At 49.1% G+C, this 550,178-nt stretch overlaps 14 protein-coding genes and 4 long non-coding RNA genes across 48 annotated transcripts; 8 read left to right on the plus strand and 10 right to left on the minus strand.

Moving 5' to 3' along the window:
• The first annotated feature begins 18,238 nt into the window (after nt 1-18,238).
• LOC136022800 (uncharacterized) lies at nt 18,239-23,489 on the plus strand. Of its 2 annotated transcripts, XR_010616336.1 has the most exons (5): nt 18,239-18,269; nt 18,843-18,969; nt 19,767-19,872; nt 22,024-22,614; nt 23,271-23,489. It is a non-coding gene; the product is annotated as an uncharacterized LOC136022800 (long non-coding RNA). The 2 variants fall into 2 exon arrangements; XR_010616335.1 differs by having other exon boundaries at nt 22,024-23,489.
• Nucleotides 23,490-30,695: 7,206 nt separating this feature from the next.
• Nucleotides 30,696-36,435, plus strand: C16H1orf174 (chromosome 16 C1orf174 homolog). Of its 2 annotated transcripts, XM_065696596.1 has the most exons (4): nt 30,696-31,033; nt 31,562-32,053; nt 32,472-32,585; nt 35,560-36,435. In XM_065696596.1, exons 1-3 carry the CDS (start codon nt 30,794-30,796, stop codon nt 32,574-32,576), a joined length of 837 nt encoding a protein of 278 aa, XP_065552668.1. In that variant the 5' UTR covers nt 30,696-30,793; the 3' UTR covers nt 32,577-32,585; nt 35,560-36,435. The 2 variants fall into 2 exon arrangements, with proteins under 2 accessions (XP_065552668.1, XP_065552667.1); XM_065696595.1 differs by lacking the exon at nt 35,560-36,435 and having other exon boundaries at nt 32,472-33,626.
• On the minus strand, nt 33,523-37,963 carry DFFB (DNA fragmentation factor subunit beta). 4 transcript variants are annotated; one of them, XM_065696594.1, is made up of 7 exons: nt 37,752-37,901; nt 37,561-37,687; nt 37,294-37,482; nt 36,565-36,644; nt 36,231-36,404; nt 35,948-36,048; nt 33,523-35,480 (listed from the first exon to the last, which is right to left on the minus strand). In XM_065696594.1, exons 1-7 carry the CDS (start codon nt 37,863-37,865, stop codon nt 35,267-35,269), a joined length of 999 nt encoding a protein of 332 aa, XP_065552666.1. In that variant the 5' UTR covers nt 37,866-37,901; the 3' UTR covers nt 33,523-35,266. The 4 variants fall into 4 exon arrangements, with proteins under 4 accessions (XP_065552666.1, XP_065552662.1, XP_065552664.1 ...); XM_065696590.1 differs by having other exon boundaries at nt 37,561-37,963; XM_065696592.1 differs by having other exon boundaries at nt 37,294-37,687; nt 37,752-37,902.
• CEP104 (centrosomal protein 104) lies at nt 37,888-52,603 on the plus strand. 6 transcript variants are annotated; one of them, XM_065696580.1, is made up of 23 exons: nt 37,888-37,990; nt 38,548-38,712; nt 39,213-39,386; nt 39,668-39,806; nt 40,479-40,544; nt 40,926-41,002; nt 41,169-41,337; nt 41,529-41,687; nt 42,290-42,538; nt 43,394-43,597; nt 44,374-44,541; nt 45,191-45,364; nt 45,898-46,074; nt 46,377-46,583; nt 46,923-47,039; nt 47,229-47,265; nt 47,786-47,867; nt 48,278-48,386; nt 48,688-48,826; nt 49,074-49,141; nt 49,560-49,641; nt 50,739-50,906; nt 52,524-52,603. In XM_065696580.1, exons 2-22 carry the CDS (start codon nt 38,600-38,602, stop codon nt 50,873-50,875), a joined length of 2,847 nt encoding a protein of 948 aa, XP_065552652.1. In that variant the 5' UTR covers nt 37,888-37,990; nt 38,548-38,599; the 3' UTR covers nt 50,876-50,906; nt 52,524-52,603. The 6 variants fall into 6 exon arrangements, 5 of the variants coding, with proteins under 5 accessions (XP_065552652.1, XP_065552650.1, XP_065552653.1 ...); XM_065696578.1 differs by lacking the exon at nt 52,524-52,603 and having other exon boundaries at nt 50,739-52,071; XM_065696581.1 differs by lacking the exon at nt 52,524-52,603 and having other exon boundaries at nt 46,929-47,039; nt 50,739-52,071.
• A 384-nt stretch (nt 52,604-52,987) lies between these two features.
• LRRC47 (leucine rich repeat containing 47) lies at nt 52,988-58,216 on the plus strand. The gene is made up of 7 exons (XM_065696589.1): nt 52,988-53,647; nt 54,179-54,625; nt 55,262-55,378; nt 55,592-55,707; nt 55,906-56,008; nt 56,420-56,509; nt 56,910-58,216. Exons 1-7 carry the CDS (start codon nt 53,003-53,005, stop codon nt 57,135-57,137), a joined length of 1,746 nt encoding a protein of 581 aa, XP_065552661.1. The 5' UTR covers nt 52,988-53,002; the 3' UTR covers nt 57,138-58,216.
• On the minus strand, nt 55,169-61,006 carry CCDC27 (coiled-coil domain containing 27). Its single transcript, XM_065696597.1, has 6 exons — nt 60,784-61,006; nt 60,196-60,326; nt 59,999-60,073; nt 59,528-59,740; nt 58,824-58,928; nt 55,169-58,708 (listed from the first exon to the last, which is right to left on the minus strand). Exons 1-6 carry the CDS (start codon nt 60,914-60,916, stop codon nt 58,553-58,555), a joined length of 813 nt encoding a protein of 270 aa, XP_065552669.1. The 5' UTR covers nt 60,917-61,006; the 3' UTR covers nt 55,169-58,552.
• Nucleotides 61,007-64,311: 3,305 nt separating this feature from the next.
• Nucleotides 64,312-87,248, minus strand: TP73 (tumor protein p73). 5 transcript variants are annotated; one of them, XM_065696584.1, is made up of 14 exons: nt 87,098-87,247; nt 86,485-86,580; nt 85,984-86,107; nt 80,438-80,683; nt 69,807-69,993; nt 69,621-69,736; nt 69,112-69,221; nt 68,548-68,690; nt 68,025-68,113; nt 67,635-67,759; nt 67,285-67,439; nt 67,072-67,204; nt 66,145-66,238; nt 64,312-64,729 (listed from the first exon to the last, which is right to left on the minus strand). In XM_065696584.1, the coding sequence occupies exons 1-14, from the start codon at nt 87,106-87,108 to the stop codon at nt 64,409-64,411; spliced, it is 1,950 nt and encodes a 649-aa protein (XP_065552656.1). In that variant the 5' UTR covers nt 87,109-87,247; the 3' UTR covers nt 64,312-64,408. The 5 variants fall into 5 exon arrangements, with proteins under 5 accessions (XP_065552656.1, XP_065552660.1, XP_065552657.1 ...); XM_065696588.1 differs by lacking the exon at nt 87,098-87,247 and adding an exon at nt 86,728-86,835; XM_065696585.1 differs by lacking the exons at nt 86,485-86,580; nt 87,098-87,247 and adding an exon at nt 86,192-86,263.
• A 3,690-nt stretch (nt 87,249-90,938) lies between these two features.
• Nucleotides 90,939-104,649, plus strand: WRAP73 (WD repeat containing, antisense to TP73). 3 transcript variants are annotated; one of them, XM_065696602.1, is made up of 13 exons: nt 90,939-91,097; nt 91,592-91,744; nt 92,283-92,399; nt 98,357-98,429; nt 99,287-99,390; nt 99,991-100,077; nt 100,923-101,057; nt 101,149-101,226; nt 102,542-102,647; nt 103,204-103,329; nt 103,931-104,127; nt 104,208-104,308; nt 104,423-104,649. In XM_065696602.1, exons 1-12 carry the CDS (start codon nt 91,029-91,031, stop codon nt 104,265-104,267), a joined length of 1,305 nt encoding a protein of 434 aa, XP_065552674.1. In that variant the 5' UTR covers nt 90,939-91,028; the 3' UTR covers nt 104,268-104,308; nt 104,423-104,649. The 3 variants fall into 3 exon arrangements, with proteins under 3 accessions (XP_065552674.1, XP_065552672.1, XP_065552673.1); XM_065696600.1 differs by having other exon boundaries at nt 103,931-104,122; XM_065696601.1 differs by having other exon boundaries at nt 104,208-104,649.
• A 601-nt stretch (nt 104,650-105,250) lies between these two features.
• On the minus strand, nt 105,251-109,358 carry TPRG1L (tumor protein p63 regulated 1 like). The gene is made up of 5 exons (XM_065696609.1): nt 109,141-109,358; nt 108,956-109,047; nt 108,009-108,185; nt 107,143-107,296; nt 105,251-106,583 (listed from the first exon to the last, which is right to left on the minus strand). The coding sequence occupies exons 1-5, from the start codon at nt 109,327-109,329 to the stop codon at nt 106,389-106,391; spliced, it is 807 nt and encodes a 268-aa protein (XP_065552681.1). The 5' UTR covers nt 109,330-109,358; the 3' UTR covers nt 105,251-106,388.
• A 113-nt stretch (nt 109,359-109,471) lies between these two features.
• LOC136022891 (multiple epidermal growth factor-like domains protein 6) lies at nt 109,472-127,573 on the plus strand. The gene is made up of 8 exons (XM_065696794.1): nt 109,472-109,851; nt 109,931-110,054; nt 110,310-110,597; nt 111,140-112,380; nt 114,280-114,414; nt 117,769-117,878; nt 124,330-124,434; nt 127,511-127,573. Exons 4-8 carry the CDS (start codon nt 112,295-112,297, stop codon nt 127,531-127,533), a joined length of 459 nt encoding a protein of 152 aa, XP_065552866.1. The 5' UTR covers nt 109,472-109,851; nt 109,931-110,054; nt 110,310-110,597; nt 111,140-112,294; the 3' UTR covers nt 127,534-127,573.
• A 23,076-nt stretch (nt 127,574-150,649) lies between these two features.
• Nucleotides 150,650-191,382, plus strand: MEGF6 (multiple EGF like domains 6). Its single transcript, XM_065696789.1, has 35 exons — nt 150,650-150,971; nt 158,385-158,507; nt 165,699-165,824; nt 166,667-166,789; nt 167,169-167,291; nt 168,467-168,604; nt 170,197-170,319; nt 171,105-171,227; nt 172,086-172,253; nt 172,579-172,710; nt 172,810-172,938; nt 174,538-174,666; nt 174,919-175,053; nt 175,403-175,537; nt 177,304-177,429; nt 178,439-178,570; nt 178,965-179,093; nt 179,511-179,642; nt 179,982-180,110; nt 180,628-180,756; nt 181,167-181,295; nt 182,031-182,159; nt 182,344-182,472; nt 184,430-184,558; nt 184,735-184,863; nt 185,499-185,630; nt 186,538-186,666; nt 186,885-187,013; nt 187,129-187,257; nt 187,423-187,551; nt 187,997-188,125; nt 188,202-188,330; nt 188,755-188,910; nt 189,167-189,214; nt 189,402-191,382. Exons 1-35 carry the CDS (start codon nt 150,821-150,823, stop codon nt 189,458-189,460), a joined length of 4,449 nt encoding a protein of 1,482 aa, XP_065552861.1. The 5' UTR covers nt 150,650-150,820; the 3' UTR covers nt 189,461-191,382.
• LOC136022892 (uncharacterized) lies at nt 161,496-171,539 on the minus strand. 4 transcript variants are annotated; one of them, XR_010616385.1, is made up of 5 exons: nt 171,439-171,539; nt 169,378-169,494; nt 164,670-168,601; nt 164,136-164,338; nt 161,496-161,803 (listed from the first exon to the last, which is right to left on the minus strand). It is a non-coding gene; the product is annotated as an uncharacterized LOC136022892 (long non-coding RNA). The 4 variants fall into 4 exon arrangements; XR_010616387.1 differs by lacking the exon at nt 161,496-161,803 and having other exon boundaries at nt 162,602-164,338; nt 164,670-164,867; nt 165,566-168,601; XR_010616386.1 differs by lacking the exon at nt 161,496-161,803 and adding an exon at nt 162,602-163,890.
• A 296-nt stretch (nt 191,383-191,678) lies between the features above and the next one.
• Nucleotides 191,679-200,978, minus strand: ARHGEF16 (Rho guanine nucleotide exchange factor 16). 4 transcript variants are annotated; one of them, XM_065696791.1, is made up of 14 exons: nt 199,387-200,325; nt 198,829-198,880; nt 198,250-198,419; nt 197,675-197,731; nt 197,058-197,218; nt 196,752-196,904; nt 196,057-196,186; nt 195,813-195,887; nt 195,067-195,159; nt 194,793-194,947; nt 194,251-194,460; nt 193,816-193,889; nt 193,342-193,443; nt 191,679-192,879 (listed from the first exon to the last, which is right to left on the minus strand). In XM_065696791.1, exons 1-14 carry the CDS (start codon nt 200,056-200,058, stop codon nt 192,740-192,742), a joined length of 2,244 nt encoding a protein of 747 aa, XP_065552863.1. In that variant the 5' UTR covers nt 200,059-200,325; the 3' UTR covers nt 191,679-192,739. The 4 variants fall into 4 exon arrangements, with proteins under 4 accessions (XP_065552863.1, XP_065552864.1, XP_065552865.1 ...); XM_065696792.1 differs by adding an exon at nt 200,902-200,978 and having other exon boundaries at nt 192,788-193,443; nt 199,387-199,938; XM_065696793.1 differs by adding an exon at nt 200,696-200,754 and having other exon boundaries at nt 192,788-193,443; nt 199,387-199,938.
• Nucleotides 200,979-202,859: 1,881 nt separating this feature from the next.
• Nucleotides 202,860-480,066, minus strand: PRDM16 (PR/SET domain 16). 9 transcript variants are annotated; one of them, XM_065696203.1, is made up of 18 exons: nt 479,946-480,066; nt 479,470-479,542; nt 367,534-367,883; nt 332,631-332,681; nt 249,789-249,923; nt 243,882-243,984; nt 237,678-237,876; nt 233,460-233,607; nt 232,843-232,996; nt 228,340-229,741; nt 224,630-224,714; nt 220,676-220,845; nt 218,768-218,845; nt 212,870-213,039; nt 212,114-212,288; nt 211,103-211,333; nt 209,978-210,152; nt 202,860-208,282 (listed from the first exon to the last, which is right to left on the minus strand). In XM_065696203.1, exons 2-18 carry the CDS (start codon nt 479,516-479,518, stop codon nt 208,148-208,150), a joined length of 3,810 nt encoding a protein of 1,269 aa, XP_065552275.1. In that variant the 5' UTR covers nt 479,519-479,542; nt 479,946-480,066; the 3' UTR covers nt 202,860-208,147. The 9 variants fall into 9 exon arrangements, with proteins under 9 accessions (XP_065552275.1, XP_065552274.1, XP_065552280.1 ...); XM_065696202.1 differs by having other exon boundaries at nt 224,630-224,717; XM_065696208.1 differs by lacking the exon at nt 479,470-479,542 and having other exon boundaries at nt 224,630-224,717.
• On the plus strand, nt 467,782-469,207 carry LOC136022639 (uncharacterized). Its single transcript, XR_010616242.1, has 2 exons — nt 467,782-468,123; nt 468,604-469,207. It is a non-coding gene; the product is annotated as an uncharacterized LOC136022639 (long non-coding RNA).
• Nucleotides 480,067-482,944: 2,878 nt separating the features above from the next.
• On the minus strand, nt 482,945-487,061 carry LOC136022938 (uncharacterized). Its single transcript, XR_010616400.1, has 2 exons — nt 486,953-487,061; nt 482,945-484,065 (listed from the first exon to the last, which is right to left on the minus strand). It is a non-coding gene; the product is annotated as an uncharacterized LOC136022938 (long non-coding RNA).
• A 2,122-nt stretch (nt 487,062-489,183) lies between these two features.
• Nucleotides 489,184-490,305, minus strand: LOC136022937 (uncharacterized). Its single transcript, XM_065696869.1, has one exon. It carries the CDS (start codon nt 490,300-490,302, stop codon nt 489,184-489,186), a length of 1,119 nt encoding a protein of 372 aa, XP_065552941.1. The 5' UTR covers nt 490,303-490,305.
• Nucleotides 490,306-491,011: 706 nt separating this feature from the next.
• On the minus strand, nt 491,012-492,145 carry LOC136022629 (uncharacterized). The gene has a single exon (XM_065696185.1). The coding sequence runs from the start codon at nt 492,143-492,145 to the stop codon at nt 491,012-491,014; it is 1,134 nt and encodes a 377-aa protein (XP_065552257.1).
• Between the last annotated feature and the right edge of the window lie 58,033 nt (nt 492,146-550,178).

Genomic DNA, 550,178 nt, shown 5'->3' on the forward strand with positions numbered 1-550,178 from the left:
AATAAGCAGGGTTTCATCAACAGCCCTCTGACAAATTATTTCTATTGTCAGCCGCTTACTGCCTGGAGCTGCGGCCACGAAAAAGCAATTCAATGAAACCATAATTGTGTCACCTATTGACCGGACCTGGCGGTGCCGGAGCCACGGATGGGCAGCTCCGCTTCTGGAGTGGAAGGAAACCACGCTTCCCTTGCCAAGGAAAACCTGGAGGTGAGGAGGGAAGAGCTGGGGAGAAGATGCAGAACCTGGATCCAGCCAGAACGGCCCCTCTGGCTGTGCCTGTGCAAAGGGAACTCCTGGCACCTCCGCAAGACTCCGCTGGGAAGAGCACTTGGCGCTACCGGCACACGCCGCTGCGATGGATGGACGCAGATTTCCATATTTATTAAAGAGTTATTAGGAATTCTGCAGAATAAAGGCACGCCTGAGCCCTCATTAATAATCCCACATTGAGAGCCGGATGTGCGGCATGCGCTGCAATTGTTGAAACAAGGAGACTTGTTTTACAATACAAACAGGATGTTCCCCGGCGATGATGCCATCCATAATTCCATATTAAAAAGTGTCACGCGAAACCCGCGCTCGTTACTCAAACTCCGTTTCTCTCCTTTGTTTGTTTGTTCTTCCAACACAAAACAATTCAACCTCCACAGTTTATTTTAAGCAAATCAGGTTTTGCACAGTTTCATTTCCATTGTATATGTCCTTGCAGGAGCTGCGGGAGGTGTGGATGCTGCCAGCAAATCAGTGCATCCTGGTTGGACTAGTTACCTAATGATATCTGCAGTGATAAATGGATAACACAACCCAACCGTGGGTCAACACGGTCAAGGTCAGGTTGGATGGGGCTTGGAGCAAGCTGCTCCAGTGGAAGGGGTCCCTGCCCGTGGCAGGGGTTGGAGCTGGAGGAGCTTTAAGGTCCCTTCAACCTAAACCAGTCTCTGGTTGTGCAACTCTCCCCTGTATGCTGAAATGGGGCAGAAGATGCGGGGAGCCCTGGCCTTAGCGCTGCTCCAGGCACGATGCTGATCGCCTCCTCAGCCCGCTTTTCTCCTCTTCCTCGTCACAGTGACTGAGAGATTAGCTAGAGGTGAAGAGAGTATTAAACCTTCAATAAAGTCCTTCAGACTGACACCACCTCTGGGCTCTGATCTTGCCTGTGCATTAACTTAGACTGCAATTCATGTTTTATCAGACTCGCAAGATCTGTAGTGGGCTGAGAGGAAAAAAGATCAGGCTCTTGTGCAGTTTCTGGCATCCCAGAACAGAGGTGCAGTGGATCAAGCAAACGGGATGCAGCCGTGTCCATCAGGGAATGCTGCCTGCAGAGCAAACCTCACCAGGAGGTACCATGCTCCATCCCAGTGCCTGCCAGCCCCTGTAAATGAACACTTTCCATCAGCTGGGGCTTCTGCTGGGCAGATCCATGGCCTGTTTCCACAAGAACAGTGGCTGAAGAAGGTGGCAGGAAGCAGCTGGTTGTTCCGCAGCACTCCAGCCCTCGCTGATCCCACTCGGCTGTGCTGGCACACGATGTGTGTGCTTAATAACAGCGGAGTGGGAGCTGATGTTCATTGATACCTCTTGACATCCCGGCTCCCGGCACCTCCGTGGTGACTCCAGTGACCACGCACCTCGTGAGAGGCATCTTGGGAACAGCACCTTGCCAGGCACCACAGCACGGAACCGTGGTCCCCACAGCCCAGCTGCCGCACCACTGGCCACCACCAGCTTCATTTAATACCACCTAGACACTCATCAAGGACTGAAAAGACAACTCATACTTGTCTATAGCGAAGCAGCACCAACAAAGGCTTCTTTGAACCCCCAAACCCTACACCTTATACCCACTGAGGAGCCTACATTTCACCCCTCTCACTCCAGCCATCCAAAATGCCCGGCTCTGGGCTGGAAGGGAGGAAGGTATGTGCCTGCCTGAGCTGCTTTTCAAAGCACTGACTCAACAGGGAACAGCATCTGCAAGGGAAATCTCAGCGGGAAACACGGAGCTGAGGCACCATCAGGGGAATTTGTTCACAGACAGGAGGAATCCAGAGCAACTCCAAACCTTCAAGTGCAAACCTGAATGACAAATACATTGGAATAACTGCCTTTAAAGAACCCCCATCTCCCAGCACATCGTTTGAGTTACCTGCTCTGCACAAACAGCTCCCTGCAAGCTCTGCCAGGACCAGCGCTGTGCCAAGTCACACGAGTGATGCCTCGGGTCTCTTGGGGTTTATTTCTGACACAAGGCAAGCTGCAATTAGCACTAACACAACGCATCCTGGTTACACCAGCCAGAGCATGGGGCACCTGTGAGCCACAGCTAAAACGGGGTCAGAGCGGGTCCCATAGGTAACTCAGTGAAGAAGGAGATAAAGAGCCCACAGTGATGGGGCTCCCTGGTGTCAGCTCACGGGGTGCAGCCGTTGCCTAAAGCCACTATCGGATGTGAAGGTGCTGCTACCCCGTTTGCACCCCAGTCAACCCAGAGACAGAGCTCTCCTCCAGCAGGCCAGGGTCACACAGGCAGGATTCAGGATGCAGCAGCTCTGGTCCCTCGAGATGCTGAACCCTGCAGCCGAACACCTTCACTAATTAATCTCCATCTCCCCGCCTGGGCCGCCCTGCGACGTTCCGGCCCGGTGATTGATCATGGTGCAGGGTTTCAAATTGCAATGAGTACAAATCGAACAACAGCTCAAAACCAACACTGGGGTCATTGACTTGAGGTATCGAAGAAACGTCTGCTTGGCTCAATAAATCCTAATTCAGGTTTATTACAGCGTTATTAGGAGGGGGGATCCACGGCTTTGCTGCTGCCTGCTTTGCCTCTTGGGGTACGCTGGGAGCAGAGCATCCTCCAGCCCTTTGGAGCATTCACAGCCTTCATCGTGTGGCCTTAAGTGGAGAATCCTTGGATTTCGCACAGAAACTTATCTTAAAATAACAGCTTGACGAGTGCACTTGGCGCTAATGAAATGAAAAATGCTTCTGTTAAGCCAAAGAAACCGTTAAGACAGCTTTAAATATTATGCTCTTCTGTTGGCTCCAAAGTGGACCAATTTTCTACCATGTTCTTCCATATATTTGTTCTTAACCTTAAGAATATCGTTGCAGGGATAATAATTCAATTTTGTGAGCAGGCGAGAGAGCAAACATAGCAAGCTGTCCTGCTGTTTGCCTTGGGAAGACAGAGCCCTCGCAGAGCCGGGAGATGAGGCCGGTTTTGCCCTGAGAGCGCATCTTCTTAACCCAGGAACAGAGACCTTCAATCACTGCGACACATAACCCTCACTGATGCCAGGGACTGGTCTGGGGACACAGAGATCCTGGAGGACGGCAGCCCCTTGCAGTGGCCCTTCTCTTCGTGTGTAGGACTCAAACTACAGCCGTTCTCGTTGCATTTGTTGTGGTGCCAAGTGAAATATCTCTTGAGAGCCCGTGAGCAAACAACCTTTCTGTGGGTCCCGGCTGCGACTGAGCACCAGCACGCAGCAAAGTCTTCTTAGGAGACACAAACACGTTTCCTGTCCTCAGGCGATGAAGGCTTTAAGCCACACACTGTCGTGGTTTAAACTGAGCCACGCAGCTCGTTCACTCACTCCCCCCCCTTTTCTCCTTCTTTCTTTCCTCCCCTTCACCCCCCGGCTCCTGGAGGGATGGGGAGAAGAATTGAGAGAATATAACTACCACGGGCTGAGATAAGAACAACCCAGTAACTAAGGTATAACACAAATCACTGCTGCTACCGCCAATGATAATATTGATAAGAGCAAATAACAAGGGAAGAGAATACGATACCACCGCCGAACGAGTTCGACCCCCCTGAAGAGAGCCCGTGCCCTTCTGGGTAACTCCCAGTTCCCTCCCTGGGCATGCCGTGCTGTGGTATGGATACCTCTTTGGCTAGCTTGGGTCAGGGGTCCTGTCTCGGCTTCCTCCCGGCCTCCCCTTGTCCCCGGCAGAGCATGAGCCTCACAAAGTCCTCGGTCAGAGTGAACATTACTCAGCACCAACTAAAACCATCGGTGTTATCAGCTCTGTTCCCAGGCTGGAAGGCAGAACACAGCGCTGCACCAGCTACTGAGAAGGGGAAAACCGACTGCTACTGCTGAACGCAGGACACACACACAGTGACAAAGTCTGACTGTAAATGAACGGAGGCTGGCTTCCAGGCAGAGCATAGCGGGGAAACTCCAGTTTCTCACGATAGAAACGACATCCTGATGCAAATCTGCTGGTTCTGTTGGCAATCTTTAATCGGCCAATATATCCAAACAGGTATAAATGCAGTTCCATTCCCGGGATACGGTGCTTCCCTCCAGCTCTCGGAAGTGGGTTTATGTGTTTTCTTAGTTGTTCCTCAGCTTTGAAGAGCCTCATGCAGCCGGAACAACGGCAGGGAAGGTCTGCAATCCATGAATCCATGCAGCATCCACCAGCACCAGGACAGCCTGGGAGGAACAGCCCAGTGTTATAAATTACCCAAATCTCTGCTTCTCTTTACTCTCTTTTTTAGCAAAATGTGAATTTATGAACACAGACTATGAATGATTATCCCAAAAGGGAACCTTAGGTATTTTACAGTAGATTTCATGTGGTTTCTCATCTAAAAAAAGGCAGACAGTCAGAAGAGCGCAAGAACAAACTGTTCCTCCCTAATAAAGTGCTGCTGAAGATAATTGGCAATTCCCTTTCACTGTACGACATGTGCATGGACTGGGTATTTATGGTTCTGTGCCTGGCCCCCGCACACCCCCGAGCCAGCCGCCACTGGCAGCATCCTCCCAGCCCACTGCACAGTGATCCGGGGGGACATCTACATCCTCCGGGGTGACAAACCCCTCTGTTAAGTCCCGCAGCAGAGCCTAAAGCCCACGATCCTCCCTGGTATGATGCTATAGCTCCAAAGAGCCCCAAATCCACCCCTGCAAAGTCCACAGGAGTAAGAGGATCAGGAGCAATGTGAAATTAAACCATGAGTAGAGGAGGTGTCCGCTGGTGCCCTTCGATGCTGAGAGATGCTGGCTGCCAAAACGTCCTTCCTTGGGCATCCCCTTCCTTCCTGCTCCTCGGTCCATCCCTCAGCCCTTCACTGAGCCTGGCCAGGTTTCTATGAGACAACCCCAGCTCTTTGCTTCGGGTGCCAGGCACAGGCTGTCCCTCTGCTATGAAGCAGCCACATTTGCCTAAAAACAGGAGGCTGAGGAGTGAATGTATCCGTCAGCTATAAAACACAATTCACTCCTTGACCCTGCGGAAGAGTTATGGCCACTCTGGGAGAGGAGAGACCTTGGGCAGATTGGTTGAGGCAAATGGTAATGAGGATTTATGGGGTCTGCCAGTGGCAAGAGTTTATTTAGGCTGCTACAAAGTGCTCCTGAGAGGGGCATGGACGTGTTACTCAATGGGATATCCCTCAGCCAAGCCTGGAAGTGGGAGCTGGACTGGCCACAAGGAGGAATTGATGATGGCACAAGACTCCCCGGTAGCTTTTCCACTGGAAAGCTGCTCTTTGAAGTTCCTTGGAAAACTGTGCCACAGACCCCATGTGCACAGGCACCGACACAGCATTCCCTTCTATTCCTGGAGGTACCTGCGGCTGGAACCTGCTGCTGCACGTGTGGCGGCTGCGGGAAGATGTGTGATTAAACCAGTGGCTGGGAATGAGGAAGAGGATTCTGTGCTGCTGCGGATGTGGAAAAGGAAACAAATGTTTTCATACAGAGGAAGTTTACACTGCATATAAATCTGCCCGCTGGGAAGTTGATAGAGTGTGGACAGAAGCTGCTCCATCATTCTGGAGCTATTAAAGTTTTTAATCAAATGCTTTCGCTATTAAACTGCCTGGGGTTGGCAAAGACTTGTTGTTAGCGCAGGCTAAAACCCAGCGTGGCCAAACAAGCACAGAATTCATTTCAGGTGCCAAAGGAACGGAGGAGTCAATATAACAACAACCTTTCCTGGGGATGGCTGTTTCCTCCCCAGCCTGGTGGAGGGCAGCCAAGCTATGGGCTCAGTATCTATCCAAAGCATCCTCCTCCTGCCATCCCACGAGCTGGGAGCATCAAGGGGTGATGCTACCCATGGCCATGGCTCTCTTCATGTTTCAGCCCAAGCATTAGGACTGTGAGGTTGCACCCAAGGAGGAAAAGAGCTCCAGGAAAGCGCCTCCGAGTCGGAGCTGCTGCTGGTGGCCGCTGCTACCCGTGAGCATCACTTGCAGCACTGGGCACCCTGCGAGCATCACTTGCAGCACTGGGCACCCTGCGAGCACCACTTGCAGCACTGGGCACTCTGCGAGCACTGACCAAAACAAGCCTTTGACAGCAGCTCCTCACACAGCTCCAGCCTCCCACAGAGCTCTCGCCAGCCCGGTGCTACAGGGAAACCTGCGCCGAGCCCCTCATCCATCACAGCAGCTCTGCCTCCAGCCGGAGGTGCTCCGCAGGAATGCTCATCCATCACTGCCCAGGAGCGGCGGGCGGGAGGGCTGACAGCCTGCGATGGCAAGAACCAACACAGAGGAAGAGGTGGGAGGAAAAGAGCTGCAGCCTGGCAGTTTAACGCTGGGTGTGAGGATGCGGAGAGCTTGGCGATGGGTGAGGAATGCAGGAGTTGGCTTTGATGAAGTCGTCTGGAAGCTGGAGGCTCCGGCAGCTGGGCTGCTCCTTTCTCATGGGATCACCCACGTCTCCTGAGCTGAAAAGATGCTGGGAACAGATCCCGCACCCTGAGCTCTGCCTCCCTGCAGGGCAGCCGAGGCTGAAGTGTGCACATCGCATCCAGTGTCTCCTCTCCAAGAATAACCCATCACTGCTGTCACAGACAAAGTGTCAGGGAAGGCAGCAGCAGGTGATTATGATTCCCTGCCTGCCCCTCAGCATCCTGCTCACATACTGATACCCTGGCAGGCTTTCCCTGGTGCAGAACTGTAGCTTTGGATTTGTTCTTTATCCCTCTAAACACATAATCCACCCTGAACCCCTCTGGTCCCTCACAGCTCATCTTGACAAGGTAGCGCTGCATGCACCTAATAGTGCCTTCTTTAAAAACACATTTGATTTGATCCCTTCTAATTGTCTTTCCCTGCAATCTAAGGAGGAAAAAACCACAGAAAGCTTCCAGGACCTGAGCCTATGGAGCTGTATCTCCACAAGCTCCCGAATTCCAGAGGTGTTTCTTTCAGAGTAGCCGTGCACCATCTCCCTGTCTCCTGCTGTCCCCCAGGGCTGGTGTTTTCCCCCACCAAAGTCAGCTGCATGCAGCATCCATCAGATCCCGGGCATTTCTTTGCTTGCGGGCCCTAAAATTTAAGTTGTTTTATGCCTTTTTACAAAGAGAAAAAAGAAAAAAAAAAGCCAAAACTTTGTGTCCTGGATTGTCAAACATTGGAATAAGCCTGGAAAAGATTAAACCCCATTTTGAGGTCTCCTGGGTGGAGGAATTACTGCCTCTGCCCTCGAGTTTTCTGTGTGTGGATGCTCAGCTGTTAAGCTTTTAAGCCCAGGGTGCTGTCACCACTTCAGCACCTGCAAGCTCCATTTCCTCAGGGAGCCAGCACATCATCTGCGACATGGGGAGCATCCGGAGCTGTGGGGACCTTCCTGGGCCATCCCGGGGTGAGGAACACCCCAGATACCTGCTGCATCACCCTATGGTGTAATTCATGGCCTAAGAGAACAGGGCGCTGCTTGACTTGCGCGTGAGGAGAGCAGTGATTTCTGCTATCAGAGATCTCGGGCTGGAGCCCAAGGGATGCACGTGCCTTTAGGGACAGCAGGAATATTCTTTTCTTTTAAATAACAGCACCTACAGGTTTAATTTAGGGAGCACAATGGCCATAAACCCTACAAAGCGCGTCTTCATTTTAATAATTCATCTCCTCAAGTTTTTACTGTGATTGATCCAAGATATTCAATTTAATAAGAGAATTTGTCAAGGTTATCTGATGTCAGCGTGAAAGAGAGTCTGGCTTTTGTCACAGGCCGGAGGTGCTCTGTGTTTGTGCTTATCCACGCTGTATATCCAGGCACCAAAACTGAGGCTGTGCTTTCCAGGAGAACCCATTAGGAATGTGATCCAGCTCCAGCCTCGCACACAGCTCCCAGCCGAGGGGGCTGAGGGGTTTCCCTTCCAACTGCAGGCTCCAGCCAGTGAGGCTGACCCCATGTGAGGCTTCCAGGCTGCCGGCAAATCCTTACGGAGCAGCTGAGGGCAGCCAGGAGCACCGCAGGAGCTCCATGAGGGCAAAGCGAGCAGGTTGGGAGGCGCTGGTGAGCCCGAGCTCCCCCCCGGGTTCACAGCCTTCGATGGCGATGGAGGAGGAGGGAGCAGGAAGCAGCGTCTCCAATTGATGTTTCTCGGCACTCGCATTGACACCGGGAATTTCCATACATCACCTAACACTGCCGGTGATTAAAATCATTTTGACTTCAGTGCCGTAGGTGTAACTCAATTACGGAAGGGAAAACCTGCTACTTTAATGCAGTTATCAATCTGAATTAAACTGAGCATTTTTAATAATGTGGCTTATTCAAGGAGGCTGGCCATGCCAGCTTCGGCATCTTTAGCCTCTCCGTGCTTGAAAAACAACCCAAAAGGAAGAGATAAGCAAGGAAAGCTCAGCACCAGCAATGGAGCAGCCCTGCTGTAGCCACTGACCCAGGCAAGAGGGGATGCGCCAGGTGATGCTGCCTTCACCCATCCAAGCCAGCCACAGGATCCTCACACTGGGCAGAGCAGTTCCATGCTGTGCTCCTGTGGGAACACCGGCACATCCAGCCCTGGGAAGGGATGAGTCTGCTCGGGAAGAGGCTGAATTCCATTTTATATTCCTTGTTAATGTTTCATCCTTCCCTCGAGCTGAAGGATAAGCTCTGTTTATGAAAGAGGTTGAATATCCATCAAGAAGTTGCTCAGAGAGGTCAAGCAGAAACTGATGGATTCAAATAATAACTGTAAGAAAGTGTCCATTATCTATGAATTAAAGCCTGTTGGGAGCCGACGGCTGCAGGGCACTAAGGACGAGACCAAAGCCTGAAACAGAGCTGGAGAGGGATGTTTTACAAAGGAATGTGGGGACAGGGCAAGGGGAATGGCTTGAACCTGCCCGAGGGGAGACTGAGCTGAGCTCTTAGGCAGAAGCTCTTCCCTGTGAGGGTGCTGAGGCGCTGGCACAGGGTGCCCAGAGAAGCTGTGGCTGCCCCATCCCTGGCAGTGCCCAAGGCCAGGTTGGACACAGGGGCTTGGAGCAAGCTGCTCCAGGGGAAGGGGTCCCTGCCTTCATTCCTCTGCTCAGGAGCAATCCTGCTTTGGAAAGTCACATTGTGCCCAGCTCCCAGCCAGAAGAACAAAACCCGACCTCTCATTTACACAGCTACAATATTGAATTACCATTATGCTGCTGAATAAATAAAGAATGCCAGTTCTGGAAATTCCCATAGATCAACAATCAACATAAAGGGCCTCATTATTGTCGCTGTGGTTTATGGCAGGGGCTATTAACAGGAAATGGAATCGATAATGAGACAACGCGCCGGGAATGCGCTGTGCAGCGGGAAGTCTATGGCAGGAAGGTGGAATAGGAGGCCAGCGAGGAGGGAATGCCCTGCATGGGGATGGCAGCGCGGGGCCAGGGGTGGGGGGTGCTGAGGGCTCCTCTCCTTTACACCCCGTCATTGAGTGCTCCATCCCTGGCAGTGTTCAAGGCCAGGTTGGACAAAGCCTTGGGTGGGATGGTTTAGTGTGAGGTGTCCCTGCCCATGGCAGGGGGTTGGAACTGGATGATCTTGAGGTCCTTTCCAACCCTGACTGTTCTATGATTCTATGATTCTGTTAAACACCCCATGGACAGCACTATGTGCTGCTGGAAAGTGTTTGGTAACAGCAGGCTCCAGGCAGAGCTGCTTTTCCAGATGCCAGACCCTGAGCATCCTTCGCTGGCATCCTTGCCTGCTCCCAGGTGGAGAAAGCAGGAGTGCTGCCTTTTGCACAGAGGTGGAGGGAGCACAATGGGATGGGTCCCAGGAATCTCCTGCAGCTTTCCATATGGGCAAACCCACTGTTTCCAACCCGGCTCTGACTTAAGCAAAAGACACCCAAGACCTCTTCCAAGGAAACAGAGAGAAATAGTTCCTTTCCAGCAGCAATGTGCATTTTGCTAATCAGGATTACAAAGAGCAGGGGGAATAAAGAAACCAGCAACAACTCTGTCCTCTAAGCGCTAAAAATTGCCCTTGGATACAAAGAGCAAATTGATAATTATTGTTCTAATTCCTTCCCCTGCAGCTCTGGCTGGGGAATTAAATGTAAGCTTTCCAGAGACTGAATACCTCCGTTTGTAATTGCCTGCTTCCCTAAGCACGGTGTCCTGCCTGCGCCGGGCACGACTCCATCAGCACCACTTGTTCACCACGCTCTCATTCCTGCCTCCAGGAATCTTCTTACGGCAGCAAAAAAGAAAATGAATTTGCTTTTCATGGTGAAGTAAAACCCCAAAGTGGGATGGAGACCGTGCTGCAAAAACCGGGAACATGAACACCGGAATCACAAGCCACACGTGACTGAGGTACAGAGAGGACAGCCCCGTAAATCTCCAGGCTTACACCTTAAAGCCTGAGCGGGGATATTAAAAGGAAGTAGATTTGGAAGATGTGCAGAGCCCAATATTCTTTAAAGCTTTGTAAGTCAGTAATAATGCTTTAAAATCCACTCTAAATCTTGCCAGGAGGCAGGGAGGGCTGGTTTGACTCCGGGAGCTGAGCTCCATCCCATGTGTTGTACAGGCAGGTTGGTACTGGGGGTCTTCATCCCTCAGCAGTGCCACACGCCCTGTCCAAAGGCAGCACCCTGCTGCTTCCCAGATCCCAAATCCCCTCGTGGCAGGACCATTGTGTCTCCAGGAGAGCATTCCTGGCTCAGTTCTCACACCGGCTGTTGCTGTTCCCTCCTGATGAGCCCTGAGTCTGTCTGATTTTCCTCTGGGCTTTGGAATGCTGCTACCGCAGGGTCCATCACCATGGTGCCAGCAGCAGACGGAGCGACCCGGCTGTTTATAGCCTGGAAAGAATGAGGAGAGACTTAGAGAGAAGGGGCATGGACACAATATAAGTGCATTATCTGCCCCCCCCAACAGCCAAACCATCTTCCCTTTAGTGACTAACACCAGTGATTCCTCACGCTGCTCCGGCCCCGGCACGCACGGATGTTGCTCCGCAGGGTGAGGACCACAGTGCAGGATGCAGCACAAAGCAGAGCCGGCGGCTGTCAGGATCCTGAGCACTGCCACTCGCTTGTCACAACGTGGGCTGGAGACGGGAGATCTGTTTTTCCTGGTTAATAAGGTTTATTTTTGTTCTGAATGAATAATACATGGTTAGTGTCAAAATACATTACAGTCCTTCCATTATAAACCACTTTGCTGCTCTGTATCTTCTCCTCTCCTTGTCTTCTTCCTTCTTTCAACTATCTTTCTTTCTCTTTGGCTTCTTCTCTCTCTTTAAAGCTCCTTCTTCCTCTTGTCACTGTCACACCATTCATTTTCACAGCAGCAGAACAGAATTTGAATTCCATGCCTTAGGGCTCAGTGAAGTTAAGAGCATGTTGCATTAGGAGGAGCACTGATTGGTCTGAATTATGTAGGAGCAAACCAAAGAGGCTGGGATTCACTCATGCCATATAAACAACAAGAACATCAAAATCTGCATGCCTGCATCCTTCCATAATCCCCCTGCACTGGGCACTGGTGAGGCCGCACCTCGAATCCTGAGTTCAGTGTTGGCCCCTCACTGCAAGAGAGACATTGAGGGGCTGGAGCGGGGCCAGAGAAGGGCAACAGGGCTGGTGCAGGGCCTGGAGCACAGCGGTGATGGGGAACGGCTGAGGGACCTGGGGGGTTCAGACGGAGAAGAGAAGGCTCAGGGGGGACCTGATGGCTCCCTACAAGTGGCTGCCAGGATGATGGAGCCAGGAGGGGCTGGGCTCTGCTCCAAGGAACAAGGGATGGGACAAGAGGAACCGGCCTCAAGCTGCACCAGGGCAGGTTTAGATGGAGCTGAGGAACAATTCCTGCCCCAGAGGGTGCTCAGCATTGGAACAGGCTGCCCAGGGCAGGGCTGCAGGCAACGGCCCTGCAAGGGTTCATACACCAGGTAGACGAGGCCTCAGTGCCATGGGGCAGGGGTGGCCTTGGCAGTGCTGGGGAGCCGTTGATCTCGAAGGTCTTTTCCCACTGAGCTGATCCCATGATTCCATGATCCTATGAAGCACGGCCCCATCTCACCAGCAGCCTCTGTGTGCCCGGGAGGGAGCTGTGGGCTGCCTGCAGCAGAACCAGGGCAGGGCAGGATTCCAACCGAGCCTGACCGAGCACCCAACAGCCTGCTCCAACATGCATCATTTAACAGGGAATGTGGGATTGCAGACTCCTTCCTGAGCTGCCTGGAGGAGCTGGCTCAGGTGAAGTGTTGCAGGTGCTGAGACTGGATGGCAGCCTTGCTTTGGGCCGCTAAAGAGCAAACTGGCTGTGCTTTTCTTTATTCCATCACTGGAAAAAGCAGCTTCATTAAATATTTGTATTCTCCTTTTAAGACCCTTGAAGTGAAACCTTCCGGTGGTGTTAGACTTGTCCAGCTCATGCTCCAAAGAGTAAACGCCATCAATAAACCAGCAGTTCCAGCCACATCAGAGGGAGGACCGATGCCTGTGTTTAACTACACAATACGGACCTTGCTCCTTGGCCCCAGATGATGGGAAATCCTCTGAATGTCCACAACAACCCAAAGTCATTCCTGCTGAGGAAAGCACATGGGGCTTTGGTGGCTCTTGGAGGGTGGGAATGAGGGAATAGCAGCGTGGAATGTGGGGGTCTGAGGGGACTGGGAGCCTCAGCCTGGCTGAAGGGACCCCTGCGATGCAGTGCTGCCTGCTGCGAGGTCCTGGCTTTCCTCTCCATCATCTCACCATGAACTTTCCATGAATGACACCTTTCCACCTTCAAGTCTGCTAAACAGAGGCTCAGCCACCCAGCGGGGTCGCTGCTCTTGTTCTTTTGTACGCTGTAGAATAAGGTGTTTGTGACCTTTCCTGAGAGAGAAAGAGGAGCTCGGCTTGATGGATTCCAGGGAACAAGGCGCATCCCATCCAGCTTTATTACCCTTGTCCTAAGGTTACAGAAATGCTCCCTCGCATTATTGCCCTTAACGCGCTGCCAGCGCAGGCAGTAAATCAGCAGCCGCTGCCCATGCACTTGGCAGGGGTTTGGGCAGCAGCTCCTTCAGAGCTCCCGAGGCCACAGGGAAAGGCACCGTGGGGCAAGCTGCTGTTGCTGTAACCTCACGTGCGGTTGATCCCAGTAAATCTCCTCCAGGACACGACCATATCACAGCCGGCAGCTTTATGGGCGCGACGCTTCTGCCTTCCCGAGGTAGGGAAATCTCTCCTGGGTTGATTTGTGCCAACAGCTGAGTCATTTAAATGGTGGGATTTATACAGGCAGGAACAAATTGGACACCTGTGTGGGGAAAGCGGAGTTAAAGCCAAAATACAAATCAGCCCCTGATTGTTCAGGGGTGGATGCTCTATTGTGCATCAAGGGCACTGTCTTGGGCAAGACAATTCATTTTCTGAGCTCTTCCTCAAGATGCCATGGGGGAAAAGCGGCATCGTCCTCCTCAAGCTCTTGTCAATGGTGCAGGGTGACGGCGTGTGCAGACAAACCCTTCACATTCCAGCGTGTTTCAGCTTCGCTGTTTAAGCATCAGGTTTTAATGATACAGGAAGGGGTAAAGGTTTAAAACCTGGGTGTTATCTAACGTAAAGCACTCGCTGCTGCGAAGCATGGCGGGCTTGCAAGGACATGGGTTTGTGTGCATGGCAGTGCTCCTGACTGGTTCTCTTTTTAGGATGCACTGGTCATGGACTGGAGGAGCACTGAGGGTGCAGGCCCTGTCTTGCCTTGGCAAGGAGAAGTTTGAGGTGTTAACACCACATCCAAGTGATGCACAAAGATCCTGCAGCAACTGTGCTGCAGCTGAACTGCAACCAACTGGAAAGGGAGTTAGACTGGACCACGGTGCTGTGAATTCCTAATTCCTCAGCGGAGCAAGGCTAATGACAGACTCTTGCTCAGAAGAAATAAAAGATGAGCGCAAAGAGCCGAGGATGCGGGCGCTGATTTCCCTGCAGCAGTGGGATGGTCTGAGCTGGATGGAGGATGCGTGTGGGGCCGGGGGTGTTGGAGCTGTGGGGAGCTGTGTGGAGCTGGTGTCTCTGTGGTCTTGTGCTTCCAACCCGCAGCAGCTTCACCCAGCTGCGCACTCCACGCTCGGATCCTCGCTTCCCTTTTAATCGTACTTCAAAACCAGGGTAATGACTTAAAACCAAGCAAAGGAAGCAGCCAACAGAGACATGAGGGCTTGTTTGATCTTCCTCTGAAAGGAGATTAGGAATCAATTCCTAATAGAAAACATTTAAGTGATAGTGCTGGAAGAAAAAGCCGGAAAAGAGCCGGGACCAGCTGCATGTAGGAAATTGATGCCCCTGGGATGCACTTGGCAAGGTCAGATAGGACGGGGCTTGGAGCAAGCTGCTCCAGTGGAAGGGGTCCCTGCCCGTGGCAGGGGTTGGAGCTGGAGGAGCTTTAAGGTCCCTTCCAACCCAAACCATTCCATGATTCTTTGATTCTCTGATGTTTCCCCCTGGACTGCATGTGCCAGCAGGCAAATCCATGAGGATAAAGCCAAGACCCCCCCAGACGCCTTCCTGAAGGTACTTCTGTAAGAGTAGAGCAGGAGGAAGGAGTAAAGCCCTTGGTTCTTGGTGTAATCACCCCTGGCCATCCAGAACACACAGTCCCCTGGAGATCTTCCCGCTGCTCTCCACCGCACACGAGCCTCAAGTGCTGCCCGGGGTTCTGCTTTGCAGTGCCAAGATTCAGAAGAATAAAACCTAAAAGCTGGCACGAGGCACGAAGTGAAGCCGCTGCCTCCGACAACAACAGCGGATTCCAGCAGCTCAATGGAATGTGACCCCTCCTATGCAGCAGGTCAGCAAATAAATCCAGGGATTAATTGCTGCTGTCGATACAGATCTCTGCAGCATCCAAACATTTACAAATGGGAGCTTGGCGCTGGCGTGTCCCAGCTTGGCACCGGCGGCTGGGCCTTGTGCTGAGCAGCGGTGGGGATGCCTCTGGGTTGTTCTGCTTTGCTTCCAGCTCCATGCTCTGTGCAGCAACTCCGGCTTCTTCCAGCACCAGCCACACTCGAGGCAGGGTGTCCCCGGGCTGGTTTTGGCTCTGGATGATGCTCGCCCAGCAGCACCCAGCACATCCCAGCTCTGTGCCCGCAGCACCATGAGGGCTGTCCCTGTGTCACCCTGCTCATAACAGCGCTTTCAGAAGGGGGTTGAAATAACCCCCCCACGCTGCTTCTCATGCTCCCTCCTGCTGGCAGACCCTGGCAGCAACCTCAGCCATGGCACAAGGAGCAATGGAAGAGCAAAACCAGCTCAGTCCTGCGCTGAGAGCAGAGGCATGGGCTGAGGGACAAGGGAGCTGTGCGGAGGGTTTCATGGGGCCATCCACATGCACTGTCTCACTCTCATTTCACTCTGCTATTTCACTCTACCTTGTATTCCACCACTAACAGAGCAAAACAGCATTGAACTGGAAATGTCATTTAATTATTGTGAAAAGAAAACTAGCTCTGGAAGGTCAGTAAGCGGAAACAGCAGTGAACACAGCCCACATTGCCCGTCTTACAGCAAGTAACGTGTCCTCTGCTCTCAGGGCAAGTCAGCTCCGACTTGATCTAGCCACTCGGCTGCACATACTTCATGTCCTCTGATGACCGTAGTCAAGAAATCACAGTCTGCTCCCGACAGAGCTTACAGATAGATGCAGCGACCTGTTTATATTCATGCATTCATCACAGAGCTTATTAATTAATACGCTTTATTGGTTTTGTTAACATCATCTGTGCTGATTTTAAGGGGGATTTTAGCAATATCGTCGTGTTCAGTGCAAATAACCTGGAACTAAGGGATTGTTCTTGTGGATGTGGATATTGATGCTTCCGTGGCAGGGAGATGGGGAGGCATTAGTGGGTTCCATTACGCTGCGTTACACAAATGGCATGTTCTGCTTGTGGAGGGCATTAAATGGCTTGGTGCAATTACAGCCTAAGAGCTGGCAGGGGTAAGATAATGGACTGTAAAAAATGTATGTTTATTGAACTTTCCCTCGTTGTTTGGGTTCCTGCGGGGCTGAATCGCCTCAGCGCTGGGTGGGAAGGTGCCTGGGTGGGAGGAGACCCTCCTCAGCATGTGGCCGTCCATGATCAATGTGCAGCAGTAGCGCTGATGTGACAAACCTCCCCCCCAGACCCATTCAGCTGTGGGGCACGCTCAGCCCCCTGCACCAGCGCATGGTGGTGCAGGGGGACCAGAGGGATGCAGAGGGATGCTCGTCATCTCCCACTGATACTGCTCCCGTGTGTGCTCAGGGGAGGTGAGGGGCTGAGAGCTGACCCCTTCTGTGAGTGCTGGTGGATGCTAGGGAGAGGCAGCCCTCAGAAACCTGTCAAATCAGTGTTCCAGCACAATGCACAGGCTTTAAACCCACACTGGGTGAGGAGAGGCTGACACCGCTGCCTGTCCCCAGGTCCTCAGAGTCATTTGATCATCCCCTTAACAAAACACCCAGCCCTCCCGGAGCCACAGTGCTGCAGGCTAAGAAATAAAATCCCCACTAAAGATGCCACAATGTGGAACTGTATCATCCCTCATTACACAACGAGACAGCACAACTTGGCCCCTGAAGCTTCAGATGCACTTGTCAGATGCATTCAGAATGTGGTTCGCTTTCGGCTCATGCCCAAGCTGGAGCCGCGGGGCTGGTCCCATGAGGTTGTGCTGGTGGCTTGTTGAGCACCAGGAGCAGCAGCAGGCAGGAACCGAGCCCAGCATAGCCTGTATGGGCTGTCCCAATGCTCTCAACACGTTTAGATGGCTTGTGAAAGCACTGGAGCAGGCAGCATGGCAGGGGTTATCTCCTAACCCATAGAGGAATCCCAACACCCCTGAGATCTAACTGCAGCCATGGGCTTGTTTGTCTTCAGCTTCTCAACATGGGGTTGCAAAGGAAAGAGGTTAGTTGTCCTCTTTCCCAAGCAGAAGCAGCAGCGCAAGGAAATGCTATTCCAGCCCCACGGATGGCAGCAGCCACAGTGGAGCACCAGGGCCACCCGGAGCTGAAAACCAGCCGAGGGCTGGGAGGTGTCTGCAGAGACCCAAGGCAGTCACTGATACAGCACTTGGGATAATTGTTCTGCTTGGAATCTCATGCTCCGGTAATTATTACTCTCCTAATTTCATTATTCACAGTTGTGATAGGTAGCTTCACCTCTCTGGGTTTCTCTCTCACACACAAACCTCTTATTAGCATTCCCTGCAATGAAATTATTCCCCATCCTACAGCTGAGACAAGCCAAGCACAGGCTGGAGCACAAGAGCACCGTGTTGTAGTCACCCCTCTGCGGCTCTTGCCTCCTGTGCTTGCTGTGACACCACAAGCAGGGCCTCCTGTTGAGCTATGGGACATGGGACCTTTCCTAGGGAGCACAGGAACCCGGGAGAGGTCCCACCCCACCTCCCCGCTCCAGACCACACGGAGCTGTCTGAGCAGGGCTGTTTGATCTGCTTCCAAAACCAAGGAAAACTTCCCCTCTTCCACTTAGCCTTTCTTATGATCCATAAAACGCTGCTGGAGGCACAGGCAGATGCTGATAGAGAAAAGTTGCAGCTGGTAAAGAGAAGTTAATGCAGTTCTGCAGGGTGGCAGTGACTGTGCAAGCACTGAGCTGCTAATGCAGGGATAAAGCACCGCTGCTGCCACCGATCCCGATCCCTGGAGTGCCATGTGCCAGCCGGGATGTGCAGCTCAAGACCATGGTGGCACCCGTGGCTTGGGGATCATAGAAGCATGGAACAGGTTGGCTCCATTGCAAAGGAAGGGCTGGCCCATGGAGCACTAAGGGAGAGACCCAACTGCTCCAGGCAGCCACATCCCAACACAGAGCAGAGCCTTTGCATCCCACCCAGTGTGCAGAAGGCAGGGCCATCAAAGAAGGCAGGAGAGGGTTAATGGAGGTACCAGAGCAGCCTGATGAACATCAGGTGTAAGGCTGCAAGGTTATAAAAGCTGCAGCTGGGAGGAAGGGCTCTGGTGAGGAGGCTGATGGAGCATGCTTCAGGCGAAGGAGGTCAGGATGGGCTGTTACATGGAGCTCAGGAAGGGAGTCCCTGCAGTTCACCCCTGGGGAAGGGAAGGTATGAGGAGGGAAGGGGGTGCATGGAAGACTAATTGCAGCTGCCCCGGGCACTGTGGGTGCTGCAGGTATTGGAGATGGGGGGGGGGGAGCCCTGGTTTTTAACAGCAAATTGGTAACTTTGCAGCTCCAGAAAACACAGCAACCTGTCGTTGCGCCTTGCCATGCGGTGCTGGGCCACAGCCAGCCAGGCAGGGAACAGCGTGAGCCCATGCAGCAGCCAGGATGGTGCCACAGCTTGAGGAGGACCCCGGGATGCCGGTGGTGGGTTTGATGTGATGTTTAACAGCAGTGTTTAAAAGGAGGAGTTGCCATGGCAACTGCTACCCGGGTTTCTTGTGCTTTGGCACAGGGAAGTGCTGGCACTGTGTGTGCCCAGCCAGGGCGCAGCGGTCCTGCTCCTTTGCCCATGGTGCCTGCTCTGCTCCAGGGCATCCAGAGGGTCCCCAAAGCCAAGCTGGCACTTAAGCTGTGGTTTCCCTTAGCAAACCCTTCCCTGCTTTCCAGGCAGCAACTGTGGGCAGGAGCTGATGCTCTGAGTTAAGCAGGTACCTGATTCTGCATCACCCAGAACAGCCCAGTGGAGGGGGCAGCCAGCATCTGCCCTGAGCACAGGACATGTGTCACCAGGGAGGTAACTCTTCATTTCCCACTTGTAATTACCTTGCATGCTGTCTTAATAGCTTAGTTGCTAACTAAGGCTAGATGTTTGGTAGTAATAAAAGCAGTCCCTTGGTGGGTGGGGTTTCTTGGCACTTCATCTCGGTTCCAGAATGAATAATTTATATAAGGCTTTATTGGAGCCCGGAGTTATACAATAAATGTTCCATGCAAACACGCTCACATATTTCAATGTTAATATCTCTCCAGTGAATTTCCCTGGCAGGCCAAGCCAGTGTGGGATTGCCACATTGCTTATTTACGTAAAATATCATAATCTCACTTTTATTTGCTTTTCTGAAGTGCCATTAGGGTGATTTGGAGCATATGAGCCCAGGCAGTTGATTGCAGCTGCAGCTCCTGGGCCAGGCTGGGAAATGACTTTCAGGGCTCCAAGGTGACAGTTGGGTGCTGTGGGGACACGGAGCCCCGGGGGTGAAGCCCTGAGCACGGAGGTGAGCACTTGGGTCTTTTCAAGGGGCTGGGTGTTTGTATGGGTGGAGCTGCTGAGCTACAGCCTGAGCCCATCCTCCGGCCCTGCTTTGGGCTGCAAAGCCTTGAAGGCAGCTTAAATCCAAGGCAGATCTTCAAGAGGAGGGTGGCAGCTTTCAGCTGGGCTACAACCCCTCCCCAAAGCACTGTGCTCCTTAGGGGTTTCTTCCCTTCTCAGTTAGGTGGAACTGTACTAAAGTGATTTGATTGCCTACATCCCAGTTGTAGCCTTCAGTGACTAATTACCTTCTTCCTGCATTTGCATGGTTTACATTCAAGTCGGTTTAAGGGCTATGTGATGTTTTGGAAGGAGATGTGAAACCGAGAGGCAAAAATCTTCTGAGAAGTAAATGGCTTGGAAGAGAGAGGCAAGAACAGATGTGTGGTGAGTGCAGCTGTTTCGAGATGGGCTTGATCCTCTTTGCCAGCAGGGTTGGGATGGGGAATGATGGGGGGGAACGGCCCTCAGGTGAGCACTTGCCCCTGTTTCACCCACAGAAGTGGAGGTTTGTGCTCCTCCACATCCCTTCACGAAGAAATGCCAGGCTCCAGCTCGGTGATGCTGTGTGTGTCTGCACCCAGCTGTCTGGTTCCCATACAGATCTGTGCTGCCTTTGCTGCTCACAGCACAGAGGCAGCTTTAAGACGGGCAGAAATGATTTCCAAGCTGCTGCTTTGTGTGCTGTCATCTTCAGCCCAGTGAAATGCTGCTGCTGGGGCTTTCTGATGTTCTCGGTGTGATCTGAGGCTCTCTTTAAAAGCTTGGGATTGTGCAGCCACAGGTCTCAGTGATGGAGAGAAGGGTATGATCTCCTTGTAGCCAGGATACCTGCTGACATGTCTTCTGCTTCACTCTGCTCCAAAACAAGATGTAGAAAGGATTTTCCAGGCATTGATGCCTGCCACTCACCCCTCAAAGTCATCATTTTGAAGCACAATTTTCAGCTGCTTTTTCTTGTGTCCCTGTGAACTCCACCTGTAGCTGACGATCCAGTTTGGAGCTTTCCTTGCTCCCAGGGCCAGGACTGATGGCTCTGCAGGCTGAAGGTGGCTGCGGTGTCCCTGTGCCTTGGCCATGCAGCCACAGCCCTCTGGGACCCAGCGGCTCCTGCTGCCAGTGGCTATAGCAGCTCTGGGGAATAGGAACTGAAAATGTCACAGGCGAGCTCAACAGGAGAGCTCCCAATGGAAAGCAGCAATGATTGTTTGAGGGAAACGAATTGAATTTCTCTGACAACTACTTGCAGATCTAGGGAGCGAGCTCATGCATACCTGGAAGAATTGCTTCAAAGAAAGCCTATTGTGATGGCTGCCACTTGTTCTGCTCCTTTTTCGGGTTATTTTGGAACTGCTATGAGCGGGGGAGCTGAGAAAGAGGAGTTCATTTCATCCCAAAGCAGGCGCAGCAGCACCCGGAGCATCCTGGAGTATCACCACAGGCCCTCATTGTCCGGCCACGCTGCTGCTTGGGCAAATTTAGCACAGAGCCAGTGGCTGCTTTAATAGGAGCGCTGTGATTTCAGGGGAGCTATAAATTTCTATTCCCCTGTAATTGCAGCAGCACACCTCGGTGCTGTTGCTGTAGCAAGAAAATGGTTCTCCCCAGTGCCCTGGGGACTTGGCAAAGATGCTGGCACAAACAGGATAATGAATGTTAGATAAGCAGCATGTTTCGCAGACTGAGCTTAAATATTGAAAGAGCAGCATCCTCGCATCAGAGAGTAGTTTAACGTTATCTTAAATCTAGGGAATGTTTTCCCCTCTGCACACCGGGATTTGAACTGGGACCTTACTTTAGCACTAATGGGATCTGGGAGTCTGGAAGCTGTCTTCATGCACTGCGTGCCTCCTAGCTCTTGTCTAAGTAAAATGAGTTTGAATTCTTCATTTTAATTGCAGGCTTGTGATCTGGAATAGACATTCTTGTACTGAAAAGCATCCGCTTTTAGATCCATCCCTTAGGATATACCATGACAAAGGCAGGTCCCAGTCCCTGCCTGTCTGTGTGTTCATGAAACACAGCTGTATTCCAGTGGTGGTTGTGTTGCAGCAGGCCCTGCAGCCAGCAAACCTCAGAAATGCCTCCATAAAGACTCCCCTAACAGACAGGGAAACTCAAGCAAGATATTATGTGCTATCATTCACTGTTTAGCTTGGAATGGTGTTTTCAGTCTGTGTTGTGGGGATGTTCAAGAGGCACCTGCCCTGCACAGCCCCAGTCTGAGTGCAGTGGGTGGCTGGTGAGGACCAGTGAGGGTGCTAAAGGCTGGGTGGTAGCAAGTGGTGGAGCTCCCCTTCCTAAGCCACTTTATACCACTTGGGACCAGGCTTCCCTGGCCTTAGCATCAATCTAAGGGTTTCCTTTGGCTGTTGCTGCTACCCTGTGAGAGTAGGAGAACCCTGAAGTTGCTGCTGTAGTGGAATAAAAAGTTATCATCTCTCACCCTGTAGGGATTTAGCAAAGATGCTGGCACAAAAATAGTTTGTAATGAGCTTTAAGACATATTAATGAAGAGAAGTATAATTATTATTACAGAGCTCAATTACAGCCCTTGGATTACAAATATGCTCCCACAATCCCTCCAGAAAGAAATGCATCTTGTCTCTGCAATTAAATAAACTGTGTATCAAGAGGAGGGAAGAGGATTAAACTACAGGAGAAAGAATTGCTTCAACTTGACTGTGGTGGCCCCTCTCATCGTCCTGACCAGCTACCAGCGCTCGGAGGAGAAGGATCCCTGCTCAGCACAGTGCCACGGCAATGAGAATATTCCTTAGGAAACTGGTGGTTGGCTTCCTTCCAAAGCGCTCGGCATCCGTAATGCAGCATTTGCCGTGTTAGGAGAATCTAATCAGCCCCTTCCTGCAATATTTATGGCAGTGCACACCTGTACGTTTCTGCTCCCCGAAGATGCAGCCTCGGCACTTCTGAAGGGTTTTTTCCTTCCCTGCTTACTGAGCACAGAGACAAAATTGAGGCATTCGCATGTTTCCCACGGGAGCGTGACTGAAAGCACGGAGCGGGGCGAGACGTGCGGCTGCACATGCAGAGCGGTGCCATGGGTCAAGTGCTGGCACGCGGAGCGAAGGGAGCTTGGCCTTGGCAATGCAGGGATGTCAAGCAGAGGTGAGAACAATGTGGTCCCGAGGGAACAGCGAGGTGTGGGGCTGGAATAGTTACTGATGAGCCTTTTAGCTCCTGGGCTGGAGAAGCTTGCCTCTGGAGAGCTCTGAGAAAAGGAGAAGCCAGTGTCTCGCTGTGTGCTGAGCCTTTCACTTGCAGGAAGAACTCAGTTTCTCAGAGGGTCACCCTGACATGGGTGCTGGGTGGCAAAGGAGCAGGGTCAGAGCAGCTCTGCTGGCTTTGGCACCACTGGGGGAGAGTCTGCTGCAGTCAGAGATGGTACAGGCAGTGCCCAGACCAGTGCCGCTGCCCTGGAACATAGTGCAGTGCAGGATGCTCCATGCGAGCCAGAGCCGGGGATAGTGTAGCTCCAACGGCTCCTCTAACCCTAAAATCTGTCCTGAAACCCTTCTGACATCCAACTGAACCAGGCCAAGCACAGGAGCAGAGGTCCTTGGGGATGCTGTGGCTGGTTTTCTGCAGGACATGAAGCAATGCCAAGCCTTGGTGAGGGTATGGACACATGCAGGGACTGTGAGCTGGTCAGGCACATTTCTGAGCACTGCCAGGAAACTTGGTGGCTTTTCCTATTAAGCAGGATGACAAAATCACAGCCATGGGTTGTAGCAGCTTCTCAAGCATTGCTATTTTCTTCACAGGACAGAACCTGCTATCCAAACACATTTCCTGTGCAGCCTGATTGTTACTGAATCCGTCCTACCCAACCTGGTTTACACACTGTTTCAGGGCTTGCTTTTGATCCCACTGGCTGTAGGACACTTGTTCATACTGTGAACCCTACTGCTTTGTTCCTGCCAGTGTGCTACCCATGGGGAAGCCTTTGTCTGAATAATCTCAGATCCCTTAAGAGCAAGAGATGCCAGCTTTGCTTTCTAGCTGGAGTGACAGCAAGGAATACTGAGAGATTCTTCTATTCATCTGTGGCTTTCTGTTCATCTATCCTCACATCAAATCAAGTGTCAAAATAACATCCCTGGTCTGCAAGCAGCAGCCTTTGGCCACTCAGGGCCATCTCAGGAGCAGATAGTTGTAAAGGATAACCAGCAAGGGTTACTTAGTGAAGAAAATGTGATGGGAAGAAACTAATGGAAAACTTAGTAGAATCTGAGAGCGCTGGAACTGCAAGAGCCACCCCTCTGAGTGCTGCAGCTCTGCCCTGTGCCAGGCATCCCCACAGCAGAGCCATTGCAAGCACTGGGAATACCTGGCCATAGACGGACACTGCTGGGACAACCACCACCTGGCTGGAGAATGCAGCCTGCATTGCCACACACCAGCCCTGGGAGCGGCGGGGGCCAAGGAGAGGGGTGGCAAGGTGTGGCAGTCGGGTTCGTAGCTATGAGTTAATAGCACGCTTCTAAGCTCTTTGCTTTCTTTCTGGGTTTAATTGAATTCCAAGTCTGTTCAAGTATTAAGCGCTATCAGTGCATGCAGAAAAGAGCCCCAGACACTCGCTGCTTGCGGAGGAGCTCTTGGCTGAAGTCTTTGCTCACTTACATGATTAATCTGTCTGTGAAGTGCAGCTATTACACTCTGGACAGTGCCTGGACAGTCGTGTGGCATCTTCCTTACAGCATGCGAGCGGTGCGGATGGCGAAGCTCCAAGCTGACCCTGTGAAGAGGTGGAAGATGACTTTGGTGCTGTGTAATGAGCGGCTCCTGGAAAACCAGCTTCCAGAGGGCCAGCAGAGAGCTCTGGATGGAGGCACGCTGCATGCTGGAAATACTTAACCAGATTGTAATGAAGATCTGGCTTCATTGCTGGAGTCTCGTAGGGCTGATAACTGAAGCATTTCTCTTGCACTGAAGTCCCCAGTTGGAACGAATGCATAAAGGCACAGCATTCTAGGACACTGGAGCAGTTGTCTTAGCGTGAATCCTGCCAACGGAACAATATTGCTTGCTGTTGCATGAACAGAACATGTCTCCTCTGATTGTTTTTCCCTGCTCTTTTGAGATAGATGCTGTCTGAGGATCCCCACTGGTGAAGGTCTCCTCTGAGGTACAGTTACAGCTCTTTACACGTAACCTCTGGCATTGGTAATGGAGGGTAAAAAACCAAATCTAACTGCTTTTTGGGTGAAGCTTCCTCTTTTCCTGGAAGGCATTTGTGACATTGGACAAGAGACTGCCCTCAGTGGCACGTTCCATGGTCCTGCTCTAGGATGCTTCAACTGTCATTATCCCTTTTTAATTTGGGGAGCTACTGAACTGTGATAACATTCCTGGAGTGGCTCCTGGGAGAGACCAGGGAGAAAGGTACCTCTGAGGAGAATGCTGATGGCTTTTTGTGCTGCTAAGAAAGTGCTGCCTGGCCCAGCCACCTTCTCCATGTCAGACTGGTGATCGCTGCTGGGGACAGCCCCCCTGCTTGGGTCAGCTCTGCCCTTGGAGGCATCATTCATTTGCCCAGCAACTGGTGACTCTTGGGAGCCAAGAATTAAATTGTTGAGGTGTTATAAGCTTTATGTATCGCATTACCCCAAGGTAGGTGATAGAAAAGGAGAGTTAATTCTGCGATAGAGAGGGAAAGTGCCACTGCGGAGCAATCATTTCAAAGGCAACAGAAATATTTATAGGCTCAGGACTGTGAAACTTGCTGCTGCACTCTGACACGAGATGTGCTACTGATGCCCGGAGCAGCACTTGAGGAGCAGGCTCTGACAGTCACGCGGGCTGCAGCTCTGCTGAAGGTAAGACTCGGCTCGCACTGGGTTCTCAAAAGCATCTGCTGATGCGGTCAGCTCAGGGAAGGTGTTGTGAAATCGGAACTGAAAAAGATTTTCAGCCCTTCAGAATTCCCTGTCTGGGCTGTTTGGTGATGATCTGTGCAGTGATGGCAGCTTGCAGAGATGCCCCTACCGCAGGACACTGCACCACACCACCAGCTCCTAGAGAGTGGGTGCCCCATATCACAGAATCCCAGACTGGTTTGTGTTGGAAGGGACCTTAAAGCTCATCCAGTTCCAACCCCTGCCACGGGCAGGGACCCCTTCCACTGGAGCAGCTTGCTCCAAGCCCCTGTGTCCAACCTGGCCTTGAGCACTGCCACGGATGGGGCAGCCACAGCTGCTTCTCTGGGATTCCCTGCAGCCCCTTTAGGCACTGGAGCTGCTCTCAGGTCTCCCCTCCAGGAGCCTTCTCTTCTCCAGGCTGCCCCAGCCCAGCTCTCTCAGCCTGGCTCCAGAGCAGAGCTGTTCCAGCCCTTGCAGCATCTCCATGGCCTCCTCTGTACTGGCTCCAACAGCTCCACAGCCCTCTTGTGTTATTGCCCCAGAGCTGGGTGCAGTTCCCACTGTTAGCAGAGACTGACCAGTTCCGATGGGAGCAGGAAGAATTTTCTATTACCTGCAGACAATAGAGGGAAGAAATTAATTCATTCCCATCCCAAAAGCAATCTCTGCAGGCAGGTTTTGAGGCAAGTTTCCAACCATTTCCCTTTGAAAGGAGACCACCAAGCAGGCTTTAAAGAATCCTTTATCTTTTTAGCAGCAACATAATGGTGGTGGAAGTTTAAACTTCACCATCAAATATTTATCCTATTACAGTGGCTTAAGTAATTTAAGCTGCTGAAATCAACACTGCAGTTTTATTTTTAATGAGCCTTGTGTAAAACAGCCCCTTCGATCATTGTCAGGTGCGTGTGGAAGAGTTGCATTTACTGAAAGAATTTTTAATCTCCCTGAAGAAACTGTTAAGTAATGCACAGCACTTAACAAAATGTTACCTGTCACCGGTGGCAAAGCGAGCTAGGGCTGCAAGCCTGGCTTTGCTGGGGGTCAACAGAGGAAGGGGGTCTTTTGGGACTGGTTGGGAGTTTCCTGGGGGAGGCGGGTTGTGTTTTAATCTACCTAATGGCAAGAGCACCTTGGGTCTAATTTTGGATGGGGCTCAGCCTCATGGAATGCAGTGCGCGATGGCAGGGTCAGGATGGGTGGTTTCGCTGCCTGAGGCCAGCGGAGAGCTCACAGCTGGGCTGGTGGAGGCGGGGAAGGGCTGTTTGCCGCCGAGGTCCCTCCGGGCAGGGCAGGACGGGCTGTCCGAGCTGCCGGACCCGGCTCGCCGGTCCCGGGGCTGCGGGCAGGGCGGCACCGCCGGGGGAACACTGACCCCCAGCGCCCGGCAGCGGGAGGAGCCGAGCCGGGCTGAATGGAGCTGAAGCATCGCGCTGCAGCAGAGCGATAGGGGGAAGAGTTTGTGTGACCGCGGCTAAAGCGGCTGCTAAATGAGGTCCGGAAAAGCTCTCTGTAAGCTGCTGCTGTGCAGCGGCGAGGCTGAGGTGCCGCAGCCCGTGTAATCAGATTCCCGGAGCAGAGGTAACGGTCCCGAGGGATGCTCTGTGCTGGCAGAGATTGACTTTCCTTTGGTGAAACGCTTGAAAAATTGATGCTGCTCAATGCAGCTCAGGTCCTCGGAAGGGAAGGAAACCTTGGGCAAAGCGGCTGCCTGATACAGAATTCCAGCCTGGTTTTGGTTGGAAGGGACCTTAAAGCTCATCCAGTCCCAACCCCTGCCACGGGCCCTGCCAGGGAGGGGGCAGCCACAGCTTCTCTGGGCACCCTGTGCCAGCGCCTCAGCACCCTCACAGGGAAGAGCTTCTGCCTAAGAGCTCATCTCAGTCTCCCCTCGGGGAGGTTAAGGCCATTCCCCTTGGCCTGTCCCTACAGGCGCTTGTAAAGCATCCCAGGGATCATTAGGAAAACTGGGATTGTGCAGCAGTAGAGGGGGTGACTCATACCAGAAGGGCCTGGCACTTCCATCTGGACCTCCTATAGGCTCTGCAGGCAAGCATCCCAACTCTGTACCCTCTGCTTCCAAGGTGTCCCTTAAGGATTTCCATTAATGACTTTCACAGTTTTCCCTCTTGCTGCTCTTTCCTGCAAAGCCTATGTACTCTGCTCAGTTGTGTTGATTAATTTCTTCAGATACTGGCTTTCCACGTTTGGTTCTTGATAAGATATTAGGAAGAGATCCAAAATAACACTCAAGGAGAGATTTCTCACATGGCAAGAAGCAAGTTTCATTATGTGTCATATGTTCCTTGCTATTCCCATATCAGGGCTCTCTAGCTCCTCAGGAATGAAAATAAAGGTCTCATTGGTGCAAAGCTGGCCAGGACAGCCACATCAGAGGGTGGCAGCCCCCCCTGAATGCTTGGGTTCCAGCTCGGCTATCAACTCATCAGAAACTGAGCCAGGAGACTTTTGGGAGCCCAAAAGTGGCCCTTTGCTGCCACTACCTGAACTGGCACCGCACCATCATGGCAGGAGAGAACAACCACTACAAACTTGTGTCCTCAGATTATCCGGCCAGCACTGGCTGTGCCGAGGAGGGAGGATGCTGCAGCGTGGTCCAGGCAGGGAGCGAGGCTCCCTGTGCCAGCCAGTAGGAAGCGGATCCTCCTCCTGCTTTCTCCCAAGTGCTGCTAATGAAGCATTCAGCCCCTTCACTAAAAATAAGGCTCCTATAGCAGGAAAAGACCAACAGGCGCTCCCGCTGGATGCCTGTTTACTTTGGTAGACCTCGCGTTCCTCAGTTAACAGCCACTCTGTTTACAGGCAGCGCGGGTTTTGGCTGCTGTCCCTGGCATGTCGCTGATAGTTATCCAAACGAACCGGGAGGATTGTAACAGACAGGGACACTGGTGCAAGTGACAGGCGCAGAGACAAGAGCTGCGAGAAGCTAATTTACACATCGAGTTTCACAGCCTGAACCTCCCTTCCTGCTCAATAAGCTCCTCAGCTGCCGCTTTGTACCCGCCAGCAGCTTTCATACAAATAAGGGAGCTCTCAAAATCTTCCTTTTTGCTGCCTGCTTAGACAAGAGATTCTAATAAAAACCCCTCTTAATATTGTTGAAAATAAGTCCTCTTTTATGTGGAAATGTGGGCTCAATGTAAATACTTTGTGCTGCTCTGATTCCCTTTAAGGGCTGCGTGGCTGGTAGCAGTCCCCATGCAGCCTTTCAAGTCGCTCAGGAGGCTCAGCCTGCTGCTGGGATGTGGGCTGGTCTCGGGGGGGATCCGCGCCCTCGCAGCCCTCTCGGCACTGTGCGACTGTTGTTTTCTCCAAGAGGGATCAGCTGGATTTGGGGAAAGGCAGCGGCATCTGCAGTGAAGGAACTGGCACCACTTTCCCCCTAAATAATGTGGTTGTAGGGGAGAATGTGGTGAAGGTAATAGAGGAGGTGTGCAAGGGAGCCCTGGCATCTTGCCTTCCCCCATGGAAGTGTCCAAGGCCACCCTGCAGCCTCAAGTGCTCGTGGTCCTTCATCTCCACTGCTATGTGCTGCCACACACTGCGTCCACACATACACGATGCTGCTGTAGGGCTCAGCCACCTCTCCCTCACCACCCGAATCGATTTTACAGAGCATAAAGAATGGGAAACGTACAGCGTTGTGGAAAGTATTTATTAAGATCTTCACCATTTAATTTTCCTTGCTATTTTGAGCTCGTGGAGGAAATTAAACAAACCACCAAGCTTTCCAGCTGCACAAACGCTGTTCTTCAGCCCCTTCTGGTCCTCTCCTCTTTATGAGACAGTATAAGTTTTCAGTGCCCAATAAAAGCAATCATCTGTATTCCGTGGCTGCAAGCAACAGCACTGGCAGGGAGCGGAGCAAGTCGAGAAGCTTTCAGAGGAGAATACGAATTATCTCGGGCAGGGAACAGTGCACAGAAGGACCCTTGAGCACCAGGAGATACTGCAGAGCAACCCATCAGGCGTTCTCCAGCGCGCCGCGGTTTAACCGGGAGACTTTCTGCTTTTGAGCAAAAACCTCTTACTCGAGTATTCCCACAGGGCTGTTCTTGCCACTTAGCTCAGCCATTTAAACGGCTGCTCATGGGTTTTTTAAGGCCAGGATGAGCGGACAAGCATTTGATCAGCTCAGCTGGCTTGAGGAGCACAGGTAATACCCTCAAACCGCTGAGGCTTGTGGCTCCGGAATGAGCAGGACCATTAAAGGCTGCTATAAAGAAACAACCTCCTGCACCCTCAGCTACATAGAATTACAAAAGTCCCCCCAGCGTCCCCAAAGCATGGAATTAACAGAGGAGAGCTGTAGTTTAATGGGACGGATGGAGCCTCCGGGGCCGCTGCGTCCCTCCTCCGTCAGGGCACGTTTCTCACAACGGGCAAGCGCTGCTTCGCCTGGTAAAATGAGTGCAGGTAATGGCACACTTAAATCCAGGTGTTGGGCTGCTTGACAGCCATGGAATCAAATGGGTTAGAAAAGCCCTTTAGGCTCATCCAGTCCAACCCTTAGCCCAGCACTGCCAAGGCCACCCCTGCCCCATGGCACTGAGGCCTCGTCTACCTGGTGCATGAACCCTTGCAGGGCCGGCGCCTGCAGCCCTGCCCTGGGCAGCCTGTTCCAATGCCTGAGCACCCTCTGGGGCAGGAATTGTTCCTCAGCTCCATCTAAACCTGCCCTGGGGCAGCTTGAGGCCGGTTCCTCTTGTCCCATCCCTTGTTCCTTGGGAGCAGAGCCCAGCCCCTCCTGGCTCCATCCTCCTGTCAGGCACTTGTAGGGAGCCATCAGGTCCCCCCTGCGCCTTCTCTTCTCCATCTGAACCCCCCAGGTCCCTCAGCTGTTCCCCATCACCGCTGTGCTCCAGGCCCTGCACCAGCCCCGTTGCCCTTCTCTGGCCCCGCTCCAGCCCCTCAATGTCTCTCTTGCAGTGAGGGCCCAGAGCTGAGCACAGGACTCGAGGTGCGGCCTCGCCCGAGGGACAGGGGACAGACACTGCGCTCATCTCATCCTCAATGCAGGTGTTTGTGCCACACGGGAACTCCTCTGCCATCGGCAGCCCTTGAAGTTACAGCGGGATCGGAGTCACCGCCGTTACTCGTCCCCTGAAGGCTGCGGAGGTGAATTGCGGCACCCCCGAGTACCAACTCCCTGGCCGCCCAGTGCGGGGCAGGCGCCAGCACGGCTCCAGACGGACGGTCGGGAACGCTCACGGCGCCTAGAGCGAGCAGGCAGAAGCCCATTAGGCACGTGTGGAGGCAACCCCCTGCTTCCAATTTGCGTATTTAACCCGCGGGGCAGCGCAGCCTCCCCGCCCTGCGCCTGTGCTCAGCCCCGCTCGCGGCCAGCGCGGACCGGGCCTCCCCTCGCCCGCCGCTTCCCCTCCGGAGCCCCGCGGCTCCACAAGATGGCGAGCGCGGGCTCCCGCGCCCTCCCCAAGATGGCGGCGGGCGGCCAGGCGCGGGGCGGGAGCCACACCGAGAGCCCCGGCTCGGCTCTCCCGGGGCGGCGGCGGCGGCTCCTGGGGCGCTGTGCGGAGGGGTCTCTGGAGGGCCGGAGCCCCGCGGCCGCCTCCGCTCCGCCCGCGGGGGAAGCGGCGCCTGCGGCGCGGCGCCAGCAGCGGGGCGGCCCCCAGCCGCCGGGCCAGGTAGGGCGGGGGGCGGCCGGGGCGGGCCGCGGGGCCGGGTGGCAGCGGGGAGCGGGGGCCGGGCTGTGGTAAGAGCTGAGGGGGCAGCGCCGTGATGCCCGCAGAGTCCGGGAGCTCGTCGCCTTTCTTCCTTCCCAGCGCTTCGCCGCGCTCCTGCGGGCACAAACACCGTGCGGGAGCTCATTCATGTGCTCCAGGGCCAGCTTCGGAGCTTGGTACTGCTTAAAAGCGGTGATGGGGTGTTAGCCTGGCAGTAGTCTGTCCCGCTACGTTAACTGCCATCTACAGCATCCCCCGGAAAACATGGAGACGGCGATTAGCCGCATACGGGGGTAGTTTATGCTTCGAGAAGTAACTTGCTCCTGGCGATGGGCTGCCTTAGTGCAAGCTATCTGCTCCTCTTTCCTACTGCTTCTCACAGTGGTGCAGCTGTGGATCAAGGTGCTGCTGAAGCCCTTCAGTTCCACGTCCAGCCTTCCAGGTGGTTCTTTCAGTTAAGCTTTAGGATCTTATCCCTTCTTCTAACAGTGCTCTTCACAGAAAGCAGCTGAGAGACGACCCTCAAAGAGGCTAAAAACTGAACACCCCAGTCCAGTAAAATCTGAGCTAGGACTTCCACGTGGAAGTGGAACCCTTGCTGCGTTGGAAACACCTCCAACAACTGCGGGGGATCAATGTTCAGAGCATCCGGGAGGCCACGCTATAATTCAACAGCAAAAAGGTGAAAGCATTCCAGAGGCTAACAGAGAGGAACAGGAAAAGGAGCATAATGCGTCTCGCAAGCCACATGCTGTGAAATCAAGTGATGCTCCATCAAAAACGGACAGTGGGGAAGATGTGCATGCTTGTGTCTGCAGTGAAGAGAGCAGCTGTGGGAGTGCGCTTTCCGATGGGTCTGGCTCGGAGGACACTGATCTCCCGACAAAGCCGATGCGAGTGGACAGCAGCACCTTCTTGGATGAAGACAGCAACCAGCCGATGCCCATGGACCGGTTCTTTGGAGATGTGGAGTTTTTGCAGGTGAGATGATGACCGACTCTGTTCCATGGTGAGGTGATGCTCAGCTCTGTTCCACTCAAGTCTTGCAGCTGCAAACTAAATAAGGCTGGACTCATAATTGTAGTTATCTGGCATCATATCCCTGTCCCCTAGGTAGAACTGCCTCGATCAGAGCTGGAAGTAACTGCCCAGCCAGATTAATTTCAGATGTAAAACCTTTCATATTAAATTCTTTAGTCCAATTCTATAAGACAGGTATTTTTACTCATAAAGACATACATAGCTGTACTATGGAGACATGGTGTTATCATCACAATGTTTTCTCACTGTGTGTTGGTGCCTTGTGTATCGGATGTGGCAGGATGTGAACCTTTGGGGAGGCGGGAGCTCTGCCATTTGCCACGACACTTTCCTCACTGCTTTTATCCTTTCTTTAAAGGATCTCCCAGCAGTTGCTCTCCCAAGCACAACGATGAGCAGGCGAGAACTCCGAAAGCTCCATTTCATTGCAAAGGAAGAGGAGGAGGAAGAGGATGTTGTCTAACAGCAAAGTGTAAATAAACTAACCCCTTTTTCTTCGCAGCCACGTGACGCTGCTTGGCTGTTGCTAACATAAGGTGTCTGCGTTTGCCTTTTCTCGGAGAGAGAAGTGGTGGGGTTTGTTTTCCTGGAGTTGGCAGATACAGGATTCTCCCACAGTTGTCTGGGGCTAAGATTGACTGAATTGTCAGTGATTTGGAAAGAAATTGTAAGTTAGCATTTTACCACTAATGTTTAGGAAAAAACCTGGGGAAAACGGAAGCCCTCAGAGCTTGCTTATGATGTTGAGGCCCTGCCTAGGGTGAACACTTGGTCTCGCTCCTTTTTCAGAAATAGCCAATTAAACCAGGTTAGAACAAGTTCCTTTTGCTATGAATTCTGTGATGTCTGCCTTTGTGGCATCCTGTTAGTAATGCAGCCAAGCTGACGCCCCAGAACCAAGAGGGACACCAACCTCTGTTGTGTGTGTTGCACTGTCTGTATCTAAACCAGAACCAGTTAAACCTCTGAAATGCTGTTCTGCTGGTAAAACTAAATACATAGATGCAGTGTGAGGGCAGGGATGGTAATCTCTGGAAGTCAAGTAGTTCTTATTGCATGTCAGTTCTCTTAATAACCACCATATGAAGCTGGCTGCCTCCCACTTCCACCAGAGCAGCTGTGAGCACTGCCTATGGCAACATAGGCAGTATTTTCAGTTGACTTCCCAGGGTTAGGAATAGGGATTTTTGTACACAAATGCATCAGTGGTGATAAAGGAGGAATAAAACTGCTCAGTGTGAGGCTTGATCTGTAGGTGAGTGAGTATTGCCTGCTAAGGATGGGGGGCAGCCCACCACGTTTGCGCTAGCCTGCATTTGTACCCAGTAATGAGTAATTTCAGATGGTTTGAGAACTGTGAACTCCCCCAGTGTTTATGATAATACATGTTTGAAAGTGTGATTACGCGATAAGCTCCCAGATCTTTATTATTACAGTTTCTTCTCCTTTTCTATAAAATATAGAGAAAATGTTATCAGCAGATGGTTTAAATAAATATTAATTTCTACAGCTACAGCCTGTTAAACATTCAAAAGTTGTAAGTCAAACAAATTGTATATGCATGACATGTTAATTTATTCACATTTCCACTCCAGCTGATGCATTGTTTCTGTCAACGATATTTCTTGGCTCCTTTTCACTCTTAATTCTTTAACACAGAAAAATCTAATTTTTTAATAGCATATTCATGGTTTTCAGCGCAACTTCAGCTTGAAGCAGCTCTCCCAGCCTTCCTTAAATGCTGTCTCTTTCTAGCAAATGCGGCTTCGCACACAGACATTTGGGGTTGTTTCAGCACTGTGCAAAACAGTGATTCTCAGTTTGTAGGAAGTGCACCATACAGATGACAACTGTTTTGTCATCAGGGTCTTAGTTGTGATGCCATCCCCAATGTCAAACCAGCACAGTGAGTGTTTGTATTTTGGGTACCAGCGATCTATAGTCAGTAAGGTGATATGGAAGGATCGATTCAGTGCATTGGTGTTAAAAATCCTGTATTTAAAATGCTCCTACTTGAATTTTATATTGAAATGTTTCAGTGGGGCTAAGTTGGTTGTTTGCAGCTTGCTACTCTCTGTAGTAAGCACCTTTATTTCCAAGACATAGTAGGTCATGGCTCACTCATCAGTAACACCTCTCCACTGTTCTGTGTAGACTAGCTTGGGTTTACTCAGGTAGTGAAGAGGACCAACAATATAGGGGGAAAGAGAGTGAAGTTACTTACAGTCAGCAGCTAGCGCTCTACTGGCAATCTCCCTGTGCTCAGCCTTTCTGTCCTGAATTGCCACGCTCTGTTAGACCTCATTAACCACTCCTGCTCCTCTGCCTCCACATAACCACACAGGCAAATGGTGTCAATTTTTTAATTTGAAAAAATTCCCATCATTTACACTGACAATCCCTCTAAGTTCAGTTGCTGTCAGCTGGTATTTAAAAAACCAAGTAAAAATTGATCCATTTGTATTTTGTTACCTGAGGTAGGAAGTGTTTTACAAAGGCAGTATTCTCTGGAGCACCAGGTAAAACTGATTATGCAGTTACTTTCCTTGTGTTGCTTCAAACAAACTCAAGCTACAGAGGCAGAAACAGAAAGGAGAGAGAAACCAGTGGGGAAGATGCTAAAGAACCAAGGTGGCAGAAGCAAAGATGTGCCATAGCCTTGCTCTTCAGGAGCGGTCATGCATGAGCGTAGGTGTTTCAGCACAGAAGAGCCAGCAGCTCTGTCACTGAATCACCCTTTAGCACATCTGAAATACAGTGGTTATCACCTGGAAAAGGCATGGCAGAATAATTATCCTAAAGTACTCTGTTTGGCTTAAAGTTCAAAGAAATGCACATCTAGTATTAGTTTTTTGGACCTATGTTTGTCATGGCTAGGGAGGCAGTAGAGCTTAATCCCTGTCAGCCTCTGGCCTCAGTTTTATATTGACTTGCATCTGTACTTTAACAGTGTGATGGAAGGCAGGCTTGAAGTGAGGAAGCAGGAGAGCAGAACTAAGCATGAGGTACCTGTATGCTTTCTGAGATGGCAGCTGAATTACTTGGCAAGTTCCTTTTGGCAGGGACTCATGAAATAAGTCCTTTAGCAAACTAGAGCTGTTCAAAACCAACATGATTTTGAAGGAAGCAGAAGTCACTTCCAGAGATGCACTATCAAATCCTGTGGTTGTGCTTTCTTCTCCTGTAAATTTTAGTTTTGTCACAGCTCAGGTTATGATTGGTTTTCTTATGGCAAGCAATATGTACAAGTTTTAAATTATCCACAGTAAACAGCAGCTGATAGAAGTATTCCCAGTTCACTTCCCTTCCATCTTGTGTTTTGACAGCTTCTGCCAGTTCTGGGACAACAGCACGTTTCTTCTCTATTCTTCAGTGCACAAAAGAGAAAACAATATTGCTGTTAAAGGCTTTTTTTCATAATAATTGAGCATCCATCTTCCTTTCAGAGGCAGGCAGCATGTGAATTCCTTCACTGTAACTAGGCTTCCCAACCCGAGGAAATTCAGCACATCCCATGTGCTTCAGGACTGCACAATGCCTGAAAACAGGTCTGAGGGTTTGCCAGAGAGGAGTCCCCATAAAGGGGGACGTGGTGAGGAGGGGTATGTTCTGTACAAGAAAAATCTGAACAGAAGCAAAGCAGCTAACGAGTGACAGCATTATCATCTGCCTTCAGGATTTTATGTCATGAGAAGCAGCTGCAGCACCCAAGCATCTTTTATCACAGTGCCTTCCTCATGGGAGAGCTAACTGCACAGTGGAGTGGGTGAGGACTCTGGCTGTTCCTTTTCTGCCTAAGATGAAGGGCAATTTGGATTAATGCTTTGTACATACATGTGATCGAGATTCCAGGTACTGAAGAGGATTCTGCTCTCCCTGTTACTGTAGGGGTTGATGGAATGCTTACACGGGCAGTCATCTCTGTCGAAGGGTCCCTATAAAACAAGAGGGTGCCCTGCTCATCACAGCTGACTCAAGGTAGATCACCCACACCATTGCCCTCCCAAGACCAATATTACATTGTGGGCACATCCAGCTAACTCCTTCCTTCCTCTACTGTAAGTCAGAGTGATGCTTGCTGGAACCAAGACTCTGCTTTAGAAAGGACTGAACTCACCTGACAAGAGAACCACCCCTCTGTGGTGCACAGGCGGGCTGCTTCCTCCTCCTCCCTTCTGTCAAAGTAGCATCCATTGTATTTCACAGATTTCAGTTTATCTGCCATCATGTCAATGATCCTTTTATACTCATCTCTTGCTGTAGGATGAACATTTGAAATAAAGCTGCTAACCTAGAGAAGGGGGAAAACCCCAAACCAATCATTCCTTGGTGCCTGTAGCAGCCTGAAGCTCTTTCCTACAATCACTATGTCATACTATAGAAGTCTTTTATATGTGATCACAGAATTAACTTGCATCTTGAAAATAAGCTACTTCAAGAGAACCTTTTACCTCTTTCATGTAGCTCCGTATTCTGCTTTCACAACTGTATCGCATGTAGCTTGACTTGTTCTTAAAGCGAGACTCCAGACCTAAAGGGAGTTAAGTGTGTTGTAACTTAGTTACTCTTAGTGCAGGGCTTCTGCCTTCCCCCTTCCTTCCAAACTCCCTACGTGCAGATGTTTTCGTTCCTATTTTTGCTTTACTGCGTCAGGACTACCCTGCTCTTAGCATTTAAAAGCCCACCCAGAGCACCAGCTCTCGGAGTTGTAGCCGATGTTATAGCTGTTACTTGCTAAAGAGATTATGAAAAGAAAGCCATTGTTCAGGAAGAACCACAACAAGGACTTGGGAAGGGCAGCTTGTGAAGGGAGTTGAAAGAAAATACAAAGGAAGGTTAGCTGGTACCTGCAATTAGCAGGATGCTAGTAGCAAATCGTTAACAGATTGTAAATGCACACCTGTACTGATGGGGAAAACAACGTATTCCATTGGATAGAGCAACAGGGAACACTGGAGAAGTTTTAACCATTTTCTGATGCTAAATATGCATATATTGTACAGAAACCTTGAAAATGTGATCACTGCTCCCTTGACAGGGTACCAAACCGCTCCAGCCAGACTTGCTCCCACATTCTTAAGCTATGATAGAATGATTCTACTTCAAGAACAGCAGGACTGGCAGAAGCGAGTGTCTCCAGCCAGAGCCCCACGGCAGCTCCCCGCAGTCACCGGACGCACCTTCAAACCACTTCTCATCCTCCTCCTTGTCCTCGGCCAGGATGTTCTCGCTCAGGTTGTGGATGAGATCCGCCAGCAGCCTCTGCCTCCTGGGAGCCCGCTCATCGCTGAGCAGCTTCCGAGCGGCCTCCACCACGGCCTCCCGCTGGGTGCAGAAGGCGGCGAGGAACTGCTCGATATCGCTGGCACCTGCGGTAAGGACGAAGCGGCGCCGGCTGAGCGGCCGGTCCCAGGCACTCCCCCACTGCCCGGCCCCGGTGCACTCACAGCCGTGCCACGTCTCCCCCGGTCCCAGCAGCACCAGCTCGGTCTGCGGCGGCAGAGCGCGGAAGTAGCTCTCGGTCAGCTCCGTCCCGTCCTCATAGAGGCAGAGGCGGCTGCCTGGCAAGGGAAGCTGCCCCGCGGGCGGGTGAGGCCGGGCGGGCCCAACGCCCCTCGCCGCGGCCCCCGGCCCGCACCTGCAGCAGCCGGCAGCTCTTCCGGAGCAGCCCGCGCAGGCTCCCGGCCGCCACCCCGACCTTCCGCGGGGCGCAGCGCCCGCGCACCCGGAAAGCGCGGAGCAGCTCCGCCATGGCCCGGTGCGGCCCCCGCCACGCAGGCGCCCTGAGCGGAGAAGACTGGTCCGGCCCGGGCGGACGCGCATGCGCGGCGCGGGGCGCGGCGTTGCCATGGGACCCGGCGGTGGGGCCGCGCTGAGGCGAGTGGGGCCTGCTCCGGCCTGGCCGCTTCCCTCGTGCTCCTGCCGCTGCCTCCGGCCGGGCAGAGGCAACCCCGAGGGCCCCGCGGCTTTGTCCGCGGTCCGGTCCCCCGAGCCGGAGGGGTGCTGCAGCGGCCGGGGGTAGCGGGGAGAGGAGGAGGAGGAGGAGGAGGGAGGGGGCCGAAATCGATGCTGTGGTAGCCCTGCGGTACCGGGGGTAGGGGTAGCGGTGCTCTCTGCTGCTTGTCTTTCCCGTTGTTCGTTCCCTGTGCCGGCCCTGTCAGCAGCCCGGGTGTGTGCGTAGCTGCGGAAAGGTGCTAAATTGACCCAGTTCTTTATTATTGCTTAATTTATAACGTTGGCAAACTGCTGCTAGTTAGCTAACCCCTCATCGTGTTAAGTGCAAGCAAAATGCTCAGCATAAGAACATGGTGTGGTTTCTGGGGCTGATATTATAAAGAAAACTTAGATTTGTCATCGTCATCTGCTGACTTGACGGCCCACGGGACTTAATTCTTTGACTGCAGCGTTTCAGTGTGCTTCTCTTGCCCTTCCAGGAATTACCTTGCGCTTGAAGCACTGTGGCTTTGACTGGCCCACGTCTGCAGGATGCCCCACAAGGTCGGGTTTATAGTTGTTAGTTCATCAGGACACGAAGATGGCTTCAGCGCGAAGGAGCTGATGGTTCACGCACCGACAGTGAATGGATGGCGGTCACCCAGGTATCTCAAGGGGCTGGGACATGCATACACTGGGTTTAAAATAAGCGGATGATGTACTGTGTCAGGGTAGTCGCAGCCTCCCAGGTCAAACTGGTGATAAACCCACCAAAAGTTACTTTAATCCCATGGAATCCTTATCTTGGAGGGAAAAAAGCACCTTAGTTATCATGTAAAGGCATCACATTGCATTTAAATAAAGTTATTTGAAAGAAGGGAAGGGAATTGTTTGTATTCTTGTCAGTTTTGGAGTTGGCAACTGCTTTGGCTTAGTATTAAAAATCCAGTCTTCTCAGCATATCCTCTAGACATGTATGGCCACCTTAACACACACATGTGTGCAGTGAAGTGAAAAGTGTTTCTCGTCCTTGGTTTATTTTCATGATATTTGCAATGCTGATGTAAGTGGTAATAACGTTGGAAAGCTTTGTAATTAAATGTTACTCAAGTTGGAAGTGAAATCGTCTGTAAAAGGATGATTCAGAAATCGTGTGTGTTTTCAGACTCTGTCAGTATCCACAGGAAATTGTTCTGCAGTTGGTGGAGAGATGTCGAATACGAAAGCTGCAGTTGCTTGCTCACCAGTACATGATTTCAAGCAAAATTGAGTTCTACATCAGCGAAAGCTTGCCTGAATACTTTGCTCCCTATCAGTCAGAGAGATTTCACAGACTAGGGTAAGTAAAACAGCTCTAAATAGTTTTATTACCTTAATCAAAAGGTCTTCAGGAGGAAGTAATGTGCAATAATATGGCTACAGCGTGCTGGAAGCAGCAAAGAGATTCTGTATTTGCTTATATGAAGATATAGGTGTAAGAGACATGAATAGGATTGTCAGGTCACAGCATATGCTTCACTTATGAGTTTTAAACCTTATCAAAGTCCCCACCTGAGGAGTAAAGATGCAGCTGTGTATTTGTACGGTTCCTGTGCTTACTTGCTACATTTTCCTTCTCAGTTATGTTCCTCTCTCGGACAATGAAAAGACTGATTTCAAAGCACGAGAGTTAAAGTCTGTGTACATGGATGCTGTTGGCCAGTACCTGAAGCTGATTTTCCATAAGAATTATGTCAATAAATACAACTTATATGGTCAGGTAAGTTGAGTTACAAGTCCTTACGTGGTAAGCTAGATGATACTTCAGTAGTACAGAGCAGGCAATGAAATCTGCTCCTTTGAATTATAGGAGCTAAAAATGTCGGTTGGATTTATATTAGGTTTGTTTTAACCAGAAAATACAAATAAGAGGTTCTAAGTGACTTGGAATCATGACCAAGTGCATGCAACTGATCCAAAACAAACAAGTCAAGTGCCCATTCCATTACTGCATTTTGTCCTAAGTTGTAGAGAGCACATGAAGCTCTGCTCTGAGGACAAAGGTTTTCCTCTGAGAACAGCTTTGTGGTCCTTACAAAGACACTCTTAGTCTGTAGGATCTGAGGTGATGTTAAGTGAAGGTATTATACAGCCACCCTGATACAGAAAAAGCAAACTACCTCAGTTCTACAGCGAGTCTCTTCCCTTTTATCCCAGAGCAGGAAAGGGAGCAACGATGGCTGTGCAATGTGGTCTGGAGACTTGGTGATAAATTTTTAATGGAGCATGAAGTACATTTGGCACTTAGTGCTGTTCTTTGCTTCCATCTCACTCTGGAGACCACCAGCTCTATTTTTTTGTCTTTTTGTTCCACTTTTTTTGTTTCAGTTTTCATAAGATATGGAAAAAGTAATGACCTTATGCATTTACATTTGCTTTAAATCTATCCCAGGTCGCCCTAGTAGCTATAAACATTATTGGAGATCCAGCAGACTACAGTAATGACAGCACTAACAGTGTAAGTGCAAAGCAGCCCTGTCTTTTTACTATTACTACACGTGTTCAGTTGCAGGGTTCCTGGGGTAATGGAGTGCATCTTTCTTCTGCTGGTTTTGTGCTGTAGCAGAGCTGCCATGTGTTAATTATTTATTTTCTTTAATGTTTTAATGATGTTCTCAAAAATGGAGCCCGATATGTGGGTGGAAAAAATGCAGTCATTTGGAACATTTGCACTTCTACCCTCTCCAAGTTCTCCTGTCTCAGGATACCCCAAAACATATAACAAGGGTTATAATTTACATTGCTTATGTCAACTGTGGCACGTCAGAATCTTTGTCCTGAACGTGCACTTGGTGTAGATGAATGCACACTAAGGTATTTCTTCTTTCCCCTTACAAAGCCTTCCAGGGAGAAGCTGATAGATCAGTACTTAGGAATTAAATCAGATGATCCTGCCTTAGATGGAACTTACCTCGGGTAAGGATGTTCTTTTGTGTATACCCTGGCAAAACATCTGCTTGGACTAAAGTAGTTCTCAGTCTCTCTGTTTTGTTAGTTCCTTGCTAGTGGAAAGAGAAGGCACGCTCAGCCTGGCTTATTCTGGATGAACTGAAAGTTTAGTTTATTCCTTTTATATCTTCAGGAAATGCGACTCCATTTCACCTCTGGATGATCTGGCTTTTGACATGTACCAGGATCCGGAAGTCGCTCAGATAATACGTAGACTGGATGAGAAGAAGCGGGAAGCTGTCCATCACGAGCGCTATGATTATGCCAAGAAACTCAAACAAGCTATTGCAGACCTGCAGAAGGTATTGTGGAAAAGCTCTTTAAGCCAAACGGTATTCCAGCAGCCTATTGGAGACCCTTGTGTTCATGTGGAATCATAATGGTTTCCAGTATATTTTCAAAGAGTTATTCTAAGAACAGATAGTTTAGTTGAATAACCTTAATATAGGTACAGTAATGTGATTCCAAACTAGCCTGCTATGCTGTCTGCTAGGTAGGGGAAAGACTTGGGAGGTACGAGGTGGAGAAGCGCTGTGCCGTGGAGAAAGAGGATTATGATCTTGCTAAAAAGAAGAAACAGCAAATGGAAGCGTATCGCCTGAAGGTGTATCAGCAGCTGGAGCTCCATGACCTTCTGGATGCAGAGCTGATGGTGGGTACTGCTATTCCTAATTCAGGAGGCTTGTGTAAAGAGAAGTGGCAGAGCAGCCTAATAGATTCAAAGAATAAGAGTTGGTACGCTGATATTTTATGACAATTAGGTGAGGATTTTAAGTTTTCTGTGTGGATTTCCCTAACCAAAGACTTGCATTTTATGAACACGTTTAACTCTCCATAAACTACATTACATTGGACTGTTGAGGTCTCAAGCAAATGACATAAGAATCCTGAATGTTTTGCAGAATTTGAGGGCTACCTGATGCAGATGAGTAAGAAACTCTCTTATATTTTGAAGGGGTGTAACAGGCTTGGGCTGGCATCAAGGCTGACCAGACAGAATTACTGTGATAAGGTACATATAGTTTTATATTGTTCTTGGAACAGGAAGCTTTATCATCTCCTGACACACATCCACACAGAATTATTTCCTGATTCAGAAAGCTGCATCCAGTGGAAATGATTACACATCTCTTGAGTGGGGTCTGACAGTTACCTGAAAGCAGGCGAATCTTGGTGACTGTCAGATCTGGGGCTGTGCCAAGTCTGATTTTAGGACATTGTCAGCCTTGCTTTGCAAAATCTTCCTTTTCTCAGATTCGAAAACCATCCGAATTGCCTTTGGAGCCTATGACTTACCCTGACAATCTTCAGCGCACCAAACCTGCAACTTCACCTCCTTGTGAGCACACAGAGCCCCCTAAAGGAGAGTCGTGGAGAGCAGAGTCTCTGCTGGAAGACAGGTCAGCAGATCCTGCTTCTGCTGAGCCTGTTGTTCCCCATCAGTCCCCTCCTTCTCCTGAGACTCATCCCACAACCTCTAGGGAAGTGTTTCCCAAAGAAAATGTGAGTAGTGTACCTCTGTTACTGCAGAAATCTGTCAGAGCAAGTGGTTGTGCATTCAGCCTTCAAAACAAGGGCTTCGTGGTTATTCTCATGGCTCATACATTACTGGAAATCAACCCTGCTAATAATTGGCATTGGTCTTCTTTGTTACTGAATTTCTTTGGAAGCTTTTGGAAATGTTAATTGAGGCAAAAAGGGATTGATTATATCTGATTTACAAACAGATGACTGGAAGCTAATAGACACTAAATGACTATTCAGGGGTTGTGTATCCAATACAGTGGAAGTTGAATTTTGCTTGCTCCATTAGTGGCTTAATAAATCTCCTTCTGAGAGATCAGGTCAGATGAATCTACAGTAGCAGGGGAATTTGTTGGAATGTGGTTGTGGAAGAAGAGTCTTGGTGTCGTGTCTAAGGAGAGGAAGAAAATCACAGTGTCTGGTTAGCTTAATCTTTAGGTTTTGCTGCTCCTACTTTTGGCAAAGCTAAGGAAGACTTGTGTTGTCTCTAGTAGCAGCAGTATTTGCTCTTACCAGGATATTGACTTAGTTAACAAATAAAGCTTTATGACTTGCTGGCTTCCTATCAGCAGGTGATTTCTTCTGTACGTGCATGCACTTCCACAAAAGACATTTTGTGTGTTATTGTACTCTGTAGCTGAGAAATAAGTTTCACACACAGGCACCAATTCCATTTCTTCATGATGTTTTATGGGAACTACAACACCTGGATGTAATTGTAAAGCAATACTGCTTTAATGAGGGGAAAAATGCATTGAAATCAAGTCAATTTGTGATGAAACAACTTCACATCTAAGTAATTTCTAGAACAGCAATTTTTATCTTCTCTCTTAGGTTCAGTTTTTACCATATGATGAGACACCTCTTCCAGCCATCCGGAAACAATCTGATGGAGCCGTCACGTACCTTGAGCCAGGGATGCCTGAAGAGTATATTGATGATACTCCAAGAAGTGGCATTACTGGGGAACCAGAACCATTAAGTGAGAAGGCACTGAGAGAGGCCAGCCCCACTGTTGAAGTGTTTGGAGAAGCTTTGGTAAAGAACACCAGAATGAGCCCATAGATTAAAACTTGAACAGGGGAAGTTTAGATCGGATATAAGCAGGAAGTTCTTTACTGTGAGGGTGACGAGGCACTGGAATGGGTTGCCCAGGGAGGTCGTGAGTGCTCCATCCCTGGCAGTGTTCAAGGCCAGGTTGGATGAAGCCTTGGGTGGGATGATTTAGTGTGAGGTGTCCCTGCCCATGGCAGGGGGGTTGAAACTGGATGATCTTAAGGTCTTTTCCAACCCTGACTATTCTATGATTCTATGATTACTGGGATCTGTGTGGAGTTGATTTGATACACACTCTGTCAGCAAACACCTACTGATGTTCACTTGTTCAGAGCTGTTACTTAAAAATCTCAGGTTGAAAGCTGACCTTGGACATATGGGTGCCTGTTTGCAGTGTTTGTATGGTGCTGTAGCTTTTATGATTGATTACTTGATGAGCTATTAAGCAGATAGTATGTGGTAGACTGCTTTTGGGTATGGACCCTATCAGAATACCCATAACTTGCCACTTCTCTTGTAGGGAGAGAAGCCATTGCTGTGCAGGAAATGAATCCTTGAGCCTGACCTGTTAATCCATTTGCCTCATAGTTTCTCAAATATCTGAGCTTTTAATAAAAGCCAGATTCCTGTTGGAAACACCTGGGGATTTCATGCTGAAGTTCATGAGGTCTTTTGAGGCAGTTTCTGTATATTAATGTTGAGTAAATATTGAAATATCAGCACTGACATTTCAAGAGATAAACTTGTTCTGTGCTCAGGTTTCAGGAGCATTTTCCAAAACCTGGTCATATCGAGAAGATGCATTGCTTGCTGTGTATAAGAAGCTGATGGAAGTGTCAGTGACCACTCCAAAGGAGGACTTAAAGAACATGCTGAGAGCTGCCATTTTCCTTGTGAGGAGAGCCATCAAAGACATAGTGCCTTCGGTACGTTGTGATATATTGGGTAAGAAATACTCCATTGCAGATCTAGCAGCCAAAATTGTAGAACCATGTGGTTAAGATGCTTTGAACAAATAGTTTGTAAAACTACTGTTGAGTAAATTTAAACTAAAACCAACAAGCAAACAAGCCCATCCAAACCCCCAAAACAAGTGGAATGTCAGTTTTTAGTTGGGCCCAAGGACTGGGCAATGTCTGTCATTCAGCAGCACAGAAAATACTGCCCTGGGCTGGGTAATGAGCTTGAGGAACTACTGCTGCTACAATAAATGTGTAGTGTGGTTGATCCTGTTTGTTTTTATCCAGTTGAAATAGAGCAATGAAATAACCTGTAGTTTCCAACCTGGGAGACTGCAGTCAGCCTAAGGAGCCTTAGGCTTCAAATAAACCTTAAACAAGAAGAAGAGAAAAAACTCGAGCTGTGTTTCTCTTCATAAGAAGCCTTTCACCTAAGCCCTAGCAACATGTTTTCTGGGAGAGAGGTACCTGAAGTAGCTTCTGTTAGGGGTGTCACTGTAATTCTAGACTCCTGTTGCTGCTGTTCTTTAGTACAGAGAAGATTCTACAATACTGTCTGAACACAGGGATCTGTGTGCTATTTTTAGTCAGTGTTTTCTTGTTCTTTTTAACTTAGGTTTTTCAAGCATCCCTGAAACTTCTAAAAATGATCATTACCCAGTATATACCAAAACATAAACTGGGAAAGCTGGAAACTTCTCATTGTGTGGAAAAAACACTGCCAAATTTGCTTTCTAGAACAGGAGACTCTTCATCCCGTCTTCGCCTTGTGGCTTCTAACTTCATTCAGGTAAGTGTTTTACTTCAAATTATGGTTTGATTTGCATTAAGAATTTCACAGGGCTCACAGGGAGGTAGGTAACATCTAACCAGGCTTGACTTTGAGACCAGTGTTTGCTGCTGTAAAGGATGATGTCAAATATGGAAGGCAAAGTGGTAGAACCAACTTGGCATCTTTGCAGTGTGTTTTCCAGCTGTTCATGTCCAGCAATGTCAGCTCAGTGTAAGATCAGCTCTTGAAACATTCTCACAGTCCAGTTCTATAACTCATCTGAGCATGTCTAAGACTTTATTGATTTCTCAGTAGCTTTCTCCCTGATGCCAAAAGTGAAACCAAACCTTGGGATAATCTTCTCTTTAAAACCTTTGCAAGCAGCTTCTTGCTGCTAAAGTAACAAATAAGCAGCTACTTCTTATGGAAGACTTATTTTATTTTACTTAACTTATTACAAGTAACTTAAAATATACCTCTATTTTGCAAAGACAGTTAACTTCCCTTGTTCAGGATTCCTACATGCACACTGCCTCTCTGCATGTTTCTAGGAAATGGCACTGTGCAGTGAGGTCAGACCTCTTCAGATTGTTCCAGTTCATTTGGTTCAACCATTAAAACCCAACTCCGCAACACATCTGGCGATGAGTCAAGTGGAATTAGTGCAATGCCTCTTGAAAGACATGGGAACTGAAAACTCCGGGTTTACCATCAGCAATGTCATGAAGGTAGGAGCCTGAGCTTACAGCACAGGGAGTTTTTTCTGTTGCTGTCTTATTGGGGCTCCCTGTTTTGGAGTGTTTGGTGGATTACTGAAGAGAATTTGAGCCTCTTGGAGGTGACAACACACAATCCTGTGAGGAAGCAAGATGGCAAGATGGGGAAAAAGAATCACTGCATCAGAAAGTGTTTGTAAAAGCCTGTTTGCTTGAAGATTTCTGCCACTGCAGTGAAATAATAGACTAATAAAGAAGTCCTTAAAAAATGAGGGGAAATAGAGCCTTATTATTATTATTATTATTCTGTTCAGTTTGCAACAGGAGCTTTGGAACACAGAGTTTATGAAGTCCGCGATGTGGCGTTGCAGATTGTCTTTGACATGTACAGGAAGCACAGGGCTGCTGTACTGGAATATCTGCCTCCAGATGATGCAACCATTCGTAAGACTGTTCTCTATAAAACACTCTTTGATGGATTCACCAAAATAGATGGCAAACTTTCTGAAGCTGAAATCGGGGTACGTAATCTGATTGCAGACCCACACAGCTATTTTAAACATTTCATCCAACTGAGCAAAATACTGATTTCACAGCTCTATTAGACACTGGATGACACACGTAGCAGAGCATCATAAGGTGTGCTGTTAACACATTGTAGTACACACTATAGTAGTAGTGCTATCTTTCAGATACGACAGAGGAATTCAGGGGAAGGAGGTGTTGCTGTAGCAACATTTAACCGTGCTAGATATTTCTTGTTGCATTGACCATTTGTTCCGCATTGATGTGTTTTTCAGTCTCTTCTATATGAGAGATGGTTCAAAATCTTTTGTAACTGAAAGACTGTTTCTTGACAGGCACAGAGAAAGGCAGCAAGAGAAGAAGCAGAGAAACAGAAGAAGGAAGAAATGAAAGTCCTGCAAGGTCAGCTGGCAGCTCTGAAGGAGATGCAAGCAGAAATTCAAGCTGGAAAGGTGAGGGTGGTTTGGTTTTGCCTCAGTACCTGAGAGATTTGCTGTAGGACCAGAAGCACAAACGTTGTAATGCATTGGCTCTGCTTCTAAGCTTTTAATGACAGAGAAAAATCAGAACATAATGTGTTCTTCCTGGCAAGCATCACAGTCATTAAGTACATTTCTGATTTAGATTTCTTTGTTCAATAGGAGAAAGACTGTGACTTGCAGAAGCTAAAGGCTCAAGGTAGGTAGTTTCAAATACCATTAAGAAACGTGCAAATGTTTCAAATAGTGTTAAGAAATGTGGAGATACTTCAAGATGTCTTTGAAACACTGCAGGTGCTTAATAGATTATTGAATTATCTTATTTAAAAACATGCCAGAGTGCTTTAGATTGGCCGAGTCTCAACCTGCCATAGAGGAAACCAGTAAGTTCATGGAAGAAAAATTGCCACCAGCTAGCCAGTTAATTTCTAATAACAATTAATATGGCTTGAAACCACTTTAGATTTCTCCCCAACCTGAGCGAGATCATCTATTACATGTAAAAATCACCACTGAAATATTTTACTGTTGTAAATGACTGAAGCAGTAGTTTCCCAATTGCCTGCAGGTACCTTGGCTTTTGGTGCTTGTTACCACGATGGTGATGGTGTGCTCCTGCTCAGTGTTTTTGCTGGGAAGATGCATAGAAACAGCATTTCTAGGCATGCATGAAAGTGAATTAAAATGTGATTTTGGTTTTAATAGTTCTCTTTTTACAGGTTATCAGGTAAAGGAAAGCCCACAGTCTGCAACAGTGGAGATTCCAGACAATCGTTCCTCTGTTGCAAATTACTTGGATAAGTAAGTTAGATGAGCAACTTCCAATCACCTTAAGCACTTGGTATAACCTGCAAGCTAATAATGTTTTTCCAGTGGATCAAAGATGTATTGTAGCTGTCATGTGTAGTGTAGGATATAAGGGCTCAGAGGAAGCATTAGAAAACTCTGGAGCCATGACAGCCAGTCTCAGTGAGCTGTTCTCAGTACTTCTGGGGAATTACGTCTTTCTATGTGAGCAAATGCTTCACAGTTGTAGTTACCATAAATTATGTGATAGTATCTATACATGTCCTAACGCATTATAAGCACTGTGTAAAGAAAATGAGGTGTACCAAGATAGTAACTGTTATTCAGAATAGCTTCTAACAGAAGTAGCAGTATTCCTCCATTTCACTCTGTGATATTACTGATGCTTGTATTTTTTTCCCTAGCTTATGTATTTTTTGTGGTGAAAGGGACGAATCCTTCACAGAGGAAGGCTTGGATCTCCATTACTGGAAACACTGCCGTATGTTAACCAGATGTGAGCACTGCAAACAGGTTAGGCATAAACTTTCTGGAGCTACTACAAGACATTAACTGTTGTTATTCTGGTTTTAAAGTGTTATAAGATATATTCAGTGCTCAGGTAGACAAATACTGAACACAAGTGTGATCTTGGGTAGCACTTTTTGAACAGAGTAGCATTATAAATTGTATTAATGGACTAAAATTTCATTTTCCCTGTGCCATTTTGGAAAGTGAGATTTAACTTCTAAAAATCACATAAGCGGAGTTTTAAATACTCCTCTTTTACTCAGCACAGCACAAGGCTTACTGGGTGCCTCTCACTCCATTGCAGGTGGTGGAAATAGCTAGCCTGACAGAGCACTTGTTGACTGACTGTGATAAAAAGGACAGCTTTGGGAAATGCCAACGGTGTGGTGAGGCCCTTCCAAAAGATGAGTTGCCCAAACATATTAAGAGCAAGACTTGCAATTGTGAGTAGCTTAAAACAGGAGGATTGAACTTCAAAGGTCAGCCCAAAGGATTAAAACCCATCCTTCCTTTTGATCTTGTTTAAATGCAGATGATTAAACATGGGACTTAGAGATCAGTTAATGATAAAAGGGGTGGAGCTGATTTAGCCATGGAGTAGTTTTACACTCTTTGTTGTGCAGCTTCTCCTCTTGTATTTGAACTTAGCCTCTCTTTGCAATTCTTGCACTATTTTTCTCATCATTTCAGCTGCCAAGCCAGAACACGTGGCAAACCATTGCCCCTTGTGCCACGACAACTTTCCTCCAGGAGAGGAGGTAAGATGCCTTCCAGACTGCTCTGATGTTATGTCACTGGGACTGAACTCTAGTCCTCTTCTAACACTGCCTTATACCAATGACTTCAGAACTTGCCTTGAAGAACTTTCTCCATGCTGTTCTCTGCTGCTGCTTAATGCTGGGAAATCTCTGGCACATCCAAAGTGTGCTTTCAGCAACTGAAAATCTCTACTGGTACCATATCAAGATTTGGATATCTTAATTTCTATTTCACTTAGTCATAAGGTGCCTAAGACGCTTTTATGAGTGAGCAGATTCAAACGCTGTCACAAAAACGTCTGTTCACAACCCTGTTTTTCCTCATGGTTTCAACATCTATGTGCATACGTAGTGACTACCTAAGAGCTTGGCTGGTTTTGCTGGTGTTGTAGTATCACTTCTTTTTGTTTGACTTCAGGGCTGGAAATCTCACTTGATGGGCTGTAAAATGAATCAGAGGAGGCTCTCCATCTTAAATAAAACTCTTCTGGTGCAGCCTGGTAAGATACTGTTTTATGATAATAATGGTTATGCTTTTTACTGTGTTCCTTCTACTTAAGAGGAGTGTTTCATCCTCGAGAGCAGACTCTTGCTACTTGTTAAAGTCAGTTTTTTACATAACCTAACCTAACTCCAGCATACTCAGGGAGCAAACTCTCAAAATCATTCCATAACAATCCTGTTTCAAACCAAGGCATTAGCTCAGTTGGTTGGGGAGCTGGTGTATTTGATCAGCTTGGGGCTTTTTCTGCATGACAGTACAACTGTGAATAGAACAATCAGTGTGATAGGAAACAGTTAACATTCTGGCAAGCTCCTGAACGCTGACACAGAGAACTGAGAGCCCAATTTAGCTTGTAATGTCCAATCAGAGGATGCTAATCTAATCCTAATTACGAGATGAATTGAATAGTTAGTGCTGTGTACTGCTTTTCCTTTGCCATTCAGACCCAGGAGCTAGGCAGAATCCATGATTGTGCAGCTTCTTCACCAACAGAGAGAAATTGATGCTGATGTCAGGTGGCTTTTTTTAACACTCGTCTCTATTTATGAAGCAAAATCCTTTTCTTTCCTGGACACAGAAGTTAAACAAGCTATTTTCCCTGCCTGCAGCACCAAAACTCTCTTGGTCAGTAACATCCAGAGCCTTTCCTCCTTCAGACTTTTCTCAGAGCTCTTTAGTCCACTGCATGTTCAGGTCATTGCTAGAGTGAACTTCTGTGTCTGGTATTTGCTTTCCTCATACCTGCATTTTACAGCTGCTCCAGCATCCTGGAGAGAACCTTCTCAGCTCTGCTAAGTGAATGTGGCTAAACTCAACAGTGTCCAGTCTCAGACTGGATATACAATCATGTCTGTCCATCTGTCTTCTATTTGCCTGGATACAGCTAAAGCTCCAGAGTGATTTCCTAGAGATAGGAAAGGAACCCTGACCATTTAGTCCTCTGAGACGCACCTCAGACCGGATGCCCGCCAACTTTTAGTTGCCAGTATCAGTCATTCAGACTTCATAGCTCTTGAGAATCAGACTGGTAAATAAAATTCAAGGCTGGGACCAGATGTCCTTGCAATAACGACCTCTATTTTCTCTTCACAGGCAAAATGGGTGGCCAGTATTTAAGGAAACCAGGTCCTCCAGGAGCAAAGGCTCGATCACCCTCTATAGGAAGCAAGATCCCAATCCCAAGAGGGAGCCCAAATAAAATCAGTGGCAAAACATACACAAAGCGATGACAGGACAAGTATTTTTTTCCTTTGGCTTATAGTAGGTATTTAAAAGGTGTGGGAAATTAATATAATCTTATTTAATTCCACGGGCCTGTTGAGCAGCACTTGCCTAGTCTGATAACCACAGCACTGTGTCAGCTGCCTGTGCAGCACAGTGGCTTTCTCCTAGAAATGCTTACACTGGAAACACACAGATATTTTGGGATGGATCCAGCCTGCCACATTCCATGATGGAACAAAGCAGGCCAGGCATTGGTCTCCGTTCTTCATAGTAAACTGTCTCCCTGATGAGAGTGGTGGTAACACACTTCGCTCTTGTTTCTAACACCAGTGTCTGTAATTTGATGAGTTCAAGCATATTGTTAATGTCAAAAATTAGCACCAAAGGAAAAAGCCAAAGGGCTGGTTGGATATTGCCATATGACCTGCCACCACATGAACACGAAGTGGCTGATCTCTGTGGCCGCTTGCTGCACACCAAGTGCCTTAGGCCTCTTGACCACAGGGTTAAGTTCATCCCTAAGTGTGCCCTTTGGTTCATGAGAGTGTCTCCACAGAGCTACTGTAGCAATCAAAGTCATTCTTTATAACCTCCCAGCTCATTCTGAAATATACCCCAAGAAATGGCCCCTCAAAGAAAAGAAAACCTTAGTGGGGCCCTGGAAAGCCTGACTTAACCATTTAGACCTTTTTTCCTGTTTGCTTTCTCGCTCGCTTCTAAATCCAACATTGTATCCAGAGAATTCTAAATGCTGAGTTTCTCCAGTTAGGTCTTGATTAAAATAAGCATCTGTAGGATACAGCATGTGACCATTTAACAGCTTTGCAGAGAACAAATTCTGCTCAGGCACAATGTGTGGAGCTTCGTCCCTAAACCAACCCTCCCAATGTTTTGGCCTGTAACACTTAGGCCAGAGCTTTCCAGGGCAGAATTCAGTGGTGGCCCATGTCACCACAGGTACAAGGATGGGTGAGGATGGTGACAGACCTTTTCAGGTTGGGGTTTTTGCTACCATGGAGTGAATTTTGTATGTTCTGCACTGATTTTGTTATTACAGTTTCTAGTTTGTGTGCAGCCTCTCTGCAAAAGAAGGGATGTCACAGGTCAATCAGTGTGCTTGTACGTCGGAAACCTTTCTATAGTTTCTTTAACTCTTCCAAATTATATATATTAATAAATACATATATACATAAGAAATACATATTAACGTATGTATGGTTTTATTTCTTCTTTAGTGACACAAGTTTCTATTTGAGAACCTCATTCCTTATGCAGACAAAACGTGTTGATCTTGCTTGGGGATCTGTGAGGATGCTTGGGGATGCTGTGCCCTAAGCACCCTCTGTTTTGGACATCAAATTGTGGGCTTTCACCTGTGTAGGTCACTGAAAAAGCCCTGTTAGCAAAGGCCTGTTGTGTGGTTTGGGTTGGCCAGGCCTGTGTATTGGGTCATGAAGCTGTGGCTGCCCCATCCGTGGCAGTGTTCAAGGCCAGGTTGGACGCAGGGGCTTGGGAGCAAGCTGCTCCAGTGGAAGGGGTCCCTGCCCGTGGCAGGGGCTGGAGCTGGATCAGCTTTAAGGTCCTTTCAACCCAAACCACTCTATGATCACCCCGTCCGTCCCAGTGCCTGCTCACTCTTTGTGTCTTCTGCAGTGGGAGAATAAACGCCGGTGTGAAACACAGAGCGATGCTTATTCCTGTGCTGCAGAGCATCCCGGAGCTGAGATGTTGAAGAGGGGCAGGCCTGGCTAGCAGGAGGAAACTTCTCCAAACTCCTGGACTGGAAAGCTTAAATCAACAACGGCAGTGACCACACCGCGGGCCCGACCTCAAGGCCTTTTCCGTGTGTGATCGCTTTCTCCTCGCCGTACCCCAGCGTCAGCCGGGTGCTTTCCACCCACCGAGGTGCAGGGACGCGTCTGGAGCAGCCGTTTCCCGTGCGCAGGAATCCGGCCGATCGCACGGCAGCAACGGCCGCAGCTCGCACGGCTCGCGGTGAGCACAGCGCTGCTCGCCCGCAGCGCTGCCCCGGTGAGCCCCGCACCTCCGCCGCCGGCTCCGGCAGCGCCGGGGGGCGGCCCCGGACCGGCCCTTTCCGGCGGAGCGGCGCTGCGGCCCCTCCCCGCGGCACCATGGCGGCGGCGTGGCCGGAGCTGGAGGCGGCGGCGCGGGAGCGGCGGCGGGAGCTGTCCCTGCCGGGCGCGGCGGTGGCGGCGCGGGTGGCGGCGGCCGGGGGGCGGCTGCCGGCGGCGCTGCTGGCGCTGCCGCTGCTGCAGTCGCTGGAGCTGAGCGGCTGCGCGGCGCTGCGGGAGCTGGGCCCGGGGCTGGCCGCGGCCCTGCCCGCCCTGCACACGCTGGTGCTGCGCGGCAACGCGCTGGGCCCCGCGGGGCTGGGCGCGGGGCTGGGCGGGGCGCTGCCGGCCCTGCGCGTCCTCGACCTCTCCGGGAACGGCCTGGAGGCGCTGCCCGCGGCGCTGGGCGGGGCGGCGGGCGCGGAGCCCCCGGGGGCGGCCGCGGCCTTCCCGCAGCTGCGCAGCCTCAACCTGAGCGCGAACCGGCTGCGGGAGCTGGGCCCGGGGCTGGCCCGCGCCGCGCCGCAGCTGCAGGCGCTGCTGCTCTCCGGGAACCGGCTGCGGGCGCTGCCCGGCGGCCTCCTGCCCCCCCCCGCCGCCGCCGCCGCCCCGGGCGGGCCCTTCCCGCTGCTCAGCCGCCTGGAGGCTGCGGACAACGAGGTGGAGGAGCTGGGCGCCGACATCGCCGCGCTGCCGGCACTGAAGGTGCGAGGGGACCCGGGTCCCATCACTGCCCCCCCCGCTGTCTGCTACAGAGCCCACCCTGGTCCCCATCACTGCCCCCCCATCGCTGTCCCTTACAGAGCCCACCCGGGTCCCATCACTGCCCCCCCATCTCTGTCCCTTACAGAGCCCCCCCGTGTCCCCATCACTGCCCCCCCATCTCTGTCCCTTACAGAGCCCACCCGGGTCCCATCACTGCCCCCCCATCTCTGTCCCTTACAGAGCCCCCCTGGGTCCCCATCACTGCCCCCCCATCACTGTCCCTTACAGAGCCCCCCCGAGTCCCATCACTGCTCCCCCATCTCTGTCCCTTACAGAGCCCACCCTGGTCCCCATCACTGCCCCTCCATCTCTGTCCCTTACAGAGCCCACCCTGGTCCACATCACTGCCCCCCTATCGCTGTCCCTTACAGAGCCCACCCAGGTGGTCCCCATCACTGCCCCCCCATCTCTGTCCCTTTCAGAGCCCACCAGGGTCCCCATCACTGACCCCCCCATCTCCGTCTCTTCCAGAGTCTGGACGTGGCCAACAACCACCTGCAGGAGCTGCCCTCTGCCCTGGCCGACTGCCCCCGTCTCAAGGAAGCCAACTTCAGGGGGAACCAGCTGAAGGACAAGCGGCTGGAGAAGATGGTCAATGGTTGCCAGACAAAAGCCATCCTGGACTACCTGCGGGCTGGGGGCCGCGGGAAGGGAAAGGCTGAGAGCACCAGAGAGGAGGCCAGGAAGAAGAAGAGGGAGAAGCAGCAGAAGAAGGATGGTGGGGACGGGGAGCAGGATGAGGTGGAAGAGGCGAGCAAGCTGCTGGTGAAGGTTCTGCACGTCTCTGAAAACCCGGCACCCTTGGTGGTCAAAGTGAGCCCGGGTATCAAGGATGTTCGACCCTTCATCGTGTGCTGCGTGCTGAGGGGAGTGAACTTAAAGCCAGGAAATGCTCTGAAGAGGTTCCTGTCTGCACAGGTCAGTGCTGCAGTCTGGTGAGCTCAGAGGGAGCTGTTCACCCCGGAGCTGGTGAGGGAGCAGCAGCTGCTGCCCAGTCCGTCTGGAATGAGCAGAACTGGTTTTCCTGAGGAGCCCAATAGGAGCTCAGGTGTTCCCATGAGAGGGAGATGAGCGCACACGCGAGTGCGTTTGCTCTGTCACAGCAGCTTGTTGGTGCTGTGGAACCTGTTGAGAGCTATTAATGAACCTACATCCACATTAGAAGTACCATGGTTTGGCTCCAGGTTCCTTGATCTGTGCTGAAACCAACAAGTATGGTAACCACAGCCTGTCACCCCTGACTTACAGCCTGCCCAGCCGTTAGGTGGCAGGGGTTAGGTGCTTTCAGATCGCAAGACTCTGTGTTTGTGATGGTTTTCTGATTTAAAACCATTTGTTTCCTAATTGAGAGATATGTCATGGGTTACGCTCACTGTCTTTGCATTTCAATTGCAAGTCAGGTAAAATTACTATGCAGAAAGGTTCTGTTTAATGTAAAAGAGTTACTTGAGTAGCTACAAACGTTAAATACAGAAGAATCCGCAAAGAGTAATTCTGAGCAATAAATCTCATGGATATTTTGGATCTGCTTTGATAGGTTTCTTTCTGTTTCAGACTAAACTGCATGAAGACATCTGCGAAAAGCGGACAGTGGCCACTATTGCCACCCATGACCTGCAGCTGATCAAAGCTCCGCTGATGTATGATGTTCAGCCTCCTGACACGCTGAAGGTGGGGCCCATAGCATCCATAGGCCTTTCCACTCGGTTCCCTTTTGTCTTCTGGAACTGTACAGAATGGAATTAGTGCTACCAAATGGTTTTCCCGTGGGTGTTGTAGCTCACGCAAAGGTTTAAACTCAGTTACTGTCTTGCTTACAGGAGTTTGAATAACCCCTGTGACTGCTCGGCTCTTAAATTGAGGTGTTTGCTCTGTACGGTGTAGGTAACACCTCTGGGTCGAAAGGAGATCAAGGCAAAGGATCTTCTCCGCCAGCTGCAGTTAGAAGCTGAGGAGCAGAGGAAGCAGAAGAAGCGTCAGAATGTCTCTGGATTGCATAGGTCAGTGTGTGACATCCTGTGGCTTTCCTCAGCTGGATCACCGTGATACAGCTTTACTGAATTTCCATGTTCTGACTCCTGGTTTTTGCTCCATGGTGGACCAGGAACACCCTAATTCAGTGTTGTCACACTCTTGTGCCACTGCATCCTGCTGCTGGTTCAATTGCTCACTCTTTGCTGCATTGCTTTTCCTGGCAGGTATCTCCAGTTACTGGATGGCAAAGACAACTACCCTTGCCTGGTGGATGCTGAAGGCGTCGTGATTTCTTTCCCACCCATAACCAATAGCGAGAAGACGAAGGTACTCTGTTAGTGGAAATGGGTTAATCAGAATTAAAGCAAGGGCTTTTTTCCACTGAGATTGAACTCCACATGCAGAGATATGCCCAAATCTGTGACAGTTGTGATTGCATTCCAAATACAGATCTCCAAACCTAGGTCTTGCCTGCTAGGTGGTCAGATTGAGCTGGATCTGGGAGTGGCATTTCCACCTTTGCCGATGTGGCAGCCTCAGGCCAGAGCTCTGTTCCAAGCAGGGATGGCCTTACTGAAGGGCAAGAGTATGGTGTTTGACTTGTAAAGCAAGGCAGCACTTTGCCTCCAGCTGCGTTGAATGAACATCTTCTATTCAGTTTGTGCATGAAGTGTTGCCAAGTGACTGTGGGTGACTGCGCTCCCATCCTCACTGGCTTTACCTGTGAAATCCTTCCAGATCAGGAAAGACACCCGGGATCTATTTCTGGAGGTGACAAGTGATACCAGCTTACAGATATGCAAGGATGTCATGGACACACTAATTCTGGTAAGTAGCTCAGGAAAATAATCCCGTCCGTTCTGGGCAGAATGCGTAGTGCCCACGTGCATTGAGGAGAACACAGAAGCTGATTTTTACTTCAGTAGTAGTAGTCTTCCCTCTCCTTCACTTGCTCTCCCATCCTTGCTTCTATGCTCGCACCCTTCCACCTCCACATCGCAAAGGGTTTTCATATTCTCATATCCTGACTTACCTGGCAGACCTCAGAACTCACCCAGGTAAATAACATTGTGTTACCACAATCAGAAGTGTAGGGTTTGTCTTTGAACACCTTCCCTTCTTAGTGCTCTTACGGCTTCAGTTGCTGCCAACAAATTCTCTTGGAAGCAGCCTGGAGTTGCTCTCAGCCACAAAATTAATCTTGTTTTCTGTATTTTGCTTTTAACAGAAAATTGCAGAACTGAACAGATCTACCTTGGAAAACAAGGAAGACTCGGGCTCGGATAACGAATCTGATGCTCTTTGTGGACCAGCAGCTTTGAACCCCAGCCAGAACACTCAGCCGATGCTTGTGGAGCAGGTTCGAGTGGTGGACACAGATGGAAACTTAAAAGTACTTTATCCTTCGAAAACTGACCTAAGCACAGTGTCCTCTCTCCTCACTGTAATACGTTAGCAGCGATCAGGGCTCACAGAATGGTTCCATTTCCTTTCTTTTTTACCATATTCAACAATGCAGCTTGTATGCAGTGAGGTGGTTTGGGTTTTTAAGGACAAGATGCAGTGCATCCCGCCTGCTACTGTGACGTTTGATAGGCTGTGGCAAGCAGGCTTGTATTCCTTCAGCCTTAATAGAAAGCCATCGGTGTTCTGACTAGGTAGGGAGAACTGAAAGGCAGAGAAGGTGCTGGAAGTCAGAATGTGTTCAGTTGTAGAGAAAAAAAACATTGTGTCTTAGCATCTGTAATGTGAATGCAGTTGTGTTTTTCTGCTGGATCTCTGCTTCTTCCTGGCGTGTTTCAGGTGAATTATTATTTTGGCAGCTAAACTGAGAAATCATTCGGTGACAGCATTGAAACAGCCACGTGCTGCATGCCAGTACCGAGGATGGGATGCCAGACGGCTTTGCTAACATCTCATTCAGCGTGATTTTCTATCCGGAGTAATTGTGACAATGTAATTGCTGTCAGAACTCAAGGAGTGAGTTTTAACGTGATGGTTTCTGTGTTCAGACATCAACGCAGCTTCCATTTCTAAGCCAAGTCAGTTGAATTGAGTGCAGGGGTTTGTGTGTCTCAGTGCACTGCAGAGCCATCGCCCATGCTTGTGGAAGCACCAGTTGTAGTGACCCTGTTGCGTACCCATTGAGTTACTGTTGATGGAGCACCGAGTTCATTCGTGCTTGTGAAGTTCATTTCCACTCAGAGGGCTGATGCTACTTAGTGGTGACACTACTAAAGCTCTTTGTCTCCCCAGAGTACAAGCACTTGAGCCCAGAGTGCTTTCTCTCACACTTCCATGTGAAGAGTGTTGGCGCACAGATAGTTGGAGTGGTTGGAAGGGGTGACAACTACATCCAGGCTACCACCTTACGAGTGCAAACCTCTTCATAAGCAATGGTGACCTAGAGATGGAGTTTTGTGCTGTTGAAAGTGATGCTGCAGAGCTCTAACTGAACTGGGAGATACTGTGTCAAATACATCCGTGTGGTGGGACTCGCATATGAATGGGAAAATAAAACGGTTCTTACAGTCATGTCACTGTCGTGTGTTTGGGCACTGATGGATTTTGGCACTGGTGAGTTTTCCAGTCATGTAACTGAACAACCTTGCCCAAGCAGCTATTGAACACTGCAAAAATGAGAACTTGGTAGCCAGGCAGACCTTGGTAGTGCTTTGAGCTTCGCTGTGAAGTTGAGCGTTTCTGCACGCCAGTGTTTTACAGTGATTTGTGCTGTGAGCTGGTTGAAACAATGAGAGATTCCTGCAGGATTTGGTTTCAGGAGGATGAGTTTAATTCATTCGTACATTGACCTCAAACCCAGGGAACAGGAGCCTGACATCGGTGATGTGTTCTGCTCAGCCATCAGGGCTACTTTTCGGGGGTGATACGCTGCTGCCTTGTGCTGCTCTTTCTCCTTCCCTTACTAGTAGGTGATGCAGCGGTGTCGGTGCTGTAGAGCGGTGGGACCCTGACACCTTTCTGTTTGAGCATCTGATGGAACTCGATCCGTTCATTAATGATCTTCTGCAAATGAAGGGTGTGTAAAGAGGTGGGAAAGCATTGGGTGGAGAGCAGCACTGCAATGGTCTCTTACCTCATCAGGCCCTTGCTGGAAGCAGAGTTCACATGAAGCACGTACCTGCATTGCCTCCAGCACCTCCTCGTCTGTGGTCTCTGCCTGCGGAGGCTTGATGCCTGCTGTGCTGAATGTAGCCTGGATTATTTTGTTTCGATACTTTTCAAACTGTTGGTAAAAGATGAGAATAGATGTGCTTAGTGTGTATATGCCGGTATTCACAGGGATTTACAGACTACGCTGTTAGACTTGGGCGCAGTGCTAGTGAAGGGTAAAATGAAAGGCCTGTTTGCATGAAATTATAGGTGGTTTGATTGGGCTTTGCTGCAAGTACCGTGATAATGATGTGTTTTGGGGCAGACTGAGTCCCTTACCCTGGTATTGGGCTCTGTGCTTGCCACCCTGTGCCTCCCTGAAATGGCTTCAAGGTGATCCCTTTTACTTTGAATCTGGAAGGCTATTAGAAACCTGGTGATGTAACTGTTCTGAACTCGGGTTTCTCAAGGGCTTCTGGTATTTGAGGCCTGTTTGCTTTGTAAGTGATGTAGGAGCTGCATGCTAGGAAGCTGGGAAGAAAATGGATGAGTTTCCTGTTCCTCTGGCCCTGTGGCTGTGGAGGGCAGCCAGGACTGCAGTGTTCTGGTGCATCCCCTGCTGTGCTTCTGCCCAGGAGTAATGCCTCTATGCTCTCATGTTCTTTGCTTGTAATGGTTGGAGCATCCCCAGGAGGGAGGGAGGGAGGATGCTGAGGCGGAGGCCGCGCTTACCTTGCTGGTGATGAGCTCCAGCGCCACACGAGTTTGCAGCTCCTTCTGCTGCAGTGCCTTAACCTCCCTTCGGGCTGCCTCCTGCTGCCGCTGCTGCTTGCAGATGTGGTACCGGTGGGAGCGCGCCTCTGTCTGCAGCTGGCTGATGGTCTCCTGCAGCTCACTGATGAGCTTGTCCTGCGCGGCCAGCTTGGATTCTTGTTCCGTGAGGACCTGAAGAGATCCAGAAACCAAGCCCGGATTGTGAGGAAGGAACAAGCAGGCTTGACTGCATCTTCCCTGTGTCTGCTCCAAACGCTGCTCCTATCTCCTAGGCAGAGTCTGCAGACTGACAGCCTTGTCAGCACTGGCGGCTGCTGTTACTTATGGATTGAGTAGGGGTTTTAAGTGGCAAACTCCCCCGAGCCTGAAACAAGCACAACTGAGCAGCTAATACAAGCATTCCCTATAGCAGCTTTGCACCGAGTTTACCTGTCGGAGGCTGCGGTTCTCCTCCTCCACTGTCACCATCATTTCTTCACATTTCTGTTCTCTCAGACTGCAAAACTGAAGAAGTTATCTTACCCTTCAGTTTCACAGCTCACGGGTGCACCTCCTGTCTATGAGGAGGGGAGCTGCAGCCTGAGGCCTGCATCCCCGAGGATGAACACTGTGCCCTCGGGTGGTACCTTGGCAGACATGTCTTGTAAGTGGCTTTCTTGCTTTCTGAGCTGCTTTTGGAGCATTTCAGTTTCAGATCTGGTTCTCTGGAGCTGGGACTCTTTGATCTCCAGTTGTCTTTGCAAGGAGGAGATGGTGCCTGTAGGGTTGGAGAAGGACTCTTAAACAAACTGAATCCCTGCCTGCAGCTCCACGGCTCACGCCTTCAGGTAAGCACACACAGAGCTGCAGCTGTGACCATCTGCGTGTGGAAAGGGTGAAGTTAATGCTGCAGCCGCGGTGATGCTGGTCGGTGATGCATTCTGCAGTACTTTGATATATATTAAACTAACCTTGTTGTGTGCTGCTCTGGGAGCTACTAGAGCTGGTAACCGGCCTGCCAGCATGCAGAAGTGCTGCTGGATGCCCCAGGATGGTGCTTGGGACCCTCTTGGCTGGGTTTTATTGTGTAAGGAAGGGGAGACAGTGGTTTTAATGCAAGTGGCCTTCAAGTCAGCTTTGTGCTCGGGAGAGCCTAACCTGGGACTTGCTCTCCGAGCAGAGTGGTGTGAGGATGGAGGGAGGGTGAGGGTGTGCTCTGGACACCTGCCCGGTACCTGTGGCCATGTTGTAGTCATCCCTTGCCCTCCGCAGCTCCTCACGGAGCTCCTGCTCGGTGGTGGGCTCAGCCGGCTCGCACCAGGCCCCGCTGCCCCTCACCGCTCCCTCGGGGGCTGCGGCCGCCTCCATCGCGAGGGGCTGGGGGCTGGGGTGCAGGGCCCGGGTGCTCTGTGGTGCCGGCACCGCCGCAGCAGCCGCCTCTCACCCCGGTGCTGCCTGGTAACGGCGGCGGGGCCGCGCCTTCCGCTTCCGGGGCTGCGCCGTGGGCAGGAGGAGAGGGCTCTGCCCGGCCGCATGGCTCAGTTCTCAGGGCTGGCACTGGAGCAGCAGGTCCAGGGAGCGGGGCTGTGGGGATGGAGGCTCCGACCTGCACATCCCTGCGGCCGCACCGCTGCCGCATCCTCGAGCATCTCTCCTCCAGCCGCTGCTATGGCAACCGCTGCCGCCTCCGGCAGCACCACGCTGCTCTGGTGAGCGCTGGGACCGTGGCACCTCTCAGTGGGGATCACGGAGCCTCATCCCAAACCCTCTTGTCTCACCCCACTACGCAGGTCCTGATGTTGCCACCCTGCAGCTCAATGCGCCCATGCTGCTTGCCCAACCGTCCTTCATCCTCACCAGCACCAGCTGCAGCATCGTTCCCTCTCTGCCTTTCTGTCACAAGCTGCTGGTTCCCCACCATCGCCTTGCCAACAGCTCCCCCATGAACATGGGCACCCCCAAAGAAGACTCAATGCCTCCCACTGGTCACCATTTGGTGCTTGCCACCCACTACATGAGGGTTGACACTGCCTCGAAGCAGGCTGGGCAAAGAGGGGCTGCACCCATGGGCCTCCATGAGACTGGACCTCAGCTGAGGTTTTGGTAGTGCTCAACCGAATGTGAACTTGTACATAGAGCTCAAGTCCATGGCATTTTCTTTACCAGTTTTCATGTTTGCTGCATTTTCCTGTTTGCTTTTAGTGTCTATGGGGACCTTTTTTATCAGTCTCAGTGCAGTTCAGAGGTGTCTGTTCACTGGGGGGGTTTAACTGTGGAGCCCTTAACACCCAGTTTTGCTTCTTCCAGGTGGAATTCTTTACAATGCTGCCATGCACAGCATGGATGCTGTCAGTTTGCTGTTCACCAGACACAGCATTTTCACTGGCGTGCAGGTAGGAATCAATCTTGTGATCGGTTATGGTGGACCTGTGCGCTTTATACTGCAGCTGGGAAGAGCGAGTGTGTAAGAGTCACGGTAGCCATGACAACTGGTCCATCATGGGCCAGTGGAAGGAGCTGCCTAGTGAAACAGCAGCCGGGTTTCTCAAGAGGTTGTAGATGGGGTCTTGGTTTCTGAACTCTCTCAATCCCCCACCATTGTTAATGGCTTCTCTGCGGAGTTACAGAGCTTGGCCCATTTATAGAAGGTTCTTTCTGAGCAGCAGCAGTGCTCAAGCCCAGGTTGGGTGGGGCTTGGAGCAAGCTGCTCCAGTGGAAGGGGTCCCTGCCCGTGGCAGGGGTTGGAACTGGATGAGCTTTAAGGTCCCTTCCAACCCAGACCATTCCATGGTTCTGTATCTCCCTGGCACTTCCCTGTTGATCTCAGCCCAGTTAAAGATGTGAATGTACTGAGCATTGTGCCAAGCTGACACGCTCCAGGTTTCCAGACTAATTTAAACCAACTGTAAACCTGGAAGCTGCTGGATTTTAAATGGAAATGCAAAGTTTTAATGAAGGTAATTGCAGCTGCTGTTAGAGGAGGTGCAGTGTGCAGTATTCTCATGTGTGGTAACGCCTTGATATGCAAGGAACAGAATGCCCCTGGGAGGATGTGGAACCGTCTGCCTCATTCCAGCTACGTGCTGGAAGTTGCCTGCTTGTGTCTCTAATAACCTCCAAAGGTAGATGTTGTGGCTGCTCCTCACACACCACTTCCCAACAGCTTTCAAAAGCTGTTTGTATTGTATTAAAATAAGGTTCTTGCCTCGAGTGTTAGTTTGTAAATGACACTTCTGGCTCTCGAGATCCTGCAGTTCAATCAGTTTCCAGCTCCTACAGGTGGAATATGTATTCCTAGAACTAGAAATAGGGGTGACATCTATAACTAAAGCCAATTCGCTCCTGGAAATTGCTTTTAACAGTGTAATTCTTCAAACTCAAAGCTGTGTCTTAAGGATGAAGATTGCTGCAGCTCCCATCTTTGTGGTTGGTTGCTGAAGCAAAGGAGGTTGAGGCCCTTTGAGGTTTACCCTGGTTTAGGAGGACTCTTTCCTTACCAGAGAAGCAAGACTTTGGTTGCCAGATGTTGTGATTCCCATGTGTGCTTTATTGTGTTACCAAACAGACAAAGAGGGAAACCACAGCTCCAGAAATAACTCATTTTCCAAAGATGCCATTCCTGCCATGGTGGGAGTGAGTGGTGGGATGCTGCTGGGAGAAGCCTCGGTTAACATGGGGAACACGAGGGATTGTTTCAAACCCCTTAAAGCATTAAAGTGCTTTAATCGGCTGTTACCACAGGACACAGGTTCCTGCTGGTTTCCTCATGATCCTCCCTTCGTGTGTGGATGGCTGCTTCGCCATGGGGAGGGGAAGATGCATCTGAGGTGAGCCCGGAATGCTGCAAGTGGAACTTGAGCTCTGTCCCTTTGCAGATTGGAGGATCCAGGGCTTTGTGAAGGGTCTCCCAGCTCCTTCCCAGCCGGGGGGAGATGGGATGGAGCTGGAGCTCTGCCTGCTGGTGGCCTCCATCACCAAGGCAGCGCAGGGAGGGGATGCTGCAGCAGGGGTGTGCTGGGCAGTGTTGTTCCTGCATGGATTCCCTCAGGGCACCCGGAATGTTGAGGGACCCGTGGTTGGGGGGGCAGATGCAGCAGCTCCTGTGCCTGTTGCAGAACATTGCATTTCAAAATGGGCAGGCAGGGAAGGAGGGAATGGGGGAACACTGTGGAATAGATGAGGCCGGAGACACGATCTTCTGCATGTTTACATGCTAGAACATGGAATTAATTTACTTGACACTCGAGTGTCTCAGGAGTAAGTATCAATTTTTATAGCTTACATGAAAATAAATCTTTTCTGCTTACAGCACGATGAGGATACGTATGTACAATTGCTTCTGTTTATATACACCAATAGTTAAGTACATGAACACATCGGGGAACAAACAGGTTTGGCTCTACAAAGAACTGAAGGGAATGGGGACTTCCTGGCAGTCCGTTGGGAAAGCAGAGCGGGTGCATCCCGCTGGCAAGTGTGCAGAACATGGGACGGGGCAGGGCTGAGTCCTTGTACAACAGTGACAACCTCTGAGTTCTGGACACCACGGCGAGCACAGAACAGGGGCAAGCAGTGCTAAAGCTGGTCTTCCAAAGAGGACAGCAGTGCCACATCCACCACCGTGGGGCTGCTCCGGTAAGACCCATGGTGCCTCCTCTCCGTGCTCCTTCCAGTGACAGCATCAGCCGCCCTCCTCATCACCTCCACCGAAGCCAGCACCGCATGGGGCCGTGCTGTGGCACAGGGATGCAGTTCCCCTGCAGACACCACCATCACACTGTTCCAGCCGCCCAAGGCTGAAAATGTCTTTCACAGCGGGGTTCATCCCCCCGCCCCGGGTCTCTTGCTCCTGGGAGCCCCTCAGTTGATCTCCCCCTCCGTGAATTCCTCCTTTATGGACTGTTTGCGGGATTTGCAGTCGGGGAGGTCGAAGCCGAAGTCTGCCCAGTCGTCGGCAGCGCCGCGGTTGGGGATGGTGATGGTGTGGCGCACGCGGAAGTGCACGGCCTCCATCACCCGCTGCCGCTGCAGCTCCCCCGAGCTGCCGATGGAGATAGTGGAGGCGTTGCTGCTGGAGCGCAGGAGCTGCTGCGCTCCGTAGTCGTGGCTCTGCTTGAGCTCCTGCAGCCCTCTCCAGATGACCATGCGGTACTGCTCCGGGATCTTCAGTGCTCCGAGGTCCTGCAAGGACAACAGCGCTGAGGCACAGCTCCGAGAGAGGGGGCTGCACCAACGGGAGTGAGGCCTGGACACCCCAGCTTGTGCTTATTGGGGTACATGGTCCCAATGCCCCCAGTGACCGTGGTGGTGGGGCTGGACCCCCCGTGGTCATGACAAGCCCATGGCACATCCCCCCAGAGGCAATTTCTCATGTAACCGGTGGCCATGGCCCAGGTACTCCAACCCAATCTTTGCATCGGAGGTGGCTTCACATCAACCTGATGTGAAATGGGAGGGATGGGACCTCTCTTTGGACCAGGCTGCAGAGCAGGATGTGAAGCATCCTGATGCCTGCTCACACAGGTTTCATTCTCCTCCGGTCCTGGACCAGGAGGCTGGAGCAGCCCCTGCCCAGGTCATGCCCCGACACAGAGTTAGAAGCCAGTGCTTGCGAGGCCATGGGCTGAGCTCGCAAAGCCAAATGAGGTCCATGGTACCCCGCACCAGAGCGGGCACTGTCAGAGCAAAGAGCTGCCAGAGATCCAGGTTAATGCCGAACACAGAGACTCAGGGGAGCGTTAACTGCAGGAGACAGTGAGTATGGGATTAGTAGCTACAAACACCGACTCGGACACGCTCTGGCACAGGCTTTGGCCATACCCAGCGTTTCCTTGCACAGCTTACAGACTCCATGGGGTTAGTTCAGAGAATGGTCCCAAACCAGGCGAAGGTCACACCACTGGCCCCAGCTACTAATGGAAAATCATTGTGTCTTGTATGGCCTCATGTCCCATTGCTCTGCCTGCTGCAGGCTGCTGGGGGCAAATGGGATGGGGCAGGAGATTTGTTCCAGCCCAAACACCAAGGCTGGGCTTATGGGGCTTCCTGTGGCTCAAGGGGTTTCAGGTTTTTGGGGGTTTTTCCCCTTCTTGTTGCCCTGATGGGGCTGTCATCACCAAGAGGCTGAGGCTGTGCAAGCTCAGGCACCTTTAGCATCCCATCTGCTATTTTCATAGCAGCTTTTGCCTGACCTGGGCAATTTCATTCCAGGGCTCCCATCATACGGATGCCCTGGGCTTGACTCCTTTATTTCAGCCCCTCTTGACTTGAAGAGGGGAAGATGCAGGATCGGATCAGATTTAAAACACGGGTGTTCCCAGCGGCTCAGTGGGCTTTGTGCTGAGCACCTCAGCCTTCTTTTGTGTTAGGGGAAGATCTACCTGGGCTCTGCTCTGGGGACCTTTCTTGCTTCTGATGGTGATGACCAAGGACTGAGCTACCACTAAACCCAAGGGATGTGTAACTGGAAGGGATAAATCCAGGGCATAAACGCTGTGAGCACATTGGTGCCCAGCTCTCCCTTTCCTTTCAAAGGGATTTCAGACCAGCAGCCGATAGAAACAAGTGGTAAGAACAGATCTCCCCGAAGCATTTACCTCTATGGATAGGTTCTGCAGGTGGTAAATGTTCTGTAAGCCCTGGGAGGTGAAATAGTCGATGCAGTTTGGACACCCCAATCCTGTTAAAAAACTGCAGAAAACAGTTGGAAGACAAAAGTGGCATTAACTCCTGAGCAGTGAAACAGAAGCTGTGCTCCCAGCCAGTGCTGCGGTGGCAAACTGGTCCTGCTGCCATCGCGGGGGTCCCCTCAGCTGCCACCAGCATCAGAGTGAAGCACGGGATTGTGTTCCTTCCTAAGGCGCCCCACGTTTTCCTCCTGATCCTCAGGTTTCAGCTCAGTAACTTCCTTGGAATGACCCGGGGGAGCTGGAGCTGCTGGGAGAGGGAGGCTGGGGCTTGGCTTTGGGCAGCGAGGCGGTGCCACATCGCACCGTGCACCTCTGGTTACCCTGCCCGTGCAGCATCCCTGGCTTCAGCAGGGCGTCCATCGGAACACCCATGGTCTGTTTAAAGACCGACACATTAAGAAGTGGCTGCAGACCTGCTGATGTGTTCCTGACGGGAAGAAGCCACGTGGAGCTGTGTCCAGGCATTGCTGGTAAGGAAGGGGAAGGGGGGAGTTCCCAAAGCTGGGGGCCAGTTTGGCGTGCAGGAAAAGAGCCTCATTCAGGTGCATTTAATTTTTGTATTAAATTGTAATTAAAATGTAATCAGATGTAATTAAGCAGGGATGGCTTTCCTAGATAGGGGTATGTGATGGCAATAGGGGTTCCTGACCGGTCAGTAGCTGGGTGTTGGTTTCTGAGCTCGGAATGGTCTATGTGGTTTCCTGAGCAGTGATTTCTCAGTTGGGACCAGTGGCCGGTTGACCAGTTACTACACAGATCCAAAGGTTAGAGTGAGGGACAACAGCCAGAAACATCAGAGGACAAGACAGACAGGACACCGGCCGCCTGCCCTACCTGACGAGGCTGGGGTCGGGGTTGTAGGGCGGCGGGGGGGTGCAGTGTGATCCGGACACCATGGACTGGGACGCGTGGCCCCCATTCATCTCTCCATTGGGCTGCATGGGGTGACTGTTCAGCATTCCGGGTCCTGGGCACAACAAGCACCCATTAGACATCACGGTGAGGGGCACCCGCTCCCGTGGTGCCGCAGCGGGATGAGGCTCTCACCCATGGGTGCGAGGCCGGGCGCGGAGCCGGTGCCGTGCTGTGCGGGCTGCCCCACCAGCTGGTTCACCGAGGGCAGCTTGTTGATGCCTCCGCCGTGGACCTTGTTCATGGGTGAAAGGACGGGGCCGTAGGAGGACGGTGTCTGCAGCTGGGTCCTGCGTGGGGAAACCGAGCGGCGGATTGGTCACTGCAGCCGCCCTGCCCCATCCTTTGTCATCTCCAAAGGGCCCTTTCCAGCCCTAATGATCCCAGAGGCGATCGGAACCCCCTGCTGAGGCTGCAGGCACCGATCGGAGCGCTCAGCACCCATGGGGTGGGTTCAGTGCCACGAGTCAGGGTCTGGTACTCACTGCCTCTGCAGGAGCTGCTGCTGCTGCTGCCGATAGGAGTCAACCAACTGCTGCGGGACCAGCTCCACCAGCTCCAGGCTCTCCTTTATCTTCATCAGGATCTCGAAGTTCTCCCGGCCTCGCACCTGCAGGAGGGAACAAGCCCAGGGATTCGCCTTGTTCCCATCCCTCCCGGCCACCTTCCCCATGGACCCTTATGTCCACCCAACCACATCTCTGTGCCCAGGGGCTATTCCGGACTGCCTCGGACAAGGATTCGTGGATGCTTTTGCTCCTGTTCTCATCACCTGTGCCTCAGGGTCCCCATCCTGCCCCACATCACATCCCCAAGGTGTTTCTCACCACCCATCCAAGCCAAGCTCTCAACCAGCGCAGTTCATCAGCACTTACAGGCACGTAATACATCTCCTCCTCCCCGTGCCGTCGCTTCTTAATGCCTGCCCCTAGTGCTGGGATGCCCTGAGGGCTCTGCTTGAACGCTGGAAAGGAGAGAGGAAGAGCATTGGCTTGCTGTCCTTGGGAGGCAGGGCACAGCTGGCACATCTGGACAGCACGCAGAGCCATGCGGGATGCTGCTCTTCACCTGGGTTCTGGTACTGGTGATGTCCCTTGGTTAGTGATAATGATGAACAAATACTTTGGGACATGAAAACCCCGCACAAACAGCTTTGCACTGGGGGCAGGAGGAAGGGGGTCCAAGTTATGAGACTTTAGATTTAGCCGAGAAGGTCAAAGCGTTGTGGCTGGGGGTTGTCTGGAGCCCAAGCTTCTGGAGCGCAGTGATTGTGGGGATGGGAAAGGGGCTGAAGCAGAAGCATCATGTGAGTAACGAAGGGGGGTGGGTGCTGGCAGGAGCCTGGGCTGCAGCACAGCAGCTACCTGGGCCCCCCTCCCTCTCCAGCAAGGGACTCACTGCGCTTGTTGGTGCTGCCGTTCTTGGCTGCGCTCTCATTCAGGGCTTGCTGCTCCCGGTAATGGTCCTCATCAGCCTTGCGGTCCCTGCCCGGGCAGGCACAGATCCGGCCCTCGAAGGATCTCCTCCCTAGGACCTGGCCGCTGCGAGGAGAGGGAAATCAGTGACCCTGTTTCTGCTTGGGAAGTGCATCACGGTGCATCCAGTGCATCACGGTCCAGCTCGAAAACCAGTGCCTGCCCATCCCTCCACGTGAACGGATTGCTCAGGGAGCAATCGAGCCCCAGGGTGCTGAGTGCGGGGAGCCCTGCAGCAGCAGCAGGCTCCTTGGGCAGAGGAAGGCTCCAGCTGCAGGGGGAAAAGCTGATGCTGGCCTGGGTTCCTGGTCCCTTTGTGCCTGGTCCCCGGTCCCTCTGTACCAGCCCTTTTCCTACCCGCTGTGTGCTGGGGCTGCCACATCCCCTTCCTCCGAGGTTGTTCCCTGGAGGGGACGATTCATCCCGAGGGTTTCCAGCCCTCCCACAGCAGTGAGGGATGCCCGTCCCTCCTCCGACAGCCACTCACTCTCGTGTCTCCAGGGTGATGATGATGAGGATGGGCCTCCTGTTCATCCCTCCCACGCAGCTGCTGTTGCACATGAAGTTGTACAGGATGGTGGTGAACTCGGTCCCCACCTGCCCGGGAGGGGAAAGCAGGTGCTGAGTGATGGGGACACAGGGAAAGGACCCCCTGCATGGGGCTGGCCCCTCACTGGGGGAAGCCAGAGGGAAGAGGGGACTGTGCAAGGGCTGCAGGGTTCCTGAGGCCCCCAAGGGCAGGACTGGGGGGGAATGTCTCTTTGCACCCCACTTCCTAGGGATGGGATGCTCTCGGATGCTTCCCATGGCCAGGAGCTGCAGATGCCCCACGACTGGTTTGGGAGGCAAGCAGGGGTGGCCTCAAACAGGCACGGACAAGTGGGATGCTCCCACCCAGCAGCCCCATCACCAGCGGGTTCACCCTCAGCACCAGCAGCATCCCGGCTGGAGGCAGGGGCTGGTCCTGGCCCCCCCCATCCCTGGGTAGCTGGGTACCTGCGGAGGCTCATAGGGCACCATCACGCTCTGCCTTCCCGTCACGGGGTCATCCACGTACTGGGAGAGGTTGTTGCCTTCCACCCGGATGAGGTGGCTGGCCGGGGCTGCCTGGCCTGCAAGGCAAAGCTCCGCGTTAGGGAACGTGGCAGCCCCGGTGCCGGTGCACGGCAGAGCCGCACTCACCATCATTGAAGTCGCGGCCGAGCTCGTGGTTGGGGCAGCGCTTCACCACCTCGGTGACGTGCTCTGCCTTCTTGTAGATGGGCATGGCCCGGATGATGGTGCCCGGCGGAGGCGGCGAGGACACCTTGATCTGGATGGGACATGTCTTGGCGATCTGACAGTAGAGCTTCTTCAGGAGGGGGGAGTACTGCGGAAGAAGAGATGCCCACCGGGCTCCATGGGGTGGTGGATGCTCCCCTGCCTGCCCTCGGCTTCCTCTGCTGCTCCCTTCTCTTTCCCCCCTGCACGGGGCTCACATCCGCCTCCGAATGATGGTCCCACTGCACCAAGGGGCATTTCCACCCCTTCGGCTGCTCTCACCCACCCACCTCCTGCTTCCTCACTGCTCCATGTGGAACACAACCATGGCACAAGAAAATCAGGATTATAAACCCCATTCCTAGCAACGGGACCGTGCCAGGGCAAGGCTGCTCCGGGTGCGTCCCCAGTGGCTCCATGATGGATGCAGCACTGCAAACTGCTGCCGCGGTTATAGGGGATGGTGACCAAAGCACGTTCAGCCTGTCTTCATGGTAACTGTTCTCTAGGATCGCTATTTGGGTTTCCCCTGGAAGTTCTTAAATATGACCACATTTGCCCATGCTGCAGCGTGTCTGCTTTCCACGTCAAGGGCTGGGAGCTGCAGACTTGGAGGAAACCTTGCTGCAAATCAGCACAAACCCCCCTCAGGCATCACTGGAAGCAGTACGCTGAGTCTGTTATAACACACAAGTCCTGGCTGAGCCAGGGGCTGCGATCACCGAGGGCACCAACGCACCACAGCCTGAGGGCATCGTGCTGAATGGCATTAACGGGATCGCAGCTCGCGATGCTCGACCTGGGAGCTCAGTTCTATGTAGCACGGGTGGCACGGGCAGGGACTGTCCTGGCCGTGGGGTGATGCTGTGCGGCTGCCGCAGCGGCCGGGCTGGCTCACAAAGGGGACGCTGCGGTTCCTGACCATTCCAACGCTCCTGGTGAGGGCTGCACCCTGCTTCCAGAGCTGGGGAATGCAGAGCTCAGCTGCCAGGAACGCCGTGTGTCAGCGCCCAGGTGTGGGGCTGTGCGATTCCCTTCCACCTCGCCGGTGCCACGCTGTTTTCCATCTCGCAAGGAATGTGTTTGCTATACAGGAGCCCACCCCTGCCGCCCAGGGAGAAGCCAGTCCCTGCATGGCAGGGCATGTTCCTGCTCAAAGGATTTTATCTCATCCCCACAGCGAGATGCCCGCTGCCAAACAAATACCACCGTGCAGGGTACTGTTGGGATGTTAAAGCTTGTCCCGAGCCACCCGAATACGGGTGGGCAGGGGATAGCGAGGCTCCTGCTGCCTGGCTCTTTGGGGTCAGGGGATGCGGGTGCAGGGCTCAGCACCTTACCGCGAGGGTGTTGCGGGGCTGACACGATGGTGCATCCCTTGTCTTCCCAATGCCATGCGCCCGGCCTGCAGGAGGGAGCTGTGCCTCCTGGCCTCGCTGCCCTTGCTGTAGGCTCCTGTGGAGCCTGCAGGGCTGGATGAGCTCCCGCTCCCCGGGGAGCAGCTGAAGGGGGAAATGAGATAGAGCATTTCCAACTGGTCTCTGTAGGGAGGATATAAGGGGAGAAGCTTCTGCCAAGGCAAACTGCAGCAGTGAGAGTGGTTGGATGCTGGCATTGTCTCCCAGAGGGACAAGGCAGTGGGCAGAGCCTGCTCAGCACTAGAGAGGGCAGGAAGATGCTGTGGTCATTAGAAGCTGCAATCAGGAGCTATACAAGAAGCACAATCTGGCAGCAAGAAATCATCCTCAGTATTGGAGGTATGTGGGCTTGCCCAGGGGGGAGGGATGCTTAGAAACATCGCATTGACTGAAATACCCATGTTTTGCCTTGGAACCTGATGACTCTATGGCCAGGTTGGGTTCCTCGGTGCCATCCTGCATCTCCAGGAGGCTTGTGCTGGAGCTGGAAGCACAGGTTCTGCTTGGGAGGCAGTTACTCCCCTCTGCCCGGCTGGAGGAGGAAGCTCTCGGCCATGGCCCATGTAAGCTGCTCACCCACAGCGCGACGGGGGCTGAACACCCTCGTTTGAGGAGCCAGCATGGCAAAACAAGGGTTATTCGGAGGGGGGCTCTTCCTTGCCAGGTGTTAAAATACTGACAACTCCTGTCAAAGGATCCTTTCATGTAGACATTCCCGGGCAGCCCTCGACATGCCTGGGAAATCTAACTGCTCTGGAAGAGCAGAGGTGCATTATGGCAAGTTCTTTGGTAACAAATTCTCTCATTATACCATGTTATGACATGGATAAATCTCTGTTAAATAGCAGAGCGATTGCCCCGCAGGGGGAAAGGCTGCCGCTCAACGCAGGCATGCCTCCACTGATAACCTTATCGTGTCTTAACAGCTCCAGGATTGCCTTCAAAGGTCCCTCCACAATAACAAACTATTCTTTTAAGGAACTCAGTGCTGATAACTTGGGCGAGCAAAGCCAGGGCTGTGCCCTGTGCGGCCGCGCTCCCGGCTCCTCAGTGTGCGGTGCTCCTGGTCCCATGGACCCAGCCTGTCCATGGCCACCAAGCAGGATGCTCTCGGGATCCCAGGAGGAGGCTCAGCATCCCCAGTTGAGGAAAAGCCATTGGCAAAGTGTGCTTTCCACAGGGGACAGCAAAATGCATGGCCTGCTCGGGCACCGAGCAGAAAGCCTCTGCTCCTATGTGCTTATCTGTATTCCTAATACCCCTCTGTGTGAGCATCTCCGAGCAGGGCTGTGCTGCACATCGTGCTTTACTGATGCTTTGCAGGCTGCTCACTCGTATCCTGCCTGTTCTGTGGTGCTTGGATGAGCTGACCTCTCAAAACCGACTGCACATGAACGCTCCCCAGCGCTGGTGCATCAGCACATCCAGACCTCGGCCCCAGGACTTGTTTCACACCTACGGAGGAGCTTGGCTACGTTCTGCCGCTGGGCACCTCCTGCCTGTGTTTTCAGTTCCTGCTCTACCCTTTGGGCCGTTAGCATCTGCGCCCCAGTTACGTTCTTGCCAAGGTCATCTCTGCTCATAGGAAAAGCCAGAGAGCGTCTGTTAATGCCCGCTTGCAGAGCACAACAGGTTCATGTGCTCATGTGGCTCGTGGGTGCTGGTTCTGTGTCAAAGAGCAGCAACAGCACTGAGCAATCTACCTGAAGCTGACATAAACTTGCAGCACATTTATTCCTCTGGGTTCCTCTGTAGTTGTGCAGCTTTCAGTGCCAGCCCTCATCTGCTGGGATGAAAGAATAACACCATCTCCATCACTGTCCCTTCCCTGCTCCTGTGATTTGTCCTGCAGCGCAAGTCCAGAGCGCTAGGAGTAACTGGAAAAGCCAGATTGTTTAAACACTAGCAGTAAATCAGCATCGACCTCTGTTTCTCTAGGATGTGGTACCCCAAAGTGTCTTTAGATGGGGCTTCTTTCCCCTCTGTGTTTGAAATGCAGCTACTTCTTGCGCGAGACAGAGTCCAAGCTGCACCAGTAATGGGAAATAAACCCGGCTGGGAGACAGAGCCCGTGGTGCAACCGACCACTGCAGGGGCTTGCCACGGTAATCCCACACCGCCACTACTGCATCCAAGGAAAGGCTTTACACATCACGAGATCCAAATGAGCTGATGCCCCACAGTGATTCACGATGACTGATGCGAGCTGCGATGCACCCTTAGCACCCACTCCTAAAGAAGCCACTGCACTATGGGCCCGTAGCTGTGGGTTTTCCCTATGGATGCTGACAGCCTCACAACCTGAATCTTCCGTGTGGGAAGACCGACTGGCAACGTCCATCTCCCCCAGCCCTCCCTGGGCAGCAGAACCGCTACGAGGATGTGTCCCAACAGATTCGGAGCTGATAAAATCTTATTTATCTTCAACTGTTGACACCGAGGCGTCCAGACTTGCCTGCTCCGGGAGGGCTGCAGCCAAGTCCTCCTTTCCCTCTTGAAGGAAATGATTTGCTCAACAATTACTTTTTCCACAAATCCTCCCCCCTCCTCCCTACCAGCCTCCTCCTCCTCTCCTACATTCCAGTCTCCTCATTAGCTCTACTCAAGACGTGTCCAGGACTGCAGTCAATGGATCCCAATAAAGCCACTAGCCTGGCAAGAGAGAGAGAAGAAAAGTGCTGCCTCCGGCTGCTAATTTCCTTGCGCTCCCCAGCAAGCAGCTGCGGAGCTGCATCCTGGGACAGGTTCGGACAGATCGGAGCTGAGAGGTGATAATAACGTGTCTGTCATCTCACTCAGACATGTAGCATCTTGCAAACCGCAAATACCGTTAACCGGCTCGGACAAATCTGTTACGACAGATCCTGAAGACATGCCGGCTGCACAGCTTGGCCTTTCTTCTCCCTAATTTCTCTTTAATAACCAGGTTTTAATCACCGGCCTCTGGAACTTCTCACTGAGCTGGAAATACTTCCCAAAGCTGCTCTGTGCCTCCTTTACTACGAGAACGGGGCCAGAGCATCACTGATGCCCAAGAGCATCCGCTGGTGCCTGAGCTCTGCAAGGGGCTGGGCAGCAGAGATGCGGCCCCAGGGCAGCTCTAAGGGATGCCCCAACCCTGGCCGCCCAGTGCTGGCAGTGCCTGCACCATGGTGGTGACACACTTGGGTGTCACCTGCAGGCAGCACAGTGGAACCACCAGTGATGCCTTGGGGCTGCCACTGAAGCAGACACAGCAAGAGAAGCCTTCTGTGCTCCAGCCTACATTCTTCTACCTTTATTATCGTGCTATTACTGCTAATTACAATCCCTTTGCTCACCCCCAAAGGAGTCCTCTCCCTTCCTTCCCCGGTGTGCACATCCTTACAATAACTGCCAGCCAGGATCGCAGCCATTCTTAGTCACCGTTCAACCAGCCAGCGCTGGCACACTCGGGGCTTGGTTTCATCTCTTCTAGTAAGTCTGACTCCTTCTGTGTGTCTGGATACTCGGGCGCTCTGACCAAGCTGGTGCTGGAGGTCCCTCTCATCCAAAAAAGCAGCTGAAAATCCAGCAAGGCAGTTATTCCATGCTGCATTATCAAGATTGGATACAGGGAGCAAGCTGTATTGGATACAAGGGAAGAAGGGGCTGAATTGGGCTTGGGAAACTAAATACAAAAGTCACAGCAGCAAGACCTGGACCTGGGGGAGACCAGCACCACCCGCAGCATCCCTGGCAAGCAGCAGGGAGCTGCTGCTGCTTCTTTGCAGCCCTGCCTGCAGTGGGCACAGGCAGAGAAAGTGGTTTGCCAAGGGCACACGCAGCATCTATCGCTCCCCATCCTTTATGCACTGGTCAGACTTCCCAGGAATGTGTGGCATGGGATGCAGCCACATCTCCTCCCAGAGGCCTTGGTGGGGCTGCTACTTGTGATAGCACAGACATGTACTTCCTCCTGCAGCCTATTTACTGTCTCAGTCCCTTCAGCAGGTCCCTCAGTCCCTATCTCCCCTGCATGGTTTGTATCGAAGTGGAGAGGAGCCATCCAGAGCAACCCCATTTCCCTGGTGCATCTTCTCCCACTTCTCCTGCAGGAGAGCGTTGCCTTCCCACTGGAGCAGCAGTTGCCAGTAAGTCGTTCCCTTGACCTGTGCATACCATACACGTTCGAGATAGTGGAGCTGATAGCGGGATCGTGTTGGAACATCGCACACCAAATTCCTTTGCCTTTTTTTTCCCTTAATTCCATTGTGTCTGGAGTTCCCGGAGCCTCATCCACACCCTGTGAAAGCTGGTGGAAAGCCTCCAGTGGGCTGGCTTCAATGGGCCTTGGAGCGAGCTGATGCTGAAGCTGCTTTCCTACTCCTGGTGCACCAAAATAGCCACACTCTTCTGCCCAGCCACCCGGGCATAAAGAAAGACGTTTGTGGCTCTGTGCTGCACTACTCATCCCCTTGCTCATCCCCAGCCTGCTGCTGTTGGATGGGTACCTCCCTAAAACATCACAAAGTGCCAGAGAGAGGGGCTTGTTTTCTGTAGATGCTGCTGAAGGTCTTGCTTTCCTGTTTACAACCCCCTTTACCCCAACAAGTGACCAAGGGAGAACCTACCTCCTGCCACACCAGTTATTCCCACCCTCCTCATTCAGTTAGCATCAGACAATGCATTTCAGCTCCCCCAGTATCCACACTCCGGCTGCAAGATCAGTGGAGCTGCTGGACCCAGCTCAGCAGGACAGTTTCTCACTGGCCAAGCACTGGGATGCAGACTGTTTGCTGTGCGTGACGGCTGCTCCATCGCAGCAGGAGCACCTCACCTCCTCTTTGAACCTCTCCATCCTTTCCTCTGCAGGCTGTTTGCTCCCACAAGCAGCAGGCAGAACCCTGGATGGGGACCCCCCTATGCTCATCCCTGGCTTCAGGGACCCGCTGTCTGCTCAGCTCAGAGGTTTGTCCCTCTCCCCCCAGCCCCAGGGTCTCTGTGCGAGCCCGGGCAGCTGCCACACGCGGGGGGCTCGATTCCCCACATCCTTTTTCAGCCGGGCCACGGGAGGCCAAAGACCCCATTAACGCTTCTGCCGGCTCCGGCACACCGAGAGCCTTTCAGAGGGGAGGGCGCCGGGATGCGCCGCGAACCCCGCTTGAGAACAGTTCTAATTACCCATCAGTTACCAGCTGGCCGGCGTGGCCAGGGGCTGCCTGCGAGGACGCAGCCGGGATGGGCTCGCCGCTCTGGCGTGCACGGGCAGCTCCGGGGACCCGGGAGTCCTGCGAGCTCCCAGCACGCAGGCAGACGCCGGCGTGCCGGGTCTTGCCGTGCCGCAGCTCCCGGTGCTCCCTCCCTCCCGCCGGCCCGGGCGCAGCAGCCGCCGGAGCACGGCCTCCGACCCACGGGGAAAACCTCATTTTCAGCGTGCCCTGCCCGTGGCTCTCTGCTGATGAGGAGGCCATTAAAAAGGAGCAGGGAGGTGGAGGCGGCCGGGGCGGGGGGGTGCTTCCTGCAGTGCTGCTGCTTTGAGTCAGGATTTGGGATAACGCGCGGTGCGCGCAGTCGGGATGCCACCCATCCCTGCAAGGGCAGACCCGGTTCTGGTGATGTGACCCCAAAGCCCTGTCGCAAAGCTTCACCTCTTCTCCGTTTTCCTATTTCCTAATGTAGAAATTCAGTGGTTTAAGGCTACAGAGAGCAGATGATGATCCTCTGGTTCCATTCCCTACGCTGCTGGTCCCTGCCTACTCGCTCTGCATGGAGCCTGCGGAGTCTGCTTGAAGTACAGCTTATCTTTCGCGAGATATGCAGGCTCTTCATTTGAATACTTCAGGAGCTGGAGAATTCGCTGCATTCCTTGGTAAATTGTTCCTATGGTTAATTATCCTCCCTGCGAAAAAAATTCCACCTTGTTTCTAGTCTGAATTTGCCTGGCTTCAGCTTCCAAGCACTGGGTCTCATTATGCTTTCTGCTATTAGACTAAAGAGCCGTCTGCTATCAGAAACCATCTCCTGTGCAGGCTGCGATCGAGCCACCCTTACTCTTGTCGTGGAGACCTTTCATGCAGAACGTTTCTGGTATCGCCCTTCATCGGTTCCAATTCTTTCGTCTTCCTCGGATCTCCCTCCCAACCCTTTTCTGTTTTGTCAGCACAGGGTTTGGAGCGTGGACACGAGGGCTGCATGTGCACAGCAGGGCAGGGAGCTCCGTGATGCCCGGCTCGCCCTGCCCAGGCACTGCAGAGCGGGCCACCACGCAGCCAGCCCATCTCCTGATGGTCTCTGGCCATGAGCCTCCTTCCCTCAGCATGGGAGAACGGATAATGCCGTGTCTCCCAGAGGGATTTGGTCAGAACCCTTCAAAACCAACACTGGGCTGCTTGCTTCTATCCACTTGGCTGCTGCCAAGTCATTTGACGACCTGCACCAAACCGTTTGGCTTGGCATTGCCTCTGCTCCAGCTGTCCACTCCTTGGCTGATTCTCCATGATCCAACCCCAGATTGCAGGAGGCCTTCGGAGCTGCCGGCCTGGCAGGGTCTTCCTCAGGGTGAAGAGCTCCTGCTGCTGCTTGGCAAGGCAGCTCCATTGAATCCCTGCCCAACACTTACAACGGTCCTGGTGCACATTGTTGGGTGCAATTCATCTTGTTCAAGAGCCATGAGGCTTCCCGAGCTATGGATGAGGCAGGCAGCGTGGATTCTTCCGAAGTGCTGAATCAAACCATGCATGTTCTTCAGCACACCAAGATGGTTAATTCTGATATCCGTGACTGGAGCATCACTGAGCTCTCAGATGTTGCTGTCCCCAGCCCTACTCACCACACATTTAACTCTCCTTCCCAAGTGCCTGCATTTCCCAACAGCTCTCCTAGTCTTACTTGTACGCTGCTACATGTCGCTTCTGTGGCATCACGCTGTGTAGGTACATCATCGTTTGTACATGGACTGGCAACACAGAACAGAGGGATTTTTGCTGAATTCCTTTCCCCATCTAACCAGGACAGGCTTCCAAGCATGGCAGTGGCAATGCAGAGCTCAAGGTAACTGGGAGGAAGGCAGCAGCCCGTCTTCCAGCACAGAACATGCAGCTGCATGGCTGACAGCCCTCAGCCAGGAGGACATGCAGTGAATCTGGCTGTCACCGAGCCGAACCACGCTTCACATGGTGAGCCGGGCGCTCTGCACCATCAGCACTCCTGCAGGAACTCCTATTGCAAGTGAAACGTCCCCTGTCCCATTCAGGGTGCAAGATGCTGCTGACCCACGTCTGTTCGCAAGGCTCAGCTCCACTGCAGTCACATGCGGGCTGGATGGTGCCGGTCCTGGGGGATGCTCCATCAGCCCTGCATTGCAGTGCAGGGTCTACACATCTCTGACTGCCTTGCCAAGCGTTAAACCTGCCTCTGGGGTACACCCCTCTGCTCTTCGGGGGATAACTGCCCAGAAGGACCTTAGTGGCTTGTTCAGTTTGCTCCCTGCAGCTGCAACATGCACCGTCTGGCAGCAGAGAAGGGTATTTCCCTACTGCTAATTACAGTGAGCACAGAGCATACCTTCAGTAGGTGTTCTCCATGTCTTTTGACATGTGTGGGTACCCCCTGTCTCGCTGTCTGAGGGTGTCCTGCCCACAGCTGTGTCTGCTCCATCCCATGGCCGTCTCCCCAGTACCAATAGCTGGAAACAGTGGCAATCACACATCAGACCTTTTCCAGTCCTCCTGCCTCCACCCTGGGAGACCTGAGACAAGACTTTGTGGGTTCCATTTCCATTTGGCTGGTTTTGTGGCACACAAAGGCCTCCTTTCCCTAGACAGGTCCCATGCAGCTTCACTGTGACCTGAAGTGAGTTACTGCTGGTAGGGATGGGATTGGGCTGGAATCACATCCGACCCTGAGCACCTATTTATTCAATACCTAAAGAAATGCATCCTTTAGCAGCATCTTCAAGGAAAGACAGAGGAAAAGAGTGAGGACAACTACTCCTCTGAGGACAAGTCATATTTAATCATAGAGCTGGTCCCAGCCGCAGGGTCAGCACAACTCAGCAGTGAAGCCGTGATGCTCCAGCCTTGGACACCGGGAAGCTGCTCCGCTGTCAAAGCCACGAACTGGGCTGCATTCAAACCCCAGCTCCCTGCTGCTTTGCCCACTCTGCCTGCCTGTGGTTGTCACAGACCCACTGCCATAGCCTGTCCCCCCTGCACCCTTCCCGTGACACCGGGCAGCCACCTGTGCTGCAGCAGCAGCAGTGAGCAGAGCAGCACCCAGCAGCCACAGCCGGGGGTCTGCCAGCATGGATTCATCCAAGGACACTTTCTGTCTACCGCAGGAAGGACCATCTTGGCAATTAAACACATCAGCTTCCAAAGCCCAAGTCGCTATCACCCCCCGGGCTCACCTTTCGGTCTGCTCTGCTTGTTTCTGTAGTGTCAAACCACAGCCCTGGAGGGAACCCCTGAGTCAGGAGCCAGGATGTGAATTTAGGACCACAAAAAGCAAAGCAGTCCCCGTTCATCCTGCCCGGATCCTGTGTCCCTGATGTGCAGGGGACTGCATGGACAGGGACCAGCCCTGTTCCGGAGGACCGCGCTGCTGCGCCCCGGTCACGATGCCGGGCACCGATCCCTCCGTGATTAAACACCTACAGTCACTGTGCCACGACTTGCAGGGCTTAAGTTACTCTTCTGATACGAGAGGAAAAAGGATTGTAAATGACAAGCAACAATTTACGGCAAAGCTGAGATTGGTGCCGGTGGATGCGAGCAAAGCTCCCTCTCACCCACTGCCGCGCCTCTGACAGCGGCAGGGAAGCACCATGTGAACGAGGCAGGTATTTCCCCACTTTGTGATTTTCAGGGATGTTCACCTTCAGTTTGGGGAGCTGCTGTGAGAAAAGTTACATTCAAACCACTGTTCGCAGCCCTTTTGGAGAACGTCGCTGAAAGCGAGCACTGATGCTAACTGCACCTTCTGCCTTCCAGGGGAGCCCGTGCAAGTGAGGTCCCCACTGGACAGTGGCTGCATCCTGCATCCAACCCATGCAACCAAACCCTCTGCATCCCACTGCAAATCACCACCAAGTCATTCAGTTGCGTGCGAGCCAAAAACGCTGTGGGCATGGCAAGCATCTCCCTAGCGAAGGCAAGAAGACATGCAACAACTTACTGTCCAGGTGGCCGACTTGGCGGTGCTGGATTGCTGGAAGGTCACCTCAAAGTGGTGGGGACCAGGGTAGTCAGTGTTGGAGGGGATGACGGGAGCTGGGGACATGGCGTCGAAGGTAGAGCTGGGCTGCGAGTAGGGCGAATGCGTTGGGACATTGGAGGTGTGCTCGGAGCTGTAGGGGCTGGTGGAGGCTGCTCTGCTGCCGATGCTCTGATCCATGCTGTTGTTCAGCAAATTGAACTGGGACTGGAGGAAGGGAAAAGGGGAGGAGGGAAAAGAGAAAACACCAGCCAGTTTGAGACATGGAACCTCACCACGGTGCTGCGCTCCGGGTGTCCTGTTACAGCCTCCTTAAAGGGACAGTGCGGGAGCCCGGTGGAACACCCCTACGGGTCGCTTGGGGCTTTGGACAGGTCACCACTTGTGCGAGGGGTGACCTCGATAAGCTTAAACCATCCCCTTCCACCCACTCCATCCTCATGGGAGGCAGCGAGGAGCTGAGACTCCCGGGCTTTAGCATGGGTTCTGCCATAGGGGACCAGGCAGGGATGCTGCGGGAGATGCCCCGCTGCTGCGGGGTGGGGGAGATGGCCCCGTCCTGCGTCCTGCACACGGGATGGGTGCTGCCATCCCAGCAGCGAGGGTCAGGGAGGATGCGGATGAGGATGACCACCCACCCTGGATGAGGCATCATTCCCACTGCGACCAACCGAGGCAGGAGCTGCCTCCATCCACCTCCCGCGTGCGCTCCCGTGTCGCGAGTGTGCACACACAGGGCACCTCTGGAAGCGTTTCCCTCCGCAGAGCCGGCTCTGAATGGTGGTTTGGGTGATGCTCCCCACATGGGATGTTTGCTGTCGGCAGCTTCCACCCAGGCAGGTCTAATTTGGGGAAAACCTCAAACCTACAAAGCGCGTCGCTGCGACGCAGGCAGGTCACCCAGCAAACGCGCCTCTTTGCGCTGGTTCTGGCTCTTACTGCAGACCTGCTGGGCCACATCCTGCCTTTTTGCTGTTTAGTTTTCCTATTCCTCTTCTGAACAGCCACTGTCCGAGTCTTCCAGTAAACTGGCAGCAGTTTTACCCGCAGGCACAGCCTAAGCTAAGGTGCTCTCTCAAAAGCCTCGTGGCTCAAGCAGCCTGAATCTCTCCTCAATCTGACAAAAAAATCACTTTTTTTCTACAGTAGGGCAATAAATTACTATAAAAAACAACAGTCACCAATGGAACTGTTTCTCAGAGCAATAGGGATAGGTTTTCCCCCAAATCTGCAGCGTTTCCAAGCAGACCCATGCAGCCTGGGCTCTGCAATGACCACGTGCAGTGGCCACTGCACTGATCCTCATCATTCCCACTCCCCGCAGCACCCAGCACTGGCAGCTCCGGGATCCGAGCGCTCCAGGGAGGCGGTTTGGGGCCGGCCATCCCACTCTGCCACCTGCCTTCCCCTGCGAAGGGCTCACGGCTCAGGAATCAAGAGACGTGTTTTAACTTGGGATCCCAACCTCACCCAAACGTCTGCGATGTCTGATGGTTTAAAGGCACTCAGCCTTCTGCAGGGAAGCTCTCCTGTTGTCTGCATCTCTCCCAAGGTCGTTGGAGCCTGTGACTAACTGGAGGAATGCTGAGCAAGATCCGGCTTGTTCTTACACAGATACAGCCATCTTCTCCCCTAAAATATGTGCGTAAACCCCTCTGTTCCTTCTCGCTGCCCTATAAATAGCCCAGCTGAAAACAAGCCACCCCCATCCAGACTATCCATAATCCCAGGTGAGAAACTCTGGCAAAATGGGTGTTCAATGCACCCATGGAAATCCCTTGTTGTCCAGCTGGGAAACTGCAGCCAAGTCACCCTCGGGAAGCGAAGCTCAGGCATGGAGCAGGGGGAGAACAGCAATGGGAAAAAGGGCTTGCTGCTCATTGGGGCTGATCCACAGTCTAGATAATCCCAGAGTATCCCAATGGAGCTGGTTTGTTCTCCTAGGAGCAGGGAAGGGCTGCGGGGACCGGGCTGCACACACACACCCTGTGCCCTGCCACGTGCCTGTGTTAGGAATGAACCGAACAGAGGGTAAATGCTCTGCACAGGATGAGCAAACAAGGGGACCTGCAGCACCATGCCCGCACATCCAAGAGCATCCCAGCCTCTGTATGGGAGCCTTCCCCTGGGAGAAACAGTGACCGCTTTGTGCATGAAGGAGATACAAGACCCAGAGCATCTCCTCGACAAGCCGGGCTGGCCACCCCAGCCGGGATCCTCACCAGCATAAAGCAAGGACCAACATCCCCAATCCCGGGTTTTGGAAATCCACCGGCACAGACACCCCCAGGCAGGTGCATGGAAAAGCAACCGGATTGTTTGAAAAATGGACCACGTTTTGGAACCATTCCCTTGAAAGAGAAAGGGAAAGTGAGAGTGTTTGTGTGTCTGTGTCAGCAAACCCAACACAGGGCTTGTGTGTCTATGCCTGTGACTACACATCCACACCCGTATGTTCATCCACACACACAGATAGATGTTCCCATGATTGCAGCAACGATCTCCCAGGCAGCAGCACTACCCTACGAAATGATCCCGATGCTTCGGACCAACAGACATAGGACAAACGGGAGGAAGGAAGGAATTCCTGGTTGGGAAGCACAGCGCTGCTCTGTTCTATCTCCCACTGTGTCTCTGCCCGTACCTAACTTCCATAATGCAGAGAGCAGACACAAACCCTTCTGCCTAGGAAAGCAACCTCAGCGCTGGAGGACAGGGCTGAAATCGCATCACCCGCAGCACGGGTACCATTTTCTCTGCCTCCCAAAGGCTCCAAAGCAGGGCAGGAAAGCCTGCCTAGGGCCACAATAATGCTGATGGCTTGGCCCAGGAGGTCCCCAGTGAAAGATAAGATAAACTGGCGCTTGTGGTGCAAGGGCACTCCTTGAGTGGATGCTCGGGCTGATGCTGCTCCTGTCCGCAGTGAAGGAGCTTGCATCCCTTCACACCAGAGCTTGAAATCACACCTTGGGCTCTGCAAGCACTGTACCGGGCAAAGCAAGAGAAGAACCCGACCAAGCTACCACGGCTGCAGCATCCCACATGGATACAGCTCATTGTTCATGACAGCCATGGGATGGGGAAAGGCTCGCACCAGGACAAGCCCTCGGTGCATCCCAGCTGGAGCATGCACTCGGCGGCAGAGGATGATTGCAATAAAGCAAGAGAAACCCCGTTAACAACAAGGAGCACCTACCGTGGTGTAATGCTGCATCGGGTCGCTAACGTACAGCATTTTAGTTGTCTCGGGGCTCACGGGGCGCTGGGAAGCGTCCTGCCACGGGAGTCATGGGGTCGGGGCAGGAAGGCAGGCGGAAGGAGGGAGCACGGGAGCAGGGCCGGAGCGGCAGTGCCAGGGATGCTGCGCCGGCCACCCAAGTGCCGCCAACTGTAGGCTCTTTTGCCTTTTTCATCTCCCTTAGTTCTGTCAACTAGCTGCATCCAACAACAAAACGGGGCCCACCCCTTCTGTCCCTCATGACTATTCATCAAAGCACAGGGCAGGCCCCAGCTTGCCCAGTGATGGACCGGGCGATACCAACCATTCCCACTGCAGGGAGAGCGGGGGTCCAGCTCCACCATCCAACCTGACTCCTCGCTGGAAAGCTGCTTCCAGCCGAGCTGGGCTGGAAACCCATTTGCCCAGAGCCTGCTACCAGCAGACAGAGGTGGCTGCACTTGCATTGACCAGATGATGCAGCGACTCTAAGACAGCTCCATATCTCAGAGATATGGAGTTATCCCTATTTAGATGCTTAGATAGGGGTAGATGAGGATAGATATGGGTACATAGGGATAGATGTTTAGATAGTTATCTAGACAGATATGGATAGATAGATGGATGGATGGATGGATGGATGGATGGAAAGAGAGAGATAGATAGATAGATAGATAGATAGATAGATAGATAGATAGATAGATAGATGATAGATAGATAGATAGATAGATAGATAGATAGATAGATAGATAGATGATAGATAGATAGATGATAGATAGATAGATAGATAGATAGATAGATAGATAGATGATAGATAGATAGATAGATAGATAGATAGATAGATAGATAGATAGATGATAGATAGATAGATAGATAGATAGATAGATAGATAGATAGATAGATGGAATGACCAGACAGATTTCCTTCCAACTCGAGGCAGACAGGGAACTATTTTCCTTTCATCCAAACCCGAGTTGGGTGGCATATTTGGGAAGATGGAACCAGTGTGCATCACCCACATACAAGTAGGTCCATGGCGGTGTCATACATAAAGCTCCGCACAAACTGCCAGCTCTGTAGTTGGCATCTCTAAGCAAAAGGGTGGCTGAGGAACTGCTCCCATCTTTAATTACAGCATCTCCTCCTGCAGGACCCTGAAGCAGGCTTTCAGGAGCAAGGCAGTACCCATGCAGGGAACATCACACAGAGCAGCTCTCGGAGCATTTGGGTGACCTGCTCATTGCCACTGGGAGCAGCGGGCTCGCCGCACGGAGCCCCCACCACCGCGCCCATCTCCTGCCTTGATTTCAGGCCGGTGGCATCGCGTTATCTCTGCTTTTCTTTGCACACACGTCAGCCAGCGAGAGCTGGCCGAGGCTCCACCGGGAACACCATGGGGACGGTGTGAATGCTTTCTCCGGCTCATTATCCCTAACAAGGACCAGGAGCTGCCTGTGCTCAGCACCCTGCGAGGCCAGCGCTGGCCTGGGCTTACTGTGGTTACAGCAGGAGCAAGCTCAGCAAGGGGCAGCTCCCAATTAGCACCACCACCTCCACCTGATCCCGCTGCCAGGCTCCTGCCCCTGCAGGCAAAGGCCGGGAAAGGGAGGGAAAACGAGGGGAAAGCGAGGGAAAAGGGACTGGGGGAGGGGATGCGAAGCTGGAGAGGAGGGAAACGGCGCCTTTCTGGAGGGAGATGCAGCCACCGGCCCGAGCTGCTTCAGGGATGCTCCAGGGAGGCAGCGCTGCCCCGGGCACTGAGCGGTGACCTCGGAGTCTCACTCATCCGCTGCGCTCGTCAGCCCCTTTGCCTCCGAGGGAGGCCCACCAGATTCCCGGAGGAAAGGGCACCGGGGAAGGGGGCTGCGGTGGGAGCAGAGCTGGGTGTCGGGAGCACAGCATGCCCCCGCAGCAGCTCTGCTTGCAAACAGCTTTCACTGCACAGCGCGTTTGTACTGGAGTGCGCTACACTCCCCTCCTGTCCCAAGCTTCACAGGGTACCCTTGCTCCCAAGGTACCAAAGCTCACTGCCATTGTAGCACAGAGCCCCTGCTGCTGCAGGCAGCTGTCTGATCTCTCAACAAGTAGCCCCTGTTTGCCCCCTGCACCATCCGGCTGCAGTCACAGGCTATCAGCCCTGCACCACCACCAGCAGCACTGCAGCTGTACTGCTTGTGTGTGGTTTGTGAACCAGCAACATCCCATTTCCTACCCCAGAGCCCCCGGCCCACTGCAGGGAAATCCAGCTTGCTTGATGCTTCTCCCTCTCATGCAGCCTGAGCACACTCACCATGACCGAGTCATTCATGCTTCTCATCTGGAAGACATCCATCGTGACCTCCGCGCGGTTGGAGACCTCATTGCCGCTGGCGTGGTTGGATGGAGGGAGGTCAAAGTAGGTGCTGTCTGGCTCCCTGCAGAAGAGGGGACGGCACAGTCAGCCCTCGGCTCACCAGCACAGCCCACACCACCACCAGCAACCTGCCATTCCCTCGAACCTCGGCCCCTTCCCAACTTCTCCTCCATCGGCTGCTTTCAGGACATACATGCTCCATGGAATTTGAGCTGCCTGTCACCACCAGCGCCCTGGCAAACGGAATGGTCTGAGCATGGAGATCAGAGTTCGGGAGGAAACTTCTCAGTGTGGAAAGATGAATGGGGAAAGTGGAGCATGATAAAGAAACTCATCTCACCTCGGGCTACAGTAATGATAGGTACTAACACGTATCGCAGAGCCAAGGCCACTTCTGCTCTGAATACACCTCAAGGCAAACAATCGGCCATCACTTACAGCGTGCTCCAGAGGTGCTCAAACGTCGAGCCTTCATCAGCGGGCGAGGACTGGGACATCTTCCCGGAGGGGGAGTCTGACAGAGGATAAACCACTCTAGGAGCAAGGAGACACAGCGAGGTTAGCGCTGAGCCTCACGTCAGCACAGGCAGGAGCTTCCCACCTCGCACATGGCTCGGAGCCATCTTGACCCTGCGCTGCCTTCCTCTGCCCCGCCATGCAACCATCCTCCTCCTCCCTTACCCACTCCCTGGGAGCAGCAGGATCGCTTCCCTGCCCCGGCTGATGTGGATGCGTGCACTGAGGCTGCTCCTCTTCCCCAGGCCAGCGTGAGCATCTCGTTTCAACTCGGTCCCGACATCTAATAGTGAAAGCCTGAGGACTTCCTGCTTTTGGAGCTCGAGCCACGGAGCGCAAGGGCAGCGCTTTCTGCCTGAGTGGTGCTCGGGTCCTTCTGAATCAGATGGGGACCGGGTGGCCACAAGGGCTGAAATAGCTACAGTGAAAGCCTGGTGTCCTCCCACACCTCCCCGTCCCATGTGTGACAGAGAAAGGACCTGCACATCCGCTATGGGAAAAAGAAGAGCGTAGAGCTGCCTGCGGGTGGCCTTACCCTGCTTCCATGCTGCTTTCCCTGCCCCAAGGCAGCAGGAGCTTCACGAAGGAGCCAGGCCTTTCCCTTCAGCACAGAGAGCAGCTCTGTGCCGCCCCGGCTGCGTGGTCACGATGGGTGACACCAGCTCTAACCACGCAGCCGCCCTCCTTGTCGAAAGGAAAAAGATCTGACTATTTTAAGGGCGTTTTGGAGGTTCCCTTTCGCTTTCAAAGCACCAGCGGTGCTTGCAAAGCCAGGCCAGTGTTGCAGCACGTCCCAGCTCTGAAAGCCATGGGACAAAGAGAAGCTCGGGCTGTCGATGTTAAAGCACATCCCTGCTGCTGTGGTCATTGCACATCCCAGGAAAGCATCTTGCAGCAAGGATGCCTGGCAGATGGGCGTCTGGGGTGACAGAGTCACAAAAGGCTTTCAAACAGGGTTCCCCAAGGTGCCAGTGACTGTAATTTACTCTAAAAGGAGGTGCTGGTTAGAGTCCTGTTATGCAGGGAAGGAAGGAGGCATTCACATCCAGGGAAACTGGGAAATCACTCTGATGGGGATGCCCAGCAGAAGGAAGAGAAGGAGAGGAGGGAGGCCCTGTGGCACAGCTGAATTAAAGGTGACTGGCAAAAGCCTATTTCCACATTGCTCAAGAAGCAGTGCTAGATGGCCTGGGTGTAATTACCTCCCCATAGCAGCAGTGGCAGAGCTTCACAGCAGCCCCAGCCTCTTCCAGCCCCTCAGATCCATTTGGAGGCTCTTCCCCTCTGCCATAACTGTGTCAGCTCCCTGATGTCACCAGCTTCCCAGCGCCAGGAACTGGAGTTATCACCCCGACTTCTACCAGGGAGCTCAAGCCAAACCCGCACCAGGAGGATTCAACACCTCCAGAGACCAAAAGCCGCTTCTTCAAGTGAAGCTCTCTCTAAGGGAAGGGTGCTTGGCGTGGCTGCATGGGGACTGCTGCCTGCAGCAGGATGCACACCGGCCTTACTGCAGGCTCGCTTGGTTTCACTGGGAGAGCCGCTCTCCACCTGCTTCCCCAGGCAGCTCCAGCGTTCGCTGGGTTGCTGCTTCCCTCTGTTGCCGGTCAGGGCATTGCAGGGAAGCTGCACATAGGAAAACCAGGCTGGGATTAGTAAAACAAAGCTTGGGAAGAGGCAATCCACCACCTCTGCTCCACGGGGCTTAGCACCCAGGCAGGGGCTGCCCCCATGGAGGCTGCAGGAGTGTCCAGCACCTTTCCTTTGCATTCCCACTGGTTCCAGAGGTGGGAGAACAGCGCTCTGGAGGAGCAGAGCAGATGAGCTCACACATATCAACCACAGGTTCATTCAACCGACGGGTTTGACCACAGAGCCTGAAAATATTCTTAGAATTAGTGTAAGCTGACTCCCTCTTTGCATCACTATAAGAAGGTGAAGGTACCACAGGCGTGATGAGGGGGTTGCAGCCTTGCTGAGAGTGATGCCTGGAGCTCAGTTTCTGTGCTCTCTAGAAAGAGCATCTTTGCTTTCACCATTAACTTTAAGCCTCAGTTTTAGGCACCTAGGACTGTCCCTTCCTGTTTCACCTGGCAATAACCTATTCACCACTCTAACACCCAGCAACAAAATATGACAGCATTTTACAGCTACCTTAAAGGGAGATAAATGCATAGACCCTGTATATTTGGGCTATGCCTAATTCCTAAAGACTCTTGGCCCATCCTAGGAGAAGAAGATGACTTGTGACAGCCATTCCCAACTGCCACACTGAGCTTCTGTGTACTGTGTGATGGCTGTGCACTGGTCCCTGGACCTTCTCATCTCCTCCACACAACCATCCAGCTCCTCCAGCCCACAGCAAATGACTTCATGTTCGCAAACTCCTGAGGTGCCAACACTACCCCGTGCTATTGCTCATTTGTCCCAGACTGTTGAATTCGCACTGCAAACCAAGGCTTGTAAAAGCAACCAAGAATGAGCAAGTTTCCCTGCAGTGCAGCACGCTTGGATCTCAGGAGCCCTCTCTGGGATCCAGCAGTTTCCTATCAATTTTCTTTCCAAGAAGAGAACAGGATTTTTGATATAAAACAACTCAATCAGACTAATTGAAGGACAGGAGGCAAAACCAGCCAAGCCATCCTCCCCGCCTGCCACTGAGCATCAGTCATGTGGAAGGACCCAACCTCAGCATCCTGTCGTACCCATCCCCACCTCTGCCTTTCCCTTTCCCATTCCCATGGCCCATTTTAACTCCACAAGTGCTTTAACCCCAGATCTAAGGCACTTGAGAACAAACTTTCCGCAACGCTTTAATACTGCGTAACTAGCCTACAAAGCAAAGCAGCCACAAATCATCTTCCAGTTGCATTATCGACACTCGAGAGGGTCGTGCCGAGTAACTCCCGCACACAAGCAGCAAGGGATTCCCTTCTGTCACGTTTTTCCTCCTACCTGCTCTGGCTCCCCAAGCGTTCCGAGTTCCCTCGGAGGTCTCCCTCGGGCAGGAGCGGCCTGGGATTGAGGATCTGTGTTATTTACTGCCCTACAATCAAGTAGCGTCCTGGTCGCCTAGGCAATGACATTGGAGCTGCTGAAAGCTATGTGAAAAGTGAGGCAAAAGCTTGCGCGCTCCTTCCTGGAGTAGGAGGCAGTTGCAAGGGGGTGGGGAATGCTCAGCCAAGCGTGCCGGGGAATTAAGCTGGTCACCAAAGTGACTCCGGCTGTCGGGGCTCCGGCAGCCCCCAGCAGCACTGCGCCCGAGGCTGGGCTTTAGTAGCAAAGGAGCAGGGAAGGAGACTCGATGGGGGCTGACCCCAAAGGAGGCTCTTCCCCTTGCCACACTGATGGGCTGAGCTGGTTCTGTGCCTGTGTTGGTCAGCGTGACCAGCTCATCAGCACTGGGCTGTCAGAGGACCGGGGCAGCCGGGTCAGGGGATCAGCAAGGTCCCACCACACTGTGGGAAAACTGGCCCGATGAGATATGAACAGGGTGGCAGTGGGTGAAGACTGAGTATTTCTGACCAAGAACCATCAGCAATGAGACTCTAATTATCTGTGTTGGGCAGACTCAGATGATAGAGAGGAGACTGAGCTGAGCTCTTAGGCAGAAGCTCTTCCCTGTGAGGGTGCTGAGGCGCTGGCACAGGGTGCCCAGAGAAGCTGTGGCTGCCCCATCCCTGGCAGTGCTCAAGGCCAGGTTGGACACAGGGGCTTGGAGCAAGCTGCTCCAGTGGAAGGGGTCCCTGCCCGGGGCAGGGGCTGGAACCAGATGAGCTTTATGGTCCTTTCCAACCAAAACAAGTCTGGGATTCTATGATCTACCAGCCCTTAAATACATTGGAGCTGCTGTAACCAGTTTTGGGGGCCCAGATACATGATCCATAACGAAAACAAGACTCAAACACTTGCTCTGACCCAAAGTTTATTTTTCAATGACCGTGTCTGTATCCCCTGAAGGAGAATGTCTCCCCCCAAAAACCCCTTTACTTCTTTATTAATTCCAATCCAGTTACCGCCCCGTTCACAGGTGAGCTCCTATTGCAATTAGCAGCCTCTCTGCCCTCGCTGCGCCCCTAATTGCCATCAGCAATTAGCCGGGACCGGTCATTACCGAGGGCAGCCGGGCGCGGGCAGCGCCGGGCCAGGGGGGGCTGCTGAGCGCGGGGGCTCGCCCAGGCCATGCAGGGGCTGGGGGGCTCTCACCGTCACGCGCCTCATTAGGGGCTCATTTACATGTTAATTGCCGACCCCGCGCAGGAGGCGCAGCACCAGGACTACAACTCCCGGCGTACCGTGGGGCAACGCCCTCCCTGCTTCCATTGGCTGTTGCGCCAGCGCTGTCCCGCTGTGATTGGGTGTTGATAGGCCCGGTTCCGCCCGTTCCCCCACTTCCGCCGCGGGCCGGCGCCGGGGCTGTGGTGGCGGCGCGGGCGGGTTTGAACCGCGGCCGGCCCGGCTCCGCCATGAACTTCTCGGAGCTGTTCCGGCTCTCGGGGCCCCTCGGCCGGTTCTCCCCGGACGGCCGCTGCCTGGTGAGTAGCGGCCGCGGCCTGAGGGGAGCGCCGGGTGAAGCGGCAGCGCGGGGCCTTGGTAGCCGGGCTCTGCCCCCGCAGCCGCCGAGCCGGCGCGGTGCGTGTGGCACGGGCAGGCCCGGTGAGCGCTGTCCTGGCAGGCCGGGCGCGGCGGGGAGCGGTAGTGCCGCTGGTCCTGCGAGGACAAGCGTGTGCGTGGGGCCCGTGGGTTGCTGCGGGGGCTTTTAGTCGTCGGGGGTCTTTATAATGGTGCCCAGGCTGCGGTTACTTAATAAAGTCATAGCTATGAGCCAAGGAGTGGGTTTTTAGAGGAATGAGCAGTGCTAAAGTGAGGGTTCCATGTATAAACACCCCTCTTTCCCCCTGCTTTAACTGCTCCTACTGGAGTTCCCGCACCAAACCCTTCCGAAGTTAACCCCAGGCCAGCCGCAGCACGGTGCAGTGGGAGCTGCTGCTTTTGAGACCAGCTCAGCTTTGGCTTTGCTCTCACCCAGGCGTCGTGCATGCAGTACCGCCTGGCTGTCCGGGATGCGGGCAGCCTCCAGATCCTCCATCTGTACACGTGCCTGGACCAGATCCAGTACATAGAGTGGTCGTCCGACTCGCTGTTCATACTGTGCGCCATGTACAAGCGAGGGATTGTGCAGGTAAGACCCAAGCAGGGCAGGGGGTTTTCTGCTTGGGGTTTGTGTGTGCTCTGGGTGAGTTTCTTAATAACCACTTCAGGGTTATTGCTAGAGCAACTGACCTCGTTGCTGGTAATGCAGGCTTTGAGGATAACCCAGCATGCCCTTACTTTTAAAACAAACACCTTAGTTTGAATACAAATTCATTTTAGAATGAAAATAAACTCAAAGCTGAAGTCTGGCTTACCAGCTTTCAGCACAGTAGCAAATAAATACATTCACACTTGTTAAATGGACTAAAAGTTGGTTTAAGTTCAGAATTTGTCACAGCTAAAAAGCCACCTTATTCTACAACCTGTATAAGCACACAGAGCTGCGGGGCTTACTTTTGTAGTGGGATCCAGCGCCAGTCCTTCATGGCCGCAGCTCGCAGTGGTTTCCTGATGTCTCTGATGTGCGATGTGGAACCTCGTTGCTGCTGTAGTGTGTGCTCACAAGCAGAGGGGGTGGTGAGCTGCTGGTTCCCTGTGTTGCCTCTCTGGTTTCCTCTCTGATCTAGGTCTGGTCCCTGGAGCAGCCTGACTGGCACTGTAAGATAGATGAGGGGTCAGCAGGATTGGTGGCCTCATGCTGGAGTCCGGATGGTCGTCACATTCTCAACACAACCGAGTTCCATGTGAGTGTGAAGTCATGATTACTCTGCCTGGTATCAGATGTTACTGTCTGCACTTTGCCTCTTAAAATAACCTAAAGCTCTTAAAGCTGTGATTGTGGTGAAGAGCATGGATATAGATTTCCTGTATCCATGTATGTAATCTAGGTTAATTCCAGTGTAGATGATAGCTATTCTGTTAACACTTTATCCTCTTGCTTCTGATGGTCAGATAGAATGTGAGCACTTGGCTTTGAAGGTAGAATTGTATGTTTGAGGAAAGTGCAGGGGTAACTGGTGTTCATCGAAACAATTTTAGAAATCAAATATGTCGTTCATAGCTCAGGGAAGGCTCAGGCAAAACCACATAAAGCTCGAAACCATCAACATTTAAGAGTCTGTGGAATCTGAAAATATGATCTTAGGTTTATTGATGTGTGAGATGAAGTTTAGAGAAATACTTTCATAACTGTTTGATTTGGCATATAGGAGTTGGGCTGCTGTTCACTTGGGAGATTAAAACACCTCATAGAATCATAGAATCTATTGCTTATTAGTGCTTATTGATGAAGAGCCCTGTTCTGGAACCCACCCTAGGGTAGAATCCCTGTCAGGTGTGGCTTCTGGGTGCTGGGTTTGTTGAGAGGCCAGGGGAAGTCTGACTCTCCACTGTTTGTGGTCTTTGGATAAGAGCTGGTGATTGGTGATGTTCAATGCAATGATGAATGGTTGAAGAGCAGCAAAGAACTACATGCACACGTGGCAGAATTCTCTGGCAAGGATGTTTAGTGCTGGCTGGGGTAAAGATTTTCAGTCTTGTTCCATTCCCCTACCACCCCTTTAGACAGCGGGTTATGAGGAGTGATGAATTTAGGCCTTAGGTTTCCTAGCAATGAATCATCCTGATGGCAGCTAAACCAAAATGAGTTTCAGAGCTCATTCACAACTTCAGCCTGAAGTTGTTAAATCCCCTGCTAGCCAGGGAGAGGTGTGGGCAGTAACCCCCACTGCAGCCTGGTGCTATGTGCTACAAGTGTGAGTATCTTGTGGCATGTGCATGTGGGGGTGGACTAGCAAGTATTTATTGCCTCCAACAGAACTTGGTTTGACCTTAGAGGATTTCATTAAGCCTTTGCCAAGTTGGCATCTGTCTTGGGATAAGTTTTCATTCCAGCTGTAAACAGGTTGCTAAATTAGCTTTTGTCAGACAGCTGCCTGGGTTATGCTGGTGTCTGAGTTGTGTTTACTCTCTCTGCTAAATCCATAGTCTGGTGGGACAGACGGAGTAGTGCTCTAGACAGAAACTGTCAGGACACTTAATATTGGTGTATTATGTATGTTATTGAATACAGTGATTGCTCGGAGGGCTTAGGGCTTCCCTGTCAACCAGGCGTTGGTTGCCTGATGCTTTCAAGCAGCACAACTAATTACTCATACTTGTAATTCTTCAGGTCAACATGTGAGCTCCACTGTAACTCACAGAAAACTTCCCTATTCCTAGAATATTTTTAAAGGATATGGTTGTGCTAATTTATTTTCAGCAATCCACACTTACTAATGCCTCAGGAAATGATTCTTTAGCTGACTTGCAGTCAAGTGTTTTTTTGTGGTCAGCATTATAGTGAATGTGTGGGTTTTCTGATGTGTGCATGAACTCAAGTGCAGCACATTTCCAAAATCCATTTTGTCTCTGTTCAGCCTTTTGAGATGGGCAGCAATGCTTTATGGGCATTTAATATTAATATAGCTCTGCAAAAGTGATCATTTTATTGGAGATGGATCTGTAATAATAATATGGAGGGTTTGGGGTGCTAGGATTGTTACACAACACACATAATATTGTATGGCAGAGGTACCTGTCCAAGTCTTCACACAATTGCTGCAATAAACAGCATGATATACAGGGCAGCCAAGTGGTACAGCCTTATTGGAGGGAGTACATAGACTCTGATCACCTGGTAGTGAATTGTTTTTAACAGTACTGGGTTACAGATAGAGGAATTTCCAGTGCTTATTTGCAGAAGTGTGTGTAGTATCTGGTTAGTTGATTTCCAGAAGTTTCCACATTTTTGGTGTGTCCTGTGGAAGGTGTTGTACTAGGTGTCTCTCTTGTTACAGTGCCTGAATTTATAGGCATGTGTAGAGCTTAAATGTGAGCTGCAGATAAAAGATGTGGAGGAAGCAAATGGATTCTCTTCCTTGTGACTCATGTTTTGTGCTAAAAAATGTGAAGATCAGCAGCATTGTGGAGTGTTTCTTTCAAGAGCCATAATATAGACTACATATACTTCAGTTCTGCATTAGGTACTGAACACTGAGGAGCTTCTTTCAAACTGCAGCAGCAGGGGGAATAAGTGTTTCTGTGTATATTGGAGCTAATCCTTAGTAACTGTAAATGGCTGCAGTGGTTGAAAAATGCTTTCTGTCGAGGAATGTGCTCTGAATAATCTTCTGAAATCCAGTGCTGACAGACACTGCTATGTAAGGAGGCGTTGTGACCCAGTCAAGTCTGGGACAAAAGTTGATGGTCATTTGAGATGGAAGGTTGTTTAAACGTGTGTTTTTATCCATTGAAAATCACCAGTCCTACACCTGCCTGTAGCTGTCAACATTGGGCTGTAGTTCTGAACCCAGCACTGGAGACTGTTTATCACGTTACCATCTAAATACTTTTTATTTCTCAGCTGTTTTTAGGCTATTTTAAAAATGCTGCTGCTTTTGGTTTGTTTTTCCACTGCAAAACAACAGCTGAAAACTTCTCGGACACCATTATCATTAGGATTTGAGTTTGACAGTGCCACTTAATGGATCTGTGCTAAAGAGAAAGCAGCCCTCAGTGCTCAGTGCAGAAGAGCTGGCTGCAGGCTCGGCTGACCATGATCTGGTCTCCTGCTGTGAAAGCAATTGTCCCTTCTTTCCGAAGTCCCTGAGAAAAGCAAGTAAGAGCAATGCAAACTTATTGCCATATGTTTCTGTCCCATATCTGATAGCCGTGAAATAATCACTCTTAGGGTAGTTTATGTTGGGCCAGATTATGGAATGGTGTTTCAGTTCCAGGTGGGAATATGAAGGTTCTCCCTTTTTGTCCCAGTTTAATTGTAAACATGTTGTTAATCTGTGTAAGATAGGTGTGAAGTCCATAGGTTAAGCACCTAATGTAATTTCCTCAGTTTATAGATGTTTAAGTGCACACAAATAGAACAGCTGAAAGGAATCCTTTGGGGATTTGATTTGTGGAATCAAACTCATTTCCTTTTATGTGTTTCTAACATGGGGGAAAATCTTCAGGCTCCTGCTCTGTGACTTGGGCAAGAGGTTGCAAGGATGTTAGGGCAGAGCCTATCTCTAACTTGCTGTTGTGCACTTCCCTTACCAGCTTGCAGCCCTTTTAGGCATTATATTGGAATAGAACACCTTCTTAGTAGTTACAGGTGTCCTGTGGCTGATGGAGATCAAGTCTGAAGATGAAGTCCTTCGGTTACCAAAGGATTGTCCGTGTTGGTGAAGCACATGCTTAGCCTTTAAGTACAAGGTGACAAGAATGAACAGGGAAACCATTATTAGTGTCTTCTCTGGGGAGTTACAAAACTTGATCCTTTTAGAGAAGGTTCTGAGTAGCAAATGGAGGACCTGGCAGTGTTCAAGGCCAGGCTGGACAGGGCTTGGAGCAACCTGGTCTAGTGTGAGGTGTCTCTGCCTGTGGCAAGGGTTGGAACTGAATGAGCCTTCCAACCCAAACCAGTCTCTGATTGAGTCTCAGACAAGGCAGAGGTTACAGTGTGCAGCTTCACACCTGTAGAGATTATTCTCTTCCTACACACTCAAGCTTGACGTGAGTGGTGAGGTTTTGCCTTAGAGTCAGCCAACATGGTCTGGGGTAGAAGTGTTTGATACAGAGCAGACCAGGTGAGTTGATCCTGAGGCCAAGCAGCAGCACAAGTGTAAACTTGGATGCCTTTGTTGGGAAAAATTACAATGCAGACCTCAGCATTCAAAGCTTGCAGCTGCTAAGCTTGTATTAAGTGGCTGCAGAATGTGTGTTGTGTAGGCTGCATGTTTTGGTCGGGGGAGGAACAGCAGCAAGTACATTTAACGCTGCAATTAATAGGAGCAAGCAGCATATCACTATAGCAGTTGTGCTAGAAGAATGTGAGTAGGCATTGTGTTGGTATTTTTAAAGTAAATCTTGCATGAAGAGCAGACTAACAGTGCTGTTGTATTTCTGTGGGTCCGGAAGAGAGCAGTTGCAGTGATAGAACTTGATTAATGTTCTTCAGCTCAAGGGTTCCTCTAGGACCTGCTAAACTTAAAGGCACTGTAGATGTTTAGCTGTAATTTCATACCTATGAAATAAAGAGAATAATAAACTGTGGGTGAAATAGGGTGCAATATCTTCTCTAACTGGATAGAAGTGGACAGGAATCTGACCTGATTGTGCTCTTTGCTTTAATAAATTAAAGAACTATTTAAACTATTTCCTCTTCTCTTAAAATCTCAGAAATGTCTTCTGTGTACAAAAAGCAGTAGGGAGAACTGCTTTTCTGCTTTGGGACTTTATGCATCTTCAGAGTGCTTAGGAGGATTCTGAAGCTTGAACACCATGTCAACTATGAGAGTTGTGCTGTCTAGCAAAATGATAGTGTCAGCAAGAGAGAACCCCTGAGGGCTGTTGAAACACATGGTCTGTAGCATTACCAGGTAGAACATTGTCAGAGGATGCTGCTCTGGTGAATCCCTTGATCACCACTGAGCAATGTTGATTTCTTCAGGGAAGGAAAATATGCATTGAGGACAAACATGCAAAGAAGCATAGCAGAAACTTCCTCCCTAGGGTGCTGGTGAAGCTGATGATTCATCTGATACAGGATTGGGATGCAGTGGTAGGCAGTGCTGAAGTCTTACCTGTGTAATGAATTGGAACTAGTTTTGTTGTTCAGTAGTTCTGGGAAAGATGGCTCATGACTGTGGTGCTTTCTTGGAGAAACAGGTTTACCTGCATCTCTTCTAGAATCTCTTACCTTAGTGCAATAACATGTAGGAAACCACAAGAAAAATACTATCCTGGGAGCATTCCTTGCTCCAGCTATAAATGATTCACATGCCATCCTGATTAATGCACATATGTCTGGTGGGGCTGCCGTTGCTAAGGGAGAGTAAGTATTTGTTTTTAATTGAATAATCTGCAGATGGCAACACAGAGCTTCCAGAATGTGGGCTGTGACCTTGAAGAGCTGTGGAGAGGCTTCTTTTGCAGCTGACTGCCTTCTCTGCTGTTTGGGTGGCTTAGGGATGCACAAGCCTCCAGAAATATCCCAAACATTGTGCTTAATGCCTTGCTTTGCACGGCATGTTTTGGTTCTTATCTCCTCCTTTCAGGAAGGATGTAGGATGACTTGGTTGTGTTGCTGAGGACGGAAGAGCAAAATGCAAAAGAAGTCGGCTGTCAAAGCAGAGTGTGTCTAAGAGTTGAAGAGTACAGCTACATTTTCATACTTGGTAGCTCTTTGCCAAGAGGTACAATGTTCTTAAGCTGCTATAACTTTTCATCCATTCCTAAATTCAAGAAACTTCTCATCTCTTCCAGATCCTGAGATGAAACTGGGTTTGTTTTTCCAGCTGAAGAGTGCCTATGTATGATACATGTAGCTAGATTCGTGCTACTCTCAGTAACTTTGGTGTTGATAAAGAGTTTTTCTCCATATTGGTGTTCTGCATCTCATATACCCCTCTGGTGTGTCCAGTGTGCCTGTCCTGGTGATTTGCAATAAGTAACCTTGCTACCTGAAGGGACTTGGCAAAGGAGAATTCATCACCCTTACTTCTCAGGCTTTAAGCTACATAGAATAACTGCAAAGTTTAATCACAGAGGGTACATTGATCTACTTTGTGTGACTGAAGTAGGTTTATTGGTTTCTGTTTACTTACCTTTCTTTTATCTACTGAACTAAACACATACTTCCTTGTCTTTGTTTCTTTGACAGCTGCGGATAACAGTGTGGTCCTTGTGTACCAAGTCTGTATCTTACATCAAGTATCCCAAAGCTTGTCAGCAGGGTAAGTGACACAAATCTAACACCAAAATGGTGTTGTTTAACATGGCAGAAAGGGAAAAGGAAATGGGGTGGGTAATGACAAAACGCAGGCCTTGGGGTGGGCCGTGGCCCCCTTCCGTGTTCCACTGGCTGCCAGCACGAAGATGTGCTCTGGAGATGTCATGCTCTCGCTGTGAGTGAAGGATCACATCAATCCATGTGCCTGTTCTTCAGATCTACATCTTTGCTACATTTGCCTCTGAAGGGTCCTTTTAAGACATCAGATGAGGCTGGATGCATTGGTGATGAAAACACTAATCCAAAGTGGCTTTTGCCATCTCTTGCATGTGAAAAGATTTGAAAGGGAAGCTGTGTCAGGCCTGTTTAGCCACATGGCTATGGTTAGCAGTATCCTGCCTGAGGCTTGTATCCCGTGTATGACAGAACCAATTATGTATCCCATATAAAATCAGAGTGGATGGGGACCGATGCCTGGAAGCTTGTAGAGTACCAATGGTTGCATAATTAATCCATTTAGCTTAGATTAATGAACTGCTTATTTCAAATCTGTGGCTTTTATATAACAACTGTCTGTCAGTAATCAAACACGGGGTTTTGAAGCATGCTGGAGTTCTGCAGTAGCTCTGAAGCTGTGTCCTTAGAAGTAGCACATGGAAAGCTAAAGAACTGTGACACAAGGAAGTTAGTGACACTATGCACTGCCTTGATTTTGATTTAATGTGATCTATGAAGATGTTTTTTTTTCTTCTCCTTTCATTTATCCTTTGAATTGGGAGTAATTGCTCTTCCTTGAGGAGTTGTCAGCTATTGTGTCATGTTTTCGCTCTCATTTTCTTAATTAACTTTGTCTCGTTGCAGGGATAGCTTTCACTAAGGATGGCCGCTACATGGCAGTAGCAGAAAGACGTGACTGCAAGGACTTCATTAGTATCTTTGTGTGCAGTGACTGGCAGCTACTGAGAGTAAGAAACATCCTTGCCTTCCCCTTGTGTGTAAACTACAAGCATGTGTTGCATGCTGGCTGCTTTGAACTCAGTCACTTTGGTAGCTTGATTTTAGGCTTTGAAGGATACACACTAGCATGTTATAGAGGACTGGATGGATCTGATATTAAAACCTATTAAGAGCTACTCTGTACCTGATGTCACCTCTGGTTCAGGAATCCTGAGGCTCCTTAGAAACTGATGGCAGGATTTGGGAAACACCATTAAATGCTTGTTGTGTTCCCAAGCACTTCCATGATGATCCTGTGCTGGTCTTTGAGGCAAGGAATTTGTCTAGCTGGATTTCTTGGCTGATTCAGTGGAACTACTTTTCCTTTCTTATGAAATTATGTTCATTTTAAGGTATAACAAGTTTTTGCCCCTTCTGTAAAGGGAAATCAAACAGGAATTCAGCGTACTGTTGCAAAAGCATACACTTCTGTTTTCATGCTAGCATAGCAAGGGCTCTCTTGCATTTGTGGTAGCACCTAATAGCATAAAACTGAGGATTTTAGTCAGATGCAAGTGTTTGTTAGCACAATATTTCAAATGGTTTTGTGTTTTCTCTTTTGGGGGAAGCATTTTGACACTGAAACCCAAGATCTGTTCGGGATCGAATGGGCTCCTAATGGCTGTGTCCTGGCAGTGTGGGATACATGTCTGGAGGTATGGAGAAAAACATGGTTTATATTCTTGGAGGGTCCAAGTTGAGTTTTAGCTGCTGTGTATAAAGCACTAACTAAAATAGCTTGTGTTAATTTCATGGTTTTTGCTTTAAATGAGAAAGCTGAACTCAAACCATTTTAACTGCTATATTTGTATTGGTAATGGATGTTCTCATGAATGCATGCCAAACTGTTGTGTAAATCTTCAATGACAGCAAATTATCTTATTGGCTTTCTGATTTAGCTTGAAAAAAATCGATTGTAAGTGGTGCAGAAGCTGTTATTGAAATAATGAAGGAATTCTGAAGTGAGGTTCCTGCTGTTGTACTTTGCATTGCATACTAGTTTTAGAGTTAAATACTCGCCCAAAAATTTAGCAAGGAATATCTAAGTTGCTGTCATTCTGCTCTGAGTAGGTGAATTTCTAGGTATAAAAAAAACGACCTCCAGTGGCCATGATTTTATGGGCTGTGTGATCAAAACAGCCCTGGGAATGGGCAGGGTTGGAACATCCTGGATTGGAGGGCTGGCAGGTGCTGAAGGAAGATGAGGGTCTTCCATAGTGTCACCTGCTGATGTTGCTGGAGAGTGGTGGGCTGGAGGGGCCACTGCTCTGGCTCAGTGGGGCATTTGTGCTCTTGGAGACAGGGTGCCTGTGGTCTGAGAGAGCCAGAAGAGCCAAACTGGAAGCCTCAAGCCTCTTGTCTCAAATCACAGATAAAAGGCCAGCCCCTTTGTATTTAATTTGCTGCCTTTTAGTGAGGGAAAGTTTGGAAGGAATGGTTTTGGCTGCCTATGACTTTAAACAATATTGTTAGTCTTTAGAATAATCCATTTCTGTTTCAGTATAAAATACTGCTGTACTCCCTCGATGGCAGACTGCTGGCCACGTATCGGGCTTATGAATGGTCACTTGGCATTAAATCAGTGGCCTGGAGTCCCAGCAGTCAATTTCTGGCAATTGGCAGCTATGATGAAAAGGTAAGAACTAAGTTTTCTTTCTCTCTGTTACCTGAACCATTTGTAGAACTTTGTCATACTGGTTCTATCTTGCAATGCTTTCCACAACTAGGTGCGTATCTTGAACCATGTAACTTGGAAGAAGATCACAGAGTTTGAGCATCCAGCAACTGTTGTGAACACAAAGACCGTAAGTATGGATCTGGAATCCAATTGGCAGTGCTTTGCTGCTGCTGTTTGTATCCCAGAGATTTTGTTCTGGAGACCTTGCTTTTCCACCCCTAATGTGTAAAGGGCTTGGAAAATCCCATTAAAATTTGGGAATGTAAGAGAGGAATCCTTTCAAGTTTGGAGAATGTGTGTATGATCCCCTCAGCTTTGGCACTCATGGATTCTCAGGTGCTTTGTCACATGCTAGTGTATTTTGATGTAGATGGGGATTGCATTACAGATATGGGTGTGCAGAGTATGGCAAACAGGGAAACAACAGGAGGTATTTGTCTCAGCTTTGTACAGTTCATGACTTGAAACAGCATTGGACCTGGATTGTGGTCAGATCTACATCTTGTGTGTACAGGCTCTTCCAGCTCACCTAGAGAGCATTTCCTGTAAACATCTATCAGGGTTTATTTTTACCATTGCATACATGTATGTGCAGGGCCCAACAGATTCTGGGTAGCTGGCAGCAGGCAGTGAGCTGTGGCTTTTGTTCCAAAAATCACAAACTGTTCCCATCCATCAAGGTAAAAAGAACACAGTGTAGTAGTGCTGCATGCTGCTGCAGAGGGAGACTGGGCTTGTGCCTGGACAGATATCCTGGGAGACTTCATGTGTGCAGACTGGAAGTCTGCAATATTCCCATGACTCCTGATGCCTCTAACCAGAAATGAGGCGTGATCCTTTAAATGCACCTCAGCAAAACTTCTCACGACTCAAAAATGCCCTTACTTCCAGCTAGGTGTAAAACATGCAATGGAAAACAAATGGGAATAGCTCTGTTAATCTCTGCTACACGGACAGGAACTGCAGTTGGTGCTTTTTATCCTGGTGCTTGTGTTTGGAAATAATATGTAGTAGGCAGACTATTAAAATATCTTTGCTATTCCCTCCTGCAGTGTTGTACTTTGCATTTTTTATGATAGTATCCAATTAAGAGTCTTTGTTGCAGAAATGAAACTGATGTTCCCACTGTAATGAAGGTGATTTATTGTGCTGCCAGATTTTAGCTCTTGGGAATAACAGATGAGGTGTGCTCTGGCAGGCTCACTCTTCATAGACTTCAAGGTTCATTTATATATCACAGGAGTGTTTTCCTGATCATGGTTCCAAACAGCAGATGATTCACTGAGTTTGGTATTTGCCTACTGAAGCCCTGGTGGTGACCCAGGGGATGCTGAGACACAACACGCTTACAAATGAGATAATGGGATATGAATGGTTTGGTAATAGCCCATGTTCAAATTCTCTGAGGCCCTTCTGTAGAACTCTCACTTGTTTCTTTGTAGATTGTGTATAAAGAAGTGGAGAAATCCCCATCTGTTGAAACAGAGAGACTTTCTTTCCCTCCAACAAGAGCATTGGCTAGTTCTCTCTTCAGCACACAAAGTAAATGTAAGCCAAAGTTTACTACAAGATGCTTGAGTTTGCCACGTGAGTCTTTCTAGGAGTAATAGCTATAGGCGAACTCTGCCCCTTTGGTACTGAATGGCTCCAGTGGGTGCTCTGAAGGGCAGTGAATCAGTGCTGCACACTGCTAGAGGGGCTGCTGTCTGCAGGGTGGTTTGCTGGCATGTTAAAGACCAGTAGGATACTGTAGAAGGCAATGGATTACTAGTATTCTTTATTCACTGTTTGCAGTGCTGTAAATCACCTTTGGTTTGCGTTGGTGTTTGAAATAGTAGTAAAAAAGGTAGCAGAAAACTTGATCCCCTGTTTTTTTGTAGTTTAATCCCAGGCTTGTCTGGATTTCTAGCCTTTTCTTACAGGAGGGCAACAGTAGTGAGCTGTGTATGTGAAGATGCACTAAAGACAGTGGAGGTTTTTTAATAGGAACATCTTGGAGATGGGTAAAATATAGCCCTGTCATCTCAGAAATAAGGGGTATTTAACAGTTGGAATGTAAATATTTTGTCCATTCAGGCTTGATTACTTCTCTTTCAAATTCCAGATGCCATTTCTGAGGTGCCACTCTCTTTGCACTATGTCAAACCAGCTGCTGACCGGGCAAATCCCAAAATGGGCATCGGGATGCTGGCGTTCAGTCCAGATAACTGCTTCCTGGCTACCAAAAATGGTGAGTTCCTGCTGCCCTACACTGGAGAGAGAACTTACTCCCTGCACGTGGGGTTTAAAATCAGCTTTGTTGTGCAAATATACAACTACAGAGGAAGTTCAGCCTATGTCTTATAGTGTACATAAAGTGGTGTGAGGTGCCAGAGCCGCTCATCAGTGCATTAACTCGGCCTTGGCTTTGTATTTAGTGAGTAGGATGCTTTTCATATCTGTTCAAGTGTAGGTGAGTTTGCTGTATTGGAAAATGAAAGGCGCAGGTTTCCTCCTCCATTTACAGCAAGTGTTTATTGAAAGGCAGAATTCTTCACAACCTGTATTAGGGGGTGTCGATTACCTCAGTGGTGAGAGTCATAAAGTGCTGCCTCTGTCTGTCACAGAAGCTGTCGTTCTGGAAGTCAAACTAAGTCGCTTTTTATCCTTTTTGCAGTATTTCTGAGGCAAAATTGAAGGCAGTGCTGGGCAAAACTTTAGTGGTGTTACACTCATGGTGTACCCAAATGGTTTGTGTTGTGTTAGACATCAATAGTGCCCAAGTTGTAAAGACCACACTACTTTTTTTATCCTTCAGGTATTGACATGATTACCTCTTCCTTTTCCAACAGATAACATTCCTAATGCTGTCTGGATCTGGGACATTCAAAAGCTGAAGCTGTTTGTAGTCCTGGAGCAGCTGTGTGCCATCCAGTGCTTCCAGTGGGACCCCCGACAACCCCGCCTTGCTGTATGCACAGGGAACAGCAATGTCTACTTGTGGTCCCCAGCTGGCTGCGTGTCCGTGCAGGTCCCAGTGGAAGGTAAGGTCTGTGGGAGCTTCACAAGCCATCAGCAGCTTTACTTACTAAATATTCTTCCACTTACCAGTCTCATCTGTTTCTGTAGGTGACTTCCCGATTGTGTCTCTGTCCTGGCATTCCAGTGGAGACTCTATGGTGCTTCTGAGTAAGGACAACTTTTGTGTCTGTTACTTGGAAAGAGAAGAGGTAAAGTAACAACCCTTTGCATTAAACTGCTTACAAGCTTGAGGAGGAATGAGGATGGGGTCAAACCTTTTTGCCCAGTGTGAAGTTCTTGTATTTATGGATTATTTATTGAAGGAGGCTACCCAAACTCCAGTGTGTGAAGTACTGTGATTGCACTTGAATGAAGTGATGTAGCAGCTCTGGGTAGAGAATGAGGTCTGGATTGCAAGAAAACTGTAGTACTTCTGTCTTTGAACTTTATCAACTATGAAACCTTATTTTCTAGAACTGTAGCTGTGTGTATATAATGTATAGCTATTTAAAATTTTACAATTTCCAATAAATGCTTTGATATTTACAAACTTGCAATGACTCTAACTCCATTCTGAAGTCTGTTTCTCTGTTATTGGTGAGGTGATTAGTCCTAGCACAAGGAGACAGTTACTTGCACCCATCAAGGTATCCAGGCTGGTAAGACAACAGATTTTTCTGGTGTATTAGAACTAAATATTGTAGCAGAAGTAGATACACCAGGAAGACCCTTTCTAGGGAATCAGTTGGTGTTAAAGCAGAACAAGTTCTGTGTTCAGAACCAAATCAAGTCCTCTCTAGTCATTGCAGTAATTTCCAGACTAGGTATTAACAGATGATAGTAATTGTACCTGGCCTACTATAGATTTACTCTACTGAATATTTGTAAGAGGGATAATAACTGATACTTTAGAATGATGCACTAAAGGCATTTGAAATTGGAGCTTTTGACCCAACTTCCTAATGCCAGATAGGAGTGGATGGTTGGGCAGGGAAGGAGCAGTTGGTCTGTCCTGTCTCTGTAACCTGTGTAGCCGGCTGCTGGATCCATCAGAGGAAGGGAGCCCACTGCTGAGGAATTTACCGGATGTTTTTTCTTTGCTACTTGATTTCACAGCCTCAGTCTCCCCACAATGAAGAGAAACAAACAAATTGAGTTAAATTTTAACTTTACTGCAAGATTAGTTATAATTAAACAGGTATCATAGAAAATGCATTGAGGGGCATGCAGCTTGTTGCATTGTCATGATTTCAGCTTTACAGAGATTTCATAAAAGCGCATCTTAATCCAAAAACTACCACTGCAGCACAGCATGTATTCAGCCTTGCAGTTGTGCAGGGAAATGCTCTGACAAACAGCACACCTAGACGGTCACACGCAATGGAAGAGGTGGTCAGAGTAACCTTGGGCACAATTGCTGTTGCAGTCTCTTATGCTGCTTCTGCATTTCATTACTGGACACCTGTATAAGGTGAAGTGTAAATCAAGGTTGGCACCAAAGTTTTACTGGGCTCCAGGATGAGTCCTGCCCTGCTTCTCTCCCAGATTTAAGAAAAACTGCTAAGAATATAAATCTAATCAAAATAGAATTCCGTTTCAGTTTTATAAATAATAGTGTTGAAGGCAGATGTGCTGGCAAGGGCTTTTGGCAATATCCTCTCAATAAAGTCTTTATTCTGTGGCTACAGTAAGCACACACACACACAAGAAGTTAGGAAGCCAATAAAGTCCTATTCAGCCATAGCTCATGTGGATTGCTTCGGAGCAGTTGCAACAGGGGGGTTTAACACTGTTAGCTGACTGTTTAGCTACAGAATGACTTCACGGGCCTTAATCTAAGTGCTAAGGTACCTGGAACTGTGACCACTACCACCTCTTTAAACAATGTGAATCAAGTCCGAGCACACTGCAGTGTTTGACACCATGCACAGGGAGACAGCTGTAACATGGCATGAATGTCTTGCTGTGTCTTGGAAGTTGTGCAGAGTGGTTGTAGCAGATTCCCATTGCCCTTAATTAACATTTAGTTAGAAGAACATGTAGTTAGAAATGAAAAATAACTGCTGCTAGCTCGCCTTGTGTAAATCTGATACGCTGCGAGTGACACTACCTGTGTCAGATTAACCTGGCCTGTGTGTTCTCAGAGCAACTCAGGCCTCCTGTGAACCTCCAGTTCTCCACCCTCCTTGTGCTCCCCTGACTTCCTCACGTTGATTATCTGATGTTTTGCTGCTCTCCCCAGCCCCATACCAAATCACTTGCCCTTGAAAAGATGCCCCATGATGAGTTTCAAAATCCAATTTTGCCTCTTGTCATGGAGTAGCCAAGTTTGGCCTCGTTGTTGATGAAGGACATCAATCCCAGGTAGGTCTCGATCAGCAGAGGACGCTCCAGCACAAGCACACCATTTGCCCTTCCTGGCAACGGAGACTCCTTCTGGGCTTTCTTCACAGCCTGGATGAGCTGAGTTTTGAAGTTCTCCAGCTGAAAGAAAAAAGTCACCTTGATGTTCTTCCTTTGTTTTAAAGATTGTTGGATAAACAGCTAGGGTTCATCAGCCTTTGCATTGACTTGTAAAGGCTGAATGCCACTGCCGTCATCATGTATCTTCCGTGCCATGATAAACTTTACGTTCTGATATTTAACCTTCATGATACAGTTAATACCAGGACACTATTTATGTGTAAGTTAAATGCATGGCCTAGATGTGTAAAGATTTACCAGTGACTTAATGCTGTTTATTTCTGATCGCCCTTATCACTGATGTGCTGAACATAAATTACTGTGGTGGTCTGGTTTTAAGGGAAAGCACCTATTGCAAGTAAAATGGAGAACCACCTAAGTGAAGGTTTGCAGTCAGCAATTAAGCTGTTTAATTAGCTGGCAGTCCTAGAAGTCATCAGGCATCAGCCTGTGGGGTAAGTCAGAGAAGGATCCATCTCTTTGGCTTAACTGCTTCTATCTAACTGCTGTATCTTTCCAAAATCATCCAAGTCATGCCCAGCCGAGGAGCTCAACAACCCACCTAGAGCCAGTTCCTTACCAGGCAAAGGGAGGCCACCTTCTCATCAGCGTCTGCCATGGGGTGTTCGGTGAAGGTGACGTACGGGATGCTGGTGGACCACGGGTTCCATCTGTTGATGAAGGAGGCGCGACTCTGCTTGTCCCACTGGATTCGAATCCCGACACCTTCTCGCCTGATGGTGAAGACAACACAAGTAACACGGTAAGACTCTGGACTCTTTGAGGCCAGTTTAACTGGAACTGTGCTGTCTGAAACAGACAGAACTGGAAGCTGAAATACAAGTTTGGTAGTAAGTGTTTCCTCTAGACCAGTAAGAGAAGAATTTGGCCTCTGGAATATGCAAAGATAACTTCTTTTAAGCTGAGGGTAAGGGTTATGCCCGGGACCCAATATCTGAACTGCATTGCCTGTAATAGCCTGTGTTGATGTATGACCTGACATTTACACGTGGCTTTCTAGTAATGCTAAGGTGGTACTACTACTGCTACTACTCACGGCACTACATAGAATTATTAGGGTTGGAAAGGACCTTAAAGCTCATCTAGGTCCAACACCCTGCCACAGGCAGGGACACCTTTCACTAGACCCCGTCCAACCTGGCCTTGAACATTAATGGCAATGAACTTCTGCTCCCAAATCTACTCATCTTACGTTGAAAGTCCTTGAGCAACTTGCTTTTAATGTAACTGCTGATTGCCCCAGCAAAATAGCAGCTACTCTGAGGTCTTAGAGTAAGGCTGAGCAGTGGTTTGCAAAGTCAGGTGAGCAAAAGGAGAGCTCTCAGCCACGGCCAGCAGTCAGGGGCAAAGGTTGACAGCTCAGACTACTCACAACAGTGACAACAGGAGTTACAATAACACTGCAGCATTACCGCATCAACTCACTTGTTCAGAGACTTAGATGGGAACTCAAACTGCCCGACCGAGATGGTATCGACGGCACTGAGGGCGATCCTCGTCACGTGCTGGCACTGCAGGCTGATGAAGTTGTATTTGCAGATGAGGAGGGACCAGTCTGTGATGAGAACCAGGCGCTCCTTCTCGTTGTTCCAGTGATCGATCCTGGCAAGGCAACAGGACTGAGCTTTAGCGGTCTTGGTCATTGGCAGAAGAATCATGAAGGAGAATGAACCCATTCCATTATAGCCTTTGCTTTGAGTCAGCAAGTCTGACAAGAAGGGGAGTATCACAACAGAGGGAATACACTGGTTTTCTTAGTAAGGCTGAGGATTTGGAGGTGTTATTTGAGAACAAATGCTCCTAAACAGGGCAGATGAGCCCTCACCAGCACTAGAGCGTGTTTAACAGCACACCATTAGCGTGCTGCCATGCTGGCTGAATTAACTGCAGTGGTGCATGCTCAGGGGAGAGAAACAGTTTCGTTTACCTGTGTGGTCTGACAGCATTTTCCTCTATAAGAACAGCCTGTACACAGACAGCCTTGTCTGTTTCTTCACACTTCATGGATAAAAGATTTGACCTTTACCTGCTGCTGAACCATCACAGCTGTAATACTGTTTCAATGTTAGGGTAACCCAGGAGTAGATTATGTTTTAACCGTTAGGGTGATGAGATTTTGGAACAAGTTAATTTAGGGTCTTCATCTCACCCTTGGGTGGGTTTGGGCTGCATGGGGATAGGAGCATGATGCAGCCAGCCTCGGCCTCTGCAGGGCTGGTTCCGCAGGTAACCAGGAGCAGCTAAAGCAGAGCAAAGCGGGGATGTGCGGGTTGGGAGCCAGGGGCCGGGCAGGATGGAGGGAAGGCCAGGGGGGGTGTAGGGCCCGGGCAGGGATGGAAGCAAGGCCGCGGTGGGGAAGGGGCAGCGCTCACTCCGCCAGCAGCCAGACGCTCTGCACCTCCCCGTCCTCGGCGGGCAGCACGACCGCGCGGATCTCGCTCACCGCCTGCTCGATGGTGCCGGGCTGCGGGGCAAGGGGGGGGGGACACGTTACCGGCTGCCGGGGCCGCTCCGCCCCGCTCCCCCCCCCCCCCCCATCTCCGCGGTGCGGCCGTACCCGGAACACGAAGTACTCCCGCAGGCGGCCGCCGCGGGTCGCGGTGCGCACCGACACCGGCCGCAGCGTCTGCCGGGGCGGCAGCAGCGGCCCGGCCTCCCCCGGCACCAGCACCGCGGCCGCGGGGCTGCCGCTGTCCCCGCCGGCGTCCCCCTCGCCGCCCTCCGCCGCGTCGCGGAGCTGCAGCATCGCGGCCGGCCCGGGCGCTCGGTGCCTTCCGGGGCGGGACCGGCACCGGGACCCCCCCCCCACCCCACCCCCGAGCCCGCCCCGCGCCGGGGGCGGGCCCGGGGAACGCAAAGGGCACGCGTGAGCGGCGGGGGCAGCGGCTCTGCTGCTCCCCTGCCTGCGGAGCCAGGCGGGGCCGGGCGCACCGAGCCCAGCGGTGCCCCCGCCGCACCCTGCAGCTCAGAGCGCTGGGGATGGAGGGCGCGCTGGCCTGTGTCCGGCGGCCCCCGGCCTTCCTGACGGCACCATCACCGCTCGTGCCCTGGGCGCTTCCCTGGGCTGCTTTACCCGCAGGCCCAGGGTGACGTCCTCCGCAGCGCTGGGAGATGGTACCCGGCCGGGAGCGCACTGAACTGACTTCACGGGCGCTGGGTTTGCAGATACCCACCTTTCACACGTGTTTCAAGAGGTCTCTGTTGGGCTCGCTGCGGCCGGTGCTCCCACGAGCCCGTTTACATGGGGAGCATCGCGGCTTTCTTTAAGGTGACTTACACAGGCGGTACAGGGTTGAATTTAATGCTGGGGAACCTTAAACACTGCAAAGCGCAGCTCTTGGCATCAGAGCGTGCTCTTCTCCCTGCAGGCAGCCCAGGGGATGGACGGTCATGGCCCAGGGGATGGATGGTGGTGGCCGAGGGATGGCCACGCCACTGCCCCTTGCAGCCAGACCAGCCCGGACCCTCCTGGTAAGTTGTGTCCTGCCCGTCTGTGGCCAGAATTGCTTCCTGAGGCACAGCGTGCGAGCTGAGGGGCGGCTGGATCCGCATCCTTGGCTGTGTCCTGGAGAGGGAGCCACACTCCAGGCTCTGCCTGTTCCGTGCTTGTTCCCTCTGAGCACAAGGAGCACAAACCCCTCTGACCCTTCCTGCCGGTGGGCATCCGGTCAGGGGCTGGAACCTGTCCTTTGCTGGGCCCTGAGCTTTCACCTCCTGCACGTCCAGGTACCGCATTCACCAAGGTCAGACCCAGAGCGAGGACCGCCGAGTGCAAAGAAACCTCTTGGGTAGCAGAAGTAAGTGGTGGAAGAGTCCCTGGGAGCAGTCCTGGCATTCCCTGCTGTAAGAGGAGTCCTGACGTTTAACGTCCGGACAGGAAAGCGGAGGCCTGAATTTATTGTACCCTGGAGCTCTCCCCATCGTTATAAAACATCTTTATGGAGCTGCCTTTCTTCTCCAGGAAGAATGAACGGTGTTGTCTTCCCGGCTGTTCTGCTTGGCAGATACTTCACTGTAAGTGGAAGCATCAGCCCCTCTTACCCACGCTTTGCTCTGACCCGGGGGATCTGTGCAAGTCCTGTGACTTGGGGAGGGTTGAGGTGCACGAAGGAGCTGCCCGCTTCCTTCTGCGAGCTGCCAGCCCTTGGGCCTGGCTCCTCGGTGGCATAAAGTTGTGATGGAATGGTGGCAAAGTCCGTGTGTGGTGTGGGCACTGCAGTGAGCCAGACCTTCCCTTCCTGCTCCTGCAGGGTCTGAATGTGCCACAGATCAGGTCTGCAGCTGCGCTGATTCCTCCTCACCCTGGGGAGAGGGTGCTGCAGGTTCTTGAGGTGGGAGAGTTGTAGTGCAGCATCTCTGCTCCGCTCTCCTCTTCCCCAGCCTGCTGTCCCAGCCGCCATGCACCCGTCCATCCCCATCCAGGATGGAAGGCAGGAAGGGTGGCAGGAGCCCTCTGCCAGGCCTGGCAACTGATGCCCATAGTGGCTCTCTGGAAGAGGAAACTGCAGTGAATCAGCTCAGCGCTGGGCTTGGCACTTCTGTTCTCTGTTTCACAGGGGCCAGTGGGCTGTCACCGGCAACATCCTTACCAGTGCCTCTGCTCGTGCTGTTTCCTTATGGAGCAGGGAGTTTGCTGGGAAAAGGCAGGCAGGAATCTCACCTCCTTCCCCAAGTCCCTCTTTGCCGGGTGTATTCCCCACCACCCCAAGAACTGGCTGTTAGCAGCACCGAGCGCAGGTCCTTGCCTGGCTTATGGCCTTTCTTCCTTGGGGACCGATCCCTTTTGTTACCTGCTGGAGCACAGAGGAGAGGATTCAACCCCTGCGGGCTGTTCTTGGAGCTGCTGGACAAGGGCTGGGGGGGGTGTGCGCGGCTCCGGCCTTGGGTAGTGCAAAAGTGCCTTGGAGAAACCAGCCCGAACCACGCTGCTACTGTTCCGCAGGGTCTCCCCCTCCTCCCCGCGCTGGACACGGCCGGTGGGAGGGATTTGGGGCTGTCAGCAGGAGGAGAAACAAGAGAGCATGTGAGGGAGCAGAGCCGGGCCTGGGGAGGGCAGGAGGGAAGTTCAGTTACTGCCTTGGAAAGCAGGGAAGCTGCTCTCAGTGTGTGCGTGACTCCATCCCGTCTCCAGGGGAAGGTGAGAGCTGTGGGGCAGCAGAGGAGGGCTCGGTGGATGCAGATGGGATAAACGGGCTCTGCCTGCTCTGGGAGCTGGAATGCCGCGTGCCCAGGAGAGCTTTTCCCCTTCCCTTCCCCGGTGCTGACTTTCGCATTGCCTTGTGAAGCGGATCACGACTCCACGCCGGCTCCAGACCCACATGAGGCTTTGCTGCTGGATGGAACCCGGGTCCTGTGAGCCACCGGGTCTTTGGGCTCTGTCAAGAAGCAAATGCCAGAAGGAAAAGTCACTTCTGTGCCCTTCGCTGCGAGCAGATGAGCATCGGCAGCCAGGTCTGGTCTGGGGGACAGCCCGGTGACAGCCCGCGCTGCAGTCACTTCCCATGGACCCAGGAAACTCGCTGAGCTGAACGGTGCAGGAGCAAGCATCCAGGAAGGATGAACCTGCCCTCCCTGCGCACGAACTCCCCTGTGCTCCTGTAGCATTCCCTTTACAAGAGGAGCCCACCAGCGGGCTGCGAGCAGGAGTGTCCTCTGAGGAACAGGAGAGAGGGCCCCGAGGTTTTCCAGGCGTTGGAAGCGCTGTGGGTGCCATGGGGTCTCATGCAGCAGCACTGGCGTTCATCCTGGCCCTGCGAGTGTCCTCTCTTGCTTCTGGGAGCAAGCTCCAGCCCCATATGTAAGTAGCAATAAGAGCATCCTTGAGGGGGGGGGGGGGAGGTTGTAGGGCAGGGAAGTGTAAAGCAGAAGTTAAATGTGGTACTTTCAGCTCAAGGGTGAAGGGAAGAGCAGGAGAGTGAGGGGAGGGGGGGTCCTATGCTGCTTTCTCTGCTGCCGGATGGACAGAAAGGGGAAGAGAAATGGAGAATCCAGAGTCTTTGCTGGCTGTTTGCAACCACGGTGCCTATTGTGTGAGTGCAGGAGGTGGCTGTAGTGGGAATGGTGTGACCTTTCCTCGCAGGCCTGCTGGGTTTATGGCACTTCACGCATGGTCCTTCCCCCTTTCGCTGTTGGCAGCAGCACGCAGCCCGTTCTGTTCAATTACACTTTACAGTTACCGTTGGGTGTTACTCATTTGGCTTCCTTGGAAAACTTCCTTGTGGATCTGGTCCCCCGCCAGAAGATGATCTCCCCGTGCCCTTTGGTAACGAAGCGGCATCGTGCCGTGCGCCAGCTCCAAGCTCCTCTCCGGATGGTTTTGACTTTCTCATTGATAAGGGCCCCTTTTCAGCAGATAAAGGGCCCGCAAGAAGATGCTTTCTCTCCCTTTGTCAGTGCTCCTGCCTTGACAATTCCTTTTAGGAACTTCTTGGATGAGTCCCTAGAGATGTGTGCCAAGGCACTGGAGAAAAGAAAGCAGCAGCGCCTGGGAAGTGCTGTCCCTTCCCACAGGGCATCGCTGCACACGCAGCCGCTCTCTGGGGCACACAAGACCCTTTCTTCTCTGTAATAAATGACACCCGCGGGGTTTTGCTGCCAGACGTGTCCATGGGGATCCCTCCAGCCCTGGTTTTGGATGAGTGGATGCTCGGAGGTGAGCCCCCCCCCCCCAGCATCAGCTCCCAGCAATCCCTGTGTGGAGACACTGGGGGCATGAAACAGCTTCAGTGCAGCCCTTGTGCTGCTGAAGTGATGTGTGTGGAGCTTGGCAAGGCCACGGCTCGGCCGTCGCCACGCGTGTGGATGAGGAGGGGAGCAGTGCTGGGGGGTAGGAGATGTGCTCGCATCACACAGGCACTGCCAGGGGCAGTGAGTGCCCTGCAGCAGCCCCATGTGCTTCTCCACGTCCAGGGTATTGAGTGAAACCTCTTCTATAGGAAGTATTTGTGTGAAAGGCTTGGAAGCAACAGGAATGATCCCCAGTAACGAATGGCTCATAACTTACCGAGTCAGGGACAAACGTTCCCCTCCTCTTAGTTAAAATCGTGGCAAAAGAGCATCAGGTTTAGAAAGAAACAAAATGCAAGTGGTGCTTCCTTCGTTTTCTTCCTGAGCTCCCTCAGTTCACTTACTGAATGGCGTTAGTTTTACAGCCCCGAGCTCTGAATGAGTGAGGAAGCGTCTAAGCGGACTGAATTCTAATCTGAAGCACTATTAACAAGACAATATCTCATTTCTAGTGGCAGGATAATTTGTTTTCCAAACAGTCAGGAGATGCAGATGTCGGTGGTGTTTGCATTGAAAACAGGCAGGAAACCAGTCCCCCCGGTGCAAAGAGAGCACATGCATTCTTCATTAACGGAGAGGGGACGGAACGGACGTTTTCCATCTGTGCGGACGGGTTTGTGATGTTCGCTGTGTGGTTCTGCGATGTTTTACTGGTTCACTAAGGCCTGAAGACATGCTCCTGAGAGACAGAGTGGCCCTTTTTGCACTGCGTGCTTCATCGGTGCCGCTGGTAGCGCAGTCTGCTCACCAGTGCATCACAGCGCTTTGGGGGGGTGCATGGGCTGCGTTTGACAGCCGGTTGCCCTGGCAGATTCCCTGCACTGATGTAATGAAACGGGGAGGCAACTCCTGTGCGTGGCACGGCCTCTCCCTTAGGAAGCAGCTCCCTCACCGTTGCTTCTCTGTCCAGGCCGAACGTCTGCGCGGAGCCGGAGCTGCTCATCGTGGGGCAGCGGCAGCCGCGTGTCCAAGCCCTCACCCGCAGCGTCCAAGTGTGGAAGCAGGACTGCGGCGCACGGCGGCGGTGCGCGGGCCACGAGCGCAGGTGAGTGCTCAGCGCCCGGCTTGGCTGCCTCCTTCAGAGAGCCGTGTGTCGGGGGGAGCCCATCGTGTGCCTGGGGGGGGGCTCCGGCGCAGGGACCAGCCTCAGTGACTGTGTGGTACCTGCAGAGGGGTTGTAGCAAGCAGGAGGGGCTGCGAGCACGGGCAGCAGTGTGAATAATGGAGAAATGATGGACCTTTGTTACCTACCCAGTGGGCAAACTGCTCTGCCCGACCTTCTCCCGTGCTCCACCTGCGCTTCCGGCCCCATCGGCCGGTTACGAGCCTTCCCAAAGTACTGATTGCAGTAGTAGTTTCAAAGCAGCATCTTGGACTAGAGACAGCTTTAAAGTCTTGGCTTGAGGAATTCCTCCTAACCTGTAATTGCCGGTAATTACCGTGGTGATGAGATCTGCGGGGTGGTTCCAAAGGAGCAAACACAGTCCCTCTTTTGGCTGTGTTTAAAGAGGGGACTTTGAAATGAGAGGTGCGCTGTCTGCTCCTGCTTCAAAGGCTGGGAACTCTTCAGAGCCAGATGCCCCTTTGGTCCTTTCATGTCTGGTTTTGAGGCTGTAAGGCAAGGGACTGAAGTGAAAAAACTCTGTTGTGATTCATTATAAAGATCAGAACAGCCTAGTGCTAAACCTGTGTTCCTGGTGGGAGTACAGAGGTGAAGCCTGGAGGTGCTATGGGGGATTTCACACCAGGAATTCTAAAAGCAAGGCAGCAAAAGGACTATGAGCAGAACTTAGCAGTAAAAGAGCAGAACTTCCCCCAGGCAGGGTTTTGTCCCATATCCCCTCCCTTTGAACTTCTTTCGGGAGCTTATCCCAATAGGTGGAAGTTCTCCTGCCAAGCTCCCTTGTGCTGAGCGGCCGAGGGCAGCAGAGCGCGGGCTCAGCATTCCCAGGGATGCTCCCTCTGGAGCTGCTCCAGCTGGACCCGGCTCTGGCAGCACAGGGAGCAGGAAGCACATTAACAGCTTCAGGATCTGACACACACGGGGCTGGCCTGGAACTGCTCCTGGTGCCTTTGAGTACATGGATGCAGCCAGGAAAATCCAGCATCTGCTCTTCCCTTCCCTGGCACATCATTCGGTGCCGCTGCCCGACTCAGCTGCTTGGCAAGGAGCAGCACCAGTTGCTGATGTGCCATATCCATAGGTGTTAGAGCTATGTGTCCTATGTGTATTTAGTGTCCTAAAATCCATGGGCATGCCCAGGGTGCTGCAGACTCTGCCACAGCCCCATTGCTGTGCCTGTAAGTGCAGTGTAGGGGGGTGAGCTGGGGACAGGAGGTGGTTTTCCATTGAGTTCATGCATCCTGCAACCAGGAGCATTTGCTTTCGGAGGACTTGCATGTACAGGATTGCAATGCTACCTAAAAGTGAGCACAAACCTTGCTCTGCACCAGCCCAGGATGTGGGCCCTGCCTGTCTGCGCCTTGGCAGCTGAACAGAGCATCCCCCGGGCTGCACATCCCGCTATTCCTGGGAATGTGATGCTTTTGCTACTGGTTGTGCAGTCTTCCTGAATTAGGTAATGACAGGAGGCAGCTTTGCTGCCCCTGAAGTAATGAAACTTGGAGGAGCAGCAGCGCTGCCCCGGAGGGGCTGGATGCCGGTTTTCCAGCAGCAGGATTTTCAAGCCTGGGTTCCATTAGTTCTGGCTTGTTCAGTGTTTTCTGTGCCAGGGACTCCTTAAAGCACAAAGGAAAACAGAACCGCTGAAGATAAAGAATCTCTGCGGTTCTTTCCAGTCTGCAGCATCCGGATACCCACAGGCAGCTGAGCCTGGCAAAATATTTGCATCTCCTTGAGAACCCACTTGGGCTGAGTTAAGGATGTGAAGTGTCCGAAGGCTCGTGGAGATGAGGGTGCGAGGGAGCAGAAGGGAGCCCGGGGTTAGTCCTGAGCTGTCCTGCATCCTTGGGGTACCTTTTCCTCCTCATTTCTGACCTTACACAGGGCTATGGAACAGGCTGCTCGCTGCCATGCATGGAAAGAACGGTGTTTTCCACCCTGTGGCATCCACCGTGTCCATTCCTGCTTCCCAAGGTGCCGTGGTTGCCATAGTGGGCTGGGCTGGGAGATCACTCAGAGTCCCATGTGGGTCCGGATGGACCCAAGCCCAATTGCTGGTTGCTGTGGTGCCTGAGGGACTGCAAATTGCTTTCTCAGCTGCTTCTGGGACACAACCATTTCCTTCTGAATCTGTTAACGGCTGGTCCAGGGAAGCATTGGTATCTGCTCCTCTGTTTGTCAGCTGCGCTTCCATGTGCTGGTTGGCACAGGAGAGCAGCCACGGGGCTCCTGCATGGGGATTAATGGTTCGCTGTGATTTGGGGGGGGGGGCGGGATGTGCAAGCATCCAGCCAAAACCAAAGAGCCGGACTGAGCCGGGGTGAATGCTTCCAGTGGACACGTACAACACATCTGCTGCACCCAAGAGCTGTTGTTGTTTGTCCGCTTCGCTTTGGTGCACTCGGTTTCATGTTGTGCCAAAGGAGCTTTTTGAGAATCGGCTTCAAACGTGTTCCCTGTTCCAGGTTTCCCAGACACAAAACAGCGAATTTCCGGGGAGGGGAAAGTGTCGCTTCTGTTTATTTGTGCTTCAGATCAATCCCTGCTTCCCTGCCCCAAATCCCACCCTGGAAGTCACTGGAAGGAGTCATTAAAGGGACCTTCAGCCCCCAGTGGAGCTCAGTGTCCTGGCTCTGCTGAGCCTGGCTGTGGAAAACACAACTGCGTGATGAGCTTTGAGTCATAGAATCATGGAACGGTTTGGGCTGAAGGGACCTTAAAGCTCCTCCAGCTCCAACCCCTGCCCCGGGCAGGGACCCCTTCCACTGGAGCAGCTTGCTCCAAGCCCCTGTGTCCAACCTGGCCTTGAGCACTGCCAGGGATGGGGCAGCCACAGCTTCTCTGGGCACCCTGTGCCAGCGCCTCAGCACCCTCGTAGTCTCTCATATTTCCATCAGGATTCTGATGCTTTTTTAGCTCAGAAACCCCCTTGTGCTCACTAGAACTGACTGAACTACCTTAACATTTAAATTTCCTTTACGAATGAGTAGCTTGAGAGGAGCTCGGAGCTGTGAAATAGCTTAGCAAAGGAGAAGAGTCAGGGGTGTTATAGGACCCCGCCGCTCATCTCTCCTCTTCCCAATTGGAGCACATTAATAAGTGTTTCCTTGGCATCAGCGATCGTTGCTAGACCAGGTGGAACAGAAGTGTCAGCACATTTGAAAACCTAATTCCTGCTTCTGTGTGCGCCCGCAGGTAGAGTTACAGCCTTTCCCGTTCCCGTGTTCCGCAGGAATTCACGTTGTCCGGGTGGAATCTGGGTTTGTTCTCTTTCAGAACTGGCTATTACCTGGGCTACAGGCAGGTCTACAAGGTGATGTACCAGACCACGTACAAGTGCTGCCCAGGATGGTCCCAGCTTGGAGGCGATGCCGGCTGTCTCTACCGTGAGTATCGTGCTCCTCGGGTGCGAGTCTCCATCTGCTGCTGTCAGGGTTGGGTTTTGGCTGAGGATGCTCAGTCCAAGCCCTGTCCCTGCACTAAATGGTATAAAAATGGCTTTAAAAAGAGCTGGGGGGGATGTGTGTTATTTGTATTCCTTTTACCTGTGCATCAGGGGCTTTTTCTCTGGCTCCCCAGGAAGTGCTGCGTGTTGCTTCCCGGTTTTCCCATTTCCTCATCGCAGCACGGAAGCGTTTTCAGTCACATTCATTCCTCCCATTGCCAAACGCTACTAAATGGATAAAATCAGGCCCAAAGTGGTGTTTCAAGTGGTGCCATTGGCAGAAGCTCTGGAAAGCTGTAATCCAAGCCCTGAGTGGGCTTGTCATTATAAAAGCCAGTAATTGCTGTCTGTGTGATTGAACGTGCCAGTGACGGATGATGTGCCGGCTGGTTGGTTTTACTCGGCATTCATTAGAGATGCTTCCTTGGAAAAGGCAGCCTTTGGCCAATTGCTGGGGAATTTGGCTTCCGTGCTGCACTCCCAAAGGGTTGGATTTTGGCCAGTGGCTCCTCAGTGGAGCCTGGTCCCGGGTCGTTCCCACTCCAAACCATGGGTGAGAGCGGGATTCACCTCTCGACTGACTGGGATGAGGCTCCTCAGCTACTTTGGAAGGGGGGGGTGTGTGTCGGGTGCTATATCTGTTACTTGAGTACTTGCTGAACTTGAGACCCACCTTGTCCTCCCCATCACCTGCTCCCTCCATAGCCAAAGGGTGAGCATTTGGTCCTTGTGGGACCCAGCAGGGATGTTGCAGCATCCCATCAGCCACATTGGTCTTTGCTCTTTTTGGAGAGCAAAGTAAAATCTTCTCTTGAATCAAACAAAGGCTTGTCTGAGCATGTGTGTAGGAATAAATGTCACCATCAAGGCAGAATCACCCAGGCTCCCTGTGCTGTGTTCTTAATTCTCTGCCTGGCTGCATACTAGAGCTCTGATCCTTTCTGAATTACACTGTTGGAGGTGTGCTCCTGCCTGCACCATAGAAAAGCAGCTTCTTTTTAAGTAATAGGCAGGCAAACCAACAAAGGCTTTGGGATCCAACATGCCTTGCCAGCAAGGGGATGAAAGCTGCTGTGTCCAGCTCCATTGTAAGGGTGATTTAGGTTGTAATTGACCCACAATGTAGGAAAACGTCTCCCACAGGTAGTCACCTTTTGTTCCATAGAGAAGCTGCGTATGCCTTCGGTGTGCTGTGATGCTTGAAGCAAAGGTTTGAAAGGCAAGAAGAAAAAGGTGTGTCTAGCAGCCAATCTTTATTCTTCCTATTCAAAAGCCTGCAGCACAGGAGAGCAGCCCCACTGTGCCGGAGGAAGCTCCATGGGTGCCCAATAACCCGCTGTCGGCACACGGATAACCACCTCAAATGAACTCAGACCAGTGTGGGCTGTGATGGCTTTTCCTGCTGAGGAAGTGAGTAATTCCATCCAGGAAGGAAGCAGGGAAAAGGAAATAAAGCTGCTCAGGGCACGCTCTGAACTCCTCATCCTCATCACCGCGACCAGCACTCGGAAGCTGGACAATGGTCTCCACAGGCTGCTCGCTGCAGGGTCAGAATAGAAAGAGGAAGAATAGAAAAGAGGGAGGTGCAGCTCTTTGAGTCTCCCAGTTAATGTCACACTCGCTGCTGATGTGCTGCTGGTGTTTATTTTCCTGTCATGCATCCGTCAGTAGTTCCTGCTGCTCTCTTTTAAATGGGTCTTGTTTACACGTTTTCTGTGTATTATTCCCAAGAGTGGGAAAACCAGTGGATGTTCTGCAGCTGGAGAGTAAGCTGAAGGCCAGGTTGCAAAGTCCTGGCTTTTCCCTTGCTTCCACCCATTCAGCCTTATACTTCAAAGTGCGAATGCAGGTGATGTGATCAGTTAAATGGTGTTTTAGGAGGAAGGACACGGATGCATCCCGTGCCATGGCACAGCGTGACAGTGCTGGTCTAGCTTAGCTGGAGGAGCATCCCACAGCCTGGAGCGAGCAGATGGGATGGCTCTGCCTGGCTGGTGCCCATGCGGGAGTTTCTATCCTCATCTTCAGACTCTCCTAAGGAATGCTTCTGGTTTCTGCGTAACTGAACCCTCCTCCCGAGGAGCTCCCAGCTTTCGGGTTGCAGGGGTGTGATGACTTTTCCTGCTGTGGCCTTGACCAGCTTGTTCTTCTGGACCAGAAGAAGGTGTAGGAAGGCCTGGCCGGGGAAATGAGTCACCAAGTATTAGTGTAGTGCTGAGGCAGGGAAACAGCCCAGGGCATGAAGTGTGTTAGAGGATTTTCTACTCCGCACACAGCAATCGCCAGGCAGCCTCTGATCACTGCTGTAGCTCTGCTGAACGCAGCGAAGCTGTGCCAAAATGTGTCAGCAGGATCTGTGGCCCTTCCTATCTGTCTCCAGAGATCCTTGATCGTGATCCAGGAGTACAAAGGTGGGGAAGGCTGTTGCTGCTGACAGTTTAATTAGAGCTGTTGGAGGCCACATGATGGAATCGCTCCAGTAAGGACATCTTATCTTGCCTTCCCTCGGAGGCTGGCATCCCATCACTGCAGCGCTCTCTTCACCCCAAATGCTGGCCTGTTCATCACTTTGCCTTTAAAATACTTAGAAATCAACCCATCTGATGTGTCCTTAGGGGAAATTTTCACCCCTGTAGACTTGCGTGTAGCTGGTCAAGGCCAGCTGAGGCTTCTGGTAGGAGTGTGAGGGCTTGTTGTGCTTCCATTGCCTTCTGTCCTGGAGCATTCATCCTCTCAGTCCTTTTGGGAATGAAAAAGGTCAGAAGTCAAGACACCCTTTGCATTTTTAGCATGGCATTGGGTTCTTTCCCTGCTTGATTACTGATAGATTGACTTCCAGAGTAAGCTTCTCAGTTTCAAGTGGCCTCTGAGATGCTACTTAAATTCCACCCGGGTTCAATAATGCAGTTAAAGCCCTTGCTGATTAGGATGAGGGGCCTGCATGTCTGGTAATGCTTGTGGCCTCTCCTTTCAGTATGTCTGCAGAGATGGGTGGGAGAACCCAAGCCCAGTTCTGCTGAGCAGGCTGAAGGGAATGGAGCAGCCTAAGTGAGCCCAGCCTGGCCAAGGAGCAGCTTGGCCATTGTGTGGCTGGATAGCTGCTTCTGCCAGCAGTGTGGTTTGCTCTTTTGGTGCCTCCATGGAGCTGCTGGAGAAGCTCAGTTTGAGCTGCTGGTCTAAGGCTTCAGTCACCGTTCCCGGTTGTCTTTAACTGGAGTTTTTGTTCAGATCAGGCTTTGCTCTGATTTGTAGCTCAGGCAAGGGTAGAGCCCGGCCCTGGGTAAAGAAGGAGAGTTAATGCTCCTTTGGTGAGGAGGTGGAGGGTGGGAGACAATGGAAACCCCTCGGCATCCCTGAGGGCTCAGTAGAAAGCAAAGCAGCTGAATTTTAATCGCCTCATTAAAAGAGAAACTTTCAATAGTCACAAATGGGCCATTAAAAGGCTCTGGAACCGAGTGCCCTGCACCGAGCCGAGGCTCTTCCTGCCGGCTCTGCTTTACCTTTAGGCTTCCTTAGGGAAGGAGCCTGCAGCAGGGCTGTTGGGAGCCGGCGCTGGGGAGAGCAGCCCCGTTCCTGGTGATACAGGTTGGAAGGCTGGCAGGAAACCTGTCGGGTTAACATTTCATTTCCCTGTTAGGGCTTTGCTTTGTAGCTCACCTCTTGGCTCCTGCAGGCTCATTGTTTTGTCAGCTGAAAGGCTTTGCCTGAACTTCTGAACCTCGGTGTTGGTTGGACTCCTACCGTGTGCTCCCCTAGGAGACCGTCTTTGTCCACGCAGAGGATGGCCACGCTGTACCTCAGGGAGCCCCTGCGCTGAAGGAAAAGTGCTTTTCCTCATCACTCTTCCTTTTACATCAATCTCTTGTCTTCCCAGGAATCCCACCTTGCTAACTCCTCACAAAAGATGTTGTCTGGCCTTTCAAGCAGACGGCGGCGATGCTTTCCATAATTTATCCCGTCTTCCCTGTTTCCCACAACAGTGTCATTACCCTATTCCCAAATTTCTTTCCATTAAATTCTGTCACTCTGCATTAGGAGCTGATTTGCAGAAGGCTTGGAGGACACAAGAGAGGGAGACTCGCAGGCCCCCAGGCCCCCCTGGGCTGGGAAGTGGGTTGTTGTGATTTCCACTCTGGCTGTGCCAGCCTGAAACACAGAGCAGGGAATTGTCCGGCTCATTCAGGAATTCTGGGGCACGGCCAAGAATAACACCCGTATCTTCTAGTCCCTGGTCTGTGTTACTGCAATTGCTCCTCATATTTTCCATTGTTGTGCTTTGGGTTTCACTGAACTGCTTCAGAGGGCTGAGTGATGCTGGCACACAGGGCTGGAGACAGGCTGAGCTTCACTGGGCCCCTGCCTAAAACCTGGTGCTTTGGGGTCAAGGTGAAGTAGTCCGTGACAACCAGATCACTTCACTATGCAATTTGGCCACAGAGTCAATTCTGCCTAATGGTGTTCGGGCCTGAAGAAAAGGCATAAAGCAGAAGCCAGCCCTTCTTGCAAGACTACAGCCAGCAACACTTGAGGCTGCAGCTCCAGCAGATCCTGGTGCACATCTGGAGATGGGAAGTTGCAATGAAGCAGTCACTGCCTAGAGCTCCTTCTGCTTTGCCATGCGGGAGGACAGGCACAGGGAAGGGTTTGTGATCATCCCATGCATGGCTCAGCTGGGCAGGATGCTTGGGGAAGAGATTCCCAGGTTCCAGTGTTCTGAACCAGCAGCCCAGCACAGGATTGAGATGGGATCACCGTGGTCCCCAGGGATATGTGGCTAAGAGGAGAGACTAAAACATTAGGTGAGAAGATAGTGGGTTTCTGAACCAACATTTCATCACTGTTCCATTAGTTTGGGGAGGTGAGTATTTGGGTTTCAATGCCACCTTTGTATTACTAAATAATCCTTTTCTTTTGGAGGCAGGATTCGAAAAATCATCAGGGCCTTGAAGGAGCCAAAGCTGAGGCTCAAGTATTTCAGCTGTAGTGCATCTGAGGTGCAAAGTTTGAGGAGTTTGGCTCCCAGCAGTGTGTGCCTTGGGATCGGGATAACCCTGACTCTCCTAGCAGGAGACAAACCTTGCTGTCATCTTTCCCCCTATTATTTCCACTAAAGCCAAAGCCAAATCTCATCTTTGCTTTAGCCGAGGATGCTTTCCTAAGGATGCAGCATGTGTTTGCAGGTTGGTGGTTCACTTACTCTGCTGGCAGGTTGCTCTGTGCAGGGCAGCAGCATCTTCAGTCACTGTAACTGCTGGCTCCATCAGCACTCGCTCTGTGCTCCTCCTCCTCAATCTGTGTTTCTGAGCCAACAGGTTTTGGATTGCCCGGTCTCTCTTTTGTAATCTCAGCTACTTGAAATAATGATGTTCTCTGGATCCATCAGCTGGATCAATAGGACACAAGGGCCCCAATAACATGCAGGTGACCGTGATGCTGTCAGCAGCTGCAGCACATTCCTTCCGAGGATGCAGAAGCTGTAATCCAGTCCTCATTGCTGCTCTTGGACCAGAGCTGTCTGCAATCCAGCATGGGCTGAGCAGGCGTCTCAGGGTAGGTGACTGGGAACTGCTGGACCAGCTCCCAGTGAGAAATGGTGGACGGTACCATGAGACCTCTTGCGCCATGTTGACAGGAGAAGCTCTTTTTGCTCCTCGTAGAAAAAGGAAGATAGGAGCTTGTTCTGTGTCCGTCCGCTTTGACAAAGCACGGCACACGTGACAGCATCACTTGTTCACGCTGTTTCTCCTTCCAAGATGATCATTTTCTAGCGGAAATCGAAACCATTGGCTGCGTTGCGTGAGTTATGGGAAATGGATGTTTCGCTGGAAAAACACATCCCTGTTTGTGGTTTTATTTGGGCGACTTGAAAAGGTGGACTTCAGAAGCCTAATTGGGCATTCTCCGTCTCTGTGTACATTTTACACTTCACTTGGTGAGAACAGAGAACCGTGGCTGCTCGGGCTTCCTTACAGTTTAGCTCTATTTCATCCCTCATCCCTTCGGAAGGTGACTCCGTGTTTGGGTCGCTGGGAAAGCTCGGTGGAGAGGTGGGAAGCACCTTCCAGGGGTTATTCCTGACAGGAATATCCTATTTCAAAATAAATAACTTATCTTTACCTGATACGATTCTGCATGAGCCGTTTTCTGACTATTTTGCCCACTTCTTGGCTGGAAAAGTGTTATTCCATCAACAGCCCTGCAGCTCTGCTGATGCTTTCCTGCTAATCCTCACATAGCTGCACTGTAAAAAAAGCCCTTAGACATTGCCCAAGGTATTTTACCTCCTATACTTTGAATTTTAAGTGGGAACTCCATCAGGGAATGGATGTTTATTAAAGCATGTACGCTTCCCATCCTGCTCTCAGGAATTCTTACATCCCTCCTCTTTGCAGCTGCCTGTGGTTACGGCGTTTGTTTCAATGGTGGGATCTGCGCAGAGGGATCATCGCAGCTCTGTCATTGCTCCTCTGGCTTCCAAGGACCCCGCTGTCAGTACGGTAAGGAGGCTTTGCGTGTTCTTCCTTTCATTTTCAGTTGGAATGGGAGAGGATAAAGACAAGGGATGCCCCGGTGGTATTTTTTATCCTGGCTGCTGTTTTAACTGCACAACTCCACTAATCTGCTCTCTACTGGTTTTGGCCACTGTTTGTAACGTTCGGGGATCTTGGATGTTTGGAAAGGAAATGCTTATCGTGGCTTGCTGTGAAGCATAGCCCCGCACTGTACAACAACCTTTATTCCTGGCTGCCATCAGCAGCGGGATTTGCTGGAATCGGAGAAGGAAGCTGATTAAACTTCGGTCAAACAAAGAAACCCCAGGGTCGTGGCCTGTGGAGTGAAGCTCAGCCTGCGGGAGCGTGGCGATGGGCTGCCACAACTGGATCAGTGATAAACTGGTTAGGCTTCATTTTGGGGCTGCTAAGCTTTATTTAATTAACCTTCACGTGATGTACAAACGCTCTCCCAGAGGTGATTGAGTTTCCCGTGTTTGGTGGTTCACAGATGTTCTGATCTGGTAACATGAGAGTCTATAGCAAACAGCCCCTGAGAGCTGGAAGGGTTCCCTGGGCTGCACACGTGGTCAGAGAAAACCCTCCAGCCTCAGAGTGACCAGGACAGAAGGTCCCCACGAGAGCTCCGCAGCTCAGGGGACATGTGCATCCTGCCACTGTGTTATAAGAGGGCAGATGCAAGGTCTTAGAATCAGGGTAGTTTGGGTTGGAAGGCACCTTCAAAGGTCATCTAGTCCAACCCGCTACAATGCTTTCCATTATTTACAGCATTTTCCAAAAGCCACAGTCCTTGCCACAGGAATGTGATGATGGAGGATGAGGGAAGACCCCTGCCACAAACTCATCCTTCCCTTCAGCTTCATTTCTTACTGACTCCTGTAAATGTTTTCTCTTGGTAAATACTTTTTCGACACATTTCTGGAGGAAACCTACCCGTCTGCATTCCCATCTTTTCCTTCACTGCTCAAAGGACTCAGGGTGGTTAACTTCCGTGCTGGCCAGCCAGTATTTGTGCTGGGTTTTAAGGATGGGAGGCTTTTCCTCACCTGCCACCTCTAAAAGAAGCTATCCTGGTATTGGAGATGGTGATACCTTCTGGAGAAATAGCTCCCCAAAACAGTCGTGCAGCATTTACTGGGGTGAAGCGGGGCTCTTTGATAAAGAGGCTGTTTAATGAACAGCGTGAAAATAACCCAGAGGGAATGGAGTTGCTCCACTGCGATATTCCGTGGTGTCATCCATCTTCCAGAAATCTGTGTCTGATCTTAATGGCATCACTTCTTCTTTCCTGGAGGAAATAGGGATGTGTTTGTTTTAAAGGCAGGACATTCTCTGTTCTGGCCAGGCTCTTATCATACCTTTCAGCATGGGATATTTTTACTGGCCAGCCTCGAGCAGCAGCAATCCTGTGCTTGCGCTGGCTGGGGAGCAGGCGGAACCCCACCAGTCTGGCTCCCGGGGGGAGACATTGTCCTTCCTGGGCTCCCTAGCTGCTGGAAGTGATGGTGTTTGCGCACTGTCCATCTGCATTAAATCCTCTCACTGTGAAGGCAAAGCTCTCGGTAGGGCCACGAGAGCTTTTTCAGGCAGGTCTGCACTACATCTTGTTTACCCATCCAGGTTTCAACACCTTTTCGGTTGCCTCTCGGTGGCCTTTTGATCCAATAAAGTGCTGTCACTGTTGGGATTTACCCCCCACCCCTACAATGTGGCATTGCCAACCTGCCATAAGTGGAGCAAAAAAGAGGAGGTTGAGCTGAGCGATATTACAGTGACTGCAGAGACTGTTTCGGAATGGAGGGAGCAGCTGGGTTGTCCCAAGCTCCTTGGTTATCTTCCACGTCTGGTAGATGAAAGGGTTGTAAATGGAGTGTTTGAGGTTTGGTTTGGGCTGAGGCTCTCTTTAGGAGCTCCCCTCTTTGAGCTTGGATGTAAATGACCTTTCTGCACAGGGCTGGTTGCTGGGAGGGAGGGGGTGCCGGAGAGCCTGGGCTCTGCTCCAAGCCTTCCCAAGGGATGCTCAGACCACCCGAGGCTTTGGGGTCCAGTTGAGGTGAGCTCAGCATTCCCCAGCAGTGGAGCAGCTCCGGTGCTGCCCCAGACCTCACTCACCTGGGGGGGTGGAACGTTCACGGCAGGGATGGGGAGCACAAACCTTGTTGTTACTTGCCTGCCTCTCGTGCTGCAAATCAGCTGCTCGGCTTCAGCGTTCGCTTATTGAACCTTTCCTGCTGGAGTGGATCCTCTCAGCAACACTCAGACCTGGGGGCTCCCTGCGGGAATGTTGCTGCAGGGACAGGACCCTTCCTAATTAGCCCGGCCGCCTTCTGAAGGATCGGCCAGCCCAAATCTTCTTTAGCTGCGCACAAAGGAGAGGTCAACTGTAAGCAAGCAGGGCCCGTGATTAGTGTCTGCTTTTGCAAGGGCAGCTGAAATGGCTTTGTCACCGCTTCAGGAGACCATTATTGTCTCTTTCTTTCCTAGCACTGCCCTCATTTACACAAGCATTTGACATGCCCTCCGTGTTGTTTGATTGACTAACGACCCTATTTCTCCTGCTGATCTCTGGAGCTGTTCAGTTGAAGCCTTTGCTGTGTGTTATGGCATGGGCTGCTTGGGTGGAGGTGGGGAGAGAGGGGTTTGCAGCAGCCTTGGGGCTAGAGGTGATATCCAAAGAGAGACACAGGCCTGCAGAGCACAGAGAGTTGGAATGGGAAAGGTTTTGTCTTTGGAAGCAAAGGGGAAAAGGGAAACACCTTGTCGACTTGGTCCCAGGAGCCTCTTTCCAAGTTGGAAAGATGCCCCCAGCGAGCATGAATGGGTGACAATGCTTGGTTGGACTCAGGTGACTTCCCTGGACCAGGGAGACGCCAGTGCTGATTCCAGAATGACAATAGCAAGATATTGTGTTGGTGTTGCACGGATTTAAAGTTCACGAGGCCAATTTAAAGCCCATTTGTGGGATGAAATAGTGGCAATGGTTCTTCGGGTGTCAGTTTATTGGAGAGAATACACTTTTAACAATGCCAGGGCTAAATTAAGCAGGGCGTTTCTCCAACAGCCAACAGGTCTGGGTACTTTTAGAAGCAGTCTCCTGATGCAAAGGTTTAAGCTTCTGCTGTGGAGGGGAGAAGAGCCTGAGCCTGGAGATTTCTGCCAGTCCGTGGCACTGCCGTGCAGCTCTGCCTGCCGGGATTTTCCCTCTTTTTGGCTCCGGAAGGCAGGGGAACAAGAGCAGCTTGTGCAGAGCTCTGCTGCGTCCTGCGCTATCTGCTTGTCCATCAGCCAAACACGAGGTATTTAATAGCTGGCAAACAGGTAGCGCTGAACTCTTTGAAGAAGTCGGTGTGAGGAAAGAAGCCAAGGGTATGCAGGGGCTTATTCAGTTAAAAAGAAGAAGTCTTTTGTGAGGCAAGTCTTTAAAGGAAGAGGAAAGGTGCTGAAGCTGGGGGAATAGCTGGGGTTGTGCCTGCGAAATGAGTTTCCTTGGACTTCCATTCTTTGGGAAACCTGGGGCCCAGGATCCCTCGCCAGGACGCACAACGCAGCGTTCATTGCAAGCTTCCTGGCACGACCTCTGGATAGAAACCTGGACGTAAATGCGGGGCAATTACTCTATGAGTAACTTCACAGTTCATATGATTTGAGTTTCCAAAGGTTGACTGGAGTACAGTGAACAGCCCTCTGGATATACGCTCTCACGTTTAAAGTGGTCCAGCTTTGTCCAGCATCATCGATGAGTGATGTAGTGTATGCACATGCAAAATACTACTGACATGCTTGTTTAAAGGAATATGATAGTGGGTGGAAAAGAGACTAAAATCTTCAGGGCCTTACTGGATTTGAAACATGGCTTTCTTGTCCTCTTCAAGCTTTCCTTGGGTTGAACTCAAGAATTAAGGATTTCATTATGATTTAAAAGAGGTGATTGTGTTCAATGGAATCAAAATGTACGGCTTAAGTTCTTGAGATGAATTGCAGCTCTTTGCTAAGGTTTTGGCAAACAAATGAGAGAGGAATCCTCTCGCTGACGTTGCATGGGTTTGAAATTTCCATGTAGATCTTTACTGCTCCCACATTAAGGTCTGCCAGGGGTAAGAAAAGCTTGGAAGGGGATTTCTATTGTGCCATGCAGAGAAGACCACATCTCCACTCCGCTCTGAGGGATTCCTACCTTGGACCGAGCCCTGTGAAGTGCTGGATGCCATCTTCAAAGTGACGCATGGGGTTTGTTTCCCTTTAGTGAGGATTGAAACCCCTCAGCACCTCCCGTGATCAAATCCGTCATTACTGCAGTGCCAGCGCCATGGCAGAATGTCGGCTCCGCGCTAATCTCCCTGCAAGGATTTCCGGGAATGTCTGCAGCCGGCTGTGACCAATTAAAAAGGGGGTTGTGTTTGCAAAGCAGCTCTCGGAGCTGACAGGGGTCCGAAGAGCTTTACATTTAGGGAGCTGGGTAGCCTACCCTAAGCATTTTCTTCTCCTAAGCTATCTGTCGAAAGTAACAAGAGTACGGAGCTGAGACAGGGGGTATTTGTATAGGGGAGCAGACTGTTTTCCAAGCGATGAAAAACACTCCAGTCTCACAAAGGAGCGCTGGGATCCCATCGTGTAATTGGCAATAGGAAGAATTGGATACCTGAGTGCCAAGTAGACTGAATTAATGCTGAATCCTTGGACCGTTACTGGAGAGGACGAGATCATCCCCCAGGTCTGGTAGCCAAGGACCATCCAAGCTTCCAACTGCTCACCCAGCTGGCTGGTTCCTTGAAAAGACAGCCTGATAACAAACCACAGACTGGTCCAGCCTATGGAAGGACCGTTTCTGGAGGCATGGCTGAGATGTGCCTCTTCGGTCTGCTTGTGCTTGGCCACTCGCCCTTTTGCGTTTGGCTCTTGTGTGTAATGGAAGAGAAGTGACCCAGGACAGCTTAATGCTCAGGACCTGTAATAGTCATGGAATTGTTTAGGTTGGAAGAGACCTTTCAGATCCTCGAGTCCAACTGTTAACCCAATCTTCCCTTGTTTCCTGGGGATCTCGTGAAAACTGGCGGTGCAGGATCTACACTGGCCATAGGCACAAGGGAACGGGTTCCAACCAAAACAGGGGGGTTAGGGAGTGAAATGAGGAGTGGAGGCCAAGGCAGAAAAGATAAGCACTGCTGTAAAACCTTCCTGGGATTTTCAGGATTAATTCATGCTTGCATACATAGCACGGTCTGTAATAAATCATCGGAATGTTGTGCTTCCAATTTCTGGGCTTGGAAAGGTTGGAGAAAATATTTTCTTACTCATTATGTGCTGCCTTCTCCAAAGGGGTTTTGTACAGCCGTGTTCTCTAGCAGGTGATAACATCTTTTAACCAGCCTCTGAAAGTGCTTATCTCCACCTCAGCCGCAGGTTTGCCTTTCATTTCTTGCTTCATTTGTTGTGTTTCAGTCTGTTTCCTCTCCTTTGGTCTCAGCGCTACTGTAGACCTCGTGTGATAATTCAGGAGAACATACGTTGAGATTCCAGTCATGACAAATGCTCCCTTTTCCAGGAAGGTGCTCAGAGGATTCCTGCTCTGGAGGTTTAGTTAATGAGAGTTATCTGAGGAAGGGAGGACACTTTCTGTATATCCTCGATGCACGTTCAAGTGCTTGTGCGTCCCTCTTGTCCAACGCAGGTCTTTTCCTGAGGCATAACCTTGTTCTTCTGTGCTGCCTTAACCCAACTAAGTCGGTTGATAACGAAGGGGAGGGAAATCTCCCACTGACATCCCCCACAAAGAGATTAAGGGTGACATCAGGCAGCAAAGGTGTTTGTTGCAGTCACTTTTTACTGTGAAATGTGTTACAGACTTCAGGTGAAAAATGGCATTTTGGAAAATGGGAATCCATACTGCTGTGCATATATATGCGTATGGAGGTTTATGAACAGTAGGATATAATAGTATACATGTGGTTTATAGTATATTAATACCACCAGCTAGTATTTAAGAACATATATTGTATTTTAACAGTTCCCTCATTGGAAACATGGAAGTGATTTGCAGCTCAGTGACTATTTCCCTATTTTCTTTATCATCCTGGCCATACACGAGCACACAGACCCTTCTGGCACACCCAGCCTCACACTTCACCAAAGCCAAGTGGCTCCGCGTGCGCACGCAGACATGTGCTGTATATAGCTGTGCAGACAGTTTGTCTTTGCATAATTCAGTGTTCGTGGGGCCTTTGTAACCCCTTTAAAATGGGAATATGAAGGGGTTAGACCCTCTGTCTCCACAAACCAGCCAAGAAGCGTATTTGAAGGCCAGCAGGTGTTTCTAGTTTGCTGTATGTGAATGCATATTAACTGTCTGTCTTCTGCCTCCCCAAGCTAATAAACCCTCAGTTGAATCTGGAAGCCCTCCACTCAACCCCAGAGCAGCAGGCAGCCCCGCATGGTGATGCCAAGAAGTCCAACCAAGCTCCATTCTCCTCCATGGACCGTCTCTCACAGGCTAGACAGTGGGGCTGCTGGCCTTTAGCTGCTCTTTTAAGTAACATCGTGTTGTTTTGCTTTCCCTTTATGCTGGAACACGAGCTGGAAAGCCTGGCATTTAGGACACTGTCACTGCTGTTGAGTTTTGCCTTGCACATCATTGTGCATGTCATTGGCCGGCTGGCTCAATTCTGGCTGCACACAGGCCGTGGCCATTGGTAGCTTTGCAGTGGATGTTTTTTCACCCTACTAAGTGCATCTGCCTTGCTCGGATGCCTTCATCCAGGCTTCACAAAGAGGTCTTGTAGGTGGCAGTGATTTAACTCTTACTGCACTGATTTGAGGCGGGACTCCGCTGCAAACAATACAATGACAACAAGTGACAACAAAGAAGTAGAACCCCCCATATTTGCCAATTAAAATAGGGATTCTTTTTCTTTAGAGATTTAAGTGCTTGCTTAAAGGCCGGATAGATCATTACCAGAGGTCCAAAGCAGTTGTTTGGAATCCATGATAATGGAAGTCAGTCATGCTGAGTCGTGGTCCTGGTCTGATCGTCGGAGATCAAAGAGCCAAAATAACTCAGCCCTGTGTAATAAATGTGAGTGATGGGGAGGATGCTGGGTGCCTTTCGCTGCTTTAATGGAATGGTGAGCAGTGGATAAAGGGGATGGGTGGGTCTTAAGCTGTTGAAGAGAATCCAGGGGATATGGTGCCTTTCCTCAGCATACCACTGTGTTTCATGAGGCGGGTTGGGTTTCAGTACAGCAGATGCTGAGATAATGGAGGCCAGATGTATGTCATTAGAGGATACCTCTTTTTACCAGCTGCAAATTGTCCATCACTTCCTCTGCTGTACATTTCATCGTGAGAAGCTTGAATTCCCACAATTTACTGGTATCTCAGATGTTATCAGGCTTCTCTTTAACTGATAAATAATGGGTTTAAGCAGCCCAAGCCAATCACAAGTGGAAAAGGCAAATAACATGTTGTGATTTGTATTTGGTCAGGAGCTCTGTTATGCTTTGCCTTGATAAACTCGCCCAGAAAATCATATTCTGCATTTCACTTGTAAAACGAAGCCCTAGAAAACTCCAAGGATTTCAGTGAAGGAATGCCAGAGATGTTTTTGTGCTTATGTGCGAGTAAGACATGGCTTTTCACTTTACAGTCTCCAGCGTAACAGGATATGCTCTTTAAAACCACACATTTTTAAACTGCAGAAATGGCTAAAAAGAGACCATTGAGGCGTGCAGACCGTATGAATGCAGAATGCACCGTGGCATATCTGGGGATAGATTCCTTATCCCCAACTCATTATCAAAACGCTATTACTTTACACAGGCCGTTCATCAGAAAGGAGCTGAGGTTTCTGCGAGACTTCGTACGTGGTGTTTGATGCATCTCCATAGCGCACTGTGTCAGTCTCTTAGTCTGTGTATGAATTAGTTCTGGGAATACCCTACTTTCTAAGGCTTTTTCAGATTCTTCCTTCCTGTGTGTGTTTCCCAGGCACAATGCTTCAGAAATCTATATTCTTGAGAAGGTTTGTAAGGTCGTTTCATCTCAAACCTAGACAAAAGGATCATCAGAAGGAAAACCCTGCCACTGACTTACTTGGGGGACTTACAAGGAATAAACCACTTGGCTCTCCTACAAGGGAAGTGCTTGGAGATGGTTGTACCACCATTTCACGTAGCTGGGAGTGCGGCACCATTCCTGTGCAGTGCACTGGCCTGGACCTTTTGAAATGTGCCCATGGAGAGCGGTGGTGTTTGAAATGTGTAGGAGAAACAGATGTAGAAAATGGTTTTGGGAAACAGCAGATCAGGTAACTGTTCTGGTCGAAAGTGATTTGGGCATTATCCCTCTCCATTGCAATCTGGGAAATGGCCCTGGTCTGCACAGAGGAATACTTATTCCTAACGTTATTTCCACCTTCGTTTTTCCTGGTTGCTCAGGATCTCACCTCATTAATAGTGAAGACTTGGGAATGTCAAATATTTGGAGTGTCTGGGTACCAGAGGTGTGCAATGGATCTCTGGGCAGGTGCTCACTGAGCTCCATCTTTCCTCACGGAGGTGTTTGGTTCTGATTTGGTTCACCTCTCATTCTGACGGCCTGCACAGCACTGAATGTCGCTGTTGAGCAAACAGCTTTGAACTGAAACTGCTTCTTCAAGCAGGTGAATTTCAAGTTTCAAGCATCGCATTTGTGCTTTTTTCTGTCTTCTTTTTTTAACTTGTGAGTTTAACAAGAGGCCGGTAGCAATGACCCTTTCATTAGAGACAAAAGGAAGCGTGTATAAATGTCTTTTGTGGCTTGGCAGTGAACTTGCTGAGGACAACATAAAACGTGCTCATTAAACGTTCTTTAAACAGCGTTGCTTTTTGTTTGCAGAAGCAACGTGGTGTTTCATCCCACCGTTAATTGCCTAATACCAATTATGGCATAAACAAGCCATTTGCTATTGTAACTTTTTCAATGTGTTTTTCAAGGTTCTTACTCTTGCCACCTCTTGTGCATCTGGGGCCGTGAGGGGCTTTTGTAGTGGAATAGAAATGATGGGATCAGTGATCAATAGTTTTAGAACATTAACGTTACTGCAGCTCTTGAGAACCTTACAAAATGCTTCCCCCCTTGGATGCTTTGTCATCCTGAACTTAATTACACGGAGACAAAGAGACTAGGAGAGGATTCTGTTTTCCCATGGCATTGCCAGTTCAGAGTAAGATGTGTACTGCCCGTTGTGCATCAGGAGCTGAGTGAGCACGTCCCAGGGGAGAGGTACCCTCTGTTGGCATTGAACAGTCAAAATGCTGCCAAGTGCCTAGAAAGACTGGGCAAAGAACAACTGTGATCACTGACCCTTCCGGTTATAACCTTTCCACCTAAGGTCAGAGTCTGCTTTATGGTCTTTGAGCACTTCTGACTGTTCCGCCGAGGAGCGGCAGTGAGCTGGAAGGAGCGGCTGATGGTCGATGCTTCGGAGCTTTGACAGATGCTTGGCTGAGGATTCACATTCAGTTTAAACCTGAGCAGTGAAGTGTCTGAATGTCAAACCAATTCTTCTTGTGCCCGTACCTCTTGTTTCCTACTTTGGAAGCGGAGCCTTCTCCGTTGTCTGGTTGTGGTTTGTTCGTAGCGATAGCTGGGGGTTTCTGACTCAACACCTGCACCTTGCCTGTTCATTTCTCTTGAAATCCACTTGCTTCCACTCAGCCTGCAACATCGTTGTGAACACCAGCGGGTGCACTTCCCTGGTACCTGCACTGGGGTTGTCATCTATGGAGGCAATAGGAATGATTATGTTGACATCCATGCTTTGTTCGTTCTTTGAGTGAGAGGAGAACTTTGATTTCTTTATCCTGGTTAGTCTTCTGCTAAGACACAAGTGATGATCCCCATCCCTGGAGGGTGCTTTCCACAGCTGAGCAGCTCTGCCACATCCCTGTAGCAGCTCCTAAAGCCATGGACAGACTCGCATGCATGAAGCAGCACAGCTAGCAGGACTCGTGAGGTAGGTATGTGTTTTGATGCTTTAGCTGGAGAGACCGGAGTGGCAGGTTACGTGCCTGGGCCATGGGAAGGCAATGCGGTGAGGCTGGGATGTATCTGGAGCCCACATCTCCACTCATCTCCAGTCCCTGTCTGGACGCTTTACAGCCCAGCCGGTTGCACCAGTGCTTCTTCTAAACCTTTCCACTAGGTTTGGATCACTTTTAGCTTGATTCTGTGTGGGTCTCACTGGCTTTGGAGCAGGGCAATGTCACTGGTGAGAGCAAAGCCCTGGCCTTGCTCATTGCCTCACCTCCTCAGATGGGTGGCACTAGGTCTGGCCTAGCCTGGATGCTTTGCTGTGGGAGCAGGAGGACCGAGACCCATTTAACCAGGCTCTGTTCAGAGGCGCATCATGGGGACACAGGGCTGAAGGTCACTGGCTGCCCAGTGAGCACAGAGCTTCACCCTGCCATGAGAAGCAATCAAGAACAGCACAAACCCACTGCTGACGTTCGCACCTTCATAGCTCAGCCCTGGCGAACACGTCCGTGAGCTCATGGAGCTGAGGTCACTTCAGAGGTCTGGAAACTCTGAAGGAAGCCTCTTCGGCGTCTCCGTAAGAGGAATACAGGTTCCTTCCCAGGAGAGCCGTCTGCCGCCTTTCCCTGAAACGCAGTTTTGGCTACAGAGTAGGGAAAAAACCCCATCAAACACCAGCCCGTCTGCGGCGCTCCCGAAGGGAAGCCTTGGAAAGCCTGCCACGAGCAGCACATTTTTATACTGCATCCGTTATATATAATGTGTCAAAGAAGAATTCTCTCCACTATGGAGGGGTATTTATAGTCCATAAGGGTTTATGGCAGAAGCACGCAGTCTAAGGTTACTCTGGTCAGGCTGTTGCCTCCGACTTCAGCAGGAGCAGGTCTCGAGAGCGGGAGGACAGCCTCGGAGAGGGAAGATCCCGGGTGTGATCCTGGCTCACTGTTTCACTGGAAAGGCCTTGTCCTGGAGTACCCTGAAAAGGGAATGAAGCAAATGCATCTCTGTCGTGTTTTACCTGAGCTGAACCACTGGAGCGCTGGAGCTTCGTGTTCCTTAAAAAGTAGAATCCTTTGGAGTTTTTCATGGCACAGCCCATCATGCCCAGTTTAAAAAGACCCGCACAGTTTATGGTCAATGTAGGTCAACTCACTGCCGTAAGCAGCTTTAAGTTCAAAAGAGCCCTAACTGTGCTATTGATTCAATGTAATGTGGCCATCTCACATAGTTCTATCTGTGCGAAGTTTAACAGGAGCCAAAATTGGTATTGCAATTGCTCTGGAAAGTTGGCTCCTGCTAAACAGGGGATTTCGGGTTGCATGTACGCGGTTGGTATGTGTGGAAATGACACCACTGTGATAACATGAACCTGTGGTCCCCAGTCTCTTTCTTCTGGAACTCTCCAAGCCTTGGCTTACAATGGGCAGTGCACATAAATACAGATGTATGTGCATGTACATTGTGAATCTTCGTGCTCGCTGTTGGGTTTCCTACATCAACATGTCTTAACAAGCATCGCAGAAATGACCTGCCCTTCCCATCACAGCAGAGATAGCCTGTGCTCTCTAGCTTATGAGATAAAGACTACAATAAAGACCAGATACATCAGAAGTGTTTAAGAAAGTACATGTAAATGAGCAGCAAAGTGCAGATGATGGCAGTTTGGATAGAAAATCACAGAAGAAATTGAGGATGAACAAAGAGGCCTATGGAAAGCAATGAACATTGCATTGAGTAAGTTTTATCTGAGCACTGCTGGAAGCTACAGAGCTATGGAAGATAATCCGCTCCCTGCAGACCACAGCAGATCCCATCGGACATGTTCTCCTGAAAGGCTGTGCTCTCTTTTGGGGGAAAAAAGAGGAAAGAGCCATTTCCTGGCTGTGCTGCCTGTCCTGGCTGATCTATTGGGGCTCTGGTACTGCAGAGCAGGAGGAGACGGGCTGAGGCAGTCTGAGCGTTTGATGTACTCCATGGAAAGACACTGAGCTTATAGATGGTGAGGTGGGAAAGGCTGAGAATCCGGTTAGGAATTGCGGAAAGATGGGAAAATACATCAGCTTCCCGAACCGCTGTGAGTCCGTTGCATTGCACTGTGGCCAGAGGGAGGAGATAGAGCCTCTCTGCTCTGCTCAGGAGCAGATCCTACGGAGCCTGCCTCATCCTTCCACTGGGGTGAGAATTCTTCCCATCAAAGGGTTGTCCCTTTGGAATTAGGGGAAAACCCACCCCAGTTTAACCATTTTTAATCTGTATAAACTCTAGCAGCTTTCTTTTTGACCTATTTCTGGTGAAACAGAATGAAGTGACTTTTGTTATTTTGGCTTGTGAGAGGTCACTGCCCCACCTGAGCTGGAGTTTGTGATGGAGTTCTCTGCATTGCCAGCTCGTGCCTGCTTACAGCTGTACCTGCTGAAGAGGAAGGAGGCAGGGTCTGAACTGCTCGGGGAATGGAAGTTCTCTCTCTGCAGTAATGAATAATGAAGCACTTAAAAATCCTCTTAGTAAAAAAAAAAAAGGGAGAAGATGCTGATGGGAAAAGGCAGCGATGCTGTTTCTCACTAGATAGCAGCAGCCAGCAGGCCACACAGCAGCCGATGGTTGTCCCAGGGCTGGCAAGTGGGACAGGCAGTTTCCAAAACCAAGAATCAAACCCACTCTTCTACTGACCCGTTCAGTGCAATAAGCGTCGTTCCTGAAGCCAGGATTGGCACTGGATCTCTCTTGTAGCCAGAGGGAATGCACTGGCTCCAGGTCCCCTGGAACATCATGGAGCAGAAGTGTCCGGCACCCGGTTACACAGCATCCCACCAGATGACTGTCTGCGTTCACATCGGCTCGGCATCGCTGAGAGGTATTTGGGGCTGAGCCAGCTGAGGATGTGAACTTTGCATCTTACAGATAAGGAGGTCTGTTTTCCTGGGATGATGGTTCACAGGGAGGAGCGTGGAGCCTTGCTAGGAGTTTGCAGCCCGTCTCAGAGATGCACCCCCCTGTATTTGTAATAGAGGATGTGCTATAGTGAAGGACAAGTAGAGGGAGCTGCCAGTGCTTAGCTCTTGGTGGGCAACTGCCTGTGAGGTTGTGAGCTGCTGCGACGGGTGCAGAAGAGTCCCAGCAGCACATTCCATGCACATTGGGAAGGAATCCAAGCCGTTTGCTCAACCCGAGGTGAGGAAATGGGCTGCCGAAAGCAGGAGGAACCAGAATGAAGACGGCAGCACAGCCTGGGCTGCTCGCGTTGAGGTTCTGCTTCCTGCTTGCTCCCTCTCGGCCGAGGGGCCGCATCCCGCTGTTGGCAAAGCGACGGCAGCGTCTGGGTCCCTCTTGCGGCTCGGGGGAAAAATCCCGGCAGCGCCAGAGCCTCCTTGCATGCTGAAAGGGGAAAGAGATGGACATGAAGGACTGGGGAGAGCAAAGAGAGGCAAACCCACCCGCACGGTGGAGGCTCTTGGCTCTGCAGAGAAGTCGCAACGAGAATCACAGCCTGAATTCTGATCGTGATTTCCTAATTCCCACAGGGAATTTGGTGCTGGCACCGTCGCGTTCCCAGCCCCGATCCCACGGTCGTGCTTTCCTGGCGCTCCGTTTGCTGATCCAGCCCAGCTGCAGCGAGCGATGCCCAATCTGCCCTCCCTCCTGGGAGAGGAGGTGATGCTCATCCAGCTTTCCTACCGCAGCACTTCCCAGCTTCGCCATCCTCAGCTGGGGAGAGCTGGCAATGGAGCATGGGGAAACATCCTGCCAGCTCCTCTCGCCTGGCACGCTGGGGGTTTTACTCAATGAAGGGAGATTAAGCCGTGTAAAACCTCACCTGGATAAGGATGACATTGGCACCTTGGCACCAAAGGCCCTGATCCTCCTTCCTAGGGAACTGCAAACAGCTGAGATGATTTGTGTGGCCTGGAGCGCACCGACCTCCTGTGGGTCATCCGAATAACATACAAAGACCCTGCCTTGTTCCGTCAGGGGTCACATTCTCTGCCCCGAGCCCCACAACTGAGCTGATGTGTGTGCCTCTGAGCTGGGCGATGACTCTGTCACTTCACGGTGGGTTTTCCTGGTGTGCTGGAACGGGACAGCCATTGTTCCAGGGAAAGCCAGATGCTCCAAAACTGGGGCCTCTTGGCATTTAAGCTTCCTTCAGGCCTTTTTACAAGACCTTGTAAAGTTGCTTGACAATAGGCTGTGAATATTAATGGTCTCTTAGCCCGAAGGCAGATGGAAAAGTGGGGGTCTTGTTATCGGTTTCAGTGGATGGCTGCTTTCATGTGGGAGTGTGTAACTTCCATAAATAAATACCAGATGTGCTGGAATTCTCCTTACACTGACACGAGGGTTCTCATCAGGAATCCCTGCAGGTATCAGTGGTTTATTTCAAGCCTTTCCTAGCTAAAGGTGTCAAAGTGAGTTTGTGAATGCCGGAGGTTGCAGGATGGGAACCACCCCCATTGTGCTCAGCCTTGCTCAGCTCTGAGCTCTTCCGTTAAGCCAGGCTTACCTGTGATTCCAAATCCCATCACAACGATGCAGATCCTTCAGAAAGAGGTCAGTCAGTCCTGGCTGTGCACAGGAGCAGCACAGTGATGCACTTAGAAGGACACTTCTGAGCCATTACAGTGCTGGGAGGATGATGATGAGTGCAGGTGAGCAGCGCTGGATGGCACAGAGGAGAGCTGGTCACTGCCCTTGCTGATGCTGGGAGGGATTTGGACTCAGCGGGGGACTGGGGGTATGTTTGAAACAGCTCTTGCTCAGGCACCAGGCTGAAGAAAGAGCTGTATGAAATTCTTCCGGAGAGCATGCATTTAGTTTCATGGAAACACATGGATTACTTGGGTGCGACTGAACTTTCACCTATTCCTCTGCAAAGCTGCTTAAAAGCATGGATAGGGTTTCATTTTTTCTTTCCGTTAACTGAAATGATGTATTTCTTTTCGTACCACAGCCCACTCCCCAAGTTGCGGGCTGCTTCCCCGACCGTTCCAAGGTTAGGCTGTGTCTGGGAGGGATCATACAGGTCAGTGGTGATCTGATCGCAGGACTCTGAGCGTTGTCTCTGGCTTGCCTGGGCACTGCAGAGGTGGGCAGGTAATGAACGTGGATGTCAGCTATTGCAATGCCCTACCGCCCATAGGGATTACTGCCTAGAGGGAGCACAGAGCTGGAAAAGTGAGGTGATAACCAAAGCCTGAATGGGAATGTGCCTGTGCTCTTGGGTTTTGGTGAGGGCAGAGGGATGGACAACTAAAACCAAGGAGAAGAAGAAGCTGTTCTCAGTGAACAGGCTCCCTTGATGTTTGCTGTGCATGATCTTGGAAATCAAGTATAGGTAGAGCCTGTGGGTGCGATTCCAGGCGACCCATACTTGGTTTCCAGGGTGTGCAGGGAATCTACAGTGAGAAGCCAGCAGAGCCGCATGCATGCTCCAGCCAGGGTTATCCTCGCTTTTCAGTTGTCTGCATGCAGCCTTGTGCTCTTTCCTTCCCCAGGCTTGTCCTGTAGGAAAACATGCGAGGAAAACATGAATCCAAGGCCAAGTGAGGCTCACAGTCCTCAGGCTGGGTTTGTACTGTGGGGTTCGGGCAGGCCTAAGGCTTTAGGCAGAATGAAAGCGTTGACTGGATTCCTTATGAATGGATCTGTGAGTTCTGCATGGCTGCTGGGGGAAGCGGGAACCTGGCTCTTTCCGTGCTCAAACCCAGTGCTGGTTTCACTGAAGGAATCTCAGCCCTTTCAGTGAACTTGACCCGAGTTTTGGGTTTGTCAGGAAACGTAAAGCTCAAGGCAGGATTGATGCTGTAGCAGAAAATGGTTGATGCAGGGCAGTGATTTCAGGAGCATGGGGCAAGTCTGGGTCTTGCCTGCACCAGCCTGTGAAGCTGCCCCAAGCACCCAGCGTGGTTTGGTAGGTCGGTGACACAACCTGCCCCAATTCCTGCTTCCCACAGCTCTGCCTTTGGCTCCTAATGTGCCGCCCCTTGGGGGAAAGGAGAAGAGGAGAGCGTTGGTACCTTTAGGTGGCATCCGGCACCCCTGCCTGAATCCTTCAGTGTGAGCCAAGCCCAGCGAGTGAGGGAACCGGGCAGCCTCGCACCTTCCTGAAGCACTAACGGGTTGCTTCAAAGATGCACAACAACCTCCCGGGAATAACGTATGAGCCGAGGAGCGATTCCAGCACAGCTGCTCCTGGTTAGCTCGCGGCTCCGGGAGGTTCAGCTTTGATTTAAGGACCAACCTTTTCTTGCTCTTTCCCCGTGACATGTGGCTGGTGGTGACAGCTGATTCATTGCTGCCTGGCAAAATAAACCTCATACTCTGTGCCGGGGGTGCGCTGTGATCTCAAGGTACCCTTTGTCCAAAGGTCTTATACCTCTGGATGGCCAAACCACCCTGAATGGACGACAGCAAAGTAGAGACCATCAGCCTCTTCCCCTTTTCGGAACAAGGATGGGCTGTATCTCAGAGCTGCTTTGCCAAGGGAAGGCAGGATGGAGGCATGGCTGTTAGTGGTGATGCTGGAGTGTGGGGCGAGTTGGGATGAAGGACGCTCCGTGTTCTGTTTATGAATCGTATGTTTCAGTCGGGGAGGAAGGAAGTTTCATAATGCTTTGATAAATGCAAGCTCTCAGGAAGGGAAAGCAGTGTTTGCAGAGCCTGACCGCAGTGCTTATTATTACAAAACATGGAGGGAAGAGCAGCTCCTGCTCTCGCTGCATCTTCAGGGGAAACTTAGGGCTTAGGGGGAAGCTGCTGAGCTTGTGGCGATTTAAAAGATTAAAGGGAGCTTTATCCAAAAGCTGCTGTTAAGAAACAGTCATAATAATGAAACAAACCCCATCAAATATGCAGGAGTCCAGCTGCACCCAGCACATACCCAGCAAAGCCACAGCACCCTTCGAGCTCGGTGACTGACTCCTCTCCATTGCTGTTCGCTGCTGGCATTCACTCAAGGAAACATACCTCAGATTGCCCAAATGGCCTTGGTGCTTAAGACTTCTTTCTCTCTCTCCCCTTATGTTTCTGTCTAACCCTTTATAAGGTCATAATCTGGATTTATGGCCTCAGAAAGGTCTCCTCCGCAGCAAGAGATCGGTGCCACTGGCGTAGCTTGAAGGTGCTGCTGTGTGAGAGGCTGAGCAAGAGGCTTATTAAACCATGAACCATTATGGGGATGAGTGGGACCGAGACAGAAATTCTGGATCATAAACTTCTCCCTGACTCCTCCCAGCAGGCTGCTTGCATTGTGCAAGGACCTTCAAACCCATCGGCCTTTCTCACTGCTCTCCCTTGGCTAACTCAGCGTGACAGAGGTTTCACTGCCTCCAGCTGCCCTTTTAACTCCTGAAACATCAGGGTTTCAGGTTCTTAAGCCTTCACTTCCCAATTCCCCCTCTGCTCCCCATAACCAAGCAGGAAGCATTTCTTTGAAAGACAGCATTGCCCAGTCCATGTGCCCGTCCACCAGAACTGTTTGTGTGGAGAAAACTTGTGTGATAACGGGTATAGGAGCAAGGGGCAGAGCAGGAGCAGGACTTTGCTCTTGTATTTGTCAGCATCATTCACAGATTCACTTAGAATCACTTTTGTTGTGACGCATGAAACAGGATCCATCCTGCCACCTTAGTGCAGCTGCTGGAGCTGGCATCTGTCTTGAAAGCAGCTCCTGGTGGGACAATAGGTGTAAGTCTTTGGTGCAGACAGGAGAGCCTTTAACTGACGGACAGGTACTTCCCAGCACTGGTTTAAGAGACTCTTCCTCTTGTGGTTGTTAGAACACCTTTTGTCAAGCAGATACCGCATTTAGGCAGCCACAGCACCTGAAAGTCTGCCTCAGATTTACGGAGTTACTGAATTCACACTGTGAACACCTGAGGTGTGAACATCCATCGCTGGAGAGGAGGCAGGGAAGCGCCGGGTGCCACCAGCCAGCCGGGAACCTGCCTTACAGGAAGCGTTTGGAATGAATGGGGCTCTCCCAGCGCTGGCGGCGGCTGCGGCGAGGGGATTAAGCACATATAAACCCGTGGGATTTAGCTAAGCTCCAGCAGGTCCTGGGATTTCTGAGCAGCACTTGCACGGTCTGGTGTTCCTGAAGGAGCTACAGAGCTCCGAGCCCAGACAGGGCTGAATTAGGAGCGGCTGAGGGAATGAAACGGTGCGTCTCTTTGATCACAGCAGCCTTGTTTTGATCACTGTCCTTCTCTGACTCTGCTCTTGGCTGGTAACACATTTAATTCCTTGTGACTTGACAAGTTTGTGTGCTACCCATGGCCACCTTTCATTATTGTTCTCACAGGAGCGATCTATGGCCTGTTCTATACTGACCAAACAGCATCACTGCAATGGATGCCTTCTGGGCAAGGAAGTGCTGCTGGGAGACAACAGCGGATGCCCAAGGCATGGCGGTGGTTCTGCCCATCCCCATCCCATTCCTGCCCTCATCCCTGTCCCTATCCCTGCCGGTTACTGTGCCATGAGTGCCATGTGTGTGTTGCTGTGCTGGTTCAGGCAGCCCCCAGCTCCACGTCCGCCTCTTCTTTGCATCTATAGTCCTATTTCACGTGATGCTCTGTGTTCTCATCCCTGCATGGATGGTGCCCAGGCAGTCTGTGCTGCTTTGTGGTCCCCACTTTGGGAACCACTGGTCTAAACCAGTGTGTGCTGTCTCACCTGGCTGCTTCCCCATCCATGGCTTGACAAGGGATTCTCTCTGGCTTTGGCCATGGAGGCAGCAGAGCTTGAGTTGGGCTCCAAGCTAAGAGCAGCTGGAAATGGGGCTGGCTCCTGCCAGACAGCGAGCTCTGGGTGAGCAGCAGAAACCCAGATTTATCTGCAGTAGCAGAAGGAAATGTACAGAGCACAGTATGGCTGAAGCATGCGTTCCTGGCAAAGCCATGGCTCATTATTCTTCCCTCCAGACCAAATGCCTTAAACCAGTATTTGTCTCCATTTTTCTACTTTCTTTTTAGAAGGAAATGCTTCTTTACAGAGCAAAGAAAGGAGCAGCTTCTGAAGCACAGATACATTTCTAGAGTGCTTTGCTTAGTGCCAAATGTCAGAAGTTTGCCAGCAACTGATAAATCTTCCTGAAGCCTCCCCATATATTCCACATGTCTAACTCAAACTTGGCGTTTCCCAATCAGGGCTTGATTCTGATCTGTAACTGTATGTAATGGAATGGCCTGATGCTGATGTGGTGCAAGGTTTGCTCCTCATCCCGCTGCCAGTCTCTGGTCCCTCTGCCACTTCGGAGGCAGGTCCTGGCTGAGCTTTTTGTATCCCTCCCAGGGATGGGAGCAGGGATGCACAGATGGATTTTCAGATGGCTGCTGCTCCAGTGTTACTGGGGAGGCACAGGCTTTGGCTCTTTTGGGTTCCCAGCGAAGCTGAGGAGTGGAGGGAGCCTGTGGGTAGGTAATGAGAGAGGTGATGATTCCTCCCTTTACACCTGCGAGTGGTCACTCACTCTAACAGGTAACTCAGGAAAGGTGTTCCATGCTCCTTAAAGGCTTGGCCTGCACCCTGCTGAGGGGAAGAGAAAGCTCTGGTTTTGGTAGGGTAATGGGATTTATTCTGACCTCGAGCTACAACAATTGATAGAAAATTAAAATCAGGGGCTGTTTTCAATTTTTAGTTCAGCTTTCATGGGGGTAACAGTGTTCAGCAACTCGTGTGGGTTTATTGGAAGGATTTTTAGTGCAGAGGTGTAGTGGTTCTACCATTCTGATTTAAGACAAGAAAGACAAGCTTCTAAACCAGCCCATTTGTCATGTAAGGATTCTTTTCCTTCTCATTGTCATGAACAAGATGGACATTACAATGTGCTGTGATAACAAATACGTTCTTAGCCATGTGAGTGCTTGTGTTCACCCAGGATAGGAATCTTTTGGGTAATGACATCCGAAGTGTTTGGGTGTGTAATGGGGGGGGTTCATTTTGCACTGGTTGACGCTCGCTCTTCTCATTGGCACTGGAAGGTTAACAACAGAACAAGCTGTAATGGAAGCGGCTGGTTCTGCTCCCAAGCAGCGTCCTGCTCTGGAGCTGACCCTCACTGTGCTCCCTTCTCCTCTCCTGCAGACGTGAACGAGTGCGAGGTGGGGAACGGCGGCTGCGAGTCCCAGTGCTGCAACACCATCGGGAGCTTCTACTGCAAGTGCGCGGCAGGGCTGAGCCTGGCGCAGGATGGGAAGGCATGCGCAGGTAGGGACGCGGCTGCACGGGGGGGTCTGTGTCACCAAAGGAGAGCCCTTTGGGTTCTCCCTCTCCTCCTTCATGTCCTGCGTGCTCTGGTGCTTTTTATCTATCCAAGGGGCTCTCATGCGTAGGGGTGTAAGTGACAGTCATAGAATCATGGAGTGGAGTGGAAGGGACCTTGAAACTCATCCAGTTCTAACCTCCTGCCATGGGCAGGGACACCTTCCACTAGAGCAGCTTGCTCCAAGCCCCATCTAACCTGGTGTAGAAGGAAAGCCTCACCTGGACAGAGTTGATGTTTTCAGGGTGAGATCTTAGCCCTCGTGAAGTCGATGGTGTGTGTTTTATTGCTTCAAGAATGAGATTTCTCCTTCAGAGTCTTCTGCATCTTCACGTTGTTCCCTGCCTTCTGCTTTAAATCTCCTGTTTACAACCAAAGTGAAAGCGAAGGCTCAGTTTTGTGTTTGTAAAATGAAAACACTGGATGGGATTTGATGTTGAAGTACTCAGGGGAAGCCCCACATTGTGTGGCTGCTTCACCCCCTGCAGTCTGACTCTGCGGCTGCGCGCTGCGTGGATTCCCTGTCCTTTTCTCCCTGGTGTTATCATTGGGCAAGTGTTTGGGTCGGCTGGAGCAGAGAGTCAGGAAAATGCAAACAGCCGTTTGCCTATCAGAGCCAAGAGCAAGACACATGCGTTGTTTGGGAGGATATTGCAGTCCCAGGTTCACCGGCAGCACTGGAGATAGCCACCTCTACTGGTGCTGCAGGCACATACTCCCTGCTGCAGCACTGAGATGCCTGATGCAGGGTACCAGTAATTGCTTTAGGATGATCATGGTTTTGTGATGGAGTTATTGCATCTTTCCAGCACTGGCTGGCTTAGCAGAAGTCCCAAAGTATTCTAAATAATTAACAAAGATTGCTGACGAATGGGGAAAGAGGCATTTCTGTGGAGCTTGGGTCGGACATGAAAAGAATTCTGCACAAAAATGTCGCTTTCTTGCCAATTTGGTGCATTTGTCTTGTTTTGTTGAAAATAACTGAGAAGTATTTCCTGGCTCCGTACCGCTGCCGAGATGTGTGAAATAAACAGCTCTGCCCTTATCTAAGCCAAGCTCAAATATTTCCAGTTTCCCCAGAATTCCCCTGATGAGGATTAGCTTCTCGGATGATTAAGAGCTGCAGGATTTTGGTGGAAACAAACAATCCCTTTTTCTCTTGTATTTGAGGAGACAATGTCAATCCCTTTGTATATATGCTTGGAATTACTTGTAATTAGCCGTGCCCACAGAGCTGGCATGTGGCCCCATCTCCCCCTTGTTGCAATGGAGATGGCAACCCCCTTTGCCATCATCCTCCTGGAGCTCCTTATTCCTTCTGCGAGCGTTTGTTCTATCTGCAAGTTTCATTTCACAAAAAACGAGCATGGAAAAGATTAAGCCCTGAATTAACCGAGGCCGGGGTTTGCGTTGGGCCGCATCCCTCACGTGCTCCTGTCCTGCTCAAGTGCAAATCTCTATACACCGCAAAGCGGGTGTTTGTTATCCTCTCTCTACTCTGCCCTTCTCCGCCAGCCTTCCTGCTGGGGCAGGGGTGGACCCTGCTGTGCCCACCACCCTTTACATTCACGTAATGATGCATGTATGGAGAAGAGCAGGGGGGATTAGATCCTTGTTTGTACAGATGGACGAGTTCAGCAAAGACAGAAGGCACCGATTAATGTTTACAGTTTGCAAAATATCCAGCTTTTCTTGGTCAAAGTCCTGATGGAGCCTGAATAAAGCAGCCTGGGCTTCAAAACATGAGCTTGGATAGTTGGAGCCTGTTGCTGGCTCTGTGTTGGGCAGGAGGGTTTGGACCTTGCATCTCTCCTGAGGGTGGTCTGAGGAGCCGAGCCGTGGGTTCAGAGGCCTGCAGTTCACTTTGCCTCCCCCTTGTGACTTGGTTCCTGGCTCGGGGTGATGTCAGGCTGGCCTCTTCGGAGTCCTCCTCGCTAAAGGATCTGCTAAACAAATAGCTATGGGATAACATCAGCAGGATACTTTGTGTGGGGAGGCAGAAAACCACCAGCACCCAGCGTCTGCTCCTAAGGTAGGGTATCTGTTGAAGGAAACCAGTTCGTCTTGGCTACATAAGGACTTCCCAACCAAAACTCTGCTCAGAAACAGAGGGATGTTATAGCTCAGGGAGAGCTGGCTGCTTCTCCTGCCCTGAACTGGTTTAAGTTATGTTGAGTTATGTCTACTCTCAGTAGAAATACAGGAGGAGGGGGATACCACTGCAGTAGCAAGGGGCAAAAAAGGGAATTCATTTTATACCAGGGTTGGCTGATGACTGATTTAAAAATGAATGTAAATGTTCTTCTGCAACTTGGGAAAGAACTGCGGGAAATATAAGACTTGGAAATGTTTGGCTGCCCAGACCTTGGCACACTTGTCAGCTGCAAGGGCAAGTTGAGAGGGTCACACATGACATCTTCTGAGCTACAGGATCCCACTGCCTGCAACATCCACCACAGGATGGGCTTGGGACATGTCTATCGCATGTACGTGTGTGTGCACAATGCTGGCTCAGACCTCTCCTGGTACCTTACAGAACGACTCCTGGCTTGGCCTTCCCCATGAAGCAGGCAGACGGGCAGCAGCAGCCTTTGGCTCTCTGGTCTGTTTTCCCTTCTGAGCCAAAGGGATTACAGTTAAAAAGAAAATCCTCCCTTGGATTTATTCAGTCCTGGGCTGCTTTGCTAATGCTACCAGGAAAGGAGCCAATTTGCTCTTGTACCCATCTGTCTGACCAGCTCATTTTATACTGGCACCGAGTCCCTGGACGGTACCAGCTCTCATCTTTATTTACATGGTTTGAACCTGCGCTGATGATCTAAAGTTGCAAAGAAACGTGTTTTATACAGTGCTAATGCTCATGTGATTTACCAGTATCACTAATACACAGTGCTTGGAGAGGGTTTCTGTTTTGTTGGATACAGGATGGTTGTGCTTGTAACCATGAGCCTCTCAAGTATTCCTGTAACTTTATCTATCATGGGAGAGCTGTCTGTGGAGTGGTTTGGGAACTCATGGGTTGGGGGTTTTACAGGAAACAAACAGGTTTTCTTTTTTATAACGTATTTTGGGGTGTGGTAAGTCCTAGGGGAGCTCAAGTGCTGTTCAGACAATGTCTTCTTGAGGTCCCGCTGCACAACGTTATGTGATAACATTAGGGATGCTTCTTCCTCCAAGCTATTTCTCTGATACCTTCTTTGGTTAAAATTGATGAATAAGATGAAAGAAAACCTGGCTCCCAGTAGCCCCATGTAGTGGAGGCTGAAAGCTAACCCTGAATGGGCAATATGTGCCCCTGGAAGGGGAAGCAGGCAAAAGATGCTGAAACAGAACTCATGAAGCATAAATCACTGCTGGCTCCTCTCTGTGCAGGGATGCAGGAGCCAGGAGCAACAGAGCTCTCTGCACTGCTCATCATCACGCCAGCCGTGTGCCACGTGCTTTGTACACACCACACAAGGTGACAGAGGGAACCTGAGAATCCCCCTCAGCCCCTTCTCTCGGCTCTCCTTCCCTGTTTCATCCACCTCTTGCATGTTTCTGCCCTCTTTTATATTCTCTATTTGGCTTTCCTTTTAACTGTAGAATCCTTTCAAGCACCAGAAGAAACTTGTTTCAAGGTTTAGGTAATCTTTGGATGAAGATAGAAGCACTCACATTCACATAAGCTGGTTTGACCCATGTCTGTGCAGGGATGAATTAACTCCGGGACGTAACACGCCTTTGAACTGCAAAGTACCACATCATCAGCTGTAACTTGTTCAGGTCCTTACGACAATTTATTAATGCTGAGATGGAATCTGAATGAAATTCCATGAGAGGGACAGGTTCGGTCCAGGTCGGTCCCTGTTTCAAGAACCCTCTGGATGCCTCTCCCAGCTAACTCCACAGGAAGCAGTAACGACCTGCTGCTGACTGTAATGTGTTGCCATACTCGAACCAGCTCTTAGTACTTAATCAGCTGAAGTAAATTAGGTGACAAGGAAGCTCGAGCTGGCTCAAACCTGGCCAAGCATAACTTATTACATAAGCAGAATTCAGTTTATGTTCGAGCCTGATGTACTTTTGGTCCATGTGTTACAGCCCAGAGCTGTCTGGAAAAGTCTGAGCCTCTCAGCACTATTCGGGGTTATTTAACAGTCTGAGGAATTGTGAGACTGAACAAGTTTGTCACAGGCGTTGCTGAGCGGCACGGCCTGTGCCAGCATTCGTTTCTGCAGGCCAAGGAGCGCGTGCTCTTTGTTGGGAGCTGCGTGTGCCCGTGCAGGAGGAATTTCCAGGTCGTGGGGCCAGTGGCAAGGTCCCTTCAGGTGGTGCCTGTGGACGCAGGGAGTCCCCGGGAGAGCTGCGCTCGCTGTGATTCATCTGCATTCCAGGCAAGGATGGTTTCAGACAGACAATGTCTTAATGACATTGCTGAGCTGAGGAAGTGGGTCTGGGCCGTTTGTCGTAGCTCCGTGGCAATGTTCGTCTCTGTGTGTCAACGCTGCTGGAAACACTCGCAGGAAAAATGTCAACACTGGCCATTGTAACGGCTTAAATGCCGCTGCTCCGCGGGAGAATTCCCAAGGACCCGAATCGGGGCAGCAGTGACAATTCCTGACGTCTGGCAATGTGTTATTTTTAACTGGGTGAAGTATTTGGTAGATCTGAAGGTGGTTTCTAATAGGATGGCAGCATAGGACTGCAACCAGTGATGGTTCACTGGGGGACATGGGGAGTGCTGGTGTGATTTCTGGTGCCTCTTGGTAATGCCCCTCTGGCATTTCCCCTCCTCCTGCCCCTATTCCGCCCTGTCTCCTCTCTGATGCTTTTGGTAAACTCAAATCAGAAGCATGTGAGCTGTTGCAGTGGGTGGGTGTTATAAAGATGAGCTGAGGAGATCCCTGAGATGTTAGCAAGTTGCTCGTGCTTGGAGCACTCTGCAAAGGGGACTCATAACCAGAGTGTACCTCCCTCTGGAAGCCACTGCAGCGGTAGACATTGTTTAGTGGTGGACTTGGCAGTCCTGGAGTAAAGGTTGGACTTGATGATCTTCAAGGTTTTTTCCAACCTGGTTGATTCTATAATAGCCTTAAATTGTTATTTTCCTCCTGGATTCAGCGTCTCTCCGTGTTTCAAAAGCTTTTCATGGAATTCTATTCATTGCAGCCTAAACCACGAGTTTTAATTTGGAATTTTACTACAGCCAAATCACCCTGCTAAAAGGTCTCCGAGTAGCAGGCCCAGCTCAGCCCTGGAAGCACATTGTTTCAGAAAGCTAAAGAGAGCTTTTGAGCTGGTCCCTGGAAAATCCAATGAGCCATTTGTGCTTCTTGTTTAATGAAAAGGGTAAAATAAAGTTCTAGGCTCCAGCTCCCAGGAAAAGGTGATATTATGGGTTTCATTGGAGGGGCTGTTCCTCCTTTGGGCTTAAATTTGGTGATGGATTTGATGATTTCATGATTTGAAGAACAGCCCAGTGAAGGTTTTTCTGCTGCGGCAGTTTCATTGCTTGGGGAGGTGTGATCCTTACCAGGGCACTGGCCGAGCATCAGTACCCGGGGAAAAGCAGTGATTTGCTGTAAAACGCCGTCCCCGCTGCCGCTCCAGGTAAAGGCGGCTCACGAGGGGTTCCCGTGGGATTCTGTGCTGGCTCCTCACCCGATCTCGTTTCCCGGCCAAGGGCTCTGCCGGAGGCTCTAGGGCCGGCCGGGCAGACGCTGCCCTCCGGCAGGTCACGGTGAGCGCCGGGACCGGCACCGAAACCGCTGCCCCGCTCCGCCCGCCCCGACGCTGTCCCCGGCATTCAGCTCCCGGTGCCCAGCAGTGTCCGGGCCCGGGATCCGGGAAGCGCCCCCCCCACTCTGCCGCTGGTCCCCGCAGCCGCCCCCGGGGCCGCCCGTCAGCACAACCCGCCCCGTCGCCGGCATCGCTCCGCCCGCGGGGCCCCTCCCGAGGGCTCGGCCGGGTTTGGCTTCACCTGCGGGGCGGGGGTAGGGGCGGCGCGGCCGGGGTAGAGCCGCTCCTCCGGCATCCCCGCGCCCTCCTCCGCCGCCTCCTCCCGTCCCGCCGCGGCGAGAGCGGTGCCGGGCTGCGGGAGCCGGGGCGCGCCGCCGAGCCATGGGGCTCTGGGTGATGCTGTGGTGCGCGGCCGCCCTGGGCGGCATCCCCGGGGCCGGCGGCGATCACTACCACTACCTCTGGAGGAGCTGCTACCCCTGCTACGCGGGGCGGGCGGGCTACGGAGCCGGCAGATCCCCGCCTCGGCCAGGTACGGAGCAGGGCAGAGGGATGCGGGAGGTGGGGGGGCAGAGGGATGCGGGAGGTGGGGGGCAGAGGGATGCGGGAGGTGGGGGGCAGAGGGATGCGGGAGGTGGGGGGGCAGAGGGATGCGGGAGGTGGGGGGCAGAGGGATGCGGGAGGTGAGGGGCAGAGGGATGCGGGAGGTGGGGGGCAGAGAAACAGAGAGGTTGGAGGGAGAAGGGGGTGATCTGCTGCGCTGCTTGGACCTGTATCTGAACCACCGCTTAGCACTATCACAGGCAGGATGGTCGTTCGGAGAGGTTGCTCCGGGAAAAGAAACTGGAGTTTCTTTCCATCGGTTGCTGTGCAGCAATCTGGCTTGGTTAAGAGTAGCTACTGTGAGCTACAAACTCATGCATGTTGTTAGGGTATGTGGATTAGGATTTTACTCAGTTCCAAAAGATCTCATCCTGGTTTGGGACAGTAAATGAAATATAATACTCTTTTATCATGAAAAATAAGATGCTGGCACAGGGTGCCCAGAGCAGCTGTGTCTGCCCCATCCCTGGCAGTGCTCAAGGCCAGGTTGGACACAGGGGGTTGGGTTTGGGACTCTAGGAGTCTAAAAAGAGTCTGCCTTTCCCCCTGCAAGACTGGGTTTGTGCTGTGTGAGTGCTGCACTGCAGTCCTGCAGAGGACAGAGCATTGCTTATTGCTGGTTTAGGTGTACAGGGAATCCTCTCCAGCAGTAACTGGTGTCAGGAGCTGGGGAGCGAAGGGACGAGAGCTGGTCGAGCCATGTCTTGTAGTGACTTCTCTGTGCAGAAATGGTCCCACTGACCAGGGGCTGCTAGAAACAAACCCCCAGCAGAGGCATCCCAAGGCTGTCATGGTGTGGGCAGTGCTTGGCCAGCCCGAGCTTCCCCTGGAGCAGGTGGAGGGATGCAGTCGCTCAGCTCCTGTTGCTGCTTCCCAATAGGAGAATGTTCCCGTGCACTGACTGATGTGTGAAGGTGATGGGGCTGCTGAGCGAGGTGTAAGCTCTGCGAGCACACACATACCTGCCCCTGCCTCCTCGTGTTCCGCTGGCTCAGTGTCGGGGAACGTTTGTGGTTTCCTGAAGATTTAGGAAATAGTGGAGAATTTGTGACATTTGCTAAAGACTTTGTATGCTTGTGAGTAATGTAGACATCGAGGAATGCATTATTTCATCATGAGATAATCCTAATAAATAAATGCCCCAAGCAGTCAGTTATAAAAGTGATATTGATGTCTTTAAGCCAGGCCTTCAGAAAAGGGGTGAGTTGCTGGTTTGTTATTTATAGATCAGATGTTTCTCTTGAACTCAGATTGCATGTGCCGTCTCCATCCAACTCCATTAGCTCATATGCCTGTTGCAGGACAAGCTCCTGAGACCCAGCTCAGGATGTTGTGTTGCTCATCCCAAACTTGATATTTACGGTGGATTTGGCTGATGGTTTTTTCTTTGCTGTTCGAGCTTCTCTTCAAGAGGTAGTAGCAGACACTCTCTCCATCGTATGACTTTTACAGCACCATGTGCTGGTTTACTGGGAGAGAATTCCCTTTTGCCAGGCCCCTGGCTTCTACACAGCCGTGTTTCAGCAAAGCAAGCACAAGAGACTGCTCTGTGTGTGTTTCCTTGGCAGTTTTATTGTATGGATGGAGAAGGAAAGGCTGGTGTGTGTAACAGCGGTGTGCACTTCACTGAGGCCTCGAGTGCCTTAAAATGCCTTCTGTGTACAAGCAGGGCCCTGTTGGGTCCTTGGCTAGCTTGGAGTGGCCAATTGCAGTGCTGTGCACTATGTCCTCCCACAGCTCACCTTTACAGGGGAGATCATTGTGCTCTGCTGGGGACTTGCATTAAGTTGTCACAGTCATGGAGACCTAGTACCTAGTACTAATCATAGACTCCAAGACTGGTTTGTGTTGGAAGGGACATTGAAGCTCATCCAGTTCCAACCGCTTCCATGGGCAGGGACACCTTCCACTACAGCAGCTTGCTCCAAGCCCTGTCTAACCTGGCCTTGAACACTTCTAGGGATTAGGGTTATTCTCTCTCCGGTCCTCTAAAGCATGTCAGGAGCCAGGATAGAGCATAGCTGGTACATCCCAGTGTGTATGTTAGTGGGGTCAGCCCCCACGGCATGGCACAGGGACCACAGCGACGTGCCTCTGACCATGCACATCTGATCAAAACAGCAGCCTGCCCAGGGAAGGGGGTGGTTTGAGTGGGTGAGCGCAGGCTGCCTGCCTGTCGGTGCGTGCACCCCTGCTCTGCGCTGTGTAATCCCTGGGCAATTATCAGCACCATCCAGAGCCAGAGCCGTGAGCAGAAAGGAGCTGGGCAACTCCCAGCCACTGCGCTTCAAGGCAGGGAAAGGTGAGCTGAGGACAAAGCAAGTGACTGAGGCAGAACAGCTCCTTGATACACTTTGCCTTCGTTGGATTGTTATAGACCAATGCATCTGTTCCTGAAGTGCCTTTGGAAGCAAGGGAAAGCTATGGGCATCGCCTGTTTGGCTAGGAGGGACTGCCCCTGGAAGGGATGCCAGCCAGAATCACTCTGTGGAGCTCCTAATCTAGATCGGTTTCTCATCTGGTACACTGAACTCCTACTGGTGGAGGCTCTGGCCACCCAGCATCCTGCTCCTTGTCTCCTTCCAGCCTCTTTACTTAAAACTGCTGAATTGGCTTCAACAAACTGGTACTGGAAAGATAAAGTCACGAAGTCCCACACATGCTCGGTTTGATGGATTTCAATTAACCTTTTCCCTGCAGCCCTGCTCTGTAATCCAGGCTAATTGCTGCAGGGATTACAGCCTGGTACTGCTGTTTGGCCAGATAGAGTAGACCTGAGCTATCTACTGCCTGTGCTTCCAGCTGGGATCCGTCTCCCCCTCCTCAGCCCTTCAGGGGAGATAAACTGCCTCTGTACCAAACATTTAGTAATTTGCAGGGCTGCTGTTGCCACTTTCTTTCCTCTGACCCGGAGCTCTTGTCAGAGATAAATCACTGTATTGCTTCTCGAAGGACCCATGCATGGTCAGGGAGTGCCCTTAACCAGAGTCATCTCCTCCCACCCGCCTCCCTTTTGTTCTTGTGTTCATCTTCCCTACATTCGATCACAGCATTACCCTTGTTGGTCCACGTAGATGGTGCTTGAGGTCCGATGGATTGTTTCTGTTAGGGATGAGGCTGATGAGAGCATCAGCCATTCGTCGGGTGAGCCCGTGGCCTTGTGGATGAGGACCCGAACTCCGGGTTCCTTAAGCAGCAGGGAAGTTTCCCTACCCCATAAGCCGATTCCCACAGCCAGGCTCTTGCTATGTTTGGTTTTCATGTCTGCCCCGGTGGGCTTTGGCAAGTGTCCTCTGCCCTACCCGTGCTGGCGGAGCATCCCAGCACGTGGCCTTGGTGTGCTCCGTCCTGGCGAGGCTCCGGTTGCTCAGTGTCAGGCAGCCTCCTCTGCAGCACAGCCTGTATGCTTCTCATCTTCCTCCTTTGGTGTGTTAATTCCAAACAGACTTTGTCAGCTCTCCAATAGGAAAAACAACCTCGGCGTGCCCCAAACCGCATCTCGCAGCGCAGCACGTAGGGTTTCAGGTCTTTGTGCTGCCAAGACGTGCACCGAGGGCAATGTGACCTTTTGCAGTGATGATCCTGCTGCTTTGTGGTTCATGTTCCTGGGTGAATCATTCCCTGGTGAGCTCTGGGGCAGGTTGGAGATGCTGCTGCTGCGGGTGACCAGTGGACCTGCACCCTCACTGCTCCGGGACAATGTGCTGGGAATGGTGCCTCTTCCGTCATAGATCCCAGTGGGAAATGTGGCTCTTGCCCCTTTCCTCTCTCTGTATTCCGTTGTCTGTTGGAGCAGTCCAGGGCTATGGGATGGACCCTGGTGCTTGGGCATGGCCAGGCAAGAGCTGCCCAGAGTGTCCAATGGAGCAGGAACAATTCCATTCCCCAGCATGAGCCAGGGCAGGGCAGAAAGATCCTCTTAAATCTGGAACAGGCCCCAGCACACCATCATTGTGGCTCCTTCTTCTTAGCAGCCCATAACTCCACAGTCTGGGGACCGAAAGCAGCCGGTCCCCACCAGGAATCACAGACTTTCCTTAGAGCATCCTTCCAGGAGGTGCCTCTTCTCTCTGTGTACTTCTACTGGAGTTTGAATTTGCTTGGGCAAAATTTGTGCCATTTCCAAAGGTATAAACCAAAGGGATGACGCCGCTGCTCTGCTGCCAGGGGTGCAGAGGGTGGGAGGTTTCATTTTGCTCACACCATCGTGTAGTGTACGACAAAGATCCGTGTGTTGCTGCAGAAGGTGATAAGCGAGGCTCCAGAAGGGAAAATGGGATGTGGTGGGTGACTGGGCGATGGTGATGGGTGTTTCTATGGCTGGGGGGTGAGGAAGGCTCAGTCGCTTTCCCAGGGCAAGGTGGGTTGGAGACAGCCCTCTGCGATTACAGAGATTTAGAGGGTGAAAAGTACAAAGGGGGAAGAAGAGACGTTTAGACAAGAGATGTGTAATTACCGAGTATGAGTAATGGGGTGAAAAAAAGAAGTTTACTCAACACATCACTAACTTTTTTTGGACAGTAAATTCTCCACGGTTTCAGAGTAGGGCTGAAATGAAGCAATGGAACAGCCATAGAAATTCAAACCAAAAAACTTCATACAAAATCTTCCCAAACCCCACTTTTCCTGTTTTTAAGCGAAATAGAGCCAATTTTGTGTATTAGAGCTAGTTCTGCCCATAGAGATGTTGGGAAAACCCAAAAGCCACAATATCTGTTGTTCTGTGGGTGGCTGGGCATAGGGCTGGCTGCGCTTCTACCATGCAGGCTGGAGAGCTGTTGGAGGAAGAACCTAGGAGGATGGATGCTCTGGCATCACTCCTGATGAGTTGCTGCCCTGCTGCGCATCAGGGAGGGCATCAGGGGCTCCAGGGCTCTGTAGCATGCGAACCGTGTGCAGCCCTTGCAAAGGAGAATGATTTAATTAGAGCTGGGCTGCTCTGACAGGCATCTCAGACTCATGCCACAGCATTCTTTCCCCCCCTGGAAAGCTGGTTTGGATTTGCGTTGCTCTTTGCAGAGCATCACTTGAAGCTTATGTTTCACCTCAAAAATCTGCTCATTTTCCCTTCTTTCAAAATGAAGCGTCTTGGAAGAAAACAGGAAGAAAATACCAAAACCTTCTGAAATGCCCAGAGGAGGAATCTACAGCCCAGGGAATGAGCAAAGGCACTACAGAGATTGTTCTTTTCTGCTGGGTTAATGAAGACTTCAGCTCCAAGGGAGAGCTCTGGAGGAGGACCCTTGTGCAGCAGGGCGTCTGAAGTTGGCATTGTGGGTGTGGGGGGCATTGCCAGGACAGAAAGGACCATTTTCATGTGCTCTGATCCTTAGGGGGTTTTTTAAGCAGCAAGAAGCCTTCAAATGAGAAGTATCCTGAGAAGCAGTCATTTTCTATCATTACTGTGCAGCAAAGACAGAGTCAAGCAACTCCTTTCCCACTTTGCCTCCCTTTTCATCCCTGACCCAGTTTCTTTGCTTGCTGCTGGCTGGTTTAGTTGGCAATTAACCTGATGAATGTAAAACTAATAGAACTAATGTAGAATTTACACACTGGCTTCAGCCAAGGTCGTGTTTCTCCTTCTCCTGTGGTTTTGATGGGCTTTTCCTCCCCTGTGAGAGCTGCCATCCGGTCGGAGCAGGCGATGCTGGGCGAGGAGGGTGAGGCCCGAGCAGGTTTTTGCTCCACTGGCTTGCAAAGACACAGCCGGGAGCAACACCCTGCTGTGATTCATTGAGGAAACGTTTCTTTATCTTCTTAGTAACAGTCATTGATGAAACGGTGCTGGTTCAGCGCTCAGCTTGGCTCTGGATCGTGATCCAGCTTCGCTGTGCCAGCGGGAAATAGTTGTGCGTGCTGAAGATGTCTTCACAGCGTGCATGGGAAGGATAAAACCCCGAACTCCTGAAGTGTTTTTTCCATGGAAAAGGGCTTTGCTGGCTGGGGTTATTGCTGGCAGCGTGAACGTGATCCCTATCCCCATCTGACCGGAGAGCTTACATCCTTTACAGTCTGGAAGGTAGTGCACAGGTATATGTGTGCACCCCCGCTCAAACAGCAGGAATTAAGGAGCTGTGCAGCTGTAGCCACAAACATCCCTGTTATTTCTAATTGTAGCCCTGTGAAGGACTCTTTTGTCTTAGAAACTTGCAGTTGCCTTGGACAATCTTCTGATATGCATCTTAGTTAGCACCGTGTAACTGGGAGCTCCAAACGTTCCTACACTTCTCAGTGCTGGAAGATGCTCCCAGCACTTAAAGGCAATTGAAGGTCTGGGAAAGAGGAATGAATCTCGCTCTCTGTAACGCGCTGCTGGATTCGAAGCTTTGATAACAAAATACAGCAGGAGTTTTTACCAATTGGGCCAGTTCCCATTTGAGCCCTTGTGGGATTGCTCAGCACTTGGCAGAAGCTTTTCCTGGCTCAGAGAAAGGGATGTTTCTGCCCCCCCCTTTTCTTGGGGGGCTGTGGTTTTACCAATCGAAATGACAGTGGCTGGATATCTTGCTGCAGGGATGGCTGCCTCAGTTTCCCCAGGCTTGAGCCACAGTCAGAATCTCCCCCTTTGTATTTGGGGTCCAGTTGGACTTCATCAGAAGTATTGTCTGAATTATGAGCAAACCCATTGTAATGACTTTCTCCAGGCATTAAGGGGTTTTCTTTCTCATCTCCAGTGTCTCACAGCAGTTCTGAGCACAGGATGCTCATACCTGATACCCCTCTGTGCTGCATTTCTGCAGCGGATCAGGGCTGTTCCAGAGGCATAAAAGGTGTGAAATGTGCTAAATGCTTTGCCATGTATCGAGATGAGAAGTGAGACAGCAAAACCTCTTGCCTTTGGCACCTGGCTGAGCTCTGGAAGCTTCTGTGCTGCAGGAGGATGAGTGTGGCTGGGCAGGGTGAGAACCTCTGCTGCTCCGCATCCCTCCCCTCACCTCACTCTGTATCGTTGGGTGCTTGCTCCCACCAAATGTTTGGTTTACTCCTCATGTAATAAGCAGCAAATGGGCTATCTCAGCCTGTTTTCAACACATAAAGAGTAAGGAAGTATAAACCAGTAATTAATCCAGAACCTTAGAGCAAATGGGAAAAGTGACCACTGGGAGGTGAGTGAGATGAAGGATGGTTTGTGCCATTTGACAAAGTGATGCTTTTTGGGGTCTTTTTTGTTCACTGATTGCATGCCTGTCCCTGCAATGTCTCAAATAGCTTCACTGATTGAACGTAATGAAATAGTGATCCTGGATCTGGACTCGGTCAGCAGAGGATCAATAATCCTGGCTCCACAGACCACCATGTCCACTCCCCTGAATCTTTTCCCCTCTTCCTTTTTCTTCTGCAGATGTTGATGAGTGCCAGGTCCACAATGGGGGCTGCCAGCACAGATGCGTCAACACCCTTGGATCTTACTATTGTGAATGCAAGCCAGGCTTCCGCCTGCACACGGATGGCAGGACCTGCATCGGTAAGTCACAGGTTCAGATCCCTGGAGAATCAGCAATTTTCCATAGCCCTTTTCCTACCTGTACGTGGCACTGTAGAAGAATGCTTCCATTGGCTTATCTGTTGAGATCCATCCAGTGTGCAGGGAATTGGAGATGAGGGTGATGGATTGCTTGTTCCTTTGCTTGTCAGGATCCAGGCTGTCTTCCCTAAGGTGTTTTTGTCACTGCACTCATAGTGTTTGCTGTTCTTCAGGGTGATTTTGACATCTTTGCAGTTCCTCAGTTTATCCTGGTTCAGGAGAATTAACTTCCAGTGCTCTGGGGCTTCTGGTTTTGACAGAGGGTGTATCAGGTCCAGCATCTTTAGAACAAAGAGATAATGAAAAGATGGATTATAAAACAAATGGATTATGAAAAGGTTCAAGACAGTCCCGTTGTTATCTCAGCTGTTTCCCTAGGCTCTAGATGTGATAGCCAGTGGAAATAAGCACGGCTGTGTGTGGACCATGGGATGCTGGTCATGCAGCTGTTCTGATGGTGTGTGTCCAGACACTGCAGTTGAGATGCCAGGTTTGGCTTGTGGCTGATTCCTGGGCTAATTTCTTGGAACACTGCTGTTTGCCAGCCCCAGACTGGAGGCTCAGAGGCTGGAGCCTGGATTTGCCTTCCAGCATCTGCTGCTGGTTTTATTAAAGCGCTCAATTTGACACATTTTTCCACTTTTTGAGGGATATTTTCGTACAAGTGGAAAGAATTCCCGGGCGATGCTGTTACAAAGGCCATTTGCTGCTTTGTCTCAGAATATAGTCACATGCCAGAGCTGGCTCAAAATGACTGCGTGAGGCTGGGTTGTTCCAGCTGGGAATGGTGATGTGGGCAGGGAGAAGAGCCATGGAAGGAAGCGGTACCCACTGTGCCCCTCTCAAGTGCAGTGGGACATACCTTTAAGGCGCGAGTTCACTGAGTGCCCTGTATTTTTTAACCCAAACCATTCACAGCCCACTAGCACTGAACATGTCAGCTTGCATTCATGGCCACGCGTTGCTACTGTTTGCATGTATGTGGTCTGTCATCTAATAACTGCCTCTATAATATGTAGTTCTTTCTGTGGTACATGGTGATCCTGCTGCCTCTGCCTCATAGGATAACACATGAGGGAAACTGAAATCAGGAGCGTTCTCAGCCGGGTCAGCCCCAGAAGGTGAAACTGTTCCCATAGGAAGTATTAAAGGGATCTCTATAGAGTGGAATCTCTCATTTAAAAGCCATTTCCATCCTTTTCTCTCATTCTTTAGGCTTCCCAGCTCGCGTGGCTGTGCCGTGCAGGGCACTGCTGGGCTGCTCGCACCAAGAGCCGCAAACCTGCTTTGCATTAAACTTCTGAGCAAGTATTTGCCATCATGTGCACAGGGTTGGAATTCATCTGCCAAAATGAAGGGGTCCCTGCTCATGAAACCTGATCTGCTATGGGAGTAACTGGGGCAGTTCCTGGAAGCTCTGGGGAGGGAGCTGGCAGGATCTGCTGTACCCCTGTGAGCCACAAAGAGCATGGGAAAGCCGATGCAGCGCAGGGTGGGTAGAACCCCTCTCACTACGTAATTGCCCAATGTGTTGTTCAAATAACAACAGAAGGGAGGTAAAAATCTGGCTTTCTCCCTTCAGGACTGGTGCCTTTTGTTCTTAACACGTTTGTGTGTATGTGTCTAGCAGTTGCACCTTTGCAACAGCTTTGTACTGACTTATTAAGCTGGTTGTGCCAAGGGGTGGAAGGAAACATCTTTGTCTCATAAAAGCTCAGAGCAGGGCACAGATTTGGTGGTTACTCCTCTGCCAGTGGTTTTGGCTGAGCCTTGTGCAACGGGTGCCTGTGTCTCAGAAGTGCCCCGTTTGATGCTTGTCCCATAGTGCTTTCTGCCCCTATGGATCCTATAGAACGGCGCTGGAGCCCAACCTCTGTCCTCCCTGTGTCTGCTGGCTGCAAGGCAGCGATCACATGCAGCAGCCCAGCCTGATGTGCTTTGAGACTGCACAACTCCCATGCGTGTAATGTCCGTGCCCTTGGAACAACAGAGCCTGGGCGAGGGCAGCACCTCGGCTGGTGGCAATGGGAGGCTGCCCAGGGGGTGCTCCCACCCCAGGCTCGGTCGTGGCAGCGGGATGCTCTAGCCCCTTTATCACCTTCACCAGTGCTTGGGGAGCGAGCTCATGAGCGTGCAGCCGGGGCAGGCAGCTTTCTAGGGGTGACTTTGTGGTGACCTGGAGCGTGCGCTCCCTCTCTGTGGTGCTGTCACAAGTACACGCAAGTGGTTCTTCCCTTCAGGGCTCGGGCTGCATAAATGTTTACAGTGCGGAGCCAGGGGCTTTGCTCTGCTCTCGGAGCTCACGTGGTTTTTATTAAGGCAGCGTTCCTGACGAGGCTGCGCTCACAGGGCAGCGTGCGGGCGGCAGCAGTGACGGCAGGAGCCTTGCCCAGCGCTCCCTCCCTTCTCACGCCAGTTTTCCTGTTTCAGGAGCACCCTAATGCACCCCTGGGGAAGAGGAAGGTGTTTTCCAAGTGCCAAGCTTAAGGCCAGCTGTAAGAGGAAGGGCTTTGGTCCCTTTTACAGCACAAGCAGAGCCTGGCTCTGTGCTCAGGGCAACAGTGCGTTCTTAAATCTCACCTCTGGCATAGCCTGGAGAGTCGAGGGCAGTTGATGACAGCAGGCTTGTGGTGTCCCCGTGCTCACACCTCGGGATCTCTTCCTTTACCAGAGCTACATCTGCTTCATCAGTCACTGTGAGCAAGGGACACCAGAAGCCTTGCAGCAATCCCTCTGTGGTGTGGAAGAAGAGCTGACAGCCAAGGCAAAGCCTTCAGCCCAAGGCTGCGACGTGCATGGGCTGCATCCCAGAGATGCACCTATGCTGCCAAAGAGCCCACGACAGCTCAAGGTGTACCTGTGGCTCAGGGTAACACAAACAGTGCCTTAAAGCCACCTTCCTGTGCCCTGCTCTGTGCCTCACAGCAAGTCTCACCCATGGTTGGTGCAGCTCAATTGTGCAATGTTCTTTTATTACATCTTTGTTGCTCAAATATAGCAAGTCACTGATGAGTCTGATACAAAAGGGAGGGAGAAAAAGAGCAGACATTGCTATTGAAAGTGAAACAGAACAAAGAGAGTCACTGGACGTCCTGAAATTACCTCTTTCTTTATCAGAACCACATGGGCAGGAGGCAGGAAGCTGACATCTTCAGGTCCTTCTCCACTGTTTCAGCGGAGGGATGAAATCCAGTCCAAGGCAAAGAATCTAATCTGAGCCAATTGCTTTCGTTGGCCTGCAGAGCAGAGAGATGGTCTGTATTAACACACAACATGTTTCTGGAAATCGTCTGAGGTTAGGATAAATCAGTTTGGGATTACATGATGTATCCCTATTTATATTAAGAGTACTTTAAATGAAGGAATCTGAAATGTAGCAGGGATTTGTATAGTGAACAGAGGGACGATGTGTAACGGTTTGTGTGGGCTTGACCTATGTGACAGAGGCTAATGGTCCCTGTGTGCTGTGTAGAGGTTGTCAGTTTACATGTGTTATACAGACAGCTTGCAGGGTTTAGAAAGTGTGACCTTTTCCCTATCCAGTGGCAGGTTCCTCAGCTGTTCCTCAGCTATTTCTTAGAATCCACAGTTTTGTGCAGTCCCAAAAGGGAAGGGTCCTGCTCAATTCTAGTTACAGCTCCTTGTGGTTGCTTTGAAGGTATTAATTAGCTCACTGCTTCTGACGGCAAATTACTTCGCTCTGAAGACGTGATGCAGATGGGAAAGAGGAGAAGTTAGAGTCAAACCAAGTGAAATCTTGTCACCACCTCGCTGTGGCATCTCCTCTGTTGGGCTGCTACTTCTCAGACCCGCTTCCCGCGTGCAACCGGTAGTAACGGGGTCCTTTTCATCCCTTTTTATCCATTCCCTGGGCCCGAGAGGGTCAGAACCTAGGAGTCAGCACCTTTCAGCAGCGCTGCATTCCCTTCAGACAGAGGGGATGGAAGTGAGGTCCCTCTTGCAGACGAAATATCATCTGTGGAAAATGTGTCTGAGCTTTAATTGCAAAAAGCTGTGTGATGCACAAGATGACACTGGGTTTGGCACCACTTTCGCAGCGATGTTAAGCAAGGAAAAGCATCTGGGAATGGAAATATTTTTAGTGTTTCTGTAAACAGCAAAAGAAGAGCAGTAATTAAAGCAAGGCCAGCAGCGAGGGCTGTGGGCCGCGATGCTGCGAGAAGCCAGCCAAGGAGAGCCAGAGCGAGAAGGCTCTTTCTTTGATGGAGACACCCAAACCAATTTAATGTGTTTCATTTGTTTTGTCTTATTATTCTTGACTCTCAAATTGAATTAGTTCTTATCTCAGCAGAGCTGCAGTGCTGCACAAACAAGCCCATCCATGCGCTGTGGGTGTCTCTGCTTGGTACCACGGGATGCAACTGCTTTGCTTTTACATTCCATGTGTGCCACCAGTCCTGTGTAGCTTATGAGCACCAGACAGCCAGTGATGCCAGCCACTTCTGCACCGTGCTCAAGTCTCTTGGCAGCAAAGGACTTCTGGTTCCCGTTACGCGTAGTGGTCTGGAACATACCCATGGTGGCTGAGGCAACAGCGTGTGCCAGCCCCTCCATCATCGTGTGCAGTCACGAATGGGGAGGCTCAGATGGGGTTATTAGTCCGGAAGAGTATGTTTGCTAGGAAATAAGATACCTAAAATGCTTTTGGAAGGTCTGCTCTGTCCAACCTTATGGGATGTCAGTCTCCTTAAATTCTGTATGATAAAGACTTCGGTTCTTTGCACTCTGTTGTCTTTTAGAGGATTGCTAAAGTTGTCTTTTAGAGGTAAGCAAGAAGCCCAGTTATTTAGACTACAAATTCATACAAATAACTGCATACCAGGAGGTTATTTTAGATGTATAACGAGTCAATGCAACTCACGTCAGCCCAGTACTTTTCCCATATGAAGGAATGTTTTGGCAGGCGTTAGCATTGTTTTACTTCTCTTTCAGAAAAGCACTCCAACAAGCACATTATTAATGGTATTTTTTCATATATGCTGTTAAATGCTTTAATATAGCAGAATATTTTAAAATGACCACCCATCACTGCGAAAGCTTGAGTGCTTTAACTCTGACCCGTAACTTTTTAGGAACGTCAAGTATTTCTGTTGTTTCCTTCCAAATGGATTAAAGGAAACACTGTCAGCACAACTAACATAAACTGCTTGTCCTTGCTCTAGCTCTATGTTGGGTACGACAATACTTTGACCCTATTAAATTGCTCCCATTCCCCCAAATGTTGTTTAGTACAATGGGAAGTTGAGGTTTGGAAGTTTGAAGTGAGAGAACTCCTCAGCATTGAGTCAAGGCGTATTTTTTGCTGAAAAATAAAGAGAATTTAATACACAGTTTTGCCTTTTATTTTCCTCCTGTGCCAAATACTTGGTTTTCACTAATGTACAAGAGAGGTTGAATCAAATTACTTGCAGTGGTTTATGTATAGAAAATACCCTTTCGAATACTCAGACCAGGTTCTGGTGCAGCCCAAGTAATGCGGCACATTAGTACCCACAGCCACGCGCTCATCTGCATCCTGGACACGGCTGCTCCACAGACCCACCTCACCTTGGGGCATGGAGACCTTGTTAAAAGCAGCAACTTCTCCTAGCACATGCTTTCCAGCTCGCCTGCTTCGCCAAACTGTCGAGGTTGTCAAGGGCACCACGATCACCTGAAGTGTTCGCTTGCGGAGAGATGGTTTTCATTAGGCATATTTTTAACCTTCTCGCAAGATTCCTCGCAGTCAGCACATTGGTTTATCCCGGAGTCTGAAAAATAGGTCAGAAACGTGTGAGACCACAGCTCATTGCGCTGTTCTGCTCATGAAAACCAGGTCCGAGTTTCCATCCCAAACCTTGGCTGGATTTTAGCCGTGTCGCACCCACCCAGCTTTGATGTGCGGCATGTGGGGCCTTTCCTGCCCATTCGTGTCTCCTAAGAGGAAGAACCAACTTTAAAGGCCAGTTTCCCAACCCCATAGAGACACCTCTCTTTGAAGCATGTTGGAGATGCTCACTGATTAAGGAGTAGTTCGGCTAACTTGGGAGACATGCAGTGGTTTAAAAGGAGACTTTCATCTCTTTGGAGCTATGTAATTACCCCAAGATGATTTATCTGCCAGTGTCCACGAATCCCCCTCCAGATTTGTTTTCCAGCTTTGTTTCTGGCTCAGATTTCTCCTGGATACACCAAGGTCAGTGATCCTGGATAGCTGCTGTCTGGTGAAAATGAGTAGGCAAAACCCTCCGCACTTGCTGGCCACAAGATGCACGCATCATCGTGCTTCTGTCACTCGTCCTGCGGAGAAGGGCCAGATTATAAGATCAGAGCAGGGAGGAGAAGGCTATTTTAAGGCTGATTAATGATAGCAAGCTTGTAAAGAGCAGGCCAGTCCACATGTTCGCTCATGAGATCTGTTTTCTGCCGTAGCCTAGGCAAAACCTTCTGTTTTCTGACTTGTTTGAGAATCTTTTTGGGCAGGAAAGCGCCTTGCGCAAGGGCCACACAGAAGCGGTGCGGCACGGCCAGGAACACCAGTTGGGAGTCTCAATTCCCAATCCAGCCTCCTTGGAGGATGAAATCACAGCTCACACCAGCCTTTCCTCAGCTCAGTGACTGCTGGTTAGAGCATCAGTTACTTGCAGTGTGGACAAGCCATAGGACATGTGCCTTTAGTGTCATGTAGAAATCTCCTAGTCAAAGCACTGAGCTGGGGGGGCTTGAAATTCAGACATGCAGGATGCTGCTTAAAACCTTTTCCCTTAAATGCTCCCATAAGAACTCATGGTACCCACTGCCCTGCGCAATCAGTGTCTTCTGCACAGCACAGAGCCAGAAACTTCGTTCTCCTTATCATTTTGTTACAGGAAAACCTGAATACACCCAAGTGCAACTCTCTCCGAGCAGAATGAAGCTACACTTGCTGTGGCATTGCACCTGCAGTGCCTCTGTGAGCAAAACAAGACTTAAAGCAATAGCACAAGAAGCCCACTCACCGAGATGGGCACCGTTTGGAGAGGGCTGATGCTTGCTAGAAGCACGATGGGCGGCAGCTTGGCTCTCTGTAACACGCTGTGGAGCTGACCTTACCAGGTGCTGCTCTTCATGGCCTGTCCCTTTTCCTTGTAGCTGTGAACTCGTGTGCCCTGAACAACGGCGGCTGTGAGCACGACTGCGTGCAGGTGACGCTGGCACAGCACCGGTGCCAGTGCCGGCACAACTACCAGCTACGGGAGGATGGCAAGCGCTGTGTCTGTGAGTCCCTTTGAGCACACAACGGGAGCTGGGGAGGCAGGGATCTGCTTTGGCCTTTTCACAGGGGAGCTGAAAGTGGGAGGGAATGGGGAGCACTCACTTACATGCTCAGATGTCCAATAGATCAGACTTGGGTCTTTATCTCCAATCAAAAAAAGCATGTTATGTTGTCATGGACATATTCTGCAGCTTACTCTGAAAGGCTGGGAAGAGATTAAGGAGCCATCCAAAATGACTTGGTATGAAGGCAAATGCTCCTGAGAAAGTGATGGAACAGCAGCAGGATGGGATCATCTGCTTTCTGGCTGACCTGCTCCCGATTGCAGGAGGGAGAGAAGCTGAAGGGGATGGAGAGCAGAAGTTTAATCTTCTTTTTCCTAGCAATTGGCATTCAAGAAGCAGGAGGGGGAAAGTCTTTAGCTGTGAAGTTGCTAAGGGAGAAGGGAAAACTGGGGTATTAAAAACACAGCCGCCACGAGGGTTTTGTAGCATCTGTCCAGGTCCTGGCACAGGTCAGAGGTTGGCAAACCTCTTGCTAGGAGCACTCCAAGCAAATTTGCCTAGCCCTTGCTCGGTAATCCCTAGAGGTACATGCCCATGCCAAGCTTCTGCTGGAAAGGTTTTGCTCAGATTAGTGCCTGGGCTTTGCAGGATCTCACACTGTGTAAATCCTCCTGCCTGGATGGAGCAGCAAACAGAGAGCAGTAGCAGAGATTTTCTGTCTGCTCTTTCACAGACTTCATTGCTAGGGATAACTGCTTGATGCTCTGTTCACCCGTAAGCATCATGCCAACAAGAGCTTGCTTGCCATGAACTGAGCCTGCCTCTGCTTTGACCTGCAGTGAGGAACCCCTGCAGCGACAGGAACGGCGGCTGCATGCACCGGTGCCACAACCACCGCGGGACACCGCGCTGCGAGTGCCACCCTGGCTACCGGCTGGCTCCCGATGGCAAGGCCTGTGAAGGTGAGTCCCCAGCAGAGCTTTCATGGGGAAAACCAACTGTGTCCCATGGCGTGCAGCAATGCTCCATCAGACTGACTACTGGTGTTTGTGAATGTAATGGAGCGATGCACAAGCCTTCCGAAGGGGTGGCATGAAAGCACTCAGTGTCTGGCCAACAGCCCTGCTTGAGTCGTCTGGAACACTCGAGTTCTGTGTGATCCAAGTTCTCAGGAAGATTTACTGTAATTCTGAGCTCTCAGTTCTGTTTCTTTGTTAGCCTGACCCCAGGGGAGTACTCAGGGTGCAAGAAACTGGTGAAATACTTGAAGACAGAAACAAGTGTCCCTTTGAAAGACTGTTCATGGCTCAACCTGCTTTGCTGACTGCTCCTCTCTTGCAGACGTGAATGAATGCCTGGCTGGACTGGCCATGTGTGCACACCAGTGCCTCAACACCCGGGGCTCCTTCAAGTGTACCTGTAACCCAGGCTATGAGCTGGGGGCTGATGGCAGACAATGCTACCGTGAGTACCGCATGCAGACCCCATCCGGGGGGACGGGAGGTGGGCTTGCTCCTGCAGGCAAGTGCCTGTGCACTGTCCTTGGGAACTGGTGGGACTGAGTTAGAGCAATCTGCGTTGAAGACTTTCACAAGCAGACCTGGGGCTGGTCACCCTCCCACCAGGATAAAACACTTGGTCCGATCTCTAAAGTTACTGTGAAGCTACTTTTGCTGGTTTAGGCAAATGATTTGGAGCTATTTAGCTCCAAAGAGGCCAAGTTTTGCTCCTGGGGGCTTTGTTGGATGAGTTCAGTTGAGCTGCAGATGTGTCACTGAAGGAGGAATTGAGCTAGTGAAGTGATCACATCTGCTCCCATCAGGAGAAGAAATAAACACTGTTATTGCAAGAGCGAGCCAGATTGTTCATGCATCTTTGGTCAGCTAATACACATGAGCAGGGGTAGCACAGAGTGGGGCTGTCAGCATTCAGCACATGGGGAGAGCCACCATGGCACAGCTTCTGGGTCTGTCATGCTCAGATCCATTGGGAAGCGTCATACTCCTCTTTTTCCATCCTCCTTGGGTCTGAACACTCTAAAAACTCAAAAATGTCCTTGAAGGCAGAAACTGTTCTCCTGGCATTGAGGACTGAGTCGAAGCCTCATGGTACAATTGATTTTAGCTTAAGAAAGCTTAATTAACCAGACAAGTTTACAGAAAGCCTGCCAAGCTGAGATGATCTATGGCTGCTGTTGATGTTTGTGCCTGCCATTTTTTGACATGTAACTCACATTGCTAGCTGTAGGCATCTGGGTGTTTCCATAGTTAGCCGTTTTCTGCTGCTCCCATTCCTAGCTGGCATCAGAACAGCTCTGTACGTACAAAGGCTGAGCCAACTTTTGGTTGGCAGCACATCCTGCAGCTTGTCAGGAATGGCAGCAGCTTTGTCTGCAGTCTGCTTCGTCTCAGAGATTGTCCAGAGCCTGCTCCACAAGCCTGTCCCTAAAGGGCTACATGGGGCCTTGCCTGGGATCCATCCGTGTATTTTTATACATCACTTCCCAGCCCAGCAAATCTGCCTTCATCCTCCCCCGCTGCAGATCTCTGCTCCGCAGCAGGGCTGTGCTGCTGTGGGTGCCAGCTCCAGCTGATGTGCACAGATGTGCGGCACAGCCCTAACCTGTGTGTCTTTTCCAGGGATAGAAATGGAGATTGTGAACAGTTGCGAAGCCAACAACGGGGGCTGTTCCCATAGCTGCCACCACACCAGCTCCGGCCCAGTCTGTACCTGTAACTTCGGCTATCGGCTTGAAGAGGACCAGAAGACATGCACTGGTAAGGCAAGGAAATAGGTACATATCTTGTTTCTACAAGCAATGACGAGGTTCTCTATGTTAACTGTTATGTGTATGTGCACTACAAACAGGTTAACAAGCCTAGAAACAGATGCAAAGAGGAGATGAGAAATTGCTCTGCTTAAGACATCCTCAAACCCCAAAACCTACTTGGGCAGCAAACATTGACTTCAGAACTAGGTAGTTTTTCCCTGCTGAATCTGATCTAAGGCAGATAGAGACTTGCATCTCAGATACCTATGAGCTTACACCTAGAAGGGACAATGCTCACACTGTTCCATCTTGCCTGTTATCTCAAAGGAAGCAGCGGTGTAATCTGAACAAATGAGTGATGTGGAAGAGTTACTAGCTACAAGCCAAGTGTAGTCCAGCCCCATTCAGTCTGTAAAGTATGGACTAATGGAGAGGTAAGGGTGAAATGCACCTCGAGCTCTGTGAATGCTGTAAGGTTGAGGCACGCACTTTATATTGCATCACTCTGAGCTCCCTGCAGCAATAACCTGGTTGGAAACCCCCTGTAGTGCTCACAACCCAGACATTTCCTGCACTGCTGTGTGGGGCTGGGGTGTGCTCCTGTGGCTCAGACTTGTACACTAAAGCTGCGTACCCATCCAAAGCTGACATAGCTCTGCAGGTTAGCTGCAGGGGCTGTGCACTGAGGCACTTATACCCAAAGACCTCTCTTTCCATAAGAGCAGAAGCAGGAGGCTGCTAGCAAAGAGCAAGTGTCCGATGATGCAAGACAGTACTTACACTTTTCCACGCAGTGTGGAGATGCAGTTCACATTACTCAGGAGATGCTGAATTCAGTTCTTAGTTCAGCACCACCTTCTTTCTGCAGTTCTCAAGGAGCACGTTAGTCCAGGGCATCTGTTTGGAACGAACACTCCTTAGCAGGCTGCCACGAGCACACACAGGGCGGTTTTATTGTGCAAAGGGGGTGATTCCTCTCCCAGAGGAGTCTGCTCTGAAAGAACATGATTCCTTTGCACACTGCAAAGCCCAGTAAGCTTTCTATAGCCCAGCACCTCCTTGGTGCAGCCTCCTCCAGTGGTAGGGGATGCTTCAAACCCCTTTACTACATGGGCACCACAATAATTCCACTTCACAGTGGACAAACGGAGTCCCATAAATACAAGGGGTTTGAAATCTAAAGCTGCAGGAGCTCTGCTTGCTCCAGGTTATCTAGATCCATCCTCTGAGACAGTCTAAAGGAACCACGCAGTTCTCCACCACCTCTGAACTAGACATCACTGTTTGTAACAGGGTAAATCAGAAAGCAAGAGCAAGTTGGAATCACCCCCTATCTGTAAGCATGCAAACATCAATCTCAATCACATTTAACTGCTCACAGGCCTCTGGGATTCAGGATTCCTCCTTTGGCTGGGGAGCATAGTGTAGAGGATGATCTGCTAACATAAAGCTCACTCACATCAAGAGGGGAACAAGAGCACTAGGTCAGCATTTGGCAGTCTGATGAGGAAAAGCTCACCATGTACTAGTCACGGAGCAGCTTTAACAAGCCCAAGCTAGATGGGTATTAACATCCAGCACCCTTTGGTTTTTATTTAGATGTCAATGAGTGTGACAGTGGTTCTCACTGTTGTCAGCAAGACTGTTACAACTACCCTGGAGGCTACGAGTGTGCCTGCTATGCTGGGTACCGGCTGGGCACGGATGGCTGTGGGTGTGATGGTAAGCAGAAACACCTAGCAGGATCCTGCAAGTAAGCAGCAATGCTGCAGTTCAGCCTTGCAGCATGGCAAGAGACATGCATGGAATGGGTTCCTCTAATTCTGGTTCCATTTTCACCAGTTTAATGTTAAGGCAACTCAGCTATTCCAACCCACCCTGCACAACTGAAGGGTAGGAATGGAGCTTTAGAACACCTCAAATTCAAACTGGCATAACTCCAAAGGAGTTGGTCCAGGTCTGACTCCGTTAATTCACAGAAATCACTTCATGTTCAACCCCAGAGGCCAACTTTGCCCACAGTTTTCACCCAGGAGATGCAGGGAAACCGGAGTGCCTGTGTAAAATACAGCTGAGACAGTGACTAGCACAAGCTTTTAATAAAGAGAGCAGGAAATGGTCCTACCTCGTTGGGAACAGGCAGGCATTTCTTCCTGTTTCTCCCAGCTCACACCGGTTTCTCAGCAGAAAGAAGGAGGGCTCTTCCTCCTGTTGAGTTATTCTCACTACTGGAGCTCTTCAATACCATTTCACAGGTGAAAACCCAAGTTTACCCACCCATTTTTACTTAATCAGTGACAGATGGGAACTGAAACCCTGGCCCCCTGCATCTCTTGGGTAGTCTCACTCAATTTTTAGGGTTAGATGACTTCATATAACAGAGAGGACCTCATATAGCAGAGAGGATACCATCAGCCTATTGCTGATCTGTGGACAGAAATAAATACACACAGGCTCCTGTCTTGTATATTGTCTCCCATTACACTGGAATACCTCACTGGTTTTAGATGTGGATGAGTGCTCTGCAAACAACGGGGGCTGTGAACACACGTGCCAGAACCAGCCAGGCTCCTTCCAGTGCAGCTGCGAGATTGGACACAAGCTGCATGAAGACCGAAGGAGCTGCATCTGTAAGTGCATCCTGGCACTGCTGCACTTCCCAAAGCAGCACAGGGGGGTGTAGCACAGCTTCACTTACAGCAGCCTGCAGTGATGACTCCACAGTACCGAAAGAACCCAAACCCCTTCCCACAGTCACCAGCCCCAACAGATTTTCTATGTAAAAAATAATAGGTTATATTTTAAGTATCTTATTCCACCACCAAGCACACTACTACTCACCTTACTCACTTAGCAGGGCAGCAAACCCCTCAGCAGCATCACCCAGGCTCCTGGGATGGCTTTCTGAGGCCTGGACCCAGAAGAGCATCCAGCACCTCCCTACTGTGGCAAACACAGGATCTTTCTCCAGCCCATGGCTTTTATAGGCCCTGCCCTGGCTCCCAGGTGTGCTTGGGCTTAGCTTGATTGCCTGGCTTTTAACCCTTCCCTACCCTGCAAGGGAAGGAAACCCTTCCCTCTGTCTGACAGATACACCTTCTAAAAGGCAAACCAAGCTGAAAAGCGATGCTGATGCATTAAGGGATGGGCAGTCTTGTTTAATGTTTCAGGTACCTGAAAACCCAAAGAATCTGGGTGGCTGGGGTCAGAAGAAGTGTGTCAAGCTTAAGAGCAAAGCTTCTGCCATGGATCTGGAGCACATTTAGCTGGCCCATGCCCATTCTAGCCAAAAGAAACGACCAAGCAAGTTGCAGACACTTTAGAGATGTGGAGAAATCCATGGTGCAAACCAGGCCAAATCAGATGCACCAACCCTGTGTAAACGTTTCTGGGTCCCCTTTCCAGCTGCAGAGGTTCTGTCCTACTATTGATCTCTTTAGAAATCTTTTCCCACTTCGACCCTGTTATCTCTGTGACTGCTTCCCCAGCTATAGAGGACACTGTGGAAGCTCTGGATGGTCGGCACCCTGTTATCCGCCCTATCCCTCACGTTGCAATCCTGCGGGATGAATTCACCCAGCTCTTTAATGATGACTATGAGGAAGAGGAGGAAGAGATGGAAGCAAGAGGAGAGCACACCCTTACAGAAAAATTCGGTGGGCATTTTGCAGCAGCAGGAAATGGCATGCATGGTAGTCCAGAATAAACCACGCGTGTTGGGTTTGTGGGTGTTTGGTAAAGACACAAGTGTATTGAGTGGCTTTTCTGTATACCGAGAACCTGTGTTGTAGCACAGAGGCGTTTAGCTTTGCACATAGAATCATAGAACAGTTTGGGTTGGAAAGGACCTTCATACCATCCAGTTCCAACCCCTACCATGGCAGGGACACCTCACACTAAACCATGCATGGGGTTTCTCTGCCCAAACTCCCCAAGATGAAGATCAGGGCAGGCTTTTCACCGCAGCACCTCTCATTGCAGTCTGCCTGGAGCACACGTTCGGCCCTGACTGCAGCCTGACCTGTGAGGACTGCCAGAACGGAGCCACATGCAACACAGAGGAGAGCGGCTGCGAGTGCCCGGCGGGCTGGACCGGCATCCTCTGCAACCAGAGTGCGTGATGCGGGGCGAGAGCGCGCCTCCCATCCCTGCTCCGGGATGCACGGAGGTGGCAGCCGGGCCTCCCCTCACCTCCTCTCTCTCTCGCCGCAGCTTGCCCGGCCGGCACCTTCGGGGTGAACTGCAGCCTGTCCTGCCGCTGCAAGAACGGGGGCTCCTGCGACCCCGCCACCGGCGCCTGCCGCTGCCCGCCCGGCGTGGCCGGAGAGCTGTGCCAGGATGGTAAGCGCATGGCTCCCCTTCAACCGCAGCCCTCGGGGGTGCAGGTTGTCCCACCTCAGTGCCCTGAAATCAAGCACAAGTTCTCTTTTCTCCATAAAACACACAACGGCCGTATTCCTGAGCTGCCTGTCGCAGGTGATGCTGCCCAGCCTGCAGAGCTGCTTCGTTCCTGTTTCTCTCGATGTGTTAGTAGAATGTTTGCTGCCATTTGATAAATGTCTCTTACAGCCATCTCCGACACCACTCTTTGAAGTTCCAGTTGTGCTTCCCTGAAGCATTACCATGTTTTCCACAGAGCATCTTACTTCTTAGTGCCTTTGTAGATGTTCACTGAAAACATCTTTTGTTGAGCCGTCCCGGTGTGAGTGGCTCTGATGCATCCCCGCTCCATCTGACTCGCTGTAAGGAAAAATGTAGTTTTAACAAGGGAACGGTGGTAAACAATATTCTTCACCCACAAAACAGTGCTCCTGGTAGCATGCCTTGTCTCTGCACTGGAAGACCTTTGCAGTCCCTCTTTGCTGCGCAGCAATGACCCTGGGCAGCCATCTGTAGTTCTCTGCATGGTCAGTGGCAGACACATAAAAGAATGTCAAAAAATAGGTGTTCATCTGAAGAAAACCCGAAGCGTTGAAAGGTGACAATAGTTACCTGAAGTACCCCGAAGAGGTGTCAGTTGCTGTTGGCACTTGTTTCTTGTTCCCAAAGAGCTAAAATCTGGGGGGCATAGGCTAAAACCAGAGTGAGACAGTAAGAGACTGAGACAAAATGACTTCAGACAATTGGCCAGGAGCATATGGGAACTATTACTGAAGGAGGAGACCAAAGCAGAATGCAAATGAATGCAAGAGATACCCTGACCTTTCCTTTTGTAGGAAGGCGGTGATGGAGGGGTACAGAGTCAAAACAGGAAGGTAAGATGAGTATAAACACTGCCGAACTGATCTGTTGTGCCAGGGTGGCATTTCCTCTGCTCAAAGGGCCTGCTATTCTTGTCCTATGGGAGGAGGCACGTGCTGCCTGCCCATATGCTGGCTTGAGCTTTCTGCTGACACAGCCTGTCTTCCATGTGCTTCTAATAGTAAGACCTTTAGCATAACAGAGAAAGAAGAATAATTTTATTCCCTTAATAGTGCAAATATCACAGTTATTTATCAATAGGAGCAGCCTATGGATTGCTTTCTCACATATGGAAGTCTTGACTGCTCAGAGCCCTGCAGGGCTCTCACCCCACGGCCAGTGTCATCCCTTCAAGCTGGGTACGGAGCTCGTGGGTGCCCTGAAGGCACCCCATCTGGCTGGAGAGTGGCAGCAAATGAAATGCACTCTCTGCAAGGACAGGAATGTCACAGCTGAAGCAATCTGATTTTGAGCTGATGCAGGGAATCTGATTGCTCTTCCCTTTATTTTATTGCATATTGACACAAGCACATTCCTGCTTGGAAAACAAGGCATCATTCTTGACACTGCAGCCTTTGCCTGGGTTCATACCTGATGTTACACACCTTTGATTTGGGTATATTTTTCCTTTGGCCTGCTAGAAATGAAAGCACGGGCTGAAATTGGCTCATCTTCCCCCAAATCTCTCTCTATTACTAGGGTGCCCTAAAGGATTTTATGGGAAGCAATGCAGGAAAAAGTGCAACTGTGCCAACCGGGGTCGTTGCCATCGGATTTACGGAGCCTGTCTGTGTGATCCTGGCTTATACGGACGGTACTGCCACTTGGGTACGCTTGTCCTCACCTTTTTCATTATATCTATATATCTATATATCTATAATCTCTCTATATATCTCTCTCTGTATATCTCTCTATATAGCTCTATACATAAAGATATATATATGAGATACGTATATATATATGAAATTCTGAGATTAAAAAGGTACTATCCCTGGGACGAGCCAGGCTGGGTGGCGAGGTCTCTGTGCCCTGCCCTGTGCCGTTTGCCCTCACTGACCAGCTCCTTCCCACCCCATCCAGTTTGTCCGAAGTGGGCGTTCGGCGCCGGCTGCTCGGAGGAGTGCCACTGCGTGCAGGAGCACACGCAGGACTGTGACCGGAGGGACGGCTCCTGCCAATGCAAACCCGGCTACCGCGGCAAGCGCTGCGAGACCGGTGAGTTGCCCAGAAGCACTCACAGAGCATCCCCCCCTTTCTCCATCTTCTTTTCCCATGGCTAATTTTCAGTGGGAAAAGCTCAGCTCGCTTTCTGCCCTCCTAAGACTGTCTCAGTTCTCATTGCTTAGCTTAAGGAAACAACTTGCTACCAGACCCGGTCGTGTTAGTTACGTTAGCGCACAGAACCTGCATAGCTGGGTGGGAATGCCTGTAGATATGGGTGGTGGACCTCATCCATACATTCATCAGTTCAGGAGGGTGCTGGTCAGTGCCCATCACAAACTGCTCTTCCAGGGTCAACCAGGTAATGCCAGACATTCTTGCTTTGTACTTCTGATGTTAACAGAATGTGACCCTGGCTATTATGGGGATGGCTGCAAGAAGAAATGTAGCTGCTCGCCAGAGGCGTCTTGTGACCATGTCACCGGGGAGTGCCTGAAGGAGTGTCCCCAAGGCTACCAGGGGGAAAACTGCGAGCAAGGTAAGGCAGGGGCTCTAAATGTGCTGGAAACACGATTCCTCACACATAAAAGGCCAGTTGACAGTGCAAGTAACTAAACTGCACATCTTGCTCAAGCTCTGATGGAGCAGCTTTTCAGGATCAGGGAAATAGTCGGGGTCTTACAGACCTTGGCTTTCTTCAAACAAAGGTGTTTTGTGTGAACCTAAAGGCACTGAGTGATTGGCACAAGGCGATGAATAAAAAACATCAACACAGCTCTTGGAAAATAGCACCTTGTGCCAGGCTCAGGGATGATCACTGATTGAAAGGCCAACATCCTCCTCTTGTGAGGTTGTCTCCTTCTGCATCCCTCTTCAACTGGTTGGATTCAACAGAAGCTGCACAGAGGCAGACTCTTGAAGTCCACACTTGAAGACAGGCGGCGTTAAGGTGGTCAGCATCTGAATCCTGATTCGAGCATCCCAGGAGTTTCTGCTCTAAGTTTTGGTTCACCCAGCCCTCCATCCACACCCAACCCAGAAACTGCAGCCGTTAACCTCATTAAGCTGCTGGCACATCTTTATCTCACATAACAACTGATTGATAGGACATAGCGGGTCTGTTGGTCAGAACAAATCCTGCAGCTGGTCACAGATGGCTCAAAGGCAAGCAAGTGCTCACAGAGAGGAATAGCATTAGCAGGAGGGATGGGAGCTGTGTTTTATGGGGCTCGTGCCCCCTTGCAGGGGTCCCGGCAGCCCAGATTCCCCCACGGTGGGGTGCTGCTGCCCCCGGAGCCGCGGCGCCTGGTCTGGCTGGGCACGTTTGGTCGGGGTATTTTTAAAGAGCCTAAGAAAGGAGCTGGAGCCCGCAGGGGGGAGTCACAGGAAATAACACAAATATTTGTATAGAAATAGTAGGCTCTTGGCTGTTGTTCGGGTCTGGAAATTATTAAAGGGTGAAGACAAACATCTGCCATCAATTAGCAAAGAGGAGGAACAACAAAAACTCCACTGTTGTCGCTTGAACTCCACGCGCTGGGCTGCTTTTCCTCCGTGATTTGTGGGCGCTGGGGTGTTTGCATCTGCCGAAGCCTTACGAATCCTTGGCTGCAGTGAACAGAAAGGAGCATGGAGCTCCTTTGGGAGACCCAAAGAGGATTTAAGGCCCTCAGTCTGTGCATGATTAGCTGGCTGCTGGCGGGGTACAAAGGGCAAAGCAAGCTTTTTGGTATCAGCAGCACCACCCTGGCTTTTGGAGCAGGGAGAAGAAGCATTCAATCCTCCTGTGGATGAGGATGCTCCTTCTTTATTGCTTTACACCAATAAACCTCCTGCACACCTTGCTGCTTCTTAAAACCCTGGCTTTCAGATTCTGGAGGCATCCATAAGAAGCCCTCAGAGCATCTTCTCAAAGTCAAGGGATAGTACAAGTTGGTGCGGACCTGCACCCCAGCACATGGAGAGCAGAGTGGCTCAAGTCACTGTTTATGGGATGCAGAATGAAGGCCCGTCCTTCCTGAGCCATTTGCCTCAGTAAGGGTGCTGCGGCTGCTGCCCGGTTAATTTGCCATATTCACAGACTGGAGACCAGTCTGGACTGAGCTGTTGGGCTCAGGGGTGACAGGTTTGGGGCTGGAGGTGATCCCTGTGGCGCACGGAGCGGTCACATCCAGCCCCATGCGCGCTCTGCAGAGCAGCCTGGAACCTCTCCCGGCTGGGCTCTCCCTCCCAGAGCCGGAGGTGCTGCTCTGCGGGCACCCTGCTCCGGGAAGGGCAGCTCTCACACGGCTCTTCCCCATGCAGAGTGCCCGGAGGGGCGGTTCGGGGCCGGGTGCCGTCAGTCCTGCGCCTGCGGGGGAGCGCCCTGCGACCGCAGCACGGGGCAGTGCCGCTGCCGGCCCGGCTGGACGGGACACGACTGCGCACAAGGTGAGGAGGCAGCCGGAGGAGATGCGCAGGGGCAGGGATGAGGAGCGTGGATGTGTTTGTCCTGTGCTAAAATGGGCCTTCCAACCATCGAGTGCCGTTAGACTCATCCTCATGGGAAACGAGAGCAAGCACAGGTTTTGGTGGTGAGGCACGAAACAACAGCCTCAGCTCTGTTGTCGTGTGAAGCACAAGTAAACACGCAATAAGAAAGATGGGGATATTTTTTGGTTGTTGCAGTCCTTAGCATTGAATCATAGAATTCCAGACAGGTTTGAGTTGAAGGGACCTTAAAGCTCGTCCAGGTGGCAGGGACACCTTCCACTAGAGCAGGCTGCTCCAAGCCCCATCCAACCTGGCCTTGAACACTGCCAGGGATGGGGCAGCCACAGCTGGAAAACTATAGTGTCCTCATTGAAAGATTTTGACATGATTATACAGTATTACAGAAGCTGGAAGATATTAGTCATATAAAGATGTCCTGTTCCTAATAGTTTGACCAAGCAATAAACCCACACATGCACAGTGCTTACCATGCATTCTGAACTGCCTCTTTTCCAGGCCCTGGAGCAGCTTAGGAGCAGTGGAACAAGGATTCTTGCCCCATTTTTCTCAGTTCTTAGCCTTTTGCTTCTTCTTTGCAGCTGAAAGTAGGTCTGGGAATGCTGACTAATGTCCAGCAGTGTGATAGCAGATGCAAAGACCCTTTGCCAGCAACACCATTTCCTAGAAAGGAGCCCACAAGTAGATGTGGATCTAAAATTGGCATGAAAGTAGTGGAGTGAGCTCAGAATAGCACTTATGGAGGGTTCTCACGCTGTTTATAAAACAAACAAAGCGATGCTGCCCTTGCTCATAGCCAGGCATTGCCAAACTGAAGTCCATGTTTTGATGAAGCACAGACAGCAATGCGAAAGGGAACCCATTTCCATGCACTAGAAAATAGCTGCTTCCCTCTTACCCCTGGCTGTGGTCCTGATGGCTGTGTCCTCTCTCTCTGCCCATGCTCCAGCTTGTCCTGAAGGTCGCTGGGGCCCAGGCTGCCAGGAGATATGTCCAGAGTGTGCAAATGGTGCCCGCTGTGATCCTGCCACCGGAGCCTGCCTGTGCCTGCCTGGATACACCGGCCAGCGCTGCCAGGATGGTGAGCGCTGCCGTGGGGACCCTCACACCTCAATGGGTGTCTCTTGCTGGGATGGGAGCTCTTTAGGTTAAGCTGGAGTACCTGCTCTAGTGAGCAGAGCATCCCGCTATCGAGCAGGCATCACTGCACTCCTCAGAGCAGGGCTTAGCATCATGCACACCCCTGTTGCCTTGCACTTTGGGGCCCGAGGCTCTTCCCTTGAAGCCCCTCTAGTCCTACCTCCACAGTGGGAACTTCTGCATCAGCAGAAAGGGAATAAAACTCTAAGCCCCTCATCCCATTCAGCCCGGAGCTGGGCACCGATGCTCGGAGCACACCGTGGTCCAGGCGGAGCGCAGCCCTCGCCGCGGTGTCCGGGCAGCCGCCTGCAGTTAGTCCCTGTCTGCATTGGCAGCGTGTCCCCCCGGCTGGTTCGGCGCCGACTGCCAGCAGAGCTGCAGCTGTGGGAACGAGGGCCATTGCCATCCCGTGACGGGGACGTGCAGCTGTGCCCCCGGACGGACGGGGTACAGCTGTCAGAGAGGTATCGTACCTGCTCGTGTTACCCATCACTCCTAGCAGACGCTGTGCAGAGCCCCGCTGTCATCGGCTTCGTTGGCATCTTTGTGCTGTGCCTCTTGCAGAAAACTCTCTGAGATGCTTTAGGTTTCTCCGCTCTGTCCTGCCAGCACCACCGGGTGCCGCTTGCCTCCTGTACTGGGCTTGCTTGCAGAATGACTTCCCATCAAGCACATGCTAGTGTAGCGCCCGCTCTCACTGTCCCCCGGGGTTTTCTGAGGGCCAAGAGCCGTGCTTGTCCTTGTGCCCAAGGGATCAGCTGTAACCAGTGGCAATAACGCCCCCCGGAGAAGGCAGCGCTGTGCCCACAGCTCTGCTCACTGGGGCAGCTGGGCAAGTGGGGCACAAGCTGTTGCTGGATCAGTTCCCTCCTGTGTTTCAGCCTGTGACGTGGGTCGCTGGGGCCCCGACTGTGCCCACACCTGCAACTGCAGCAACAGCGATGGGAGCTGCGACGCGGAGACGGGGCAGTGTTCCTGCGAGGCCGGCTACACTGGCAGGCACTGCCAGCACAGTGAGTGCTGCTGCTCCTCTGCCTGAGCAGAGCTTGTGTTCCAGGGGGATGGCATTGCATGGACAGCCCAGGAAGCTTCCAGCTTTCTCCAGCAGTGCTCCTTGGTTCAGTCCCAAAGTCCAGTCCCCATGCCCTGTCTGTGACGCTGCCAGTCCGGCCCTGTCCTGGGGGTGGTTGGGTGGATGGGTGCACGTCTGTAAAGGTGGAGCCCACTGGTTGTTTTAAAAAGCAGCTGCCAGACACTGTTATTCCATTCAGAGCCCAAGATCCTGCCTTACCGTAGCTCTCCAGGGACACCAAGAATGGGCAGGTTCCTCATTCCCATTTCCTTCTTGCTAGAGTGCCCGGAAGGATGGTTTGGGCTGAGCTGTCGGCACCGCTGCCAGTGTGAGAATGGGGCTGCCTGTGACCATGTCAGTGGGGCCTGTACGTGCAGCCCGGGGTGGCGAGGAACCTTCTGCGAGCACCGTGAGTACCCGCACTCTGCCATGGTCTCCCTGTGGCAGGGTCTCCTTGTCTGACTTCGCTATCCCATTACAGCAAAGAGAATCTCTTGGGATAGTGAGGGGAAAACCCCGTGTCAGCAAGCTGCTGAGCCTCTGGTTTTAATTCTGAAGAGAAAAGGTCTAGGATAGCATCAAAAAAGGCTCTCATAGTGTAAGCAAGGAGTAAAAGCGCAGCTTCCTTGTCTACACACATGTGGCATACAGGGGCTTGGAGCAGCCGCACAAAGGGGTCCCTGCCTCCCCCATCAACCTGCTCAGCCTCTTGTGGTCAGAAACTTAATGCTGTGGCTCTTCTGACCCACCACAGCTTTGTCCTGGTCCTTGAGCATCCATAATGGACTTGCATCCGATATTCTGCTGAGCCATTAATAGGTGGCTGCCACACTGGCGCAGCATTACATCAGCAAAAAAGGCCACCAAGAGGCATTTCCAGCTGTCTGTATAGGCGTGTTGTGGGGGTTTCTCCTTTGTTTTCCCAGCCTGTCCTGATGGATTTTATGGACTGGAGTGCCAGCAAGCCTGCGACTGCCTCAACGGTGCCCGCTGTGACCACATAACAGGGCAGTGCTACTGTGCCCCCGGCTGGGACGGGCCCCGCTGCGGCCAGGGTAGGGGTCCCTGCGGCTGGGCTGGGGTGGAGTGGGGCAGGAGCAGCCCCAGCACCCTGAGGTCTGGGGGTCTGTTCCCCCATGGGAAGTTAATGCTGCGTAGCATGGAAGTGTCCAAAGAGAGGGGCTGGGGGGCTGAGCACGTTGCTGCTGAATGCAGGGAGAGCTTAAGCATCCTGCAGAACAGATTCCAAACGAACAGAAGGATGTGACACTGATGACAAGAACAGTGTCCCTGTTTGGACATCAGCCACCTGTAGATTACAGCACCATAAAACCCAGCTTATGCAGCCACTGCACCAGTGTTGGTTCCTCTCCCAGACACGGGCATGGTTGGGAATGGTTGGGAAGAGCCCATCTGCTGTCATTCCTGCCCAGTAACAGCCCTGCCTGCTTCTGCTCCCATGAAGCGTGCCCGGAGAACAGGTATGGCCAGAACTGCAGCCGGACCTGCCAGTGTCTCAACAACGCGACCTGCAGCCACGTCAGCGGCCGCTGCCTCTGCGCAGCCGGCTGGATGGGACCCATGTGCCAGCAAGGTAAACCACCTCATGGTCACTTCCCAAGCCAGGCTGCTGCTTCTCCTGCCAGTGCACGGAAAACCCTGTTTCTCTGCGCAGTTGGAGCTTTCAATGAGCAGGACTACAGCAAAGCAGAGGCAGTGCAATAGCAAGGGCAGATTGCAAGTGAGATCACAATTAGCTGGGCAGCCTTCCTGGTTTATTCACTGTCAGACAAGCCAAGAGGTTGTCTGCTCCAAGAGCACCAGAAACTGCCATTTCGTAGTGGCACGTAGGGAAGCAGCTTTGCCATCTGAGCATCCAGACCCCCAGTCAGTGATGCCTTCAGGCTCAGCTCAGGGAAACTGCATTCGTGTGCTGAGATGGCTGTATTTCTCTGCCAAGCACTGGCACTGTCCTGGGGTGGGGGAGAGGAGGATGTTCTGCAGCTCAGACCAAAGGTGCTGGCTACCAAATGAGCATCTTTTCTGGCTGCTGAACTCACCCAACCTCTTTTATTTTGCGTATTTGCCACCACCAGAGCTAAGGAGGCTCTAAAGAGACGAGGCACCAGTTCTATGTGGTCATCACCGCCTTAAGCATCTGCACTGCTCAAAACACCAAATGTCCTCATGTGGGCAGCTTGGCAGCTCAGGGGGGTCATAGGCTCCTCTCTCTGCTTCTCATTGCAAGCTCCAACCACTTCCTTTTAGGCCAGGCTGTTTGCCTTTGGAGGCGTTTTCTGACTGGGATATTTGCCTGCTTTTCCCTCAGCGTGCCCGGCAGGTTCTTATGGGAAGAACTGCCGCCAGCGCTGCCTCTGCTGGAACGGTGCCACCTGCGACCCTGCCACGGGGCTCTGTGCTTGCCCCGCAGGGTGGACGGGGCTGGCCTGCGAGCGGGGTGAGTACCGGTGCGTTGGCATCGCTCACAAGTGGGCTCTGGCACAAACCTGCCCCATTTTGGACCTGGCTTCCATCGGAGGCTGGGGGTGATGTGCGGTGCGCACCCACGAGCGCGGTGATGGGGTTTGCATTCAGGGCGGTGGGTGTCTGGGTGGTGTTTCACTGTGTGCCCCCCCACCCAGAGTGTGCCCAGGGGCAGCATGGGCCCGACTGCCAGCAGCGCTGTGAGTGCCACCATGGAGGGCTCTGCGACCGCCGCACCGGGCTCTGCGCCTGTCAGCCGGGCTGGACCGGAGAGAGCTGCGAGAGCCGTGAGTGGGGCCCGGGGGCAGGATGGGCACCGTGTGCTGCAGCAGTGCAGCATCAGAGCTTCATCACTGCCCTGGTGCTGCATCGCTGCCCTGGCGCTGCATCAGAGCTGCATCACTGCCCTGGTGCTGCATCACTGCCCTGGTGCTGCATCAGAGCTGCATTAGTTCTGTATCAGAGCAGAACACTGCGGAGAGGGCTTGTGGCTGCTGTGATTCCAGCTGTGTGCCCTGGCTTTGCTCACCTGAAAACTGTCCTGAAAGTGATGGGCACACAGAGGTCACACAGCATCCTGCAGTGGTGCTGGGGGTGAGGGATGGGATCCCCGGAGGCACAGTCCCCAGGCTCCAAGCAGGGACACACGGCAGGAACTACACTTCCTCCGTCCCGTTCAGTTTAAGAGTAACAAAGGATCCTCTTTCCATTCCTTCTTCTACACTTTACTGATTATACAGGCCCTAAATCCCTGGCTTCAGTCTGAAGGCCCAGCAAATAATTACATCTGTCATTCGGCAGGCTCCTGTGCTCACCTTATCTTTAAATGTAACACATACCCTGGCAATCCCTTTGCTATGAGGAAGTGTTGAAAAGGCTATTGGCCTTACTAAGAGGAGCAACAGTGACTTCAAGTATCAGCACATCAAGAAGAGATCCACAAGCTTCTTCCCTTTCAGGGGTCATGACACCTCAGCCTGGCATATTCCTTATATTACGGTGTAAAAGGCATGTCCTAATCCAGTGCTGTTGCTTGCCTGGCAAAAGGGAGCTGCCCACTGCCCACTGCCTCATCAAAGGCTCTCAGTTTTCCTGCCTGGCCATGCCTCAGCTTCCAGAGGCTGCAGATGCTTTTGGTGCAGCCAAGGGCAAGCAACCACATCCTCCCCTCGCAGCCATGTCACACACTCCCAGAACCCAGAACCCAGCAGTGAGGTCCCTTGCAATGAGGCAGCATTAAGCTGCTGGGTTGGACATTACGAAGGATGGGCGTTGGGAGGTTTTGGCTCCAAGTGTCCCTGTATTTGGCCATCACGCCCTGGGGACCTTCCCTGCCTCCCCCTTCCTGCAGCTGCTTGCACTGAGCTCACCCACAGGTTCACTTCTAGCGTTTCTTTCAACAAATGAATTAAAAATCCCACCCACAAAAGCAGAAATTACACATTTGGGTTCTTTTAATGCAAGAATCACCCCCTTGGCTTCCCAGAGCCGTACTGCAAACCGCATGTGCCAATAGCTGCCTAGCTGTGCGCACGGAGCAGCCACCTCCCGCCACAGCTACATGTGCAAACCCATCCCTTGCGTGGCCGAGCAGCCTGTTTGGACAGGGACTCACCGAGTTTGCTGCATTCATTCACGAGGCAGAAGTGAAAATGAGCTTCCTGGATTCTGCTCCTGCAGTGCTCACTTCTGCACGGTGCCGGTACTGCACACACATTGTCCTGCTGCCGCGCTACAGACCGGGTGCTTCTACAGCAGGAAAAGCAGCAAACCTAAATGACGATTCAAACACACTGTGCTGGCACCCAGCTCCATTGGACAGTGCCAGGAATAACACTTCCAAAACCATGTTGAACAGAGGCTTTCACACTGAACTGGTGACCATGAGCATTACGCTTCACACCCAGGTACCCTGTGTGGGTTTGACTGGTGATGCTGCACCAGAGAGGGACAGCAGTGCCCAGGTAGGGAGGCTGGTGCTGCCCATCACCACCAAACCAAAGGCAAGAAGAGCTGTTGGCTCCTGCCACAGTGCTTGCTATAATAATACAATGGCATAGAGTAATAGTGTAATGCCTTTGCTGGTGGCAGATGTCACTGGTCTTGTCACAGCACCGTGATGGCTTGGCAGGACTGAAAGGGACAAGAATCAAGTGTGCGCCTGCAGAAACTGCAGTGAAAAAAGACCTACCTCACCTTTTCTTTGGGTAATTTGTCGTCTCTCCCTTGTTTGCATCCTTGCAGCTTGTCCAGAGGGGCTGTTTGGGGCACGCTGTGAAGAGCACTGTGACTGTGGGGACAATGTGACGTGCCATCACGTTACTGGTGCTTGCGATTGCCCCCGCGGCTGGAGAGGCCGGCGCTGTGAGAAAGGTGAGGCGGCAGCATCCCTTCATGGCACAGCCACATGCCACCCAGCCCCAACCCCTGCCACGGGCAGGGACCCCTTCCACTGGAGCAGCTTGCTCCAAGCCCGTATCCAACCTGGCCTCGAGCACTGCCCGGGATGGGGCGGCCACAACAGAATCCCATTGCTTGTCTTCCCACAGCCTGCCTGCCGGGATCCTTCGGGAAGGGCTGTGCCAGCCGCTGCGCCTGTCCCCGGGGAGCGCCCTGCGATCACATCACGGGCCGGTGCGGCTGCCCGCCGGGATTCATGGGCTCTGCATGTGAAAAGGGTATGGAGATGGGAGCGAGCCTCTTCCAGCCGCGCTGACAGGCTCCGGGACAGGATGGGTCAAGCGACTGCTGCAGAAAATAGAGGAGGAAAACAAGAAAAACAGGGAAAAAAATACCCCAAGAGCGAGCGGTGCCAAGGAGCAGCTCGCATCTTGGCAGCTGGGTGCATGCCTGCACAATGTTAGCAACACAGAGAGAGCCAAGTGGGAAATCAGAGCTATGTATTTATCCAGAGGATTAGCAATAAATCAGTATTAAAATGAGCTCCTGTGGGTATGAGCAAGTCTGGAAGGGCCAGAGGCATGTGAGCACATTCCTTACCTAGAGAACAGGGGTGTATTTGCCATGTCTGTGTGTGTGGGGATGGGAGCTTGTGGGATTATGAGGGTAGGTCAGGCCAGCATTGCAAAAGGCAGATAATGCTTCTAAGTACTCAGGTTTCTTTCCAATCCAAGTCTTTCCTGGAGTCAAAGGACCATTTGCATGCAGGTCCCTTTGCTTTTTGGGTGGCAGAGGACTCTCACTGTCTAAAGGGCTTCCGAAATCCTGGCTTAAAATTCAAAGGGGGAAAAGCCTTGCAGAGAGGGGTGGGATAGCCCCTGCTGTGCGAGCTCAGTGCCCTCTCTCCTGACAGCCTGCCTGCCGGGGACCTTCGGTGAGGGCTGCAGCCAGATGTGCCAGTGTGCCGGAGCCACCCAGGAGTGCCACCCGGTCACCGGGGCCTGCATCTGTGCCCCCGGCTTCCACGGCCCTACCTGCGAGCTGGGTGAGTGCTCTCCATCGCTCTGCTGCTTCACGGGCCCTTTGCTTTGCCCCAAAAGCTCGGTGCCGGTGCTGAGCCATCACCCCCGGCACAGGGATGGCACTGGGGTGACCGCCGGAGCAGCCGCAGCCTGGGGAGCACGGCTCAGTGGTGCGGTCCCAAGCACAGGCTCTGCTGGGTTTCCTGTCCTGGTGTCTTGCCGTGGTTGCCTTTGTCCTCATTGGCATGGCTGAGGTCTCCTCTCGCTCTGTTCTTAGCCATTGCCCAGCTCTTGCAGCTCGGGAGCTGAGTCCCTCCAGGCAAGCGTTCACTTGCTGCCTTGTCCAAGCCTGGTCCTGCACACAGACGAGAGGCTCTGACCTCTGCAATGCCCCTCGCTGACTAATGGCGAGCAGGAGTTCATGAAAACAAAACATCATCCCCATCTGCTCTCAGGCTGGGGATTTCCTTGGGAATTGGGGGCTATTTCCCAGCTACATCAGCAGGGAGGTTCTGCATGTTCCAAAGCTGCTTGGGGTTGTTGCTTGTTTGCCTTGAGGCTGCTTAGGAATGGTTTCTGTTTGGCTCCTGCTGAACGGGAGAAGCCGTCGCATTCCTGCACTTCGGTGTGTGCCACCGGGAGGGCAGAGGCACCTGAGCATGGCTTGCAGGAGCCTGTGGTGCCTGGGTCACACCTGGCACAAGCAGCTCTGGAAGGGATGCGTGTGTGCGAGCTGCTGTAGCTGGGTGCCTCCTGACTGCTTTGGAGCAGCTCAAAGTGGATCAGAACCCTGCTGACTGCGCCAGCCTGGCACAAACCCGCCTCCAGCAGGGCCGCCTGCTTCCTCTCGGATGAAGTGCCTGTGTGAAGGCACGTGGTGGGCTGTTCCAGGGTGGTTTTCCAGGTTATCACCGGTCCTTTATCCCGCAGAGTGCTCCCCTGGCTGGTACGGCCGGGACTGCGAAAGGGCTTGTGAGTGCAAGAACGGGGCCCTGTGTGACCCTGCCACGGGGATGTGCCACTGCCCCGCGGGCTACATCGGCGCTGACTGCAGCATCGGTGAGTGCCCGGCGCAGCCGGGATGTGAGCTCGCAGGAGGTGAATGGTGGTGGGTACAAATCCTGCACACAGCCGCGCTGCCAGCCCTGCGCTGCTCCATCAGCTGGAGCGCAGCTCCGCCTGTCACTTTACACCCTGCACTGTCCCCATGGCTTTACTCACATTCTACTGGGAAGTCTTTGTGTGACCAAAGCAGCTCAAGGTTTCCCTCCCTCCAGGATGTCCTGCTGGTCGCTATGGCAAGGACTGTGCAGGGGTGTGCTCCTGTGGGGAAGGTGCTGCCTGTCACCCCATCACCGGAGACTGCGTTTGCCCACCGGGAAGAGCTGGTCCCACCTGTGAGCAAGGTAAATGTCACCAGTACACGCAGGTCCTGAGTGGGAGCCAGCTTCCTTACCTGGAGGGCTCTGCTTGTGCTGGGGTGCTCCTGTCTGAGGTGCTCTGTGTGCCTCTGGTCCCCAGGCTGTGAGAAGCATCGGTTCGGGGTGGGCTGCCAGCAGACCTGCTCCTGCCGCAACGGGGGCCTGTGCCATGCAGCCAATGGCTCCTGCTCATGTGCGCCCGGGTGGACCGGGGAGTCCTGCGAGACAGGTAACCCTGACTTCAATGCATGGGCCCAGTAACTGAGCCCGCTCAGTCTGTTCCACACTGGGTCCAGTTCCTGTTGTCCCCACCTGTGCCTGTTCTGCCTCACCCCATCACATCCCTCTGAAGCACAGAAGGGATCAGGGATGCCTCACTGCATCTTCCCTGCAGAATGCCCACCAGGATCGTACGGTGCCAACTGTCAGCTCCACTGCGCCTGCCTGCACGAAGCCTCCTGTGACCCGGGGACTGGAGCCTGCCGCTGCCCCGCAGGGCACTACGGGCCCCTCTGTGAGCACAGTGAGTTGTGGCACAGAAACAGCTCTGCCTTTGCAAGGGGTGCTGTTTTCTAGAGCTCTTCCAGAGAGCAGGACCATAGGACCAAGCTGTGACCCGCTGCAGCCACACACGTGGCTGTGTGCAGCGCTGGGCTCTTCTTTTCTTACCAGTGCTCACAGGGAATCACACCCAGGTAGCAGAATAGCCACAGACTAGGTAATTTCTATTCTCTACTCTATTCACTATACGGAGGTGCCTTTCCAAGGCAAGCTGAGCATGCACATCACTGCACAGCTTAGGGCTGAGTAGCCGAGAGAGATGCATACATCTGGGCTCTGCTCGCAGAGACAGGCTCACTGCTTCTCTCTGGTGGGCTGATGGAGGCTTTGCTGCAGAGCTAAGTACAGCTGAGCCTGGGTTCACCCCAGCCATGCTTTAACGAGCTCCCCATCCTGCTCCATCCCAGGTTGTCCCCCCGGTTTCTATGGAGCGGGCTGCCGGGATCACTGCGACTGTGAGCACGGAGCAGGCTGTGACCCCGTCACTGGTCGCTGCCGGTGTCCCGCTGGGCTCCATGGCGAGCGCTGCCAGACAGGTACCCGTCCTTCTCCGGGAACAGGCGGGATCCCGAGGCGGGATCTCGCCGTGCTGCATCTCACCTCCCAAAACAGGCTGCAAGGAGGGAACGTACGGAGAGGGATGCCAGCAGCTCTGCGACTGCATCGGCAACGCGTCCTGCGACCCGGCCACGGGGCACTGCCTGTGCCCCCCAGGGAAAACTGGCACCAAGTGTGGCTCAGGTGAGTCGAAGCAGTGCTTGGGAAGGTGGAAAAGGGGCCCCAGTCCTAAAGTGGATGCAAACCCCTCCTGTTGGAGCTAAATCCTCATGGAAGGGGGCTTTCTTTTTCTGTGTGTGTCCCCCAAAGTAGTGAGAGGGCATCTCAGCAGTGGTCACCTTGCCAGCCTCTACAGTCACATCTGAATGCAAATGCTCCCCCAGCCTCCAGTGTCCTCATATTCAGCTCACCGGGGTCAAAACATAGGAGGAGCACCTTTGTTAGCCTGGGGGTGTCCTGTACCACCAGAGCTCAAGAGCAGGAGGGGGGGGAAAGCAAAATCTCTGCCTTCCCTTGCACTCAGGCTCCCCCACAGTGGGAGGTGCCTGTGCCCAGCAGCAGCATCAGGCTGAGCCCCAGAGCCCAGCACCTCCCTGTTCCTCCCCAGACTGCCGACCGACCGACTATGGCCCCAGCTGCAGCCTGCCCTGCCAGTGTGCCCCCAGCAGCTCCTACTGCAACGCTCGCAACGGCCAGTGCCTCTGTCTGCACGGGTACACGGGATCGACCTGTCGGGAAGGTAACGTGTGGGTGCAGCACCACAGTGAGTACCCGTGAACGTGGAGGGGACCCAAACGCAGAGCCTGCTGCAGAGGAGGAGGGGGGCACTGGGACCCGTGCTTGGGCTGCAGCTCATGGCTTGGTGGGTGGGTTGTGGCAGCAGTTTTAGCTCAGTTAAAACCAGCCACCCAGTGTAGCACTTCCCAATGCCCTGCCCAAACCACGGCTGACCCCACTGGCTTGGAGCAAGTCCCCTGCCGGTGCTGGGATGCTGGATGGATGTATGCCTTGCTTTGCAGGTGGTACCCCCCGTCTGCCATCGGCCGAGCACCCCTCCGCAGTCCCAGGTCAGTAACCAACCAACAAGTGGCCTCTTGCACACTGGGGTGCGGGCAGCAACCTAAACCCACTGCTCCAAGGTGCAGCAGCAGAGCCTGCCTGTGAGCAGTGGTGCTGGGGGTCAGCCTTGAGCATCTCCCCTCTGAGACGCAAACACAAGCAACAATGACTGACCCATCCCGGTTTGCCTTACAGCAGCGGAGCCCACCGGCTCATCTCCATCCCAAGGTGGGCTCTGGCCAGGAGAGCACTAGGGCCTGGAGCCACCTCCCGCACGGTGGCCAAGCGGCCACCTGAAGAGTCAGTGACCTAGTGAATGAACCTGTTTACAAGCCACGTCCTGACAGCCCAAGCTGCTGCTTTTGGAGTTGTCTGAGCCAGGGCCGAGCACCGAGTGTCACCAGTTCCACCACGATGGCACGTGCTGGGCTCCCCATCACGCACACCGACACCGGCCAGCCACCAGCAGGAACAGCTCAGAAGCCATTGCTTCTCATAAGCAGACTTGGATAGCTTCTGGCAAATCGCTGCCCTTCTCTTTTGGGTGCTGGGCTTGGGGAGGGGGCTGAAATTATGGCCCAAACCAGGTATTTATGCAACCATCCTTACGGGAAGCTGCGCACTGGTGGTGTCAGGACTGAGGGCTGAAGGCGCCCAGCTCTCCTGGGATCGTGCCTCCTGCAGAAGTGCCACCTCCCCTGGATCTTTAAATCTGAATTCCCAATGGTCTCTTCCTGCAAGTCATTGGAGGGGTTGGGCTCTAGCACTTACCCACAGCTCTGCAGAGCCGGTGCCTGCAGCGTGGTCCGCTCCACCGGTCCAGCAGCAGGCAGTGCCATCCTCACCACGATGCAGCCTCCTCCTGCTGAGCTTTCAGGGGGTCAGGAGCCTGGTTTCCATCCCAGGAGTGCGCCATCCCATGATGTTTGCTCCAACGAAAAGGAAGCCTAAATTCAGTGTGATAGTCCAAGATACGCTGTGGAAAGACACAAACCTCTTGCCTGGCCTGGTAAATGCAGAACCCTACTTGAACGCTCTCACCCCAACCCGGGACATGGGCTATTTTGGCGTTCCCAGCACTGGGAAGGGGATGGAGGTGGGAACAGCAGCTGGAGCGTGGCTCAGTGGGGAACATGGAGCCACAGCAAAGCCTCAGCTGCCACCTGCAGAACCAGGAACACAAGAGCCCAGCGCGGCCCCACTGCTTCATTGATTTGCACAAAGCTCTGGGGAGCAGAGCCCGAGAGCTGCCCATGGCAGGAGACACCAGCTCTGCGAAGGGGACGGGCTCTCCCCGGCCAGCACATCTGCCTCTGCCGCCGCTGCTGCAGCCCAGCCCTGCCCGGGCACTCGGCCTTTAAGTTATTGCCACAGGGGCCAACTGAAAATAATAAAAGAATTGTTTCTTTTCCGACGGGATCGATTTTAATCTGTACAGAACTTGTCAGGTTGGGCGAACCCTTTCCTTTCATTTCTTCCTTAACAGTATTTTTGGCGTTAGATGTCACTCTTGCGAAGAAACGATGTTAATGCAAGGACATCGTGAAGGACCAAACCGGTGTCATTAAGGTTGGATGGCAAACGATCGGTAACCAGGGAGGAGGAAGAGTTTGCCCGTGTGCCAAATGCCCCTGCGCCCCGCTCGTGGCGCTGCCCCTGCTCCGGACAATCCCACCTTCGGTGACCTTTGCCTGCTGGCTGCCGGGGCAGAGCACCGAGGTGTCCGGGTGTTCCGTGGCCAGCAGCGAGCGCCAGCCCCGCACCGTGCGCCTGCGCCGAGCACCCGAGCCGGGCTCTGCAGGGCCAGCAAGGAGCCGGCTGACGGCAAGCGAGGCCGCCGCGTCCCAGCGGCCACCCGCAGGGGCAGGGAAGGGCTCTGCCTCCGTGGAGCTGCTCCGGCCTTAACCATGGGGATGGATCCGTCCTGTCCTGTCCCAGCACAAGGGCCTGAGCTGCAGCTGCGGCTGGGAGTAAATCATCCGTCTGAGGAAGTCTGTACCTGTATTTTTATATCACGATTTGTTCTCCTGTTCATATTTCTTACTACAGTTCGTTTGCCGTATCTCCTTCCATGTAGCCAGGGTCTCACTGTTGGATCCCACCTCTTCTATTTAGAACTGACAAAAAAACTAAATTCTTCCACAGTTAAGAGAAATAAACAGAAAGCCTCACTTAATCACTATTGACCTTGTCTCTCTCAGTCAATTACACCGAGACAGAGGGTTCTAGGCAGCGATTCTGAAGGATGGTTCCCGAGATGTGCGTACGTGGAGAACAAGCAGAGGCCGGAAGGATGCTGCCTGCAGAAGGATGCTTTCCTGTTAGAGCTGACAGTGAGGAAACCTGGCTCTTTGGTGTCGATGTGACACGGAGCTGTCATCTCCATCACCCCTAACAGGTCAAACACAGGGACCCATGGATGCTGCCACCATTGCACATGGGTCCCTTTTAGACAAGGAAACATACATCTCATTGGGATCCTTTAACAGTTTAATGGAAACAGACCCGTTACAGCAACACTGCCCCTCTGAATCCAAACCCAGGCAGTGCACAGAGCTGCCTTACCCCCAAAACGCAGCCACCCCAAAGGCCCTACATCCATAGAAAACCCAGATCCAAACAGCTCAGCTGGGACAAGAGACCCTCCCTGCCTCAGCCCGCTTCATTAACCACGTGTCAGTGCTAATTCTGGGGGAGAAGGGGAGCAGAGGGGACTGTTCTGCCTTGGCAAGGCCGAGGTTCGACCCTCTGTGACCATGTCCCACTCCTGCAGGACGGCGTCCCCCAGGTTCAGCTGGGATCGATGGCATCGCTCCCCTTTGTGCTGCCAGGTCATTCATACAGCAGGGCTTGCAAATCACTTCCCAGTGCCTGGAGCATCCTATTTCTGGCCAGGGCTGGCTCCCTGAGAACAACTCTTGACTGCACCAGCCTCTGCTGCCTGCTAGTTCAGTGAGCGGCTGAAAGGCGGTGGCACTGCTCACCCCACAGGGTCAGAGCCAAGAATAACTGGGAGGGAAATGGGGGGGAAGGAAGAAAATAGGGAATCATGAGGGGAAAAAAAACCAGGTCAAGGAGGGTACGGATTTAAGGTCCTGAAGCTTCTGGGTTCAGGTGTGCTCCCTCGGCCCCAGCTCTTCCCATGCGAGGCGCGCAGCCGCTGCCAGCGGGCACTGGCCCAGGCGTCAGCAGGGATGGAGATGGCAGCACGAGCTCCTTCACAGCGCCCCGAGCACAGCCGCAGCCTTTTCAACTCGAGCCAAGCCCTGGGCTGCCTCCTGAAGCCTGTTCCAGGTCATTAATATCAGTGCTGGGCAGCAGCGCCTGGCTGCCAGGTCTCAGATTCATCAGCTGCCGTCACAGCCGCTACCCAGACCGGTCCTGAGCAACAAGAATTGCTGCGGGTGGCTCCTCGAGACAAGTGAGCTCCAGAAGAAAGGCTCCCCCGCTCCCTTCTCGCTCTGGGCTCGGCCCGCAGGGGTTTGAAGACCCCTGAAACCGGTCGCACCGAGGCACCTTTGCCGCGCTGGCAGCTACACGTCGGTCTCGAGGCGCAGCCGCTCCATGCGGCGCACGTTGCACTCCACGGCCGTGCGGCTGGTGATGTGCCGAGCGCAGGCCTGCGGGAACCAGCCCCTCTCCCCATCGCGGAGCCGCTCCCCCCAGCACCAGCCTAGGAGGAAGAACAGAGGCGGGCACACAGCGAGGCATGGCTGCGGCTGCGGGCCATGTTGGGAGGGCTCCATCACCCCCCCCCCCACCTCCCATGTTGGTGCCGGCTGCGGGCATCCAGGGAAAGCTTTGCACAGGGGCAGTTTCTGATCTGCATCTGCTCTGGGGCTTATTTCTCACTTCTGAGGTCTCCGCTGCTGGCTGCCAGACACAGCCTGCGCACAGGAGCCACTGCTAATGCAGTAGGCACCCGTGGCAGTGCCACCCCATCAGCCTCCAGGGAGCCACCATCATCCACTGGGACAAGGCAGCAGTCAGCAACACGGACCCCACCAACAGCCACAGGCTCCTGGAAGCTTCTGGTCACTGCTACAACCCCGGATCACTGAAGCCGTTCCCCCTCCCATAGCTCCACCGAAGGCAAACCCTCCCCAGCCGCAGCTCCCTGCCCGCCGGCACTCACCGTCCTCTCCCCCCAGCACCAGGACGACGTCCGCCTGCTGCAGGGAGATCTCGTCCGCCTGCTTGGCCAGGTAGGGCTGGGTTATCTCCACTTGGCTCAGATCTGCAGAGCACAGGGGCAGCAGGGGCCCAGGGAGAAGATGAGGCCAGGACCCACAGCCCCGCGCCCCCGCTCCAGCCCAGCCTGGGTGCCCACCCCTCCAGGCTCCACAGCTCCATTCCCTTCTTGTCCCTGCCCCTCCAAGTACACAGGGAGGGGAAGCAAATCCCAACAGCCCGAGGCATCCCTGGAATTTCATTGTGCCTCCAAGGGAATGTATTTAAGGTTTATCGTGACTGATAACTTCATGGGAGGCAATTCCTAAGGAGCAAGGCTTGGTATCCAAGTTCTCCTTTCCATCAACACACATCCTCAGCTCCTTCTCCAGCAGGAGCAGGTAAGAGCAGGGGGGAAACCCTGCGGCACAACCAGTACCTCCTTTAGGAGTTGTGTCCGGCTTCTCCTTTTCCCGGTGCATCAGCGCGGCGATCCACCGGGCACGGTCACTCCTGGCAGAGGGGAAATCCGTATCACAAAGAGAGCCTTAGGGACAGCATCCGTGTTGCCAGCAGTAGCTGGGAAATTCCCAGCAGGATAGAGGCTTTCAAGGGCAGTCCGACTGGACAAGCATTTGATCAGAGCATTCAGTGTTCAGGTATTTTGGAAGCAGTACACGCTGCTTAGTCTGGACACAGGAAGCATTATATGGGAATTATAAGGGAAATCTAAGAGACAGAAGCAGAACCAGGGAGAAACCCGCACAGGTCCCCCTTTCATGCGAGCAGGAAAAGGTGCAGAACCTCAAGGGGAGTTACAAGGAACCAGTTCATCCCACAGGCACCAACGTGCGCCCTGTGACGTCCCACTCACAGCGTCTCTGCCGACAGCACGATCTCCTCCCGCCGGCCCTCGCTGTCCTTCTCCATCACCACCCGGAGCAGGAACCCCCCGGCCGTGCCGCGGGCTGTGCCGCCGCTCCCGGGCTTGCCGGGAGGAGGGGAAGGTGGATCCGTGTTCTCCATCTTCTCCACCGTGACCTGGTCCAGCGTGGCGTAGTTCAGGACAGCGTAGCTCTCCTCGCTGCGGCAAGGATGGGAGCGGTGCCTCAGCCGTGCGGATGCTGCCGGTGGGGACCGAGCTCCCTCCCCTGCCCAGAGCCCCGTGGGTGAAGTTCAGCATCACTGAGGTGACTGTCACAGCCAGGACATGAGCTGATGCTCGAGGGGGGACATGGCTCTGCAGGCTTGCGAGCCACCCACAAACATAAGCAAGGCCAAGAGCAGCAGAGCTGGATGCTTCCCTTCCCAATCTCAATTGAAAGCCCAAGACACCCTTGAGATTTCCCTGTGTGCTGCTTGGGAAATGGAGATTTTAATCCCTTTCCAGGGAAAGGAACCACCCTGGACACTCACCTCTTCTTCTTGGTTATGATGAGGACGTCATTGAACGAGAAGAGGTAGCAGAGCCTGCCGGCGCCCCGGCGGAAGATGCCGGCCTCCTCCGAGAGCAGCAGGTACAGCTCTCCCCGCTTCAGCAGCCAGCGGGACGCGGAAATCAGCGGGAATGGCTGAAAGGGATCCAGGGAAGGTCTGCCTGCCTGCCTGGCACGTGGGCAAGCCTTCCGAGCACAGGTCCCACACGCCTGGGCCGGGCCCCTCTAACGGCACAGCCCAGATTTCCCCTTACCTTCCTCTTCCCAAATTCCAGCTGTTTCTGCAGGGTGTACATCTGCTCCGTCCTCTCCATAGCACGAGCGCCTTCATTGCAGTTCTTCACCAGCTGGAAACAGAACAGCACCACAAGGGTCATCCTTCACACCAGCACTGCTGGGTTGGGTGCTGCCCTGCCACAGGCAGGAGAGACAGCCAAGCCCAAACAGAGGGTTCAGGCCAGGTCTGGGGAAAGGCAGCTGGAGGTTCTCCTGCCATGAGATCTCCAGGAGAGAGGTGGCACATTCGCTCAGCCTGGAGAAGGACCAAAGCAAAACCACACCAAAACTGAGCTTCACCAAGCAGCAATACAAAGAGGAGGAATTAATCATCAAAGAGAGGGGGTTAAGAGAGGAGGATGAACAATCAGAGAGATGGAAGGCAGGACAGAAGCCTTCCACAGGCAGGTGAAGCATCACCACTGTTCACACACCCCCAGCGTGGCTACAGAGTGCCCTGGCCCCTCTGCCAGCCTGATCACGGCGGTCCAGCGAGGACAAAGGATGGACCAAAGAGGAAAGATACTGAGAAGGAAAAAACCAAGATCAGGTAAAAAAGGCGAGCAAGGGAGAAGATGCGAACACCCAGCAGCTCCAGGAGAAGAGGCATCTCAGGTCAATAGATGCAGGGAGGAGCACCGAGCCCAGTATGGCAGGCTCATGCCCAGTGATGGAATGGGGCGCAGGGAGGAGGAAAGGTGGAGAGGTGGCAGCCAGGCCTCACCTTGCTGATGGCTTTCAGGGCTCTGGTGGCAGCTCCATAGGCTGCAGTGCACGCCTTTGTTTTCTGACAGACAGTCTAGAATGCCAAGGTTAAGATGCTTTCGTGACAGCGCAAGACAGGACCTGCACATCGGCTGCTTCCCTGGGATGCTTGAGCTGCTCCCAGTGCTCAGCAAACTGAAGAAGGCTGCAACGCGGCCACCTCTTCAGAGGTGCCAGGCAATGCCACTGTGTGACTTACTTACATCTAACAGCAGAGGAAGCCGGGTTACCCTCTGCATAGGGAGAATGAGAAATGAGATCATTGGCAGGCCTCCACATTCTGGTTTCCTTTCAATTTGTTTCAAGGTCTCTTTAAATAAGGGGTTTGTGGCTCTGGAACAGGACAAGAAAGCTCCATTAGCTCTGCTCTTCAGCTGCCGAGGTTTTCCAGCAGCGTTCCATGCAGGAGCAGTGCAGCACGGTGGGGGCACTGCCCTGCTGCTCAGCCGCTCGAGCTCCGAGTGGAGAACAGACTGACCCAGGAGCGGATGCTGGACAAGCACCTAGAGATGCTGCATCCACCAAAACGCAAGTAAAGCCAACAGCAGACATAAAATAGACCTGTACCACCAGTATGATCTGGAGATGAGGAGCCTCTATGCATGTTCTAATGTACCACACAGGTACACTAACACTTATAGTGCCCCCATTTATCCCCATTCTTCACCCTTCTTATAGCACAACACAGATCACATCCCAGTCACCCGACACAGGCACACAGAGGCCTAGAACTTGAACTCTGCTCAGAAAGGAGACAGCCTTCCTTAGGGAAAAGGAAACACGGCTGAGGGAGCCACATGCAGCTCCTGGTCCCATCTGCAGCCCTGTAGCATCCCTGCAGCCCAGAGACCCTGTGGAGGCAACTCCTTTGCAAGCCCCAGCAGGCAGCAGTACTCACAGGAGCCTCTGAAGTGTCCTCTGCTGGTAGACCTCGTTGGAGCAGTAGCTGATGTAGGGACTGAAGTGGTTCGAGGCGTGCTCTTCCACGATGTCGCTGATGTCAGGAATGAGGAGGTGCTCCTGGTACCGCTTCTCCAGGTCTTCGAAGAACCTAAGACAAGAATTGCAACCAACTTCACCGCATGACCCGTTAGGGCTTGGCAAACCAATGTGTGCTCCACAGTGCTCCCACTGCCACTTCCCCCCTCTTTGCCCAGATGGGACAAGGCTCTGGGTCCCTTCTGCAGAGCCCAGCTCCACTTGCCTCGTGCTGACCGTCAGGATGTCACTGATGTTGGAGAAGAGGTGGTGGTGCTCTGTCTGGGTCATGGTCTCCTTCAGCTCCTCCGACCTCATGAAGTGGCACACCAGGACGCTCAGGCTGTGCATGTAGGAGTACTCAGAAGTGATGATCTCAAACATTGCCTGAAAGAAAACAGGGCAGTGAAGATGCAACAGCACAAACAAGGCTGTTTGTGCTTACATCATGCTTACATCCAGTTGGTGTGAAGCCACTGGAAACACTGTGCTCCACCAATACAGCATTCCCTGTATCATCTCCTGCATCGCCTGGCCTACACCAATAGCTTCAGTGTGCTTTGGGACACTCACTCATTTATAATCTACAGCACTAAGACGTTTTCCCTTCCAGTGGCTATTTGCCACCAGCATCCAATAGAGTTGCTTCATCCCCACCAACACGAGCAGGCGAGTGCTCCAGTGCTGCCCAGTTCCGCAGGTACCAGCACCACGGATCCTGCGTGCAGGAGCTGAGCCCAGCCCTGCTTGGAGCTGAACCCTGCACGAGAGGGCTGGGACTCAGCCACACGCCCCCCACCGCTGTTTACACTGCGCCGCGGGCACTGCCCAGGGTCCTCTCACCTCCTGCCGCTTGCGCTCCTCGGGGGATACCCACTGCAGGATGCCCGCTTCCAGCACCTGCGGGGGAAAGGCCGGGATGAGCAGCGAGGCCGGGACGAGCGGAGCCTTCACCACCGAGCCGTGGTCCTTGCACGCCCTCTAGTGCGGTCTGAGGCTCTGCCCGGCCCCGCACGACCCCACAGCATCGCCCGCCGGTCACCGCTGATGCTGCTCCGCAGTACAAGCACGGAGCGGTTTGGGTCGAAGGGACCTTAAAGCGGGACCCCTTCCACTGGAGCAGCTTGCTCCAAGCCCCATCCAGCCTGGCCTTGAGCACTGCCAGGGATGGGGCAGCCACAGCTTCTCTGGGCACCCTGTTCCCCAGGTACCTGCAGGACAACCTGCCTTCCCCCTCTCACAAACACAACCACAGCAGCTCCGCCAGCACCCCAACAAGCCTGGACAGGACCCTGCGTGTCCCAGCCAGGGCTGGACAGCCCCAGGACATCCCATTGCAATGACTGATGCTGCAGAACCATCCGCTCCCAGCTTGTCGAAGAGTGTTTAAATACACACATCACGAGCATGGGCCCTACCTCTGGGAGCTGGCTCCAGGTCACTTGTGCCGGACGATAGCTCTGCACCACGATAGCAGCACCCGCAGGGGACGGCTCCTCCGGGATGGATTCCTCCAGCAAATCCTCGTCTGACTCATGGCTGACGGAGTTCAGGCCCCTCTCCCGGATTTCCTGGTACAGCCGGGGCTCTGCACAAGAAGAGGCACGAGGTCAGCGAAGCCTCTCCCAGCCCATGGCCTCCATTCCAACCACCAAGAGCCCTGCCGCGAGCGCTGTGAGCCAGGGCCAGCACCAGCACGCCCAGGTTGGACTTTGCACAGCACCAGTGAACCAGCAGCTCCCGCTTCCCGCAGGCTGCCCCGTGTCTGCCGAGCTGGGAGCACTCCAGCAACTGGAACGTCATCGCTCTCCAGGGAGCAGGAAGCAGGGCTGCAGTGGTCCTCTTGCTGGTGGGGAAATGGAGGCAAAGCAACAGCCCCAGGCCAGGGACATGCAGCAGCGCCCGTGGCAAAGGGACCTGCAGTGATTCCAAGCGGTGCTGCGAGGCAGAAGGGACGCTGGATGCTCTGGGGAAGACGGGAGGGAGGCAGCACTCACGGTCCTTGAAGGAGCCGCCACGCTTCTGCACCCGCTTCCGCCCGAAGGTTCTCTGCAGGAGGAAGGAGAGGAGCAGACGCTGCAGCCCCGGGAAGCACCGAGCTCCTCTGGGAAAGTCACCGGCGCGGCCGCTCGGCAAACACCGCCCTGCTCTTTGGCTCTCGTTTTGCCTGAGCTCCTATTTGCCTTCCCCAAGTGACTCAGCTTTCACCCGGTGCTACCGGGGTCACCGTCGAAACCCTCCAGTAGCGGCACCGCTGCCTCTCACGCCTGGACTTTGCCTGCACCGGATTCTCCCTGTCCCCAGGCCTGCTTCACCCATGTTTGAGCACAAGCAGCCGCGCACCCGACCAACCCCTCCCCGCAAACACCCTCCCGAAGCGCGGCGCAGCCGGCGCCTTCCCGAGGACCTGCAGGTGCCAGGCCGGCTCCACGCCGGGCTCACAGCTCTGGCACCAGCAGGAGCTGCAGGGAAGAGGCCCCGCACAGCCCAGCAGCCGCTCATCACCAGCACAGGATCAATCCCCACTGTCGGGCGCCCGCGGGTGCAGAACCCACCTTGCTCCTGCCGGGGCTGTGGGCAGGCAGGGCACTGCCCTCCTCGGACACAGGTTTCAGGGAGGAGACGGCGTTTGGTGGCCCCGGCTCCTTCATGGCGGCGCGGTAGGACATGTTCCTCAGGTTGCGCTTGAGGGCCCCCCCCCCATCCTCCTCCTCCTCCTCTGCCTCCAGGGAGAGGCTGGGGACCGACGCCCCCTTCGGGTCGGGGCTCAGCGGCTCCCGGCTCGCCGCAGAGCCCTGGAGCCGGGACGCGTTGTGCTTGGTCCTGGTGGACACGGCCAAGCTCCTGGGGATGAGCTGCTGGGTGCCCACCTTCAGCGCGGCCGGGCTGTCCGTGCTGAGGACGATGCGGCGTGGCTCGGCCGCGGGGGGGGAGCCGGTCGCCAGCAGGGAGGTGGCATCGGGCCCCGTGGCGGAGCTGTGCCTCCCGGTGGGGCTGGGGGGCTCCGGGCGCACGGGGTGGCACCGGTACTCCAGCAGGAAGGCCTTGTCGTCCACAGAGCTGCTGGGGCGGCGCCGAGACATGGCGGTGGCACAGGGCGCCAAACACTGTAAGACAGAGACAGGTGAGCGCCTTCCAGTACTGCAGAGGGCATTTACGTGTAGCCCCAGAGGGAACCTCGGGGTAGGCTCCCCTTTCCCGGGATGCTGTACGCAGACCGAGCCCATTCACACACACTCATGATGCTCTCACCGCCCCTGCGCCTCTCCTGCCGCTCCCTGCCATGCAGAGCGGTGCAGGATGCGCCCAGGCCTTTCCCTTCCTGTTCGAGGTGCTGTGAAAGCCCCACGGGCCCCTCACCACAAGCCCTGCGCTCCTCGAAGCTTGTTTCTGTCCCAGACCGCTCCGGGGAGTGGCTCCACACAACCCAAACCACCGGCCCCAGTCCCTGCAGCTCCTCATGGGGTGAAACTTCTCCCAGCTCCTCCTGCACCACCCACAGCCCCTGCCCTACAGAGCAAACAACAGCGCCTCTCACCCCCCTGCCCACCCCACTGCATAGCTTGAGGTAAAACTACGGTTTCAGTCCTCTCGGCGGACACATTCTGCTCCACCTCCACCTCCGAGCTGGTCCTCCTCAAACGCCACAGACCAGGAAGCAGAAACCAAGACCCGAACACACGTCCCTGCATCAGTGACTGGCAGAAGGACAGGACAGACCCAGCCGCAAAGGCTCACTTGATCAAGATGCTGCTCCTCTGCCTGCCCCTGGATGCGGGACACAACCCCCACGGCCAGAGCTCCGCAAACCACCCCGGGAAAGCCTCCCGGTGCCCTCAGCCCCATCCCGAGGGCGAGTCCCACCTGAAGCACCCGGTAACGAGACACGGGCGCACCCGGCCCCAGCGGCGCTGCAGCCCCCCCGGCCCGGCCCCGCCGGACCCCTCGCAGGGGCTGGCCCCCGCTTCCCGGAGCTCCGCAGCCGCAGCTGCCAGCCCCGTGCCCGCCCCCGGGGAGCCCCGGCCCCGCACGGGCACTCGCGTCGGGACGGACCCAACCCCGGCACTCACCGCGCTCCCCTCCGCGGAAGAGGCGCTGCCGGCGCCGGGCCCCGCCTCCTCCTGCCGGGCCCGGCCGGGGCTGGGGAGCGGCGTTGGCGCCGGGTCCTGCCGGGGCTGCACCGCCCCCGCCCCGGAGCCAGCTCGCCCCGGAGCCCCGCGGCCCCGGTCCCGGTCCCGGTCCCGGTCCCGGTCCCGGTCCCGGTCCCGGTCCCGGCCCCGGCCCCGGCCCCGGCCCCGGCCCACCGCAAAGCCCCGGCCCGGCCCCGCGGCGCCCGCACGCACCCGCGCCCCTCGGACCCTGCGCGGCGGCGGGGCGGGACGGGACCGCCCCAGGGAGGGACCGGGCAGGGCCGGCCCCTGCAGCCGGGGGCGCCGGGGCTCCCCTGGGCTCCAGCCGCGGGCTCAGAGCTCAGCTCAGTCTCCCCTCGGGCAGGTTCAAGCCATTCCCCTTGGCCTGGCCCTACAGGCCCTTGTCCCAAGCCCCTCTCCAGGTTCCCTGCAGCCCCTTCAGGCACTGGAGCTGCTCTCAGGTCTCCCCTTCAGGAGCCTTCCCCACGGGCACGTCTCAGGCTCGCTTTGGCAGCTGGAGGCTGCAGAGGTCACACGCAGCCCCCGGGTCGCTCCGGTGCCACAGGCTGCGCCGGGAGCTGCAGCTGCCGGGATCGGATCTAAGGTCAGGCTGCGGCCGCTCCCAGCGCTCGGCGCGTTCACTGGGAACGGGCTTCTCCGTGACCTCCTCTTCTGCCCCTACTCTGATTTCCCCCCCCCCCCCCCCCCTAAAAATGGAGCCTTTTTCTCGCTGGTTCGTGGTGAATCTCAAGTGCTTTCTGGATGACAAAGTCCACTTGTCAGCAAGATTCTGTTAAAAGACTCCGTTCCAGGCCCTGCCTGACAATCGCTCCATTATCAGAGCTTTCTTCTCCCATAGATTTTCCCCCTTTCCCTAAGGGGCTAATAAGGAGAAAGGCTGCAGCCGTCACGGAGAGGCAGAGGGTTTCTACTCAAGGGTTCGGCTAAGACTGAGCCCCTTACACAGCAACCTCCAGGGAAGGGCCATTACGCTGTATGTAGGATACCATCATTTGATCACGATGAATGACTTTTTGAAGCAGAGACCATTCATCAGTTTTGTAATGCGTGTTGTTAGTTCAAAGACCCTGCTTTCAAGTCATTTTTGCTCGCGGGGCCCCTGCTGAAACATCTGACCGCTATCACCGGATCGTTCCCTCACTCGCAGCTCCGAGGCTGGAAGGAAATAGTCTTGACGTTTATAGACAGCTCATTGCTCACCCATTCCCCCACCCCAGAACGTTCTCGCTCCCCTTGGAGCATCCCTTTGGCAGGACACAAGATCAGTAGCAGCGCCCGGTCCCTCGGCAGCAAGGGGGGTGGTGGGTGCCAATCATTTCAGTGTGCGAAGCCTTTTCGACGTTATAAGCCAAGCACATAAAACATCAGACAACAAAGGTGCTGCACAGGCAGCGAGGGCTCAGCACTGCCCTTGTGGTCAATACAGAGGCGTTCTGCCAGCTCTGGGCACCACAGAGCCACCCCATGCAGCCCTGGATGAGACGTGGACCTGCGGGGCACCCTGCACCTCCCCGGAACCCATCCCTGCACTGAGGATGATGCTGGCACCAGGGATGTGGGATTCACAGTGAGCCCCATGCGGGGCTGCGGGAGGATGTGCTGCAAGCACCCGCTTCCCTCCATCCCTGAGCATTGAGCCGGAAGAGAACAGGGATTTGGGCAGGCAGCTCCGACACCCAGCTCTTCACCAGGGAGCTTCTTCCTGCCAAACACCCTCGGGCTGCTCCTGCGCAAGTTCCCGTTCCTATCGCATCCCCCTTCAACTCCTGCTTCTCCATCCTTACACCTTCCCTTCAGCAAAGCACCCCCCCCGCCCCGGAGCACCTTGTGCTGTTCCTACCCTCCCACCGAGGAAATAAAGCTCCCAGGACCACTGCTTATAAAAGCACACAGGTTTATTGCATATCAATCTCATGTATAAATTCATTGTAGCATTGGAAAGATTACATTTGGTATACATTCCTATTCTACAGCATTAACCTCAAAATCAGCTTTTTTCTATTCATTATTTTAAAGGGATTTCTCTACACAAGTACATTTGAATCTTTTATCACAAGCATCAAAAGGAAATGTGTAAAATCGCTCTTTTAATTATTTTCTACACTTCATCTCTTTTATTTCATTATGCTCCCAACAAAGCGATTTCATATTAATTAATAACTGCCAACACTTTCCGTCTTCTCCCTCGGCAGTTGGAGGCTCCCAGCCTCGGACGCGAAGTCTAATCACATTTACAATAAGTGCATCTACGGAATTCTTGTCCTCTCCATAAAAATTCCACAAACAGACACAATAATGACTGCTAAACACAAGTCATGCACAGTTTACTTATAAACATAACAGAAGCAATATACAATCAAGAATGATATGGAACAAGCACCATCCTCTTTCTCAATGTTTTTTAAACATTATATGAAAACCAGACATTTACAATTGATTTAAAAAAACACTATACAGTCCTAAAGGAGAAAAAAAAAAAAAATCCAAACCCTAAATCAGATCTGTCCTGTAACAATGGGAAAAGGAATGACAAAGGATGCACAGATTTATGATTCTTGCAAGCACAATATATATATGTTTTAAATTACATCTTCTGCAGGCTGGAAATGACATCAGGGCAAAACAGCTCTTGCTTTGAAGAGAATGTAAAATACATTGAGAATTACTGTCAGAATTACTTTGTTCACATGTGAATTGCACATCTGGAAATCAAAGCTGCCTTTTTTTTCTTTTTCATCCTTTTTTTTTTTTCTTTTTTTTTTAATTTTATTTTTACATTTTTCCCCCAAAAAGTGGTAATAAGAATTAACGACAGAAAGAAGAGAAAAATAACCTCGGAATCATTCAGGAACGGTTTAGTCACAGTTATCACTCAACACTACAGAGAAGTTCATGGCTTGGTGACGACACTACTGACCAGCGCCTCGCAGCAGAGGGTTTTGCCCTGGTGTCGCAGCCCGGGCAGCTCCCATGCCCCGCCACGCACACACACACACAGTACAGCACGGAAGAACCGCAGGTAAAGTCAGCAGAGATTGACCGGGGCGGAGTGGGGGGGGGCCTCAATCCAGTGCTTCGATGCTCAGAGTCAACCACGCTCACGTCGTTGTGCAAGTGCTTTTCCAAAGGCTGCGTCTGAAGTGAAAAGGAGCCGCTCTCGAGAGCGTCTGTCGCGAGTCTAAGTGCTGCTTAGGGAGAATCGGAAGCTTCTTCTGCTCCGTTCCGAGCAAGACAGAAACCCAAGCTCGGAGCTTGGTCCTGGGATGCTGCTGAGCAGACCCGGCCGTGTTTCACTCTTGGACCCTGTTTGGTTTGGCTTTGCTGCTGTGCATCTCCTCCTGCTCGGGATGCACGGGAAAGGCACAAGCCTGGAGCAGCCGGCTGGCAAAGAGCAAACCGGGGGCCTCCAACCAACGTGTTCTCCGCGCATCCTGCAGGAGGACCCCGCTGCAGTCGTGCTGCACCCCCAGCTCTCTGCATCAGCTGCCGGGATGATCAGATGCCGAGCATCACCAGCGCTGCCCGCCAGCAGGAGAAAGGGCAGGAACATGCAGCAGAACCAGCTCCTCCTCCCTGACCAGCTCCAGCAGAAAGGTGTTTGTGGTCGAAGTCATGGTCAGAAGTGAGGACCCCTCCTGGAGCACCTTCACTTCCCAGTGGCTGCCAACCGCATCTGGCTACCCAAAATTTCACAGCGCTTCTCCCCTCCTTGCTGTTGTGGCAATATGGCTATGAGATGGGAAAATATCTTAATAAATAGACCCTACACAAGCATCCTTGGTTTGAATCCTGCCTTGAGTGGTGCCCTGGCTTTAAAACAAGCAGCCAGCCACATTCCAACCCTTGGCCTTGCTCTATCGACACACTGGTGGCACCGGGTGGACATGAGCGTGATAGCTCCATGGCCCATCACACCCAAGCACCCTAGCCCTGTCCCAGCACTGTGCCCTGCTGGCAGAACCCGCCTCAACAAGCACCTCTCAGGAAACACCCTCCAAAACGAGGGATTGCTTGTGCCAAACCAGCAGATCACGAACTCAACACCCGCTATGAGCTGCAGCACGGCTCAAGTGCAATCGAACGACAGCTACGAGATAAAGAGAGGTTCAGTGAGGCTTGCTGTTTATTTAATGTGGGAGAATGAAAACTTGTAATCAGTGCTAAATCAGAGGAGATCCTACAGAGACACTGGGCAGGGGGAATGGGAACAAGACTGAATGAGGAGACAGGGAAAGAAAAAAATCATTTCATGATTTTAAAAGCTCGCTTTGCAATGTCCTCAGTCCCTGGCTGGTCTGTGCCCCCCCGGTCCCCGTGCAGAGGAGCCCATGCTCTGGAGAGCCATGGGACAGCCCAGTGAGGGACACGGTGGCTGCTCCAGCCCAGGCAGAGCCAACAAACTGTGCTCTGGAGAAACAACACAACAGGAGGGATGAGACAGCGAAGGGAAGACCATATATACCCCAAATACATCCCCACAGCAACATTTCTCGGTACTTGGCCACATTTTGGAGAGCAGCTCACTGCTGCTCCTTGCTGCTCCATCACCTCCTCATGCTGAGGAGCGCGATGCCGACCTCAAGGATTGCTTCAACAAGGAACAAACCTCTGGGGCAGAGCACATGAACACTTCCTGTTTCCCACAGCTCTTGTTCCAGCAGGCAGACAGCGCCGTGGTCCCTATCAGAAAGATGCACAGATGGATGTGGCCAGGAGCCATGGAGCTGCAGCTCAGGCCCTTGTGCCGGGACAGGACAGGACGGATCCATCCCCATGGTTAAGGCCGGAGCAGCTCCACGGAGGCAGAGCCCTTCCCTGCCCCTGCGGGTGGCCGCTGGGACGCGGCGGCCTCGCTTGCCGTCAGCCGGCTCCTTGCTGGCCCTGCAGAGCCCGGCTCGGGTGCTCGGCGCAGGCGCACGGTGCGGGGCTGGCGCTCGCTGCTGGCCACGGAACACCCGGACACCTCGGTGCTCTGCCCCGGCCGCCAGCAGGCAAAGGTCACCGAAGGTGGGATTGTCCGGAGCAGGGGCAGCGCCACGAGCGGGGCGCAGGGGCATTTGGCGCATGGGCAAACTCTTCCTCCTCCCTGGTTACCGATCGTTCGCCATCCAACCTTAATGACACCGGTTTGGTCCTTCACGACGTCCTTGCATTAACATCGTTTCTTCGCAAGAGTGACATCTAACGCCAAAAATACTGTTAAGGAAGAAATGAAAGGAAAGGGTTCGCCCAACCTGACAAGTTCTGTACAGATTAAAATCGATCCCGTCGGAAAAGAAACAATTCTTTTATTATTTTCAGTTGGCCCCTGTGGCAATAACTTAAAGGCCGAGTGCCCGGGCAGGGCTGGGCTGCAGCAGCGGCGGCAGAGGCAGATGTGCTGGCCGGGGAGAGCCCGTCCCCTTCGCAGAGCTGGTGTCTCCTGCCATGGGCAGCTCTCGGGCTCTGCTCCCCGGAGCTTTGTGCAAATCGATGAAGCAGTGGGGCCGCGCTGTTGGTCTCGGCCTCGGGCACCTTCCCCGGACGTTGTGGAAAACCAAAAAGGAATCTCATTGGAAATACGCTGATGCTGCCAATTTTGTTCCTTCTGTACCAAAGCCACCCCAAGGTGCTTTCCTGAGGCTTTCCTTGCTGTCTGAGGCTTCTGGGGACCTAAAACCAGCCTCATGTCTCCCCTTGGGTGCAAAGGTCTCGTCCCAATGCAAGGTAGCTGTTTCCTTTGTTTTGGCATGCTGGAATGAGGCTTCCCCGTTGTGTTTCTCCACACTGCCTGGCACAGCAGCCTCCATCCGTTCTCTTCCATACCATGCAGGCTGCACAGGTCAGGTATTTGCAGGGAGGCATGCTGACGGCTGCGTGCTGCTTCTCTGAAGTTGGCCATTATCCCAGTTCTGCAAGCAGTTATTACCTGACAAAATGCTTCCAGGAAGCACATCCAGTACCAAAAGACGCTGAACTTCATGGGAAAAGTTCCTCCTGACTTCACACGCTTTGGACACAACGTTCCCTCCACGCTCCCAGCAGGTTGCTGATGCAGAACTGCAATGGGCGAGATGCAGAGGCCCGCGGTGTCACCCAGCAGCAGCAGTCTGGTCCTCATCATTTCTACATCTTAGATGCTTTAATGTGAAATTTCTCCACACACACATTTGAGATCTGCTCTGTGGAGCCAATGTCATCCTTTGCAAGGTTTAAGTGCTTTCTTGACTACTCTAATTCAGCTTTGCCTGCGAAACCCCTGCTCCAACAGCAGATTGTAATCGCAATGCAGAGTAGCAGAGACACCATCGCAGTGTTTCTGGAGGCTGCTCTGGATCAGTGAAGAGGGTGAGACTCATAAAATACCTGCCAGCAATTGCAGAGTCAGAGACACAGCTGGATTCTGAGCTATGTGCTTCAATAGAGGGCTGTACCCCTGAGGCTGATGAAGCACGGAAATCATCTTTCCACTGGAATTACAGGCCGAATGGAGTGTGTGATGCGTAGGAACCATCCAGCACAGCAGAACAACTGCAGGAGTCAGGAACTGCTGCCACCATTGACACTGCCAGGCTGCACTCTATAAAACCCTGGTTGGTAAGCCAAGACATGTCCAAACTGTCCTTTGTCAGGCGAAGCTCACCCACCACACACACCAAACTCTTCTGGGGGGCAATGAAATGGGTTGGATTTCCCTTTCCCTGGTATAACTCCAGTGACTGTGTAGAATTGCACCAGGGAGAGGTCACGCCTGGCTCTTCCCTTCGTACTTCACTATTCAGCTGAGTTGAGAGGAAATGCTACCAAACGGTTTCAAGCTTCCATTTACAGGCAGGCTTTACTGGCTCAGTGATACCGTTGTGTAAGGTTAGAGGGGCCAATGCTTGACTGCACTGTTGCAATTCGTGTCTTGCTCGTGCTATTCCTACAGACTGTGAAATCCTGGGGCTGCTTCAGGGTTATCCAGTTCTGGAGAGGCTCATTCTGATAAATTAGAAGTGAAAACTCTGGACAGATAAAAAGGCAGGACCTGTAGGTCAGACGCGACAGGTTTCCTCCTCAGCCAAAGGTCCAGACGACTCCCTGAGGCCCCCTCATCCATCTTCTGCTTGCTGGGATTTTTGCTGGGATAATTGCAGCACCACCGCCTCCTCGCCGGGGCTCTGGCCAGTGCCTTGTTGACCTCTCAGAGGTGGTTGATGGGGTTGAAGGTCCCCGACTCTGAAGCTGCTCCTGCCATGTCCAACCAAGCACCCAGCGAGTTCTGGGAGGACGCGTGGAGGGGAGCGTTCTCAGACAGGGACAGCATCATTGCATAAGCCTGGGGGAGAAGAGAGCAGTGCAGAGGACACGTGTGAATACACACACAGGACAGGCTGAGATACAGCGTGTGAAACACAGCACCAGCTAACCACGCGGGAAATGCGGGCCCTCCAGCACCCCTTGGCCTGGGCTAAGAACCTCTCATCCGCACACCAGGATGAGACCCATCACTCCGACTACTCAAACCTGCCACGGAGTTTGTAGCAGCGCAGGCTTAGCCAGGAGAGGCCACCATCCAAACCCAGGACGGGACCAAGCCCGTGCTGTGCCACCTTGCACTTGGTCACAAACCCACACCCTGAGTCTAGGCTCTGCCCTGGGGTCAGTGGCTACTTGCACAGTGCCAGTTGCTTCGGTTTGTTCTTATACAAAGTACAGCTACAGATAAGCCAGTGGCTAAGTGAGGCCCCTGCCCCAGAATGGTGCAGCAATAGCCACACTAGCATAGCCCACCAGGCAGCAGGGCACTGCCTGGCATGAGCCCACTGGTGCTTGTAAGAACGGGCTCAGGTATGTAGGAATATAGGCACATATACTCTGCAATGGAACTGGGGCTCCGTTGGCCAAAGCAGCACTCACCACACACAGTCCCTTGCAGGGCGAGAGACAAAGACCATGTTGTTACCTGGGTCATAAGTACCACGCTTGCCACAGTAGGACCCTTAGTCATTAGGACCCTTAGTAATGCAACTCTAACGGGGACAGTATAAACCAGTTTTCCGACTTCTGCCTCTCCTCTTGAAAGCAAGAGTCAAGAGCTACTTGCCAAGTCAACACACCGATGTACTGTAGGTGTGTGCTGGAAGATGCACAGCTTTGTACTGTTATGGACATGCACGCTTCTAAAATTGCTTAAAAGCCAGCCAGAGGGGCTGTGCTGCTCACACAAATGCTGTTCTACCATTGTATGTCCTCCACCAGAGACGGTTAGAACTGTTCAGGTTACTTGATGGCATTTAAGTGTAACCAGTCCTGCATCTCATACACTACAAAATGGATTCAAGAAGAAAAATACCCTCCCCATCCAAGCACAGCCTGGGCCTAACAATGTAGTACAAACTGTGAAAGAGCAAGCTGTTCCTACACGGTTAGTACATTTGGCATATTAGTAACAGGACACACGTAAGAGTCAGGCAAGTGGCTTGTGTTCGAATTGGTTTCACCCAGAACCAAGCTGTGTCCTATCTCCAAGCAGACCTTCCCCAGCTTCAGTACTTGCAGCTACTGTGAAGGGGGAAAATCACGGGGAAATCACGTTCTGCTTGGCAACTGTGTTCAGCTGCTGCTTTGCTGGACATTTAAAACAGATTTCATGACAAATTCTGTGGCTTGAAGGTTAGAAAGGGACTCAACTGAAGACCCAGCCCAAAGTATAAATGAACAGTAGTCATAAAAACATTTATACACACAGATAAAACCAGACAGACGCCTCTATCTTTCTCTACAAGCATGTTCTCACAGCACAGGCTATGGGGTAAATTGACCTGGTCACCTAGGATGGATGCCCACTCCGTTTCTCCTCCGTTTCAGCACAGTTGCAACAAGACACAGTCCACATGATCCACACATTACAGCTAGAATTCCTGGTCACTGGAAGGGGAAAATAAACCTCAACTGTTTGAGGCCAGCTGCTTGCTAATCCTATTGCACGTGCTGGCGGCGAGCTAGGTAAAATGTTCTGCAATATACCTACCTGGTTTTTAGCCTGCCTGTACAGAGTCTGTTTTATTGTCTCAGAGTCTAAGGTGGAATTAAACACATCTTTAACTTCAAATGCTTCCTCGGCTGCTTTGCGAAGATCCAGCCCCTTCCCAAAATTCGGCATCTGCTCCAAATCTAACAGGCCGGCTTCGTCCTCCTCAATACACCTGTACCAATGACCAGGGGAAGGGGTTGACCTGTTGTTAGCTCATCTCACCGTTCACATCTAGCCAAAGTGAGTGTTGCTAACCCAGTGCCTGCATGCACATACCACGGGGGACTCACAAGCCACATGCGTGAACGGACAGACGGACAAACACCAACATGACACACAATGCAAGGAGCAAAGAAAAAGTGGAGAGCATGGCTGTGCGCACACAAGCATTGGTGCATCGCTATCTGTGAGTCAGCGTGGCTACAGTTCCCTTTGGTTGCCTGTGGGGAGGATGCTGTGCACTCCTGGGGATGTTTGACACCGGATCAATGTCTTGAATCCACTGCTGTGCTTTCTTTGGGTTGCAATGAAAATAGGGATGCACTGAAATCAAGTCAGATACTACTTTGCATCCTCTGTTACAAATACCATCTAGGAAACTGAGGCAAAAAGCAAGCTAAGCCTACGCTATGTGCCATGAACTTTAATTTGAGAGGTCTCTAACATGGCTTGACCTTGAGAAAAAAAGCTTCACTTTTCCCCAGAGCTCTGAGAACCTGACTTGAAGTCAACATTTGGCTACAACTAAAATGGGCAGAGGGCACACACCAGACTGCAGACATACGCCTCTTCCCTCACTCTGAAAGTGACTTAGAGGGAAATACGTTATCCTCTGAGCTGTGGTACCCTGAAAATGCGGGTTTCTGTGCTGGACTAACTGTTCTGATATGAGCTTCTCAAGTCTTGCACCTACACCTCAGCACAGATTCTCCTTGCAGTCCACTTGTTTCGTGTCCCCCACCATGGTGACAATGGAATCTCTGAGGTGAATGCTTACATCAAACTGGAGGTATGACACATGGCTCCAACAACAAAAGAGCAGCACTCACAATCTACCACGACACAGGGTCAGGAGTCTGAGCCCCGCTCGACTTCTCGAAGGGAATGAATGGCCCTCCTCACCTTCGGGTGTGGTCAAAGCTCATGGTGAGAGATGTGGGCTCTTCATCCTCTTCATCCTCAAATGCTCCTCGGGGCTCTGCGGTGGGTGATACCGTTTCATCCTGGGACTTCCCTGTCAGGCTGTCGTCATCTTCCTCTTCCAGTTCTTCGTCTTCATCGTCCACATCTTCTGTTTTCTCATTTGCTAATCCATGACACTGGGAATTGCCATCAATATCCTGGATTTCTGGCCTGAAATATTTGGTCAAGGGGGAAGAAGAAGAAGGAGAAGAAAATGCCAAATGTGTAAGTCATGCAGTTTCACTGCAGTACAGATGAATACAGAGACACATTTATGTACATATACTTCTGATTTAAACTGCAAGGAAAAGGAAAACCAACATATTTCAGGCATTTAAAAATCACCCCCTTAAGGACTAATAACCATGTCAAGTATACACCAACCTCAACGCCTTTGAAACTAGAATCTTGTTTGGTCTGGATTTAAATTATGGTTTTCTGTCCCCTAAAATAAAGCATCTGTGAGACAAGCAGATTTCCTTCTTGTGCTACTGTGCTCTAACAATCTCCCTTCAAGCCACCAGGAGGAAGCTTCCTCACGGTGTAATCTAACAGCCAGCCAAAATACTCTGTCTCATTACTTTTGCTGTTCATGCCCTATGGGCCTGGCAGACTCCAAAACCAGAGCAGTTCTACATTATGTTAGGAGAACAAGAGTGGGATCACCAGTGCTATGGACGTGGAACCCAGCAGGATGCCCCCAAGCGACATAAAGTAAGATTAACATCTCCACCAGAAATTTCCCATCAGCGTGTTCCACACTTCTTACTGTTCTTCACGTGGATCCCATTGTGATGGGGAATTCTCATCCCTGCATTTCGGACTTAAACCTTAGTAATGATATTCAACAGCCATTTGTGAAACCAGGACAGCAGCAGCTGAAATACTGCTCAGTCCAAACAAGGCTTGTGATGGGGGTAGATAGCTGAAAAGACTGATTTGCTTCCCTACCTTTTATCTGCTAAAGCTGACGCTTGGTTCATCTCACTATTTGCAATAAAATTTCTGATTTCAGAGAAATACGAATCCTCTTTTTCATCTAAAAGTGCATGGTTGTCTGATTCCGAGTTTGGGGAAGAGGCACTGGTCCCAAGGTGGTTTGTAATGACTCCGGAGTGCTGGCTCACTGAGGGGAGAAACAGGAAAAGAGAACAGGAGAAACAATTGGACAGTGTCAAAGGTATTATTAAGACGAAAAAGAAAGGAGGCACATTAGCAACAATCCTCTCGCTATGTACCAATGACTTAATCCTTCAGAGAAATCTCACGGACCAAAGCTCATGTTTTCCAGACTGGAACAACAGTGAGAAACAGAGGTGATACTCAGCGTCTATGGATGGCGTAGACAATTTAAAATCACTACCATTGCAGAGCTGTTTGCCTGTAACTATTCCATAATTATTTGACTTTCCTAGGCTGGGAAATCACTTAGCTGGCTTCAGCACAGGAATTTCCTCCTGCAGTTTTTACCTGAAGGCAAAGCCTGTTCATCTTCTTGAACTTCGCACGTACCTACAGATGCATTTCAGGTTGAAAACCCTTGGCAGAGCTTGACGTGTCCACATCTGCATTGCACCAGGAGGTCTCACCGTGTCCCCAGGAGGACAGCATCATGATCATGCATTCCAGAAAGGCTTCCCAAGGACCAGAGAGACCAGAGCATGGGGTGTTCTCCCTCCAGCACCCCCCAGCCATGCCCCTTCCTACCTGGAACGTTCTCGTGCTCGTGTTTCTTAAGATGCCGGTCCAGGTTGGTCTGCTGCCCAAAGCATCGGTTACACAGGTGACATTTGAATGGCTTCTCCTTGTTATGGATGTTTCGAACGTGCCGCTGGAGGTTGGAGGAAATGCTGAATGACCTGTCACAGTATTTACACCTGAAAAATAGAGGCAAATGCCAAAGAGTGCAACGTGAGAGGGGGAAAAAAAAGGGAGAAAGAGAAAAATCTCACTATCAGAAAGCCAGAAAATGTTGGTCTATAAATCTTTACTCAGCGGAGGACCTGGGAAGCACAAGGCATTAATCATTCCAGACAAATCTGATATTATTGTTACTCACGGAGCACAAAGGAAGGATTAGGATTAATTAAGAAGCGAGTCGTCCAAACAAATATGAGTTTTAAACAAAATAATTACTTTTCCACACACGAATGTAAAAACAAGGAAGGTGAATTTATTTCTTCCACCCTTCTCCCTTCGCAGGGGAAGCAGCTGAAATATGGCTGTGGAGGGAGGAAAACGAAGACAGAAGGAGAAGAAAGAAGGGAGGTTAAATGCATCCCGTAGTTATTAGCTAGCATATCCCTCCATGACACAGTTATCTGGACATACAGAACACTCCAGATTTATTTGTGACATTCCTTGTGGTCCTCGGGATGTAGGCAGCACAGATGCCTTTAAAGGTAATTATGGTTATTATAGTACAATAGCTCCCAAGAAATACACTGTCGTTTCCAAACAGGATAAGATTTACTCCTGTGCAGTGAATATCTGGTTTATGATGAAAAAACGTGGAATGTGAGGAGCCGAGCCAGAACGTCCAGGGAAACTGCTGAGTGAAGAAATGTTCCCTCTTTGAAACGAACCTCTGCAGGACCCACGGTGGATGTGCTGGAATAAAAACAAGGCTTTGCTAAAGCAAGGGGCTGCGGGAGCTCAGCCCTCTCCTCCTCCTGCTCCTCCATCGCAGCCGATGGACTGAAGAGGGCAGCTTTGAGCCGCAGTGAAGTGCTTCAGCCCTAAAGCTACAGAAAACCGAATTCCTCTTTGAATCTGCCCGAGTCCCTCATCAGATCTCCCTTTAAATATGTCAGCTGTACCTCAGCAAAGCTGCTTTCCTCACGGCTCTACTTCCAAACCCTATGAGAAGTAAACTCCTTTCTCTGCTACAAACCTCTGTAAATCCTGGGCACTTTGAGGACAAAATGAAAACAGTTCCTAAGCCCTTGTAATTCCAGAATAAACCCACTTGGTTTAGAACTGCTCTGTGCTGCTGTAACCGAGAGCCAAGTCCATCCCGCTGAGCTGAGCTCCTATTGGATAAGGCATGAAGATGATGGGGCATTTGTGCTCATTTTGGGAATGCCATCGGTTCAATGTGTGAAGCGGGCACACAAGAGCTCACCTTGGGCCTGTGTCATGTAAGTACAAACCCGGCTTTGCCCCAACACCCAGGACGTAGTTCTGCTTCCTACAGACACAACAGGTTCAGCTGCAGGAAGGAGGTGCGAGGGCAGAAACATCTATGCTGTGAAACACAGAGATTTCCAGATGTGCCACAGCTGTGATTTTTATTTGCTCTCTAATAATAAATGGATATTTTGGGTTTTAAATTGCAGAGATACATTTATGAAACACTCTCCCTCGCTGCCTGTTTATGGATTCCGTGCCCACCTCCGAATTTCCCACTGCTGTATCACCAACAGGAACAGACATTTCAAGGAATGAACCTTTACGCTGCTTAACCTCGCAAGAAAGCAAAATCTCTTTTGAAATCACACTTTTCTCAGACTTCAAAAGGTTTTGTCACTTTTAGAAAGAAAAGGAACTGAACAACTAAAGAAAACAAGAGGTTATTTGAACATCAGCAAGAACAAGCACAGTGTATACACGGAGAGCTGAACACTCATGGGTTTGCAGCTCTTATTCTCCTCCTGTCCACCAGCCCCGCTGCTGACTCTGCTTTCAGAGGCTGCCAGGCTTCGGCAGCTTCTACTCCTCAGCACTTTAGAAGACCAAAATGTCCAAACCAGCTGACGCTCCAGAATCCCTGCTATTCCCAGGACTTCCATAGGTGGTTGTGCCCAGCGTGGCTCTACCAGCACGTCACCAGCAGCCCCCTCCTTGTCTCTGGGTTGTGCACCCCGCCTGTCCCCACCAGCTCGATGTCCATCAAAGCCAAATCCCCCCTCATTTGTGTCTGCTGGGCTGGGTCTTGCCTCCATTACTCACAGGAGCAGTCCCAGTGACTTCAAAGGGAGCCTTTGCATGCGCACGGCAAGAGCGAGCTGGCCTCCTGCATGTCCATTTATTTAGATGTTCAGGAAGTCTTTGAAAAGTCCCCTTTGACAGGTCCTTGCTATGAGCTATGTGGATCCAGGGTAGGGTACGGAGAGAGGATAAAGAGCTTGTTACAAAAATAGGAAACAGAGGGGCATTCGAAAGGAGCAATAGCTGACGTCTGAAAGCAAAGGGATGAGGGAGACGGCCTGCGTTATTTGTGGCCCCAGAGGGGTCGGTACTTGGATCTCTGCTGGTTTTAATCTAAATAAATGATCCAGGCAGAGGGAACCAGCTTAAAATCCGGGAAGAGGTGAACACAGAGCCAGGAGGAGAATAAAACTCCAAAGCAGCAGTATTTGCTTTGTAAACACACTGACAAAACGCTCGTAAAGGTTCGTCCTCATCAGCTTAAAGTAACTCACCAATGGGCTAAAAAAATACAAAGCGGGAGTGAATGATGGCTGGGAAGGAGCCGAAGTGGAATTGGAGCTCTGAAGAATGGCAGGCGACCCTCAGGGCTCGAGGGAGCTCAGGTACCTGGGGAAAACCAGGCAGCAAAGCCCAGCAAAACCTCAAAAAGAAGAACGGAGCTAATTGCTGCCTGGCTACAGCAGTTTGGTACCACTCCAGATGTGGCAGTACAGCATGTGATACAGTGCTTTGTGAAGTTCCAACAGCACGGCAGCACTTGCAGAATGAACACTTATTTGATGCTGAATGTGAGCTGCAAAGACAGAAGTGCAGTAACGAAGCGTAAAGCACGCGGACACCTACTGAGGAACTCCTTCATCTCCAGCGCTTTTATAGCAGGGATGAATTTAAGCTACGTATTAAAAAAGAAACTGAGAAAGAAGAGATGCTCCTTGAACTGTGAAGCATCTTAAACGACACGGGAGATGTCAGCTCCAGTTGCTTACTGCAGATAACAGGACACGGGGGCTGAAAAGGAAATGAAAGGAAAACAAATTCAAAACAGCCGTCAGGAAGCACATCTTTATAGAGGGATCGCAGCCGCGCAGGCTTCAGGACTGGGGGTAATTCAAGAATCAATTAGATGGCATCCTGGAGGGAATGGGCATTCGAAAGAAGAAAATACAAGTCCTGCTGAATCAAACAGCGTTTAGCAGTTCCCAGCCTGGGGTTTATGTAGGTTTATGTAGTTCATGTGATTCAGCGAGACCAGAGAATGGAAACAAAACCAAAGAGGCAAGGCCACAACTGCAGCACACCCCGGCCTTCCTGTGCTCTAAGCATACAGAACATCACTAAAACCAGCCTCTTCTGGTTGTGCTGGTGAGCTCAGATGATAACAAAGCCCTGGGTCTATGACCTGAGCTTCCAGGTAAGTCTGACTTGATTTTACAGGCCCAGCTTATTTTGCCTTTCACTGAAAGAAACAGGTAAGTTTGGCAGCCCTTCCTGCCACTGGGGATTGAAATACGCACTACTCCGTGTTAGATGCTTTTAGGCAGTGCATTACCAGGTATTTCTTACTCTTCCAAAACCACACAGCACTTCCCATTTCCAAAAAGAATTCATTTGCCTCCTTACTGCTCATGTGCTATTAACTCCTTTACGCATTAAATAGACTCCTGGGAAGTTTAAGTGACTGGGTGAAAAATACATCACTTCTCACTGACAACCAGGAGTCAAACCCAAAGCACCTTCTCTTCTGGCCTCCGTGTTTCCTGATGTGTGCTTGGAGACCTGGTCAGTTTGTGTCAGCTTTAAGGACATTTTAGTTTGCATTGGGGTGAATATCTAACACTGCAGAGTCAAAAGGAAACAAAACCACTGCACTCATCACAAGCCAGAAGACAGACATGAGTGCACCACCGGGAAGGCAGCACCTCCTTTTACCTGCGTCAAGTTGTCACTTCAAAAACAAGCTCCCAAAACAATTCCCGCTGCCAAAGTTGGAAAGCTCAATTCTCTGAGAGCAAGAGAAAATCAATGATAACTGAGCTCCTCTGTAAGCGCAGCCCTAACTCTCAGGAGTGCCATTAGAATGCAACATTGTCCAGAAGTCAAACCTTACAAAAAACCCACACAGGCCATTTTCTGGGAGAAGACCAGATCAAATAAATCTTTATTTTCCTAACCTTTGTTAAGTTGCGAGTCTCCTTTTTTGGAAGAAAACTGAACTAACAATCTCTGAATAATCGGGAGCAAGCATTTTAGTCAGACAGGGGTGCGCAGTGAATACACTGCGTTCATTCAAGGCCTATCAAATAACGCAACTGAGAAAATCAGAACGGGGACTGGTTCCAAAATATATGTCTGCTCGGAGAGGGGCTTTTTGTTTTTAATTTACCTCATGTCTACGCTCAAGATTCTGTATGACTCTGCATGGAAAAAACACTGGGCTCTCGCCGTACCAGGGATTACAACGTGGGAGAAGTAGCTTCTTAACTTAAACTAAGCATGAAACTGCGATGGATTTGAGCACTTGCCTGTTTGCTGCTCATGAATTCGTGTTTTGCTTTGCGTAATAACGACTGTGTTAGATTGGTTGTGAGCTTCTGTGTATGGGAATACCATACTCTCAGCTACCCAGAAGTTTGAATTGTTACTGGTGTCTGACAACGCGTGAAGCACTCCTATCATGGAAAACACAGTGCTTGACTTTCAGCAGGCTCTCAAGCCATCACTCGCTCGGTTTTGCTCGTGGATGCAGCTATTAAAGAGTATTTTTTGACAAAGCTTTTTGACAGTGACTGCAAAACACGAGGAGGAATACGGGGGGTGGAAATTCCCACTTGGTCTTGCAGGAGGAATATTCCCTCGTACGCCTACATATACACACACGTACTTACATGTATTTTCTAGTGAGTTGTATTCCCATCTCCCAGGCTCACTGGCCCAGAAGTCCCATTAAGAGCAGCACCCTTGGTGCGTGCCCAGGGGGGTCCTGCCTGCACACAGGGTGCTGCCCTGGGAAGGAAGTGCCTGGTTGCACATTGTGCCCTTTTGCACAGACACAATGCAAAGTGACCTGTAAAACCCAGCCTGTCCTGTCCACAGCCAGCAGAAAAGAGCTCAGCCTTCTGCCCTCCACACCCGCCAAAGAGGGGACACACCACATGGATTCCCCCCCTCTCATCACTCTGTTTATGTGATTTAAGGCAGGATGCTCCCTAACTTAGGTTTTCAAGTGGACACACTACAGGGCTTTTCTTTTGGGGTTTTGATCCACCACACCAGGCACCTCTGAATATGTATTAGGAAAAGAAAAAAGCAACCTAGCCAGACCCAGCAGTTAGCTTACTGGCAAGCCCTTCAAAACAGCCCGATTTTCAGAGACATTCAGCACCTTCAGCTGTCCTTGAGATGAATGGTTAACGTGAGTGTCGAACAACACTGCAAATCAGACCACTCATTCGCCAGCATACATCTAAATATAAGTTAAGTGTCTATCTTCAAACTGCCAAGCCTGATTATTTTTGGCTGGTACACATAATATACAATCCTATGAATCATTAGATGTAATGCTACAGGACCGCGGAATTGTGTTGGCACAGCTTTACAGAAAGGAACAAAAACAGCGTGGTGGTGAATGAGGAGCGTGTTGGGAAAGGGGCTTTGTCTGGGGGGCAGCCTCACCTGTAGGGCTGCTCTCCAGTGTGTGTCCGCAGATGCCTGGTCAGATTTGCCGAGCGTGGGAAGATCTTCCCGCAGTACCTGGAGGGGGAAAGCCGAAGCGCCATCAGTGCACAGCATCCTGCGCACCACATGGCTGCGAACCCCCATCGCCAGCCACCACCGGCCCCTCGCTCACGATCAGGAAACCCCTTTGTGCAGGAGTAACTCCAGGAGCCCATGTTCTGAGGGAGGAAGACCCGGAGGTCAAAACTACCCGAGCGATGCCCACTCCAGAGCAATGGGATTCGCAGTGTGTGTGACCCATCTCCAGAGGGGCAGAGCAACAGGACATATGGGAAGGGCAAGAAAAACCCTACCCAAACACCCAGCACATCCCTAGATGCTGGCTGACTTAGCAGCTTACCTTGGAGACCTGGACATGCACATAGGAACACAGTAAGATTGTAGTGATGCATCCCCAATGCATTTTCCCAGCTTCCATTGAACTGGAGATCCTCCTGAGCCTAAGGCTGAATACTTGTGTTTGGGACCCTTTTGCTGAGTTTCTCCCACCTATTTTTTGAATGCACGTAAGCTTTGGACATTCACCACCTCCTACAGCAGCGAGGTCCTCTGCTGAACTGTGTGTTGTGTGAAAGAACCTCCTGCTTGGTTTAACCTGTCACTCAGTAACTGCATTTGATGCTACCTCGTTCCTGCATTAAGGAATGCAGATGATTAATCACTACCTAGTCATACTGCACTGGAGACTTTTATAGATCTCCTCTATTGCCCTATTTAGCTGCTCATCATACGGAATGGACTTGATCATCCCTCCTGGAATTCACAGCATTTCCTTGTAGATAAATGCTGCAGCACTGTGTTACTGTTATCAGGAGGTACCGCTGTGAGTCTGACAGCCTGCTTGGAGTAAGGAAATGCAGCAATAGGAAATGAAATCAGAGAAGGAATGGTGTTCCCCAATAAATCTGATTCACAGTGAAAGGAAGGGAGGTATAAATAAAAATATTCACTGGGAAATAAAATACTAAGGACGAAGGGTTACATTCAGTGACCATGAAACCTGATGCTTACTGCTGTAAAAGGAACGTAAGACATTCAGTACCTTCAGATGTCCTGAGCATGAACAGTTACTGTGAGTGTCCCTCAACAATGAAAATCCAAATGTGCACTTGTGAGTGCATAACTAAACATTAGTTTAGTTCCTCTTTTAGGTAGAAACCTCAATATTCAGCTGACATCTGAGCCCCCAGCTGTTGTGGCAAATGAAACTAAGAGATACATCAAACAAAACCCATACCCCCTTACTGCACCCAAGACAAATGCAGTGGGAGCCACCACAAGAACCTCCAGTAGCTGCAGGTAAAACCGCATAAGCAGGCAGAGGTTTTTATTCCCTAGTGATCTGCTCTCATACAAGCTTTTAGAGCTGCAATGAGTACCTAAGTACTTCTGTAGATACAACTGTGCTTGAGAAAGCTGTTTACTGTATGCCATTTGTAAAATACCAATCTTTTGCCTGGCTGAGACTGGACATCGCTGTGATTGCACTTGCACTGGAAACCACGGCATCTGTTACAAGAAACTCAGCTTGGAGGATACTGTTTGCTTGAGAATCTCCAGATCTGCTCTCAAGGTTATTGAAAATTACAAAGAAAACAGAAGATGCTGATTTTCTACCAGACAAAACAAGCTATTTCAGAGGGAGTTAGTCATCAGAATGCTCTGTTCTAATTCTGCTGCTTCTTGTTTTTCCTCCCACCCCTGCCAAGACAGCAGAGATGTCCATGTGGGGTTGCTCTGCTGCACGTTGCTGTCTGATGCTCCAGCTGGCTGATGTTCTCCCACGGATGCTGCATAAGGTGCTGCAGGCACGGCCTCTCCTCTTTGGGGTGCCCAGGCCCTTACCTGCAGGTGTAACGCTCCTTGCCCTTGCGCAGGATGGGATCCGATAACGTGGGAGGTGGAGATCGGAAGTTGAAGGGGTGATGTGGAAGGGGCTGCAGGGAGGTGCCAGTGTCTGCCTTCATGGCTGCAAAACTCTCCAGTTTCTCTGTCATTGTTTCTATGGCTGACATCTGCAAGGACAAGGCAAGGCCTCACGTCATAAAGATCCACAGGAAAACAATGTAAGTGCATAAACCATCTTTCAGCACCGGTGTGCTGGTCAAAGCCTGCTGCTGCTTTTGCTGGGCTCAGAGGGAAGCAGCAGTGAGCTGCAGGCAGGCAGGTCAGCAGGCAACGATGGGTCAGAAAGGACAGGGAAGCTCTGGGCAGGAGGCAGAAGAATCCTGGCCAAAGCAGAGCAGGAGGGGGCACAGGGGAATGCGTGACCAGGGAGCTGGGACAGGGGAGAGGCTGAGGCTGGAGGGGTGAAGAGGAGGAGTTAAGATCAGACTCAGGATGGAGCAGGTCCATAGAGAGTTTGCCTAGCAAAGGGGCCAGCATCTTAATGACATGTAAGAAAGGCTCAGAAGCCAGCAAAGGTGATGGAAGGGTGTGGGGGAGATGGCTGAGCTTCCTGCAGTGCAATTCCAGCCAAAATACTCTACATGAGCTGGGGCTGGATGAGTTATGGTTTGGAGGAGCACAACCTACACATCAATGTCCAGATGGGAGGTGCAGGCACACAGGCCTAGAGACTCGTGCCATCCCTGGCAGTGTTCAAGACCAGGTTGAATGGGGCTTGGAGCAAGCTGCTCTCGTGGAAGGTGTCCCTGCCTGTGGGAGGGGGTTGGAACTGGATGAGCTTTAAGGTCCCTTCAACCCAAACCAGGCTGGAATTCTATGACTCGGCAATAGCCACATTCTCACATAAACACTGGATGAAATACCACTGCAAAAAAGAGGGAGAAAGGGAAAAACATGGAGAGAGGGGCGAAGGGGAAAGCAAAGAAGGCAAGAAAAAAGTTGTGTGTGCAAAAAAAGAAAAAGCAAAGGACGTGCACAAACCTCCTGCCTAAAGAAACCCACTTGTACTTTCCTGAGAGCAAAACAGGAAATCCAAATCTCAGAGAGAAATGCAACTCGGAGAACTCTGCCGACATCTCCACCGCTCACTTTTATGCACTCTTGAGAGCACTTCCAAGACACCAAGCAGAAAACAGGGATCAAGCAAACAAGGCAGCAATAAAGCTGCCTCCTCCCTGCCCATGACATCAGCGGGACAGCCGGGAGCCCGAGCGGAGTCAGCCCGAGCGCGGAGCGAGCGGAAGGCAGTAGGAAGCCATAGATCAAAACTAGATGCTCTATTGTACAGGAAGGGCTGACCTTTTGCACGTTTACACTTTATTAAACTGGGCTCAGGGGGGGCAGGGAAAAGAGCCAAGATATTGTTTAAAATGTACGACCATAAAGAAAAAGTTGTCTTAATCACCCAAGCCTACATTGTGGAAGGCTGACAACCATTCATAAGCTGCAAAAAAGAGGAGTAGTAAAACCCATTTCCTGATAATAGATCCACGGCCCCTTAGTTGGAGGCTCCCAGCCCATGATAAATAGTAAGTAATACTTAGCGCCAGCCACTTGAAAAGGTTCCTTGATCATTTACAGCAAAAGCTCTGCCCCAGCTGCCAGTCATGTAACAAAACCATCACGTTAAAATGCTATCCGGATCTTTCAGAGCTGTGCCACTCAGCCCTTTGCCGGAGTACCTGGAGCTATCTTTTGTTGTGCCCTGTTCTTTAGGCACTTAGTCAGAGATGTTTGCTGGCTTGATAGCCGTAGGCTTGTTTTAAAATGCTAAGCCCCGGCCGTAGCCTCTCCAGTGGCAAAGGCACTTTGCTATTTAGGGAACAACTGCCTGGTTATAATAAAAAAGAAGGGGAGAAGAAAAGAAAACTTAACAGGTGAGAAAAGGCTTTTCCATTAAGTTCTCAGAAAGTTCCACCGTTTCTTTACATTGTCCAGGGGTTCATTTAAAAGAGACAATGGGAGAAGAACTGCCATCAGAGCAGAGGAACCACTGCCAATGACTGGCTAAGAAAGAAAAGTGGCCTGAAATTCATTTTGGGAGAGAAAGCATCTTCTGAATGCTGAATGCTCAGCCTCTATTACATCTTTTGGCATGATCACATCCCACCCAGGGCCCTCCATGAGGGATGGGGAATTGTTCACAGAAGAAAAGGCTGAGACCAGACTCGTGTTCAGAGAAACGCACGTAGAGGGTGCCCCTAGCTGACCCCGTACGTGAACACTGCTCTTAATGAAGCCAGGAGCAGGATTCCCTGAAAATATGACTTCTAAAGGAAAAGATCCAGGATAATATTGGATGGGGATCTGGTGAATCTTCCCCCCACCCCGCCATACTCCGGAACAAACCATATTAGAAATACCCGACTGACTCCACAGCACGGGAACAGCAGCTCCCTAGATCGGTGATCTTTACACAGCCACCCACTTTATGAAAGCTGAGTTATCAGGAAGCTTTGGGCTTGAGTGATTGTAAATTTTAGGCTATTCTGCTTGATAAGCTATTAGAGATAACCAGACCTTCCACATCTTTTCACTGCCATGGGAAGAAGACGTGGTCAGGATCTCAGGAACAATGTTAATCACCTTCCACCCACTGCCTGCTCCTACTCAGGGCCCGTACGTTTCTCATCGTCTTGTTGGGTTGCTTTGCCACACCAGCTCCTCCCTGCTATCAGATTCTTTACAGGCAGATATCCCCACTATTCTAACTCACACAAACACAGGATGTTCCTGGCCAGCCTGTCACCATTATCCAGCCTCTACGAAGGAAAAATCGGGGGAAGTTATTAACCAAACTCTGAGGCTGATGTGAAACAATGAGGGAACTAAGTTTAGCTGTGAAAGCAACCAGGACCCAGCTTTCACAAACCTGCGAGTTATTTATCTAAGGTGGGAAACAGTATCAGAGGAGAACAATGCATGTGAATATAAAGCAGAGCACAATAACGACGACAGAGCCCAGCTCCCTGCGTGTGTTTGTGGCAGGAGAGATGGAGGATCGCTGGTAACCATCACACGGGGGACAATGCGGGGCAGAGTGCGGCAGAGCTTGCTCCATTACCATTATGGAGCAGGGAATCCTAAGGACAAAGAGCAGCATCACTTCTCGGAGAGTTTAGCTATGGCTCATAAGATAAGTGGGTTTGTAAAGTGGGGTGATTCTCATGAGCGGCCTTGGTTGCACTGGCCTTGGTTGTGCCATTCCAACACTGTGGGCAGAGGCCTGGTGGGGTGATGGGGTGGCATTCCTGGCCCACTGTCCAATGGGAAATCTGTCCAGCAGCGTTTCCCATCACTCAGCAGTGACTCAGACCCAAAGGAGATGCAGAGAGAACAAATATCCATGAGGTGTCAGAGAACAGAGACTAGAGCAGCTGTGCAGGAAGGACAGAACATGAGTTCTCCATTGAGCAACCCATCCATCACCTTTAGGAGCAGGCAGGACCAAGCCCCAGTTCTATGTTACCCTGCAATTTTACACCTTCTTGATGGTGTAAGGGAACTGCAGGCAGGTGTAAAATGCTACTGCCTGGTGCTGAACAGTCCTTCTCCACTTTGCACTACTGCAAATGACTGCACCAGGTGTTCCCAATGGGAAAATTACATAGGCATTGTGGCATGTGGAAGGGGAGTCTGGCAGACTATACGAGCTGTCCAGACCTCATCCCTGTTCTTCTGTTAATGCAAAAGAAACAGCAAGGCACAGCTACCATCCTCCTCCAAGCAGGCAGGAAATTATAAGTATCTGAAAGTAAAAGAGGAGGAGCTTCCAGCCGGGCCTTTGGATGAGGAAGAGCCTGATCCAATGGCCTGTTTGCACCAGCACCAGCTCCATCTCCAATTCCTTAGCATTCAACCAGCACCACATTGTAACGTTACTGCTTTTACCTGGGGGTGAAAAAGCAGCGGGGAGGGTCGCAGGTACTTCTCCTTTAGGGCACCCACAGGGTCTGTCACCTTCCGCTTCTCCACCCTGCTGGACAACAACACAGAGGGTTACATACCTCACAGGCAGCAAAAAACCAGCCAAACCGTTTGCAGAGGTGTTTAAATGACATACACGAGGCTGATCTCCTCTTGACACAAACGTCTTTCTCCCCCTTCTACTGGAGAGTGCAAATCCTGACCCACAGGTTACCTCACAAAAAGCACTGAAATGACACGAAAATGGATACCCTCCTTTGGGCAGTGTTTGCTTAGCTGTCAGAATGGCAACTAAGAAAATATTGTGCTCCTTCTAATGCCTCTGCTGCAGTGCTTTATAAGCCTCTACTCATACGGAATGTCATGCAAAAACCCTACATTTACAGCAAAAGCAGTGCTTGAGTGGGAGAAGCTCTGGAGTCCACAGCAGCAGCCCCTGCCTGGTCTTTGAGAATCGGTCTTTATCTGAAGAGTTAACACTGGGCCAAGCTTCGCAGCCCCCAGTGTGCGGAAACCATCAGGTGTTTCATATCCATTTCCTCCCTTGCAGCTGAGGCATCATTTGCAGTGAGTTTCTCTGACCAGACGTGGACAACCATGTAGGGAGGCAGGAAGTGGTGGGAGAGTTCTGAAGCCTCTTGAAAACCTGAGTTCTGATGGCTCCACGCGCAAACATTCCGTACTTAAGCACCTTACTAGGGATAAATGCTCCTAAAGGCAGGCTCCTCATTCTGGCTTTGCTTTCCCAAACAATTCTGCTCTGGGGAACCCAGGCTGTGGAATCACCAAGAAGAGAAACTGGAATCTCCTCCATGGGAACAAAGCGTTATGAAAGTAACTCCACCAAATGGAGCTGCGGCTTTAAACCACTGGAGCAGAGTCCACCTCAGCTCAGCCAGCAGAAATCCAATGGGAAGAGTAATTTTAACTACGTTAGTCCGGCATAAATGAGAGCAAATTATTTTGCTGCATTTCAGCTGATTGGCGTGTGGATCAAATTACCAAAGAGTTTAAAAGAAGAGTCCTGCAGAGTGCTATTTAGTGAACTGTATTTAATCTGCATTTAATTTTCCTTGGGTAGAAGGCAAGGGAAGAGCTGCATCTGAAAGGCAGTCACAACCACCGTGCTTTGGGAGGTACGTGCTTTTACCAGAGTGAGTTCAAGCATCTGTAACCCAAAGTCTCTCCCTGACACAAGGCGAAAGAGCAAATGTCCCGAGCGGAGATTTACCCTCCGGAACCAGCTCGATTCCCAGGGGATGCCCCAGCCTCCAGGGGGGACCATAAACCTCCAACCTTAGCGAATGACAGCATTTCAGGCAGCTTTCCCATCTCCTGGTGTCGGGCAAGGAGCACACAACCCACGCAGAGCCTTCCCCGTCAGAGCAGAATTCCACAGCCACCGGAGGATTAAGCCGATCTTTTCAGCCCAGTGCCTGAGAACGTCACCTTAACGAGGCCGAGCTAAAAACTGCACAGATTTCAGGCTGTCTGGCTGCATTAAATTATATCACCAGGAGAAAATGTCAAGGATTTAAGTGGCCTTTGGGAGAAAAATGAAGGAGCCAAATGATGTGAGAGAGTCTGATAAAGAGAAGTTTAGAAACAAAATATTTCCATATTTTTCAAGCTGGGACTTGGAAGCTCTGCTGTTTAGCTCATGACATCAGGAGTCTGATTCACAAGCAACTCCACTGCTGACTTTCTATTTTAATGTATTACTAAAACTATATGCATCCCGTGGAATGCACCAAATGATGCCCCCATCCTTCACTTCCATCTGTCTTCTGGACCTTTACGGTTTTCCCGAGGCTGCTATTTTAATTGGCAATGGCTTTTCCAACCCGTGTTATTTTAACGTTCCTACTGAGAATGCCCAGAGGTGGCAGGACCCTGCAGTAACGCGAAGCTTTTGCCTTTCCATCCCATTTATTTTGCTCCCCAAAGTACAAAAATAAACGCGGGGCTGTTTACATCATCCCTGATGTCTCCAGGAGGAGATGACCGCGGTGGTCCTGGACAGAATGCGCGACATGTCCCGGGCTGTGATGCAGCGTTTCCATCACAGATGGCAAATGTGTGAGCGAGCAACACGGCATCAACCCTGCGAGTCTGGCACAGCGAGAGACGCGTTCTTAATAGCAAGCAATGAGGGCTCCCTAATCCTCATCCCAGCTGACAGTTCCTTGGCCTGCCTAGACACTGACATCATTTTTTCCCACAGTTATCAGCCGTACAATGCAGTGTGGTGGTGACATAGGTGCTGTTCTCCTGCTCCAGCCCGGGGAAGGCCACACCACCCGCTGCTGCTCATGCTCCTTTGTCAAGTGAACCACCCCAGTGCTGACACCATCGCGCTGCGGCGGCTATGAGGCTTTCCAGCAGCTCCTGTGTGCATCCATGACCCTTGATAGCTGGGTTACTGCAAGGCACCCCTGCAACACTCGTATTTAGCCCAAGTAACCAAGAACTAACCATCCCCTTCCAGGAACTGCCTGTGCAGTTACAGACACCGAATCCAGGAGCCCTCCAGGCCAAACCCACATACCAAAAAGGACATTATGATGCAGCCCAGCCTAAGGGAGAATTAATTGCCATGTTAATGCCCAAATCAGACTAGGTCAGGGTACCTCTTCTCAGTGGACTTTGCTAAAAAGAAGCAAATGGTATTTGCTACGTGACAAACACAGTTATCTGTAGCAGAAAGATAACAAAGGTAGTGCCAGGGCCCGGATGGGTAATACACAAACTTGCTGGTACCCTCACTGTAAAGCTTAAACCAATTGAATTTCAAACAATTTTCCTTTAGACACAGGTTTTATAAAAAGCACTGAACCAACAGAAGGCTCAAGTCTTCCCTTTACACCTTCTTCTGAATTCATTCCGTCTGGAAGCTGAACTGGCAGTTGGGTAACTTCATCCCATCTGCTCTGCGCATGCCTTCCATGCTTATTCTAGGCAGGACCTAATGGATGGGGCCTTCCTCAAAACACAGCAGCTTCAAGTGGAACTCGAAACCCCTTGTTATTTTCTAAGCAAGATTGAGTCTGCAAGCAGTGATATGGGAGGGATGCAGGTAATAACACGCTACCACGTGTTTACATAGCACACCTTACCCCAGACCTAAAAACGACTCAGAAGGCTGGTCCAAAGCAGCAGTTCCTATGAACTGGAAAACTCTAAGAACAGGAATGAGAGAGAAAAAGGGGGGTGAGGAGGAAGAAAGGTGAAACAGCCCACAAAGGCCATCAAGTAAGGCAGTGGGAGAGCTGCATTTCCAGGCTCCCAGGGCTCCTGACTCATTCCCAAGCCATGCGAGCCCGGGCTCCGAGGCACTGAACTCTACATTCTTATCGAATCAAACCTCTGGCATCTCTCCAGCAGAAGTGCCATCTTAGCGCTGGCTCGTGGGAGAGTCCTTAAATAGGTCAAGTTCCTTTGTTATCAAAATAAGGATGTGCTCAGTACATATTGATCAGGAGCACTCCTCACCATTATGCAGCCCTTCTGATTCAGAGAATTCAAAGTGCTGGGACAAAGGAGAAGTACAATCAACTGGAGCAGACCTTCACTGCTCCTTCTGACCAACCTAATTCCTGACCTGCCTCAAGTGGTGCTGACAGCTAGAAAACCAGCTCGTTAGAGGAAACACTTAAGGCAGGGTATGTTAATACCTGTATATGGGGTCCATGAAAAAGGGTGATGGCTTAGCGTAATGCAGGGATGGCTGCTGAGGCAGTTGAGACTGGGAAATCTTGGGTAAGACCTCACTTGCCATTAGCTTCCTCTCCCCATAGATGTGGTTTTTCCGTGGCTCTCTGCCTCCGTTCTGACTGGCTCGGATGCGGTTGCCGATGCTCAGATCCAGCGGCTGCTCCTCCCCTGAGGACGGGGCTGGCAGGACCTTCGGTGGCGGCAAGATTGGCTTAATCTCTTTTGGCTTTGTGGTGAGATCGAAGGGTGACTCTGAGCTGGTGCTGCCGACTTTGTGGAGGTCCCTGGGTGACTTTGGTTCTGCCTTGACCAGCAAGTTGTGATTGAGGGTCCGCTCCGTGAAAGGATAGAGGGAATGGGGGAAGTTGGGGAGGAACTGAAAAGGGAACATGGAATGATATGGGAGCGAACCCATCTTTTTCTCCTGCATCCCCATAAAGCCAGGCCCAAAATACTTCTCTGCGATGGAGGCGATAGCTTTAATAGAGTCATTGGCTGCCCCCGTGGTAGGCAGCAAGTGCTCTTCAGGGGGAGGAAAGAAGGAATGCTGAGAATAGAAGAGAGGGATCTCACTCGTGTTGTTGGTGGAACTTGCAGACACAGAGCTGCTGACAAAATCTGGCTTGCTCTCCATCTGTTTGCTCTTATCTTTCGTTTTGTCCCTGTCACTCTCTGCATCACTGTCCAGGTCGGAACCCGTGCCAGTAGTGGTGTCCAGATCTGTGCCTGTGGTTGTGTTGACATCCTCAAAGTCACTGCCGTCGGACATGTCACTGTTCCTGGCTTTTAGCTTCTCCAGGTAGGAGTTTTCCAGGCTGCTTTCACATTTCTCCTCTCCGGAAGCGGCCTGGTTGCTGTTGCTCACTGCGGAGATCAGAGGAAGTGCTGGGTTCCCGAGGGGGCTCGGGAGCTTTGCGTCCGCAGTGTGGTTGAGGGGGCTTTTGAGCAGTTGTGTGGGTGGTAACAAGGGGGGCCTGGGGTAGAGAGAGGGTGGGAAAATCCCTGGGAATCCCGGCGTGAGGGCAGGGAATGCTGGGGGGGCAGGTGAGAACGGAAGACCCCCCGGGTGCGGGCGGGATGGAAAATAATCATTAAACCCCAGGCTGGCATGATTGAGGTTGGGAGAGGGCTTGGATTTGTCCATCATGGAAGTGGGTGTGAGGGGCAGGCCAGGGGCAAAAATGCCCCCAGGGTTGTAATGGTTCTTGCCCTCGCAGAAGCGCCGGTGCTTGTTGAGGGAGGAGGTAGTGCTGAACATCTGGCCGCAGTCCTTGCACTTGATCTGGGTGCGACAGTCCGCGTGCATCCGCTTGTGCCGGCACAGGTTGGAGAACTGCGTGTAGGATTTGTGACAGACCTCACCTAAAGCGTCAACAGAAACCAACAGCAAAAGCCATATGAAATTAACAGGACGTGGCGGGAGCTCAGCAGGAGATTCCCCAGCATCACCCACCCCTTCCACCCTGCCCCGGAATCTCACATCCTTAAGGACAGGAGAGATAACAAGCAGGTTACACATGGACCAGACCTTGGGAAACCCACCTCCACATTTCTCCTGCTAAGTCATCCCACCATTTAGCTGCTCTGCTTCAGCTCTCCCCAGATAAAATCAGGCTGATGAGGCCAGCTGGTCTCTTCAGTTTACAAGCATGTGGAAATGCGTCTCCCTCTCTAAGGGCTTATGCAGCCTCACTGGGCTGTGATATTTGTTACAGGTAAAGAGGCAGCCCCAGGAAGCCTGGACCAGGATGCAAAAGCAACGCTGCATCCAACCCCCAGCCCTCACCCACCTGCCAGCCCAGAGCTACCACCACCATTCCCTCTGGACAAACCACCTTCCCAGAGGATCTCTCCAGAAAGAACTCTATAGAAATCTGAGTGGGGAGTTTCAATAAAGGTAATAACGCATTATAATAATATCTATTTCCATGAGCTAGTCGCTTTCCCTGTAGTCCTGGCATGGCAGGAAGCACTGAAGGCTGAAGGGGGAATGACTTTGCCACATTTAATCAAACCTACCCTTTCTTTAATGCCATTAAGAGTAAGTAACCACTCCGCAGGGATGTTCTATAAATACTTTGCCAGCCAGGCCTCAGTTCAGTGAGAAGCAGGGTGAGATCTTGTACTCACTGAGTTACTGGGACACCCTGGCAGTGCTGAGTTAAGGCAACATCAGCGCTCTCTTTAACGACCTGCAAATACCAAGCTTTCAAAATGTGAATGTTTATGACCCCTTTCACCTGCAGGCTCGCCTGGTGTGGAAGGACGAGGGCAAAGGAAGAAAAAACTCCCACCCAAACTGTTCTCTACATCAAGCCGCTGTAACTTTTTATTATGTGATGCCTCCTTCAGCATAGGAATAAATCCTGCTTCTTAGTGAATTAACACACTTCCTTCACCAGGGAACTGCTGCTATCACCATTCTGTAAATGTGGGAACTGAGACAAAGAGAGGGAGAGTGCATTGCTGGGAGCTGGGCAGGCAAAGGCCCAAATGCCAGTTCTCCCGACAACTCATCCTCCAGCTCCATGATGAGGTGGTCCTTCCTTCCTCCTTCCTTCTTTCCCCTTTCTTTTCCTCCCTCCCCACTATTACTGACAGCTACACACAGGCACGACTTTCCCTATATCTCTTTTTCTCCATCTTTAGGATTCACATTTAGGATTTCTTTTAAAGATGTTTGTGTATTTGCTCTTCCCAGATAAAATTCCCCCTTTCCAAGTTTAACCACCTCCCTTGCCACGTGCCGACGGACGCTAAACCGTGGTTCAGAAGACACACACAGACACAGATAATAAGTGGCTAATCTGTTTAAGCAGATTGTATCACAACTGTGAGCACTTGCAACAGTTTGCACTGGCTCAACACGGTGGTGGTGGTGTTTGTGTTATTGTCAGTGTATCTGCAATACTACCAAATAGAAGTTACGCTGCTCCCACATGGCAAAACTTAGTAAGAAGACCAAGGATAACAAATGCAAAGTCTTCCAAGGGAACTGGGGTCCTCTCTTCCATTTTCCACCCCAGGAAGAGTTCCTAAATACAGCCAACACTGCACAGAATTCCCTGAAGAAAAGTGCTATGGCTGTGAGAGCTCACACCATCACTGTAAAATAGGGAAAACTGGAACATTTTGTTAAGTCTCTGATTCTACAATGATTTAGTAATGTCCTCTCTTGCTGTCCTGTGTTCTGCAGCTATAAAATTACAGGTTTGGGGTTCTTTTTAAAGCCAAATACAGTATCATCAAAAACCAAACAACCCCCCCCAAAAAAGCCCTTTTCTTCTACTGAATGGGAAGGAACAACTGCCCAGCGAATCCTGAAGCTGCTAATGGATTCCATACTCACGCATGTGACTCCACCTGGCACATCTGAACTAGGCTGAATCAGTCTCCGGTTGTTTTACACACTGATTTAGACTGACAACTCCTTAATTCTTATGAGGTGAGAGTGAGGAGATTATGAGAAGAAATCATTCATCTCGCTGCAGCAATGCTGTGAGATTCAAATTATCTCTTTCATGTGCCCGTCAGCAAGTGAAAGATTGCATCAAAATGAGCAATAAGAGTATTTTTTCTTCCTCCACTGACACCCATCTGATTATCTCAGAGCACACTAATGAAACGACTCTCCCAGGATACCCTTGCATACTGTTCCCATTATACCAACGGGGAAAAAAAGGCAGAAGTGGGTTCAGTGGCTTCCCTACTGAAACATCAAAGCCTGGAATCAAACCCAGATCCCGTTCAGCGCTGGAAGAGTGTCAGGAAGTGGTCCCTAAAGTTTCTCTGGCTTTGTTGTGACACGATCCGCCTTTCTGCACAGTTCTCAAAATCCAATAGGTGCTGTGTCAATTAAAAAAATACACAAGCCTGAGAACGACGGGGAAGGAGACGGATGGCTCCCAAGGGAAAATGCCCTATTGGAAACAACCCCTGAAAGAGAGCGCTAAGGACACCGTTAATCTGCTATTTATTTGGCTTTCAAGCATTATCCAGATGAAAGATGCAGTAAATAAGGAAGGGGAAAAAAGCCCTCTTTTTAAAGAACACCTCGCTGTCCCTGTGACTATTCCAAATCCTTTGAGGCACCCCTGAACAACATTTCGATCCGGCTGTGTCAGCTCTTTATTTATGTCATCGACACGAGCATTCAGGAATGATTAAGGCCAAAAAAAAAAGAGGAGAGAAAGAAAAAGATACGAGAAAATGGCATCGCCAGGACCGCTGCGAGACCCAGCTTTTAACTTGTCAAAAAGTCAGAAACTGCCACCAGTGTTTGCTGAAAAAACAGGGAGAAAAAGAGAAGGGGGGGGGGGAAATCACTGCGGAATTTCATCTTGCGCTCTGACCTATGAAATTACCGCGGCTGCTCACAGAGGGACAGCGAGTACTGGGGGGCCCCGCAGGATACGTGCAATTACAGCCCAAGGCAGAGCTCTGTGATGGCCGTGACAACTTACATATGAAAGGTTTGACAGTGCTGTGAATGTGCTTGTGCTGTTTGAGGCCAGACGAGGTGGCGAAGGTCTTGCCGCAGTCCGGGCAGGCGTGAGCCCGCGCGCCGACGTGCTGGGAGCGGATGTGCCGCTGGAGGTTGCTGGGGTCGGTGAATACCTGCAAGAGGAAAGGCTGTGAGAGGAGGGAGCCAAAGCATGGGGAGAGGAGCGTCTGTGTGCCAGCCTGGCTGCATTTTGGGGCTCGTCACCACGGATCCTGGCGCGAGGTGCGCAGGGAATTCACCTCCCGCTGCAAACGGTGAGGAACCTGAGCCGTGCCGAGCTGCCCATTCACCCTCTGACGTGTGCTGTGCTCACCCCCAGCCCTGCACAGAGCTCACCCCCATCCCTGCAGACACTCTGATACCCGGGAAAAGGCCGAGGGGAGCTGCTCATGGCAAGACTGAGCACCACATCCCAACAGAGATGCTGGCCGGGTTCACCACTCACCCTGCATCACCCACCATGCCAGGCCACCAAACCATGCCCAAATGTGTCACCCGTCCTCCAGACCCCTTTCCCCTGGTCCCAGCGCCCTCGCCCAGGCAGAGCTGCCCCCATCACCACGTTCTGCACCGTACCTTAACACAGTTTTCACATTCAAACCGTTTCCCACTGTCGTGAGACATTTGGTGCCGAATCAGGTTGGATTTCCAGTTGAAAGCCTTGGGACACTGGTCGCACTTGTACTCCCTCTCCTCGGTGTGGATTACCATGTGCTGCTCCAGGCTACAGAAGGAAGAGACAGGCTGACCTCAATGGCAGGCATGGACTGGACACACATGGAAGTTGGACACTGCTACAGGCCTCCTGCCCCATATCAGGGGGATCTGAACCCAACATAGATGATGATAGAGAAACCAGTGCAGACACATGGGGTATGGGGGGGATTCCAGAGCCAACCTTTGTGAAAAGGAGTGGAGCAGCACATGGACCATGAGAGGGGCAGTGACACACGAATAGCCTCTCCTTTGTTTTCCTGGCATTCATTTCACAGATGGAAGCTGCCCTATTCTGCCTCAGAATGTCGCTGTGTTTTATGGTATTTCTTATTAAATACCCGAGTCCATTTACAAGGGGGAAAAGGAAGGTAAAACCAGACCTGACCCTGCAGGTTCCTGAAGGGAAAAATGAGCACTTTGTGACCAAGGCTGCTACGGCATCCCCTCAGGGAAAGACAAGATATTAGCTGTTGCTGCTGAGACTATCACGTTGCCGTTCTGGTGGGCACAAAGCCCACAGCTTCCCAGAACACAGCAACTTAACGTTGGAGAGAAACATGATAAGGTGCAAACACATTTCACTTCTAAACGTCAGACATCTTTGATTACTTAACTCGGCAATTCCAACCTCTGCCAACTGGCAGCTTCTCCCGAACCTGGAGGATGATGGCAAACCGGAGCGGCTGCTGGCGCGGGGCCACGGCAGGGATGGCCCTGCAGAGGAACACAGGGCTGCTCCGATTCCAAAGTACCATCCCCATGGATTGGTCCGTGGTACTCACCGAGCCCCAGACCCAGTGTGACACCCTGCTGGTGGTACCAGGGCACACAGAGAGCCCTGGGGTCCACTGCATTGAAAACCAAGTGATGTAAAACATACCAAGTGACCAGAACAGACCAAGTGATGTAAAACATACTGAGCCATCCCACAGCTCCCAGGCCAGCCCTGAGAAACCAAGCATGAGAATCCACATCCTTCCCCACAGTTTAACAGGAGTTACAAGTGCTCGTCCTTACTGCGAGTTTGGATGGAGGACAAACTGCTGCGAAATCTGCTCCTGCCTGGAATCCCCAAAGATCGATAGGAAACCATTCCTATGGAACTTTAAAGCACGGCTGTATTTTTTTATAGGAACATTAAACTAAGCACTACTGGAAAATCCTGCCACTCTTCATTAAATGAAGGACAACCTCACAGCAGGTTAGCCATGGAGCCTGAGGGATATGGAAACCCAGGAATTAGCCTTGTCCTGTCCTCAGGAACGCACTGTTCTGACCCTCTTTGGATAGCATCTTTGGACTGGCATCCCCAGTGGGACCTCCCTAAGGTGGAGCAGAATGGGCATGACATTGGTCCTCTGAAATTCCCAGTGTAAAGACCGATTGCATGGACATCTTTGTGCCCTGAGGGCATTTTCTGGCACTCAGGGGCAACCATGTAGAAGCTGGCTCCATCACAAGTGGGCTTGGTGGGACTGCAGCTCTGCATACAAATCTAAGCAGCCACCAGCCTGCTGCTACTCCCTTGAAGGACCTCCTCTTCCTCCAAACGACATAGTCAATATTCATGAACATGCCCCTTCTAAACTGCCAATCCACTCGTTTTAAAGAAGCAATATTCATTTTGCTAAAGAAATTATGTTCTTAACGCTACAGATTTTTTCACCCATACAAAGAAATCTATACCTTTCATATACATACACAAAAATACGCTCCTGCTAACTGTGATTTATGAGTTTATTTAGAGCAAATATGGACAAACTAATATGCTGTTTAGAGGCAAGTACCTACTGGGATTAGCAAAACATTTATTTATTTAGTCAGCTGCTAAATGCTCAATTTCAGTTCCCCAGTGGCACTCTTGATTTGATCTGTATTAACTTCTGAAAAATTATAAGGCCATCTAGGAACACAGACTGGATATATTCAGTGTTTTAGTGGCTTTCTGAGCACATAAAATGCAGCGGGATTGATGGGGAGGGATAGATGCGCACACTCTCTCCCAGCTCCACTAAATCCGTCAGGCTGATGGTGCTGGTGCTCACTCTATCCTTCCCCTGTCAAAACCAATATGAACCTTCTATTACTTGCTTAAGAAAATCCCAACCCAAACATTTCCTAACGTTTTCCAAGGGTACAGGTCTGTGGCTAGGAACTCGGAGCATCCCCGATCACCTGAGTGCAACTGGCAATAGCTTGAAAAGGGCTCTCGCCAAGAAAATCAAGGGCAACGGGGGCCTGAGCTCAGCCTCATCATTTGAACACCCAGAAGAAGCTTCACCAGACAACTGTGAACACCTTCACTCACAGGGGTAAGTACCCACTAAAGGAGAAAAGGGATTTACAGCTTTTCTGCTCCTCTTAACCCCTGCAAAACGGACCCAGTTTTGGGTCTACTCCAAGCCAAGGGGAGCCAGGAAGCACACAGATGGCACAAAGAGGAGACACATCCATTTCAAAAGGGTCTTTCCTAAAGGAACATAAAAGCTCCAGAGTGCTGGAAGCTGAAGAGGGGAAAGTTTCTATCACTGTCAGAGAGGCCAAAGAATGAGAATTTCTACTAAAATCATGAATATTTAAAACATTTAAAGGCAGTTTCCTTTTCTCATCAGGTAAAAATAATGAAGGGAATTGCAGCCTCCTGGTGTCTGACTGAAAGTGGCCAAGGTAGAAACATGAGGTGAGGAATAAAGACATCCAACCGTGCCAACAGACCCACTGCACAGGTATCGCTGGCAGGCAGTATCTGTTACTACCTTTACAGTGCCCACAACGCAGCCAAGAGCCGAGCTCTGTTCAGGACAGATAAACCACTGGAATGTTCTTTGCGTTTCACCTTTCTCTACTGTTTTAAAAGAGATTTTTTCCCTTCACTTACCTAGATAAAAGATCTGAGAGGAACAACGTAATTAAGCTCAAAATGCCTGATGCCAGTGAACATCACCTTTTTATATCTGTAACTGAAATGAAACAGGCCTTATACTGGCTTAAAGCTCTTTTTATGACATAAGGATTGCCAGTTCTCACAACAACTCTTGCTGCTTGTGGTGTTTGTTCATTTAAGAACTCAACTGAAGTAAGTGAGAACTTCAGCCCCGGTAACAGAGCAAACTCGAGCCCTTACGCTGGGAGGAAAACCTTGAAAACACAGCTCAGGGGTTAAAGCCTTAAAATGCAAATACACACAAGCCTAAAAGGATTAAACCCCCCCTCAAGTTCTTAAAACTGGCTCCTACTATTCAACCATTTGAGTCTCAGGTTGGAAACGGATCAGAAATCTCAAAGATCCCTGCTTTAAAGCTGTATGCGATCACTATCACATTATGCTTGGAGGAGGCACAAGTTCAATTAAAGCTTATTGGGCAAAAGAACTCTTCCTTTTCGAAATTAATTCCATCTTGTTTAGAGTTGTCTTAGAACAATAACTGAATAATTACTGCAAATAAAACGAGCTGGGGAACATCCCATCTTCTCTCTTTTCACATTTCTATTGCAAGAACACTTGGTGAATATAAAATCTTTACATGAACCTTTTCTTTATCAAAAAACCACTGAAAATTTGATTGGAATAGGAGTTTTTAATTGCTTCTGCAGAGGAGTCATCACCACGTGAAGAGCTCTCAGTGTAATAACAGCTCTTTATACCCACTGATCTCAAATGACCAGAATTAGATATAAAAGAAGTGCTCACACAAATATTGGCAGAACATGTTACCCCTCAGAACCAGCTCACATGGGAGCTGCACAGATGCTAACGGGGTCTCTCAACCTGTCACAGCCCTGACAATGGGAATTCAGAGAACAACCCTTGAAGCTTTACAGTGCCAATGATCTGTGGATGCTTCTGCCAAGAGTAATGAAAAGCATCACAGCTGATGAAACCAAGGGCAAATACAGTGCTGTCCAATAGCGAATGACACTGAAGGATCCTAAAACCAACATTCCGTAACCCTATGGAGAATGGAAAGGTCTGAGCCACCCAGCTCTCACCTTGTCCTGCATTTCCCATCACCAGATGGACAGCACAGGAGGCACCGAAAGGCGCAGGCTGGGGAGGGTCTGGCAGCTGTGTGGTACCTGTATTTATTGGGGAACATCCTCTCGCAGTCTTTGCACTCATAGACCTGTCCATCGCCGAGACCTTCCTGCTTGATCTCATCACTCAGGCTCTCGTAGAGGGAGCTGACGGCGCTGCAGGCGTACTTCTTGTGGCGTCGCAGGTCGAGCTTGGACTGGAACAGTTCATCGCAGTCCTCGCAGCGGAACGAGTGCTCTTCTGCAACACACACACAAAAGGCTTTTGACTTGAGCGTCAGGAAGTTCAAGCAAGTCTCATTATTGCACCCGACACTGAGCTTGTGAAGAGAAGGTAATACCCTGTGAGGATCTATCAAACAGAGAGGTCTGCAAGTGAGAGGGGAGAGAAAGCCAGGCAGGCTGGGCCAGCACAATGCTCCCACTTTGAGCATTAAGAGAAAAACATCAATCATCTAACCAGGAGAGATGTCGTGTTCTTTGTGTCCTGGCCTCTGCTGAGACATTGAGACCTACAAGAACTAGTAGATACACCGAAAGCAAGGGCAGTTCTGGAGTACCGTGCTTGTTTGCAATGAGGTTTTTGGGAAATAGGAGCAAGCTTTTCCTCAGGAGTGCCCACCAGGGGAAAAAAGGAACAAACCCTGCTCCTGTAGAGAGATACCGGAGAAGAAAATTGCCCCAGCACAGACCTGGGGAAGCTCCTTTCCAAGACAATGTCTTTCTAGTGTTATCGCTTTGACTCAGCCGGCACAACTGCAGAGCACAGTGAGCCATCGAACCAGAGGAGCTCCAAAGCAGAGCTCCAAGGAGGAAAGCAAAGGCAGCCAAATGCTTTAATGCTTTGCTGTTTTGCCTTTTTTTGTCTTAAAATAAAAAAGAGAAAGATGTAATGCACGTAATAAATTACTGCAGTCAAGGTCAAACAAATTAAAAAGAGGGCAGCTATTATTAAGTTTACAAGGCAGCATCCTGACCACAGTGCCAAGCCAAACAAGCGGCTCGGAGCTGTAAATTTTCCAGGAGAACAATCTCTGCGAGGGAGTGGGGATAACTCCAGGTTCCTCCAGCCTGGAACAGCAGCTTCCCAGTGACCTGCCTCAGTGCCCTGCCCTCCTCACCCTCTTCCTCTGCACCCCGAGCTCTGCTTCCTTCGTACCAAGTGTTGTTCCCTTTTCCTGATGACTTCCGAAAGAAAAGCCTGTGGTAAAATGCATGAGCTCAAGGGAAGAGTGGAAAGATTCTCAGGGATGCAGCCAAAAGCCAGCGCTGTGATGGATCTGATCCATCGCTGCTGCTCTGCGGGCAAGTGGGTGATGGGGCCGATCTCTGCCTGGAGCCGTTTTCAAAGCCTACAACCTTTCAGGAAACCCTTGGTTTGCCCAGTTCTGCACAATCGCAACCACTCACGCTGTGCTTTAAGGCCTGAAATTGTGTTTTATATATAAATCAGGGTTAATTCTGTTAAAAGGCTGCCACAGCACAAGGCAGCATCGCCCGGAGCCAGGCGCTTCCCACCTGCATGTGGGCACTGCTTTCCCTTCGCTGCTTCTCTCGACACAGCTTGCTCAGACCCTGTGGTTTTCACCCTGTGCCCCTGCACGCCGGGGAGCCTGCGACGTGCTGCTGTGGTGACTCAGACCAGATCCCTTCAGCTGCCACAGCGGAGCTACGTAGGCAGATGAAACCCAAAGTGGTCCACACCTACACGGAAAGCAGCGACATGCCCACGAGCTGGGAGCAGTCACACACAGCTGAAGGAGGAAAGAGCACCACGACCCAAGCAGCAGAGCCTGGCTCTTCATCCAGGTGCGGGTCTGCTGCCACTACACCCCGTTTACACAGGGAATGAATACAATGCAGAGGTGCTTTGGGATTTCCTGACCTGCAGAAGAGAGGGATGTAAAAGGAATAAAATCCATCAGGTCCACATTTTCCTGTAGGGGTGGGAAAGGATCTTGACTAAAAAAACAAGACCTAAGGGAAGAACATACCCACACCTTACCCATTTCAACTCGTTTTGACAGATCGTATACTCTGAAATTGCTATCAGCAGCCTCACAACGAAGTGGGTCAGGCTCTGCTCTACGCCTTAGAGAAACTGTTTACTGGCACTTTGTAGAGCAGTACACCAATATGCATCTCATGTGGTTTATTGTCCCTGGGGCAGGAAACCTGGAAATTAAGATATAAAGAACTACCCAGCAGCACCGAGACACTGTGTGTAACCTATCATTAAAATAATCCCAACTACTTTTTCATGAGGAAAAAGAAGAAAAAGGATGTGTAGTATCATGGTACGTCTTGTTACTGCATTTTACTTATAACAGCAGCACAGAGCATGCAGAGTTACCTGGCAGAATGTAACATTTCATCTGCATGTGTTTATGAACCCAAATCATCCCCACTTTGAGAGCAGCATGGGAGGGGTGAGGGCTGAGTTCAGTGCATTTAGGTACCTCTTCTCCCTCCATACATCCATATTTAGGGTAAGAAGAGAGAAGCCTGACAGCACCAAGTGCTGGAGCACATGAACCGCATGGGCTGAGGCAGCGATCTCCTTCTGCATCACTCCTCATCATCAGTGAAGCACATCAGCTCCAGAACAAGTGCTTCTCTGCTACAGCGTTGGGGTTTCAGAGCCTCAGACGTCAGGCTGCCCTCACAGTGTTGCTGGCACCAATAGCCATGACCTCGCTTTTGGTACGTGGGACAGAAGTTCATCTGACTCATGCAGCCACTGAACCGTGGAGGAAGAGGATAAATCCCTCACTGACTCCAGCTAACGTGGAGCTGCCCTGGCGCGGGGTCTGCCTGCCTCCGAATTCACCCACAAACCGGCTGTTTCCCCTCTTTGCTCCTTCCTAACACAGCGATGCCCCAACACAAGAAGCTTTTCTGCAGGGGCAACCAAAAGCCCCCCAGCCTGGGAACTGCTTCTTGAGAAGCTCCTATGAAACTCCCAGCATCTCTCCAGCTCCAACTGGCAATTCCCCAGACCTGCAAACTTGGAATGGAGGAAACAGGGATTTTTTCCCCTTTTTGTTTTGACTCCCCAGAAAACACATCAAGATACCTCCTGCAGATCTGCACTCAACACTTAGAATCATAGAATAGTTCGGGTTGGAAAGGACCTCAAGATGATCCACTTCCAACCCCCCTGCCATGGGCAGGGACACCTCACACTAAACCATCCCACACAAGGCTTCATCCAGCCTGGCCTTGAACACCGCCAGGGATGGAGCACTCACAACCTCCCTGGGCAACCCATTCCAGTGCCTCACCACCCTCACAGGAAAGAATTTCCTCCTTAGATCCAATCTAAACTTCCCCTGTTTCAGTTTGAACCCGTTACCCCTTGTCCTGTCACTGCAGTCCCTGATGAAGAGTCCCTCCCCAGCATCCCTATAGGCCCCCTTCAGACACTGGAAGGCTGCTCTGAGGTCCCCACGCAGCTTCTCTTCTGCAGGCTGAACAGCCCCAACTTCTCAGCCTGTCTTCATACGGGAGGTGCTCCAGTCCCTGATCATCCTTGTGGCCTCCTCTGGACTTGTTCCAGCAGTTCCATGTCCATTTTATGTTGAGGACACCAGAACTGCACACAATGCTCCAGGTGAGGTCTCACAAGAACAGAGTAGAGGGGCAGGATCACCTCCTCACTTCCTACTTCAGTCTGAGATCTACAGGATTAACTGGATCTTCCTTTACCCAAACTATCCTCTAGGAACCACAAATCCACTTTGAGTTTGGAAAAGCAGCCACTGAGCAGAATTTACTGCATACCTGGCTGCAGATGGACTCACAAGCATCCCCTCCCAGAGCATACAACCTGTTGTTATCAACGAGAATAATGTATTTTGGTCCTTTCTATCAGATTACAGAGTCGACAAATACACTGACAGCCTCAGTAATAACTGTCACAGCGCTTTTGCACTTGCCTGCTTTCAGAGCTACACAGATTTTACAGCTCTTGTGTGTCACTAAACTGAGAAACCCTGTGTATTCTGTGCAGGCTTGTGCTTGAGCTACAGCGTTCCTCTTCCATCCCCCCAAAAACCAGCATCTTCATAGATGGAGAAGATGGATGATAGGGAAAGAAATTCACGTGTTTCAGAAAATTTGGGCTTGGAAAAAGAATGTTTTACTGAGAAGAATTAGAGAACAGACAAAAATACCACTGAAAGCCTTGTAGCCACGTGTCATTCCTGTTGCAAACGCTATTTTGGTGCTCAGGTTAAGCAGAGGAAGAACTGACTGGCTGGTAGAGCGGCTGATTATATCACATCAATGCCCAACACCCATTCCCCTGGCATTCCCACTTCTGAACTTTAGAATAGTGGAGATCAGACCTCAATAAATAGTGCTGCAGGGAACGGAACTGACCTGCACACTAAGGGCCAGACCATCACCCTGCAAAAACAAAACTGAAGGAAGGAAGGAGGCCCAGGACTCAGCTCAGGAGTCCTGCAATGGATTGTGTGTCCCTGCATCAGACACGGTCTGCAGAGTTCAGGTTTACTGAGGGGCTTTTTTTTCCTTCTTTAAGCACCAAAAATAAAAATAGAGCCCTTCAAAACAAGTTCTCGTCGAAGTTTCCTTCTTCCCTTAAGCACCGCAAATGACAACAGCGCCCTTCAAAAGCAGGTTCCGACTCGGGCACCTTACAGGGGGAAGGGGATACAAAGAAAAGGAAAATCCAGTTACACAAAAATTGCTGCCTGCTCCCCACGTCTTGTTTGTCAAATCCCGGGTTCTGGGCGCCTATCTGGAGCTCCATCAGTAACACTCAGGACAAAGCAGGAATGTAGCAGAAAAATAAATCAGTGCCTAATAGCTTTCAGAGAAACCAAGGGGAACACAATTATGTGGCATCTACATGCTAATCTACCAGACTTGAATCTCAAAGGAGTTCAAGTGCCCTACTCAAAATTCCTGCAGTGATAAGGGGTCTGCTGTGTTTGGCTGGGGTTTGGAGAAAAGATTTTTATGATAATTATCTTTGTGCTGAGCAATTTTGCATTTTCTTTCGTGTTAATTCAGGCTGGAGATGGGGGTGCGAGGGAGGCAGCGGGGAGATAGCACAGGCTCAAAGCAGAACGTGGTAAGAAGTCAAATATTTAATGTTGGCCTATTAGGTTTGAAAGCAATTATGCAGCAAAAGCACTAGGCACTGCCAGGAAGACACAGATAGATGTTACACAGGGACAACGGTGGAAAACAAGGAGCACTTTCTGCTCTTTCAAATAAAAGCTCATTAGAAACTGAAATGCAAAACAGTGGTGGGTTTTCCTGCTGGTTTCTCCCTGATATCAAAGCAAAGGTCTCTCCCTCACTGGAAACAGAAATTACTCATCTCGGTATGTTGGGCCCAAGAAAATGATTAACTTAGGGAGGAAGAAGGCTAAAAAAAGAATCCCAAACTTGACATCGCTCCAGCCCTGGACCTTCAGCAACAGAGCGTTCAGCAGCACCAACCCTCAAACCACCCACCTCTGCAGGGATATTGCAGCTAATAGCTTACACTCTTACAGAGTTCCACCACAAATGTGAGTCTGAAAATTATACTGAGATAGAGGTGAAGGAACACAGATGTACTGCGGGATGCCCAGGTGAGACGAGTGAAATTGCAGTGATTCATTACGTAGAACAGCGTTTCCAACTCACGGTTTAAAAACAGCCGGTAGAGAATGTGTGGATAGAAATTAGCCATAAATAATAACGTGAAGCCTGCAACAGGCTCTGCAGTCGAGGAATGAATGGAAGACAAGTCATACACCCTCATCATCTCTTCATTGTTGAGAAAAACACTCGCTTTCAGGGTTTCAGAGTTGTCTGTATTCTGGCAATAATAATTCTCTAGCAATGAGTCTTCCATCCTCTGCCCAGTTCCCCCTTTTCCACGTAATCTGAAGCACTAGAGACCAGTATTCCATTGGGATGGTTTGAACCATTTTCATTACACCCAAAGACATATGGGGACACTGGGGATGCAAAAGGCACCTCCAGTCATATTCCAAATCACAGTGTTCCACAAAGAGAAGCAGCAAATTAATCTGGTGTATGCCTTGAGGTTAATAGAACTGGCTATCTTTGAGAGTGAAATTGAGCACAACACATTAACAGTGACTGGAGGGGCAGGTCCTGGAGCAGGGCTTTGTCCCAGTTCAGCACTGAGTGAGGATCCCAACATTCCAGGTGTGCCGGTGAGAGGTGCAGAAAGTCCTGTCTGGCAAAAGGAGGCCTTACCTTCCATGCTGGGCGCCATGTTCCCAAGTGAATAACCACCTTCCTTCAAATACACCAAGAGCTCTTCGCCTGGCTCAATTTCTTTAATAACTTTATAATAGATCTGGGAATCAGAAACAGAAATTGAGAGACACGTTAAAGGTGCAAAGACTTGCATTTCACATTTTAACCCATAACGCAAATCATCCCAGCTGATCGGGGAGGCTGTCACTTGAGTTAGAATCATAGAATCATAGAACAGTTAGGGCTGGAAAGGACCTCAAGATCATCCAGTTCCAACCCCCCTGCCATGGGCAGGGACACCTCACACTAAACCATCCCACCCAAGGCTTCGTCCAACCTGGCCTTGAACACTGCCAGTGATGGAGCACTCACAACCTCCCTGGGCAACCCATTCCAGTGCCTCACCACCCTCACAGGAAAGAATTTCCTCCTTAGATCCAATCTAAACTTCCCCTGTTTCAGTTTGAACCCGTTACCCCTTGTCCTGTCACTACAGTCCCTGACAAAGAGTCCCTCCCCAGCATCCCTATAGGCCCCCTTCAGGTACTGGAAGGCTGCTATGAGGTCCCCACGCAGCCTTCTCTTCTCCAGGCTGAACAGCCCCAACTTCCTCAGCCTGCAGAGTTCTGTGACAACTGCTGCTCAGAGCTCTTTTCCCCTGCCTTAATCTCGCTCTCTGTGTGTCAGTGGTTCATGCAGCTTGGACAATAACGTTGTATTTAGGGTAACAGCCCCTCTCCTTCAAATCACACATCTTCCCATTGTTTTCCCTACCTCCTGTAAGCTCAGTGTATTTGTTAGAGAGAAGATTAAACAGATGGAATTGATGCTTCTCTGGCCCCATGATTAGAGACCTGAATTAGTGTATGCCCACAGAATCATGTTGCAGGTTACTCTCATTTAGAGCCTGAGTGTCTGAGCCCTAAAGCCAAGTCCTGAACTGCTCTCCAGGTGAGCAGTTACCCCATTCAGAGCTCCACCTGAGCACAGAACCTGGCCCTTCTGGAAGGTACCAAGCTCCACACTGCTCCTGGCCCTATCTCCCTTGTTACATGACGTAAAACCAAGAATGGGAACCACGCACTGGCTGTTTAATATGGGCAGGACAGGGCTTAAAGGACACTTGGGCTCAGACAGGCTTCCAGAACCAGCAAGAACTCTCAGACTCCAAGGACGCATCACTTAAAAAGTATTACAAGGAGAAGGAAATCCCCTGCATCCAACGCTGCAACAAGCAGCAGCTGAAGGACGTCGGGAGCAGGACGGGGGTTTGGGAGACCGGCAAGGGGGAGGATCGGAGCTCCGTGAAATCCAAGGGGCTCAGCGCATTCCGTACGTTCTCCCAACTTCGGGCGCACGCTGGGCCCCGTCCTCTTCCAGCAACAACACTGCCGGCGACGGTTACTCACGGCCAGGCTCGAACAGCGACGCCTGAACTCCGCGTGCAGGACACCGGCCCCGGCTTGCCCGGCACGGCCCCCCCTCAGTCACCCTTCGCTCCGGCTCCTCCTTTACCGGCAACAGCGCCGCCGAGCCCCTCCGTGCCCCCCGCGCGTCCGCGGCCCCGGCCAGGGCGGCGGCAGCGGCCCCCCTGCGCCCCGCCCGCGGCCCCGCGCCCCGACGCGGCGGTGACGGCCGCCGCCCGCCCCGCGCTCCAGCCCGGTACAGACCCAGCCACGCTCGCTGCCGCCGCCGCGCAGGCGGCCCCGGGCAGCCGGGACCCGAGCACCGAGCCCGGCCCGGCGCGGCCCCCGCCCGCCCCAGCAGGGGGCAGGCTCCGCCCGCCGACGGGGCCGATGTCGCGACAGCCGGCACCAAACCCGCTCCCCCGGGCCCTACTTCTAAGCACGGTCCGCGGACGGCGCGCTCCGCACGGGCGCTCCCGGCGCTGGTCTCCGCTCCCCGCCGCGCCGCCCGCACGGTCACTGCCACACGAGCTCTGCCGCACGAACCGGCCCCCCCGGGCAGGCCAGGAAAGCCCTGACGCAGGGTCTGGAGGCCAAATGCTTAAGATGAGAGACGAAATCACTGCTCGTGACTTAACCCCCCAACGCCATCCCTGCCCTCGCACAACCCTGGGCAGAACTGTCAGCACTTTGTACCGGTCTGTAACCAACCCCCCCACTGAACAGACGCCCGCCCGTGTCCCGCATGCCCTCTAGGAGATGTACGAGCAGGGAATGTGGGCTTGGGCAGCTGAAGGAGCCGAGCGCGGAAGGGCTTCTCACTGTACAGCACACTGAGATGCTCAGCTGAGCAGTGCCATACACAACTGACCGGCAGATCCATGCTCAAGCCCAGATGTGAGGAGGTGAACATAGCTCTGAGACCACACTCCTCTGTGAGGCACGGATCGGATCCATCAGTTCGCTGCGAACTATCCAAGTGGCACAAAACTGAACTATCCAAGTGGCACAAAACTCTCCCTTTTCCCATTATTCTTTTCACTCGCACTTCAACTCTCCTTCCCGCCCGCTCATTCAACAAGAAAAGCTTTTCCCAGGACCAAATCACACCGAGTTTAACGGCAAAACAAAACCAAAACCGAAAGACAGACTAGGAATGAGCACAGAGTTTAGGGCTTGACTCGGGAAAACAACTCACCCTTGTGCCACCACTTGCAGCTAGCAAGGAGGAAAAAGAGCTCAACATAGGCACTAACAGCCACTTCTCGTTCAGGTGGTGATCCCCAACCAGGCCAGCAGAGCCCAGCCACGGTCTGAGGGGTTCACCCAGCTCCTCGATCCATTCTCAACTTTTACACTGGAAAAAAATCCTCCGGGATTGCAAGCAGGAGCCACGGCGAGCCCCTCCGCCTCCCAGAACAAAGTACCTCCTTGTGCAGGAGCCCGTGTCTGTTGCAGCCCTTCCAGAGACACGGAGCAAGCCTCGTTAATCATTAGGGAAAAGCTGGGTTCTGCTGGAGTCACATTAATTTCATCAAACATTTCATTATAATAATTAACTTCATCTTGCCATCGTGCTACCGATGGTCTGAACTCATTACAAGTGCTGCCGCGTTTCCTTTGCCTTTTGTTACTTGTTGTGCACCAAACCCCATCACATTTCCTACTCCATCAGAACATTTACATGCATAAATCACCGACGTTCATACAAAAACACCACGCATTATCACGTCTTATTTGTCCCAACAAGAGGGGCACCTTTCCTAATATTAAGTCGTGTTTATTTGACACAAAAGAGTTAAAAATCCAAGAGGGGTTTGGGCAGTGCTCTCCCAGGGCACGGGGTGCTAAGAAAGAAGGGAAAATGGAAAGTAAAAATACCCAGAGGAATCCTCTTCCCATCTGGGCTCGATACCGGGGTTTGTGCTGTGCCTGTGGATGCAAACTGGTGCAGCAGCAACCTGGCTGTGGCTGCAACAGTTTGCAGCGCTCAGCAAGCAGTGGGTGCGATTACAGCAGCAGCGCTAGCGCAGAGCCGCGGCTCACGGCCCCACGCCGAGGCTGCTCTCGCAGCCGAACCGAAGCTGCACATCCCTGAGCAGAAGCTGGGGGCTGTGGGGTGTCTGCAGGGTCAGGGCAAGAGATGGAGATGAAACATGTGGGGTGAGAGCCCGGCATTACCTCATTATTTAGGCATCCTTCATCAGAACCAGCTCTGTTTACCTGCCGCCTGAGTTACGTCTCCCATTTATCTCTGCTTCCCCGTGGCACCACGTTTGTGCTTGCGGGAATAAAGAGCATTAGAGACCGGAGCAAACAACTGCAGCGTGTCCTGAGATCAAAACACAGCCCCACCAAGTGCAGCAGGAGGGAAGGACGGACGGACAACCCCAATGAGCTCAAGAGCAGTTGCTTTACGTTCTCATCCTGCAGACAGTGAACTCCAGCAGCACCCCGGCACTGACACACAGAGATCAGTGCTCACTGCTGCTGCAGAGGACAGAACAGGGACAAGTTTGGCCTCGCGTGGCCCTGGGATGGGGCTGCACATTCTGCTTTTGTTCAGCTGGTTTTTCCCTCCTTTGCAGTCGCCTTCCCTTTGTTTCAACTAAGCCACATTGCTTTTGATTTCCTCTTCTTAAGGCATTGTATCGCATACGTAGGAATCCTGAGCAGTCACCCAGTATTTATGTATTGAGAAGCACAAAATACTTATAAACTATCTTCATTACACACACAGATACAAGCTTGGCTTATTAAACACCAGCCCGATGTTCCCATCACTGCAGCCCCTGCTCACCCTTCTTTTTTCCACTGTATGACACACAAAAGCACCAGCATCCTCCTGAACCTCAATGGTACTGCACTTATTACATAGACCCTGCTTACTATTACAGCCTCCTGAGTAAGAACAACTGAACTGCTGCAGCAGTTGCCCCGTGAAGGCAGCAGTAGCAACACCAGAAAATAAAATGAAAGTCATGAATCACCTTCCAGCTGCAGCAAGCGAACCCCAGCATTCTCCTAGCATTCCTTCCCCGTCCCCCTTTAGAAACACAAGTATCTCAGTCAGTCAGGGATCTTTTGCTCTTTCCAAATACCTACCGAGTAAGAACAGATATAAAGAACAGTGGCTCCTGTTAGTTTACATCTGAAAACTGCTTTCACAACTGAGAAGCAGTTCCTGAAATGTCTCAGCTCATCGCTCTCTACATGTGGTTTAACCTGTAAATTGGAACGAAAAAATCAAACCCACTCAGAGGTCCAGATTCTGCTGTCAGCGACTTGACTAAAAATCCAGGGAAATTCCCTGGACATTCCTAGGAATGTTCCCAAGTTACAGGAGTGTAAAGGAGAACAGAATGTGGTCTGGGGAGGCACAAAGGGCCATCTCCCCATGTAAAAATGTTATTTTTCTTCCTGCAAAGCAAATGGTTTTGATTAAAAGCTCCTCCTGGCTCTTCTCTTAACGCTGATTCCTTATTTAGTGGATAATCTTTTATTGCAGAATCTGTTCTTCAGATACTCACAAACAGCCCCCAAACCCCCGCATGCCCACTCAGCAGGAAGGGTTTTGAGTCCCTCTTTTGGAAAGGAAAAATGTACCCTTGAAAGCAACGTGAAACAAAATCAGGCTGAAACCTTCCGAGAGCTGCCTCGCGCATCTCCAGGATGCTCAGTACAGCAGCACCCTGCAGAATCTCCCCTTGCACAAACCCTACCTGGGGTCTGTGCACAAGAAATTATGAAGTCGACACAAATTCCATTTTCTAAATATATCCCACAGGGAAAACGAGGGGATTCATTTCTAAAGCACAGACCAGCCCCGGCCAGGAGCACACACGTCTGTGAGAGACCAAGCTCAATGCCCTGGCCCGCAGTGAAGAACAAACTGCTCACACTCGGAGGTACCTGCAGGAAGATGATCTGTAACACCCCCAATCCCTATTAGTATGGAACTTGACTGTTATCAGCTAAATAAAAAGTAAAGAAGAGTAAAACATTTCGTACCCTTCAACTAGGTCTAACGGCAGGGGCTCTGAAAACATCCACCGCTTTCCCTTCAGTATTCACTGTCCAGTGTTTCTTAGAACCAGGATGAAGAACTCAGGTTTGCAATCTAGACGCTTTATTTGGAGTGTCTAAGAGTGTGGCTACAAGGGGCTGTATCCAAAAGGCGCCTTGGCTACTTGTGAATCCACTGAGTCTGATGAAAGCACACATCAGCTCTCAGACACCCATGCTTATGGGCTGTTTGGCATATTTCTATCTATATCTTACTCTCTTAGTTTTCACGACAACCAAATACTCTCACAGCCACCTTTATCCTTTGAAGCTTCACAATCCAGAAGAATTATTCTCAATTTCAATACCAGAAGGAACCACCAACTAACACCAGGAGAGAAGGCGGTGAGACTTGGTTTTGTGCAGCAGTGGTGTGAGAGACAACTTGGGATGAACAGGACATTCCAGAACAGTCACGGCTCAATCATCCTACCTGGTCGTTGATGTGACACACGGCCAGATTCTGCTCCTCACAGGAGCAGGCCCCCCGGATGTACTTCAGCCAGTTCCCAGCTCCACTCGGGCTAGCATCAACACAGAACTTCTCATTGCCCAGGTCATCGGCAACCTGCAGGGGAACAGGAGAAGAAACACATGGGACATCTGACAGCAAGTGACAGCTACAGACAGAAGAATGAAAGGAGAATTATTTGCGGTGTAGGTTTCCAAACAGGAAATAGAAAGGAGAAAGCTGGATGATATATCATCAATGGAGACACGTGACCAGGCTCAAATCAGCTCTTTAGTCATAATCTGAAGCTCCTGGTTAGCAGAACCCCCAAGGAAATGCATCAGAATTGTCCATGAGGAACAGGCTCAGGGTTACAGTTGTTTCAGACACAAACTCTCAAGTCTAGTGCCCACACCGGCTCAAGTCATCAGTGTGTAACTTGTCCAAGCCAAGCAGTTTGGGCAAATAGCATCTAGCTTTAATGCTCTGAATAAGCAGCAGCCCGGTGACCTCCCAGTACCAGTGATTTAAACAGCAGCAATCAGTGAAACTAAGTCACCCTGGGAATACAACACAGCAAACCCCAGGACTACACCAACAGTCCATTTCATTCCACAGCTGTATCTTACAGATGCTCTCTGTCACAGTCTAGAATTGTTTGGTTGAAGACACTCAGATAGCTCAGGGCAAAGCCAGAATTCAGCTCAATTTCACCCAGGGCTTTGCAGGGCCCTGCACCAGGCTCCACACTTCAGGAGGTCCCGTCCTAGCTACAAATCACCTGAAAATCTGTGGTTTGATCTGCGTGGAGCTGTAAAACCCAAGCAGGGGTGCGAAACCTGACAGGTCAAAATGAGAAAGAAAGAGGTTGGATGGAACCCTGAGAACCTAAACCCCTGTTTTTCACACAGACACCCACAAATAGAACAAGGCATCAGGAACCAAGGGCCAGCAGCATCCCTGAGCGGAGCTTCACGTATCACTGTTCCTGATCAATAAGGAAACTGGAACAGCTGGAAAACATAATAAATGGTATGGAGGGAGAAGAGAGTGGACAAAGCATCACCAGCAACACAGCTGTTAAACAGCAGCAAGTTATCACTTTCCAGCTGGACACAGTGAAGCAATTATGTGAGTTCTCCTACCCCATTCCATGCATTAGTAAAAGGCATTATTTTTAACTAGGGTATTTCCTAGGATTTTCACTAACACATTTTCCCTTTGCAGTTGCAATGGGCTGAAAGCTGTAATTAAGCTGCTGCAGAGGGAGTCAAGACAAACGGGACCAAGTTCTCAGCCTCGTAGGTGTGTCCCTTGAGTGCCATCCCTTCCTTTGCATTGCCACCCCTCCCGCACTACAGAGCAGAGACCTGGGATTCTGCTGCACCAGAAGCAGAAACTCATCCCCAACTCTGCATTTGAGGTGTGCTGCCTTTTACACACACCAAAGACCTGCCTCTGACCTCCACTGTGTCCCTGCGTGGCAGCTTCACTCACTCACAAGTTCTGCGCAAGAAACATTCATCAGGAGTGAGTAAAGATCAACCACATCAGCATGGAATGATGTGGACAGATGATTAGCAAAGCTGTTCAGAATGGCTTTTGCTTGTTGTAAACCCTTCTAAGTGTAGGTTTATCTAGCTTTCTAATTTCCAAGGAACACTATCTGCCTGATTAATAATAGCCTCTTTCCTGTGTGCCAACGATCCAGGAGAAAACAAAGGTAAGTGCAGGTTAAACTACTAGCTGTTCAGTTCCTGGCAGTCAGGTATTCATAGAATCATAGAAGCAACTAGGTTGGAAAAGCCCTTTAAGATCATCAAGTCCGACTGTTTCCCCAGGAAGAAATTCATTGGATACTTGCAATTTATCACTGGTACAAAACCAAAAGCAAGGCATTACCTACAAGAACACAGGCTGTGTCTTAGGAATCCTGCCTTTAAAGGACTATTATTCCATTCAAATATCAGGATTTGCAAACGCACAGTATGTGCCTTTCCCCTGCAGCTGAACACAGGCACACAGGTGATAACTCCACGGCTGGCAAACACCTTACATGTTAGCTCACTGGGATGCTTCAGTATGTGTCTAACAGTGTCAAAGTGGACATGGTGAGATACGGTCTGTGTCATGCTGAGCATCTGATGTGCTGCAGGACCAGTGCTGAGCGAGCCCAGCTCCCTGTGGCTGACACCTGCAGCTACACACCGAGTTCGCACCCTCACGCTCTTTTCTGCTGCTCTGTATGAAAGTTATGTCACAATTCAGAAAACACTGAGAAATCCAGTAGTAATCATGAACTACCACCTGCAGTACGCACTGCTGCCTCCGTCAGACCTGCACACGCAGAGTAACAGTCAAAGCCCCTCTTCTTCCACCTTAAAACACTCCGGAGAAACACACCGAAGCCTTTCACCACATCTTCTTCCAGTTCAGGTCAAAAGGGAATCGGAAATTTCCTCTGCTGAAATTCTTCAAACCAACTCTTTACAAGTCATGGTCAGCAGCAGAAGAGATTTTCTGTCTGAAGGCTCGCTTTTGGGATGCAAATGCACCACTTCTTAATGCTTAGACGTGACCATCACTGAGAGGTAACTGATGCTCTGAAGATGACCGGTGGCTTGGTGCAAGACACGTTTTGCCTCCCTTCCCCAAGTTAAACTCCATTTGGTCTGGGCAGACATGTGCACTTGCAGACGGGCTGGAAAAGCAAGCTTTCATCTGGATCGCAGCCTGTGGGCATTCCCATAAAGTTAATGATTGTGGGAGCACTTCCTTCGCCTCCTCTCCCTCTGATCAGCCTTCCATTTTATCCCACCCGCCCAAGCACGGATTTCTGTGCTTTTTTTTCCATTGAATAGGCCAAAACCCAAAGTTCATCTTTTTTTTCCTCTGCTGCAGATGGTGACTCCAGGATATACTTGTATTTATTACCCCAAAGCACCTCCCATCACTTCTGTCTTCAAATCCAACAGTTCATCCAAATACTCTCCTCTTCCCTGCCAGTTCCAGCGCCATGACTTTGCCTTGCCGAGGCGCTGCTCTCTCTCCACGTAATCCCATCTTTTCCCTGCTCCCAGCTCCCCATCCTCCTCCTCTTCACTCTACCTGGTTAAAACAAACACACCTCCAAGCTCCTTCGGGTTACGGGGCTTTGAACTGGCCACAGCAGACAAACGGCTTGGAGCAAAGCCCTGAACGCTGCCTGTGGCTGCGGCTCAGACTCATCTCCACCCAGCCAAAAGGAAATCGCTGTCATGTTCCAGGACTCACTTTGCAGCTTCATCTGCTGTCTGCTCAGCAGCAGGCAGGCTCGGGATCCAAAAGGCTCATTGATCTCGCAAAGGCTCTGTTTCATGATTTATTAACAGCAGAAATGCTGAGTTATGAAGCAAAAGTTATGGAAAAATTCTCCTGCCCGTTTACAATTTTTTTTGCACATCATTTGAGGTTTCCTGCTCCTCTAATTTGTGGGCTCTCTGTTGGGTTGTTTCTTTCACGTTTTAATGGGCAGCGTCCAACATTTGGCCTCCGCAGAGGTGTGCCGTAGGACTGGAATGCCGAGGGATCTGTCGTCAGTTAGCTTAATGGATTCCTAGTGTGCATGAAGAAACGGAGCAACCATGAGTTTGCCATCAGTGACCCAGTGTCCTGTTGCTATAACATCCCTCCCCAGAAGCCGAAAGTGTAATAAACCTTCTCATCCCATAGTTGCAGGATCTGCCTCTGACAGTTTGGCTGATGTTCGCATTTTATTTGGCAGGAGTTAGAGGGAGATTTTTCCCTTCCCCCTCCCCACTTTTTGCTTTAATGACCCACAAGCTGATTTAGAGCAATAAACTGTTGCCATGAAGTTTTGTTGTGTTTCTTTTAAATAAAGGGAAGGGAGGGACCGCTGCAATTTATGACTTTCAGAAGGAACTGAAACAGAAAGTCCATTCTTGCCGCAAAATGAAGAGAAAAAGACTTCATCCAGAGAAACACCTCTGTCAATGTGTAGACATGAAGCCTAGATGAACTCATAAATTCAGCACTCTGCCTGCAATTAAGCAGGCTTCCTGGTGCTTTGACAAAGAGTTAATGAGAAACGTGTCAGATAAAAACAGGTCACAGCACTTAAAACCGATGGGAAGAGCAGCTGAGCCAAACCCAACTTGTTGCTGCCCCCAGCTCAGGGCCACAGGAAGAGCTCTGAAGTAGGTTCAGTGAGAGCTACTCTTCGTCGCATACAGTGATTTCTTGTCCAAGCGGAAGGTCCTCCAGCACAGCCCGGAGCAGCTCCCCATCCCCAAAGTGCCCAATGATAGGAGCTGCTCCCTCAAAGCCAATACCCGTGCTCTAACTCGCCAGTGGGCAGCAGACATCTCCATCACCCTGAGCACACTGCTCAAGCCCTTGTCTTAAAACACTCGTGCATGCTCACAGGATGCACGTGCAGCGTGCGGGACTCCAGGTCTGAGTTCTCAGGGCTCAGAGAACTCAATTCATCTGCAACCACCTGCTGAGCATCCCCCCCCACCCATGTGTGCTCCCGTGGGTAAAGCACACTTCCAGATTTTCAGCTCTGTGACAAAAGCCCCGAGTAGCCAAATACTGGGAAAGCCCAGAGGAGAGGAAAAGAAATCTTCCTGGGTCCCCTCCTGTCAAACAAACACGTTCCTGCCTCGCCAGAACCGAGACAGGAGAACCACGAACACGCACCAGCACCATTGCCAAGCCCTGGGATGTGGCTGCACTGACGGGAGAGACCGACTCAGGTTTTCAGGAGAACAAATGCTTTTGAACTTTCACTGCCCCTCAATCCCCAGGTCTGGGGTGGAAATTTTCCACTGGTGGCTGCGTTTCCGAGCCCGCTGTTGTGCTACTGCATTATCTGGTTTCATGAAGGACCTGGAGGAAAAACATGAGCAAGCTGCAGGGAAAGCTGTTACTGAGACAGACTCCTCGCACGAAAACACAACCTTCTCATTCTTCTTTCCACCACATCTAAAGCACGCAAGAAATCACATGAACCAGGGCTGTTCTCTCCCCAAATGCCCTGTTCCATTTCCAAAGCAGAGGAGTCTGGATGGCTCACACATGCTCCTTCCCCTTCTTCAATTTCTTGGGCATATTTGAATCCAACTGAGCCTTTTGAAGGTCTGCCCATTATTAACTGCGATCCTCTTACGTACCAGCATAAACCAGCCAGCATTTCCTATGTGTCAGTTGGCTGTGCATCAGGACAGGGCTGCAGAACTGCAGTGTCATCAGTGTCTTTCAAGCACAGCAGATTCAGTCCAGCTGAATGGACATCAGACCTGGCTGCAAATACAAAGTCTTGCAGAGGAAACCAAGAGCAGCAACAATTATATGGTATATCACTTACAGGGCTCGATGGATGTCATCTCCATGAAAGCATCTCCTGCTCTACAAAGCAGCTTGATGCAGGCACCACAGTGTTTCAGACACCGCACTGAGTACAGGGCAGATCCCTTGGGAAAATTCTGGTCCAAAATCCCGTGGTTGACTTAAAGTTCATGCAGTGACAAAAAATGCCAGTGGATTCTTTCTGCTTCCTTCTTGGTTTCTGGTGTTTGTAACTGAGCGACCTTGGGGTTCCCCTGCACCCAGCAGTGAAGGAACCTGAGGTCCTGTTCTAATCACTGTTTCTAGGAAATGAACATTAGAAGTGGCAAGACATAGAATCATCTGTGAGAGTGAAACCAAAGAAATTGGCTCCTTCCCCTTCTTCACCCTCAAGAGGTGCCACTGCTGTAAGGAAATCACAGCCAACCTTAGAAATGAACCCTGATCAGCTTCTTCAGGTGTGTTCTGGGTGTTCTTCTGCATCAGTACGGATGGAGGTTACTGCTGCTTGACTTAAATCATCTTTTATTACTACAGCTTTATGTTAATAAGGTTTTGGGAATGGAGCTGTGGAACACCACTAACATGCAGACCTCTTCAGAGTGATTTACTGAAAGCACCGAGTGCCAAAACCATTTGCTGTGTTTCACACTCTGGCCAAAAAAGTAGCAGAGCCTTCAAATGCCCATTCATGCTGCTAACACCGGTTACAAACACCAGCCTTGCACAGCCTCAGCACAGCCCAGCAAGCATCTACCATGAGAAGACTCGCATGAAATAACATTGTCTTATGGCTTCTTGTGAGCCCCTTCCTTGGGAAGAATCCAGACTCTCACCGACAGCCCCGCTCCCTTGCCTGCAACCCCCTTGCTCTGAGCTCACACTTGATCATTAATAATATATGAACCAAATTCTAACATCAATTATCCAGGCGCCCCAGGGAAGGTGAATTAATTCAGAGAGATGAGGTTCTTGAAATAGCACGTAGTTTCCATTTAATTACTAGATTTGGGGATACGTGGCCCAAGTTCAACCAACAGGGAGGTGCAGGTAACTGATGTCCAGATCATTAAGTCCGGTAGATGTGACGGATACAACCTGTGTGTCTGACTCCCTAAAACTGAGACAAGAACTACTCCTAAAGCTCGGTAACCGGAGTTATCCCGCCACGTGGTTTTGGTGGTTGTGCCGCGTTTTGAGAACATCAGTGCGCCACAAAGCAAGCTGTCAGGGAATCAGGATCACTGGCAGGGTAGGGTATAAGCAATGCAACAAGATGGAGCTGTTAAATGGCTTGAGAGCAGGAAAGGACATGAAGGTTTATTCTTAAGGGATCCCTTCCACTGGAGCAGCTTGCTCCAAGCCCCTGTGTCCAACCTGGCCTTGAGCACTGCCAGGGATGGGGCAGCCACAGCTTCTCTGGGCACCCTGTGCCAGCGCCTCAGCAGCCTCACAGGGAAGAGCTTCTGCCTGAGAGCTCAGCTCAGTCTCCCCTCGGGCAGGTTCAAGCCATTCCCCTTGTCCTGTCCCTACAGGCCCTTGTCCCAAGCCCCTCTCCAGGTTCCCTGCAGCCCCTTTAGGCACTGGAGCTGCTCTCAGGTCTCCCCTCCAGGAGCCTTCTCTTGTCCAGGCTGCCCCAGCCCAGCTCTCTCAGCCTGGCTCCAGAGCAGAGCTGCTCCAGCCCTCGCAGCATCTCCATGGCCTCTGTACTCGCTCCAACAGCTCCACGTCCCTCCCGTGCTGTTGCCCAGAGCTGGGTGCAGCATCGGTGTCACCCGGAGCTTCAGCCCTGACCTCACACTTTCGGAACAGAGATTTTCAAGAAGAAAAAACCCCAAAATAAACCCAAAAGCAAAGCGTGGCAGTGCCCCCCCCCCCCCCCCCCCCCCAGCACAGCTGCACCCCGGGTGCATTTACACAGGAAACCCCAAAAAGGTGCCACAATCACAGGAGGAAGCCCTGTCCCTGTGACCTTTCTTATCAGAAATGAGTAAGGCAGCTGCTCTGCAGACTATTCTCGTGCTCTTTAGAAGGTGTGAAATAGATGAGCTTGTGAACTGGGTTGGCACTGAGAAAAAGAATGGAAGGATATTATGGGTTTCCCTCCTGTGCAAGGCAGCTGATCATAAACAGGAACAGCAGCCCCCTGTTTAAAGAGCTTTGAAAACAAAGCAGGCACCTCACACCAGGCCAAAGAGAAGGTTTCTCTTGATGTACTAACAATGTACTGCTCACCTCTCATAAAGCTGAGATGTGTGACTTCTTTATAGCTCCCACTTACCGAAAACATGACCAAGAGAAGGTGCAGAACTGAGGCGAGGAAGCACCCGAGGCTCCCACCCTGCTGAGCTGCTCCTGCACAAAACCTCATGTTCATTTAGTTAAACGCACAGAGCTCTTCAAGGCAAAACTTGCTCCTTTCAGAATCACCACCAGTGCAGGACCAGCTCAGGTATCTGCTCCCAGAGCTTGGTGAGCTGACCCCTCTGCTGACCAAGTATCTTGTCTGGCACCGCAGGCTGAAATCCCAGTTGGAAGGCAGTACGAGGGTAAACTGCAGAGTCCCCAGTGCCCCCGGATGAACTCTCCCCCAAGCCAATTCACCTACTTATGAAATGACACATTCCAGGGAACTGATTCTAATGATAAATCTGCCCTTTGAATACGCTGAGAAACAACATTTCCCAGTCTCCAGCTGGGATCTGATACCGATACACTGATACCTCTGGGTCAAAAGAGGGTTCAGGGGATGATGTGGTTACTGCTTGGACAGGCAGCCACAGCCAGGTGTGGAGCGAGAGGTACACCCATGCCTCTGCTCAGGTTATTTTACTTAGGCAATTCCAACACATCTGGTTCTCTGACAGCGGTCTCAAAACAACCCAGGATCTGACACAAGAGATCCCGCAGTGCCTGAGCAAGTCAGGTTTGAGTTAAGGATTCTGATAACCTCCCTGCAGAACGTCTTATCTTCCACACACACCTGCCTGAAGCCTCGGCGACAGCGCCCAGCAACTAAAGCCACCACTTTGCATTCTGATCCAAGAGAAGAGTTCCCTATTTAAGATGAGCTGATTTGAAGCCAAATGGGGATGGGGGGGGGGGGGGGGGGGGGCACAGCCAAAAATCTTCTTCATTAACAGATGGAGACACTTTTTCTTCCCTTATTCTGAAGTTAGAAATCCTGCTCAGGACTTAACAAATCCCTCTCAACCATAACATAAAGCATGAACTTAACACTAAGCACAAAGCACCACATCATGTTCTTAGCAGCACTTTTGCATGTCAGTGGATATGCAGCAAACCAACAATATTGTCTGCGTTCCCTTGGCAAATACCCACACAGTAAAGTTGAAGCAACTGCACGAGCCTTGAAACGCTGCTGAAACAGTTGATTGGGACCTAATCCTATAGCCTCTAAACCAATTGAATAGCCTAATGCTTCCGTGGTAGGAATGATCCCTGGCTGTGTCTGGCAGCCCCAGGAGTTCCCTGAGGATGAACATAAGTCCAATCACACCAAATCAAGCCTGCACATACATGAGCCATGTACATTTTAACTGGGGCAATTCTTAGCGTCTTTTTGGAGAAATGATCCAACAGTAGGGCCTACAAAGACGACACAACACGTGTTTTCTCCCCCGAGCTGCCTGCTTTTACCAATCACCCTGGCACTGATGCTGTCGGTGTGTGACGGACAAACCTGGTTTGATTAAAGCAGTGAAATGTGGCTTAGGCTTTAAAGTCACAAAACTTTCCTGAGTGATGAGACAACAATAAACCTCAGGAAAGCACTTGCACCAAATGTGTCCTTTATGTTTTACACTGAAGCACACCATAAAGAAAGAACGGCCTAAGCAAGCGCGTGGACTCAGTAACGCGTTGGCTGCACCTCTGGGGGTGATTTCCTACGGCTTCAGCTCCTTCTCTCTGCTTTGATTAACGAATCAACCTCCTCTGTCCAAAACTGCCACCTCCCTGCATCCCGTTCCTCCTATGCCAGCGCTACCTTCAGGAGATACGGCAAGAGAGAACAAAGCTCCACCAGCCGTGGTGGACTGGGGTGAGAGATGACTACAGCAGGGCCCCTGACTGCTTCCCAAAGCAATAAGGACGAGTCTGTGCGTAAAAAACCACACAAACCACTTTCGGGATGGAAAGAACGGCTGGGGAACGGCACTCAGGTGCGTACAGACCGCTCCATCACCTACCTGAGCTTCACATCCCAGGCCGGCACCCACCACCCTGCTCTAAGGCTCGACAGCTGTGGTAAATTGGGCTGAATCAAAGCATCTCAGTGCGGACTCTGTCCCTGTCACCTGAAACTGAGGAGTCAGAAAATAAACAAGCTGGGGCAGCCCAGGCGCGCGGTGACGGGCGCAGGGGATGCACCGCAGCCCCTTCCCCTGGCACAACGCTGCCTTTGTTGGAGGACAATATTCCTAAGAGAGCCGCTGGTTCAGAGCAAAGCGGGGCCATAGATGTCGATCTCACATGCTAATAAATAAAAACAAGTGTGTGACCTCCCGCACAAGATCCTTCGTTTGACACTCCTGATCGTTTCTGAGACTTCAAGAGCAGTTTTTACTGGACTGGATCCAGTCATCCTATGGAAATGTAACAGTCTTTTTCTTTGCAGGAACAAAAGTCCTTTTCTAGTCCTGAGGGCCAGCGAGTTTATCCAAATATTCTCAGTTTACTACTAGCCCCTTTTGGAACTGATCTACTCGGTACAAACGCACTTTGTCCCCCGAGCACCACGCACCGGGGCTGGAAGGAGCCGAGTCCGTGCCCGGCGCAGACGCAAGAGCTGCTCTCATCTGATAGCACCACAGACAGAACATGCATACACAGAGCAGCTCCTCCTCCCCCTCCTGCCATCTCCCCAGGAAGAATGTTTGGAAATGCTAAATAGTCTTTTCCATGTTTCTACATCAGTTCTTATTTTGGCTAAGCTTGTCCAGTCTGTTAGCAGCTGCCAAATGCATGAAGTAATGAGAAAGCATAGGGAGAGAAAGCTGACTTCATTCCAGCAGCGCTGGAGCTAACACACCCAGTATGTTCTGTGGCTGTCAGCACGTCGCTGAAGTGGACCTCATTAGCAGATTTGACTTTAACAACCAGAGGAGATGCATTCCTTGGTGCCACCTTCCATCTGCTGCGAGCTCGGCCCGACCAGCTCATCCCTGCCTATACAGCTCGGGAGCAGCTGTGGAGTTGGTATCAGTGAGCTGCTTCCCCCAGTGCCCCCAGATGTGACCTGCAGCTGGTGACGCTGATCACATCGGCCTCAGAGTCGCCTAGGGATGAGGAAGAAGAGGCAGGATGCACACCCAAGTTACAGCAGCTGGGGATAGGGCTCTGGACACTGCTGGTCTGGAGCACAAAAGGCTGCACTGGGTTGGACCTGTCACAACCAGCACCCCAGTACAAACAAAACACCTCCTGTGTTGGTGGGAGTGAATTCCTCTGGGGTGGACAAAGGGACCAGAGCCTGCAGGAGAGACGGAGCACGCTTCCACCCTACACAGCGCTGCTACGGACACGACGGGGCAGGATGCTCCAAGGAAGAGGCAAAGCCACTGGGGAGAGAGTCAAGGGAATGAGCCAAGGTCTAGAAACGCCTCCATGGGTGAAGCTGAGAGGAACTGGGGTCATTCAGCCTCAAGGAGCCTGAGTGATGGGATATAATGGGAATCTTCAGTTCAGACTTTAGGACACTGTCTAACAGCCAAGAGAGTGATGCACAGGACAATCAATCACTTAAAGAGGTTGCAGAGCCTCTGTAAAGCACAGGTTAGACAAGTATCTACCCCAAACACCCTGGAGATGCTGTGTTGGTCAGAGTGGGACGAGGGGGCTTCTGCAGCCTCTGTGTGATTAAAATCCTGCATTAAAATAAAACCACTGGCCTGAATAAACACAAACAGCCCATGGGAATGACCTGAACTGGAAATGGAGGGGTTTGGATGAGCGCTGAGCGGGTGAATAACGCACAGTTGTTATAGCTGCTGCTGTATGGGGGGGAAGCATCCAGGGGAAATTCCATCCAACCCCTTCAACTACGGCTACTGCCCTGAGATACGTTACCAGTACTTGTATTACAAAGGCTGTAGTTATGTATCCAAGTCTTCCCCACACAGTGAAACAAAAGTTTTGGCAGATAAAATCCCTGTCCCTTATTCCAAGGACTGCTGGCTCACCAAAATGAACCCGCTTATCCCAGGAACACGTCCTGCAGGCCTGACAAGGGCTTTGTAATAACAGGCACAAGGGCGCAGGCGAGACCAGCGCTGTAATTTCCATGGGGCCGAGTGCCACAGGTGCACTAATACCAGCATTAGTGAATGATTAGGCCTCGTAAAATATATGAATGCTGTTTCTTTAAGAAGCCATAAAATTTTATGGAGGAAAAAATCCATGTGTAAGGCTTTTGGTTCGTTTCATGCGGTCATTCAGAATTTCACTCATTTCTGACAGGACCATGATAATTAAAACTGTGGCCTGGGTCTGGTTTCTATAAAGTCCATCTGGCCTTCCGCGATGGAGAGGTTTGGGACTATGTAATTGCCTGGGCAGCAAATAACTATTTTGCCATCCGCAGTAGTTTAATTTTGTCCCTGCAGCAGGGGAGCTAAGGCAGAGGGGCAAAAGATCATTAAGGTCTGTGGTTAAAAGAGGGGCTCCCCGAGCAGCCGCCTGGCCCGTATTTGTTGAAACGCTTGACACCAACGGGCCCCATTAATGCTCGGGTTAGATACAATCTGTGCAAAAGGGTCTATTATAAAGGGATTATTTGGAAGTGTTCTGTAGTTGGGGGTGGGTGTGATTGAAGGGCTTAAACCTGTTACATTAACCCTTAGGGCACTCGGAGCGGTAACAAACCTGGCATTAAAGAGCTGGGGTTTGTCACAATTTCTTCGCTTCCCTCCTTCTCCTGCCATGAGGTCAAAGAGATCAAAACCATCCAAAATGCCCTCTGCTGGGTTACAAAGATGAAACTTGTTTTCTGTCCACCTTATGGCTGCAGCCAGCTCCCCACCTCGCATCCCTACCCCAAACGCAATCACTGAACAAGGAAACACACGGCAGAAGAGAGACAACAGCAATTATCCATAGACATATATTTATGTATCTACTTAGCATAGAATCCCAGACTGGTTTGGGTTTGAAGGGACCTTAAAGCTCATCCGGCTCCAACCCCTGCCATGGGCAGAGACTCCTTCCACTGGAGCAGCTTGCTCCAAGCCCCATCCAACCCGGCCCTGAACACTGTGCCAGGGATAAATACATACACATATATACACATACATATATATACACATACATATAACCAAGAGAAAGCCAACACAGATGGGGAAGTGACAGAAGCTCTAGAGCTCTGCTTAACCATCAAAACCAGGGTTGTTTTTACCTGATTTGACTAAAAACCAGCTGGAAAGTCCAGACTTGGAAGCAGATACCTTCACTGGCAATGCTACACAATTCTGCTATGGGTTAGAGAACCACATCCCACTTTGCCCTTCCCTCTGTCAGGAAAGGAACTATGGGCTAAAGGTAATGAAGTGATCAAAATCCGCATGTCCAACAAAAACATGTCTCTACTTGGCCTGGGATGAGGTCCTGCTTTGCCAACCACTTGAAAAGACAAGGAAACAGGATGAGCTGCATTGAGACATTCTGAGTGCTTAGAAACTTGTTTTGTGGGATAAGAGGCAGGAAGCACCACAGAAGATTATGAAAAGATCAAACACAGCAATGCAGGAGAAAATACAACAAGTCTCAAGGAGGAAAACACCCTGCTCCTGTGATGAAACCCTGCAGCACTCGTGTATCACCTCGAGACTCACGTGTTCTGTGCACTGCAGGAGTAGGAGATGAAGGAGAAAAGGGCCAGAAAGAGGACACTGCCTCTAGAGAATGGGCAGACCTGACTGATGAAGAGCTGGAGAGTGGTCCTCTTCCTTTGGCTGCAACTTGTCAGCCTTACAAGCCCTTTACACACGTGTGCATTGCCATAACCTCAGTGCCTGTGAACATCAGCTCTGTGAAGGGCAATTTTCTCTGGCATAACTTTTGCCTTCTTTCCAAGGGTTTTCCTATTTAACATGATCTTAATGACCTTCAAATCAACCACTTGATTCACAGTGTGCTCACAGCACTACTGAGAACATGGTAAAGGCCTCAGCAGTAGTAAGAGTGTCCTATTTCCTTCAAGACTGTCCCATGCTTTGATACAAGAATGTTAGTTCCTGGCTTTGCTTCTCTGGGCAGCTCTGGAAACAGAGAGAAAACGTGTGTAAGTGTTCCTTAGACCTCACTTGCAACAACAACGGCAGATAGCACAGTGGGAAACACGCTTTAGAGAGAATTACTGAAACCGCAACTCTTCCAATACAGTAGAAGGTCTGTTTTCTTTGGCATGCCCATCTCTGCTCCCCACAACAATCTGACAGCGTTCCTACAGGCAGAAATGTACCAACAAGTGAAAATGGTGCTGCTTGGGTTGATCAGAAACCACCAAATAGGAAAGAAAAGGTTTTTAAGCTTTCTCTGACAGTGTATGAGCCCAATCCATGATAGTTTATATGCACACCAAGGTTGTGAAGCGATGAGCAGCCTCCCCTTGCTCAAGCAAGACGCTGAAATCAAAGCCCCAGCAGCACTGCTTGCTGGTGAACAGTCTTCAGTGTTTTCCAGGAAGCCAACACCTCTGAGACAGCTGTGCCTTATAGGAAACGCAGTGAGATACAACCTTGTGTAAGATGAATAACCCTGCAGATACAGCCTTGTGTAAGATGAGCTTATTGAAAACTCAAGAGTCCAAAGCATCAGTAAAAAGGCAGGACTTCCAAATCAGTATGGGCACTGAGACAGTCATAAACGACAGCTTAAATGCCTTAGAACCAAGACTGGATTTCAGACCAAATAATATGGGAGATTAAGGAGGGGTTCTTTTTAAGACTATGAGTCTTTTAAGATGCACAAACCTGGACATCAACTGTATGTATTTGTTGATTGCCTACAGGGACTCAAAACAAAGTGGTCTTAGGAAACAAAGTGCTTTCTAGGAGGTTCAAAACGCGAACACTATTTGTGATCAGTCTATTCCCATGACGATAATGTATCCTAGATGATACTAAGTGAAGATGTTTTTAACAGCACCCTGAACACACGCTGCACCCTTGACTGATAATGTTCTTCACGAGATTTGCCATTACCATTTGTCAGACAAGATTAAAACCAACTGGCCGTAATCTCAACCAGCAAACTGAAGGGATGTGGATGAACCCCCCTTTACAGCCTGTTCGAGTCCTCCTCACAGAGCTGATCAGAGCAGTAATTTACATCAAAACAGCAGCACCCTTCTGCCTGCAGGCAACACCTGAAGGTTTTCTTTCCCTATGCCACACAAGCAACAGCAACAGGGCTGTTTCTTCTTGGAAATCCCATTAAAGAACATTCCCCTTCAAGACCCTGCAGATACCCGGGGCCGGTGTCTTTCCTAAATCAAAGGAGAGTGGAATTCTGCTGGGCAAAGTGAGTGTGGGGTGGCCAAAAAACCCTGAGAAGAATGAAGGAAGCTGTGAAAGCTGATGAGGATAAACACTGCTGACAGGTGGAGGAGAAGCTGAAACCTGAACCCCAAAGTAACTGCAAATAAAGATTTGTTGCAGCTGGTTTTAATACGCCCTAACACTGGGATGCCAGCTCCGGTATCACTTTTTCCTGTAGGCTGGACAGAACTAATAACACAGTTATGGAAACACGCTGCACCAGAGCGCACACCTAAGGAACAAACGGCCTCTAAAACACAGGAGTTGCTCTCTTAAGAAAGCAAGACAGGATCAATAAAATGCTGATAAAGAGACATGGAGCTGGAACCAGCAACAATGAGTATTTTAAGTAGGTAAAATGAAGTAAACCCTTTGGATACAGGCAGTTATAAATGTATCTCGCTCCACATCCACGTGTGCACGTGTGTGTGTGATGGAAATGTTCGCTCTTGGCACACGGTTAGTCTGAGCCACTGATCTTTTCATCCTGGAGGATAATAATGCTCTGTGTTCTAAGGGCTGCATTTAGCAAAAGGGGTTTTCTTTTCCCCTTCACCTTTGCTAAAGGAAAGCGTAGGCTGATGATATTGGTTATAATTGTTTCATCGCAACTTTTCAGTTGTCACAATAAGGGAGCTTTGCTGGTTTTCAGCTATTAACCATTTCCTGTTCCATCCAGAGCACTGAGGGTCCATGTCCTTCGAAGCAGCAGGAATTGCACCATCTCTTCATGGTGTGAATCACACTGAAGAGCGCTTGTAGACAAAAGAAACAGATAAAAGTCATCTCCAATTCCATTCCGTGAGGTCCCATTTTCTCCAGTAGCTACTGGTGCAACGAAGTCCTGTGGGGTTTGCTTCACGTGAACACAGCTCTCTGAGGAGCACTGCTGGCTCTTCTGGAAATGCCGGCGATGGTGTGAAACAGGGGTGGGAAGGGATGGAGGGGTCACCTGCCTGTGCCTGGTTCTGGGGGCACCAGGGAGCTGCCTCCAGGCTTGGTGGGTGCGAGACGCATCCTGCTCCAGCTCAGTGGTGTGATGGGAGGTGAGATGGGGCAGACGCAGCCCGTCCTCGATGGGTTGATCTGAACCATGGAGGGGGAAAACACGGTCCTGATCGTAACCAAACCCCTCCCCTCCTCTCCTCCCACAGCACAGCTCACGGGCCAGGCCAGTCCCTGCTGGAGCATGGGCACACGCAGAGCCTTTGCCAAGTGCTCGAGGGCAGCACAATACAACGAGACCAATCTTCAGAGGGACTTGGAAAGGGATAAAGGCAAAGCACAGATGTTGTGTTGGAGGGCAGGGACGTGCTCCAGAGCTGGAGACCTGTGGCACAGTGAGCAGCAATGCTGGGTCAGCAGAAAGCCCCTGTGCGGGTGGTTGGGACTGGTACCCATGGCCTCCACACAGCAGCACCCAGCAAACCAATGAGCAACAGCACTGGGTGAAAGCAACCCTCACTGGGAAAGGTAACAGGGAGAGAAGCCTGAGAGGCAGCAGCCATGGTGGTAGCACACACTGGGGGGAGCACTGTGCTTCCTCTGGGCACCCAGATCTCAGCTGATGCCACGGTGACAAGAGTAAATACTCCTTCCTTCCTCCAGCATCACTCGGAGGTGATGGAGGAAAGGGAAGAAGACTTTCATTTCCACCAGAAGTTCATTTACCCCTCTGGCCCTTCCAGATGAATAAAACCCCAGCTCTTAGGGACAGTTGTGAAGCTCGTGTTCCTGAGCACCGACCTCTGCTCTGACCTCTGGAATCTCTGCTTAACTCTAAAAGCCAAATCCAGCTGAAACATGCCTGTTGCTACATCCTCGTCTAGACTTCACACATATAACACAGTTGGCAGGTTTAGGCATTCTTGCCGAGATCAATGACAACGAACCTTCTGCACTTCAGCTGTAGGAGGCTTTGTGGGTTACACAGCGTGGTAAATACGAAAGGAAAGCCAGGGTAGGAAATGCTGCTTTGTTACTGTTCCTTCCAGTATCAGCTGCCTTATTTATTTGTCATTGTTTCTTCAATCAGCTTTCTAGAGGAACAAATGCAAAAGCTACCAGAGAAAGAAGAACTTGGCACGATTTCCAGCAGTGCCAAATGCCCTGACATTTTAAGCCATATTTCTTAAAGACATGACAAAATGGAAGAAAAAAGAACATTAAATCAGTAGTTCACTGAGCTAAATGTATACCACTAATGACCACATTATCGTATGAGCCACTCAAACCAGTTAACATAGCTAATGATCAAAGGCAGGGAGCTATCTCAGCTTGGATACAGCAATACATAAAGATGATTCGTTGTATTTTCACTGGGTTTATACATTCTTCTGCACGGCACAGAGTAAAACAAGGGAAGGATTAGGGAAGCCCATGTGAACACACTGATAAGGAAGTAAAACTACTGCACTGAGAAGGGGGAACCTTTTGTGTGCTGTCGCAGCAGGATGAGATGCTCTCACCACCAAGTCCTCCCTCTTAGCTTGTGCGAAAGGATTCTTGACCAGGATGCTACAGGCTAGTTCGTTACGGGGTCAGCTTGGAAGAAGTCTGTGTGGAAGGGAAAGGAACGATTGCCAATGGCAGCTGTTAACTCACACTGGTCTGTACGGACGGTAGCTGGCAGGCTCATCGCTGGCATGATGTCGGTCACAGCACACAGGGAGCAGTGGCCTTACTGGAATCAATAGCAGTGACTCCCAGTTGCCAGTAAACCCCCCTACACTTACCTAAGCATATTGCAGCGGGTGCCTGGAGAACTCTCCCCATAAATCCCTACGGCCACACCAGGCCCATCTGAGCGTCTGGGTGCGGGATAATGATCCCGAATCCATGCAGAGCTGGCCCTGGGCCTGGCTGCGCGCAGTGGGGCTGGTGCTGAGCCTCAGCCCGCAACACCGACGGGGTCATCAATAAATGCAACATCAGGAAGAATAAAACTTTACCACTCACCTTATGTAACTTTTATTTTACACTCGATTAACTTTTATTACCAACTCCAAAGAATAAAGGCATTCTTAGGGCAGGGAATTAGAAACAGCCTTTTGGAAAAGCAAAAAGAAAAGGGAAAAAGATGCTCTAATATTAGGGCTGCATTCGCTGGCAGCTCAGAAATAGCAAGAACAAGCAGAGTTGAAAACATGCGTGCCTAATTCACCGCTAACAGAGAAACAGCCTCACCTTCCTTGAGACGTGTCAAGTAACCCCATGCTTTACTCACACGCTGTGCCCTGCACTTCCCAGGATCAGATTCAAGTGATACACCAAGGCAAGAAATCCCCGAGCTCTGTATATACAATAACTCAGTGTGACAGCAACTGCTTGGGCAATTATTGCTTTCTAATTGCAGCAGAAGAAGAACCAACCGCACAAAGTATTTATCAGGATCACCAAGGTGGATGCATCTGCACCGCATGCACAAGCAAACTGTGTCCCAGGAATCTCTGTGAGCAAACCAAGAGGAAGGCGCACCTTTCTTTATCCCCTTTAACTCATTCTCCTTATTTTCTGAAGCTTTTATGGACGTCAATCACGAGCTGCCCGCTCTGAATACACCATTGTTTGATAAACTGGACAGTGCCCTCGGCCATCATGCCTGAGAAGTCAGGGGACTGCCTAATGTCTGGGTTTAATACGGGCCAAGTTCTTTTCCTCCTCCTGTTTAGTATAATTTTATACTGGGTGGACACATTTAGGGCCTGAATGGTTTGACAGTGATGATTAATACCCTACATTAGGAGATTCCAGTGAAAGTATTCAGGAGCACGCTGTGCAGTTTGGTTCTCATCAGATGGTCAGGTCTACAGGCCTATTAAAAACAGCAGGAGAGCTGCAGACTTAATCACAGAGGCTGGGCCCACGGAGGGAGGAAGAGCGAGACACAAAAAGAGGAGAGAATGAATACAGTGACAGAGCAGAGGTGCAGGAGAGCTCGGCTCCACTCGCGCTCGCACCAGCGACGGAACCAGGTGAGGGTTTCTTGAAAAGCTGTGTCCAAAAGGGATTCAAACACAAAATCCCCTCCCAGAGCTGAAGCAGGTAAGGTTGGAGCCTGCCTGAGACAGTGACAAAGAGCTGAAGGTGAGAGTTAGGGTCTAAAAGCAAAATCTTTAGAAAGACGAACAGAGCAAAAGCAGAAGAGGTAACGCTAATGCTGGCACAGAAAAATCACAGAACCCCAGCCTGGTTTGGGCTGAAGGGACCTTAAAGCTCATCCAGCTCCAACCCCTGCCACAGGCAGGGACCCCTTCCACTGCAGCAGCTTGCTCCAAGCCCCTGTGTCCAACTTGGCCTTGAGCACTGCCAGGGATGCATCAAAACAGTTTTAGGCAAGAAAGCAGAGCAAATAAGGCACCCAGAGAAAGGCACTGCAGGCTGTTACGGTTGCCTGGTGCCTTGCTGTTAGTTCATAGTCAGAGTCATCTCGGGCTGGCTGGCAAGCTCATTACAAAACATGGGCCCAACCGAGGTCCCCAGCAACTCAGCAGGAACGTCGAGAGCTTCAAGCGTAGCCTCGTGACCCCGCACCGCAGGGCAGCAGCTTTCCTACACCACAGTCAATGACTCGGGGTAAAGAACTGGGGATGATCTCCCCGGCGAGGCTCCTGCCGCAATCTGTGCAATGGAATATTCAGCATCCTCCATGTGAACAGGGACACGTGCGCCTGAGGAACCCGGGACCGTGCGCTCGGCAGCAACGGTGGGGAGAGGTTTTACTGTTTCTCTCTTAGATTAAGAGCACAGAGGATACTACAGAGACACGGTGGTGTGCAGAGGTTTCAAATATGCCCTTTGGATAAGGGATTTAGGGACAGGCCAAGGGGAACGGCTTTAACCTGCCTGAGGGGAGACTGAGCTGAGCTCTTAGGCAGAAGCTCTGCCCTGTGAGGATGCTGAGGCGCTGGCACAGGGTGCCCAGAGAAGCTGTGGCTGCCCCATCCCTGGGATTCTGTAACTACGAATATTTGATAAAAGAAATAGGTAACAGATTGATCAACCAGGAAATATTCCATTGGGGAACACTGGAGTCTGCCAGTGTGCAAAACCACCTTGATGGAATTTCTAACTTTTGCTATTGAAAAAAGGAGGGATTTTGGCTACTTTTGTAATGTTTGGTGAAAGTTTAGTTCTTAAACCAAGCATCTTTCCACCTAACAGGGACCGCATCCTCCTCCCACCCTTGGAGATGGTCTGCACACCCCAGCCCTCATTCAGGGTGCTGAGGTCTCCTCTGCTCCAGAGGGTACCGAGGCCCCTGTTTGCTGTCACCTTTCCACAGTGCTGAACTGACAGTAAACCCCAAATCAGCATTAAACCCCAACAACACACAAACAGCACGTAACACAGCCCTCGAGGGGCTCCGCGGCTGCAAATCCTCCTTTTTCTGAAGATCCGACTAACAACAAACCCAAAACAATAATTAATTCTTCTCCAATGCACAGCCCCAGTTCAGTAACAAGCGCTAAAAATACATCTGAACCTTAGAAACAAAAGAGGAGGCTCGGAGCACTTTGAACATTTGCTCCAATGATTAAATAAATTAGAGCTGAGCTGCTAAGAAGGGAAGGACAGAAAGTTCACCACCAGCACAAGATGTTGCCAGGTTCTGACTTGTTTATGAGCAGAAAAAGGGGCAAAAGCAGCACATTTTAACAGGTTCCCAAACCCAGGCATTGCTCATTAGTAAGTGACAATATGATTTGCAGATCTGTGGGATCACAGGGTGCCCAGAGAAGCTGTGGCTGCCCCATCCCTGGCAGTGCTCAAGGCCAGGTTGGACACAGGGGCTTGGAGCAAGCTGCTCCAGTGGAAGGGGTCCCTGCCCGTGGCAGAGGTTGGGACTGGATAAGCTTTAAGGTCCCTCCAACCCAAATCACTCTGGGATCCTGTGACTGAATAACACCAATACCCTGCCCTCCTATGGGGCTCTGACAACTGCCAAGCCACCACTGTGTCCGGTCCATCCCAACCTCCACATGGAACTGCCGGGAGACTCCGGCTGCTCCTTCCTAAAAATACTCTTATTGAAATCCAATGCTTTTTTTTTGGGAGACACAAGGAATGTTCCCTTCGCATATTTAGAACGTCACTGAAAAAGGTCATTGTCTGAGGATAGGACCTCCTCTGATACGCGTTCAGCAGCAAAAAGCATTTCACTGAGCCTTGGTACATCCAAAGGGAACACGGGGCTCTCCACAACCTACACACAAAGCCAAGCGAAGCCCAACCTTCTCAGCCACATTCACAACTGTTAATCCAATATAACAATTCTCTTCTGAGACACCAAAAGAATGCAGGGCTCTACGGCAGCCACTGAGCCTGTGCAGCAATTCCTTGTCTCCCACTGCTTTCCCATAGCTCGGAGCAGCCCTGGGAGCTGCAGAAAGAATGAGCGTTCCCCTTCAGGAAGCATCATCTTTTTATGTTCATTGGGTGCTTGGCGGTGATGGACAGCAAGAGAATACGGGGACAGGACTTCCAAACACCCTCCTGATATCTTCACATTATTTGGATTTGCAGGTTATCAGTGGGGCAGCAACTTCAGCTATGACCTCATTAACTAATGTGGCCACATCAGCACCTCTCCACAGCCCTTATCACTCATCATGTGTCATAAAGCAGCCCGTTGACACCTCCCGGTGAATACCCGTTGTATCTTATCTCCTGCAGGGATAGGACCCTCGCTGGGAGACAGAGAGCACGGCGAGGAATGCGGCGAGGAGACAAGGCCAACAGCAGCAGCTGACAGGGGATGATTTCTCAGACAAACACTGAGTGGGAAATTAATGGGCTTTGCTTTGCCACTGACAATCCTGAGCAGAAATACATTAACTTGTGACTGCTATAATTTAAGAGTTATTACTGTAATTTCAGACCAAAGCTACTGGGACACTTCCATCACGCTGCATCCAGAAGGCAGCTGCTCTGCCCTCCTATTGGCACCACTACGTGAGCAAGGTCCAGTAGCTGTCATTTGCAAGGATACAGACTTATTCCTGGTGGCTGGATGGTGGAATTCTCTTCCCGTGTCTGAAAACCACAACAGTATTTTCTCCTAAAAACATCCTCCTTTTGCATCTCACAAGTTGGACACTGGGAGAAAAAGCAGCACACCCAAAACAGGGCAACTCCCAAGCAGCTGGAGTGAGATCAGAACCGTGCCAGAACATCTTACCTTGTTTTACCTAGTGTCACACTCCTAAAGATGGGTTTTAAGAGCTGGGGTTGGTAGGAAAGTGGCACGTTTGCATGGCAGAAGCTGCCCATCCCTCTGCATGCACAAGGAGCACTCAGCACGCCAAGAGGGATGTGCAGGGATGGGGTGGATCGAGGCAGCAGCACACCTATTTTCAGAGAGTCACAGGGAACCCTCCATGCACTTTACTGCTGTCACTAAAGCAAGATCCAGCGGGCAAGCCTGCCCTGAAGTAACTCGATGGGACTCTTAAATGGTATTTCAACTAAAACCCCAACAGACCCAGATGGCACAGAAAACTTCCTGCACTTAAAAGGATGTGAACACAACGTAGTGCTCACGGTGAGGATGGCAACACCATGGAGAAGGTGGCACATCCCCTCCAACCTGGATGGGACCCATACCCCACGTTCCGTGCTCGCTGGCCTTGCTGTGTGCCAAGCCCCTGTGTGCTGACAGCAATGACCAGGAATGATCTGCTCAAGGTACAGAAACAGGGGGCATGTGTCCTGGTGTGTCATGGATGCTCTGTGCAGCTTCGAGAACGTTCTGTGTGGATTTTTCCTAATGCCTCCCCTATGAAACGGTGTTAATCACCCTTTCTGTGGCTTGGTCACGCCTTGAGCTGTCAGGAACATCCTGACATCCTGTCATCCTGGAGTAGTTACAGGAGGTGGCTAAAACCTGAAATTCCCATTCTACAGACTGAAAGCTGAAAATACAGCTTCTGTGCATCGCAAACCCATCACCTCCCATCATACACCCAGGACAGTCCATGTCAGCCCCAGACCCGGCCATCTCCCCAAACACCAGATTCTGGTATTCTGATTTACGACTTCGAATTAAAACCACACAGTCAGAAGCCCCAGTGCTCAAGCACACAACTCGAACGTTCTCTTCTTTCCGTCTTTTCTTCCCTGCTTTTTAAAAGAGCATCTTGCTCTCGGCCACATTTTTGCTGCTGGAAGTGACCTAAAGGCATAACCAGGGAAGACCAATTTGTGGGATCAAAGAGCTGTGAAATCCACAACTCTGACAACCTGGTTCCCGAAAGCTGAACTCTGAAAACTCTCGAGACCTTCTGTATGATTTTCTTGCATCCCAAACCTGTTATTGAGCCTGGAGACTGAAAGATCCCTTACAATCAACACCGGGATAAAGACTCTTCTCTATGCCTTTTCCAGACTTAAACCCAGATCTTTTATTAAACCACATTAACCTAAACATCCTCCCTTTATTTCTCCCCTGCTGGGTAACACCATGTCGGAACATGAGCTGCCAGAAAACCTCAGTGTCCTGCTGAAAGCTGTAAAAGAGGCTGACTAAATGCACAGAGCAGAAAGCATAAACACCTCGGGCTGACATATTCTGCATGGATTAAACTGACCAGGACCATCACCGTGACTCTCCTCGAATGCCATTAAACAAAAGCAAAAGCTGATAAACATTTTCCATACCCAACATGCCAGGAAAAGGCTGCTTTGAAACTGAAAAGCGCAATGGTGCTGCTGCAGAAGGTTCCCCTGCAGCAGGAATAGCTCAGCCACCACAAAGCCCATATTGTTTGGGAGCTGCGCGCAGTCAATGCACCTTTGTGTGCTGGACTCTAGAGGCAGCATTGTCCAATGCATTGAACACAGCGGCCAGAGCGGGACCCGACGTTCCCAGCCCAGCCCCTTGCTCAGCCCTTCTGCATTTCAGCTTCTCGGGGTTTTGAAAGGGGCTGCTCATCACTGCCCATCTCTTTGCATGGTGTCAGCATTAACTGCTCATACACAGAAGTGCTCTGGAACATCGAAGTGCCTACAGGGAATCTGGAGAGGGGCTTGGGACAAGGGCCTGCAGGGACAGGCCAAGGGGAATGGCTTGAACCTGCCTGAGGGGAGACTGAGCTGAGCTCTTAGGCAGAAGCTCTTCCCTGTGAGGGTGCTGAGGCGCTGGCACAGGGTGCCCAGAGAAGCTGTGGCTGCCCCATCCCTGGCAGTGCTCAAGGCCAGGTTGGACACAGGGGCTTGGAGCAAGCTGCTCCAGTGGAAGGGGTCCCTGCCCGGGGCAGGGGTTGGAGCTGGAGGAGCTTTAAGGTCCCTTCAACCCAACCACTCTGGGTTCTGTGATGCTGCATTTATTTGTAAGACCTCTGAAGCTGCTAAGGAAGCACCAGTACAGGCCAAAGTCTCGGTGCTTCCCAAGCCTCAGCTTTCAGAGGCTGCTGTATCAGAGATTGTCATGAGCATTCCCTGAGAGAGCTATTACTTTTGGCAAACTTGCATGGAGCCAGTGTAACTTCCCAGCAGTGGGCTCTGCACAGCAGGCATCCTTTGCACCCTCCTCCGTGTCTTCAGGAAAGAAAACTGACAGGAAGCTCAATAAACCAACTGCTCACCCATTGATCAGATTTTGATTCAGAAAATTCAGCAGGCAGCACGGTGCTAAATTATTAACGCAGCATCATCATTCACCGGGGACATGTTCTTTCGGATGCTCTTTAGGAAAACAAAATGATCCTTTGCATGTAGGAGACAAAGGAATATCATCGGCCATGAAAGCGAATTGCAATGGGTGCTTGAACTCACCCATCTGTGGCTGCCCCATCCCTGGCAGTGCTCAAGGCCAGGTTGGACACAGGGGCTTGGAGCAAGCTGCTCCAGTGGAAGGGGTCCCTGCCCGTGGCAGGGGTTGGAGCTGGAGGAGCTTTAAGGTCCCAAACCAGGCTGGGGTTCTAAGAGGCCGTCCCTGCATCCTAAATCCTGGAGGAGGTGATCAGATGAAAGCAAAGCTGAGACTGAGCCTTGGGCACACCGGTTTGCACGGCACTGCACAACTGGGACACAGCAATAAGGAATTCTGGCACCACAAACACACCCTGAAGGTTGGACACCTTCCCCTCTGCTTTCCTACTGACTAAAGCATGGCAAAACTTCGATCTCACCGTGACGTTGCTCCTGAATCCTGTGACTGCCCTAACACCGACCTCGACACTTGCCATGGGGTGGTATTTAGGTGAGCAGGGATCACCAAATCACCCTCCTGTAACTCCAACAACGCAGAGCAGGAAACCAATCCCAAACCTGAAATGAAAACATCTCCCATGGTCAGAGCACCTCGTGTTTGCCTCAGATGGGATCCTACTTTCTCCCTTCAAGTCCCCTGTACCTCGCAGGTGTGCGCTGAGTCATTTTCTTCCCCCTCAGATGGATTACAGGCTGAGCAGCGCTCCTGTCCCGAGCTCTCCCATCCCTCATTATTAGCACTGCCAACTTGCCCAGCACAATGCTCAGTGTCAGATAAACGAAATCTGCTCCTGTCTGTTCTGTAACTGATATCAGCTCCATAGTGACAGTCCCTGACCTAAGGACCCCAGGCTTTGTTTAGCGCTACATCTTTGTTGAGAATGGAGTCCACACACATCAAAAAATCACCAATATTAATTAAATCACAGATCCTGTTATCACTTTCCTGAATAATGGGCTTTGTCCAGGCACACTGGGCAGCCTCAGCGAGACTTTGCTACTGACAACATTCAGAATACCAGATTTCCAATACTTCCCTGCATCCTACCCACAACCTATTTGACTTTGTTGTTACTGTTGTTGTTGCTATGACCAGTGGCAACTTGTTAAAAATCTATCTATACACAGCGCAATCCTCTGCAGACATGTACTGAGATCCTACAGGGTTCCTTTTCTAATGGAAAAAATAGTGACGCTCATAACCAGCAGCAGCCTGCCTGCAGTATGGGTATTCTGGCAATGTGGAATGTTCTGGCAATGCCTGGCACAACAGGCTCAAAGTAACAGAATTTGGGGTTTAGAAGTGCTTATGATGGAACAACAGCATCACCTGGGATCAGGGTCACTTTGGTTTAGGGATACCTCTGCACACCAAAACCATTCCATCCTGGCATTTACTCCACGTTACAGGAAACAGAGGAGGGCATCCACCAAGGTAAGGACTTGAATGGACACTGCAAGGCTGTCCACAATCCAGACCAGAACCTGGGAATCCCATTTTGCTCCCAAGTGACTTCTTTAAGCATTCTATCAGAATACAGATGGGCACCTCCAAGAGCCACTTGTGGCACACGTGAGCTACTATAGCTAAGGGCAAACACCTTTACAAGGGGCTTTTTCAAAGCTGGATGAATGAACACCTCCTTTCTGTATTCTCAGCGCTGTCCCAAGGCAGAGAGCGTATCCCGAATGCAGACATTTTCTTCTGCAGCTTCACAGCCAAGTCTGGCTGTCACAACAGCGAGCAGGAGCTGGCTTGCCTTCCTCTGATGACTGCAATGGGAAATTATGTCACTATGCACAAGAGGGCTGGCTCCTGCCAGCCAACTCCATCTACTTCTTTCAGGCACTGACAGAGACTTGGAGACAGAAAACAACTGCAAACGGGTAAATAACAATGAGGACCATGACAACAGTAATAATAAAGTCATGGAGCTTCCTTTCCTACCTACTCTACAACCCTGAAAGCAAACACAGTGAAAAAGAATTGCTCAATGCTGCAGAATTGCTGAGGTCAAACCACGCTGTGAGTGAATCCAGTCCCACTTCGGCATTTCTTGATCCCATCCCAAATACAGAATATACCTGATGCTGAAGAAACTCAAAGCATTTCCTCTCTGCAGTCAGCACAACACCGCTCGTAATAGAAATGGTAACACCCCCCTCTAGCAACAGCTACTCACACGTGCAAGCTCACTACTATCTTAAGGCTCTAATGCACATAGAAGCCAATGTTCTGCACTGAGACCTGTGCTCTAAGAACATCAGGGAGTAGAAGGTGCTACTGTAGCTGAGAGTCGATTTTTGGTTATTCATAATAAAGCCACATCTCTAATCAACATGAAAAACATCTATGAGAACCATTTCAATGCTACTCCTTTCAGTTACTGCACCAGCATTAGTGGTTTGATGACTCTCAATGCGCAGTCCAAATTTCTGCCCGGATCAGAGGCAGGGCACAGCCAAGAGCTTTGCCATCTGGGGGCAAGGAGCCATCCAGGCAGGATGCCCTGTACTTGGGTGCAGTCCAACAGAATAGGAGTTGAAGAATAACTGAAGAATTGAGCTGTATCACAAAAGACATGCAGTGAGATTAGAGCCGAACTGTGAAGGTTGCTCAGGCAGAGGTCTCAGAACATCAACATTTCCTTAAATCTTTAACAAGTGCATCTCCTTTCCTAAGGAGCACCTACTGTAAGTAGTGACACTTGGAGCAGAATCTACGGCTCTTCCCAAGGCAATCTAACATTCATAGCTCATTATTCCGCAGGGATAACTTATGGCTTAATCTCCAGAACCTGCCTCTCAAATTCCTGCCTATAGCACCAGAAGTTGTGTCTTCCTTCAGACTCACAATACTGCTAGAAAGTGGAAAAAGGCATCAGGTGGAGAGAGGGACACTGGGGAGCCCGGCTGCGGGCAGCACTGCGCATCCTCATGGAGCATCACCCAGTAGAAGCAGCAATGGAAAGGGAGAGCAAGAGGTCAGTGCTGCTCCTACACTAAATGATACTGCTTTGACTGTAAGTACCCAAACCAAACCCCAGTGGCTGCCTCTGTCCTTCCCTCTGAGCTGAGCCGCCCTGGCAGTGTTAAGTTTAGTGTCTCTTTCTTATCAGATGAGAGCAGGCTGGAGTTTCACCATCCTGACTCCTGCCATTCTCCCTGCATTCATTCCCACTTCCTGCTCTCTGAAAGTCAAGCTCCCATTCACAAAAGACGGGCCTTATCTCCTTACCTCTTGACCCTGAAGCAGGGCTGCAGATACAGGGGTTTATTTCTGCGGGCAGCTAGCAGGTGACAAAGTCCTTTGGCTCTGTGTCTCTACAGAATAAAGGAAACACCATCTTCTGACTGAGTTCTGTTGTGTTGAATCTCAACCTGCAAAACCCCTTTAAAACAACCTGTCCTTTATAAGCAGATCTTAGGAATTAGGAGGATGCCTGCATTAAAATCAGATTCACCTTGAATTATGAGAGTTTTCAGCAACAGGAACGGGTGGTTTCAAGAATGTTCTCTTTTGCTGAAGGCCAGGATTCAAAGTGACTGTCAGAGAACCGGCTCCTTCACTGAAGACACGCCACACACAGCCCTTATCACGCTCCCTTTTCATACTTGGCCCTGGCTTTGGCAGAGGTTTATCACGTCTCACAGCCATAGCACTTGAGCTGAGAAGCTTCAGTGGGGAAAGGACATGGGACAATTAAGGCAAGTACAACACGAGTGCCCATGAAAATGTAAAGAGGCAGAAATAGATGCGTTCTGCTGCGGATTTGGGAGAAGAAACAGTCACTTGTGAGGCAGCATTTCGACCCCTGCCCTTTACCATCGGCTGTCAGCCTTCCGAGGTATAACACGTTTGGGGTGGTTAGTTTATGACAAACCTGTATTTAAAGACTGCATTGTCCCTGGGAGCTTACACCCCCCCAACCCCTGCTCACTGTCCTCCTCCTGAGCATCCTGCAACTCAATGCTTTGCAAATGAAACCACAGAAAACCTCCAAAGCTGACCGCAAAACTGCTCTTTTCGTATTTATAGCTACTAAAACTTCCGTTGTATGATTTCGTCTAAAATACATGGATAGCGCTTGCAGCAAGCTGCTCCAGTGGAAGGTGTCCCTGCCTGTGGCAGCGGTTGGAGCTGGATGAGCTGGATGTCCCTTCCAACCCAAACCATTCCATGATTTGATGGTTCTATGATTCCATGCCAACCTTCAGTCCCTGGCTCTGTGCCCCTGCTGCCTGCAGCTGGTACCCACAGCAGAGATACCCGAGAGGAGGAACACTTGCTGAGATATCCATCCTTCCAGCAGCTCCAGGAGGGAAAAACTGACCCCGGGTCCTTGAGGGATTCACCCCCTGCGCTGGATGATCCTAGAGCATCCTCTGCTCCCTGCTCAGGTGAGTGACTCGGTGAACAGGACAGTGCCCATGCCCCCAAGGAAAGCTGTGCAGGAGCCCAAACTGTCTTATAAAGAATTCAGCAGGACCTCGGTGCACTTGTCTCAGGCGTCCAGTGTCAGATAAAAGTGACATGAAAGCATTTCTCCCCACTGCATCCAGAGCTCCCCATGCCCCATGGCGGGACAGTGCTAGCTGACAGTGCACAGTAGTCACCAAATTGCTCAGCAAACTATGTCATGTACAAGATAGCACAAAGAGCCTGCACCCAACAAAGTGCCTGTGGGCCTTTGAACTCGTGATGAGCTCTGCGTGTTTCTCCTCTTTATTTCTGTCACTGCTCAGGCCCCAGGGCAGGTGGTGCAAAAGGATCAAGACAGGGCTGCGAGGAGCAGCAGAGCCTTGGTCCGAGGGGCAAGAGATGAACGCTTGTACTGCAACTGACAGGAGAATGATCCCACCACCCTAGGACTTCACACAGGCCCCTTTGGACACATGGTAGAGAAAGGAACTTCTCTGCCTGCACAGCTACTCCTTCACTTCGACAGCAAGACAACCGTATCTACAGGTGAACAGCAGAAGCTATACCCTCCCAGCTGGTTTATCACCTTTCCAGGCAGCCTGAACAACAGCCACTGGAATGAATTATTCAGAGACCTTTCTCCCCAGCCAAGAGGCACAAAAACGTCCCAATTTTGAGCCATTTTCACTGAGGATGTAAAAGCTTTCTTGAGATACTCCTTCCTTGATGCTCCTCCTCTGCCTCTGAACACAGCCCAGCTGCAGCATCCCAGGTGTTGATGCTGTGGGGCTCACATTATCAACAGGTAAGGCAGGGAGCTGGTATGTTCTGTATCAGAAACATGATCAGTCAAAGGTCAAATAACCTATTGTCAGCATAAAGAGAATCCCTATAATAGGCCCATCTAACGCTGTTGGCCTTAACTGTGTATGGCCTTGATGGAAAGTGATTCCCAGTGCACCAACATGAGTAAGGGCTCAATGCAATGGGTGCAGCAGCTGATTCCTTTCACACCAGATGCAAAGACACATGGATTAAAGGATTGGATTGAGACAATGTGAAGTTAGGGAAAGCTGGTTTAAAGCTCTCTATCAGAAGGTTCTGCTGCGTTCACCACTGATCTGGCACAAGCCGCAGTAAGTTTTGCTTTCTGTGCTTCGGTTTGGTTGTTTTCAGACTGCCTGCATGGTGTAGATGCTGGAGATGAAAGAGGAAAGGCTGCGGCTACCAATGGGGCTGCCCCACATCTACGGAACACGGAGGAGATGCCTCTGTGCAATGCCTCATGGAAAGAGAACTTCAGTACACGGGGAGGCAACTGGGATCAGAACTGAGACACATCTGAAAGGGCATCCTTCCCTTCTCCCCACCTCTGCTTACCCAAGCAGCTACACCCATTTCAGAGGCGCTGCAAGGGCCAGCTCATTGGTTCTTAGAGGACACTGAGTCACTGAGGCTCTTCATGTCAGAATCAGAACCATTTCAAGGGCCAAGCATCAGCCTGGCTCCCGCACGACCTCCTCGCTGCCTCTCACAGCAAACTGAGCACAGACACCATCCGCTTTTCAGTCCCGAACCCACGCGAACGGCACATGGAAACAGGCAGAGGCCGCTGTCGGGGCGCGCGCCCCCCGAGGGGCACTGCCTTCCTCCACCTTCCCGCTTTTCCCACTCTGACGCATCTTCCCAAGGCTCATATTGTATGGTTTCAGCCTGGAACCTGCAGGAGCAGCAGCACGAGGCCATTTAACTCCGCATTCAATCTCCTGCGATAACAGGTTATCTACATAGCAGCCTGCAGGTCGGGCCTCCCATAATGAGAGATGCCTGGCAGTTGACTGAAAGCTGATTCCTGTCAGAAGCTATTTTCTCTCCGAGACAGAGGAGACATTGTGCCCCTTGGTGCTTGAGTGTGGCCTTGGCTACTGCCAAAAGACCACCTTTTTTTTCCCCCCTCGCTGAGACAAAACAGAATCCCCCCGCTGTCAGCTCTATCTGGAGCTGCTGAAAGGAGATGTATAAGCCCAGTAATGCTGCTGAGGAGATAACTGTCAAACAGCATGAAAAACGCTGCCTATCTGCCGAGCCGAGGAACTGAAGCACCATGGAGGCTACAACTCAATGCTCAACAGTTCTTGGCATCTGTGAGGTCTCGTTCTTGGTTGCTTTTTAATACCCTGGTGAAAGAAAATACTGTATGCACCAGTGGGATTCAGAACCTGCTGCTGCTCACCCAACGCCCCGGGGGCTGCTCTTCCTGGAGATGTGGAAGCAGCATTGTTCTTTGTGAAAGGGGAGGGGAAGTAGGCAGATTCCACGGGGGATGGCGTGAATGTGCGCTACATTCCCAACCTGCTTCATCAGGGCAGAAAAACAGACCCAAAGAGGACCGCAGACCCGCACCTCAGTCACAAGAACTGAGAAGCTGGGTTCATTACCACAGGCTCCTGCAGTTACACACAGAATCAGACGCAGTTTGCACTGAGATGAGAATAAAACACAAAGTGAAGCACACACAAACCTGACAAAGATCAAATGCTCCATGGATAAACACGACAGAACAGAACAGTGCTGCTTGCAATTACAGACTAGAAACAGGTAAACTAATGACTTCCTCCCCAGCATTACCCAAAAGCCACCGCTGTCAGGAACCAATCCCCATGGAATTCTACCCAACAGCACCTCCTGGGCAGGGGGGCATGAAACAGTGAACTGCACACACGAGCATGTCAGGAACGGAAAATGTAACCTCCCATCCCTTAAGCTACTGAACATGAGAGCGAGGTGGGTTAGTCCAGAGGTGTTACCCTCCTACAAAGCTCTATGCAAAATGAATGCCATTAGGGCAGTGCAAAGGCAAGTTCAAAACGACTAGTTGGGAGGCAGTTTTACCTCCCAAAGGCCTGTTCTGCTACCTAATGTCCTTTTGGCTTCCAAAAGCCATCAGTACATCTTAATGTCTGCAGGCACCCTTTGTTTCATCAGGCTAAAAGGTCTGGGTGGAAAAGCATCCTCCACACGCTCTAAACCAGCCACTGGGTCCTTTGGAAACTCCTAAAAAGAAAGTGCAACTTGAGATCAGAATGTACCGCGCATACAGCACGCAGTAAACTGCTCCTTAACCCATCCCAGTGCAGACCTCCATCCGCGGAGTGATTAATCAGGTACCTTCTTTTGTTTTCATAAATGATAAGGAAATCCACTTAGTTTATGTGAATTGCGCCTGCAGGGATTCCTTCTTCCTCACCCTGCGCTGGGGTGGCAGCGGGCCAGGAATCAGCAAATGCTGCCATTTGTGAGTTATGTCAACTTGTATGTTTATTTCTTTTCTTGGGGAGGGCACCGGCCTAGAAGGAACTGCTGGTTTCATTATTTAGGTCTGCTTTTCCTGCACTTAACCACAATACCATTATCAAAGCATCCCGGAGTAAGTAAAATACAAACTCTCCCATCTCTAAGTTTAGCCAGTAACAGCACGGACACGTGTAGTAACCACTACTCTCCCCTTTAGTGCATGAAAAGAACAATCTTCACTCACAGTGTATGTCTAAAAGTAGTTTCAGTTACACATTTTTATACGTTTACATACCTAAATAGTATAGAAGCCACTTCAGAGCTTATCAGCTACAATAAGGAGAGCAGACCTTCAGGGCTTTGGTGTTATAACTTGGATGTTAGCCATTCGAAAGCCGGGATCAGGCTGAGAAATGCCTCTTTGACATCATTACATTAGATATCACGTTGTTACTGACAGTGGCAAAAGGCTGCAAAGAGCCTGAGAAAAGCCCTTTATGCTTCTTCAAGGTTCCTGGAACTTCTGAACCCGAGTTTTTACTGCCATGGATTACGGAATGAAGACCCACAGGGCTTCAGGAACTCCAGTCCTTGCTCCATAAACTCCATGGCCCTATATAACAATTGTAAGAACGATCATCAAGCCTTGCTTTCTGACACAGAGATTAAACTCCAGCTCCTCCTGGCTGCACCTAACTCCTAGGTGAGAAGGACACGTGATAGTGAAACCCATGAAAGCCCCTTTTTCACCTCCGGAACGCTGATGCCCATCCAGATGAGCCCAGCTGCGGGGAGAGCGGCAGCCACTGCATCGCATTAGCAGGGAAAAACTGATCACCACAAATCCCTGTCGCATCCCAGCCCTCCTCAGACGGAGCAGCAAGGAGCATGCAGCAAGCCCAGCAATCGAGCACCTTTCTGAGCGAGCGAACCCTCGGAGCAAAGGGGCCGTGAACTGCACAGTAATCAGAAGAATCCACTTCTTAACAGAGGCCCCTCTGCCAGCCTGGGTGTCTTTGATCAGCAACATTATCGGAGAGGGGGGAAACCCGAACGTGTGAATTAATGACTCTCCGAGCTTCGTGGCCCAGCCAGGAAGCCTGCTATTTAGCTACAGCCCCGCGATACGTATGGGGAGAGTGTTATCTAAACCACTAGGCCGACTATAAAATATCCTAACAGCTTCTGCTGCTTAGCTGGAAGCAGGGCTCCCCTAGTATCTAATATGAAACAAGTGGTCCAGCCTGTGAAAGGCAGCTCTATATTCGGAGGCCGCAGCGGCTGGAAGCTATGGGGTCGTCTCAGAAGCTCTCAATTGTTTTTAAATTCTGTTTTTACAAGGAGCGTGAGATTTATAGGCTCTTGAGGGGAAGAAAATGATGTAACTTGAGTAAATCAACAGGCCATTTATTCCTGGCCCTGTTTCCTCTCTGTCACTGAGCTCTGGAACTAGCCCCCAAGCACTCCCTCTTCAAAACAAGAGGCAGCCCAAGCTGCAGACATCTTGCAGGGACAGTTAAAGGCACCGCTCTGGTTTCTGCCGGTGCACGGGCTGAAGGCGGGGGGCAGCCCCGACCTGGGGCTCCGCGCAGACCTCCCCTGTGCCCCCGAAATCAGGAACTGCTGCACTCCACGCAGTGGCCTCTGCCTGTGAAGTCAGCACAGGCGGCTTGGCTCCATCCCGAGACAAAGGCGCACGCAGCGCCTGCCGCTCTTACAGGGGTAAACCCCACGTTCTGGGGTGTCTGACAAGACCCCTTCCCAAAGCATCTTCTACGTGAAGATGTTGCTGCTCACTGCAGGGGGCTTGGGCCAGATGAGCTCTGAAGGTCCCTTCCAACCCAAACTGTTCTATGACTCCCTGTCAGGACACGTCCCCTTCCAAGCAGCAGTGGAGCACCTCAAAGAGGTGATTCCCATCCTGGGCCTGCTCTGATTTCCTTAGGATGCTGCTCAGATGAAAAGGCTCCTGCAAAGTGAGAAGTGTGGGCACGGGGCAGGCACCCGCTGTGAGCAGAGCACCCTCATGGCAATGAAGACCCTGGGAGAGGGTTCACCATAGAACCATGTGTCTGACAATGACTTGTTTCACAGCACAGACTTTGTCCGGCTGGAGAGGCTGCTCCTACCCCAGGTATGCCTACAGGCTCCGAAGACGGAGACCATTTTAACCTTTGCACTCTCCAAATTTCAAGCCCTGTTGCCATCCCCTTGGCTGCTCCCTTAACCCTGACCAGAGGAGGGAATATTTTCCTAAGCACCAGTTTATGGCTCTACACTGTAAAGAGAGGATCTTTAAGAGCTTTTCCCCCATCTCTGCCCTACTCGACAGAGCAAACCACGTCTGCTCCCTGCTGACACGCAGCAAGCGGGGCCATTCCCCTCGCAGGCCAGGCAGCCGGGCTGACCCCTCACCCCTGACAGCGATCTTTATCTAGGCTCCATCCTAATTATTTATCTCAGGAAGGTCACAAAGAAACCGCCTCTCCCGGCCCCCCCCGGCCTGCAGAACGTGTTAAAATGCAGCTTCTTTGAGGATGCTGAAAACCAACCCAGCCCAGAGACCGATGAGCCGCTTTACGGCCACAGCAGAGATGTGCTTTCAGCTCCCATCTGTCAGCCCTGAACCCAGCTATGGAGACTCTCCCCTCATCAAACCGGGAGGCTCAGAAGGGCACTAGGCCTTTGCCAGCAGGAATGGGAAGGATTTTGTGTCATTTTGATCCCCGTTAATGTATTCTTGCCTGCAAGGTTTGAAGCTTTGCAAAGCCAAAAACCTCAGACACCCTAAAACTGAAAATCTCTTGGAGAATACAGGGAACACATAAAGAGCTCCTCGGAAACTCCATTAAAGAGCTCTGCAGTGACACTAAAGCTGACCGAGTTGCAAGGGAAGTTTTAACAAAGTTATTAACATGGAATGCTCTGTCCTCCTTGCACTGCTATTTCCCAGCATAACTGAAGAAAAGCCACACACACAATAAAGGGAAGAAGAAGGAGGAAAAAAGCTTGTAGTAAAAAACCGGGGTATAATTTTCTTCAATCAACTCCAGCTCATGACTGCAATTACCCCAAATCTCTGCGAACCTTGCTGTGATACACCAGGGACAGGTCTTGGAGCCTCTGTGGGTGGCAACCTTTCATCTGCCTCTCAAACTGTTCTTTATTGTAAGGTTTCAAATTAGCGCTAGCAGCAATGAGCAAATTTGATAATTCCATCTCAAATTAGTTAATGTAATGTGCCAGGAACCGCTAACTAAGGCTCGGCAAAGATGAAAATGTATCTGTGCAGCGCGGGGATGCAGGGTTAACCAGGCTGACAGCTCGCATCTGAAAAGTTGCTTTTTAATTACAGTGAAATTTTGCTTTAAATGTCCCCCTTTTCCCTTTCCCGCAGTGTACTTTGCTCATTCCGGGTGGAAAAACACACTCCAAACACGTGAGCACACACACACGCTTTGTGGCAGCACAGAGCCTGCATCTGATCCAGAGAGCTGGGAATTGGGTGGAAATCATTAGGATCGTATGCACTGATCGAGCCTTTGTAGATAGCAAAGTGAACGGGGGATATGTTTCCATGGCAGCTTTCAATGCAATGAGCCAGTGATCCACATTTCAGATCCTTATCTCCAGTTTACCCAAACTCATTTGTTCTGGAAATCAAGATGAGACAAGAGAGTTCTCCAGTGATGCTTTGCGTTTGACAGGCTGGGACTATGCGGGCATCTCATCACAGCTGGTGCTTTTCCTTCTCTTTGAGGATGAAGACAGCCAGAGAGACCAGGTTTGATCTTTATGTACTTCTTGGAAGAACAACCTCTCCTCCACTGCTATACTTGCTTTTTCCTTGCGGGGCAATCAAATGAGCTTCACAGCTCACACCACTCCCTGTGCCTTTGCCCCCTTCTGCAACTCCCATTTCACCCATCATCAGGACAGACCTCCCCAGCCTGGGACCCCATTGAACAGATGCAGCAGATGCAGCCGGTCAGTTTACTGCAGGATCTGCACCCCACAGCACCATGGGGCCGAGATGCCCACCTCACCTCACCTCCAGACACGCTCTCCACTGGGAGACAGGCTCAAAGGGTTTGAGGAAAAGAGTGTTCTGAACACCCATCTCCACCATCCCCACCCCTTGAGGTGCAGTTATAAGGTGCAGGGGGTAAAAGCTCGCTGGCTTCTCCTCCTGCCTGCAGGCTGCCTCTATCCCTTCTCCTCCATACCCAAGCACTCATTTCCATTCTACTGTCTTAAAGCTGTTACCCCCTTCAGCCAAATAAAGCCACCATTATTCAGGCAGACGGAGATATTCAGCAAGGGAGTCTGAGAGAGCCCCAAGTGGGAGTGTCTTAAAGCCACCGGGAAGGGAAAGCATACTAAGACAGTCTTAGATAACACATCTTCAGTTCTTCCCTATATTAACTGGCAGATTTACTCCAACACATTTATAGTGATAGCACCAATTATACTTGAACCTGGACAAAACTCAGCACATACAAGTTGAGGATCCACACAGGAACACTAATCCTCCATACCAAATCTACTTTGTTTGCTGTTGGGTTCATTCCTTGCTGGGTCTGGCGGGGATGAAGGATGCCTGCTGGAGGGAAGAAAGTGAATGGACATAAAACTCACACAGCAGCAGCTCAGTGAGGCACTGGGGAGCAAGCGCCTGCTCGTTGTGACCCAGCCTACCCGTTCCCAGGGGAATGCTGTGTGCAGTGGAATTACCTGCAGCGTTCGGATGCTGGGCACTGGCTTTTAAACTGCAAGAAGCTCTGAAGCCAGCTCTGGAAGTTAGAATGGAACGAGGGGCTGGAAAGGGTCTGAAAAGCATCACTGTTGCGCCGCAGCCGGAGCCGAGGCGTCCAGCCCGGAGCCGGGTGACAGATGATTCTCCCCTGAAATGCTTTAAAACGGAACAGAAGACGTTCTTTATCTGTGTGGTCTGAGCTCATTTACTCCAGGAGGAGTCTCCAGCTCCTGCCCGACTGAAAGCCAGGTCTTGTTCTCCCATCTGATGGATGAATGGGATGCAGAAGTTTGATCCTGTCCCCTGAGATGTCATTTAAATCCGCAGATACATTCAGCAAGCAGGTAAAGCCATAATGTCACTGCAGAGGCTCATCTCTCCGGCTCCCCACCCCCTGCCCCTCACGCATGGGCCTGTCCTCACTTTTCCTCCTCGTTACAAGTCCCCTCTAAAGGAATTATCACATTTTCTTCCCTGGGAGAGGCCTGGTTTTGCGTGCTCTGTATGGAACGGCAGAACAGGGACGCGAGCTCACACACACACAGCTTCTTCACCACCTGCCTGCTAAAACCAGCTATGGAAAACTCATTTCTTTGTTATTTTGAAGCTAAATAAGCAAAGGGAAACTAAGAGTTACTGCCACTTGTTACTGCAGAGCTGCACTGATGCAAGCTACTGCGTCAGCTTTCGCCTTTACTTCTGCAAGGTAGGAAAACCACAGCTCAGTCACTACTTCACAATTCCTGCACGACAAACTCACCCGTCCTCTTCAAATCCAAACATAAACCCCAAGCTCTATCCTCATCTTTCGCAAAGCATTCATGGCAGCTGGGTTTATTTTGCCTGTTCTGCTGCTGCTGTAGATTTGAAACTACTTTGAAAGCAGAAGAAAGCAGCAGCAGAACAGAAGCGAATCCCTTCATTTCTGGGAGCAAACGACTCATCTGCTGCATTGACATCCCCTTAGATTCCTCTCCAGAACAGGCTGTGCTCTAGGGTAACTGCTGCTGAACTTGATATAAAAGGAATTCTTCACAGTATAGCAACGTACAGAACACGAGGGGCTCTTGCATCTGATTACCCAGCAAAGACCTCAGTCAGCCCATCCCAATCAGACAGCACCACCCCGACATTCCTCTGTGCCTGTGGGGTTACCTCTGCTTTATCACAACAAGGGCTCCGGGACAGTTGGAGCTGCTACTGTTGTAATCCATCCAAGATGAATGGTAGAAAAGGCTGAAATAAAAGCCAAGCTTCCTGCCCCATGTGTCTGCCAGACTGCTGGAAAAGGTCAGGGGCATCCTCACTCCAGACTGGTAATTGCAAGAAATGAAGGAGGTGAACCCGAACCAGCAGATCAAAGCGGGCGAGGGAAGGAGAGGATTTTACAGGGAACTGGCTGACTACAGGGGCAAACGTTAGGGGAAAAATTACCTTGTAATAGAAAAAAGGCAGAGTAATGAGCATTGCCTCCATGAATCAGTCAGATACCAGTAAAACGGAGCAGATAACTAACCAGAACAAGCACTGGCCGACTGTTTACTCCTATTAATGTAGAACACATTGATGCTTTAAGTGAAGTTTCTCTGTGAGCTGTAATAGTCAGTTGTGAAATCTCCCTTTTCGTTTACTGGGCACAAACAAAACTGCAGCAACATCAGAACCCTCACGGTTCAGACTATTTAGTGCACACACCATCAGAGACCAACAACGTGCTGGGACGCCCCAGCACTGCGGCAGCGCCGACCCCAGAACTGCCTGATCCCAAGCAGCTTGCTCCCTGCTGTGCGGTGCTGGGAGCCAGGGAAGGGATGGGATCTCTGCTTCGCCCCCAATGTGCACAGATGCATACACCACAAGTTGAACTGAACAGAAAAGATGACGCTCAGGAGGGTCCCTCCAGCCTCCAACCAGAGCTGTGGCTCCTGGGATCCCTCCGATGCCGCACTGATGATGGGCATCCCCACAGGGCATGGCCACAGGGCTCTGTACCTATCGCCTTTGCTCCAAACTCTCTAATTCTAAGCATGAAAATGAACACTTCCTCCCTCTGAAAGCACGGCTGTAACGCTGTGAAGACAGTCACACGTTCAAAGGCATTCCCTCGCTTTCAGGCCTGTGTATTTAATAAACTATTCCATTAGCGACATTTCCTATTTAAATGACCAACGTTATGCAGCTAAACAATATTTTGCAACCAAAATGCATAATAAATCCTGCCTTTGGAAGTGCTAATGGTGCTCACATTTATTCCTATTAATGCTTCCTGGTTTTGAAAGCTGGGCCAACTCCAGAGATAATGTATTACAAACTTTCCTGCTGAAGGATTTGGGCTCCTCTAGGCTTGGGTCCAGTTACAACTGGCAGCTAATGCTTTCACACATTCACAAATCCCTAACTCCTCCCCAGGAGCAGAGCCGAGTGGAGAGGCTTTGGCTTGGGCCAGCAGGTTTCGGAGTGTTACAGCGATGACTGGGAAGTGATGCAGACCTCTCCAAACATCAGGCTCTAACAGCAAGAGCTCTTCGTCAATGTGTGTTTGTCACTCTGTACACTCAGATATAGGGGTCCACATCTGCACACCTATGTCATGCCCCGCAAAAAAAACCCAGCCCTAGAGCTAATGTACAGAAATGAGCATTACACCTTTTCCTTCAGTCCTACAGAAGCACCACTATATGACTCTATGTAATTTGCTTATGAACAGACTAACCAAGCTGTTCACCAAAATCACAACTGTTTGGCGTTCAAGAAACACATGCAATAGACACAAGCATGACCATGAAATGGGCACACACTGGAATTCCGGTTTTCCTGAGCCCAAACTCCCCGGTTCCAGGCAAGCCCCATCAGAGAAACCCCAAACATGGGGCACTGGGAGGGAAGGACCTGGGAGAGGCAGGATGAGCTACAGAGAGCGACCCAGGAGGAAGGCCACAGCTTGGGGTCTTCCCACCAACCTGCTCAGGCCTTCAGCTGCATCTCTCAGAGGCTCAGTTTACCACCAGCAAGAAGTGATGCTCATCACAGAATCCCAGAGCGGTTTGGGCTGAAGGGACCTTAAAGCTCATCCAGTTCCAACCCCTGCCACAGGCAGGGACACCTTCCACTGGAGCAGCTTGCTCAGCTAGGCTAACAAGAGAATTAGCTGTTGTCTCTACAGTCCCTTGCAAATGCAGAGACAAACACGCCATGAACTTGAGGACACAAAACAATTTGTTGATTCCTGCAGTGAAATATTATACAATACCTTAAATCTGACCCCAAAAGGAACCTTCACAGATGGCATCACCCATACAGCACCAAATATAGTCAACTCCAAACTCTAACCATCAGTCAGTGAGCATCAGATGCCCCAAGTAAACTCTAACATCGGAAATCCATGGAATGACAAGTCTGTGGGGTGCAGGAAAGGATACTGATCCTAACAACTCACCAGGAATGGCCTGAAAAGACTGTTTCAGCTTCCCAAATGGACTCCTTGCTTTTCCAAATGCATGTTAGTACACATTGTGCATTGTGCAATACTTCCCTACCGCATCTGACAACACCTCCATCAAGACCCTCCAGCACCTTTCAGAAGTTATTTCTGGAAATGTTGAATCGCACAACAGCAATAAAAGGAAAATACCGTTGTAGCCAAAATAAATGTCTCTTTGGAACACGTTTAAAAAGCCCGGGACTATTTGTGTAAGTTGGAAATCCTAACCCTCCCAGCAGAACAGCGGGTCCTGGCTGCTGGGAGATAGCAAGGAGCAGGATCAATGTATAAAGACCTCTTAGTTGATTTGTCTATGTAAAGGAAACGCTCGGTCAGATGAAAGCCTGGATCCTGATGCTTCTGCGCTCAAACCATCTTCTATCCTGCACCAAATCAGTTGCAAAGCATGAAATTGAAATGCACAGCTAAAAGCCCCTCAGCACTACAGGTTTTGGTCAGGCTGCTAAAGACCATCTTGCACTTCTAATAAACTGGACTGGGTTTAAACGCAGGTTTAAAGGTGGGTTTGGCGAGCAGGCGAAGCTCCCGGGCAGGAAGGAGTGGGGCAGACAGTAGGAGAATACCCTTTCCTTAAGTGAAATGCAACCCCTCTGAACAGCCCTTATACATGTTCCCACCCACAAAAAACGGGCAGCAAGACACAAACTGAGGTCTCTAATTCACGTAATTTCTGTTATTTCATCTGAACTCGTTCACACTCAGATCAGGACCAATGGCACTGCAAACTCCCACCCTTCCTCTTTGCTTTCAGACTCAGACCTGGCAACCCTTTTGACTTTGTTTTTTCCTCTTCCAGAAAGAAAACCAGATGATAAGAGAGATGAACTCTAGAAATATAACGTATGGGTTCAGGGTTGGGGTTTCTTCTAAGAGAAACAACAATAATGCTTCTCTCCAGCCAGGAACGGTATCTAGGAACAGTGGAATGATTGTTGTAGGAGTGAATCTGGTTTTCATTAGAGGGAAGTGATGGGTCCAATTTCTGCTGGGGACTGTTTGCTTGCATCTCTTGTTTGTGCTCTGCGTTGGCAGTTAACCCTTTAGCTGGTGAGCGCTGAGCCTGTACCCGCTCTGCTCCCTGCCACCAGGGCTGATGCTGACTGCGGGGCTCGGCATCCGCACGGACGCTGCGGAGCTACTCCAGGATTTCGTGTTGGTAGCCAGTGGATAGGGAAGCTTTTGTCTTTGGTGTCAAGTTGGAAGGAATCTAGAAATTGATTATCCCAGGTGAATTCAGCCCTTGCGAAAGCCACTATGAAGTGATGCAGCCCCACGATGAAGTTCAGAACCATCACAGCCAAGACAACCTCTGGAGTCCACTGCCTCTGGCCAGGACGGGCGTCCCCTGCACTGCCTTCCCATCCCAAGAAGCACTACAACTGCAGAGATGCCAACTCAGAGCCAGCAGTGAAACTTCGGAATTGCTACTTCTATTTTAATACACTAATTTACGTTACGTATTTAGGCATTTCATAGTGGTATATCAGTATATTGGCATATACTAATTTCACCAGTCAACTATTATTCTGTGTTCAGTCCAGGTTTCACATTTTCCAGGTACAATAAAACCCCACAGTTGCACATGGGAATGAATTACTGCATTAATTTCACTTCTTTTTTATCCACAAGCAAACTTTGTGACATACCCACCACTCACATTTACTGCCTTTGCACATGGACCATTTGATTTCCATATGCTTTGCAAGCAGTCCATCTCAGATGTAGTTCTTATTCCTTACACTGATGACACCCCCCCCCCATCTCAGCAGCTAAAAGTGAGTGTTTCCATTAAATTTTCACAGGACAACAATGCAAGTATAGAAATTTTCTCTATTTATGAGTGAATTCATCAATATCAACACCATCATGTATGCTAGTTATGAATTAAAGTGGGAGAAATTAATGGGTATAAATGCAGTCAGCAAAAGATGTTCAAAAGTGTAAATCCACTCGTTATTTACTCTACATCACAGAATCCCAGCCTGGTTTGGGTTGAAGGGACCCTAAAGCTCATCCAGTTCCAACCCTGCCATGGGCAGGGACCCCTTCCACTGGAGCAGCTTGCTCCAAGCCCCATCCCAAGCCCTCCTCACATCACAACCTCCCAAACGAGACAGTGCAAAAACGGTGTTTGGAAACACAAAACTCAAGGTTTCATCTCCTTCACAGAGCTCGAATCCAGTGCAAATGGCCTGGGAAGTTCGCAAGCTCCAGCAAGGCACTAAGGAATGCTGCAGTGCCAATTTCCTGGGCTCTCCTCTTCCTCACCAAGCCACTGCCCTACCTGTCCCAGCACCCTGAAGGCACCATTCGTGAAACGAAACCAGTCACAGACCAGGATTTTAGCCGTAAAACGCCATGAAAACCAGGAGTCCCCCCAAGGCTCTGACCCCTCCAATGGTACCAGCACCACATCCTTAGAGCACAAATCTTAACAAATAAATAAGGGGGGGAAATGACTCTGTCAAAGGCTCCTTGGCTAGATAAACCCAAAGATACCGTTAGCCAGCCACTAAACTAATGCATGCAGAACACAATGAAGATGACAAGAAACTGTCACCACCTATTGCTAAAGCTCTTTTCCACCCTCCTGTTCCAGGCACTCTGCACGTCACTGGCTCTTTGTGAGGAAGGAAACTCCTGCTCGTCCTTTTATCGGAGGGAAACCCCTCAGACACACACACCTCTCTTACATTGAGCATCTTCTTGTAGACCTACACACAGAAGAGGACCAAGACCATAACAAGAGGTTTCCATTGGGGTTCTCACCCTCAGCCGATGTTTAGCATAAGCACAGTGTGTCAGGCCATAAAGGGTTTATGGTGGTGTGTATGAGGCATCCTTTCCTTCTGTTTGCTCTATGCCAACCCATTTGTGACTCTGCAAAGCAATGTATTGTGTGCCTTTTCCCTGTTCGGATAATTCCTTGAATTGCTTCAAAGACCTTTTGCTGCACTCCATACATTTATTACAAACCCAGTGTCTTAAGCCAAACCATTAATTGCATCTTCTAGAGAGGAAAAAACCAACTACATTTAGTAATGTATTCATTAAGGGACTGATTGACACAGCCAGAAACAGGGGTCTAAATTCCAGCTGTAGAGGAGGACAGGGTGCTGGGGGTTTCCAGCATTCAGCTCCAGTAATCTCACCTCTCTGTGGTTTATCTCTGCAAGTCGGATAATTTATCCTCCTCAAGGCAAGACAAAAAGGGAACTTGGCAGAGGGGGCAAGACAAAAGTAGACGTTTTGTAACTGCTAAGTGCTAACGTTTCTGAAGATAATTTTTGCTCCAGGTTCCTAAAGAGCCCCTGTCAGCCAGGCTGCATTTTGTTATTTCAAAGTGACTGTGGGGGTCTAATCCAGTTCAAACCCTTCGGAAATGTTAATGGAAATGTTCATACACAAAGGACAAAAACCCGGTTAGCTGCTGTTAGATATTCAGGCAATGTAAATCTAATTTGCAGCCCTCATCAGCGCTGCCACCTCAGCAGCGCCTACGGTTCCACTGCTTCCTTACTGCAACTCCAACTGCAGTATCCATCCGATATCAAACCACTGTTCTGCACACAGCCACGTATACAATTCTATAGACAGATCAAAATGCAGCTTGAATTAATCACAGGGGGAAAAGGGATTTCATTAAAAAAACCCAAAGAGTGGCCTATTGCTCTGCCATGCAAGAGCATGGAAAAGATTACATCCATCAAAGATGAAGCGGCCTTTAGTTTTACACTAAGGGGAGATGATAAACATCCGCGTGCATATTAAAGCTGTGGTATCCCTGGAGTAGATGTGCAGAGAACCTTCTTCACTTGAAAAGGAGGATGGAGAGCCCAGGCAACAGGAGGGCACAGGACCTGCGACAGAGCTGCCCCAGCACCCAGACCCCTACACAGCATCGCACTACCCTGGTCCACACTGTCCCATCAATGGGAAGTCACGGTTCCCACCAGCAGCTAACACAGACCAGAAGAAATCCTAGGAAAGAAACACAAATGCTCAATGCTTAAATGGGATCAGATGCTTAGAGGTATGAATTAGAGACAATTCTGTGCTGAAAGACAGGCAGGAAGCGACTGTACCCATTCTGCAGGTAGTGAACTGAGGCGCAGAGGAGGACCCCAGCCCAGCAGTGGCAGGAAACAGAGTCCTGACCTACAATACCTTGCCCTAACTGCCTGGTTTGAGCCTTCAGAAATATTTGGCCTCCCTAATTATGGATAATCCTACAAAAAATGAAGCTGCTCAGGAACAAACAGAGGATCTCCTTCATCACCTGGCCTGGAAGGGGAAGCAGAGCTCAATATGTACTAGAAGACCACATACTCAGACATTCCTTTGCTATTCAATCTTCTGATGCATTGCTAGCTGTAGGTTACTGCAGTTACTTGTAAAGTTTGCTCCATTCGTGCCAGCAGGCTCGAGCAGTAGCTGCAATGTTTCTAAAACTGCAATTTATTAAAATAATCCCACAGCAGGAAAGCAATCCAGTGGGGAAGGCCTGAGCGGGGCCAAATTCAAGCAGCTGTTCAGAGACCCCGAAGTTAGAGCTCAGCTTGGACAAAGCCTCTGCCTGACCCAGGAAGCCCTCTGAATATTGCCTCCCTTCTCCTTGTTGCTGTAGGGCTCAGCGCCCCAGAACGCAGCGCTCTGTTATGCACAGTAAGGAATTCCTACTTACACTGAGCAGCTGAAGCATGCTTTATAGATATCCACTGGCTCGAGCTGGAGATGGTATAAATTAAGATTAATCTCTGTATTAAAACGTTGGCTTGCTTACATTTTGGAACAAAAATATGTTTTAAAGCGGAATTTACTTTTTCACTGTGAACAGGGTAAATGGAAATGCATCAATTCTACAACCTTCACACCACCCGTAAAGTGTAAATCCATTCACGTCGTCTCCCCCAGGGATTTATTGTAACAAATTCCTATCAAAACAACGCGGTTGTTCCAGCATCCTGTGCTGGTCCCAAGCCTGGATACCCTCCTAGGGAGAGCTACAAAGCACAAGCAGGACAGAGCTGTTCTCTATTGCTCCCCATTCCTCAGAGGCAAATGCACACAGACGTGCCTAAACCGAAGCTATCATTTGCAACACGGAGACCGAAGTGCGACGGTATGAAAATGGATATGGATTTTATCTACCTAGAAGCCTATACACAAACCAGCTTTCCTCTGCACCGCGCCTGCAGCAGACGGAAACATCCCAGGGCTTTGTCCGGCTGTGCTTTGGGGAAAGAGCCACATTTCTCAGGGCTACCTGAAACAGGCAATGCGTGCGGGGAGCCTAAGGTGAAACTGCTGCCCATGAAGCGCTTTAAGGGACACACCAGCACCCGCTGGTCAGTTCTGGTGAACCCAGCAGTTGTGCTTCCAGGATGGGACAACCCCTGGGGCTGTCGGTGACGACCTGCCCCGAGGAGAAACGGGAACTCAGCCACAAAGGGATTTATTGAGTCACTGCTGGCTCCTCTCGTGCTCTCTTCTGCCTACAGAGCTCTGGAGGAAAAAGCAAGCCTAAAACCCAAACAGAGCCCAGACTAAACAAAAGGAAAGGGGGAAAGTCCTCGGGCGTTCCTCTAGGAAGCAGCAGTGGTGCTGGCTGGAAGGAAAGGCTTCGCAGGTCTCCCATTTTAGGGAAATCTTTTTCCCGTGCAAAGAAAGATCCAAACACTCCAGAAAATCCACGCGGAGTGAATGCTGTGCTCGGCTCTAATGCATGTCAGCACGTAATCTATCCGGAAACACTGAAGAATCTATTGGCTGCACACCTTGTGCTGGGATCCCAACGGGAATACCGCAAACAGAAAACCTGCTCAGCAGCGGCCCCGAGCTCACTGCTGAGCAGCCACACACCGAGGCACAAGGCATCACTGCAGACAAGGATGGCAAGGTCCCTCCAGGAGTCACTCCCGGATGAGAGACGGGAATGATTCCCAAGGACCCCGCAGAGCTCGGGCTCTGATGGGTGTACAGCTGGATCCCTGTGTAACTGCCTCCTTTTCTCTGCCTGGTCTCTTGGGCAACCCCTGTACAAACAGTGCAAACCAGGATGATTTATTACACCATCAGTTTAATTATTTTCCTTTCTTTCCCTATTATGAAAGACTCCATTTCGAAATGAGTAATTTTGCTTTAAAGATGCCTCATATGTTGCTCTCCCCTTCCCGGATGCGACACGGCTAGAAAGTAACAGCCACACTTGCTATGGTTCTTTTGCACTTGCTTGCACATCCAGCAATGCTGGCCTACAAATACCCAAAAGGTGTTAAGAGTAAGCAAGGAACCAAGTTTCCTGTCAGATGGAAGGATCAGACAACACAACCCCCAATGGAAATGGAAGAGGACCCTGGGCATTGTGGATAAGCAGCATACCTGTTTGAGCCGAGCACGGAGCTGGGCAGGAAATGTCCAGGGAGGTCTCTTCATTGTGGGAACAGATTTGATTGTTCAAGTAAGCACAGGTTAGAAGCCACAGCTGAGGACAGGCTTGCCTTTGGCTGGGGGTTAGTTTGGGTTTGTGTTTAAGATTTCCCAGTAAAAAAAAAGGCCTATGGGAAATAATCACAGCTCTTCAAGAAAGGGAGATAGGTGAGAGATGGATGGAGCATCTCAAGCAGTCAGCGCTCTGTGTGCCAAGAATAGCGCACAAACCCATTCAACAAACTCCTCTAAAACAAGCCCTTAATGCCCCTTGAGGCAAACAGTTCCCTAAACCACACAGTGCTCATGAATTTACCCCGACTCCGTTCCCATGTAATCGCCAGCTCGTGGCCTACATCCCTTAATCTCTTCATTTAGGAAGTAATAATGGAATAGTATTTACAGCGTGGAATCAAGTTCAGCACCTTTGATACGTCTGCGCTCCAACGCTGCCCCTGGCAATGCTACGCCTCTTATTAATGCCTCGTCCTGGCTCCCAGATGGATAAATCACTACGCAGGGATCAAGCTTTACCCAGACACTGTTATCAAGCCCAGTGTCTATGGCAGGCCTGGAAGGTTTCATTATCATACTGGATGCAGGCATGGGGACGCAAATGTTCACGCCGATGATGGTATCCTGGAAAGTTTTCAGCTGTTGTTGTCATGATACGATGACAAATTATGAGCACCCCCCCAGAGCTGAGCTCCAGCAGCAGGCACCCAACGCACAATTCCAGGCAGGAGGGGAAATAAACCCGCAAACCACACTCCGGAGCTCTGGGATCACATCTGTGCTTCCCAAGTAAGGACTCTGCCACGCATGCGATGTTACTGGTGTCTCCTTAATGCAGATTTCTGCAGTTCCCCAAATATCATCCTTCAAAAAGACATTCTTAAAAATCCTAAAAATGCATTTCTAAAAGTCTGGACAATTCCCTAAAAAGCTCGGCAATGGGAATACAGAGAAAAAGAACACCCCGAGTGTACTCGCAGCATAAACACAACCATATGCTGGGGACTGCTGGAATTTAAACACGAATGTTTAGAACAGTGAAAGATCTTGAGAAATGCTTTAGAATGAATCTAACAGGATTATGGAATAGTTTCTAAGAGCAAATAACTGATATATTTAGCAAAATGAACCCTATCTCTTGTGTTCATTTAAAGCTATTTCAGTATGGAGCGTGCAGCATCTCTCTGAAGTGGGACACTGAGGTACCGGATGGCACCAAGATGCCACCTAAGTGATACCAAGCACCCACCCTGCAGCACAGGAACCAAACCCAATACCAGCAGGCACACAGCAGAAGTGCTGGGCTATAAATCCCACTGTCTGACACAACAATCTCAGGACAAGTGTGCCGGGAATACTCACTCATTCCTCCATCCTCTGTTATCATGAGAAAATGTCATATAAAGTAACTCTTGTTCGTGTCCTTTATCCTCAAATTTATAACTGCCTCAGACAGTGCAGTCAAGGGTGAAGGTTATTTGTGTCATACTTGCCAAGAAAGTGCCCCTTTCAACACTTAAGGAACACAGTCAGAGCACAGATAAAGGAGCAGACAAAAAAGATTCTGTCTTTTTCAAGTATTATTTATCTCCTCTATGCCCTTTGTTCCCCTCATGGTGGAGATACCGGCTGGAGTAAGATTCACAGACTCAAATCCTTGAACCCAAGTGTGTCATTTCATTTTCTTTCATTTGAAACCACCATCAGACGGGAACACCAAGGGTCAAACTCGAAACTCACCCTTGCGAAACACTGAGGAGCTCTTTTTCCAGAGAAATAGGTCCCAAGCCGATACTCAAACAACTGTTTGATAAAAGTAGGGGCGAAGCTTAATGCAAAACTCCCTGCTCCGCTGGGTCAAACGGCACTGGTTTTCCCAGTTAGGCAAAGTCTGTCAATAAACAAAGAGATGTGATAATGCCCAGTGTATTAAACACAGCACTGACAGACACAGCCTAGGAGTGCAGGGCATTTGCCCATTTACAGCCATGACTATTCCACAGGTTCTCACCCTTTAGGTCATTCCCATGCCAGCCCTGGCTGGACGGAGGGATGAGCAGCTGGCCCCGAGCTGCTCACGGAGCAGCTCATCCTCAGGATGCAGTCTGATTCTCTGGCACACCAAAGGCGTCGCTTCAGTTTACGTGCAGGTTGGATCCTTTTCCCCCTCCTGCCACTAAACCATTCCCAGCGGGAGCAAGAGGTGGTGGTGCTGGCTCGGGAGAGGCAGCCTCTGCGCCGTGCCCCGCTCGGGGGCCGGGCCCTCTCCTACTCGCACCGCGAGGCAGTTAATAAGAGTCCCGATGAATGATCAGGACGGGTTTCTGCACCGCTAATTTCCGTAACTATCGCTCTTTGAAAGACAGCTCCAGGGATTTTGGGTCCGGGGTGCCTCCGTCTCTCCGAACACAGAGCCGCATTATCTGACCCAGCTCCGACCGGCGGATCCCGTTTCACTGACCTAATGTGCGCTGCGCTTTAAATGATGCAATATTTTGAAACACGCAACTGCTTTACTGATACCGTCTGTGCCTGAAAGCCTCGGTGCAGCTCCAACAATGGCTCCGATCTTACCCCTTTCAAAGTCATACAAAGCTTTGGCATGTGCTGGATGCCTTTTCAGCCGTCGCTCTGAGACTTCATAGGGAGATCTGCTTCCATAAGGAGAGTGGGCTCTTCCTCCAGCTCCCAGACGTGGGCTCCTACAGGCCCCGGAGCCGGATTTCTGGTTGTCGCTGCTCACTGTGTTCAGTTTTGCTGCTGTGCAAAGCTGAACCCATCCCTTGGGTTTTCCTTCTTCCAGAAGAACTTTCCCAAACCAGGGACCTCTTTGAAGCAGAATCTTCTATAGCGGCCATCAACCCCGGAATTATGATTCGGAATTTAACCCGGGATTCTGGAGGCGAACCAACAAAACCCACCAAACCCAAAGCCAACAAATGTGTTCCCTACTCCGAACTGCTACTGCTGGGTTTAACCAGCCCTCCTGAACCCTAGTGAGGATTCAAGACTCACGCACAAAGTCAGACTTGAAGGAGTAGTTATGAACATAAATCACGCTCCATGCAAGCAACTCCTGTATTATATTAAACAAAGTGCATTTTCATAAATCACTTATTGCCATTTTCATACTGAGCCTCCGGAGTACTCTGTTGGACCACGGCAGTGAAATACCTGAGAGCTTGAGACAATGGCCAAGTTCCTGTCAGAATGGAATGTAATTAGTGCAAATTAAGCAGCATCCCGAAGAGGAGGAGGTCAGAGAGAACTGGCAGGGTCGAACTGGGTCATTACAGAGCATTTTCATAGCCAGGCAAGCAGGAGGGATCCTGGGTTACCCATTGCCACTCTGGTCTGAACCCTGCTCTGCATCCCAGAGCTGCTTTTCCACTAGAACGGGACTGGGATCCACCAACTCTACCAGCCACCGGTTAAAACTGTAAAAACTCAAGGCAGTTGTTGCTGTCCTCTCCATTTAGATTTTGCTTTAAAAATGGAGAAAACAAAATGAACTCATCAAAGTCCCACAGACTATTACATGTTCGTGCTTGGTTTTGTGACATCAGATGGTTTGGGAAGAAAAGACTTAAAACCTATTTATCCACAAATGGGTATGTTCAAGTAGATCTACTACTCTTAAACATCCTAACTCCTAAACTATTTGCCCAGTCTGCAGGCCTGAAAAGATGGCCTTCTTGGGCCATTTCAGTCTCATGGTTAGTCCTTGATCTGTCTTCAAAGCTTCCCAAAACTTTACTTCACAGAGGACATCAGAATATTACACTAGAATTAACCAATTTTATAGAGACACATGCATATGCATACACTTTCGCACTCACGAGATGCTTATCCATCAGAAGATGCACAGATCAGTGCTGAATGACCCAGCAGGCAGGCACCACTTGTTGCCATCCCAGTCTTCAGGGTTAGAACTTCCATGAGCCCAGGCTCTGCCCTGCTGCGCTCGTCTAAGAGGGGTTTTTCACAACATACTTGGCACTTGAAACATCTCTTTACAATCATTCAGCCTTTAATGACTTACAACCACAAAGCACCAGGTGTTGCAAGACGATCCTCATGAGCATTTACTACCACGGTGAAGTCATTTGCTCTAAGGAAACTATTCCAAATCTCTGTTAGTGCAGTAAAACTCAAGAGCTTTGCCTGTTCAGTGATCAGGGAGCTTCCCACCTTCAGGAAGGTGCTTTGCATGCCTCAGGGGCTGTGGACAATGCCATGGGCCCGCTACAGAACAAACGTCCCAGAAGGAAATGTGCACTGTGCCGAGGTTCTGAAACGGTACAAGGTGTGTTATGCATCTAACTCATAGTGGAAGGCAATGGGATAGGGAGCTACCTTCTCCAGAGGCAACGTGGAATGTCTGGCAAGCTTGCCTCAATGGCTGCACTGGTGGCTGTATGGATGCTACTGCAATGCTTTCGATGCGCCACGCTGAGAAGGGACACGGTGGTGCCTGACATCCCTGGCTGTTTCTGTACAAGCAGCCCCAACACCAGCCTCTCCTGGCAGCCCACAGACAGCTTCTGCAAATTACGGCTTTCTGGCACACTGGAATTTCCCATCTCAGAAAAGGCTGCGGGGCGTGGGGGACGCAGGTGAGGAAGACAACTCCGAGTAGGTCACCCGCCGGCTTCGGCGAGCGCCTCATGCATTGCTGCTCAGCGGCTGCACAGAGCAGCACCTCGGTGCTGCAGACGTCGCCTCGTGTCTGACACAACACCAGAAAAACCCTCCAGCATGACAACGGAAAATAAATATCAAAAGAACATTTGAAGAGCTCAATAAATTGATCATATTCCGCTGAACCTTCACCCCTGTAACGATAGTACCATTTAAATGCTAATGTCATTTTTAAGAAAGTCAATTACAGGAGTTTTAAAGTAATGGAGTCAGCAGTCTCGATGTAAATCTGTTATATTAATCTGCTCCGTACACTGTATCCATGGGCACTGATGCATTCACCCCCTTTTCCCTGGAGGTAATGTTCCCTCGCAGTGGTACCAGTAATTGAATCAAGTTGATACAGACACCAAAAATATTGTAAGTCTTGTAGGTAATGAAAAGCATATGTTGATAAAGGCAGTTGCTGTAATTCTGGATAGAAGAGCACTGACATTTGGGAAGTTCAAAATTAGAATTAACCCTTTGATGATGAAGTGACCTGAGATTGTCTTTACCAACTCTGCTAATTTCACTGAGGAACACTGCTTGAAATCTGCCATGAGACAGCCGGGGTCCTTCACCTCCCGTTCTCCCTGCCTATTTCCATTAAATTCACTTCCATAAAGCACGATTTTCCCCAAAATGCTTCAAATTTGTTCAGACAAAACATAAAAGAATCAGAAAATAAAGACTGTGCGGGTTCAGATTCATTTCTGCACCTTTTCCAGGCCCAACTGAAGCTGGGAAGAGGGAGGTTCAGACTGTGCTCCTTGTGCGCAGCTGCAACCAGAGGTTTGTCACCTCTCAAACCATTATAGGTGTATTGAAATGAAGATCGCATGAGAATGCCCCATCAATTAATGGAAAGCAAGCTGAAAATGCAAGAAAATGACAACTTATTCCCTGTGTGACACTGCACTGCATTCACACTGAACTCAACGCAGTCTCTCATGCTGGGAGCCTGTAATCCGTAACTGTCTGCAAAGCACGGTATACACAAATGGTGTTTAGAATAATCAAATAAACCCAAACCAGAACAAACATATATAGAACATCTGAAGAGGGACTTTTTAGTTGGGAACAACCTTGGCTAAAGCCCAACGTTTTGCAATTCCTCGGTCCCCGTTGGCCCGCAATGAGCCATTCAAGTTATTTAGATTAAACCAGAAGTGGCTCTTTGCACACCAAGTACAGTGACTAAGGGGTTGTAACCCGCGTTGGCTGGGCACGCTCAGAACCCTTAACTCGTGTAAGAGACCAGGAATGATGCACACCCCCCTGAACTATCCCGGCTTTATGATGCTACTGAGTCACAAGCTGCTGCTTTAGGACCGGTAACACGCATTAGCCATTAGTAACGTTTACATCACACACGGCTTTCCCTACTCCTACCATTGGTGAAAGCCAAAACGTCCCTCATGTTAAACAAGATCAGTTTTGGTTGATGAAAATGGGAGACTGTGAATAGGAGAGATGCTGAACTCCCTGGCAGCTAACATGGAAGCATCCTGAGTACCTACACGTACCTGTGCGTCTGCCTCCATGCGTGTGCAAAGCAGCAGCATTATCATTTACGACAGACAATAAAGCGTCCTGAGTGCTTGCAGGCAGCAAGAGCTATAAAAACTAGAAGGCTAAACAAACACGTTTTTGTAAGCAGCAATAACGAGGGAACTGAGCCTTCACCACAGCTCCGAAACAGAAAGAGCACTCCCAGCTAAAGCAAACTGTCACTGAATACATTCAACTTGTTACACAAGCATGTGGCTGGGCTTGCTTTGAGAAGGGGGCTGATTAACGGCTCATCAAGATTCCCCTGCTCCTGCCCTTTGTGAATTAATTTTCAAGTGCAGGTCTAATAAAATGTTAGCAAATGTCACACGCATGCCATAGAAATACTCCCAGAGCCGTTATACATGGGAGCGATTTGGAACGGGGCGCTCACAGTTATTCTGTTAGCTTAGGGCCTTATCCTGCCACGGTTCAGGGGTTAAAGGGATCCACACAGCATTAAAACAAGGTTCAGGCCTCTCCGAGTTAACCACAAATTCAGAACATGTCTAACAGCGTTTCAACATTCTCCAAACCTGGAACTTGTCCCAAAATCCTGCAGGCTCTGACATCGAGAGATCAATCCAGAATCCCAGAAGAGCCGTGTCACTACCAGAGCCGCTCCGTATCTGCATCACAGCCTCTTCCCTCCGCACTCCTGCTCCTCCAAGGATGGATGGAGCAGGGGATGCACCCCAGGGCCGGGTGAACCCGTGTCACGGAGCCACCTCTCCTCTTGGGAGTACCCCCCCACAATACAATAAGGAATAAATACATAATCAGACAACAAAGCACAAATTCCACATTCATGAGGCTGCCAAATTCCTCGCCTTGGTATGCAAAAAGTGGTATTTTTTTTTCAATAGCATTTGGAATAATTTAATAAAGGGACTTGCAAGGCACCATTTAGCTACTTCCAAAGAAATCTCCCAGTTAAATCTCTGCTGTTTTGGCAAAACTGAAAATCGCCACCCTGGCACAAACCTGGAGTATTTTAGTAGTAAAAGCATCCTCGGGCTTGGGTTTTTTGCTTGCGTGTTTGTTTTTAAATGCAGTTACATGAACTTCCAAGCTGTATCTCATTGCCAACAAACCTTCCCACACGGCTCTGCTCCCAGTGCCCTGGAAGTCATGTATCCAGGCACCGTCTGCTTTCCTGGAATAATAATATCCAGAAAAGTGCTGTCAGTTTTGATGTAGTGCTCACAGATCCACTATTAGGAACAGAACCACAATCCTTAAGGACTCGATAGAGACATAAACTACTACATGGCCCCTTTGAAACCAAACCCTCCCAGGAGCTGACACTTGGAAACAAAAGGGTGTATTTGTGGAAGCAAATTATCCTCTCGCTCAGACCCATGTAAAAGGGAGCAACTCTTTCAGTAACAGGAATACCTGCATAATCAAGACCAGAATCCAGCCACATCATCATTTAATAACAGTATCTCTGGCCAGACCCGAAAAAGTAAGTAAAAAATACGGGACGCTGTGAAGGGTGGCTCTGAAATCAAGGTGCACTAAGGACATCCTTGGGAATTCCAAAACTTGTTTGTCCGGAGGCACCGGCCACATCTCATGGTGGTTTTGCTTCAAGCCAAAGGCCAGCAGCTTCAGATAAAAGCTACACCCCTGGAGCAAAGTGTATTCTGCTGGATGGAGATGGGCTTTGGAGCAAGACTCATTGAAGGGCCTCTCTCCATCCCCTTGGAGAGCGCTCCTTGGGCAGCTCCCAGCACAGCTCGTATGCGATGCCTGCCCCAGTTACCCAGAGCAGACAGGACTTGGCTCCCACAGGGAAACACAGACTGGGAGAGCCCCATCGCTGTTGAAGCCTGTGGGTGCCTCCGTGCCTCTGTCTCAGGGGTAAGACCCACATCTAACAAGAGCCTGAAGTTAAGCAATGCGAGGGGTGCAGGGGAGGGCGATGAGCCCGGCGGCGCGGTCACCTCCATGGTCAGCGGTCCATGAGGCGATGCCGCCCGTGCCCCCACGCTGCAACACGGCCGTAAACGGCTCGGCTCCGTTCGAACGCCCGAGAACCGCGGGCGCTGCTGGCGCGGAGCGGTTGGCAGCGCCGTTTCCCGAGCGCGGTTCACCGGAGCCGTTACGCGCAGCTCCGCGGCCGCCGCTGCAGCGCCCGCCCGCCGTCGAGAGGGGGCGCCCCCGCCCAGGCCGTGCGCCGGGCCGCGCTGCGCTCCCCGGGAGCCGCTTCCTCATCCCCGCGCCCACGCGGTGGGAAACGGGAAGGGAGCTGCTGAAGCGAGCCAAGGTCAACGGAGTCACTGAACCCCAGCCTGGTTTGGGCTGGAGGGGACCAGTTCCAACCCCTGCCACGGGCAGGGTCCCCTTCCGCAGGAGCAGCTTGCTCCAACCCGGCCTTGAGCACTGCCAGGGATGGGGCAGCCACTGCTGCTTCCCGAACGTTTCCCCAAACTGCTTTTAACCAGGGGTCAAACAAAAGCATCTTTCCTAAGGGCCAGCGCACAGACAAACCCAGACCTTTAACGCAGCGTTAAGACGCAACGAGCACTAAACCGCTCCAGCAGAAGAAATGAAGTGCAATGGAGGGGTTACGCAGAGCTCCGAGTCCTGCAGCGACGCACAGCAACGCTTCCGAGCTGCACGCACACAACGGCAGAACTGAGCATCCTGCTGCCGAAACGTCCCAAGTCCGAGGGTTGGAGCGAACCCCACTGCCCGAGCCCCGGAAACACAACCCAATGGAAGCCAGTGCTTCTGGCTTCTGCAATTCTTCCTCCTCTTGAAGTTTAATACAGACCTGGCCCCCCTTCAACCTGTGCTTCCCCACCTCAGGTCTGTACTAGCAGGGCATGGTTTTCCAGCTGCTCCAAGGGGTTTGCCTGGCAGACCAGCATTCATCGTCAGCAGAAACCACTCTTAAACTGGGGGTTAAGAAACGATGAACCTGGGCCTGGGGAAAGGGGCAGCTTCAATGTATGTCTCAAAGGAAAGTAAACCCAGGAGCCATCCCCAACTGCTGCCATAGCCCAGGTGCAAATCGACTCGTCAGCACTTCAGAGGAGGTCACTCTCTTGTGTTTCAATTCAGTTTTTGCACCTTCCACTGTGTTGTTCCAATACGAAACCAAGGCCACAAAAAACCACCTAAAATACCTCTGCAGATCTGGGCGCAGCAGAGGGATGGAGCAGGACTGACAAAGCCAGCTCACCACACCACAACCCCAATCCCACCGAAAGCCATTTCAGGACAACTCCTTGCATTGCTTGGGATGCAATTCAGCACTTTTGGATCCAAGTGTAACCAGCCCTTGGTGTCCCTAATGCAGGCACAGCACAGGGTACCAGCGGTTATTTGTCAGCCCGCTTCTTCTAGAGGACCAATTGCTCTGAGTTTTGTTGCAAACACAAGGATTTGACTCCTCTCATCAAAAAAGAGGTTTCTCTTCCAATATTTGCTCATCGGAGTGCATTTTACAGTTAGAAAATTTATACAGACATAAAAATGATGGTCACTGGTTTCAGATGCTTTTGATCTGAAAGTCAAAAAGGGTTTCATTTATAAATTGAACTGGCTGCTAATCCTGAAGGCAGACAAAGGCCATTGGCTCTACTTGAAGACACAGAAAAAAGGCATTTTTTGAAGACAAATTATTTCCTTTGGAAGAACAAGCGCTGTGGTTGGACAGAACCTTCATTTTTTAACAAAACTCATGGAAAGGCCTTTAGATGACACTTCTACAGCTGCAACGGCACCGCGCTGTAGGGCCGGTGGCACCTCACACTGGGCATGACTGTTTGTACCTTAATATTAGAACTCTATAAACAGGGCATGTTTTGATACAGGAGGGATGGTATTTCTGGACAAGAGGTGAACTGGTTTAAGGTCAGGTCAGAAGGCAGGGATAAAGGAAATGGGGCTGAACTACTTACACTAAGGGAAGCTGGGTGCTGGTTTCTCCATGTCCTCCTTACTGAGTTTCCCTCATCCCGATTCGCTCTCCGCAGGACAAGCCTGCTACCTGCTGAGCTCAGCTCGCTCATCCATCACCCTGTACAGCATGAAAGCGCACAGACACGATGCCAGCGTTGCACCCAGCGATGCACGCCTCTGTAACCGCTCGTACAATGAGCGGCATCACCACCCAACAGGCCCAGAACTCCTTGTTTGTTTCTGCCTTCAGCGCTTCCCGCTTGCCCACAAAACATCACTGTATTTCCAGGGATGCTCCTTCAGCATTCCTCAGTCTACTGTCACAGCACCTAGGAGACCCAGCCAAGGACTGGCACCTTGTAGCAAATGCCAAGTAGTCAAGTGAAAAAGAAAACAGGTCCTATTTCAAGGAAGGAGTACGTCAAGAGCGAAGAAGATATCCAAGTTAGACACAGCAAAGAAACAGGGAAGAGCGCGAGGTGGGAAGAGAGGAACCACCCATCCCAGGGTTTGCTGTTCTGAGCTCCTCACAGGATTCACGACAGGGGATCCCACTCAGCAGATCCCCAGGGATCAAGGCAAACTCAGACTGATCAGACAAAATGCCAACGGGCACAAAGTGGTTTGAAATGATGGGCAAAACTTCAGCCTGCATCTGATGAACAGTCTGATAGACGGATACATGAAACACACACAAAATACTTGCTCCTATTACTCTGTTTCCCAACAAAACACCGAATGCACTCATCCGAGTACCAATTCCATTACTTTAACTCCCTGAAACAATCACTGGCTCACTCTCTCGCTTCTGGCTTCTCCCATCTCATCCTCCTTCACCTTCTGTTTAAGTTCTCCTCTCTCTGATGGAAAAGAAAAGCAAGCCCCTGGTACTGGTGGGCTGCCTCCCGTCCGCTTCCCTCGCTGAGCTCATGGGCTGTTATCGCCCGGCCGCAGCACTGTTTGCTGTCTCCTGGAATTGTTTCTGCTCCAGTCGGAGTTTTTTCTTTCGGGGGTGGTGGTTTGTAATTTAGAGCAAAATAAGAACATTTTCTTACAGCAGAAACCACGGTTATCACGCCCGGATTTAGCTGCACTTAAAAAGCTGGGGGAAAGCTGCCCACTTGCTCATACACAGGAGGGACAGCAGATCCAACCATAGGGCTTTTTTGCTTAACACCTTCCATATACCACGTATCAATCCTTAACTTCCTATAAATGATAAGTAACAGTCATTTTGGTTACCCACAGCTCTCTGGCGAGTTCATAGGTGATGGGTTTCTCTCTCAGTCTCCCACCTCCTGCCCCAAACTGTCTGTGGTTGCTCTGCACCACCCCTGGGAGCAGTGGGTTTGTGTTCGGGGCAGACCATGCCCTTACACACCACAGACATAAAGCTGGTGAGTTCCAAGCACTCACCCCAGTAGTCACCACAGGCGGGTGTCCCAGACAGACCAGGCCTGGGTCTGGAGGCAGCAGCGACGACAGGCAGGTCACCAGCACCCTCTGTGCCAGCTGACAGCACTGCACAGGCTCTCTTGTTTGCTTAGGATCCAAAAAACGGTTCTGGAATTTCACTTCCGTCGTTGCAAAAGAGCCTCTTTCTACTCCCATCCCTCCCAGGAACAGGGGGCTTCAGCAGCGCTCCTTAGGCATCAGCTGCCCTGTTGCCATCAAGAGCCTGCTGTTTCCTTCCCTTTTCTCCTCCTTCATGCTGGTAAAGATCCCCATTTGAGCCGCACTTCCCCGGGACCCTTCACCCCAGGAATGCCGTGCTGCAGAGCACGTGCCAGCTCCCACAGCCTGCAGTGCTCCCTGGCCATGAAGCCTCCCTGCCTGCCCCTTATTCTCCAGCATGTCCGTCACCCCCTGCCACCTGAATGTCTTGTTCCACTGCACCACTTCGATCTGACCACAGTTACCCCAAATAAAACAACTGACTGGGGGCCCTGACCTCAGCCTGCATCCCAAAGCGATGCTGGGCTCGCCTCCAGGTCCAACACACGTGTGGGAGATGAGCAGCGGTCTCATTGCTCGAGGAGAGCTCTGATCTCTGAACCTATGATCACCATCTACCCGGCCCTGCAGCCTGTGCACCCATGCAGAAACCCTTGATCTCTTCATTAAGGAGCCAAGCACAAAATTCCCCATGCAGTTTGTTTGTTTCTAAACCACTTGAGCGCCTCAGCCACAAGCAGCCTCACTCAGCCAAAACTCTGTTTGCAGGGGGTGAAAAGGCTGCATTTTGGTTAAGTTTTAACAAATGGGCCCAGATGAAATTTAGACTTGATCTGTTGGGATTAACGGAGACATGAACAAGCCCCTCTGCCACAGGGACTCGGGTACCACAGGAGATTAGCACCCTGCGCTACGTTTGCCATACAAACCTGGAAAGCAGACCAGGCTTTAAAATGCTTGTCTTGAGAATTTCCCAGCTTCCAGCCATCTCCAAGGATGTTTGGCAAATTCCAGTAACACAAGGGACCAAAGAGCTCTTGATTCAACCGAGGAAAACCTGACCTGGTTTAATTCTCAGAACCCCAAGTATTGTTTTAATCCTCCAAAATCCATTAACGTGGGCTTAATGGTTTGTTGAAGGTTTTGCTTTTATGCTGCTTTCTCATGGACATACCTAAGTTCCCTACAGATATAAGGAAACCAAGAAAACCAAAACAGCTGGTCCTGAGGTGCTTCTTATTCACCTGCACCTCTGAAGGGGTAGTTAATCTAACAGGTTTGGAGCACTTGCATCCTCTTTGGTTGCAATCCAACCTCAGAGCCCTCAGCACTCTACAGAGGCAGGTTTGGGTGTTAAAAGCTGATGGGTACCCATTTACAACCTCACCTTTAAAGAGATGTAGCTGAACTCTGAGCACTGCCTTGCTGGAAGCCTCTGATGTCTGTGCCATTTAACGAGACAGCTGTACCCATCTGGGCTAAAACACAAACCCCATCGGGTCATTAGTACCTGGGCAGTGCTTTCTTCCCCCTGTAGTGACCACAGCGTTTCTCCAATCACGGTTGAGCGTCCAAAGCCACCGAACAAAGCATGAATCTCGTGGGATTCTTGCAATGGCTTTTAAACCTTACACTATGGGCTGTTTATGGCGCAGTTGCATTTGCTTTAGAGATTTGTTTTAATGCTGTTGGTGTTATTTAGAGAGATATTAAACTCAAACAGCTTTATGGTTGCTAATAAACATCTATTACCATTACAGACATTCTGATATAAAAGCCTCATACAGGTGCTTTCTCTGAACTATGCAGATTTGATTGATTAGGCCACAGTGGTTTATTTTACACTCCAGTGGTCACTAAATCTATCATTAAGATTAAAAATCACAGTTTGTGCAGCCTGGGAATAACTTCACACCGGCTGTAAAATAAAAGTCACTTCACCAAAATTCTGAGGGAAACCCCCCACAACACAGGTTGAAAGGAGAAAAGTTTTGTAACACCTCATTCAGCTCTGTTCAGAAGATGAATCTCTCTAACGGGCATCACGCATCCTGCAAGCCAAAGATGCTCCCACCATTTCTGTTCCTCCTCTGCAAACATTCTCTCGCAAGGCACCAGAATGTCTCATTAATTAGCACCATCATTTGGTCCACGTCCTGCAGAATAAGGTGAGAAATGAGGAATCTGCAGGATTTGAATATGTCTTTTTTGGAGCAAAATCATCACAGCAAGGCCCGCAACCTTTTCCAACCAAAGGTCCCTTCTGACCCAAACCATTCTATGATTCTGAAGTTCTAATAAAGAGATTCCTCAACTCCAGCATCAAATGCAATCAAGGCCTGATTACAACACAACATAGGCTTGCAGCTCAGGACCCACATCTTGGAAGTGATGGAATCGAATTCAACTGCCTGAAGTTAATGCAAGGCTGGTGCTGAGTCCTCATGGTACCTGCACTGACAGTTCCAAGAGGAATGACACCCTTGGAATCCATAGTTAGGACAGCAGAAGCGTAAAGGTGTAAGACATACAAGTCTCCCAATGCCCAGCTCTGAACAGGAAGCCTTCTCTTCCTGATGCAGGGAATCCTGCTGCCTTTGAAGCAACAGGGCAAGGAAGAGACCAGTGACCATGCTACAGTGCATTGAAGACCCTACATCACCTTATTCCCTCCCCAGACTTTAAGTAATTAAAACCCTAAGTGATGAATACCTGCAGATCAGTTTTAAGGTGGCGTGTGTCTCTTCTTTACCCTCCTACACACAGACAGAGCCCATATAATCGCGAGGCACACAAAGCTTTAAGATGAGTTTGCTCTAGTCAGTATTCTGGGCAGCACAGAGAGCACCATCACGTGTGCTGCAGGACAGGCATCCCCTCATTGCTTGTGACGCTGTTCTTTCCTTGCACTGATAGTTTTGACCTGCTCCTGTCTGGAGCAGGACCACTGAGCCGGGGAAGCAGCACAATCTGATGTGCATCCGAAGGAGCAGCTTTCAGAAAAGGAAGTTGCTCGACTTTAAGCGTGACATTTGCACCAATGGCTCTGATTCAAACACAGCATCATTTATTACTGTCTCCTGTATTAGCTGCACCACGGTGCCCACCGGCTCTGGCTCTATCCCCTGCCGCGCCGCAGAGGTCTGGCTTGCCTGCCTGCCTAACAGTGCTCCGACAGTGACCACCAGGGAGAAGGTTGATAAATGGCCAGTTTATAATGCTGTCATGCCAATTTTGTCCTATGGGAAATGTGTGTCTCTCCCAAAACAGCTTATTACCAACCTGTGGCTGAGGCAATGATCAGTCAAACTGATCAGATATGGCAAACATGGTAACTGATATAAAGAAGATTTCTTACTACACAGTTTGAGGTTAACATGACAAATGATAGAGAAAGAATAACTTACAGGGGGGAAATCAGCCCATTTAACGCTGAACTTAAAAGTAGCTTTGGGAAGCAGAGTTAACAATTCCTTTTAACATGCACTCCTATTCCCCGTTCATTGAGGGAACCCTGAATGCATTCCTTGCAAACTCTCTATAATCCAGAGGGAATGGTTTTTAAACACAGGCTTGGATTGTAAAGAGGAATTTAAACCACATCTGCAGCACTCGGCTACGTTGTACTCCCTGCTCAGCCACTGCCTCATCGCTTCAGTCTCCACAAGCCATTTCACACCTCGCACTGCAGTTTCTCCACTGGCCAAATGGAGATGAAGGACCTCATCTTTTACAGCAGACTCTGTCCTCTCCACTGATGTTCCTGGTTCCAGGACTGTGGGGCAGGCCCCAGAACACATCCCACAGCTCAAAGCAACTTGTAAGCCACCTCAGGCAGACCATCTTCCTCCAATCCTCATGCACTTCACATCATAACAGGTTTGGGCTGTCGCTTATGAAGAATACAAAGTCTGCCTAACGTGGTAAAGCAATGAAATGAATGCAGAAGAAAAGCCTGGAGCAAAGAGACATCCCGTCTTGTCAGAATCCCAGAACTCTGAGATGTTCTGTTGCCTGTCAGTGCAGAGCTATCTAAGAATGATACTCTTCCCAGAACTTCATCTGGTTGCCTTCAAGACCTTTGTGAGAGGGTGGGGACATGCTCTGCATTGTCCATGACCCAGCTAAACACATGCATAGAAATACACTTTGTGAAACAAGACCTGACCATGGCTTGGTTTTGCCCCTTTGTCATTAGCAGCCTTCCTCTGAATGGTCAGGTATTAAATGCCCTTTTAGCTTCACTGGTCACACAGTTCTGAGACCAAGTCTGGCAGCACCGGGTGTAGAACTGGACCCACTACCCTCCTGGGTGTGGAAGAGGGAGCATCCCTCGCAGCACCAGCGCACACATCTGTAGTTCTGGCTCTTGGAGAGCTGTTGCAGAGGCTGTTGAGCCTCTGGCGAACATCTGATATTATTCACTTGACTGAGTTTGTGAAAACGAACCCTTATTTGCCAGCAAAATTAATGAGAAAAGAGTCTTCAATGAGACAATAATTAATGGCTTCCGCTGCAGCCCGCACGAGCAGCAAAGCTCCTCTGACCGCATCCTTCCCAGCAAAGGCAAGTATCAGGGAAAAAAGGTGTGGATTTATTTCCACAAACATGGTTATTTCAAAATCGGGTTCTTAGCTGGGTATTTGATTCTATGAAACCCTTCCAGATGTGACGAAGGTTGAAATAAGTGGCCCTTTGTGCCCCTCACTGTACCATTTAATGACAGTGACACACAATTCTGCTCGGTGGCTACATGCCAGAGATTCGATGATACAAACAATTCACAACATATTCTACATTTTGAGCTACATGGAAAACTGAGACACATCCAAAGACCTTTATAAATGTATTTATCCAGCATTATCAAGCCTTCCTTTATAGAAAAGTGCGAGCTGCAAAACCGTATCCTTTTCCTTGAATCCCAGCTCTAATCTGGTCATAAACACCAACTCTTTGCCTTTCACACACAGAAAACGGCAAACAGAATAGCCAGAAATGCACCAGACAATAAACCTACGTATAATGGCTACCAAACTCAGTTCTTCTCCCCCCTTCTTTTTTTAACAGATAGGTTTTAGACTCTATAATAATCATGCAGCTAAGATACAAGGTCTCTTGTTGGCAATAACCTACATGACATGACTTAGAAGGCAGGTGTTACTGTAATTAGCTATTGTTTGACTATCAAAAGTCAGAGCTGATTAAAGCCACTAAGTACAAGTGCACTATTTTATTTCAAAGAATATTATGAACTGCATGCTGGGGCTCTTTCACTGCGGACCTACCTTCCGGAGTCTGCTAAGAGCCCATGCCAGCAGTAATCAAAACTAAAATCTGCATAAACCTTCAGGGTTTTAATTCAAGCAGAGCCCTTTCATTAGAAATATGTTACTTTATGAAATCTGGTCGCCAGCAAGGGGAGAAAAATGTGACTTCTTAAGAAAAGTGAATGGCATCTCTTTAGTGATTAACCCAAGATTAATGGAGGCTCCTACTGCTAGGCCTAAGTCCATTTTATTGCTAATTCATTTAGGTACTATTTCAGATGTACTTGATGAAAGTCACCTGCTAAGAAGTCATGTTTTGGCAAGCAAGGATAGCCATTATGGTCAAATCCCAAATAGAATTTTTATTAAAGAAGCTTTGAAAAGTGTCTTTCAGAGACATACTATTTAATGTACTCAATTAGTTAAAAATTTGGGGCCCAAGTCCCTAATCAAACATTCATAAAGCTGCTTTTTTTCCATTTTAGTTTTTTGTCTCCATGCATCTCTAATGTTCCAGGTAGGATGAACACTGTACTGAACAGGGACATTTATACACAGACAAAAGCAGCAATGCTGAGACTTACCCAGAAGTGGGTGGGATTTGGGTAAGTGCACGGCTGGAGATGGGAAATGTTGGCTTGGCAGAGCATCTCTTTGTTCCCTGTGAGACCGCGAGGAGTGGGGACTTATGCAAATCCCATGTTCTTAAACTGAACATAATCATTCAGCTTTGGCTCCTGTGCACATTTAGAACAGGAGGTTTGATCACCAAACACAAATCATTTGAGTTTTCGCATTTGCTGCATTTTGTTCTTTCTATACATTAGACTTTAGGAGAGGTAATGATTAGGGAGCCCAGAAAACTGCTTTTGGCACCCATCCCATGTATAGGAGATACATTCCATACAAACAAAGCATCTCCCTATCCCACCCAGAGTCAGCCCCTGGCTGCAGGCTGGCTACAGTTTGATTCATGGAGGGAGGGTGAGCTTTCCTTCCCTATACCCTTTAGATACAGCCACTCACCCTGCAGAGAACAAAGCAAACCCCAGAGGCAGTTCTGGTGATCGGATTCATCTTCACATGGAATTGTTCCCTTCGCCAAAAAACGGACATTGTCCTAACATGGGTAAAAAACAATCACAGGAAGATCACGGAATAGCTTGGGCTGGAAGGGACCTCCGAAGGCCATCTGGTCCTTGCCCCTCTTGCTCGAGTCACTTGCTGGGCATACTGAGTGATAGAACCTTTCCTAAAATCTACAGTTACCGAGTTACTGACCACCATTACTGACAGCCGTCACACACCTGGGCTGTTCCCACCTCGTTGCTTGCAAATGGATAAAGACAGAGGCCTGAGAAATCCCACTCGGCAGCCTGCACGGTCCCGCTTCCTAACTGCAGTGAGACCCTTTTGGTGACAGAAAGCGGCAGATCAATCTGACAACCCCTGGTTTGGGTACTGCAGCTTGCCTGCCTGAGCTACTTCCATGCTGGGGTGATGGATGAAGGTGCCTTCAGGTTACTTTCAGCAGTGAAGGTTTAGCAGAACCCAGGGATGGACTGACTTTGCCCAAGGCAGGGAAATGATCCCCAGTTTCCCTTCAGCAGAAGGCTCTAATTGTAAGGAAGATCTCCCAAGATCCCTTTCCTAGCAGACTGCTTCTCCACAACACTCTTATCAGGGTCACTACCAATATGCTAACTTTAATCCTCACCTGATGCTACAACGCTGAAGATCTAAAGCACAGCAAGCTGGAGGTGACACAGGTTTCCTCTTTGCTGCCTTTCGGAGTGTTCTGCACTTCCAGGAAACAACCTGGGTCACAAACCTCTTTCGGTTTGGTTTTTGTCTATTGTTTCCAAAATACTGGAATTGCTGGAGTTGGCAAGAGCCACCAAGCCAAGGAGACGGGAAAGGTGCCACAAACCAGCCTTGCTCAGGCACTTGCTGTGACCTCCCTCATCCCCTCTGCGGATGGGTGGCTGTCCACATTCACACAGCAAGGAGGCCTCCAACACCCTACTAACAGCATTCACAATTACCAGGAACAGCAGCACGCTCCGTGGCAGGATTCTTCTCCATGGAGAACGTGCCAAACCCAGCAGAGATCTCTCAAATGCTTCGCTGAAGGGAACGTACCACGAAAAGAGCCGCCCCGTGTGATAACAAAGTTAACCTAATCTGTTCCCTCTTGTGTGCTGGGGCACTCATACATGCAAATCTTGTCTTGTTCAACTGTGTTTGTTCACCTCCACAGTCCTTGGGTGATTCAAATCTGTGTCTTACTATCCTCTAATACCCTTGTCTAACAGTTCTTTTTAAATGCATGTGTTAATTATCTTGCCACTGCTGTAATTTCTCCCTGTAGTCCATTAATTAAGAGGTCACAATCTAAGAGCATGTTTACCCAATAAGCTTTCTTTTTTAATTATCCTAATTGCTTGGATCCTGACAAAGCCTCTATCCCTCCCCTTTCTCTGAGTGGATTAGAAACCGACATTTCAAAGCCCCACACAATGATGGGTTTGTAAAACACAACACACACACACACACATATATATGTTTTTATAACTCCACAATGTTCAAACATCAAAGGTCAACAAGACACCAAATATACTGGTACAGCTATAGAAAACGTAGGTACAAACTGCTCCTCATTCATTTATCTTAGTCTAAAATGTGATGTTGGTCAGGAAAAAACAGGCAACACTGACACCCTCGGTACTGGGAACAACGGCAGCTGGATGGTTACAGCTGGTCCTGCTCTGGAGACCATCAGTCTCCTACCAAAGGGCATCTCTCCCTGCACCTACATGGAAGCCTCTGGATAAAAGGAAGCAGGGAAAAGAATAAAAGGAAAAAGAAGGATGCAAAGGGCAATGAGCTTTTCCTGCAGCAAAGATCAATTCTTATTCCCCTCCCCAGATACCAGCTCCCCACAGGTCACGTCTTGCCAAGCTGCTCCTAACGCTTTATTTCCTGACCAACCAAAATTCAACAGACAAAATCTCTACCACTTAATTTTAACCCCCTCCTTTTGTCAAGCTTTTACAAGGGAAAAGCAGCTCTCTGAATTCCAGATGGGATTTGAGCACGACAATTAGTAGAGGTTATGTCCAGAAAAATTACTACTTTGTCAGAAGGGGAACCGACATTTGAGATGTCAACCTGAGTACATTTTTTTGTTTTAATAAAGCAAATGTCTCATTCCGACCAGTCATCTCAGGAACTATATAACACAAGTATAATTACTTAGAAATTGCTTAGGTAAGCGTGATTGATGCATGGTAAATAGATGTTTCCAGCACTTATTGTTTCTTCCTGATGGATTAGGAAGAGTTGTTTAACAGTTCATTTGACCAGTCTCTCCTGGTGTTTCTCGAGTCTGGCTGTGCCAGTCAGCACCAGCAGTTCCTGGTAGTTTAAGTCTCTTTAATAAAGATTAAGATGTCAGAGGTCCTGCATTGCACAAAATCCCAATTTTATTAACTTCTCATTATCAGCTGAAATATGAAGTGCATTTCTTTTCATCTAAAGCAAGGCACTTTCTCAAGGGAAAGAACAGATAGAGAATATACATTTATGATGACTACGGTTCCAACCCTGACTGCTCTCGGTGACCATTTCCTCACATGATGGTACCACACACATTCCGGTATTCCACAGTCATGGACCATCACAAGGTATTAGTGAGCGGGCAGTGGGGAACCCGTGGTTGAATGCTTGCACTACAGCACTCAGGGAAGTAGTGTTTCCATCAAAAGAGCAGAAACGCTGAACCTCCAAAGTCACTCAACCAAGACAAGGCCAGCACTGGCACTGGTTATGTTCAGCCCACACTCCCCTCTTCATCCTCTGCTCCTGAGGAAGACAGCAGAGAGCAGCACAAAACCCACAGAGGCGTTCAAAGTCCACACTGACCAGAAATGCAGATAAGTTCTAACACCACCCACGTGAACTTAGGCAGCAACTGATAAAGTTAAACTGCTGAAGGCAGCACCCGAACGCCATCACTTTCGAAAGGCTTCTTATTCATTAATCCCTTATGTTTTAATCAGACTCCCTCAGACCGAGTAGCTACAGGTCAGTGACACATGAAGAGATGCTGAGGCAGGTCTTGTCCTCGGAGCTGTATCCTAAGGGGTTTTGAAAGCTGAGGAATTCCGTATTCTACGTATCTCAGAGAACACCTTGGACACCCTTGTTGTGTGCAAGCCTGTCCATGGCAGGAAGGGAAGAGCTGGCCCTGGGTGAGCTTTCCCCAACCAGAGTGACTCTGGGCTGGAAATGACTCCACAGAAAGAGTCAAGGGGCGAAATGGTTTGTGCAGAGTAACGCAGGTCCTGCTCTGAGGATCAGAGCTGCACAGAGCCTCACGGCGCGGCTCTTGTGAGGGTTAAGCTCTATTACTTCTGGTCTCTGACACTGCTAATGGTGTGCTCAAACTAATTGCATTTCTATACCTACACGTACGTCTAGGCAACAAATAAGCCCTTTAATCAAACAGCTTCATCTACTTCTAATTAATTCCATTTCTATGCCTTTTTAAGCGTACAGGAACATACAAAGATACCGATGATAGGGCACGTTCTGTGCCACCTGACAGCTTCTACTCCGCTCAAGCCTCCCTTGTGATTAGGGCTGGTTCTGTGGTCACTGTTGGACATCTTTAGTGTTTCTGCTCCTTGAGAATGAGCAGGTTCACACCAAAGACCAAAAGCAACAAGCGGGGCCCATGTGGAATCGGTTGCAGTTACCTCGGGGAACTGGTTTTGCCTTTGCTTAGAGATTTAGACAACTTTTTGTTTCCATCAGAGGCTGCATTCATCTCATCCTCTGAGCACGCACGACACAGCGAGGGAAGACTGTGCCATCAGCTGAGCAAACAGGGTGGCTGTTTGCATGTCCAGACCCAACGTAAAGTCTACAACAGGAGGGCCACCAGCTTTGAAGGAAATGCCGATTCCTTTTCCACCTTTCCTCCTGTGATAAAACACGTCAGTGCAGCCAAAGTAAAAGCACTCCCTCCGTATTTAGGAAAGAGAAATACATATGCCATAAGCTGTCCCTTTCAAAGGTATGTATGTACAAAAGGCATGATAAGTGGGTGCTGAATAGTTAGGAGTGGCAATTATCAGTTCCACATATCATTATAGTCCCTCAACTTTTCAATGGCACAGAGTTCCTAATACCGTGTTTACCAGATCAGGTAAAAGGGGACTCTTAATACTGTGCAAATATGACTTACCAAAGGACTTTGCTTTCTCACCTATTCCTGGGCTTTTCAAATCAACATTATTAATTGGCTGCCTTATCGGTAAGTGCTGTCTGGCAGTTAAAGGATGTTTCCACCCATTGCAACGCTACATAGAAACGAAGCAATGTCAGCCACAAGGACAAAGAGCCTCCATCTTCAAACAGAAAAACGTTCTGACACCTTAAATCTTCTTTATAAAAGCATAATGCATTTCAGCATTCATTTGCTCGCCTTTACTGCATCTGTGATTCCACATCCCGTGATCCTGGTTTTCCTGACTGATTCAGGACTCTGGCACACAGTTGCAAATACTTAGGGGCTTTTTCTTTTTTCTTCTTTCTTTCCTTTTGCTCAGTTTTCTATTATCCAGTGTGTATAAATACATGTTTCAGAATCCGGACCAACTACTTTCCATAGTAGGAAACGCAGCTACGTAGGAGTTTAGGAGGGAACCCTCAACCCTTCAGCTCAACTTTCTCTTAACCTGCCAGCTCTCCCAAGCACCAAACCCACTTGTAAATGGAGGAAAACGTGTGGCTGATCAGCAGTATTGAAGACAAAGGACACAAAACTTACCAGGCACCATGAAACAACAGCAAATCAGCCTGAAAGGAGCAGGAAAGCCCTGACTCCCCCTCTCATGCCTTTAGGGTGGTTCAGCCTGCACATGGAGCCTGCCCAGGGAAGGGAAGGACCAGCTCAGCCCCCATCACACTCGCTCCATCACGTGCCTTAATGCCAATTACCAAGATAAACCCCGTGAGGCTGGAGGGGATCTCGGGAAGCCGTCTCGGCCACCCCTCATTCTAATGCAGGACTGTGCCTACCTAGTCCAGCCCGGCAGGTATTTGTCTAAACCTCCCCAGAGCCTCCAGTGGCAGATATTTTATCTCCTCCCTGGAGAGTCTACTCAGGTACTGAACTACTCCAGGTTTCCATTCTTCTTAACATCTAACCCAAACCTTTCTTGCTAGAAGACTGGCTTCTTCTCACCTTATTGCGATGGATGCGAGATAGAGGGGATTGCCCTTTAGGTTAATGCAGAGTATGGATTTTAGCTTCATCTGTTTGTTTTACAGAATGGCATCTGCTTATCTTATTCTCCAGTAGAAGCAAGATCAGAGCAAATTCACTTTTTTAAAGTATTTCTGCTTCTTTTAAAGAGGGCTCCCCTCTGCCACCATATTGGCTTTGCTGTTGTGAGCTGTGAAGTAAGATGCTCAGAAGGGTTTTCTTTCTTAAAAAAAAAAAAAAAAAGGAAATAGTTATTCTTTTAGGCAGATATTTAAACACAAATCAAACTAATATTTGATGTGCCGCATTAGCATGAAGGGGGGAGCACTGTGCAAGCACAGTTAATGCAGGTCAACTGGTTTATGTGAGTGAAAACCAGCCAGGGGAAGAAGGGCGACTAACAAAGGGAAACTGTGGCTGTGTCAATACAAAGAGAGCGCTGTGGCTGTTCACAAATGGGAAAGATAGTTACCAAACACACAGCTCCTCTAATTCAGTGTTTGACACATTTAAGCGTTGTAGGAACACAGTACAAAAGGCACGAGACTCACCGACCTGGCAGAGATACAGGATGATACACAGTGAATGGGGTCAGCACAATTCTTTTCCTACCCAAAAGGATCCAGCACATTTTCTCACTGACACCAAGTATTAATCTGACCACATTGTCTGAAAAATATATCCTCTGAAAAGCACATCCTCCCTCTTCAGAGCCTAAAAACTGAAGGGTTTTTCTCTGGCACAGCATCCTCACAGTAAAAGCAATTGTTCCCTGTCATTCCAGCAGATCCACACAGGACCGCATCCTCCCCAAGGCGTCTTGAGGCAGGGGCCAGACCTACCAGTGGCTATCTGCCCCTTTTTGTAATGAATCAGTGGTATACGAGTTTGTTATTTGTAATATTTACTGTTCCCTTACTATCCAAGTCCTCTTCTATAATCTGCTCATGATGCCAACCAAATCCCTGTGGTTCTGCTCTGGTATGGAATGATCCATGTAGATACACTACAAGAAAACCTCCTTGAATTCTACTAAACCTCTGCAAGAAGGAAAACACACTCAAAGCCTTGTCCAGCTTGAAAGGATTTCTGAACCTGCAGAGAAAAAATCCATTAGCTTCTTTTCTCTTTATTTATGTACAGAAGTTTCTAACGCTGTAAGACTTTGGCTGGCGCTGCAAACGGAACAGAGAAAATACAACAAGGAAACCTATTTCTTGGGTATTTCCAGCCCAGTTACTGCGAGGAATTAGAAGAAATTAATGCAAAAAGAAGTCATGTGCAAGGTTTTCATCAGTGTTTTTCAGACCAAAGGGGTTCTGATGAATTTCAGAGATGCATCCAAACTTGGGAGTGAGCTTCCAAACCAAACAAGACCGTGAACTCTGACATTCAGCAGGGACTTGTTTGCCAACCTTCCTATCATACAGCAAAAAGGGCCATTTAAAATCATCTCAGAATAATCTGCTTTCATGGTCACGGTCGTTTTAGAGCCTCCGTCTGTAACACTTTTAAGTCACAGGAACACAAACATTCACGTAGCAAATGGCTACAGCCTTGGTCCAGGTTCAGAAATAACAGCGACACAGACCAGGAGTAAATAATAAACCTGGGTTTTCTGACTTCATTACTCTGAGAATACCTTGTTATTTGGGTAAGAATAATTAAAATATCGACTTCTTAATATTCTGACTTCTTTCCTTGGATTGAAATGCCTTCAAAAAGCAAAACTGCTCATGTAGCTGTGTGAATAGCGACCTGGGCACAAAGGAGTGAAGTGCTTTGCCTAAAGTCATCCCAGCACCGGGAGAAGGATGTAGACATCAGACATCTACCAGCATAATAACGCCTTGGAAAAACGAGTATGATCTTAAAGCCCAGCTTTTCCGTACACTGGGATTCCCAGTTTTTCCCAAGGGTGGGACAGACACGCTGCAATTTGATTAGCAGGAGATAGGGTGCTGTCTGCAGCAAGCCTACCAAAGCAGAGAGCAGATAAGCATATGGTGAACATCAGAACTGGAATGGAAGATGGGCTACCATTCAAACGAGAAGTTATTATTGGCAAAAGGGCCGGCAAATACAAACTGCCAGGAATAAATTTACGTTGGAACCCAGAAGACATGTTCTAGTCATCAGGAGACAGAAAGCCTGAAAGAAATTATCTTACTGAAGGGGGAAGGGACCCCACTCGCTTAGGAAAGACTGCACATCCTTACTGCATGTGACTGCAGGGAACTGGACAAAGTAACCCAACAGCATTGCTCCAGACCTCTGTTCCTAATGGGAGCTACGGTGGAAAAGAAGCAACCACCCACATGAAGAGTGTGAGCTAAAGGAAAAGCAGTCGTGCCAGAATAAAGCCCAGTGTAACTCCAGACTCAGGAGACTGACAGCGTTCGTCTTAGTGCACAGATTTCCAGGGCAACCCAGGCTCACCAGACCTGGACTCCTTCCACAAGTTGCTCAGGAGTTACCTTTTCTGAGATTCCCAGCACAAGGAATATTATTAATCTCCACAGCAAGGCAGCAGCAGCTGAGCAAGAGGCTGCCTGAAGTAGCCAATGTAAGTCAGCAGGTTGCCTGCAAGCCATTTCTGGGCACAACTACAGAAGGAGTTAACCAGATATAAAGGGAAGGGGATGAACAATCAAAGTCAATACTCTTCTGGTGTTATATATAAAAGTGATTTAGAGGGAGAAATATGCCAAATACAAATTCCTCTGGATTAATTTTTCATTTAATTTTTAAGGAAAGAAGAACTTCACCACTTTAGCACTATCATAAGAACTACCTTGATGCAACGGCATTTCTCTAAACTTCTAGAGTTTCTACCAGACTGCATATAAGGAAGAACCGTCGTCTTGTGGGTGACACAAGCTGAAGCTTAAGACTGAAATAAACAATTCCTTTAGGACTGGTGATTTATTCTTCTGGAACAGAAGGAATTACTCCATCAACCAGGGTCTAAAGCATTCTGACAGCAGATATGCACAACTATCTCTACAGCAATTATTAATGATCTGGAAAACTGCTCAGTAGCAAACCTCACCCTTCCTGAGGCCAGCACTCATTTCCACAACCCCCAACATAATCAGCTAACTCATGAAGATCAGGAGAGAGGATGCCTCCATACGACAGAAGATTTCTTCATTTCAGTTGCTTATAAGACACACGAAGCCTGAACAGAAGCATGAGAAAAACACCCTCCACGGTTTATAAACGAGTTCATCATCTATTCCACAGCTTTCCATCCTTTTCTGCACCTCTGTGTTGGAATTTCAAATAAGGAGGGAAAATAGGAAGAAATCAAATCACAGAATCCTACAGGGAAAAGGGACCTCCAGGATCCTCTGGTCCAACCTTTCTAGGCAAAGCATGACCTAGACCACGTGCCCCAGCACAACCGGCTCAGCCCCTGTGCCGGGTCCCACAGCACTCACACTCCTGCCTTGCTGGTTACAGACTCCGTAACGAGCTGAATTTAGACCCAGGCTGGGCTGGTAGGTCCGGAAATGACTGATGCCAGCACAGAATCCTGGACACGCTGCCATTTCCTCAGCTGCCTCTTTATCTCCTCCTTGGGAAGGATGAAATCAGCCCTGCAAGCTCTTGTGTCTCTGCGTGAGCACGCGAAGGACTTTGGACTCGGAGCTTGGCACGTCCCCATCAGTTGAAATACCACATAAATCCTCACTTCTAGCGTAGATATAAATGAAAGCTCAGACTAGAATTAATCGCACACTTCCCAACCCAAAACTGCTGCGTTGAAAAGTTACTGTTTGACTACAGTATTCACAGAAATTAACGTTTATCAGAAGCTAAGGGAAATAATCTCCAAGTATATAACCCCATTAGGTTTAAATGAAGCATTTCTGGCCCAACTCACTATGAGATCAAGGTCTGAAAACTCACGATGTTGTGAAAAGAAACATCCACAGTGAGTAAAAAAACCCGAGGACAATCATTAAGACATGGAGCTAAATCTTCTCATTACTCTCAAAGAAATCTGGCTTCATACTGCAGGTCACAGCAGACACCACTCACTCAGACAACTACTGTACCTACTAGAAGGGCAAAGAGAATGAACCTCACTTGCTCATGAAGCACTGCTACTGCATGTGAAATCTCCCGGGGTAAAGGCAGAACATCGCTGAAGAGCTGACTTTGAGGAATGGCTTTTCTCCCAAAACTGCCCTGTGAGAAAATCAATCTGGGCTCTTTCAGAACACCTATTATTCAGAACACTAGGCTGAGGAAGTTGGGGCTGTTCAGCCTGGAGAAGAGAAGCTGCGTGGGGACCTCAGAGCAGCCTTCCAGTACCTGAAGGGGGCCTATAGGGATGCTGGGGAGGGACTCTTCGTCAGGGACTGCAGTGACAGGACAAGGGGTAACGGGTTCAAACTGAAACAGGGGAAGTTTAGATTGGATCTAAGGAGGAAATTCTTTCCTGTTAGGGTGGTGAGGCACTGGAATGGGTTGCCCAGGGAGGTTGTGAGTGCTCCATCACTGGCAGTGTTCAGGGCCAGGTTGGATGAAGCCTTGGGTGGGATGGTTTAGTGTGAGGTGTCCCTGCCCATGGCAGGGGGGTTGGAACTGGATGATCTTGAGGTCCTTTCCAACCCTGAGTATTCTATGATTCCGTGATTCTATTTTATAATCTCATCAAACCCTCAGCTCATCTAAACGCCATCTAACCAGCACCGTCAGATACACTGCACTCCTGGAACACGCCTGGGACAACAGTCACTGCTGCTGCTCTGTAAACCCTTGGTGCATTTCTAAAGCAATAAAAGCATTTCTGTATCTGCTACGATTTATATATTTAATTATCAGTCCCTGGCATCCAGGTCCCTGCTTTTTGCCTTTGATTCGTCTTTTTAGAGCAGCACCATAGTGATGGGAGGCAACTTCAAGTCACTCCCCCTGCTATTCCCCCTCTTTCCTTCCTCCCAGTTACTGTCCAGGTTTTTGGTTTTAGCTAGCCAGCTCTAACAGGCTCCTACCTGATGTATGTTCTCTTTAATAGCTGCACAGTGTGACTGACCCAATACTGCGCACGCCTCAGGATCCCAGATTGTATTAACAGAGCCGTCTGGCTGCTCTGATGTATGCAACGTATACAATAAATCCTGAGTCCACATTTCACCCTGGAACAGAATCCTGTCCTATTCAGCACAACCCACTCCTACATCACTGATGGATATTCCCAGGACCGGATAAATAAGCGGTGGCAACACACGGGCACAGGGGTGCGGCAGCTCCTCCCCTGCCATGGTACCGGATACGGTCCGGTCCCGTCCCGCTCCATCCCACGTGTGGTTCTGAATCCAGCCCTCATCCTGGGAGTACCTCTCCTGGCACACTCGCCCTGCGCATCGGAGCAGTACCTGCGGAGCGCGGTGGGGGTTACCTCCCAGATTAACGACAGTTCTGAAATCCCAGAGGCCATCATTCCAGAACTTGTGCTGTTTTGTCTACTCCGGTGATTTAAGGGTTGTCAGAAAATGTCAGAAAGGCCACGGGGCCAAGGGCTTCCTGATGACTGAGGATTTTCTTTCACATGACCTTCCTGAAGTTGATTTTGGGCTCCAGACAGTGCTGCCTTCAGCTCTGACAGGGGCCGGCTGGCAGCAGATTCATGGGGATCTCTGGGGCATTCTGGCATTTCTAAACTGAGGAGAGGCTGTAATACCTCCTAATCATCCCGAATATTCTTTCGCCAGTAATCGCCTTACAGGCGGCACGTAAATGCCAGCCTTTCAGTGCGCAGCTCCTCTTGCGAGCAGCAAAACGAGAGTGTGCTCAAAGGTATGCAAACAATTAACAGCGTATCTTGATTGCAAGGAGCAGACGCGCATGCAGAGAGGTTCTCATTTCACGTACGATCTCGCATGTGGGTTTCAACAGGGAATCACTGAAATTATTTACACACGGAAAGAGAAGATGGATTGTGAGAAAAGCGGTAAAGCTGTTACTGTGTGCCTGCGAATGCAAAGTACATTGCTCGCCCCCAGCACATGTGGGTTTCGCACTCTTTAGGAAGCTCTTAGCTATATAAAAGTTTATAAATCTTAACTTTACACTCATTATTCACACAACTGATCACTCAGCCAAGGTGTCTGAACAAGTCTCCTTTATTTGCTTTGCTTTGCAGAGGGGCTGGGCCCTCCCGGCCATGCCACTGCAGCCGATCAGGCTCTGCTGTGAATACCCGTCAGCAGAGCACCAGATACTCCAAACCACTCCCCAGAACAGGCATGGAATTAATGACCTGGCCAGTGAGCTAATGACTTACCATTTCTGCCCCAACGACACGAGGTTGCCCTGATGCCAAGATACAACTCTGACACTCCCTATAAATTAGTAGTGGAGTGGGGTTGGCTTTTTCCCTCTCAAGCCAACCACCAGTTGGGCACGGGGGTTAAAGAGGACAGCAGTTTGGACTTGACTTAAATGGTCAAGGCCAGGTTGGACACAGGGGCTTGGAGCAAGCTGCTCCAGTGGAAGGGTTCCCTGCTCATGGCACGGGTTGGAGCTGGATGAGCTTTGAGGTCCCTTGAACCCAGACCAGTCTGGGGTTCTATGACTCTGCTACTCATACTTCCTGCTGAGACACAGCAGATCACCAGTGCGAGTGGGTCAGTTCTGTCAAGGGAACAACCTCCTGCCTCTCGCATCCCACACAGCATCACTGGTTCTGCAATAGCTTGAGGCTCCACACGACCTGTGTGTTTTGTGTTTGAGATGCACTACAAGACAAGGTGACCTCTTGTAACTCGCTGCCTCAAGTTAAGCGGACACTTTTATCTTAAGAGATACTGCTCAACAGAGATGCATGTCATTTGGAGCAACGGGTATAAATAGCTCAGCAGCACATTCGGACACTTCCCTCTCAGCTGCAGCAACCACTTATTCGAGAAGGTAAGACTGCAGGCTATGATTTAGGGCTAAAGGAACAAACCGATGTCCTTGCATTCGGTTCACACTGTAGTGATTTAGTATGAACTTGCCTAGAGTGGGAGGGAGGAAAGGAACCAACTTACTTTACACAAAGGTCTTAATTAAAGTCGTATGAGGCGCTTACACCGTATCCATATTTACATTAACTCACAAAGAGAGAACATGGTAAATCACCGTTAACCACCCTCACCCTCTGTCCTCCTGAAACAAGAGGCCCGTGCTGATGCACACTGTTAACATCACATCGCCTGTACTTGACTTGAACATACTGGAGACATGGAGAGAGCAAACTTAACCACTGCTGCTTCTCTTCACTTGCCCTGATTTCTGGGTTCGACCCCCCCGAGACCTCCTTATGGACTCACTTATCATACACACACACACGACACGATCAGGCCCAAACATCTGCATCCCAGGATGGCTTCACCATCGCTCTCCGCTGGCGCCTCTGTGCCAGCTTACACCTTTCTTTTACTTTACATGCTTCATTTCAGCAAAATCAAGGATGCAAACTTCTTAGAAGTACTTAGTTTCCATGGCAACCTAAGCTGACCGCAACATTATTGTTCTCAAGAGGGAACTGACTTTACTATATGTTCATTCACTGAATTAATGGACTCCTGGTTCTTTTATTAGCAGCTCTCTAACAATAGAAAGAGAGAAATGTTATAAAAAAGACTCTCAGACAACTGTCCACTCTTTTGTCTGGGGCTTATTGGAATGACGCAAGCCTATTCAAGAAAAGATTATAAAAATCAACTCAAAGCTGCCTCTGTTTGTGGCAACTAAACATACCTTTAGTTTGGAAAGAGACAACCTATAAACCAGGCAAATTAAAGCTCGTTCTGAAACAGTAACTGTAAGGCAGTGATCGTGCTGCAACTGGACTTCAACTGTGCTGGTTACAGGACCCCCCAGGGGTCTGGGGAGCACCATTACCCCCCAGGTCTGGGCGCCATCCTCAAGCTCTCAATGTGTTTCAGCACCACATTCTCCTTTCATAAGCACAATCTAAGCACACAAAAGCAGGTGATATTAAAAAGATCGGTCTGGTTAGCAGTGTGAATGCTCAGGATGAAGTCTGGTTTAACCCCCACTACAACTCGGGTTTCCTTCTTCAACACGCACAACTGAAAGATGAACAGATCTCGCTGAATGCTGGAGGTTGAAACCTTGACTGACAGTTGTAAAATACTTCTTATTAGACATAGATAATAAATATATCCTCAGTAGCTCCCAAATGCAAATGCACTGTGTGTAAGTGCTGCAAACCCAGGAACTTTGCAGGCTCCAGCTGAAATCTCTGCATGTATAATGTTATAACAGGCTGCGCTCAGGCCTGGGGGTGTATGGCCCGGCTCGTAATTGCTCCACAAAAGACAGTTCACAGTTCCCTTGCTCTTCTCTAACTACCTTCCTGACTGCTTATTGAAGTCTGATTTCTTACTCCTCTGGGTCATCATTCATCAGTCCTACAGATCCCCCTGGGACAGACCGACCAGACCTCTCCATATCCCTTGTTGCCAGAGGCCATTTCTGACGGCCCATGATATAGAAAATGTCTTCACAGCAATCCGGAGGGACAAACTATGGTTATAATACCCAAATAATCATTTTGCAAATTATCATAATTATCAATCAATCATCTTGTGGGAACAATGTGTTCCTGAAGTATCAGATGGTTCCTGTGACCTGTAGCATTTTACATATAATAATAAACCTGGAGAGATTTATGGCCCCATCCCGCTTCGCATCTGCAGTGGCGAAACATCAGTTGGTTTCTACTTTTGTTTTAGGAGCAGAAGCTTCCCACCCACCCGGGTTTCTGTTTACAGCTCGGTGCTCTCTAAGAGGTCAGGATTTCTGGTCTCACTCAGGTCTCTAACAGTAACTTTGTTTTTAAAACCAATCTGTGTGATCTGGGAGTCGAGAATAAATCACTGCTGCCCAAATTACCTCCGCTCAGTGACACCAGCATTATGTTACCAGCTTCTGGTATTTTGCAGCGTGAGTATGAACTCAGCCAAAGCAGGGGGGGGGAAATGGGTTTTGCCTTCAGTTTTTGTTGTGGTGTTTTGTATAATGCCAGATTGAATCCCACTCTTTCGAAGCTGATAGCATCTCCCGCTCCCTGCGTGCTTCGTTCTTGTTAATGGATAAATTCAAGCTCTCCAGAAAGTCAAAGAATAAATTTAAAGCCTTTTGCCAAATGCCTATCCTATTGGATTTTGATAAGACGGCTATTGAGCTTTAATAATGTCTTCTATCCTTTTTCAGCTGGCCCTTAACATGTCTCTTTATTTGTCCCTAAAGCCTCTTCAGCGATGCCTTTTTATTACAAGTCTCTCAGCTTGCTCTCAAGGGAGACAGGGTCGACAAGAGTGATAGATAGATAACTCTATAGATTATCTCCCACAGATGTTTTCTCTCCAGTAGCCCCTCAGGCTATTCCCTCTAAGTAAACAGAAACTAAATAGAGAGTCTACTGAAGAGAAGTCCCTGAGGTCTCTTGTCACCACAGCCAGGAGCTCTGCACAGAGCCTCCTTCAATGTGATTCTCGAACCGTCGGCCAAAGTGACTTAGAGGAGAGATAAATACACCCAGCACTGCTCCTTGGGAAAAAAGGTGTCCTGTAATGGACACTGGCCTTGCTTCCTGCCGGAGGAAGTCTGAATCTTTCATCTCCCTCTCAAAGCTAAATCAAAATGACAATGAAGATCATGGTAACAAGCCATTGGTATTAAAACGCAGTGGAGAAGCGTAGAAAATGCAGAGCAAGGGAGCACGTGAGCTGCTCTCTAAGCAAAATAAACAGGCTGCAGGAAGATGGCCTGGAGAAAAGAGACGTTTGGGAGCACGGGCAATATACCCACAGGTATAACTTACAGATCCGCGCACATCTCTGAATGCACACATTCAGGTCACTAAAAAGAGGGAATCTCCCATTTTAGCACAACTTCCACAATCGATCCGTTCAAATTAAACACGCCGGATGAGGGGCGGATGTATATTTGTGCAAGTTAAACTGAGTATCAGCAAGCACAGCACATAAAAGGCAGACTTACTCAGAGCACACCGCGTTTTAGTCCGTGGCATTTCCACATACAGAAAAATGAGCCTGGGTACAGGTTCTTTAATAACATTGCTAGAAGTCTGAGTTCTTGTGAGACAACCACTAACAAATAAATCAGGTCCCTGGTGTTAGTGGTCCCAGCAGAAATAACAGTAATACAAACTCAAAAATACTGGGCACAGTGGGATAATACTTCTTATTTTGCTTTGAGCCAAAAGAGGGCCTGTTTCAGTGTACAGTAGAACAGTGTCTGCGGCTGCTCTGCTGCATCTTCAGACTTTTCACTGCCTTTCAGTGTATTTAAGAGCATTTTTGGTCTGGCAGATGAAGAGCAGAACAAACACCGGGGCAGTTTTCAAGCAGAGATGCTTCCTGAGCACCTTCCTGTGCCTCTCACACCACCCCACTCCCCCCCCAACCAGTTCCATTTGCTTTTATTACAGATTTTCTCTCCATTCTAGGGATTTTTTTCTCTTTCTAGTTCTTGTTACTGCCCAGTTCTGAAGCCCTGATGCAGAGCCAAAGGAGCCACTGACCATTACGGTCTCTCTGCTTGTTTCCAACATCCTCCTCCCCCGGTTTGAATCAGCCCACCCACTACAGTTACATTTGTCTTCAGTCACCTTCTCAGCACCAACTTATCTCTGAAGGAACAGGAACAAACTGCAGCCCAATCTCAACTATTGTGTCTTCAGGGATATGACAAGTGAGTGATTTAGAGAGGCTGGAAAAGGCGCTCTTCCCCCCGGAGGGTTTTGTGCCACCGGAGCGGAATGCCCGGGTACCTCTTGCAAACAATTCCGGACACTACAAAAACTGCAAGGAACGATTCTTCATTCCTTATTTTTCATTTTCTTCTGACTGAAAAGCTGTCTAGCAGCAGCCCTGTCACAAGCCATAAAGTTTAGACTTGAACTCTTTACCTTACTGCTTTGACCTTTCTTACCCGAGCTGTAAAACCCTACTGCCCATCCTTCAATAAATTTATCACCTCATAAACTCCCACTAGTGCTTCTCTACAATGCATTTAAAAGACACAAGTGGAAGGCCAGTCCTTCCCCCACTTGTCAAATACCCTAACTGTCCGGTTCTATACCTGCTGTACAGGGGCAGGTTTCAGGGGACACAGTCTGTTTCAAAGACCTGTGGTTTCTGCAACGTTCTCATCTGAAATGAGATTTAAATGCAAACCCATGTATTGCACACGTAAAGCTGCCAGTCTAACGCTTCCTTCTACCCTCGTCTCACACACAGCCTGCTCTCTTTAGGGTCCTGTAGATTCTGCGAGGTAGGGACACAGTTCATTTGTGATGCTGTAATTAAAGACTGACAAAGAGCCAGCTGAGCAGGGGAGAATTCCCCCCATCCGCCTGACAAGCGCGTTGTGATAATACGAACCTGCCACCTTGTCACTGTGTCTGTCCAGACAAAAGGATCCCACAGAGGCAGAGACCAGCACCCCATGAGTTATGGAGATGAACAAGGTAAAAAGTTCAGCAGCGTTGCGACAGGTCCCTCGCAAGGTCATGGGATGGTCAAAGGATGTTTCACGTCGGGAGCCTGGCCTTCCTAAGCAAAGCTGGGGGTTTCCACGTGGTAGAACAGACGCTCCACACTGGACACGGGTCTGAATGTCTCTTCCCAAACTGACTTTGGAGCCGGACAAGTATTACATTTCACTTTGTTTGGCAGAGGGAAACGAGCGTTTCCTTTTAGCTTGCAGTTAAGCAGCAGCACTGACGCTCACCTCGATGGGTGAATGAGGATGGCAGTTGCTGCAAGTCCCTATTTAAAATACTTTCCACTTTCAAATACTCCTATGTTCTGAGGAGCACTGTGAATCCTCGCTATGAGACAACTGCAGATGCAAAGGACAGCCACCTCCTCATCTCAGCACGGACACAGAGAGCCCATCATCAAATACGACCTGTAACACTTTACTTCAGTAAAGCTGTTAACCGAAAGACAGCCACGGAAATAATGTGATTTTAGTGTTACTGAGAATAACCTCAACCAAAATAGCAACCTGGCTACTGAAGTATGCAGCGCTGAGGCTGCCCCACAGCCACTAGGAAGAGATTTAGACAGCTGGGCTGTATTTGGAACACATTTTTCTCTGGTCAGTATTACAGTTTAAGCATCACAATGTGATGAAAAGCACTGGTAATATATCACATGAGTTAAACTTTATCCTTTTATATATCTATTCCTTTTCCCTTGGACTCCACATAAGCCACATTTACATGGTGAGGCGACATCTAAAAATTTAGCACTTTTAACAAAGGACCAACATTTTCTTTTACTGGAAAAGAGGTAAATGAGGTTTTTCACTTTGGACTCAGAGCTGTTTATGTTGTAGCTGAATCAAGGAGCACTTTAAACTCCTTTTTCTTTTTCATAAGGACTGGAATCACAAGAAGACAGAAAAAGATGCCAACAGCAGCACAACACTTCATCCAGAAAAGCAGCAGCAAATATTGGAAAGCTTTTACGACGCTGTCACGACACACACCTCTGCTCAGCAGCAGGAGGAGAAAATGAAGTGCCGAGCTGCATCTCAAAGCCAGGCAGTAAAACAGTTTGGATAAGATTGATCCATGTCCTACCTTTTTTATGTTGCCCTCTTGGGAGGTCACCTCGGGATCAGTCAGCATTTGCTGAGAAAAAACAAAACAGAAGCAAAATTCAGTTGAATTGCAACTGTTGGAAGAGAATACACGGTTTGTTTCCTTGGGTTTATAGGTCAAAACTCCCTCCTGCAACAGAGCAACACGGATGTTTTAGGAGTCAGATGGAAGGATTATACCAGAACTACCATCATTTTCCCCCACAAGTTTTAATGTTCTCTGTAACTCCTGCAAGTGATTTCTTTAGATTCAGCTGATGGGAAGATGTGTTTCTTCCCCTGTGGCAGGTGATGTGGGCTCTGGGCACCCAGAGGATGGAGACCTGTGGGCTCTCCAAAAGCGCATCCCCTGGAGCAGAGTGGGGACCAAATCCAGCTGCCGGCACCACGTCCCAGTGACAGGGACTGACCATGGGATGCTTTGGTGCCTCAGTGCTCCCAGCAGCTGTGCAGGAAGCTCCTTAGTGCCTCCTCCAACAGAGGAGTGGTGACACAAGTCATGAAACGACTGCCGTGCTCTACCTCAGGTTAGATGGAGGTCAGTGGGCATTCAAGGGGTCAAGTACCTCCATCTTCTATCACACTCCATAGCTCCATTAGGATAAATGTACTCAACAAGGACCTGATCAAGCAGCCTGACTCATATTAAGTAGCTTCACTGCCCTCAACGGTGATCTCAGGTGTCTCAGGTTTAACATCCACCCAAGCACTACGATGGGGTCAAGGTACTCAGGACTTCCAGACCCAGGCAATGCATTTTGGCTACCAAATAGCAGAAAAAAGCTCCAAGGAACAGAAATCCAAATGCCAGGAAACCCAAGATACGATGAGAATGGATATACACTGCAAAGGAACCTCACTTAAAAGAATCACAGGAATAAATGAAGGCCCAAAGAAGCTCCGCTGTGTTTCCGCAGCTGAGGGTTTGGCACCAAGCTCTTGGAGCCCTTTTGCCATGCCCAGGTGACATGGACCAATTCACAGATCTCCAAACTGCTGGCAAACATCTCCCAGCTCAGCTGCAATAACAACGGGTCGTGTTCTACACACCAAGGATCCTGAACCAGCCCCTGCTTTACAACCGCTCTAATAGATACTGAAACTGCGGTTCAGAAAGCAGCTGAAAGCAAACAGGAGCAAGAGGTGAACACCAGAGCAGTTAGAACCCGTGTGTTCCTACGCAGTGTGTGCGCATCCACGTGCTGAAACCTCACCCTGAATTACTGGCAGCATCAGGAGCACGCGTCTCCAGGTTGCTGGGGAACCAATGACCATTCCCAAGCCCAGAGCACTTGTGGGTCCAGGTACATTCAACCCCCAAAACCTTTACAATTAGGCCGTGAAACTCTTGGAGCTGTAATATAAGTATGCTTGTGCTAAATGACTTGAAAGCCTTTGTGGAAGACTGCTGCTTCCAAATGCAGATGCTTAACTGTAATTATTAGATGCAAAACACCATTCAATACAATTGGTTAAGCAAGTGCATTCAGAGCGCATAATCCACCCGCTCAACATGGCCATAAACGTAGAGGGGGAAAGAAAAAAAACCCTAAAATGAAGTGCAAATGGGGCTGTGGTATAGCCCTATATAAACAGGCTTAAGAGTCAGGAATTCCTGAGTCTGAATCTAAACGCCAACACAAGCTTCCTTGTGTTGGTTTGGACAGATCTGCGTGCAAGGGGCAAGTTCTGCTGCTCAAACGGGATTTTTCCCCCATCTCAATTCAGAGCAAATCCCAAATTTCATCATTCTTAGGGAACAGAATTTCTGTAAGAAGTATTTCATCACATTCAAACCTGGTACTTCCATGGGAAAGCATCAGGGGCTGGTTATGTACCTGGTCATGAAGAGCACTGCAAACTGGCTGGGTTTTGACAAGGTGAAATACCTGTTCACTTTCCTTCTGCTATAGAACTTGTGGGGAAACAAACCCCAGAGCCAGGATGTACTTCAGATTTGATGGGACCATCTCCCCATGCAAACTATCAGAACAGTTTGTGTGGGAAAAGGTATTTTACCAGTAGTGGGAGACCAGGAGCAACTTTAAATGGCATTTCCCATCCTTCCTTTACAGTTGAAAATCCTGGAGTTTAAGAAGGAAAAGGGTTATGTCCAGAATTCAACAGTATGGGACTAAGTTAGCTTGGACACGGCCCATGGCCTGATGTCCTCAGAGACAGATCTGAGGTCACTCCCCACAGCAAAAGTACTGGACACTGCAGTGCTGTTGATGCAAAAAGCACCTCCTGATTCAATGGGAAAGGGAGAAAGAGGGAAAGTAAGTACCAGATGCGACGTTTATTGCTAAGAATAACAAAAGATGCTTTGAAAAGCTACTCACGGGGTAAGTTCAGCTCAGGCTGGACTTCATCTTACGCAAAACGCCCTAAGACTAAATAGAGGCTTGGTGCGTACAGCGGGCTGCGCTCTGGCAGTTCACACAGATGTTCTTAAACGTTCCCCAAATTTACACCAGATGCTTTCTCTATCAACTGATACGTTGATTTTTAGCCAAAGGACAGACAAGGTGTCAGCAGCAGCCGCCAGGAAACGCGGGGTGCAGGCTCTGCTCCGAGCTGCATCTCCTCCGCCTGCTGATGAATCCCTACATGCCATTTCCTGGGTTCAGCGAACTGGTGGCAACAGAATCCTGCCTCGGTCCCATCAGCCCGGGATGTGCTATAATTTGTGCAAAGCCTCCTGAATGTATTCTAAACATGTCAAGTAACACCATGTGATTCGTTTTGAAAAACAGTTTACAAGCTGGCATTCTCCAGCTGCAGTTAACCCTAATTTGATTACATTACCCAGACAGATCACAATGAGCTTATGTAAATAGTAACGTTATCCATTCATTCCCTGAGCTCAGATAAACTGTCATTTAAAGGAAAAAACCCACAAACCCCAAACTGAAAGCGGCACGGTTGCTGCCTTCAGCAGGCTCTGACAGCGCAGACGATGACAGAGCAGAACCTGCCCCTGCTGCATCCCTGCGGATCTTGATTTTTAAGAAGGAATTCCATGGCCGCTCCGAGTTGGAAACAGAAGAGGATGCCTCGTAATTCCATAGAAGCAGGTAACAGCACTTTTCAGTAACATGTTCTGCATTGTCATCTGATCCTTTAGTAAGACCTTAACACATCAATGCTGAAGTAAGTAGGACTTGAAGCGCATCAATGTTTAAATCAGTGTCCAGATATATCACATCATAGCAGATATCATGATATGATGGAACTGGCCTTTAAAACACACCAGCTAAGAACCCTCCAACAGCAAAGTCACAGAGGTGATGCTCTTTTGTAGTAAAGCCAGAGGGAGAAGGAACCCCCAGAAACCCATTTCAGCACTTGGGAATTTTTCCTATTGGCTGAAATTTATAAATTCCAGGGATTTTATAGCACTTTCTGGCCACCAATTTACCGAAATTTCACATTTTCTGTAGTAAGTGAACTTGTGAAGCCCTGTTAACTTGAGGAAATTTTCAATATCCTGCCTTGGGAATTTGAAACGAATGTGCCTGGAATTAAGAGGAAAGCTCTTGTCTAGGAGGAAGAATTTCCTCTCCTGGCTGGTGAGTGAAGGAGGATGAACAGCACAACTCTGACGGGCAAGAAACAAGCCAAGGACTGAAAAGAGTATAGAGAATAAACCAACCATTCACTGCTAAGGGCAACCCCAGTACAATTGGGAACACTGCAGAGCAGCCAAACTGTGGTTTGCAGACCAGTAACAGCCTGCAAAGCCATGGTATGCACTCCACAGACCATTTTATAACCATTTATTTCTCAGCTGAAAGTCTGAACAAAAGGGTGGTCCAGTGCTGCAGGAAAAGTGACCAAAATCAGGAGGGAATCGGTGGTGACCTGCCATGGGCAGCACCTCTGCACTTGTGTGCACTGCGGCTTTACAGGAATTCTCCCTGTTTGCCAGCTTTCGGGAGAACAAAATGCAGTTTACATCAGCTGAGCCATTGCAGGTGATCCCAAAGGGTGTTCAAAAGAAAGGAACATCCAAAGCCACCTTGTAGTAAGAAATAGCTCCTGACCATCGCATGCAACAAACCTGTGCATCCAGAAAGGAGCAGGGAAGTGCTGGGGGTCGTTAATGTTAAGAAGGAAAATTAATGTCAAGCATTAAGAATAAAACACACGTCCCATTTACATACATGGCACGGCAAGTTCTGTATCACCTCTTAAAGACGTAACTCCTCCGTGACACTGCCATCGGGTTCAACTGCAAATACCAGGAAGTTCCACAGAATCTAATGGAGAGCATTTGTAGTAACTTCAATAAGCTGAGGACTTGAGACTTCCAGCCAAGACAAATAAGAGAGGGTACTGATTAGTAAATGTCACCGTTTCTCTTGCCAAGCACTCAGGGGCTGGTGATAGGAGCGTATTAAATATAATCTGAGAGTCTTTAGGGGCTCTTTGATTTTATATTGCATTCTTATCGGGTTCTTAAAGTCCAGCGTTAATGAGCACAAGAAACGCACTTGAGAGTTTGGCAGGTTTGCTAAAAGAAAACTTATTCCATTCACTCCACGTGCCCCTGGGATCCAGGCTAGAGATGCTTTTCCCTTTCACGTGGTGCCACATCTACCTCTCCCCATTCTTCGTCTCCATTTGAGCAATCCAACGTCACCTTTAGCAACCATCTATTTGCTATGACTGCTGGAAGCAAAGAGGTTTTACCAGCTACAGCAAATGAGCTCTTTAAGGACCCTGGAGCAGAGACATTTACACACTAAGAGCTCACCCAGGGCACCCCTTTTGCAATACGCAGGGATTCCTGAGAGAAGAGTAAGTCCCAGTTAATAAGGTTTTTGCCCAGTATTTTGCTCACTTAACACCTCCCAGATATGGCCATCAGGACATTTTTTCTTTAAAAACCCCACTCTTACAAACACTGAGCTTCCTTTTTCCTGAAGGGAAATTTCATTGTAAAACTGAGTTTTGAGAAGACGGAAGGGGCACCTCTCTCCGTGCCTAATGCTGAGCGGTCTAAGGATTAAAACACAAGTTCCTAGAAGTGAACTGTACCTCTATTTACCCCATCTGTTCATCTTCAAACCTGCTCCCCGCAGGCTTCTATGCTGAATAAAATACGAGCTGCCCCGACACAACGTGCTTCTGAGCTGCAAGCCAGTTACACCTTCACTCCAACCACAGAGAAAACAGTAGGAGAACGGAAGCTTGGGGTCATCAACCCTAGATTCTTCCTGCCACAGAGCACACAGTCACTTCATGTAGCAAGAGCTATTTCTTATCTGAGCAAAAAATCATCTTGAAGAGTGAAGTGCAATGTTTTGGTTAACAGATAAAGCTCTGCTGTTCGCAGCCATGTAAATGGATTGGGTGGCTACCTTCAGTCACATATGATCCATCCATCCATCTTTTGTTCTCGACCCTTTTAGTTATAAAAATGACCTTGATATTGACAGAACAATATAAATGAACTTCCTCTGTGCTTCAGCTATTGATAACCTCTTTGTTAAGATGATCAGTAATAATCATAAGTAAATAAAGAGTGATCGTACATCATCTTGCAATGGCAGTGCTGACACGTGCTTCATCTGACGTATGGGGACCTCCGGGCTCCGGCCGAAGAGCTCGTACCTCATATTAAATTGCAGCCTTTCTATCCAGGACACACAATGGCATCTATACAAGGCAATGCACTCAGATCTTGGTATCTCATCATAGCTGTTGTGACGAGGGTATCTTAGAAAATACCCTCAGAGGGAAGAAGTGCATTGAAATGGATTTAACAATCCAGCCCCTGGAGTAAGCTGTTATTGGAACACCAGTCACTTGTGCCTCCCTCTGGGTGAGCTTCATACACAGCTATTGACTGATCTGCCCCATCCTTGGTATCTCTGGGGTAACATTCCTTTGCAGCAAGACTTTCAGAAGCTCTGTGCCCTTCTCCGCACAGCAGCAGAGGTTAAATACCTTCAAACCACAGCAACATCAACACTATTCCTTTCTTTCCTCACAAAATCCCCTTTATCACAGTCTTGCCATTGATGCTGAAGCTGACTGGCAGCAATACTACAGGAAATAGCACTTTTTATATAGGAACAGCCCCAGCACTTCACTTTCTCCACGTATCCTGCCAAACAGGACTGGGATTAGATGTAAGAAGGTAAAAGATTCTCTTCTGCAGGCCCCCAGACTGCTTGGGCTTCTCCCATCACCCATCTGGAACACGCTGCCTCCATCTTATTTAAACCTAATTACACAGTCCCCAGTTTGAGAAAGAACAGAGAAAAATGACCTCATTCCATTCTCTTCCTCACAGCCTCAAAAGACACTGATAAGAGTTATGAACGGGTTTACCACGTTTAAGGAGTGTGTGACAAATACACTTTTTCACAGCCTTCTTGCTTCAAAACCCAAGGCTTTTCCCTGCCCAAGCAACACACGACTGCTGAGCCGAGTGTTCTACTTCCCCACACGCAAGCATGTCAAATCACAAGCACAACAGAGAAGCCAACTTGCACTTCAGTGCGTACAGAACTTGCCAAAACCCCAGCTCAATAAACTGCAGTTGTATGTGGAGCTTATCCTCAGCTCCATCAAAATAATGGCCTTCAGTGTACCCACAGTAGTGCACCGAAGCTAAATAGCTAAGCTGTGACATGTACATTTTTGATCATTAATCACACTTGAAGGAAAATAAAGCCAATATGCAACGTTCCCACCCATTTCAAAGGTCTGAAGAGGGAAATGCACTGTCTCATTGAGCAGCTCAGCTTTGCTGCTCACACTGTGAAAGGAGGGAATGAAAACAGCAGCCTTCCTAATAGCCAGTACCGTCCAGGGGGAGTGCAGGCTGTCTGGGAATGCATCCCTGCCTGGCACTCCGACAGACAGGATGGGATATGTCAGTTTGATACCCATCAGCAGGATAACCTAGCTGTCACTTTAACATGACAAGGTCATAGCCAGTCAGTGTGATGCAGTAAGAAAAATGGGCCATTAAAGCCTGAGAAGAACTGGAAGAGAAACATCGGGCTGATGCTGAGGTGTTTGAGTCTTATTTATTTTAGGGAAGATGTGGATATTGCAGGCTCCGTTGCAGGGATGAACTTTTCTGAAGGGAAAGAAGCTGGTGAGTAGCAGGGCCACCACGGGGGCCTGCCCAGAGCTCGAGGGAAGCGTACATCCCCCAACACTCATTTCACTTACCAGAATAAGTCTTTGCTAAAGTGAAGCTCTGAAGAGGCTTCCATGGGCTCTAATGAGAGGGGAATCTCCTGTTCTAGTGTGTTTCTTTCATGGGATGATCTGTGCCGACAAGAACACTGTCTGCTATTGTATGTGCCCCTCTTTTCAGTTGTCCTCAAGGTGCACCGCTGCTCAAATAGAGGGTAAGTTCTTACTTTGAGTTGGTAACTTAACTTGGAGAGGAATTCCCTGTAGTAACGTTCTGTGCAGGGGAAGGAAACAACAGAGGGACAGAAAAGGGCACTTTATCGTCCTCTATTCAGAAGTAACATCAAGCAAATTATATTCTCTATAAAGCAAAGTGAATACAGAATTATTCTGCAGACTAACTTCAGACATGGGCACAGAGCTTCTTATTAAAAAAGCATATAGTGCTGGTTTATCTGATTTGATAGGGGTGCCAGGTGAGCTCCCTTTTAAGAGCTGGAGAAACAATCCGGGACAGAACTGGATAATATTATGCTTGGAATGATAATATTGTGTTTGGAAAAGGTCAATATTTTATTTAATCAGCCAGACAGAGAGTGGGTGGCAATTTCAATCCAGTTTCTTGAGACAGGAATTCAAGGAGTCCAAAAGGAAGTCAAGTTCGTTTTTAACTTGGGCTGCTGATTCCTTCCCACAGGTAGGAAGTTTGGAGCATTCAAGGGCATAAGGCCGGGAATAGCTCCAGTGCTGCTGTGGAGGGAATGCCATCCTGAGTGTCCATAGCTTCACTTTGATGGGGTTTGTAAACCAGCTACAGTACAGGGACTGACAAAGCATGGCTCACCGTTGTTGAACCCCCCCTTCAGACACTGGAAGTTGCCCTGAGGTCTCCATGCAGCTTCTCCTTCTCCATGGTTAAACAGCCCCAATTTTCTCAGCCTGCCTATATACACAAGGCAGCATTTGCAACATTCTCTCAACGCTGGAATTCAAGTTAGAGGCATCCCAGTTATAGGCATTTATTTCTCACAGATTTCCTGCAATCTGCTTCAATTATGAATTTGACTGCAGAATATAAAATCCCTCTGCTTGCGCCACGTAATTGTGTTCCATGGCAGGCCTGGCATTCATCACTGCCCTGCTGTCCCCTAGCCTAAAAGATAAAACATCCACAGGGTAATAAATGTCAAACTATGATTATTGATGCTTTCAATTAAATTGATTATCTATTTGAGGTGCATAGCGTGGTGATTTATGGCTGTCTCTTTACGTTGCACTTGGCACAACAGCTTCCCTGGAAGGTGAGCGGTTGAGTGTTTCAATAGATTTTCTATTAGATCTGGGGTTTCAAAAGAGGCTCACAACCACCCCAGTGCTTGGTTAACTGAAATGGTACCTGATTGAGCCTGAGATACACTGATTTCTGTTCTCTTCTGGAGCAATATGTGAAAACAGAAAAGGAAAACCTTAAGTGTTAACGGAAGGATGGATCCATCCTTGACTTACATCCCTCATTCACAAACTTCCCTTTCCAATGTCTATTAGACAAAAAGAGTGTGTAAGCTTGGGCTTTGCTGAGTGCTACCCACCTCAGCAGGGAGGTGAGACGACCTTCGGCTTGTCACTGCATTGTGTTTTTATTAGTTTCAGATAACAGGAGCTATAAAAATCAAAGACATTTCCTTGCCAGTGATAACCAGCAGGTGCTTCTCAAACAACGCTGCTGTTAGCTGCAGCGGGGTAAGGGGACACACGCTCACCTTGATCTGATAATTTACCTGGAGAAATCCCTGATGTGGCTGCACAAGCCAGCACTTACTTTCGAGCAGGTAGACTTGAGAGAACCTCAGTTACAAACCCCACCACCTTCATGGGGAAGAAATCCAGTGCCAATAAGCCACTGACTTTGAAGTGGAGACAGGGACAAGTTTTCCTTTGTGATTCCCCACATTTGATATTTCCAGGTAATGGGGATGCACCAAGCACTGTGTGACTGAACCCCCTGGTACCATGCTATGTCTGACTGAGTTTCCCCACTGTTTATTATCGGGGCACAAGGACTTCAGGCTGAAGCCCAACTGTGTCGCTGATACATAATGTAAGAAGATGAGTCTGCCCAAAGGACCCTGTGAAACAAGGGAAGGCAGTGGGAGAGCAGTGAGAACAGAAACGCAGGATTTACTATCCCAATTTTACAGACAAGAAACGAGGCGATGAGCCCAACTCTCAGTCTCTGGCATTTAGAAATTGAGTTTCAAGCTCCTTAGACCTAATCTTAACAATAAGGCTGTGATTCCTCCTCAAATGCAAACACCTTTGACCCCAGTAAGCTCAGAACTATGCACACATCTATTCAGACTTTGAAGCCTGCCTTATCTCTCCGTAGTGTAACTGTCCCCTCCACCGTACAGAGCTGTCTGCCGAAAAGGAGGAAAAAAGGAAAACAAACCCCCTCCACAGCATAGGTCAGAACTCGCTGGTTCACATTCGCTGTGTTTTACCTCCCTCTTGGCAAAGCCCGAAGGGCTCTGTCGATTCTGCATGCATTGGGAATATAACTAACTGAAACATTAACTCATATATCAGTAATTGAATCGTGACCAATGTGAGAGAGGAGCCACAGCAAGCATCTACCAACCCAAAGCCAACTGCAGAAGAGGTCAGCGCCTATACTCAAGCAGCATTTCCATGTGATAGCATTGGCTGCACTTGAGAATGCAGAATGCAATGGTCAGGCTTACATATGATTATCAAACAAGAGAAAAAACAGCACGGGAGGACCACAAGCAAGAGGGAATTAGGACAAATCCTCTCCAAAGGACAATTTGCTGCTTGGGAACATCAAAGCCACTTCCCTAAGAAGACAAATGAATGTGCTGTGGAGTTGATGTGGCCAGCCACTATCCCTGCACCAGAGGTTAGAAAACGTGACATCTGGTTTCCAAAGCATCTCTGTGTGGCCACACAGAGCTGTAATTATAGCAACAATTTGTGGAGAACATGGATGTGTTGTTTTGGCCTAAAGGAGGACACTAAAGGCCTGGAAGAAAGGAAAAAAAAAGAAGGAAAAAGAGCAAGCAGGAAACTCCATAGGATGGAAGGCTCCGACCTCCCTCCCCAGCACACACCACAAACTCCCAGGCGCAGGGAAACAAGTTCAAAGTGACCCTCTGTGGTGAGGGATGCTGCTGTGCTCCATGCCTGTGGCCTGATTGACAGAACGAGCCCCTTGTGATGCAGCAGAAGCCTGGAGGTGGAGGTGTTTGCATATGTAAAGTGCCTGGACCACTTCCAGCCCTATGGAGCTGAGGAAAAAGTGTGTGGATGAGGATGCAGGAGGAACACCGTGTCCAGGCTAACTCTGCTGCTGGGTCTGACCCCTGGCATGGGCTGTACATCTGTATACATGAGGAGAAGCTCACCCCACACCAAGCAGCACCCTCTTTGCACCGGCTGATAAAGACACAAAAAATGCCAAGAGACTCGTGGGGACCTGGGGCTTTTGACTGCATTTGACTTGAGAATACCCCAAATCCTTCACCCTGGAAGTTTCCTGATCCACAAGCACCATTCCCTCCAGCACACAGCCTACCCAGCCAGCTTCAGGAGCTCATCCACCACAGCTCGGCCTCTGAATCCCACAGACAACAGGATGATGAATTTAAAAAGGAAGAACTCTGAGTATCTATTGCTGCTCCCCATACAAATCCCTTCTTCATGGAATCCCAGACTGGTTTGTGTTGGTAGGGACCTTAAAGCTCCTCCAGTTCCAACCCCTGCCATGGGGGGTTCCTGCCCCACTGGAGCAGCTTGCTCCGAGCCCCGTCCAACCTGGCCTTAAAACTGTTCTTCAACTTGCGCAGGGTAAAGTCCTGCCCCAGAAAAGGCAAAGGAAATGAAAACCTAAACGTAGGCAACTGCAGTTCCTCACCCATTCCTCACACATCTTCCCTCCCAACCCCAACAAAACCCTCCCAAACTGCCCCAGAACTCTGAATCACTCCCTCCTTTCCCTTCCTCCCTGTGCCCGGTGCTGGAACGTGCCTCTCGGAACCCACTTCTTGGATCTGGGCTGGGTTTCATGCACAAAGCGCCGGAGCTCCCTGCGCCGGCACTAAGCGCTGTGAACGGCCCGGCTCCGAAAGGAAACACATCCTTGGCCTTCCGCTGTGACATTCGAACCTGGAACCCAAAACAAGCTGCTTTTTCTCTCTCTCCCTGTCTTCATATCAACTCAGTAGTAGCGTCTCCATCTCAGCTCATACACAACTGCCTGCTGAGCTCCACGTGAGTGAAGGAGCTGGGAACTCACTATTAGAATGGCATCTTCAGACACAAAGAAACCATCACATTCATAGCCCAGAGCGGTCTGGCTGAAGGCAAGCTCCTTTCCTGGCTTTTTTAATAAGGACACATTGGAAATGTTACTGTCTTATCGTGGCAGCTGTACGCAGCTATCAGTAATAACCGTGATGGCTGGGCTGGCCTGTGCCACAGAGGAACCGAGCAGGCATCTGCTCTGTTTAACGCACAGGAAGCACAGGGCAGGTTTTAAGGAGCAGGCAGAGGGTGTAATGGAGCCTCTAATGTGTTTGGGTTTCTGCAGTGGAATCCAGCTTTATCAGAAAACAAAGGTCCTGATGGGATTATCAGCAGAAAGAAACCCAGAACCTGTCTGGCTGGAGAAGGGGCTCGGAGACTGTTGTGTCAAGGTGCAGCAGCTTCCTTCCAGGCACAGCTAAAAGCTGCTGCTGTAAATGAGAAATGACTGGCACTGTGGCCCCGGCGCAAGGGGTTTAGCACAAATAAAGCAGAGCTTGCCTCACGCTGCCTCCCTGGAGAAAGGGAGGAGAAACTCAGGCGTCCATGTGGCAGAGGGAGGCTGCTCCACAAGAGGTACCAGCACCTGAGCAGAACGCAGGGCTCCTGCGACAGAGCTACTGAGAAATGTCCAACGCCTGCCCCGTTGCACACCTGAGCGCTGCAACGCGCTGCCCGCCACGATGCGTCCAACGCGTCTGCAGCTTGCAACGCTTCGCACCTTCAGCGCAGCGCTGCCGCACCGCCGCCACACACAGAATTAGGGCAGAAGGGGAGGTGGGCGCAGCAACGGGGAGCCAGAAGCGTAGCAAACTCTTCCACAGGGAGGTAAGAAGATGGCCACTGAGGAAGCAGCGATTATTTGGGAACTTGATCTGAGCCTCTTTTTTAATACACGATTAACAAAAAAGTGATAGCCACAATTTCAATTCAAATACCAGCCTGTACCACGCAAAAATGAGCCCTGCCAGCCTGTTTGCCTCAGCCCTGCCCCATGCAGCTGCGTAACTGGAAAATAACCAGGTGAAGCCATAAAAGTCCAAGTTGGTGCCTACTGAACCTCTCAGGAAAGGTCCAGCGATCGCTCTTTAGTGAGTAGGATGATTCAGATCACTGTAGAATTCCACAAATCCAGGTTTATATCCTGGTTAAGCTACTGCAATACAAGGGATTCAAGGGCTCCTGATGAGACCATGAAATAAATACAACAAAGGTATTTTAAACAGAGAACCACAACAGTGCTGAAGAATACTGATGGGCGTTTGTACCTGCTGTGTCCCTGCAGCCTTGCCCTGTTCCTGCTCCTTTCTCTTTCCCACCCCTTTGCCATGCCGCTGACATTCTCCAGCAGCTCTCGAGGCTTACACCCTTCACACAGTAAGACACATCATACAACTGTTCCTCTCACACACAGGAATACTGCCACAACCATCACAAAACAACTGCTGCTTGGTTTTGTTAAGGATGCAGAGGGGCTGCTCAGCAGCAGCCTGAGCCTTTATGTCCAGCACAACCTTAACCCACCTACAGAACCATCGATAACATTGGTTCCCAAAGGATCAGAGATGGATCAGAGGGGTAATTCCACCCCACCAGAGGTACCTGCGGTCCCCACCTTCAGCCAGGAGCAGAGGATGGGACCACTCACTGCAAGCCCCACCCCCTCCTCCTGTCCCTGCCATCCCCTCACCTCCTCCCCAAGCACCAGCTAAAAAAGGGAAAGAATGAGAAAGTGAGTACTCTGGAGCTGGCACCGCAGACAATGTGTGTCTTGTGTGAGTAATTTAGCACGATGGCCAGTCAATCTGGTTTCTGGGCCCAATGCCCTGACCCTCTTTAGAGCCGCTCTCTCTCTCCAGCACAGTGTGAAACATTTCCTTTCACAGCACTGACACTTTGCAGATTGAGACGTCAGGCCTGTCCAACTGCAGCAAATTAGCAATTTTTCTTTTACTAATTGGAAATAAAAATGTTTGCTAAGGGAATAATTTGTAGGAATGCAGTGTTAGGTTTCCGGCTTTTTATAAGGATGCTTTAAACTTTATACATATGCACTTCTCCTCTGTTTTGATGCCTTGCACTGTAAATTTTAATAGGTTACTCCACTGTTAACTTTATAGTCTCAGCCTTCCAGAGGATTCAATGAAGTTTTTAATGTCTTCTTCCCAAAGCAGTGCCCAGCACAGCTGCCCCGGCTCAGGAGCAAAGCACCGCAGCACAGCTTCCAATGGTTAAACACATACACAGCTCCACGGCATATGGACGAACCTCGGGCAGGAGATTCGTTTGTGAAGCCTTCACTTCCCAAGTTCTCCATGAGTACACTGGGGAGAGATGGGGAGCAGGTTCGGGAACGCTTTCTGGCACCAACCTGCCACAAACGGGCAGCTCCATAATTCTGAGCCCATGAATCAGCGCAGCAGCTGCCCTCTGAACACACCCGAAGCGTAAGCACATCTCTGCTGCTAAGAAGAGGGGCAACGGGGCTTTTCTCCCCCATTTTTCAGCTCCTTTGCCCATTCACTGATGAAATATTAACAGAAGGCTTGGATGTTTGAACTCCCTTCCCATGCAGAAATGGACTAAGTTTGATCTATTCGATCCCAAAAATCACTGCAGTTCACAACTGCCGTGCAAACAGCAGTCCATAAAGGCTTCTTCAATAAAAGTTCTTCCAGAAAGCAGGATCAGGAAAGAGCCTCCTATAACCTGGAAAAACCTGCCCAGACCCCAGACACCAAAATGCCCTTTTCCTGAAACACAATATTTCAGTTTAACATGTCTCTGGTTCTTACTGTGTGCAATGCCTCCCTGCACACTGCACCGGGCAGTGGTACATTAGCTCCTGTAACAATGCCAGCACATAAAGAGTTACTGTTCTTTCCCCCTACACTCCCCCCCCCCCCCCCCCCATAAAGCATTTGACAGCCATGCCTAATAATTCTTTCTGGTGTGGTTTTTCTTTTTCTTGATGTCTTTATGTGAATATGAAGCCAGAGTGAAAGGCTTTGGGTGACCCCCGTGAGAGAGAAAAAGTATGAACTACAGAGAAAAAGAGTGAGATATAGACTCCCTGCCGAGACATAGGCATCTTCTCTGGCAGCTCACAACTTGGCTTCAGAGGGCCTTTGTGAAGGAAAAAGGACTCTTCTTCACTCAGGCTGTGACAATAGGTGTTTTGTCAGAGAGGGACAGGATAAAAAGCAAGGGGTGGGAGGCGAGATCATCATCGCAAGGGGCTAGCCTTTGGGGCCTGCAGATGTTGGAAGGAGGATGATTTATTGCTCCAGTGTCCTCGGTGGCATTTGGCTACCTTCCCAGAGCCCGGCATTGGTGGCCGGGCGGGAGGAGGGAGCGCGGCACAACGGGAACCTCAGTACCTTCTACAGGCAAAGCCATGGGGTGCGGGGGGACCCAGGGCTGGCCACGGAGGGAGGGATCACACAGGGATCAGTTCTGAACCACATGAATGCAAGGAAAAAGTAGTTTCAATTCCTCGGGCCAGAAAGGGCAGGCAGAAAATGAGGGGCAGTGGTTACCCATGAACTACGGCACTGACAGTCAGTAACAGGGCCACTTTGTGCTTGGAAGAATCAGACCCAATTAAATCATCTTCATCCAGACTCACAGCTGAGAACCCGAGGGGTGGCTTTGGGGGTGTCAACGCAGGGGAGTTTTTCCCTTTCTTATAGCTCCTAGTACCAACCGGCACAACTCGGGCGATTTCTGCAGGCCCATACCCTTGCCCATTCATTAACAAAAGGCTGATGCCCCATCCCTTGCAGTGTCCAAGGCCAGGTTGGATGGGGCTTGGAGCAACCTGCTCTAGTGGAAGGTGTCCCTGCCTATGGCTTTAAGGTCCCTCCCAACCCAAACCAGTCTGGGGTTCTATGAGTGAGAAGAGCCAAGGTGCAAAGCTCTCTGCTGTAGGATGAGCTGGCTCCACATGACTGATCCCAAAAACACTTGGAGTGTGAATGGGAGGGACCTGATCCCCAGTTCTAGCTCAGAAACTATGGAAAGCCTTGGAAGCAGTGAAAGAGGATTTATGCAAATCAGCTGAGAAAAGGAACTGATACTTTGGATGTCTCTCCATAGCCCCCACAAAATCTCAGAACCTTTTGAAGTCTGCCCATTGCTCCATATATCCAGTACATTGAAAAGCATCCCAGATCACTGAGCCAGGAAGTTCTGGATAATTTCCAAGCAAAAGGAATCACAGCCTAGCAAGAAATACACACCAAGACAGACCATTGCCAGCAGTTTGATTTAGGACTTTTGCTCCAGCTCCTTTCCTCTTTTAATATACAGGTTTGCACCACACGTTCTATACAAACACCGCACCCTATGGCTGGCAGGCTCTGTTAGTAGATTTATCCATCAGTGGATTTACCAAAAAGGTTTTCTGTTGAAACAAGGGCACAGGCTTCACCTTGGCAAAAGACAGATCCAGAGACAGCATTAAAAGACAAACCCAGTAAATCCCGGCCAAGATGGATGCAAAGGAAAACCTTCAGAGTTGCTTTGTACAGGAAGAGCTCGGCAGGGAAACTAAAAACCCTGGAATACAAAATGCAGGAGTGGGAAGTGAAAGGAAACACAAAGTTCCCGAGATGAGCGCCACCGGGACAATGCTCAACGCAGCCCCGCCACTGAGGAGCTCATCCGTTTCAACTGCCAAGACCCAACAGCGCCTATGAGCAGGGAGATCTCAAAATGGTTCACCAAGACCCAGACACCCTTCCCTGCATCTGCTCAGCACTGATCCATTTACAGGAGGAAGTGAAGCATTCGGAGAGTAAGTGACATGGCCAAGGTCACACACGGAGTCAACTGCAGAGTCAACACAAGAGTAACTAGATCTTTGCTTAAAATCCCTTGGCTTTGACTGCTAGACAATGGCTCCCCCTCCCACGTAATCAACCAGCTCTGGAGAGGCAGAAATGCAGAGTTGCAGGACTGAATAAGTTCACTTGAGAGTAAAAAACGCTGGGATGATTGTCTATAAATTATATGACATTATCCAGACCTCGCTGGGTTGGAAGTCGGGGAGAAATTTGATGAATTACAAGCAAGACACAAACGCTGCAAGAGCAGCTTTGCTTTGACTGTTGCTCTTGGTCTCTGAAATAAGGAAGAACTGTAGAGATACCCCAAAGGAACCATGATCCCCACGGCGCTGAGCTTTCCAAACCCTCCCAGCTTATTCTGCTACTTGACTGTTTGTCACTATTGGCATTTAATATCCTGCTTCTCATCTTGCTGTAAACTGAGGTTTTGTGGAGGGCAATGAGTCTGAGCAAGCACGCTGATCTAACAGGCAAAAGAAGCATCATCAGGACCTGCACAGAGCGTCGGGTCCCAGATGTCCCACCTTTTCTGATGGAATTATTTATGCTGCTCTACAAACAGGCCCATCTAGGAGCTGTAATCAAAATAACCAAGCTGCCTTTTTCACTTCCCTTTCCGAGCCTGCGTTTGTACACGTTCATCTACACGGACCCATGCACGCATCCGAGAGCGGCAAGTCCCGTGCACTGCGTGGTGTTGAGCTCCCTGGCTCCTGAAGCACGTCATGGTACTGGAAGTAGAATAGATGTCAAACGAGGCTGGAAGGGAACCCGCTGGTAAAAGCTGGCTTTGTCTATTTATTATTTCTCTTTACCCGGCAGTGTTTGGACCACAGGCACGGATAATGCTGCATCTTTAATGCTCTGCAACAAATTGCCACATCAGCACTAAATACCTCCACTTAATTTTTCATTTGGATACGATGAAGCATTTTTTCCCATGGAAGGAAAAGTCTGGTCTTTGTGAGCGTGGCACTGCCAGCCCAAGTTACAGTAAAGGTTAATCACAAACAAGAGACAAGTAAAGTAGACAAAGAGCATCATACACTTCACTTTTCAATGGATGTTTTCATAAATGTATGAATAATTTAAATTATCATTGCCGAGTATTTATTCGAGTGTTTCAGGGGAAAAAAATGCCTCCTCTTTTTTTTTTTTCCCCCTCCTTGATTCTTTTCATTTCTGTCTCATCTCTTTTATGTGCTGCATCGGCTGTTTTCTTGCCATCTGAATCAGTTTTTTGGAACAATGGGATGTATGAGGGCTGAGGGGGCAGTTGAAGAATACAGCCCTTGTTGTACACTCTGTGACTTGACATTGATTAATGAGGGTGCGGACATGGGCAGAATTTGATAGAGAGAGAAGGGGAAATTGGAGGACCTGAGGGCACCAGAAGGAGGAGGGCAAGGAGATGACAGAGGGAAGAGGAGAACGGTGCCAGTGACTCCGCGCAGCGTGTGGAAACAGCGGGATGCGGAAGTCGCATCACTCAAGGCCATCAACCACCAGAGATCCGAAATAGCCAGAGACTTCTTGTACCACGAGAAACACCCAACAGTGACAGCGGGGCACGTCACAGGAGATCACACCTCTCTCTAGGCTTATCCTGCATGTGAAGACCCGTTCTGTCTACAGAACCTGTTCTTTGTGTGAGCATTTGCCCCCAGATCATCAGCAGCAGAAGCTTTGCTGCTTCCCCTGTTCTTCCACACACACCTTGGTCTCCAGCCCGCTGGTTTCCTTTCAACCCCTAAATACACTGATGCTTGCAGCCTTTCTGCAGGAGGCTTACACACTGTGCTTAAAAAGAATGGTCAGATCAAGGCTTTCCGGACGTTAAGAGAAGGTGGTACCGCTTTGGAGAGAGAAGAGAGTTTCCCAAAGCCTATCATTTCAATAGGAATTGACCCTGCATATGCCATTTTGATATAAAAGCGTGCCCTATCCCTGGCAGTGCTCAAGGCCAGGTTGGACACAGGGGCTTGGAGCAAGCTGCTCCAGTGGAAGGGGTCCCTGCCTGTGGCAGGGGTTGGAGCTGGAGGAGCTTTAAGGTCCCTTCCACCCCAAACCAGGCTGGGATTCTATGAACTGCACTGGGTGAGGCTTTGGATGATCAGGATAAACAAGCTCTAGTCCAAATTGTGTTGCCTTTCTCCACCTCCCCAGATAAATGGGGTGTCTGCCAGACACTGACTGCTCCTGTGCTAATCTCAGAGCCCCATTCACCACTGTTCTCTTCTGCATAAAACACTACATGCCCATTTAAGGGTTCAGTTGCCCCTGTGCCCCCCGCTGCCAGCCTCGAAGGGTGTCTCCTCCTTTGCATGGGGGAGAGTGAAAGATCCTGGATTGGACATGAGCAAAGGGCACACACAACAGCTGAGTACAGAATCTCCTCCCTGTTCTCCTCTGCCACAGCCACCACCAGCCTCCAGCTTTAATGCCTCACCCCATGAACAACAGGAAAACACCACCCACGACAGCAGCTCCCTCCTGGCTGCCGGGTGCACACAACCTGTTTGAGCACCAGTGCGTTGTGCGTGCAAAGGCAAAAGCAGCCTCCTCGCCCTGCACATCTGGCTGAGTGCAACCTCTTCCATGTTTTCACTGCGGCAGAGTCCTCCAGCCTTTCCCTTTCTCCCTCCTCTCTGCATCCAAGACAAGCAGCCCAGTGATCACCTGCAATGGCAGCCACAGAGGGTGACCTGAGCCCTAGAGCTATGGCTGGAACAAATGAGAGAGCTTAACTAGAGCAAGACTGGCATAAAAAGGAAAGAGAAAAAAAGAGAGGAACAAAGATTCCGTCCAATTTGCTCTTTTCGGCATTGTAAAAACTGGCCTGTTTCCCAGTATATCACTCTGCCATTGAATAAGGTCAATTGCAGAGCAGTTCTTCAGTCATCCTGATGGGTTTTCATGAGAAAGTGAATGGAGTGCAAATTAGCCAAAGTCGTCACAAGCTTTTTTACTGTCACTCTAAGCCTGACAGTCCAAAGGAAAATGAGGATTAATAAATCTAACGAACTTTCTCCATTATCCAGGCCAGGTTAGGAAACTATTTATTGTCTCTCTTTTTCTGTGTTTCATCCATTTTGCCTACTGTGGTGAAGCATTTCAAGAAGAAAGAAACAACAGACGCACGCACACACACTTGCACGCACACACGGAGCTTAACCTCTCCTCTGTGCCAGACAGAGCACGGACATACCAGAGAAGAAAGGCACTGGCATCCTGTAAGCAAAGCTAGAGCTTAAAGTGATTCTACCTTGTATATACACCACGTAGTTTTATGTGGATCCTTGCAGCTGCTGATTTCCATTAACTAACATGTGTCCAATGTGCTAACCGTACAGATTTTATGGGAGAAGGCATAATGACTGCTAGCAAGTCTTAAAAATTACCTCTTTTTTAAGAGGAAAAGATCGGTTTGAAGTTAAGGGAGAATATTTTTAATGACTGTACCCACGTGTGAAGCACATTCTAGTGTGGTTTCAAAACGATGATTTCTTTAATAGAACAGGGCATTGCAGTAGCCCCTGGCCCAGAATGCAAATCTTTCCTAATTTATTAACATCATTTGTATTTGGGTAGCTTTTGGAAAACTGGTTTAACTAAGAGAGAATTGCCTGAACCATTCTCAGACCCAGGAGGTCACAGCAAGCCTATCACCAAAGTGATGCAAAGGACCTTCAGCACTTTTGTTTGGGAGGTTTAAGCATGTGTGTGTGCCCATATGGATGTATGCAAGTCCAGCATGATGAAAACCTGCCCAACTGCAAGCTGCACAAAATGTTATCCCGTGTAATTTCTAATACATTGCTATTAGTACAATAGTTTTCATTCAACCATCTCGGAGTCCTTCAAAGCTTTCCCAAACCAGGCCTTGCACTGTCTGAAATAGATGTATGTGTTTTCAGCATCCAAGCCTTAAGCACTTTCACATCTGCAGTAAAACAGGTGGGGAAAGGAGATGAAGAAATCAGTCCCTTGCTGATGTCCTTGGGCAATAAATGCCTGGGATGAGCAGCACAGATTTCAGGTCAACCAGCTCCTACTGTAACCTTAGCAAAAAGTGATCAAACTCCCGATTCCTGAGGATTAGGAATTCACTAATGGTGGATGCAAGCAAAATTGGGCACCAGGATCCTAAGAAAAGCCCCCCCCCATTACAATTAAGGACAAAGATGATGAGATCGAACAGACACACAAGACCAACAACTCTTTTAGACTAAAATGATGAACACCAATGCTCGTTACAGCCTAAAACGATGTGATTTTTCATCTTTCTTCCTTCTGGTAACCATGAAAACTCACTGCAAATCTTACTCCTTGCCTTTGTGCTGGTACTGAGGGTAAGTGTATTCCTCTCCCATCATAATCTGCTGACCTTCTTCCATTAATAAGATGGGAAAAGGTCAAAGAGGAAAATGCAACATTTCATTCTGGAAGCCACTAAAACAATATTTGCTTTAATTTCTTCCATATTGCTTTGAGATAATGAAAATTGTACTAAAGAAATTATTAAGTATGTAGCTGGACACATTCATGGCTGCAGAGGGGAACAGATCAGTTTAAAGTCAAGCCAAAGAGTCTGCTTTAACACTTTGTTTGTACCTTTCATGTGGAGACACTTCTCAGAACGAATTCCCCCTGAGGAAGCTCATGCCATGGCCTGAGCAACCAAAGAAAAACTGTTTAACATTCAAAGCAATCTGGGGTTTGTTGAGATTTCCCTTCTGCTTTTACAGTCACTTGTCATTCCATTTAATAAGAGAGAAAACTTTCCTGACCACCTAAATTATGCCATTCAAGATATTAAGGAAAACACACATACCCCAAAGTAAAGGTAAAATTATGCTGCAATCATCAAATCAGCCTTCTCTTCTTTATCCCATCTGTATATTCTCCTTGTAAAGGCTCAAGAATTGGTTAGAAAGCTTCACGAGCAGCACAGTCCTACCTGCTCACCACTTCAATTGCTGGCATTTTAATCTCATCAAAGAAGCGGAGTTTTTCTTCCTGCTGTTTTGACTTTGCTGTCTCTCAGTCCTGTCACATTCACTAGTTTTGAATAAGTGCAGAACTTGCATTTACAGAATTTGCAATCTGCAAGATTGTTTAAGTGATTTATCAAATACTTTGATTGAACACTTATTGCTGTTCCAGTTCTGAATCTCATTTAAATTGACTGGGCTTGACATAAGCCTTTAGAGTGAGCACAGAAACGAGTCTGGGCTGTGGCACGAGGGGGGATAATGTTCCATCTCCAGCCACAGCACTTCTGGCGTTGCACACTGATAAAATCAGCCCTAAGCAGCACCTCCTGTCTGATAAAACCAGAATATCAACAGTCAGGTTTTATCTTACTAATGATCCAACACAATGTCTCTGCAGGTAGGTTTGTCATACACAGCACCAGCATCACCCAGGCTTCTGAAACAGAAACTCAGTATTATCTGTCCATGGAGCTAAATGCTCCATCAATTTGGTGTGCTCTGCACAGCCACAATGACCACATTACTTAAGTTACAATCACTTTGCATTCACAGACAACATCCAGACCACATTAATGCGGATCTCGAGAGGGCTTTGAAATACTTGCAAAGTTGAAGAACACTGAATTCTTGTGATCAAATGGATGATGTACTTCTGGGGATACTGAGCAAACTGAGGACAAAGGAGCTGGAAGGTCCACCTAGAAACCAAATGCCCCAACACCAGCAGGGATGCAGCAATACTCTTCCCATCACATCAGAAACACATCACAGCTAAGCATCACAGGAAGGTACCTTTTATAACACAAAAAATACCTCCAGCCACAAACTTCCTTTGCATTTACCACTGATTCCATACAAAGCTTGCACCCTGCATAAACTTGTAGCATGTTGTTTGCATTTACCCGGCTCCAAAGACAGTACTCAACAGATGAAATAAGCAAAGCCCTCGGAGGTGGCTCAAGTGACTGCACTGGTGATTACACGCTTCCAGTGCACAGAGGCACGAGCCAGCTCTGACAGAGGGGAAGGTTCTTCTCACAGCTGCTCTGAGAAACCCTCAGCTTTGAAACGGTTTCACCCACTGCTGCCAGCCAACTGCTGCTCCCATTCACCCCAGGCTCCTCTGGTTGCGGTGAGGCCACAAGCTGCCCTCCACAGACCCGCATCCATCCGCATCCCAGAGGTTTGTAGACCTGGCATCCCCTCAGAACAAGTAAACAAACGTTTATTGCCTCTGCTCCTAATTTTGCTTTTGATTTTCCAGAGCTTTACCCCATCACCTAACAGCTGCCCTCGCCTGTTCAGTGCACTGGGGAGATGCCATCTGAAATTCACTGTTAGCATATTAAACTCAGGCAAGAGAGGGGCTTCCCTATTGCCTCATCATTTAAGGTAGAGTAAATCCAGCCTCCAAGGACATTTGCTGTCTGCCACATCACTTGCAATGGTACAGCTATTTAGAAACAAAACTTAGAAGTTAATGAAAGTCCACAAATGCTCTAATAAACCTCTTCAAAAATAAGCAGCAGAGGAGGGACAAAGCCAGGGCAGATTTCAAGCACCAGGATTCCGAGGTGATCAGATACAGACTTTTCATCGCTAATAAGAAGCGCCAAAGATTGAACAAATGAAGAGAATGTGTTTCAGTTCCTAAGAGATTAACATTACATGCTCTTGCACCATAACGGTTGTTGAGCCTTTCTTACTAAACCTGTTGTCTTTCAGGCTCATGGCGTTTTCAATGCTTCCTCCAAACTCATGTGGGATAATGCACTTCCAAAAAGTAGGCTCTAGGTATGCACATTCTTAAAATCAACCACTCAACACGCATCCAAATAAAAGTGAGCTTTCCTACCCATTTTCCCCCAGAAAGGAAGCTCAGAGCCCTTTTATGCATTGTGAATGGCCCACCTAATTTAGACTGAATTATACCCTAACCTTCATTTCCCCTTTACTTCTTTGCTCCATTCAGCAGTTTCTGACTTCAGCTAATTCACTAACAATCCCAGCTGGTCCTTCCCAGCTCCCAGTTCTTTAGCACATTGTCCAAGGAAACTATGTGCTCCCATCTACACTGGTATTCCACTCTCCAATTAACCTACTGCTGAGAGGCTTTACCCCTTTCCACCATCCATTCCTCTGCACATACATTTGGTTTTAACCTTTTACTTCTTGAACTGAAGTTTGTGAGATCTCTCCCAGGTGAGGTGGTGTTAAACTGCTTTGCTACAAGTGGTGCTGGTTACACAGAACACACAACCCACCATCACGAGGCAACAGCTAGGAAAAAATAACCTGCCTGCTCTAGAACGCATTTCAAAGCCAAGTATTAAGACACAGATGTTTAAGATACAAGCAAGCGAATAGCAAAAGGAGCTTCGACACTTGCTGCATGACAGGCAGATGCTTGTTGCTATTACAGAAGCCATGCAGAGGTGAGCGTTTGATCCGTGCAGCCCTGCGCAGCAGCACTCCTTGAGACATGCAGATGGATTTTCTATTCTCATTATTTGAAAACAATCAACCCCTTTCCCATCACACAATTATGGCTTGGATGACAACAAAGTGAATGCCTGTACCCAGGCAACCCCGTGTGCTTTACTGTGAGAGTTTTACCATGTCTGCAGAGGGAACAGTCTTAAACACGTCTGTACCTCCATTTGTTTTACCAATGACTCCAGGACACTGCTTTGTCTAAGCAGGACAAAGCTGAGCCTGGTTACTGGGAGCCTGAGCTCATCTGCTTGCACAAACAGAATAAACCGGGCTAGAAACAGCTCTGCTACCTCAGGATCTAGGCCAAAACTTCAACATCTTGAAGTCCTCTCTCCAACAACTACGTAATTACACACAGCAAACGTTACTAAACCTCACTCCGTCAGACCAGAGACCTGTCTTTGCTGTGGTGTCTGCACACAGCCCCCCCGATAAAGATGTGCCCTCCTTTTTTACTCCAACTGTTGCAGTTGTTCCAAACCCTCTCTTCTAGTGTAGATTAAGACCACAGTTTAAAGACCTAAACGTCGATGTATGCTTCCCAAGAGGCATTCAGCATTTAGCTTTCTGACACAACGCCAAGTGTCTTCTCTCTAGGTAAATGGCACAGGTCTCTTTGTTGACAAGATCCCAGATAAAATGAAGATAGTGAGAGTGTAATTGATGGCTATTAAATACCCACCTCCCCCCAGCCCTTCCTTCCTGTACATTTGCTTAGAACCAAGTGAGCATAATAGCAGCACAGGGCTCAGAAAGTGGTTTTCAGAATCAGGCAGTGAGAAAGTCAATACGGAGCAGTGTGTCCATTTGTTTTGATTTATCTCACTAACTTCAATTGACAGTTAATTCATCAGAGTAGGAAAATGCCAGTCCAGTGAAAACACAACTCATGAAGGAGAGAGAACTGAGTGGAAAACAGAGTGGGGATAATACAGGTAATAAATTAGAGGATACAGTATCAGTATTTTATCATTCACATTCTGAATTTGCTGTATTTCTGCTCCTGCCAATTACAGTTTATAGTAAGCAGTAAATTTACACATGCTGATCTATATCAGCACATATATATGTATATATATATACACACACATCTGCTGCTATATATCACACACACACACACACAAGGCCTTTACAAAATGAAGCGACTTTGAAAACCAGGCAAAGACAGGGAAATAAACCCCTTTGGCTCCAACTTCTAAACCTGAAACTTCCAGCAGGAACTCACCACCAAACCCTGTATAAACTGCAGCAAGATGAGAACTTACACCATGAATGGTGGCTTGGACCTAAACCCCACAAAACCAGTAAAAAGGCTGACAATGAGATGTGCAATAGCGATACTGGCACAGCGCTGCCCAGAACCTGCACGTGGGCTCTTACCTGGGGACACCATTCGGTGTTATCAGTTATCACTGTTACCAGGATTTGGGGTATCTACGCTTTCTCCTCTCCACACTCAGCAAATCCAGATGTTCCAGTTCTTCCTCCTAAAACAGCCACTCAATCCTCTTGGAAGTTTTAGCTGCCCTCCCATACTCCTTCCCCTCATACCTGTGTTGTGAGCACCAGCCTGGAGCTCAGCATCACACGGACACAGCTCAGCTCACTCTTCCCTGGACACACCAAATGACACGACCACACATTTGTCTAAGTGCAGTTAACCTGCGACTGGTTTTGCCTGTCCTTGGTGCTGCTGGTCCACTCAGCAGTAAAACCCAACTCTGCTCCAAAGAACAGAGACAACTCGACACGGATCTGAACTTCCTGCCTTGTTTTAATCAAGCTTTATGCTTATTAAAAGCCAACACAGCTGCAGTGGTCTATAAGAAATTAAGCTTCTTTCTATCCATTTCCCAGGAAACTGGAAAAGAGCCAAAAATAATCCATCCTGTTTAAAGTATGTGCGTTTTGCCTCGCCAACTCTCCTTTATCTCCTTTCACACTGCTGATATTCATTTTGGAGATGATAGAAGCACTTATGAACAGCAAAAGACACTTCTGAGTGGAAGTGTGTGTAAACCACTACTTAGAACATACTTTAGTTAGTATTTACAGGATGAGATACACACACCTCTTGTTTGAATGCAAGTAAATAGGCAAGATGCAAGCTCCATAACTGCAGTCCTTGTGCATTATTTCTCAATACGAGATTAAACACAACCACTGCTGGGAGCAAAAATAAGGATCCCATCAACTCTAAAAATCCCAGGAGTCCATAATACTGGCTAAAAGGCTGCAAGGGCACGAATATGGGTTGGCAACACAGAAGATACAACGAAATCGCAGCCTGAACTTTCACCCAAATAGTGAAATGAAACCAGAAGCCTTCCCAAGGTTTAGGGCAGTCAAGATGGTTCTGATCTAATCACAAACCACTGTGTTTGAGGGCTTTGCCCTGTGGCTCATTTGCCCAATTCCATCCTTTGCCTCTCCCATCTTCGTCACCAAACCCCTGAACTATCCCCAAAACACACCTATTCAAATAACCTACCAAAGGTGCAAACCCTGCTGGTGTTAGAGCTTTATATGGAGACAGTCCTGCCCCTTGCATGGCCCAGCCATCTACTGTCAGTCTTTGTGCTTCCTCAACTGACAGTAGAGGACACTCATACAGTAAGTAATACAGCACTGGTAATAACCACCACTACCAATAGCAAAGCCTAAGTCACTGGAGCTGCATTTAATTCTTCTCTTGCAAAAGCTTTCGAGTGAACTCGAAGCCTTCCACCACAATGGTTTTTACAGACAAGGGTTCCCCCCAGTCATCTGAGCCGGCTGCGATTTAATAGGAATGTTTCAAAGTTGCTAAAAACCAGGTTTTTGTTACACAAAAGATGAAGAGAAATGAAAGGTAAAAGCACCAAAAAGATACCTGATGTCTAATGGTATTAGGGGCGGAATTACCCAATTCCACTAAGGCCAACAGCAGCTGCCTGCGTGGTACAGGCAGGATATTCACCCAAGCTATAGCTGGCAAATCTCCCCTCCTCTGGGTGACAAACAGCTATTCCCCTCCTCACAGAGTGTCCTTTGGACTATGGCTGTTGTCAGCTAAAAGTGGATCCTTTATTTCATATCAAGCCCTTTGACACCTGAAAAGTGTTCCTGCGCTTGCAGCACTGAAACCACGCCGCTCTGCTGCACAAAACTACCTTCGGTACGCACGGATGTAAAGCAATAAATTGGGTTTAAGTTTGCAAGAACCCCTGGTTAACAGCTCTGAAAAGCTGGAGCCCATCTTGCTGCGAGGCAGATCCAGGCACATCGCATGCCTCATCCCTGCATCCCACAGGGACAGGCTGGACAGCCATCACCGAGCCTCTGTGTAAGAGCAGCATAGCCAGGGACCTCCTCGCAGCTCAGACCTACCACTTTCTGACTTCAAGGAGGTTTAACCAGTTCCCCACATCACTCTTCCAAACATTTGGCTTTGGTGATTCCCCCCTCCCTTCCCTTACTCCAAGTTTAAGGCAGTTCACCACTTACGGTCATTTACAGCTTACATCTCAGTAAATCCAGAAGGTGTCTGATGAAAAAGAGGGACTAGCCAAGCATCTTAATCCCCCTGTTCATTCATGCTCTCTGTAATGTTCTTTCAGGCCTCTGCTGAGAGACTAGGCTGAAATGAAGGCTGATAAATTAGTCTGGAGGGAAACAAGGCAGATTCTGCTTGTAAAAGGTCATTCCAACTTTGTTCTGGGTGAGGGTTTATCTTGACTGCAGCTGCGACAGACAATGGCCGGGGCCTAAACGGCAGAAATCCTAGCTCTGCTCATGAAATTACTGTGCTGATAAGGTAGAATGGACTTCAGTGAGATCTAAATGGGAAAAGGGAGGTGGGGGACAAGGGTGAAATGTAGGTATTTTTGAACATGATTGAACAGGGATGACACAATAAGATGTACAATTAAAGCAACGACTTGCCCTGGCATTATCTGAAAGTGAAGAAACAGTGCTCGCTAATCAGATCCAAAGGAAGAAAATACCCACTTCTGTGTGCTGAACAAACTGCGTCGGCACGAACGCAGGCACCAGTGCCTAAACACTGCAGTTTCTAGACCAGAAAGGAAATAAAATACATTAAACACAAAGGTGGTTCTTAAAGATCAGGGCTTCGGACTACAGCAGCATTTACTACACACAACCTGCCTCCAGGGCACACCGGGGATTCACTTCACTGGCACCGTGTTGCCAGGAGCAGCCTGTGCTTCTCTGGGGCAAAGAGGGTAAGTTCTGATGTGCACACAGACTGGTTTTCCTCGGGAGGGAAAGGCCTCCCTTATTTACACATCCCACTTGAAGGTGCATGTCCCTGATCAGTGTGAACATACTACATGGCCAGGGTACTGTCACCCGTCTGGAAGCCCGTTACACCAACCAGCTCCCACTGCTGTGCCTCAGACCATCCCATTATCCCTTTGCTTTCAGAGAGGACAGAGAGAAGCAGGAAATGGAGAGAGATGCACAAAGAAGCGGAGGTGGTCATTTTACAAGGAGGCTTCCCAAAGCACCTGACCTTAGCCACAGCTTGAGAAACCAAGCACACAGGTACCAGTAAGATTCCCTGCGCATGGAAATGCTCCTTCCGCTCCACACTTCCCCACTGTCCTGACCACCAGACCTCCTGCAGATGTGCTCCTTCTACTAAGGCTTCTGAAGGTGACTCAAGCTTAGCTTCACACCTTCCCTGGATAAGCAGCCCATGTTTTTTGAAGTAGTAAACTCTGAGTGCAAGGATTCTCTCCTTTTGTATGGGTCCCAGTGCTTTGCTGTGACGAAATACACAAAAGAAGAAAGGATGAGTAAGTAAATGGTACGGTAACAAGTGAAGAGCAAGGACCCACCTATGTCCTGCTACTTCAGAAAGAGCGACAGACCCAACTTTTCACTTCCTCCTCTCCATTCAACTCCGTCCTCTCCAGTGCCAGATCAGAAGTAACCGAGGCATCAAAATGTGCGAAGTGCTAAATTCCACAAAGCAGGAGTTGCGACATTCAGTTCTCCACATTTTTGGTGCTGCTCCGTATTTGCTTTGGGAAGAGGAAGATGGTGCCAAATTATGCAGAGAACGTGATTTCCCTAGAAGTAATTAACATCACATTTTCCTCTGCAATTTCACTGTTGTTACTTCTTGCATCGTACAGATTGAGGCGAAGGGAGTGAATTTACAACCTTCAGATGTCATGATTAACCAGGAACTCAGATGAGGTTCACTGCAAGGTTTGCTCATGGCACAAGTCTTTGGAGTTGAAACACAGCTCTAAGTATTCAAGCCTTGACTCCAAATTCCATAATGACTTCCTCTAATGTCTTAGCACAAGGTTGCTGGAACTCAGGGGTTAGGGCTAAGATGCACAGTACAAAGACCATGGAAAACAACGGGTGAACACCTGAAACAGTACAGGACAGTACGAGTGTGAGCAGCCAACCTGTAAGAAGGAAAGCCCTTGCCAGCTTCTGCTGGAGCCCTCACTGCCACCGTATCACACGTACCAGCCAACGGCCTAAGAAAAGTCTTCTCAAACAGCAAACACATCCCCATCACCACACAGCGGCAGCCCAGGAACTGCAAAGCACGTTGTTTCCCATTGCTTCCACCTTCTGAAATGGCAACTGAAAGAGGCCACCAAGCTGGGCCTCCTTTAAAGCCCCCCATATATTTACAGTTTAACTTATTGATCACGTCTTTTACAAAAGCCACTGTGTTCCAGTGCTCCATCAGGCAGGCTTTTCTGGGAATGCACAGAATAAAGGCTGGATTCCTGGGTAGGTTAACATTCCAGGGGAAGAAGCAATGCCCTGTATTCTGCAAGGCTTTTGACAACAAACTGAGCTATTTTTCAACCCCTGCGGTCACCACTGAGCTTTTCGTGGGGTTTCCTTTTCCTCCCTTTTCCCCCCGTTTTTCCCCTTTCAGCTGGATGATAAACGCTGCTCCAGAAGTTGGGATTCATGGATGGCTCCCGAAGACGAAAAGAAAATATTTATTTCCTTTTTCTGCTGGTGAATCAGAACGTTCTATTTAAAGAAAGTGCCCTCTGCCGGACTGCTCATGAGTTATTACCCCTTATGGAAATAAAGGAGAGCTATCAGGAGGTATTCTTAGTCATTCCCTTCCCCTGTCTCTTCTGGGTTTTTTTCCTTAATTCCTTATATACCCATGTTTTAGAGACGTGCCTAAGATAGAGCAAGAGATCTTGGCATTCCTGGGCCTAAAAAAGACTTCCTCTTTTAACCCTGACATTGAGGCATTTGATGAAACATCAAAAAATGGTACAAATCTCAGCTGCTTCACTTGGATGTCAAAAGGTGCATTCTTCATTTCTATCCAGGGTTGAAATTAATAAATTACCCCCCCCAATGGATTTAGTTGTAGTGAATGGGACTTTGCCTTTGATACAATAAGCAGCTTCCCCTGATCCCTCCCCCTGCTTTATCTTTGTTGTTCCTTTGCTGAATCAAAAGCCGGTAGCATGGGCCTACTGGCATGGTTTTAACACCAGGCATAGGACTGACAGAGCTGGAAGCTGACGCTTCCCTGCCTCATGATGGTCCCTGACACCAGAGCAAAGCCATGTACCATGGGGAGAGTGGAAGTGGTGATGCTCTCACCACCGGTGTTCTCTGGAAAGGGGCCAGCATCTACCATGTACAAAGCTGAGCAACTTCACTGGCCCGTAAGCGCAGAGCATTGAAAATACCCCAGGTTCAGCGAGTTTTTTCCTCTTTCAGATTACTTTTTTTCTCACTTAAGTGCCAGATTCCAGTGTAAAGCAAAGTCTGTCTGGAGTTTCATACCACATGCATATACAGCTTCTGACTGCTGGTGGCTCAGGGCATATCAGGGAAGCCCCAGAGTGCTCTTAGGTTCTGCTTACCTTATGAACCCACAGATCCTTTCTCTCTCAGAATCATTCCAGCCAAACAAAACTCTGAGGAACTGTGGAGTAACCTTGCATGGGAAACGTTTTCTGTGTAGGTAACACGCTCCAGCTAGGGAATGGCCATGCACGCCATTCCTCAGCCCCTTCCAGCACTGCTCATTCCCTGCAAGAGCATCAGATGTGGTTTTGGAAACAGCAATTCATAAGCTCTTTCTCCCTGAGCAATAGAAGCTGTTCTAGCAACATTACTCTCCAGCCAAAAGGAAAGGCAGGAGCCAGAGAAAAGGAATGAATCAGAAGACACATGAAGAGAAGCTACAAGGAAATATCATCACATCCTTTCAGTCTGAAAGTTGAAGGAACATCAGAGAACGATGACTGCAAACAGGGCTGGGGATTTCTTTGCTCATTTAAAGGACTCTTACTTCTTCTAGCATCTATTGTTAAAAACAGGACAGCCAAGAACATGCTGCTTTAACACACTGAATCAGCTTTTAAAGTGCAACAAGGGAATTTGGGCTGTGTGTTCTTTTAACTGGGAAGCATGACAAAAGCATCACAGTTAGAAGAATGCCTGGAGTCTCGTTCCTAATATCTTTTAGGCTTGAGGAAACACAAGATCATCCTTCTCTCAGCAACCAAGACCCGTCGCGTGAAGTAAATTTTCCTTGGCACTTCTGAGTCTAACAATCAAACAAACCACCCCCAAAATCCCTCCCCTTTCCCCCAGTTTAAATATTCTATTTCTTGGGAATGGGGACGTTGGAACCGCTCTGAATCACTGTCACTATAAAGCCGAGTTTTCCACTGGCACAGCTGGGAAGCCAGGAACGCCTGCTGTATCCTTAGCTGCCAGCTCTTATTTTTTCCATAGCTATTTGTCTTTCATGGGACCACTTCTATCTTCACCCAAAAGTATTAAAGCGCTGATTTTTCCCGTGCAAAGCAGCAGCCTTCCCCTTACACATCCGTCTCATGCTTCAGCAAATCGTCTCTCTTAAAACAGAAAACAAAGGAACTAATAACGATATTTTATTAATGGCATTTTCCCTGTGAAGCAAACTGAGCTAAAAGCTTAATTCCAAATTCCCTAGAACTCAACTGCTAGATTTCCCTCCGGGATGCGATTCCCATTCTTCTCTCAATTAGCAAAATAAACCGTGCCATGACAAATATCATTATTTACTCAACAAAGTGATCAAAATCATTACTGATTCCTTTTTCTCTTTAGGTCCCTGAGGCAGTAAAGGGAAAAGACGCTGTGATTTATTTGGGGGGGCTCAGAATAGTGTGTTCTGTGTCAGCAGGCAAGGAAGTAATAGGATCAGGAGAGTAGAAATGCAATCACGACGCACTAAATAATCACAAGGCTTTAGGTTTAGATGGTGTCTTTTAGGGGAAAAAAGGTAGATAAACACGAGGACACAGCAGAGGGAAAACGCACCATGCACCATCCTATGCAGGCACTCAGTGAATCAGCTCCGGAACACCGACACAGCTCCTTCCTTTTTATGAAAGAAGCATGAATCACTCCCTGCCATCCCCTGGTAAAACCCTTCAATAATGGGTGTGGTTTAATAGAAAGAGTATTTTTAAATACATATTCCACACAGCGAATGTTGGAGGAAAAACACATCAAGAAACAGGATAGTGAAGACTTGTGTTCAAGTAGGACGTGTATTCACGCAGTCACAGCCCTCCTGTCTGGCTAACAGGAAAAGCATCTATTACACATCTTTCTTTGAAGATACGGCAAGTCAGACACGGCATTCCCTATTCCCTGAGCTGGTTTAGGCTGTGAGGGGAAATAATGAGCAAAGCCAGAAGTTTCAGCAAATCACATTCTTCTCCCACCTCCTGGAGCTCGATGTCCTACATCGGAGCCAGGTCCGGATCAAACAATTCAGATGGAAAAAGAGCTGGCCCCTACCTCCAAACAGCAGCCGTGTTTCGTGAGGACTTCTGAGCAGAACACTTAACTGCTTTGTGTCATTTTGATCTTCACAAACCTGCTCTGACTGAAGTCTGAAAAGAGAAAGCGGTTTCTGCAGTGTTAATGCCTTGGGTAGAAGAGAGAAATCCATTTTCGAATCAAAGCCCCTACCAGCACATTCTCCAACCCCTCCCAAATGTTTGGGGTGGTTTTGTTTGTTGGGTTTTTAATTACAGAAACCAGGAGAAAAAGATCTAAACTGTGAAGTGCAAACGAAGCATTTTGGAATTGGCATTGTATTGTAATACACTGAATTATCAAGCTGAAGCTTGAACTACAAAAATCCACAGAACAGCAATAAACACACCATCCCTGAACACCTCCCCATAGTCTCCTCCAGCACGGCTTCACTCTTTATGCTACCCATAGCAGACAGGCACGAAGATGTGTCCCCTTCAACGGCATAAAGAGCAGTTTCTAGCAAAACTGAGATGTTGCTAAAGACCTTAGGCAGAAGCTCTTCCCTGTGAGGGTGCTGAGGCGCTGGCACAGGGTGCCCAGAGAAGCTGTGGCTGCCCCATCCCTGGCAGTGCTCAAGGCCAGGTTGGACACAGGGGCTTGGAGCAAGCTGCTCCAGTGGAAGGGGTCCCTGCCCGTGGCAGGGGTTGGAGCTGGAGGAGCTTTAAGGTCCCTTCAGCCCAAACCAGGCTGGGATTCTATGAAACTCCTCCCCTGTTCTTCCCCTGCTGCCCATGGTCTGCCTACTCAATTCTACTAAGAGAGGACAGAAACACAACCCCAGTTACAATTTCCTCACACAAGTGAAATGCGGAGCTGCCTAGAACATTTCCAAGGCTTTCCCAACCTTGCACTCAAAGGAGACAGCTCAGAAACCAACACAGAGGCAGGCAGTATGTACCACACGAATTCCCGTTTAGCACAAGATGATATCCACGCATGTTGTTCCCAAGTGAAACAACAAAGGCACTGAGTGACTGAGAACGGGTTTCTCCACTGCCTTTAAGCATCGTGGGAAGTGGAAAACTTCAGGAGGTATCTGTGAGTACAAGGAAAGTCAGAAAAGATAGCGGCAGGGTGGGCCTGAGACAGCATCGGAGGACATCTGATGGAGGACAAACAGTCCTTCCTTTCAGGTATGAAATGTACCTGCCAAACCTGAGAACAAAGGAACGCCGCTGCAATGGGAGCAGTACCCAGAGAGTTTGTCCAATGACACTACGAAAATAAGCAGTATCACAAAGTCAACGTGGAGTGAAGTGAACAGATAGGGCTTCTATCAGGGCTGGCACTCAGGGCAGTGGATATGGGCAATGTTTCTTAAAGCATGAATGTAAATACAGACTCTTATCAGAAATCTAAAACAAGGACAAAGTTTCGCCAAGGTCAGAGAAGAAAAATAGATCTGCATTACTCAAATTTGATCTGACTTCTAGCAGCCAAGGAGGACAGCACCGGGCTCCAAAATCAGGCTTTAAAACAACACAAAGCCAACAATGCCACCTCTAAGAAGAGAATTCACCTTTCTGTAGGAGCCACTTCCACACTGCAGCCTACAAATAATCAATATTGCCTGTTCCTAGAGGAGAATTGTGCTTAGCTCCAGAGACACCTTAAAGCGATCAATACAAGAGGAAATCTCAAGCTGCCTCATACCTGTATCCTCCCCACAACAGGCAGCTATTCCCTGTATATTAACAGGAATATATAACTCCCGTATACAACAGCTCTTAGGGAATAATGACTTTCACATTCCTTTATCTTTGCTGCAGAACAAGAACTCCAGAACACCTAAGGTGTTAATGGGTACATGCTATTCCTCTATGGGCAGTTAATAACGGCAGCACAGCTAACATGGACGGGAAGTCAAAGGTAACACACCCAACTACAGAACATGATGCGACTCATCAGATTCCTTCCACTGTGACAAGTCCTGAACACAACCCGAAAATGACCAGCTCTTTGAGGAGTGACCCAACAGCATTTAAAACCACCCCTCCAAAACGGGGCTGGAGCAGCATCTGCAGCCCCAGAAGCTATCTTAAAAAGGATTTCTGCTGCTTTGTAAATACCGCAATGTGATGGGGGATGCAAAATAACGCAGGGAAGTATGGCACTAGCAAAGTCACTGCGTCTGCCCTCAGCCAGTCAGGGCTCAGTCTCGCTTTATGAACAGTTTGCACAGAAGACAAATGAATGTGATTGTCACATTCAAGGCGCTTACCTCCCATCCAAAGTTTGTTTCCTTTAATGTGCTCCTCTGTACTGCCATATAGGGTCCAAATCTTTCCCCAACTTCAATCTTCTTTTTGGCCCAAATCCCTAGCCCTGCCCCTGGAATCGAAGATTCTCTGAGTTCAAAATCTGGTGGGATTGGAATGTCATCAGGAATGTAGACGGGAGCTTCATAAGGTGAGCCCTCCTTGGGAGTGAAGTCCTCACTGGTGGGAAAGGGTGATGGAGGTCCGACAGGAATGGGGGACATAATACTGTCCTCTGTTTCCTCCTCTGCGCTTTCGCCAGCAAGGAGATCAGGGTCGGTCTCGTACATATTATTTACAATCTCGCTGTCACCTAAAAGGGGAAACAGCAGAAAACACACTGAAATACTCACGTGAACATTGGTTAATCTCTTCCTGGGACAACGCTTCCCAAAGCCCAGCTCGCATGCTCTAAGGATAACCCTCACCTACAGGGCTCAGGTAGGGCTGAGGTGAGAACCTTCACACTGGTGGCACCACGTGCTCTGCTGCTGAAGGAGGAGATGGAAGCTAACTGCTGGCCTGCCACGTTATACGGGATCAGGGCTACTGCAGCCGATGTCTTTTAGTAAAGGAAAGAGGGAAGAAAACACGGAAGAGCTGCTCCAGGTTCCCTATAACCATTCATGGTTTAATCTGGCTCAGTGTATTTTGTAGAGAAAATAAAGAGTAATTAAGGTAAAACCTGCCTTAAGAACTGTCTGCCCAGGGTTTGAGCTTCCTGGGGTCAAGGCATCACACAACAGAAGCCGCGGCTGGTAACCACCCCTCAGCAATGCACCTTTTCGAGTGCAACAAAAGCATCACTAGTCTGCAATACTGCTTTAAGACCACCACGGCCTCCAGTGAGCACTTTGAGCTACCACAGCACAGATATTGTTCCAGTCAACTCCACAGGCCAAAGATCTCATTTGCAACAGCTCCAACGGTCAAGCAGAAAGCTCTGGGAACACTGCACATCTTCTATTCCTCATGACACCTCTCACACTAGAGACAAGCAGATTAACCCAAGCAAAGCCGTCACTCCCATCAGGAAGCGGAGATGATCTGGAAGCAGCTTTCAGCAGACCCCCGCACTTCATAACGTGAACTTTTACTGGGCAGAGTCACCAGAGCCCTGGTAGGTAAAGAGGAACTCAGGGTAAATAAACTGAGAACCAGGCCCCCGACTGTCCCACACGAACAGAAACAGAGAGTTTTGAAGGGCCTTCCTCTGGCCGTGGCCTGTCTCACCTCTGGATGCGAGGCATCTCCCTGCTGACCAGGTCCTACAGAACCCACCTCTGACCATGCCAAATGCCAGTGGGAACACGAAACAAGCTCGAGAAGCACATTACAAAATCCTATCGGCACATGCTACAGCGGAAAGAAAAGGGGAGGAACAAACCCAAGTCCAAGGCAGCCCGAAATACAGAAGACAGAGGAAGCTGAAGAGTGAGAATGGGTAATAATGTTTGGGGACTCTTCCAAGAGGAGTCAACTGCTAAGCTGCAACATTCATATGTAATGAAAACTGAGCTTTTTTCATCCAAAAAGGGGAAAAAAGGGGGGGGAAGGGAAACAGAAGAAGGGGAAAAGAAAAACACATTTGTCATACAATACAAGGAGTTGAAGTATTTTGGGAACAGATTTGCCATCTCTCAATTAAACATGAGGCAGCATGACCGTGCTTTCATTGCACAGTAGTTTCCACTATGATAACAAGTCCAACAACCGCCTCATTGTGGGCCCCGCAGCAGCGAGCGGACTCCCACAGCGCATGTTAATGCCTGACCCTGATGTCATCGGGGGAAGCAGCACCCAACCACACTTACAGCTCGCGCTGCCCCGCGCGAGGCACCTCCTGCTGCCAAACAGGAGCCACCAGGGACGAGAGCCGAGAGGCTCTCCCGAGCTGTACGTACCACACACCCCCCCCATGTCTCTTCTCCACCCTCAGAACACACCTCCTGCGTGCAGGGCACCCCCTCCTCTGTGCTTCATTGCCTTATGCCCAAGAAAGATCTCCCCGAGTTCGTGCCGGAGGAAGCCGGTGGCAGACCTGACCGAGGAGCAGGATTTGGATTCCTTTGCCAACATCTTCCTGCTCCAGCTTTTAGAGCAGTACAGAGAGCTGCCGGCCACAGCTCACAGCCGTCCTCCCTGGTAAAGAGTGCAGCCCTCCCTACTCAAACACATCGCCAGAAACAAGCTCTCAGAACCATGATCTACTCCACAGCCCTGAAAATACTTGTGGCTGCTGTAAATGTTTTCTCTCCCAGTATTAGCAAGTCAAATGATTTTGTACTCTATGATTAGCCTCTCCTGCACTTAAGGAACAGGAATTCCAACCGAGCTGAAAAGCAAAACCAGGTTTATTGGAGCACGAGCTGTGGAAAGTTCTGAATGATACAAGGCACCTCGCTATGAACGCTGCAGATGGCATTCCTTCTATGGGACAACTGGGCCAGCTCTGATTAGATTCTAATGTGGATCTGAACGCACATCAGACCGACCTCACAGGTCATCTCCTCCTTCCGCTTTTTCAGTTGCTAACACCAGATATAAAACAACAGTGAGACAGAACCCTTTCAGGTAACTGATACAAGACATACCCCATATGGCATCCATGTGAGCAGAATCACCAAATGTGTATGTATCTATACATATGTGCACGTGTGTTGGGTTTGTCACCACAATCAAATTGCTAGATCAACACTTTTTACCTAGTGGAAGGTGTCCCTGCCCGCGGCAGGGGGTTGGACATGGAGGAGCTTTAAGGGCCCTTCCAACCCAAACCAGTCTGATTCTACAGTAGCATTTATTAGCAGAGCCATTCCTGTAACCAGATGTAACACAAGCGGTTAAAAACCCAGAGAACATCTTGCTGCTCACGAGCAACCTCCAGTTCTGCCGAGCTCCATCACAAGTCTGCTGGCTGCTCTTCGAGAGCTGTGTGGGACGTGGCCATTCACTGGTGACAACCATGCTGTCCTACATCTGCCCCTCTTCTAACAGCAAGTACCGCAGCGCTCCGGAATGTCTGGTTATGTGAAAAGCAGTACAGAAATACAACTTGACCTTACTGTTATTGTCATGAAACTAAAATTAGTCCTGCAAAGCTCACTAGGAAAATCACTCCATAAAAAGAGCCATTGAAAAGTTGCTTCCACAGATAATCAGATATGGGCTTAGGCTTAAAATCTGTGTGACACCAATGAGGTTCTGGCAGCAATGAGAGTGATGCTTTAGTATTGGTGAGAGACCTCATGAATAATCTATTTAGCAGCTGTAATAAAGCAAAAAGAAAGTCTGATGTTAAAGGAAATGGTGGTAGAAGAAACATGATGTGAGATTCTGGGGGGGTTGTGGGGTTTGTGTTTAGTTTTTAAGATGTTTATTAATATTAATATTATATAAAATTTTGCTAGGGAAATGTCTATTATCTGAAGTTACTAAACTTCATCTATACTCAGACATCCCAAAGCGCATCTCTGACTCCAGAATGAGCTGAATTAGGCTGTCTCAGCCCGAGTGCAAATACTTACATCAAGCAAGTACTTGTTTAACTACCACCACCAACCGACTGGCTTCATTACCTCTGAATGTGGCGCTGCCCATCTAGACTTCACTTCAGGCAAGCTACAGGTACCTGTCCTATATCCTGTACTCCGTATGGAATTCCGCATGAGCCTGGCTGCCTGCTCCCACTGTCCTGAACCAGGCAGAAAGCTGACAGCCAGGCACAGCCCACGGCTCAGCAGACCCACCTATAAATCACAAAGGACACCAGAAAGCCCCAAACAGCACCCACCCGAGCAGTGACTTCAGAGCAGTGAATGATCCTAGTGATCAGATTGCCACCTGATGGCCACAGCTGAAATACAATAGAAAATCAGAGACCCGGTCCCTTCTTGGGCTGCATCTGCCTGACACCAGTTACCAAGCCCGACTGCAACACATTTCAAGCCCTTTGCAGCACCAGGAGCTGGCACCTTGGCTCACACAGGCTCCCAGGCTTCAGGATGCAGCAAAACAGAGAAGTCAAGGCACCCACCACAACCCTCAGTGAGGCTCCACTATTCAGTTCATCCAGGAATGGTTTCCCAGTCACTCTACTGGTGAAGATAACCAAGTGTTGGCAGGACAGGTCACCTACAAAGGCACATTTCTCTCAACACATTAGTAACCCCCTTCCCTCAACACGTGAAAGGGTTTGTATCTGTAAGCCAAAGACCCAAAATTCGGTGTGAGACCATCTCCGGAATATTTGGGTTTCCTTCTGGCAGAAAGGATGCAAATCCATGCCCAACCTGTGTTTGGAATTACTGCTCTTGCGTTAAGGATGGGGCTGAAGCGCTGAATGCTTCACAGCCACACAAAAACGGCTTTTCCTCCCTCCACAGTCAATATTACATTTAACTGCAGCGGCTGTAGAGAAAGGACAATAAGTTCCTTAGGATTCTTCAGCATGTCACACAGTTTCTTCCTCCCATCCACTGCAAGATCCCATCTCCTCCACCTGAGCTGCCCTGGTAAGTACCTACAGCATCACTGGCGGATGCTGGTTGGAAAGCAGCATGTTCAGCAGCCAAAACAGAAACTGCAGAGAGCAACATCCCTGCAGGCACGGGGGCCAGCGCTCCACGTGCTCCTCACACTATGGAGCGAGGCTGTGAATGGTGCTTCACACACCTCCCACTGCCGCAGGAGCAAAAGTAAATGCAGCTTTAGGTGAACACTTGGAAACGTCTTTTTCTCTCCGTTCATTCACGCAAAGCCTTCGTCTTCACCAGGTTTACAGCTGGAAACAGGCTCAGTGCAATAAATGTGCAGGAGGGAAGTGGTCACAAATGGGAAGTGGTTTTGCCAACACGTCGCTGTGCCACAGGAGCGCAGCACGATCTGCTCTGACCTCCGAGCAATCACACTGCCAGCGCAATCCTCCATGGAACCTGCAGTTTCATGGGCACTTTTGCCACGACTTGCTGTGATTTTGCCTATTTTTTCCTCCATGGATGGTGAGCACACCTAGAAATATCCAGCTTGAAATCACATTGTTCTTCCCCTTCAGTTATTGCTGATTCACACACACCCCCCCCCCCCCCCCCCAAAATCCTGGGCCTTGAAGAACAGATGACACTAATACATAAAGCACAGTAGATGTGTTTCTCAGTCAAGTAAGCCTGTTTCTTCTGTAGAACATGTCCAAAGGCTTTCACAGGCTCCCTGACTTTACTATGGAAAAGCCCCCCCCAAATGCTACAGTTGCTGTTAACTGACAAACAAAATGGCTCTAGGGGAAGTGCCGGTGTTCCATACTCCCTGCTCACACAGCTCCAACAGGCACAAGGCACTGGCTTTGCTCTGAGAAACCAACCAGCTAAATCCCACTGAAGAGGTGTGCATGTAAAATTCAAGACTGCTATCCTCAACTCATTTAAACACGTGTAAAAGAGGTCTGAGCTGATGCCATAACAAACCCTTCTCAGCTCTAGCTGACATCCAGCTCTGCTTGCCGGCCTGTATGGCCCCTCAAACCCCTGCGATTCTATTTAACTTGCACACTCTGAAGCAGAGCATTTCAGGCATCCTCGAGAAGCAGAAGATGCTGGTTTTGTCAACAGGACCCTGGAATCGAGTGGTCAGGTATCTGACAAACCCATACCGCTCGCACCAGCCCAAAACACATCTGCAGGACTGCTCATGGAAATCTTTATTTAGACGTCATGGAAATTAAACCCAAGGAAGAGACACATTTTAACACAACCCCTGCCTAAAAATTCAGTAGGGCCCAAGCTATGTGACCCTCTCACAACAGGAAACTTTCCCAGTTACTGCTGTACTGGACTGTCCCAGTCTAGCATCCAAATCATCCATCCTGGAAACTGGGGTTTAAGGCCACATCCCATGAAAGCCCCGCAAACCTCTGTCTGATGCAGAACTGCTGTAGAATGCACTAAAATACAGCTTAGCCCCAGAGAATGCCAAAACCTGCAGAGTTATTGAGAGATGGACACAGTGAGGGATAAGCGAGGAGGAGATGGGGTGAGTGAGAAGGAAAAGGACTGTGATAACTAAACATGTACAAACCTAACAGCTTTTCCATGATTATCGTGTGCATTCCCTTCTCTGGTTTCACATCCACGGTCTGTTTGCTCTTGGTGCAGCTACAGCTCTCAAAGCAAAGTCCTTCCATTAAAAAGAAACAGAAACCACCTTACACCGGGGCGAGCTGTGAGCACAGATAATGACTCACTACGGAGCAGGAGAGTTTGTCACACGAGTTATTTGATAAACACCCTAAAAACCCGGTTGCTTCCGAACCTGGCTGTAAGAAGAACAGGTATGAAGAATTTAAAGTGCCTTTGGCTTCAGAGTAAAAACATTGTCTTCTTTTATTAAGAGATTTCTGCTGGCAGAACTGAAGAATAAAGCCTGAAACAGCATTTCAGTGTGCTCCTTAATATGCAGATTCCCTCCAGTAAAACCAGCAGGAAAGTGTCCAAATTACTCTCCCCTAAACGCCAGTGTTACATTCCCAGTTAAAGTCGAGCTCAACCGGGCATCAAAAACATTTCCACACAAGATCCCTCTGGAACCAAACTCCTCGGAGAACGCTGCTGTCCAAAACGCCGCTTCACCTGCCCCCCTGTGCTCAGCAGCTTGGTTTGGGTTTGAATTCAAGGTGACGTTGCTGCAAGTTACGCTATCCGAAAAAATTAATGCGATGGATATTTGGATGCAGTCGATAAAGTGGGCTCTTTTAAGCAAACAAGCACCCCTCTATTGTCATATTATTAAAGCCACTGGAAAAAATATTAGCCTTTGGGATTTCTGCCTCTAAACTATTTACAACATAATAGCTCCAACGAAGCGTCACAAGAAATGTACAGTGTATTACACAGAGTTGTAACAAACATTTGTGAAGAATCTATAGAAATAACGCCACAAAGAAATGGAAAGGGAGAGATGAAAGCCTAAAGAAAATGCTCCAATTTGGAAAGAAAAATCATCATTGCTTCTCGCTGGTTTGCTTACGGAGGTTTGTTGGGTTTTGCTACAAAATACCTCCCCTTTAAAAATCTATAAAACTACAGAAATGGTCCAATTCTAGAGAAATTTCTTTGCTGGAAATGCACTAAAGTGGAACTTTATAAATGAGCGCGAGATAAATTCGCCGGTAAGAGAAATGTTACCTATTTAGAATAAATAAATCCATGCAGCCAGACTAGCTCTCCAAAAACTAACAAACGGCGCTGGATATTTCTCTCAGTCCTGGATGTCAAACCATAGAACGAGAATAAAGCATTTGCAAGTCTCCAAAAGGAGACCTCGCAATTGGAATTCACATCTTTGCCAAGCGAAAGCTTTTCGGCTGTTGTCACCGTCTCATTGTCATTCCACTCACTGTGGGTTCCCCAGGGTCCAGAACAGGAGTCCTGGCATTATTAACATAGCAGATTAATAGCAGTGGGAAAAGACATTTTCACAAACATGCTAAATATTAATATTAATCGATAACAATTTCTAGTTCCTAACGTGAGCCACACAAACAGGACCCAGGCACGGAGCAGAGGAGGGAGGGCAGAGAAGGAAAGGGACGGTGTCAACAGACTCTACAGAATGAAAGGGAATCAGTGAATCAATGCAGGCCAGAGGAGTGAGCCGTGAGGTGGGTGTCAAAAGCAGGGCTCTGTTTTCAGAGGCACAGGGGCACATTTGAATGCCACAAGATAAGTTGGATTTTCCATCCCTGGCCAAACACAATTCCAGCACCGCTCACCAATTCGATACCACACCGAGAGCAGCAGAGCAGGACCAGGGGAAAACTGCTTCTCACTGTTTTTACCACCCTGTGTAACGCTGGACTCTGCACATTGTATTTTCTGTAACACTCGTAACACTACAGAGACATTGGTTAAATTCAGATAGGCACAAATTCACCCAGTTTCTGGATTTGCATTTCAAGCTATTTCCTGCCACCGACCTCTTCTATTTTAAAGGCAGTCCGTAAAACCTGTTGCATTTTTGCTGATGGATTAGCCCAGACCAGGTTTTACAATTCAGGCTTTGAAAGTCTCACTCATTCTCTCACATACTTTTTAACTGCGAGCAGCAGAAGCAGAACGCACAGCCCGACTGCTAAAGGGGCTCCCAAATGATCCACCCCACAGTGCCTGTGTGGGTAAACCCAAATGAAGGCATTTCAGCTCACAGGCTCTGAGCAGAACACAAATCCCCTTCGGTCACCGAGCTCTGTGGGACCGATGGAGCTCTTCCTCACCACATTCAGACACATTTCTGCAGCAACTTCAGTGTGACCCAAGAAGGTTTTTCCCAGCCCTGGAATCAAGCAAAGATCTGGATGAAAATGCCTCTTTGTACCGAGGAGGCTGCCCGAGCCCTGCCCCGAACAGGAAACACAAAGGGTGTCACACACGAGGCTGGAACTTTTCTCTCTGGAGGCTTTATACGACTGCGTTAACGGGCACGCTGTAAGGACACACACTGCCACTGTGCGCGGGTGACAGCAAACCTCATGAGCACCACATCAGAGGACAGACGAGGATACAGCACCGCACCACCGCTGCTCCCTGACTCCTCTGGGATGCTTCTGCCTCCGTGTATGAAGGCTCTGAGCTGGGCTGCCCATTGCCAGGCACCACCTAACTCCCAGGTCTGGGGGGGGCACAGGGCTTTACCTGTTATCAGAAAGCACCCTGACTCTAGAGAGAGGGGTCTCTGGTTAGACAGTGAAGAGCTCCCTCCTAGAGAGGCATTAACCACAGAGACAAGTTCTCCTATTAGACGGCAGCTGGGAGCAGAGGACTGTGTTCAAAACCCGATTGGAAATGGCTTTCCTGCTTTCCACGGACTTGCTTCCAAAGCACAGGGAATGCTGTGGGGTTTTACAGCCAGCCCCTGAATGGCTTTGAGTTTTATTTCAGTGCTCCCACATATCCTCAACTTGGCTCTAGAGCCCACCACACCTAAGTGGCCCCAAAATTAAAGTCACAAGTAAGCATGTTTTCTGTGTCCTGGGCATCCTCTGGGCATCCAGAGAGCCCCATGATCCTATCAGTCCTTCCTTCAACACCATTAATACCAGGAATTACCACCTGATTTTTGTCACCAGAATGCCCATGAATTGATGCAGCAGCTTTACGGAAGGAGAAGCACCGCAAAAATCCCACACTATGACAGCAACTGAACCTCAAACCTGCACCTGACCCTCGTGGTCGCGCCGCTCCTCTAACAAACCCATTCAGCCAGCTTCCTGCTCAGTTTAACCTGTCAGACCTCAAACATGCCAAGGAGGAAAGCTCAGCACGGACTGCCACAGACCTACCAAGGATTTCCCACCATCAGGCTGAGGAGCCAAGTTAAAGATGCTATGGGAACAAGCTGGGCCAGGCACCTTTCCTCTGGCTACCAGCGCTGCGCTGGATCGCAGGCTTGCTCAACCACTGTGGAAACGTGGAGTTTTGCTGGGACGAGTGATGACAGTCACAAACACAAGTGGGGTTTTAAGCCCCCTTCTCTGCAGGGATCTCTATTCCCCCCAGAATGTTTCCTATCCTGGTGTCTATAACTGGGCATTGTGAGCACCTCCGCTGTTTGGGGCACTTTTTCCTGACCACTCAAGTGCTCTTCCCAGACGGGCTTTCCTCTCTGTAACAAAACCAAAAGTACCTGACAAAGAACGAAGCACATGTCTAACCCCAGAGCTTTTTTGCACCGAAGTCAGTCCCTTCTGACCGCGAAAAGCGCTCCTAGACTTCTCCTGCAAGAACACGGGGCAGGAATGTCGGCGAGTTCAGCAAACGGCAGTGAGATGTAACAGTGCCTCTTCCCCAGCGCTTCGGGACCAAACACCATCAAGCAGGCAGGTTTCTGGAGCATTCTGCGGATGGGTTACAGGACCGGCCCAAGGAGCTGATAAGAAATATCAAGCAGCAGCGGATACATTGGTAGGAATGTCATGAGCTCCGATCGAAATTCGCCTGATGCCAGGGAACTCCAGGGAAGTTCCAGACCCATTCAATTCCCTATCATGCCACAGGATTCTTACAGATTAGCATGACTGATCCATTAACACCATTTTTAAGCTGTTTTTGTTGGATTCTACCCTCAAGTCAGGACCTGGGAAGATGCGGAAGTGTGAGGAAGATGGGACAGGGCACATCCCACATGCAGACAGAGGTTCTTTACCCTGCTCCCTTCCGCTCTTTTCTGAAGCCATCTTGGGTGTTGCACCCACCACCTGGCCCTATTTAAAGCCACTCCATTATTCTAAAAAGGATTATTTATACTAAAAACACTCCTGGGACTACTGTATTTGTATTTCAGGGCTGCTGCATCCCCTATTTCCTCACTGCTTTAATATAGCCTGAGGCAGAGCGGGTGAAATGACTTGCGATGCCACTGTAATTTTTATCAAGGCTTGTTCCTGGTAAAAAGCCTCTTTGTTTCAAAGAAATGTGATTTGGCCTTTTTCCTCCTCTGCTCTATTCCTTGGTTAATATACCACTTCCACTTGCCCTGGGGCTGAGAAAGGTATTCCATGGAATTGGTCAAATCTCACTGTTTTTCTTCTAAATCACAACTGGCTTTTTTTCCTCGACCCTTGCTAAGCACTATCTAAGCTGACAGTCTGAACTTGAGGTTTTATTTGTGCCTTAACTCTTCAGCTCCTGGATTTTAGCAGTCACATGGCCACGTTAAAGAGATGCATGTCAGGACTGGTCAATCTGCTGTGGCAAAGGAGACTGCTGTGATTTAGAGTGAGACCGGAAGGAGAAGCCCTGGCTACTGTTGTTTACTGTTTAAGGCAAATCTCTCTAAGAGCCAGGTTTCATTCACTATAAAACTGAGAACAAATGTATTCTGCCCAACTGACAGAGTTTAAAGAAGCATTGTCAAGGATAATTGCAGAAGAATAGAGTAGAATAGAATATAAATGGAAAAAACCCCACATAATGAAGCAAACCAGAGTTTAGAGGTGGAAGCTCCAGTTCCACACTGAAAACAGTTCTCTCAGAGATAGGTATTGGAACAGCTTGATGTAAGGTAAAAGCCAGTACGGATGCTTTTACAAAAACACATCACTGTTGTTCTCTTCAAAGATGAAGTCCAAGCTACAGAACAAAGTCGGGGAAAAAGAAAGAAAACAGAAGTGGAAAGAAAGAAAGAGTGGCACAGATATGTTAACAATGCTCCAAAATACTTCAATTCAGCACTGCCAAACCACTTCAAGGTATTTCAGCATAACTTCATGGAACGACCTTTTCTTGTTGGGAGTTCAGTAACGCTGAAAACTCCCCCACAGCCGTTCACATTTATTCCACAGATACCGTCCAGCTCATCAGGGAACTTCTCACAACTGAACAGATGTGGCTCTGGGTCTGCCTGCCCATCACCAGGTATCCGTGTGCAAGCTCACAGGTATGTTATTAAGATATGAATGGATCTACAATGCATTTTAGTTAATACAGTATTTTTAGGAAAGCACCGCTGTACTTTTACCTACGTCACTGAGCTTACATTTATGCTAAAGTTTTCAAAGTCTGTTTAAAACACAAGCTCTTCCTTTCCTAGGCACCACAAAGAATTTGTTTTTAAACACAGTAACACTTACCCCAGATTTGGGATTGCTTCATCAAGTCTTGATTTGTTCTGTCTCATTGACAAATAGAACTTGCTATGAAATATATGTCAAACCCAGTGGCCAAGCACACAACAGAACACACTTTGAAAGCAGATGCTGTTCGCTGTCCTCCTGCATTTATACAACCCCCATGGTCTCCAATATGATGAATAAATGATAAACTAGGTATTCCAATACTTTTGTAGGCATCTCTAAACTGGTCACATTCGGAATGAAATCCCTCATTTACCAGTGCTCAGAAGCACTGCACAGGGTAGGAAGCACAAGAGAAGCACACTTCACCTGAAAGGAAAACACTGAACCTGGACAATACATCATTATCCCATATATTACTGCATTTTCACAAGGAAACAGGAGTCAACGTGCTAATGGGATCTTTAACAGGCAAACCCAGTCAAGGCTTTGCTCAATGTTTAGTCTGAAAGGGAGCATCTCCATCCTGAATTACGTGACAATTAATAATCCCAGATGCAGGAAGTTGTCGCTCCCGTTCAGTGATTTAAACACATTGCTAAACTTTGCTACCCACGGAGTTATATCCACATAAAGTGGATTAAAGTCACAATAATGGCATTCTGCTTCCCTTGTGATCGCCCTCCTGGATGCGGCAAACATGTTTACATTAAACTTAAAATCAAGACAGGAAAGAGAGTTCATTAAGGGAAACACAGCCCAAAAGTACAGAAAGCCTTTACATCTCCCAGGACAGTATGTACACCTGGTTGTGAAAAGCAATGCATTTTAAAGTAGCATAAAGATTTCTCCTTGTGTTCACTGAGACAGACTCTGCCAGAGCATCTCTGCAGAACGCAGACCCCCCATGGCATGGAAAGCAGCCTTTGGCAGCAGACACACCAAAAACACCAGACCAAAAGCTGCAGAATTGACGCTGAGCCCCGGCCTGTGAAGTGAACCTGGCCACCGAACACCCATTCCAATAACACTGAGGTCTTCTGTTTGTTTTAAAGCTTCCCCATGTTTTCCTTCTCTAATCCCTCCATTTTCCTGCTCCCCGGATAGCCAAGTGCATGATAACTTGGGAGCTGTTAAACCTCTCTGACAGGTCAAGTGGTATTTTTCTTCATATACGTGACTTCTGAACGGGTAAACTGCTTGAAGAAGATTCCCCCTAGTATTTGATAGAATAGCATCACTTCATCCTCTCCCACCCTGTTCTCCAGCCTAGGCTTGAAAGCCACCACAGACAAGAGCACCCTCTCCCTACCATGGGCTTGGTAGCTAGCGCCAAGTTATCTGAACACTAGTGTAACCGTAGGCCTGGATGGGGAAGGGGCTGGAACTGGATGAGCTTGAAGGTCCTTTCCAACCCAAACCATTCTGCGATCACGACTGCACCAGGTTAAACCTCATTTTGTTTCCTCTCTCTTCTCCCTCCCAACGCAAACCCAGACACAAACTTTCACAAAGCCTCCGTGCACCTGAACAAACCTCTCTGCAACACAAAAGCCCCACCGACACTTGCCACATCCTATCACAACCCTAATAAAGATGTTTATAGTTTTAACCATCAAATAAAGTGCTTAATTCCACCGAGCCTGTCCCCTCCACTCAGTCACTCCACAGCTTCATTTAGCAGGCCAGTGGTAAAAAAAATTCATTAATTTTTATTAACAGGGAGAGCCATTTGTTCCCTGTGACAATATTTGACTTGTCGAAATGATTTTCACCTCTGCCATGAGGTGCGCGCTCCCCACATACATCACCCGATTACTCCAGGAGCGGCCAGAGTTGCAGTCATTAGCCAGTGAATTAACGACAATCCACAGCGCTATTAATCACGCTGACAAAAGCGTTAGCTTGCTGCTGACCCGAGCAGGGCTCTGGGACACGAGCAGAGGAAGGAGAGCACAGCCACAGGGCTGGGGGGAAAGGCGCGTTTTTGTATTAGTCTTTTTCTTTAAGCTGCTGAGGCAGGAAAAAGGGAAAGAGAAAAAGAAATCAGAGAGCAGCAGTGGAGCAAAGTGTGGGAACGGAGGAAGGCACCAAGGTGCTGCCGGGAGGAGAAACACAACCCCAGGCTGGTCTGGGTTGGAAGGGACCTTAAAGCTCCTCCAGCTCCAACCCCTGCCCCGGGCAGGGACCCCTTCCACTGGAGCAGCTTGCTCCAAGCCCCTGTGTCCAACCTGGCCTTGAGCACTGCCAGGGATGGGGCAGCCACAGCTTCTCTGGGCACCCTGTGCCAGCGCCTCAGCACCCTCACAGGGAAGAGCTTCTGCCTAAGAGCTCAGCTCAGTCTCCCCTCGGGCAGGTTCAAGCCATTCCCCTTGGCCTGTCCCTACAGGCCCTTGCCCAAAGCCCCTCTCCAGGTTTCTCGTATCCCTTTTAGGTACAAAGTCACCTTCTGTATGTAACTCCAAAGAACTTCCATTAAGCACCATGTGCTATTTTCTGTTTAGTTGTCCCCTCCCCTGCTCCTCCTGTGTATGAGGACAAACACCACCTCTCACAGACCCTGCATCCCTCCCATAGCTTCCCAGAGAAGGCAGGAATGGCAACCTCCATCAGCAGCACCTTCGGGGAGCCAGTTTTGGAAACGCTTGGGAACACAGTTGGGCTGATCAAAGCTCATTCCCAAGGCCTCTCCTCTCTCCTCGAAGACTTCAAGTAACCACATTTCACAGGGAGCAGAATGAATTCTCCTTCCCTCCTTCCACAGTCACACTCTCTGAGAGCTGTTGGCTTCCAGATCATAGAGCACTGGCCACTTGTGCCTGGAAACACTTTGAAAGAAGCTGTCAGTGCAACACACGGCGCTTTCTGGCACTCAGCCCCTTCTTTTTGCTTTTATGCGGCTTCTAATTTCAACTTCCTAACACTGCAAAGTATTCAGGGAAGATACGCACCAAACCCAACCACCACAATTCCTTGAGTATTACATTTCTTCCCGATGGCAGAGCCCCTGTGCTCCCTGTGACCGTGCTGCAGTCATCAGGAACAATACATGCATTTGACTGTCATTTTAAAGTGAAAACCAGTGTCAGCAGGCACAGGCAAAGGGGGGGATCTGAGGAAACGCAGCTCCCGGCGGCCTGCACGAGGAAGGGCTTACGCACGCTCTGCGGTAGTGGAAGAAGAGGGCAAAGAATGAACCTTTGCAATAGTTTTGAATGCCCCGGCTGTATTGTACAAGCAGTGGCAAAGCAGCTGCATTCTTTGAGTCCTGCCCTGTCCCACCAGCTCGTAACTCCCACTACAGCAGCTCCAACAGTGAGGCCATTGAGAGTTATGAAGATAATAAAACCATGGGGAGAATTCCAAAAATCTGTCGAACGTTTTTACTGATCCTTTTTTTTTTTCCTTCCATTCATGACCCAATAAGGGATTTAATGGGGAATTTTCAGACGTCCTCAGTGGATTCCTCCCCCTGCCAGTTATGAAAACATGGACACCAAACGCACCGCAACAGGGGCTGCTAGGCTACCAACAGCAAGGACCAGCGCTACAGAGCGGTCATCAGGATGCTCACACTGCATTGCTACCTCTCATAGACATTATGCCCCCACTGCAACCCAACACCTACTAGTCAGTTCTTGGTACTCTCCATTCCCTCAGTCCCGGTTTATCTGTCTCTAACCCCTTTCTTTGGAGAGCTGCAGCTGAGCAGGTTGATGCTGTTTCGCTCTTTCCCTACAGAATCGTTTTAGAACCTGTTTCTTGTTACTCCCTTCCACCGGTTTAATTCTCCTTTTGCAGCGAGGAATGTCGTAGGGAAAGCAGGGTTTGGAAATCCATGATTTCCTGTCCGTTAATTCATTTCAGCAAAACAGAAGGCAAGGTGATATTCCTGTTTAATGTTGCAACTCAGATACAGTAATAACCAGGGGCTCTAAGGGATTCCATCTGCTGCCATTTGCCCCGCACTACTGACAGCACCAAGCACTCACCTTGTCCCACTTACAACTTCTAGGAATTTCAACATCAAGGCAGGAACAAGAACCGGTTTAGGTGCAAACCACTAACCCTGGTTCCACAGAGACACTTGGATTCACAGAGGTTCCTAGGGCCTTATGCACAATACAATCATAAAATCATTGAACAGTTTGGGTTGGAAGGGCCCTTCAAAGCTCATCCAGTTCAACCCCCTGCAATGAGCAGGGACATCTTCAACTAGAGCAGGTTGCTTAGAACCACATCCAGCCTGGCCTTGAGTGTCTCCAGGGATGGAGCATCCAACACCTCTCTGGACAACCATGGGTGGCTGCCTCTCCATTCCACCACCTTCCCAACACACTGGTGTGTGGGCCAGTGACACTCTGCACTATTGATTATGAACATGCTCATTGAGACTTGAAGCTAAATCTGGAAGAGTTCATTCTAAAACTTGACACATTGGTCCTGGAGAGTTCAACACATTGCTTCCTCCTCTATTACTCCTGCTAGAAATACTTTTGTTGGGCCATAGACCATGGCAAAATGATTCACATTCCAGGCTGCCCAGCAACACCACCAGAAGGCAAGGTCTCCTCTCCCCTGCAGCTTGGGCTTTGCCAGGCCGCAGCACACAAGTCAACTGCAGTTGAACGAGCAATTTTTCTGCCTTTGAAGGTATTATAAAGAAAAATATTATAAGATAAAAATACTTTTACGTTTTGCTTCTGCCTGGCCAGACCAGTCCCACGTGGTTTGAAATATGAACTGTGACCAAAGGAACTCAAAGCTTTCGCTTTAAGAGGAAGAATTCTTACGCTCTCAACCAGGTATCTAAATGGGTGTGAGTTTTCACTGATTATTTTTCAGGGAAAAATGCAGATGCACTCAAAATACATCAAAATCAGCGTTTTCTTTCTGTTTAAAACTAAACACAGCTACTGTCTGCTCATAGCGTCATCACCCAGAGTAACAAAACCAAAACCACCTCTTCCCAGATGCTCAAGAAAGCTCCATACCCTGTAGATGGTTTGATAAGCAATGAATTCATTTCAGTATTCCTATCTTCTCTATATTTCTGTCATGTAAACTGGGGTTGGACAGGACCAACCTTTACCTCTGCACCTAATTTGGTGCTCAGCCTTTCCCTTCACTGTCCTCTCATATCTATTCCTATTCTATCCCCCTTTCCATATGTCATTTTGCATCTCACTTGTAAGTCTGCTTCTTACCTGGCTTTGCATTCGGTGCTTTTCTTCCCGAGTCACCCATTATTTACTCCTGCAGCCCATTTACAACACTCTGCATGGAAGTTATTAACAGAAAGTTCTCTTTCTGAAATAGTGTTCTAGGAAATGACTCTCCTGAAATCAGTGGCAGTTTCTTTAACTCTGCTTTGGTTTGCAGGAGGTTTATCTCTGAGAAAACACATGGCTGGCTTCAAAACAGAGGGAGACCATCTTTGATGTGCCTGGGACAAGGTGTGGATCCAGAGTCCCCAGCTTTACTGCTCCTGGCAGATCCAGCAGGAAGACAGAAAGCAAAGTTACTTTAAAAACCCCACCCAAACCCAAACTAAACCAACCCCCCCAACCTCTCTGGCTGACCAGATGCCAGGTATGATGCCCGACTGGCAGCCAGAGCAGCTCTGAGCCACTGAGCAAGGAGACGAGCCTCTCTCTGGTTATTGTGCCAGCTCTCAGCCATTCCTGACAGCTCTTCAGCTGAGCTCAGCTCACTGGTTTAGTTACAGCCCCTCTGTGTTCCTGGGCGCTGGACCCTACTGAACTGAAAAACTGAGGAGCAAAAATGAGGATGCTCATGTGTAAAACGACAGAAGCTGTGAGAGCATCCTGCTGCTGCCCTGCGAGCAGGAAACCTTTTCCACCCAGTCCCTGGATATGGTCCTTGCTGTCCCACACTGTGATCTTCTTGGTTAATTCTCAAAGCAAAATAAAAGAGTTCAGTGCAATTAAATGCCAGCAGATTTTTTCAAGGCTCTCAATTAACTTACAATAATTGACATCATCTCAATCACAATGGAAACTTGTCCTGAACCTGGGACATCTCCGTGCTTTCATGCTTTCCCTTTCCCTTTTTTAAACACAGGCCATTTCAGGTCAGAGCTTCTGTTTTCAGCTCTTCTGAAATCAAACCCTATGAAAATATTCAAGTCTGTTTGGACATTTTCAGGATTTTCCATTTTTCTGATCAAAGCTGCTTTCCAAATTCTACCTCCAGTATTTTTTCCTCCTTTTGTAAACCAATTGTTTGGTTAAAACCCAAAACACCACTACTGAAACCTGGGCAGACACCCTACATGGATATGCCATTTATCATTCCTGTTCTTGTCTGGAATTCTAAGACTCATCCAGGCATTTATGCCACGATGGGTAAACTGGGCACACGAATCTGAACTCGGACATCCCCACGCTGTCCACAGCAGCATCGGGTCAAGTTCTGCCCCGCTTTTGTCAACACAGATTCGGAGATCTCAGAAAGGAAAATCTGGTGCTTAACGTTTTTTCCGTACCACTTTCTGGCTGCTTTATATCTTCTTCTGAAATGCATGGTGAATGAAAACATTAAATGTTTCACAGACTTTTTAACTTAGGGTCTTCATCCCCACATATTTTTCATATTACTCATATTCCCCTGCTTGAGTTAAACTCAAACAGGCCTGGAACAACTTCATTAACATAAAACCACATGATAATAGGAAACAGAGCCTTTTAATGGTTTATTTTCTTATTATCTTGTGATATATTTCATCTTCTCCCCCTTTTCAGAGTGCTACTACATTCTGTTTTCACTCTGCTTGCTGGTTCTAACTGAGCCCTGGCTTGGCAGCAGGGAGCAATCACACACAGAACAGCAGATTCCATTAAGTCCAGGCACTTTCAAGCTCGCAGGCTACAAAACACCATGTCACTACCTTAGTATATATATTAGGCCCAAACTTTTCACGCCTTAAACCATACCCCACTGCCATCCACCGGTTGCAGTGCTGCTGCTGCGTAATCACCAAATGAAGTCAGTGAAAACGTCCTCTGTGGCTCACTGCTCTGGATGCTGGGAATGCTGCTGAAGTTGATTTGGGTTCAATCAAACTGTCCAGGCTGGCACCATAAAGGCTCCAGTAAAAGGTATCACAAAGCTTCTGTTTGGTTTTAACTTCACGTATAAGTCTATATGGAAACACTGCCATGAGGTTTGATATATATATATATATATATATGTATGTATGTATGTATGTATGTATGTATGTATGTATGTATATAGGCAGTGTTCAAGGTCAGGTTGGACGGGGCTTGGAGCAAGCTGCTCTAGTGGAAGGGGTCCCTGCCTGTGGCAGTGGGTTGGAACTGGATGGGCTTTAAGGTCCCTTTCAGCCCACACCATTGGATGCGTGATCCTGGCACTACCCAGCTGATCCCCCAACAGTGTCACACACCAGTTTTGCAATACCTCCTAGGCTGGGGCAGGCAGGGCCTGGGACGAGGGAACCTCTTTTGCAAGAGCATTTTCTTTTCTCCCAAGACCATCATTTCAAAATCCTGGCGTTGCGACATTTCTGATGAAGGTTAAAGGAATCTGAACGCCCTGAGAAGCTGTGTCTGCCTCAGGATAGCTCCGAGACGTATTCCAGCCCTTCTTGCTTTAATATTGAACATAGAAAAATCTCTGCAGGGTTCTTGCTTTGAAATACGTGCCTGTATTTTCTTACCTTTTAAAAAACATCTGAGGCCTCCACAACAGCTTAAATGCTAAAGAATTGCTACAACTTCCGTACTATTTTGTACACGATAACAGAAACCCTAATTAATCAACACACACCGGGCAAGTGTATTAGGTCTGACTATAAAGTACATTAACTTAGTATTCATTGACTATATTTAATCTGTTGCTCGAGAGGCTCAGTAGCAGCCTGAGACTCGTCTCTAAAAAGGAATGGCAATTTCTAGGATTCCCATTCTATCATAGCTCAAAGTAGGTGCTCTGAATAAGCAGGCCATGGAAATCAGTGAGATATATTAGCACCAGGATATATTTTTCATTTCCCTCTGTCTCTGCTTCCAAAAGAATATTGGTGATGAATTTGCAAATGGCTCTGGATTATGACAGAGTTTTTTACCCTTCATTATTTATCCCCCCCACTGAACACCTCTATTAGAGATTACAGTGACAAATGCATGAATAAAAGGCAAAGACAATATTTGAGCACTGCGGTGTAAATCTCCTTTTACGCATTATTAATTTAAAGAAATCCATTACGCCGTACAGCTCTGAGGGGAAGACAAGGTTACATGAGACCTGCGATAGGCAGCTGGGGGTCAGGCACAGACCCAGCCCCACTGCCATCACCTGGGATGCTCAGTCTCCCTCCTGGGAAATCTGCCTTCCTTTCGGATTCTTCTCCTTCTCCGTTTCTTTCTTTGCTTTTATCTAACACAGGCAAGAGGTGGCTGATGGCCTGGATGAGCTCTGCCTATCTCAGAGAGGACAGAGCATGGGCAGGAAGACGACCACTGCGCCTCCAACGTGGGGTATCCTCCATTTCCCACAGAGGGGCATGGAAAGAGCCACATACCAAGGACAGGAGAAGAATAAGCGCTTCTTTGCCAACCCAGCACGTCTGACCATTCGCTAGAACTGCGGAGAAGTGTGTGTGTGATGAGAGAGGAAGGAAGGAGAAATGAGCACTGGCTGAAGGAGGTTTTTCCTGTTGTGGACCCTTAATTCACCATGACCTGGACCAGGGCCCAAACTTGTATTGCAGGGGCCACCCACAATTTGAGGTAGCAAAGCTGGTGATCCTGCACTATCGAGGCTCCCTTGCTGTGACACCTTTGAAATAAACCAACAAAATTACTGCTTCTCCCCTCTTTCCCTTTCCCCCCCTCAGAGACAGGGCTTTAATCTTAGGCAATATCCTATATCAGAGAGCTGAACGCGGCTGTGCGTAGAATCGTCCTCTCCGCCCCTTCAAGGAGTCAGAAGGGGAGGAAACGCTGCTCCTATCGAGAGGAAGGAAATAGGAAAACAGATGGAAAGTACTCAGAATTGGAACAAGTGCTTTTTGAACAATACAACAGGTCCCTTTTACTCCAAAAAAACAGAACGCTTCTGTGGAAATCTACACACAATCGTGCCATCGACAACAAAGATAACAGGGAAATAATTCTGTGAACCTGAACCCAGAGTACTTTTTGTGAGAGACGCTAATCTCCGGCACAATCTCCATATAGCTCCCATCATGCAAACCAAGCCTTTGATTTCACTTCATTTCTTTAGTTATTTTAAACCTTGCAACAAAAGACTCGGGACTGCAATGCCCTTCGCTTACACCTACCAAGGGCTTGAAAACACCCACCATTTGCAGGAGTCTGTCACCAGTTTGTTTCTTACGCTGCAACTGACTGTATTTGCAGTTCATCTACCCAACACATCCAGTCTTGTTTTGTGCTTTTTCACTGACAGTCTTCTAAGAGATTTTATGTTCCTCTGATTAAACTCAGTTCTACACTTACGAAACACAGGGTCACAAAGATTTCACTGGGATGCTCTCTCTGTGTGCTTAAGGGAAGGCATGAGCCCCTCCAGAGACTAAGGATGGGCAGTGCTGGAACAAACTCAACTGGAATGTCTAAACCGACAGCTTTCACTTCTCTTCTGCATGGCTACAGGCACTTGAGACCCTGTGTTTGAAAATGGAGGCTTTAAGCATACAGCCATTTAAGCACTACAACAATATACATTAAGCACCTACTCCTGCTCCCATTGACAAACACATTAATCTCCCAGTTTTAACAGGATTAGCATCACACTCATAAATGGAAAGGTTCTCACACTTCAGGCCTTTATCCTTCAGAAGAGGAACACTTTATCACAGCATCTGTTCCACACATTGTCACCTGAGCCCCGCTGCTGTTTCTCTACCTGGTGCTTCTTACAAGGGGTCAGGGTGTTCTGCTGAGGTTCCACATCACAAATCCGGGCTTTCTAATGCCTGCAGTACAAAGGACCAAAGAAGGACCCACGCACTTGGTGCGGAGCAGCCCCCAGAACAGTGGAAATTCTGTTCTGAAAGGTCAGATAAGGTTTGCATGGCAATTTGTGCAATTCTTTGATTTTATGCACCAGACACACTCACTATACCCCATCTGAGTACACAATAGTTCTGCTTCTGCTCCTGATGACCCAGCTCGGGGTCAGAGAATCCAAATACACACAAAGGAGAAGGAAGAACATCAAATGCTAAGCTTCTCAAAAGCCTGGTGAGGGCTGAATTCTGACTTATCTCCTTGTTCACTCAGCAGCGTTGGTAACTTCTGCCACTCAGGAACATTTAAAGGGAGTTTTGGGGAAAACAGCTAAACCGCATTTTGTTTTAGCTCATCCATTATGAAGTACAACAAATTCTCTTCACAGCTGTAAGGATACTGGGAAAGAAAGGCTTCTCAAACACACTGTTTCAAGCTTCCAATACTGAGTTTAGGTGTCCCAGCATCTGCTACCCCAACTGGAAACATCAAAAGGGAAATGTCTGCAGAGAAGGATACTTGCAGCTTTCGGAAAAATTGGGTTCTTTAAGATGTTCACTATTGGAAACTTAAGCTCACTGGTTCTCTTTCAAAATGTAGACTATGGTTCATTGACTTCTTTCCTTCTGAACTGAGGATCTCAGTCAAGGGGGCTGAAAATAAGATACTTAATAGTAATTTTAAACCCCTAATTTGTTTGCCCTCCCCCATGCTCCCTACACCTTCACAATAAATCCTTTGAAAAACTGGAAAAGCTTTAGTGAAAAGACTGATGGGAAACGTTAAAAAATATCATGCGAGCAACATGGAGTTATCGCTGTTATTTTAGGCAAAACATATTTCCTGCTTTTTTCCCCCTTCAGACTTACTTGAAGCCTGCTCTAGAGCTCAGCCTTCACACTGCTCTGGCAGTGGGGGAGAGATCGCTGATGCTGGGGCTTTACCAGGGCACAAACCTGCCTCTGTAGAGGCACCTCCACATGCACAAAGCCCTGGTGCCAGTGCCCCCAGCTCAGGCTGGAGCAGCAGGTCTGTGGGGGAAGAGTTTAACCTGGTTCAGTCAGCAGCACACACAAAACCAGCTGCAATTCCATCGCTGGGGCAAGGCCATGGCACTGCTGGAGCAGCTCTGCCCTGGAGCCAGGCTGGGTCAGCCTGGAGGAGAGAAGGCTCCTGAAGGGGAGACCTGAGAGCAGCTCCAGTGCCTGAAGGGGCTGCAGGGAACCTGGAGAGGGGCTTGGGACAAGGGCCTGTAGGGACAGGCCAAGGGGAATGGCTTGAACCTGCCCGAGGGGAGGCTGAGCTGAGCTCTTAGGCAGAAGCTCTTCCCTGTGAGGGTGCTGAGGCGCTGGCACAGGGTGCCCAGAGAAGCTGTGGCTGCCCCATCCCTGGCAGTGCTCAAGGCCAGGTTGGACACAGGGGCTTGGAGCAAGCTGCTCCAGTGGAAGGGGTCCCTGCCTGTGGCAGGGGTTGGAGCTGGAGGAGCTTTAAGGGCCCTTCCAACCCAAACCAGTCTGGGATTGTAAGTAACTCGATGATTTCCGTATTCCTGGGATGGAGGATACCTTGCATAAAGACTTTGAAGCACTCATATTTTATAAAGTTCAACACTGAAAGCCCACGGTGTCACCCTCTGCACCACAAACACCTCAAAAACCACCACGGGAACCATCTCAATATACCAAAATTACTGTAAAAATCACAGAAATACTTCCATAACCGCTCCCTGGAGTCAATGAAAGGGGTCATTATTGCACCTCAGTGACCCTGTCCTACTAAAAAAAGAAATTAGTCTGTTTAATAACAGCACATAATGAAGACTGTAGAATAAAGCAGTGGATAATTTGTCAGTGATTAGAAGGTCAATGGGTCAGCTTATGAACAACTGAGTTGCTTTACCTGAGGGGAGCCACTTCTGTAACAGGAGAAAGCCCCTGCTTTGTCCAGTTATCTCCCCACTGGTGCACTATCAAAATAAAGCTGTAACTTATCAGTCATGAGGGAGGCTCCGCCAGGTAACTCCAGTGTCTATCAGCAGAGCCTGGAATGCTCACCGCTGCCTGGAAACGCCTTCAAAAAACAAGATTCGTTTTTCCAAATGCAAGTAATTTCCCTTTCTTCGGCTGCAAACTGTGCTTTCCCCCCACACTTCCCAGGGATTACATCACTGCTGCAGGAGGGGCTTTTTAGCATGGTCATCTCAAATGGGAAAGTCAGCCCAGCCAACAAAGATGCTGCTGGATTCGGTTTGTCATCTCTGCTCCGCTCACTTCTGATCCCATCCTGGCTAATTCAAGATCTAGTAAGCACAATGCCATGATGCTTTCATTGCTGAATGATCCACTGCAAAAAATGCTTCCTGAGAAACCTATAAAGGTGAATTATGGTAAATTCTGTGTTTTTCTGCAATCTTTGCTAATATCGCAGCCATGAGAGGAAGAGCCACATTCTGCTCACTGTGCACCAGCAGCAGGAAGACTCAGAGCCAGAACTGCAGGCTCATGAGATTTTCCGGGTATCCTGCACCTATTTGTATCTACATATTAGGGACCAAGTTTTGCCTTTAGATGCCTGCACCTAGCGCCACGTCAAACTCTAGTTTGTGCATAGTAACGTCATTTACGCAGGTTTCAACTGAGATTCAGACCATCTCGTGGTAGATGCCACAAAGGCAAGAACACCACAAGAGCTGTGCCCAGAAAACTTCAGCCCTGAACAAACAGAAAAACACAGACTTTTTATCCCAGTGGTACAGATGAGAAACTGAACCCTTGCGATACGAGGTGATCTGGCCAAGGCGACCAAGCGAGGGCTAGGAAACCATCTTTGCTTCCACTAAATCCTGTCTCAAAGCCTTTGCCACAAAATCATCTCTGCTTTTCACTGCCGAGGCTCACTCTGGGCTACACAAACCGCTGGATCCTACTGCCAGGGATGTCCACGGTGGGCTCTCGGGTCACCTTCAGCACGGGCACAACCCAGTCCTTCTCCTGATCCCTGCAGCACTCTCAACACAGGAGGAAGGATCCCGCAAAGGGCAAAGCGTGTTCCCTTGCAGCATCCCATCCCGATGGCGAGTTCAACAGAAGTTCCCTTCTCTCAGCACTGAGCTTCCAAATTCCTTAAGGATCACGGGTATCACCTTGGCAAAGGTTTGCACTAACAATGTGTTTAAGTGTGTGGCATAGCGTGACCTGATATTCCCATGTTTCTTTTGAAAACCTTATTCACAAGCAGACAACAAAGACCATCTCTGATCTTTGCAAAGGCTGAAAGCTTGCTCTGAACCTACATAAATGCAAATTCTTATTACTTTCATGTCAAATAAGAAAAAATAAAGTAAATTACTCCATTTCTAACCAAGATTAAAGAAGGACAAAAACATTAGCAGCGATTTGCAGCGCACATACACACACACACACAGAGAACCAGGTAAAGCATCTCTGTTTCATAAGATCAGGTTCCCTCCAGAGTCAAGGGAGAGAAAAGCTCACTGAATTTGAATTGATAATAATGTTGTGACTTGAGCTCCAAGGAATTCCCCCCCACCCCCACAACCACCCTGGGTTTTTCTCCCCTCTTTTTTGCTTAAAATAATTAAATTGGATGAGGCAAGATACCTGATCAGTTCACTTTTCCATTCCTCCTTTTCCAACGAAACAAAATCCAGCACCAACTTTGTGCAACAGATTCTGTTCTATGCCAGTGGGTCAGTGGCCAACTTAACCATAACAAATAATAGTCTAGGCTTTCAAAGTTTCAGCCTTCTTTTTTATAAGGGGAAAAAAAGGGCTCCGAGTGCTAGAAGACAGTTTGGATTTCCTCTGCCTTTTTACACTGCCAAGTCCCCAGCACATGTTCCCTCTGGCTGGCTCACACATCTCCCGGGTGAACACGTGCAAATCACAGCTTCGCAGTCCCACTGCAGCGGAGCCGGGGACAGAACTGCAGGCAGACCTGCTCTGAAACAGCATCACTCCCCAGCAGCACCGAATCCAGGTACCAGCCACATCCCCTTCTCGGCTTTGCTTTTTGCATTCTGAAACTTCAATGGCTCTGGTGGCCGAGGAGTTAAAATATTTCAGTTCTGAGTTAAGGAACAGTAAAAGTTTTAGTCCAGAGACACTTTTTTCCTCCATTCCAACGGTGATTGGCTTTCCCGGCACCTCTTTTGTTTTGAGAATTTTGGAGTATGCAGACTTGTGTAATGCAGAGATTGCTTCCAATTTAATTTAGTTGTTTTGTCTTTTATCATAATGGAAACAAGCACAGGATCCTTCTCCGGCGTTTTGCCATGTAAAAGGATGCAGACTTTGCTCTTGTGGTTCCTCAGAATGATGGGGGGAGGGAGAGCAGGGGAAGAAGAATTAAATAAGATGCTAAATAAGGGTCATAGAGAACTTCTGCACAGTGAGCAAGACCCAAAAAGCTACTCTTGGACTCTATGAATTAACATTTGCCTAAGTATTACACATCATCTGCTAGATGTCAAGCCCCAGTAATGTAGAAGAGCCCTTGCTACAACTGCTGGAGGGGAGACTGAGCTGAGCTCTTAGGCAGAAGCTCTTCCCTGTGAGGCTGCTGAGGCGCTGGCACAGGGTGCCCAGAGAAGCTGTGGCTGCCCCATCCCTGGCAGTGCTCAGGCCAGGTTGGACACAGGGGCCTGGAGCAAGCGGCTCCAGTGGAAGGGGTCCCTGCCCATGGCTGGGGTTGGAAACTATGATCTTTAAGGTCCCCTGAATCCATCTAGTCTGGGATTCTGTGATTTCCTGCAACCCAATGAGCAGGTATTCTACTTTTTGGATCTGAAATCCACTGTGGATTCAAGTGGGGAGAGATTACATTCATTCCACACTTAGCCCCTCTCTACACTAACAGATTGTGTTTTCTCTGAACATGTTTGATTTCTGAAGCATCTGCTAAATGCTTGGAGTACTCACACTCTGTTCACTGGTCTCCCAAGCAGCTCACATTAGCTTTTTGCTGCCAAGGTTTCCTCCTGCAAGTCAGTGGTAACAGTGCTTCCAAACGGACCTACGGACACGGACCTGCAGATACTCCCTGTGGGAAAGGTGGGTCGATAACCGCACATGCTACCACCAAACAGTGCCGCAGCCGGACAGCCACCCTTTCCAAACAACAGCATAACAAACCAGGACTGCTGTCTTCCCACAGTCCAACTGTTGGAACTAATCATCATTCAGGAGAAATGTGTGTGGCTGTTGGGATTTACAAACATTTGTCCAAATTCCTGGCATTCTGTCAAGCACTTCACAGAATATCACCCTACAAAGCACAAGTCAAAGTACAGGTACAGAGAACACAATCATTCCGGGTTTTCATTCCAGGTACACTCCAATCCCAACACTACTACAATTTTCCCAGTTTCCAGGATAGATGGAGGTGACAAATCCCTATGGAATGGCATGTTAAGATATTAGGGCACCTCATTTAGGTGTCAAAAGTACTTCAGCCTGGGAGAAGAGACTTGGACTTCACCAAATTCCCAGAATACAACGAGCCATCCTTCTATTTAGCCACAGGAAAAGCTCCAAGCGCTATCACACTGAGGGATGAAAGGATGAAGCCAACACTGAGCAGAAGATGTATGACTGCTTGTGCTTCATAAGCCTGCTTCTACTCTTACACACACTAGGCAAATTCATGATTTCTGGCACCAACTGCAAGGGATTATAAACCCAACAAGAAGGTTTTATCCTGCTGGACAAAGTGTGTGTCAGGATCAAATCTCCTAACCCCATTCTTCACACGTGAATAAAGATCTCTTAGTCAATATTACTGGGGTGATTTCCACTGTAGTGCTTTGTCTTGCCTTTAGTGCTCTCCACTTTACAGTAAACTAACTGATATTTCTCTTGGAACAGACGAATTGGTGCAGGAGCTGTAGGACCTGGAACATCCTTCCCAGCTCGTGGAAGGAATGCAACCGAACTGTTAACAGCAGCAACGCTCAGGGAAGACCAGGCAGACCAGGCCACCACCTGGGCATTCTGTAGCGTCCCCACAGTGACCACAGGACACGGGGGATGTTACATCCAACCTGCAGCCATGTGAACATTCACTCCTGCGTACTGGGTGTAAAAGAAATCAGCGCTCTCTGTATTAACAAACCTTATGGATGGAAACCTGCTTCAGAGATGAGGTCAGCAGCAGAAGAGGAAGCTCTGCCCTCTTGCTGGATCCTTGGAGACACTTCCTAATCAGAAAAGCACACACGTTCCCCCAGCAAGGCCTGAGAACTGCCCAAAGATGCTCCAAGTAAGAACTGGGATATATATGCAGAACTCCAGACACCCGTGCCACTTGCTGCACAGAAAGCAACATCCTCTTGATGGGCATCTTGAAAAAGGACACATTTCAAGAGAGAATAAGAAAGAACACCTTAATTTAAAAACCCATTTAAATTGACACAAAATCCTCATTTATTGACCAATCTGACAACAGACTTTTGAAGCACACATACCAAACAGGGCTTTCAATACAATCATCTTAGTATCTGCACAAACCCAGGACAGACACAGCTCTGTGCATCCGCCTGTGCAACAAAGCACCTACGTGATTCCACCTTTGTGGACGAAACGGGTTACCCAGGCCCTACGATCACTATTTTCACAACATGCCAAACACCCCAGTACTTGAGAACATGCAACACAAGCTCAGCGCATTCAGAAACTGAAACTTCTCAAAAGCTGCTTCCCAATACGTTGTGCACACCGTGTGATGTGATAATCCCTGATAAACAGAGAAAGCAGATTACATGGAATCATACCATACAATTGCGTTGAATTGTAACATGCTACAATCATGGCCCGAGATACTCAATCCTCAATGCATCAGATAAACTCAGACAGCTCCTGCTTGCTCCTTTGGCTAACCTGTTATCCCAAGCGCACAGTGATTTGCTGGAAACACGCAGAGCGCTCCTGATTACACCGTTATCCTCTCCTCTAAACACCACCCAGCAAGACAAAACACGCACCTCAGAAGGGCAAGGGTGCTTCTGCTACAGGGGCAGAGGGGTGGAGAGGCAACAAGAAGAAAGCCATGCACACAACACAACCCAAACAAAGCCAAACCCTTCTTAGGCATTTGTCCACCTGCTTGGGCCGCACAGGACTGTGGCAAAGCAAACAAAAGCTGCCCGCTATCAGCGGGTAGCACAGTTCATGGTTAACTTCAAGCAGCACAGCACACACCTCTTCACAAATAGCAGCAGCTCAAACAACTGCAGAGAGAAAGGAAACCCACACAACACACCCACAACCTTCGGAAGGGTGGACAGCCCTGGCTTCCAAAATCAAACCCCAGAGTAAACCAGACCATTGCTCTATACTTACAAGTCAACACAGCAACAGGGAAGACATGAAACACTCCCTAACCTCCACAAAGTGGAGTTCTTCAGGTAACCCGCACCTTCACCACACTGAGCCCAGAAGCCTCTGAAGATGGTTTTCTGGACCAGAAGCCTTCACCCCAACCAGCCTATGAGTCTCCGAGGTGGTGATTATCTCTAAGTGTTTGCACTTGTGCCCAGCACAACCTCGATGGGTGGGCCCTCCAACGAGGGCTCAACCGCAACAGGCAGGCACAACAGCACTGCACCAGAGAAGTAGAAGGGCATGGTGATGCTACTCCTGCTGCTGCTACAGCTTTCACACTTGAAATGCGAATTAAGTCACAGAAATGCTATCTGAATGAAGATGAACCCCCCGTTCTGAAAGGTAAATGTCCCTGCCAGGCTCTCTCCCCCTAAAACACCTATTACCAACAGACAGAAGATGCAGATCAGCTGAACCACAGGGGTAACATCGATTCCCAAGCACCAGCACCAATTTGCCAGGTGTTTTAACTGAGGACATCATTGCCACTCTTACAGGGAGCACAAGCACCCCTAAAACACTGTACCACCTGAGTAAGTGCCTAAGAAGAGGAACCTGGTGTCCAAAGCTGGACAAGCAAACAAAAACCCTGAGTCCAGACCTCAGTGTCTTGCACCAAGAACATTCAGTTTACTAAACACGTTTCTAGGAATGAGATCCCTAAATCTGTGAATTGAACACTGCAAATGAGAAAGCTCTGGGTAAAATGACAGGGCAGCAAGGAAGCCAAAGCACACCAGGAGACATCCTCCTGCAGTTTAGCTGCTAATTTGTACGGCTTCAGAAGGTCGAAGGCAATGGGCTGTTCACCTGAAATGATTCCTTTGCTTCAGACAGGTATCTCCAGACTGCATTTGGCAGCAGTGATAATCACAGAAAAGACAGCATTTACAAACACGAGTCATTAGAGCATGTTAATAACAGTGATATACAGCTATTAATAATTTCTCCATTGGATATTAATGCTGTGGGTTTGACCCTTTGCCGTGGAACATCCACACTGACAAATCTCTGCACACACAAACGTTTTTTTCAAGCCATCCTTAGTTTTAAATGGAACACTATAAAATACCTTTATTAAAGTTTGGTTTGAGATTAGCAAGAGGGCAATAGCACTGTGCCTCTCAATCTAGCGCACACATTTCCCCCCTCATGATAAAGTAAGGGAAAGCAATGTGATGGCTCTTTCCACCTTCCTGATTTATAACTGTCTATGACTATAGGTCAAATGAATGAAAAGCACCTGGGGAGCAGGCAGCAGGAGCAGGTTCTCAGCCTGATAGAACCCTGGAGTGCAGGGGAGATAGCTCGTGCGACTGCTCAGACAAATCAGGTAATTAAATGGAAACAGGCGAGATAAATTGCACTTTCTTAATTGGGTTATCAAGAAACAATAGTGACTATGAATGACCTCACTGTCTGTGTAGTCTAACACTTCTCTCTGTAGGAACTAGGAGGGAGTTACTCGTCTAGGCTGGGGTTATTGTTGGCCTAGAAAATGAATGCTTAAGAACAACTTGCTTTTTTTTCCTCTTCTCACCAGAAGCCATTACAGATACAAATCTAGGTCTGCTGGTTTGGGGGTGGGAGTGTGCATGGGATGCAAAGAAAAGAAGGATTGCATTGAAAATTAATAGCTGTCTCCCCAAAGTTAACGGATGTGCAGCAGATCATGGGTGCTAAAGCCTGGGCTTGCTCACACCCACAGGTCTGTCATCACTTGGATGGGCCAAACTAAATGCTGTGTGCTCTGTGCGTGTGCTGGAGAGAACCAACACACGGCAGCACATCCGAGACGCTGCAGAGAACACGGCGGCCAGGAGGCAAGAGACTGGGAACTGGTCACCTCTTCAGCAAAAAGCGAATTACATCCACTTCTTACCACCTTGCCCCAGAGCTGGGCCTAAGCCGAGTTCAGTATTTCACTGTTCAATAACACCGAGATCTTGATCTTATCTACTGAGCTATCACTCCGTCATGCTCAGATCCTGCTGGGAAAAAAACCCCTACCCAGAAGTGCTCTGGAGAAAACCACACCAAACAACTCCCGTGCCCCTGTGCACAGCACAGAATGACCAAGCACCGGGGTGGAAAACCAAACATACACTTTCAAAGAATATTTGAAAGCAAGAACAAGCATATGGCTTATGTTTAGAAACCTCTCTTGACTCAACAACCCCGAGGCTAGAGGCTGCGCTGAAGCCCAAGCTTCCCTTGGTCTTGGTTGCCTGTCTGCTGTTCGTTAGAACAGCCCCTTTACCCTTCCACTGAGTTAATGAATATTATGATCTTACTTGCGCTCAGTTACTAACATCCCCAAATTGATTCTAATTCCACACACACTTCCAGTTACTTCTGTTCCCTATTTACAATGCAGAAAGTGGCTGTACCCAACAAACTAACAGTAAAAACACATTACAGGATGTTTGCAGCTTGTTAGCTTAAATTTTAAGCACTTCCTCAAAGACACTGCTACCTAAAGCTACTTTTACGCAAGGTTCCTATTAAGATACCACATTCTCTATCCTTATTTTTATTCAAAATGACAGGAAACCAAAAACATCAAGTGTAGACCTTCTATTTAAGCCTCCCAGAGATCTAATGAAAAACATAACTAGGGGCTGTATCCAAGAACATGTTTAAGATTCTCTACCTAGGCAAAGGCTACCACCATTCTCCAGCACGAGACACTGGTGAGTTTGGGCATTTGGAGACCCAAACACTAATTTGAAGAAAAAGAAAGGCAGACTCTTCCATTTCTTCTGCACCTTTTATTCAAAGATCTCAGGCACTTGGGCAACATCTACCACCTCACTGAGGCAGTACTGACACGCTCTTTGTTAGCAATAAGCAACCTAAGGCACACAGAAAACAGGCCCAAGAAAGCATCCTGCCACTCCTACACAATGGATGTTTGGGGGGGAAATGGACATGAACAAAAAGGCCATATACTGGTTGACCAGTTCCAGGCAGTCACACGCTGCTTTGTGAGCGGTTCTGTGCACAGCCCTGGTCCCTACCCATTAAATATTAACACCCTGGCTGAAAACTGAATGCGTTGAGGAGGAAAAGCTGGCAAGGGTCTCCACCTTGAGAAATCTGCTCCATCAGACACAAGCTGCCTTGAAGCCCCTCCAGTCCTGCCCAGATCTGCTGCAGTGCACAGGCGAGGGCAGAACATCCCAGATGGGTTTCTCCTGCTCCCACAGGCAGAGCAACCTCCCCCCTTTTTACTTTCCATTCTTACATGAAAATCGTTCTCTTCACTTTGATGTCAATAAATTCTTCTGTGTCTGTGGATGGATTCTCCCCTCGCACAGGGGAAAAAAATAGGGGGGACTGAAAAGAGCTGCATTAAACTAAACATCTCTATAGGGTGAAGCTTAACAAGCCTGAATTTCAGCATGGCAAAGTCTTCTCATTTTATCTTGCTAAAATCAGGCTAAAATCCAAATAAATCCTCAATTATTTACAACTCTGCATTCCCTGCGAGTGACCATGTCACCGGATTCAAGCTGAGCAACAATTCCAGTCAATTTCAGCTAAAGTCAGGCCACTTTTCTCCTAAACTTCTTCTAAGAAATTAATGAAATAATCCCCCAGCTGCTGCCACAGAACTAAACCCTGCTTCTGAATTCACTCCCTCGGCTCTTCTAAAAGGAAGGAAGCCGTGCATGTTACCTCAAAAGCAGCATCGGTGGTGGATAATTCACCTTTATGTATTAGATCGATGTGTACAGGTTCGACACAAAAATACCAGTTACCACTGGGGAGATTTACATGAACCTTTCCAGGCAAGCAGGGGAGAGTTAATTATTTCTCCGGAATTTCGGTTCTGAATGGCTATTCACCCGGCTCCGTATTCCCTCTACTTTGCAATGAACTCTGCGCTTCCCCACTTTTCTCCCAGGAAGTCACAATCGAAGACAAAAGCCTGCAAACGACAGACAAGGGCAGAGGCCACGTCCAACTTTGATATCTTGTTGATAACGTATTGTACAATTAGATCAATTTGACAATTTCCATTATGGCTGATAAAATATTTATTGAGCCTTGGAGATGATGTCTGATCCCTGCGCCATTTGTTTTACTAATGGGGGAGATATTTACCAAATCAGTAAAAAGCATTCAAATTTCAGATCCTCATAGCCTCCCCAACATTAGATTTGCAAATTACTGGCTGAAGCCATAAATTACAGCATAGCACAGCCAGACTGATGCCAAGCTGACAAGGTAGGTAGATGGCTTGCGATGACATTGTTTCATAGAAGCATTAATCATAGCAGGAAAGAAAATACTCTCAAATTGGTCCATAAGTCTAAATATTAAGGAATGAGAAGCAGGTTGCCGGCAGATAGCTTTAGCTGCAGCTGGAAAATTAGGAAATGAAAAACCCTTTCTATTATTTAACAAATCATCTTAATAATGTTTTACGCTGTAGTGCCAGCAAGCAAACGAAATTCCTATTCTCTTCCATTTGCTCTTTATCCTCATTGCTCTTTAATAGGAATATTAATAACCTGAGGGTTGGTGCAGATGCAGCCCAAGCTGTATTTTTCTCCTGCCATAGGTTAACGAAAAAAAAAAGGAGAAACACTGAGAGAAAATAAAATCTTAATTCCCATGTTTAAACGTTTGCGTTGTCAGCAACACGAGCACAGAGGGGCTGTAGCTCCCCTGCTACTGTTATGTTCAAGGTCAAGCGCACAGTTACTTATGTGCGGGCCAAACTTATTCAAATCCCACAAATCAGATAAAGCGCAGAATCCAGCTTACCATGGAACACCGAGACAGAGGTCTGTAATCTGAGGAAAAAATATACGTTTATCATTGCTGATTAAGTACAAGCCCTGCTGATTAATTTGGAGAAAACCACCACCTTACAGGGATGATTATACAATGAACAGCTTAAAATGCCTCCCTGCTAATAGCATTGTCAAAACCCAGAACCTTACAGTACGTTGGCCAAGGGAGATTCATAGCATGCCAGGACTAAAGTAAGTTGAAGGTGACATGTTTGTCTAGCAGACATAATTAAAGGTATAATATTGGTGCTAAAGGTCAGAGTTGTAGAGTCCTAAGGCAAAAGCACTTTGAAAGAAAAAGCTCTGAAATAAGGGAATGAAGAATGATGCTGGTCAAGAGTCTGACACCTCTCTAGCTAAACGCGCAAAGGTTTGTCTCAGCAGGACGGATGCTCACATCTTCCTACCTTGTACCAGCAAAACTGCCAGGTCACGCAGGGTTCACAAGTCCCAAGCACTAAAGCGCTGTGCCTCGGTAGTTCCCATTGCAACATGCTCATGATTTCCAACAGAACTCAACACCCGCTGCGCATCCCAGTCTGCAGAAAGCTTCAGCTATTGCTCAGTGCTGAAACAGAATTTGGGCATCACAACACATCACAACCCCAAGCTTCTACACACCCTACTGGTATTAGGCATCTACTCTCCCTTTAGAAAATGATGGGAAAGCTGGATGAGGACACATAAAGGACCATGATACTGAGCAGGAAGCACTTACAGAGTTAGTAAAAAGTGCTAAAGAATGGGTCTGACTTAAGCTTTGTCTCTGTCAAAAGCTTCAGCACGAGCTCTGTCATCAGGATTTGTGGGTTCCATCAAAACAAGCGGCAGAAGATGACCGTAATGGTCTTCCATTGAAAAACTCGTCCTGCTGCTCCCAAGGGAAGGCGTCATTTCCTTTTTTCACTGGGGAAAAATGCCTTACTCACTGGGGCCTGCTCACTGTCAGCCTTCCCCCTGCAGAAAGCGACACCGCAAGAAAATGTCCCCATCAGCTACACTATTGCCTAAGGGTTTAAAGACACTCTTCCCATCAGCTCACTGTGCAAGTAACATACTAACTGCATCTTCTCAGAACAGTCTCTGAACTCTGAAGAACCCTAATTCAGCGCTGTCAAAAGGAGCAAGGAGAGGCGTCGCAGGTCTCAGGTGAGTCCCTGGCAGGGTTACTGGACAGAAGAGTGACACAAGCAGCGTATCTCAAAATACAGTAATGTTTCTTACAGTGGACATTCTGAGGATGCACATCACCAGCCACGCACCTGAAACACTGAGCTGGATGATACCTCTTAACCTCCACAGCTCCTGCTTGATACAAGTTCCCACTTCTCTTACATGAGAATTCAAACTGCTGCATTTTAGCATTTGACAAGTGATGACACGAGGTGAAGGGGGAGAAAATTCACCTCCATGCTCTTAGGAAAGCCCTTGTTACCCTTGTAGATAGAAATAGTTTGGCATGTGTAAAACATGAAGTGTTGGAACCTTCACTCAGGATGCTCTGAGGTACACAAAAAGGTTGAACCCTTTATTGCTATCAACATCTTAAAATCTCACACAGCTTTCCAAAGGCACCCTTATGCTCATGTGGTCCCCCGTACATTTTGCCAGACCACCACACATTTGAAAGCTATAAATCCCCCTTCACTCCCCAACACCCTCACTTAGTAACCCACAATGGCCAAGGGAGACGGTTACTACACCTTTAAGAGTGAAATCTCAAAGCAGTGCTGTCTGTTTTGTTTGAGATAGCAAAGTTATTGTCCTTTGTGCTGTCTGGCAAGCCCTTATGTCCCTTGGATTTATCTCACACACATGATGCAGCTTTGTGGAGGGGATCGGGAGAGACTTTGCATTCCTCTGGTAGGATGATATGAGTTTCTATCTAAATCTGTTCCATATGACCCACCTCACATGGTTAGTGTCTCGCCGATTCACTTGTAAAGGTCAAGAAGTAGTTCAGCTGAGGCTTCAAAGTCAAAGGGTTTGCTAATAAAAAAAATCCTACTGATAGAACCAGGACTTTATAAAGACACTGAGAACACTCCTCATTCTGTTGTACACTTATTTAAGGACCACCAGAGACACAGGTGCAAGGCTGAGGCTTTATGCGCGGGACTGCAGGTGCGGTGCTCAGTGTCTCACCACCTTTCTACCTTCGATATCTGAGCCTTAAAACAATCTGGGATAATTAAAATCCTTCCAAGCCCAACAAAATCTGCTAAGTCAAGAGAAGAGGGTTGGAGGTAGATAATCACATTGCTAATAAACTACCAAAAAGGCAGATGAAGCTATTTTGTTTTGCTGCGCTCCACATGCTTTGGAGAGACTACACACAACTAAGATGAACTGCTTCATCTGATGGCAGCTCTCCCAGCGTCTCCCACGGCAAGCAGAGCTGGTCCCTGTACAGTTGAGTCCACAATTCTAAGGCTTACAGCTAGAAAGGCAGAAAATGAAAGGCAAGATAAAATGACAATACAATTTATCCTCCATGGCCAGCGCAATCACTAAAATCTGGAAGCCGATTATTGCACATCAAGTCGATGGGGCTGTAATATACAGTTATGTTTATCAAGAACTGGTTTAGAGTCACAAACTCATTTCACACAGACCACCAGCCAAGGGCAGAAGGAAAAGGGCTTGGGCAATGCCCTGTATATAGCCTACATGCACTAAAGAACTACCATCACCATTTGAAATCCCCACAATATTGCAAATTCAGAAGTAGCTTTCATCCTTTAAAATGAAACAGCAAAATATTAACACCTGAATACACCCTGATTCCATACCAGGCAGCAGCACAGACCTAAGTACCTCACACCAGCACCTTAACTTCCTAACCTATAGCTGCTTAGCACATGTGCCATCTGCCCGTGCGTATCATGAAGGTCTCCAAGCTACCTAAGGGTAAGGTTTAGGAACGTGTATTCATTTTCAGAGGTCACACGAACATGCAGAAGCCTAAGTGCTATTTACAAGCAGTGGCATCTGTTATCCATACCTTAACACCAGGTCAGTATTCATATAATGAATCCAAGGCTCATTTATACTAGCACTGGGAAGATCATTGCCCCAGTTTTTTCCTCTCCTTTACAGCAAGGTTTCACAAACCTGTCTCTCCAACAGACCTTGTGGGTGGCCAGTGTTTTCCCTGATGCACTGGCAACTTCGACTTTTAATCCCCCTGCTAATACCCAGCCTTATTTGCTTTCCTGGCGATAGATAAGTCATGTTTCTGGGTCCCGCACACAGTGACCGGACACCACCTCTCCGTGGCTTGCAAGCAAGCTCCATTGCAGAACAAAAGGCAGTCTGTTTGGTCACCCTTCCTTCAGAGAGGCTTAAGGACATTTTTGTCATTTTTGAACAGCTAATATCTTGCAGAGGAAAGAAAAAAATAAAAGTTGTCTAATCTCTTTAAATTTAATCTTTACTTTTTGAAAAATCTGAGCCCAGATGCTTAGTGCTGGACTATGTTCCATTAGACTAATTAGGTCAAGATTACCTACAACGGCATGACTCCACCAACTCAATTTAAATTCCCTCCCTCCCGTCCCTAACCTTGCACGAGTTGGAAGGTTTTATTCCCTTTTTCCTTCTGCTCCCCCAGAGAGCACTAAGTGTGTGGGCAGCTATGATTAACTAATCAACAAAGTAAAACCTGAATGAATACTGCAGGGAAGCCCAAGGGATCCTTCTCCTGGTCTTCAGTATCAGTCCACACCAGACAAAACTGTACTAGCGTCACCTGACTTCAGGACACCCATGCTCAATGGCACTGCTAAAAACACCTGCTTAGATTCTGGTATTTTGCTTCATTTATATCATGGATCCAACTTTGCTCTTTTATTAGTCAACAGCTGCCTGTTAATGGAAAAAGACAGATGGTATTTTTATTTCTTTTCTCGCTTTTGGGGGGATTTCACAAAGTTTTAAATATTTTATACCCACTAAAGCCAGTAACAATGAGTTAAAAGCACTGCAAAATGTAAAACAGTTTGTGTTTTGAAAACCAAACTTCTAACCGATGTGCAACGCTGCTTAGCTATGGAACACCCACCACTATCTGCTGCATCAGCTCATCCACCTGCCCCTCGACCAACCTCTGCGGATGGGTTCAGTCCTGTATTTTTCCAATTAGAATTTCTCATTTCCTTCACAACCGTGGCTGTTTGCTTCACTGGTTCAAGATTAACCCAAATACCTGAGAAAACACAGGATACATTACACACCCCCCACCCCAAAAAAACAAGGGGTTCCCAACTCACCTCAGTATCTAACCCTCACAGACTGCACGGTCCTTCTGAAAGGCTCCTTTAAACCACTATGGAAAAGGTCCCTCAAGTTTCATGCTACCCAAGCTTCGGAACTAATTATTCCAAGCGATCAAACAAAACAAAGATATTTATTTTCACTGGGATCCTTCAGAACATGAATGAACAATCTTAATCTGTTCTTTCCCCATGTGCTTATTATATGATTCTTCACAGATTGACAGCATTTTGGTGAGGAGTATGAGGCTGGGTTGAGTCAGGTATCCTGGGCTCGGCGTCTGCTTTGCACTCCCACAATTTACTTGATCCCGATGACTAGAGCCATGCTTTAGGAAAGGCTTTATCAAAATTTCTAGTTATCTTCAGGGTAAAGGCTTTGAGAAAGTCCAAAGTGCCACTGAATCTCAGCCGAGTAAGCCTAAAGCAATTAATTTTCCACCCTACAATCATTTAAACCCAAGCATAACTTTGCACACTTATTTACCCTGTGATGTGCATCAACTGTGGGCTTCTTGTCATTTCCTTTTCTTAAAAACATGTTTTATCCAACTTAATATGGAATTTATTTAAGACACAGGATCAGTTATTAATATGTTCTTTCAAATTTTGGAAGATATGAATATCTTCCTTGGCTGAACAGCATAATAGTCCATTTATCATCGAGAAGAGCCTCCAGAGGAATGAGATTTTTATTTCAAATACACTTTCGCAGCTATTGGAAAAGATTCAGCATTTTTCTTGGAGAAATATGTCATTAAAGTAGAAAGATGAGGGAAATGCTTGTATGCAACACAGGCTTTTCTCTGATAGCAGGCTGGTGCCCGTCTGGACAGATCCCTGAAGACATAAGCAATCCCAATTAAATCAAGAGCATAGAGCTCTGCCTACACAGAGCTGATGTCTAGATCAAGACCTTGGAATGTCAGCTTCGAAACTTCCCTGGCAATTGCATCACACATCCTAGTGATATGAAAAAGCTCCAGTGCAGGCAGGCACTTCCCTCCTCCTCCTTCTATTTAGTGACTGCTACCTCTAGGGGGAAAAACCCAACACACCAAAACATAAAACCCCAACTTTTAACCCCCCTAACTGCTGCACTCAGTATAGGAAAGTGCGAAAGGAGCAAATCTGAGATGTGCTGTGAGTGGGCTGCAGATTAGCTCAGTTCGGCCTCACCATATTCTGTAATATTTCAGTGAATTCTATGGCATGAAATACAATACATATTTGATCTCACACAAACCGTAGTGAAGTAATAAATATTTCCCTACAGAACAATTTTCCTGTAAGCAGAGATTTACTGTAACCCAAATCACAATTTACTCATTTCAAAGCATTAAAAACTAATCAGACTCTCACTAGAACTTGGATCACTGGAAGAGGCGTCCACAGCACAAATGCTCTCCCAGACAGCATCCACAGTGAGAAAACGGCTATAGATGTTTTTCAATCGCTAAGCTGGGGGGCGGGGGATTTTTGTTCTCTTTCTAGCCATCTAGAAGACAGGAAAAAATAAGATTATTAAAAGGAAAACAATAAACAATAGCGCTCGTTTAGAGACTGGGCGGTTATGTTTAGAACGAACGTTTCCAGAATAAAACCGTCAGGAACTGAAGACAATCACACTTGGGTCAAAGAAAACTTTTCCAAGTGAAACAATGAAAACTGTACCGGGCGCAGCACAATTCCACCGCCTGGTAAAGGTTAATTCTCTTTCCTCACCCTCACAAACCCAGAAAAAAAGGGATGTATTCGCTGCATGGAGAACTGTTCAACAAGATTATCCCAATAACCCAAAATTATGCGGAGCAAAGAGAACAATATTCAAGGAAAACCTGTGTAAAAAAAAAAAAAGTATTTGGGGAAGGTGGGCTCCTGGCAAGCACAAACACAGCCCTTAATGGATTTTTTAATAACTCTGCGCCACGCAGTAATAGGGAACCACCTGCCAAAAGCACAGCAAGGTCAAGCAAGCGTCACATCCATGTTACAGCCAAAGAAATTCTGAGATCGTCTACTCTGACCTTCCACAGCAACCACAGCTGAAACCCTCTCCTACAGCAGCACGGTGGCTCTGCGGCTCCCTTTCTGTCCGGTCTGCTTTTCTTTTTCCGTTACTTGAACGTGCTTATTTTGTTGCACATAGCACCTAAAATAAACACAAGCATTTTATGATGCCCACGCTTCTCCCCTTCCCCAGCAGCCCTCTTCGCCGCGGCCCCAGCTGCGATTCCACCATTGTTTGGGGAGGGAGGGTGTCATAACGCACTTGGAGCGAACCAAACCCGAAGGCAGCAGAGCAAACGATACAGTGCTCGTGTAAAGGCAACCACTTCGCCGGCGTTCCCCTGCCAGCAGCGCAGGGGAGATGCCGAGAGCGTGCGGGTGCCTGCACCGGGGAGAGCACGAGTGCGCCTGCACAAGCGGTGCCCGTGCTTGTGCTGCTCCTGGACCCGCCGTGCCCACACGCACCTTCCCCCAGCTCAGCCCTGCGCAGGATGCTCTAACTCGCTCCCTCCAGCCCGCTCCCCGTGCAAGCGGCACACCTCCACCAGCCACGGCCAGGGCTGCCCCTTCCCCTCCTGCCTGCCAAAGGGGCCGTTACGTGTCCCACAGAGCCAGCAGAAGGGCGCGGGGGGCACCTCCGGGGTGGCCCCACATCTGGCCTGGCTGCTGCCCGGGCAGGTGGCCCACGACAGGCCCCGTCCCTAGGCCGGGCCCTGCTCCGGGCCTCACGCCCTCGGGCCAGGCCGGGCCCTTCTCCGGGCCTCATCCCCTCGGGCCAAGCCCGGTCCCGGGGCCGGGGCCCTCCCGAGGCCTCGCCCGTCGCGGGGCCGAGGCGCGGGGTCCCGCTGCCGCCGAGCCCCGCGGGCGCAGCTCCCCTCTGGGTCCTCGGGGCAGGTCAGCATATTTAAACAGTTGTATATTCAAAGACCACAATGGAGGGAAGAGAATTACCTAAGGACAGGGTTAGCCCGTTTGATCAATGCACAATCAGATAACTGCTCCAGCTTTTTTACAAGTCTTTAAGCAAAGATCAGCCACTCAAATTCTAATTCCTTTTGCTAATTAAGCAGCCTGTTAATTGCTCTCGGGGTCTCTAATGCCATGTCATTATGCTTTTTAACAGCCTGCTTGACATCAATAGGGCTGCAAGCTCCACACAAACAAAGCGGGCATCTAGCACTTACTGAATTAGGCTAATGCCGGCATTGGGGCCGGGCACTGGCACGTCGCCTCCAGCGGGCGGCATTTCATTATCATTTCATCATCGCTCCCGGGGGAAACCCACCAAAACCCACACAAATCATTGTCAAAGGCACGCTACGAACGCTCGGCACTCACCGGGGCGGGCAGCGGAACCGGAGCAGGGAGTCCCGCCTCGCCCGCTCACCTGAGCCCCGGGGGCAGCCCGCGGGGCCCGGCTGCGGGCAGGGCGCCATGCGCCGGCCTGGGGCTGGAGCACACCGTGCGGCTGCAGCCGAGGGACTCCGGTTTCCGCACTCCGTTACTGCGGGAGGAATTCCGCCGGTGAAGCGCGGAGCGAGGGGCCGTGCCCGCCTGCCCACACCAGGGCAGCGGCGCGGAGCGCGGTCCGGGGGTCCCGGGCCGGAAAGGCTGCCTGCAGCCGTGGGGAACGCGCAGGGCCCCTGCCGAGCACAGCGAGGGAGGAAACGGGGTGTGAGGGGTCCCCGGGGTGCCATGGGGGACACCGAGCCCCGCCGCACAGCCCGGGGGTCACGGAGCGCCCCTCGGAGGGCGAGGGAGCCTTCAGGGTGGATCCAGCGCTCATTGCCAGAGCCCGACACGCAGCGAACGCACGGCTCCGAGGGGCTTCGCACCCCAGAGACACCTCTGCAACAAGCCTGAAGCGTTCTCTCTTGCTCTGCCTCGGCCATCACGCACCGCAACCCCGACCACACGGGACTTCAGCTGCACTCCTACCGCAGCTCACACCATGGCACAAGCTGCTTTTAGCGCTGCTTGTGAAGTAAACACACTCCAGCTGAATGCGTCTTCCCCGTTCGTGACCAGCCACCATTCCTGACGACAAACAGGCTAGAAAACAGCCTCGAGTTCTCTGCCTGTCAGGAACAGCGCTCACAGACAGCACCGAGCTCTTGGCATCCCTCGTGTTAGTATCTGCATGACCCACACTGCAGTTGAAGAGTCGCTGTTATAACGCATGGAAAATACTTTCAGCAATACTAATACATAAATTGTATTAAGTTGCAGGACAGCCCAGGCTTGGGGAAAGTAAAATACCATGGACAAGCTGCAAGACCAGACTGAGATCTCCACTGAAGCAGTCAAAACAAAGTAACTAAACCGAAGTGCCAGTTGTGCTGGATACACCCGAGCTTAAGTGCTCTTGTTTCAGTCTTGATTTCTGCCAGTAACCTGAGTGAAGAATTCTGCAGACAGCGATGCCTCAAAACCCCCGGTAGCACAGCAAAAACAACTCGTAGCCTGTGTTCCATAAGGGGCAACAGGTAGCAGCTTTTATAAATGCTGAGCATCAGTTAAGAGCACAAGAAACAGTTATAATTAAAGCTGAATTAGGGAACACACCTCTTTTCTCTTGCGGACCAGATGTTTGTTTTCCACTATCAGGCCTTTGACTGACTCTTGATGCAGAAATCTGGTGGCTGGACAAAACAATTGTAGATCCCAGGGCTTGGGTTCCCATAAAAGAGCAGCAGCCCTGCTTCCCCCTTAGTGCTTTTAGCACAGGTTCACACTCCTCTGAGTAGCATTTTAAAGCAACTGGTCTCCCAAACTCTCTGTAACCTTAAATAACACTTGATCGCATCCAGAGATGCATCTTAGGTAGACAAACTGACTTGACTTAGTAGGTGCCTGCTTGGGACTGCGTTTCATTCCTGAGCTCCAAGAATAAAGCTGTGGGTAAGCCTGGCAGGAACTTTTGTCTGAGTTTTCCCAGTTTCTCAAGCAAACCACAGCTCCAGCTGAAAACAGCTAAAACTGTGCTGGGTCAGGAACCTTGTCTGAGAGAGAATGGGAATTTCAACCAGCACCCCTCTCCTTGCAGGTGAATCCTGTACTGTCAGGCTGGAAAACACGAACCCCTGCACCAGGGAACTGGTGGCACAGAAGCATTACAACTGCCCACCTGGGGTGGTTTTCAGGTTGAGGGAGACCCAGACTTTATTTCCAGCTCCAGAGCAAGCAGACAGAGATCGGAACCTGCACCTTCATCCCAAGCAATTGCCCTAAATACTAAGTATTCAGGAGAGCAAATCTCTCTGGAATTTAATGCAAATGCTGAAAGAGCTTTGTTTTGCCCCAGGTACATTTTAAACAAAATATGTAACGTGCGTTATTTTTCAGTAACAAGGTTCCTGTGCGCTAGCGCACAGTGCAGCCAGGCTCCTCTGACCCACAACTCCTCACACACCCCTTCCCCACTTCTTTTTCATTATCTCCTCTTCTGCTCTTCAGTGCAATCCATCTTTCACTTGGCCTCTTCCCCCTCTTTCCCTTCGTTCCTTACTCTGTCCATTTTCAAACAGCAGTAGCAATACCCTCACTATTGCTGACAGCTTCCATCTGGTTGCTATCTCCCCAAGCTAGCTGTAGTCTGGGAAACTCTCCACGCTGTCCTCTTCCCCTCACCATTTCCTCTGCGGCTCTGGCAGGGCTGGCTCGTGCTCTTCAAACAACTGTTGGAATAATGAGATGGGACGAGCAGGCTCTGCCCGGATATCTGCACTGAGCTGTACCCACAGCCTGGAATGTTTCTGTTCCAGTGGCACCAGAACTCATCTCAGACTGCTTCCCTTTAAGCTTTAGTTGCCCTGATCAATCTCTGCAGCTCAGACTGTAGCTCGTATCAAATGTGCCTAGTTACTAACTCAGTTAAAAGACTCATTTCAGCTTCATTTTGTTTCTCAAGTAAATTTTGGCACATCAGAACGAGACACAGAAATATTTAGTTTATGACCTTCTGCATGGTCGGGTTGACTAAGGAACAGCTATTGCTGATATCGTACAGAATTAACCCTCTGGCTGCTATTTAATTTGTAAATGAGAAGAGCATCTGTGATCTCCCAAATATGCTGTTGTCCTTACATGGAAATAAACTGCAGTCCCTAAGTGTGCCCATTTAGGTACAGATATTTATGTGCATGCATGTGACAGGTAAAAATGCATACACACCGAATTTTATGCATCTCCTATGTCTGCTTCAGGATAGCAACACAATTAAGCCACCGTGACCGAGACAGTTATCCATACAGTCAGTAAAATGAGATGTCCACAGTATGCTGCCGAGCCTCTGAACATGTGGGAATAGGGCACAAGAACTCCGCAGAGTCATGCAGCTAATGAGCAATAAATACACACTGGCACACCCTCATCAATTTTAAAGTCTTGGTATGAAAAGAATGTAATTAATTAAGATATGTTGATTTATAAGAGGTGACATAACAAGATGGATAGAGAAATCTTTTCCTTCCAATCTGTCATGGTTTCTCTCCAGAAGACGGCCCATCGTGTGACGATGCCCTCCTTGGACAGCCATAAAGGAATGGGCTTGGGGTTTGTTCTGGTCTTCCCCGCTGCTGTAAGGAACATAAACTTCCTTTCCAACACTTATTTGCATTTGGCACAATTATGTTTAAAGTGAAACAGTTCTAAAGATACAAAAGGGGGAAAAAAGAGCTGAAAAAATTATATTTAGAAAACTCCTTTCCCCTTTTTCACTGTATTACATTTCTGCACATCGAAACATAAGCCCTGTTTCCCTTTCTCCCCCCTTCAGTCAGATGACTTCTCTGTAACTTGGCACACAGACAGTCTGGTATAAGACAGGACTGGAGCATTTGTTGAGTCAAGATGTTTAATTTTTTTTTCACTCACATAATGATCCCTTTTTCCCTCCAGCCACTTGAGTTTTGTTTATGTTGCTTGAGCCCTAAACTAATACATGAATTCTCCTCCCTGCCAAGATGACGACTTCGGCACCAGGCGAGATGAGCCGGAGAGGCTACGTTCACTTTTAAGGAGAGAGGTATTTTAAAAGACTTCTTCCCCGTTGTGACAAATGAAACGCGTTAAGGGAAACGACTGCTGTTGCGAGAGCTACCGGACCTCAAGGAGGAACCGAGAGTTTTCTTTTCTTTGCAAGCACTTGACTTTTGCTAGGGGGCACCTTGCTCCTGTGCCAACTCTGCCCTATATGTTATTATGCCTAGAACAAAAGGTGGCAGTGATTAGAAGGGGGGGAGTTGTGCTCAAAGAAACTGAGTCATCAGATAAATTTGATACCATTAAGTGGTTCTAAAAGGTGGGATTTTTAAAAAGGAGAATAACTGCTTCAATATCTTGGGTTTATCCTGTCAAGGAAAGATGAATGAGAACTACAGCTACTTTCACTCAGGCTAGACATGTAAACCTTGTACTTAATGACTGATGAGCAAAATCTTTTCTCTTCCAAGTGCAGATGGGCAAATCCCTCCTAATTACAAAACACAAGAAAATCTAATTTTACCAACAGAAAGCAGCGCACTGGCCAAAAGTTTCCCAAGCAAGAGCTTTAGGTGCTCGTGGAAGGCAAAAGAAAAAGGCAAACAACATTTCCTATAATGTGATCCATATTCTACCACATGCACATTTAATATAGAAGTTATATTTGATATATACCGCCTTAGCATTTTTCTATTTTAACTGAAAGCCTTTTGTTCTGTCAAGATTATAGTAGGATTTGCTTTCATTTTTCATGATGTTTCACTCAATACATCACTAACATTAGCAGGACTTAATAAGCGTCCACCTTCTCCTTCCCCCCGCCCTGCCCGAGGTCTTTTGATGCATATTCCTCAAGAATCGTCAGATGTTTGACACTGTTTGAAAAGCAGCCTCTCCGCAACCTGGTATCAGAGATAATGAAGAGGACCAGCCTGTAAAATGCTGCGTGGCGCGAGCAACACAGTAAGCAAAGTGTTGTGCAGCTTTAAATCCTGCCCTTGGTATGGTCTCTGTAATGGGCTTCCCTTCCTCCTTTTTCTCTGTTGCAGATTCACATCTGTTTCTCTGCATTTTGAAACTGTGTTCATTTTTCACTGCTGCCCTTTGTCCCACACTTACTAGCTCTCGCCAAGGGCTTCATTTCACTTATTCAATAAGCGAGAGGCACTGCAGACTGGAGAGAGCTTTAGGACAAAGCTCAAACTTCTATTAGGCCTCAACAAAAATGTTTTTGTTCCCCATCAAGGAACTTTTTCCTATTGCTTCTTGTTGGTTTGTTTTGGGTTTAATTAACGTTTGCCATTTGTAATTGCCCAAACAGCTGCAATTTCAGAGCTTTAAACCAAAGTAAAAAAAAAAAGAGATGCAACAAAAATCTATAATTGTCTATTAGCAGAGAAACTGTACTAGAAAATCCCGTTTGTCCTTCATCTTCTGCGGCTCTATGTGCGCACACAGGGCAGCCGTACTGCCGAAATCCTGCTCTCTTTGTACGTCTGCACTTGTGTAAGCACTCTGTTAACATACATTTTGATGTCTCACTGGTTTAATACACATTATACTGGAAACCAGGCGGGACTTCCTGGGAATGCTGTGCCAAGTCGGCCCGGCTACGCCTGCCTGCTGCCTCCAGCCTGTCCCCCCGTCACAGCACTAATTGCTGCGTTTCACCGCACAACAAAGCTAAAGAGGAGAGACCAGCCACGTAGGTTTTCCCAACACCAGATTTCTGACATGTTAACGAGTTTATTATATCCTGTTGCTAATCTAAATACCAAAGAGCTCCTCATTGGAGGAGAAACAGCGAGGATGAAACTTTTAATGCTTAACCATTGTACTAACAGCTTAATGTCTGCATGTGAAATTATCTCACTCTTGTGGCTATGTTCATTGTGCCGCAAGCGCAAGTCAAAGAGACTTTTTTCTCTTATTAAATCATCATCCCACTATGGTGCCAGTATTATAAACCCTCCTGCAAAACTGTGAGGTTCAGGAAATATTTCTAAGCGCGTGTTGCTCTGACAGTCTCCATGCACAACCCCTTTCCCCCTTGCTGTATTTCTTTAAAAGCACTCGGCCTCCTCCTGCTTGAAGCTCATCTGATGCTTCAGTCTGGAGCACACGCCTGTTACTTGCCTGTGTTTCATTAGTAATTACATTCTATTTTACAGCTTGAAGCTTTAACACAGAACTCGACAACACATGTACTTCTCTAGCTACTGCAGCCCAGGAGGGAGTCTGGAATGACAGCAAGTTATCCCTGTGCTGGTTCAGTGCCTCTCCCAGCTTCCCACTGAACGTCCCATGGGCTGACAAAGCGTCCATGAGAAACCTGTGGTGCTGCACTCTCAGCCCTGGGTGGGCTCTGATGGTTATTCCCCGGAGGGGGAAACAGTCCAGAGCCCAGGACGAGGGGTGTCTCGCATCCCTCACCATCCCCAGTTAATCCATGATTTCTCTGTCACTGACATGAACCTTACATCCCAGCTCGCCTGCTAACCCTTGCTTTGGGTAATTAAGCACAGACACCTGTGTGCCTTGTCAGCAGCAACACAGTGAGGAATGAACAGCCATCAGTTACCCATCTCCCTCGCTTTTGCTTAGGTATTTAGCATTACATTTCCTATGTCCAGTACCTGTGCATCATCTGTTCTTGCTGGTTTATTGCAACTGGTATCGTTCCACTGTTTGGTTTAGGCTCTGTCCACCATCAGGGAGCTTTTCAGGGAGTTATCCTAATGCCCCAACCCCAGCTGTAGCCTCCCGACTTTCCCAGCTCTTGTTTACTGCAGAAGTTTTAAGTGTGGATGGGCTTTTCGAGGGCAGCCCCACTGTATTTACACTTGTTCCAGTCGCTGGTAATTTAAGCCCATAAGTCAAAGTGAACAACTGGTGACATTAATGAGGCTTCAGAAGAATGAAATTGGTGGTAACTTGCATCCCATGGGAGGGGTGTTGATGATGGAAGAGGGAAACTTAATATTTGTGAAATTAAATAATACTGAACAAACAAGAGGGCTAAACCAGACTGTATCCATCTCTTTAATTATTTAGGGGTTGGTGTGCTCATTGTTTTAAACTAGACCCTGACTGTTAAAAGTATTTCTATTTTCCCCAGCCTCCTATGGGACCCAGAAACCATGATATTAAAAGCCTTAACACTACTCTTAGAGGGTTGGGAGGGGTTTGATGGAACAAAGCATCTTCCTCCGGGGAGCAGAATTAATGCCTTGGTCTTCAGACACTACCCAGCACAAACTTGCCAAGTTACCATCACAGGGGAATTCAGCATCCCTTGTGATGGGGATCCGCAGCATCTGTTGGAGGGAAGCGCTGGGGCTGCCACAGGCCTGTACTCGGAAAGGACCACCCAGGTTCAAGCAGGAGATGGGTGAACTGGGAGCGAGAAGTGAAAGGGTTAAGCAGAATGTGAGAGGGAGAACCTGCACCTTGGTTCAGGTGTCTCCAAAAGTAGAAGAATTCCCAAACCTTAAGGAGCCACGTGTCAGGTCCCTCAGCACAGTGCAACATAACTGGACTTACACTGGAAGGCAGGAAGAAAAGAGACGGGGCTGAGGAGCGAGGTAAAAAAGGGGGAAACAGCACAGATAACTTCTGTTACAAGGAAGTTTTTATCATTTGGCTGCCTCCCCCAAGAGATCTTCCCAGCCCCTGCACTTGTTGAATTTGGTCAAAGAAGAGCTGCACTGCACCTTAGGTTGCATTGAACAAGCGAAAGGGAAGGGAAAACTGAAAGAAACACAGCCCTAAACCACGTCTTTGAAAGCAGAGAGCTTGCAGTTTCAGTGCTACCCATCCGGCCTTGGTTTTTACACTTTAAATGGTCAGATTCTTCCCATCCCCACTTCCTGCCCCGCTCCCCATCCGAACAAATCGGCGCATGAATATTTACAAAGACGCGGAAGAAGGTAATTGTCCCCCGAGTTCTGTTCAATTGAAATATCATTTCAAGCTGGAATCATGTTAAAGATAATTAAACAGGATTCCAAAGGGACAAACCCATCCCCAGCTCACCCGTACGGCAGCACAATGGGCTACCACTGTGCGAGCGAGCAGGCCTGATGGCACTTTATTTAACACGTCTGTCTTGCCTTGATGAGCAGCTCGTATTGTGGAGCACAAGGAAGACGTACTCCAGGACAAGCAGCGCTGACAGACACAGGCTGTGCCTGCTCATGAAAGGGAAACAGCGAGAGCTCTCTGCAGAGCAGGGCCCTGTCCCACTCCGGCGCAGCATGGAATCGATGTGTTTCTAGATGAATTCACCAGGGAAGTTTGGAGGGGGCGGGGGAACGGGAAGGATTAAGGCTCCGATGGAGCTGCAGCAGGAACCGGCGTCGCCGCGCTGGCAAACTTTGCCAGCAGCAAAGATAACCGGCGCTGCTGAATCGCGCCGCGCGTTCCCCCTCCCGAGGTGGGGTTTGCCCGTGTGCAGGGTTCTCAAACCGTGTCCTCCATTAGCACTCGCTTTCATTCAAATTAGGGCCACAATAAAGACAAATGACTGTGGCAGAGCCAATGCATTTTTACTTGTCAAATACAAGGCACATACTTTCCCTCGTGCACAGCTGGCTGCTAAGGTAGGGAGCTGCAGGAGCCGGGTACACTGCAGATAGCTCAGAACGTGCATCCAAGCTCTTTCCAGAGCTCCCTTTCATGGACAAAATGCCTCTGAAAAAGCAAAGTGTCCTCACTGCATGCACCGCACGTGGGGGCATGCAGATCCCTCGTGCTGCCCAGGTGAGGAGGCCTTTGGCCACTGCCTTTGGGCACAGGCACGTCCAAGCGTTCCGGTTTTAAAGAACACAGAATTAGTGGATTCCTTTGAGATACCTGAGTGGGGAATTAGCTTTCATTTATTATATACATCAACTGATTCCAATTAATGCCTCAGCGAAGCAATGCATTTACTGTTACAGCTAAGCAGAAGAGGGACGTGTTCCTTAGGATGCTCAGAGCTTGCCCCCACGCCACCGCCCGTATAATGTGCAATTTCTCTGGCCCAAGCAACCGTGTTACAAGGGAAGACAAGCCAAAATAAATGCAAACCCCTCCTTTTGCTCCGAGCACACGTTTTGCATAAATTACAGAAAAAAGAGAAAAGACAGTACGAGAGGAGTTCTCTGCCTGTTACTTGGCTGGAACTGCTGCTGTTCGAGGAAGTGCAGGAAAGCAAAGGCAATATTGGAAATACACGTAAAATGGCCTCAAGTTCTTGTTCTCGCATAGCATTGCTATTTATTATAGTTGCACTGCCTTGACAAGCAGGAGCAGTGAGATCGCGTCAATAACCAAACCAGCCAGACAATACTGAGACTGAACTTACCCCTCCCTGCCTGCCCCCCCTCCCCAGTGCACCCCAACTCTCACTGTAAGCCAGGTCTGCTCCCATGCAGCAGAGATCCTGACCTGGTGACTCTCTTCTCTGACCTTCCCTCCTGCAATAGAAGCAAAGCACATGAGAGCGTTCCCTCCTCTCCAGCAGTCCCGGTGGCACCATGTTTCCATTTAAGCTCCATCAGTTTCATCATCTCTTCATGTGCACTGAAGTAGCCTCTATGGGACAAGGAAAGCAGGGGATACGCACGGCCCTTCAGAGGCCAAAATGCACGTATTTGTAAGTTGCTTTCTTTTACAAGGTACCCATACAGGTTATTGCAACTCGCGTGCATTCTGGTACCTCTGTGCCAACCGCGAGTACTTGATTTTCATTAGGCACTGGACCATTAACAATATTTACACTGCGCACAGTTAAATTTCTCCATGATTTCTTTCTATCTATTTTGCTTGGAATTTAATTTGGGTTTTTTTGTTAAATGGCCTACACAAAACCCCCACCTTTCCACAGCACAGCTCTATAGATACCAGTTCTAAAGGAGCAGCTTGTTAGGCTCTCGTAAGAAAAACTTGCTGCCTTCCAAAGGGCTCCTTCGGATGAGATAATGCCTATTTATCTAAAATATCAAATGGGTAGAGAGGAGTATCAACAGAGAAGCCGATGGGCACACGAGGGGTTTTCCTGCCTTCTCTTTCCAAAGAGACTTTAAAGCTGAATAAACACCTTGGAAAAGCACAAGTAATGGAGGGATCTCCTGGGCTCTGAACCTGACCTTTCCGAGTTAATACCACGCATTTCCAAGCCTGCTCCTACAAACCCCCATGCACACGAGCGACGGTCCCGACTGCTCGCTGCAAGCCCTCCGATGGGAACTGTAGGACGGGATCTCTAAGATCTTAGTTAGTTCTTTCTGGTTTCCTGACCAGGCAAAAGCATTCCTGCAATGGTTCCTCAGCGTTAATTTCCTGCTCCTGATGATGAGCACATAAATCTAAAAGCACGTGTGGGTCTGTCCGAGGGGGTTTTTTATTCTCGTTCATTATGACATTAATCTTATTAGCTCAGGTAAACAACTAATAGCTATTAAAGAGAGTGCAACGCATCACAACTCAGTTAACCCTCCCGAGCAAGCCAGCTGAAGGGGGAAAGCTCTCAGAGCGATGGGGATGTGTATTTTGAGTAGGACCTACTCAAACACAGCAAACCCGGTGTGTGTTACAGGATGGTGCCCAGGGCCTCTGTAGGGATCTGACCCTTCCTCCCTTGGCAGGGTGCAGCTCAGAGCCCCAGTGACTTACAGAGCCTCCACCGCTCCTCCCAAAGCCTTTGGAGGCTTCTGAGCCACAAAACGACAGCCAGGACTGAGCCTGAGCACACAGAGGCATGAGGAGCCCATCAGCAAACTGAGCTTTGCAAAGCTTTCGGGTTAAACGCCCGTGCTGCTGGTGGGATGGATGGATGGAACCGCATCCCTGTGCCATGGGGCAGCCCCGCCACGTCGCTGAGGCCCCTTATCGGGGCAGGGGAAGGGGCTGTCTCGCGGTCCCTGCAAAAGGAAGGAAGGGCAGGGAGGGAAGGGTGCAGCCGGGGGTGCAATCAGCAGGACTCTGGACTCGCCAGCGGCGGGAGGAGCCTCAGGGCCCTGCTTAAGGACAAACCAAACCCAAGCGGCCCTGGCAGGACGCGGCTCAGCGGCGGGTGGGAGACTCAGAAGCTCCTCAATCCCTCGCCCCTGCCCCAGGAGCAAAGGGAAGGCTCGAAAGGAAGAAGCGAGGCGAGCCCCAGGCCTGGCAGCGCCAGGGCTTTGCAGGCACGCAGGCAGCGCCACATCCCTGCTTCCAGCCTTGAGGAACGGGCTCCCAGGAGAAAAGGCTCCCCCCGGCCTGCACAACTCGGGCTGTGCAGCTTCCCCCTGCGCTGTGAGAGCAAAACACGCACCCGCTATCAGCAGATCTCTGCCTCCTGTCCGTACAAACGCTATTCACAAGGTCTCAAGCTCTCTTGCCTGATAGAGTATCGATCCCCCGGAGTGCAAAGTCCAGCATGCCATTAGTCCAATCTGTTTTCAAGCTGACACAATCCCGTCATTTGTCATTTTCTCCCGTCCTGCTGTGTTTGTTTAGGAGCAGGATATTTGCTTTATCTGTCACTTCCCAATCCTCACTGTATTCTTTACCTGACACGGAGTTTATTGGGTCCACAGTTTTCTCAGAGTCATTAACAAGGGAGACTCTGACATGCTGGTGAGATCACTGGAAAATGATGATGTCGATGGCTTGGACAGCGTTCATGGATTGGGCTCAGGATATGTTTCGAACGAGGAAGGGGTTTGTGTTTCAGACTGGATTTCGGTGGAGACGCTTCTAAATAACACCGAATTTTCCATGGGAAGCACAGGAAAACAGAGCGGCCGGCAGAAGGCTGGCAGGCGACAGTCAGAATAGTTGAGAACAGCCGTCAGCCCAGCAGCTACCTTCAGAATGTCCTTAAAGGCAGGACGGCAATACCTGCACTAGCATCAGCTGTGAGAGCGGAGCACACAGCTTGCAGAAAGCATCAAAGACGCAAGCCACAGGAGCACACTGGTGCTCGTGGCATCCCAGACTGGCAGCTCCCTGTTTGACCTTCCATATTTGAGAGACGTCCGAGTCTCACAGCACAGCTCACAAGATGTGAGGAGAGTTCATTCGATCGTTTCCATCATCCACCGCCAGCTGTGCACATGGTGCTGAGCCTGCACAGAGATCCTCATCGCAGCCATTGGTATTTCTGCACTTCCAGGCATGCAAAGCACCCTGAGAACAGCATTTGTTTAGCACCTGATGGCCAACATCTATACCCATTTTATGGTCTGTATTTCTAAAGCAGGTAACCCAGCAGCAGAGTCACTCGTGGCCCAAGCGCCCAATGACACAGGGATGGCAGGAGTGCCTCAAGGCAGGCACCTCATTCCATAGAACACTAAACTCTACACTTTGGCTCATACTTATATGAAACAGGGAATACACATCTAGAAATCTGCCTTGGTGCACAGGGAATTTACAAATGGAAAGATAAGGCTTAACTTTTCAGCTCTTGTTCCTACAAAGCCTCTGTTTGTGTGGAGTGGAACAGGCACTGCTTAAACGCAGGCTTCCATCAGAACGTTGCAAGTTTCGTTACTGCAGGATCTTAAACCAAATACAAGAAAGACCCTCCCCAGACCGAGAAAGCAGCAGCGCAGCCACACACTTCAGTGTTTAATTACAAGGAAGGCTGCGGGCGTCCCGGAGGTGAAGCTGCAGTTAAGGCTCCTTGCGGGCAGCATTCCTGGTGAAGCTCTCGTAAAGCCTTTCCCTTTAGCAAGGTTTGGAGCGCTGGCCACTGCCTTGTGGGGGACAGGATCGGGCTCCCCCATCCCGTACCTGCAATTGGGCAGGTTTAACGTTATAGTTCGCCAGCAGAAGCACAGTGTGCATCCCGCTGCCCTCTGCACACACGTTAAACTCTATCTGCGCTGAAGACCAGCTCCAACCGAGCTCTGGGAACTCCTTATTTGCTGTGGAAATGTCCCCATCACACCAAAGCTTCCTCCTCGATGCAGCTGCTGCCCTGCGCACACAATAACAGCGCTGTGCAACGGCAGGTTCTGCTTTTGTCCTTCACTACTGTAGAATAGCCCGCTCAACAGTGCTTCTGACAGACAAACAGCTTGTAACGACCTGCTCTTCTTGCCTCTTTGGTTTTGGAACAGCAGGAAGAGAACCCTGACATACAATGGGATTAGAGGCACACCGGTATCTTTTCCTACCTCCAAACTTGGTAGGCTCAAGCCTAGGTAACAACACAGAGCCCCTGGACCCTCACATCTCCTCTCTGGTTGCCCTTATCTGTTCTTTTTTTGCAATATTTAAACTCATTTTTAAGTACTTCACCCAGTTTTCTTATCAAAATACCTTCTGCATGCTGGGGAAAGTAGTAAAAATATATGGAGGAAGTAAATAAGAAGCTGGGGTAATTTAGGAGGTGGCATTTCAAGGGTTCTGGAAAGCTCGAGCAGCTCCGTATCCCTCAGAGATCCGGATTAGGGAGGCTGCAGATCACAGGATACACTCCTCAATAAAATCCTAAGCATTCTCATTAGCTAGCAGAGGTCCCTGCCCAGAAACCAGCTGTACAGCTGCTGGGATGGCCCGTGCTGCTCCGCGGTGCAAAGGCAGCGCACGCACCACGGCCAGCCAAGTGCCGGGAGGGAGGAGGGGAATCACGCCGGGCTCCGGATCCCCGGCACTCAGTCCCGCAGATGTTAAACCCAGTTTACAGCCGCTTGCAGGTTGCTGGAGTAATTGGTTGGACCAAAAAAAAACCCAAGGCAAACTACTGCTAATAACATAATAAAAGCAAATTCTGGCCAGTACAATAAAAACAGGAGGCAGTTTATGCTCTCTGAGCGAACAGAACGTGAATTTATGGACAAACAGGCCTCTGCGTTCTCTCCCTTACACATATTGGGGATAAGGTTACATTTTATTTGTAGGGAATTTTATGGCAGTAAAGCCCATTCATTAAAGACAGAAAAAAGAGAAGAGAAAAAACAGATGATTGTTACCCAGAAGCCTCCCTCAGCTCCCCCCAGTTGTTTATCCTTTAACTTTATAGAGGAATTTTCAGACAAAGATGCTTTCTTTCTCCTCTGGAAAAGAAAAGGGAGCGGGGGGAAGACGCACAGATCCACATGGGCGCTCAGCAAATCCCTGTCGGCAGCACCCGGAAAACAACTTTCCCTTTAATGAAGGGACCTTCCCGGTGCTCTCCTCAATATTCACTGCACAAAAAATTAAAACTTCCGAGTTCATAAGGACGGATCCCTGGGAAGGACTTTTATTAAGTCTTTTCTATTTACTTCCTACCTAGATAAGATCTTAATCACAGCCCCCAAATTATCCGCAATGACATTTATCAACTCTAGTCATCTTTTCTTTAGCATGCTCCGCCTGACCAGTCGGCTTTTCTTCCACCCCTTCCTTTCAATGGAAGTTAATTTCGAGTACATGATTTATCTTGCTGGGCTAACAGCACTGAGGCAGCCCACCTTTTCAAAGGGCTGGCCAGGGAGTGAATTATAGCAGAGTTGTCCAGTGATTGCGTTCCATAGGGAAGGAGAATAGGCAGCCAGTATGTTGCCCCGATGTGGCGCTGGGACCTTTTCAGCAACTGAAGAAAAAAAGATTGGGCCTCTGACCGTGGGGCTGACAGGCAAGCGTTATATCAGCAGACAAAGGCTCGAATACCTGAAAGGATCAGAACTCCATGTACTCCGAGATGTGATGTTGTTTACAACACCAAACGCTGACCCTATCCTGAATTTACATGATATCAGTGCAGCGGGCTTTTAACCTTCCCTCATTCTTCTTCCTGCATCTTCACACAGCCATTAGCATACGGAGAATTAGCAACGACCACATTAAATCCACCAACACTTTGAAATCCTTTGCACGCATTCTGCAGCAAGCGCCGCTGAAATGTATAATTTCCCTGCATGCCCTGTATATATCCAGGGGCTCTGTTTGGTTTGGCAATGGGCTTCATTCAGTATCTATTAACATTCAACTTCTATTTGTAAAGGGCATGTACAACCCACTCAAGTACATATTTGGCACAAGCCACAGTCATTTAGTATTGGTCCAGGAGTACAGCTGGTGCCATCTGGGGCAGGATAATAAGAATCTTTCACAGAGATCTCAGAAGCTGTGTTTTCATATTCCTTGTTCCTTCCTTGCGTTATACAAATGGGGGTGGTTTCTGAATACGCTCCAGTTCAGAGTCAGCTCTAAACAGCTCGTCCAGAGCCACAAGCTCCAACTGTATTAGGAGGGGATAGCTCTGAAAGCCTTGGAGGTGCCATTCAAGCAAGCACCCTAAATCTGCAGGGTCCTGGCTACCAACAGCTAAAAACACCCCGAAACCCCACAAACTCCAAGCAGCAGGGAAGATTTCCAGCACTTTCTGGTTATTTCTAGACAATGAGGCATCTCCTTGCTAAAAATTTCACTTTCCTTACCAACAGAGTGGGGAAATTCATCAGTTCTGGCTTGTCTGAGGAAAAGGGAGAGAATTTCTCCAACATCACAAATGTTCTGCAGGGGTTCAGTGCAAAAGTTTCAGCTGGTTCTTAACACACACCATAGGAACCTCTTAGATACAAAAATCACTTGGCACTGCTGGAAAACCTGGGGCCAGAGGACCTGAAGTCTTCTGCATCCACTTTGCTGTTTATTTTCCCATTCACAACTCTGACACTTCACATTGGAAGAAGTAAAAGCCCTTCACATTCCAGTTGGTGACCCAGCTCCAGCCCTGCACCGGCAGAGGTTTTACCAGCGCAACCCCAACCAGCCCATACGCAACATGCGTGAGCATCAACTCCAAGTCTGAGGGACAACAGAGCAACTGCAGCCACAAGAAAGGCACTATCCAACAAGGAAACAGTTCTTAGCATCAAATTAATGCCTCCATGGGGTGGGAAACTGGGAAATAATCGTGTTTCTGTCTGTGCAAATAGGAATTGGAGTTCTCTTACAACAGGCACACGCTACTCCCAAGCACTGCTCCACCTGCAGGGAAGGCCTGCTAGTAAAGAGAGTCATGAACAAGGGAAACCAAAGGGCTAAACACAGTCAGCATCCACAAAAAGTTTGCGACAGTGACCACTAGTATGTATTTCTCTATGTATCCAGCCAAAGTAAAGATATATGTAGCCTGCTATATGTAATTATTATCAGAAAAGTAAGTTGACAAACAAGTAGGTATTCATCCCTTAATCATTCTTTGTCTGGCACCATCCTGGCACTGGTATTTTCTGGTTCAGGAATAGCCATTGCTTATGGGAACAGTGAAATCACTGAGCACCTCCAGGCTTCTTAAAAGACGTCTGACTTGTGGAAACTGCAAATCCTGATCCCTCTAACATCTGCCCACAGAGCTGCACACACCTCCTTCCCAACCTCATCTTTACATAGGACATCAATCAGTGATTGAATAAATCAACACATACACACATGGGGACAAAAACCAGTTCCAGGTTTTACTGACATGAAGTTTGCCAACATTTTATGCAGAGGAAGAGAGATAACAGTATATTTTGCTCTAAAACATCTGCATTTCCATTCCACTGATAAACAGCGCTAGATAAATATGAAGTCACTGCTGTTATTAAGAGAAGTACGGATTTTAAGATGCTACAACTGCATGCGCCTATACTTAAGTATAAAATTGCCTCTCATTGCACTTGAGACCATCTTGTGACAAACACACTGCACAGACTGCAAATGCAGCTCCTTTTTCCCCTGGAAGTTTGTACTCTGTGGCCTGTGGCTCTCTGTGAGCATGCACAAGAAGGAAACTGTGTTCCGTCGGAGGCAGCGTGCTCAGCTTTGTTTCATTATTCATACGGTCAGGTTTCAACAATGTAAGAATCAACTGCAGAGGTGAAGAGGGGGGGAAATAATTAGGAGTGCAACAAAATGCAAGAGCACATTAAGGTGTTAAAAGGGTTGGAAGTGTGAAACCCAAAAACAAACATTCTGCTTCATCTAGGAAGGTAATGTTTTGATGTATGCTAACCGAATCACGAGTTGAAATCATGGGAAGAGAGCTGCATTTCCAGCTGGTGCAAGGGCAGAAGAAGTGAACAGATTGTATTTAGAGCAAACCTTACCATTGCAGCGCTCCGTGCTATCACAAGCCTGCATTTAGTGGCATATAAATAGTGTTATGCTTTGTTTACATTGGGATTAACTTTGTGGATTGACACTGAAGAACTGTAAAAGGAGTTTTAAAGCCCCTCACTTTTGTGATCTGTTCTTAACCACATTAGCTACTGTGAGCTAACCTGACGGGCCATGACGACAAAGGGGCTTTGAGGGGCGTTTCTTCAAGCAGGAGCCTCCCAGACACACTCCTATTTGCAAAGTGCCTTTGCAAGGGCTGCTGCAGCAGAACCAGTTGGGACTTTCCCCATCTTGGTGTTAACATTGAGAAAAGACAAACAAACCCCCCCCAAAAAAAGCCCTACCACACACCTTGCCAGAGGGAGCGACCAAAGTGCCCTGCTCCTCATTCTCCATAGGTCACTGCCATGGACCAGCAGCAACGTAAACGCTTTGTGAAGCAAACACAGCTGATGAAACACAAGGTGAGGTTCAGAGCAGCTCCCTTCCAACCAGAGACACTGACACAGAGAGGAAAGGTGTGCATGGCAGCGTATTGCAGTGACGGAGCCCGTTCTGCCCTGGAGACATTCCAGGCCGGGCTGGAGGTGGTTCTGGGCAACCTGCTCTAGTTGAAGACGTCCCTGCTCGCTGCAGGGAGTTGAACTGGGTGAGCTTTGAAGGGCCCTTCCAACCCAAACCAGTCTGTGAGTCCATGATTCTGTCATCTGGAGGCAGCGAGGGAGATCCCCAAACCTGGGAAATCCTCGAAGAATGAACCCCACTGGTACAGAATGAAGGTGCCTGATGGACCGTGGCTGTCAGGAGCCACGGATAGGAGGAACCCAGTTCCCAATGGGACAACCATTCTGTCCTTCAGAAACGTGGGAAGCTCAGCTTCTGCCAGTACGTGCCCCTCGTGCTAAGGCACCACTTATTCAAAGTCCAACTCTGAATCAGCTAACCTATGTTAAACTAAACCAAAGCCAGGCCTGGTTTAACCTGAAACAGCGACATCCATAAAATACTTTCACTCAGTCTAAACGGATCCCCAAAACCCCCACTTTGATTAGAGCAGATCAGTGCAAATCCCAGTGTGGAACCAGCCCTGAGGAAATGGGTTCTCTACACGTTGGTATTAGAAATGCACCCAACCAAATCTCATCATCCTTCAGGCAGCAAGAGGACCTCCAGAGATCCCTTCCAACCAATGCTCCTGCGATCCAGCAAATACAACCCAGGTCTGCACAACGGGTCCTGAAGAAGTTTGCTCCCATTTGAGAATATCTTTGCTTTGTTGAACCACACAGGGTGCTGGGCCTGAGCCTCGGAGAAAGCAGAGGTAAATGGGAAGGAGCTCACCAGCACAAAGCACTGCATTATCACACAACTCGCCTGGATTTCCTTGGTGTGGAGGTGGAGAGAGCTCAGCCAGGACAGCAAGGGCCGGCCACCACTGGGGTGCACCAGGCTTGCTCTGGAGCAAGGTAACTGCTCACTCACAAGGGTACCTCCAAACCAGCGACAAGGCCTGATGCCACTTTCGCAGCGCACTGTTCAGACCCACAGATGCCAACCCACGGAGGAGATGCAGCCCAGGAAGCACAGCTCAGAGGAAGCAGAACCGTGCTGCCGAGGGGATGCTGGTTTGCCAAAAGGCCAATCCCCACACAAAGGGAGCCCTGTCGCTGTGGAGGAGGTCCATCTTCACGGCAAATCTGACAAATGTCTTCTTATTACTATTATTTTTCTAAGTGGGCTTGTTCTCTCTGGGTCACTTTCCTCCAGCCTGCCCAAGCCTGGCAATAATGAGCTGGGGCTGGTTAAGCAGCTCATTAGCATGCCGTTTGTTAGACGAGTTAAGAACGTAATTATTGGGAGTAGGCAGAGCCTGCCGATGGAATGCATTTTGAAGGTTACCATAGGAATCTTTCCTTGGTCTATTCATTCCGAGTGTAATACTAATCACTATCATAAGGAAAGGATTGCTTGGATATAGACTGTAGGTTAACATCTGATTAGATTTCCAGTGAACAAAGCGATTCAGGCCGTTTGTTTGTTAACCCTTTTGGGTCCTGCCAAAGTGTCCTGACCTGCGGGAAGAGCTCCACGCTGCTGGGTCCCCCTCCCCTGCCCCAGGTTTGAAGTCACAGCATCCTGCCACCGGGCTCGGGGCTCTAATTGCAGAGGGCAGGCTGAACGCTGTCCTCCGAATGTGCTGGAATTAGAGAGGTATTCACCAAAACCGGCATGGCAAGCCATGTATTACGGTTCCCCCCCCCACCCCTCCTTGTAGATCAGTTGGGTTCAAATTGTGCCGGAGAATTCAAAGATCTGATTAAAACAGTAACTGGGAAGAAGTAAAGGGAAGAAGTAAAGGGCAGAACTGCAGCGCTGTTCTTTTCTTGATTTGAAACACAGGGTTCCCCTCACATTCGGTGTGGAATCCTGCAAACAAACATCCCGGGCACGAGCCCATCCTAGTGCTATTCCAGCAACACCCTGCAGCAGCTACACAGGAGGTCACTTTGCTCTTCAGGTGAGAAGCTGACCACAGGCCTTTGCTACATCAGCTTGGAAAACACTGGTGTACCACGCTACAGGGAGAGCATGGGCAGAGGCCCCTGGGAAGCCTGTGCAGATACAGATGCCACCAAAGGATGCTCTCATTTGGTAGCTCTCTGGTGCCGGGGGCCAGGAATGGGTGCTCTGCAGTCCAGATCTCCTTCAACCACATCATCAGAAGAGTCCCAAGATGCCCAAACCCCAGACTTCTCTCTCCCCCTCAGAAGAGTTCCTCGCAGAGCAGAAGCTTTGGCCAAGTATCCATAAGCAGTACCTGCTCAGTACAGTGCTTTTGAGGATGAGGAGCAGCTCTGTTTAAAGAGCACAAATGTGCTACCGCTTGTCAGAAAGGAAATGCATGTACATTTATCCTTTGTTCCCCTGCCCCCAAAAGTCACAGTCAGCAGAGATCACATTTACCCCAGTTCAGCTCTAAAGAGCCATGGATGTTCATTAAATCGCCTCTGCATATTTTGCTCCTTTTTTCCCCTCAAGGCTGCCTACCAAAATCCCCAGTGGTGTTCCTTAGCTCTTATCCTAAAAGTATTATAAAAAATGAAGCCGTGAATGCCACAATCTGAATGCATTCTGTGTCCAGCATCATGCTGTTCGCAGCTCACTTGCGAGGCCCAAGTCTCGGTGGGAATTTACAATTCATCGGCGACCGAACTATTTTAATGTTATCAACACATCTTTACCCTGGCATACGAGTGTGTGACTTACGAAGAGAGAAGCAATTTGTTTCATGAATTTCATCCTTTGTTATTGAAAGCTGCTGGATTTGGATGTATAAAGACCTGTGCCATTAAGCCACAGGGCAGAAGCATCCTATGGGCTAACAAGTTTGTTTGCTTGTTATTATTATTTTTTAAATACAAATTACTTTAAAAGTAGCATTATGTAGGGCTCGGAAGGTGCTTTACTTAAATCTTGTGCCTCTTCCAAAAGATTGTACAATATGAAGAAAAATGCATGGCACAGTCCACGACCTCAATTCAACAGGAAAATACCAGCTGATTTCTCACCAAATTAATGTATATAATTCAGTGGCTTTACAATTGTCCAATCCAGTGTACCTGCAAATAACTGTATTTAACAGAAAATGTGGATTTATTAAAACAGGAATTTGTCTGGTCTCTTTTTAAGAAAATTGAAAGAGGTAAAAGGAGGATTAGTGTGAAAAGACAATCTGACATTTACTGCGCAGCTCCTGTGCTGCAGAACGCTGTCTGCTTCAAACGAGAGGTCTATTTGGAAAGAAAAGGGTCTGAAAAGTCAGGGTGAAATTGAAAGGAAACATTTAAGGTTACTGAAACGAAGCGTTTCTATTTACAAAATCTACTTTTTCCACTAATTTATGACTTGTGATTTTAACAAAAATGCTCAAACCCAATTCCGAGTGCTTGGATCAGCGGCAGCTCTCATGGAACAGAACTCCCCGGCTGTGGCAAGGCCCCGCACTAGCCAATGGCTATATTTATTTAGTTATGCATGTATATGTAAATCTATGGCTAACTATAAGCTGACCAGGCACTTGACTGCAAGGTGGATGCTGCATGTTTGCCCCAGGGCTCCATTTCCTTTGGTCAGTGTTGGCCGACGTTGCACGAGTGTGTGATGGGTAGAAGGGAGTAGGTCAGCTCTGTTGTATGCAGGTTGGAAAACACAGGGAAAAAGTTCTCTTTGTGTTATTTCACACATTAAAACCTCAAAAAAATCATTTTGATCATTTATTTTCTCAGTTTAGCATCTAAACCCAAGGCAGCAGGAAATGAGGAGGAATAACATCTCAATCCAGCTTCCACTAGATTACCAGATTCAACAAAAAACAGGGAGAAAGAGTGTTCTTTGTGAACTGCTGTTCTCAAGCCAGTTCTTTCACTCTATTTTCAGCTAATTAAATTAATCTGGTAAGCAGGTGTAAACCCACTTGTTTAAGCAATGATTTGGGTTGCTAAAAAAAGAGATTGGAGGTATTTGCACAGTAAGAGATTTGTACACGGGAGCATTAAACCCTATCAACAAGAGGAAACTCCACTCAGGATGCAGAAAATCCTGTTTAGCACTTCCCAAATCGTACCAAATGCAGCCTGCTTCTAATCCAACACACTAACACGGAGGTGAAGTGTAATCATCTGCTTTCTTACACTGGAAAGTCTGATCACTACGTGGAGCATGTTTTACATATACGGTAAACAGAAACACAGGAACGCTGCTGTCCTTTGACATCTGCATTGTACATGCAATCAGTGGGACACTCGGTTACTATCCAGCCTCTAATTGCAATGGAGAAACTTTTCCATATGCACTGTATTTTGCAGGAATATAAACTGGCCAGGCTAGCAATGGAGACTGCAGACAAGCACCACAGCGAGCACCCCAGTCACCACCAAAGGCAAAGGCATAGCCAATAAAAACAAATTCCAGCCAGATAAAAAACAGGCTATGAACAAAGAGCCAGAACTCAGCCTCACCTACACGCAGTCATGGATCACCCTCCATTTGCAAATATGAGCACTTGGCTTGGTGTGATTAGTATAATGAGCAGCAGCCAACACGGAAAATGCTTGATTTCTGTTTGCAAGTTTGCTAGCCCTTTCTCTGGCCTGTAAGTGTGCTGGAGGAGAATGGCAGCTCAGCACTGGAGTGCCAAGGGGGCTGTGCTGAACCTTCAGCCTGCAGGGTCCCGCAGGCAGCAGCCCCCCATGTGATGCCTTATTTCTGAACACACCAAGCTCGTGACCTGACACCTGGTCCAATGACCAGGCACCAGGCACGTCCCTGCTGCTGCACTTCCAAAGGACTTCTGTGAGCCACCAAGAACAAAGGGACAACGCTCACTCCCATGGGGGCATCTACAGGTGGGACGGAAGAGCACGCTGGCTGGTGGTGAGGGACGCTGCAGGGGTGAGCAGGAGGAGGAGAGGATCGCAGTGATCCGAGCTGTGCCTGTGTGTGTCCCGTGTCCTCACAGCGCTGGGCCCTTGCCAAGGAGCAGAGGAAGCGTTTAGAGGAGAAGCAGCAATGGTGTTGCCTGTGGGCTCCTTGAGACATTGCATCTGCTCCAGACATTCCCGCCAGAGCCCAGCCCCTCGGCTGCGGGCAGCCAGCTCCAGCAGCTGAGCAAATGTGTTCCAAACCCCCTCCGAGCGCCTGTGCCGCAGCATCCCTCCCTCCCGGACAGCCTGGGTGGCAGGGGGTCCCTGGCAGCGCACCTAGCCCGTGCCTTGGCATCACCAACAGGTTCCTCCCTTAGGGACCCCGCGAGAGGATCCCGCCGTCATTCCAGGCCTCCCTGAACCACACAAGAACGTCCCTTTGCCAGAACCACCCTTCCACTGAAGGATGCTCATTCCTCATAGTCCACTGCGCACTTATTTCAATGGGGAGGAAGCTGGACAGTCAAGCAAAGTGGCCGCTGCATTTACCTCGCTCAGTAATGACGACCTGCAACAACAATTAACATCCCTCCTCTTCCCCCAGTCCAAAGCACTTCTGCTCTTCCCCCTCCCACCCGCCCCTTCCAGATTTGCTCCTGTTTTTCGTCTATTTGTGAAGGTGCCCAAGACAGGAGCTCACTTAATACGTTCCCTTACGCTTGTGGCGCAACAGCCTATTCAGTACAGATAAGCCCCTTTAGAAATGAAGGGGAATTTAATTCAGTGCTTGAGTGACAGCAGGAAGATTTATCCCCTCAGTAGACAATACGGCTTTTGGGGCTTTAATCTTGCCCAGACAATGGGCTGTTTCTCGGCCCTCATCTTGTGCTTTTCCCACGATGTTCGGTGATTAACCGGGGCTCCATTGGATGGAAGCCACTATCTCTCATTTAGGAGTGTTTGCGCCTCTGTCAAGGACCAGGGAGGGAGGGAGGGAGGTGGGAAGAAGAGAAAGGAAGGGGAGGGGGGGAAAAGTTTAACTCATCTAGGAGCAATGCTGCAAGGCTGTAGACTGGGCACAGACGGATGCCAGAGCTATCTGCAGTAGGCAGGGCTGGTTGACAAAGCAGATGGATACTGGCATTGTCACCTCTGAGAGAGCAGTGGGCAGGGCCCTATTGATTCATTTCAACAAACAGAAGCTCCTCATTTATTCTGTTATGGTCCTTATTTAGAAAAGCCCTTGGCACAGCCTGAAATCCACTGGTCCTTCCATACGTGCTGCCTGAATGGAAGCAGAAGGGCTTTTCTCAAAAGGAAGGAACTGAAGGACACTGAAGCCTGCTCCTCAATCAACCACTGCTCGCAGCTGACAGCAAGAAGCACTTGCCTAGCAAAGATACTCAGATACCACAGCAGGGGACAACCACAGAGCTGGTACACCAGGAGCACCTGTAAAACACAGGAGGTCCTCCCCACACCTTACAACAGGCATCCATCACCGTGCCTGCACTGCACAACGTTACGGATCACTTCACTTCATTGGTGAAGACTGTTACACCATTGGAAAGTTTACTACCAAGAAGTTTCCTCATCCCTAGTGAGGGGCAACCATAACATTACTCCAATTTATAAATAAGACTTGGCAAAAAGAGCGGTTTAGGTCCTTCTTACTAAGAGAAAACATCATGGACACCAATGCGTCAACTTTGGTAATGAGCAGAAATACAGGTCTAGCCTCAAACTAACATCACACTATTCTGAGCAGATGTTCATTACAGGAACTCCATGCCAATTCAGTTGCAGTGGTCAAGATTAAGGCATAGCAGCATCGAGATCTTTTCTTCATGGAAAAAGTTCCCACCAAACTAATGCAATTTTTCACTTTGTTGGAATTTTGTGGTTTGGGTTTAAGAGTTCTGTTTATTACAGAAACTGCACTGCTCTGGGCACCTTCCACCACAGAGCTTCCTGACTCCCACGTAAAGTGACAGTACCCGTTTGACACAGAGAGGGGAGATGGGATTGAGAAGGGCTTCCGTCTTCCATCTCTCAAAGGGCACTGGATCAGACCAAGAGGACTCCTGCAGGCTCCTGAAGATGTGGTTGGTAAATACTCAGCAATCCTCATTTGGTGTCTATCACCCAAACCACCAAATGGAACAGAAGCACTGCTCGCAACCACTGCAAACTGAAAAGTTTGCTTCACTCCAGACCTGCCCATCTCACACTCATTGGGGAAAGGAAGACGTACAAGGACGGAGAGCTCTTCTCTCCTTCCAACACCAAAGCATCAGATCACATCACTTCCACTTAAGTACCTGCAGCATCAGCTACAGCACAACAGCATCAGGTATGACACTTACACGGCCCGACCAGCCTGAGCTCTAAGGCATCAGCTGGTGCTGACCCCTCCTGCCATACACATCAACATGGAGCTTCTTTCCTACAGCCAGCAGAGCGGCTCAAAGATGCTTTGTTTGAGCTATCACACATCCTCCATTCTCCGATCCTACAACTGCATTTTTGGATGACTCAGTCAGCTGAAAAACATAAAAATCAGAAATGTTGCAGTGTTCTCTTTTGTTGATGTGAATGTTTGGGAGCAGCTGAGCCAAAAGGCAGAGCATATGTTCCTGCCTGCGCTGAGCCTGGAGTGTGTAATCCAATAGACACAGCTGAGGCAAGGCCACCAACAGACTGAGGAGCAGGCACCCGTTGCACACTGGAGGGGTGGCACAAACCCTGCCCTGGAGAGCGCACTCTCAGTCCACCGAGAGGACGGGGGCTCCTATGGGAATTAACCAGGAATTAATAAGTACCCGGGTGGCTTTAGCCTTGCAAAAGGGGGGGGGGGATCACTAGATGGAGCTGTTTCACACAAGCACTCCCCAGCACTGGGCTTGCAGCAGTGCCTGCTTTTGGGGGGCTGTTGCACACAGCAAGGAGAGGCGTCCTCTACCATATTCCCTCCTGCTGGAATCAGTTTGGCTAGAAAACCAGGGAAGGGAAATGATGTGAGTGGGCTGCTGTGCATGACGGGGCAGGACAAACAGCCCAAGCAAGCAGAGATGCTCAGCTCATCCCCAGAGTCTCCATATGAACTACCACCTCCATTATCAACTAGCACAACTAATTTGCCTCCATTTTTACACCTTTTCTACCTCCAAATTTCTTAATTGCCATGTTTCAGTTACGAACAGAGAAGTCTACGTTAATACAGGGCTGTTGGAGGGTGCAGTTTAAGGTTTCCTTAACATCGCATTTAGGACTTCTCAGTTCCTTCAACCACAAGTCCAAGTCCCTGAGGAGTCACTGAAGTTCTTCAGTCTCTTCAATGGCATCAGCTGAGCAAATGGGTTTGGGTTTTGCGAGTGCCCTTTACATGTAAATGGGTTGAAACCAAAAGGTTTTATAGAACATGTTCAGGTCTGGCGTTTGTTTTGCTTTAATCTGACCACAATCGCACTGCACGGTGGGACACGCAGGGGCTACCAGCCCACTGCTGCTCACCGGCCTTCAGCAGGCTGCAGGACGGGAAGCCTGAGCTTCTGGAATAAGAAGCAAATGCCATCGGGAGGCGTTCCAAGAGCTAACACAGCCCAGGTCGCACAGCCCCGCTATCTCGCACCAGGGACCTGTCTGCACTCCCTGCCCTCTTCCTTTTGTCTTTGACTCCTGTGAACTCATTCAAGACTCCCTTGAGGGCTCACTCAAGGTCCTGGGAACCTTTTCAACACCTGTATGCTGAGCTGAAACGGGCCTTTACCATGGCGAGCTGGAAGCACGCCTGTCCATCCCCTAGCACGCTCTAGATACAGAAGGGGTTTGGTTTGCTTTTGCTGCACCTCTGTCTTAAAGGACAAAGGCCCTGTCTTCCACATCACTTCATGCAAATGAGGCACGTATGAGACCAGTGTCTTCTAGCCAGTGACTAATGCTGCCTACAGCCGGGCAAGCCACGGCCCTTTCTCCTCCCTTGCAAGGCATCAGAGCCCACCAGCAGCCCTGGACCCACTGCACATTAGTGCACGGGCATCCTGGAACACTTCCTGCACCTCCAAGCTACTTCAAGCAGTGTTTTTCTGTTCTATTTTAACTGCTGAACGCAGGCAGGAGGGAGGGGAAGGAGGAAAGAACACGAGAGGAACAAAAATGAGATTAAAATAAAAGACCATATAGGGAGCCCACAGAAAAACAAATGTCAAGGCCCAATTCCCGTGTCGCCTCAACCACCGGGAGCTCAGAGTCTCTCCATTTAACTTGAGAGATCAAACTGCGGGCTGTAACTCTTACAGCACCTTTGTCTGGCCCAGCATTTAGAGGAAGTGGGGAAAGTAGAAGGAAAATTACTCTGTACAGGCTTCCTGAAAACCGGGGACTTTGTGGCAGCAGCAGTAGGGCAGAGCAGAGCCAGCTTTACAAGAAACACACCACAAGAACCAAATTCGTTTTGCTCTTGTCCCCACTCCCATGCCAGCACCAGCCATACCCATCACTGTCGTCCTTCCGTGGTGGGGAGAGGATGTATCAGTGGCTAACAGAGGTTGCTGAAGCTCCTTAACCCTACACAAAGACCCCGCTGTTCATTCAAAGATCTTTGCAGCAGGTACCAAAAGCAAAGGCTTTTGCATCATTCACTTGAAGCCACACGGAGACAGGCTGAGACCCTTCCAAACATGAAGTAAGTCCTGCAGCAAGGCTCTTACACAGGGCACTGGAGTCCCCTGCTTCAAGATGGGTGATCTCAGCCCCAAAAGGCTGCAACCCTAATGAGTCTGACATCACAACACCTTCGACCCCCAATTAGGAGTCAGCCATTAACAAGAGAGAGACTGTGGGTCATTACCATGTGTTCTCATTGCCAGTTCAGCAGCACAAGAGCCACATCCCGGAGCTCCCTGACTCCATCTATTCCCTGGAGAGCCCAGGTGACGATTACCATTTGCCAGGTTGAACTCAGCTGAACCCCGGGAGGCCAAGGTTGCTGCACAATAACGAGTGGCATTACAGGGGTGCTGAGCCAAGCTGGCAGCGTGGCACAGCCCCACAGCACACGTGCCTCTGGGCACTGCCTCCGAGCCGGGCAACTCAGCTTTTCCAGTTGCATGTGCCAAAACATCCTGTGCTAATGGAACATGCAAACAGGAGCTCACCACCAGACTTGAGGGGCTCACAGTAATGCTCATCTGCAGTTACCAGTGTCCCTTCACCCTCTTGGCTTTAAAATACAGTGTTTTGAATGGCTGCTTTCAGATCACTGAGGCTGCTGCTCTGCGAGAAGCTGCTGAGAGCGGAGATCAGGAGCACATCAGACCCACCTCTCCACTCACACTTCACGAGGTCTCCTCTCACCCTGAGTGTGTGTGGGACCCACTCAGCGCCGCACAGCACCACGTTTCCAGTTGGTCTCCAGTTCATCATTAGCACGCTTACATGGAGCAGTTCGGCAGCTACAGAGCCAAAAGCAAACCAGCAATCCAGGTGATCCCAGATGCGATACAAGACCCAAAGGGTAAAAACCACCTTGCACTGCTTGCAGGTGTTTTGTGTTTGGGTTTCTGATCAAGGGGAACGCTGCCCACAAGCACGTTAACACACACTGCTCACCCAGGCTGACGTTGCCTCAACTCATCTAAGGTCAGCATTCGTGCTGCTGTAATCCCCAGAGGCCTGGAGCTGACACCGGACATGGTACCACTTGTTAGTAAGGGCGAGTCCTTTCCCTGAAGAACTAACAAATCCTTATGCTGCTTGTAAAGGGTGCAGAGCAAAGAGAAGAAATGACCAAGCAAAGGTTATCCTGCAGGGTAGTGACAGAGACATAAACCTTGCCTTCCTGAACCCAAGTCCTGTATCCACAAAGCTAGCCTAGCTAGGAACACATTAGTCCAAACCACGCAGGCCTGCCCCAAGTGCAAACAAAACCCTGTAAATAGAATTAAATACAATCTCAGCATCCACTGCTTGCATTATATCTACATTCAATATGAAACTCGTTTAGCAGTGTGTTTGCTGCCTCCGAGTTTAGCAGCACAAAGCACTTCAACAAGAAGTATAAACCCCTTTGCCCTTCACCAGTCTTTGCCCAAAGCCACGAAGTGACACAATAGCTATTATACATAGAAACTCACCTTGTTTTCCTAATAGGTTTTTGTTTCAAGCATCCTTAACTTCCCAAGCCCCAGGTCAGGCTAACATAAAAGTACAAGTACTCAGGAAGCTTCTTTGCTTTAAAACTGCATTTTGGCAGCAGCCCTAACTCTTGGTTAAATTACTCCTTTTTCCTCAATAATCCACTTAAATATATATAGGGAAGACTTGTCTGTATAAGCTGCAGTCTCTGCAGTAACACAAATCCTAACTGAGATGGTGTCGGTGCTCTATTTATAAGGCCTTCCAGTTAAACATGCAGGTGTGTGTGTTTACTTCTACATACCTACAGAGTCTCTATAAGGAGCTGGTTTCCCATCCTCAGCTGCTTGACCATCCGCATTAACCTGGTCAGCGTTACGTGTCCTGCCCCAGTTCTTACGCTGAGGATTTGCCCCAGACACATCTCTCACAACACAATCCCGCTGGCTCACTACTGACTGTTACACAGATGCGATGCTTCAGAGGCAGCGTAAACCATTTGTTAAGGGAAATACACTTAGACTTTTGTCCTGACCCAGCAGAGACGAGGTACAACTGACAGGCACGGGAACAAAGTCTCCCCTTTATCAACACGCACTTGGCAGAAGTGTAAACTTCCCCATATATGGCTTCAGAAATTGGTTTGAACTTACTGAGAAACCAGCTAAAGAGGTCCTGGAGTGAAAGCTCACTGCCCCTCCGGCCCCAGAGCCCGGACAGGAACAGCAACCCCAGGATGCTCCACTGTGGAAGCACGCTTTTTCTTCCATCTTCTCTTTTCACATCTTCAGGGGAGAGCAACTCTTAAGATTAGAGAATTTGGTACCTTTTGGTAACAACACAGGGGAAAAAAGTATCTAAAGATTGTATTTTTTCATGTAACTGTGACTGGGTTGATAGTGAACTGCTTATTTATCTGCAGGAATAACCAAATGGTGCAAATCCAGATCAAAAGATCATGCAGCATCTGAACTGCCCACCATGGGCTGGGAGATGAGGAGATGAGGAAAGAGAAGACAGGCAAGAAGTCACACACATACAAGCAGCAACCTTATCAGAAGGACTGATTGACAGCCAGCCAGACAACCAGCAGTGCCAGCATTCCTCAGTGTGGATCACTCCGAGCTAACCAGACCCTGGAGAGGACAACTCCTGCCCTCACAGTTCTGCAGTTCCTGCAGCTCTTTACAAGATGTTTTCTAAAGGAAAATCAGTCAGAAAGTTTGATTTTGAAGTTTCCTTATAACAAAAAAAAGTGAGGGTTCTGGCAAAAGAAAAATGTCCATTCTTTCATGGTATATTTTGCATTATTCCTTTTTCCCCTATTCCTGCAGCCATCCTTGCCCTAGAGCAAAGCGTCACCCTATAATACAGCAGGACAACTGCTGAAGGAGCCGGAAACTATCCAGTGGGCAGCAGTGATTGCTTAGAGAAGGATGCCCCAAAGCGAAGCTCCGTGGCTGCCAGGCTGGTGTTCCATCTGGAGAGCAGAGAAGCCAAATTCAGACCATTCAGCTCCAAAAGCCAAAGTGGGCTGTCACAGGCTGAAATCCTAATTGAGACCAAAGACAAAACGAAGGACTGCCAAGGGCCATAAAACACCAAAGCCAACAGCAACAAGTGAGGTGTGCATTCACATTTCATACCTGCGGGGAAGTGGGGTTTATTTGGCAAGAAAAAAACCTGCTGCAGTAGGATATTAAAGGCTATCAAGCAGATACAATCAAAGACAAATAAGCCAGTAGCAATCGGAGCACCAGGAGTGAAAGGAAAGCATAAGAAATCTTAAAGACATGGCCAGTAACATCACAGTGATGTGACACATTCAGGGAAGAGTTTAGGATCATTTTAAGCACATTCATGTGCAAAAACACCTACCTTTTTTTGGTAAATAAAGGGACTTTTAAAACCAAGTCATCAGTAAAACAAACAGAAACACATACCAGAAGTCTGCCAGGCTGATCCAGTGCTCTTCGCATTTTATTGCCCTGGAAATCCTGCATGTACGGGTCTGATGCAGTGCAGAAACCCAGACTGCTCCTCACAAGTCAGATCCACATCCCTTGGGTAAAGAAAATACCCCAAGCTCTTTCGTAAGGGACCAACGAATCTGCTTTACCTGACCGGCACTGCTTTCAAACAGGAGGAATTTGAGATGTGGGTTTTGTCTTCCAGACAACGGCTGGAGACAGAAAGAGGAAGGAAAGAGGGGGAAGAACTAAGAAGAAAGTACCAGTCCTTGACACCTTTTTGATGGAGTTAGATTTGCAAAGCAGAACATGCCCCCTTTCACTACTCTAATCCGATTTTACGAGAAGTCCCTCAAAGGAATCACCACCCCATGCCACATGTGCTGCAACAGTTTTGCCCTTGAGGGGTTCTGCATGTTCACCTTTGTGCTGTGCTCTAGATACACCTCCCCAGCGCTGCGCAGGGTGGAGCAAGAGCGGTCGTGGCCATAAACCCCACCGAGTCTGGGATGGAGGTGCTTAAAGCGCCATCAAAAGGATGGACACGCATGGCAGCTGCCCTTCAGCACAGCATTTGCAGGATATGGTGAGATGGCCCCTGGAGACCAATGATTCCAAACCAGGCCAGAGTCCAGGTCTGAAATCCCCTCTAATGGGTATGTAAATGCCTCGGGTTTTGCTTTCACTGCTACTAACAATTTGCCAGCAAACTTATCTTGTTCCTTGAGCCCAGTTTCTCTCTCATTTATCCCCCCAAAACCCACAAGGGTTTCGTTTTTATGAGGTGCTGAGCAACCACAGCTCCCGTTCCTTACACTGCGGTTGGAAGTGGGAGGCCAGGGGTGCTCAGCTCAGCACCTCTGAGGAACAGACCCTGAAGAAGGATGCCATGCACATCCTTAAGGAATACACAGATGAGGTGGGCAACTGGGGATCTGTAGTGGGACCCTCAGCTTCACACAACCTGAGAAGCAGGCAGCCTTCCAGACCTGTGCATTTGAGTTGCCACCTGGATCTTTACCAATGAGAGAGGGAAGGACCAAGCTTTGGAGAAAGGTTTCTCTTGGCGTACAGCTCATATGAACAGAAGAGTTGCCTGCTCTAAACTCCATGTAATAATACAAGTTAATTCAAGGGCTAAAGACATTTAAAGTTGTACTGAGTAAACTGAGCTTCTCTTACTTGCTCTGACAACATGATGCTGTCAAGACGGCAAAGATGTCCAATTCCTCCGTTTCCCTGTGGTAGAAATCCCTTTCTGTGGGATGAGCAGCTGTCCACATGTTTCTAACCTGTTGATACGGGGAGTGCGATGACTGCACGAGTAGTAAAAGAAAGCACAGGAGCTGCCACCTTCACTCCGTCCCCACTCTCCAGTTTACAGCACTGCATTCACGATAGCCAGCACGTGATGAGCATCTCCTGCACCTTTCGGTGTCGGTGGTCAGCACAGACGTGCTCCTTGCCAGCTGACAGCCTGACGATGGAAACAGAGGCATTTCCATGTTCCAAATGACAAGGAAAAGGGATTCGACACCTAAATCTGAGTAGCAGCCAGCCCTCCTTGGAGTGACATATCTAACCACTTTTCCGACAGCATCCTGAGCTTTTTGATGAAGACATTAAATAAGCCACTTACAGTTTGATCTACCAGCGCATATGCAACCGCAGCTGCATAAAGGCCAGCAGGCTTGCCTGCACTAGTATTAGACTGGTCTCTGTGTTGCTAATCGTTCAGTTTTCCTCACTGTTAGTGCTGTTCAGAGCTGCACTTATCCTAAGTCAGTGGACAGAGAGAGAAGGTGTGATTTAGTGAACAGGCACTGATGGAAAGGCACTGATGGAAACTCTCCCTTTATCTGAGCCACAGACCCATGTATGACCGCAGGCAAGTTACTTCTCTCTTCACCACTGTTCCTTCTTTCACCTTTTTCTCCCTAGGTTAGGCTAATGATGGGATCTTTGACCTCCTGATCTGATGGATCTTGCACATCTAAGCTCTTCTTAAAGCAGACCAAACCCTGCTATACAGCAGCATTTATTTCCTTTTGCATCTATACAGCACTTTGCATGGTGGGACACTGGTTTCAGCTGACACTGGAACAGGACCCATGGTACAAATCCGTAGCATTAGGAAATCCCTATCAAATCATGATTTCCCTTCATTTCTGTGTCCTCATTAAAAAGTAACATGGTAAACCGGTTCAAAATGCGGATTACGAACCCGAAGCAGGAGTGCTCAGTAGCACCAGTAAGAGAAAAACTCCTCTGTGCCAAGATTCCCATTGAAATAAACTGAATTCCGTGTTTGGCCTGGCAGCTCCGCAACTTTCCTCTCTGAACTTTGCAAAACTTCATCCCCAAACGGACTGGCTTCTACACTATCTGACAGCTCCTCATTAGCCTCTTTCAATTCTCTCTTTGCTTTGCCTTTGAGCCCCACCGTGTCAGAAGCCTCCGAAATTTGACAGACCTTACATTTCCAGCTCATTTCTAACGAGTTTGTACATCAGGACTGATCAGTGTAATAAAGAATTCATGAAGCAAAGAAATGTAACATGAAGACACCTTGAAGAGAGGAAACAAAGAGCAAGCAAAGAGAAGGTCTGGCCTCTTTAACCTTCATTTAATGGTTCTGACACAGACACTTCCTCAGAGAGCCTTGGCAGGTATTTGGGCTTTGTGCACAGGCTTTGAACTTTTCCTCCCCTGCCTCCTCCAGGAGAATCCATCATTACCCTAATTTGGGCAACTTCTCATCACACGGAGCTTTTGGTACCCATCTCCTGACCCGCTAAACACGACGGAAGTACTGCAAAGGATGAAATGCATCCTTGGTGACGCGCTGGCAAGGGCAGCCTCCGTGCTGCAGCAATTGGATTTCACAGCCATTTCAGTCCAGTTGTGAATCAACGGGCGAACCTCCTGACAGACAACAACCACCCAACAACACCCTAACATCATCCGTACATTAGCATTGTCTCTGTGAGGTAAATCTCGAGTAACGCTGCCAAGCAGAAGTTCTGCAGGGTTTGCACCACTGGCACTGCGTCCCCACGTGTAAAAAAGGGAAGAACAGCAAGGTCGCAAGATTCACATCTCTGGCTTCATTCACACTTGATTTTCACCACATTCAGTACCACTTCTCTGTCACCTTTCACTTAGCTTTCAATAGAGCTTCATCTGAGCTAAAGAAGTTTGCATAAAGACAATCCCCTTCTGGATACAAACTTTTTCAGGGAAGAATTGGCACAGAACAACCTCCCAGATGTCCAGCTCCCGTGGGAAGCAAATACCACTATGTTTTATTTATTTTCATCCACAGAATTAAAAATAGGGTTGGGTTTTTTTAATAGGAGTGGATTCCATGTTTTTGCTGAGGAAACTGTAAATTTGAGACATTTGCATGGAAAACATGCCAGAGGTTTTGACCAGCTTTACTGTGGAATCTCTTCCCCACTGGACACAACTCTTGGCAGCAGAGGCCTCAGATTCAGGAGGAAGTTGCACACAGCATTATAATAGAAAGCACGACACCAATACTGACAATGAGTAATTCCATTACATATGTCCAGATGAATAAACTACAATTCACGAGAATCTCACTATTCAGATCTATTTCACTGCTGGACAACTGCAAATAAGGCTCTATGAAACACAGCAGAGCAAAGCTGCCACTTCCATTCAGGAATTCCCTCAGCGTTGGTTGTAGTCACTGTTGTCCTCATGAAAGAGGCCTGCTCTGTCTTTACCCAAGTGTAATACTGCCGGGGCTCCTTGGGAAGCTGCGAGAAGATTCTTTTGAATAGGGACTGTATGTCAAATAGTTCAAAAGGGTCCTTGTCCCGCGCAGGCTGGATCTGCATGGGAAGTTCCTGGTTTGTTCTTTGGAAGAAAGCAAAAACCCACAAGGAAAAAAAAAAAGAAGGGAGAAAAAGAAAGAAACCAAAGAAACCTCAAAGAGTTCAAAGAGCGTTTCATCGGCATCGCAGCCCTCCAGAGCAAGGACCCTTTGTCATCCCTGGGTGACTGACTGCTCCCATGAACTGGATACCGCAGAGCATCGGAGGGGTAGTTACAGCAAAACTGCTCTTCCTGGGGCACACTGAAAACCCACCACCCTCTGCACACCCCCCAATTCTCCTTTTGCATCTGATCATATTCTGCATCCTCTTTATTCTTATCTTCCATCGCTTCAGCTCTTCTCTCTCTAAGTTCTGCAATGCTCTGGCCCGACCTCCCCCACCATTCACCTTCCACTTTCAAAGACATTTACCTACTTCTTCACTGACTGTCACAAAGGAAAAGTCATCTCCTTCGCTGTGCAGCTGCTCTAGATACAATGCTGCCCTTTGCAAAGTCCTCATGGGCAGTAAAAGGGAAAATACATCCTACAGGTCCATACCATGCACACATAAGGCACAGACTGATACACCACAGGGTGTACCACACTTCAACCTTCTTTCCTTCCTTTCTTACACACTTTCAGAGCATCTGAATAAGCAGCACTGCTGTGGGAGCAGGTAACAAACTGTTCTCCAGAAAGCTACAGGAGAAATCAATACATGGGAGAAGATGGTCAGAAACCTAAATGAGTAATAGGATACCAGGGAAAGCGTGCAGCCATTTTGGCATAAGAAATCATTTATAATACGTATGATAAAACCAAGACACAAGATAATTAGTGCAGACTTGGCACGCTCCCAGCACGCTGAACTCCAGAAACGATTCTGTATTTGTTTTATAGCACAGAGAACTATTTATATTGTCATCACAGCGCCGGAGGGATAGCTCTTTCCTGCAGTAACTCTACAGACCGCAGTAGTGCGATATTGGCCATTCCTTTTTAACTCCAGCTTTCCAACCATGGCCTGAATCCTGCTCATTTCCCAGCTTTTGCACCTCTCTCTTTTGCACCATCCCATGCAGAGGCACCTGGGTGAGATGGGCTCTTCCATTCCCAGCTCCCTGCAGAGCTGGGCCCCGACATGGCAGAGCTGGGCAGAGGCCTCCAGCAAGAACCTTCATGGAAAAAGACACTTCCCAGCTTTTCTCTTTTGACCAAATTGGCCGGCAAACAACCTGAGTCTTTTTCCATCTTCCCCCTCCCCACATTTCCAGTAGCCAAATGGAAAAGGGAAACTCCGTAACATGCATTAAAACAAAAGTTTCCATATGGTTTCCTGAACAGTGTCCAACTGCTCACCCTCCCCAACGACACAAAACCTCCCTTTCAAGACCTCAGCTTTGAAACCTCCAAAGCTGCTCATTTTGGGGGGAGAAGCCTTTCTTAACTCACCATCTCCATCCCCAGCCCACCCAGACCCCGGCGCTGCTCAATGCCCTTCTCCGGGCTGCAGCAGCTCCTGCAGGTCTCGACGCCGTGTGACACGAACCAAGGAACACTTCCAGGTAATTCCACCACCTCACCACTTCCGTTAATGAACTTCCCGATTTGTTCTAACCACGTGAAGCAGTTTCACCGCAGCAGCAGCAACTTTCATTGTCGCACAGAGAGCGGCCCTCCAGGGACTCCTCTTTTCCCATAGAGGAGCGAGTTTGCCTGCATGAAGCTCTGGTCATCACCCATCTCTCGAGAGCAGAGAGCAATGGCTGCAAAACCACTGTAAAGCTGCTGGGGGCAAAGGCTAAAACCAACAAAGAGAGCGGACCCCCATCATCCACACAGCTCCTGCTCTGCCCTCAGTGTGATCATCAATCCCCTTCTAAAAGCACCCTGAAAACTCCACCAAGATGCAGGCTGGCAGGTTTTGTGTTTAAATGCAGGGGTTTTGGACAACCCTTTACAGAACAAAATTGAGACTTTTGGTACAGTGCATTGCCATGAAGCGTAAGACAGAAATACATGCACCCGCATGCCCTCTTTCAGGGTGCTCTGATTTCACTAAGAGCAGAAGGACACTTTTTACCCTTTAAAATCCAAAATATTTATGCAAACTTGCTAAGCCAAATTCCAGCTTGAAGACAGAAGCTGCCAGTCCAAACTAACCCTGACTCTAACCTCATAAAAGGCAAGGTCAAAAGGACCATGTTGTGGTTTGCCAGGCTGACCTCCTGCACTGCAAGACTTCCTCAAACTAATTCCTGTTTGGTACGTGCAGACCTTTTAGGAGGCACCAAACCTCAGTGTTCATGTTGTCAGCAATAAGCTCCAAGTCACTGGCAAAGCAGCAGCACTGTCCTGAGGAGGTTGAAGAACACAGTTAACAAACATCTAGCAGAAAGCTGGGCAACATTTAGCTTGCTGCTGTCCAGGAGGATGGAGGAGCTGAGCCTTCAGATCCCTCCTCCAACGCAGTTTTCCTTAATTCCTCCTACATATATATATAAAATACATAAAAGGCCTGTATTAACTTGGGGGTTGTCACACCTTTAGTCCATTGAATCAGATTTTGTTGTGACTACTTTCAGATGGCATTTGTGTCACCTTTTCGCTTTCCCTTCATTAAACTAAACAGCTTCAGCTTCTGGAATAACAGGCAAACTGTTTATTTCCAGGTTTAGAGCTGCACATTTTCTTTAGAAATTGCGCATGAAGGCTTATGTTACAAGGCAACAAAATGTGTTTTGCATTGTTGTGCTTTTAAAACCCCATTTCACGATGAAATCCAAGGGAGAAGAGCAAACCAAGATGCATTCTAATCCTCTTTATTTAAATGCTTTAATGCAATTAAATCCGAAGATCCTACAGTAGGGTCTTACCCACTGCTCTCAACTGAAAGGAGGAAGAAATGAACTGACTTTAAAATGAAACAGGTTTCTCTTCTGACTGACTGCGAGCTCCAGGATGTTGGTAGTGAACCAATTAAAACACATCTTAAAACGATAAATACAAACCAAATGTACATTATCAGCATGTTCAGCCTTTTGTTTCTTGGTTCTATTTTGTATCTGCTTATTGCAATCATATGTGTTGTGAGGGAGGGGGAAAATCAAATCATTTTAGGAAATAATAAATAAAGAATTCAGTGGAGGAAACAAAGGAGGACTGCACTGATTCAAACAGAAAACAAACCATGCTTCAGAGGGGCTGTGGAAGAGAAGCCACAACATCCATGGATCAGTGGAGCTCAGGAATATCTGAAAATACCTAAATACCTGCCTCAATTGAAGACAGTCCTGTGGCATCTCTAGAACATTCCGCAGAGAGGAAGGAATCTGCTGCACATGTTCTGTGTGTCCAGACATGGCCAACAAGGAATTGTCATCTTTGCCCACTTCCACCCTTCCGCCCCTCCGTTTGCTGGGAAAGAGAGATTAGACCTAAAGCGCGGTAGGTTTCATGTAAGCAAGCAATGAGCTTCCTCTTTTCCTTCCACAGCTGAGCAGCCCCTTGCCTTTCTGTTCTGCGCTTCCTTGCCTCCTCCGTGATCCTACGTCAAGCAGAGCTGCCCATCAAGAAGGACTGTGTGAAGTGACTGGTCTGAACGTCACCACTGCTTCCACGAGGATACTGACACTTTCAAACACTTCAGATTGGTGCTAGAAGGAAACTTGTTTCCGTCACACAGCCGCTTTCTGCAGTTGCCGCGAGCAGAGTTCAGTGTCTGCGTGCATGAACACGAACACAAACACACAACTGCAGACGTGAAAACGTTTCACTTTTTGTAAGTCCAAGACTTAATTTTTCCTTCCCATTTTGCTCTCCCAGGGCGGGATGGTTTCTCCTACTGCTCTGTCCCCAGTCCCAAGCCCCAAGTGGATTCTCCATGAAGCCTGGAGAAAGCTCTCACCATTTACTCATTACTGGAGGCTGCAGGTAAGCAGCTGCCTCACCCTGTGCTCGGTGGAAGGAAGCACCGAAAGCCTCCTTTGCTGTTCTTCGCGCCACGGTTTCTAAGGGGACGCTTACAAACACTTTGGTAGCAGATTAAGCTCCAGAGAAATGAAAACATTTCAGAAAGAGCACAAAGCCTGAAAGTGCCAAATGAGGGACCAGAAACCCTGCTTCAAGCTCCAGGAGGGGTTAGGAGATGTAGTGCCATGTGCCATACGCTGCAAGATAAACATCTGCTGTTATTTCAGTAAACCTGAATCAGATGTTAAGCTTTTTCTTCGGGGGGATCGTGGCACAAAGAAAGATCTTATTATTTCTTTCCTCTCTCCTTACCAAGGTGGCCATATTCTATGCCATGAAGACGAGGAGAAGATTCTGGAGGGGACTTAAGCACTGTTGAAGCAATAGAGTGCTGATAAAGCGACCTTCTGTAACCTTTATGGTACCCTAGGCCTTCAACCTTGGATTCCTGCCCAGAAAGACATTATTAATACTACTGCGAGTACTAGGGATGGGTTTCCACGTTCATTGGAGAACAAACCCAATGGAAAGACTAACTTCTGCAGTGCTGGAGGCTTCACCACCTCAGCCACCTGCTTTGGCCACTGGGCAGCAAAGGGCTGTGATGATGAAGTGTGTGCACTGCACTGGTTCCTAAAGGCATGAGGGAGGTCACACACTTGCTTACATAGAGGATAAAATAAGGTAGTACTGATTTGCCATTGTAAGCCCATAGTGCTTTGCCATGCTTTGATTAAGCAGTATAGAATCACAGACTGGTTTGGGTAGAAGGGACCTTAAAGCCCATCCTGTCCCAACCCTGTGCCACGGGCAGGGACGCCTTCCACTAGAGCAGGTTGTTCACATCAAACGGTTCAGTTTCATATGTGATGCTCCTCATTTTAAATTGCAAAGGATCAGTCTTAGTTGCTAAGTTTGACAGCTTGTCTACTTTTCTCATTACACACTGTAAGCTGTAAGGTCCAGCTCAGTTAATATTCCAAGCTGTTTCTGGTTTGAACATATTAAAGGGGACCCTATATCCAAAGCACCAGACAGCATATGGAGCTCAGCCCTCAGCCTTGGGGTAAAACTGCCAGGGGCTGTGCTGGACCACTGGAGATGTTGTAAAAGGTCCAGTTCAAGAGCTGAGCTCGCTGCTGTTTCCCTGCGCAGTGGTTCCCGGCAGCACAAACGACCCATAGGCCAAATGCAGAAGTCCAGATACAGTAACACTAATCTGTGCCCAATTCCGATGGATTTCTGGTCAGCTTTTAATTCGGAAACGTTGTGGCAGAAAGCGATTTAACAATGCACTTTTAATGACCCAATCTATACATACACATATATCTCTTTTGTTTCAGTTTTATTTACCTTAGCAGCACACTGAAACATAACCAGCATGCTGCAGGTTTTTACATTATATTTTAATTAGTGGGTTTTATATATGAAAGACAAAGGCACTACTCAGTACAAACACACATCGACTGTGCTGCATTTCCCAAGGCGTATCATGTAATACCCAGAACACTAAGGCTGTCTCCATCAAAATTAATATTCCCTTGCTGGGTGCAGGCCTTGGTCCATCTGGTAGCTGGGGTTTAGGATCTGTGCTGAGGAGAGAACAATGTTTGTTGTTCTTTCCCAAGTAGTTAATGTTTTATAAACTCGAGAAACTTCACAGAAGTGGAATCCCTGTGAAAGCAAGGCAGGGCAAGCAGATGTGCCCCACAATTCGCTCAGTCTAAGTGGGGTTTTTGTTTTCTTTTCTCTTTAATAGTCACATATTCAATAAGGACGATGTAAGAGATGAAATGAAAGCTGAATACAGTCCTTCTTAGCATTCTGCGTTGCTTATTCAACTCCATTTAGGTACTTCCCTATATATTTTGACGATGAAAACCTTTCCCAACATCAGAAGCAGACAATCCCAGCACCAAAGTGAAGATGACCATTTCATTTCAGCACAAGCCCCTGATGCAGAGGGGAATGATTGATTCTGCACTAAATTTGGATTGGGAAAGGCAAGAAACATGCAGCACAGGTTGCCCCTCAAAGGAAAAGTGGTTCACAGATGCTCCACAGGCTGCAGGTTCAGGCTTTTGGTCCCCATCCACAATGGTTTGGCCATCTACAGTATTAATCCTGTGCAACATTTATGGCACATTCCTTTCCTCCTCCTCTGAAGCAAGTGCAAATACTATTTGGCAAAGAGGAACTACCCACAAGGAAAGAGCTCCTCGCTGCAGTCGCACTAGGACTTGAACTAACCATAACATCACACGTCTGAATAATGCTGTGAAAAATATAAACTACATTACGGCATTAAAAGTTTAAACACCATAAATCTTGGGTGTGCTATTTACTAGGCTGAAAAGGTGATAGAAACAACATTCTGAAGTGGAATGAGGAAAGAAAAGAAAACGTGGCATGGAGGCCAGAGTGCAGCGAAACCCCCCGGGACCTGAATAAAACACAGCTTAAGGAAACGTCAGCCTAAGCTTTGCAGGGCCGCGGCTGGTAGAAGTCACCTCCGTGCTGCAAGCATCACCTTCACAGCAAACTCCTGACTTAACAGCCTGGGAAGAGATTGGAAAGAAACTCACCAAAAGAGAGGAGAATTTAGAGAGGAAGCTTCAGGTAAAAGCAGTGGCAAAAGAAGAGAAGAGCCTACAAGTAAGTCAGTGTCACTGCAGAGTCCCTGTTTCCCTGTGCTACCAGAGGTCTTCATCACAAACCAGAGCTTCTGAGGGAGAGATTATACAGAAACCCAGTCATTAAAATCGCCAGCTCCAGGATTTGCCTCTTTTCAATAGGAATGCAGAGTTCAAGCTTAAATCCAAACCAAGATTTTGCCAGTGTTCAAGTTGAAACCTCGCTGAAGAATCAGATGGGTTTGAGCTTCTTTCTACACACACGCCTACTGATTGACGGCTCTCAGGCTCTGCGTCTCACTGCAGCAAACAGAATATTTAAGGAGTTACTGTGAAATATATTTAAACAAGCAAGTGCAGACTTTGCAAACTGCCAGTCCAAATGATGGAGAAGTTATCTGGGGCTCTGCCTGCAGAGAAACGGGGCCGCTTGCTTTTCGTTTCCTTTACTCTCTCGCGGATGGTTGCATATGCAAGCTTTCAACAAGAAATCAGCAAGACCCTGACTTCGTTGCTCCTTGGAGCTGGTAACTCATAGGAAGCTTTGTATAACTGTAAAACTGTTCTCTTCACACAGCTCCTGTTCCCTTCACTCTCTCTGCAAACACTGCTTACCACTGGAGCACATTATAGTCTGTCTACTGATGCTGCTATGATCGAAGCCGCGCATCCAAACCCACAGACAGTCCTGACCAGTTGTGCTACCCTGACATTTAGCCTGACATCCCGTACACACGGACAGAGCCTGGGCTGGGACCGCAGGCTGCTCCCCCTGCAAACTAACTTTATTTCAGTTATAATTCAGAACAAATTCAATTTTCATCTGTAACTGAACTTTGAGCTTTCGTAGCTTCAAGTCAGCTCATTAACATTACTTAGACATCGGTTTTATAGTTGAATTATACTATGTTTATACTGTGGAATTCCATTACTTAATTGCTTCACTACTGGAAATTTCAGTGGGGTTCTCGGTTTTCGCATAAATCTTGAGAATAAACATGTTTCTGTATTTCTCTTACTTAATTAAGTGCATATTTCATAAAAAATGGCCAACACAGACAAATTAAGCAAAGCATCATTTGTTTAATCAAATGGGAAACTCATGCCGCACGTAAATGGGGAGACTTCAAAAGCTCCGCCATTCGCTCCCATCCAGTGCTAGAGACCAGGGAATCCTCTGGATTACCCAAACCTGGGCAGGATCAGTCCCTCCACGTCAGGCCAAGGGCGATTCTATCAGCATATTATAGCACATCAAGCAATCCTAATGTGGAAAATATCTGCAGCTCCTCACCGGCGCATCTCCCATTCCCAGGAAATCTGCTCTGGATTCAGCCTGGCTTTTTTTTTCCTTAAGGCTTTCATCTACATGAAGTGTAGAAGAGGCATTTGGTTCAGTGCAGTGGTGGGGTCTGGGGCTGTGGTTGGTTTCCCTGTATGCAGCAAATCAGCCCACAGCCAAGCGACTTGGCTCTAGTACAAATCAATCAGTAGCACATAGGGCCAATATTACAGCACTTTCCGTCTCCTAGTGTGGAAACAGCAAATAGAAGACAAGGTCCTTGCAATGAAGCAAAGAAGCAAGAAATGGACATGAGAAATAACAGGAATAAGTATCTTTTAGGTCAACAGTGGGATTATTTTTTCTTTTAACACATTCCTTCCACTCCTGTGAGGTTCTCACAACTGAATGTGCTTGGTTTCAAGTTTAACAAGGGATAAAACAATGTTTTCAAATTAATAATTACTGGAATTAAAGTACTTGCAATTTTAACATCTATTTCGGAGCTAAGGCAAAAAGCAATACACACGCAAGGACAGCCTGGTTCCCACCGAAGTGAGGAAGATCTCATTTTAGCCAGGCATTCATTTTAATCCTAACTTCTCCTCTTACCCATCTTTATGATAGGTCAAGGATTAGGAATAGAATTTGGGGGCTTTCTGCAGCTACAAAGGAACTCTCAGAATCCTTTTCCCTTACAGACCAAGAGTTTAGCCTTTTAAAGCTGGTACCTCGTCATCCCAGCTGCCCCCTCCTACAAAACCAGTTTGATGCTATTTATCACAGCGCAAATCAGCTCCAGAGCAGCCCAAGAGACTGTACCTAAAATTCCAACGCTTGACTCACAAGATCTCCCTTTGCCAGGAACAGCTCCTACACTAATTGTGTAGACAGAATCCATTCAGATGTAACCCTTACCCACCTTCATAGATGCTTTCCATGAACAAGCAGTGAGCACTGAACTGGGAGACCTCTTATTATAATGACCTCTGGGTCATTATCCTCTTAGACGTGATACTGGCGCTGATACAACTGCCCTGTCCTTAGAGGAGCCATCCCTTGGGAGTCAGCACTGTGTGCTTCAGACTTGTTTACTGAAAGACCCTATTTTGAGCAGCCCTTTACTCAAACATCACAACTGTTTAGGAATTATCACCTGCCTTGGCAGAGAGGCCGCAGCCGAACCATGCAAGCATCTGGATTCTGCATTTGTGTCGGCCCTCGTGGCTGGCATCGACCGTCAGCCTCACTCATCGCGTTCTGAAACACAGCCAGGGTTTTACTCCCTAAATGCAACCTGCCTGCACAGTGCCACTCTGCTCCGCTGCAGGCCGGGGGGGATCGGGTCATTTGTGAACACTCACACTTGAGGCCTGGGCTAAGTAATTAATCAATAATTTATCATATTGCTAATATGACGCTCTGGACTCTGATCGTTCTCCCACCAAGACACCGGTAGCACTACAGATAACCTCCCTGCTGCACAGGGGAAAGATCTGTGCACAGGACTGACCCCTGATGAGCAACAAATACCCTGTTTTGATGGAGATGGCATCAGGAAGGACTCAATCGTACAGGTAGGTGCCTTGAACAACATTTGGTCAAGCCTTTTAACAGCTCCGGTGCTACAAAGCCTGTAGCAGAGGATCCAAGTGTTCCTATTTCACCACGGGAGAGAAAGATGAAGAGGAATAATATCATTCTTGTAACAGTTCTTGGTACCAAGGGACAAAGCTAAAACGAAACCTGACCCACCCAAGCAATGGCTGCAGTCCAAAGGGAATCCAAAGCCTAACGCCTCCCTCACACAGATACACAAAATGCTGCTGATCTTCCCTTTCCCGAATACAGAGACCAAGGCCCAGTACAAACCATGAGATCACGCGCACTTCTGACATGTGTTTCCACGTGCAAACCTGAGCCTGACAACCAGAATTACTGCAATTCTGAAGGGATTAGAAATGAAAATATCAATTCTGGAGGGCAGGAAGAACGGTTTCACTCCGAGAGACCCAGCTCAAAAACCACGCTCGGTTTTCAGATGTGTGTTTGCTCAGTTTTAAGCCTGCAGCTACCAGCGAGAACAACCAACCCTGAATCCCCGGGTTTGGAGGGTCCAAGCTCACAACAACTTCAGCTGCATTTAGAAATGGCCAATGCTTCCCAACACAACTTTACACTGTTTGAAACAAAGCAGCAATAGATTTTGGAAGCCAGATAAGGAAAGGGAGCGAGAAAGATTTGGCAAAACAAGAGCCTGTGGAATGCAGAGGAAAACGTGCCCATAAAACAGCTACTTTGAGAGTGGTGCCTTTTTCTACGTTCCCTCCCTTATCTTTATTCTGCCTGCTCTCTTGAGAGCAAGAAATAGGCAGGTGGCAAAACAGGACCATCAGCCTGGGCTCCATTACACAAATGTTTCACTACAAGCATAACTTCACCCTTGTAAATAACACCACTCGCTCCGACATACACACTGGCTGAAGAGCTCAGGACCAGAATTAGCCTGCAGCCACCAGAACATTCTCTCCAGTTCATCCAGTGGGTATTTCACTATAGATGTTGTCCCAGCAGCTCCCATCCCACAAGAAAACAGGGATTCCTTATTTTAAACAAGTCCAGTTATCTACGACACCCCGTATTTATCATTAAAGTACCCACAAAGCACTGAAGGCAGAAAACCAGATCTGAAGTGCTTCATTGTCTATTTCTGACACTAAAACTCTCTTCCTTTGGCTCTGACACCTTGCATTACAGATTCGGCACTTCATCAGCCGTAAGAATCAAATGTAATACACTGATCAACCTAACAGCATAGCAAATTTTTGGCCTACAGTATTGAAAATAGCACAAGGCAACACAATGAACCAGCAGATGCCCTGGTGAGTTTTCCTGCTCTTAGCAAAACAGAAACTGGACAAAATCAAATCCAATACAGTTCCCAGATGTGGAAATCCAGAGCAGCAATGGACTGCGCTGTCTCTTGACTCTTCTGCCCCTGCCATGATCCACTAAAGCCCTGGTTAGAGGCCTTGGCTCAGCAAGGGAGCATCTGCTCCTCGCAGCAGATCTCAGCTTAGCCACCACCTCCTTCCATCAGCTCCTGGTCTGTAATGACCATTGTACAAGCCCATTCCAAAGGGGAACAGAAACAGAGAGTACAGTATTTCAAGCTAGATGCCGTATGCCAACTCCGATATCACACTCCTATTAACAGAGAGGTTTGCACCTTGCTGTAGTGGTGTATTTCTACTTGTAACGTGCATTTTGTCTCATTGAGATACAACTTAAAACGAAGGCATCAGAAGTTGAGGTGTGAAAAACTCCAATGCTTCCCCATCAAGCTCTGGTGCTCTTGCAGGGACACTACTTAGATGAGAGTCACTTTTGTGTAGCTAAGAGTGCTGCAATAGCCGGAGTAGCCCCTCGCCTACCTTTACCAAAAGCACAGTACTACATGGTGCATTTTAAAGGGAACATGACGTATAATAAAACTTACTTCCAGCAGGCCAGGCTGCTTCCCACACATCTGTGTGGTGAGTGGTGCTACACAGCAGCGCAGCAGGGGCTTTACTGCTGCCTGGCACGTGAACGCAATGAAACATTGGCTCTTCTAGTAAACCCCAAAATGTTCAACGCGTTGGCACGGAGATGCCTTTAATCTCGTGTCAGGTGTAAAGTCCGCTCCCCTTGAGAAAAGCGCTTCCCCACACAGAAACCATCCGCAGCGCATAAAGTAGCCGGTGGCTGGGGCTTTCAAAGCAAACCCACAAGTATTATTCCATTTTCCGCTGAATAAAAGTATTGAGGTTTCTTTGTCAGAGAAAAGCGAGGCTGGATTCCTTTATCCCCCTGCCCTTTCCGCTCACAATGCCATACTCTGTTTGGTGGGCCAAGGAGGGGTGTCTCCCGAGAGATCCCAACAGGATTCAGTCCTCTGGTAATGGACTCCTAATACTTGCTAGAACCATCAACCTCCTCCACATTTCTCTTTGAACGAGGGTAGTCTGTCAGGAGCGGAGAGCAATTTAAAACCACTGGTAAAGAGAGAGCTTAGGTAGAGAAGAAAGAATGACTTCTTATTCCAGCTGCCAACAGAGGAGACCCAGGTGGCACGGCAGAGGGGGATCCCCATCACCTACCTCCAGCCCAGAATGAGCAGATGAGATTCAGTAACAAACAGCGGCTTTTAGCAGCCCAAGGAAGCCTTCAGAGGGTGCCGATTAACACCTCTGCTGGGGGGAGAGGAGAGCAGGGGGCAAGGCAAGAACCTCCCGTCCTGGGAAACCAGAGATACCCGGGTCAGGGGGAGGATCCGCAGCTCCCGGAGGGGCATCAGCTCCAAGGGTCTCTTTAGAGACACCCTATACACCTGTGTGCACGTGTGAGAGGACCCAGAGAGTGGGACGCCACAAGGACACGTGGTGTGCTCAGGCTTTAGACATGACCACTGAAGGGGCTCGACAGACCCTGCTGGGGCTGATGCCCCGGCGCAGAGGACGGGCAGAGCAGAGGGACTCGTGGAGTGGCTTTTCAGCCTGGCTGTAGCACCTCACACCCTCCGTTCTACTTCATTTCTCACCTTAAGAGAGACTGAATTCCTATTTCCCTGGCTTTCCTGCATAGGAGCAGTTTGTGTAAGAAGCAAGCAAAGCTGCAGAAATGAACATCTTCTCATGCAAGGAAATGAAAGGCTCCAATTGCTTTCACCAAACAACTGCAATCTAAAAACACGGACATGCAGAGATGCGTTCTAAAAGCATTATCTTTGAACAGGAAACATCCCAGACTTTAGCACATACAATTCAGAGTTCTTGCAATACCTTTAAGTGTGTGTGTGGGGAAGGGGGGGACGTAATCTGTTTTGATAACTCCTGACATTAAACAGTGATAAATAATTAAATCTGTTTAACTGTTTCATTAACTAAAGATAGATCGAGAGCGCTCCAGAGATAGAACACAGATCAAAAAGACAGACTGGCTGTAAATTCCCCTGATGTTTTATGACACCATTTGTATTCTGTCACTCACTAGCTTTATGTATAGTCCAAGCTGTGAACTGAATACCCCATTCAGAAAGCCACTCACTCTGCATGTTATTGCAATTTAATATTTTCACACACAGACACATCATTATCTCGGAACCCGACACTGCAAGGAGAATTCCGTAATTCTTCAAGAGTGCTTTTTTCTGTTGTTCCAAAGGGAGCACGGAGGCACAGGAACGCTCTATGCGACCACTCCTCCAATGTTTAGTCTCTAGATAGGTAAACCTGCAGGTAGAGCTTTGTGTTTTCAGGGCTTCTTCTCCTTTCAGACGTGTGGGATGTAATTCCACTGAAAGAACTGAAGAGAATCTGTCATTCCCAACACGAGCAGCGCCCTTACATGGTTACAGCTTGCCACCCCGAACTAGACATACACAGCATCTATTGCCAGGGAAGTCCTCAGAGCTGGCTCTTCAGTCTTCAATTACTGAAATGTGACTACGGAATGGGATTATTCCACTTATGGCAGGATTCTGAAGGGGCAGCAAATACACATTCCTCAGGCTGGGAAGGATCAGGAATGTGGCTCTTCAAATTACAGGTTAAAACAACAACATTTGTTGATCAATATATTAAAAGCCAGGTCACATCAGTAAAAGGACTTTAGAAGCAGAGACAAAGGCAGGGCTGATTTCATCTCTGGAAACAGGGATATCTTATACCAGACCCTTGGTAGCTAATCATTAACAAGTGTTACCTACAAACTCAGATATAAGGAAAAATCTTTACATGCAAATAGTGGATGTCCTGAAGAGTTCAGTGCCTGAGGGCCTGCTCCAAAGTCCAGCAAAGTCAATGGAAAGACTACCCTGAACTTCAGCAGGCTCCAGATTCTGAGCAGTGACGCCATGCAGACTTTTAAGGGCAAATGTCTGGCTATGAGGAAGGTGCCTTTGATGAGGCCATCAGTTACATGAGGTTAAAGGCAAACTTCCATTGTGGAATTCCTGTTTCCTGGTCTTGAGTTAGACCTGAGCCTCAATTTGCTCTGTTATGCCCTTGGTATTTTCATGAGGAAAGAAAGAAGGGTTCCAAAGCAAAGCAATGCTTGAGCAATCTTCCATAGGTTCTTGTTTCACCTCACTTATTAGAGTTCTAGCTTCTCCAGGGAATGATGGGGAGGTCTCTAGGTACGGAGGACAGGGAGGACCATTGCTCCCAGCCCTTTGTTCAGTCTCCAGGCATGTGATTAAGGCTGAATTACTGACCTACAGGAACTCAGCTGCCCCGGAGCAGCCAGGCAGGTTCTGCATCCACAACTGTCATGCCGAGAAGCAAAACTCCCCAGTATGATGCAGTCACCCAGATGCATGCCAGAGACAAACAGGAGAGACACTGGATAGAATGGATCCTGCAGCAGGACGTTTCTCTGGTTCACACCTCAAGAATGAGGTCACAAACTGCTGAACAACAACGCTCTGACACCAAGCCACAAAACGCCCCAGTTACTGTCATGGGGTACCAACAGATTTACGGATGGGTGGCAAATGCTCTTGTCCTGGTCTGCTGGAACAGACAGCGCCATTCCACCAGTCAATACTTCACTGCGGTATCGGCTCCTGGATCACACAAGAAACTTCATGGAGAGGGCTGGAGCCTGCGTGTGTGACTTTGCACCAAGCCTCTGCCCTCCCCCAGGACCCCGAGATCTGCACATTGACTGAAGCACCGCACACAGACACCCGTTTATCTGGAGTGCGAGCTCAGAAGCAGCACCTGAGTTCAGAGAGGAAATGAAATACACTTTGAACCAGGCAGGCCTCTAACATCACCCAGATGGCCAGCTTTGGGAGGCCTGGTTTAACAGCGATGGTGACAGTGCTTCAGGATCAGGCTTTTATTTCCTCATAGAGAATCACAACCCAAACACCAAAACAGTTGCGGAAGTGCCAGGATTTACCTAAGGGGCCTCAGCTGCCCAGATACTGTAGTGGGAAAACACACGTCTCCAAGAGGCTGAGGAAGCACCAGTAGCTCTTCAGGAATCTCCTTCAGGACACAGCCATGAGGTTAACCTGGATTTCCTGCAGCTCACCTTCAGCTGCTGTTACTAAGCAGCTGTTAAAAGCCCTCATTAATAGATATTATCATGAACAGGAGACAAAGACCCAAATCCCGTCCTGAGCTGTATCTGGATAAATACTTGCAGAGTATTCTAGCAGGAAGAATTTAAGAACTCCCAAAGTAACAAGGATCTGGTTTTTATTCATTAACTATGGGATATATGAGCAGAACTGTTTCTGAGCAGAGGGCTTTTCAGAGTTCCCCATGAGGTATCAACTGCTTCCTAAATACGACTATTGTGCCATGTAGGGATTTCAATTTATTTTATTCCTATGTGATAATTCTAAACTAAAATACATGCTCATGTGCGAGTGGTGCGTGCTCCTCAGGTCACGTTTCTGGAGTAAAATATAAAAAGAAACCAGCCCTTTTCCATAAACAGGGAAAAAAAAGCTAAAGCCATTTTCTACATTGTGAACTTGAAGCACGGCCATTTAAAAATCAGTTACATGATTGAGCCCAAAAGGTCCATCCAGCGGGAAATAAAGCCCCCTAAACGCTAGCCTGACCGGAGGAGAATGCCAGGCTGGGTGCAAACAGCAGTGTTCGTCCTCAGCATCTGAGATGGAAGACAAGATTTTCAGCCAAAACTGAAACTTGCAAAACAAGAAGAAAACTGCCTGATGCGGTAAACTCAGCAAACCCATCCCAGTGACCGCAGCGGGAGCTGGAACTACCCAGGGATCACTGACAAGGCACTTACCCAGGTAGGGATATCCCTCCCCTTCCACAGGTGAAGTAGCTGAGGGTAAAGCTGATGAGTTCATCAGCTTAGCAAAACCCCCCTAATTCCTGCATCTCAGCCCAGTCCCTGCCCAGGTGTAACAATGCTCCCAAACCTTGGTGGGGTTTCTGTTGTGACCCCAGTTCCAGTGCTGTGCAGGGATACAGCTTTCCACCTCCTGAGCACAACTTCGCAATCCAACTTCCCCGATTCCTTACGGGCAGCAAACCCAGTGCTGCCCTTACAGCTGGATGCATACAGCTGGCGCAGGGCCGGCCAGAGCCTCATCCTGCGCTTAACATTCAGGTAACGCTGCTCTGCACGGAAGGTGTGGCAGCAGCAAGGGAAAAGCCTCTTTCTTCCTTCATCCTACGCCTTCCCCTCACAACCCACGGAGCCCAGGAGCAGGGCTGGGCTCTCTGGAGCAAGGCAGGAGAACCCACACAGCCACATCCCCTTCCCACCCTCGCTGTGTGCTTCTCTGCACTACCTCCACCTCCCCGCTGGCCCCCTTGCTCCCTCAGCCTGATGAGGGAAACTGCACTGAGGTTCTTTAGCCCCCCTGAAGTGATTCTGTATCAGGTAGGAAATAAAGCTGCTTTTTTCCCCTGCAATACCAATAAAACAATAACTCGATATCACATCTACCAAAACACCGCTGCTATAAAGTTAAAGATATGGAAAAGAAAATTAACTACTGTTTATGACAGCAGTGGGCGGGGGGGGAAGGAAAGAAACGAGCACAGAGCAGGCAGGGGAACAGATGGCTCATGTCCAGAATGGCCCATCTTCTGTATATGGCTTCTTTGGAAAGGAAGTCCATGCCACTCCAGAAAACAGCAATCTGTCTAAAATATGCTGAGGTTATATCACTGATCATTCCACAAATTAAGGAAAAAACCCCAACACAAAGCTAAGCTACATTCCTCCATCGGACATTGATCTGCAGATGCTATAAGTGAATCCCCTTAACCCAGCCACATACCAATATTTGTACATGTTATGCACATACACACAGAATCTCTTGGCCATGTCCTCAGCTGGTGAAAAGCAGTTTCATGGGTGTCGATGCTGATTTACAGCAGTTGAGGATCTGGCCTCTCATTTTTAAAAACAAGGGCCGAGTTTTGCCCGTTTAACCTCGGTTTTCACAGCAGAGAACCAGGCACACGCGTTGGGCACTGACTACACATGCCAATACCGTGTGCACTCACATGTGAGACACACACGCGTTAACCAGCCTGGTCCAGAACACTGCTGGGGCTAAGGCACAGTGTCTGGAAAACCACCCTAATGAACCACGCCGCTGGGAGCCAGCTCAGGCACCAAGTTCTGCCCCCCCCCAGCCTGGGCTGAAGCCCCTCTGAGCCCCGCACTGCCGGGGACAGGCTGCGCTTGGACCCTGCTACCACCTCCCGCAATCACAACGGGAATCTGTGCAGGAGCAAACCAGGAGAGGGACACAGACACACTCCGCGCTGAAGGAATACTCGGAACTACTTCAAGGTGTTGCACACCGGGTAGATGGAAAGGAAGGACGGGGCTGGGGGGGAGGTAATAGCCAGAACAATGAATTTAGTAACATTCTGAGGCTGCACTGCTAGGAAAAGCTGTTCCTTGCACGCACCGTACCCAGAGCCAGGCTTGCAAAGCAGCACAGGGAACACGGGAAGCATGTTCCTCTCAAACAGCCCGTCCCCAAACCGGGGAGCTTCAGACAGGCGAGGAGTTTCCATAGGGGAAGCAACCCCTGGATCCTTCCATAAAGCATCCCCAGGATAACGAACAGCCAACCCTCCTTGGTGGCGATAAGATATTTTAACTGAAAACATCAGGGCATGTTTAAAAAATGATTACAAATTATTTTAAGTGTATTTGCAGAGGGTTATAAAAACAGCTATAATATTTTTGTCTTGGATTCTAGAATTACCAGTGTGACAGCTAATGCAGTAATGATTTGTTTCAAATGCCAGTGTTTAAGCTGTATAAAGCTGATTTTATACATTTTTCCAGTAGGCCGCATTGTAGTTAATGAAATTAAACACACCAATCGCATTTGTCCCCAGGGGATGAGGAACTGAACACGCCACTGGTTTATTTTTTTATTAAAATAAATTGCAGCCAGCAAGATGGACTAATTGCATACAGAATTGAAAAAGAAACATTCCATTGATATAATTAAGCCAATTTTCATGGACAAAAATAGTTATAGTGGATATAAAATAAGCAGAGCATTCACTGCAGTTTGACTTCTCCCCACCCTCAATATTTCGCGCAGAACATTAACTATTAAACAAATACGGGTCTCAAACGGGCTGACAGCGTTATCTAGTAATGATGGTTAAATTGATCCCAATAACTGACGCCGGGGCATTGTGTGTGTCTCAGCCTTGGCAAGAGGGTTCACGAGCCAAAGAAAACAGAGCAGCCAAAATCCTACCCCATCAAAATAGCACCTTAAAGCAGAGCACCTGAAAGACGTAAACCCATCGAGACAGAAATAAACCACCGGCCGGTCTGTTTGAGCCTGACACCGTGCTCACACAGTCTCTTCTTTCTGGAGGTCCAGCAGCCCCCAGTGCTGTCCATCGTGCTACAACCAGCGGGTGGTTAAGGAAAGGTGAAGTCCTCCCACGCCGGCTCAACACAGCCCAACATTTCCCGTGACGGCAGCATTATTCTGTGGCCTACTGGAAACAATTTGGCTGTCTCAGTCCATTTTCACCTGGAAAATGTCTCCCCAAAGCACAAAAGTGGGTTCAGGGGCACAGCAAAAAATGCTTTATCAACTTCATGTCGTAAATCTGGGCAAAGCACATCACTGGGGTGAAAGCTCATCCACCCTCTGAATGGCAACTTTCGTTTCTCCCACTGTCCTACGCACCAAGCGCTGCTGAACAGAGCGACAGTGAGTGGGAACCTCTGCACAGACACGCTTTACCCCGTGGAAAAGGAGTTCAGATTCCAGCCCTACCAACCAATGCCAGCACACATGATCCTCACCGTAGGGAAATTTCTTCCCCATTATGAAAAGAAGGAGAAAAAAAGCTGCTCGTTCAGGGTATGAGCACTCACAATCACCAAGAAGCACCCTTATTCCACGGACAAAAGTCATATTTCATTTTTATTAGCGAAGACGATCACATCATTCACTGAGTGAAGAGAAGGGGGGAAAAAAACCCTCCCCAAGGACAGGGACGCCCCGTTACAGATTCGGACGCTGCCTAACGCAGAACCTACTGCAATAAAAATGAAAACAAACAGCCCGTGAGGAGGTAGCGGTGAGGCATGAAAATCCATTAGGAAAATAAAAGAAGGAATAAGGTCGTAGATCTTTCCCACTACGACATCCCTGACCTGAAATTCCTCCAGAAAAATAAAGGGGAGGGGGGGATATTTAAGCCCAGAAACCAGCAGTAATTTTGGTGTGGAATGCTGCGGAGTAGTGACATATCAACAGGCTGTTAAGCAGAGAGTGGAAACAAATGCGTTTGCAGGGATCCTTCACGTGTCTTCATCCCGCGCTGCAGACAGACACGGCGTGTTTATGTGTTTATTGATATTATTTACCCCTACAGGATTACAAATACCTATGGGGAAACAGGCATGAGAAAAGCATCGCCGAGCTGAGAGCCCGGTCCCCGCAGTCAGCACGCAGAACCACACGAGTTTATCACTTAAATCGTCTCCAACGGGAAAAAATAAACATATCCCGTAAGAACCGGAGAGCCATCGAGCTGGGGGAACAAAGCATGAGCTCGCCCCGGCCCGCAGCGAGCGCACGCAGCCGTGCACGCCGTCAGCGCTGCACAGGCCTGGATTGGAAGTGCGGGGTTTTCTTGCACTAAACAATTTCACACACCAGAAGTTTACTGCAACAGGGGGAGGAAAAAAGAAAAGAACAAAGATAACCAACAGAGAACGCAGCTTTGACAGTTCGAAAGGCAAAGGCGAGTCTGAAGCTGTGGGCTCTTTCCCTGATCCTGTCACAGGCAGCCTCCACGTCCCAGCTCTGCCGGAGCACTCCCAACACACTCCCCACCGTCAAGGTGGCTCCTGAGCTTTGCCTCCTTAATGTTTGCAAACTTCTCCAGGCCTTTGTCTTTGAAGCACTGAATTAAATAGTACAGAGCTCTGCTGAAATATCGACGCTATAATAATCATAGCATAATAACAATAATAATACTTTTCACTCAGTAGGGCCTTTCCCTCTGAGGATCTCAGGGTGCTTTACAAACAGCAATGAACGCAGCCGCGCCGCAGAGGCTACAGCCCTCTCCAGAACATCCCCTCGTCCTTCCCCTCCGGTGCTGTGTTCACAACTGGGATGTGCGTGCAGGCACGGTGTGGCTGGTGGAGGCAGGTGTAAACCCAGAGCAGGCAGGAGCAGTCCTGCAGCACCGGCAGTGGAACGGCTACCTCCGACTCAGGGGCTGGGTATTATTACAGTGACCAACAGCGATGCATTACGCTGCTCCTGTGCTGTGAAATCCAAGCTCTGCATTTTGCCTGGAAGCAAGTGAAGATTGTGTGTGTTTTGGGTGCATTCGGCTGTCTCCTGTTTGATAGCTCCAAGTCCTGCCCGTTTCCAAGTCATCTCATATCAATAACATGCAACTGAACACAGGACAATGTCTGTGGGGGATCAGAAGAGCGATGCTTTGCTCGTTCTGACCTCAGTGTCTTCACCTGGTATTTTTAATAGCACCCTTTAGAAATATACTTGGTTTAATCCCCTCCCTTAGCTCATTAAAGACCTAATTTTCTGTTGCTGAACTTGAACTCGTGCTGCAGCTCCAATACAACGCCTAAAAATAAAGCAGCTTTAGCTGTTGCTACACAAAGTTTTTCGAACACAAGCCACAATTTCAGCACACAATGCACGGGGCTGTGATCACACGGTGCCTGTGATTTTACCATGTGTTACGAGACCTTTGTACGCGCGCTGTCGGTTCGATAAATGCATCTGCACAGAGATGTTTTGTATCAGTATGGGGGGTTTATAGGACACGGGAATTCGGTGACATTGGAGTAACGGACCAATCTTCAATGCACTTTATAAACTTACATTTATAGATGCACATGCAAACGCCCCGTGATGTAAACACACGTGGATAAGCATCACCCGCACTCACCCGCCTGCTGCACAGACACCCACAAGCACCGTCTGCGCTGCAGGCCAAAATTCAACCCCTCATTCCTGCATCTCCTCCAGCACTGGCACCTTAACCCTGTTGCTCTGCGGGCAGGTCCAGGGAGAACCCCACAACAAATAACCAGTCTGTTCATCCCATCCGCCAAGCTTTTTCCTGGGAAAGGGACAAGGAAGCGCTTTGGAGTTGTTCTCTCTGTGCTTTCTCCAATAAATCAGGTGGGAAGGGTGGGGAACTGATTCGAGCTATTTGTAGGATTTAGCTATATATTTTTTAAGAGTAAACTCCTCTGAACTCCTCGGTAATTTCTGTTGAAGCGCTAATTACACATCCCCTTAATTAGCGGATCCCCCCCCCCCATCCGCCCAGCATCCCTAATTGCCTAATTGAACAGATCCGGGGCAGGGCGGGGGATGGCGAAGGCGCTGCTGTGGCGGCAGAGGGGACCCACCGGCCTCCGCACCTGCCCCGCACCGGGAGCCGCCGGGGGGGGGGGGGGAGGCGAGCACCGGGAGCTCCGCACCGGGAGCCGCCGCCGGGCCGGGCGGCAGCGCGGGTCCCTGCGCCCGGTAGCGGCTGCGGGGCCATTCGGTTGCGATCGCGCTGCTGCTGCCGGCCCCAGGATCAGGGCAGGGGCGGCGGCGGAGCTGGGGATGTAGAAACCCCCCCGAACACCCCAAATCGCGGCACGTTTTCGCCCTCGGCGTGTTCCAACACCCAGCAGCGGCGCAGCCGCCCGCAGAGAGCTCCGGTCCCGGGTGCCCCCGTCTCCCGCTCCCTTCCCTCCGCCGCTTCGACAGCCTTAATTAAAACACAACCGTCCCCGGCAGTCCCGCGCTCCCCGCGGGTCCTAACCCGAGAAGCAGGTACCCGGGACCGCGTTCCCGTCGCAGCAGCTCTGCCCGAGCCCTCATCCATGAAGCTTTAGCTTCCTAATAACGAGAAGCAAACGGGCCGGTAGCAATTCGGGCCGCCGTTTGCTCCAGCACGGACATCTATTCAGCGTTTGAGCTCCAACGCATCCGCGCGTTTCGCAGCTGTGTTTGTTCCCCTGCAAACGCAATTCGGAGATTTCGAAAGGAAACGAATTTGCTTTAAACGGGAGCGCCAAACCCGCGTGTTCGCCTCCTTTCCCCCGGCTCACGGCGCGGACGGAGGCCGACGGCTTTTTCCCAGCCACCGGTGCTTCCTCCTCCCGCCACGGGACGAGGCCGCCGGCCCGGCCGAGCCGTGGGGAACCCCTGGCACCCCCGGGGGCACCGGTGCAGTGGGAGGCCCGGTGCCCCCCTCGCACCCCGGCCGAGCCTCCGTCGCTGGGGACTCCCACCCGGGGCTGAGCGAAACCAGCTCCCGCCACCGGTACCTGCCTCTCGCCCGGTGAAAACTACCGAGAACGCCCGTGCAAGCCGCAGCCCGGCGCTCACACGCGTTCATCCCCTTCCGAGCCAGGTAACAGAGTCGAATTCCCGGGGGAGCCTCACATCTGCTTAAAATATTGCCCAATGAAACGGAATTCTGCAGCGGCCCCTGTTTCTAACGCACCCCTCGACGGCCGGGCGGGCATCGGGGGAGGCCGGAGCACCCCTGGTGTGTGTAGGGACCGCGGTCCTCGCTGCCCTGCCGGTGTGAGCACACCGCCATCCGTACCCTCGTGTCCGAGTTTAATCTGCTCTGCAAATACATGCTCCTGGGATATTGAAACCTTAGCTTTGGACTACTGTTTTGAACTGTGATCCCGAAAAAAATCCTCAGCTGAAACCCCATAAACCGTTGGGCCTTGTATTGTGTTAAACACCTGATTTTAACCAGGGCTCAGCATTCCCAACCCGCCTTCCCGCAGCACCGCGCACCCGGCGGCCGCTGCTCCCCCTCGGCAGCTCCCGGGACAGGGGCTCCCACCGCTCCCCCCAAGCGCCTCGGCTGCCCCGGCACTGGAGAGCTGTCGGTCCCCAAGCTGCGGGAGCCTTTTACGGGGAAAGCTCATGGGAAGAGGCCAGGCGGTGCACGCCGGCAAAGCCCCCGTGCCTTTTGCGGAGCGAAAAGAAAGAGAACGAGGGGAAAAAACGGGCTGAAAATAAAGGGTAAAAAAAATAAAAAGGAGAAAAAAACCCACTATTCCGCTCTATTCAACCTCGCCTGCCCAGCCAGGAGAGCGCTGAAAATTGTTTTGCTCTTTAAGAACCTAAAACTGCAAGCGATGACTTAAGAAAAAAAAAAAAAAAGTTATTTGAACGGGGCCGTTTGAAGCGTGTTTACTTAAAAAATAATAAATAAAAATAAAGAAAAAAACCGGCATTAACTGGAAGAAAACCTCCGGAACCGCGCCGCAGCGCTGCGCTGACCGCAGGACACCCCGGCCCCGAGCGCCCGTGCCGCCGGCGGTGCCCGGTGTCACTGGGGCCGGGCCGAGCCGCACGAAGGCAAAGTGAGCCTTGGGGAGAGGGGGATAAAACGGGTTTTTAAAGCGAGCAAAGCTGCGGAGCCGCGACGGGCTCCGACACCGCGCTTCGATTTCGCCCCAAAACGGTGTTTTTCTGACGACAGGGCACCCGCAGCGCCGGGACCGGCGGGCTGACAGCGGGGACCCCCCCATACCCACACCGACAGGGGAGTCCCGGAGAACGCACCGGCGGGTTAACCGGAGCGGGGCCGCGGCTCCGCCGAGCTCGGGCTGCGCTGGAACTTGTGCAGCCTCTGGATTATTTCGTACAGAGCCAGAGCGAAACAGAAACTAAATAATAATGGTAGCAATAACAACGCTAAATAGAGCGCGGGCGGGCAGCACCGGCACCGGGGCCCTGCGCTGCCCCAGCACGACGTGAACCGGCGAGGGGACGGAGGGAGCCGGTCCAAGCCCGCCGCGCTGTGCCCTTGCCCAAGCCGCGCTCTGCTCCGCCGAAACCCCGCTGGAGGAAGCACGGGGAAGGGAGCAGGGAAGCGGGTGCGCGGGAAGCGCCGCGCGAGGCTCCGGAGCTGCGATCCCCCCCCCCCCCCCAAACCCGGCGCAAGTGCAATTTTAAGAAATTAAAAATTAAAGACACTCCCCCCATCACCCCCTCCCCCAGACCCGCCGAGCCCCCGGCCGGGACACCCGAGCTGCGCCAGCATCGTCCTCCCTCTGGACCTGCGATTCCAAAGCCCCTCACTGAGAGCGGATCCATTTTTTTTTTCCTCCCCTACAAATTCTCTTCCTTCCCTCTCCCGGATAATTGTTCCCGAGTCCAGAAGGGTTCCTCTGTGCCCCCCCCCCCCCCCCCCAACACACACCCCCCCCTCCGGGCTGCCTCCCTCCCTCCCCCCCCCCCCCCCCCCAAAGCACTGCGCCTCTCCGGCTCTCTCGCAGGCAGATGCCAAACGCAGACCTCGAGCGCCCACTATTTCAGGCGCCAGGAACAGGATTTCACAAGAGCTGGAGCGAGGCGAGCCCGGAGAGGGGAAAAAAAAAAAAAAAAAAAAAAAAAAAAAAAGTTGCTGTCCCCTTTCGTCAACTTCCACGGAACTTTCGCTTTGCTTCCCCCCGGCCCCGGCTCGCCGCTCGCCCGCTGAAGCGCGCCCGGGCGCGGAGAAGCGCGGAGGAACGCGGGGCCGCCCGCTCTCCGCGCACCGGGGCGGGCAGCGCGGCTTGGCCGCGGCCGCGGAAGGGAGGGAGGGCGGGAGGGAGGGAGGGAGGAAGAGGGGCTGCAGCCCCGCGTAGCCCCCGGCCCGGCTCCGCGCCCGGCGGCGCGGGGGGACGCGGAAGAAGGGAGAGAAAGGACCTACTTTTGGGCAGTTTTCTCGCCCTCGCCTTGGATCTCATCGTGTCGGCTGGCGGATTCCTCTCCTCCTCCCCGAGCCCAGAAGCAGCTACACACTATCTTCATCTCCCAAGCATTGTCAGTTTGGACACCTTCGCACATGCGCACAGAGCATTCAATCTGACACCCTCACCGCGGCCAAAAAAACTTTCCAATGTATTCATCATCATCGGGGTGGTTTGCGGTTGTTGGCGTTTTTTTCTTTCCTTGTCCTATCCTCTTCCTCACACCACTTATCTCTCCCCCCTCCTCTCTCCCAGCACCATCCCAGCCTTCCCCTGATCTGCCCCTTTAAGAAAAATCAGCCCTCTCAGCTCCTAACCCTCCGCACACTGACCTTACACACTGGACAATATTTAAGGATCAAGGTGCCATCCCATAAAGAGGTGATTATCGTTATATTATTATTATTACTATTACTACTAAATCGCAATGCTGTAGAGAGTTTGTTAATGGCTGTCATCTCGTAACCGTACCTACGTTACATGCTTTTATATTTTAACCTGAAAACTATTTCTTCACAGTAACTTCTCGTCCGTGCCTGTCTTTATTTTCTCCCTTGTCACCCCGGTTTCCCCCGGGCCCCCCTCGGCTCAGGCGGGTGCGGAACTTCCCAAACAACCGAATTTACGCTTTGTGCTTTGCCGTCATTTCTCGCGTCTCTACCGGACCTCCCCGCTCCGCACGGGCGGCGGGAGCCGCGCTCCTTCTCCGCGGCCGCTTTGTCTGTATAGGAACGTCCCGGCCCTCCGCGGACCTACCCCCCACCCCCGGCTCCCCTCCACGCCGCCCGAGCCGGGTTCCCCCTCCGGGTCGGGATGCGCGGAGCTTCCGCGAGTGCCGCGCCGCTTTCTTCTGCGTTTCAGGTGGGAAGCAGCGGTCCCGGGCAGCGCTCCCAAGGGAGCCGGGAGCCGCCCGGACACCCAGGAGAGGGGCGAGGAAGGGAAAAGCCCCCCGGGAGCCCTGCGGGACGCGGCTGCCGCCCGGGAGCGGAGGCAGAGAGCGGCCGGGCTGAGCCGCTTTGAAGGAGGGAGCGAAGTGTAAATAGCCCGATGATTGATGTGCTGTCTTTGACTGCGGAGAAAAGCACTATTTTAATTCAAGTGGCCAGGTCAGATGGTCACGGAAGAAGGTTGAAAGGTAGGATTTAATGAGATTAATATGGAGAGAGCGAGAGAGAAAGAGCGCGCCTTCATAAACCTCCAATAAAATAACCGGGAGCTCCGGTCTGAGCTCGGGGTGCTGCTGACCGGCACCGGGGCTGGGCGAGCAGCACAACCGGAGCCCTCTCCGGTGGAGGGCATTGCACAGAAAAACCAAAAACCAAAGCAGAACTTGTGTGGGTGCGCCAGGGCGCTGCTGGAAGCCATTCTGCCAGCTGCGCTCCTGCCCTGCAGGTGGAACCGGGGAGGGGGGAATATTCCTGCTAATTACCGGTTTTCCCCTCCTCAATAAACTCTTTAATTGCGACTGGGAGCAGGGCCCTTTCAGGCGCTACCTGGGAGCCAGCGCGCAGGGGAAGGGTGGTGGAGCAGGAGTCCAAATAAAATAAATAGGGTTGAAGGGAACTTTAGCCACGTGTCGCCTAAAATGTTGACATGGTGCCCGTGAATTCCTTCCTCGAGGACGCCGTTTCACGGCGCGGCGGGCACCCCGAGGTCGGAAAAACAAGCTCTTGTGAGCTTCCCCGCTGAAACAGGAGCCCTAATGTTCCCAATGCACTGAAATACTTCTTCCAACGACCTTGGGCGCTCGCTATCTCCCGCATCCCTCCTCACAGGACAGAATCATTTCGGCTCGAAAAATGTATTCCCCCCCCCCCCCCCCGGGTTATTTCTCCCTATTATTCCAGCGGGGTTTAGCCCACGGCGCTGGCTCAAAATGGGAGCAGAGCGAAGCCGGGAGACCGGCGGCTGCCCCGGGAGGACGGATAATAAAATACAGGGCACTGAGGGCCCGAGCAGCCGGTGCCCCCCCTGCGCAGCCTAAACCCGGCTTTTGTTTTCTTGCCACCCTATAGCATCCAGTTCCCCCCCAGGCAACGGTTCCGACGGTAAATAAGCACGCACGGGGGGACCCGCTCGCAGATATTTTGGAGACGCAAAACGCTTTCGGGGAGCACCAGAGGGTGCCCCCCTGCTTTAACTGAGGCTTCTCAAACGAAGCCGCAGAGAAGCGAACGAAAAGCCGCCGCTGTGCCGGCAGCAGCGCGGCCGAGCCGAGGCCCGGGCTCCCCGCGGTCTCCTCCCGAGCGTTTCACACTCGCTGCAGGGCCGGAGCGGAGCCGCCGCCACCGGGCACAGCAGCTCCCTTCGGCCGGGCCGGGAGCAGCGTTCGGAAGGAAAAGGGGGAAAAGCAAAAGGGGGGAAAAGGATAAAAGGAAAATGAACGAATTTTTAAGGGAAGGGGTCAGGGGGTGCCGGCGGTTGACCGTGAGAGGACCCATTGCCTCCCCCGACGCCAGCGGGGCCCCTGCGGCACCGGGCACAGGGAGGGTCAGCAGCCCGGGAGCGGGCCCCGCTGCACCGGCTCGCTTCGAGCCCGGAATGCGGCGGGGACAGGAGGCGGGCAGGCCCCAGGCAGCGGTGCCCGGGTGCGCTTCAGGAAGGAGCCGGGCCCCGGAGCGAGGTGTGCGGCCCGGGGGCACGGAGAGCCCCGCACCTGCCCGAGTGCGGGTCGGTCCCAGGCAGGGTGGCAAGTTAATCAGTGTAAAGGGAGGGAAGGAAGGCGAGGGGCCGGGAAGCTTCGCGGCTCGGCCAAGGACCCGGCCCAAGCAGCCACTCTGGAGCTCGGGCACTTGGCGTGGTTCGTTCCCCAGGGCGAAGCTGGAAGACAGCGGAAGGGGAAAACGGCTCCACCGGAGGCAGCCGCCTCTGAGCCGAGCCCCGGTCACGGTGCCCTCTGGAGCAGAGAGCAGCCGGTCCCCGGGCCGTGGGGAACACGCATGGTGGGGAGACGGACCCGGGGCACCGAGAAAGCGCCTGTTCGGGGTTTATATCACCGGCCCTTGCGCCTGTTTGCACCTCCGGCTCTGCTTCCTTGCCCAGCTAATATACATTTCAACACACGAAGGCTGCAGCGTGCCACATGCGATCCGGGGGGGTCAGGGCAGCTCCTTAAGGGGAGCGGCTGTAATTTACGGGTGGGTTCCCTGGCATTTTCCCTGCAAAGCCCCACGTTCCCGGGTACTTCATGAAGCAGCTTTAGAAAACACGCTCCAGGTGAAGCCCGGCGTGCGAGCCTCCCGCAGCCGTTTCGTTGGAAGCCGCCGAGATGGGGCTGGTTCCCCCCACCCCGGGCTCGCAGGAGGTGGGGGTTCGGGGGCTGGCACCCACCCCTTCAGCAGCTGGGGGCGGGAAGGGAAAAGGTGCTTTGGGAGCTGTTAGGCACAACTACTTTTAAGCGGTAAAGAAGATTAAAATGGTTGAGGTAGCCAAAGTCCGGCTTGTCCGGGAGCTGCTGCACACGCAGAGGAACCCCTTTCCCTTCCCAAGGATCCTCGCATCAATTACTCATTGTTTCTGCGCAACATTACGGGGAGATTAGACCAGGAATTAATATTTTAAACTACGCAAGATGCCGGGGGCAGAGGATGGGGCTGCTCCCCGTTAGGGTCAGCGAGCCCCGGACAGATTAGGCGGTAAGAATGTCACACGCTTCCCTAGGGATTTTTCCCTTCTAATCTGCCATTAATAAGCGGAGGAAGCACACACACCGCCGCCACGTTGTAATTAGGCTCTGCCTTAAATCCACGCAATCAAAGAGCAGCTCGCCTTTCATCCCCGCCGGTGCCAAGGAATTTCAACACCTTTCGGACGCGGTTTAAAGCCCCGGTTCCCTGCGTGGTGCCGGCGCAAGGGGGCAGTTAAGGACAACCGGCAAGAAGGGGCCGCCGCTCCGGGGGGCAGCGGGGCCGGGGCCCTTGAGGACCCGGGACAAAGTTTGCTCGCTCTCCCGGCAGCGCCTCCGCCGCCTCCACCAGCGGCCAGGGCGAGCCGGCGGAAGAGGGGAAACAGAGATAACGAACACAGGGAGAGCGTCCAGGGCGGGCTGCAGCCTCCCCACGGGAGCCCCGGGATGCGGGTGGCGAGTCCCGGGCCCCACGGGGCTATCGGGAGCCCGCAGTGGGACCCTCCGAGGGAGCGGATCGGGGCCAGGGCTCGGCCGCTCCCGGTAAACCGGGACTCGGGCTGGCCCCGAGCGGCTTCTCGAAGAGACCGATTTGCCTCCTTATTGGTTTAAAAATCATTCTTAAAACACGAAAACCTTCGGGAAGCTGCAGAACGAACACAACCGCGAAGGACAGAAACAGCCGCATTTTGCACGGAAAGAGAATTAAGTCACTTCTACGGTGCCCTTAGCAATTAAATCAATGGGGGAGAAAGGTCAACATCACCGCAAAGCCTGTGCATGCACCTTCCTGTCCTGAGCTCATTGCCCCGATAGCCAAAGCTGCACCGAAATCGGTCTTCGCATCAAAATGAGTTTATCAGACTGGTTTTTCTCCCCTTTATTTCTCGAGGAACACACTGGCTCCTCTGGCCATGGACAAATACCGTGTAAATCGCCATTTAGCATTTTTCAAAACCCATGTTCAGCGCTAAGAATTCCTCTGAATTCGTTACACTCTGCGTTGCTGGTCCAGCCCCGGGTCCAAATTCAAGTCCCAAAATAAGAAGTCGTAAAAAAGGAAAAAGGAAAAGCAACATTTACATTTGAATATCTAACTTGAACACTATTGTAATTACAATCGTAAAAGATCGGGCAGTGTTGGCTTTAAAACGCCAGCCCGTGAACAGGCACTAAACACAGCAGCTCTGCTCCCGATGGGCTCTCGGAATGAAGGGAAATTAAGGCGTTACAGCCATTTTTCGAGAGGTTTGATCAAAATCTCTCTGCCCGGAGAACGTTTGCCAAACGAAAGCGAGATGGAACTGATGGGCGCTGCGGTCCGGCGCTGGGGACAGCCCAAGCCCCGGGACCGGGGCAGAGGATTCTCCCTCCCGGGGCTCCCGCACCGATCCCTCCTGCGGGAGGTGGCGAGGAGAAGCGGGTACGGGGCGAGTCATTCCCAGTCACACATTTTTCAGCTGAAACGCGCTATTTTCTGGAGGTATCAGAACGCCCCACACCGCCCTGCTTCCCGAAATTAATGACCTCCCCGGTCCGAGGGAACTCGGACACATTCGCTGCAGGGAGCGAGCTCCATTGCCAGCACCGGGCACCCGCGACCCTGAAAGGGGGGGTCTTTAATGAACTCCTTGATGTTGGGGAGACGAAGCCTGTCCGAATTGCACCTTCCATCCTGCACTGAGCACGGAGCTGCCGGCTCCGGAGGGCCCCGACGGGAGCCCCGGGGAGGTCAGTCCCTGATGCCGCCCCGACCCCCGGCAGCACCCGCTGGGGGGTATCGAAGGGACCCCATTTCACCCCCGCTCTTCTTCACACGGGGCCATAGCCCGCGTAGGTTACACGGCCCCCGCCGCTAACGACGGCTGGAGCAGGGTTGGGTGTATAATTATTAGCTATTAATTGAGTTCAAGACCTTTTATGGCTCTGGGAAATGAGGAGTCCGACCACTAATCCCGAGGAGGGTCTGCGCGCAGCCAAGAGCTACGAACACAGCACCGAGGGCTGCGGGGCCCGGCCGAGGCTGCGGCCCCCGGGGGCGGGGAAAGCCTCGGCGAAAACCAGAATTCATTAGGTGAAAATGATAGAAACTTTAAGCCAAGGGGTTATTTATGAGCACCCCCCCGGGGCCGCCCCTCGGGAGAGGGGCACAAGGTGCGAGAGGGACGGAGCAGGATGGGGACCCCCCCCCCAAGGGCTCCTGCGCCTTCCTCGGACCCGCGGCGAGCACGGGGGGTCCCCACCGATCCCCTTCCCTACAGCCTTATCTTTAGACGCTTCCACCTTCCAATTAAACTGCCCCCAAATTGCCAAAAAGGCTGATTTGCATGCAAGGGGCTCTGCTCAAAGATGCTAACTGATTGTCTCCTCTCAGAACTTGACATTTCTCTCTTCAGTTCCCACTTGAAAGAAGTTTTAGAACAGTATTCAAAGACTGTCCAAACGAACAAAACCTTCCCCTTTGCTAGGGAGAGAAATCCGGTGTATTCAATAAGAGGGCATATTCTCAGAAGTTTGCAGATTTGGGTTTAAAGGCTGTATTGTTCGTGCCCTTTTCCCAAAACTCACCGTTTTTTTCAGGGAACGGCTCACATGCCTGCAAAGGATTATTAAAATAAAACATCATAGAGCTGGTTCCCCCCCTCTTCTTTTTTCACTGTTTAGAATTACTTTTTGGAAGAGCTTCCCAAGCATCCCCCCACCCCCAAGTCATAATTAAGAACATTTTAGTTCTCCCTAGCAAACAGCATAAATAAAGAATCAAACCCTTTTCCAAACGCTCCTTTTCCTTTAAGCACTGACTTCGGGAACATTTATCTGTTACAAATACACCTGAAAACACGCTCAGGGAGAATTCATCTACAGCAGGATGAATTAAAGCAGCAACACTTTAACACAGAGCATGGCTGGAGGCATCTCTGCCAGCATTAAACAAACACAGACTACTTGCTGGGGTTTCAAAGCTGTTTTAAGGCAGCATCATCTCTGCCTTCAACCCCCCCCCCCCCCGCATTTTCCTTTTCGAGATGAAAAGAAGATCCAATGAGCTGAGGATGTAAAACTCCTTTGGGGAACACGATAAACTGCAAGAAGTCAGTGGCAACTCGGTTACCATTGCCTCCTTTTATAAAGGTGCATAATGGGAGCAAACGGGGAGCCGACAGGACAGGAACATGTTTTCTTCACTTAATATAAAGCAGCTTTAAAACAAAAACACCCTTAAAAAGAACGGCTCAGAGTGGGGGGGGCAGCCCCGTGGTTGGGAGGTCTGCCCCCCCCCCCCCCCCCCAAGCAGCTTCTCCTGCCCAAGCCTTTGCCCACTAAGCACCAGCACAAACCACCCGTGGAATCACACACACAACTAGAGCACAAAGAGCCTGTGCTGGGGTTTGGGGATCATAACAGCACCCACCAAGGCACTGGTGTCACCTGCACAGATCCCACCCCAGGGAATGCCACCAGCACCATCCCCGAATTATTTAAGCCATCAGGAACCAACAGTTCACATTGATTTACAAATTAACGAGGACTTACTGCAGACAGTAACTGTGAGAACATGTGTTAAAACGCAACAGGAAGAATTCCATGACTTCCATAAGAGGTGGATGGTATCCAGGAAGAATGAGTCAACCTCATTCCTCGAGTAAAACTCAGTGAGCTGACAAGAGCTGCACCAGGCATGAATTTGTATCATCCCGTTCCCCCATTGCATTTATTGCTGCCCAGGTAATTCTCTCTTCAGTGTCATGGGTTAGAGACGGGTGGGAGCTTTTGAAAATGCGTTTCATCACTGGGAAACACTGATTTGACCAATATTGCCCCCCAACATCCCATCAGTTACAAGCACTCGTTCATCCTGAGTCATACACAAGATTCACACAAGATTGTGCTTAGCGGTGAGGGCACATGGAGGAACAAGGAGAAAGCTTCTGACATACCAGAGATGCTCATGTTCATCCTGCTGCTACTTCTTGTTTCTCCTTCACATAGATTTCTAGTGTTAAACTTCACAAGGTTTTAGTTTCATTTCCAAGGAGGAAGAGAAAACTCTTGAAGCCACTGACATGTTTCCTAACCAGCTCTTCTCACACTACAGAGCGATGCCGCTCACTTCAGAGGAGAAAGCAGCGTGTTTGAATGATTGACAGGTAAATCTTTTTCCTATCACACTTTCGCACAACAGCACTGGTTTATTTTACAAAGTGGAAGAACAAGCTACTTAGATTTGGGTTGCAGTATCAGGATACAGCAAAGGGAGCAACAGAGAGATGAGTATCAGCGCAGCCAGAGCTCTGGTCTTCGCACTCAGAAACCCAAAGCGTCAGATGGACCCTTCCATACTTCTATTAAGGCACAAAGAGCACATCCAACACCTAGCAGCAAGATCATTAGGCTTTTCAACTTCACTAGGAGGTTTATAGCTCACAAACTGGCTACAGGAGAGCTTATGGCAACCCCATGGGAGTTTCAGTTTTGCCATAGACAGTGATAAACTAATTGCTAAGTAGCTAAAACCCAATTTCCATTTAAAAAGGGTGATTAGAAAATGAAATGCAAATATATATTCATAGAAACCATTGGATATTTGTATAAGTGTCTGTCTACCTTACGACTGCTATTTTCCAGCCAGCTTTCCAACCAGTGCAGCCTCTGCACTTCTGTACCTACAACTGTACCATTTATAAGCCAGGAGCCCACCTTGCCCACGTGCTTGCTCCCAGAGTGACTCATGTTCCCATTGGGTTTATTCCTGTGAAGACTTGTGTTAAAACAGAGCAAAGAGCAGAACCTCCGGTGAGGGAATGCTGCGTTTTGGAAAGCACCAAACAGACTATTCCCAGTCAAAATATCAAAGCACTGATACACATCCTGTGTAAGAGAAAGGCTTTTACAATTGGTACAGTATTAAAAAGAGAAATAACGGTGCCTGGGTCAAACACCAGTCTTGCTGGATAACAGTGTTTACTCAATACCTAAAACATAGATTTCCTAGAGCAATACACTTCCTAGGCTCCATAGGGAGTTTCTTCCCTACCTTCACAATGAAAAAAACAGCATGGGGCAACTCCCCAAGCAAGCTGCCACAGCTCCCCGCTCCCACACCAGCTCTGCAGTTGGGGATGTGCAAGGGATGCACCTCTCACTTTGTAGACACAGCCTATGTGATTTCAGCATTACCAAAATGATAAAGACATTCAGAAACCAACCATCTCCAGCACTGGCTGTAAGCATTAGCGTTAGTATTTAATTACTCTCTTAAGCTGAAAAAACAACTGAGCTTCCAGACTCACCGATAAAAGAATTATAGGAGCAAAATGGTGTTACATTTACTTATACCAGCTATGCAATACCAGAGCTACACAGGATGCTTGGGAAGAGCTCCCAGCTTGGAGGACAAATCCTGTCTGAAGCTGCCAAGTAAACAGCAGCAGAGAGCCAACAGAGCAGGCGAGGGCATCGCACCACCATGAACCCAGCAGAATGCAGCCCTCCTGGCTCCCAGACCCATGGTCAGTCTGCTTCATCTGAGGTTACACAGGGAGTTCCCTGCAGAGCAGCCTTGCACTGCTGTACACTGCCCTTAGCCTAGGAAGAACTAGTGTATTCCTCAGCAATTGGCTACAACCCCACAACAGTGCCAACTGTTTCCCCACACACCTCAAACCCTTCTTACAGTTTTACTCCAGATTCTTTCAGTGCCCTGAAACTTGTATCACAACTTGCTCGACTACTATTCAGCTCCAGTTTTGTTCCTTTGGTATAAATGAGATGGGGAAATAGTTCCATTTCTCTGAAGTATAAAGTTAAATAGAGTGAACCGAGAAGTTTAAAAATAATGGAGTGAGATCACCCATAGAGTGATTTTAAATGGCTCAAATAAGAGCAGCACTTGCATTTAGCAAGTGTTCCTCCTGAGGAACAGGAGGCTTTCTCAGTTTCAGCCACTTGGGGTGCATTACAAGGGGACAGCACTCATTCACATGGGGAAGGTATTTCCTATAAAATTATGACTAACAGCTTTTTAACTCCACTCTTAAGCAACCCAGGATGAGAATCAATTAAAGATCACAATAGGATTTGACACTGGAGGGAATTTGAGTCTTACTTCATCACAAAGCTCAGCTGGGTGAACCATCTAGGCAGTGAAACACTAGATTCCTAAGTATATTGACCACTAAATCTGGGCTGGCACAACGAGGATAAAGAATGACTGGAACAGTGAAACCCAGTGACAGTGAAACCCAGTGACAGGGCAAGAGAAGCAGCAGTGAGCAGTGTCCCTCAGCTTCATCTCAGAGTAATTAAGAGTTGGGGCTCATTGAGCCAAACACTCAGCTTCGCAAGAGCTCTGCCAGCAGCACAAGTCAGCAGTTCTGCACTGTAATCACCTCTGCCTTTAATTTCTACAGCTGGACCTGTTCATCACATCCTCCCTTTCACCAGCAAACACTATCACTTTAAAGCCATTCCAAACTCTGCATCCAACTACAATAACCAATAGAAACCAGGATTTATGATCCCCGTGTTGGCATTCACCTGGGCACTGCTGGCTTCCCAAGCAAGCCACAGCTCAGTATCGCCCCCCCATTAAACACATGAACTGACACCAAGATTGTTCATTTTCTCATCACCCAGGCTGCCCAGAAGTTGTATTTTTGACCATTTCACCATTTCCTCACCATTCATACAAGCGTGTATTGTGCAATGACGTTCCGGATGCTTCTGCATTAATAACACCCCGCATTTATCATACATGTGGTACAGATCTGGAACATAAGACACCTTTAGGCATATAAACTGTCACAAACACAGAGATGTAAGACATGATCTATTAAAGAACAACCAAACCCAAGGATACATCATCCAAGAGCAGAATCCAACTCACAATTCAACAAGGAAGCCCAATGGTTTTGTCACTTTAGGGGCTGCATTTTAGAAATAAAGAGAATTGCAATAAAAGAATTTTACTCTGGAAGGATGAGAAAAATGTTAAACACGGTTTTATGGGAGAAGCAGAGATACAGAGCGAGCTCCAAAGCTCAACGTCTCTCATGCCCCAGTCTATAAATAAAACTAGCTGGGCTTCACTCTTGTACTAAATTTAAAGGAAAGTCTTTTCCACAGAGGGCTTTCTTTAAAGCAAACTGTGCCCCAAAAGGACTTTAACGTGGGGTTTCCAACAAGCAGCATGAATGAATTAAACAATATATGCAGGAAGAAAGCAGCTGCATTTCTCTGTAGCAGAAGCAGATGAATGTGCAGCTCAACCGTGGGTGTGTTCTGAGGGAGAAGGACAATTCCCAATAGTTCTCACCCAGAGTTTAACCACAGTTTTCCTTCACCGTGTGCTCCAGGAGCTTGGCTCAGGCGCCATTCACCCTCTGGCATCACAAGGTCAGCTCCAGCGAGCGCCAAGCAGAACCCCAGATTTTGTGGCATAGACAGTATCAAACCATTCAGCTCTCTCCTGCATGCTATCCACAAGCTACAGAGGAAAGGGGAGGGAACAACTCTTTAACAGACTCGGGTGAGGTCTATCACCGCAGTCAACACCTAACTGCTTGTCTTTATCCTGCTTCTTCCATTTGGAGATAAACCTCAAGGAGTTTTTCCCAGCTTGGAAAGCCCCGAGGACTCTCTCTTCTCCTCACAAAAATCCTACGACATCCTCTCAGGAGCCGCACAGTTCAGAACAACCCATTCAGAGGCACACCTCCACCAGCCCATCCGAACAGACACAAAACACCGCAACCAAAGCAAGCTCGGGAGGCACACTGCCACCCCCCCGGCACTTCTCTACACCAGCAATGCTCCCCTGCTGGCCTAGCAACAGCCACTACTGATTTTCCTTCGATGTTTCAAACAGGTACTGTCACCTAACTCCCGACCAAAGCACTTCCTCAGAACTGCTGATCACGCACCATGTTCCACCCCAGAAACAACAGCATTTCAATCAGAGCAGAGGACAGAGGCCCTCACAGTAATTCAGCTTTCCCAAATCACTTTCTATCTTAGCTCTTAAGTTCTATTTGCTTCCACTTTTCAGGCTTAAAGCTTCCAATTCTTTAGGTTTTCTAGAAAAGAAGCAGGTTTTCTCCTACCTATGAGCGCTGCATCTGCTGTTTTCTTATCCCTCTGCAGCGAACGCATTTCTCTTGACACACAGCATCAAATCTGTAAGAAATGTGGCACTTCTAAGCTGAAGCAAACAGTTTATTTCCTCATATCAGAGTAGCTTCGACCCCATCCCGCTGCAACCTAGGCTCTGGGTAGTAAGGTAGGGACTCTAAAACTCATGAGGCAGCAGAGTTTTCTTTTTCCACTCTAAACAAGCTACCAGCATTGCAGAAATAACCTGCTAGAACTGCAGGTCAGCCAACCCTTTGCTGATGCACATCATCCACAACACATACACAATGCAGAGACAGAAAATGAGAGCATCAAATCTGAGTATAAAAAAGTACAAAATAAGAGTATAAACCAGCATTTTGCTACTGCAGCTCTAATTCTCTTTCCTATAGCCGCGAACCAGCCTTCAATTCACTACCTCAAAATAGCTGAAGAACGTAAGACTGACCTTAAAGAAGATGAGGAACCTCCTGGCTCCCAAGTCAGTAGAGAGGACTCCACATTCAGCAAACCTTCCTCTGACCAGAGCCTGAACCTCCTGGAAGGAGCACAGAAGTGCCTACATAGAATCAGTGATTTGACCAATTAAGGTGAGTGCCACCAGCAGGATTCAATTTAACTCATCAGGGCTTGGGCTGGGGCTGGCTGGGGTCTAGCACCAGGGCACCCAGGTGACGGTGGAAAGCACTGATTGTGGTCCAACACAGCTGCTCCTCTCTGCTTTCTTGTGAGCTGCACAGCAAATACAAGGGATTGCACCTTTGCAACAGAGGGAATTCCTTCACGGATGTGCCAGTGCTCAAGGGGCAGGAGATGAAATCGTTGCTGTGGATGTTTTCCAAGGATACTGACTAACCGGATAGATTCCTATTGTGTGTTCTAGGAATGTGCATTGAAACAGCTCAGCTCACCGAATCTGAAGACAGAAAATGAATTAATTTCAGGTGGTCCATTAGTAACTCCCAGTGATGTGTAAAGCCTGTCTTGTGTCATATAGGTTACACCTACAAACCACTCCCCCTATGCTTACAGTTCTTTGGAAGATGCAATTATGGCAGCACTGGTGAACACAGGGCAGATCTTGTCTCACAGGTGAATTAGCTGTTAAGCATCCCAAAGGGTCTACATTTAATACTCGTTACATTTTCACTGCTTAACTCTTCTATTTGCAGTAACTGCATGTTTCATAAAGACTGAACTTCCTCATGCATTCTGTGGAAACACACAAAACATAACTCGTGTCAGTTGACCTGTCGATATTTGTATTTCCAGAAGAGAGCAGGAACAGTGAAAAAAACCCCAACCCAAGTCTTTCCCAGCAAACTCTGATGTATAGGATGTGACAGAACGGCGCAAAAACTTTTGGCAAACCCAGGGATTTGAAATTGCTCTGCTCTGTTTTGCTGTGGCAGGAGTTTCAATGCAGCGCACTTTGCCTACAACTGACACAAAAGAACAGTCACCTTGAGTGTGTTACAGGGAAGAACAAAACAATTTCTCAGACAAAAATACACTGAGTTCAGCACACTGCTTATAGGTTACAGTGAACAGAAGCGTTTGATGTACTTGATGCTTTCTGGCTACCAGGGAACCTTTGAAGGGCCCCACACAGGAGGGAGGTGGCAGTGATGAGGTGGCAGGTACATGCTACAGAGAGGTGAAAGAGGACGGAACTTTATTTCCCTTTTTACAACACAATTTGCTGGGCTCTGTGTTTTTCCCTAGGCCCCGTGGGAGCAGACAGCAGCAGAGCAGGACACAAGCATGGCGGTCTGTCCATGGATCTGTGGCGTGATGGGTTCAGGTCCCAGCACTCACCTGCACAGACGGTGCCTCCCAAGGGCTTGCTCCTTACACAGTGTCCCACTGTGGAGGCTGTGGAAGGGGCTGGTGTGAAGGTGATGCCCCCTTGCAGCCCCCTTAAACAGAGCAGTGTCTCTTGGGGGGCTGCTCCCCCTGCCAGGTGCCCTTCAGGCTGGGGCAGACGGTGCCTCTCCATCAGAACAAATGACTTCCTGGATGGTCACAGTACCTGCAATGTAACATTATTTGCTTTATTCCCCAAGCACTGGTGCAAAGAGGAGATGCCTGCTCGTGTCAAGGGGTTGGAACTGGATGATACCTAGGGTCCCTTCCAACCCAAACCAGTCTGGGATTCTTTAATTCTATGGTTTGCATTGAAAGCATCTCACCCGTGCACCCTCATCTCCGCACCGTCCCCAGCAGAACTGCCTCAGAAGCCACTTGCCCCCGCTGCTTGGGGCTCATCACCTTCCTCAGAAGTGCAGCTTTCAGCACAGTGCCTGCTGTCTCTATGGGCAGGAGTGCATTGCGAAACGCTGTCTGTAAGTCTGAGCAGTGAGGACATCCCACGTGTGCTGATGCTAACACTGCCTCCTTGTACATTCTTTCTTTTTCTCTTCCCTCTCTTCCTAATGAAATCTTTCCATATTATTAATGGCCAGGGTGGATCTACAGCGTGTGCTCCTTCCAGGATTTTCTTGTTTGCTGTAGTCTTCACATTTTCCAGTTCATTTCTTATTTTCCTGCCCTAAAACTGCTGCCAAAAACATCCCCGAAGCACACTCTGGTACTTGCACAGAAAAAACCCAACATTTGGGAATATAAATTTGATCCAGACTCTTGCAAATCAGTAGCAATTTTACCCCAAATAGGAGTCATTTTCATAAGCTGCTGATGGTTCTTAAGGTGAGCTTTTAGCTCATTTACCATGCAGACACATTTCAGTCACTACAATGGGGAACGCTGGGTCACGTCATTTATGTTAAATTAGTAGTCCAAGAGCATTCAGCCAAAACATAAAGACTGGACTTAGGACAGGCTATTTAATCGGGGATGAAATGATTAGGAATGAAATTAATGAACTGGATTTATGCCTAGATACTCTAAATGACACTAACTCTCATCGTTAAAGAAGAAACAGGTAACCAAGAAAAAGTTCCTCACTCGTGGACTGGAATATTAGAAACAAAAGTGGCTATGTAATCCCCCATGGAAAGAATTGGTTCGGTTCCATGTAATCCCTCACCAGAAAAGTTGGAAACATTACAAACTCCACTGATATTAGAGTTCAAGTGCATGGTGGTGCCAATTGGAACAGGTTGGGAGTTGGGGAATTCCTTAGGACATTCAAGGAGAAAAAAATCTGAAGTAATTTCATGGATTATTGTTGTGATTAATCCCTTCTCTGGCTTCTGAAAGAAAATCCGCACACATTTAGTCACTTATGATATGGATGCCTCTCGGTAACATAAACCGACAATAGAAGCGGCTGAACATCTCTGAGTATTTAATCAGGCAAAGTGGAGCACCTGGAAGTCGGTACCTTTGACTCGACCTATTTCTGCTTTTGAATATCCTAGGAACATTTTTGGTTGTTCACTTCTTGCAGCCTTCACACACAACAAAAATAATACCTAATAAAAATACTCTAAACGCCTTTAATCTTGTATTAAAGTTTCACAGAATTGGAACTGATGCTCAGGAAGACAAAGGCCCAGATTCAGTTTCACTGATAAGCACAAAGAAGACGACTAAATTAGGAACATAGGCCCAAAAGATCTTCTCTTCAGTAAAAGGAGAGCGATAAAAGCCCAGCAGCCCATAGGTAGGTGAAGTTTCTCTCTCCACTATCTTAACTGTTGTTTAAAGTTACTTGCTTTAGCTGTAAACGGTTAGATGGGATGAACCCACATCCTGGCGACTTGCCTGTGATAGATCTGGAAACAAAACCTCCAAGAGGGCAAGCTGGAGGTTATCCAGGTACTCTGGGGATGCAGGGATCCATTCCTCCCCTCATAAATCTCCCATCAGTAAAAAAAACCCACTTTCAAAGTCAATCCACTGAATACAGTGGGTTTAAAACAGTGAAGCTGAAATCAGCATCTGGACTGCTGTCTGGGATACCTTAAAAGTCCATGATTTCTTCCTCTGGGGGCAAGTGCTTCTAGGAATCCATATTACTTTGGCTGAAAGACAGTACTGTAGGGTTGTCATCAGACCACCAGCACCGTGTAACAGCTCTTCTGTGATGTTCTGTAGGAGTTCAGGAATGACCCATAGAAACAACTTCGGCACTGCATGTATTTCCCTTTGGATTTGTCAGGATAACGAAGGATCCAAAGAGCTGAATCTTTCCAAATCTTCTCAGCTCACCTGCATTACAAGGGCTAAGTGGCTCTCCAGTGGTTCCTTGCTTAGTCTGGAGCTCTGACATTACCAGGGATCCAACATGACTTGAGAAGCGCAGGCAGAGTCATGTTTTCTGACGCCATCAAATTGCCTTCTCTATCCTCAGTGAGAGACTCATTGCAAAACCAAGCAGTGAATCCTCACAGGCTGCAAGGCCAGACAAATTAAGGCAGATGTTCTGGACTTTGGGATAGAGAGGATGTGGCTGAGCCTTCACAACAAACAGAATCCAAGATGACTGCGGTGGGTGGGGTTGCAAACCTGCAGCCTTTCCTGGGGCCTGCAAGCAGCATCCTCTGCTCAGATGACTTTCCCAGCTAGATCCATGCTGCTCAGCACATTCCCATTGCATGGTCCTGAAAAATAAAAAGGAGGACAGCGTGAGCCAGTGGTTATTTCCACCTGCCTCTGTTTCCCTTTGCTAAAACAGTGAGGAGATTCTTTCTTTTCTCCTGCTCTGTGTGCAAAGCTGAACAGGTTGCTCTGCAGGGTGCAGGGCAGACACTAAAATGTGTTCCCTCTTCTATGGAGGCTGCTCAGCCACGTTAATGCTCAGCTCATTTGCTCATTCAAGAACTAGGGGTACCAAGTGGTCCAAGCATCATGCTAGAAGAGCTCTCCTGCTTGCACGGAGCTGTTCTATGAGTCCATGTCCAGCACAGTAATTGGGCTTACAGACACACCATCAGGAACAGGACCTACAGGTTGGATGCTTTGAACAGTCACAGCTTCTACCAGCTATTACTGTAGTCATAGATACACTGCCCTTAGAGAAATCAGAATCAATTTAGGCACCTAATACTGGGATGTCTGTAAGTGAATTGGTTTTGAATTAATTGAGTAAAACAAGGCAGCGAAGCCCCATGTAACATGTTGGTGTGGAACCGCTGCAGCCCTGGGGAGGGAACGACAATGCATATTTTACGCTGTGAATTTTTTATTAAGGGAGGGTTTTTTTCTGCTTTTTTATTATTGAATATGAATATTTTACACGTCCGAGTTCAGAACAATGCTTTTTTTGGCTGCCTCTGCACTTTTCATGGTTGTGTACCCTTGCATTGCATAACTGAGAGAGATCCATTTACACACAGGGGGAAAGGGGACTAATGAATCTCAGCAAAGCCAACTTTACTGTGTGTGAAAAAAAGCATTCTGAAGTTTTCCAAATAAAAAAAATATATATACATATATAAAATACTTGCATGGAATGGCTTAATAAAATCAGTGTGTGCGTGTGGTGCACGTGTTCCTGGGGGCATGTGGATAATGACTACAGAGCTACACCTTATACCATCTCTGCTGGGAAAAGCTCTGGAATGTTCTTATCTCCTTCACATCAACCCCCTCACATTCAGGTACTCACCAGGATGTTTCCAAAGTTGGAGAAACGGAGGTGTGCCTGCCCGTTGCTCAGTCAATGAACTGATGGAGCTGCCCACACGCACCTGCAGGGCTGGTATTTGCCTTCGGTAGCACCATTACGCTTTCTGGCTACTTCTGAATGTCCACAGAGCTGGTTTTCTCACCCACCTCTGCAAGCTGCCTTCAGCAGGCTCTCAGGCTTACACCTACAAGTGGAAGGTGTCCCTGCCCATGGCACAGGGTTGGAGCTAGATGATCCTTAAGATCCCTTCCAACCCAAACCATTCTGTGATTCTCAGGCATTCCAGGTTGGTTCTCTGTGTCTTTTGAGATGACTTCTGCTCTGTAGAGCCACACTACTGAGCATCTTTGACAACCGCCATGCTCATCAAGCAGCTCTTGGCTTTGTCAGAGGTCAAATGCATGCACTGACCTGCCAGCATCACTTCATTCTGATCGTGGATGGGGAAAAAAAGCCTCATTTACCTGGGCAGTTTGGGTCTGACCTTGCTTGCAGAGGCTGGCATGGCAAGACCACAAGTGCAGCACTTCTGTATGGTGGTGCCTCTGTGTGCCGTGCCCCGAGCATCGCCCCGCCTGGGGAAACAAAGGAGCTCATTTCCCTGCCTTTCCCCGTGCCCTGCTGCAAAGATGCACTTGGCACTCTCTATCCAGCTGCTTTCAGAACAAGCTGCCCATCATCACCCTCCTGGAGACCTGCGATCTGCAAGGCAGGGGTGAGGGCACCTTCTGCAGCAAGTGTGCTCACACAGCTCAGCAGGACGAGGGCAGGGGCCAGGAGATCTGAATAATAAAGATAATAATTATTTGCCAAGTGTATATTTGAACCCAGCCTTTTTATTGTGCACGTGATAACAAGGAGGAGAGGGAGAAAGCAAGAGCTCTTGTACAGTTCTTGAGAGCCTGCAACCAAAAACGGGCAGGGTGACAAGAAGCACATTGTTTTGGGTAATCAGTGCGCATTGTCGCAGGCTGACATGACTGCATACCAATAAAACCCTGAAATTCACAGGGAATGGGCAAAGTGCAAATGATGAATTGTCTGACATTTAACAGAAAATAAAGAGCTGCTGCTGGATTGAAACTTAGACGAGACTTGGGGAGGGACGAATGAAATTAGCAGGAAGTGCTGGTTTTGGCTGGGATAGAGTTAATTTTTTACATAGCTGGTACAGGGCTGTGATTCGGATTTGTGCTGAAAACACAGGGATGCTCCCGTTATCCCTGAGTAGTGCTTATACTGACTTAAGGCCTTTTCTACTCCTCAACTCACCCCACCAGCAGGTAGGCTGGGGGCGTGGGACACAAGCAGTTTTAATTCCAGAACTAACCACTAGTAAATGCAGGAATTAACTCAGGCCCTGCAGCCAGTCCTATATTCACCAAATAAGTGTTGCTTTCCTGAGGCTAGAAAGATCCCAGGCATTTACAGTATAAATCCTCTGTATCCACAGGACAGGTAGAGCATAGGGGAAAATACATCAGGTGAAAGATTCCTGCAATTCATATTCCATGGCATGAAGGCCAAGGGAATAAGGTCGCAAATGATGAAGACATCAGGTGAAAGATTCCTGCAATTCATATTCCATGGCATGAAGGCCAAGGGAATAAGGTCGCAAATGATGAAGACCTCAGACCTCTTCAAAGCGAAAATGAAATACAAATGGAGTAATGAATTTCCAGCTCCCTGTGCAGCGATGGAAACACAAGGTGACCAAGAGACTGAAGAGGCTGATTAAAGTCTAGAGTCATGGAACATGTGCCAACTTCTGCTATCTTGTTGCGTGTCCTTGAGCAAAGTCATGCCTAAGAGGTAAACCGGAACAGCCAGGCCAAACCAGCACTGTGGGTGTTACGTACCTTTAATAATGGGTTGTTGAATGATTTTCATCTGGGAGGAGCTGAACCAGGTCCGGTGATGTATAACAAGTTTGGTATCACTGAACCCATCCTGGAGTACATCAGGCAGTATCTTGTTCTGCAAGGGTGAGATCTCATTAAAGCACACAGACAGCTCTGGTAGGTGTCACTCTCCGAACACGCTTTGTCTCTGCACCTGGGTTTGCAGTTATCCTGCCCTTTGCTTCTCTTTCCTCCTCCCTGACACCACCCCCAAGTCGCAGTGTTCACTCAGGTCCCCTCTGCTTTCCAGCACTCCGGCTTTTGCATTGTTATTTGCATTAGATTATTGGAGCAGGAGTCTAAACACTGAAGTTACTGCAGATCCCTCCTCAGATGGAAGTCAGTGAGCTGTGAAATATTTAAACTGTCTACAGTTGTACCTCGTTTGTTTACACATTTCCAGCAGGCTGCTAAAAGGTAACACACTGTAATAGAGGAAAGATCCAACACTGCTGATTCTGATTTCATAACGGCTCAAAAAGTGCTCTGAACACTTGCATTCACTTGATGGGGTAATGCAGATCTCAACTTTCTGAAGCCTGAGGGCCCAAGCGGAGCAGGAAAGCTGCGTGCTTTTCTCCAGGCTCCTTGCTTTATGCTGTCACTCTGGCCATTGGTAAAAGCAGGGTAGGTGAGTCTCAGTGTGGTCACCCGCAAACCATCCCCTGCTCCCCTTGTCCTCTGTATCCAGGTCTTTCAGCCCATTTTATTTTTCCAGTTGTCCTGCTGAGGAAGTGCTCCAGGGCTCAGTGGACAACTGGACAGGGAGGCAGATGTGCCTCCCTTGTAAATGTCATGTACAGAAGGAAGAGTGTGTTGTGATTCCTCAAAGGGCAGCAAGAGGAGGTGGCAGAGGACTGATCAGTCCCAAGGCAGCAGAGGGCATCAATGAGTTTGAAGATTCATCTCCGGAGCTGAATGAAAATAGCCAGACACTGTACTGAATCAACAAGAGAGATTGCAGCTCTCTCCCGTTTTCATGCTAGTCTTGGACAAATCCAACAATACATACTGATATTCAACAACGTATCAATCACAGTGCTAATCCGTTTCACAAATGATGAGATTTCTATCCCCTGCCTGCATGCAGTGCAGGTATTTGCAGGTGTGGATAAAGATGATCTCTGTAAATGCATCATTTTCAAGTTGTTTCTTTGAGTGCAAATTTCAGTGCTGAATATTCACACCTCTGTTATGAATTCCATGGGTCCCTTTGGAAACCCAGTCCCTCGACCATGATATTTATGACAGTTAAGCTTATTTGGTGTAGTTATTTATAAATACTGAGCCCAGCAATGCAGATTTGCTTAGTAATTCACGCAAACACCTGCAGGACTGTCACTCTCCCTGCCTCTCGGTGATGACGTACAGAAATAACTCTTAAGATACTCAGCTTTCCCCTAAGAGAACCAGTGTCAGGTAGGGACCGATGCCTCCACCTTCTCTTACATGTCTGACATCAAAATGTTCATTCAGAAGTCCCCTACGGATAAACTCAAATAGATACCTTTCACCTTGGGCTCTCTGGTGAACTTACTAATTTCTATTAACATTCTACTAAGCTGTATAAATGCAGTCTCACATAGTCCTTATGCTAGAATATTAGGGAAACCTCACAGGTGGACAATGTTACATGTGATGTGACGCAGCAAATCATGGCCAGTAACAGCACAGAGCCTCTAGGTCCAAGAGCCCTGCTTTAACAGCCAGATCAACTTAAGAGAATCACAGAACTTCACTTCAAACGTAGAAGTTGAGGCCCCTCTGCTCCTCCAGGGCTGCTACAGGAGATCTCCAGCGCGATGGTGAAGGGTCAGCAGTAACCCCGAGCCCTCTATTTCTCCATCAGAGGTCTCTTTGCACTCCCTGGATGTTTATGGTGCATGGCGAGGAGCCAGCCCCACGGGCAGGGGATGGAGGCGGCTTGTTCTCAAGTGTTTAAAAGTCTGACAAACTGTTTGCAGCTCTAGCAGGGATCAACGCGTTCCTAGAATTAAAACCCAACATTTTTGGATAGCAAAAATGCTCTGAACAAGGGCTCTTTTTCCCACCCAATGCACAAGAGACCTTTCTTTAGTAAGCTATAAAGTCACTATAAATCAATTATTTTTGTAGTGATTTATTAACTGCTCTGCAGCAGTTCAGATGGGTACTCAAAAACAAACCCTGGATGGATGCTCCTTGAATGTTCAGAAGCATTTTCTCTGGAGTACTGTGGGTCCAACCTCGTAATAGTCTTCCTTGGTAACCCACGTGTTCCTAAATGCTCTTAAGCTGGCCAGGATGGAAGCACCAATCCACACAGAATACACCCGATCTTGTGGTGAAATGATCTTGACACGAGCTGTGCTGGGAACTCCTGCCTGGAGCTCCTTCCGGAGCCTCTCCTTGAAGCCTCGGAATAGAGTCGATCCACCCGACAACAGCACGTTCCTCTGGATGCTGGGCTGGATGTCGCTGTGGCACTTGGAGAAGCTCTGGAGGACCATCACCCCAACGCCTGGCCCCGTGATTTCTGCCTCCGCAGGCACAAAAAGCGCTTCGGGAGCTCGGAATAGCTGGTCTCCTGCCTCGACAGCCCTTCCGTCAGGGAGAATGTACCTGCACAGGAGTTTTGCAGGCTCCGCATGCATCTTCTGGCTGGGATCTAACGCAACGTAACACAGCTTCTCCTTAATATCCCTCACAATCTCTCTCTCAGCTGTGCTTACGAAGGAGTTCCCAGTCTCCAAGAGGAGCCTCGTGAGGTATTTGGTTACACCTCTGCCTGCAAAATCCAGCCTGGTGGTGCTATGGAGCAGGTAATGGCCTTCATAGACAGGGACAGCGACAGTGACACCATCGCCACTGTCCAGCACCAGTCCCGTGGTGCGGGCAGAAGCATACAGGGCCATCAGTGCCGTCAGGGTCACGAAGAGAGCAGGCACCTGGAGGCTCTCAAACATCATCTCAGCCATTTTCTCTCGATGGGACAAAGGGTTGAGAGGGGCCTCGGTCAGCAGCACCGGCATCTCGCTCGGTTTCAGTTTGAGCTCTTGTTCGTACAGGTACCTCCAAATCTTCTCCATGTCGTCCCAGGATGTAACCAACCCATTTTCCATTGGGTAAGTAAAAGACAAAATGCCCCTTTTGAACTGGGCTTCCTCCCCAATATAGCAGTCCTTATGACTCGCCCCAAACATGACAGGTTTGAATTTGGGGTACCCCACAACAGTGGAAATAACTGAGCGGGGAACCTGTTCCCCCGACAGACCAGCCTTACACTGCCCAGACCCTACGTCAAAAATCACCACACGGCTCCCTGCCATCACAGAGCCAGGTGTCCTGTGCAGGACCGGTGCTCTCCTGGGCAGTGGCTGCTGGCAGAGAACATTCTAGATACCCCAGCCTAGAGATACCACCCCATCGAGCTCACAATCACTGTAGCTCCACCGGCAACACCACTTCCCCCAGGGAGCATTTTGATTCAGGGCTAGTACTCAGTATGAAACTGGGTGTTCCTGCTTCCCAGACAAATTAGAGCAGAGAATCAATGGATTTTTTCAGACCCCCAGGCACAGAGGAGGGCCGGTTACAGTAATTGCATTTGCATTGATTTATATTTGGAATCTGTTTGGGGTTTTGCTGGGTTTCTAAAGGAAACGTTTTCAATGAGGTAAAAAATAACATGAGAGCCAGTTTTAGAACAGAAACCCCAAGTACCTCGAAGACCTCAGAGGGAAGGACCTCCCAGCAGAGGAGTTATGCTACTCCCCACGTCACTCCAAAGCGTGCTGTGAGTCCGTTAGGGAGTAACTGCATCCCTGTGATATGGGTGCCCCCGTAACCTCTGCCCAGGGGAAGGGGGATGATAAACACTAAGATCCTCATTGCTTAAGCTTTTAATGTTTGATTTTCACACACGGTGCGTCAGCCAGTGAACACACAAACGGCTGTAGCACCTTTCAGGTCAGTCAGCTCTCAGCAGGGCTCCTTGTTCATGTGTTGCTGTAGCGAGCCCTTCACTTGACGGTCACTTTAAAAGCACTTGCGGTGAATGACAGCGGCCCCGAAATCCCTGTAATCGTTCGCGGTGACCCACATTTGTCGGAACGATGTCAGGCAGGTGAGGATGGAGGCCCCGATCCACACGCAGTATTTCCTCTCAGGGGGTGCGATGATCCTCACAAACATGCCAGAAGGCACTTGCAGCTTCATCTCCTTCAGGATCCGTTCCTCCAGGCCAGGGAAGAGCGTGGACCCACCTGAGAGGAGGATATTGCCATAAAGACTCCTGCGCACGTCAATGTCGCATGTCATGATGCTGTTGAAGATCATTTTGTGCACGCCGGGAGCTTCCACTCCAATGTTTGCAGGCATGAAAAGGGTCTCTGGTGCACGGAAGAGCTGGTTGCCTATCTGGATGATGTTGTTGTCAGGCAGTCTGTACTCCCGCATGAGTTCTTCTGGCTTTGCTTTCATCTTTTGGACAGGGTCTAAAGCTACGTAGCACAACTTCTCTTTGATATCTCTGACAATCTCCCTTTCAGCCGTGCTGACAAAAGTGTGTCCACTCTCCAAAAGCAGCTTCATAAAGTATTCGGTGATATCCCGGCCAGCAATATCCAGCCTGGAGACAGCATGGGGTAAACAGTATCCTTCATATATGGGGACAGTGTGGGTGACACCATCCCCGCTGTCCATGACCATCCCAGTGACACGGGCCGATGCATAGAGCGCCAGGGTCGCCTGGACTGCAATGTACATGGCTGGAACCATGAAGCTTTCAAACATGATCTCTGTCATTTTTTCCCTGTTCTGCAGAGGATTGAGGGGGGCTTCAGTCAGCAGCACCGGTCTTTCACAGGGCTTGATTCTCAGCTCGTACTCATACACGTGTCTCCAGATCCTTTCCATATCATCCCAGGACGTAACTATGCCATGGTCAATCGGATAATTCAAAGACAGGACCCCCCGTTTGGACTGAGCTTCTTCTCCAATGTACCATTCTTTCTGCCCAGCTCCCAGCATTGTAGCTTTGACTTTAGAGCGCCCAACAATGGCTGTAAAAACAGACCTTGGGCCACTGTCCCCTGCGATACCTGCTTTGAACAGCCCAGACCCATTGTCAAAGATCACAGCCGGAACATCCAAAACGCTGGGGTCAAACATTCTTCGCAGAGCTCTCTTTATCCATTCCCCTTTTACAGGCTGGTGCGCCCATTGCTAGAGAAGCCTTCTCAGGGCTGTACAACGTGCTGTTTCCAACACCCCACCCCCTCACAGTGCCTCGTGATGCAATAATACACATCCCCTGACACTACCACGATTCCAGCCACGACCATCAATCCACTGACTCTCATCCATGTCATGCCCTGTGAATGTATCCCTGCAATGAGCCTGAGAGCATTTTTTTCCTTGGAATAGAAGAACATGTATTGCAAATACATGCATGACAATAATTGAACCTTTCATGTGTGCCTCTGGCTTAGCTAAGACTCTACAAACATTTCCAAGGGTTGGTGAAGATGAGGACGGTTGTGCTTCCTCTAAGTATTAACTGAATCACCAGTTTGCTTTTGTGAATAACATCCGCACTGGAAGCAGACCTTGTTCAACTGAATCCTTTCTGATCCTTTAAAAGGGAACTCCTAAGAGATTTTTAAATCATTAGAGCTAGTTTGGCTCTGGTTATGGCGTTCTGGCATCCTTTCCCCTGTCCTTCTGACTTCATTTAAAGACTATTTTTTGGTGGAATCACACAAGTGAAATAATAATTTCTGTCTCTTGCTGGTTTGAAAAACCCCAGCAGCTTTGAACAATGCTTATGGTACCTTCTAGTGCAAAGAAATCCCTTCCTGCAATGAATCTATATCCTAGGCTGCTGACAAGCTGACCTGCCTGCAAATAAACAGACGTGCAGATGTCTTCCTTCCCTGCTTTCCTTTTCCATTCAGCACTTTGCTGAGGAGAACAAACTCTTTTTTGGAAGTTAGTGCAAAAGGGTTACAAATATCCCGGATCTTTACAACTGATCCCCTTCCCTGTCTAATTGCTTGTTGGTGTTTTATAACTCGGCTTCAGGAGATTTCCCAAAGAAGGAAATTTCTGCAGCTCTGAATCCGATGGGATCTGACAATCCAAATCCCTTCACTGAGAAAATTCCCTTATAAAAAAAATAAATAAGTCACGACAGAAGTTTAGTTGAATCCTTGGCTGCCAGGGTTTAATTGCTTCTCCTTGTGGCTTTAAATCCAGGGCAGCTTCAAAGCAAGGGTGGCTTCTATTAAACTTAATTACTTTTTCCTGCAGCTCGCATGGCAGAGGTGCCAGCTACTAAATGAAAGTGGATTTGAATCAGAGGCAGATTCCAAACAAAGACAGATATTAAAGAGAAATTTGAAGTGTAAGCAAATGATCTCCTTGCACAGAGATGGCTCTGCCTCTAAGGAACTCAGAAACAAGAAAGCCATCTACCACGGGATCAGCTCTGTGCAAGCTCTTTCCATTCTGCTTCGGTTCCAGACACGTTTGGGTTAAATTCCACTCTATCCATTTTAGCAATTTCTCTAATCCTCTTAATATTTGTGTACGTATATTTCAGTGTGTGGCACACTTGTTTTCATGCATGCTTCTATATTAATGTCAACAGGTGTCCCAGTCATTTAAGAGGTTGTTATATGCATCACACTAGAAGCCCCATTTAATCCTGCGTGGTCTGCATGCGGCTGACAGCGAAGCACTCCCTTTTGAACACAGTGTTGAGTATGAGAACAAGGGAATATTGACTGGGATGATTAAACGGCAGTTGAACTCAGAGGCAGGAATGCCTATCTGTTCCCTCAGATTGCTTCTGTCATAAATCACCTTAAAAAGGGCGTGTGTGAATTAATTTTGCTCCTGGAGGGTTTGTAATAAGTGAAATTACTGTTGGTGTTTTGCTGTAAAGTGAATTCATGGAAGAGACAATGTGAGATACCAGAAACTTCTCTCGCTCACCTGGTGGAACAGCTCATGCTGATAGGACAGGATCTCATTCAGGAATGGACAGAGAGCTCCTTTTCTGGGAACAAGCTTGTCTTTGGCCTTTGATGTCTGCCAGGGGCTGCCAGCTGTGGGGAGACACAGGAGGAATCAAACTGAGATAAGGAAATTCATTCCATGCAAGACAGTCTGCTAATGTCTTGACTGGTGGATGGTATCCACTGTCATCTCTCAATGGGATTGCATTATAAACTTGAAGCTGAGAGGCACATTGGAACACAGTAATACTGCAGTTCCCACAACATACCAACCATAAATGAGCTCTGTCCCACAGACATTGGATTGTAAAAGTTCATAGATATTTAAACATGCTGTTTATAGGCCAGTCTTGCTTCATGTCAGTGCTTCATTCTCACCAGGTTACACGAGTCCCTGCACAGAGCAATTCGCCAGGAGAGGCAGGGCTTGTCCTTTCTCCATAGCCATCCTCTGTCCAAATACTTCTGGAGATGAACACGTAACTCAGGGCAGATTGAATGAATGAGGCCAGGAAAGCACCAAGGAAAGGGTGACGAGCTTTGGAAGGTCAGAGTTTACCTGGGATAAAAACAGAGGGAAAAGAACTCACGTTAGCTGTTGGCTCTCTGACAGTGGCTCTGTCAACAGGATGACCAATGCAGGTGTCCAAGTGGGTTTTAAGCAGGAAATTTTGATTGTTTGATTTAAAGCAATGCATTAAATCCATCAAAAAGGTGAAAAGATGAAAAACCAAGAGGCTGGCATGCGGAGTCTTGAGGCAGAGTCATGTAAACAGAGCTGTGCTGCCTTTTTACGTACAGAAGTTATACAGCACTTTCTGGGATATCCCAGAAACAAACCAACGGATTTATTAAAGTGCTAAAGCTGAAGTGTTTGAAGTCTGTGCTTTTACAGCTGAAAGATCAGTTAGAGACCCATTTCCCTGGAGCACGCACGTGATTTGTGTAACAAATAGGAGTGCATTTATGGAGAGAATCCAAATGCACCAGGAAGAAATATTACAAGAGAAAAAGTGAGGAAAAGAAATTATTTCAACCCCGTGGAAGTTTGATTGAGGAAGGACAGAATACACCACTGAAACTCTATGTGGGAAGACAGAACGGAGGCGGCTCAGCCTCTTCCATACCCCTGGAACAGCAGCTCACAGAGCATGGAAGATTCAAGCACATCAAATACTGCGGTGATGACAGATGCCTTTATCCAGTCAGGCAGTCAGCACAGGAGGACAACACGTCCTCTGTGCCACAAGTCATCATGCTACAGATACAGAATGAGTTTATTATTCCAATGGAGACGGGGCCTGGAAATCAGCCGGGCTTTCCCAGGGACTGCGGAAACAAACAGCAAAGGGCAGGCCCTGCTCCAAAGAAGTCTGTCTGGGAAGCAAGACCTAACAGGTGGGTGAGACAAGGTCAGGGTGGGAGGCAATGGAGACAGCGTGAAAGAAATCAGGGGCTGAGAGCAGTTCTTAGCAGTAAGAAGCAATAATCACCATCACAGATGCTTAGCTCTAACAACTTGACAAGATCCCTTTCTTCACATAGGAGCTGTGCTTGATTGCTCCCATATTTGTTTCCACCTAAAATCCCCATTTTGCAACGTCTTCGTGACACTCCAAACATCCACAAAGCTCTCTGAAGTTGAATTTTAATGCATTTATTGACACCAGTTATGATATTTCAAAACACATGGGCTACAAATTGTTACCATGCACTCCGGGTGTTTACAGTAATCCCCACATTAAAACAAACTCAGCCTTTCCTGATGATTTTATATCTTCTTGCTGACTCACTTGCCTGTGCTTATTTAAACTCCTGTTGATTTCTTCTTTTAATAGTCAACACTTTGGAAACATAAAAACCCCCTTATCTGCAGATTTCATTACTTTGGAAACATTTTGCATTCATTTTTATGGGCACCACATGGCCCAAGTCCTCCTTTTCAACATTCCTTCCAGATCTATGACTTGCCATAATGTGCTTCCCATGCTCAAGCCCAGCAGTTAACCCTGCACATGCAGCTGGCCTTGGTGTCAGATCTGCTGCCAAGGTCCAGCCTAGAGAGGGGTGGCTGCAGAAGCTCATCTCTGATGCTGCAGATTGGCCAGAGGAGGCTTCCCTCTGATCTCTGTCTGCTAGAGGTGGGCCTAAGCTGCAGTAAGAGACGGTTTTAGGAGTCCACACCACTGCCCATTAGAAACAACTGGGGCAGCTCCCTCTTTTGACCAGGCTGCACTGCTGAACCTGTGTGGCCTCCCCAGTCCAGTGAGGACACCTTGGCTGCACGGCCCCGCTATGGCTCCTGAGGAGCATGAGGCTGCGGCCCAAGTTCAGGACTGCGGCAGGGCTCTGCCACCCTCCAGGGGTGATGTTTAGCCAGGCAGGGCCTGATGAGCTGCCTGCCCTGCTACTGGAAGCAGCAGGCACTGGAAGTGGATGCTGCCGAGTCACCTGGGACATGCGTCAGCATGGTCCCAAGTCAACATCAGCCTCTGGGGCTCTGGGCCATAAAAAGTTTCAGTGACTCAGAGCCAGGTTGGGCCCTCCAGCAGCACCATGAAACAAAAACCTTTTAGTGTCTACTGTTACAAGTGAGCAGCCTTATAAAAGTCCCTATAAAGCACAAGGCAGGCCTGGGTTCCCCATACTGGCTCCAAGACCCTTTCAGCACCAAACCTCCTCAGTGTGGGCACCAAGCAGTGCCAGGAAGAGGGAGCAGGACCCATTCCTGTTAATGCAGCATTCCAGGCAGACCCCCTGGAAAGCAAAGCCAAAAAGACGTGTTAATTTTGGCAGTGAACAGCAGCACTGGGGAAGGGAGTGAAAATCAATGTTTGCTAAATAGGAAAAGAAAAAACAGAATATAACTGGGGGAAAATCCATTTATTTTACAATTCCTAACAGGTACTGGAGGCAGGGAAACTGAAATTGTAAACAAATGTTGAAGTATTAAAAGGAGCCGCAATGCATTCTCCTTTTAAAGGAAACTGAAATCACTGCATTGCCAAACTGAAGCAGCTCTGGGGACTCATTCACGGGCTACTCTTTAGACCCACAAAGTTTAACCAGTATCTCTAGGGGTGGCTGGGTTGAATAGTACCATCTAAAATGTAATAAACCCCACAAGTGATGAACAACTGGGAAGGGGCAGAATCCGCTGGGATTCAAATTTAATTCAGATGATTTGGAATTCAGCATCTGAGAACTGCTCAGAGCCCACATGTTATTTTCCATGTTGGAGTAAAGAAAACAAGATCTACACCTAGGAAATGATCTAAATTATGCATAAATAAAACTCCTGGTTGAAAATTCATGTATTTAAAATAATAGTCTTGATTATTAGGAAATGAAGTCCAGGAAAATACTTCTATTTTTTACTGTCTAAATGCTCAGAATCAGGTAAAACAATTTCACTAAACTGAGCTCCAATCACTCATCCACAAATTAACCTTTCCTGGGGAAACAGCAGAACTGAGGCTTTGCGGCTCTGCTCTGAAATAACACCGTCTCCTACAGGGTGCCCTGGAATACTAATAGGAAGAAAGCAAGTTGTAGGATTAAGAGACACAGGAGAAGCTGATGGAGTCATGAAGTCCATTTTTGGGGCTCCCAGCCCTGTATGACCACAGGGATTGTCTCTCCAGCCCTGGGCTGCAGCGTCACCTATAAAACAGCAGGAGTAACCTCACACACACAGAATCCCAGCCTGGTTTGGATTGGAAAGGACCTTAAAGCTCATCCAGTTCCAACCCCTGCCACGGGCAGGGACCCCTTCCACTGGAGCAGCTTGCTCCAAGCCCCTGTGTCCAACCTGGCCTTGAGCACTGCCAGGGATGGGGCAGCCACAGCTTCTCTGGATCACAACACTGCAACTCCTGCATCTCAGCAGAGGGACAACTCCAGACTGCACCCGAAGCCCTAAAGCACAAATACGAACACCTGACATGAAAGCAAAAGAAAAGCAACACTTATAACCCTGCGAGAGCTCTCCCCGCTAAGACCACCCCAGGACATGGCACAAGGACATGGTCTATGGCTGGTCTTCTGACATCTGCTTGCAGCTTGCATGTGGCCTCTCCATTACGGCTCCGTGCCTGCCCAGGTAAGAGCCTTTCTAAAAGAAGTCAGGGTATTTGGGAGAACAATGGAAAAAAGGGAAAGCAGGGCTCTTACCCTTGGAAAACTGTTAATTCAGCATTAAATACATACTGAGCTGTTCTGGAATCTCATTGTTACTTTATACAGCCAAGTACCATTACCTCTAACTCTATTCCAATGGCTGTTGGACTTGGGTTTACGAGCAAATTGTTAAAAGCTGTGTCTGAGGTATGAAAGCGACAAGTGGAAAGCATTCCCATGAAGTGTGCAGGATGGCTGGAACGGGGCCAGCGGTTTAGGTCAAAACTCAGTCACATGTCCTGCTAGCTGGTCCGGAACATCCTTCAAATCCAGCTAAGCAAACAGCTCGGAGAGCCCTGTGCCAAGTGCCAACTCCAGCTGGCATCCCGGCACATTTCATTCTGCAGTTCTGGAGGTTATGAAAAGTTTACTAATGAGAAACATTTCAGGACACTGTGCCAACAATGTAGCCCGAAGGAAGAGCTGTAATGACATGAGCATATAGAACTTTGGTGGAAAGTCTGAAACATCGGTTCCACACCCTGAGAACTGCCTCTCTGTTTATAAATCCCAACAATTCTGCACACCAAGAGAACTCTATCTGCTTGCTCTTAAGATGTTTACATTGTGCTTTCCAAGTATTTGAGAATATTGATGAAATTAAAGACAACTTTCACGATGTCGTGTTCCTCGGGTATTTCATTCAGTTCGGTTTGCAGGGCCAGTTCTTCTTCTATAAACAGGAATTCAATATGGCAAAAGGGGAGCGAGAGCACTGAGCAGCCAGGGATTCTCAGCAAACAATTCTGGTATCCCAGAAAACCCTGTTTAAGTGATCTTCCCAGATCTCTGTTGGGAAATCATACTTTGTTTTGATTTCTGAGGGAAGCACTTGCAAGCAACATCACTTTTTCACCGGCACAGACAGGCAGTCAGGCTTCCCAGGGATGAGTTCAAATACCCACCTTCACGCAGAAGCCACCACCAAACCTTATTTGACAGAAGATAAAGCAGCAAAGCCCAAGACAAGCTTCCTCCCATCACTGGTCTGATGAGAGCGATTCCAGCTAGCACTGCCAGACTCGAGCACACCCAGGCAGTTGCTGCATGCCCAGGGCTGACACTTGCTTAGCCTGGGTTTTAATGGCTACAGATACCCAGGCGCTGTGACGTGGGTGATTTAGCAGCACCTATAAAGGTGAAATACTCTGAGTGTGCTTATCCCTGAATCCAGGCTTGGGAAATAAACACAAGGTCCCATTTTAGAACTGGGTATCAGCAACTGAAATGGAAGAAAAAACAGACACAGGAGACACAGAAGGGGTGGGAGGACGGAGAAGCTGCCTCTCCGAATCCTGGCATCAACTCTAGGTGCAGAGCCTGTCTGCGTGCTATTCAGTGCCAGAGAAAAGGAAAGGCAAGGAATTGTTACACTGGATTCTCACATCAGAACAATGTAAAGAACTTTCTCAGTGCTGTGTTTCTCTCATTTCCAAAGCCCTCCCTTGGCTGGTGCTCCAGCTGGCATTCAGTGGACAGAGAAGGAAAATAAACCCACGGTTCCCAGAGGAGTTCCAGCAGAATATCCAACATATTGGAAGCAAAAGAAGAAATACTGAAGTGCAAGCAAAGCCCCTGTTCCCATCTTCACTCTAAGACAACATTTGGGTGCAGGAGGAGTGCAGAGCAGTGTTTGTCTATCTACCAGTGCTATTCATCACTACGTTTACCATATTTTCCTTTGCTTTCCATAACTCCTGGCTTCGCTCATGTCTGGGTGTTTTCTAACCAGCCTTGAGGCAATAAATCAAAGCTGTCAGCATTGGAAGAAAATTAATGTGAGAAGTTGTTCCAAAGGCCACCAGCCTTTTCCCTACCCTGTGCGCTGTGTTAATCCAGGATTCCTCAACAGCTTTCAAGGTTTTGCTATTTTCACAAGGTTTTTGAGGCTACAGATGCAGTTTTTTTCTCTGAAGAGTGGCTTTGAATCGTATCCTTTAAGATCCCAAATTCCTGGAGTTTCTTTGGATTTCAAAGAGAAGCGAGGGTGCCCAGCACAGGCCCAAACCTGACCCTAGGCCATCTCTGGCCAAGCCACAAGCAAAACCCAGATGCGGAGTTGGAATGCATCTGGGTCTGAATCTGGGTTGAAGTTTTGATGAAGAAAGAGGCCAAATGATTAAAAAACACTCCTGTTCTATGCCCCGTAGTGATGACGCTGGTTGAATTATTCATTGCCAGTTATTTACCCAAAGAATGTGGCTGGCATTTCTGCTGAATACGTTACTTGCAAGTTTTGATTTCTTGTTTCATTACTCACTGCTCGGCACCACTCAGAAACTCCAACCTCTGCCTTTCTGAAAGTCTCTATTCCGAGTCTGAGAAAAAGAACACTTGGGAAACAGCCTTCAGCTGGTGCTGATGTGATCCAGCAAACACCTCCCTGGGAAAGGACAGCCTGGCACTCGGGGCATTGTCCTGGAACTCGGGAAGCAATGTTCTTACCCTATTCAGCTGCAGATGAACTCCGTGACCCTGGGCAAATCGCTGTGCTCCCTATGCCTCTGGCTGCACATTTATAAAGTGGACACAGTATTTCTCTCCACAAGATACTGTAAGGCTGGATATGTTAAAGATGATGAATTGCCTCGTTAATCTGGAAACTGGAAAAGCACCTAATGCAGATGGATGAGGTCAGGAACAGATCCACCTGACTGAGAAATCATGAGCAATTGGGAACTTCATTAGGTAAAATTCATCATGTTGCAATCAGGATAGTGGGAGCCACCCAAAAATTCCCTTAATGGAAAGCACCAGCTTCTTAGATTTGTCTCTGGATAGACACTGCAGGTTTTCCCTTGTATGTTTTCAGACTCTCACATTTAATGTATCTGTTTAGACTTGTTTTTCTCCAACAGCTTGGGACGTTTAGGTAGCAGCTAGAATTCCTGTCCTACCAAACAAAGATCATTAAAAGCAGACCAGCGACTGCGGAAATCAGCCCAGAAGTCTGGAGACTGGGACACATTGAAAGAGAATTCCAAACCTACAATCTCCTGAGCCATTGAAAGAGGAAGTACCAAGCACTGCTGAACACACTGGGGTGCTTTTCCTCTGCTGGGAGCCTACTGGTTTAATTATATCCTCACAAAGCAAAACGCTGCTGCTCACTGCTCCTGGATCAGAATTCATCTGCCAGCAGCTCAGCCAGACACCTAGAGGTAGCTCAGTAGGAGTTCTGTCCAAGTACAAATTGAGCAAGGGCTTCAAAACCCAGGCCAGTGTTTGTGTGTTAATCCCTGTTGCAGAACCAATGGAGAACCCACTTGTCTCTTTTGCTCAGGTCCTAAACAAACATGGCATTTGCTTTCCTAGTTCCCTGAGTCCGACTGATGAATCTGGTTTTTAGAAAGGTATTTAAAAGGTGGAGGCTCCCCCCTCCTGCAACACATCCAATTATAATCATTTTGAGGTATTTCAAACTTTAGACCTCGAACTACTCCTCATTGTCCTATCAAATTATCCAGGTCTTTGACATGAAAAGTCATTATTTGCAAAGACTCCTGGTAGCAGCACTTACTGAAGTGAGGCTGTTCAGGTTTGGGAGTTTAAAAATGGGTCTGCCATGGCAAATGGCTCATCGAGTTACAGTTGTGTCTCTGTGGGGTAAAGCACTCAAGGCTTTCAATTGCAGCAGGCCCTGCTGACTCAGGGAATGAAAGCTATGGAACTGCTGGCAAAGGAAATGCTAATAATTAAAGCAGTAATCGTGACTCTGGGGCAAGAAATAAATGCCTACAGGGTGACGAGAGATTGAATAAACAAAGCAAATAAGAGCCTCACGCTGCACAATGGCACAGAGCAGTGATTACAGCTGGCAGCAGCACCCCCAGCTCTGCAGGCACCCCAAGGCAAGGCTCAGGAGCAGTGGGCAGTATGCTGGGAGAGGCCTGGTCCATGCACATCTCTTTGTGCAGAGGAAAGGATCTCACCCAAATGCTGGGAAACCAGCACCATACTCCAAGGACTTGCACTGGGCTCTTCCTGTGGCAGAAAGCCCTCCTGTTTGCAGTAAGAGTGGAGGATGCTTCCCTTGCACCACAGGCATGGTGGGTCCACACTGACGTTACAACCAAGACCGCTAACAACATTTGTCATTTTCTGGCCAGAAATGGCCAGCTCATACCCTCAAATAAAATGTCATGTGCAACAGTGAATAAGGACAGGCCACAATCAATCTGGAGTGGAGAAGAGCTGTCTTCCTGTTCAATTTCAGACTACGCTGAGATACCAGAAAACATCCAATGAAGCAGTTCACAGAGGGAAACCCTGTGCAATCCATAGCAGGTGAAGTGCAAAGTGCCTCCCACAAGCTCTCTGCAGACCAGGGCAGCCAGTGACTGGTTTACATCTGTCCCCAAAGAGCGATGCCTCAGGCATGCCTCTGAGTAAAGTCCAGCCCATGTGTAACCTGGCCCCCTGCGACTGGCAAATAACTTCATTTACTGTCATTCAGGTGTCAGGTTCCACTTCCTTGTTTACAGGATGTAATGATATCCTGCAGTATCTGCCTTGCACAAGGGACTTGGTGAAGTAATGTGACAACAAAAACAAACAAATGAAAGGAGTCTTTAAATACATCAAAGGGAAAGTGTGCTACTATCTGTGGGTCCATCATCACAAGCTGTATTGCTGGATCCTAGCACTGAAGCAGAGATGTTACTGCCTCCAGGGCCACAGGTCAAGGAACACTTTGCTCCTGCTTGTTGTGCTTGTTATATACTTGCTGTTTGTTAGTCTGTATCCACAGTGCATAAAATTCATACAGTTGTCTCTTCCCAGCCTGGAGATTGTCCTGCCCAAGGAATAAATTTACCCTAAGGGTGCAGATAGGAGGCTGCTAAACTTTGCACGGGAAATCCTTGTCAGGAAGGCACTTAATATCAGGAATAAAGACAACTGGGAAGGAAATCTGGTCCAGAATATCAGAAGTGGGAAGCAGAAATCCACTGCTACAGCATCAGCGAAGCACAGTGCTGCAAATAAGGCTTCTCCCAGGAAGGACTGGGAGTCCTTTCAGTACGAAAACCCTCAGTGTTTTTTTCACTTGTGGGTGTTTTTTGCTCTCTAACAAAACTACCCTAATGATGGCAGTAATTACGTTATAATGCCTACACTATTGTTTGAATAAGGCAAACTCCCTCACATGCCATTAATGTACTACTGCCAAGAGCAGCCAGGGAACAGACTCGACAATAGAGAGGATTTTCCAGCCCACTGTGCGATTTGATCTCTATAAACCTCCCATAACACACTGTAGGGCAGTAAATCATTTCTAACATCGTTATCCACCCATTTGGAATCAGAGTGCAGCCACTGAGACAACGCAAGAGATAGGGGCTCCTTTCAGCACCCGCCGAAATGAACCTTGTTGGTCAGATCTCATTAACTCAGCAATTCAACAACTGGATCACCCCCCTGCGGGAGGGACTGTGCTTCCCATTGGCCACCTTCCTAGCCCTTCCCATGGCTCTGGGATTCCTGTTTTCCAGTACTGCTGGTACTTTCACTTCTATCTCAAAGTGGTTATGGCTGAAATCTCAAAGTGAAATTTAGGCTATGGGATGCTTGCCTATAGCTTGACCCAAGAAAATGCCTGCACAATGTGCTGGAAATAATCTGCCAAATTCCACAAGATCAAACATTAGAAGTTAATTAAAACAGAAGATCACCACCGAGCTTGTTACCTAGAGCACAAACCACAGTCTGCTGAACACTGGCTTCCACCAGGCCCACGAGGAGCACGTTTACGGGTAGGAGAAGTCAGGCCAAAGAGGAACGGGTCAGAGGGAGCAGGAGAAAACTCATGTCGCTGGCCATGGTATGAGGAGCTCCTGAACAGGGTAGGACACAGTTTCCTGGGTGATGTCTCAGCATAAAACCCAGTGAATGGGGAGTGAAGGCAGTGACAGCGCAACCATCAGCAAGCTGCTTCTAATGAGATTCCTGTTAGCACTGAACCTGCAATCTATTCTCTGCACACCTACAACAATATTAACATTAAATACAAATAACAGAGCTCACCAAATCTATTCAAAGCATCATTTCTTTCAGAGTCTCTCAATAATTTTATGTAGGCTTAATCAGTTCCTATATGTAGATGTTAATTTATTTAAACTGGTTGCCTAAACCCAAGCCAGTTCTTTGGCTACAAGCCTATGGTTTTTCACATATTCTCCAGAGTAATTCACTGCTTTTGTACTGAGCTGCTTTTAATCCAACAGAAACGTATCAAGAAAGAGACCGACTTTCAAACAGCTCCTTCATCATTTACTGCAATTAATGGTTTTGTACCAGCCCTTTTAGAGAAGATTCTTTTCTAGTGTATCGAGCCACAAGACTGCATTTGCTTTGGGTAAACATTAAAAGATAGTATTAGAAAACCTCTGCCCATTGAGTAACAACAGCTGCATGAACTGGGCCGCCCTGGCTCAGCCCGGTGGGTTTTATTCCCCCAAGGTAGCCAGGGGGAGAAGTGTCCAGCCCACAGCAACTGCTGCTTAAATTGCAAATGCCTGCCCAGGGCTCAGCGTCCCTGTGTTCGGCTGGCCAAGCACAATACCTTTCATTCCTTTACAAAGCTGGGGATGACTGACAGGCCCTCCTTGTCCTAAGGAGGCCAAATTCAATCCAGCTCCCTTCTGGGACGTCCCTCCTGAAAGCCATCCAAATCCTGTCTCTCCAGCCCTGCCTCTGACCCGTCCGTGCTGCGGTAGGTAGTGAGCAAAGCCCTTTTTTCATCAAGTCAATCCCCAGCCCTCCTCAAATGTCGTATCTTTTCAACATACCTGACGGGGCAAAACACACCTTGGCCCTGTCTCTGCTGGGGCTGAGCACTCAGATGGCTTTGCTGGAAGCTCAACAATAGCTGAGTGAAGCTGCAGATTTGTTCCGTTTGGAAGACCTCAAACCATACCTGCACGGATGGGGTTTCCTCTGTTTGTCACATCAGCAGCTGGGGCTCATAATGGTCTGTATATCACCACTGTGATTGTGGCAGATGAAAGGGGCAGCCTCCTCGCAGGTCAGTGAGTGTGGCCCTTGGTGCCACTGCCCAAACTCCCAGTGCTCCAGCCAAGCAGCAGCTCTCGTGGTCGCTGGCTCCACCACTTGCGATACGCATGGGAATGTCTGTGCTGGAGCATGCACACAGGCCTGAGGGATGCTGGCTGTGATGAAAAGGGGAGAGGCACATCAGCTGTAGGACTTACCTGTAAGTCTGTCACTACTGTTTGCTAGCTGTATTCCAAAGAACCTGCTACTGTGGGTATCTTGCAGTGTCATAGGTCTCATTTCCAGTCTCATTCTCCCCATCCTATACCCATATCCTTGGCTGTATCTCACTAGGGCATCAGAGAACACGCACCTATGTCTAGTAAGCCCCTGTGACACATGCAGTTGCAAAGCTAAATGGCACAAAGTTCACAAACACCAAGACAAAAATACGGATTTGAAATAGGGACCAGAGCCACCTTCTATTCTTTTCTGGCTTGCAACTTCTCTTTTCATTTTGACTGAAACAGCATCTTACCCTTGCAGCCAGTTTCTAACATGTATGTGCACACACATGCACATATACATATCAATATATTCCAATTCTTAGCAGCAGCTGCGGAGATAGCTAAAAATATTTGTACACACAGAGCAATAAACTGCTCCAGTGCCAGGTGCACCGTAATAAACTTCCCTCTACTCGAAGTGGCTTTTGATAATCTTCCTACTATCAAATAGCTCACACATCCTAAAGACAAAGCCAATGGAGTTCTAGAAAATCACAGAACATTTTTATTCCTAGCATCAAAATCAAGGTATTCTTAACATCTCAGAGCTTCCCCAGGCCAAGCACTGTCATGACAAGAAGATTCATGCACTGGGGATGCACGCTGTGCTCTGCTGAAGCATGGACCAAAAGCAAGCAGATCACAATCCAACACATACATCACCAGGACTGCGGATTTATGTAGCCTAATGTAACCTGAATCCCTGTTGATAATACAAGTGCATATCTAACAGATTATTAAATGCAACAGCTATTGTATTCTATGAAAATCAATGGGATTATTCAAACTCTAGAAGAGAGGAAAGCAAAGACGAGTGCTCCCGTAACATGATCTGCCAAAACAGGACGGAAACTCTTTAATAGCACCTTGCCAGAAACAATGCATGGCAGAGTCTGCTTTAAACAAGATGATTTTTCAGCATATTGTTACTGACTTTTTGTATAGTGTTAGTGAGGTTTGTGTACACTAATAAAAAATGAAAGCTGCTATTAAAAACAAATCAATGGACTGTACCTGGTTTTGATCACAGGAGAGCTGGCCATTTGCATCGGTATTTGCAGCATCTGTTCCAATTAAGACTTGTTTTCTAGTTTAAAGATATTAGTCCAATCACTAGTGTTCTGTTGAAAACATGAATAGAGCATTGTTCTGGCAGAATGTAGTTAAACAGACTCCACAGACTCTATTAAACAGCTTTGCTGCCCAATTAGAATGGGAAGGAGTCAGGCAGACATGACTGTACTGTGTACCCTCTGTTCCACATGTATTTTTATGGATTCATAGTCAATGAAAACAGCTAACGTGGAACATGTGTTAGGAAAGCACAGACTGCATGCTGCCTTAGAGCATGACAAATGGAGCATCAAGCAATTTATCGGGGTTTAATGGACACCAAACTGAATGATTGGAATGACTGGGTGTAAAACAGTGCAAAGAAGGGTGAACCACGCTACTGCCATGGGATGAAATGGTCACTTGAAGCTTGGCAATGCTGAATCCTCAATGTCTTAAAGCAGGCAAGGACTGCACTCACCTTTGGGTGTTGCACTGAGTACCTGTAGACCTCAGGCTGATGACCGTGGCAGGCGGTGGGACTTCTCCAGGCGTTCTGTAGTTGAAGTGGATTTTTATTGCAGACCTCTTGAAGGCTGGTACAGGTATACAAAAACACTCATTAACGGTGACGTGGTGTCAAACAGGACTCACTGCATATGATGTGAGAATGGAGACTAATAAGCAGTACATATTTACCTTATTTAATTGGACAGGGGTAGAAAAAGGCAATAGGAGTGAGAGAGATTTATAAGACACTCTAAGAAATAACTGTTGAGAGTGTAATATTTATGGATGGACGGCATGAAAACAAGCTTCGTTTCTTAAGGACAGCCCTGCTTTTGGAATGTGTTTCCAACACCTGAGATAACTGCTAACATGTTATTTTCTGCTTTTTATCAGGGAAAAATGTTAACACTGGAGAAGACACATGCAGATTTTCTGGGATTTCCTGTTCCTTGCTTTTGGATCTCTACAAAAGTGCCTCACTCACTCCTCCAGATCACCCCTAGAGATCTGTCCAGGGTGTTGTACTTCTAACAGCTCCTCCTGAGTCAGCTATCCCCACGGTTTTGCCTTGCTGGCCACTGGTGGGTAATAAACCAGAAAGCTTTCATACAAACAACACTTGTGCAACACCCAAGGGAAACCACTCTACCTCATGCACAGACTGCTCTTCCCAATGTACTCAGCCTCGCACCTCCAGTGGGTAGCTTTTTATTTGCAGTTGCAGTTCGTCTGCAGTCAGTTAAAACAGGGTCACTGCAACAGCTATACTGCGGAAATTCCCCACAACACCAAGAGCAGGAATGGCACCAAAGGCTTTGCACAAAAGAAGCCTCAATCCCAAGAAACAACATAACGCTCTGGCAGCATCCCTCCTAACACACTGCCAGGCTGTGATCCGAGCCAGGTCAGGGCAGTACTATAGAGCACAACATTTTGGGCTCAGTTTCCAAGCCCAGAAGCCACTTTTCCTTCCACAAAAGCTTTCACCCACGGTGGCCTCTGTCTGAGGCACTTGGTCTGTGCTGGCAGGGGATGGGGACCTGCATGGATTACCCCTGGGATCCACAGAGCAGCTCTCTTGGCTGGAGGGAGGACCAGGACAAAGGGTGCCTGGGGAGGAGGACACCAGGAGAAGGTCCTGCATGAACCAGGCTCCTTACCCAAACCAGTGCATGCCAGTGCAGCAGGGGCTGGATGCCTGGACCTCATGGGCAGCAATAAGGCATATGCAGGGAAATGTACCTTGTGTCCCCTGCTGCAATCTGATGAGGTATTGCACACCCTCCCGTGCATGGGAGCTGCTGCTGCTTTGACTCCAGCTAATTAGCTTTTGTAGCTTTGATGGATGGATTGATTCAGCAGTTAAACGGAGATAAATTAACTGTCTGTCTAAACAGAGTTTAAGTGAGGAGGGAATTCCGATTAGAATCTTATTTCATGCAGTACTGCTCTTCTTTCTCAGCCAGCGCTGAAAACCCCTCGTGCTTCCCTTGCAGAGGAAGCCCATGGAGCTAACTCCAGTCCAGACCTGCAGAACCCTCGAGGAATTCAGCAAACCTGCAGGCCTTTAGGGGACATATTTGGGTCATGCTCTGCACTATGCATTTGGTACAAACCAATGATGCTGCAATGATTTCTAGATGTTGAAAAACTGGTCTATGGAATTTCACTGCCTAAGACGCTCAGAAGCATCTGAAATGTTTTTTATTCTGAAACCCATTAGAACACCTCAAACCCAGCAAAAAGTTTGATTTTCTATTCACTCTAGAGGACTTTAATGTCAAAATGCCCTTTTTGTCCTGAAGTGAGAAACAACAATACATGTTTTTAAAAGGGGTAATTACAGAACGAATATAAAATCTTTAATAACTGTGATAAGGGGTTAGAGATAGGCAGATAGAAAGATAGGCTTTGTTCGACGTGCAAGCATCACTGAAGTACCTTAATGTGCAAGCAGCATAAAAAAATAAACACAGCCATCACCTCCCTACGTTACACAAACATGCATCGAGCAAGATGAATTTGAGATCATTTCATGTAAATATTAACTTTTAAAGCTTTCCAACTGACAAAATTAAGGCAACAGAGAATGCCACTTTACTTGCCTCCTCATCCACTCAACAGTCCTGGAATGGAACCAAGAGAGGAAAAGAAACAAAAACAAGCAAATGCAATGTAAGAAATAGCACTTAACATTTCTGTAGACATGGCCAATGAAAGCTGGCACAGGGACGAGCTTCCCTGGATGCCTCACCTCTTCAGTAATGCTAATGTGCTAGCCGGAAAGGCTGGCCAACTCCTACAGCTACCCTCAGCCAACTTGGTTGTCTCTCCACTCGCGTGCTAGAACATGTGTGCCCAGGATGGGGGGCACCAGGCATAAGAAAGGGCCTTGTTTCACTTTCTAAACGTAAGGAGATGGATGAAGAGTAACGAAGCAGCCTCGAGGCAGGACAAAACACAGGGTTCTCTGCTCTCTTCACAAACAGTCTGACTTTTTTAAGCCAACTTGTCTGAAAAGTCTTCTTCCTCAATCTCACTCAGCTCTGGCTGTCCACGTTCACCACTTGGCTGTTCCATGGCAGGGGGAGAATAAGATGGTTTTGTGGTTAAAAATGTGATCCATGCCCTATTGCCCATATGGAGCATCTCACACAGACTGCATTTAATCATCTTTCTCTTCACCTCCCTCCAATCCAGCACAAAATCCACCTTCTCCAAGGGCCGGAGGGTAACAACCTGGCTAGTTTGGTCTGTTGAGTGCTGGGTGCTGAGGCCCAGCTCAACCTAGTGCTAACAGCACCTTCCCCCTACTCCACTCACATTTTACCTTCTCTCAGCATCTCCTGTGTAAATTACACCCAGCTTTGTGCTATACCAGTGGAGTTCTGAAGGGAGGACACCCAGAGGGATGAGCATACCCCCAAAAGAGTTAAACAGGTAAACCAGAAAGGGGTATCTCTCTCTCATATAAAGCACATTTCTTTTTTGTATGTGTTTCTAAACTTCAAGAACCTTAATGAGGCTTAGTCACACCAAGGAGAGCCAAGGGTATGAGATTTCCCTTTTCCAGTGAAGAGGCTGTAGATACATCAAAACCAATTACTCATGGGTTTATGCTCCAGTAGGATAAGAAATTCCATTGAAGTTCAGACAGGAATTACAGCCAGTAGACAACTTCTACTGTGTGACGAGCTAGAGGCAGGCAGCATTCAGAGGCAGAGCCCCTGGGAACAATCCCATGGCTCCAAGCTCAGCATCCCCACAACATGTTATTGCGCATCATTAGGTACCATCATGGCTACGGGAGGACATGTTCCAACTGCCACAGCATCTACCAGGCTTTCAATGACAAGCTGAAGGCCCAGCCAGGCTGCTGTCAAAGGGAATCACTTGCATTCATGGGAGATTTGAAAGAGATATTTTAAGTTTACAAAGTACTTCCAAGCTCCAAGTGCAAACTATTATTATTATTAATAGGGTATTTTAACCCATCTGGGTAAACTGTGCAAACAGCAGCAACATTACCCAGGGCTTCTCACGTTCATGCACTTCAAGAGGATCACCTTACTCTCTGTAAGCAAGCGTGTATGTCTTTATATCACACTGAACCTTTTTTTGTCCTTCTGAACCTGTTTAGCCTTTTGTTATTATTTTAACTGTTTATTTCTTTAACAGCTCATTATTTTCAGTGGGCTCCTGTGTCTCATTACACACAGTTCAGTTTTAAGCCAGTTTAAGTTCTATGATCTCTTTCCTGCTGGTTCTTGCACTTCCCAAGTACTTAAATCCGAGATGCCCTTTGGTTATGTGTGGCACAAGTAATTTGGACTGTGTCTGCGCTCAGCCTCAGGCAGTGTGATGGTACAAAGCCCTTCAAATCTAATTCTCAATGAATTCCATGGGAGAGGTATGCCCTGTGATGTCTCTGCCACAGTTTCTCTATGCAACAGTGATTGAAGAGGCAAAGACCAGCTGTACTGAACGAACAGCCTCCTGACAATGCACTCGGATGAGGGGACGTGATTGCATCAAGTCTGTAAATGCAGGTGATGCAGCGCACGGTGTGTCCGTGCTGGCAGGCAGAGCCTCAGTCACACACAGTTAACAGCACACTTCTAACGAGGCAGAAAAACCTGAGAGGCTGCAAATGAAACTGTGAGAGAGGATCCGCACTTCTGCCTCACGCTCCCCTCTCCTGCCAGGTGCCAGCAGATTGATGTCCCAGCTGTGCAGCCACGGGAAACACCTCTCCGATGTGTCACCCCAGGAGCAGCACAGCGAGCAGGGCGGCCCGACCCCGAGCTCGCTCCAGCACGACTAGAGCACAGCTCCTGGGGTAGAATGTAAGTAACCTTCTGGCCCGGAGGTGCCAGTGCTGCCAGCAGAGCCAAGGAGCGCGGCATCCAAACTCCCATTCTGAACACATAAATCACTGCTGTGACGCATGGCAGAGGAGAAGCCCCAGGGTGCAGTGGCTGAGGCTAATATTGACCTACACAGCAATGTGCAAAAGGATCCATCACTCTGCCTGCCTCTCATGTGGAAAGGTGGAACGTTCATCCCTGTCCTCAGTAGCCTGATAACTTCACTATGCACAAACCTGATCCCAAGCATGAGCATAACAAACCTGCACAAGTATGCAATTCATCTGCTTCAAGTTAGGAATACACAGAAAGACACCCACCTAAAGTAACGTGGAAGCCTCTGACAAATGTATGTATTGCATCATGGGTGCTTGTTTTCCGAACAAGCTATTAAAAACCTAAAATTCATGGGCCTTTTAATTTGGCCTGCTAAAACAAGCCCCTGGGCCTTGGGGTTTGCTTTGTACCAGTCACTCAAATCAGGCTGTTGATACAGGGCCCCAGCATCTGGGATCTGTGAGTCAGATCTGCAGCAGCACATACCTTTTCCAAGAACTGCGTAAGTTACCTACATGTGCAATAACCACTTTGATGAGATTGAGATTCTGAGGGATTTAGAGGAGAAGACAACGCTGTAGAGCACTCCCAAGTGCAGAAATCACTATTCAGTAGGAACCAGGTCTCCTATTAATGCCCTCTGAATGCCCACAGCCCCTGTCTGCCAACCAGCAGGCAGCATCCCTCAGTGGGGACATGGAGTCAATGGTGTCTCTGAAGATTACTGGACAGAGGCACCTCTTTTTATTGCAGCTGTGCCATTGAAGCCACAACCAGTGCCACGCAGCATCATGTGGCAACGCACACTTTGCTTTTACCCATCGCTCTCCTTTCCTGAGCAGTTCCCACAAGTGTGAGGCATCCGGTACACGCTACCCATTAAAATAGCAGCTCAACCAAGACACTCCTGCAAAAGAAAACTGGTTAAAGAAGAAAAACAGTACTCAAAGAGTTTGGGAAGCTGATTTTCAGCCCAAACAAATTAGAGAGAGAAAGGGGGGCTGGGGAGGGCGAGAGGGAGGGAAAAAACGCCAAGCTCTGGAACCACTGAATTACCCTTAATTCTAGGAGCCTGGCCAATACAGCATACGAATGATTGCACAGACAGTTCCAAAAATGACACATCCACTCTCTCCCTGGCTCACTCATGGCAAACCCACAGCAAGGAGGAGCTCATTTTTTTAATGCCCCGGAATTCCCATGAAAGCAGCAAAGGAGCCAAGGCAAGAGGAGCTCAGATGGTCAAACACTGCAGTAGCGCCCGAGATTTAAACACTTCTACAAGCCCTTCAGTTACCAAATGCGCCTCCAGCCAGAGGCAGCCCTCTGCCCAATGCCTTCTTTCAAAATAGAAGCCCAGACAAGGCTGTGACCTGTCAGCCCCGCTAACCTGGGGCTTTTTTCCCCTTTAAGTTTCACGTCCCTTTTCAGATACTCGGCCTCTTACAAAGGAGGCAAGTCTTTCGCTGGTGTTTTCTTGGAAGGAAAACGTGGCATGCACCTATTTCGTTTCATTCTGTGCCAGGACCTATAAAGTTACTGCGGGCTGCAGCTCCTGCCAAGTTCTAAAGGTGACAGGGCAATGGGCACCCAAAGGACGCTTCTATCAATGCCCTTTTATTTCCCTCTCTTTCCCCTTCCACCAAACTTTTTTTTCCTAATAGAATTACTCTTATCTGCAAGTGATTTAAACTCCGAGGTTTACAGAAGATTTAAAGAGTGCGAACACAGTTGGAATGTTTTAAACTAACAGTACAAGTTGCATTTTAAGAAAATAATTAACTCCCCGGGGAGGTGCGGTTCTTGGAGCAATGACAGATTCAAGGCTGGCTTCCCCTAGATGGAGTTTCCAAATAATAAAATACCTTGGGTTCCCTACTGGTGTCAGATGAGAACCTGTTAGTGTGCTGCTTGCTAGCCGACTGTCATGGGTTTGGGGGGTTTCTGTTGGGTTTAGGGTTGGCTTTTTCTTCAGTGGGCCCATTAGTGTTTTAAAGACACAGCGCACGGTAGGTAATCTTGCCTGCAAAGGTTTAGCACAAAACATTGTAAATGCATTGAGTTTATGTGTTTACAGCCTTCCCCCATCCCTTCTTGCTGAAGAAATAGAAAACACTTTCCTCCTTTGTTGCCATCCTGGGTTCTTAATGTCTCTATTCCTGCTGGGAACTTCTCATAGCCTCTGACAGCCATAAAGGAGGCCAGCATCCAGCTCAGTCTAACTCAGGTCTCTCTCATGTCCAGCACTAGTGGTATCACAGCGCAGCCACCTGACAAGGTACAAGAACAGATGCAAACCCTCCCATCTGAAGGCTGCTACAGCAAGGGACTGCATTAGATGGACATTATTTAGCCATCAGTGTCACAAGTCAGAACCTCACAGGTACCTTTCAAGTATCAGTATGAGTATCGGCTCCACCGAAGTTACCTGCAGCCCACTAAAGTTTAGGACTCTGGCAACACACAGACCAGGCCTGTTCTCAAATACACTCTTCAGCCTCTCAGGGACAGCGCTTTCCACAAAGTTAATTACTTGCAAAACCTTCGGTCATTAACACCCACCCTGCATTCTCCTGCAGGTCGAAGGCTGTTAACAAATAAAGTGTCCATGTTCCCTAAACAATGATTTGTTCAAGTGTAGCTTTGATTAAATCCAAAGCCACAACAACACGGGAATCCTGTTGCTAATGTCCTCACCCTATTACTCTATCTGCTAGAAGCAGTTACGAGGTAATTACTTCTTCCCAAGTTTTTGTGTGACACGCCATGATACTGTTAGCCATCCCTCAGGCCACTGAACTGCTATGTGTATATACATATATACATATATCCGAACCAAAACACCTAGTCACCACAATGAAACATACCCCTCTAAACTGCTAAACCCAGCACACCACAGAAGCCCTGCTTAAAGGCAGTGAGGATTGCTATTAGAGAAGGTTTGAGAGTGATCTGCTGTACGAGATAGGGCTTCAGACAGAAAGAACTAATTCCTACTGAATAACACACAACCAATGTTAATTACCTCCACTGCAGACCTTAGAAGGCACCTGAGCCATCAAAGTTTATGCACCAGCCTGTTACAAGACGCTCTTGGTGCTGCTCCATGGATGGATGTAGATCTCTGCTACCTTCCTTTCACCCTGCTCTGGAATGGGCTCCGTTAGGGACACGGCCCAGCTGCCTCTCCTGTATTTTTCACAGCCTCTTCACACAGCCTGTCTCAAGGCAACACAAGAGCCAGGTCTGGGTCTCCTGGAATGAAGCGGGCTGGAGAATGACACATAACTAAATGTGAACGCATGTAGTCACAAAGGCAGAGCCCTCTCGGGCTGCCTGCAGTAGGGATATTTTATTGCTTTCATAATATTTTCCGGGTTTTGAAACACAAACCACATGTTTAATATTTTCTCCAAAATTTACACATTGCACTTGCTGGACAGTGTTCATTCCACAGCCCCTGAGCTTCCTCACAACCAGACACGCACCAAACCCTGCTGCTACAGCACCTGGGCAGCCTGAGGTCCGAATTCACTGGGTGCACTCCTCGCCTACTTTGATTTTACAGGGCAATAAAAGGTTGATTTGGATTATCTTGTCATCAAGGAAATCATTAACTTCCAAACAATGGACAGAAGCTTGACACAGCTTGCTGAATGTGGAAGGGAAGAGACCCAACAATTAGAAATGCGCTAAGTCAAGGTCACCTGGGCTGTAAACCCCTTCAAATCCATCCAGGTCCACCCCAGATTAGTCTGGCCATCTGCAGAACTGTGAACCTGCAGGGGCAAGGACTCTGCCCATTGCCTCGCTGTACAGACCCTGGTGCACCGCTTGCCACCAGAAAGCAGGAATCCTTCTCTTGTACTTAGAAGAAGGGATTTAGAGTCACTACGCGATTTCTTGTTTCTGCTGGGGTAGGCAGGAGCTTACCTCTCCTGGGAACCCCTTGTACCAGCCCTTCAGGAACACTGTGTTTACTGGATGTTACAGGTGTTATAAAAACAAAGAAATTACCCCGTGCCTTGGGGACAACCACAGGCAATTGTGCTCATATTCACATTCAATTTGCTGCCAAGCAATTTACAGATCAGTGGGATCTACACGTGGAAGAACCTCTGTTTGTAAATCATGTCCTGTAAGTGAAGGCCAATTCCCTCATGTGAAATCAATGGGAATTAGACACCCAAGCGCTTTTGAAAATCCTGTTAAGTAGCTATTGCATCTGTAGGTTCCCTTTAAAATCTATCACTCTCCACTTGAGTCTAATGGGTGTTGAATCAAGCCCCTTGATGCTTTCTGACTTCTCCCCTCACTTCTTCCGTCTTGTCAGCACCCACGTGTGTCAGGATCCATGCTTCATAGTCCAAAGGAAATAAAGATCTTTGCCATAACAGTTGTGGTGCTTCCATGCAGAGGCACGAGGTGAGAATGCTCCTAGAACTTTGCATTCAGTGCAAGAAAGGCCACGAGTCTCCTAGCTCCTTCCTGCCACTTTTTGCTGGTGCTGAATACACCCATGAAAAATGCCCTATTCCCATACTAGAAAATGCTGATACTACACATTTAATGGTCACACAAAATATTGAGGCATTATATCTGTCCTTACACATTGTAGTGAGCATATTCTCCATGAGGAGCTGTGTCCTCCAGGCAGGGTACAAGCTGCTCTGCGTGCTGCTTTGATTAGGACTCACTGTAATTGAATAGTAGGTCAAAAATGCACATAAACCCATGCAAAGGGCCTACATTTGTGTGTCAGGGCTACTCTAACTTGATGCTTTTGCAGCCACCGCTCCCACTCTCATTCCCTTACAAGAAAAACAGTGGCTGGCACATTTGTTCCAACTCCCATCATGTTGCAGCAGTGCCAAACAGTTGCTGTCAAAGGCATAGTTAGATCTCTGCAACGTGAGAGCTTCCCTGACAGATGAATGGCATCATCTAGGAGCAGGGATCAGCGCTAGGAATCCCACGTACATGGCCAAGGAAGCCTGTGGAGCTCTGTAACAAGACTTGCTCCCGAGCATGACAGGCATGCGAGAGGCTGCTTTGTTCTTACTGGAAGCAACACACTGTGCATGTCTTCTACCTAGAAAACAACACGCAATTGAGCTTGTTCAGTATGACACTGGTGTCAGGAGTGCCAGCCCTGGCTCAATGCACGAGGCAGAGCATGTTATAGCCATCAGCCCTCACAGCACAGACCTACTACTAGTTTGCTATTTAATTGCTGTCTCCTGCAAGCTGTAGCTCGACTCCTAAATCAACATATTTCCATAAGGATGTAAAACATCTCTATAACAATGATGATTCTAAACCACATTATGTCCAGAGGGAAGTGATATTCACTGGGTGAATGAAAATTGTAAAAACAAATAACTAAATGAGCCCATCCCCAGGGGACAATTACAGTCAATTGCTCTTGTACTCACATCCAATTTGCTGCCAAGAAATTTAGACTATCAGGATTTACACATGGAAGAATCCCTGTGAGGCAAGAATGTCCTAAATGACAGCCAATTTTCTTCTATGAAATGATGATTTGTAACTGAAAATCTCTGGCTATGGCTGTGCAGCAGATATCAGCCTGAGACCAAGGACTTATGCAAAGTTCTGATTACAAACATCCTATTGTCATGGCTGGGTAACAACAGTAGCTATTTGTTTGCCATCATCAATTAATGTACTGTATTAGCAAGTGCTTTTATCACAATAATATAATGAAAAATGTGATTGCCTTGTCTTGTGACAAAAGGGACAAAGGAGCTATTCGCATTTTGCTGGGTAGATGAATGTTCACACTTCCAGAGAACAAAAGCCTAGAAGCAACTTGGCACTCATTACTTTGGATACAGCTTGAAGTGGTGGGGTAAAGACTAGAGCACGCTTAACGTTTAACAGATGAAGTAGCTGCGTATCCCACATGGGATACAGGAGTCAAGCAGGCCTGCTTAATGGATGTGTCATGCAACGTGGCTTCTGAGGAATACATACCCAGAGCTTGAGCCAAACAAGTCTATTTCAGCAGTCACTTCGAGGAACTTAAAAGAAGCATATTCTGCAAGACACTGTCAGCTAGAAGCAAAAAGGTAAGAAACCACACAAAGCAGCACCCGGACTCATGTTTAAGCCAAGCCTAAGTGTAAATACTTTGTTGAACTGGAGGCTAATAGAAGAGAAGCTGCTAGAAAACGACAGCTGCTAGGCAGAAGGTGGTCAGGTTCTTCACCACAGATATCCAACTTACTTTGACTTGGCCACAGTGACCACCAACTCTGGAGGGCAACTCCAGGCTAAAAAGCCATCCTGGCACAAAGGAAAATGAAACAGAAGAGAGTTTAACATCGCTAAACCCACCCCAATAGGAAACAAATGACTGAAGAAATAATGGAGGTCCCTGCAGCCCATGTTCTCAAACGTGGGGTTTGGGGCAACCCCTGGCTATTATTTTCACAATACCTTGCATTCATTACTTTATTTAAAAATGGTGTACTATGTCTGGAAAACAGGAAGTAAGCCATAAATCTCTAGTTTAAAAGCCATCTGAAGCCTGTGGACCAGATATGTTCTCAATCAGTAGTCAGGCAGTAAATAAACATTTATATACAGCAACTGCTCTCAACCAGCCTGACCTCCGGCTATTACAGGGCACATAAAGAGGAAATTTGTTTAGTCCCGTAAAAGCCCAGGCAATATATCAATAGATTATTAAAAATGGAAACAATGTAGGCTAATGGATTATATTGATTTTAATAAACATAAGTATATGGGATTCAAAGATAAGAGTCAGATACGACATCCTTCCAAGCTCACCTTCAGGGATAGCTCCTAAAATGAGCAAAACTACATCTGTCACGAGTATCAGTGGCTGCTATTTCTTGCTTTGCAAATCGACATATTTCTGGCTGAAGGACTTCAATTGGAGGGTTTGCATTTTTATTTCTGCTTGTGAACCATGAATGCAGTCAAAAAATAAAACTTGGGCATCTTTTAGTGTCGCTGCTGTACAGAATGGATTTCAGGCAATTGCAGGCTGTCCTCAGGCATGTTAGCTGAAAGAACACAGATCCTGCTGGGCTGGCTTTAGTTTTGTTAGGAGATTGCTCACTCCTGCTGCAGCTGCTGTCGGTGACAGATACTGAAGCCTGAATCTTGTGTTTTGGGAGCCTGGCAGGATACTCTGGCAGTCCCAGTGCAGTCCTATGACAACTTCCAAGTCTGAAACCAGCTGAATACGTTTGTACAGTGCCACAGCCCAACAATCCTGCAAATCAGTCCGATTCTTAGAACATGTCTTTATCTTTGAAACACCTGGCATGTGTCAGAGTTCCCTGATATGTGCCCACTGCTAGAGTCTATTTAACCTGTGCTACTCTGCAGAGCAGCAGGCTGCCTTTGAAGAGATCCCTTCACTTTGCCACTGCGAATGCTCCCCTTTGAGTTGACCTGGGAGCTCAGCAGCCAGGCAGCACTGTTTGAAACATGACTTTCAGTTCTAACCCTTGGAGAAGGTTTGGGAAAGAACTCAGTTTGTTAGTCAGGCACCCTCAAGGGTGAGGGGATGGGGAGGCTGAACCAAAAACCAGCACAGGCAGCCCTGCAGATCAAAGAGCATCAGCTATGACAGAGCTGGTTCTGGGATGAAGTCTATTAATATATTCAGAATGTCAGGGTAGGGAAACAGCGTATTTTGCATGATAATAGGACCAATGTGATTACAAGTTTAATGTACCTCAGCAATTATAACCAGACTAAATCAAAGCAACCCTTGGTGTTAAAGAATGGAACCATGGACAAAACCCCAAGCTGTTTTTCCCTTTGGAGGAAAGGTCTGCCATCAGCAGAAGCACATACACCCCAACTACCGAACATTTCAGAAGACCTAAAGTCACACTTCCTTTAAAGGCCATACAAAGCAAATTCAAGACCCTAATTATGAACATCCTTAAAACTTGGAGCAACTCAGCTGTAACCTTTGTGGAAGGTTAGGACACCTTCCTGATTTATAACAAGGACACGTGTCATGCATTTTGTCGCACCAATCCCATGCTACCTGGAAGCAAAGGAATGCAGGGCTAACCTCAAACCCTTTATAGAGTTTGGATGTATCCCCAGAAGTTGAATACTTATGAGTTAACCATCTGAACTGCCCAAGCTTGTTGACATCAGAAAGAATGGTTCTAAGGAATAATTTATCTTGCTGCCTGCAATTAAAAACTGGGCAATAATGGAAGAAACCAAAGTGAGCTCCCTTCACTCCTTTGCTACAGATGACCAGAAAGTTGTCAACAGGGCAGGCAAGAACTTCTGTCCTCCTCTGCACGCTACTTTCCATTTCTTTCCTTGCAAAAGAAGGGAGCACCCATTTACTTGAAAGGTCGGGGCTCCTCCCCCAGTCAAAATGCACTGTTGGGTTTCTTTTCCTGATTACAAACTAAAGGCTGGAATATTTCTTAGTGTCAGCTGTTCTAAAGAAGACTACCAGACTAAACTTACAGTAAATCTCTACCACTGTTCATTAGCTCCCAACAGTAGAAATAACACCCTTGCAAAATCCTCAATACCTCACAAATTACAGTAATCTGCAATTATAAACTCCAGTGTTAATGAGGTTTGATTGCCTGTTCTTTGTGATGCCACCCATAAATGCCACTTACCTTTTACAGCATATTGAAGTTAACAATCTGTTTTGAGAAGATCACTAATAGTCAAATGGACTTCTATGAACACCTTTTGTGATTTCAATTTGTTACCTAGAAACCAAATGTGGCCACAAAGCATTTATCCTCACCATAGAGCTGCATCCGTTTGATTCTTCCCATCACTGTGATTTCCCCTCAGCACTGATACTGATCTCTATGCAGGAGGCTGCTTTTCTTAATTAAGGAGAGTAGCATCTGACTTTTTATGCTTGACCTTTAATCAACAGTATTTTGGTAAGTCTCTAAGAGGACTGATTGTGCCATTCATATACTTAAAGGATAATGTGCCTTGCAGAGCAGTACAGAAGGCAATAAACAGCTTTTACAAGAGATTAAACACCCAAGCACAGCTAAAACATTTAGATAACTGCGAAAGCCACTTATTGACACTGCTCTGATGCCAACAAACACCCGTCTTCTACAGTTCTACTCATAAAAAGCAGCAAAAGCCCCTCACAGCCATTGTTTTTCTTCCTCCCTAAGAGTTCTCTGTGCTTTTCTGTCCCAGAGATATTTCTTCAGAAAGTCTATGTAACTTTTGGGTGATTTGCTTAAGAAAACAGAAGAAAAGCTCTAAGGATGCTGAGATGTGTTATTTTCAGACAGAGGATTCAATTTCCATAACAGGGGAAATCTTGGACTGATTGACCTGAGTCAAGCCTGGATTTGTGCTTTTCTCAGGAGCAGCACTGATACAGTCAATCACAACAGACCGGGAATGCACATACCAAGTGAAAGCAGTACTTGGGGTGCTTGGGGAACGAATGAAGCAAACTGCACCAGGGTTCTTTGGAGAGATGTACTGTTATAGGAATAATTGGCAAAACACGACGACAAGCTGCTGTAGGAAGAAATGAAAGACTAAAAACTTACATGTCTAATTAGACTTCTGTGTTTCATCATGCTTGACTCAGCAGTGATGGCAATTAAAACGTGACGGGCAAATGCAGCTTGCTGCATCTAAGAGCACAGGGGGGACAAATAACAGCCTAAACATTGCAAGCAGCAGTTTCAGTTGTGAATCCCTCAAACTCTGTGCTTCCCCAGGCACCACTTAACGCTGCTGAGGGCACAGAGAAGGTCAGTGAAATCATTCAAACAGCTGGAACATCTGTAGCATCACACCAGCACGGAGGTGGGTACCTCACGAGAACCTACCTCTTTCAGGGTGTCATGAACTAAGTGTAAAACAGATGGAGAAACTGAACTTCCTCCCTCCTCCAAGAGCTCAGAGCAAAAACTTCACTGCCTTCTGGTTTCATTGTATTTATGCTTCGGAGTTTCCAGTCACCGGACTTTAGAAGTGACAGTCTTTGGACAGCCACAAAAGCTCAGTACAGAATGTGACCGGTGTCACCAATTCGGGAGTTATTTTCTAAATCAAAGGGAACCTTTCCCAGCTGGAAGCAGGAAAGAATGTTTGAAGTTAAGAGTGGAGAAAGAAAAAGAAACCATTTGTGCGCCAGTGTGTTACTGTCCCTGTCTCATGACAGATAATTCCCAGTAAACACTGGGAGTAAACAGTGAGTCCAAACCAAACACTACTTCTAGGTAGGTTCAGCACTGAGGTAATTGCTGGAGATATCCAAAGCAGACTGTTTTGAGAAGCTTGAGTTCAGGCGCACCACTGTGGCCTCCACTCCTACACATGGCAGAGGAAATACCTGAGAGATGCTCAAAAGTAAAAGGATTTCTTGAGTTTTCTTCCACAGAACAACCACATTCACCTTTCAGAGCATGGAGAAATCTTTGTCTCTGTAACAGCTTCCTGCCACATCCAGGAGAAGAGAATTAATGCATCTCCTGCCCAAGTTAAGTATATAAAGCGTCACAAAACATTAATGCAGATATGAAGCGATTAGAATAAACCCCACTCCATAAACAGACTTTAAACATGGGTAACCAAGATAGCAGGGAAATAAAAGGAGACATTAAAGTAATATCCCTTTAAAAAAATTAAACAAATCAGTTTTATAGCAAGAGGCACTTCAGAAAGCTGATGTTTGGAAGTCTAAGGCCAGTCAATAAGGCATAGCTAATTGGAGAGCAAATTGACATTCATAAGCTCACATTTAACACCACCATGGTAAACAAGGTAATAGACAGTTAATGCAGTGGACAAGGGTGGTGAACAGAAGCAATCCAGGGTGAATAATGGAAAAGGACCAATTGAGCAAATTTGAAGTGCAAACACTGTGATTTCAGCCTGCTTAGCAGATCACTGACAGGCTCACAGCTCTAATAGGCTTAGTGGGGTTGTTGTCTTTAAAGAATGAGTGTATCAACCAAAAACAAAGGAAAGAAATCTACATAATAGCAAATGAATCCGGGTTACTAAGTGCATGGAGTGATAAGGTTCAGGTGGGTAAATACTAAGGGCTGCTTAGCACTGATAGATGTCTGAAATAACAGCAAGCAATCAGCATGCAACTGGCCAGTGCATTACCTAATGGGGCATTATATTAATATAAAAATCACAAGGAATTAAAAGCCAAAGGAGTCACTGGAGTTAAGCTCTTCCTTGCACAGAGGCCCCTCCTCTCTTAAAGGTGTGCTGCTTCCTGTGGTATGGAGACAAAGTAAATCTGGGAGGGTTTGAGACCATTTTCTCATCCATTAGGAACACCGAAAGTCTCATTAGGGTTATGTAGGCTAATATTTTCCAAATGCACACCCTGAACTCTCTCCATGCTTTCTGCATACATTATTCCTTCCGGGTGAATCGATGCATACATCTCAGCATCACATCCCCACCGATTAAAAGGTTTTTCATAGACCATGCACTCACCACAGGCCTTACGAAAAAGCCTTAGGGCTTTTTCTTTAAAACTGGTGTGAGGATTTGAGAACCTTGACTGGAAGAAGCAAAAAAGTGATATTTGCTTGCCTTTTACCTGACCAGTGGCAACAGCTTTAGGTCTAAGACGAGGGAAGCAAGGACAGGAGATAGCAGATAGAGAGAGCCAAGGCTGGAGCTACAGGGGTGAGTTGAATTCTCTCACTCCAGGCCTCCAAATACAGAAAGCATGTTCATATGAGTAAAACAAACTTGGTAACCAGAAAGTCTGATTTCTCAGCAGGAACCACCTCCACCACATCCCACCAGAACTTGCTCAGAAAGCCAGGGGCTGAGTTCAGAAGTAGAAGTGATTTCTTTTGGTTAAAATTCCAATCAAGTTTGACGTTCAAGAATACCTGACCAGCTTTTAGAGTCTGTGCTTTCTTTCAAAGGGCTCTTTACCTACTTGCGTATAGCTGATGTGCACCTCCCATTGCAATTGCATTCCATTAAACATCTCTTATTTCCAGGGTTATTCAGGCAATAGGCAGGACTTACTCCCCTCCACCCGCAGAGGTGCTAGAATGTGTCCAAGGCCTTCGCCCAGCCCAGGCGGAAGAACCAAGAACAGACCCGCACCCCATGCAGGATGTGCATGATTTTTATCGTCTAGCATCTACTATCAGGTTACGCCTTCGCCAGACTTCCTTATCCTATGCCCTTAAGTTAAGCAACCACCACTGCAACAGTTAATACTAACAATTTACATGGCGTCTCAGGCATTTTGTCTAAATTAATGAAGTCCAGCCATTACCAATTAACATCAGGCTCTTTACTCCACTCCTCTGAAATCGATTAGTGTTACCACAGCGCTCAAAGGCTTCCATTTGCCTGTGAACAAGTCCCTTTGCCATCCTATAGTTCGGATCAAAAAGACACCTAATGCTCGCTGTACAACTTCAAACTTCTTTTTCTGGGTTTCCTGTGTGCTTGCAGAGAGAAGACCACTTTACAGAGGGTTGGTAATGATCCCCATATGCCACCTGACAAGGCCATGATCTCTGCTTCAATTCCCTTCGACCTATCTGCTCCTCTCAACGCCTTTGGCCAAGAGCCTTTTGGAGCACTCAAGGAGTGATTTCTTTTGTGGCAGTCCCCGGCTTTGTTTCCTTCATTGATTGATCTGGAGCTGCCAGTCTAGGGCTGCCCCTGACTTCCTGCAGACAGTTATCTGCTGTTACCTTGTCCCACAGAGACATCTTTTGGAGCTTTTCTTGATTAACACATTTCCTCTCAACTCTGAATTCCAGACCTAGAATTCAGGGCAACTATAGCACAGAAGACAAGCAACCCTGCTGCTAAACGCGATCCGGTTTTAGTATCTATGTTTCAGATGTTAAGCCTGGTTTTGAATCCCATTATTTGATCTCAGTTACTTTACCATCTTCGGTAGAGCTTTCCCTGTTTTCACGAGAATTGGGGTTTTTGTTTGGTTTATCTGGGGTTTTTTTTTCAATCTGATAAATTTCCTTGTCCCCCTCCCTGCTCCAGACTGTATAAAACTGTCTTCTCCAATGCCTCTGCTCTTCAGAAACTTGGACCCCATCCAGTCCCAATTTAGCCCTTGAAGACTCTTAAATATACCAACAAGACACTTTCTGTCATCAAAAACATTTTTGTGTTCAGACAGTCCTCAAAATAGACCTGGGAAGCTTTTCAGCTATGTCTATATTAGGGGGTGACTAAACCAGAATGGATATAATAAGCAGAAGTTTTTTGTGACTGAATAAGGCAGCTTTTTTTGTCCCAATCCATAGCTGGATGTGGGGCGTGATGAGCAGCGTGGAAGCTGCATCACTAACAGAAAGAAAGGCTTTTGCAGTGCTGGAGACTGTGAGCTGCACCTCCTCTGTGTGTGGACACAGAGGAGAAAAGTACGTGTGAGGAAGGATCTCCAGTATTTTGTGCTTCCTAACAGACTCCACCACATATTAATGATAACCTCATTTATTTTAGTTGGCATACAATGTGCTTGTAAGGCTAATATTGATAGTTGTCTGAGTCTCTTAATGCCTGCAAATTAACTGACTACACACACCTAAATCATGGAAGCACAGTCGTGAAGGATGCTTTCTCTAACGCATTGACTCGTGTAATTGATGACAACAGCTTCCTTTTTAACTGGTTACTGCTACATAGAGTGGAGGCAGCATGAATTGCATATCCTCTATTGCTAAGTGACAGCTAAGATTAAGCAGATGCTCACTAGGGTATTATCCCTTGTGCAAACAAAGGATAATTTCCTTCATAAGCGACCTGACCCATAAGAAATTGTGTGGGCTGTGCCATCGTTCTGAATTTCTTCCCCACCAGACAGGACACACAGGGACTCTCATTTACCTCTCTACAACTCACGAAGGACTTTGCTGAAGTTAAGGAGATTGTACCTGGTTAGAGGAGGCAAGGGGAACACGTAATGCAGGAAAAGCTGAAGACCTGCATCTGGAAGGTGACAATCTTGTGAAAGGATGGTAGTGAAAACATGGTTATTGAACACTGAACATGCAGTTCTTTTGCCTACTAAGAGGAAACAAACTGGCCTAGAATAAGGACATAAAGGACTTGATAGGAAGTCATGGCAAACCTCTGATGGTCACAGTCCTACTGATCCCACAGCACTGCCTTCTTGAGCATCATTTTGCAAGCTCCTCAGTATGAGTTTGTCACATGCTCCTGGTGAACCCCAGGCTGGGGGTGCTGTCCTTCACCCACCTTCACTGTGCAGCATTTCACTATGAATTCCAGGCTTAGCTTGCCTGATCATCTGCCTGCCCTGTCCCAATAGAGAGGACAGCCCCAACAGCACCAACTGGGATAAAAGGCCTTTTCCCCCAATAATTCCCAATTTAGAAAGCCTCCAGCCAGGCTTCTGTCCCATGCAGACATGCTAGCCCTGCTTTAGAGGCTTTAACAGGTTTATAAAGACAGTTGCAGCACAACAGACATCACACTTAATGAGAGACTGTTTGCTCAGGGGGCAAGAAGCAGAAAGGCAACTAAAGAAGTGAATTGGGATATAAAAGATCTTGAAGTTTATTTTACCCAGAGTTAAAGTAAGGACTGCATAGGGGCAGTTCATTGTTCTGTTTTCATAAAGTCATTTAAGTAGCAAATGGCCCCTGAAACTGATACTATGATTTGAGTCATGTTGGAAGACATATTGAATTAATGATGCAGGTGTGGGTTGTTGTTCCAAAAAACTTTTTTATAGCAACAGTGGGAGAGGAGAAGGGGAGGGGGGGGGAGTTAAATGAAAAGATTTGGTCTATGTTATGTTTTTCTAATATTTGAATTTTAGCTAAGATTACTCTTTCTCCTCTCTTTAGTATATTGTTTTAAATAAAAAATGCTAATAAATCTTGAGAGAAATATGTCATAGTGGAGTTTAAAAACTGTAGTGCAATATATAACAGTTCATAAAATATTCGATTCAAATAGCCAAAACTGTAGTGCATTTGGACCAGAAGTAGTTAACTGCAGGAACAGCATTTTATTAGCTACTAAAATTAAGAAAGAGCACTGCTGTTTCACAGCCAGATAATTAAGTACCATTTTCTCTTTTTTAATACTATAAAATTAAACTTCCTGTTTAAATGGCCTGGTGGGGACTGTAGGCAAAGGGTCGTCTGATGAGCCCTGCGGGCAAATCCAGAAACACAACATAGCACTTATTCACACAAGACTTTAACAGGGTGGAAAACACTGATTGAGGGGAAAAAAATGCTGCAGTAAGCGAAAAATTGCAGGTAATAAATCAGAGATCCATTTTTTCACATCATTTTGGCTAATCCATTAAAGCTCGGTGCAAAGGAATCTATCAGAAACAGAAGCCACTGCCTTCACTCCTCCGTCTCCAAATGTTATTAAACGTGTATAAGCAGCGAAAGAACTCAATTAAACCCAGCACACTGATGAGATGTCCCAGTCACGCCTGGCCCACCAGCTTCTCCTGGCTCCTCTTTGGTCACTCAAGGTGCTCTTTAGAAGGGATTAAACTACTGCTTCATTAGGCTGAAAGTGTTCTTCATGTTGTTTTACAGTGCGGTTTTTCCACTCTGTCTCAATCTCAATGTCTACCCAAAATCACTTGTTAGGAGCAGAGTGAGGCGTAGGTTAACAGCCTCTAGTAGGTGCACTTCTGTCACCCATCGGTCGTACCCTGCTAGGAATCTGTATGCTGTGAAGGGAGGTTATTCCTGGTTTAACTGCAAAGCACAAACACTGCAAAGAGAATGACCCCCAGGTTCACAAAGATGAACATGAATTCTGACAGTCTGTAACTAAACAGAGAATATACACTATGCCGCATGCTACTAAACGAAAGATTTCCATACAGAGTGGGCAAGAGTCTCACCATGACCCACCCAGCCTCTGATTCTGTATATTACAAAGTTGTTGCAGATGCAGCATATTAGTGCATCACCAGGCAGCATCTCCTCAGGAACAGAGCCCTTCCGTACCCAGAGGACCAAGTCTCAGCAAGGATACTTGCACACCTTCTGTGCTCACACACAACGTAAAAGCCAAGCTACTGGCCAATTCACTGTTCAAGTTTACTTTCTACTAAAAGCTGGAGAGGTTAAAATTCCTTACGAAGGCTTCTAAAATACCATCTTCAGTGTTACCCAACAAGTGCAACTGCTGTTGGGCTGCTCAAATACTTTATGTTTTCCCAAACCCACACACTAATAAAATGCTTCCACATACCACAATTACGGAAAGAAATAATAACATTATGATTAAGGCACTTTATTAGGATTTGGGAGATCCAAGACCATTCCTTCCTCTGCAGATGATGTCCTCTGGACCCTGTGCAAGCCACTTAGTGGGAATTCATCCCCACCACATCCAGATAACCAGGTTCCTGGTCTAAACTACTCACCAAACTGCTTAAATCACTCCCCAGCCTATGGGATTACAGATGGAACAAGTCACTTCATCTTAAAAACATATTCAAGATGAGGGGTTGATGGTCCCTCAGTATGTGTCTACTTATATGTGTAATAATGTTATTCCCTTTGCTCCAGAGCACACAGATCCTTGAAGCCATGATCCCATGCACAGATTGTACTGCTGGCTAGAAGGAGCCTACAAGTATGAGCTTAGGGCAGTTCTGTATGAACCACACACTCCTCCTAGTAGGATTTCAGCACCAGCTTGTAGGAGTGGAAGATCAGAAGGAGATCAGATTCAGAAAGAATTCTGTGATTTTAAAATTCCTGGGTTTTTAGCTGAGAGCAAAACTCCAAAATACCCCAAATCAATGAAGTAATTTATGCCTGAATTGATTGAAATATTTTATTACATCAAAACATTCCTGCAGCTTCGAGTTTCTAACAGAACATGTTCATTCTACAGCAAAATTTGAGAAGAAATCACTGCAAATCCATAGTGACACTTGATAACAGCATGAACATGTTCTGCTTTCTTCTGCCATTGCTTTTGCTTCACATACTTCTTCTGAAACAAAAAAAAAATCAGGAAAATCTGACTTAGCTCTATGAAGCATTCTGATGTAATGTGGGTTTGGCACCAACTCTGTCTAGCAGCAGAGCATCACATTTTGTTTGCAAAAAAGTCTCGGAAGAATGTGGGATTTGCTTTGCTCAGCTTTCCTCATTGATTGGAAGTTACTGCTGGTCCCCTGGAAGTTCAACACTGCAGAAATCTTGAGAGCCTAAAGGGCTGGGTTGGGTGGGTTCTTTTGCCTCCCAAGAATACAGGGAGAAAAGAACAGGGGATAGATCATGTCAATCTCTTTTGTCAGGTTTCCCCATCAATTACTGAGATCTGGGTAAAATGCACCTGGTGAAGCAACACTGAATTCCCTGACGAGATCCAACAGATGATTTTTAGGTCACCTCACTTGGAAGGGAAACGAAAAGAGCCACCCAGCATCCTGCCAATTCTGCCACACACACAGCTGCCCACTCAGCAAAACAAGGACGTTCCAAACACACTGGATTTGTCCCATGGCAAACAGCAGTTCCTACTGGAAGGAATCAATTTGCAGTTTCACAAACAAAGACAAAACAGTCGTTCTTCCAGACACTGCGAACAGTTACTCCAATGGTGAGGGCCTCTCTTCTGCCCAGCCCAGAGAGCTGGCTAGCTCTGCCAAGGGCCATTAGCAGGGAATCTCTGCACTATCCAAACTTATTTTCCTGGTTTAACTTCCCCATGTGTGTTTTTGGCCGCTCTCTAGCATCCTGCTTTGCCAACCCCAACTGTCCACACAGGATACAGTAGCTGTGAAACTTTATGGAAGGCTTTGCTTGCAAAATCCTTGTGTGCATTACGGTAACGTAATACCGCATTTTCATAGCAAAATACATTTCAAACCTTAAAAGAGAAAATAAAGGCTTTTATGTTGCTATTAAGTTTGAGTAAAGCCTGGTTATCAGATTTCATCCCTCTGTTCTTCTGGGGCCGTTGCATCAGATTGCTGGCCAGATAAGCCACTGAAACTGCAGGATCTCCTTCATGCATCCCGTGCACGGCACCCAGGGAGCTCTCTGGGAGAGACTAAACACTCCAACCATGCTGCAGCGAAGAAGTGCTTTGCATTATAGCAATAATAAACTCCTTCTAGAAGTAAAATCACACTATGTAATGTTTAGTCTCATTTAATCTAATATTGGTTGCTAATGGGCTCTGATCTTGCTTGTATATGTAAGGAATTCATTGCAATCGGTCAAGTGTTGGGATTAGCTTTTGTGTTTCATCTGGAGCCCTCAACACTCGATACCTCGGTAGGTCAGTACAAGCTACTTTAAAATCACATATCAAGAGCTGAAAAACAAGAGGTATAAACTAATACTCTGAGGGGTTTTTTCCCAGTTTATTTCCTATTAACTTTAAAAACAACAGCAAACAAAAAGATGAGCAAGGACACTCACCATAGGGGCACACGTTTGGGAAAGGCATATTTAAGTTCTTTCTGGCATACTTATACTTAGGAAGTGTCAGAACACAGCATAAGCAGTGGAATAACTTGCAGATTTTGATTTGCTGGATTGCAGAGGTTTAGACAAGATCAAACCCCACTGCCTGAAGGCAAAATAAACTCTTGGTTCCTTGCTTGGGCAAAAGCGGGCTCAATTGCTTTTATTCAAAGGAGCATCCTACCATTACAGTAGGATATAAATGATACCAAGGAACAAGACTGTCGCAGATTTTACTCTCCCACTATTTTTCATACATTCATCTCACTCCACACTCAGATATTTCTTTCCCCGATTTGATTCACATGGTTCTCAGCTGTATTGAGCTTTATCAAAGGGCAACTGCAACGCTACACACCACACTGGAAATACAAGTTGCCCATATTCACCATTCACAACAGCTTTTGATACAACAGGCCATGTGGCAATATATAGCACCGGAAATGCAGTATTATGAAGCTATTGTTGAAATACAATAGGCCAAAAATTTAACAGTAGAATAAAGGGATTAAAAGGGATCACGTTTTGTATCAGACTGATTTTGAATTATATGCTCTAGAACTGTTTGATTTAAGCAATGGATTAACATCAGAGGCAGATATCGGTATTAAGACTGGCATGTACTTCAAACATTCAGTGCTGTGTCTCTTCCTCTTCCCCACTTTTCCATCACTGTAAGTAATGCTATTTTCACAATGTTCCCAGAAACCGGTGTGCCCTACAGCAGGTACACAGCACCATGGCTTCAGAACTAAACCTGCAGCTCTCAGGGCTGCCTCCCCACACAGACAGGTTGGGCTGAGGGCTGGTGAGCTGCTGAAAGCTCCGGCCAGCTTTACTGAAAGTTTCTTTTAAGCACAGGAACAGCTCAGACAGACTGTCAGTGAACCTCACATACATTTCAAGCCCCCAAACCGCACAGGCACACACGGGCTGGGCAAGTTTCAGTGTGGAATTTTAAGGTTCATTAGCACAGTGAAAGGCTTAAGAAATGGCAACTCATGAAGTCCCTGAAATCCATCCCAAGCTCCCCCTACACCAAACGCTGTTCCAGCCACTACCTGCCTAGGTGTAACCTATTCCTCTCTTTAAAATTCACTTTTATTGTGCAGACCCACTCCCTTCAGCATGTTCTTTTCTGAATGCCAGGCAAACAGAGCAGTAATCTCTGCATGAGACTCCCTAATTGGCAGCAGAGCACTGGCCCAGCCAACATCTGCAGCTGGTTTCAGTGATAATAAATCAGGGGTGGGGGGTTTCAGCATGGCAAGCTGCCAAGGAGCTTTCCTTTCCCCATTTAGCCAAGAAATGGGAAGACAACAGGGAGGACTGGGGCAGCTCTGGTGTGCAGAGGGGGGAAAACAATCGGGTCTATCTACAGACAGGCATCAGTCTGCACTTAGACTTGCAGCTTTGCAAGAAACAAGCTGGACCACGTCACACAACCCAGACAGCACATCCCTGCCTTCCACACTGAGCACTGATTATCCAGGAAGCCCCAGGAATATCAAACATTAAACCAAGGGCACAAACGCAGGAGCAATTGCTTCCCAGAAATGAAGGGTTCCTACCACAGTCCTAAGAGGATTTCTGAGCTGCCAGAGTTCATGGTTGTTCTGTGATCACCTAACACTCACTGAAAACACTCCTGCAGACACATTTACAATCATCAGAGTGGATGCCCAGCCCCAAATGCTGGGTTTCTCCAGATGCCTGTAGCACTGACAGCTCAATGCAGTCGTTTGCTCTAAATCCAGGTGGAACAGAAGCCATGGATGGGAGCTGATCCTAATTCTGAGCAGGGAAATTCAGACTAGGAAAAAAATAATCAAAGGCTGAAAGAGTTGTCTGAAACAACTAAGGAACTGGAATTTGTGGCCAACAGAAGAGAACAGTTAACTTAAACCCTGCAGCACAGGTTTCTACTGAGTTTTGGGGCAAGTTACTTTAAATCAGGTTGCTCAGGTATTGAGCAATACAAATTATTCTGGCTGCAAAGACCCAGGCACAGAGGTCTGCTTACTGCACATTCATACCCACACCCCAGCCATGTTCTTGCATGGATTAATAAAACACTTAAGAGAACACATTCTTAATTAAAACAGTTTGGGCTCAGAGATGTGAATTACAGGCTACAACTTCCATTCATTACAAGTGTAAGTAACCAGGCTGGTACTCATTTTCTTTTTGCAGCAAGAAGCCCTTAAGCAAGAGAACTTCCCTCTCCCAAAGCCCCCCAAAACTGAAGAGAAACTGGAAGAGAAGCACCAAGTGATTTGAGCTTTCCCCAGGGGTGGGTTAAGCTGGAGGTATGCATCTGCAGTTGGGTAAAACCAGCTGAGCTCAGCTAAGTCCTTCTGAATCCCCATGAGTAGTAGTTTGTGTTGCACTAGAGAAGACAGAAGGGTTTGAGGTGCAAGTGGAAGACCTCACTTCACAGCAGAATGAAAACCACCTTCCCATGTTGGAAACCCTCTCCTTTCAAAGAGTATGAATCACAGCCTCTACCTTTCGAGGTGGCTGCTGTCGAACCAACTCATTTTGACAAATTATCTCCACTGACAGTCTTCATAGTAATATTTCCATCCTCAGAGCAAGCCAAACCCCTGGCTCTTCAGGCTGCCCTTGCACCAGCCCTGTATTTGCACTAGGACGCCTTCTGCAGCCTCAGGTATTTAAGGCACTTTGCAGTCTTCATTCACAGCTCCACCCATCACATCTGGTTTGGTCCCAGCCCCTCCCTTCAACCTTAGCACCTTGCCACCTCATCCCGGGGTCTCCTGGGGCTGAAGGTTCCCCTACCAGTGTACTGTACAACCATTGTAAGAGCTGTCTTCCATAGTAAACATCCACCTCATTTACAAGGTCACAGTTATTGTTAGTCTGAGTACAGTTAATGCAAGCAACAAACCACACTGCTGCAGTGCAAAACCACTAAAGAATGCTGAGGAGTGGTTCAGCCATGGGAGAGTTCAGTCCTTTCAAAACAGCAATAGTAATTAGCACAATTAAGAATGCATCTGCCACTTAGTGCAGTGCCACCTTTGCCAGCTGTAAGCAGTCAGGTATCACACTGCTGGGGAGCAGCAATTCACATTTGCAAAAATAATGTCTGGCAGGAAGTATTGCTTGGGCTTATTTAAGCTTTAAAACCTGTGGAAGGAGCTGTGCACGATATCCTGTTTGAAGGCATTTCTAATTTAAATTAATGACCTGAAGGATATCTCAAGGCAATAACGATCTTATTGTACTAAATCCTGCAATAGCTGAAGTGAATTATAAATTCCTCTAACTGATTTAGTGGTTAACATTCTGAATCGTAGCTAACCAATGCAATGCTTGCTGAGTTCCAGCATCAGATTAGATGAAACTATATAGGCTGTCCTCAACCTCCCTGGCTGGTTTGGAACAGGCAGTGGAAAGCACAGCAGCCCTGGAGGTGATAAGCCTGGACTGCTAGGAAGGCAACCACATTTCATCTGGGTACCTCCTTTCCAACACGTACCTACAGGGATGCTGGAGCATCCTGGAGAAGAGGAACTGACTTAGGGACACCCAGTAAGAAGGTGAGCTGACCAACGGGATGAGCCCTGCTCCCCCCAGAGACAACTGGAGACTGACTTCATAAAAAGCATGATTTGCCTTGAAAATCCACCCTGCCTGCACCATTTCCTACCGGTGGGGACCACTCTTGCTCTGGTGATGATTTTGCGCATTTGTAAGTCCATACGTCACGTGTGTACAGAACACAGTAAAAAATAAGATGGATAAAATTTCCCTTTGAAAACGCACAGAACCAAACTGCTCTGAAAAAAAAGTGCTTTCAGCAGCTGAGAAAAGCAGTCTGGTATTTTACTTGCAGGCCAACCTGCACATGAAGCAATTGGGCAGGACTTGCACTTTGTACCTGTTTCATAGACATTATGGGTACACAGGTCTTCCTCACTGTATAATCCAAGGGATTTATGAACAGCTGGAACAGCCCATTTTATACATCATCTGCATTTTCCCAAGTTTAGCCATTTCTCATTCTGTTCAGAATGCCATAAACAACGCATTTACTCCAAACACAGCTCTATTTTAAGCTCTAAAGATTATTGCAAGTATTAGGTTGTGTGCTCTGTTCTGAACTTAAACAACTACCAAGCTGTAAAATGTGACTTAGTAGAAGTATTAGCAAATCCACAATCCATTTCCAAATGAAATCTCAACAGGTTTATTGTTGTGATACCTGACTGGGAGGAAGTCAGCATTTTCAACTCCTTTTCCTTTTGAGCTGAGCAGATTTGTTTGAACCCCTAATTCAAAACACAGCTTTAACCTTCCCAGCCCACATGGCAAAATCCCCCCTGATGTAAGTAAATCACCAGTACTTAATAGTTATTAACAAGACCCTTGGAGAAGTGAATTACTGAGCTGCTTCTATCTCCGGCTACACTCATCCTTAGAAGACATTCCAAGAGTAACCATCTCTGCACACCCCTCCACATCCCAACGCCAGCCCCAAGCATGGAACACCATTGTTACAACTGCCATTATTCTGTACACCATTTTCTCTACTTGTGCCTAACAGCTCACTTCTAGCTGGAACCAAGTCACTGCTGAGAGATACCAGGATGCCACGTAGCAGCCACACAACATAAAAATCTTCCTGTCTTGTAAATAGCTAATTTATTTCCCTTGTTCCTCTCCTTCCCAGTGGATACTTTGTTATTTTAAGGCTCTTTTCTCAGGGACAAACTTTGCCTCCCATTATTTCTAGCACATACCCAGTGTTGAAAGCCTGAAAAAAATGATAAATTAAATGAGGAGGAAATGTTTAAGGGCTCCTATTCATAACAAAAATACTTAAGGCAGCTTGGGCCATGAATCTTCCACCAGCAAGTTGAGATACACATAAAGAACCTGATTCAGAAAAGAGTGTGGAGGACTTTCATGGATGCCTGCTGTTCAGCAGATTTATGGGGGTAGAGGCTGGTATGTGGGTAGAGTCCAGGCAAGTAATTAGTTCCTTGCAGAACTCCAATATGGAGTTAGCTTTTCCCAATTGTTCAAAGGCTTTTTACCCAAACAGTGGGTCAGCAATAAGCAGGTCTGCTTTCACACTGCCCAGTGTCTGCTCGCTCTGTGCTGAATGCTGCACTCAACTACTTGCCTCTTGTGTGCGAAGATTAATGAATGATCAAGTCCTGTTTTTTTGTCAGCAGAGACACGTGCATCTCGTTACAGGATTCAGGAATCTGGCAGCAAAGTCCCATGGTGTTTTCCAAAGCCACCCAAAGGTTTTGTTTGGTTTAATTTTCCAGTTATGCCCAGCTAATAGGGATTAACTTAAAAACCTCATTTACCTTTTTCTATATATGTCAGCTCTTGAGCTAACATAGTGGGGAAACTGCTAGATCCAAAAATCCCATGGATTTAAATCATGTGTATTTAAATCATGTGTTTACTCACAGAACAGGAACAGGCCTGGGCTATGGCAGAGAGCTGTCCTGTCATCATGCCTCATTCTGACACAGAGGACCACCTTCTGGGTTCGGTGCCTATCATCTGTCCTTCGGATGATCTTCAACAAATGTCAGCTCCTGCCAACCAACCAAAGTTCTGTGTTAGCGTTTTTTTTAGCCCTGGAACCCACAAACTAAACCAGCACCACCCATTTTGCCTGAGGGAATCAGACATTGTGGATGGTTCACTTTGAACTGCTCAAAACACGCCTGAGAAGCCACACTGCTCTTCAGGAGACAGCAGAGTCTGAGAGCTTGTGGATGACAGCCTGGATAACCAGACCTGGAAATAAACTAAGTACACGTTAATCAGCCTGTGTCTGCACTGGAGGGGAATAAAACAATCTTTAAGCCTGCATAAAATGGTGAAACATATTCACCCTTAATTTGAACCACCTCAACGTTCAGCTGTGCTGAGCACCAAGACCTTCATGTGCAATATCTCCTAACATCCAAATTTGCCTGGACTTTCAATTATCCAGACAATAATGAAAACATGTTGGTGAGGCGAGCGTCGGGTTACAATCACGGAGTCCTGCTTCAATAACAGCCATAAAACAGAGACCTAAAGCATGTTTTTTGCTTTTTTTCCAAACATTAGCAACTCATCTGATACTTAGGCCAAGGATCCAGTTTCCTGCAAGCTGATGACATGTGAGACCACAACCCTGAGGCTGATATTATACATATATACATATATAAATATACAGAAAGAAAACCTGTGAAATTACAGACACAGATGTGTTATTGGTGTCATAATTTTTTTCCATTAAACACCGTATTAGGTTTATCCCCTTTCTATACTTGAAAATCTTCACATATAAAAGATGAATAGCAACTTCTCAAGGGGATCCTTGTGGTTTAACCTTGTTACAGGAGGTCAAATGCAACATACAAACTATATTGGTACAAAGATGACTGTAAAATGGAATTAGCCTTTTGCTCTCTGTTCAAATGGAAAGGAAGAAAATGTGCACATTTCTGAACCACTCCTGCTTCAGAACCCCAAAAGGGACTTGTGCACAACGGTCCTGGTGAAGCTTGAAGAGCGTGTTTTCTTGAGGAAGAATTAATACAGTGACACCCAGATCCTGACTGGCACAGTATTACACTTTGGAAACACTGAACCGTAATAAGTTGGGGTTGAAGTAGAGCAGATTCCCACATCTTCTCACTGCTAACCCCAACTTTAATCACTCTCTTCTCTAGTACACACACAACTAACCTGCTCAGCTAACATGGGCACAAGTGTCTTTGACAGCAGCCTGGTCTCCTGTGCAGCAGGAAGATGAGATCCTCTCAAACTGAAAGAAAACATTAGGGAAAGAATTAGCACAATAAACAGAGGCAGCAGGAAGGGGTATTGGAAAGAGGACTCAAATTACCGTCCCTTTTTTGGCCACTCTACCAGCCCTGTGCTCTCCCCACACAAAGCCCAGGAAGGTGAATCTTTACTTGCGCCCATTCTACTCTCTAAGCCAGGCTCATACTCTGAACCAGCTAGCACACACCTATGCTGATCCCATGGTTTCAGAAATGCCTATTTTCCAGCATGAGAACTGCCTCATTTTCAAGTTCTCTTCTTGAAGATGCTCTTGGGATGAACAACAACAGCTGTGCTACTGAAATAAGGGTGAGACATGGTGCCGGCATCAGTTTGTGATAGTCAAGCAGTTTACTAACTCCTGACATCCCTCTCACCTTCCTATGGCCCACCTACAGCAGTCAGAGGCAAGAAAGCTCTTTGGGTTCCTAGAGGAAAGGACCAACCATACCAGGAAAAGCTGCAGGAGCACAGAGTATCCACAGCAAGAGGAGCATCAGCAGCAGGGAGAAGGCAGAGGTAGCACCTTCACAGCTTTACGAGAGGTTCCTGGCCCAGCACATCCCACAGCTGCCTTCCCCAGGCTGTCACAGCCAGTGACCAACCTGCAGAACCTGGGCCTCCCCTTAGCTGATTACCAGAGAAGGTTAATTCTTCATTGCTGGATAAGCCCCAGTGTAGAGTGCAGAACAATCAGGCCCATACAGAATTCACAGATTTCTTTCTCAGCAATATTAAAACATCACTGCTAACACCGTAACAAGGAAGGCAGCACTGGTAGGTAATTTGTGATATTACTGATACTATAAAAACCTGGGATCTGTTATCCAAGCCCACTGCAGGCATCCAGTGCAATTAGGGCTGAGAGCCTGTGCCCCAGGTTTTGATCAGGAGTTCCTGTAGCTCATTGGCTGCTGTGAGATACTGTGGATAAGGAGCATTCCCTATAGCAGGAACATCTCACAGGTAGCTGAGCAAAGAAAATAATTCCCACCACAATCAATAATACCTCTGGATAATCATGACAGAGACCCTATCAAGTGGCATCCAAGAGAAATATCAAATCATTATATTCTCATAATGCCCTCAGTAGCGTATCCATTGGGATTTCTTAAGGAAAAACTTCCTTCTCCTCCAGATGCTCAGCAGGCAGGACATCTGCAGGCCTTATGAATTTTACAGTCAGATGAACAGAAACACAGAGCATAAGAACTTCCGAAGGAAGACACCAGCAGCAACACCACAGTAAAGATCTTCATTACTTTTCCTTGACATTTTCATGACAGAATTCATGTAGAACATAAAAAAAGCATAGGGCATGTTTACTGGATGTTTTATTGTTCAATAAAACATAAATAAACAGCTTTTTAGATCAAAGCTACATCAATAAGGAAGCACTGTGGCTTCTGAGACCAAACTAATATATCACATAATCTGGAGTTGAAAGAAGTACTCCTGGCACTTCAGCTTTACTCAGAGGAATCCACCTTAAAGGCATAGTGCCTGACTGCCATCTGAAGTCTTATCGTTCAAGCATTTTAACAAACAGTTTAGTTCTCTCCAAACTTTCACTCTCCTCATGGATATATACCCTCCTTCTCACCCTTTTCCTTCAGCTGGATACAAACCTCAACCTACAAACCAAAGAATGATGACTCACTGGTTTCACTCACACTGGCCTTCTTACATACATATGAGTATTTGTAAGGCTGTGACTGCATGGGATGCCATTAACCACTGACAATACGTATATGCAGGCCAATCTCTGGCTTATTCATCCACAAATTCAAAACTTAATGTAGTTTCGTCACCATCCTGATAATCCTTTTCTCTGTCAGTTCAAAAGAACAGCACACAATGTCAGACATGTGGACTTTTTATTAGGGCCATACTTTGGTTTGTGCCAGAATAAACTCAGTGCATACCTGAACATGTATTCCAGGATCTTGTGTGGTTTGCTTTTCCAGTCTTGCCAGAAACTGTGTGGATTATGACTTTTAGATATTACTGACGATCATGCCTCAGTGTGTTTCCTGGTCTGCATTTCATATTGTGTTCTTTGCATGGCTATAGGCTTTTGCGGTTATTTTGGTCCCATGTCTCCTAATATGGGGTAGTGGGAACTGAAAATGCCGCACAGAGTTCATCCTGGTATGCATTTATTAATGTAATACCAGGGTAATGCTGGCCACTCCTAAAATGGCCATACAACCATCAAGACTAAGGCACCCCTTAAACAGAACAAACCCGATGTGTCCCTCCTGAGTACCCTGGCGCTGTGGGTGCATGGGAGAGCACAGCAGAGGCTTGGGGCATCTGCTTCCTCCACTAGAGAAGGGGACAAAGGGGTTTGCTGCAGGAAACCTGTCCTGCAGCAGCATGTTCCAGGTTGCTCAACAAGGAAGCCCCACTGCTGGCCATAGGGATTTAGGGAGGTGACCCTCACTCAGTAGCTAGGTGAAGCTGCTGGCAGGCATCCATGTGTTTACCAGTCTCAAAAAGGTCTCTCTTTGCTAAGGATCCTCACCTGGGCTGGCAGTGCTCTCCTGGTGCTAGCACAGCCCACAGTGACACAAACCCGCTCCCAGGGCAGCTTCTCAGCAATTCAGATACATCTGCGGCCGAGCAGTAAACCTCACTGAGGTCCAGGATCTGTTCCAGCCTCAAGGATTCCCAGGTCACGCTTGCTCAAGTGCAGGAATGGAAACAGCACTTTCCTGACTGCCTTTGTGGTGACTGTGCCCAGCACCTGAAGGCCAGGCTGTGCTTTTTCTGCCTCACACATCATCACCCTTCGCCTGAATTAACTGGCAAGACTGGTGATGATGCGTGAGGCCAAACAGAATCCAGCCTGAGCTGCCAGGGATGCCTTGGCTCTGCAGTGCTGACAGGGCTGGAAAAAAACTACAACTTGGATCCTGAATCATTCAAATGAGTCTGAGCTGCAGGGCTGGGCCCCAGGGATGCACAGGGGTTGTTGGCTGGGATGCATGGAGGGATGGATGGTGACTGAACCCTAAAAGTGGGTGACAGCTGTCCCATGCTTGCAGCTCCCTTGGTGTGAGGGGACAGGAGGGTTCCTCACCTGCCTGGCAGCAGCGTTTCTCATCCCTTTCACTGTCATGGTTATGGCAGAGAGCAGGAAACGTGGATGGAGTGATCCTGCTTTGTGCAGGCACTTGTCTGTTCCCAGTTCTGCTTTTCCACCGGTGCTGAGGTGAGCAGCAAATCCCTGCAGAGAAAACACAGGAGCTGAGGCAACGCAGGAGGAAAGACTTCCCCTCTCACTCCCTGTCTTCCCAAGCAGGAGCGCTGTGCTGCAGCAGAACCAGTGTCCAGTCCCACAGCACGGAGCAGGGACACCCTCCTGCACCCACCTCACTGTGGACAGACCAGGTTGTCCCTACACACGCTGAAGCCGGTAATTTTATCCCAAATGTGCTTGTCTAAAAATACCTCACTTGTGTGTTTTTTGACCATATGCCCAGGATCATGAAAATTTTTCCGTAGGAAAAAAAGCTGAAAAAAACCCCCTTTAAACCCATAACATCTTGGAATGATTTGACCACTTTCTTCTTAGGACATTCTCTCCTTTTTATAACATGATGGGGTTTCTCCTGAATTTAAAACATCAATTTGGCCTAACAGGAGGAGAGTGTTCACTCTTCCAAACCATAAAGATCAGAGACTATAAACTGTTGTTTCTTAAATGTTTCATGGCAAAAGGCATTCAAAGCATAACATTAACACAAAGTTTTTCTGTAAAACAATCTGGGAAGTGTAATCTCTGTAAGGGGTTTTTTATGCACCATGGCTAATTGTTCCTGACAGTATGATTTTACATCAGGCATTTTCTGTAAATTCAACACCATTCAAACTTTATGGCAGGTAATATTCCTTACAACTGCTCAAGTCCTGACCATGTCTAAATTACTGTTGCAGAATGATGTTTTTTGGGTTGGGTTTTTTTTAAACTACAAAATATTGGGAGCAAGAGTCATGCAATACAACAGGCTTGTGGTCCCCTTTGCAGCCAAAGGGATGGAGAAGGGGGAGAAGTTTCTAGCCATCAAAGCTGAACATCGGACTCCTTAGAATTCAAATTCTAAACCAGTTTTATATGTCTTTGGTACGTCACAATGTGATGGAGCCTGATTCAGGACTACTTCATGCTTGCACTCACTGAAGGTATCAGTGTGAATCTGATGGTGGGTTTTCCAAGCAGTTCCCCAAAGGCGTTTGTCCTACAAGCAAAATTTGTGTTTTATAAGAGAACCTGAAACATGGAAAGCTGAGAACCTGTGCACAGACTGATGAGTTCCTGCACAGCACCGTGTAGTTCAGTCTCTGTCCCAGACAGAACTTCTAACTGCAAAAGCTGATGTTCCATGAAGGAATTCCACTCACTGACTACAGAGGAGGATTCACCTCCTGAGGTCAGAAATGAACAGCCTTGCACCCTTAGCCTTACCCTCTGGATTTCCTGAGCTGTGCCCTCACGGCTGTGTTTAGCAGCTGAACATACAGGCCGCTCAGAGTCCAAAACAGAACAAAAGAGAAAAACCAGTTTTCTTTGGTTAGAAATCCCTGCCCGTGCTTTACATCAGTGCCACAGCTACCAGACTGCTCTGAGCAGTAAAGCCAAGGTTTGTTTCTCTACTGACAGTTTGCAGACATTTCTAATCTCCATCTCTGATGGAAAAAAATGCCAAATAGAAGTTAACTTATTATGGAGCCCATGAGAGCAAAAAGATGTATTTCATACAAGGAGCTCAGCATTCAAAGATGCACCAAGTTACTAAAGCTCTGGGGTTTGCTGGGGTGAATGCCATTTTGGAAAGAAAAGAGAAGCAATTCAGGGTTGTTCTCTCTTTTATACCCCTACAGCAGGAGTGCATTGATGGACCTACACCATCTTTCATAATTAGAGTAAGGCTTAAACACTCAATACCTAGAGAACTGCCTATTTCTCACAAGAAATTCTTCAAACTCACCAAACGGGTCTGGAGAAGGCTGGTCCTTCACTGGTGAAATCCTCATACATCACTCAAGGACATGGTCGGGCACTACAAGGAGAGTTCTTGCTCCTGCTATGAAAATGACAGGGGTTTATGACATCTCTCTGACCACTGCTGTACTATTCCCCACAGACTTTACTCTCATCCACATCCTAGGGCCAACCTACACAGAGATTGGGACTGTGGTCCAGCCTCCTTTTCCAGGCTGAATTACTTGTGTATTAGCTCTGATTCATATGCACACACATACACATGAGAAAACCTCCTTTTGCCCAACTCACTATACCTTATAAAATATGGGTTATAAAAACTTTATGGAGCCTGTTCCTTGGAGGGGCTCATTCCAAAGTGCAGTACGCAAAACCCAGCTCTTTTATGGCATGGCAGAGAAAGGGCTCGCTCTATGCTGAGCTCCTCGTATGAATCAGAAACAGGACTGGGCTTCCAACTGGACCACACAGCCTTGACCGGGCTGCTTCAAGGGCAGCAAATGAATCTGTGTCTTAAGTAAACTGTCAAGTGAGAAAACACTGTTCCTTTCTCCTATGAATTCCTCCTCACCCCACCAATGCACAGCTCTACCATGAAGGTCAAAGAGAAGGTGACTGCTGAAGTGTGGGCCTTCTAGGATAAGCACCACAGAGGCATGTCCTTTCCAGAAAACCATGGGCGACCTTAAGCAGCCTTTGCTAGATGCAAAGGTCTTCACCCAAAGAGACTTCACTCGCATCTGATTCACTCACAGCCGGGAAGGAAACTCCAGAGCATTATTAGGAGTAAACGGACAGATCCCATCCTTGAAGGGAGAATTAGGCTCCTGGCAATTCACATACCTGAGCATAGAAAGTGCGATAATAAATGTCCAGAGTGTGATATTCATGAAAACTGGAGAGTAAATCAGGCTCAATGCTGTGAACATATAAAACATTTTATATGGAGGCTCAGACCAAATCCAAACAGCTTCCACTTTTTCTCTCCATCCATCCTCTAAACACTTCAGCTCTGCTTTCATCTCCTACTCTATTCCATCTCTACCTTCTCCTTGTTGTATTCTTTCTCTGTTCTTTTTTGAAGATACCACAAATAGGACAGAGCATTTCTAAAGAGAACAAATTTGGGTCCTAATCTACAGGCAAATCAGGTCTAAGTAGCAAAGCTCTCCTAGCACAGGATTGAATCTCACCGCTTTTCATGGAACTGTAGCTTATTGGCTTTGCTGAGGCTCTCATGCTGTATCTACCTTTACTCTTACCATTTCTGAGCTAGATTCTCAATTTAGGTGATCTGAACTAGCTCAACCTGAGATTTATTTTACACTTGTTCAGCAAATCGGTTTCCTTGGTGCAGGGTTGAATTATTCATTACCGTTTTCCCTAGCATGCAGAAGTTCCTAAAAGGTTTCTTTCTTGTATAAAGCATTTTCATGTTTGAGTATTAATTTTTAAAACCTCCTCTAAATCCACAGTACTTTACAGTTGTTTGCCTGAACCTCTGCAAACGTATTGCTAAAGCTTGTGAGTCCCTGCACGCACACAGGTATGAACTTACACAAATAGGTGCTCACATATTCAGTCCTTACCTTCTTATTCTGATACTCACTCCCCAGGCCTAGTGCAACAACCTGCCAATATATATTTACATACACCCTTGCTGAGAAATGCAGCTCAAAGTCTGCGAAGCTGAAGGTGGACAAGAAGTCGGCAACTTAAGCGGTGGACTCGTGTTCATAAGAAGTCCTTTACAAGGTCCATCCTCCAGCATTACCAGATGCCACTAGGTAAGCTCCTGGCCTGAAAATGGCTCTTTAGAGTTAGAGGAGCAAATCTTATCCCACATGCAGGTAACGCTCAGGAAGTAAATGTTGGCATCCCCCCTGTGTGCAGTATAAAGGCAACACCAGCTTCTTGACCAGGACTCAGCCGGCTGTATGGCTGCATGCAGATGTCTTTTTTCTTCTATCTGCTCATTCTGCTTTGTATGCCCTCCTCTGCTGGGAAATGGGAGTCTCTTAAAAGTTTCAGCAGCTCCATGAGGTCACTCCAGCTACAGAAAGCTGTAAAAACTGCCTGGGTTGATGGTTCGAGCAGCCACAGGTCTTTTTCATTACAGAACAGATATAACCCTATGAAATTATTATAATAATAACATCATTTATTTCAACAGGACTGAAGCAAAAAAGCTTTATGATGGTGTTTTATATGCAACATGTGCACTATAAATATTTCCATAAAAACTTGCATTAAAATATAAAGTTGGCAAAAAGAAATCAAAAGTCAGGAGGAAAGAAAAAAAGTCCAGTTAAGCAAGCATTAAACCATAAGCCATGGAATAGTGAATAATGAGCCCTTGCCAGTCATGGCAACAGGCCTCTTTTTCTCTGGTTTCAGCTACTTCCAAACACAAAGATAGGAGCCAAGCTAGCCATGGAGAAAGTCCCTGATAAACTCCTAGGCCACACTTCCCTAGTCTGGCACCTTCCTTATTACTGAGAAAATACCCTGCTCTTTCCATGTCAGTACCAGCATTCCCTCCTCTGCCCGCAAGGAAGTCAGCATTGGTGCTTCACTGCAGTCAGTGCTCCCAACACCGACAGTGAGAACCAGGTCTTCATGAAATGCTAAGTCCTGAAACCAGGACATCCTCCCACTCCTGGGAGTGGGGACAGGACACAAAGGAAGTGATCAGCCCAAGGTCTTGTGGCTGAAACAGAAGCTGAACCCAGACCTCCTGAGATCCATCACAGAGCCAAGACAAGCCCGTGATGGGCTGCCCTTGGTATTCACTTGATAAAGGAGCCCAGAGCTGTGACCAGGTTTCTGCCACCTGTGGAGTGTGCTTTGCAATTGCATTTCACACAGGAGCTGTCACGACGCTGAAGGAAATACTGTGCCTTTAAGGTCTGCAGCAGGCAGAGAGCTGCACTCACAGCTCTCTTGTGCTCGCTCTCCCCCTCTTACAAAACAGCTTAAGGGGTCACAGTTATTGATCTTCTCCCCCTTCAAAGATAATCATAGAATCCCAGACTGGTTTGGGTTGATGGGACCTTAAAGCTCATCCAGTTCCAGCCTTCTGCCGTGGACAGGGACCCCTTCCACTGGAGCAGCTTGCTCCAAGGCCCTGTGTCCAACCTGGCCTTGAGCACTGCCAGGGATGGGGCAGCCACAGCTTCTCTGGGCACCCTGTGCCAGCGCCTCAGCACCTTCACAGGGAAGAGCTTCTGCCTAAGAGCTCAGCTCAGTCTCCCCTCGGGCAGGTTCAAGCCATTCCCCTTGGCCTGTCCCTACAGGCCCTTGTCCAGATTTCCTGGAGCCCCTTTAGGCACTGGAGCTGCTCTAAGGTCTCTCTGGAGCCTTCTCAAGAAAATAAGCTGTCTGTCTTTTGCTGGCTGCGCATGACCAGGACCTCTTGGGTACCAAAGCCCAGGCCTGAGCAGCCCCACGGTAGCTGGGAGAGCTGACAGTGTGGCTGCCAAACCCCAGCAGGCATTGCTGACACCAGCCAACACCCTCACAACAAAATTCTGCTTCCCAGGCCAATTCTGCTGTAATACATCATCCCCAAGCGAACTTGTCAGATTGGTTTGTCTACAAATATGTTCACACTTGGAAATCTCTCCCTTCTGTGAACAGCAATCCATTAAACATGCATCTCTCTGTTTTCCCCATCTCACTCTCTGTACAGAAAACCAGTTCTCTCCTTTTGTCCTCAATAAATGCCTATTCCATGTTTTCGCATGTTTTAAATATTCACGCATACGAAAGAAGCTGTAAAAACATTGCAGGGCTTATTTATTATTTAGTGTACACACTTCTCTGCAGAACACCAAAATAAAAAACATTTTAGTCCTTTTTTTTTTCATTTCCTTTGTATTTGATTTCCATTACTCTGCTCGTTAAAGTTTAAAAACTGCTTTGTTTCCTGACAGTTGGGATTTATGTGTCTTCCTGTCAGGCAATACAAGTGTACCTGTGGACATGATGGCAGAGGTGAGGGTGAGATGCTGTGGCACCTTTTGGATTGTCATCTAATGGTCCTGTGTGCAACATAATGCTGGAGCCACAGTGGCATGCATGAGGTGCTCGGAGCCTTCAGGTAGGAGTACTGACCCCAGGGTTTAAAAGAGCCCCGAGTTCAGATACGAAGCCTACAGCTATTATAAGATAAACAGAAGGACACTTTGCTGCCAACAATAAAAGCTCTGGAGTAAATATTGCCACATGTCAATCTTTCCACCAGAGTCACCTGATTCCCTGGTTTTAAGGCCAGCTCACAAAGATGACTCAGGATAACTCTAAAACAGAGCAAACCAAAGAACGTCACACAGTCATTTCCCCATCAAACCCTAACAACTGTCTGGGCTCTGACGTCTCTTCTGGAATGAAGCATCCAAAGGTTGCAGGAGATGGAGAGTTCACCATGTCCCTCTTGGGGATTCCAATGTCAAATTATCTTACAATTCCAGACTGGTTTGGGTTGGAAGGGACCATCTAACCTAAATCTCCCCTGTTTAAGTTTGAACCATTTTCCCTTCCCCTATCTCCCTGATGAAGAGTCCCTCTCCAACATCCTTGTAGGCCCCCTTCAGACACTGGAAGGCTGCTTCATCCTCAAATGCGTGCACTCTACTTTGTGTTATTTTCCCAGTGCTGTAACACTCCACAAATCTCTCATTCACTCCAGGAATTACAGACAAGCCCTGTATGCTGGAGCTGAAGCTGAGGTCAGGTAGTGGGCTTAACTTTTCTGAGTGCTCACCCCCTAGCAGCAACCCACCAGTGCTCTAAGGCAAGTTGGGATGGTGCCACCACAGCGCAGCCAGAGAGAGATGTTCTCTGCATACACAAAGAGCAGACACAGCAATGCAGGTGACCTTGTGTCACCATCACCAGTGTGTTTCAATGCTGACCTGAGACCACCCGTGGGAGCGCGCTGTGGGCTCCAGCTCTAAAGCTGCTAATGGTGCTGCCAGCAGGTACGGTCCTTCCAGCAGCTTGGGCATCCTTCCATCAGGATCTGGACTGCACCCAAGAACTCTGTTCACATAGGTCACTCAACAGACCTCACTACCAACCTGGTCTGGATTCAAATGACTGCCCCAGTGTGAAAAGAGCTGGATCTTGTAACTGGTGCCATAAAACAGTGACTAGCTTTTAAAAAAGAAGTTCATTGCTTCTGGAATCAGATGGTTTTGTGCTTGTTCCACGTGACAGGCACCAGTGATACATGGTGAAAGGCATTTCAGAAAGAGGCAGGTAATACAACTAGGTTTTAGCATATTTATATGCTACTTCATAACATTGAAGCTAAACAGCACATTGTAAAGCACCTTATACGTGCTATGCAAACACTACTTTATTATGCATTGTAGAATATCATCTTGTCTTGCCAGGGAGCTGACTGGGTAACTTAAAATACACTTTATGTTGTTTTACTGTGTTTCCTCCCCAAAGAAGTACATATCCTTTCTAAGCCTGACTTGGAGGTGTGCACACACAGCACACAGCTTTAAATACTAAATCTTTGCCCCCACTCCCAGAAAGAAGCAAATCATTTCTCCTCCCCTTCCTGATATAAAGTAATACTATCATGTCAGGCAACTCAGCTGTACCAACATGAAACTGATCTGAGAGAATTAACCCACGTTCCCTCACCTCACAGTGGGCTCAATCAGGACTTCACTGACATGAGGAATGCCATTATTAAATGCTTTTATCTCAGCCTGAAATGAAGAAGAAATTTCTTTATGGCCACCTCCTGTGTTCAAAGAACAACAGGCATTTTCTGGGAGATACTCCTCATTTTCTACTGTCTAATTTACCTTGAGCTATTGACTAGAGACATGTTGAGGAGTCTTCACCCTAATGCTGTTCCCAAAGCATGGCAGAATATGCTATGCTGTTAAATGCTAATGGCAACCACGGCAGTGACTGCCTCGCGATAGGATAATTAGAAACTTCAGCAATGCAGGGGGTTATTTAGAAGGTGGGATGTCAGGAACTCTGGGCACTGCTGCTGCCAGTGGCCTCTGGTGTGTGCCAGAGATCCAGACACCCTCTGTGCTCCTCCATAGAATCATAGAATAGTTCGGGTTGGAAAGGACCTCAAGATCATCCAGTTCCAACCCCCCTGCCATGGGCAGGGACACCTCACACTAAACCATCCCACCCAAGGCTTCATCCAACCTGGCCTTGAACACTGCCAGGGATGGAGCACTCACAACCTCCCTGGGCAACCCATTCCAGTGCCTCACCACCCTCACAGGAAAGAATTTCCTCCTTAGATCCAATCTAAACTTCCCCTGTTTCAGTTTTAACCTGTTACCCTTGTGCTGTCACTGCAGTCCCTGATGAAGAGTCCCTCCCCAGCATCCCTATAGGCCCCCTTCAGGTACTGGAAGGCTGCTCTGAGGTCTCCACGCAGCCTTCTCTTCTCCAGGCTGAACAGCCCCAACTTCCTCAGACCCCTCTTCTCAACAACCTTGTAACTGAAGTACTCTACTGAAGCTACATAAATCAAAGCACATAAGTGACTGTGGCCCAGATCTAGAAGCTCCCTCTGCTCTGAGGTTTATTAGTTAAGAAGCACAGATGTGAGCCTGCTATTCCATTGAGAACTCAGGACTAGGAGGCATTGTTTGTAGTTCTGTGTTTGTAGTGGTCAGGTCAGTAAATACAATAACAACAAAGTGCTTCCTTCTTCTCCATGCAAAGCATGCTAAACTGCTGCTCTGTGTGTGCACAAGTGTGTGTCTGTGAGTGTGATTTGAGCACTAAATGCTATATAGACAAAGCAGTATAAGAGTAAAACTGCAAGACAAAAAGAATAGAAAAACACAAAGAACAGGATTCTGGAACATTTCAGCATCCTGTTGACTCACGAGATTGAAGCAGACAGGTACAGCCCAAAGACAGCATGATCTAAATGTGGGCCAAGCTCTAACACACAGCAGGAATGTCTAATTTTAGTCTGTCCAGTTTTGGCAATGTCACCTTTAATTGCATGGCTCATTTGAATTGTAAAACACCTTTAAAAGCTAACTAGTAAAAGGAAATAGGCCATATTTTCTAGACTAACAGTCATATTCAATTTTAACTGCAACGAAATTGGTTTTAAACAGTTAATGCACATTAGGACTTGAGTTACCAGAGAGAAAACATGGCCTGCAACCATACATGCAGATGTTTCAGCCCTTTAATTGAGGCTGCATTCACATCATTTCATGGCAGTGCTGCTGCAAGCTGTTTTGTGGGACCCACAATTTACTGCTCTGGGTTCTTACCAGCTAACAAGCTGCAGACTTTGACACTGTGTGTGTTGGAGTGACCCGCATCTGAGAGTTTCACACACAGGACTCCACGATGCTCTTGTCAATGTGAGAAGCAAAAGTGCCAGGACAAGGACATGGACCCCTGTGAGAGAGGCTGGGTGTCCACGGCACAGGGGATAGGAAATGGCCATGTTGTAGTGAGTAGTGTCATTTACAAGTCTAATCGTCCAAAGAGTTTGGACACTAAGTAGAATCTATTTAGGAAGTAGGCTGTTGTGCCAGTGTAGGGTTTGAGAATAACCCAAAACTCTTCTAGCAGAAGAGAAGATTTTCTCAAAGCCTGGCCTGAAGCCAACACGGTGTTTTTCATCAGCTCCAGCGAGGAAGGATGTGATCCCACACTGAGCACATGGAGCAATGATCAAAATTGGGGATTTTGTGAATGAAGCCCAAGTAAGCAGCCGGTGGAATCACTGAATACGCACGAGAAGACACTCGTAGCAAAGTGCTCACGGTCGGCAGAGGAAGGAAACATATTGGGAAGTGCATTTAAATAATCCTCACACTGGTGAAATAATTAGCCACCATCCTGGAAGCACAGGCGTGAGGACTGGGCTACTTTGTTAGGAGTTCCAGTCTTGATTAGCCAGAGCCCAATTCAGAGCCAGTTTCCTCAAGCACCCCCTGGTTCTGCACTAGAAGGGCTACAATCGGAGAGCTGCAATTGCAGGGAAAGTGCTGTACGGCTTTTGCAAGAGCAAAATCCTGCTGAGCCAGTGATGGAGGTGAATATTTAAGGACTTTGCCACTAGCATAACCTGCGCTGCCACCTGAAACACACTTGACAAAGAGCGCTTTTTTGTTGCTGCTGATTGTGCTGCACACATAAACTAGGTTATCTTGCTGGAGAAATGGCTCTCTGCCTCCCTCTAGAGAGATTTGTGGGGCAGGCACAAGCATGAAACTCCTTTTTCTGCTTTTGTTAGCACGAAGTTAACAGCTTTTAACTTGCTCTTTAGCTCTTCCTAAAATGTTTCTGAACCACACACAACACCAGGGCTAATAACCCCTCAGCTGAGCCCCTCCATCGAGTTTGTGCTGTGGAGCCCACATGCAGCACAAGAAGGGCCCTT

This window comes from Lathamus discolor, chromosome 16 (assembly GCF_037157495.1).
Source record: "Lathamus discolor isolate bLatDis1 chromosome 16, bLatDis1.hap1, whole genome shotgun sequence".
In the NCBI taxonomy this organism is placed as follows: Eukaryota; Metazoa; Chordata; class Aves; order Psittaciformes; family Psittacidae; genus Lathamus; species Lathamus discolor.

Excerpts from the sequence above, each read along its gene's own strand:
- LOC136022937 (XM_065696869.1), bottom strand. The coding sequence starts at position 490,302 with ATGGCAGGGAGCCGTGTGGTGATTTTTGACGTAGGGTCTGGGCAGTGT.
- LOC136022891 (XM_065696794.1), top strand. The coding sequence starts at position 112,295 with ATGGGGTCTCATGCAGCAGCACTGGCGTTCATCCTGGCCCTGCGAGTG. Across the intron at positions 114,415-117,768 it reads TGCGCGGGCCACGAGCGCAG|AACTGGCTATTACCTGGGCT; the intron begins GTGAGTGCTCAG and ends GTTCTCTTTCAG. Across the intron at positions 117,879-124,329 it reads CGATGCCGGCTGTCTCTACC|CTGCCTGTGGTTACGGCGTT; the intron begins GTGAGTATCGTG and ends TCCTCTTTGCAG.
- LOC136022629 (XM_065696185.1), bottom strand. The coding sequence starts at position 492,145 with ATGTTTGACCCCAGCGTTTTGGATGTTCCGGCTGTGATCTTTGACAAT.
- DFFB (XM_065696590.1), bottom strand. The coding sequence starts at position 37,963 with ATGGCAACGCCGCGCCCCGCGCCGCGCATGCGCGTCCGCCCGGGCCGG. Across the intron at positions 37,483-37,560 it reads GGGGGAGACGTGGCACGGCT|GTGCCAGCGATATCGAGCAG; the intron begins GTGAGTGCACCG and ends TCCTTACCGCAG. Across the intron at positions 36,645-37,293 it reads GGATGAGAAGTGGTTTGAAG|GTCTGGAGTCTCGCTTTAAG; the intron begins GTGCGTCCGGTG and ends AACTCCCTTTAG.
- TPRG1L (XM_065696609.1), bottom strand. The coding sequence starts at position 109,329 with ATGCTGCAGCTCCGCGACGCGGCGGAGGGCGGCGAGGGGGACGCCGGC. Across the intron at positions 107,297-108,008 it reads CCATCTAAGTCTCTGAACAA|GCGAGAAGGTGTCGGGATTC; the intron begins GTGAGTTGATGC and ends CTTCACCATCAG. Across the intron at positions 106,584-107,142 it reads AGGTGGCCTCCCTTTGCCTG|CTGGAGAACTTCAAAACTCA; the intron begins GTAAGGAACTGG and ends TTTTTCTTTCAG.
- CCDC27 (XM_065696597.1), bottom strand. The coding sequence starts at position 60,916 with ATGGAGGCGGCCGCAGCCCCCGAGGGAGCGGTGAGGGGCAGCGGGGCC. Across the intron at positions 59,741-59,998 it reads AGAACCGCAGCCTCCGACAG|GTCCTCACGGAACAAGAATC; the intron begins GTAAACTCGGTG and ends GGATCTCTTCAG. Across the intron at positions 58,709-58,823 it reads AGGTGCTGGAGGCAATGCAG|AAGATCATTAATGAACGGAT; the intron begins GTACGTGCTTCA and ends CTTCATTTGCAG.
- MEGF6 (XM_065696789.1), top strand. The coding sequence starts at position 150,821 with ATGGGGCTCTGGGTGATGCTGTGGTGCGCGGCCGCCCTGGGCGGCATC. Across the intron at positions 177,430-178,438 it reads GGGACACGACTGCGCACAAG|CTTGTCCTGAAGGTCGCTGG; the intron begins GTGAGGAGGCAG and ends CCCATGCTCCAG. Across the intron at positions 188,331-188,754 it reads TGGCACCAAGTGTGGCTCAG|ACTGCCGACCGACCGACTAT; the intron begins GTGAGTCGAAGC and ends GTTCCTCCCCAG.
- WRAP73 (XM_065696600.1), top strand. The coding sequence starts at position 91,029 with ATGAACTTCTCGGAGCTGTTCCGGCTCTCGGGGCCCCTCGGCCGGTTC. Across the intron at positions 102,648-103,203 it reads CTTCAGCACACAAAGTAAAT|ATGCCATTTCTGAGGTGCCA; the intron begins GTAAGCCAAAGT and ends TTCAAATTCCAG. Across the intron at positions 104,309-104,422 it reads GTTACTTGGAAAGAGAAGAG|GAGGCTACCCAAACTCCAGT; the intron begins GTAAAGTAACAA and ends TATTTATTGAAG.
- C16H1orf174 (XM_065696596.1), top strand. The coding sequence starts at position 30,794 with ATGGCGAGCGCGGGCTCCCGCGCCCTCCCCAAGATGGCGGCGGGCGGC. Across the intron at positions 31,034-31,561 it reads GCCCCCAGCCGCCGGGCCAG|TGCTCTTCACAGAAAGCAGC; the intron begins GTAGGGCGGGGG and ends TTCTTCTAACAG. Across the intron at positions 32,054-32,471 it reads GAGATGTGGAGTTTTTGCAG|GATCTCCCAGCAGTTGCTCT; the intron begins GTGAGATGATGA and ends CTTTCTTTAAAG.
- PRDM16 (XM_065696202.1), bottom strand. The coding sequence starts at position 479,518 with ATGCGTTCGCTGCAGAGGGATAAGAAAACAGCAGATGCAGCGCTCATA. Across the intron at positions 367,884-479,469 it reads AGCAGATGCAGCGCTCATAG|GTGACAGCGAGATTGTAAAT; the intron begins GTAGGAGAAAAC and ends TTCCCCTTTTAG. Across the intron at positions 249,924-332,630 it reads AAGAGGGCAACATAAAAAAG|GTTGCCGATGACCTGGGCAA; the intron begins GTAGGACATGGA and ends GTTCCCCTGCAG.
- TP73 (XM_065696584.1), bottom strand. Across the intron at positions 80,684-85,983 it reads GCATGAATGACTCGGTCATG|TCCCAGTTCAATTTGCTGAA; the intron begins GTGAGTGTGCTC and ends CCCTTCCTCCAG. Across the intron at positions 67,760-68,024 it reads AGGAGATGTATTACGTGCCT|GTGCGAGGCCGGGAGAACTT; the intron begins GTAAGTGCTGAT and ends TCCCTCCTGCAG.
- ARHGEF16 (XM_065696790.1), bottom strand. The coding sequence starts at position 200,058 with ATGGGCTCGGTCTGCGTACAGCATCCCGGGAAAGGGGAGCCTACCCCG. Across the intron at positions 195,160-195,812 it reads CCCTGAAAGCCATCAGCAAG|CTGGTGAAGAACTGCAATGA; the intron begins GTGAGGCCTGGC and ends TTCTGTTTCCAG. Across the intron at positions 194,461-194,792 it reads ATCATAACCAAGAAGAAGAG|CGAGGAGAGCTACGCTGTCC; the intron begins GTGAGTGTCCAG and ends TCCTTGCCGCAG.
- CEP104 (XM_065696580.1), top strand. The coding sequence starts at position 38,600 with ATGCCCCACAAGGTCGGGTTTATAGTTGTTAGTTCATCAGGACACGAA. Across the intron at positions 47,868-48,277 it reads GTTGCAAATTACTTGGATAA|CTTATGTATTTTTTGTGGTG; the intron begins GTAAGTTAGATG and ends TTTTTTCCCTAG. Across the intron at positions 48,827-49,073 it reads TAAGAGCAAGACTTGCAATT|CTGCCAAGCCAGAACACGTG; the intron begins GTGAGTAGCTTA and ends TCATCATTTCAG.
- LRRC47 (XM_065696589.1), top strand. The coding sequence starts at position 53,003 with ATGGCGGCGGCGTGGCCGGAGCTGGAGGCGGCGGCGCGGGAGCGGCGG. Across the intron at positions 55,708-55,905 it reads AATGTCTCTGGATTGCATAG|GTATCTCCAGTTACTGGATG; the intron begins GTCAGTGTGTGA and ends TTTTCCTGGCAG. Across the intron at positions 56,510-56,909 it reads TCATGGACACACTAATTCTG|AAAATTGCAGAACTGAACAG; the intron begins GTAAGTAGCTCA and ends TGCTTTTAACAG.